The 513,047-nt window shown below is 42.7% G+C and overlaps 1 protein-coding gene across 2 annotated transcripts; it reads right to left on the reverse strand.

Moving 5' to 3' along the window:
* Nucleotides 1–7,507: 7,507 nt before the first annotated feature.
* On the reverse strand, nucleotides 7,508–466,166 carry TAFA5 (TAFA chemokine like family member 5). 2 transcript variants are annotated; one of them, XM_074984133.1, is made up of 5 exons: nucleotides 465,125–466,166; nucleotides 301,557–301,706; nucleotides 130,619–130,746; nucleotides 23,573–23,705; nucleotides 7,508–9,746 (listed from the first exon to the last, which is right to left on the reverse strand). In XM_074984133.1, exons 1-5 carry the CDS (start codon nucleotides 465,213–465,215, stop codon nucleotides 9,688–9,690), a joined length of 561 nt encoding a protein of 186 aa, XP_074840234.1. In that variant the 5' UTR covers nucleotides 465,216–466,166; the 3' UTR covers nucleotides 7,508–9,687. The 2 variants fall into 2 exon arrangements, with proteins under 2 accessions (XP_074840234.1, XP_074840235.1); XM_074984134.1 differs by lacking the exon at nucleotides 465,125–466,166 and adding an exon at nucleotides 371,165–371,236.
* Between the last annotated feature and the right edge of the window lie 46,881 nt (nucleotides 466,167–513,047).

Below are 513,047 nucleotides of genomic sequence, written 5' to 3' on the forward strand. Positions count from 1 at the left end.
TGCCTTGGAGATGGTATTTATGGTGAAGACAGTCACGTACTAATATCGAGCTAACTGCCTTAAATTCAAATGTATAACCTAGGGTAGCCGCAGCCTTAGTCTAAAGGCCTTTAGTTTAAAACAGATGTGGGAAACCCTTTTTGAGTCGAGGGCTCATGACCTACAGAAAAAACAGTTGGGGACCATAAGTGAGGAGAAAAAAAACACATAAATGCAGCTCTCCAACTGAAAAGCAAGGAAAGTAACCCAACTCCACCATTTATTTCACTACACTAAAGCTGCACCCCAGAGCTTAAGGTGACTGGCAGTATTCCCTCTAAGATCTTCCAGCCACGAGTGGAGTGACTTTTGTCGTGCACCAATATTGAGGTCATGTGCACTTGTGCAGATATAATTTTAAATGCTATAGAAGACAAAATAGTGAAGCAAGGCCCCTTTTTCTGACACAGCAAACAAAATATTTTAGCATTAGTATTGATGCCCAAAATGAAATAATTGTTACACTTTATGCTTGAAATTAAAGGTTGTCTCCTGGCTTGACACGCATGAAAAAACAAACTATCCAGCATCTTTATAGATGCACAAATTTGCATACATAGTCCCTTTTGTTGTGACTTCTGAAACACAAAATTGAGCACTTTGTTTTGCCACTAGAAATTTCCTGGGAACACATGGAAAGGGAGTGGGGGAAGAGGTGACAGGTGCTAATTTTATTCAAAAGCAGCCCAGGTCATGTGGCTGCTGGGGGTGGCGGATGGGAGGGACTGTAGGGACAGGGAGGTGCTGACACTTTTATTTGGGGCGGGGTAGGGTGAGCTGCGGGGCAGAGGAGTCAGGGATGTGCAGAGCTAGTACAGTGCAGTGGTGCTGCCTGGTGGGAAGTGGGGTGCAGGGGCAGCCAACCAAGCAGGGAATGCTGCTGGAGCTGCCCAGGAAAGAGTGCACTCTCAGGGTCACCTCTCCCTGTGCCTCCTCACCCCCCTCATTCTCCCCCTCACCTTACATTTTTCACTTACTGTTGCCTGTAGGGAAAGGACCCAGGAGGAGGGAGCTAATTAGTGGACCCACTAATGAGGTGGGCAGGTCTCAGTTACTTCCTGTGTGGCCAGGCAGCCACACATTTTACAGGGCACTATGGAGACCAGGGCTAATAGATTTTGTGGGGAACCCCCTACGCTCTGTAGAGAGGGTCAAAAATGAGGAGTTTGGTACATGGGAGGGGGCTTTGGGGCAGTGGGCTGGGGTGGTATGGAGGTGGGAGCCTGGGGTGCAGGGTCTGAGTGGGAGATAAGAAGCAGGAATCGGCTGGGGATGAGGGGAATGGGCAGGAAGTAGGTGCAAGAGTGGTTGGGAAATGAGGGTTGGGGTCTGGGCTGGATGCAGTGTACTGGAGGGGGTGGGGTGGGAATGTGGGGCTTGGGTGGAAGGGGGGGGCTCAGGAAAGGGCTGGATGATTTGAGCGGGATGGAGGATGCCGGAGCGAGATGGGGGTGGAGTCTGCGTGGGAGGGGGATGCAGGAGAGGGCAACGGTGGGAGTGTGGGATCTTGGCGAGGGGGAGCGTGCAGGAGAGGGCTGTGAGTGAGAGGTCTTGTCGAGAGGATGCAGAGGCAGGCTGAGGGGGTGGCTGGAAGGGCATATGTGAGCAGGCCAGAGGTGGAACTGGGGGGAGAGGGTAGGGGATTGGGGCACCTACTTTGTGCAGCTCCAGAGCGGGGAGGTGCGCACCGCTCCTGTGCACTGCAGGGAAACACTCCCCACCTGCACTGCCACTGGAGCCAATGGGAGCAGCGGTGGTGGTGGTGCCCGTGGGAGTAGAATGCCAAGGGACTGGGGAAATAAAAGCCATCCCTCAAACAGGGTCAAGACATAAGAACTGCTGAATAGTCCTCTGTAATCTCCCCTTATAAAAGCTCCTGACAAACTCTATTAGCCCTTGTCACCATCGTTCCCTGTAAAATGTGTGGCTGCTTGGCCACACAGGCAGTAATTGAGACCTGCCCACCTCATTAGCGGCTCCACTAATTAGCTCCCTCCTCCTGGTTCCTTTCTTTACAGGCAACAGAAAATGAAAAATGTAATGTGGTGGGATGTGGAGGTGAGGAGGCACAGGGAGGGGTGACTCTGAGAGTCCATTCTCTCCCAGGCAGCTCCAGCGGCATTTCTTGCTGCTCTGGCCTCCCCAGATGTTGGACTCCCTTCACAATGCTACCTAGGATGGTCATTGAGATGTCTAGAGTTGACCATACATTATCATAAGGCTTTGATAAATATAATGTTCTAATACCTAAAATATTAATCATTATTCTCTTCTTAAAACAGCTTAACATCTTATTTACCCTGTTCACTAGTACCATAAATTGGGCAAACACGTCCGTTTAGCACTTCATGATGATGCTTTGAGTCTACACAACTAAGAATTCAGTGAAATAACAGGAAGTTTTAACTGGACTACACTTTGCACTTGTTAATAGTCGATTTCACTTGACACTGTTTGCCAGTTTCCCCTCTGTAGCAGTTCCTCACACTCACCCCTAGTTTTAATTAACCTAATTAATTTAGTAGTGCCAGCAAACCACACAACCTCCATGGTCACCTTCACTTCCATGTTGTTAATAAATATATTGAATAGGAATGACCCTTATGGTGATCTGCAACTGAAGCAGGCCCTCATTAATCTCTGCTGATAGTGAGTACTGGCCATTAATTTCTACCTATTTCCTATTAGCTTCTATTTCTATTTATTATCTTCTAATTTCTATTTTTGTTAATCAGGTTTTAGTCCATGATGGGACTTTATTACTCACTTCAGGGCTGTCAAATTTCACAGGAATCAAGTGACAAATACACCTTATTAGCAGCTTTACAGAAGGATGAAATAGCATTCTTTCCATTTTTTAATTTTCGTTTTGTGTTTTCATTCTTTTTGGCTTCCCTAGAACTTAGATGTCAAACATCAGCCAGCTGACATGGAAAGTCCCTACTATAATTTTCGTGACAATTTTTTTCTTCTTTTAATCATTTCCATGGGAAATCTAATTGGCCTAAGGGCTTATCTTTACTGCTCAGTGAAGCTTGATTTAGTACACCTGAGTTACTGCTCTCAGGGCTAGCCTAGCTCTAGCAAGGGTGACAACATGGGAAAACAATAGTGAAGCAATTGAATTGAGCAATTGTTGTAACTCAGGCTGCTGCATCCTTATCGCCTTACTAACTTGGGCATGTGTAGTATTAGGGTTTCAGCGTGCCCCTTCTGGCAGGCCAGCTTGTTCTAGCTTAGAGCTAGCACCACTTAATTCAATCCAGAGACGTGTGTGACTGGGAATAGAAGTCGAATTAGGGCTACCACTTGAATTATGGCTCAAGTTAAAAATGCAGTGAAGACAATCCCTAAAGTCTCTGCAGTTTAGATTTACACTTACATTCTTATCTCCAATCCTGTAATGCTTCCTCCTGAACAGTCAGAATTGTCCCCCTTTTTGTGTCTATGACTTAGTCTGAACTGTGTCATGAACCTTTAGTGGGCATGGCTCTTCTTTTTACACAAAGCAAATTTAACCTGTGGAATTCATTGCTATAATACATCTTTAAGGCTCAGATCTTAGCAGGATTAAACACAAAACAAAAACATAACAACACCAACAGTTACTTCAGGCAGAATAAAACATACAGGCTACGTCTACATTAGCCAAAAGCTTTGAAATGGCCATTGGAATGGCCATTTCGAAGTTTACTAATGAAGTGCTGAAATACATATGCAGTGCCTCATTAGCATGCGGGCGGCCGCGGCACATCGAAATTGACGTGGCTCGCCGCCGTGCGGCTCGTCCAGACGGGGCTCCTTTTCGAAAGGACCCCGCCTATTTTGAAGTCCCCTTATTCCCATCTGCTCATAGGAATAAGGGGACTTCGAAGTAGGCGGAGTCCTTTCGAAAAGGAGCCCTGTCTGGATGAGCTGCACAGCGGCGAGGCGCATCAATTTTGAAGTGCCGCGGTCGCCCACATGCTAAGGAGGCGCTGAATATGTATTTCAGCACTTCATTAGTAAACTTCGAAATGGCCATTTGAATGGCCATTTCGAAGTTTTTGGCTAGTGTAGACATGGCCATAAGGAATAATCTCCCTTCAGCTTCAGAATGTTAGTCAAACTCAAACTGATTGAAGTTCAGAAGACATTTGGACAGGTTCTTCCATCTCTATCTGCAGAAAAGTGGACTAGATCAGGGACTGGCAACCTTCAGCATGTAGCCATCAGGGTAATAGCTGGTGGGCTGCAAGATATTTTGTTACATCAACCATCTGCAGGCACAGCCCCCTGGAGCTCCAAGTGGGTGCAGTTCACTGCTCCTGGCTAATAGGAGCTGCAGGAAGTGGTGCAGGCTTTATAAATACGTTGACTGCTTCCCAATGGCTGAGAACACTGAACTGTAGCTATTAGGAGTTGTGGGATGGGTGAATGCCTTGGGATGGTCCACATAAACAAAATGTCTCGCAGCCTACCAGCAGAGTGCCCTGATGGGCTACATGCCAAAGGGTGCTGACCCCTGGACTAAATGGACCATTCATCTGATCTACCATGTTGATGTTTGTGTTTCACTTAAGTCAGTCCTTTAAAAATGAGGGTGTGTGTAAAGAAGCATTCATATAACAAGCCAAAAAAAATTGTGCCTGAGTCATATCCATCATCATATGCACATACTTCTAACTCATCCTTTTCATTGACCATTATCATTTTTTTCTGTCATCTTCATCAGTAGCTATTCTTCCTTAAAAGTAATCTTTTGCAAATTCTTATTATCAGTTTACTGCTGTTACGTACTATCATTTCTTGGTATAGTTAAGCACGTTTTAGCATCATTTTGGAGGGGATGGTGAAAAGGTGGCTCTAAATCACCTTTGCGCTGATTCAATCCTGAGGCCATCTGGGTGCCAAACTGGCCCACTGCATAAATTAGAGCAGCTTGAAGACTGCCCTAAGTTTCACTGGTTGCCAAAGGCCCAAGTGCTAGCAGGTATAAATCACTTCCCTTGGTCTCTATACCAGTCCTTCGGAGCACAGGTGATGCTATAGGAACTCTGCCTCCAAAGATGATCCCCTCCACTATTGGAATCCTCCCTGACTGCACCTGTTGTGTTTTGGACGCCATTGCAAAGCATGAACTGGGACCAATTCTTGCAACATCCAGGCTATTTTTACGTAATTTTCTGAAGGTGCATTCCAAACCTTTCTAATGGAGAAAACTATTGTATTATCTTACTGATTCAACCATTCCATTGAAATAGTGCTTAATCATAACTGTGACTTCATTTCAACCCACAATAGTGTGCGAGGATATCTATATTCATAATTCCAAGTCTATCTCTCCCACTTTTTTAATGGAACTGCCTGTGACATAGAGACATTTAAGAATTCCCTCTAAGGTAACCTGAAATATCCTCCTTTGGATATATTTCTGATATGTGAAGGGAGGAATTACGTTTTTTCCTTAAGCATTACCACGCTAGACTTTCACCATGAAATATAGTACTATTTTTCTCCTGGAATTTTAGTTGCAAATGTTGCAACTGCAAATGTTTAGTTGCAAATGTTGCAAATATTCCCTTCCGAAGTATTGGTACCCAATTTTGCCTTGAATGTCTTGTGTCCACCTGTTCATTAGTTTAGACTATCAGAGCTGTGTTTATACTTTAAGCCAACTCATCTATTCCCCTTTGGTTCAGGCATAGCTAATGCTGTGTGTACAATTCTTCAGCTATGGTACTGCTTTCTTCATTTCCTCAAATTAATAATACTCTAAGAGGTGATGACTAGGCCATATTACACAGAAAACGTGAGGGGTAAAAATGGACCAAAAATCGTGTTCATTCAATTTCAGTGAACAAGCAGTTGACCAGAGAACATTGGGTACATAAAAACTGTATGGCAATAGAAAGCAAATGTCTTGTTTCCAACAAAAGAGTAAGTTAAAACCATAATTATTACATCAGAGAAATTGCTTTATGGAATTCTACAGTGAATTAATATTTACGTCAATAATAGTCATGTGAAATCTCAGTTTGAAGCATTAGCTAGCTCTGTCTCCGCACAGGCTGACAGAAAACTACACCAGCAGCACTGGGTTTTTTTTGTTTTTTTTTTTATTTCAAAATGTAATGAAAGATTTTCTTTATTTCTCTAGGTTATTTTTGTTAGCGTGTGGAGTGACCTGTTCCTGTAACTCTACCCTTTTTATATTTTATCATCCTTTCCATTTGTTCCAGAAAGTTACCCATTTGCAAACTGTGAAAAGGAGGTTATTTAACAGCATTCAAATCAGACATGCTTCCCTCACATTGTGAATTTCTTTGTGGAAGAGGCACCTAAAATAAACACATAAACAAATCAAAATTCTGTGTGAAATTGAGGCCGTGTCTACACTAGCCCCAAACTTTGAAATGGCCATGCAAATGGCCATTGCGAAGTTTACTAATGAAGGGCTGAAATGCATATTCAGCACTTCATTAGCATGCGGCCGGCCGAGGCACTTTGAAATTGACGTGGCTCGCCGCCGTGCGGCTTGTCCCGACGGGACTCCTTTTCGAAAGGAGCCTGCCTACTTGGAAGTCCCCTTATTCCCATGAGCTGATGGGAATAAGGGGACTTTGAAGTAGGCGGGGTCCTTTTGAAAAGGAGCCCCATTGGGATGAGCCGCGTGGCGGCGAGGCGCGTCAATTTTGAAGTGCCTCGGCTGCCCGCATGCTAATGAAGTGCTGAATATGCATTTCAGCACTTCATTAGTAAACTTCGAAATGGCTATTTGCATGGCCATTTCGAAGTTTGGGGCTAGTGTAGACGTAGCCTGAGTTTCATAAGGTTTGAAGCCCATGGTACTGCAAAAGTATGTTACTGGAAGATAAAGGTTTCAGCATAGCGCTGAGGGCACTAATTACGTTTATATTGTTTTCATTTGAGAATGTGCATTCTGGAAAGTTCTCTTCTGAAGTTGCTTGTGTCTGCTGTCACACAAACGAGGCTCATCGCCATTTCCACCTGGAACGTACACTTGTCTCTGACCAATACTCTAAACTTCTCTTGCTTTGTTGCTTATTCTTCTGAATAGATTTCAAAGCAAGGACATCTTGCTCCTTTGCTGAGCATTCAAAGTAATGAAAAAAACAAAGATATTAGCTCAAATATTTAAAAGTGACTACAAGTGATTTTGGGTGCTCAATCAGAGATACACTAAAGGGGCATAATAAGGACAGAATGAGTACTCAGTCAGCATGTTGCAGATTGGGTGCCCAAATCTTCCAGTACTGAAAACTGTTGGCATTTTTGCAAATGTGGCATATTATTTTAATTTCCAATACTTTACATTTTTACAATCACTTATTTCTTTGTGGGAATCTACTTCCCCATCACCGTACCCACAAGCACCTTCTACTGAAATACTACATGTGATGTCACGATCAGGGAACAAAAGTCTCACTTATAAAAGGATTTTCTTTATTTCCATAATTTAGCTGAACCAACACAAAACTGAATACTGTAAAGCAACAAAAATGTAACATCTGTAGTTTTTCTGTGTTTACTAAATAAGGCTACTACACTCCCTTTAAAAATAAACTGAAACAAACATAAAGTTGGTGGAGTGAGGGATCTGACTCTTGCGTTCTAGTAGTACAGTAAATGTATTTAGCATCATTTATTGCATGACATTTTAAAACAGACATTGGTCATTTATAGTGCAGTCAGTCCATAACACTTTTCAAGTGGCTGGCCTTGAATTGCTACTTTGACACTGGTCAAAAACCTTAAGATTAAATAAGAAATTCTTATATAGTTATTTTACTCAAAACCACAGTCACCTAAAATTCTTGGTTTCTGCAACCTGTTTATTAAATAAGCCTGAATAGTAGAACAGGTCTAGCCAAAGAATAAAACAAACAAAACAAAAAACCAACTTTTTGTTTTTATATTTTCCATCTATGGTTGCTTGAACAGTCTCTGTATTTTCTTTAGTAGCATAGAACTAGCATAGTATTAAAAGTTAATTGGTGTATTAGGTAGTATACTACAGTGGAAACTTGGAGAAATAGTTAAAACTGGAATACATTTGCCAGGAAGAAGTTAATCTCATTTGTTGATTTCATCATCTTAATGTGTACCAGACCTACCAGAAAGGTACAGTACTAGGGAGCAAGGGATTATCTTTTTATCTTCATTTCCCCTCCTTTCTATGCTCTCTTTGCATTAAACCTTTCACTACCTGATAATGCAGAAAAAGTGGGCTTTCTAACAATGAGGTAAAACATTGAATCTGGGTAGAGGAAAAGTCTGCAAATTGACCTTTTAACTGTATTACGTAGAAGTGGGTGGGGAGAGAGAGAAAGAAAAATAACTCTGTATGGGAAGCCATGATTAAAATATTTTACACTCTATTTTTACCAGTACATAAAGACAAAAAAATGCCTTCCAACAGTGCAATGGTTGAATGCATTTATGTAATATAAACAACATTATTCTTTGCTTTTTCTACAGAGTCCTCTCTGGTCATGCTTTACATCCAGAATGTCCCAATGGAAGAAAGCAAACGACACCTGTCACTTCAGAGACAACTGAAGTAATAAAACACAACTTAACTCTGAACCATTTGTCATGACTGTCAGAGTTACCACGTTAATTGTTAAATAGGATTTTCTACAAATATACAACATATAAAAACTGTTAAATATATAACTTTAGGCTTTTCAAAATACATTTAATGATCTCTTTCAAACAAGTGTTACTTTTTTTTCTCTTTAATTTGCTTTCTGGTGCTAAATGGTGTATCAGATGAGACATAGGCCACAGATGACCAAACATGCTCTTTGCAAATACTGTATTATCCAATTTTAACTATCAAAAATGGAACTGTAGAAGAGCCATGTTTAACTGGTTAAAACTGAAAATGATTTTAGTACGAGAGAGTCAATCTAAGTACAGAGGATAAAGATGCCATGTAGACAGTTTGCAGTTGTTTCATCAAAGTTTTTCAAACACACGCCGTTTTCTCTCCATGCTCCATTTCATTGTTTATAATGTGTTTTTTTTTTCAAGAGTAATTTTCTGCTTTAGTTTTTACTGCAGCGTTCCAGAGAGACTTCTGCTGGACAGGAACACCTCAATTTTGTGAGAGCTGAATTCATGTCTTTGTGGAGACCACCCTACGATTTACCTCAGATAGCACTGTTAACAGTAAGATTGTGTCCACTTTAAAATAGATTTTGCTCTTTGGTCTATTATATATACTGAAAGTATAAGAAAATAAAAGCAATTCATACAGTCCAGGGCACAAGAAGAGATTCTCTTTTGCACCTCAGTGTCCTCCCATAGACAAAACAGTCTTCTCTAAGGCTGATTGGGATGAATACTCTTCAGTGTAGTAGACTCTTCAGATTAAAACATGTAGGTTACAACAAGTCCAGCAGTGGTGTATAACGCAGATGAAATGTTAACCATGAACTTCTTGTATTGCTAATGCCCAAGCATATCTCTTATATCTATATTCCTTAGTCCGGTGCTCCTTATTGTGGTAGAACAGACTTTTAGTTCAGAATGTGGAGGAATTATGCTGTCTTTTATGAGATATAGAGAAACAGACAGTTGAATTGATGACACATCATGGATGATGATCGACAGCAGTGAAACTTGACTAAGGTAAGTAGCTCACACAGAACCTAGACCACTCACACGAGGATTCTTTGCTGCTGCTTTTGTCAGGAGACCTGTAAATCAATAAGAACAAATAAGTCAACATCTCGCTCTATGCTCTTGGTTATATTTGCTGGCCCTTATTTTAAAGAATACTGCACTGACATTCCAAGGAACAAATTAATAAACTGGAAAATATTTATTTGTTATGGAACATATTTTCTCTGGGGAAAAAAACACTTAGATAACCTACACAATTTATTTGTTGTAAGAAATGTTAACCATGGTGATTATTTAAAGATTAAAGTTCTACGACAATTTTGTGAATTAATAGTTTACAACTCTTATCTTCTCTAAATTCACTGCCCACCAATTTTTCTAATATTATAGACTGTTCTTCCTTCTGTACTGAGTTACACATAAAATGATCCAAAAATGCTTTATTATGAATTTTACGATTCATTCTATCTTGTATTAATGGAATATGATAAAAACTGAAATCCCAAAATTTTTATGTTTAAGAAAAATACAAGTATGTTTCTAGTGGGGGCATTTTTGCTTCTAATTTCTCATAGGATTGTTCAGCACACTAATTTATTCAATACTGCCCTCTAGTGAAGCCATTACAAGTACAAATTAATACAAAAGTGTACTTATGATCAATGTATTTAGAAACTTGTTTTAATTATAGAGATTTAAAAACAACAAAAAATAATGAAATTATAAAAATCATTGCCTGGTGACCCTCAAAAGAAGAAATGGAATAGAAACTATTATAAAATGAAAGGAAAGAAGAAACAATGGCTTGTAAGAGAAACACCAGAATAAACAAGTGCATAATAAGAACATAAGAGAAAATAAGAACAATGAAAGACAGCATAAATGCGAACAGTAAAGAAATGAAAAAATTTTATAACAAGAAGCTTGCTGGAAAAACTCACCAAAATATCAATTTATAAATTGTTTCTAAATTACACAGGCATTGTTCAGAGAAAAATGTTTTGAAGTATATTAAGAAAACATGCTTACTACAAAATGCAGTTTGAATGTTCAAACACTGCTTTCTTTTTCCTGACATTTTCAATAGTTAACATTCTCATTCTTGATAAAAATCCAAGCATAACTCAAAAAATACTAACAGTGTATGAGAAAGAACAAAATAAATAAGAAAATCCAATTCCCTTGGTTCATGTTGTGTATGAAATTTAGATTTATTTTAACCTACGCCTTGGAGAGGTAAATAAAAGAAATACCTGCTTCCAAATCAGTTTAGCGACAGCTTGAAACATTTCTCTCTCTCTCTATGTATGTATTTGCCCTATAAGCCACAAAGTGTATTTCACAGATTTCTGCTTTTATCCTCTCACCTTTTCCAGGAAAAAACACCCCAGAAATCTTGAAAACAGCCTTTTCTTTTCGGACTAGTGATCAGATCTCCAAACCACATGGCCTCAGACAGGCTGAAGGCAAAAAACCTGGATGATTATTGAGGTATAGTCTCTTGTTTTATATACACATTCAGCAAGAAGAAATTATATAAGTTCTGCTTCAATTAACTGTTTTGTTCCCCATTTACCTTATTCCCTACTGGCCTCCCAGTAGTCCTCCTCCCACTGCAGATGTTTAGCATCAGTACAAAATTCTGCACTCTAGGAATAATTTTAATGCAGGTTGGCACATTGAAACTAGAGTTCTCTGACTTATTAGGGTTAAAACAAACTACTATTCAGTGAAGAATTAGACTGATCTAGCTCAAGGTTTTCTGAATTATGCTAGAATGATCCAAAGTTAAAAGCAACAGCGTGAACTGATGATAGATTGGCATGCTCACTTTTTCATAGTAAGCTTTCATACTGTGGGTTGCAGTATGGAGAGGGATTCAGCACCAAACACACTCATTTTCAGACACCTATTGCTTTGTCATTTCATGGATTTCGGTCTCCCACCCTGCTATTCCTGCCACCACGTTGAACATTCAGATTTGCAGAATCAACACTTTCAAAAATAAAATGAGAGGAATGGGAAGGATTCCATATTGTTAAATGCTAGGGAATGGTGGAGACAGTAAATTCAAAAGATGGAGAAAGCATGTGGAGAAGAGAGATTGCAAAATTGCCTCCTCATCTCCGTACACTTGTGCCTCACTTCACTGTTCATGGTCTAAAAATAATCACAGTATGCTATATAAATTAATAAAGAAAAAATAGACCCCAAATGACAAGAACAAATGGAACTCTTATACTATATACACTGCTAGCTCAAACCTGCAACCAAGCACCTGGTGTTGAAAGATGAATTTAAAGGTAAAAAGAGAAACTCTAAAGCTGTTCAGCAAGTCCACTGTGACCAATCTTCAATTCTTCATGCAGTTATGGATTAGTTTGACATAGATTGCCTTGAAAGTTGTGAACTATGTAACTGAGGAATGTCAATGCTTTGAGCACTGGAGGATGCTTTTGGTTTTCTGATCAGAAACTCTGTTGCTGAAGTAATGAAATCCTGGGCCCCAGTTCCCCATCACCAGTTTCACCCTTGGGTCTGCTTATATGTTCACAGGTTACGAATGCAAGATGAAATCCTGAAATTGGTGAAGTCAGCAGGAAATAGTTCCAATGACTTCAGTGGAAGAAGAATTCACCCCAAGTTTTCACAAAGATTTTAAGAGCTTCCAAAAAAGCCTGTTCTGCTTTGCCTGCTAGACGTCAGCCAATGTGTTCTTGCAGCGGTAACCTTACATTTCTGTGGTTTCCTTTCTCTAGTACAGTTTTTCTGTGCTGCCTCAGAGATCACATGTTCTGAATGGCATACTGGGAATATTGGCAATCAATTATTAGGCTATTGATAAGATGATTATAATATGTATTATATTCCCAACCAACTCTTGAAACATTATCCCCCAGCAGACAGAATGATTCTATGCTCCTCCAGTATGTAGAGCAGTGGACCCCAAACTTTTCATCCTGTGCCCCCTCAGACACCTGTGCATGACCTCCCTTTGAGCTTGGGCCAGGAGTGGGACCATGGCTTTGGGATGGGGAGACACTGACATCAGTAAGGGGGCTGAAGAGGGGACACAGCTGGGGCCAGGAGTGAGGTTGGGAGTGGAGGAGCTGCTACTGCCACAGGCACAGATCCCTGGGCAGAAGGCTGGCGCCAGCTGTTAGGGTCAGGAGTGAGCTGGATAGAACTCTCTCCCTGCACCCCATGAGGTCTTGCCAAAGCTCTGTCTGCAGCCCCCTGCATATTCCTCGGTGCCTGCCCAGGGTGTGCAACCCACCAGCAGCAGACCTCTGATGTAGAGAATGAAGTGAAGGAAAAAGGGAATGTTGGCTTTTTCCCTTTCTCCTCCTCTGCAAGGCTTGGTCTACACAGGGCAAGTAAGTCATGGCATGGCAATTGCATAGCTAGAATCAACTTATCTGCAATCAATTTACCTGATCATCCACTCAGAGGAAGGCTGATGGGAGAGTTTGTCCCACTGACCTCCGTTGCTCCTCAAGATAGCAAGGAGTACAGGGGTTGACTGCCGACCATAGAGAGGTTGATTTCACGTGTCCCTACTAGGCACTCAAAATCAAACCCTGGAAGACTGACCCTCAGTGAGTTGTTGTAAACATGGCCCACTTCTTCCTTTCGTCTGCAGTAAAGAGGTGCCCCTTCCAACTCAGTCTTCTGCAAAGCTTCCAAGTTCCCTACCCAGCTGAGGCAGAGATACCACAATACTTCTACTCCTCACAAGGGCTGAGCATATGTATTCATGGTTTGTAAATACTTTTTCCCCAGAGCACTCATCATCCTTGATTTAAATTGCAAAATGCAAGTAGTTGAATGGACCTGCCAAGAGTTGTTTCAATTCTGCCCTACTGCCAGGAAATCCCTATATTTTACACCCTTTCTTACCCCCGACATACAAGCAGACCGTATCCCACTGTCAGTGCTGTGATTTAAAAAGCAAATGCCAAATCAAAGAACTCCTAGGGCAATGTAAGCTGCAGCAGTTACATCTGCATCACCATCCACTTCCTGGACTATTACAGCTCATGGCTACGTCTACACGTGAAGCTTACATCGAAGTAGCTTATTTCGATGTAGCGACATCGAAATAGGCTATTTCAATGAATAACGTCTACACGTCCTCCAGGGCTGGCAACGTCGACGTTCAACGTTGATGTTGCGCAGCACCACATCGAAATAGGCGCTGTGAGGGAACGTCTACACGCCAAAGTAGCACACATCGAAATAAGGGTGCCAGGCACAGCTGCAGACAGGGTCACAGGGCGGACTCAACAGCAAGCCGCTCCCTTAAAGGGCCCCTCCCAGACACAGTTGCACTAAACAACACAAGATCCACAGAGCCGACAACTGGTTGCAGACCCTGTGAATGCAGCATGGATCCCCAGCTGCAGCAGCAGCAGCCAGAAGCCCTGGGCTAAGGGCTGCTGCACACGGTGACCATAGAGCCCCGCAGGGGCTGGAGAGAGAGCGTCTCTCAACCCCTCAGCTGACGGCCGCCATGGCGGACCCTGCTATTTCGATGTTGCGGGACGCGGATTGGCTACACGTGCCCTACTTCGATGTTCAACTTCGAAGAAGGGCGCTATTCCCATCCCCTCATGGGGTTAGCGGCTTCGACGTCTCGCTGACTAACGTCGATGTTAACATTGAAATAGCGCCCGTCATGGCTACACGTGTTGGGCGCTATTTCGAAGTTAGTGCCGCTACTTCGAAGTAGCGTGCACGTGTAGACACAGCTCATGTGTCTTTCATCACAAGTCTTCATTCTACCTTGCCTTACATTTGGGAGTTGTTTGGGTAACTGATACTAGCAGGTTCTTCCAAAAGATATCCCTCCACAGGTTACAGAAGCAACCCAACAACATTTCATAGCATTATATAACTATGTAGTTATGTGTATGCACACATGTATGTAAACTCCGTAACAGATAAAAGGACCACATTTTCCAAAGGACCTCTTTCCAGTCCATAAGTTTGTTTCTTCAGTTAAGTGAGGGGCAATTATCTCACAGTATTTCAATATTAACAGCCTGATCCAAAAACACTGAAGTTAAAGGGAGTTTTAGATAGATTTACTGGGCTTTGCATAATTGGAAATGACTTAAAATAAAAGGCCCAGCAAATCTTTCGGTATATACTTGACAGTAAGTGGCTCTCAATTTGAGGAACCGTTGGGGACTGAGCCTTTTTTCTAATGGAATTCCTAGAGATGTCAAAATTCCATCCAAATCCTGGCAAAAGTTTGACAATTTCACGTTTTCAGAAAGAAAGTGAAAGTTGGGAGTATGAACCAAAGCTGCAGATTTCTAGTATAACAGCCATTTGCTTAAGTGGATGGCTAGCGGAAGTAAGGATTGGTCGACCTCCCCCATTGTCCTGCATTCCACAATGCCAGGCTTAAATTGTCTACTTTTGTCCCAACCCTGCTTTTTGGGTCTTCTGCAGAGTTCCAAACAGGTCATTGAGAGGGTGATGTTGGATAGCAGCTGCAATACTTTTCCTGTTCACATGTTTTACACTTCTCAATGCCTTTTTAACACTTTTCTTCCATTTACCTATCTTAGGATTTCATACAGCATTCATCACTATAGTATCTAAATGCTTTTTTTTTCTTTTTGGTTTGACTACAGTCTGAAAAAAAACCCAAAACAATATAATATATGGAGTGGAATACAAGTATTTGGCCAGTCCTTGCCTTAGAAAACATATTCATAATGAAAACAGTTCCAATGCTTTGAAGCAATTGACTGCAAGACAAATAGCATGTCTTTGCCCTCTGCTGCTGCAGCTGTCTGCTCTAGGATTCTGAATATCCATGCATGAATAATACCACAACAGAGATAGAAACCATTAAAACTTCCAAGGAAAACCTGTCACTGCCCTGTAAGGCACCTCACCCTTCACAGGAATAAAAATGTAAATTTCTTGTGATGATCCCAGCAGCAAAACCAGCCTGTTGCATTTATGTGAACTGCCACAGTTCCTGGTGACAATTTATTCAGTATTGCTCCTTCTCTCCACTTGCTACCATGCTATTCATTTATGCAAATTGATTTTTCAATGTTCACAAAAGGACAAGTTAATCTAACTTTAAAGTGACTATAGCTATTAGACAGACAAAAAAAAACTCAACATAAAGTGGTTTATTTGGAAAAGATGTACATTTTCTTATATATCACTGAACTAGCCACAAAACAGGCCATTTTTGAGTTCAACAGCTTCTAGCTCCTACTTTATTTGAAATGTAATAGGGTGGGTCATACCTATTGAATATGTTTGTGTATGAATGTTTATAAAGATCAGCCTAACATATTATGAAGTCCATACCCAGACTTGCTTTCCACATATATATATAGATAGATAGATAGATAGATAGATTTTTTATGAGTTAGAAATCTGGGGGTATCTAGTATTCTTTGAAGAAAACATGACTTTTCTTTTGAATGAATTGTTTGCTTATTTTACATCCCCTGTTCCAATCTGTGACAGAAAAGAAAAAATATTTGCCTGTAGGAAGAGGAAACTAATGTGCTAAAAATTGGCTGTGGCTCCTATTGCTATTAGTACATATATTTTCTCCCACAACTATTCTTCTCATATCAATAATTTTACCAGATTTCAAAAAATGGATGTGCCCAATATTTTTCTCAAACGTCACTCCCGCTTCTCCCCTCATGGCTGCTTTCTTCCTTTTGTATAAAGTGACGGTTATATTTCTCTTCACTTTTTTAAGGCTTCTTCTTAAGAAAACAAGAAAGACTGATAGCTTTACTCATCTGCATGGGATCTGATTCTTTGAAATCAATGGGACTACTCACAGAATAAGGTGAGCAAGGGTGTTAGATCCAATTCCTCAGCACGAATAGTTTATTAGAATCTATGCCACAGCTGCTTGACAGTGCAGCTAAAATGCAACCAAGTGCCAGTGGGGGAAGACTAAATTTAGAGGAATCTTGATATCCCTGACTCAGGTATGCCAGGTGATCCTATCTCATATTTCTACAGGAAAAGAGGCAGGTGATGGTGCACTCTGCAGGACTCCTTGAAATAGCAGGTAAGTAGATGGTTTTATTAAGACTACTCACTGAATATCCTGACTGGACATGAGTGTGAAAAGCTGTAATAATATTTCAAGAGAAGAACTGAGATCTAATTGGGAAAAATATGGGAAGGATTTGTAAGGATGTACATGAAGTACAGGACTGGCTCATTAGAGCCATGAGAGTTCTGATAAAAAAGATCTTCAACCAGCTTTCTTCCAACATACTCTTTTGCCTCCCTATCAATGACAGTAATACTGTCTCAGAAAAAATAACTTCAACAGACACTATTAACATGAGAAGTTCTTTTAAAGGGACTAATTTAAAATGAAGACTTTTGCTTCTGAGACCACACACTTTAAACAGTACATCCTGACTACTTCAAGAATCCTTAAAAGGCATTTTAGTAAAAGATTCCCTGCTCCTCTGTTTATGTTTAAAATGTCTTCAACTAATATATGGGGTATGTTCATGATGCACCCTTAAAAACTGCATTTGTTTGCTAGATTAGAATCCCCCATGTTAGGGATAGGGAGCTGGTACACTCATCGGCTACGTCTACACGTGAAGCCAACATCGAAATAGGCTATTTCGATGAATAACGTCTACACGTCCTCCAGGGCTGGCAACGTCGATGTTCAACTTCGACGTTGCGCGGCACCACATCGAAATAGGCGCTGCGAGGGTACGTCTACACGCCAAAGTAGCACACATCGAAATAAGGGTGCCAGGCACAGCTGCAGACAGGGTCACAGGGCGGACTCAACAGCAAGCCGCTCCCTTAAAGGGCCCCTCCCAGACACAGTTGCACTAAACAACACACGATACACAGAGCTGACAACTGGTTGCAGACCCTGTGCCTGCAGCATGGATCCCCAGGGGCCGCAGCAGCAGCCAGAAGCCCTGGGCTAAGGGCTGCTGCCCACGGTGACCATAGAGCCCCGCAGGGGCTGGAGAGAGAGCATCTCTCAACCCCCCAGCTGATGGCCGCCATGGAGGACCCGGCAATTTCGACGTTGCGGGACGCGGATCGTCTACATGGTCCCTACGAACGTCGAAGTAGGGCGCTATTCCGATCCCCTCATGAGGTTAGCGACTTCGACGTCTTGCCGCCTAACGTCGAAGTTAACTTCGAAATAGCGCCCGACGCGTGTAGCCGCGACGGGCGCTATTTCGAAGTTAGTGCCGCTACTTCGAAGTAGCGTGCACGTGTAGACACAGCTATCCATTCCAGTGGAACATTCAAAGTAGGGCTATCAAATACACTAAGGTACACTGGAAAAATATAAAGAGGAATATTGCCCTACTATCTTCCTAAAGTTACAGTTATCTTATGTTTCACTTGTAACTATACTAGGTAGAGACATTTTCAGCACAATGTGATTTATAAATTCACTGTGTCCCTTTAAATGAAAAATTATCTACTATAACAGAATAATATTTTACTGATTTTGTACATAAAGAGCCTCTTGTTTAATCACATAATGATACTCAGAGGCAGAGAGAGACCAAACTGGAAACTTGAATCTGAACCCTTTTCAACATATCAAAGGAGGCAGTGTTGGAATTAAAACTCACCATCCAGCTCTCTGTGTGGTCTGCTTAGATTGGATGTTTTTTTAGGTCAAGAACCTGTCCTATCCTGTAAAGCACTAATCCACTGTGGAGTGCTGAATAGCTAACAACTTTAATGTTGTTTCAAATGTGACTGAAATCTCATGAGAATGTCTCACAATAGATAACTGAACTTGAAGCGTAGCACTGATTAAACATCAACTCCCACTCCTAAACAATGGCTTGAACATAATCTGGATCGCAACACTCATACTGCTTCCTTGGTGGTTCTGTCTGAACAGTCATAAACTTAATTCCCTATAATATTTGCTCCAAAGAGTGGCTTAATACAGTGGAAGTTGTTTTGAGTGTGAAAATGACCTTGTGACTAAGAGACAGAAATAGAAGTGGGGAGACCTTTGCTCTGGGTGCCAGGCTCTGCCACAGACTTCCTGCAAGACCTTGGTCAAGTTACTTAATCTACCTATTCTTCTGATCCTCCCTCCTACTAAGCTATGGTTAAACTATTAAGTTTTGCCAGCAAAACCCCTGTTTTGTCAACAAAACTCATAGCGTGTGCACGCACAAAATGTCCAGCATCTGGACAAATCACAGCACTTTTGCTGGCAGTGTTCTGCTTCAAAACTTTGAGGCATAACGCTGATGTTGACAGGTTCTGTTGACAAAAAAGCTGTGTGGATGCTCTTGGGGGGGGGGCTTCTCCTGAGAGACAGAGAATCTGGAACAATGGGCAGTCCTGTCTGCTGTGCTTCCGGGTACTTGTTTTGTTAAGAAAACGGCTGGGCAGCCTGGCTGCTTTACTGACAGAGCGGAGCACTTTCCCAATTAGCTTTTGTGTGTGGCTGCATTCTGTCAACAGGTTTGTTGGGCAATCTCTCTCAACAGTGACTTCTTTTGACACATTGCTGTAGTGTAACTGTAGCCCTAGAGATACTACTACTTCCCTGCCTCAAAGGTATGTTGCATCATAAGGCATGATGAGATTATTGTCAGGAAACTTGGCACAAGTTCTTGAATCATACTAATCTGTGTTTCTCACCTAAAGCTCTACTTTGCAAAGACCTTATCAAATGATCTTAAAAAAGCCCAGAGATTATTATTAGGTATCTGATAAACCAGATTCTTCATTTTATTGGTTTGCTAAAAAGCAGATTTGCAATAAGTGTCTTTCATTAGTGAATTGGGCTAAAAAGACATGGACATCTCAGAAAGGACCTAAAGCTTTAAAGACTAAATCAGCCTCTTGGGGGCAAAATTACTCTATTTTAGAAAAGGTCTGATGACCTGTGGGATACATTTTCTTTTGTCTTATTTGAAGCATAGATGAAAGGGTGAAATTTAGGAACCAGAGGAGGAAAATCGGCACTTTTCAGTGCACCACACTGAGACAACAGTATCAAACAGCAGGGATAAATAAAAGTCACTTGTAATCTAAAATGAAGCAGCAATGGGATATAGTATAGCTACGTTTCTCCTAGAGACCACTTTAATGATCCAGGTCAGAATCAAATATATTAAAAACAACCTCTCTCTAAAAGCCTAGAGTAAATATTGGATAGTATCTAATTTTCTCTTGTTGTTTACAACTGTCATAGCCATAAAGCATTAAAGTGAAAATAAGGACGATTTGTCACTGGTATGTGACTTGAAGTATGAAAAATTACCACTTCTCAGCTTTTTTTTTTAACTGCTCAGATGCAAGCTATTCTGATATTAATGCGATTGAAAGTACACAGGAGTTGCCAGAGGCTTTCCTTTGGATACTAAAAAGATAATTAGGGATTACAATTACTGTGATTTTTGGGGGGAGCAGGGGGAGACAAGAATAAGTTAACAATGTGTCTAAGAGTCCCAAAGAGTCCCAAAGGGGTAGCCGTGGTAGTCTGTAACCTCAAAAATAACAAGCAGTCCTGTATCATCTTAAAGATTACTAAATTTATTAGGTAACGAGCTTTTGTGAGTAAAACTCACTTCCTTAGGTTACTGGAGTAGACAATTAGAATCCAGAGTTTATATAGCAGGGAGGGGAGAGGGGAAGGAAGGAGACAAAAAGTGGGGTTACTTGTCACTAGTAGGACCAGTAGATGAAGCAAATTAAGTTAAGTAGTAATGTGTCTGAGTTACTTTTAATATAGTGCCTTTATTATCTATATATACACAGACATCTAAACCTCCATATTTACATATTGGAAGGATAGTTGCTTATCTCTCACAATATCTACTGCAGATATAATCTGCATTTGCATGATATCCTTTTAAAATATTGTTGGGGAATTTTGTGTTACTTGTTCAGTATTTATTAAAAATAACGGTTTTTCATAATGATAAGCTTCCATTGCTGCAATGCTGCACCCTTATCAAAGGAAGCATTGCATGGAGGGTGAATGAGATTAAATTGTAAGGTTTAGAAATAATTTCACATATTATAAAGCACACTGCAACTGCTCAAGAAAACACACACACATCTGGCATCAACTGAACCCCATAAACAATCATAAACATCCACTTTTCCTTCTCTAATTAGAGGAGAGAATTACGCAAGTGTGTTCATGAAGTGACATCTGATTGACAAGCAGCTGTTCTCAAGCAAGGCTGAAGTAAAAAAAAAAATTGGGAACAGTGACCCTGAGACTGACTGTGAAAATAGTTAAACTTTAATGAATAATGCATCAGAAAAATGGTAATGTTATATTAGGCAGAATATTTGAGGTATTTCACCCATTAAAAGAGAGAATTCAGACTCATAATACGTGAGTTTTCGATAGAATGCTTTCCTGCCAGGGAAGGAATTGAATAATCAAAGTTTGCCAGTGAGATATTATGTCTGGTTTGTGTGTTCCGCATGGCTATTTCTGTAGGAAGAAAAAAAGCCTTGTTTGGCCTCGTTCCAAAAAATGCAGCATAGTACAGGAGGTGACTTGAAATCAGCAATCTTAGCTAGTATACCAGATATAGGAAAGAATCACTGTCACTCTTAATTCAGCATTCAGAGTTTTTGTGCATGCTTTGAGGATGGGCTCTGAGAGGTTACGGGGGGTAGGAAATGAAAGATGCATACACAATAAAGAGGAATGCAAGACATTTCCTCTTTTAATGAATTTTTATAGCTCTGACTGTAGGCAGTAGAAAGACCATGCTCTGCATTAAGTGGGAATATACAGCCATCCAAAACACATACAGACAAGATAGATAGCGGCCTTGAATTAAGTTCATGACAATGTGACCAGAAACAAATGCACACATGAGAGGAATTACTCTGCTACCGTCCTAGAAGCCTGCCTGCTGATGATCATAATCCTAACACTTAATATGGAGGCTGACAGAAAGTTTGCTAAAACAGCATTGTCCTTTGCTTGATGGGCCAATCTCCAGCACAGATTTCCAGTAGCTCAGTGTCAGCAAAAGTTAGTTTAGCAGTTAACCCTTGGTTCCACTTAGGGGAATTGTCTTCTGAATAGCACTCCAATCACTAAACTTTCCAGTCTAATAAATGTGATCTCCCAGGAGCATTTTAATAATATCTAGATCCTGGTTCCAAAGGCATTGCAACATTGGGCCAATCCACCAGTCATATGCACACTGGGCACATATCTACTCAATTATTTGACTATAGTGACATCTTAATCCCAGGATTTTTCAAAAGAATTCACTTCCCCTAATTTCACAGAATCATAAGGGTGAAAGGGACTTCAGGAGGTCATCAAGTCCAGCCCCTTGCCCAAAGCAGGATCAACCCTAACTAAATTGTCCCAGCCAGGAATTTGTCAAACCGGGACTTAAAAACCTTTAGGCATGGTAACGCATTCCAGTGCTTCACCACCCACCTAGTGAAACAGATTTTCCTGATATCTAACCTAGACGTCCCCCCATTATAACTTGGGAAGATTGAAGACTTATAATAGATAATGTAGACTTATAGTTTTGTAGATTTTTGTCATGCTATTATAGACTCTGTTAAGTCTTTCTGCTAGGTAACATATACATTCTTTATTACTCTGCTCACTGTGTAATATGTTAAATTGTAACACACATTCTTTGTTCTTGCCATGCTGCAATTATGTAAATGTGTGCCTGTGTGTGTGAATGACTGAAAGAATCTTCAAAACCTGGAGTATCAGATGTGGAGGCCAGGACTTGGGGCTAACTAAAACAAGGCAGATTGACAACCTCAAAGTTGGATGAAGAATGGATAAGGACTCTCCTGAGAGACCAAAACCGTCACACCATCAGCATACAAGGCAACACCCAGATGAGGTTGCACCCAGAAGGACTGACTGCTGGCAATGCCGGGGAACCGTTTGTTTGAAATGCTGAGTGATCGTGTAAGGCCTGATAAAGTGAAACACATGGACTTGCATGAGGGAAAAACCCTATAAAGAACAGGGTGTCTTGTCTTGTCTTGTCTTAGTTTTCGGGTTCCGTCCTGCTGCGACATGGAGTACCAGTCCTGACAGAAAGAACTTGGTGCAACCCCCAATTCCTGATCTATCTGGCCAATAGGTCAGGGTGGACAACAGACCAGTAACTATAACATCAGCAGGATGGGTGTGTGTGTATGTGTGTACGTCTGAAAACATATGCTGCTTTGCCTGTATTGCTTAATAAATATGGCATAGTGCCTTTTCCCCCTGAAAAAGTTCCTGTTTGCTTCTTTTAAACATAACACCATTGATCCTGCATTTCCACTGGAATAATAACTGTCATCTACAAAGTATCTGAACCTCCTTCATATTATATGGCATACTGGAGGATGTGAAAAAGGAAGCAACATCTGTCTGCCGAAATATTAGATTTCTCTAAACTAAAGAATGCATAAAACAAAGGGCCAAATTCTGCCCTCTGACATGTATTTTCAGCGCACGTTCCATACAATGGCCTGCACGTATATGCAGCTACTGGGAGTATTTGGCCCTTATGTTCTTTTTTTTTCAATCAAGAAATATCTTTGCCTTCCCTTGTGTTTTCTTCCTATAATCACAGATATGAATCCAATTGTGTAATATCTACAAATAGTCATCTCATAGAGTTAGGACTTATGCCTGAGAGAAAGGAATGGAAGAGGATGGGGACAACGCATTCGGGGCTTAGGGTAGGAGGCACACACATTCATCCTGGAAAATTAGCCTGTGAAAACATTTTTAATCTGCCAAGAGCAAAATAGACACATGGAAGGCTTTACAGTCCATGAAAACTTCTGTTTAATATTTTAATTACATTTAAACCTGAACACAAATTTGGGACGCATACAGTACAGTAGTTCAAAAACCAACCAGTGTGTCGCTGTGTATCAGAGGCAGAGCCCTGTGTATTGTGCAGCATTTTGGATCTAAATTCTTTGGCAAGATCCCCAATACCCCTGGTTTCTGTGGAATTTTGGCAAGGAGTTCTGTGGTGCTCAGATTTCTGCAGCAGAATGGAAACAAATAGAAAAACAGTAAAATTAAATAAATAATACAAAGTGGTAAATGACAATGAAACAACGCTATCATTTATAACAAATTTTACATGTACACAATCCATGGGAGGGAAAAGACTGTAAGAAAGCAAACAATACGGATTTGGGGCTGGGCAGCAAAATAGATGTGACCTCCATCCCCCTCCACACAGAACCATTTGGTGTTCCAAGTGCTACATCTCCTTTGCCTAGTTCTATCTATATCATGGTTGAAATGGGAGAGAGTCTCACATTCCCCAACTCCATGGCAATTCTCTCTTCTGCAAAGTGTGGTAATCCATACTCCCTCCTCTATGAATCAAACATGATCCACAAGCTGAAACTTGAGACTGATATTAATGTCAACAAGGAGATAACTATACTTTGGTATCTTGCAAGGGACTCCTTCAACTCGCCACAGAAGAGTTTCTCTAGTAACCTTTCTGTATCTGGAGGAGAAGTCCAAACAGATACACCTGATCTTGTGGGATACAGCAGTTCCCATGCTACTATCAGTTGCACACTAATTCCCAGCGTCACACCATCTGCATCATTGTCAAAAGCATGATCATCCGGATGGCAACTATGTCATGGATAAACCACACTGAGAGTGGGAGAAAGGGGTGAGAAACAGGTTTTGTAAGTGGCACCCTCCTGTTCCTCTGACCCAAACAGCACACTACCATGGTTCTGCCAGAAGAGGCTACCTAACAGAAGAGGTAGCAGTTTCTGTAGGTCCCTCATCAAGCAAGAAATTCCAATGGGATCACCAAATGAAATTAATAGATAGCAGATTTAAAACAAACAAAACGAAGTATTTCTTCACGCAGTGCAAAGTCAGCCTGGGGAACTCCTTGATACAGGATGTTGTGCAGACCGGAATATTAACAGGGATCAAAAAAGAACTAGATAAATACATGAAGGATAGGTCTATCAATACTAATTAGCCAGGATGCGTAGCAATGGTGTCCTCAACCTCTGTTTGCCAGCAGCTGGAAATGGGTGACAGGGAATTGATCACTTGATGATTACCTGTTCTGTTCACCACCTTTGGGACATCTGGCATTGGCCACTGTCAGAAGACAGGATACTGGGCTAGATCAACCTTTGGTCTGACTCATTATGGACCTTCCTATGTCTTAATGCTATGACAACACAAACCCAGGAGTCACAGATATACCTCACACTATAGGCTGAATTTCATTACATTTGTTTTATAAACAGGAGGTGCTGCCAATGTGATTTCTGGAAACAACAACTAAGTCCTTGTTCTCATTTAAGAAATGGAAAGAAAAAACAGCAAAAACTGGATAATAAAGTAAAAATTCCTGAGGTATTCAAAAATGCACTGGTGTTAAATTAAAGCACTATACACTGCACTTTGCCAGTCCTTATGGCAGCTATGTAACTGACCTTCCTGCATCATAGAACAGCGACACAGTTGAAATGTAATGAACCTGGGAAGCATATGAGTTTCAGGTGAAGACAGAAACCAAGATATTGTAGTGACAATCTCATTAGTCAAACCTGGTATAGTATTCCCTCTGCTGTTTATCACTGTATTTCTGAGTTTCTAATCAAATGCAAACACTCAGCCTCAAGAACCCATTTAGCATGAAACTTGTTCACTAATTTAGAACTTAAGTTTTCTTTTTAATGGGAGTTTTGTTGCTTAGTACTGCATGATCTTCCCCATCACTGTTCTTGTCAAATTAAAGAAACAATACACAGGATTCGGAAGACCTCCATGGTAATTTTAAACATATAGACTTCTTGAACTTGTTGGGACTATAAGTGAAATTGTAGGAGGATCTCAGCAATTTCAAGAGTGTCTTAGCAATTACAAGAGAGTACAGCCAAAATAAAAATATAGGGTCTCAATAAAGGCCACATAACACAACTGGCGACAACACACCATCCCACCATTCCAATCACCCTGCAATGCTACGTTTTTGCACTGTGAAAAAAAAAACCACACCCTAAAATGCCTGTGACCTCAGATCTGTATTTGATTCTCATTTCCAGAATCATAATCCAAAAAACTAGCACAGGCTGGGATTACTGCAAGTGATACCAGGGTTGGTGTAGAGGGAGTGTTTGCATTGCTTACCGATGACCCATCTGGCTGATCAGTGAGGAAAGTAGAGAAAAGGGACTCATTCAGGGCAGAGGAGAGATGTAAAAAAGAGAAATGATACAAGAATCTTAAGAGTGGAAGACAATGTGGGTGATCGCAGGATTCTGACAAGCACCGCACTGTGTATAGTAAATTATTTGAGGGGTGCTAGATTGTAGTTTAATGCACAACTCTGCTGTGAAGGTAAGAGGAAAATACTGAGAATTAGGAGCTCCTCAAGGCACTGTGCTTGAAGCACATGTTCCACCTACTTCTGGGATCCAGCATGAATTCTCCCCTCCATGTGTGTGGTATGCTCTGCTGGCCTTACAGGAATGACACGGCTGTTGATGGTGTTGCCCTCAAGCAGTGCTTACACATACTGGTGAATTCTGGTTTCCCCACAGGGCGTTTGGAGGGTTCCTTGTATCTTCTTTTCTCACCTTGTGCAACTCTCAAGGCTGCACACAATCTGACCCAAAGTATTTTGCATATTACAGTATGTCAACTTATGTGATTTCCACCTACTATGCAAATATAGTAATATTTTATATATATAGGTTTTATACAGCACTTTTCATCAGTATAGCTCAAGATGCTTTACAAAGGGAGGTAAGACTCATTGGCTCCGCTTTATGGCTGGTGAAATCGAGCCATTGGGAAACAACATATAATACCACACAAAGTGATTGCATTCATTATTGTTCATACACAAATGACAAAAAGCAGACCAGTCACATCAATGGTTAAGTAAATGGTTTCCAAAATGACATTTCTATTTTTAAGAGGAGCTTTTGCTGAATTAATACTGATCTGGCACACTATTCTAAACAGCAGCACAAGCATGTTTTCCACCAATAAAACCACTCTGCTCCTCAGAACCTTTGCTCAAAAACTGGCACTTTGATGAGCCAGAACCCTGACATCTGGAACTTTCTGGGCTGACTCCAGATGAGAAACAATAATCCCAATATTTTGCCAGGGGTCATATTTCTCTAGGATAGGACAGGTGCCTTCGGCAAAAAAGACTGCAGCCAAGCAGTTTACTATCCAAAATCAGAAAGCTAGAATGCTTAAAATGACTATATCTTTTCTTTCAAGGGCAATGTCAAAGTCATGTATGGGATATATTGTTGCCTATCAAGCCAAAACCAGAACAAATAGCATCTAAATATGAAAAAATTAAGATGGCTCCTCTACAGGTCATAAACATAATCCAGAATCTGAAGCTTGGGATTGATATTAATGTCAACAAGGAGCTAAATATATTATGATTAAAAGCCTGGTATGTGGTTAGATCTGAAATCAGTGCCAAGATGCATCATAAGCTGTCAATTGCCATTTGCTGTGATAATTTGAGACATTTGTGTATTTAAATATAAGTATATTCCTATGCCACTTTGTAATTCTGAAAATTCTCCTGAAACCACTAAAGCTGGCTTTTTTCCCAGACATCCCCTTGTTGCAAATCCACATCCTGAATTTTTATACTCCCTTTCTCTCTCTCACACACACAGTCATAATTTGCAAAGGTACAAAAAGGGCCAGGGCCTGGCAGGTTTATGAATGTGGGGGAAATATATTCATATCTCAAATTATATTCCCATCTAAATTTGTAAGGACAATATTGCAGAGCTAACTAAGACTGCATGTATTCTGAATCTTCTGTCATTTTGAAATAAAGTTGCCCATTTGTTGATTGAAGTTTCCACTACTTAATGTATTTTTCTGTGTCAGAACCCATGTGTGGTCAACTGGGTGAAGTACGTCTCTAGCTCTCACAATTAGCTATGTACTGGAATTTGACTAAGTGGTCTAGTGAAGGATGTACAATGTATAGGCAAAGTAAAATCAGGCCCACTGAGCCTTAAATAAGGTTTATGAAATCCTCGGTGGTGAGAAATAAATGAACAAAGACTCATGCTTAATTTTAATCTAAATTGTGCACATAGTTCCTGTTATTGCATTAAACAAAGTAGAATAAAGCAGTAACAATGGGTATACATGGAGCCCTCTACAAGAGTCCAGCAAACATGACTTTTGTGTCCAAGGTCTCAAGCCCATCTCTTTCCCTGGTGCTCCTCCCAAGAGTCTGTTCTAATTTGTTCTGTCATATGCTAACCCCACACCAAACATATTAATAAATTTTTTGAAAGAATGTGTTTAATCTGCAGAATTTACTGACCACAGAACCAACCAGGTGCCAAACTGTCTGAAGTTCCCTGGCATCTACAAAAAGTAGCCTAAGCCTCACTGATTTTCAATGAGATTTGAGTTCCTAGAAGCAACATCCATGAAGGCATCTTAGGTTCAGCACTGAACACCTAACTTTAGATACTGTGGAATCCCCTAGCTCCATATACAGTACCTAGGCTCCCTATAGACTGTGGCTACGTGTACACTACAGCGACCTGTGGAAAGAAGTTGCTGTTGGAAGAGACCTTCTGGCAAAACTTCTGTCAACAGATCATGTCCTCACAGAAAAACAGAGTGAAAGAGCAATCTGTTCTGTCAACAGAAAGCAGCCAGACTGCTCAGATGCTCTCTCGACAGAACGGCTGAACGGAAGCTCAACAAACATGGCTGCCCGGTGATCTGGAAGGCCTGTTTGCAGATAGGAGGCCCCACAGAGAGTCTGCACAGCTACTTCGTCGACAAGCGCGTTATTCCTCATCACAGAGAGGCAGAATGCTGTTGGCAGAAGAACCAAGTTTTGTGTGTCAACAAAACGCATTTTGTGTGTAGACGCTCTGCGAGCTCTCTAGTGTGGCTGTAGCCTGTGTGTGGAGAGTCAGCCCACGCTCCTATATAATCATGGGGAAAATTAGACTTGTGAGAATGGGATTCACAGAAGTAAGCTGAGTGGGGAGCCACCTAAATTAGCAACTCCGAGATGGAAGTTGGAAAATTATCCTTTTACCTGGGAGCTGATTTATCTGATATGGAATTTGTTGGACACAATAAACACAAAACATTAGAATGCCATTTTTATAGATGCTTTTGTTTGGAAAACCACACGAAGTGGCTGAGTGTACTTCTTGATTGCAGCCTGATCTTTTGCGGCTTGGGACAAGGCCTTCCCGCTCTGGTGTGGCACTGGAAACCTCCCTCACATCACAGCTCCACTATCAAATCAAGGGAACAAAGCAGATGGGTGATGTCAGAGAAACAGGATGGAACCTATCAAAGACATCTCAGATAATTAATGTAAACGTTCCTAAGAGGTTATTCTCCGATTAACAGCCAGTAAACATCTATGTTTCTGGTGAGCTAGACTTATACCATTTGGTACATTCAGGAAATTGAAATATAAGTTTCCCATTAGAGGTCACCAAAAAGCACCAGTCATTCTCATTAGGTTACAGCAACCAAAATGCGTTTGCATGCACATTTGAGGTAACATGTAAAAGTTACATTGTTTCCTTTTAAGCCTTTTGTTCAGAGAAAAGATTACCTGAAGTCATTGGAAAAGTGAAAAATGACTGCTGATTTTAGGTAGCTCACCTTGAGACTCTGAAAGCGGAGTCAAGGAACTAGCCCATTATGGATCAGAGATATCATCATCATCAACCACGGGCTCAGCGCCCATCAGTGTCTGATGCCTCTCTTATTATTTCCTTCCATCTTTCTCTGTCCAGTGCGGAGTAGCTTAGTTTCTGTAGACTAGCTCCGCACCAACCTGCTACAGTATCTACCCATTCTCTGGGGGGTCTGCATCTCCTATTCATTAGGCTGAATACCAGGGTCTTGCTTTTTTGTTTGTTGTTCATTCCGCAAATATGCCCAGATAGTGGTAACTTGTGTTGAATAACCTGCAGTAGTCAGAGGGAAAGCCGACTTAGTCTGTATCTTCAAAAACAACAAGTCTTGTGGCACCTTATAGACCAACAAATAGTTTGGAACATAAGCTTTTGAGGGCTAAGACCAGCTTTGTCAGATGCATCTGACGAAGCAGGTCTTTGCCCACAAAACCTTCTGCTCTAAAATATCTGTTAGCGTATACGGTGCCACAGGACTTCTTGATGCTTCTGCAGTAGGTTCTCTTTTGGCTCTATCTTCCTATATAATTCCTCTTTGGTGATCTTCTGCATCCATCCTATTCTCAGGATCTTTATGTAACGACTCCTTTTGAACATCAATATTCTTCTCTTCGAATCTTTCATTATCACCCATGTCACATCCGTACAACATGCCGCTGAATACACGTTTTCAAGACATTCAGCTTCATTCCAAAGCTAATCGCTTTGCTTTTCCAGATCTTATCCATTGCCTTCAAACTTGCTCTTGCTTTCGCTCTTCTAGCTGCTATATTCTAGTCAGAGATAGCACAATAGCTTTTCTACCAGTTTTACAGTTCTGTGAAATTACTTCATTCCATTTTTACCATATACATAACAACAAACAGTGCCTGTAAAAGGGCACACTTATGTACAAAAGGTCAATGTTAAAAACAGGATTTTAGTGATCACAAATATCTATCATCATTTAAAATACTGAGATTAAATTACATCACATTTTAATAATGGCGCTCTCGAAAGACAAGCAAGTTCACTGCAAGTGTCAATGGTTGATAGCCAGCTCTGCTGAAACTGTTATAATTTTATGTGCTGTTTGTTAGAAAACACAGCACAGATTAGCCTTCAGGAAAATCTAGTACAGGGTGAATCTCTCTAGTCTGGCACCCTCAGGATCTAACCAGTGCCGAACAAGAGAATTTCCTGAACCAAAGGTGGTCAATATCGTCTAGCACATTACCAAAAATTCCACTGCTTACGTGGGTCTTAAAAGACATTTAGGGGTAACTTAGAGCTAAATAACAGTACAGAATACTGAGAGCCAGGACTAGTGGCTATAACAAACTCTATGGGACCACAGGAAACTTGGTCACTCCCATGCTAAGTGGATATTTGATTAACTAAAAGCATGCCAGAATACAGATGTTACTGGATGAGAGAATGCCAGACTAGAGAGATTCAACCTGTATCTCTATTCATTATGGGCTAAAATGCTTCAGATAACCTCTTCAGATTTCAAATATTTTTGATATTTTATTTTGCTTTTGAAATGTCTGGTCTAAGTAGTGGTCTCAAATACAGATTAATAGCTATCAAAACAAAAAAGCAGTAAAGTAGCACTTTAACAAAATAGGTTATTAGGTGAGCTTTCGTGGGACAGACCCACTTTGTCAGACCATAACCATGGTATTTTGTTAGTCTTTTGTTAGTCTTTACTGCTTTTTTGTTTTGATAGCATATAGACTAGCACAGTTTTCTCTCTGTTACTAGTTTAATAGCTGTGTTGAGAGCTCCTAAAAAGTAAGATTTACAGAAAAGACTAGATCAGCTTTAGCCAATTGCTACCAGAAATTTCCTGCAGTTAAAGGAAATTCTTGTCTTATTGCAGTAGCCCAGATTCAGTTTCATAGAAACAAAGAAATATCTTTAAAAAAAAAGACATGTACATATCATGTATATGAGTTACACAATGAAAGAATTAATGAATTCTGACAATGCAATGCATTTTCCAGGTTAATAACCTAGGTTTTATTTTTTGAAGAAAATGCCATCTAATATTTTCAGGGGTTTTGCCCTCTTTCTTTGTGTTTTTAATTTTTTTTTTACTTTACCACCTTGATGTGTTTATTGCACATATTTAACGCAAAAGGGCTGACACCAAAAGTGATATTTCACAACTACAATAATTAATTCCACAGTATAGTCCAACTGAATAATCAGATATGACACGTTTTAAATTTCAGTGTAATAAGCAGAGCAGCAGAAAGTAAAATTCACAGTAGGTTACCTCCATACCCTGAGGAGTACACCTGTGATCCACTTATGAATATCCCTGAGCTGTTTTGTTGCTGGCATATTATGGATTTTTTTATGATTTAAGAACACTGTATTTTTGTGGACTTTACTCAATATTCCCTGCAGTTATGAAAAAATAATTAAGTTATAAATACATGAGAAAGAACTGGTAAGAAAGGAGCTACTAACCCTTTTCCTGCAATTTGGTTCTGACTTTAAGCTGATTTCATTTTTCAATCCTCCCATTAATTTTCCCTTTTCTGGGAAGGGGTGCAACATTTTGTTGGCATGTGTGGCTTTCAACAGTGTCAAATGGCAATTCTGAGTCCATCCTAGAATAAGGTTCCCTCACATGTATGTGGTCCTAGAAGTGTTTCTCATATTGTCACTCCAGGTATGGGGAGCAGCTATGCCTGTAAAATCACCCCCCACAAAAATGAATAGAGAGAGATGGAGCCATGGCTCTGCCCGTTTCTTCCTCCCTGCATTAGCCAACAGGTCAGTTCACTTTACACAAGAAGGCAAGTGGGTTTTGTCTTCCATCTGGGAGTGCTGTTTGTGGCACAATGCCTGTGAGGGTTCCTGCTGACGTTGTGAAATGAACACTGAGGACTGTGTCCTATCCAGGGCACAGGCTAGCCACAGATTACCACATTTTATTGAAAGTTAACATGGGAATCTAGACAGCTAGGCAGGCTAGTGTCAGAGAACACAAGGCGTTTGTGCACTGGTTAGCATCAGACAAGAGGGCTGTACCGAGATGTCCAACACAGCCTCTCAGTTTTCATCCAGGAAAGCATGCCTCTTCAATCCAGCATTGCAGCATGTATTTAGCTACAAACATGTTTTAATCCTGATGAAGTTAATGGGAATTAAGTGGTTAAAGTTGCACATGTTGAGGTACTCTCATGAATAAGGATGGTCTTAAGCATCTGTTCAGGTGATCTCTTTAATCAGGGCCTTAAAGGAAAAGAGTCAATTGATAATACTCTGCAACCCACCTCTGACTTCACAGAGAGCTTCCCAACTCAAGGGGGAGCAATGCTGATTGCAGCCAATGTTCTATATATTCTTCCTGGGGCTGAGGTCCTTTAAAGCAACAGGAAGAGAGAGATCGGCTGTCCAACCACTCTTTCCCTCTTCCCTAATGCAGGAGATGTCAGATCTAGCAGTTTTGTTTCCTTGCGGAAAAAGTGTATTTTAAAACAGTTTGTGTGTGGGAAAGGAACTGTCAGGTGTAGCAGCAGCACGGGTTTCACTATGGCTCTCAACAGCCCTTCATCCACGGCAGGGCTGCTCTTTAACTTTCTTGATGTATTACAAAAATCCCAAGTCCACTGGCTTTTCTTTTCCTCATATATCTTATTTAATTAAAGAAGAAAGTTAAGTGTCCCAGATGCTGCTCATAGTGGAGATGATGAGGAAGTCCTGGGAATTATTAATTACTGTCATTTTTATTACTTTTAAAACCAAATAAACCCAGCAGCTTGGTGGTAAGTGTTCTATGTTGCCATGTGGGAGACAGGTTCATCTTCTGCTCTAAACCTCTCATTCACAAGTCAGGCAAGACTTGACAGGATTTCCCAGGAGCAAGGAGATGTTTGGCATTGGCCAAAAGAAACACTGCTAGCCAATTAAGGAGCATGTTGATTGGTTCTCATGGGAACCCCTTATCCTCCTCAGACAGATACATGCTGATTGCCACATGCTGTTGCAAAGGGAAGTGTAATAAATTGGGAGAGGCAGGGTGGTGGGGGATTGGGGGAGGAAGAATGGCAGATTCTTCTCTGTTTCGTAAAAGATATAAAGGCCTTTCAGTGAGAGGATAAATAAAAACACTACAAACTTTAGGTTACATCCTGGAGCCTGTTGAATATTAGTTGTGTTTAAAAACTGGATCACTAAAGACTATTATAAGTAATTAATATTATTTAATGATGATTATTGGATAACAATTCAAGTTAATGCATGGAAATGGCCTAAATCCCCTCTCTCAATCACCATAGGCATCTATATATGCAGATTGCTCTCTTTAGACAATGCTCTGACTGCAGTGGCCAGATTTTCAGATATTTGGGCTAACTGAAAAAAAGCATCCCAGATGATCACAATGACTGTGACAGCACATGGGGAGAGAGCAGCACTGCTGAGAGCTGGGACTCAAACTGCATACAGCTGACACATTTTAGGCAGAAGCAAATGTCCTGGGAATTTTGCTTCACAAAATAGTGACAACTGCTATTCTATACATGCTGTAATTTCTAAAGGCCCTGATCTTGCAATGTGTAGTGTGTGGGCACATTGCTGTGCATATGTATGGGCCACTGATTTCAGCGGGAATCTGTGCCATACAAACAACCCGCCAACCTACATGATATACATTTAGAACTGGGGCCTAAACTATCCTCAGTGAGTTCCACCTCTGTGTAATTTGGAGCTCACAAAATAATAGACTGAGTGGAATGGGCTGATGTCTGCATCGGGGAAACCAACTGTAGCTGTCAGCCAAGCACACAAGACAAAAGTGTTCCTGGCTTGAAGCTAACTGAGAATTCAGGAAAAGGCAGGGACTGAGAAGTGCCACTCCCCTCAGACTGTGAAACTCATTGATAAAGACAAGCAGAGACCAAGGCCTTGTCTACACTCAGAGTTGTGTTAACAAAATGTGGCTTTTGTCAAGAGAAAAATGAATGCAGACATCATGCAATGTGACTTTTGATGGTAAAAATGCCCTGTTTTAGTGACAAAATAAAACAACCCTGATGAGGGACATAAGGCTTTTTGTGCAAAATTCCAGGGTACATATCATGCTTGATTTTTATCACTTTATCTGGCTTTCAGGAAGCGTGTCACCCTAACCACTTTGGTCAGTAGTCTGAACTCCACCACCCAGCAGTCAGATACCCAACCATCCCTCCCTCCCCATGAGGCGGCTTGGGAATGTTTGAAATTGAGAGGTCTTATTGCATATCCCAAAGTAAACATGGCAGCTTGTTTCAGCAAACACTCTCCCACTTGGACTACCACAAACTGCTGGGTCTACTCAGTATACGGGGAGTCCCAGCTGTGCTTGGGCTATAGGAATTTTGATCCCTACGGGCATATTTCTCAGGCTATGATGGGGACACGGTGCAGTGCAGAATGAAAATTAAGGAGATGAGACAATCATACCCTAAGGTATGGTTCTGCTGCTGCTTCTCTAAGAGTGCTAGCTCTTTAAAGAACTCTGTGGTGACTCCACCTCCACTGCCAAGAGTTGATATTTTGGCAAACTTGGAGGAGGCAGAAAGAGGATGTTATCCAGATGATGAAGTAATTGATGAAGGTGAAGCGAGATGACAATGAAGAGCTCTTGATGGGGTAGATCAGTGGAGCAGGTAGCCACGAACTATTTGCCTCTCCTGAGGTGCCTAGCCAGTCTCAGAAGTTGTACTCTGACAAGCAAGCAGGAGAGGAGACACCTAGTAAGTGGCTGAAGTTTCCGTAATGTGGAAGTAGGTTGAAGGTATAGAAATATGTAAGTTTGGCGGTGTGTCTGTATGCTGGACTTTTCTCAGTGAGGTAGTCAGGAGAGTGGAACAGGGTGTTGTTGATTTATATTGATATCTTATAGGAACCTGCTGGAGAGATGTCAAAGGAAACCTTCCTGAGGGTATTTGGAAATCCGCTGCCGAAGGTTCCTTGGCAACCCTGCTTTGTTCTTTCCCCCTTTGTGGGAAAGCTTCCTGTGTCATTGGTCAATCACCTGTGCAGAGTCCAAAGCGGCACACAGGTGAGCACCACAGGGTGGAAGCCAAAGGCATGTAGTAGAGGCAATATTGCTTCCCTGCTTATCCTCAGCAGTGAGTGTCTGCTATAGTTTTAGATTTTTTCCCTAGTTGGCTGAATCACAACTTTTGCAGGCTGCTCTTTTCTTCACACACACTGGCTGAGCATCTCTACCACTTAATAATGCTGCAGACTGAACAGATTCATGCATGCCCTCCCCCGTGGCACATTGAGAACACTTTTCTGCAGTGCCCCACTCCCAAACCTGCATACACAGTCCTCTCTGCTTTCCAAGACTTCTCAGTTTCCACTTCACTCCACACCTTCAGACAACGTTCAAAATGACAGCTTGACCTACATACAACTCTGAAAGTCTGTCCTTCTCACGTACCTCCTATCCCACCAAGCATTTGTGTGTGTGTGTTTGGTACAATAAAACCATGAATGGTAACTCCTCTTTCTTTTGGAACATAGTCAGCGGGATGTGTCCCATTATCTGTAGCTACCATGGAGGTGTGAACATCAAGAGTGGAGAAGCTGCCTTTGTAATGGGCCAACCACTCCCAGTCTCTGTTCAATCCCTGGTTGCTGGAGTCATATTTGCAAATGAATTGCAGCTCTGAAATTTCTCTTTGCAATTTATTTTTGTTTTTTTTTTTTGTTGTAGGACTGCTACTTTTAAATCTAACAGATATTTTGGAGCATAAGCTTTCGTGGGCAAAGACCCACTTCATCAGATGCCCACGAAAGCTTATGCTCCAAAATATCTGTTAGTCTATAAGGTGCCACAGGACTTCTTGTTGTTCTTGAAGATACAGACTAACACAGCTCTCTGTCTGATACTTTTAAATCTGTTACTGAGTGTCCAGGGAGATTGAAGTGTTCTCCTACAGGTTTTTGTATGCTACTGTTCCTGATGTCTGATTTATGTCCATTTATAATGGTAACTTACAAAAGTAGCAACTCCACATTAACTGCTGATAATGGGCCACATCCACCCTGACTGAATAGACCTTGTCAGCTCTGGTCCTGCCCTTGACTAAGACTCTGTCTTTAAATCCTCCACTGAACTCCCCTCCACCACCCAAGTATCTGACAAAGCGGGTCTTTGCCCACAAAAGCTTATGCTCCAAAATATCTGTTAGTCTATAAGGTATCACAGGACTTCTTGTTGTTTTTGAAGATACAGACTAACTTGGCTACCTCTCTGATACTTGTCCTTGTATCCTACAAACTGACTCAGCGGGCACTACCAATACATACACAATCATTTTGCTTACTGGAATGTAAGGTCCCAAATTTCACCATTGTTTCCTAGAAAAACTACATGGGATTTAGCATTGCACCACCAGTCTCAGAGATATACTTTATGGTTTACCATTTTCAAAGTGTTGCCTTAAAGCCTTCTCATATCGAGCTGCTCAAAATGAGACGTGGTCTGCCTCAACACTTCACCATGCTTGCTGCTTTCTAAGAAGGATGGTGTTCCTGAAGATGCATGCATCGTGCCCCTTCCCAGACCACCCCACAGTGAAATGCTGATGGAGATTCACTAGTTCCTGCAACACCCTGTTGAAGCTGCCTTTCCTATTGATGTACTCTGTTGGACAATGATCCCCCACTTTCACAGGCCTTGGGAGGCAGACCAGTCCTTGCCCACAGACAACCTGCCAACCTGAAGCAAATCCTAACCAGCAACTATACACCGCACCACAGTCACCCTAACTTAGGGACCCATCCATGCAACAAACCTCGTTGCCAGCTCTGCCCACATATCTACACCAGCAACACCATTACAGGGCCTAACCAGATCAGCCACACCATCGTGGGTTCATTCAGCTGCACATCTACCAATGTAATTTATGCCATCATGTGCGAGCAATGCCGCTCTGCTATATACATCGGACAAACTGGACAGTCTCTACATAAAAGAATAAACGCACACAAATCAGATATCAGAAATGGCAATATACAAAAACCCGTAGGAGAGCACTTCAATCTCCCAGGCCACACAGTAGCAGACTTAAAAGTAGCTATCCTACAGCAAAGAAATTTCAAGACCAGACTCCAAAGAGAAATTTCTGAGCTACAATTCATCTGCAAATTTGATGCCCTCAGCTCAGGCTTAAACAAAGACTGTGAATGGCTGGCTAAATACAGAAGCAGCTTCCCCTCCCTTGGTGTTCACACCTCCAGATCAACTGCTGGTAGTAAGTCTCACCCTTGTTGACTGAGCTAACCTTGTTATCCCCACCCTTGCTCTGACTTATTTATACCTGGCCCTGCAGATTTCCAAGACCAGCATCTGATGAAGTGAGTCTGTGCTCATGAAAGCTCATGCTCAAAACTTTTCTGTTAGTCTATAAGGTGCCACAGGACCCTTTGTTTCTGTTGCAATGTGATCTGGTGCCAAAATTGAAATATGGGTGCCATCCATCAACCCTCCACAGTTAAAGAAAACGATTTCTGCAAAGCCACCCACTATTCATTCACATTCCACAGAGTCACAATCCTCTGTAGCAATGTGTGATTAATTGCTCTGCACAGTTGCATTAATGCAGCCTCAAAGATCAACTTCCTGACTCCAAATTAATTCACAACTGATTTGTAGCAGTCTGGAGTCACCAGCTTCCAGCTAACAATTGCCATGCATTTCTCTACCAATAGGGCAGCTCTCATTCTGGTGTCCCTGTCCCATACAGCCGAGGCAAGCTCCATGCACAGATCTAGGAAAGTGGTTTTCCTCATCCAAAAGTGCTGTCATCTCAGACTTGCATAACGATATGATCCCACAATTCAGTGCTTATTTCCCAAATGCAAAAGCAATGGTCCACCATCTGCAGCTGTTCCACTAATGCCAAAAGCAATCTGAAGTTGTTCCTGTACATACCACACAGCATGTCAGACAACTGGGAGTCTTCTTTAGTTAGAAATGTTGTGATTAACTGTACTGCCAGTCACAACATCTTAATGAGAGATATATCAGTTCATAGTAGTACAGTGTGGGATGAATCACTTCTCACCAAGATGTCAGCGTGAACAGCACCCAAGGGCCATTGTAAAATGTCATGAAAAAAATAAAACAGACATTCATGGAATAATGGTACAGAAAACAATGCACCATGGGACATTGAGCCTGTTCCTAGTAGGTGCTGTGATCTTCTCTGCCTTCCCACACAACTTAGCTGCAGCATGTGTTGACCTGGTCTGTGGGATAGGTATCCATAATGCATTGTCTCCACTCTCAGTGACAGTGCCCAAACTGTGGATGTACTCTACCAACAATGTCTTTATGCAATACCAATTTTTGTTATAATACTTTGTGAGTATCAACATTTTGTCAACAAAATGCTGTGGTGTAAACAAGACCTAAAACTACCACATTTTCTTGTCAGGCAGTATTGTTGTACCAGTTTTGGTCACAAGGATATTAGCAAGACAATTTGGGTGAGTTGGTAGCTTTTATTGAACCAACTTCTCTTGGTTAGAGAGACAACCCTTTGAACTACAGAGAGCACATTTTCAGGCATGGAAAGGATACTCAGAATGTCACAGCTAAACACAAGATCAAGCAGATAGTTAAGCATAAGTAGTAAGAACATATTGTAAGTGGTCACTTCATCATGAATCATCCCTTACAATATGCACTAACTACTGACATGCAACTATCTTTTCGACCTTGTATGTAGCTGTGATAGCATAGCATTTAGATGGTACTGCTTCCCACTGCAGTAATCCCTGTGCTTCTATCCACAATTAGCACCATCTTTCAAGGGTTACGCTCTGCCTAACTGGCTGCAGGAGTGGATCCCAGACTGCTGACCAATATACTGCTCACTCTCACTAACACATCACAAGTGGCAGTAGGAGCTTTTCCTTAAACTAGCAAGGCAAGGCGTGTCTGACACTGATCTAGCCACCCACGGTATCTACAGCACGAGATTGCTTGCGGCAGTCAGGGAGGATCTGACCAAAGTAAAAGGACATTTTTTGGGTCTCAGAAATAAGCACTGAGTGGTGGGATCAGCACATCATGCATGTGTGGGATGACGAGCAGCAGCTGCAGAACACTTGGATGAGGAAAGACACTTTCGTGGAACTGTGCGATGAGCACATGCCAGCCCTGCAGCACAAGGACATGAGGATGAGAGCTTCCCTGTTGTTGGATAAGTGTGTGGCAATTACACTGTGGGACCTGGCTACTCCAAACTGCTATCAATCAGTCAACAACCAGTTTGCAGTGGGAAAGTCAACCACTGGACTTGTGTTGATGGAACAGTTCAGGGCCATTAATTGAATCCTGATGTGAACAACCATGACTCTGGGCAACGTACACAACATTGTACACGGCTCTGCAGAAATCGGCTTCCCTAACTGCAGAGGGAGGATAGATGACACACATATTCCAATTCCAGCATCAGACCATCTAACACAACTTTTTGAAACTCTTCTCCACACAGCAGCTTTATTGATTCTCAAAATCAAAGCCACTTACTAGGGGACTCCCCTCCACTTTCTGCTTTGCCAAACTCTGACTGGTGTCACAAGATAGCCACCTCCAGAGCTCCTGGCTGTTTACTGCTCTGAACATTGAGTGGTCTTCTGCCCCTAATTCTGCTCCCCTTCTGTGTCCTCATCCACAGTTCCTACCTCATGACTTGGCTTATGGGCAGAGCACTGGAGCAGCGGTTTGCCCCTCATGCCTTGTAGAAGGCATTTCTGAGCTCCTTTAGTTTGACTCTGCATCACAGTGTGTTCCAATCTGGCCCCTTCTCATCATGAAGCGTGATATCACTCTGTAGGTATCATAATCTGTTTTGCGAGAGTGCAGCTGATATTGGACAGCCTCCTCTCCTCAAATGCTGATGAGCAGCAAAACCCTGGCATTGCTCCAAGAGTGTTAGCAGACACGGCCACCTGGAAAGATGACCTGAGACCACTGCATGTGTCATCAAGCAAGTGAGAAGGGGACTTTAATGGGTGAGGGTCATGGCTGGTCACCTGAAGGCAGGTCAGTAGAGTTCAAACTGATGACCAGAGAGGTGAGAACAGGCAGTACAGAATGTTGTATGCCTCTCATGAAGGTGTATTTTATCTATATTGCTGCAACCTAGCAGTTTCTGCATACAAAGTGATTTGGCAGAGCGCGCACTTCTGCACTTGAAGTGCTAAAAGCTGCTTTACTGTACATAATCTTGCCAGTGTATTCATACCCTTAGTCTTTCTAACATCTCTTAAATGCTCCCCTTCTACAACACCAGAAATGCCTTGTGCCTAGATTGAGCGTCAGTCTCATGTTTTCCCTGACTCAGACAAGCAGCATTACTACTTGCACTAACTCTCATTCTTGCGGGGAGCCTCAGCAGCCAGGGTAAAGACAGAAGAGTAGGTGCAGAGCCTTGATGACTCTCTTGTTCCTAGCAACAGTGTCACCAGAACTGTCTGAAGCACTTTGCAGGGGCAGTACTGGAGAAATCTGCAATGCAGCTGGCTATGATGTACTCACTCTGTAGCTAGACAGAGCACTTCAGTTTCCAACACAGTCTGACACCTTTCATAAGTACTTAATTCACGTAAAACAGCCCTATAATATGATCAGATTGTATACCACTTACGTACATTTAAATTTGGAAAGAATGCTGTTAATTGGGCTCTCTGTAGCTCATGTTCATAAAATGTGGGAAATGATCAAAAATCTAAAATGAGTATCTTTGTAGATCTAACTGTCATTAGCACACAATCAATTAATCACTTTACATCGTTGACTCCATCTATCTCTCTCCCTTCGGTTGTATGCTTTGTTGCAGAAGTGGAACAGTGAGATAAATCAACCACTCATTTATTTGCTTTATTGCATAAATCACCCAGCAACAAAATGAAATAAATCAAATAAGGAAGTTCAAGATGGGTTCCAGTGAATTCCTGAGATGCTGGGAATTAATCATGCAAATTAATATTATATTAATATCAAGGGAATAGATTTTTCAACATTTGCTACTCCTAACCTTTTCCCTCCTTTAACTATTCTGAAACGTTGCCACCATTTTTAGAAGGTGATTAAATCAGTCATCTGCCTCAGTGTCGTCTGTTGCAAAAACAAATATACAAATAAAAGAGAAGCCTCTTGGTAAAATGTTAGGCTTGTGACAAAATTGCAAAGACATTCAAAATTAAGGCTTAACTCTTCAGCTACAATTCATTCCTTAAAAGACCAAACTTTCAATTAGGGAAAAGAGATATAACAGCACCAGGATTCATAAAATTGGACAACCAGCACCTAGTGTGAAATATAATGTGGCCCTTGGGTGAGTCTGCTAAGATACAAAAATTGGGGTAGCCAACTAGTCTTCTTCTTCTTCTAAGTGAACACTATGTACAATAGGGCATTTTAAACCCATTTCAAGTCTTCTTAATACTTTTGAAAGTTGCATGATAATGTAACCCACGCCTACTTGGTGTGACTCTGTCCCTGTCTAGTAACATCTAGCACAGCTATGTATTGATGAATCAGCTACAGCCTTGGCTATGAACCATGTAGATTTTAACCATGCAATAAAGGCTCATGCATTAAGCTCCAGAAGTCCCAGGTTTGATCCTGATGATGATCAGGGTCTGTTGGTTTTACAGCAACACTGGAGATTATAGTTAAATTTCACCTATCAAATAACTCAGTGTAGTACAATGACATTATCAGTGCTGATGCCTGGTGTAATTTAGGGTGGGATTTGGCCCGTACTCATAGTACACTTAAACCTTCTTAATCGGGGTGTCCGTAATCTTGGAATATTCATGGTTCAGACTGGAACCCCATAATTAAAATAAAAACAAAGTAAATTTAAATACAGTGCAACAAAACAAAAAAAAAGTATAGACAATTATATATGCTGTACTGTTCAGCACAAATTTAACATGTAAACTTGAGAAATGGCAGAGCATTGTACTGTATGGCTAGTGCTTTTCTGCTTAATTACCTATACATGATGATAAAACCAAAATAACAGTTTAAATGCAGCGCACTAAGGATTTATCTTGTGACGTGTTATATATGTACAGTACTCTATAATAGCATGTTCACACAAAAGCTTTGGTAATAGACTTTGTTTACTCTTTATTATGGTGAACAAGCAAGGTCTGGAAAATTCCAGAACCTGGCATTGCCTTTGTCCCAGGACTGCAGGATTAAAGAGGTTGAGGTGTATTGTCAAATGAGCAGTGGGAGCGCAAGCTTCCTACACTGCCATTCTAATGTGATTCTTCTGGAGGTGCCAGTGCTACATCTGCTCACTCCTGGGCTTCTCTGCGGAGACTGCTAAAATAATCTGTTAATTTGTGGAAAGTAACATCCAATCTTTAGTGAGCTAACAAACATATAAGGTATCATGCATGAATACTCAGGAAACTTTGACTACACAGATTATTACAGTGTCAGTTTCCTGATGCAGTGATGTATCATGATACAGGTTGAACCTTTCTAACATGGAACTCTGTTGTCCAGCAACATATGTAATCTGGCATGATTTTATTTATCCGGATGACCACTTCTCAAGGGTGTGGCCAAGTTTCTTGTGGTCCCATAAAGCTCGTTTCCAGCCACCATTCCTGGCTTTCAGTGTTCTTTGCTGTTATTTAGCTGTAATTTACCCCTAAATGTCTTCTCAGAGCCCAGCGTGCAGCAGAAGTTTTGTTAAAGTCACTAAATAATATTGACCTTGCATAGTCTAGCAAATTTTCTTGTCCGGCACTGGTCAGGTCTTGAGGGTGCCATCTTAGAGAGGTTCAACCTGAAGCAGATTACCAATGCAACAACTGTCCAACTTTATGACAGGGGATGCCATGTTAGTTTATACCCACAAAAAAGATGAAGTTCTGTGATACCTTATAGACTAACATATTATACTGTTCCTAACAGCTTGAAGTCCATCTTCATATGTGGAATATTAGTATAAAGGGACTCTACGTCCAAGATGGCCAGGATGGTATTTTCGGGAAGGTCAACAATTTTTGTAATTTCCTCAGGAAGTCAGTGATGTCTTGAAGATAGCTGGGAGTGCTGGTAGTGTAGGGTCTGAGTAGAGGGTCCACGAATCCAGACAATCCTGTAGTGAGAGTGCCAATGCCTGAGATGATGGGGTGTCCAGGATTTCCAGGTTTATGGATCTTGGGTAATATACAGAAAAAACCTAGCTGGGGCTCTAGGTGTGTGTGTGTAGATTTGTTCCTTTCCTTTTCATAGTGATTGCTTTGAGTAGTTTGCGTAGTTTGTTTGTGTGCTCCTCAGTCAAAATTCAGTGGCTTCTAACCACACAACCTTTTAAAGGATGTGGGAGAAAACAGCATATTTTTTGTGTCCTTGTGAACAGCTGGCTGGGGTTGGTTTCCAGGTTGGAACCCATCCTCTTCAGATCATCAAAACCATCATGAGCCTTATTCACCATAAAGGGGTTTATGTGAATGTAAATGAGATGTCTTTTTCTTGCCTGGCAAAAAGCCAACAAATTTTATGTCTGATTTAGAGTCTAAACTCAGGGCCATTTCTGTAAAGTGAAATGGACAGAATGAGATCTACAGTACATTTATGAGGTAAACAGGAAGCAGCATGGGAAAAACACTGCTCTTTGTTCCACAGGCCGAATGTTAACCGTGGTACACAAATAATATGATTTGTGTCTGAACCTCTGACATAATAAAATGGTGTCCAATAGGACTTCAAAGATACCACACTTCTGGTAGTTTTCTTCCCCTATTTGTCACATTCACCTCCCCTTCCTCTAAATAAATACCCTGTCCCTCCCCCAGAGCCAGGCACCCCCTAGCCCAGGGCTCAGCACCTTCCTGAGGTGGGGTGCCTGCCTAGGCCTCCTCACCCTCTGCCCTTCATCCCCCATTATGGGTGGGGGATCCATTGAAGAAGGCTCCAGTCCTGGCCCCACTCTCTGGAGGGGGCCCTGCGCAGGGACTTGGGCTCCAGCTCTGGCGCCATGCTCTGGCAAGGGTGCCATAGCAGGGGCTTTTCCCTGGTGCCACGATCTAGTGGGGGTCCCACGGCAGGGACGTGGGCTCCAGCCCTGGTGCTTCGCTCCAATGGGGCCCTGTGGCAGGGGCTTGGGCTCCGGTTGCAGCCCTGTGCTTTGGCGGAGGGCCTATGGAAGGGGCTCAGGTTCTGGCCCCGGTGCAACACTCTGACGTAGGCCCCACTGCAGGGGCTCAGACTTGGGCTCCATGGCAGGGGCTCTGGCCCCAACCCCATGCTCCAAGAGCCCCATTCACCACAATGTGGTCGGTCTCCCATTCGCCGCAAGTAGCAACAGTAGTGGACACTATGGACACAATACACAAAAACATTATAGGTGCTATTACTCACACAGTGAAGTTTACCAGTTTCAAATACTGGTTGCATTGTGTAGATGCTTGGACAGTTAATTCAAAATAACTTTGCTATATAGACCTACCCAAAGAGACCAGAATGTTTGGGTTAATAGTACAGCTGTCATGAGCCTGAATCTATTCCCTCAAATACACCAGATATGAAATGGAAAAATAAAAGGCAAAGATCAGTTGACAAGGTGTTAGCAAAAATTACTGCTCATAATTCCCCCTTACATTGGCCTAATAATTGTAGGTTTAGTTCCATAGTTTTGCAAAAGCAAGCTTTCCATTGCTTTTAAGAGAAATTAAACACATACAGGCTGCAGGACTGGGAACTGAAGTACATCTATATAACCATAAGCAACAACATTTTGGAATTGTTTTTTTCTTTAAATCACAAGCTTCATCAGAAGGTTATACAATTTAAAAGTCAACAGTCATCCACTCTGGTAAGAATTAAAAGAGATATCATCTGCCTTAAGTCTTCCAAGTTTTTGGAGGTAGTGAAGCAGTGCTAGACAAAACATGCCCTCCCTGAAAAGTGCTGTACCTAATATGAGATATAACTGAAATTTTTTATCTATACTCATACCAGAAGCAGTTCATTATTGTCTCATTATTTGTTTGGGCTCCCTCTGGCTCTTGTCATATCCACCTGGTCCTACTTGTCAGACATTTTGATTCTAAGGATTTCAGAGCAGAGGACATCTTATTATGCATATGGTTAGCACAACAATACCCTTATCTTGGGCTACATGGTCCATACTTTAGGCTAATCTCCATAAGGCCTTTGTTGTAGATGAATGACTTGAGAAAATACAGATTGCCTTCTGGATGCACTAACCTGAAATGAGACCAGGTACTAGGTTTCATTAGCCTGACAGATGAAAACATACTGCTTTGCAGCTGCTGGGATAATTGAGGTAACATTCGTGAAATACGTTCAAACTTTGGTGGAAGATGCAAGCTTACTGCACTGTGGGGGAAACCAGCCACAAAAACAGGTGGCCTCTATCCTTCATCCACCTTTTCATAAATCACTCACAATGTGGCACCCTGTTTCTAATCAACCGCTATATGCCAGGTTGATTTGCTGTCACGGGCAGCTGTCCATCATTCTAGCCTATGCTCCCAAGAAAGGAGCTACAGATGCTAATATAGATGAATTCTAACAGCAGTGACACAATCTGTTCCACCACATGACAGATTTTATTATAGTTGAAGATATGACTGTTGCACCAAGGTGTCCAAGAAATGGCTTTGAGAGTATATAAAGATATTGCAATGCACATATGCCGCTGAACTTAATGGAACAGCACTCAAATTTCTCATATGCTCTATAAAGCCTGTAAGCTTAGCATTACACAAATTCTCCCTGAGCTTGGACACTGGAAAGATAACAGTAGAATACAGGTAAGTGATCAATACCCTGATTTCTAAGGGGGAAATGCACATGGACTGAGTGTAGCAGTTACAAACCAATAACTCTGTTTTCTGTTCCCAGAAAAGTTTTTACACATATCATACTCACCAGGCCCCAGCCTCTCCTTACAAAATGCTGTCGTCCAGAGAAATTGGACTTCACTACTGCCCAATCTACATGAATGAGGGGGGACCCATAGGTCTCACAGGTTTTACATTAAATCTGGATGAATCAGCGAGGTGTCTTGGCCCATGCCTTGTTTCCTGTTACAATGGACTGGGTCCATTAACATTTCTGCAAATACTAGAATAACTATCAGTTTAATTCCTTTTACCAACCTGGATTATGGGGATACTGATCCTCTTAAGACAAGATGCAAGTGACCTAGACACTAACACACACAAGAGAGCTTTCCACATGTGGAATGATGCCCTTTGACTAAAGGTTTCTTGGGCAAACAAAAGACATCTGTGCTGCTATACAAAATGTGGAAGTGGTGGATGATTTCAGTTCTGTAGTCAGCAAAACCGTCATCAACTGTTGCAGCCAGCCAGCCATTTTAAGGAGAAACAATTCAGCAGCCTTAGCCATGAGGAATATACAAAGAATCTGGAGCCTAAGAAGGTGAAATTATACACGCAAGTATGGATTTATCAGATTTGTGCACTTCTGATCCTCTTATAAAAACCTGAAAAATGGACATGGCTGAAACAAAACATCAGCAAGGTGGAGGCATATCGTATGCATTGCCAGCAGCGACGATTTGACATAAGATGGTTTGATTTTATCAGCTATAGGGAAGTATTATGGAAAACTGGCCTTAAAAGGATTGAAGTCCACATTGGTCACTGCTGGATTGCACTTTTGTATCATATATCCTGCCTCTGAGATAAAATTCCTGTATATTGGATTTGAGGTCAGAAAGAGACATTGCCTGGCCAAGGATTGGCAATTAATCTGTTAATTGTGATAATCTGCAATCAACTAGGCTGCACTAGATCAATAATAACTCTACAGAGCTCTCAGATTCCTGGAATAAAGCCATGCAGTGTGGCCAGGGACATTTTGTGCTACAGACTCTTGCTGTCTCAGCATACTGTTCCTATTGTTGCTCTTGGCCTAGAGTCCTGAGATGCCATCACAACACAAATAAACACATATCCTAACTCGCCCCATGAAGAGTGCTGTGGGGGAAATCCAAGCATCTGCTGCTTTGGATCCTCTTGGCATTTCAAGTGTATGGAATCTGACAAAAATCCCAGCCACTGCCCCAGTCTCAGCATTCCTAGACACACATTCAGGGCACGACCTTCTATCTACCACCCCCTTGGAATCTTGGGACCCCCTGCCCAGGTACCTAGCCCCTCTAGGGGCAGCACTGATGTGTCAGATTCCCTGGACATTTGTAGTGAGGCGGAGCGGCTGCTCACTGACTTAGAGGAAGAGAAACTCCCACCTGAGCACTTGTAGGTGGAGCCCTGCCCCATTTCACCATCTTGCCAGAAGTCAAGGGGCAAGATAGGAAGTACAGAAGGCAGGCCTGGGAGCTCAGTTGGCTCCAGCTGCCAGAGGAAAAAGATAGCTTCCCTGAGCTCCCAAGGTGGGAGGCAAGATGACTGCCGAGACTACTGATAGACACAGACTCAGAAGAGCTGTAAGCCCTGATGGAGGTTCTTTTCCCAAGCAACCTGGAGGACCTGGTACTAAGTCAGCTGCGCCCAAAGGAGGAGTTAGGAAGTAGCCCAAAGATAGCTCAGGCCCTGATCTGGCAGAAACAGTGCCAATGAATGAGCCAGTTGTGGTCAGGATCTCCACTGACCCTGGGGCAGCCCAGTCTGCCACTGTCAGGGCTCTTGTCCGGGATGCAGGGGAGTTCATGGGCCTGTGTCCCCCTGCCACCCCAAACAGTTACATTACTAAGAACTGGTAGGAATGGAATAAGAGGGTGGCACTGTGTGCCTGTGATGATGCAGGTGCTCAAATTCAATCAGATGACAAGCAATTTAATGAGAGGTGAACACCACATGTGGGCACAGTATTCTGCTGAGGAACAGTGCAAATGCAGAGCTAATGTGTGATGTGTCTGTGTGCCTGTGTCTCAAATTTAACCAGCTAACGGGCTTACTATTTATTCCTGGTTCTGACTTTGGCAGCGTTCTCTTTTAAATAGTCGTGATAAGTCAAAGAGACATCCAGCATGAGGCAATAGCTTTGCACTTGCGATGTGGAGTTAGAAGATGCTCAGACATGTCTTGGACACACATGAAGCACCAACTGCTATAGTAGTCTGCTATCTTGGCCAGGTCAGCATGCAAAATGTGCTCCATTTAGGTGAAAAACAAACAAACGATTTCATCTTCTAGACTGACCTCATGTATAACACAAGCCACAGAATTTCCCCAAAATAATTCCTAGAGCTACAGGTCTCAAACTACAATACCCACCTAAGGAAGTGAGGAAACAGACTGATAGAGCCAGAAACCACTTGCTATAAGACAGGCCTCACAAGGAAAACAAGGGAACACCACTGACCGTCACATACAGCCCCCACTTAAGGTCTCTCAAGCGCATCATCAGTGATCTGCAACCCTTTTGGTTTTTTTCTTTCTAAAGCCTCATTGAAGCAATTTGTCATTGTCCTCTTCCCAAAACAATCTCCTTCCAAATCACTCTTTCAACAAATGGGCTGCCCAAAAGACTGAAAGACGCATTCAACATGATCATAGGAGACACAGCAATAAGCGTTCATGGGTGTTAGTGTTTACAATGGACACATATGGCACGTCAATTCAATATTTGTAACACAGTACATGGGTGCTTGCAGCTTGTGCAATACATAATAAATACTGTTAATGTGCCTTATATTACTTTTTGTTAAGGCATTCTAAACCCCATGCACAGAAGAAAATGTAATATTGTCTTATTAGCTGGGATTCTAGAAGCCTTTTTACACGCTAATTTCTTGCATTACTTCATGTATTACATTAATATTTTCCTGAATTACATGCAGACATTCTCAACTCACAATGATATAGTGGCCACAAAGTATCACATTGTTGCATTTCTCCTCTACATCACAGGTTCCACCTTTAACCCCTATTTGGGGATCTCAGGTTATAATATGGCAACCTTAAGAGGATACAGTTAAAGGGTTTGTGATACAGTTGTGTTTAATGTGTTTAATTTCAAGCTTATTTGTATCTAAATTTTTACACTTTTTTTGTGCCACTACTGGCAGCCTCAATGACTAAGGCCACATGCATGTGTATCTAATAAATTGTGTAATTAGATATCTTCTTTAAGATAGTTAAAGATGCCATGTCCTAAAGTCTTCCCTATAGGACAACGAACAACTTTCCCTAAGTGGTTAGAGGGTCTCGAATGAAGAACTTAACAGAACAAATAACAAGCAGTCCTGTTTATGAAGAAAATGACTAACACGGCTGTCCTTCTGAGACTTAATAGAACAAAGTCATCTTCTGTGTCTGTTGCCTGTTGGTTTTTGGCACGCTTTGAGTGGAGAGTCATGAGATGCTCATTGATGCCGACATGGAGATAGGATCCCTATCAGTTCATTTTTGATGGCAAATCCTACTCCATGAATTTGCTTTTCTTCCTTTGGGGTTTGTCTCCAGAAAAATGTGTACCCTCTTCCTTCTTCTCTTAGCTGTCCTTCTGGTTTATGTGCTTCTGCCAGGGCAGCGATAATGATGTTGAATTGTCACAGCTCACGGGTGATACCTGCCATGCATCTTATGGGTCTCTCACTGTCCGGGTTGCCCATTAGAGTCCGAGTATTCCATGTTCAGAGGGGTATTTAAAGAGTGGGGTCCCAGTAAGAGGGAGGGCCAGAGATGACAAGGTCTATTCAGCAAGGTGGAAATGGTCCAGTATCAACAGTGCTTATCAAAAGACCCGCTTCATCAGATGCATGAGTGGGGGGGTTGGTTTCAGTCCTGGGTAGTAGCTGTAAGCCAAAATGATGGCTGTAACTAGCCAGCAAGACTTATGAAAAGGGCAGTCAATCCAAGGGAGTCTGATAAAGATACCAGGAATTGAAGTTCTTCAAAAAAAGAAAGGGAATGTCTGTGTATGTGGCAGTTAGGAAAAGAGCATAGACAAGAGGTCAGCAACCTATCCAAGACAGAGTGAAGAAATTTGACCTTTTGACCTTTATGTATAGCATGCCAGTGATACTTCTTAAAGTCACTAATAGTCCTACTTACAACAGCTTCATTAACAAATAAATTCGGATGCAGAGCTTTACCAATTTAGGTGGTGGCTGGTAGCATTAGCTGGCTTTTTGTTCATCCAATGGCAGCATTGCTTCGAGCAAGCTCCTGTCTGCATGGGGGAAAAGGGGTGGGTCTGAGTTCCTACCTCATATGCCAGCAAAAATTGGCTCATGCACCACTCTTGGCACCTGTGCTGGGGGTTGCTGATGCCTAGTGTAGACATTTCTGACATTTCTTGTCTTGCCTTGGCTATTATAGTGGCACAGAGCAGTGAGCAATATTGAGACTGTCTATGATGCAGGGTATGTGATTATAAGACTTCCACAAGTCATTTATGATTCCTTGTCAACTGTTGCCTTGCCAATACGCCAATGCCAACTGTTGAGGGCAATAGTGTGTGTACACTGCTCTGAGATTTTGATCATGTCACTGTCTCTTTCTTCTTATACTGTTCAGTGGCAATTTGCTTGAGCTTGTGATCACACACTGTACTCTAATGCTTCTTTCTTTGGCTAATCATCTCCATGCCCTTGCAGCTAAGGTCATTGGCCTGGGCGTTGTCACCTATTGCCAGATGGTCAACTTTAGCAGTGGCCAGGGTTGTACATGCAGGAACTGAAGTTCTGTTTCACCACATTAGCCTTCACTGTTTTTTGCTGTTTTTTTTTCCTCCATGGACTGGATGTGCTGCCTTTCTGACAACTATTGCGATGCTACTTATTCCAACCAGCCTTTGCCACACCTCCTCCCTATCCCCTTTGGGGTGTCAAGTGCCACACTGGAATAAGAAGGGAGACATCCCTCAGCTCCAAGAATATTGGAACTGCAATTGGCTGTTGGTGGCGTAACAAATGTTGAGGAAAGCTTCTCAGGCTCCCTTCTACAGCTGTGAACCCATTTAGGGTTCTGAGACACACCTAAAGGTATTATTTCAAATACCTCTAAGAGCAGTGGTTTGACTATTATTTACAATGTGCAGAGCAAGATAGCTATCTGGTAGTCAACCATTTCTTTGCACTGTTTTTTTTACATGCAGCACCTTCAGGGCTCTAATGCAAATGACTCGTCTTCACATATTCTTTGTCAGGCTGTACTGTAAGCATCTTGACACAGGATTATGTTCCTGTTCAGGCTTTGCACTCCAGGGCAGACAGTTTGCTTCTTGTACCAACTGCATCTCATGCAATTTCCATACACAGCACATACACAGAACATTTTTTTCCACTTGTCTCCGTTGGTTGAATGCCCTTCCAACTGATAGCTACTCAAGTGATACTCTCAGCATGTTAAGGGTAAGCTTAAAACATTTGTTATTCAGTTATTTCTCAAAGGCTGTACACCTGGCTACATTTGCTATATGTATTCAGTACTGCACTTTGACACTTGAAGGACAGATGATAAATCAAGAGGTAGATTATGGCTATCCTTGCATGGGATTGCAAGATGGTGGGTATAAGGGATTTGAGTGCTCTTCTGCCCACTCTCTGAGCACCTGAACAAGAAGCAGATGCACTCTTGTCTCCTTTAAACTCTGAGTATGCACAGATTTAAATGCTTAGCATTTACAAGAGCACTCAGCATCAAAAAGAGAGCTACAGCATGACCTTCTGTAATGGTCAATGGAACAAACTGGCTCTGGGGACTGCAAACTGCACCCTTTCAAAGCAGGTGGCAACTCCTGCTCTGGCCTGAGTTGTCTCAGTGCTCCCAGATATATTTTAGCTAAGTCATAATGTCTGCAGGCACTGTTGTCCACAAGCCCTGAAATACAGACTCTGACTGTGAAAACCAGAAAAGAGCCCTGACTGAAATCATGAGATAGGGACAAGTTGATGACTGTTCCCTACTGGTTTCCCATGTGATGATTAACTTTCCAAATGCTTTCCGAAATGCACACAAGCTAGTTTCTCCCATTATGATAGACTGACTCCTTGCACCAACGTGCTCTGTTGAAATCCCAATGCACAGTTACTTTACTTTCCCCTTTTCCCTCAGTAAGAATGGAACTAATAGGTCACTTATTCATAAAATGTGTTTAAAAGCCTATACTGTTATCTGCACTGATTGTGAGATAAATACAATATGAGGAAACAACACAGGCAGGGGGAAAGGAAGCAGTGGTGGGACTCCTGTTGAGAGCCTACGAAAGATGCTATCTACTTTTTCTTATCTCTATCCCCTTCTATCTCTCTCCCAGTAGTTCTTCTATTTTTTCATGCCAATATTAATGTTCTAAGGCAATCTTGTAGAAGGAGAAGGTGGCAAAATAAAGGGACAAATTCTAATACCTTTCTCCAGCCCCCAAACCAGGTTTACATTAATAAGTACTGTGAAACCTTAGTCTGACCAGCCCTGAAGTAGCACACAGTCTCAGGATACTCTAGACCTTTTTGTTTCAATGTTTGATTAGAATTTTAAACATATATTTCCAGAACAGAGTATGGGCAATTATAAAGAATAAACTTGGATTTAATTAACACAGACTTAGTGAGGTTTGACACATAATTACAGAATTTTCTTTAACAGAATGTATTGTTTCATTATAATCAAAATACAATTAAATTGAAGTATTCTCTCTCCATTAAGCCATGTCTGTTAAAGTCAGTTATTTTAATTCCTTTACATACTTAGTATATTAGTACCACTGAAAACGAGTATTAGACATGGATTAATGAGGGGTAGGAAGGATAGCTGGAATACATTTGCATCAACTGTTTTCTTATATTATTTATTATAAATAAATGTACTAGCTCAAGAAACAAATTCCAAATTTCTCCATATTTTTCTCTATTACCCTGTGATCTGAATAGAAGATTACCTAACTTATGAAGCACCTGTAGAAAGTTTCAAGTAACACTGTGGTACTTCTTTCAAAATCATGGTAATTATGCACTCAAACCCAGGAAAGATCATGTAACTATACTGTGGTGGGGTTCTGTGGGTCCCTATATTAGCAGAGAATTACATATTTAGCACATGCTTATTAATATTAATGCCTGCAAGTGCATGCCTGTCAAGATGTTAACAATTACTGAGTGTTAAATTTCTGGGAGGGCACTTATAAAGATTCTGGGGAACACTGACAGAATCGTATGAATGACAAGAGGTTCCCATATAGAATAAAGTCACATAATCAAAGCATACATCTTGCAAAGAGTGTTGCGCACCTTCATGGTCATGGATGCCGCTACAGGCTATGTCCCTGAGTCAGGAAAGAGAAGAATGGCATGATGAATCAGACCAAAGATCCATCTAGTCCAGTATCCATCCTGTTCTTCTGACATTGGCCAACAACAGATGCTTCAAAGAGAATGAACCAACATGTGATCCCTCCCCTGCTGTCTGGTCCCAGTAGCCAACAGTTAGGCTTAGGGACACCCAGAAGATGGGATTGTATCTCTGCCCATCTTGGCTAATACTTATTGATGGACCTATTCTCCACGAACTTACCTAACTCTCTTTTGAACCCTGTTAGAGCTATGGTCTTCACAACATCTCCTAGCGATGAGTTCTACAAGTTGATTGTTTGTTGTGTGAAGCACTACTTTTTGTTTTAAACCAGCCACCTATGCTTCAGTTCCATTGACTTCAATGGGAGTTAAGCATGTGCTTAAGTTCTAACCCAAATATACTTGTTTCTCTGGAAACAGTAGATTTGCTCAAAGTTTGCTGGGAATCATAGACTCATAGAGACATCTCTGTGTTGGTGTAAATATTTCATGTGAGCACATTTCTTACTCCCCTACTTTTGGGGTTCATGGAAGCGATATAAAAGGATTCTGAGTTGGTCTAGTTTGTTTCCTAAGCATATCATTGAAAACATGGCTCTGCCACTGTCAAGTGAAAACAGAAACAACTGAATTAATACTAAGAAGTAAAGAAGTCGGAAACGGAGTGGCAGTGGTAGACATAACATTAGGGTGTGCACATTAACAATTAAGAATGTCTTACTACATATTTTAGAAATGTGCGTTTGTCTTTCCGTCCGTCCGTCCATGAGTCTGTTCAAGAACTTCTCAATGGTCAGAGCTAGGACTATCACATTTGGTACGCAGTTTCCTCTTATCATAACTTAAAGTAAAGTCAGGGCTTGGTTGTGCCAGAATAATGGGATGTGTATGCCATGCGACTATTCCATATCAAACAGAAAGGGAAGGATGTGAGAGCAGAGCGAGTTATACTCACTCATGATCACAGAGTGGCAGCAATCACAGCTGACAGTTATACTCACGAATGACCATGGGAGGGCAGCAAGCACTCTAAGTGATCTGTTGCTGGCTCACAGCATGGCCCTCTCCACTCCCGGAACAACTGCCAGCTGGCCAGTGTGGCTCCCACTGCCACAGCCACTCCTAGGGAGCACTGACTAGTGGCCTGTGTATCCTCCTTCCTGCCCCAAGGAGCACTGACAGGCAGCCTGCAGGGCCTCCACCCACCCCCGAGCCAGCCCCAGGGAATGCTGGTGAGAGGCCTCAATGGACCCCACCACCCAAGGACAGTGCTGTGAGTGGAGCACCCCTATGGCCTAGGCTGGCCCTGGGAGCAGCCAGTGGGTGGGATGCAAGGTCCTGTCCCCCTGCCAGCCCAGGACCTGGGTAACACAGTGTAAGTCTTCCACTACTGAAGAAATCAAGGGGTTCATGACAGTTTAAAAGGTTGGTAACTCAGATGTGCATACAATGTTGATTCACAGCCAAGGGCAATGAACTTGCAGTTTAAACAGGTTGTACTATAGCTTGTGTATGGGTAGACACAGTAGTGATGTTAGGTAAAGTTCACTGAAAAACTATATGGGGGGCCAGTAAGGGATACTCTAACCAAAGCTAGCTGAAGGTCCCCAGCTCTTAGTACTAAGCAAACATGATTCTGGGATTCATTAACAGGAATGCTGTAAGGCAGACAGAAGAAGTAATTCTTCTGCTCTATTCTATGCTGATTAGGCTTCAGCTGGAATAGTGTGTCCAGTTCTGGGTGCAACATTTCAAGAAAGATGAGGAGAAATTGCCAAGGATCAAGAGAAGAGTAACAAAAATGGATGAAGGTCTGGAAAACATGATCCATGAGGGAAGACTAAAAGAGCTGAGCTTATTTACTCTGGAAAAGAGAAGACTGAGAGGGGATATAACAGCTTTCAAGTACTTAAAAGCGTGTTACAAAGACGAGGGAGAAATATTACTCTCCTTAAGCTCTGATGATAGGATAAGAAGCAATGGATTTAAATTGCAGCAAGGGAAGTTTAGGTTTGACATTAGGAAACATTTCAGGCTAGTAAGAGAGTTAAGCTGTTGAAGGAGGGATAACTCTCTGGTTTGAGCATTGTCATTATAAATTCAGGGTCATGAGCTCAATTCTCAAGAAGGCCATTTAAGAGAGTGGGGTAAACAGACTTTTAAGGGAGGAGAAGGACAGCTCAGTGGTTAAAGCATGGGCCTTATAAACCCAGGGTTGAGATTCAATCCTTGATCATGGCCTTGCAAGAGCCCAGGGGAGATTAGCTTTACAGCAGGGATAGCTCAGTGGTTTAAGCACTGGCCTGCTAAACCCAGATTGTGAGCTCAATACCCAAATCAAGAGCAAAATAGATTTTAAAAATGTCAGGGATGGCAATAGGCCCTACAGAGAGGGCAGGGGACCAGACTGGATGACCTCTGAAGGTCCCTTACTGTTCCAGGAGCTAGGTATATCTCCTTATGTTATCTTATTCTTCATCACTGGAGATATTTAAGAGCAGGTTAGATAAACATCTGTCAGAGATGACACAGACAGTGCTTATTCCTGCTGTGAGTGCAGGGGACTGGTCTCGATGACCTCTGGAGGTCCCTTTCAGTTCTAGTATTCTATCATTCTATGATCCCTGATCCCCACACTTGGCGTAACAGTAGACCTTAGCTTCCTTGAATTACATGTGGTCCATCATGGTGGCTGTAATTTAGTCAGAATCTGTCAACTCAACTTTTCTAGAATTATTACTGTACATGGTTAAAAAAACACTTGTATGAAGCTTTGATTTGTTTTTCCTTTTAAAAAAAGAGTATTCTTGCAGACCTTTATAATGGAGCCTTGCTGTGAAACACAGTATGTCTAGTTGTCTTTGAATGTTAACTTTCCAGTCAGTGCTCTTGCCCACATGCCGCTTGACAAGTGCTGTACTACTCAGGAAAGACTGCATTAATTACCACTTGACTGCTAGTTATCTCTCCATTTCTTGCAACACTATTCAAGTACTAATACTTCACTGTACTGAGTGTATATTAAATGAATAGTCACAGAGAGGTAGCCATGTTAGTCTGTATCTTCACAAAACAAAACAGCCATCCTGTAGCACTTTAAAGACTAACAAAATAATTTATTAAGTGCTAGTCTTTAAAGTGCTACAGGACGCCCTTTTTGTTTTGTGAAGATACAGACTAACACTGCTACTTCTTTCTGACTACAGTAGGGTGTCAAGATTTGCTAACTTAATGTTTGTGAACTCAGTTATTCGTGAGCGGCTGAGCAGCCACTTGGCCAAGGGCTCTGGGCGGGAGTGCAAGCAGCCGCCGCTCCTCTGGGGCCCCAGGCAAGAGCACCAGCAGCTGGGCTCCAGGTGCGAGCCATATTCGCAAAATTCAACATTTGCGAGGGTTCTCAACATGGAACCTTTGTGAATGTTGAGACCCTACTGTATTCACCATGCAAGGCACTACATTCAGCCGTTTGGAATAGAAATCCATCAATTCATCGCCTAATTAATAAATAAATTATTTTATTCATCTTTAAAGTGCTACAGGACTGCTTTTATGTTATATTAAATGAATATCATAACACAGCTAATTGTCATTGATATCTCTGATTTAATTAACATTTCTGTTTAGCTTAGCACTTTTTCATACTCACAATATACCCATCACCGTGCTACATACCTATTAATTATATAAGAACTGCAGAACCAATTACATAATCATAGGTGTTCACAGCTATATAATAGTTAGGATATCTGGGGAAATTTGTTTCTTATGCCTGTGTAGTACCCAGAGTCATTGAGACCTCATACTAGGGTGAGTGAAGTCTCTGGTCTACAGCCTTGTCTGAGAGCCAGCTGACCTTTAGCTCATGCAGTAGAGTGCAGGGCTTTAACCTCTCCGATCACACGTTCAATCCCTGGTGCTGGCAACCAGCATCTGTTTCTGTTACACATCTACAGATGGATTCAAGTAGTCTCTATAATGCTTTTCATATATTTATAGCAGACTATATACTGCATGTTTTAATTACCAGTCAAGTCCTTAATAATTCAGGACCTGCTAGAACCCTCAGCAGAACTCATGTAAGCATTTTCTTTCTACTGGGATTTTGTGGCAGAAAAATGGAATTATGCATTTACTCTTTTCATTTCATCACAGCTTTATAAATACAATCGGGAAAACACTGAAATCAAACTGAATAGAAAATGCTTACATCTGAGCCAATATAATTCTTACCAAAACACTTGTTTCTCCCGCAAATTCAAGGTAAAAATTAAAATTAAATTTTAAACACTTAAAATCTATCTGAATCAGTCTCATTTGCACCAATGTATTTTGTGAAACAGCATCTACTTGGGACCTTGTAGGAACCCTAAGAACTCTATTTAATTGGCTTTAGTTGTACACTCGGACAGTAAAATGCCAAGGAAGGTTTTCTTCATTTTAAAAAACTGAATTGGGGAAAGAACACAGTAAGAGTGGCATACAAAATATCATATCCTTTACCCTGTATTGATTTTGTTACAAATATAAATTCAAGCCAAAATGGATTAAAATACAGCCAAAATGATAGATGATTATTTTTATTGAAGCTGTATAACTTTCACTCTGATTTGCACAATCAAGGTACATTTAAAAATTACATTGGAATATTCCTAATTTAATATGTAGGCAGTTTTGTACGAGCAGCTGTGACAAGTGAACACACCAAGGAGAAAAGGGTACAAGTTGAACCTCTCTAGTTTGGCACTCTCTGGTCTAGCAACATCTATGGTCCAGCATAATTTTGGTTAGCTGGATGTCCACTTACCGTGGGTGTGGCCAAATGTCCCCTAGTCCCATAAAGTTTATTTATAGATGCCAGTCCTGGCTATCAGTGTTCTGTGCTGTTATTTAGCTTTGATGTACCCCTACATGTCTTCTAAGAGCCCACTAAGCAGTGGAAGTATTGGTAATGCTGTTAGACAATACTGACCTCCCATAGTTCGACAAATTTTCTAGTTCAGCACCAGTCACATTGTGAGGATGCCAGATTAGTGAGGTTCAACTTTCAGTGGATTGGTGGAAATGGTTTGAAGATTTGTTAGGTGCCTGATGATGTTTTTCTCAGGTTATATTTAGCAGAGTTCATGAGGCAAGATGAATAGCTGCCCCTTTTTTCAACTCTGAAGAAAGCTGACCCTAAAGATTGTGGTCAGACCACACTGAAATATCTGCCTGGCTGCAGAGTGCTTACTGATTTGTTTGTTGCAAATGCTAGCTTTTGGAGCTGTTATTTACAAGCACTCTCTATGGTAACCCTGAAATTTCCAGGACATTGCTGGCTGTAGTAGTATGTACACTAGGTTCTTTCACTGATGGCAATCAAGGAGATATTCAAACTGACAGCTCACAACCTCACTATATTTTATACTGAACAACATTCTTTCCATTTAATGGACCCTTTTAAGAAGTCTGAAACTGTTTAATTTTGCAAAGAAATACCTTCTGTTTCACTTACCTATAAACAAACAGTTTCACTCAACTTTCCTTTAGCATTGCCACCTTTTTTCTTCCTATTTATCTAAGGCTGGGTAAATGTACAAAGACATAAATAATAAAAAACTACTCATGGGATACAGGAATAAATGTGACACAATTTAGTCTAACTGCACATTTTCCTCTTGATATAAAAGTAACAAAAACAGTATAAAACTCCTAAATAAATAAAACCCAGTATAGGCTCAGCGTAACAGTGTTGCAGTTTCTAGAAAGTTTAACAGCTGAGGAGGAGGTGTTAAAAAAAACCATGATAAATTCAAAGTCAGATCATTTATGGAAACATGTCAAATTATTTGAGATACACAAGTAAGAACAAAAGGAAGTATTGCAGGTGTCCTGAAGAAGATGGATGTGCATGGACCCAGTTAGCTAATCCCTTGCTGATGGGAAGTAACACCAAATGATACCCACTGACAGAAGTTTTCCTGGAGGTCACATACGATGTTGGTGACATTTAGAAAAAGAAATTAATTCTGTAAGAAGAGAAGTGAAGCAGAATGGACAAAGAGTGAGTGAAATCGAAAAGGGGTATGCTTCCAGCAAGAGTAAATTACTTCAGAACCCTCCATCTCTCAGCACCATAAAGTAACAGTCCTGAAAAACCTAAATGTGTTAGAACCTGATTCAGGGAAGTGCTCCTTTTCCAGGCAGCACTTAGGAATGCAGTTAAGGTCCATTAAGTGACACTGAAGGATATGTATTACAGAAATTTAAGCACTTAAAACTTTATGCTCCAGTGTTGTGTTAACTAGAGATGAATTTAAACAAATACTTTGCTGAATCAGGGGTTTGATGCAGTTCAAGCTGGGCACACAGAATATCTGCAACATGAAGATGCTCAAGCATGGGCAATAAAGTGAAAATTCATGGCACAAGTCTTTCAAAAGTGCTAAGCTCAATGCTAATCCTGGGACTTAAAAGGACCTTTGAAGTCAATAACCAGTATCTCACTTTTTTTTTAACCTGTCTGTAACACATTTTGATTCCATCCACACAGAGATGATCAGAGATGACTGAGTTGTAACAGCCTTGTTTCACCAGAGTAGAGATGGGCACTGTTTTGATAAGATGACATTGTTAGATGAAATCTCAGCAAAATATATATTTATACAATTACTTGGAACATGTATTTCCAGCTGTAAAATGTAACTTTGAGATCTATGGGTGAAAACCACTGTATTAGAGCCAGATGTTACTAGAAGTTGAAGTAATAATGATATCAAATATAGCTTTGGACTTGTGCTTCATTTGGAGAACAGTGGTGAGGGGCCCAGACCCAACAGGATCTGGGAACAACAGAGGTGGGTTGGATGTGTTGAACCTCCCTTGGAAAGGGTATAGGATATGTTCCTTCTAGAATGAAAAGAGAGCTCTTCTGGCTGATGCAAAAGACTAAGCGGATTTGTTGCTAGGTGCCTGCCTCCTCCCTGCCTCTCTGGGAGGAGACAGGATTGAGAACAGCACTGTGAATGCAAGGACTACTCCTCTACTCTTCCACTGCAGGTGCCCTCCTTCTCCTTCGCACATCTATGAAGGGTCTTGCCACAGGCTTGTCCCTACTGATGCTATTCTAAAATGCAAAATTATCCTCCTGCCAACATAATGACCTTTTAAAGAAAGTAGTCTGGAGTCTGCTAGACACCACATCATGGAGCAGGGAGCTAATGGCCCCAGTCATTACAGCATTGATGACACTGTGCTTGGAACACTGCATTCCGCTGTGGGCACAACATTGCCAGAAAAATATTGACAAACTGGACAAACAGAAGAGAGCAAAACTGATGTGGTGTCTGGAATGCCTGACATGGGTGCCATGACTGAAAGAGCTTCGGTAAAGTGTGGCTAAGCTATGAGCAAAGGGAGAAAGCGACAACAATCTACGAATACTTGAACACCACCAAGAAAGAAAACTTATTTAGTGCATTGGGGTATAATTAGTGACAACTGACTGAAAATAATACAAAATTAATTACGAGAAGCAGTCAGATGTATCAGGCCTGAAACAGCCTCCTGAGTAGTGGTGGAAACCTTGCTGCATGCAATTCTAAAATCCAAATGGGGCAAAGTACTGAACATGTATTTTAGAGAACAGTCCTGCATAGACAAGCAGCAGGATAGGATTACTGAAAAGGACTCATCTGTCTCAAACTGCTGTGACACTATATGAACATTAGGCCCGACATTTTGGCAGAGGTCTGAGAAATGCCTTCCCAGTAAAGTAACAAACCTGGAAAACAGATCATTCAACTCTGCAATCCTCACTCTGAAGTCCATTCTGCTGGGCCTTTTCAAACCACCTCTACCTTTCACTGTTTCTGTTTTGCTAGTACTTCATTTTGCACTGGATTTAAAGTAATAGATTAAAGGCAGTGAGTATTGATGACTGAATTAAAAAGGCTGGCTGCCAATAGCTATAACGGTAAGTAATAAATAAAGAGCATTGGCTGCCTCTGTGTCCTCTTGACCATGCAGAACAATCATTAAGAATTAAATGCCGTGATTCAGTCCCCCCTCTTCCCCAAGGGGCAGTGCCTGACACATCACCCAGTATGCAAAGCTCTGGGAACAGCGCCAAAAGTACAAACTTGTTTTTTGAATAAGAACAGTTCAAAGATAGTTCTTGCCTAAGGGGGGGGAGGGGAAGTAGCACTTTCTTTTTTTTCCCTGCTGCTCAGGCTCATAATGAACAAATGTTTTTAAATGGTAATGGGAATTCCTGTAGACAGATCTGTTTACTGTGTTGCACACATGACACCCAGGATTCCAGCCGATATAGGGTACACTTAAGGGATGTGATTAAGATGCATACAGAAAATGTATTATTTTTTTATCTATCTTTGGTGCATAAGCTTTCGTGGTTAAAGACCTACTTCATCAGATGCATTGGAGTGGAGATTCCAGAGGCAGGTCTAATTATGCAGGCTCATGAAAAGAAGGGAGTATCAATCAACAGGAAGGCCAGAGCTGACAAGGACAATTCTGTCAGGGAGGACGTGGCCCTGTTCCAGCAGGTGACACCTCCACATCACCTGCTGGAAGAGGGCCACATCCTCCCTTCACTGAATTGACCTCATCACCTCTGGCCTTCCTCTTGATTAGCACTACCTTCTTTTCATGAGCCTGTATAATTAGACTTACCTCTCGAATTTCCATTCCAATGCATCTCATGAAATGTGCCTTTGCCCCCAAGAATTTATGCTCCAAAAATCTGTTAGTCTATAAGGTGCCACAGGACTTCTTATTGTTTTGTGGACACTGACTAACACAGCTACCCCTCTGATACTCGCTATCACTATAAACATACAGAAAACATTGGGAAGGCATGCATGAGAATGGCAAGCTTAAACTCTTGTCAACCTTTCATGGGGAGGGTGAATTCAAAGAAACTGGACTTTAGAGAAAAATAGAATACAAATCAAAACATGTCATATGAGAATAACGCCCCAATTATGGATCTCATTCTGCTGTCTTTCACCTGTGTTTTACACCATTCTAACTTTACTGACTTCAGTGACTTGAAATTTACATTAGGGTGACTGAAAGCAGGAGTAGACTGTATTAGTCTGAGCGATTCACCAAAAAAAAAAAAAGTCACAATAATGTAACACTTATGTGCTTCTTTAGTTCAATTGCTCAGTTTGGTATTTGTAGATTGCAACACTCTACATTTAAATTACATTGTGAATTGCATTTTAATAGTTTTACTTTTTTTCTATTCTTTGCACCCTGCAATAGCCTCTTAGATGTTTTAAAATACATTTTATTTTCCATTTGGCAAACATGAATTTTTGTAGCTTTCACTTCTAATGATCCTTGACATTAATGTCGCTTTTCTATTTACTCCTTTGCATACTACTCTTTATGTCAGTGCAGCAGTGGAACTGGGTTTGGATACAATTAAGTTCCTCTGCTTGGTGTACACCAGTTGAAGACAAAGCAGAGATTATGTCTAAACCCTCAGAAATGGTTCCAAATTTAATTCTTTTTAAATGTTATTCCCTTATAGAGGTTTACAAGAGAGAGTGGGTCAAACTCATGCCTCTGCTGAAGTCCACAGTATTACATCAGGATTTAATTTGTTTCAGTACATACAGTGTAAACAGAATTTCAAACACGGGACCAAATTATGGCTGGCTATACAGGAATATGCAAAATGGCTGAAAAGGCTTACATCACATCTCCTCCCAAGATCCTAAAGGAGGGACAGCCACTGTCACAATGAGGAAGACAGGTGAAGCTTCTGGTTAGTAATGTCAGTAAAACTGGCCTAGTACAGGGATAAGTTCACACGAAGCCTTTTCAAGGCACGGCCAATCTCCTTCTCCAGCATGTGTTCTCCCCAAGCTTGGACACCCTTTTAAAACAGCTCATCATGCAGTGGCTGTACCCACCCCCCACTCCTGCTGAATTCCACTGCTGCGCAGCCCCTCTTTGTGTCTTTCCTGTAGGAAGACCCCTGGACTTGACATGATCCACAGCCTTGTATATGAACTTAGCATAACCCACAGCCATCTCATACGCCCAGCTCTAGAGTCAGGAAATTTTGGTTTTGAGGCAGATAGACAGAAGTAGCAGCTGAATCTGCAGCACTACTAATAGGGCCAGATATATATTCATAAAGTCATTACAGTGGGAAAGGAGAGACAAGCTGACTTTGAATTTCTACAGCTTATTCCTAATAATAAAAATATGATGTTTTGCTGTTGCAAGTGTATCTCACTAACAACTCATAAAGATAAGCAGACCTTGAGAACTTTTTAGTAATTTTGGAAAACACAAAAGCTAATGAGAAGGCAGTCTTAGGCAAGTGAAAATAACTGGTTAGTGTTTTTCTGAATAGCCAAGTTTTAAGTCAAATAATTGGCTAAGGCACAGGTAAGAGTGAGCCGCAGTTTTGCTGCAGCACAGACAGGGAGAGGCGGAAAAGGAGAAAAGAGCGGCAAAAACTGCCTTACAACTCTCCAACAGCCACTAGCACCTGCTCCTTCTGTGATAAGAATCAGGCTGGTCAGCCATCAATGGACTCACAGATAGGACGGTGACATAAAGACGTCCTAATCTTTATCAAGTAACCGCCAAGAAAAGCCAAGAAGGATATAATGAAAGTCAGAAAACAAGCTTGTTGGAATTCCATTCTGGGACACAGCTCAGGAGAAAACCCTGTATGATTAGACTCCTGTATGATTAGACTGTGCAGAAGCTGGAGCCCAGACAACTTGCCCCTGACTGACCATCAGGAGACATCTGTCCTACAGGGAGTGGTGAGCAGAAGATGCTTGGCGTGTGCATTCTGTTGCTTAGTTGCTAACTATTAAATACTTGCCCATGTTTGTAAGTGATGTGCTGGGAGTGTAAAGGGGGTTATAGCACCCCTGCACTCACCATCACTGGTGTGCTGCTTCCAATGATTGTGGGGGCAGTCCCACCCCTCCCTCAGAGCATCACAGCCTGAGAGCAGCACAAGTTTCCTAGCTCATCTTACTCTTAGACTACACTGCTCCAGTGGGGCGGGGGATTACCTTGCACTCAGTGGAAGTGGTGCGATATGAGAGGAGCATGGTTGGAGGAGGGGTATGAGTGGGGTGGGGCAGGTGTCCATGCCCCACCCCTTCCCTGCCCATGCCCCTCCTCCATCCACCTCTTCCTGAGAAAGCGCTCCGCCACTTCCAGTGCATGTGGGGTAGTCTCTCCCTCCCCTGGAGGATAGCTTTCTTGGCTGCAAGGACACAATGTTGGCTCATATCTAGCCTCTCATCCACTGTAATCCCAGTCCTTTTCTGCAGAACTGCTGCGCAGTCAGTCCCCAGCCTGTAGCAGTCTTTGAGATTCTTCCATCCCAAGCGCAAGATTCTACATTTGTCCTTGCTGAACCTCATCAGATTTCTTTTGGTCCAACCATCCAATTTTGTCTATGTCACTCTGCACCCTATCCCTACCTTCCAGTGTATCTACCTCCCTCCCCACCTCCGTGTTATCTGTAAACTTGCTGAGGATGCAATCGATTCCTTTATCCAGGTCATTAAAAAGATGTTAAAGAAAACTAGACGGAGAACCTGCCCTGGGGACATTTTACTTGATACCAACCACCAATGAGACACTGAACCACTGATCACTACATGTTGAGCCCAACGATCTAGCTTTCTATCCACCTTACAGCCCATTTACCCTATCCATATATCTTTAACTTTCTAGCAAGGATATTGTCTGAGTCCACACCAAAAGCACGTGTGTCCTTGCAAATCCTGTGCATGCGCACAAATGTGTACGTGTATAGGTGCACCAGAGGCATCTTCATTTTGGATGATCTGTTTTCTGCTTACAACAAAAGTTTTAATGTCTGATTCATCCAAGAGAATATACCGTACTGTGACTTTATGCAAACTTCACAGGGTAATTCTGGGTCAACAAGCTGACAATGTTCCTTTTTAACTTCTTCATTTCTGGTGCCTGACTATAGCTGTTGCTCTTTTGCAGTCCATTTTTTTATGCAGCTTTACTAGCATATGTATGTTGTAACCACACAGAGTAACATTAGATATACAGTATCTGATGTGTTCGGCAGCAGGCTCATAGATCCATAGATTCCCAGACCAGAAAGGACCAGTGTGTAATTTAGTCTGACCTTAAGTATAACACAGACCACAAAACTTCCCCAAAATATTTCCTAGAATATATATTTCAGAAAAATAAACATTCCACCTTGATTTAGAAGTTGTCAGTGATGGAGGAGTCACCAAGACTGTTGTAAGTTATTTCAGCCAATAGATTGAAAAGTTTAGAGAGAAAGAATATTTTTCTTTGTTAATACCAGAAATATGACTAAATTTTTCCAACAGGTAGTTATTTGGGTTGTGTACAAGAAAAGGTTTTTTCAAAATCTAATATTAATGAAAATATTTTTACTACTTTCAAATGTCAACAAATGAACTTTTTAAAAAGAATTATTTATAGCCTGACATATCTTTTTTGGGAAAATATTATTTCTCTTATAAAATAACTACAATAAAAAGGTCACAAATGACTACTCAGAGGGTGGACAAAATCAAACCAGGAACTAAGAAGATTTTCAAAGGCACAAATGGGAATTATGCCCCAATTCCAATATCTCCCCTCCCAGTATGGACTTTAACAAAGGCAGACCTAAACTGAAATGTGTATACTTGAACATACTTTGGAACAAACTCAGCTACGCCTGCTACACTGTCTCCACCACAGCTGAGATAAGCAGGGCTTTGAGCTGCGAGAAGGACACAGAAGCTGCGTCTACATGTGCACGCTACTTCGAAGTAGCGGCACCAACTTCGAAATAGCACCCGTCACGTCTACACGCGTCGGGCGCTATTTCGAAGTTAACTTCGACGTTAGGCGGCGAGACGTCGAAGTCGCTAACCTCATGAGGAGATAGGAATAGCGCCCTACTTCGACGTTCAACGTCGAAGTAGGGACCGTGTAGACGATCCGCGTCCTGCAACGTCGAAATTGCTGGGTCTTCCATGGCGGCCATCAGCTGGGGGGTTGAGAGATGCTCTCTCTCCAGCCCCTGCGGGGCTCTATGGTCACCGTGTGCAGCAGCCCTTAGCCCACGGCTTCTGGCTGCTTCTGCGGCAGCTGGGGATCTATGCTGCAGGCACAGGGTCTGCAACCAGTTGTCAGCTCTGTGTATCTTGTGTTGTTTAGTGCAACTGTGTCTGGGAGGGGCCCTTTAAGGGAGCGGCTGGCTGTTGAGTCCGCCCTGTGACCCTGTCTGCAGCTGTGCCTGGCATCCCTATTTCGATGTGTGCTACTTTGACGCGTAGACGTTCCCTCGCTGCGCCTATTTCGATGTTGGCTGAGCAACGTCGAAGTTGAACATCGACGTTGCCAACCCTGGAGGACGTGTAGACGTTATTCATCGAAATAGACTATTTCGATGTCGCTACATCGAAATAAGCTATTTCGATGTAGTGTGCACGTGTAGACGTAGCCAGAGAGAGCACTGGAAACACTAGGCAGGACTATACCACAGCCTAAATCAATATAACAGGTCACTCAGAGGTGTGAAAAAATCCCTCCCCACAAATGTCAGAGTGATGCAGGTTTTGCACTGTCTACACTCTGCTTCTTGTTCTAGTGAAGTAACTGTGCCAATGGAAGAGTGCTCTCCTGTAGGAACAGCATGGCTTCACCAGACACTTTACAAAAGCACAGCTGCATTGGTTCAGCTGCCTTCACATAGCAATGTAGTGTAGACTTCCCCAGTGACATTTCTAGTTTTCGGGAGCACATGATATCCCTACATAAGAATGCTGAGGGACTCCTTCTGTTTTCCTCTCATCTCTCAGACAGTTCCATTAAAATCAATGAACACTTGATTGATGAGTATACATGTAAAAATGTGAGAGAACCTCACTATTTGGCACAACAAAACTACCTGAGTTATGACCTCTCACAGAAGTAAAAGTTCTATAATCTGACCAAAACTTACAGGACTTGGTCCTAAAAATACCCACTTATTTAAACAAGTATCACTTCACCTGAGTGATCTAGGACTTCTCAAATGGGTAATGAGTACCTGAATGAGACCAGGCTACAGTTCCAAACTCTAATTTTTCTACAGAAGTTCTCTTCAACTTTTCTCGGGTGCCCCTTCAAGTAGCAGGGAAATACCAGTTGTACTGCAAAATGACAAAATAGACAAAATAACAAATGCAACTTTGAATCACTAAACTTGCATGAGGTCGTTAATGTGCTACTTTGGAAGCAAGTTTAGAAAATACATGATTATAAATTCACAATTTATACTCCTCCATCTATAACTGGAAAATTAACTAGAAGAATTATTTGACAAATTATAATATTTGGATCTATGGTATGTGAAGAAAGTACTAAAAACACAACAATATTCCTCCTGTGCGCATATGCCCATGTTCCCACATTAACAACAGATCTTTGGATAAAAGTCACAGAAGCACCTGACGAAGCGGGTCTTTGCCCACGAAAGCTTATGCTCCAAAATATCTGTTATTTTATACGGTGCCTCAGGACTTCTTGTTGTTCTTGAAGATACAGACTAACACGGCTACCTCTCTCATACAGAAGCACCTAAGTGACAAAAGAAGAAAGTCCCATTTTCAAAGAGACTTAGGCATTTGTCTAGGTATTTAGGCACCTAAAGATGCACTCATTGCTCCCATTGATTTCAAGTCACTGAAGCACATTTTGCAAGTGTTGCTGACAATCTTGACAGTAAACAACCTTTTCTTAGAAACAGCTTCTCACATTCTTTGCAGGATCAGAATCCTAATAACACTTTTCTTACAAGACTTACAACAAGCAATACACTGGTACAAATGTATAACAGATTTACTTTTATTTGGCACCAAAAACGTGTGCATTTTTAAGTTGTCTATTCACTTTCTTTATTCTTGCTAATAGTAAAAAACATTTTTCCCACACCAGAGAAAGACTCCTGACATTTACTACTAAAACAATCCTTTGATGAGGGAGTATAGTGCAGTACACACTTCTACTGAGATCAAAATTGAGTGTTATGACCCCCTTTAGAGAAAACATCAGATTTATGTTCACAGTTTTACTGTTGATCAATATCCCGGGGAATGACTGCCATGTTGCATGCGGAGGCAGGCTGTCCAGCACCCATGCAAACCAGCAGACACAGACAAGATGACATTCACAGTAAATGCTAGCACTGTAAATCCCTGCTTGAAAATAGCGACTCTCTCACTACATCACACTTTCTTTGCTTGCAAAATATATATCAGAGATTCATCAACAAGACGCTTTTCGGATGCCTCCCCTTGTAGCTGCAATCCCACAGATTATTTTTAAGGTTGTTCTTTCTCTGCCGAACACAGTTTTTCCACAGCAACCTCTCAAAACCATTTATTGGCAGTGTGATTACCCTCACTAAATCAAAGCTGCCACTAAAAAATGCACAAGCTGTAAAAAGATTCTACATGAAAGAAGTTATATTAGCGTTCATTTCTAGCCTTCTGCTAGCGATCACCATAATGTATCAGAGAGGTAGTGTGTTAGTCTGTATCTTCGAGAACAACAAGAAGTCCTGTGGCATCTTCTGCTAGTCTATAAGGTGCCACAGGACTTCTTATTGTTCACCTTAATGTAGTCTTCTATCAGCTGGACTATTAACAAATAATCATTTGCAAGGACAATTCTTCCAAAAAAAAGAAAAAGAAAGAAAGAAAAATCACACTTCTGCCTGCACTGTTTTTGCCTATTGTTACAAGGAACACTCAAGATTTTGAAACTGAGAGAGATTTGATGACAGATAATTTATTCTAGATTTTCAGTGTTTATTTTCGATATTTGACAGCGCTTTTTGTGCAATCAGTGTCATTGTTTCCCTGTACAGTCAGTCACTCCCCAATTCTGCTTGTGTTGCTCTCTTATATAGTGCAAGAATGGAATGGGAACCATCATAAAATAGGGGAAACTGTTTGTAAAACTGAACAAAACTGGCAGGAGACTTCAAGGAGAAGGTGTCATACAGCACAATACTTTTAACCACATTTTTGGACTTTACTGGATGTCTTTTCACATCTTGGGTTATATTCTCATTCAGAAAAATCTACCCAGGTTTCAGGGGTAGGCTATTCTGAATGACAATTGGAATAAAAGATCTACAGGCTGATAACCTAGTTCTCCTTCTCAAGGATGGAGTTTGTACATGTTCTCTGCTGGAGCATCGGAAATATTCCCCCAACAATCAGGTTTTACAAGGACCAAGTCCATATTAGACACTATTTTGACCCTGTGCTTGTTGCTGGATATACATGACAAGTTCAGGATGCCCCTGCACATGGTGAATGTTGATCTAAAGGGTGCATTTGATTCAGCTGACTGAGTCACGCTGTGGAAGACCTTAAAGAACACAGGTGTCCCAATTGGACTGGACTTCATAATGGATTGCAAACTGGAACCATGGCCTGTACGCCTTGGGAATTGAATGTCAGCATCTTTTACATCACTATCTGGTGTCCAGCAGGGCTGTATCTTGTCCTGCGCATTCATTTGTCAGGCAATGCATTTCATAATGCAGCATTCCATCAGGTCCATAAGTATTAAGATTGGTGATCTCTTGCTCTCAGACCTTGACTATGCAGATGACATTTTTTCTTCTAGTACAGAGCACTAACAGGTTTCACAAGATACTCCAGCAAATGAAGGAAGTAGTCCACTCAGTTGCCTCCATGTTTTGTGGTTAAAGACAAAGCTGTAAAATCTAGGATCAGGTGCACTCATGACCCCAATCCCTTTCAAATAATGAAACTGTCAAAGCAGTCTCCAGATTTTGCTATGCGAGTTCTATACTCTACTTCCACCAAATCTCACATGAAGGTTCTCCACCTGAATGGCATCACAGCATCTGCCACGGATCATTTACAACAAACAAAGAATCATCTCAGCATCACAATCAACTATCCAGTCTGTATCCTCTCTATACTGTTGAATGTTTGTGAAATACAGACACACGTGGAAATATGTAGACTTTCTACAGAAAATCCAACATTGTATTTTAGGCATAAAATGGAACAACCTCATTTGTAATCATAGAATCATAGGACTGGAAGGGACCTCAGAAGGTCATCTAGTCCAGCCCCCTGCTTCAAGCTAAGCAGTCAACTAAGTCATCACAGCCAGGACCTTCTCCAGCCGTGACTTAAAAACCTCAAGGGATGGAGAATCCACCACCTCTCCAGGCAACGCATTCCAATGCTTCACCACCCTCCTGGTGAAGTAGTTTTTCCTACTAACTTCAGACCATTACTACTTGTTCTGCCATCTGACACCACTGAGAACAGTTTCTCACCCTTCTCTTTAGAGCTCCCCTTCAGGAAGTTGAAGGCTGCTATTAAATCACCCTTAAGTCTTCTCTTCTGTAAACTAAACAAGCCCAAATCCCTTAGCCTATCCTCATAGGTCTTGTGCTCCATTCCCTTAATCATTTTTGTTGCCCTCCACTGAACCTGCTCCAGCAAATCCACATCCTTTTTATACTGGGGGGCACAAAACTGGACACAATATTCAAGATGTGGCCTCACCAGTGCTGAATAAAGGGGAATAACTACTTCTCTAGATCTGCTCAAAATGTTCCTCCTAATGCACCCTAGTATGTCGTTAGCCTTCTTGGCTACAAGGGCACATTGTCTACTCATATCCAGCCTTTCATCCACCATAACCCCTAGGTCCCTTTCCATCTTATTGCTGCTGAGCAAGTCAGTCCCTAGCCTGTAACAATGCTTGGGATTCTTCCTCCCCAGGTGCAGGACTCTACACTGCTCCATGTTGAACTGCATCAGATTTCTTTTGGCCCAGTCCTCCAATTTATCCAGGTCACTCTGGATTCTCTCTCTACTGTTCAATGTATCTACCTCTCCTGCTAGTTTTGTGTCATCCGCAAACTTGCCGAGGGTGCAGTCCAGTCCCTCATCCAGGTAATTAATAAAGATGTTGAACAACACTGGCCCCAGAAAGGAGCTTTGAAGCACTCCGCTTAAAACCGGCCGCCATCCAGATATTGAGCCATTGACCACACTACCCGTTGGGCCCGACCATCAAGCCAGCTTTCTATCCATCTTCTAGTCCAAAGATCCAATCTGCATTTCCTTATGGACAACAATGTTGTGGGAGACCACATCAGAAGCCTTGCTGAAGTCAACGTATATCACATCTACTGACTTCCCCATGTCCACAGAGCTTGTTACCTCATTATAGAAGCTAATCAGATTGGTCAGGCAGGACTTGCCCCTGGTGAATCCATGTTGGCTACTTTTGATCACTTTCCCCTCTTCCAAGCGCTCCAAAATGGATTCCTTGAGGATTCCCTTCATTATTTTCCCAGGGATTGAGGTAAAGCTGACTGGTCTATAGTTCCCTGGATTGTCCCTCTTTCCTTTTTTAAAGATGGGCACTATGTTTGCCTTTTTCCAGTCACCTGGGATCTCTCCTGACCACCAAGAGTCTTCCAGGATAACGGCCAAAGGTTCAGCAATGACCTCTGCCAATTCCCTTAGTACCCTCGGGTGCATTAAATCCAGGCCTATGGACTTGTGAACATCTAGTTTTTCTAGATAGCTCAGAACTTGTTCCTTCCCTACAGATGGCTGCCCTCCACCTTCCCATACTTCATTGTCTAGGACCATCATGTGGAAGTTGACTTTGTCCGTGAAGACTGAGGCAAAAAAAGCATTGAGTATTTCAGCTTTTCCTGCATCATCTGTCACTAGGTTATCTCCCTCATCCAGTAACAGTCCCACACCTTCAATAATAACCTGTTTATTGTTAACATGCCTATAGAAACCCTTCTTGTTACTCTTCACATCCCTGGCCAGCTGCAGTTCCAATTGTGCTTTCACTTTCCTGATTACTGCCTGGCATTCTCCAGCCGTATGTTTATACTCCTCAGGCAACTGACCACGTTTCCATTTCTTGTATGCATCCTTTTTTAATTTAAGGTGACTAAGGATTTCCCCATTAAGACAAGCTGGTTGCCTACCATGTTTGCTTTTCTTACTATGCAGCGGGATGGTTTGTTCCTGTGCCTTCAGTAAGACTTCTTATGCAGATGCTTATGGTCATTCCAATCTATGGACTACTTGAGCCATTGTCCACAGATGGAGACTTATGCTTTTTGGAGTTCTCATGAGAATGCCACAAAACATTCCAGACAATGACATTCTCTGGGTAGAATGTAACATCTGGGAAAAAATTCTATCTGGGAAAAAATTCTATCAGCTGAGATGTGGAAGTAGCCCCGAGGCAGACCGCTGTTATACGGAAGCATCAGTTCTGTTCCAAAATTGGACTTTTGGCCCATCAAGCCCTTGTGATTGCTCAGGAATGGGTCAAGTCACTACATCTGACTGTTCATCTTATCATGGAAGGAGAAAAAGAATAGGGCCCTACTTCTTTTAAACTACACAGTATAGCAAACATTTGTGAGTTCTTTGAAAGTTATACATCATGTCATCCCAGGAATTATAAGTTTTTAAACTATCTGGTTACATAACATCAATTTTCTATATGGTAGGTTCTGTAGCACCATTCTTGAGACCATTAAGGTTAGAGTCACGTAAGTTATGTGTGACACACAGGCCCACTGATGGTTCTCTTTTAGGGTCCAAAATATCTGTCTATAAGGTGACACAAGACTCCTGGCTGTTCTCAGAGTTACAGACTGACACGGCTACCTCTCTGATACCGTGTGTCAGTAACTTGTTAGGCCAGACACTCACAACACTTAACATATTGTTAACATGCTAGATACCCAAAAGTTGGCATGGAATTTATCACGGAAAAACTAACAACTCACTAATCATTAGTATTCTTGTGTGATGTAGGTAGGTAGGGGTTGTGTAAGAAGACCTATAAATATGAGGTAGAATCATGTTTTTAAAATATGCCTGGCAATGCATGAGTACATTCTACCTCACACAAGGGATTTTATATTTGATTGTCTGGCCAGCCCGATGACCGGAAAGAAACAATGAAGTAAACAAAGCTATCAAGCTAAAAAAAAAGCAGGAAAGAAGGTCCTAGTGGGAGAAAAAAACTTATCCAGGAATACACTTCAGAAGAATACATTTCAAAGGATTATTAAGCTATTAAGACTGGGCTCTGAACCTCAAATGATAAGCAACTGAACCAACTCATTGTATACAATATTACTATATTATAACCATGCCCTGAATAAGATTTTTAAGAATATCTGTGACACACAAAAATTAGTATCTTTGGAAAATACACATATTAATACCATATGAAGCATTATGAATACTGACTCATATTATGCTTTAAATTATATGACAAAACACAGTGAAAAACAAGCTCTTCTAAGCAGAAGGGAAGGTAACTATCTACCTGTTTCCAATGCAAATTAAGCAATATGGAATCAAAACAATAGAGGCTCCATTTACATGCAAATCAGTAGGGCGATAGGAACTCCATAGGAACAGAAGAACAGGAGAAGCTTTCCTGCTTTTGAAACAGAGACAATGAACTCTGGGGTGATCTAAGGAGAATAAAACCACTTTTGAGTTGGAGGATACAAGAACCACAGTTTTGGAAATCACAGACTGTTGGATCTTTCCCCTAGGAGGTTGAAGCCTCTGGAGATGAATGCATATGAGAAACTTGCTTCAGGAAAGGTTGTAACCTGATAAAGTTAAGTTTTAGTCTTCGATGTGTATTTTTACTTTGAATAGTAACAGAGAGGAAGCCGTGCTAGTCTATACACTATCAAAACAAAAAGCAGTCAAGTAGCACTTTAAAGAGTAGCAAAATAGTTTATTAGGTGAGCTTTCGTGGGACAGACCCACTTCTTCAGACCATAGCCAGACCAGAACAGACTCAATATTTAAGACACAGAGAACCAAAAACAGTAAGCAAGGAGGACAAATCAGAAAAAGATAATCAAGGTGAGCAAATCAGAGAGTGGAGGGGTGGGGGGGAAGGTCAAGAATTAGATTGAGCCAAGTATGCAGACGAGCCCCTATAGTGACTCAGAAAGTTTCCATCACGATTTAAACCATGTGTTAATGTGCCGAATTTGAATGTAAAAACCAGCTCAGCTGCTTCTCTTTCCAGAACAGTGCGATAATTCTTCTTCAGTAACACACATACCTTTAGGTCATTGACAGAATGCCCCATTCCATTAAAATGTTGACTAACTGGTTTGTGGATCTGGAGTGTTTTGATGTCTGTTTTGTGCCCATTGACCCTTTGTCTAAGGGAGTTAGAAGTCTGTCCAATATACAAAGCATCTGGGCATTGTTGGCACATGATGGCATATATGATGTTAGCAGAGGAGCATGAGAAAGTGCCCGTGCTTCTGTGAGTTACCTGGTTAGGTCCAGTAATGGTATTTCTAGAGAAGATATGTGGACAAAGCTGGCAGCGGGCTTTGTTGCAGGGAAAGGTTCCAGGACTGGTGTTCCTGGGGTATAGACTGTGGCTGTTAGGGAGGATCCTCATGAGGTTGGGAGGTTGTCTGTAGGAGAGAACAGGCATGTCACCCAGGGCCTTCTGGAGTGTAGCATCCTGATTAAGAATAGGTTGTAGGTCTTTAATAATTCGTTGCAGTGGTCTGAGTTGGGGGCTGTAGGTGATGACTAGTGGTGTTCTGTTCTTGGCTTTTTTGGGCCGATCTTGGAGTAGCTGGTCTCTGGGTATTCGTCTGGCCCTGTCGATTTGTTTTTTTTACTTGTCCTGGTGGGTAATTCAGGTTTATGAATATTTGGTAAAGTTCTTGTAGTTTTTGGTCTCTGTCAGTTGGATTAGAGCAAATGCGATTGTATCTAAGAGGTACAAGAACAGAACACCACTGGTCATCACCTACAGCCCCCAACTCAGACCACTGCAACGAATTATTAAAGACCTACAACCTATTCTTAATCAAGATGCTACACTCCAGAAGGCCCTGGGTGACATGCCTGTTCTCTCTTACAGACAACCTCCCAACCTCATGAAGATCCTCACTAACAGCCACAGTCCATACCCCAGGAACACCAGTCCTGGAACCTTTCCCTGCAACAAAGCCCGCTGCCAGCTTTGTCCACATATCTTCTCTGGAAATACCATCACTGGACCTAACCAGGTTACTCACAGAATCACGGGCACTTTCTCATGCTCCTCTACTAACATCATATATGCCATCATGTGCCAACAATGCCCAGATGCTTTGTATATTGGACAGACTTCTAACTCCCTTAGACAAAGGGTCAATGGGCACAAAACAGACATCAAAACACTCCAGATCCACAAACCAGTTAGTCAACATTTTAATGGAATGGGGCATTCTGTCAATGATCTAAAGGTATGTGTGTTACTGAAGAGGAATTATCACACCGTTCTGGAAAGAGAAGCAGCCGAGCTGGTTTTTACATTCAAATTCGGCACATTAACACATGGTTTAAATCGTGATGGGAACTTTCTGAGTCACTATAGGGGCTCGTCTGCATACTTGGCTTAATCTAATTCTTGACCTTCCCCCCCACCCCTCCACTCTCTGATTTGCTCACCTTGATTGTCTTTTTCTGATTTGTCCTCCTTGCTTACTGTTTTTGGTTCTCTGTGTCTTAAATATTGAGTCTGTTCTGGTCTGGCTATGGTCTGAAGAAGTGGGTCTGTCCCACAAAAGCTCACCTAATAAACTATTTTGCTAGTCTTTAAAGTATTTTTACTTTGTAACCCTATTTTTATTCCTTATACTTGGTATCACTTATGGCACTGCTTAATTTAAATTTTTTTAATAAACTGGTTTTACTTTTACTATTAAGCAGTTCAGTGCTAGGGTTGATACGAGCAAATCCCAATTAAATTAACGAGCTTCAGTATATTGTCTCCTTAACAGAGCAACAAACTTAGAAATTTCTGTGAGTGTTCTGGTAAAGGCTGGACACTGCAGGAGTTGTATATGGGGAACTCCGGAATTATGGTTCACGATTTATTATCTGCGAGGCAAGTTTTGGACTGGCAGAGTCCTGAAGTGTTCGCTGGCAAGGCAGACAAGCAGGTATGTCAGTGAGATTTCACACAGTTTAGACAATTTAGAAGTAGCAAAACTCTCACAAGCTGATGCTAAAAGTGGTAAGAAAGTAACTCACAATTCTGGGAACCTCAGCAGATTACTACACTGGCAGATAATTTGGGGGGTAATTCAGATTAGGAGGGACTCTGGATCACTCTGCAAAAAGTAACCAGATCAGGGGGTGCTCCAATGTGCCCTGCATACTTTTATGCTTATTGGTGTCAGGGCCATGAGCCACAGCAACACAGCCTGAGGCACACAAAGTTGCAGGGCAGCGGTGACCCAATGCCCTTACTGTTCAAGGTTGATCCCCAAAGTGTCACAGTATGTCTACATATTTTAGAACAAGCCCCCAACCTGGGATGACAGACTGAGGCTAACAAGGCTCACACTCAGTGGCGCATGTGGACTGGTACATCATACTGGCAAGTTGTTCTTAGCAGTATAGGACAGACTGCTTACCAGCCATCTCAAGCCTCTTCATTGGAGGCTGCATCTCTGTGTATGGGGCTGGGGCCCAGGGGGTGGAGCTGGGAATGCTACGACAGATGCTGCAGGCATTCTGCTCCTTTCCCTTCTGCCCCACCCAGCAGGAAAAGGAGTGGAATTCACAGCCCTGCACACACACGTGGCAGCTCCAAGGAGGTGCAGAATTGCTCTCAGCTCCTTCAGCGGCCGTGCCACCACCAATCCTCCAATAAGTGAGAAATTTTGTTTAGTTGCACCACTGCTCTCGGTAGAGCTCTGAGAACAGCTCTATACACCGCACTTTGAAACTTCAGCCTAAGGATGTAGGGGAATTGGCTTGTGAACCCAAGCTTCATTCTGAGCTTCAGCTTCAAATTGCTGTCTATGCAGATTTTCACAACTCTAAAAGATCCCCACTCACTATCCATCAATCCATCAACCCAAGTTGGGAGGTTTTCTCCAACATGCTATGTAGATGTATCCATAAAGGCTTAGAGTCATTAATATCCATGAACTCCAGAACAAGTAGTTAAACTTTCTTACCCCTATGTTTTGAGCCAATCACAAATATACAAAACACCTGCTTTGCAGGCGTATCCTGGGAACTATTTTTAGGAGTTGTTTCCACAGAAATGTCAAAATAGCAGCAAACACATTACAGACATACTAATTGCCAGTCAAATTATGAAACTCTGATATTTTGGACCTGGATTCATGATTTAGATCCAACTCTAAGGATTTTTTAGAAGTGTCTGTAGCAAGACACTAATTAGTATAATTTGGGGAACTAAGAAATATCATACACTATTTTTTTCACTCTCAACACACACGAGAAACTCTAGCTGATGTAAGTGAATTCCCCAGGTAGAGTGTAGCTTTATTGCACATGTGGAAATTTCTCTCTGTGAAGTTCCTATCCAAGTAGGGCAACTAGCCTGGAATTCTCTGCCCAACATACACATTAGCACTGCCAGATGAATGCCATCCCAATCAAAGCAGCTGAACAATGACAGCATTTTCATGGCTTTTGAGTCCTTCTAGGAAGGGGAGAAAAACATTCAAGTACAAAAATTCTCAAGAAACCAAAAGAAAGCCTGTGAAGAAAATTATTGTGTCAATACCAGCCAGGAGAAAATAATCTTGCAGGATGACTAATGAAACACCACTTGGTATATCCACACGTAATTCCTTCTAAGAAATGCCTCTGGTTTCCTCACAGCTGACCTGCTCCTTTCATGAGCCAGTTTATCAAGTTAAAAGTGGGTATTAATGATATGCAGTCAGCCTGAGTATTTCAATATGTTTAATTACCAAACTGTGGACAGTTTGATTTTATTCATCTTGCATATGAAGCTCATAATTTGGACCTTTCAAACATGATCTATGTATACTCAGCAGGCAAATAATTTCCTTTTTGTTTAGGAGCTGCCTGACTGACTTACTCTGAATAAGTGCAAAAAATTGCTGTAGGCAAAAAACAATACTTAGCTTGCAGTTCACAGAAGTGAACTAAAATACAGATATCAGCCCTCAGCTCCTCCTGTATAATGTGTACACTGTAGCAAAAGTAAAGAGTTTCCTTAAGCATATTTTCTAGCTTATTATTCACCACACTCTCATTTCATGTGACACTTCAAAATGGTCTTTTATACCTGGATTGTAGGAACAGACTATCAGCAGCTTTTTCTTTGCAAATAATTGAAAAGCTGCTACTTAGAACAGTCACCATTGAAGAGTCTGAATTAGCCAATAGTTATGACCCACTTCTGTACCCTCCGTGTGAATTAACTATGGTGTACTACCACGTTTCTAAATGTTGTCTTTTTTGATGGCTATTACTGTGGACAGTAAGAAATACATTTAAGGCAGGGGTGGGCAATATAAATCTCTTGGTCTAGATTCAGCCCAAAAAGCCTTTGAATTTGGCATGCAACTGGCCCTACAGCTGCAGAGCAGAGGAATGATTTGGATGCTGCCCCTGCCCCCAGCAAAATCTCTCAGCTCCCATTGGTCAGTTTCACATGCTGCCCCCATCCACAGCAATGTCTCTGAGCTCTGATTGTTTGGCTACTGAACAACAGGTATAAAGAGATTTTGCTGGGGGCTGGGGAACCCTCCAGCCCAGAGAGCCTCTTTGAACAGTCAGTGGGCTGGGGCTGCTGGCAGGCAGGGAAGCCTATCTGAGAGTGCTGCTGGCCAGGAGCTGCTTAGGTAAGTGCCTCCCAGCTCAAGGTTGCTTCTAGCACCATTCCCCAATTCCCTCCCAGACCCTGCACACGTTCTTACATGCTTCCCCCAGGTCAGAATCTTCTCCTGCACCCATCCCCCTCCTGTCCTCTGCATCCCAGTACCCTGTCCCAGGTTACAACCCCCTTCTCCAATTAAACCTTAGACCTCACACCCTATTCTGGACCCCAGACCCCTACACCAAGCTCCCTTTTGCACCCAACCTCCATCCCATACCCCTCACCTCCTCCACAGAAAAGTGAAGCCCTTGACCATTTATGACACTCTTGGATTGCCAACCCCCCCGCCCATAAAATTATTGCTCAGTGCAATCCAAAATAGTACTAACTGCTGCTATTGTCAAATATCTAATGCTGGAAGTGTTTCAACAGTTAGATGCTTAGGACACGATTCTACTTTCACATGTGGCAGGCTAAAACCAGAGTAGCATCATTGAAATTAATAAAGCTACACCACTTTAAATATGTGAAGGAATGTTTTCAGGATCAGACCATTTGATGCTTAATGTTTAACTCCTGACAAAATATTTCTCACCTATTTTAATACGGTTAGCAGTACTGTGCATATATATATATATATATATATATATATATATATATATATATATACTTAGTATTATTTTTCACATTTAAAACAAATAAAACCACTAATGGGCCTTATGGAACAGGGCACTAAAGGGATACAATGTATGTGGTTTTTAAACTAGAATTTTACACCCACAGTGAAATCCTGTAGCCCTGAGTGAACTTAGAATTGTAGTAGGCATCCTTCAATCCCGAGGGATCATGGGTTTGCGCCCCAGATGGACTGATTCGAGCAGCGTCTTCTGTGGCTGTGCAATCCAATGCGGGAGTGGCAGTCCTTTCCGCACTGTGAGCAGCAGTAGGCAGATGTCGCTCTGGTATCACAGGCACGGATCTTCCTGAGGGCTCTCCTGTCTTCCGCTTCCTTCACCAAGGTAGTTTCATACATAACAAGAGCTTCCTTCACTCCCTGTTTCCAGGCATGCCTGTCTGAGGCGAGCGAATGCCAGGTGTTCACACTGATAGAGAGAGCGCTGAGGTCACGCTTGCACGTGTCCTTGTAGTGCAATTTAGGTCGCCCTTTTGGCCTCTTTCCAGACGCCAGTTCGCCGAAGTGGAGGTCCTTCGGTATTCGGCCATCCGTCATGCGTGAGACATGGCCCAGCCAGCGCATAGGCCGCAGAACTTAGAATATGCTGTCATTATATAGTACACAATATATAATGTGTATTCTCCAGGAACAGATGTGTTTTAGTGGCACTTCATATTTCGAAGCATGTTAAGTATACTTACAGTCTCTCAGACAGTGTATTTTGTTAAAACAGGAATATATCTATCATTTCTGGTCAGAGGTAAGAGGCAGATAAAATTATTAAATCCAGTGCCTTTCCACCACTGAAAACAGTCTTGCATCAAGTGCATTGATTTCTATACTGTTGTACATAAGATGGATTTGCACTAATAGTATAATTCTGATTTTTCATGCAAGCAAGATTTACTTTCCTGTAGAAGATCATCCTTCTTTATTTACTGAGTTAAGCACTTTGTGAGCATTTTGTCCAGCACAGAATACAATGGCTTGTATTTAACAAGTCTGTTGGTGAATGAACAGTTATGTAAGTCTTCATTTATTTCAATTATATGCCATTTATGTATTTAAAATGATTCTATGAAATACTGCTTTAAGGAAAATTGAGACTAATATTGCACAAGTACTGTAAATAACCCTTGGGAGCATGATGACAATGTTTCCTACAACTGCATCATCCCAGATTGCTTGCAAAAAGAATGTGAATTCGCTTAAGACAATTTTTATTTTTATTTCAACCTAAAAGGTAAATGCATCTTTGTAAAGTCTCCAATGCTCTAATAATATAAATATAGAATAATTTATTTTCACTTAAAAGCAATTGACCCATTCAAGCTAAATATACAGTAAAGAATGACAACTTAGAAAGAATACACCGTATCAGCCTCAGGAAGAAAGGTTAAAATAATTAAACTGTGCTTCAAACTGCCAAATGTGAGAACAATTATATGGTGACACCTTCTTCTATATGGTCATTACATGTCGATTGTATTAGGGATGTTAAAGTTTAACTCGTCAACTGGTGGAATTCACCCTAAATGCATGAGGCTTAATGGTTACAGTTAACTGGTATGGGTGGAGCAGCTCCCTGCCCCCAAGGGCAGGGGGCTGCTCCAGCCCTGCAGGGCCAGCTGTGGGCGGGGGGCATTTCAGATGGGCCAGAGTTGCTCTGTCTGCAGTAGCCCTGCAGGGGAAGGACTCCAGCCCCCTGGCCACAGACTGGAGCTGCTTCAGCCTAGCTGGAGCACCCCACCCATGGCACACCTGGGGCCACCACAGACGGGCTGCTCAGGTTGGGCTGCAGTGCCCTTGCCCATGATGTGCTGGGAGTGGGCCTGCTTTGGCCTGGCTGATACACTGCCACCCCCTGGTGCAGCTGGGGCCACCATATACAGGGGCTGCTTTGGCAATGCTGGAGCCCCCCACCACCACCCCCAACAGCAGCAATGCTCCAGCTGCGCTGGACCAGCCCCAGCACGCAGTGAGCAGTGGTGCTCCAGTCCAACCAGAGAAACCCCTGTCCATGGAAGCTGGATTGGAGTGGCCTCTTCACCCATCCATTTAATCTGTTTTACCCAGTTAACCAATTAATGAGGCTACTATAAGGTGGGTGCATAACTGGCTGGATAACCGTACTCAGAGAGTAGTTCTTAATGGTTCTCAATCCTGCTGGAAAAGTATAACAAGTGGGGTTCCACAGGGGTCTGTTTTAGGACCGGTTCTGTCCCATATCTTCATCATCAATTTAGATATTGGCATAGAAAGTACACTTACTATGTTTGCAGATGATACCAAGCTGGGAGGGGTTGCAACTGCTTTGGAGGATGGGTCATAATTCAAAATGATCTAGATAAATGGGAGCAATGGTCTGAGATAAACAGGATGAAGTTTAATAAGGACAAATACAAAGTACTCCACTTGGGAAGGAACAATCAGTTTCACACATACAGAATGGGGAGAGACTGTCTAGGAATGACTACAGCAGAAAGGGATCTAGGGCTTGTGGTGGACCACATGTTAAATATAAGTCAACAGTGTGATGCTGTTGCAAAAAAAACAAACATGATTCTGGGATGTATTAACAGGTGTGTTCTCAACAAAACACAAGAAGTCATTCTTCCACTCTACTCTGCGCTGGTTAGGCCTCAGTTGGAGTATTGTGTCCAGTTCTGGGTGCTGCATTTCAAGAAAGATGTGGAGAAACTGGATAGGGTCCAGAAAAGAGCAACAAGAATGATCAAAGGTCTAGAGAACACGACCTGTGAAGAAAGTCTAAAATAATTGGGCTTGTTTAGTTTGGAAAAAAGAAGATTAAGTGGGGACATGATAGCGGTTTTCAGGTATCTAAAAGGGTGTCATAAGGAGGAGGGAGACAAATTGCTCTTTTTGGCCTCTGAGGATAGAACAAGAAGCAATGGGCTTAAACTGCAGCAAGGGAGATTTAGGTTGGACATTAGGAAGAAATTCCTAACTGTCAGGGTAGTCAAACAGTGGAATAAATTGCCAAGGGAGATTGTGGAATCTCCATTGCTAGAGATATTTAAGAATAGGCTAAATAGATGTCTATCAGGAATGGTTTAGACAGTACTTGGTCCTGCCATGAGGGCAGGGGGCTGGACTCGATGGCCTGTCGAGGTCCCTTCCATTCCTAGTATTCTATTCTATGAAATGGGATTTTACATCCCTAAATTGTATGGCCAGCCCAATTTTTTTTTTTAAACAAGGACTTCTGGGCATTTTTGGCAGCATTTTTTGTTTGTTTTTGTTGTTTTAAATGCTCATTTATAATATGATATCATCGGCATAATATATTGGTTTTATCCAATAGTTATCATGTTTACTTTCTCAATACAGTTAAGGTCAATTAAAGAGGCTTCTCTAAGCAAAGATAAAAGTTTTCATAACACTTAGGCTGTGTCTAGACTAGCCCCCACCTTTGAAGGGGGCATGGTAGTTTGGGTGTTGGGAGATTACCAATGAAGTGCTGCAGTGCATATGCAGCACTTCATTAGGCTAAATCTCCCCCGTGGCAACTCTGAAGTGTGAAACTTCGAAGTGCTGGCTCGTGTATAGCTGCAGGTACTTCGAAGTGCTTGCACTCCTCAGAAGTCCCTTTACTCCAGCTACATGCAAGCTGGCGCTTCAAAGTTTCACACTTTGAAGTTTGCCGCAGGGGAGATTTAGCCTAATGAAGTGCTGCACATGCACCGCAGCACTTCATTAGTAGTCTCCCAACACTCTAATTACCATGCCCCCTTCAAAGATGGGAGCTAGTGTAGACACAGCCTTAGGAAATTTGGTTGTTAAACGGTACCTTAGACTCAACCTGAACTCTGGTGTGCTATAACCCCACCATTATGTTTCCATATTATCTTACATTTGTTCACTGGAGGCAGGTACACTGGAAAATCAGGAAGTTGTGTGGGGAGGAGAAAAAGAGAGAAGTAGCATTGGGACCAAGAACCATGCATAAGTATCTGGACAAAATGACCTCAAGCTATAATAAAGAAGGTATAAGTCTATGAATTTAATTCACTCTATTTAGCAAGGGGCAAATCCCAAGGAATTTATTGTTTTTACTTGAACCTTATGCAAGCCAGTTGTCATGGATTTCAACAGAATGAGTTAAGAGAAACTCATCGGCCGTTTCTACACAGGCCACTTCCTTTGGAAGTGGCATGCTAACACATGGAGTAAAAGATGCTAATGAGCCGCCAATGCAAATTCCCCATGCCTCATTAGCATAACATCATGTCATTTGGAGTCCGGAAGACTGTTCTTCCGGACTCCAAAATGCCATGTAGAAGCGTGGCCCTGAGGGGGCTTCCGGAAGGACGTGCTTCTTCTGGAGGCCCCTTCTTCCTGAAAATTTTTGGGAAGAAGGGGCCTCTGGAAGAAGCACGTCCTTCCGGAAGCTCCCCCCGGGCCACGCTTCTACACGGCGTTTTGGAGTCTGGAAGAACAGTCTTCCGGACTTCAAATCACGTGACATTATGCTAATGAAGCATGGGGAATTTGCATCCATGCCTCATTAGCATCTTCCGTTCTGTGTACAAACAGCCATCCAGATTTGACTTGGAATAATGTGGAATAGAAATCAGCTTTTGTCAGGGAGCTCCATTTATTGGAGGCATATCTTTCTCTATATCTGAACATCTAAGTCTCTTTGTATTAGGATACTAAACAATGACTAAATAAAATACTAATTCTGTTGCACACTATACTTGTTTCATTGGACAACTGAAGAAGAAGAAGAAGAAGAAGAAGAAGAAGAAGAAAAATGCCAAATACTTTGCACAGTTTTTAAATTAGTATTTTTTCATTTATGTTCAGAAGCTATAGATTAAAATTTTTCACCCCTGATTTTAATCTTATTTACCTGGAAAAGCAAAGATTGTTTCTCCCTCCCTACACATTAAACTGAATTTAAGCCCAACCACCCTCGTTCACTTACTTCTGGAAGTGTTCCCATAAACTGAGTGCTTGGGTGGCCGCCCAGGAGAGATTCAGGTGCTGCTCAGCCAATCAGCTGAGTGTCCACAGCTGCTCACAGCAGGTAGCATGTATTTATCTGGTGGTGCACAATGTCTTGACAAACATAAATTTTATTCTGCCCATGGATAGAAAACATTAGAGGAACACTGCTTCCTGGCTTGCATATCAGTATCAAGATCAATAATGTCAGCACAGCAGTGGGAACAGAGTTGGAATCCTTTAGCAGTAAGCAGAGCAAACTCAACCAATGTCAGCAATGGCTAGTGATGGGGATGGATTTTTGTGTTAAAGTTCAGGTGCTGAGCGGTGAAGGAAACAAGAATTAAATACTGTAGCTTTATCTAAATATGAGCCAGATGAATATGACAGGTAGCCTGTAATGGTGCTTGAGAGGAACTTAGATGCTCTGCTGATCAGCAACAATATAAGAATTTAGATAGGGAACACATAATGCAAATGTCTGACTTCGAGTTATGAATAGCAGGATCAGGAAAGAACCCCCCATGTTTCTACAACATTACACAAGGGAGGCTTGTGTGGCTGAACACCCTCATTCTCCTATTAATTTAACTGCACATTGAGTACCTCATAATATCTGATCTGTGATTAAATGGATTTGGTTTCATTGTTATTGTCTTCCCCTAAGTATCAGGTGGTGGCCAAAGTGTTTTCACAGGTTATTAAAATCATAACAAATTATTAATTTTCTCAAAACATTTTTCTATTGAGCTAAACTAGCTCTTCCCGCAGCAGTTCCACTATTGCTTCACTGCCCTGGGAAAGGATCCTTCCCTTCTTCCTCACGGAGATACTTCACACACAGGTTTATTCCTGGGTCTGATCGATGCTACACTGGAGCCCAATCCTGAAAAGGCTTATGCAGGTATCTGACCTGACACATCAATATCCAGGTCAGAAGGGATCGTCATGATCACCTACAATGACCCCATATACAACAGCCGCAGGAAAAGTCTGTTTATGTACTGTTCTATTCTCACCCATGTAAACAGGCTGCTAAACTGGAATATTTTCCCGCAACCATGACATACTTTAATACTAAAAAAAAGTCTTAACTTATTCACCACAGTTTGCCACAGGGTCCACAAACCAATTTCTAAATTTTAAATAAATAAATGCATAGCCCTAATAATTTAGGAAAGTGAGGAGATGCTTTTCCTCAAAATAACCTATTGTTAGTACAGTGTATCACTCCACAATTATGAGAAATAAGCTGAATACACACACACATACACAGACAGCAGAAGAAAGACACAAACAAGTGCTCCTGCATGCACGGTATAACTTCAGTGTCTATAGTGTCTTTATCCAAAAATCCTAGTTATTTGAATCCACAGTATATTCCCACATAGTTCTTTGCTATTTAATAGCACTTCCAGTTACCCCAAACTTTTAGATCGGGGCAAGCAACCCCTGACACGGGTGTCAAGAGTGGCACACGAGCCGATTTTCATCAGCACATGAGGTGGGAGTCAGCACCGTTCCCATGCAGCCAGGAGCTTGCTGTGGATTAACAAAAGACCAGTTTATGCTATCACTTAAACCAGCGGTGTCCAATACACTCAGCGAATGGGGCAGCACAGGGTGGCTAAGTGCAGCTCAGGAGAGATGCCCCCGTGGGGTACCCCTCCGCACACAGGACAAGCACATGGCAGCAGCCGCGGAGGTGGCCCCTCCAGCCCCAGTAGGCTACAGCTGCATTCTGGGGTGGCTCATGCAGCTGCAGACATGTTCTAGGGCAGCTTCTGTGAGTAATCCAGGGGGGTAAGGGGTGTCTCTCTGGTGTGGGGGGCTGTGGCGATGCCTTACATCTCTTTCGGACATCACTGACCTAAAGAGTAAAGCTCTGCATCTTTATTTATTTACTTAGTAATGAAGCTATTGAAAGTAGGACTGTTAGTGGCTTTTGAAAGTGTCACCAGCACTTGCACTGTACACAGAGGTCAAAAGGTCAAATGTTGGCATTCTGCCTCAGAAAGGTTGCTGGCCTTTTCTTGGGATGTTCCTCAGGCCATTTGGATAAATAGGACTGTACTGTATATATTTCAGATGATAAAGCAAGACAGAAAAGGAAAACTATCTAAGGAGCAGCTGCTGGTATCCAAATCTCATCCTGTCCAATTTCTTAGACAACTGAAATTATATTGCATTTAAAAGAAACCCCAAACCCTTCCTTCCCTGGTCTTTGAAAAATCAGAAGGCACAAGATTTGTAACCTTCCATAAAGAGTTAGGTTTTATTGCATTTTGCCTTTATAAGGGCATATTTTAAACCAAAGAATCACAACTGAAAAATTCATAGTATATGCTAACACTTGCTTCAGAGTATTTTGATTTTCTCTATGAAAATAAAAGACAATGTCTTTGACATATGAGAAAGTCATTCTAAACTACAGGAACAAGATAGGTGAGAAGGTGTCTAATGCTGTTGGACTGACATACCTATAACAGCAGTGCATATTCTAAAATGAACACAGATTAGTATTAGCTTCAATGCTGTGTTCACTTGAGAAATAGCATCAATTAAATAGCATCTCTGCGGCTATAGAAGAATGAATAATTTTAAGAATGATCTAAGGAAAACAAAATAAAAGACAGTACCCTTGGTAACCTGATGTTCATAAATATCCTGTGCCAGAAACCTCTGAAGCTCAATACCTTTGGCTAATATCCAGATCCAAGATTTAAAACCACTGTTTTAAAACAGAAAAACCTCAACAGAAAAAAAAACCTCAACACCAATAACAAAACAACAATCTTGATTGAAGATTCATTTCCTGTTTGGCAGAAAGCATATTCTTCACACACATGAATGCATAATTTGTTAAAGAAAGGGTACAAACTTTATTTTTATCCTCTCAGAAAGAACTTTGTTTAGCTTTAATTTAAGAGGTTTTGTAAAAGTTTAAGTTACACTGTTGTCTTTTCAGGATTTATTTTGAATACTGTGCAATGTAATGCAGGCTTACAGACAGTCTAATATAGACACCAACAAAGGATCTCCAGGCAAGTACTCAGTTCACTTTCCAGTACTGTGCGTTTGTTATATTATTGTAATAGGGTTACTTCACCGGCTGCATGTGGCACATCTACAGGGTCAAGCAGCCTCTGGGAGGACAGACCCCTGTAACCCTGGGAGGAAGATGAAGTAAAAGGATTGCTATTTCCCTGGGAAGGCAGAGCCAGATGCCCCACCAGAGCAGGAGGTGGGCTGACTCAGAACCCTCTTCTAAAAATATACATTCTTATTATTGAGCAAGTGCCCTTTTCTTCATGGTTGCGACTTCGCATGCTGTGCTAGCCCATAAGAAAGAGAAGAACGGGACCATGAGATCACACAACAGTATAAAGCTGCATAAATTAAAACTCTGAATGCTGGGTATATTCCATAGCTTTTATTGCTTTTGCTGGTTAAAGATCAAGATCAACAGAAAGAGTCTTTAAAAATACTATAGGATGAAGTGTTTAAATGGAAAAAAAGCACTTCAGATTGAAGCAAGCCCCACTGGGGGTTTAACAAGCACCTGCCACTTCCATGTGCTAAGAGATCAATCAGTCTCTGAATGAACCAAGGTGACCCGTCAACAGCTAACTCACAAAGGGAAGAGAGATGAAAAATGATCAATTGCTCCAATATTGCGCTCTGCAGTAATACAATTACAATACTCTAAACACCAATATCGTCCTTCCCATTGTGGTCAGCTCTGAGTTAGTAGTACAACTCTAGCTTGATACACTGAAAGAAAGGTGAACCCAAAAGCTAAATACTTCAGGAAATAATTTTTTTTTAATTTAATGTACAGATTCTGCAGCATTGCAATAAAAATAAGTTTGTGATGGTTTGCTGAAAGTTAGGTTTGCTAAATAGAAATGCTCAGATACCTGTTCTCAACTACAGAGCGTTATTTATGGGTGCTTCAGTTCATTGCTTATTTGATTTCTCTTTGCAACAGGAGAAATGCGTTAGCAACATGAGTAGTAATCTACTATATATTTAAAGTGGGTCTGCCTGCCTTCTGCCTGGTGCTATGTATGTTCAAGAACAACTCTTAAACCGCACGAGCTACGACCACAACATTTGGCATGCAGCTTCCTTTCATCCAAACTTAAACCCAGGTCAGGGTCCATTGTGCCTGGAAGGTGGGAAATGCCTGAAATCCCAGGATTTTCTAGAACATGGAAAGAGAGAGGCACTGACAGGAGGGACGATATATTCCAGACTCGCCACCGGGGACAGTGAGTGCAGGAAAAAGTGATTTTGTAGAGTGACCATGAGGGGCAGCCACAGCAAGAAAACAGCAGCTGCATGGGGATGGAGCTCCTTACCTTGTCTGCCTATGGATGGCCAAGAGCCCCTCAGCACAGATGAAGCCCTGCTGCTCTCCCGCAGTTTCTGGTGCCAGGAAACCCTGAACTGTCCCCTGTCCATTTAAGCTCAATCTGGGGTTTGGCTGGGCCTGGGCCAAGCAGACCAGCCCCAGCCTCAGCCCCACCCCTGCAGCTCTCCCTGGGATGGGCACAACAGCCCGCACCTCCTCACACCCCTCTCTCTCCGCCCACTATACTGGCTGGGACTGGGAGAAAGGGCTGCAGCCACAGTCTCCCGAGTCTCAGAGCTCAGGCTGCAGTCAGGCCCCAGTCCCTGCCTGCCTCCCAAGAGTTCAGGCCACATTTGTGGCTAGGTCCACAGAAAACAAACTCTGGACATGGCTTCTCTGGCCCCGCCCAGAAAATGTGGCCTAGGGGGTGCTGGGGCTGGAGAGTCCCCCCCACCCCCCAGGCATGGGCCCAGCATCATGTTCCAGCCCCAACCCCCAAAGCTCTCCGCCTAAGTCTCCCAGGGCCAGGCCCCTCAATGCAGCCTGCTCCCAGCCTTCACACTCCCTCCCCAGGAGATGCAACTCCATAGTTGCCTCAGAGCTGGAGCTAGGCCAGTCTTGCCTCTTCCATGCCCCACAGCCAGGCCTCAGCCAGGCCTGTCTTCCATGCCCCACAGCCTTTCCTGAGTCACGCTATTGAAATAAAGCATGAGGCCACTATTTAAATGAAGATATACATTTTCTTTTTAATTATTTTTAAAAAACTTCAGTTAAGGACCTGATCAACACCGGCTACACCTCCTAGTGTGTGTATATATATATCCTGCTCTACTGGCCAGTTTATTTCTCCTGCTCTAAATCTGTACCATGAGGCAGTTCTTGTTGTAGGGCAGGAAAGAAGGTAAACTGTCAAAGTACCCAAGTAATAGTAGGGGAGAAGACTCTTCTGTTCTTGCCTAGAAATGGTAACTCTTAAATATACAGTACAATATATACATATACTGAGGCAGAGCCTAAGGAATGCAAAAGTTGGTTTCATAAACTGGGATCCAAGCAGAAGAACTTCATTTTCTGCTTCTTTGTTGCATTTTCCCCATTTTTTGTCTTGTATGTGTGTGTCTTTAAACTGTAAAATGCATAGGACAGAGAATGTTTTTATTTGGGTGCATGCATGTTGTTTTATTTGGCTGGTTATTGTTCCTATAGGCCTCAAAGATGCAAACAAATAAATAATTACAGAAGTGTATAGAACTGTACATGAGATAAAATTGTGGATCTGTCTAAAACCAGGTTTGGACACAGTGGCAAAAAGCTGCTCCCTGCTGAGTGAGATGCCAAGGTGAGGAAAATCAATCATTCTACAAAGGTCAAAAATAACAAGGCAGATCTCTACACACTTCCTAACTAAAAGGGTACCTAAGCTGTGTAATAGGCTTCTAGGGATTGTCATGGAGTCCCTATCAATCGAAGCATACAGAAATAAATTTGATGGCCATCTGTCAGGAATAGTCTAAGTTTACTTGGTTCTGCCACAGTGCAGGGGCCAGGACTTGATGATTTCTTGAGGTCTCTTTCAGTCCTACGTTTATTTCACTGTACAATACTCCTATTCCCTCCGTTAAGTTCTAAAATACTGACAGAGGAAACCTAGAAACACAATGGTTGCATCTACACTCGCCCCCTCCTTTCAGAAGGGGCATGGTAATGAGCGAGTTGGGAAGATGCTAATAAGGTGATGTCATCAATATGCAATGTCTCATTAGCATAATGGCAGACGTGCATGATTCGAAAGCACCACTTTTGAATCATGTGCGGTCCACGTAGACAGGGGCCTTTTGAAAGGACCCTCCCCAGACTTCAAAAGCCCCTTCTTCTTAAAACCAAATCGGAAGAAGGGGCTTTTGAAGTCCTGGGAGTCCTGTTGCAAGGCCCCTATCTACACAAGAGGTGCGTGATTCGAAAGCAGCGCTATCAAATCATGTGTGGCTGCCATTATGCTAATGAGGTGCTGCATATTCATGGCAGCACCTCATTAGCATCTTCCCAACTCGCTCATTATCAGGCGCCTTCTGAAAGGAAGGGGCTACTGTAGACATAGCCGATATGATTACTACTATTACTACTTAACTCTTTTACTTTGCATGGAACATAGGTCATCTACAAGTCTCCTCCACTCTGCCTCGGGAGAAAACTTCTACCTAGCTCCAGGAGTACCCCAGTTGTTGTCCTTCAGTCTCAGTAGACGTTTTCCATGTTGTTCAAGGTATTCCTCTTTTGCGTTTTCCTTGCAGGTACCATGTGAGAGCTGGATGGACTATGTTGGATGATGGTTTTCTGAGAGTGTGGCCTAGCCATCCCCACTTTCTTCTCTTGATTTCAATAGCAATTGGTTCTTGTCCTGCTCTGTTCTGAAGCTCCTCACTTGTGATGAAGTCTTGCCATTTGATATGAAGGATGTACCTCAGGCATCGGCTTACGAACGCGTCTGTAGCTTGTGATTTGAAGACTTTTTAGTACTCCAGGTCTCGCATCCATCCAAAAGTGACCAAACTGGGACTGAGATTCAACACAGAGCAGCTGAAGGATTTAGATTTAACAGCTGGTTTCCAACAGCTGCCCAACAGATATGTCCTTCTGGCAGACCTCATCCTGAAAGATTCTACCATGGAATAAATTTGGGAAAACACCAGAACAGCCTGGAAAGAAACCTGTGATAAAACATTGGGAAAGAGGACCAAGCGCCACAAAGAATGGATCAGAGCAGAAACTCTGAGAAAAGTGAAAGAGTAAAATGACAGAAAAGTAGCAGTCCACAACAGCAAAACAAGAGCAGCCAAGGTGTAAGCTCAGAGACTGTATTCAGAAGCCAACAAAGAAGTTTAAAAGGCTGTAAAATGGGACAAGAAGAACTTTGTGGACAATCTTGCACAACAGGCCAAATGAGCAAGATATGATTACAGAACACTATTTTGTAATATAACAATGGAACTGGAAAGTTAAGTAGCTTTTACCCCACTGGCCTAATAGTTTTTATATTTACATGTCCACTCAGAATTGCATCATTTAATGAAATCCCCACATATTATAGTATTATGCTCTATACTGCAGTGCAAGAAGAAAGTCTTTAGTTTTCCTGTTGTTGATTGAAAGCAAGACTTGGGGAACAATATTCATAAGGAATGGATGACAGAGAGAACTAAAGGAAGTTGAGTGTGGGATGTTTCTTCAGTTGAACACAAGAACTCTTTTATTACAGACAAAAGAGTAGAAATCAGAAGACTTACATGCCTGATGGTGGCAGAAAACTTGTTTGTGCCTAATTCATTGAAGAAATTATTCAAGAACAGCTCATCCTTGTACAAATATTATCCCTGAAATGCTGTCAAGGTCACTGTCTGTATGGGTTGTCTGTGGAGCAAGTGCCTGTAGCATCTGTACAGTAAACAGCCAAAAGCAGCTTTCACTTTGGCATCAAACTTTATAAAGAAGAGTTACAAACTTTGCCTTCACCAGTCAACATACAGAAACAAATTTGTTTATTCTCCTGTGTCTCTCTTGGTCTTATTTTCTCTGAAACCTCCAGAGAAGAATGTGCAGAGCTTATGACTGTATTCTTCAAATGACCCAGGTGAAATACACTTATTTTTGTGACAAGCCTCACTTTCCACATAACCTACATGGAGTGGGGAAAGTAGTTTCAGAATAAAACTATTAATGTAAGAATGGGAATAACTGAAAAAGCAAAAGGAAGAAAGAAAATCCGTACACAATATACAGATAAATATGTGGATATCACCCGAAGGCGGGGGATGTTTTAGGGACTATGATGTGGTTCCACCCCACAGAGAGCCTGAATGGATTAAAGTGTCCAGGTGGGCAAATTAATTGCCTAGACAGTACACAGAGGAAGAGCCAGAGTGCAAGGACTAATTTGAGAGGGTGCTCAGCTAGACAAGAACTGGGCGGGGCTGAATAAAGTCTAGTAGCTGCTAGTAGCTAGAGGCTGCAGAGAGAGAGACTGCTGATGCTGTCACAGGAAGAGAGAAGACAAGGTAGGGAAAAGTGCAGGGCACATCAGTAGGATTCAGGACTGTGAAGACTTTGAGTGCCTGCTGTATGATCCCTGGGCCAGAACCCCACTGGTTCCCCTTAGAGCCATTGTTAAGAAGCAGTGTATGGGGGAGTGAGTACTCAGACTTTGAGACCTCGAAAAGGGGGATTATAGTGACCTGACCAGAGGACCACATCACGAAGCAAGGAAAGTGTGACACAGAATGAGTGATGTATTACAACCGCAGGAAGGGGCCTTGGCCTGGCAGAATTAATTCCAAGATGTGGCCAGAAGCAAGGGCTCCTCTGGTGAGAGGGGCTCACAGTAGACAATGTGTTAATTAATGATGGTAAGAATTTCACACTAGCCAGCTCTATATATTTTCTATGACAGTATTGAATGATAAAAGTGTAGCCTGGTTTGAGTTGTCTATGGCTGGGTCTACACTTGCCCGCAACTTCGAAGGAAGCATGCTAATCAGGGCGATGGGAGATTACTAATGAACTGCTGTGCTGAATATTCAGCACTTCATTAGGCTAATTCTCCCCCGCAGCAACTTCGAAACTTCAAATTTCGAAGTGCCGGCATGCGTGTAGCCACAGGCCCTTCTAAGTGCCCGCACTACTTCGAAGTGCCTTTATGCCTCAAAATTTTGCAGGCTACACACATGCCGGCACTTCAAAGTTTGACGCTTTGAAGTTGCCACAAGTGAGAATTGGACTAATGAAGTGCTGCTTATTCACCCCAGAACGTCATTAGTACTCTCCCATTGCACTGATTACCATGCCCCTTTCGAAGCTGGGGGCAAGTGTAGACAAGCCCTTTATTGTCTCGAACAGGCATATAAGGGATAAATATCTTGAGCATACATTATTCCATACATAAAGCAGAATAAGCATGCAACCACAAGCCTGTTCAGTTGACTGAATACAAATAGGGAGCATTTTTGCTTGGTAAAGAGATATAGCTTCAGGATCACTTTTCATATCAGTACCACACTTTTCAGGAAAATAATAGATACAAATGCCAAATCTAGCACTCTTTCATATCACATGAATTGTGATGCTTTCTAAAATGAGGTGAAAGCACAGCTCCAGTGAAGTCAATGGCAAAATTCACGTAGACTTCAGTGGGACCAGGGTTTCACACTTTCTCGGAATACTTGGAAAGATCTGTGCTTTCACTGATGCAGATAGTCTCACCACCAATGCAGATCGCAACTATTTCATTCTGTCCTGTTTTGAGCGACCCTCATCTGTGTCCTTCCATGAATCCTCCATAAAGGATCCATTCAATGTGCTGGAGGGCTTCCTCTTGTTTCCACCCCCCCATTTCGTGGATAGCAATAGATTACATGCACAGTCCATCTGTTGTCTCTCACTGTCATAACATGACTAGCCCATCTCCTTATCCAGTCATACATAACATAGATGATATCTCTGACATCACTTCTTGCATGTAAATTCCTAAAACCATATATGAAGAAGGGCTTTTGAAGTTGGGAGTCGGGGGAACTTTCGAAAGGCCCCTGTCTACATGGGTGGTGGCGTTCTGAAAGCGGCCCTTTTGAATCATGTGCACCCACCATTATGCTAATGGGGTGCTGCATATTCATGTCAGCACCTCATTAGCATCTTCCGAATTGCCTCATTAACATGCTCCCTCCGAAAGGAGGGGGCTAGTGTAGGCACAGCCCATGTGTCTTTCCATTGCTCTTTGGGTGGTCTGCAGCTTTGATTTTTCTGTAAGCATCATATTCCACATTTCACAGCCATGCAGAATTACCAGAAGTGTTAAACAGATGAGCTTTTGCAGAGGTAGAAAGTTTGGGCTCCACAAGGACACTGCGCAGAGTCCCAAAGGTGATCCAACCTAAACTCCTCCTCCTATTGAACTCTGGGCCCAACTCATTGTCCATCTGCAATATTTGTCCAAGATATACATACTGGTCCACCAGCTCGACGGACTGTCCATATGGCTGCATGATATACTCTGAACAATATGAATTTTTCAGCCACTTACTTTTTGCAGTGTGGATGGTCAGATCAATTTCCTTCACATTCTAACTGATGCCATTGAAGAGGATTTGCAATGTTTCAGGTTTTGACACAATTAGAATAATGTCATATGTACGAAGGAGCATCTAAGAACTTCGCCCTCAGTCAGAAATGCATCTTGCACTTTGATCCTATGCAGGATGTCTTCCAGGATGCTGGCAAACAACTTCAGTGAACAAACATCCCCCTGCTCTATGCCTCACTTAACTTCAATGCTCAAGGGACCATCAAAAAGTGTGAATTTCCATATTTCCATTCATCACGGAGTCTTCTATGATTCTAACATATGCTGGGGAGATGCCCTGTGAAAGTGGACCTTTTAGAGCTGCATTTTGTTCCACAGAGTCAAAGGCTTTTTTAAACTCAATGGCCGTGTCTACATGAGCCCCAAACTTCGAAATGGCCACACACATGGCCATTTCGAAGTTTACTAATGAAGCGCTGAAATGCATATTCAGTGCTTCATTAGCATGCGGGCGACCGCAGCACTTTGAAATTGACGCACCTCGCCGCTGCGCGTCTTGTCCCGACGGGGCTCCTTTTCAAAAGGACCCTGCCTACTTCGAAGTCCCCTTATTCCCATGAGCTGATGGGAATAAGGGGACTTCGAAGTAGGCGGAGTCCTTTCGAAAAGGAGCCCCATCGGGATGAGACACGTGGCGGCGAGGCGCATCAATTTCGAAGTGCCGCGGCCGCCCGCATGCTAATAAAGCGCTGAATATGCATTTCAGCGCTTCATTAGTAAACTTCGAAATGGCCATTTGCGTGGCCATTTCGAAGTTTGGGGCTCGTGTAGACGTAGCCAATGAAGAACAAGCACCGTGGGATCTTGTACTCTCAACACCTTTCGGTCATCTGTGTGACCACAAAAATTTGATCCTCTGTGGAGAATCTCTTGCAAAACTTGCCTGTTTTCTTCTCATGTTTTCACTGACGATACCCTCACAGATAACGACCTTGTTAAGATGAGAAGGCAGGAAGATGGGTTGACAGCTGTGAATGCCTTCTTGATCACTTTTTGTCAGCAGAACAATTTGCAATCTCTTCTGATCTTTCAGAGTTCTCTCCTCTTTAATGTATCTTGAGAATCTCTATCACTGCTTTCACAAGCGTAACACCTCCCGTGTGAAGTTCTTTCACATGAACTTGGTGTAAACCAACTGCTCTTCCTGATTTCATCTTCTTCATGTTTGGGAGTGATGGAAGTCAGGTATAATAGCTTCACTGCTGTTACTGATGAAAATAGTTCACTATAAAAGTGCTGGCAAATCTGTTCACTTCACATCTGTTTGTCATTTTTCTACCATCTTCATCAACAAATGTGCTTGGAAGAGTTTGGCTTAGCTGGGTTTCAAACCAAGCTCTTTGCAAACTAGTATTCTCTTCAACTGCCTGCTGCTGTTCTTCCAGGCAATATGCCTCAAAATCTTCTTTCATCTTTCTCCTCAATGTTTTACAGACAAGCTTATGCTCCAGGCCAGTGTAGCCCTTGGCTGCTGCCATGTCTCTCTGCTTGGCAGGAAGGTTAAGGATATGCTGGGTAAGACAGTTTCTGGACTCCTTCGGCTTTTTCACAGCAGCAGCAGTTTTGCACTTGTCAAACTTCAATAAAAATGGTAATAATCAGAATCAGTATCTTCCGTTTCATCTCTTTCCAATGACTTATAGTCGATAGATCTGGGCAGAACTTTTGTACCTGCAGGCAGTGCCTAACACTTCTATTTCCTTTCTTCTTGTATGATGTTTATTTCAATTCTCACTCTCACCAGCCAATGATCTGACTGTATGCAGATGGCTGAGTCCAGAATCTTCGCAACATTTGTAACCAGTTGCCTCTTGTCCACCAGGCCCTAATTAATTTCATTTCTTATTACGTCATTTGGCACTCACCAAGCCCATCACCTTCCAGCCCGCTCCTTGAAAAAGATATTTATAATGTGTACATGCAACTCTTCTGCATAATCACCCAGTCTTTGGTCTCTTTCATTTCTCATACCTGAGCCATATTATCTGATGTAATTTTCTTGATCTTCCCCTGTCCCCACTTTGGAACTAAAGTCACCAGTCACCACTCTATGTTGTTTTCATCTGGAGGACACTAACAAGTTCTTCACAGAACCTTTCTACTTCATTTTCCTCCGCAATGGACATTGGTGCATAGGCTATGATTATTTTCATGGTGGCCCATTTGACTATGCTCATTGTGAACACCCCAAAACAACATAAGATTATTCATTAAAAAGTATGTTTCCTGCCACCTTTGAAGGCACACTAATTCCATCTCCACTGACTTTTGCTCTCAGGAACACTTGTGATCCAGCCTTCCATTTTGCCATGACTTCCTTTTTTTCCTCTGGGTTTCAGTAATGGCAAGACTGTCAACGTGAATGGGATGCCATTCTCCTAGCAGTGTATCGACCTGCTCATCACTTGAGAGGGATCACACATTAAGTGTGCCAACATATAAAATAATATAGATGGATCATCTCAATATTGCGAGATGCTAAGCACCCTCTGCCTCCATGTCCACCACTGCACCACCGTTACTACAGAAGCAAGAAGGGACTGCACAGGACTGAGGGTCATGCTGTACTATTGTAGTGTTCATAGTTGCTATGGTCAAATCCGTACTTTGCTAGGCTGGTCCTTGGACAATGGACATACAGTCCACCCACAGTAGCATGCTTGAATTCTAACCAGCTTGGTAGAACCTAGTGGCACATATGCTCCGCTAGCATAGCCTTGAAAAGCCAAGACTCACCTCCACATCATGATGACGCAAGGTAGCTGGACTTTGTAATCTCAAGGGCTTACATTCAAGTCTCATTATCATTCATTCATGAATGAATAAATTAAATCAAGTGGCTGACATGAGTTAAAAAAACTGAATATTTTAACTGTCAGAGAATGGCATGTGTAAGAAGGTAGCTTGAAAAGGAAATTGTTCAGAGAAAGCATGGTTGAGTTTGTAGCATTTAGTGGTGTGTACTCTGCTTGCTATGAAGTGAAAGGCATGGCACTCAATGTCTGACTGTAGAGTGTCATTGCTGTGTATACTGTGCTTTATGCTATGTGCCATAAATGCAGTAATCCCTGCCTTCTTTTAAACTAACTTCATTACTCCAGTAAACATCACCAGTCAACAAATACAACACATGAAATTCTACATATTTGGATACATTGTGTTATGATGAGGTTTGTGGAAAATAACCAAAAGGAATATCATCATCTAAAACACAGAATATCATGATCTTTCTTGAAAATTGTTGCAGTTCATGTTACCTCTAATTACTGATTCGAGGGGCCTTATCAACGCTGAGGGAAAGTGAGGGAGCAGCTCAAACTCTTTACATATATTAATAAAATTAGGCATAAATCCCACAGTCCTAAGGATGCACTCACTTGTTTTGAGATGTTTCTCTTAGACGCTGTCTATATGAGAACATTTTACCGAACAGTTGTATCAGAAAACAAATATCCAGGACCCCTTAGAGTAGCTGTAATAGATATTTATCAAGTGTTTTAATTAAAATGTGTCTCCATAGTTTGACAACGTTATTTAAATCTGTCTGGTTTACTATGATTTTGCAGTTTCCTGTATCTTTCTTTCATACATCTTGAAACACACACACATAAATAAAATGTGACAAAATAAACACTTATTATGACATCTTGGAATATCATTAATATACACAATTTACATAGCATAAATCTGCTAACATCTGCAGTGATTAAAAAGCATTTGTCACACTCTTAAAAGGAAATATACCCTGCTTGTTTTTCCCCTTGGTAAAATAAACAAAACCATGGGTTTCCTTTTATTTTCCCTTCAGTAGCAATTCCCCAAATGTCATTACAGTTTGCTAATACAACACATTCAAAGGAGAAAGACAGGCAATATTGAATTGAAAAGTTAGTCATCTCTTAACCCAGTGCCTATAAGAACAAATTACCTCCTTCAGATAGTAATTCTGTGGTCTGGGAGGCTGCAAGATAAATAACTGGAGATACAGAATCATCTCCCTTGTGGTTTTTCATGTCTCCTGATTTTCATCACCCAAACCCATACTGTGCAAATCCAAATAAAGATATAGTAAAGCTGAAAGAAAAAAAGTTATGAAGAATGGAATACAGAAAGTTACAAGAAAGCTGGCTATCACTGCTGTGCATCAATTTCCAAATCTACTATGACACACTAGGGTTTTGAGTTTGATTGATTGATTGACCAATTGATTGATGCAAGAAAATGTTCTTGGAAGCATATGAGAGAGAATCATGAACTTCCAGAAGAATAAAGAAACTAAACTCCATCGACAGCAGTTGTGAACAATGTTCCCTCTAAGCTTTTCCACCCACGTGTGAATATTTTTCCATCCATTTGCAGAAAAAATTGTATGTGCACAGAAGCATGTTTGAACTTGCATCACCATTACAAACAAACAAACAAACAAACAAACACTGTATATGGGCTGCTAATCAGCTGAACAGAATTTCAGTCTCTCCTGAATGGCCGGACAAGTGCACAGTTTATAAGAAACACTGGTTTCAAATTTTAAAGATGCCAGCTACCAAGGTAAAATATAACTTGATTATATTTACAACTTTGCTTGCACCATGGACACATAACTAATAAAATGTATGACCCATCAAATTTTGATCATTAAGAGTGAAATCCTGATTCTACTAAAGACACTGAGGCTAAGGCTACAGTATGGTTTCTATTTCGGGATACATTTGTATCCCAAAATAGAATGCATGCGGCCAACCACTGTGCTCAAAATAGCAGGATTATTTTAAGTGCAGTATTTCGTTCCTGCTTGCCCTAATTGAACAAAGGTTAGCAGAATATTCGAAATATGCACTTGTTTTGAACCTTGGGGCAGCTGGCCCCGGGTTCGAAATAAGACGCCTTGAAATAACTTACACAATTTGCGTATTGCAAAGGTTATTTTGAGCTAAGGCTACAGTGTAGCTCTAGCCTGGAAGTTTTGCTATTGACTTCAGTGGAGCATGCATTTCACTTTATATGGGTGACGTGTTGAGAGGTCTCAACTCCTCTTAAAGTGAACATGCCAAAAACCGAGTATAGGGTACACAGCCTTTAACAGTACAGGTTGAAACTCTCTAATCCAAATTCTCTCATCTCAGCAATATCTATAATCCAGCATGATTTTAGTTAGCCAGATGACTACTTATCAGAGGTGCGGCCAAGTTTTCCATGATCCCATAAAGTTTGTTTACAGCCACTAGTCCTGGCTCTCTGTGTTCTATGCTGTTATTTATCTATACTATAACTTGCCCGTAAATATATTCTGAAAGCCCTGTAAGCCATGGAAGTGTTGGTAATGTGCTAGACAATGTTGACTTCCTGTAGTCCGGCAAATTCTCTCATACGGCATTGGTCAGGTCCTGAAGGTGCCTTATGAGAGAGGTTCAACCTATAGCCGATTTGAGTTCTTAAATATTATTTGAATTAAAGAACAAGAATATCTATTTGAAAATGTTTACAGCAGACAACTAAGAAACATTTCAGGTTTGTAGACATTGAAGCCAAAATGGCAAACTACATAAATCCAATTACTCTGAGCAGTTTTAGAGGCACAAAATTCTTGACAGCCTCTCTAGGTCAAGTCAAAGTTGCTTTTCCCTCCTTGCTGCTGCAGGAAGCTATATGATGAGACTCCAAACTTCCTGGTGTCTTATATTTGCCTCAGAGGTTCACTCTGTCCTTCAGTGTTGTCTCTTTTTCTCGTTTGGTGCAAGCATCTCAGCCTACTGAACCACTTCCATCATAGGCTCGCAAGGAGGCTGCTGGGAGAACTCCCCCAGTCTCTGTTGCCCCTTCGGGCTTAACAAGAACAATACAGTCTCCTGTCCTAACAGGAGCCTGTCTTCGCACTCAGGATTTGTCACTGCAGTGCATCACGGAGGTTTGGGAGGAACCTGACCTGCCCTCTACTGCCATCCCAGCCCAGGTACCCTGGAGGCAGCAGCTGTTGGCAGCTTTCATTTTGCTACTGGAGCTGGTACCCTTTCCTCATCCACTTGCCCTTGGCATTGCTCTTTCTCCCCTCAATGCCTCCTACACCCTCCCCTAAGGGCTCCCGTCCCTGTGGCTAGTTGGTCCAGTCCTTCAGCAGCACTTCTGCTCCTTTCTCTGAGGCTGACTAGAGGGAGAGCTTTTAAACACTATGGGTGGGGCCTTAATTGGAATCAGGTGTCCACATTAGCTTAACAGCCCCAAGTGACTCTTTGCAGGATAATTGGAGTCAGGTGACCTCATTAGCCTGGAGCAGCCTTTGTTCTGGATTATTCTGGAAACAGGAAAGTATATAGTATAACTGCCTTCTACAACTCTGCTGTACCTACCGGCCTGGGTGGGTCACAACTACCATCAATTAAGGATTGTCCTGCTCTTTCACAAAGTCTCCTCTCTTAATGATGTCCTTTGCCCCAGGTGTTTTTCTTCTTCTCAGTAAAGATAGTTATAGCTATTCCTAATGACATTTAGGACAAAAGGAGATACACCCCTCACACATAAACCCCTACACCGAGCTAAATAGAAAATAAGGGCAACGATGGTGGGACCCATATGTTTCAAGTGCACCAAAAGATCAAGGAGGTCATCATCAGCAAAGTAGCTAAGAACTTCAGCTACTCTAGTAAGACATTCTTGACAAAACAAGATAACCATTCTAGATGACACCCACCCAAGACACTGGTAGTAACTAGTCTGTCACAAAGTCTTTCAGTGGCCCAGAGTTCTGTTCGGACTTTTGTCTCCGTGGTTCTGCCTGAACTGCCTGTAGCTTTGCACAAGGCTTTTATGTGAGTGTTCTTCTTCAGGCCATAGCTAATGGCATGAAGCACTCTCATTGCAGATGCTCTAACACTGCTCACTTGAGTCTACAGTTTTCAGTCTGACAGAATCTCCAAGTGTAGCATTTGTACCTTACAATTCTGTTTGTCATAAAATTAATCATCTGCCTTTTAAAGGGGGTATTTCAGTAACATATTGCCATCTAGGGCTGTGTCTACACTATAAAAATAACTTCGAAGTTGCTTACTTCAAAGTACAACCCAACACACACCCAACTACGAAGTAGGGCACTACTCCATTCCCGGGAATGGAGTAAGGACTTTGAAATTGGGCTCCCTACTTCAAAGTTAACTTCAAAGTAAGGGAAAACATGTGTAGACTCTCTGCTGGCTACTTCGGAATAGTGTCTTACTTTGAAGTTAAGTATCGGAGGGGTAGCTGTGTTAGTCTGGATCTGTAACAGCAACGAAGGGTCCTGTGGCACCTTATAGACTAACAGAAAAGTTTTGAGCATGAGCTTTCATGAGCACAGACTCACTTCATCACTTCATCAGATGAAGTGATGAAGTGAGTCTGTGCTCATGAAAGCTCATGCTCAAAACTTTTCTGTTAGTCTACAAGGTGACACAGGACCCTTCATTGCTGTTACTTTGAAGTTAGTTCCTAGTGCAGACACACCCTAGGGGTAGCAAAGATTTCTCTGGGCCTGAAAAGTGTGAGGACTTTCAATCCCTTACTGTTTTAGGCCCCTGGAAAAAGAAATGGAGGAGGGCTATAAATCACAGTGACCCACAGGCTAACAGTCTGCACCTCAGTTCTCTCTGAAAACATAGCTCATTACTCAATGCTTCTTATTCTTGGACAGTCTGAATAACTGTCTTAAAGAAAGAGCCAAAAAAAAGTTTGCCATGACTGCTAATCCTTGATATCCAAGAACTTCATTTTCGATAAGACAAAGCTTCAAATAATGTTTCCAAGTGTCACATCCATTTTTTTTTTCAGAGACATAAAGCAAATATGTATATGGCATTTCAAAGTGGATTTGTCATTCTTCACATGGATAAAGCCCTGTGAGTTCCTGACACTGAAGCATGTCCAAAGACAACTTTTTAATTATTCTCATCACTGAATGTAACCAACATCATCTGTGGGTTCCTACCTCACCACAGATTTTTATCAAGATGATGGTGGTGAAAGATCCCTCATATGTATGATTGATTAATTTGGGCATCTCATGTCCAGCAGCATTAGCAGCTGTAGAAGCTGTCCGAAGCATGTTTCAACAAATCAGATGTGATCAACAACTTAGGCAGTTCTTTTACCACAAGGCAAGATACTGATGGCTTCAATATATTTCAGTGCAGCCCAGAGGAAAGTATGAACATTCACAGACAGCGCATATATATCTGAGTCTCTTTAGTCCTTCAGTTTCTTGCCCGGAACTTTCTTGCACCTCCTGCCTTCCTCAAGCTCTTTCTTCTGGACGAGCCATGAGGGAGTGAAAAGCAGCAATTTTGAAGGGCGATGGCCAGCGGCATGGATTTCAGTGCCTCATTAGTAACCTTTGAAATGGCCATTTGCATGTCTATTTTGAAGATTTCTCTTAGTGTAGATGTAGCCTGTAAGTTTGGTACACATGCGTCAAGAAAAAAATGTGGAAGTCACATCAGAAGCATGAAAGAAGAGAACATGAGACGGTATCAGACATCTTCACTGATGACTCATAATTAGTGCAGTAATAACACTGGCTGATGAAATTCCTAGATTTTTCTCCTCTAACTGGATACAGTGTGAAGTCATAGAGTCAGTTACAAGTCTTTGCTCCTTGTAAAATTATGTGATGTCCTAACATCTTGACTAGATAAGCACTAAATAAAGGTTAGAAGGGAAACCATTTCTTATGAGCAAAGTTAGGAATAATCTTGTTCTGGACCCAGATTTGAGGCTATTCTTGGACTGATGTATACAGAACTCACTACAATTCTGTTTATGTAGGATGCCAGCAATTTAGAAATTTCCCCTGAGAATGCATAAATGATATTGCGCTCAATACAGTACAAGTCCTGTTGATGTTGACAAATAAGCAAGCAAGCAAGCAAGCAAACAAACAAAACCTCACAACCTATGGAGGAGATATGCAAAAATGTGTGTTATTTGTATCTGTTTATCAGACTAATTAATTACAGCTACTGAAAATGTTTATGATGACACAAGTAAACTAATTACATTATCAGGTTTTTAAATCAATACTACATGACAAAATTATTTTACAGGTGGTAACTAGAAAGAAATGCAGTTTTTCTGATGGATTCTGAAAAGGTCTCATTTTGCAGGTTAAAATTACACAGCACCATAATGCAGATTTCCTTAATATTTTGGATACTTCTATAAACCCTAATTTGCAGGTATTTCACTTTTCATAACCCACAGGTGTAATTCTCTCAAAAGATTGTGCCATGTTGTATGCAGTACTTGATATCATGGCAGAATTCTTCTATGTTATGAATACCGTGCAGGCATGGATCTGTCTGTTTTTTCCCTAGTAAATCATGTTTTTCAATATGATACTTTATAGTTCACTATTGTTATCTGCTAAGAACTAACTGTGTGCTCAGTGCTGTATCTTTAGATAGTGATTATACTCAAAAGCATATTGGCATTTCAGTGGTTTCCACGATTTTACAGAAAACTCTGAATTAAAAGGGTGGATGTCTTGATTTTAAAGCTGATTTATTTGAGCAACATCCATCCAAAAACTTCAATATATTCCTAGTTTTCATAGACTTCTGTGCCTTTACAAGCACAAAAATAAAATGATGTGATTTTACTCTTCATTGCTCCTCTTTTCACTTATTGCTGCAATTAAAAAGCTATATAACAACTGTTCATTTCTTAAAGTTATATATTAATTGTATTTTTATTTTTCTAATGACCCAGTCAGAACCTGTAAGGGACAAGGAATAAAATGGGGAAAAAATTGGTCCAAGTTTCTTCTGATCGCCCTAAAATATAATTCAAATATTACCTGGATGCAGGAAATCAAGTAATGAATAACAGCCATTGTACCAATCTCATTGCACCTACATAGTAACATATCAGAATACCATGACTGTCTGAACATAGGAGGTAAGAATATTTTTTCACACTGCTCAGAATGCAACAGCTGGCCAGTGTGCCACCAGCATTTCTCCTGTTGACCTCCCTTCCTCCTCGTGTCTCACAAGGAGCACAGGCGTCGACTGCAAACCCAGAGAGGTTGATCTTCCAGGGTTGTGTAGATGTCCCCGAAGAGATTTATTTAGATATAAGCTTCATCAGATGCTTCAGAGAAGGTGGGTCTTTGGCCATGAAAGCTTATCCCAAAAAAATATGTTAGTCTTTAAGGTGGCACAAACTGTATATAGTGAGCAACGTATAATCATTAAAAAAATCCAACATCTCTACCTGGTTCCTTGGCGTAGAGGGAGCCACAGGGGCACCACACATTCCCTCTGCCCTCAGGACCTGCTACAAATCCCATTGGCCAGGAACTGTGACCAGTGGGAGCTCTCAGGGTGGTGCGTGGCTGTGCCTCCACCTTGGAGCCAGAGGAAAATGCTGGTGGCTTTGTGGAAGTTGGCTGAGGTAAGTGCTTCATGGAGCTTGCATCCCCAGCAGGCTCTTGCACCTCAATCCCCTGCTCAGCCCGAAGGGCATTTAGTTGTCTGCAGATAGAAAGTTTGCAACCGTATTAACAGAGCTAAAAATCATATTTCTGGAAGATAGCTAAAGAGCTGGATGCCAGTGAGTATGGTGAGTGCACTGTCAGCAAAACTGAATTAATGCAGAACAAAAAGACAGCAAGAGAAGAAAAATCAGATGCAGGGGGAGTATAAAACATGCTTTAAGTCATGTCTGAAGGTAAGTGGGAGAAGGAAGAGGGAGTGTAGCTTGAGAAATAGGTGACTTTGAAGGGCAATTTCTTTAGCATATGAAAAGAAGAACATGCCTGAAGGCTGCAGAGAAGCAGGCAGAGGAGAGAGAGAGAGAGAGGAAGATAGTGTGAGATCATGCAGTTGAGGAAAAGGCAGGACATGAGACAGGAAACAAGGAAGTATATGGAGATGGGAAGAGAAAGGGTCAAGTGCACAGGCCATGGGGTTTTGGAATCTCTGGGGAAGGAGAACAGAGCTGAAGACAGGAGAGGAAGAGAACAGTGAAAGGAAAGGTGGATAGCACTGATCTTGCCTTTCAGGTATTTGTCATCACCCTGAATGGAGAGGTAGGATCAGCAGGAGGAGTGGGATGCAGTTTTAAAGACACACAAATGTGGGATGTGATATGCGTAGGAAGTGTGGGAGTTAACTTGGGAAGAGAAGCAGAGCTCTTCAGGAAGGAACAGTAAAGAGCTGGAGGCAATTATGCATAGTGTAATACAAACTAATGAACAATAAAACTCCCACACTTTAAAAGTGTAGGTACACAGATGCTACGAGCATTAATCTATCAATCAAATTAATTAAGGCAGAACTGAGGCTGCGCTCCCCAAGGCCAAAACTCTCTGGGAGATGAGTACCTGGAGATGACTGCGACTTTAAAAAAAAAAAGAAATGGAAAACAAGGGGTCAGTAGGAGCCTCCAGGAGGATGTATTTGAGAGAGTACAGTGTGGGAAATGAGTGTCACTCCTACTAATGGATTTCAGCTCTTTTATGCAACCTACAAATGATACCTTACAGTGGGACAGGAGACAATTTCTGAAGATAGTCAAAAAGCCTAAACAAAGAGTCTTCAGTGCTGACCAGGCAATATGATGTTAACCACATTAATAGCTGAGTGCATAACTTGGCCTTTGTAAACAGAGTTAGTTCCCCTCAGCCCACCCCGTCAATACCATTCACAATAGAAATTCAGCAACCAATCAACATAATAAACAACACATTTCAATATTATCCAACTTGAGCTGGAGTTTGCTTTCTAATGGGGTGATTTCTCTCTCTCCTTGGGTGAAGTATGAGGCGAGTGAGGCATGTGCCTTGGGCGTAGGGCTGAGGGAGTGCAGGATGCCATTCGGGGTGTGTGAGGAGTTCCTGCCACCTGAGACAAGTGTCTTACTTGCCTCACCCTTATTACACTGCCTCATGCTGGTCATGGGGACATGTGGCAGATCCCATAGGTGAGAAGGGAGCAGGGCTAAGCCGGGGGCAGGCAGTGGACGCGGCACAACCTGAGTCGTGCATTCACTCCGCTCAGAGCCTGTGCCGGGCAGCCATGTGCTGCCCAGTTGTGCACCAGCCCCTGCCCCTGGGCTCCATGTGCAGGAGACCCACACACATGGGGCACCCCTCCTGCCACTGCATGCACACGCCCCGCCTCATTGTGGGCCAAGCATGTGGCAGCAGTGGCCCCTGTCACTGCTCTTTCCCTGGCACAGCTCCTGCATCCTAATGCTGCCTGGGCACCTTCGTCCCCGGCTCCATCAGCACCGGCTCCGGTGATTCACTAGAATATACAGCTGGGGGGGAGGGGCTGGGGGTGCCTGGCTCTGGGGAAGGGGAAGGGGCTGAGGCTAGAGTAGAGGCCTGGGCTCTGGAGGAGGGGTTTAGTATGGGGACTGGGGGTGCACAGCACCATTCACACTCCCCGTCCTTTCCCCTGTGCACAGCGCCACCCCCCACACCCTGCCCTCAAACATAGTGCCACCACTTACACCGTGCCCCTGCAAACAGGGCCAAACACCCTTCCTGCCCCTGCACACAGCACCGCACGCAACACCACACGCACCACCCCCTGCACACAGCACCACTTACACTTCCTGATCACATACACACAGACCTCTAAACACCCTTCTCCTGTGCATAGAGTCATACACACCCTGCCCCTGCGCACAGCACCACAGTCACCCCTTCCCCTGCACACAGTTCCACTGTCACCAGCACACCCTGTACACAGCATTAGTAGTGCTTAGACAAACCCTTACACTGCCCCTACACACAGCACCACAACATACCTGTCCTGACACACAGTGCCACCAGCACACCCTGCCCCTGCACACACAGGACCACTAGCATTTACATTCACCTGCCTCCTGGTACAGCACCACCACCATTTACACCCTGTCTGTACACACTTCGCTATCTCCACACACCCTCTCCTGACACACAAGACCACCTGCATCTACACACACACACAACCTACCCATATGCACAGCACCATCACACATACATACACTGCTCGCACACAGCACTACCGCCACCTCCCCACTGCAACACATCCCACATGTTGGTTCTGCACCCAGTGCTGCCAGCACACCCACCCAGCCACCCCCACATCCTGCTTGGCCCCGCCACAGCCTGCCACAAGCAGCCACTAGGGGCATGGACCTTGCTGAAGCAGGAGAGATGGGGTCACGGCCGGTCCACCACACACAACCCCCCAGCTCCTTGCCAGCAAGTCCCGGGGAAACAGACACAGCCCCTCCGACCAGCATAAGCAGTGTGGTTTATTATTCTTATTCTTATTCTTATTCTTATTCTTATTCTTATTCATATTCATATTCTTATTCTTCTTCTTATTATTAATAATAATAATAATAATAATGTTTATGTACTTGCCCTTTTTCTACAAAATAACTACTATGAATATATGAGGGGGCACAATTTTATATTCTAGCCTCAGGTGCAAAATTAGCTAGTTACAGCACCGTTTGAGAACATAGGTCAAGGCTGGAGCAATCTTAGTGGGAGCATCTGGTATAGTAGGGGCACCAAAGCCAAAGCCTGCTAATGACAGCCTGCTTGCTATGCAGTCCTGCACCAGCATGGGGAGACTAATTCCAAAGAGTCCATTAACCCTGTTTTGCCAGAACTAGTGTATAACCTGAGAAACAGGCACTCCTGGATCTTTTAAAACTCCAAATTCTTTCCTTGCCTGAGCAGTTGTAAGAGTTATTTTGACTTACAGAGGTGACCGGTAATGAAAGTATCTTTCCATGAATTCTGATGACAGCAGGCAGAGGAATAAGAGAGAAGAACAAATGGCAAAGGAACAGCAAAAAAAGCAAAAGAAAACCGCCCCCCAACCCCACAAAAAAGAAAAGTTACTTTCACAAAAATCTCAGTGATGCTGACTATATGGAGAGCTTTAGCAGTTCTCACCCTATTATCAAAATGATCAGTCAGAGGCATTGTTACCTTCAATGACTGCTGGGGAAATCACTCCCTCTGAATTCTGTTACCTAGGATTTGTTGGAGACAGACTCAAATTTTCTTTTCAGTGGTCATTAACAAAGGTTCAACACCAACCATTTTTACTATTACTTGTTATGACCTGAGAATTAACCCGCTGATGCCTAGTTCCGGTCAAAAAATGGATAAGATTGACACAGCTCCCAGGCTTTCTGAAGTCCTCCATCATTAAAAGAGTAAAATAAAATACAGATTGCACCTCTCTCATCTGGCCCACTCTACTCCAGCAACATCTGTTGTCTGGCATGATTTTAGTTAGCAGAGTTCCCACTCATCATGGGCGTGGACAAGTTTTCCATTGTCCCATATGCTGTGTCTACCCAACCCCTCCCTTTAGGAAGGCGTATTTAAATGGCATGGATTCAAACTGGTTAATGAGGGGCTGATATGAATGTTCAGCACCTCATCAGCATAATGGCAGGCAGTCGCACTTTGAAAGTGTTGCCTTCGAAATGCAAACTGGCCGTGAAGACGTGGGTGCATTGAAATAAACCCCAGATTTCAAAATTCCCTTATTCCCAATTCATTTTGGAAAAAAGGGAATTTTAACGTCTGAGGTTTATTTCGGCGCACCTGCATCTACATGGCCAGTTTGCATTTCGAAAGCAGCACTTTCGAAGCACGACTGGCTGCTGTTATGCTAATGAGGTGCTGAATATTCATATCAGAACCTCATTAACCAGTTCAAATCCGCGTCATTAAAATACCCCTTCCAAAAGAGGGGTAGTGTAGACACAGCCATAAAGGTTGTTTGCAGCCACCACGCCTGACTCACTGTTCTGTGCTGTTATTTAGCTCTAATTTACCCCTAAATAACTTCTAAGAGCCCAGTAAGCATTGGAAGTGTTGATAATGCTGCTAGACAATGTTGACCTCCCGTGGTTCAGCAAACTGTCTGGTTTGGCACCTGTCAGTTCTCAAGGATGCCAGATTAGATAGGTTCAACCTGTAATTCCCTGAGAACCTGGAGTATTACTGTGGGGCAAGATTCATGCAGTGTCAGCTTCCAAAACCAGAGAGGCATCTGACTTAACAGAACAATTAAATGCTATGGGGATGATCATAAAAAGTGTGTATGAGAACAAAGAGCTCAGCAGAGTGCATCAACGCTTCACTTCATTGGGGATATGCACAGCCCTAGGTGGTATTTTTAACAATACTTCAAAAATAAAGATACTAGAGTTGGTAAAGCCCTTTTCGTTCATTTAGTTTGTATTTCTATGACAATCGAGGAGTGATCCTCATACTATACCCAGTTTTCCTTTGAATAAATCAATCAATGGAGCTTTTAACACATCCTGTGGGAAACTATCCCACAGTCCAATGGATCAAAATGTTAGCAACTATTTTTTCCTGAAGTTCAGCCTATTTTTCCACTGCTCAGTGCCATCTCATTATTCCTAGCTACCCTCCCTGTGGACAACTTAAACCATTCCTCTTTCTCCACACAGTTTATGGCTTTGAAATTCTCACAGATTGCTATAACTGGATTTCTTCCCTGCCCATCACCACTTAGTTAAGTTAAAACAAAAAAGCCATCAAGTCTTTAAAGTGCTACTTGACTGCTTTTTTGTTTTGATAGTATACAGACTAACACGGCTTTCTCTCTGTTACTAGTTAAGTTAAATATATTTTGGCTTTCTAACTTACATCTATTATGCTTCAATTTTTTGACTTTCCTCCAAGTTCTCGAATTCCGGGGTCAGAAGTACACACCTTATCCAGGTACTCACACCAGCTATATTCACTAAGGCTGGGTGTACACTAGACAGTTGTGTCGACAGAAGGGGGCCTTCTGTTGACATAACTCAGGGAGTGTCCACTCGCTTAAAGCATTCTGTTGACAGATCTTGACAGAACTCTGCATTTGCCTCAACAGTATTATCCCTCAAAAATTTGAGGCATAACAGTCTCTCGACAAAGTACTGTCAACATGAGTGCAGTGTAGACACTTCTGTCGACAGAGAGGACTTCCAGTTGTGGGCCAACCCTCTTTGCAAAGCTGCCATTCTGCTCTCTGGCACCAGAGGGCAGTGCAATCTGCATTTCTCTGTCGACAGAGCAAGTTGTGTGCAGAAGCAATCTGTTGCCAGATGTTCTGTCGAGACTGACCTGTCGACAGTAACTTCTGTCGACAGATGCTTCTAGCGTAGACATAGCCTAAGGGTATAATCTATTCAGGGATTATTTTTTTGTTTTCATTGATGTAGGCTGAACCTCTCTAAAATGGCACATTTGGGACTGACTGGTGCTGAATGAGAGAATTTGCCAGACAAGGGGAGATCAGTATTGTCTAGCACCATTATCAAAACTTCCACTGCTGACTGGGCTCTTAGAAGACATTTAGGGGTAAATTACAGCTAAAGAACAGCACAGAATACCGAGACCCAGGACTGATGGCTGTAAACAAACTTATGGGACCACAGGAAACTTTGTGACATCCATTATAAGTGGTCATCTATCTAATTAAAAATCATGCTGGATTACAGATTTTGCCAGACAAGGGAGTTCCAGATTAGAGAGGTTCAACCTGTATTTGGAATGTTACATTTAGTGTGACTAGCAGTTTTTTTTTCCAGTATAGCATCTACCTTCTTTCAACATTAAGACTCCTCAGATGTGTCAGCTTGCTCGATATCCAGGCTTACCACAGTGAGCTTCTTCACAGTTCTTTATGTGGAGGGGGAGATAATTTAGAATAACTTCTGACAGGGTTTTTTGAAACTGTTTCATCATTCCTGCTTTCACTTTCCTTTTAGGCTAATTTTTATGTATGACTCATTGCTCAGAAGCTGTCTCTTTTCATTTTAGGCATCCTTAGCCAAATTATGTCTCAGCTGTTCAACTGAAAGCTACAGTCCCAGCCAGGTATCACGGATGTTTTTCCAAGGAAGTCTCTCACCATAGCAGCATGCCATCTGTCTTTCAGCATAACAACTCCTCTCTCTTTGGGAGATTTTTGTAACATATCCTTCTTTCCAAAGGAGTTACTTTATGATTTATGGGATACCCTATTTCCCTGTTCTCTTTAATGATGTCTGATATCCATGAACAGAAATGTGAGCCTTTACAAATTAGGTAGGCCACCTTTTGGATCACTTGTTTGGCAATATTAAGAATACAAGTTATTCAAACAGAAATTACACATAGTTTCAGAAGTGATAATGAAAGATTTGAGGAGAAGGATATTGGCATTTGACAGGAGTTGCTATAGAAAGATCCTGAGAAAAGGATAGATGCAGAAGGTCACCGATGAGGAATTACATAGGAAGATACAGCTGAAAGAGAATCTGCTGCAGAAGGTTATACGATGTGAGTTGCAGCTATTTGGGCATATCTACAGAATGAATGATGAATGAAAAACAAAGACGCTGGTATTTCACATAATGGACAGTTTGAATAGGAGAGGCAGACCCCACAGAGAATGGGTAGATGATCTAGTAGATTATAGCTAGTGCATAGCTAGTTTACAGAAATTAAGCCACTCCGCCCTGGACAGGGAAAGATGGAAGTAAATAGGGAGGGAGGCATTGGACACCAATGGGTACTGAGTCCATGGTTGTTCTTGATGATGATGATGATGATGATGATGAAATTATAAATTGTACACAAAGGTGAAATGGTCCCTCAGTGGAAGGGATAGACTCTATTCCTGTTATTCTCTCCAGGGGGTTTGGAGAGAGAAGGATAAATGATTTGAATAGTATCCACCTCAGTAGAACGGGGATCGATTTTCTTGGAAACAGACTGGCTAGAATAGTCGGGAGGGCATTAAACAAATAACAAAAGGGATGGATTAAAGGAGAGAAGATGTGAGCACTTAGCATGAGAACAGACTGAATCAAGGAACCAAAGACATGTAGCAAATAAATAATTTCAGTACCTATACTCCAGTGCTAGTAACCTCAGTAACAAACAAAAGGAATTGTAATTGTTCATTTTTAGCACAAATTTGATATAGTAGATATTAATGAAACCTGGTGGGATGACTCCTGTGACTGGAAAGTTAAAATCAATAGTTATCTGTTCAGGAAAGATGTCAGAGGTAAAATGGCAACATTTCTGACTTGCTGACAACTAGTGAGAAAATGATCTTGAATGTTTATGGATCAATGTCCTAATAGATAAAGCATTTGATTGGGCCCTGATTGTTACATGCTACAGATAATCAAATCACACTAGGAAACAGAATAAGCGTTCTCTTCTCTCTCTCTCTCTCTTTATTAGAGTGTGCGTGTCTATCTGTAAGTCTGTCACTGTGCAACTTTGAGTCTGTTTGTTCAAGAACTACTCTTAAAAATGAGTTAGGACCACCAAATTTGGTGTGGAGCTTCCTCTTACCCTAAGTTAAAGCAAGGTCTGGCTTTAGTTTTGCCAGGAAAATGGGAAACGCCAGGAATCTATTTTCCATAACATGGAAAGTGACTATGTGAACCCCCCCCCCGATAATCATAGTGAAAGTCTGGATTTCTACGTACAATGCTTCTGCAACCATGCTCAGACTGACATTATACTCAAACAATGCCAAATGAGACACAATTTCAACTATGCTGAACGCTATGCCATCCAGAGGCTCAAAAATAACCCAGACATTATAATCAAAAGAGGTGACAAAGGGGGGTGCTGTTGTCATCATGAACAAGTCAGACTAGGAACAGAAGGCAGCCAGACAACTCTCCAACACCACATTTTATAGACTTCTCCCTGCTGATCCCACCTTGGAATTCCAAAGGAAATTACAACTACTACTTAAGGAACTCCCTGCTGCTACTCGGGACCTTATTCACTCTGACACACCATCTGAGACCCAGCCTGGATTATTCTATTTACTTCCCAAAATCCATAAACCTGGAAATCCCAGATGACCTATCATTTTGGGTATTGGCACCCTTACCACCAGACTATCCAGTTACTTGGACCCCCTCCTCAACCCTATGACACCAACACTCCCAGCCATCTCCAAGATACCATTGACTTCCTGAGGAAATTACAAAACGTTGGAAAAGTTCCCGACAACACCATCCTTGCCACAATGGATGTAGCAGCTCTGTACACTAATATTCCACATAAAGATGGATTACAAGCAATCAGGAATACCAGCCCTGATGTCACCACAGCCAATCTGGTGTCTGACCTCTGTAACTTTGATCTCACCCACAATTATTTCCGATTCGGGGACAATTTATACCTCCAGAGTAGTGGAACTGCTATGGGCACCCACCCGCATGTCCCCACAATATGCTAATATATTTATGGCTGACTTGGAACAACGATTCCTCAGCTCTCATCCCCTATTATTCCTTCTCTACTTCAGCTATATTGATGACATCTTTATGATTTGGACCCGTGGCATAGAAACTCTAGAAGAACTCCACAGAGACTTAACCAATCTGCTCCCCACCATCAACTTATGCCTCGATTACTCCACACGAGAGATAAACTTCCTGGACGCTACAGTACAAATCAAGGATGGCCTGATAGGTACCACACCGTACTGGAAACCCACTGATCACTATACTTACCTACACACTTCTAGCTTCAATCCTGCACACATTACTAGATCCATTGTTTACAGTCAAGCCCTTAGTTACAATCACATTTGCTCTGATTCTAGTGACAGAGATCAAAAACTACAAGATCTTTATCAAATATTCATAATCCTGAATTACCCACCAGGAGAAATAAAAACACAAATCAACAGGGCCAGACGAATACCCAGAGACCAGCTACTCCAAGATAGACCCAAAAATGCCAAGAACAGAACACCACTGGTCATCATCTACAGCCCCCAACTCAAACCACTACAATGAATTATTAAAGACCTACAACCTATCCTTTATCAGCATGCCACACTCTAGAAGGCCCTAGCTGACAGGCCTGTTCTCTCCTACAGACAACCTCCCAACCTTATGAGGATTCTCAGCAACAGCCATAGTCTATACTGCGGGAACACCAGTCCTGGAACTTTTCCTTGCAACAAAGCCCGCTGCCAGCTTTGTCCACATACCTTTTCTGGAGATACCATCACTGGACCTAACCAGGTTATTCACAGAATCACGGGCACATCCTCATGTTCCTCAACTAACATCATATATGCCATCATGTGCCAACAATGCCCAGATGTTTTGTATATTGGACAGACTTCAAACTCTCTTAGACAAAGAGTTAATGGGCACAAAACAGACATAAAAACACTCCTGATCCACAAACCTGTTAGCTGGCATTTTAATAGAGTGGGCCATTCTGTTAATGACTTAAGAGTTTTTGTGTTACTGAAGAGGAAATTTTCACAACATTCTTGAAAGAGAGGCTGCTGAGCTCTCTTTTATATTCAAATTCAGCACATTAACACATGGTTTGAACTGGGATGGGAATTTTCTGGATCACTATAGGGGCTCATTTGCATACTTGGCTTAATCTAATTCTTGACCCCCCCGCCCCTGCTCCCCTCTCCGGCTTCTGCCCCTCTACTCTCTGATTTGCTCACCTTGATAATTTTTTTCTCTGATTTGTCCACATTGATTACTGTTTTTGGTTCTCTGTGTTTAAATATTGAGTCTATTCTGGTCTGGCTATGGTATGAAGAAGTGGGTCTGTCCCATGAAAGCTCACCTAATAAATTATTTTGTTAGTCTTTAAAGTGCTACTTGACTGCTTTTTTGTTTTGATGGAAAGTGAGGGGGCAGAGAGGAGGGACATAATACTGAGAGTGCTCACTGGAGACAGCTGCATCACCAAGGCAGTGGCTAAGGCTCTGCCATCTTGCCTGCCACCAGACTAGGTAAGTACCCCTGTGCCCCAAACTCTTCCCCACCGATCACCGGTGGCTGTGATAGGAGAGTGGGGGTAGAGAAAAGGTCCCTGCTGGCAGGAAGGGGTAGGACGGGAGAGAGAGGGCACCAGCAGGCTAAGGTAAATTGGGCAAAGGGAGAAGGTCCAGGCAGATGAGACCAGCCAACATGAGTCCCTCCTCACCCCTCAAGTTTCAAACTGCCCTGTCCCAGTCTCCTCCCCTGACCCCACCCCCATTCCCGAGACCCTGCCCTGACCCTCCCCTCCCTACACTATCAGTCTCCCTTAAGGGCCTGGGCACCACAGGGTACGTCTCCTAGAACAGTGTTTCTCAAACTATGTTCTGCGGAACACTGGTGTTCCATAAACAACTCGCAGGTGTGCTGTGAGAATCTGACAATTTTTTGATGTCATACACTGATGGCATATATTTCTGTTATTAAAACCAGCTACGATGTTACTCCTTCATTGCTGTAATGCCTGATCAAATTACTTCATTTTGGTTTTGCTGTATATGTGGCTGTTTGGGTTATGTTTGTTTGTTTTGGTCTGACAACAAATTTTTTTTCAAGAAAATTTTCATAGGTGTTCCACATTTAAAAAATATTGTTTGGTGTTCTGTGGTCTCAAAAAGTTTAAGAAACACTATTGTAGCATATAGTATTTAAAGTTATGTGATTATGGGGGACTTCAATTTAAGTAACATATGCTGAAAGTCTCAAGCTTTCAGTACTAAAACATCTTTGGAATTTGTAAATGTCAGCAATAACAATTTCCTAACTCAAAAATTGCTGCATCCAACACAGTGAGAATTCTACATAGACCTTATCTTGTCATATAGAGAGGAACTGATTATAGAACTAAAAATAATGGTACTTTAAGTACAAGTAATCATGATTTGATCACATTTACAATGTGCAAACAGAATAAAGTCTTGATTGGTGAGATATATACTTGGTGCTAAGATAAGGGCTAATTTCACAGAGGTAAAAACAATTATGAACTGGATCAGCTGGAATGAAAAAAATTAATCAGAAAAATACGAATGATAATTGGGAGTTATTTAAGAACACTTCACTAGATGCCACAGTTGAGCAAGGAGACCACAATGGTTAAAAATAAGTTAGTTTGGAGAGAAGTGAAGGTAGCTAACATAAAAAGTGGAAGAAAAGTGAAGCTGATAGTAATGAATATAAATCAGAAGCTAGAAATATTACAAAATTGATCAGGGAAGAAAAGTAAGACAAGGAGAAATTGACGGCCAGCTGAAACAGTGGACAATTAGAAGTTTATTAATAATGTGAAAACAATAATAAAAATAAAGGCACTGTCCATTATTAGGTAGAAATAGTAGAAAGATCAATAATCATGAACAAATAGCAGAAGTATTCTATAAATATTCTGTCCTGGATTTGGGGTAAAAATAGATGATGTCTTATCATGTGATAACATTTAGATGATATCACAGTTTTTTTCCTTTCCACTAGTATCTCAAGAGAATAATTTGGTAAAGACTGTGGAGAGTTGTTCATGTGGTCTCCATGCCTGATTCCACTATTAGCAGAAGGAACATCAGATAAGACAGGAAACAGCAATGAAGAGAGGAATAATAGAGGGAAAAAGAATGAACAACAACAGGTAAGAAAGTGCCAATAGCAATAACACTAACAGACAGGTAGGTGATATTGCAAGGAGAATAAGTGTGTCTAGTCTGGCAAGGAATTTGGGTGAAACAACACATCTAAGCACAAACAATTAAGACACCTCTATACAAATGTAAAGAACCTGGATAACAAAATTGAGGAAATAAAAGGAAGTACAGGAGGCAAACTCAGATATTATAGGAGCAATAAAAACATGGCAGAACAGTAGCCATGACCAGAGTACAGATGCTGAAGGGTATGTGCTGTTCAGAAAAGCCATAAATAAAGATAAAGGTGTGGGAGTGGTATTGTATGTTAATGATGAGGTAGGATGCAAAGAAATTTGAAGTGATGGAATGGATAAAACAGACTCTCTTTCAGTCAAAAATCACTTGGGAAAGAAGGTAACAGTTACCTCTACCTTTGAGATACTGCTTGGGACATATTACAGAGACCCATTATTCTGTTAGTACATCGATATAGACCTCTAATAATTTAATAAAACCTTTGATTATGAGATAATTTAATTTCCTGTATAGATTGGAGGACAACTGTTAATAATCATGTTAGGGCCTGCAGGTAATAGCTGACAGAGTTCTTCACCAAATAATCACCAAAGCAATGAAGATTTAGATTTACTATTTGTGAGGAGGGAGAACCTCACAAGGAGTTGAAGAGATCATGAACTAATTAAGTGTAAATTAAATGTAAAAATAAACAAAAGTAGGTCTGTAACTAGGATCTTTGATGAAAACTTTAAACAATTAGGAAAATTAGTTAGGAACTGAGATCTAAATGTGGAGGAGACTTGGAAAAACGTTAAGTCAAACTTATAGAATTTCTCTGAACCATGAATCCTAAGCAAGAGGGAAAAATAATAGGAAAAGGGCTGCAGACCAAACAAGATGAGCAAGCATCCCAAATAAGTTATTATGAGAAAGAAAGAAACCTAGAAATAGAAGATGGGATGAATCAGCAAGGAGACCTGCTTTTCTGAGGTTAGAAAGTACAGAGAAAAAGTGAGACTTGCCAAAGGCCAAGCAGAATTGGATCCTGCACTGGAAATCACAATCAATAGTAATGAGGTCTTTAAGAATGTAGTCGATTGCCTGTACAAAGAAAATGGATCAGAATTCATCTATGTAGTTTTCAGTAACACATATTATACTGTTGACCAGGGAAAATTATTCATTAAACATACTTAAAATTAAAAATGCTAATAATGGGAGATTTCAAATACCCCCACATTGAATGGGTATATGTCACCTCAGGACAAGGTATACAGATAGTTTCTTGACTTCTTAAATTATTGCTTCTTAGAGCAGCTAGTCCTGGAACTCACAAAATGAGAGGCAATTCTTGATTTAGTCTTAAGTGCAGCACAAGATTTTGTCCAAGATTTGACTATAGCTGGGCCACTTAGTAATAGTAACCATAATATAACTAGATTTAACATCCGTGTTATGGGGAAAACATGACAGCAACCCAACACTGTGGCATTTAAAAAAGACTACATAAAAATAATGAAGTTAGATACTTAGAAATTAAAGGGTACAATGCCAAAAACGAAATCCTTGCAAGCTGAATGAAAATTTTTAAACACACCATAAAAGAATTTCAACACACACACACACACGCACGCACAGCTATAGAAAAAATGAAAAAGCACCACTATGGCTAAACATCAAAGTAAAAGAGAGGCAGCAAGAGACAAAAAGGCACCCTTTAAAAAGTGGAAGTTAAATTCAGGTGAAGAAAATAGAATGAGCATAAATTCTAGCAAATTAAATGCAGAAATATACCTAAGAAGACGAAAAAAACCCTTTGAAATACTCAAAAAATTACGACAAATATTTGAAGTACAACAGAAGCAGGAAGCCTGATAAACAGCCAGTGGGGTCACTGGACAAAGGACATGTAAATTTCGGAGGGATACACGTTAGTCTGTTTAACCAAAAACAACAAAGAGTCCTGTGGTACCTTAAAGACTAACAAATGCATTTGGGAATAAGCTTTCCTGTGCTGGAGCCCACTTTGTCTGATACATCTGATTAAGGTAGCCAGGCTGATATCAGGAGGACAGAATCTGAACTATCCCAAAGGGCAGACATAGAAACAGATATCAGGAGGCAGGCAGGAGCAGGTGTATGGGAGATCATAGTCTGGCAACAGATGCAGGTAGAAGAAGGGAAGCTGCCCTCAGTAGGGGAAATCCAGTTGATAGACAACTTCCTGTGTTCAATCTGAGAACAAGCAGGGAACCAATCAGACCTGCCAGCACTCTGCAAATTCTGTTGGAGTTCAGCTTCTACTTCTGACATCTGTCAGCATGTATATTTCCTAACAGCGGGATGGCTCAGGGTTTGAAACAGATAATGCTTCTAGGTGCTAGAGTAACATAGATAACTTGTCTCATATTGATTAATCCCTACTTATTTGTGTATCTGTCCTTTGATTGTGAATTCTGTGGAGTAAGAACTACTTAGAGTGTTTGTAGTGATCTTACTATATATATACACACATAGCATAAATACAAAATTAATAATAAGGATAATATTTAATCCCACTTTCTGGCTGGACATGTATTTTCCTAAACAACCAAAAGACTGAAGCACCCATTACTTATCTGAACTATCCATATCCTGGACGCTCAATTTGTAAAAAGTGTTTTGATGTAAGTTTTGCCTTATTCTTACAGGAGCTTGACACTTGGAAAGAACTTCAAACTGAAATAATTTACATCAAAGTGAATTTAACAATTTAGGCACTCCCACAAGATTACCTATTAAGGTTGTTCATGCACTTGAACAAGTTCAGGCATCACAACTTATGCTATGTCACATTATATTAGTGTCAATGGCTACCCCAAGTTAAAGATGTGTTTTTACGTACACTTCAGAATCTGTTTTCAAAGTACAAAAACAAAACAACAAGTCAGGTCATTTTCTTTTAGCAGAAGCTAAATCTATTCTGCACAAACATGAGATGCCAGAAATGTAACTGGCAATCCAGCAACTACAGGTTGAACTTCTCGAGTCTGGCACTCTCTTGTATGGAAAGAGCTGTCATCCAGCATGATTTTAGTTAGCTGGATGTCCACTTATAAAGGAATCACCAAGCTTCCCATTATCCCATAAAGTTTGTTTACAGCCACCAGTCCTAGCTCCCAGTGTTCTCTGCTGTTATTTAGTTGTAATCATGACCCTTCACTTCATTGATGGCAAGCTTCCAGATGGTGTAAAGAATATCTATAGAAATAAAGAAGCTTTTCAATCTCAGGAGACTGAAGGCTAAAAGCAAGACATCCACAACCTCATTCATAGAGCTCCAGTACATGAATGACAACATGGTTGTTGCTCTGTCTCCCACAGCCCTTCAGACCATTTTAAGTGCCTTCACTGAAGCATATGAGAATCCTGGCCTCACACTGAACATCAAAAAGACTAAGGTGTTTCACCACCAACCTTCACCAACAGGACAATCTCATGCACTTTCTACTGAAGTCAGTACAGAACTGCTGGAAAATGTGGAGCACTTCCCATATCTTGGAAGTCATCTTTCCGCTAAAGTAGACATTGATGTGGAAATCCAGCATTGTCTGAGCAATGCAAGCTCTGCTTTCGCCTGCCTGAGACAATGTGTTTTTGAGAACCAGGACATTTATCCCAAGACAAAGCTCCTTGTATACCATGCAGTAGCTGTTCCAATGCTACTATATGCATGTGAAACCTGGACAACATACAAGTGTCATTTGAAGGCACTTTGACAATATCATCAACACTGCCTAAGGAGAATCTTAAATATCTCTTGGGAGGATAAGCGCACAAATACTAGTGTCCTGGAAAAGTCAAACATGACCGGCATTGAAGCCATTATCATACAACAAGAACTTTGTTGGACTGCTCACAGGATCTGGATGTCAGATCAGCACCTCCCAAAACAGGTTCTGTTTTCTGAACTGGAGGAAGGACAGAGGAGTGTTGGGGGCCAGCAGAAATTATACAAGGACATGCTGAAGGCACACATGCAAACGTGTAGCATTGGTGTTGACACTTGGCAGAATATTGCCCAAGACCATCCCCAATGGAGAACGGTAATCCATGAAGGGGTGGCGCAATTTGAGAGGTCCTGCCGCAGTGCAGATGAGGAGAGGTAGAGAAGAAAAGAGTGTCAACAACTGCCCCATGCCCCTCCAACAGCTACTAACACCTGCCTCTTCTGTGACAAGATCTGCCTCTCCAGAATTGGACTGGTCAGCCATCAGCAGACTCACAAATAGGAGGGTGACATGAAGATGTCCTGATCCTTATCAAGTGACCACCAAGAAACAAGACCCCTAAATGTCTTCTAAGAGACCAGAAAGCAGTGAAAGTGTTGGTAATGCTACTAGACAATATCAACCACATGTGGTCCAGCAAATTCTCTCACTTAGCACCAATCAGGTCCTGAGGGTGCTGAACGAGAGAGGTTCAACCTGTAGTGCCTAGGGTAAGATCCTTTTATTATTTACTTTATTTAAAAGGACAGTTCAGACCTGAAATGCATCTGATATGGGTCAGAGCTAGCTGGTTTTGTGAGTAAATCAACACATAACAATAGCAAATCATTAATTCCTTAGAACCAACAGGTTAGAAAATTACCAAACAAACAAACAAACAAGAAGCCAATTGTTATGTAGGTTTTAGTCCAAGACTAATTCTTTTCTCACTTACACCAGTGCAGTGAGATTATATTCAGGACCATATTATTTAAGGATGTCAACTCTATCTTAAATGACAGTTATACTTAAGAGTTCAGGGAGAAATGACATCTTTTAAGATATTATATCCTGAAAACAGATTTTATTTTACAAGAAAATGTAATGATCATTACAATAGTACATGCAGAAATATGCATTTTCTTTGAGGTTGGTTATGAGACATGAATGTATGGCTAAGTTGCTTCTCCATTAATATCCAAAAATACCTCCTCTGAAAGGCACCAGGACACTAGGTTCTGGAAGCAAGCATTTGAAATGCTAATCTCCTTAATTTACTCCCTAAGCAATTTTAATATTCTCAATAGAAAACACCCCACGGTCACCTCCCTTTAACTAGGAGCCCTGAAGATCTGGGGAGAACTCCCAAACTTTGCTAGAATTCTGGATTTGGGGATTTGAGATTTTCATTTTCTGAAAATACTTCTCATATAACAAGCAGTCCTGTGGCATAGTAGAAAGAGTTTTCACGTGCGAAACCCACTTCCTCAAATGAAATTTGTTAGTCTCTAAGGTGACACTGGACTCCTTGTTATTTGAATTTCAATCGTATTTTACAGGGTAATTATTGGCTACGTCTACACTAGCACCCCCCCTTTTGAAAGGGGGATGCTAACGAGGAACTTTGGGATATGCTAATGAGGTGCTGCAATGAATATGCAGCACCTCATTAGCATAATGGTGGCCACTGCTTTCAATAGCGCAGCTCGTCTACACGAGGTCCTTTTTGAAAGACCCCACACATTTCAAAATCCTATTTGGTTGTAGCAATAGAGGGATTTCAAAGTGTGAGGGGTCTTTTCGAAAAGGACCCCATGTAGACTAGCCACACACGATTGAAAGTGGCACTTTCGAAGTGCCATGGCTGCCATTATGCTAGTGAGGCACTGCATATTCCTTGCAGCACCTCATTAGCATATCCCGAAGCATCTCATTAGCATCCCTCCTTTCAAAAGGAGGGTGCTAGTGTAGACACAGCCATTGAATTAAATTTAGCTGAAATGTTATGTTTTGAAAAATCAGCTTTTAAATATATATACGTTAGTGGCGATGGAAGCATGGAGTAAATACTTCAGCCTTACGAAATCTAGGATTTGGCCAAGTTATCAAAAAGAAGCATTCTGCAGAGTATGACCCCTCAAGCGCAACTATTAATTCATTAAAGTCTATAAGTTATAAGGACTTAGCCCAACACAAACTGATGCAAAAAAAGAAACATCTTGCTAAATGGTGAAGAGTAGATTCTAATCTCCATGTTTAATAGTCATAGACATTATCTGTAACACAGATAAAGAAATCTCATTGGGGGAAGGATTAGCGCTCAGGTCCAGGTCCTCTCTCACATGAGGGGTGCCTAGTCTGGGTGTCTGGTTTGCACTGCACTAGTGGTATAAAGCAGCCCTGAAGTTATGCATCCAGCTATGAGATGGATCACCTCATTACAGCAGGGCCGTGTCTATACTAGCAAGTTCTTTCAGAAAATGAGGCCCTTTTTCGAAATAACACATAAAGCGTCCACATACAAACTGCGCTCTTTTCATCCAAAATCGAAATAGCGCGGCTCTTCATCTGGAAGCCCTCTCTGCTCCCAGATCATGAAGAGTGCCTTCTTTCAAAAGCTTATTTTGAAATAAAGCATGTGTAGAAGCTCCAGTGGCCCTTTTTTTGAAAAAGCAGTCCTCATGGCACCAGATTTTTTGATCCCTGACCCATTCCTTCGGAAGAGCAGGGGGCTGGGGGGCACTCTCTATCAAAAGAGCAGATCAATTTTTCAGTCTGATTTGTTGTGTGTGGACGCATGCTTTCAAAAGACGATTTTACAGAAACGATCTTCTGGAAGATCGTCTTTCGAAAGATCGATGTAGTGTAGACATAGCCTAGGTCTTCTCATGGCACAGAGCCTGTGTCAGTGTAGGAGAGCATTCACAAGAAAATAGGCTAGTCTGCAGATTCTGTCTGCCCTCAGCTATCTCAAAACTGGTATGGATCCTCTCGGCATCTAGTATAAATTACTGTGACCTTAGAGCTGCTTTAAGTTATACCTGGACCAAACCAATGCACACCTGATTCAGGATATGGAGAGAACAAAGCCAGTCTCTTCAGTTGCCTTCTGAACTCTGTGATTTGACCACAATGTTTGACTCAACTACACAGTAGTGGCAGCCACTGATAAATACAGAAAATTGTTGAAAAATTAACAGAAAGGAAACTGGTTCCAGAGCAGGGATATCAAGATACAAGTTCATGCTGTAAAAGACACCAGTACACTCCTGGCTATTAGAATAAGTGTGGCGGCCCCTCTGGTACACCTCTGCCTCTCCACAGTTTGGGGCAGGGTGTCCTGCCTTCATCACAAATCTAAGGAGGAGAAAAAATTGCTGCAACACCTGTGGGAAAATGAGAACATCATACTAGTGCCCAGTCTCTTGAGGAGGTCCCATTAATATCATCACTTCCAGAAGCGAGAGGTGATTGGGGCCATTGTGTTCAGAAAGCATCACAGAGAACCCCCAAACTGTGCGTGCCTACAGCCTGTAATTGCCTTCACCTGGCCTTGTATTACATCCTAGAATCACGTGTGAAACAGCATGCATAGGTGGAGCTGGGAAGGTGACTAAAAATACATTTTAACTGTCCTGTGGGAATGCGAATGGTATATTTAGCAATACTTAGAACTGGAAACTGGTCTAGCCTGGCTATAGGAATGCCAGAGAAATTAGTATAATTCCAGAACATTGTACAACATCTTGAATTTCCTAATCAGCTACAGGGAATAGCTAATTAACCCTCCCCACTCCACCTTTGATGTAGGTAGGTAAGTATTATTACTCCTGCTGTATAGCTAGGGAATTGAGGCAGAGAGGTTCAGTGACTTACCCAAGGCCACAGAGGCAGTGACTGTCAGAGCTGGGATTAGAGCTCAGGAGTTTCTGGCTCCCAGTCCCATGCTCAGACCACTAGACCATGGCCTCAGGACATTTCCAGCTGGTCTTCAGTCTAAAAAAAAGTAAATTCTCAAATCCAATATGCCATATGTATTTTACTTTGCAAGCAGAATGTAATGGGATGAGTAACACCACATAGCTGGTAAATCAATGATGAAAACAAGCCAGTACACTTTGTCCAATTTACCTTAATCATACATTTGTGTATGATTAGCAGAAAAAAATTCATTTAAATCCTAGCCAATACAAACAATGTTGGTATTTCTCAGGTGAAGGAACAAATTACCTTTCCAAGCCAGCCAGCATGTCATTTATATTAATGGTGAGTAATGCTAAGTTGCTCTGTGCGTAAGAAAACTCTATTAAGAAAGTCACGTCCCTTGGCGAGGCTAGATCCTTAGTAAATTTTACTAGCTAAGCAGTGAGCTCCATGTCAGAGTAATTACACCTTTTATCCACTGTGTGCTCTCTTTTAGCTTCTCATACTCCTTAATTTCCCACTTCAGCTAATTTAGCAGTAAAATCACAGAGGTTTTAAAAGGTTAGCTACTGGGGCATGAATGTTCTGTTAGGCACCATGCATTGAAATCACATCATGTAAAAGAAGAAATCAATTAGTTAAGTAACAATTAAGTAGTGATGGATCATTGACAGCAGATATACATTTTGGAGCTGAAATTAATCTTCCCTGTAAAGCCCATAGATTGTGCACCTTCTCATTTATACTCTGCCAAGGTTCATGGTTGAAATAGAAAAGGACCAGGTATCTCAGCAATATCTGGTGACATACTGACATATATTCTGACACTGATATGATTATATATATGACTTTTCATGAGAGTCAGGTAAATTTATTTTAAAAATGAGATTTGGGAGATTAATGAAAATAACAAAAGTAGAATGTGTTACCATGGCAGCTGATCTGAACATAATCATTTTTAAAATAAAAGTGCTTAACCTGAATCATTGTGTTGTGAGTATTAACAACTGCAAAGTATTCTCTTGCTGCAGTATCTCCTCTAGCAAGCTGCCATATTTCTTCCTTGCATTGATAATCAGATACTTAGTATGTAGATTGGCAGCTGGCCTAGCCAATCTTCAGTTCTAAAATCCTTCACTGGATGAACAATCCTTGGTTCATTCACATGTTGTAGAAAGGATGGAAGTGCATGAGAGACATCCAGATCCCACTATACACTGGGTATGATTCTCCATTCCCTTGAATGCTGTGTTGCCATTGTCAGCTGTGCAGACTGAGGGCAAACTGGGCATAAAAAGCTGCCATCAGTCTGAGTAGAGATTTCTGATGTATTTGAATTATTTTACACAGGCATAAATGCTTACACAAAGTGCAGGCAGGCAATGAAAAATCCAGCCTTGAATATCTAGGTTAATCTATTTTGGCACAAAGTGTAAACAAGCAGCATAAATTTCTGGAAACAAGATTCACTGAAACACGTGGATGCAAAGCTTATTTATTAGGTAAAGCTTGCTGTTTCCTGCATATTTTACGTATAAAATATTAAACGTTATTATATAATGTGATATTTCTCACATTAGTAAAACTCATCCAGGCAAGAGTTCTATTCCTGCCTCATTTTCATGGAAAAGATGTGTGTTTTAGGGTCCACATTCTCACATGAGAGGAAACTTACTTAGCTTCACATTTCACACACTTCTTTTATACCCAAGCGCTGACATAGTATTTTACACAAGTGCCTGAAATGCTTTACATATACAAACACTAACAATGGGCATCAGTGCAAGATTCTTTACTTATGCAAGCACTAGTCTAAGTCCTCACTTGTTCAATACTATTCCCACTCACCAATTTCAGTATATGTAGCCTAGCATATAATTACTAACTTGTGCATTCTGCCCCAAAATCTGATATCATGTATCACAGAAACTTTTTCCTGCTATGATAATGAAAGGTACAGTACTAGTACCTCTTTTACTTTCAAATAAGACCTAATATTACTTGCAAACACCTGCACAATTTATTGCAGGTTAACTAATTTAGGATCCAATCCTGCTGTCAGTAAAGTACATAGCAAAACACCCACTTATTTCCACGGGGAATTAGAATCTTAATGGACTGTATATTTACTACATATTGGAAAGTTAGTGCTACAATGTTCCCAATTACTCAGCTCAGGCTACACTTTGTAGTGCCCCTTTTTCAACAATGAACAGTATGGGCTTAGCAGGGAAGGTAGTCTAGTGGAGAGAAGAAATAACAGTCACATACTTCCGTAAAGCAGAAGAAGACAATACTGTTAGAGGAAAGAGTGTTGATGCACCCATTATAAATCCTCCTTACTTCAGGGTTTATATTAGTCGTTATGAACCAAGTTCCCAACTCTTTTGCTATTTTCTTATCCCTCCCTTGCACACACCAAACCAAGTGCCCTACAAGCAACCTGTCTTCTTTTATTCCTTCTTTTTTTTTTGTTAGTTCTAGTGGGTTTTTTTTCAATTTATGCAGCCTGAATTAATAGACTATTAATGTATGTGTGCACAGTCATCCACACGTCCATTTCACTTCAGCAAAGAGGTCATGAAGGCAATAGGAGGAGATGTAGTGGGAGGGATGCAGAAAGGCAGGAATGACAATTCTCCATTATATACACACACACACAAAATCTTAGGGATCTGAGCTAGCTATTGTCCAGTGTTCTAAATTATCTAATCGTCCAGCTTTGGACAGAAGTCCTTTTCTCTCTTCCATTGAGTCCATCTTGTTGCTGAAGAAAAGATTCTTAGTAAGAGTTTTTCAGCATTGCCATAATTTCCCAAGGATGTGGTTTAACTCTGATTTCATTTAATGTGGTTAAACACAAACATAATTCTGTTTAGGTTGGTATCATCAGTGCTCTTTTGTGCCAGTATACTGAGTATTGGCACTTCAGCAGCACCGACCACAGGACTGGGGAAGAGCTGGCTGAGTACCAGCTCCTCTGTTTTTTTTTTTTCTTTTAAAGAAAAAAGCACGGAGTAGCATTAAACTGTTGTAAAGCAGGTGTGAGCTCAGAATCAGGTCCTGGTGCCAAAGTTAAAAGATCCACTAAGCCAATGTGATAGATATCTAACATAAATTCCTCAGGGTAGCTAGTGTGCTTACTTTTCATTCTGCAAAGCACCAAGCGTAGCACTGGCACATGCCGATAAAACAAACAATAATAATGATAGATGCAAATGCCTCATGGTACACAGCTAATTTGCTTTACCCAAGGTACAGAAAATACACTGAAATAATGAGATTTTGAATAATATTGAGTTTCAAAGATACTGTGTCAGATGTGCCTGCCCCGGGAGTTGATGATATTGTCTACTCTATTATATTTTGTTATCACCATTACATAAATTACATCAAAGTGACCTAAAGGAAATGAGAATTAAAGCTCTGATTGGAGATTGAGAGGTAAGCTTGCAACAGTGTCTATAATGTACTTTGCTATGTCTAGCAAATACAGGGATGTCAGAATGGCATGAAATCTCAACGTTAGGACAATAAAAAATCACAGGTTGGGCTTGTAAATGTCAGTTGACAATAAATGTTATTTTCAAAGACTGGTAAAAAAAATTAAAAGTGAAGGTCATGTTGATTTTGTGTCAAAATACTAACATGATAAAAACACTAACAAATGTGCAACAGTTTGCCCTCAAGGATCTGTGAAGTTGAGCCAGTCCGATATGCCTGAACCCTAACATGCTACATCTCACTTATTCGAAGCACACTTTTGTTAACTTGTAAGACAGGTTTTGAAGTAAATCTTTATGATGAAACATCCCTGATGGCCTAGCAATCTCTCAGGGTTAGTCTTCATAGAATGTCTCATAGTCAGATGCTTGATGCTATGAATCCCAGCACTCACCACTACTGAAGGAATATCCTCCATGTATCTTCTCTAAACAAATCTGAAACACTACAGGAGACACCACCAAGGATTTGCAAGTATGGTACAGACAATTTAGAACCAAAGTTCCAATGACACTAAGGCCGTTTCTACACTAGCCAAAAACTTCGAAATGGCCATTTAGGTTTACTAATGAAGCACTGAAATACATATGCAGCATTTCATTAGCATGCGGGAGGCCGTGGCACTTTGAAATTGACGTGGCTCGCCGCCACGCGGCTCTTCCAGACGGGACTCCTTTTCAAAAGGACTCCAGCTACTTCGAAGTCCCCTTATTCCTATGAGCAGATGGGAATAAGGGGATTTCAAAGTTGCCGGGGACCTTTCGAAAAGCAGCCCCATCTGGATGAGCTGTGCAGCGGCAAGCCGCGTCAATTTCGAAGTGCTGCAGCCGCCACATGCTTATGAGGTGCTGAATATGTATTTCAGCGCTTCATTAGTAAACTTCGAAATGGCCATTTGCATGGTAATTTCGAAGTTTTTGTCTAGTGTAGAGGTAGCCTAAAAGTGGGGTTTTATTCTTTTGTTTCCTTTCAGCCTCTCAAAAAAATTCTTTTGGGAAGATGGAAATTTGTCTTTGAAAGCTGCCTTTTATTATAATGAAGAACCCCAAAATACTTTTATTTAAAGCAAAACATTATTTTTACCCTATTACCTCAGTAGTGTGACATTTATACCCTAACTCTACCAACAATGACGCATAAACACTAGAGTGAAATAAAGATGAAGAGACAATCTTTACTGACTGATTTTTCATCCCTTTTAAGTCAAATTTTGACATTTTATATCCTTTCAGTATTCTGCTTCTCTTTCCCCGTCTGTCAGCAGAGGTATAAAAGTAAATTTGTGTGTCTAAGTATGCGTTTTTGTGAGCATGGGTTACTAACTGGCATCTAACATTAGAAACCTATGCTGCATCTAAATTTGAAGGCTCAGCTTTTGCTCTGCGTAACAAAAGGAATATCAGGAAGAGAAATAGCTTACCGTGGTTGTCTTTATGCGCCCACCCGGTTGTGTACAGGTCCAGCCTGATTTATTGATTAGCAAATCACAGCCTTCTCCTTCTAAACATGGAAGCATTTCACACCACTGTTTTGTTTTGATTATTCGTGCTATGGAAGAGAAAAAACAAACAGAATTGGCAGGTGGGTGTGAGTGTCACTTTCCTCTGAACTCTCATTAGAGGTGCCAATTTTCATCACCAGATAATGCAACCAACAGGCTATGCCACAGACAAACCCAGGCAATTTATAAAATTATTTACATCACCTGCTGTGCCAACCAATTATATAGTAAAAACAAAATGTAAATGATAATAAACAAAACAGAGCTCTGGTTTAATAAAATAAGAAAAAAATAGATAGAGGTAAGTTCTGAATGACATGAATCCTGAAGTATATTAAATAAAATGGGAATAATAATAATAATAATAATAATAATAATAATAATAATGTTGTTTGCAGTGTTATTGTAATTATGTTAGTCCCAAAATATCACAGAGACAAGGTAAGAGAGGTAATATCTTTTACTGGTAACTTCTGTTGGTGAAAGGAGCAAGTTTTTGAACTTATGCAGAACTCTGTGCACCTCTTCTTTGGAGCTTGGCATAAGTTCAAAAGCTTGTCTCATGCTGGCAGTTCCTGCCCCAAAGAGCTTACAACACAGACAGAGAAAACCCAAGGTAGAGACAGGGATAAAATACGCAAGCAAAGTGAAGGTGATGATGGCAAATGTCATGTTACTTGCACAATTTTAAGGTGAGTTTAACTCAGAAGGATTTTGCTAGACGGAAGGAAAAGGGAAGGAAGAGGTACACAGAAGTGAATAGGGCACGGGAGAAGAAGGTGTGAGGGTCTGGTAGTTAGTGAAGCTGAGGTGAAGAGATTGTCAGCTAGGAGGAGGGAGAGGGCTAGAGTAAAAGAGCCAATCAACACAGGCCAGTGAAAGTCCAGTCAAAAGCCTGCTGAATGTTCCCTGGTCCCTGCTTTTGCTGCTTCTGCAGGGACTCCTAGAGGCTGGAACATCTGGCTGGTTCCTCTCTGCAAAGCCACAGGGCTTTAAAAGGAGAGGGACTGTTTTTACTGCACTAGAGAAAGGAGTGGGAGCTATAGGAAAATGCTTTTATCCATACCAGGGAAAAAAGAGAAATCAGTCTCTGCACACTCTGTTTTATCCAATACAGGTTCTTATGCTGCACTCATCACTGTAGTACTGTATCTGAGTACCTTCCAGTAATACATTCAGAGATGTTACTAATGTTTGTTGCGTTTTTCTTCTCTCACTCAAGGGTGCATGCAGTAAAGTGTTTTGTTTTGCAATTTTTAGAACAATAATAATATATACACAGCCATTGCTTTATATTTATGTCAAAGAAGGCAAGGCCAAATAAATTCATCTTGTACTTATAGCAGAAAGTGGTGAGGTCTGTGATTGTCTTTTCTTCCTATGAGAGTTCATTCCACAGCTTGGGTCCACGGAGAGAGCTCCTTCTTGACCATCCTTAAAGGCTGCAGAGCAACAGATTAGGTACCCTCCTATCTATTGATACCACACTCTCCTCACTGAATAAACGGGGGTACTCAAGAGGGGTACTGAAAATGAATTTAAACAGATATGGGAAAGTGTGACCATAGTGGAATTAAAAGCTAAATGTAACAATCTTTAAATGAAATTCTCACTCTTATTTTGAAGTGAATGAACTGAGTCCTTAATTTCAGTAAAACTGTTAGTAAGCTCGAATAATATAATGCAAACTGAGTTGTTTCTAGATTTGAATTAAGGTCAAGAGGTCTCCCTGCCAGGCCCTATATTAGAATTCAGGGTACTCAAAAGGCAGTATACTACATTAGTGACTTGTACAAGTGGCTGCTAAATATTACGCACAACTGTTTAGACAGGAAGCTCTTTGGGGCAAAGACCGTCTAGTCATTTGGTGTTTTCACAGGATCTAGCACAACTGGGGGATGGACCTTAGTTGAGGTTCCCAGATACTATTTTTTTTTTTTGTAAATAACAACATACTATTTTTTAAGATAAAAATGTTACAGGAATTATTTTGGGAAAATTCTGTGGCCTATGTTATGCAGGAAGTCAGACTATAAGATCATAAGGCTCTTTGAATGTATGAGTCAATCATGGATATCAACCAACATTTTCATTCTCCCATTTATTTGTGCATGCTCTAACCTGTAAGAGGGCTTGGACTGTTTCCAACTCAAGCTATGAATTCCAAAGCCCGATATCATGGACACAAAAGTGTATGTTAAGGACCACTGACAATGAAGAGAGCATATAAATGGGTATCAGGTGGACTGCAGACTGTGGACTGTGCCTTATATAAGACCTCAGCATAAAAAGTTTATCTCTGTAATGTTTGTGAACATCTTCACTGAGCTACCAAAAACCCTCAGCTGCTTTGGTTTCAATGGAAATTGCTGACACACAACACCATTAGAGGTGCTCATTGCTTTGGTGGATTGAGCCATAACATAGAAAAGTGAAACCGAAAGTACTAGTCACAGATACTAGAATAAGTAACTTTGGAACGTAAACAGCAGCTGACAAACTGATTGAGACAAAACTGAATACAAGCAAAAGGAGAGTATCAAGCTGTATGTCTATGTTGCAACAACTCAGTAAATCGTAGCCCCTAAGTTTCACTAATGTGTAGCCACATGTATTTTATAATTCACACAGAGAAATAGCTCTCAATACTCACTTCTCAGCACAGGTAATCTACACAACCATTATATCCAGAAATATATGCTAAATTGTCCCCATTCACTGAGATGTCACAGGCTGTTATACAATTTTTTAGTTTATTTTTGTAATTGGTTTGCCCCATCTGCTAACTGCTCGGTGTGTTCTTTGCTGGAATCTCAGACTGTATGAATCTGACATCACAAATATTATGGCTTGTTGACCTGGGTATTAGTGATGTCAGATTCTCTCACTTTTGACAGCAAATTGGAATATACCAAAAATATTTAACATAATGGAAAGAAAAACAGAAGATTTGTTAAAACAGATTTTTCTGCTGAACACATCTGATTAGGAGGATCATTTAGGCTCTACTAAAGTGTTTACAAACGTGTTCCCTTTAGATACCCAAATAGTCCCATAGAGCATCTGCTAACATCTGCAGGATCAGGACCTTAGCACATATCTAAGGTATAAACCTATTTTCTACTTTTGCTTTGCAATTCCCCATTTACAGTAGTGTTCTGTATTTAAGACGTCACTATTTTTATAGTATGCTTACCCACATAATGCCAATTATTATCTATAACTGAAATACAATTACAGTTGTCAGACTAAAGTATATTTCCTGATGCAATATATTTGCATGACGCTGTATTTATTCACTTGGGCTATGTCGACACTTGCATTCCTTTTTCGAAAGAGGAATGCAAATAAGGGAAATTGAAAATGCAAGTGAGGCACTGATTTACATATCTCATGCTTCATTTGCATAATCTCTTTTCAGAAGACATTCTTTTGAAAGCAAAGAAGCAGTGTACACAGAGCTCTTTCAAAAATAAACCCCATCTTCGAAAGAACCCTTCTTCCTATATTGTTTCAGAGGTGCACCCTGTTAGTCTTTTTCAGAAAAAACAATATGGAGTCCTATCGCACTTTAAAGCTTAACAAATAATAAATATCTCAATAAGTTTTTAGTCTTTAAAGTGCCACCAGATTCCTTGTTGCTCTTTATTGAGCTTTGGTTAAGCTAGTTGATTAATAGTGAGTAAAAAGTCATTAAATGCACTTGGCTATAATATTTAGAAGGAAATCACTCATAAAACCTTTAACTTTTGTTAAACTTTTGTTCAAGCTCCCTTAACCTGACTGTACAGCTGCACAACATTAACTGTACTCTTTAATATCTGGAAGACCTATTGAAAACTGCTGAATGTTGAAAATCAATTCAGAATATATTTCTACAGAACTTGGAATCCTGTTGTATGTAAGTACTGTCATCACAGAACTGTTCTGAATTACCTTTGAAAGCTCTTGGTGGGACATACTAATTTTCTTGAATTCATATGATATTCTCTGAAAACACAATACTACTATGTGCTGGGTGTGCACAGTTCCCATTGTCTTTTGTACAGGTGAAAGGGCTCAGTGCTTATTTGAAGGTACAAAGCAGTTCCCAGGATCTGGCACATAGGATAAAATTCACCTATTTGCTATTCCAAGCATTATGCATCTTATAAGTGTAATTTAAATCCTCAAAGCTAAGAGAGATTTAAGAGGGTCATCGCTTTCTGCCTGCTCTCTGCATGGAAGTGAATTCCACCTTCAGGTTTCTCTGAAACCTGCCAGGATATCAATTGTTCTCAGTGAAAGAAGTAGTGTTGTTTTCTATATTTCCTTTTCATATGTGTTCGTTATTCATTTGGACATTTACCCACTGCTGCATCTCTGGTAAATCTCCCAATCGAAAAGCATCATATTTCAGTGACAGCAGAAAAAGTGAGATAAACCTTGTCTAGCAGCAATGAATGCAAAAAGTGGTATCCATCTTAGAAGATGTAGGATTGAAAACACACGTCTGCAGAAATTTTATTTACAATGTCTGAGGAAGGAACTTAGAAATAAATAGAAAAAAGCACTTTTACTTTTTCTTCAAATAGGAATGTCAGTAATAAATAATTAAAATAACACTGGGTACAGAGACTGTCATTCCATATCATAGTTGTGGCCCTAGACAAAAACCGATATGTGAAATAAGTATGCAGATATCACAATCATAGTCATAGTGTTAAGTCCCAACATAGTAAGTAGAAAATAAGGCTGTCCATTATCCTATCTCACAGTCACCAATACTACATGTTTTAGTAGAAGATGCAAGAATCCTGACAATGGACAATCTCCACTCAAAGGAAAATCTTCTTGAAAACTCCAAGTTGTTAGTGGTTGGCTTATGGCTTATTAGTATTTACGTCATTCATACTTCTTATCCAACGTATAGGCACTGTGCACATTGCCATTGATCTCCAAACATGTCTGATCCTTGTGGCTTTAGTGAAAATTTGTAAATAAACACACACACACACACACACACACACACACACACACACTGTATTTCCATAAGGAAAAATGGGAGGGGAGATGTCTTATGGGTGAGGTACAAGACTGGGAATCAGGAGACTTGGATGTTTTATTCTCAACTCTGCAATCTGTCCCAAAGTTTATAATTTGTTTTGTTTTTTTTTATTTACTCTCTAAAATGGGTTATTAGTATTATCCAAGAAGGTTGAGGTGGAATTGATGGAAACAGGCTATGCGAATAAAAAAGGTGCATGGATATATATATATATATATATATATATATATATATATATATATAAAAATAGGCTTATGCTGTCACTTTAAAAATGAGAAATTAAACTAAAAGATTATATGCAAAGTAACAGATTTTTAAAATACTGTGTATAGACTTGGTTAAACAGCAGTGGCAGTAAAGAGACAGATTAAAGAATACAAAATGGTTCACAGTAGTTTAATAAGCCACTGCAGTCAGGAGTAGTAATTTGATTGTGCTAGCTCATGAGCCCCGAGCATTAATGCACTTCATTATGCAACAAGGAAACAGCTGAACCCTTGGATATTTTTCCAACACCGTCATTCTGGTCTAGGCAGAAAACTAGAAACTGCTAATTCACGTAAAGTTAGACAAAGACCCTTTAAATAAATCCAAATATCGCTGCTATGCTTACTATAGCCATGTCTAGCATTTCGGTTTTATCATTTTGCTCTTGCACTAATCACACGGTGGAACCCGAGCTGGGAGCTGAGGAGGGCAGATATATAGAACGGTTGGGGGAAGCAATCCTCTCCAGCTGGCTGGGGAGTGGCTGCATATTGGCTGAGATGCTTCTTGGGCACCCCTGACACAGAGTGGAGGAATGCATGATCCGTGAAGACCTTAATCCCAACTCCTCCTTTGTCCCCCCCTCCCACCCTCATCACATATACTTTGAGTGGGAACCCAGATCCTATTCTTCACATGCAGATAGCAGAATCATGCCAGTCCCCATGCCAGGGCAACTTCCACAGCCACTGAAGATCAGACAGGTTTACCCCTCAGCAGCTAAAAACCTGCTCCTGCAAACACTTGAGCTTGTGAGTAACTTGATTCATGAGTAGTTCCTTAGAAGTGAACTCATGTGCTTAAGCTTCATGGGGCCATCCCTATGGATATGCAACCCTATTCAGCAAAACCTATATACACGTATTTTACATACATTCATTCAAATCTATTCAGTAAAGCACGTAAGCCCCTGCTGAAGTGCTTTGCTCAATCTTCATGGAGTCCTTTGAATAAAGAAGTAGTGACAGTCTAGAAAGGAGTGAAACCTGAAACATCCTGCAAGGCACAATGACAGATAACAGCAACACAAAATACCTAGCAATGGGAAAAGGAGGCAAAATAATGGTCAAGCGAAAGCCTTAACTGGATGAAATAGCTGCACAGCATGGCTGGAACTCAGCCTTTGATGAGAAGTCACAAAGCAAGTTAGGACAACAAAAACTTTCAACACCATCCCAGAAAGCTGCTGGCAACACACAGTCCAGAAATCTCCCACAGAAGCATTTCCACTATGCAAAGAGAAGAAAATCACAACCAGTAGTACACTTAGACCTCTTTAATCCGGCAATCCTGGATAACGACATATGTCAGATTAAAGAATTTGCTGGGCCAGGGAAGGTCCCATAGGATCCAGATGTGAGGCAGCTAGGGCAGGGGCACTGCTCTTTACCCCACTCCCAGGGGCACACATGGCTCCATGCCCCCCTCCCGCACTGCCAGGCACTTCCCCTTGCTGCAATGGGAGTGGCAGGGAGAAGTCTCAGGAGACACACATGGTTGCACTGTTGCTCCTTCGGCTCAGAGCCACACATCATTGGCCTGCAGCATGCCCAGCTCTTACCAGTCCTCCTTCCTTCCACAGTGCCCCAGTCACTTACTGCCAGATGCTCTGTCTATGGGGTGCAGTTCATCCCATAGCTGCCACTAGTGTCACTGAAGTGAGCTGGATTCCCTGGGCCCTGCATCCCCATCTGCAGTCAGATATGACATCGAGCCAGCAGGTAGAACGGAAGGTTTATTAGTTGGCAGGACCACAGCATAGAACAGACTTGTCAGCACAGTAACCAGAAGCAGTCAGTACAATCCATCCTTGGGAGAGAGGGGCCTAGAGTCAAGGCCCTGCCCTGTCACCCTGCTTCTCTAGTCAGCCAAGGCTGACTCACTCCCAGCTTCTGGGCCAACCCCCCGCCCCCCAGGCCAGGCTCCTCCTCCGGGTTTTGTCCTGCTTTCTGATAAAAAGGGGTTCCTTTGGCAACTACCACAATTGCTCAGCTGTAAAAGTAACACTATTAATATAGCTCTTGTACTTTCAGCTTCCTATAAAGCAGTTAGGAAGAGGTAAAAAAATCAATCCCATTGTCCTGTTCTCAGATTCACAAGGAACAATCTGAGAACATTTGGGTTAGGTCAGACAGGTACAATTTACATTTTAGGGAATTCTACTGTTACATAAGTGCAAGGAATGTGGATGCAGGAATTTGAGGACCGTGTTCTTAACTGATCACTCATATGGAAAGGGAAGAGTTTCAGTGTGTGTCTATGTTAAATAAATGATTGCTTTGTTTGCAAGACCTGCGGGGTAGCAGGTGTTTTGCATATTCTAAATAACTTGTTATAAAGTCACAACTTACTTTATCACCCAGTGTAGGAACTGGGGAATATCACCATTGCTTGAAATTATTGTGCGAATACAGGACAGTCATCATTAAAGTGTAAGATGTGGATCACAAAGGCTCCCCTCAGCAGAGCACTGTGGAGCAGAAGGGCGTACTGGTTGAACCAGCTAGGAGCCTTCTGGTCCTGCAGCCATGAGTCTGGTTTGAGTAGGCCCTCCCCCCAGTGTTCAAAGACAGAACTAGACAGAACCCAGACCAATGCTGGGGTCTGTAATAATTCTATGAGGCTGTTTCTACACATAATAAATGGCCCAAAATATGCTAATGAGGAGCGGATGCAAATTCCCCACACCTCATAAGCATAAGGTCACGTGATCTGGAGTCTGGAAGACATTCTTCCAGACTCCAAAACACCGTTTAGAAGTGCGGCCCCCCGGGGGGTCTTCCAGAAGGAGGTCCTTCTTTTGGAGGTCCCTTCTTCCTGAAAATTTTTGGGAAGAAAGGGCCTCCAGAAGAAAGACTTCCTTCTGGAAGACCTCTCGGGGGCCACGCTTCTAAATGGTGTTTTGGAGTCCGGAAGAATGTCTTCCGGACTCCAAAACACATGACCTTATGCTAATGAGGCATGGGGAACTTGCACCTGTGCCTCATTAGCATATTTTGGGCCGTTTATTAGCATGAAAGTGGCATGTGTAGAAATGGCCTGAGAGTCCACACTGGTGGACACCGACATTCTTGTGGCTAGGCCCAGAGCTCAAATCACTGGCAGCTGAAGCCATGAAGAGCTGAAATCACAGGGTTTTACCTAGAGCCAAACCCACAAAGCAGCACCGAGTGGCCAGCAGGGGTTGCCAGCGAAGAGCAGCAGGCAAGGGGTGGACAGTGGGAGCAGCAGGCAGCCAGCACGTGATCCTGCCCTGGTGTGGCAAGAGTCTTCATGCTGCTGTACCTTTGAACTCTGGGGTGGTATGAACCAGACTACAGTGAGTGGAGAGCGGAGGCACACGTATACTCTATAAGTGGGGGTGTACAGATAAAGAGCTTTAAGCAAGGGACTTGGCTCAGCAGACTCTGGGGACAGTGCCTTGCTACTGGGGTTTTCCTTTCCTTTGTTTAGGAATACTGTAGTGTCGCTGTGTACATTTATGTTGGGCTACTATTATTAAACAAGCTGTTCCTATCTCAGACTGTGTGCTTGCAAGAGGTGGAGAACTGCCCTTCCAGGAGTACAGGTCACATAAGCACAGCTGATCTTTTCCACTTCGGTAGTTCCCATCTGTACGCCAAAAGAGCCAAATGCTTAATATGAGCAACCTGACCAACAATAGTTTATTCAGAAGAGGAGTTTGACCCTAAACTGAGTACCCAAATTTGTGGATAGCTAATAGTTTTCAGTGTATGAATGATCCAGAGTCTTATTGTCCGAGGATAGTTGCTTTTTGCTGTCTAATGAGATGTTAACAGAACACTTGCCTCTAGAGAAAGTCTTTGTCAAGACTCACTATCTTCTGTTTCTGTTGCTTGCTGCTTTCTGTTCTATTGTATTCAATTAGGATGTTGGAAGTAAAATACAATTTATTAAAAAAACAAACAAACCCCCCCGATCTCTGACGTGCCAGCACAAAACACTTCAGGGATCAGGTTTTGAGCAAATTTCACTTTGCTGCCAATAAGCTGAGCACAGCAGATTTAAATGGAGATGGGGAGCAATATTAGAAACAAAGGAAAGAGAACGTGGAGACAATACAGAGAGAGCAGAGATGCAGAAAGGAAGGAGGAATGGATGAAAGAAGGAAATAAGAAAAAAATGGTAGTGAAGAGTAATAAAAAAGTGTTAGGGAAAGAGAAGAGAAAGAAAGTTACCATGACTATAGGTGGAGGCTAGTTACTGAAGTAATTAGTGAGAACCCAGTTCTGGAGTACTTGCTCACCTGAATCAAATGGATTCAGTAATAGCTAACTGGAAACACTCATTTTGACTACGTCTACACGTGTATGCAACATCGAAATAGCTTATTTCGATGTAGCGACATCAAAATAAGCTATTTTGATGAATAACGTCTACACATCCTCCAGGGCTGGTGCTGTTGACATTCAACGTCGATGTTGGGCAGCACCAAATCGAAGTAGGTGCTGTGGGGGAGCGTCTACACGCCAAAGCAGCACACATCGAAATAAGGGTGCCAGGAACAGCTGCAGACAGGGTCACAGGGCGGACTAGCACTTCCGGGGCAAAGAGAAGTTACTCACCTGTGTAGTAATGATGGTTCTTCAAGATGTGTCCCCGTGGGTGCTCCACAGTAGGTGTCGGGCTCGCCCCGGCGCCGCAGCTTGGAAAATCTTCAGCAGTCTCCGTCGGGTCGCGCATGCGCCGATGCGCATCGGCTCTTCACACGCTTACGGTCACGTGCGCGATCCGGTCCCCGCCAGTTCCTGATCAACCGCTCCGGATGCCCCTGAAAACACACAAACAGAGCTCCGAAGTGGGGAGGAACGGGTGGGTAGTGGAGCACCCACGGGGACACATCTCGAAGAACCATCGTTACTACACAGATGAGTAACTTCTCTTTCTTCTTCGAGTGGTCCCCGTAGGTGCTCCACAGTAGGTGACTACCCAGCAGTAACCCCCCCCCAAAAAAGGAGGTGGGTACCCGATTTATGCGCAGCTTGCCCGTGAAAGGACTGCTGTCGACAGGCGTGTATCCTCATCAAGCATCCTGTTTTTGGTGTAGTGCTTGCGAAGGTGTCATAGGAAGACCATGTCGCCGCTCTGCAGATATCTCTCAGCGCGATGCCTTTGAAGAAGGCTGTTGACGCCGCCATCGCCTTAGTAGAGTGGGCTCTTGGCGGAACTGGCAGAGGAGTCTTGCGAATCTTGTAACACAGTCTTATGCAAGACACAATGTGATTTGAAATCCTCTGTGAAGATAGCGCTTCTCCTTTTGACCTGGATGCAATGGACACCAGGAGTCTGTCTGTTTTCCGGAAAGGTTTAGTTCTATCAATGTAGAAGGCCAGTGCCCTTCTTACGTCAAGTAAGTGCAACCGTGCCTCTTCATTTGAGCTGTGAGGCTTAGGATAGAACGAGGGCAGCACTATTGGTTCGTTGATGGGAAAGTCTGAAGAGACCTTCGGAACGAAGGCTGGGTGTAATCGTAAGACCACCGCTTCTTTTGAGAAAATCGTGCAGGGTGGTGTGGACATTATGGCCGCGAGCTCGCTCACTCTGCAAGCTGACGTGATTGCCAGGAGGAAAGTCGTCTTAATAGTAAGTAGTCGAAGGGGGACCGTAGCCAATGGTTCAAAGGGTGGTCCCGAGAGGGTGTGTAGAACTAGGTCTAAACTCCATGATGGTGGTATTGGTTTCTGAGAGGGGTACAGGTTCACCAACCCCTTTAGGAAACGCGAGACAACAGGATGGGCAAATGTGGTTGAGCCATCCTTTTCATGCCGAAACGCTGATATAGCCGCCAGATGCACCTTTATAGAGGATAGCGAAAGTCCATTTTGTTTGAGTTGTAGCAAATAATCCAGAATCGTAGGTATGGTGGCGTCCTGGGGTATTAGTTGCCTGGAGGAACACCATTCGGAAAAACGCAACCATTTGTGCTGATAAGTCTTTCTGGTGGAGGTTCTCCGACTACATTCAAGGACTTGTTGTACTCCCTCTGAGCATGTAGTCTCTAGGGCGCTTAGCCATGGATTAGCCAGGCTTGTAGCCGAAGTCTCTTTGGGTGCGGGTGCAGTATTGACCCCCGAGCCTGAGAGAGGATGTCCGGTACTGTTGGTAGGAGAAATGGCTGATGTTGAGCCATGCGCAAGAGCAACGGGAACCACTGTTGTCGGTCCCATGTTGGGACTATGAGTATCATGCGTGCTTTCTCCCTTCTGGTCTTCTCCAAGACCATGTGTATAACTGTCATGGGAGGGAACACATAAAGTAGAGGGCCCTTCCATGGGATCATGAAGGCATCCCCCAAAGACCCCTGTCCCATGCCCACTCTGGAGCAGTATTGGGGACATCTCTTGTTTTCTCGGGTGGCGAACAAGTCGATTTTGGGAAAACCCCATCTGCGGAACACTTGGTGGAGTAGATCTGGACGGATCTGCCACTCGTGAGTGGGTGCAAAGTGTCTGCTGAGTTGGTCTGCCTTGACGTTGTGGATCCCCGGTAGGTATGAGGCCTTTAGAGTTATATTGTTGGTGATGCACCAGTTCCAGAGCCGGACCGCCTCCGTGCAAAGCGTAGGAGACCTGGCTCCCCCTTGTCGGTTTATATAAAATATGGTGGTGGTGTTGTCGGGATTCATGCCGGCTACTTTTCCGCGCAGATAATTGAGAAAGTGCCTGCATGCATTGAACACTGCCCTGAGCTCTAATATGTTTATGTGCAGTGTCTTCTCCGTGGGGTACCATAATCCTTGAGTAGTTTTGTTGTCCATGTGAGCCCCCCATCCCATGTGAGAGGCATCTGTTGTAATGAACGCCGTGATTTGCGGTTGGCGGAAAGGCACCCCTGTCAGGAGATTCCTGAGGTTTCCCCACCATGTTAGCGAGCTTTGTGCCTCTGTCGTAAGTGACACTCTCTTGTGGACGTTGTGGATTGAGGGTTTGTATACTGTTGCCAACCAATGCTGCAATCCTCGCATATGCAGCCTGGCGTTTTGCACCACAAACGTGGTGGTTGCCATATGCCCCAACAGTTGTAAGCACATGAGAACTGGAACAGTGGGGCTGTACGTTAGTAGTTGTACAAGAGATTCGATGGCACGGAAACGTGCCTCGGGTAAATACACCCTTGACGTGACTGAGTCTATCCGAGCCCCTGTAAACTCTATATTTTGTGTGGGGTCGGTCTTTGATTTTGAGAAATTGATGATGAGCCCCAGTGAGGTAAATGTGTTTGTGGTGATGTGTATCATCCGTAGTACTTCCTCCCGGGAGGTCCCCTTTAACAGGCAATCGTCCAGGTACGGGAAAATGAAAACTCCCTGTCTGTGTAGGTATGCCGACACCACCGCTAAGGTCTTGGTGAAAACTCTGGGTGCTGAAGAGAGTCCAAATGGGAGGACTCTGTACTGGAAATGATCTGTACCCACAAGGAACCGGAGGAAGCGCCTGTGGGCTGGATGAATCGCAATATGAAAATACGCATCCTGCAAGTCAAGGGCCACAAACCAATCGCCCTGCTCTAGTGCCGTGATTATTGAAGCCATCGTAGTCATTTTGAAGCGTTGTTTGCATAGGTACTGGTTCAGTGCGCGTAGATCCAAAATGGGTCTCCACTCCCCTGTCTTCTTCTCTGTCAGGAAATACCTGGAGTAGAAGCCTTTGCCTTGAAACTGTTCCGGTACCCTCTTCAACGCCCCTATGAATAGGAGGTGGTCCACCTCCTGCCTTAATTTCGGTAGGTGAGAGGGGTCTCTGAGGACGGGTGCGGTGGGAGGATTTGGTGGAGGTAAAGACTGGAAGGGGATCGTGCACCCCGTGTTTACAATCTCCAGTACCCACTTGTCTGACGTGATGCTTTCCCATTGTGGGTACAATGGCTTGAGTCGGTGATGGAACATGTACTGAGACAGGCACTGAGGTACGGTCTTGGCTTCGCTGCCCTCGACATACCCTTCAAACTTGCAGTCTTGCACTTTGCCCTGCGGGGGTGCTGCCCTGCTGAGGCCGGCGCTTAGGGCCTTTATAATGTGTTTGTTGATGACGCCCTTGATCATACCCCCGTTAAAATTGGGCACGTTGTTGTTGGTAACCATAACGGCATTGTTCAGGATAAAATTTCTTCCTTCTGAACGGTGGGGTATATATCCCCAAGGTCCGAAGTGTCGCTCTGGAATCTTTGCTCGAGTGTAGAACTGAGTCAGTCGATTCAGCAAATAATTTTATGTTGTCGAAGGGGAGGTCTGCAATTTTGACTTGCAACTCCTTTGGAATGCCGGATGTATGAAGCCATGACACTCTCCGCATTACCACTGCAGTGGCCACGGCACGGGCCGCTGTATCCACCACATCGAGTGCAATCTGCACACCTGCTCGAGAAGCCGCGTAACCCTCTTGCATGATTGCCTTAAGAATTGACCTTTTTTCCTCTGGAAGGAAGTCCATGAGGGCAGTAAGCTTGGAATAATAGTCAAAATTGTGGTTCGACAAATGAGCGGCATAGTTGGCCATACGTAGCAATAGGGTAGAGGAGGAGTAGGCTTTTCTACCCAGAAGATCCAACTTTTTTATGTCCTTGTCCAATCCTCCAGATTTGTACTGGGCCGATTTGGACCTGTGTTGGGATGATTCAACCACCAGCGAGTTTGGCTGTGGATGACTAAATAGAAACTCCATCCCTTTCGCAGGGACGAAGTACTTTTTGTCCGCCCTTTTGTTGGTAGGCGGAGCGGATGCTGGGGTCTGCCATATATTAGTGGCTGCCTCCATGATTGCATCGTCCAAGGGAATAGCAATTTTAGAAGAAGATGGAGGCCTGAGGTTTTTAAGGAGTCTGTGGTGTTTCTCCTGCACCTCCGCCACTTGAATATCTTGGGATTGAGCTACCCGTTTGAACAGCTCCTGGAACTGTTTCAGGTCGTCTGGGGGAGAAATGTCTCCAGGGACCACGGCCTCGTCTGGCGAGGATGAGGAGGCGCCACTATGGTATCTCTCCTCCAACTCCTCTGGATCCTGGCTGTATTGCTGTGATTGTCTTTGTGGAATTTCGAGGTGGGGTTCAGTGTCCTTAGACCCAGCCTCTGATTGGGGCAGCCGTGGTGTTCCCCCAGGTGGAAGCAGAACACCTTGGCGTTGAGGAGTAGTCGACAGGGATCCATACTGAGACGTCGAACTCCTATGATGACGCCCCGCATAATGATGGCGGTCGTAGCAACAGGGACAGGAGCCTGGCGATGGAGACCTGGACCATGACCCAAGGATGTAAGGGTGGTGCCTGGAATGACGAGACCTCCGAGATGATACCGACGTGCGAGGAGAGCCTCTGTGAGAAGACTTGTAGGGATCTCTGCTAGATGCTGGAGAAAAGCGTGCAGATCCCTGTGATGGGCTCCGAAGGAAAGGAGAAGGATGTCTGTGGCAGGCTGAAGGTGTTGCTGCCCGTCGAATCTCTGGTGGTGATCGCGGTGATAGAGGCAGTGCAATTCCCTCAGGAGAGGGGCTGTGGTGCCTGGTCTTCATTTTAGCCTTTACCCTCTTGGGTGGCCCTATTGGTGAACTTGGTACGGGAGCAGGTGTCATGCTGATTTCCACTGCTCCTGGTGCCACTGCTCCCGGTGCCGCTACTGTTGATGCCGTCGTCGCCGGTGCCGCCGATCCCGGTGCCGTCGTCCTCGGTGCCGCCGATCCGGGTGCCAATGTGTTCGGTGCCGCCATCTGCGGTGCCTCTGGGGAAGTCCCGATCGGTGCTGCAGTAGCCGGTGCCGAGCTGATTAGTGCCCGCACGGCTCTCGGTGCCGACTCCCCAGTCGCTGCAGGGCCTTGAGTTGTTGCATGCGCCATGGCTTTACCAGTAGAGGAAGCCAGCGTGTGCGGACCCTTTGTTACACTCGTCCCACTCCCAACAGTCCAGGGGCAGGGATCGAGGAGGTGAGGCTCTTCTTTTCTTCTGCGCAGAGGAGGTCAAAGAGGCAGCCTTCCTCTTGTGCGCTCCTGAAGAGTCTTCCGCATGTACTGTCTCCGATGCGGCAGGCTGAAGTGCTTTGTCAACTAACAGCATCTTCAGCCTCATTTCTCTGTCTTTTCTAGCTCTATTAGTCAACTTAGAACAATGGGAGCACTTCTGAGGAACCTGTGTCTCCCCGAGGCACCGTATGCATTTGATTGGCCATCCGAAGCAGGCATGGCCTCCCGGCAAGATTCACACTTTTTAAAGCCGGGGGATGGCATTGTTAAAACTTAACTCTGAGTCCTTTATGTGCTAATAGCGCACTTAACAGTCTATTAGTTGATGTTAAACAACCGTTGGCCTTTGAAGGCTGACAACAAACGCGGCGGACCCGCCCAGAGGCGGCCGCTGCTGTTCTAAGATAGTCTTTAGGTTTTAAACAACTTTAACAGAGAGATTAACTATAATAACTATAGAACTGCTAACTGCAACTGTTGAAACTATTAACACTAGAAAAAATAAGGATTTATCTGTCTCGGGCGTTGGAGCCAGAGAGGATTCCGTCTGCAGCTGTTGGCGGTTGAGAAGGAACTGGCAGGGACCGGATCGCGCACGTGACCGTACGCGTGTGAAGAGCCGACGCGCATCGGCGCATGCGCGACCCGACGGAGACTGCTGAAGATTTTCCAAGCTGCGGCGCCGGGGCGAGCCCGACACCTACTGTGGAGCACCCACGGGGACCACTCGAAGAAGAACAGCTAGCCGCTCCCTTAAAGGGCCCCTCCCAGACCTACTCCGCCTGCACAGCATGCGGTCTGTAGAGCCATAGGCACGCACACCTTGGCAAAGCAGTTATGGACGCCCAGCAGCAGCAGCCAGAGGTCCACCCAGCCGCCCCTGCAGGAGCAGTGCTCGCCCTGCTCAATGCCATGCAGGAGGCAGCTGATCACCTATTCTTCGTGGAAGAGGAGCTGCCCCCAGGGGAGGAGGAAGCAATCCCAGACCCTGCTGCCCCCCGTCCCCCGCCCCGCCCGCCGCACACGCTGCCGGCTGTGGAGCTAGCCCACGAGCACCGACTGGTGGGAGTGGCTGGTGCTCGGCGAGTGGGACGATGACCGCTGGCTCCAGAACTTTCGTATGAGCGGGCAGACATTTCTGGGGCTCTGCCAGTGACTCACCCCCGCACTGAGGCACCAGGACACCACCATGCAGTGTGCCCTCAGCGTGGAGAAATGTGTCGGCATTGCTGTCTGGAAGCTGGCCACTCCAGACAGCTACCGATCCGTGGGGCAGCAGTTTGGCATTGGCAAGGCCACCGTTGGGGCTGTCCTCATGGAGGTAAGAGGACCCACGGGGAGGGGGAGGCAGCCCTGGGGGTGGAGGGGAGCCCTGGGAGGGGAGGGCCAGACACACCCTGCACACCCCTCATTGGTGGTCTCCCATGTCCTTCCCCTGCAGGACGTCCACGCCATCAACGCCATGCTCCTCCACAGGCTCGTGCGGCTTGGGGACCCGGATGCCGCCATCACAGGGTTTGCCACCCTGGGCTTCCCAAATTGCTTTGGGGCTCTGGATGGGACCCATATCCCCATCCGTGCCCCGGAGCACAGTGGAGGAAGCTTCTTGAACAGGAAGGGCTACCATTCAGTGGTCCTCCAGGCCTTGGTGGACAGCCGGGGCCACTTCCTGGACGTTTATGTTGGCTGGCCTGGCAGCACCCACGATGCCCGGCTATTCCGGAATTTGGGCCTGTGCCGCCGGCTGGAGGCGGGGACCTACATCCCCCAGCGGGAGATCCCTGTGGGGGACACCACCATGCCCCTCTGCGTTGTCGCAGACGTGGCGTACCCCCTCCAGCCCTGGTTCATGCACCCTTACACGGGCCATCTGTCAGCCAGCCAGGAGCGCTTCAACATGAGCCTGAACCACGCACGCCAGATGGCTGAGCGCACATTTGGCAGCCTCAAAGTGCGCTGGAGGTGTCTCCTCACCCGCCTTGATGCGGGCCCCACCAACATCCCCCAGATTGTGGGCGCGTGCAGCGCCCTCCACAACCTGGTGGAGAGCAAGGGGGAGGCATTCTTTCAGGGCTGGGCTGTGGAGACTGGCAGGGCTGACGTACAGCCACCCGCTGCCCCCAGTCTCCAGGTGGACCCCGAGGGGATCCGGGTCCGGGAGGCCCTGCGGGCCCATTTCGAACAGGCCGCGGTGTGAACGCTGGCAGGCCCCCCACTGCACCCCCCTTCATCCTCCACAACACTCCCTGCCCCTATGCCCACACCACAGAGCACCCGAGAGCACACCCCCCGCCACTTTTCTTGCAAATAAAAATAGACCTGTTGTTCGTGAAACCACAAAACGTTGAATTCTTATTATTATATTATTACAACAAATATAAATGTTATATATTATATGGATAACCAAAAAACAGTGGAACACAAGGAAGGGGAGAACTATTTACATGGGGGGGCAGGTATCATAACATAACAGGGGTCTAATACAAACTATATACAACAAAAGTAAAAGGGGATATGTACAAAGGGGGAGGGCCCCGCACCCCCTAATGTCCAGCGCTGGGGGTGGGCGGCCGCGACCCTCGCCTCAGCCTCAGCCCTGGCCAGGGCTGGCTGGGGGTCGGGCGGACCAGCAGATATGGCCGGCGGGTGTCAGCAGGCCCCACGTCCCCCTTGGCGGATGGCCCCTCGGTGGCAGACGGTGGTGGGATGGCAGGTGGAGCAGTGGGTGGAGCAGGCAGGGTGGGCAGAGCGGCGGCCGGCGTGGCATGGGGGGCCAGGTAGTCCACGATGCGCTCAAAAGTGCGCATAAAGGCCCCCCATGCCTCCTGGCGCCAGGCCAGCGCCCGCTCCTGCAGTTCGAGAGGCTGCTCCTCCACCCGCAGGCGCTGCTCGCCAGCAGCTGGGGGTCTGTCACCGTCCGGGGGTGGTGCTGGGTCCGCCGTCGTCCCCGCCCTGGGGCTGGTCGGTGCTCCGCTGAGGGGCTGGCCTGCAGTGATGGCCCCGGTGGGCCCTCCGGGACCACTGACACCTCGCCAGTGCTCTCCGGTCCCTCCGATGGTGCAGCTGCAGAACACGGGGGGGGAAGAAGAGTGGAGACAGCTGTTAGTGTGGGGCTCAAGCCGTGGCCCTTGTCGCCCCACCCCTCTGCTGCTGGTTCCCCATCCCCGTCCCCGGGAGATGCTGCTGCTGCTGATGGGTGTCCCACCCCCTCCCCCCGGGGGACCCTAGGTTCCGCTCCCCCCATCCCCAGGGATGGGGCATGGCACTGTCGTGCTGCGGGGGCAGGGGCTGATGCACTCTTCTGAGGGACATGCCACTGCTGTCCTTGGGGCCATGGTCATCTGGGCATGTGGAGGGCCCTGGTCATGTCTGTTGCCCCCGCCCCTCAACCCTGGGGGTGTGCACTGGGGGGGTACATACCTGATGGTCCGCTCCCACGGTCGGGGGACGCCCTGCTGGAGCTCTGGGACAGGATGGCGATCCGGAGCCCCCCGTCACTGGAGGAGGATTCCCCCTCCTCCTCTTCCTCTGGCATCCCGGGTTGGGCTCCTGGGGGCGGGGCTCTGGGGTGCGGGGCTTGCCTCCGGGGCGGACTCCACCTCCGGGGCCTGCTGGGGCTCGTCAGCCGAGGTGTCAAGAGCGGCTGGCGGGGAGGAGGTGTGCCGGGGGCCCAGGATTTCCCTGAGTTCCCTGTAAAAGGGGCAAGTGACAGGGGCGGCCCCAGATCAGCTGGCCGCATCCCGGGCCCGGGCATAACCCTGCCGCAGCTCCTTGACCTTCCTCCTGACATGGTCAGGAGTGCGGGCAGGGTGACCCCGGGCGGCCAGGCCCTCGGCCAGCTGAGCGAACGCATCCGTGTTCCGCCTCTTGCTCCCCATTACCTGGAGCACCTCCTCCTCGCTCCAGAGCCCCAGTAGGTCCCAGAGCTCAGCCTCTGTCCAGGAGGGGCCCCGCTGCCTCTTCCCCCACTGGCTGGTTGTCTGGGAGCCCTGGCTCCCCTTGCGGGGGGAGCCCTGGGGACGCTTAGGGGGCTGGCAGGTGGCCATCACAGCGGGGGGGGGTTTCTCTGGGTTGCAGGGAGGCGTGCAGGCAGGCCGCGTGGCTGTGCTGCCGCCTGCACGCTCTCTCAGCTTCCTGCACAGGAAGACGGCGGGGGGGGAACTTTAAGGGGCCACTGCACGTGGTGACCATCGAGCTCAGGGGCTGGAGAGAGCGTCTCGCAACCCCTCAGCTGATGGCCGCCATGGCAGACCCCGCTATTTCGATGTTGCAGGACGTGGATCGGCTCCATGTGCCCTACTTCGACGTTCAACATTGAAGTAGGGCGCTATTCCCATCTCCTCAGGAGGATAGCAACTTCGATGTCTCGGCACCTTATGTCGATGTCAACTTCAAAATAGTGCTCGCCATGTGTAGATGTGGCGGGCGCTATTTCGAAGTTGGCGCGGCTACTTCGAAGTAGCCAGCACGTGTAGATGCGGCTTTTGTGGAAAAAAGCCTGAGGTTTTGAAATTTGTTTTCATGCCAATGTGTAAGAAAATAAATCCATAATTATCATGGGGGAAAAAAAAAGAATAATGAGATGAGAGATGCACCACAGAATAACCACTAGGCTGGTGGTTGGCACAATCACTTGGAATGTGGGAAACCCAGCTACAAGTCTCTGCTCCAACTGAATCACAGCAGCAAGACCCCATGGACTGGCTCAACTGTCTCACCCCCTTACTTACTCCCAAAGCCATAGAGGCTCACAGACACATGGACAGAGTAGATATTGGGGATGATGAACTGTTTTTAGAAAGCTCTGCTGCTTAAATTTGATTGACCAAATATTATTATTTCATTAACTACAATAGGTTAACAACATAGCAAAAGCATCCTGACTGGTTAATAGCATAGAGTGGTTAATAATTAAATCAGTGTTTTAATATCATATGCTGCAAAGATCTGCAAGAGACAGGTCTGCTATTGGAAGAGACAAGGTTGTGTGACTTTCTATTAGTATCCGAAAAAGCACTGTTTCCTACTCAAAATTGCTTGTCTATAGTGCTTTATTTTTTTCTTTAGCTCCCTCTTTGAGAAAGATTTCAAACACTTCTGTATTTTAAAAAATGGCCTCTTAGGACCCAAAAATCCTGAAACCTCTCCTCCCAACTTAATCAATTTTGAACAAACTGTAACTTTGATTCAGTTCTTTATTTTGTTTCTAAAAATGCTGACTGGCTGTAATGTGGAGATTTAAAAAAAATAACTACAACACTTCAGCTGCCCAAAATATATAATTTCCTTTTAATAATTAATACTGTGAGAATGCCCCAAAAAGACCCTCTTTAACAGGCTCCTCTTTTACACAAGCATAGGAGAAGCCTTACTAAGGATTTTTATAGTCCAGAAACAAAAACAACACCCAAACTTGTTATGCTGACTCACATAAAATTTCCAGTGGCTTCAGTGGGTCTTCTACTTGACTGGGGATTAATCTCACAGACTAGAAGTGGTAGATTGATCATATCTCCTCGTCCGAGATATGGGGCTAGGGGCGGCTCCTCATGGCCTCACCAAGCCCTGGGAGCTGGTGCTTTCCTCACCCCCAGCCCCGGGGAAGTCCCAGCAGCTGCAGGCGGTCCCCGCCTGGAGCCCCAGGAAAGGGGCAGTCACGGGTGCTTCAGGCTCTGGTGCCCTGGGGAAGTGGCAGCCACAGGTGCTTGACACTCGGGGCCCTGAGGAAGCGGCAGCCGCAGGCGCTCCTGGCTTCAGAGCCCCAGGGAAGTGGCAGCTGCAGATATTCCCCATGTGGAGCCCCAGGGAAGTGGCAGCTGAAAACGTTCCCCACCCAAAGCCCCAGGTAAGTGGCAGCTTCAACTACCACCCCTGAGGGCACAGTGGGAAAATTCAGCCCTTTTAAAAAATCAGGCGGGATGCCTTTTTGGCACCCCAAATATGGGTCCAGCCTGCCCAATATAGGACAGATGGTCACCCTAAAGAAGTGGCCTTGTGCAGATGAAGAATCCTAAAAGTGCAAGTTCTCTACCTCTCTTTGCCAACATGCTGAAATATCTGTTTATGCATAACATATTGAAACATTACACAGCAATATGAAGTTAGTTTGACCAATTCTTCTCAGCCAAGCATAAACGTATTCTGTACAAATTAAAGTAATTCTGGTATGTCAATTTGTAGATTGCCTCGTGAAAATGTAACAGCGAGGTAGCCATGTTCATTTGTATTCTAATGAAACAAACCAGCAGTAATGTAGCACTTTAAAGACTAACAAAATTATTTATTAAATGATGAGCTTTTGTGGGACGTCTGATGTCCCATGAAAGCTCATCACCTAATAAATTATATTGTTAGTCTTTAAAGTGCTACATGACTGCTGTTTTATTTCATGTGAAAATGGTTAGTGTCTGCTCAGTATGGATTTTTCTACATGCACAAATCACCCAGGTTTAAATTAAAGTTGCAGATATATAATACAGTCTATTTGTGGGTGGGCTATACATTGTAAAATGACTTAAAGCAGTTCGGCTTGCACCAGTACATTTACAGGTGCCAACTAAACTCATATAAGCGAACAGTAAATGAAGGAAGAGTACATGTGCAAATTTGCACCCATTTAACTCAATCAGTATAAGATCAGACCAGTGATTAAACTGGTACTACTCTTTGTGTAGACTGGGCCTAATATACTTAGCTGTTGCTATCAGCTACAGCAAATGTTGCCTACCTATAAAGCTAGAACAATACCCCCTTCACTCCAACTGTCCCACCTGTTGGCCAGCCCAGCATTTCCAAGGAGATAAGTGGCTGGAGGAATTTGTACTACTACTAGAGCTCAAAGATGAATGATACCCTATGACCCCAGAGTATGGAAAATGTCCTTATTCTCTCATATCTGCTTAAGTACTTCCAGAAGCAGGAGAAAGCCTCAAAAGGGAGACCTGGGAGTGTAACAAAGGGTTTGAACTATGTTTTATCCTTCAAGAGCAGCATCAGCTGTTGCAGCTTACCAGCAAAGAGAACCCTGGGTTCACAGAAAACAAGGCAAGTAATCAAGCAGATGATGAAGGCAGTGATGATAGCCACATTTTTTCTTCGGGGGAGGCAGGAAGAGGAGGAAGGAGGAGAACACGAAGGGAGGCAAGATCATTCCTCAGCCAGCCAGAGATGGCTAGGAGAGGGAAGAAGAGGGAAGCATTATTCTCTCACCACTGTGTGTGTGTGTGCGTGTGTAAACTGCCACTCTATAAAATGGATGAAGTTATTTCATTTGAAAATTTGAAAAGCCAGTCTCCTCTGGGAAAAGACAAATGGGAAATTATTTCAGCCCCCGTTATGAATGTATTGAAAGTTATAAACATGTAAAAACAGTATAGTAACTATATTTAACTATAGCAACAGGCTTGACCACTGTATTATCCGTAGTTACCTAGAGGTACCCACATTAGTCTGTGAACTAACAAAACAAAACAGCAGTCATGTAGCACTTCAAACACTAACAAAATCTTCAGATCTGGAGACGGTGTGGGTCTGTCCCATGAAAGCTCATCACCTAGTAAATTATTCTGTTAGTCTTTAAAGTGCTACATGACTGCTGCTTTGTTGTATTTTCTGTGAGTTTTTAGTAACTATCAGATGCTCTCAACTGGAGAGTTGTAGGCAGAAAGTAGGTACTGTATGCTACTAAACAATATCTAACAAAGATTTTTAAGTTCATTGAACATGATACAAACAAGTTTCACTAAAGAATTCTGATAAAGGAAACACAGATATACTCTGATATAGCATTACCCTCTTGGAGATTTCATGAATACTTATTTTCTAGCAGACAGGCTAGCAGGGAGCCTTTACCCCACGTCATGGAAAGCATGATTCAAAGTGTGTCAGCCTGCTGAGAAAACATTTCTCCTTTTTCACTTAAAAAAGAGAGTCATGAATAAGAACACAGAATAAACTTTCTGCCAGAAAATCCTCCAGCAATTCTTATATGGTATAAACAAAATTATGCCAACTCTCCAATGGACGCAAGAGCTTAAGCATTATGTTTATTATATGCAATATTTTGATGATTGAGTCGGCACAGAACATCCTAGCATGAATTACTGCATATCAAATGCCTTTTTTGCTCCCATCCAGGCTCAAGTTTTCTTAATGTTCTGCTCAGCTGAACCATTGCCTACTTCCTGCTTACAAACAATTCATATTCAAAGCACCATTAGCACAATGGCAATTAACAAAAGAGTCTTTTAAGTGAATGTGTTACAACTTCATTTCACACAGTCTCTTTGCAGGAAAAGATCTTTCCTCTCACTCCCAATATCAGGGCAGCACTCATGCTATGGGAAAAGAATGCCCTCTTTCTGCGCAGATGCTACATGATTGTGCTATGCATGAATGACAGAGAATCAATTGTATGTACAACTGAGGGTTAGACTAGGTGACCCAAGCAGTCTTTTACAAGTCTGACATCTATAGAAGTTCACAACATGAGGAACTGCATATTAGGGGCCAGCTACTGACCTTTAGCTTTCAATGAAAGACTGCCTGCATTGGAAACTCTAGTTAATTTCTCTGTTTAATCAATAGATAGGCTTTTTTTTTTGTCTTGTCACAGTCTTAATTCTAGGGTGACCACATTGCCCTGTGGCAAATACGGGACACTGGCCTCCAGTGTTGGAGGGCTGCTGTTCCATATCAGGGCTCCTCAGCAACAGAAGCAGCTGCCCCATAGTGAGGCACCAGGAATGGTGGCTCTGCAGACTTCTGATGAGGGGGAGTAGAGGATGGGGGCTTCACAATCTCCCAGCAGGGGGGCCACAGGGAATGAATAGGCTACCCCTTGGCTGAGCTCACCAGCAGTGGCGGGTGCCTCTGTGGGGTGCCAGGGAATGGGGTAGCCACCTTGAGAGACTGGGAACAGGAGCCCTGCAAAATACAGGACAATTTGCCCATTTTCTGAAGGTCTTCTTAAAGCCTGTGAGACAACTTAAATAAGGGACTCTCCCAGGAAAAATGGGACAGACGGTCACTGTACCTGATTCGCAAAATAAATCTTCTAGTAATGCTCTTGTAAGGAAAACAGAGGGGTTACAAATTCCACAGCTAAGTAACATAACCTCAGCATCTGTTAAGTACAGAGAGGTCTGAGGAAAGCAACAAGAAGTCCTCTGGCACCTGATAGACTAACAGATTTACTGGAGCATAAGCTTTCATGGCCAAAGACCTGCTTCATCAGATGCATCCAAACGCGCAATTCAACAGTTCATATTTAGCTCTGATTCTTCAGTGACATCCAAGGTCTGTCTTTGTCAATCTGCTCCACTTGAAACCACCTTGTCTGGCTGGTGCTCAGCCCTCTGGTCCAGTTTCCTTCTGTTAGTATCCCCAAGTTCCTGAGTTCTCTCAATCACCATCACCACTCCTCGCTGCACTTTTCTGCTCTCTTTCTTGTTAAAATTGCCTGATCGCCTCAGTTTTGGCTCATCTAGCGATAAGAACTCCTAGGGCAAGCAACCCTTTCACAGTGTCAGAGTGGATACAAAAGATACACTTAGATTTCCCTTTAGGCATGCAAACTCTAAAAAAAGGGCACTGTCCTAATTTCTAAAAAGTAAAGCCATCATTTGAAAGAGAAGTGTGGTTCTGAATGAGTATGCCACACTTCATAAATCTGTATGCTTAAGATACATTTGAATTACATTTTCCCATGAAATACAAAATCAGCAATGCTATTTTATCCTTCATTCCTAACATTCTTGTCTCTTATGTTCAGGACCTTCTGCCAGGGCCATCATTTTAGTATCGCAGCACCTTTCTGTGTGGCATTACGCAACATCACTAATGACCCTCACATGTCTGTTCTTTCATTACTTCTCTGGGGAAGAGATGCAATATTTGATTTGGGGTATTAATATATGAGATAAAACACACTCACAGAGCTTATAGTTATGTTAGAGAAGGCTAGAGAAATGAACTCTGCCTTGCACTTAGAGCAGAAGGTGATGAGGTTTGTGGTGGCCTTCAGTTCTGGGGGAGTCCATTTGACAGTCTTGGACAAGCCTGTGAGAAAGCACTGTCTCCTACAGAGACAAGCTTACCCTTGCAGTTGAAAGTTCTAGAAGACAGAGGAAAAGAGCTGTTGACCACAATCTTCATCCTAGACTGTCTACACTAGCCCCAAACTTCGAAATGGCCACGCAAATGGCCATTTCGAAGTTTACTAATGAAGCGCTGAAATGCATATTCAGCACTTCATTAGCATGCGTCCGGCCGCGGCACATTGAAATTGATGCACCTCGCCACCGCGCGGCTCGTCCTGACGGGGCTTCTTTTCGAAAGGACCCCGCCTACTTCGAAGTCCCCTAATTCCCGGGACTCATGGGAATAAGGGGACTTAGAAGTACTCGGGGTCCTTTTGAAAAGGAGCCCTGTTGGGACGAGCCGCGTGGTGGCGAGGCGCGTCAATTTCGAAGTGCAGCGGCCGCCCGCATGCTAATGAAGCGCTGAATATGCATTTCAGCGCTTCATTAGTAAACTTCGAAATGGCCATTTGTGTGGCCATTTCGAAGTTTGGGGCTAGTGTAGACACGGCCCTAGAGCTTTAAGTGATCTTTTAGTGATATTTTGATCTATGCTATCAAGTGCCTTTACGATAAGGACTGAGCTCCTGAACATGATTTGACATTCTAGGGGTGCCAGCATAGAGAGAAGACTTGTGTGATATGATCATAATAGCCCACATTGTAGAAGAGACATGCTGCAGCACTCTGTACAGGTTGGAGCTTCCAAAATTCTGAAGAATTCATGCTATGGTCCAGCTGAGAGTCAATAAAGGTGTGCATAACTGCAGCTAGGTCATTGTTTTTCAGAATAAGATGAAATGTGCTAACCAAATGGAGATGGATGCTGTCATGTGAGATCCTGTGAATTATTCAGTGACTAATTCAGGAGTGCTCCTAAATTATGGAATAATTTGATAAGTGTTGGGTGTGGAGCTTCAATCAAAGGAGATAACAGGGTAGCTGCATGATTAAACTGTTGCTTAAACCAAATAGAATTAGCACTACCAGATTACTTAAGTCACTATTAAAAATGGTGTTTCAGAAATAGATTGGAGGTAGGATCTTAAAAGAAGGACTACAGAACAATTTACAGTGACGTACCTGAATGTGTAATGCAAATATAAATTTATGGCTAGTCTATGGTAGTGATCATGAAAGTATAATTCCAGACTTTCCAAAACAATTTTAAAGGTCTCAGCTTTGGTATTCTCCCTATAATTTTATCTAACAAGATATCAGAAAAACAAGATGCATCTTTAACATTAGAAGGAAATAAGGATTAAGGGTCATGTCGTAAGCTGCTGTAAAGAGGTATAAAACCACAGAAATCAATGTGAAGACACCATTTGACATCTGTTATGGATCTGGTGCTGATCCAGAGCTTATGTTTAATATCGATGTGAAGTTTTCAATTAGTATGATTTTACACATTTATCAACACACAAATACACAAATCTCTTAAAAATTAACAAAAATTTCAAATAATTCTTAAAACAAAACATATTCAAAAGACGTGTTTGTGACTTGAAGGAAAATCCAACACATGAAGATTACATCTTAACTGCCACTGCAAATACAAATCCCATAAATATAAACAGAAGTAAACTGTGCTCCCAACTATGTAAATAAAAGAAAAAAACCTCAGTTATTAAATGTATGAACTCATTTGGTCTCTGAATATCTGGAAAGAAAAGAAATTAAGATAATGGAAAATGAAAGCAGAGTATAGGCACAACATACTACAGCACAAAGAGCAAAGTTACTGTTCGGATTTTGAGTCCAGAAGGAACCTGATGAAGTGATCATTTAATTCAGTGGCTGGTAACTTGTGTCCTGCAGGCCACACATAGCTCATCAGGATAAGATGCTGGCAGAACACCAGGCAGGTTGTTTATAGGCATGGCCGCCTTCAGCTTCCATTGGCCATGGTTTGCTGTTCCCAGCCAGTGGGAACTAGAGGAAGCGTCTTAATCTGCTGGGACTTGCTGGCCACCACTTCCCACAACTCCCATTGACTGGGACCTGTATCACAGCCATTGGGAACCATGGGCAGCCATACCTCCAGATGCTAGTTCAACAGCCGGTCTGACAGCCTGCCAGCTGCTTACCCTGATACACTGCATAAGGCATGCATGCTGCAGGTTGCCCAGTGGCTTGCAAGAAAGCAGATCAATGTGTGCAAATATTCTATCTCAGTCTCTGTGCATAAACCTTTGTAAAACTCTGAGATTATCAGAAGGATTTTACTTGATTGTTGTTCGATATCATTTTACTTTCAATTAATTATGTACTCCTTCAAAGTAGTGAAGTAATAATTTGTCTCTTTACTTGACAACAACAAAAAATGCTCAGGGGAGAGCAGGTTGCTTAAAAATAGATAACCTTTAGTATAGCAATTCATAGAAGATTGGGGAAAAGAGGATTATATTAAAAAGGGAACAAAGATCAAGTATGCAAAAGAATGCAATAAAGAATCATAGAATAATAGAGATGAAAGAGACCTCAGGTGGTCATCAAGTCCAATCCCTTTATCCCAACTAAATCATCCCAGTCAGAGCTCTGTCAAGCCTGGACTTAAACACCTCTAGGGATGGAAATTCTACCACCTCTCTAAGTAAGATGTAAGGTGCATATTGATACAAAGAAGGGGGATGGATTGCATCCTACATACAAATCAGTGAATGGAGAGAAATTCTCCACATTCTCTTTACCAATAAAATGATTTCATTACAGTTGAACTTATTTTTTGTGTTGTTTTTTTTTACCCTCACAGCGGTTGAAAAACAGTGAAAAGAAAGATGATATTTGCAGCATGGAACGTTTGCACCCTCTTGGACAGGGAGAATGCTATGAGGCCCGAGAGAAGAACGGCCCTCGTAGCAAGAGAACTGGCATGTTATAACATTGACATAGCTGCCCTGAGTGAGACCAGGTGGGCAGAGGAAGGATCCATCTGTGAACCAAAAGGAGGTTACACCTTCTTCTGGAAAGGCAGGCCAGAAAATGAAGACAAAATCCACAGAGTGGGACTTGCCATCAAGACATCTCTTCTGCACCAGTTTCCTGACCTACCAACTTGCATCAGTGAGCATCTGATCAAGCTCCACTTCCCCCTCAACACCTCTCGCCATGCTACAGTCATCAGCGCTTATGCCCCCACACTGACTAGCAGCGATGAAGCAAAAGAAAGATTCTCTGAGGCCCTTGACCATTTTGTGAAAGCAGCTCCTCCTAGTGACAAGCTTCTCCTGTTGGGTGACTTCAACACCAGGGTTGGCAAGGACTGCAGGACCTGGAAAGGGGTGCTGGGGCATCATGGTGTTGGTAACATGAATGCCAGTGTCTGCCTTCTGCTGAGCTTGTGTACAGAAAATGACCTAATGATTACCAACACTCTCTTCAGGCAAGCTGATATATACAAGACCACATTGATGCACCCAAGATCAAAACAGGGGCACCTGAATGACTATGTCATCAGTCACAGGCAGGGCATTTGAGATGTTAAGATCACTAGGGCCATGCGGGGACCTGAGTGTTGGACTGATCATAAACTCGTCATATCAGGCCTTATGCTGCACATCGCACCACTGCACTGCAAGAAGCTCAAGGTTGTCAGACCCTCCTTCAACATTGGGAAGCTGCAATATACTGGTCATCATGAGAAATTCACAGCCTGCCTTGATGAAGTGCTGACGTCTCATGGTCTTCTGACTGGACACCCAACACAAAAGAGGGACCAGTTCAAAACCCTGGTGACGGAGTCAGCCAAGTCAACACTAGGACTGAAAAAGAGAATTCACCAAGACTGGTTTGATGAAAATGACAAAGCCATCATGAAGATCTTAGAGAAAAAACAGAACACGTTTCTGCTATGGCAAAACGATCAGTCCTCAATCTCCAAAAGCGATCATTTCAAACACCTTCAGAGTCAGGCGCAAACTGCACTTCGCAAAATGCAAGATGAGTGGTGGGAGAGTAAAGCTGATGAAGTCCAATACTACACTGACACCAAGAACTGAAAGATGTTCTTCACTGCTATCAAAGCTATATATGGACCTTCAAAGCCAAGTACTACACCTGTCCTGTCTGCAGATGGCATGACCCTTCTGAGGGAGAAGAACAGCATCAACAGTAGGTGGAGAGAGCACTTCAGCAACCTTCTCAACAGACCCTCTGTTGTCGATCCTGTGGCCCTAGACCAGATCCCTCAGAAACCCACAACAGACAGTCTTGACCTGCACCCTACAATGGATGAGGTCAAAAAGGCAATCAGCCAGACCAGCTCTGCAAAGCCCCTGGAATGGACGGTATCTCTGCTGAAATTTTCAAAGCAGCAGGACCAGTGTCACTTGATGCCTTTCACAACATCTTTATCAGCATCTGGGAAGAAGAAGACATGCCCAGAGACTTTATGGATGCCACAATCATCTTGCTCTTCAAGAACAAGGACAACAAAGCTAACTGTGGAAATTACCAGGGCATCTCCTTCTCTGTTCTGCTGGGAAGATCTTGGCTAGAGTCATCCTCAACTGTCTGATCACCAGCATCTCAGAAGAGAACCTACCAGAGGCACAGTGTGGTTTTTGCCCAGGATGCAGCACCACTGACATGATCTTTGCTGTTCATCAGGTCCAGGAAAAGTGCATAGAGCAGAACTTGAATCTGTACGCTGTCTTTATAGACCTGACCAAGGCGTTTGACAACATCAACAGAGAAGCCCTGTGGATTACCCTGTCAAAACTTGGCTGCCCGAGAAGATTCGTTAACTTCATAAGCCTGTTCCACAATGACATGACTGGCTTTGTTCTTTCAAATAGCTAGTCCTCAGATCCATTTGAGGTATCCAATGGTGTGACGCAAGACTGCATGCTGGCCCCAGTGTTATTCAACCTCTTTTTCACGTGCATCCTCAGCCACACAGTTAGGGACCTGGACCATGGAGTCTACATAAAATACAGACTTGATGGGTCACTTTTCAACCTTCATCGTCTGAATGCTAAAACCAAGATGCTTGAGAGGCTCATCCTTAAAGCCCTTTTTTGCTGACGGCTGTACACGTATGGCACAAAAGGAATCTGATCTCCAGCTCATTGTCAACAAGTTTGCTGATGCCACTTGCCTCTTTGGTTTCACCATCAGCCTAGGAATGACCGAGGTACTGTTTCAACCTGCTCCAGGATCTGCTGCTCTCCCCACTTCAATCTTTATTGAAGGAACACAGTTAAAAACAGCAGAGTAGTTCAAGGACCTGGGCAGTGTGATAGCCAATGATGGCTCCCTTGACAAAGAAATCAATGCCAGAATCTGCCAGGCCAGCCAGGCACTAGGACGTCTGAGAGCACGAGTGTTGAATCAGCACAATATCCAACAGTCTACTAAACTGAAAGTGTACAAGGCTGTAGTCCTGACCAGTCTCCTGTATGGCTGTGAAACCTGGACCTTGTACAGAAATCATATAAAACTGCTGGAGCACTTCCACACACGCAGCCTGAGGTCAATACTGAACATTCGATGGCAGGACAGAGTTACGAACCTGGAAGTCCTGGACAGAGCAGTAACAACAAACATCGAAGCCATGATTCTGAAAGCCCGGCTTCACTGGACAGGGCACGTCTTACAAATGGAGGAGTCAAGAATCCCTCAGCAACTCCTCTACGGTGAACTCTCCCAGGGCAAAAGGAATCAAGGTAGGCCTCGCAAGAGGTATAAAGACTGCATCAAGGCCAACATTGCTTATGCTGATTTAAAACCAGATCAGCTAGAGCAGCATGCAAAAGACTGAACAGGCTGGCGTGCTCTCGTAGGACATGTGTATGACAACTTTGAAGAGCAATGATGTGTACACCTCATTAATGCTCATGAGGGGAAGAAAGCAACAGCAGCTCTTGCACCAACAGAGCCAGGACAATTCCCTTGTCCCCACTGTGAACACCAATGCCATTCAAAGCTTGGACTCCTGAGCCACATGCGAGTCCACAGCTGATGAGCCTGTGAAAGCTCAAGACGTCATCGTCAGATATGACAGACTACATACTACTGCTCGGGGACACATCTGACTATGCGTGCCTCACTGGGAGACTGAATATATTTATTGCAGATGTAGACCATGGTTCCATGACCTATGACTTAGGCGACATCTTCACATCAAAAAGGAAATGACAATCTCAATATAAAAGCCTAGTGGAAACTATGTAGCTAGTGGAGGCAAACCTCTGGTGCAGACCATAGTGTTAGACTTGGCTAGCTACCCTGAAGTTAAAAACTACCTATGCTTTAGCAATGAAGGGTCCTGTGGCACCTTATGGACTAACAGAAAAGTTTTGAGCATGAGCTTTCGTGAGCACAGACTCACTTCATCAGTCTGTGCTCACGAAAGCTCATGCTCAAAACTTTAGTCTATAAAGTGCCACAGGACCCTTTGTTGCTGTTACAGATCCAGACTAACACGGCTACCCCTCCGGTACCTATGCTTTGACTCCAACAGGATTTTACATTAAATTTAAGTTAGCTACCTGGATGTAAAAGCACACTTCTTAGCAGGGAAAATTTAGCCTTTGTCATGTCTCAATGAAATTATTTTAGTGCACTCAACCTTAATCTGATAATTAAACCAGAGTGTGACACAGCACCTTGCTTATTAAGGGATACTATGTGATGACAACTTAATGAGCCTTATGTTCTAGGATATGCAGTGGCTTCTGGTGTTAATGCAAGGGCCATTTTTTATCTATAAAGCTTCCACCTCTCTCCTGATAACTCACTGTTACAGTTCTGATCAAGAGAGGTGTTGAGGAGATCCCTCTCTATTCAAAGGACATGGTCTTGCAGTATAGCATTTTTGGTGGAAGCCTTCAGATCTAGAACAATTTCCCTCTTTCTGGGTTTGAAATAGCTGAAGTCTGTTGTCCTTTCTATTATGATGGAAGGTGTACTTATTTGTGCAGACTGCTCTAGAAGGTGGGGTTTGATCGACCAGAGGGAGAACATCATTGTGTTTTGTAGGGTGTTGAGTTTTGCTGCCTGTAAGGGTTAAGCTGTAATTTCAGCTTTATTGCTCTTGTCTGGCGCCTTTGACAGGTGCTTCTTTCTATTACTACTGAAGAAATCCAAATAATGAATAGATATTTTGGTGCCTGGCTTTCTGAAAATGAGTCCATTCATGTTTTTCTTTTGTAGTTTTCCTAATCAAAATTGCAACACAGATACCATGGGGAATGGAGTAGGCACCATTGTCTGTACACTGTAGCGGGAATTTGCTCTTTTGTTTACTTAGAATGTTGCCATTGTTATGATTAAAATAAATCTATAAAACACTGTTAATTTACTTAATGGTTTGCAAATGCAAATAGTCAGTTTCTCAGCCCTTCTGAAAATACTTGCTCTCTAGGGGATACATTCTACAGTGTACCCTGACCTCTAGTGAAAAAATCTGCCTGCCCTCACTCTCGCTCTCTCCCACACACACACACACACACACACACACAAGCTGACAACATAATATAATTTCACTGCTACTCAATGAGAAGAGCTATCCAAGTAATATGACTGATGATAAAACTTTAAAATGGAGTGCCCATTTTCTATGCCTCTCAAGTATTAAAAAAAGGAAAGCTCTCCTGTTGAATGGATTTACAGCTTTTAATCTGAACTAATTCATCCTAAAGGTATATGTCATATGCATTCCTTTCGTTGAAAGCCCATATATGTACTGGACTTCAGAGTTGGTAGAATTTAAAATGTTTCTCTTGACATCTTTATTGTAAGCCTAACAGGTTAAACATTATATTCTCAATGAGAAAAACATGTATGGCGTTTCAGTGCTTTGATCAGTTGAAGTAGTCCCTGGGTTTCTGAATTGGGGGCATAGATGACTACTGCTCCTTAGTGAAAAGACATCTTTTCTGACTAATTCAATTTAACAGAAAACTCTCCCTTGAAATACACTTGGTTCAACAGGGAATGCTACAACTCAATACCTAATTCAGTACTGATGTAAGCAATACAATTTCAGTAGATTGAAGATCTCTTGAATATTTGTTCTCTCATTTTAATTATAATAATAGTTTGCAAATACCAACATGGAGTGTTTCTCTGTTTCAACATATTCTGCAACACCATGTTGGCTTACAGCCAAAATTTAGAATATAATTATAAGTAGTCTATTCTGGTTTTAATTTCAGTGAGAACTCCTCTTTCTGAACATAAACATGTTCAAAATTGTTTGTGGTTCAAATATGAAAAGGAGAATGATGATAATCGATGAAAACATTGTTCTGACACTGGTTAGTTAAAAACAACAAGAAATCCTGTGGCACGACTTCTTGTTGTTTTTGAAGATACAGACTAACTCGGCTCCCTCTCTGATGTTTAGTTAAAATGCCTAGCACCCCTGTGAGAACAAAACACATTTTACCCCATTTTACTAGTAACAGAATGAGAGATGTTAAGTGACGCGCTGAACAGCCAGCAGTTAAACCAGGATCAGATTTTAGCAGTCCTCTCTCACTCTCTTTGATGATGCAGTGCTCCTATCCAACTTCTTTTATTTACCCAGTCAGCATATTTAGACAGATCCACCAGTCTTTTTGTGGAGTGGGGGTAAATTTTTTAAAGGTATGGCCAAGTGAGCAGACAGCCTCACCAGAACCCTGGGCGAGGTGCATGTGGGGAAGCTCTGAGCTCCTGGAAGGGCTTCACTCAGAAGTGGCTGGGGCTAGGGCACTTGGTCCTCTGAGCACCCTGAACCATGCTGCCCCTCTACATGCTGTCTGGGGCTCACCATGCAGGGCTCTGCTGCATGCCACTGGGACTCCAGCAGTGATTTAAATGGCCCAGGGAACCAGTCATCAGCGTAGTGGAGGCCAGTAGCCCTGGGCACCTTTAAATCAGTGCAAACTGGATTAATTGTCCTTTTAACCCTTCCTTCTGACCCGTCCCCCCACTGCCACCCCCGAGTGGGCCTGGATATGGTTAGCAATAGTTTGTGTCTTACGAGGGACCATAACTGAACCACAGAAGCAGCCTTGGAGCTGTTAAGTTTTAGATTAATTTTAAGGGAATTGCATAATTATTGAGGACCCAAAAACAAAAATTGTCAGGCTGTTCTTGAAGATCTTGCCTTCCTCAAGAAAAAAAGTCCACTAAAATTTACATTTTTGTCTCATAATTTGCACCATGATCTATTATCACCGTACTGTGAGTTTTCAATCAGAGGGACAAAGCAGAAATAATCTACTGTGCCGACTTGGGTCTTGAGATGTGTAAGGACAGAATCCAAAATCACCTATACCCTCCTGGCATGACTGCAACCAATGAAGAGCTGGTTTTCAGGTGTGAAGTCTACAACCAGGAAAGGAAGCTGAATGTCATCTGAGTGGGACCAAGAACTGAAGACCATCAGGACCAATCAGAGGGTGGGCTATTAGGGCCATTTGGCCTCAAGCATAAAGGAGGTATTAACTTTAGACACTTTTTTTCTCTTTTATTCAGCATTTGATGAGTTTCACCACTTTAGTGTGTTGAAGAATATAAGGAACTATCACCGTCCATCTACGGGACTAAAGCATTTGAATGGGTTCACCATGCTTAATGTCAGCTGTAATACTCCACAAAAGCAACATCTGTCCTCAATAATTAGTGCATTTGCACAGAAAAAGGCTAGAAAAATATTTGTTAAATAGAAAACATTCAAATTATGTCTCTTTTTTTGATGCCATATTTTGTTTTTGTGTGTCGTCATTTTTTTATTTTTATTATGGCTAGGGCTTCAAAAGCTGGAAGTGGCCTGGGTCTCTCCGAACCTCTGGGAGAACTTGGAAGACCAGTCTCTTACAAGCAACCCTGTGTGTCACATATTTGTTCCAGAGAGAAGAAGGATAGCCTAAGAATGCCATACTGCAGTTTGTCATCACAGCTGCCTTCTTTCCCATTCCACTAGGTAGTGTGCCATTGCTCCATTGTACAGAGGAAGCTCCTCTCCCACAGATTGCTAGATCACCCACCACTTTGTGGTGCCTTTGTGCCTTTGCTATGCCTGCTTCACCCTCTGCCTAGACTCTACTTCCCCAACACAAACACCTCTCAACACATTTGACATCCTTTTATAACTCAACCACTACTCCAATTTTTAAAACTCCAGTGCTGAAAGGTTTATACTCTTACCAATCTTTTTATGTACAGATAACACAGCTAACAAAATATATGCCTTAAAAGCATCAGTATGTGAGACATTTTGAATAAAAGAAAGCAGCTGTCTGAAGTCATAGGATTATATCAGAGTATGGAAAGATGGGAAGAAAAAAAAATCCTGAATTTTGAGGACTTATGCCATACTCCACTGCTGTTTACAAACTGGAGATTGCTGTTTCTTAATTTCCAAGAACACACAGATTGTTTTACTTTAATAACAGCTGAAAAAAATGATTCATCTAAAATAAGATCTGGGGGATTCCAAAAAGTCTGTCTTGTATTATCACACCATCATAACTGCATTCAAATCCACAAACTTCAGGAGACCACACAACTCAAGAATCATTTCTCTTCTAAAAAGCAGGCAGCATATGAACAAAGAAGCATCTCTCGAAAAGCTGGTTCTCCCTGTTCTACACTATTTTGTATTGTTTGTACTTCACATATGTGCAGACTTTTTATGTGTTTCTTAGAAAGGGATAATGACTAAGGGTGGAAAATTCATTATCCACACTTCAACCATGCACAATCCACAGAATAAGGGTATACAGAACAACCTTGATTTTTCTCCCCAGCATGTTAGACAAACAGCAGATAAAACTGAGACTATATAATAAGATCTGTGGTTTCTGGGATTGGTGTTCTACTGTTGCCAGACACTTTACATAGCCTGGTTGCAACTAGTACAGTAAATCCTTGATTTAATGGACTAATGGGTAGAGGAGTTCTGTTAATGCCAGAAGCCTGTTAAATCGGAGGGTTTACTGAATTCTTCATAGCCACCCCTGCCCCCTCCCAAATGCTGGCAACTCACCAGAGCCACCAGAGCCATGGGGGGGCCACAACTCACCAGAGCCACCTGAGCCGTGGGGGGCTAAACCACTGGAGCCACCACGTGCTCCTCTCACTGGGGGTGGGGTGCATACACAACTGTTGCCTGCCCATGTATGTGCCCCACCCCGATGGGAGGAGCATGTGGTGGCTCCAGCCATGGTGTCAGGCTCCCCCAGAGCCGCAGCGGAGGGGGCCCAGGGCCTCCTCCAGCCATGGTGGGGGCCCCAGAAATGCTGCAGCTCCTCCAGCTGGGGCAGCTCCTCCACCCACTGCAGCGGCCCCAGAGTCACGCTGGTTCCTCAGGCCACTCCAGCAGCTCCTCCATTTGCAGCAGTGGTATCTCCAGCAGCATCTCTGGCAGCTCTGGTGAGTCGCAGGCACTTACTTTGCTTGTGGAGGGGCGGGATGTGTGCTGATATACAGTCCAGTATTCCCAATGTCCACTAAATCGGGGCCCAGTGAGCTGAGGGTTTACAATAGTGAAAAATGGTGTTCTACTATATGTTTATTTCAATCCTTTACTCTTCTCAGTTTCGAAAGGGATCTCTGTAGCGTCTTGAAACAGATCGACGCTCACACACCAGTAATGCAGTGAACGAGATGTTAGGTTGGGGTGGGGAACCTTTTTTGGATTGGGGGCCACTGACCCACAGAAAAATCAGTCGGGGATCACTTAAAAGTGAGAAGCTCCAGCACTGTGGGCAGTAGGGTGGAGAAGGGTGGGACTGAAGAGGGTGTGGGCTGGAAGGTGTTTACCTCTGCACACCGCTGCCCCCTCCCACGGCTGGGGAAACAATAGCCACAGAGAAAAGCCTCTCAAAGGAGCTTTTTTTGCTACCACTGCCAGGCAACCTCCAGTGCTTTGATTGGCTGGAATTATAGCTAATCAGAGAGGCATGGGAGGCCTCTCTACAGGCAGTACTATGCTGGTGTTCCCCCTGCCAGAGGAGAGGAAAGATCTGCTGCAATGGTGCTGATTCCTGCTGCCCCACATGACCTATCAGAGCCCATGGGCCGTATCCAGCCCTGGCTTGCCAGATCTGGCCCATGAGGATAGGGGCTCCCCAACCTCAGCCGCACTGTGGGCAGGACACTGAGGAGGGGAGCTCCGAGCCTCGGGATCCAGATCCAGGCCAAAAAATCAGGAGAGAGACTGCTGAAACCCTAAGAATTCACCTGCTTCAGAGCATCACATTATAGCTGGGTCTATTATCAAAAGCTGGTTTTGATAGGAGAGAGGCAATAGGCCTGGCCCAAACTTTGGAGTTACGGTTCACAAGAAATTTCAGGATTTTGCAAATTTGTTTTCCTTCTGATTCTTTCCAGCTGGGGTGCCAGCAGCTCCCTGGGAGAATTGTCAACCCTAGAACACCGGCAGGTTTCCAAAGAAACCCTGCTTGTGTTTGATAGAAGTTTCATTGTATCCGAAATAAAGGGTACGCTGTAGTGAAATCAGCATTTTCCAGCTACACATTGGTTTGTTGTAAAATTTCCAACTAATGCTCTTGAAGAAGCTTTATATGCTACCCCATAGGAGAAGCCATACATAGTCTGTTTACAGTCCCAGAACATACTGAACAGAGAGGGTGGTAGCCAGCATTACCTCTTAGCTGCCAATGTCCATATCTGGCAAGGTGCTGCCTCATTGCCAGCTGCACGCATCGGCTAGTGCAGCGCAGTATGCAAGCTACTCCTGTTAAAAGAGTAACAGCTGGTACAAGTAAGAATGCTTCCATTGTTTCATAGAAGCATTCTGTGTTGAAGCTGTGTGGAGAAAGGAAATTCTGATTTCCAGAGGATTTTGCTATTTTTAAAATCGTTTTTGGTTTCCTGCTTGGAAACAATTCTCCAAAAGGGCATAGAAACTAGGAAAGCCTGCCTGGGGGGCCACCCCAGAGCCACAGACCCTTGAAGCCCTGCATAAAAAGCAAATGGCTGTCTGATCCAGGATTATGGATCCTGGAAGCTCAGGGTCCCCAGATGTTCACGAGGAGGTTGGCTAAAGAGTTGGATGTGTGAGCTGGCAGGTTTCTGCTTGCTTAAGCCAAATCAGACATCTCCTCAAAACATTTCAATTTCACTGAATTTGCCCAACCAGGTCTATCTGGGATGCTCCTGATCACTCAGGTTAGGTTTCACAGTAGTCTCTCTGGCTGCTTCTGCACTCTGACTCTTCCGTCGGAGGTGGCTTGGTAATGAGGCAATTGGAAGCAGGCTAATGAAGTGCTAACATGCATATTCAGTGCCTCATTAGCATAATGGCAGACACACAAATTTCGAAGGGCAGACTTCAAATTGCAGATTGACAGTGTAGATGGGGGTAGCTTCAAAATAAGTGCCCCACGTCGACGTTCCCTTACTCCCACAGAACTAGATCAGAGTAAGTAAGTAATTGTAATTGCTTTTTATGAGTTCTACAGAGCAGGGGTGCACAAAGTGGTGGGGGTGATATTTTGTAAGGGGGTGTAGCACAATCGGCTCTCCCATCCTTTTGCAGCTTCCGATGCCCTGCCAGCCCTCTGCTTTCTTCTGCATGGCATCCACTGCTGCTGTCGCCAAGGGAACGCCCTCCCGCCACTGGGCCAATCAGAATGCATAGAGGCCCTGTTTAAAGTGGCGGGTGCACCTGGAGAGTTCCCAGATTGGTAAGGTACCCTCCTGGTGTCCTCTCCCCAAGCACCTTTCCCCCTTTGGGACCCCCCAGAGCCCTCCAGCACCCCCTTCCTGAGCATCCCACCTCCTTCCCGAGTGTCCCAACCCCTTCCTGTGGTCCTCCAACAGTTTGGTGCAGCCCTGGCTAATTGAAGGGCCGAAAAGTGGGGCCAGAGGTAAAACTTTTGCTCACCCCTGCTATAAAATAAAGAAACACAAAAACCCACAAAATGGCAAATTAAATTTAATGTGGGTAAGTGTAAGGTAATGCACATTGGGAAGAATAACCCAAATTACACGTACAACATGATGGGGTCAAATTTAGCTACAACAGATCAGGAAAGGGATCTTGGAGTTATAGTGGATAGTTCTCTGAAGACATCCACACAGTGTGCAGCAGCAGTCAGTAAAGCAAATAGGATGTCAGGAATTATTAAAAAAGGGATAGAAAATAAGACAAAAGATATCATACTTCCCCTATATAAAACTATGGTATGCCCACATCTTGAGTACTGTGTGCAGATGTGGTCTCCTCACCTCAAAAAAGATATATTGGCATTAGAAAAGGTTCTGAAAAGGGCGACTAAGATGATTAGGGGTTTGGAATGGGTCCCATATGGGGAGAGGCTAGAGAGACTGGGACTTTTCAGTCTGGAAAAGAGGCAATTGAGGGATGATATGATAGAGGTATATAAAATCATGAATGGTGTGGAGAAAGTGAATATAGAAAAATTATTTACCTTTTCCCATAATACAAGAACTAGGGGACACCAAATGAAATTGATGGGTAGTAGGTTCAAAACTAATAAAAGGAAATTTTTCTTCACACAGCGCACAGTCAACCTGTGGAACTCCTTGCCTGAGGAGGCTGTGAAGGCCAGGACTCTATTAGGGTTTAAAAAAGAGCTTGATAAATTTTTGCAGGTTAGGTCCATAAATGGCTATTAGCCAGGGGTAAAGTATGGTGCCCTTCAGTACAAGGGCAGGAGATGGATGGCAGGAGATAAATCACTTGATCATTGTCTTCTGTTCTCCTTCTCTGGGGCACCTGGTATTGGCCGCTGTCGGCAGACGGGATACTGGGCTGGATGGACCTTTGGTCTGACCCAGTATGGCCATTCTTATGTTCTTATGTTAACCCAAAATATTTTTAGCAAATACAGATACATATCCACAGATAATGTGAGCAAGCTGCATTATATAATGCATCATGAGGCATATACTTCTTCTCAAAGAAGGGGAGGATATGTCCTGGGATACTGCCTATAGATCTCATGTGGCTGCAGTAGATTCAAGCACAAACATAAGGACTAGGGCAAAAGAACATGTCTTGGCTTACAACCACCTTGCGAAAGAACAGTACTTCCTAAAATGTGTCTCAGATGCCTTTAAATGGCTTTTTGTCCCTGAAATCTATCAGCATACTATAAAATACCAAAATTGAGGTCCAGCCTCTTAAATTACCATTTAAAAGACCACAGATGTTTTGCTTTGACTGCTCATAAAGACTTTTTATTTAAATAAAACCACACTAACAAAGAAAAAAGACCAAAACAAAAGACAAAAAACAGAACCCAGACCTCAGGTAAGGTGTTTTGTTTTGTTTTGTTCTGTCTTTTGTTTCTTTTTCTTACCTGACTTTACTACATGGAGAAGCCACAGTTCTGACGAGGGGTGGTATTCTCCCCTTCCTTCCAACAGAAAGCCAATAGTCCATTCTCACATGCCAATAAATATTACATAAGGATTTTGTGGACTGAAAACTGGCAGCTGTTCCCAGTGAGTCCCAATAGCCATGTTCTTATCTTGTTCTGACTAGATTTTTACTACAGCAGGGGATTTTTAAATGGCAACAAAATGTTTGACTCACAGGGCAGAACCACCAGGCATACGAAAACAAATTTCATACAGTCACAACATAAATCATTTCTCCTTTTGCCAAATTTCTTGAGCCTCAGACTGATCTACCACTAAGGCTATGTCTACATTACAGCAATCTGTTGACAGATGTTACTGTCAGAAGAGACCTTCTGGCAAAACTTCTGTCGAGATCACATCCACACACAAAAGCAGATCGAAAAAGTGATCTACTCCATTGACAGAGAGAGGCCAGACTGCCTGGCTGCTCTTTTGACATAATGGCCAACCAGAAGCTCAGCAGACAGAGATTCTCAGTGTGTGTAGATGCTCCACTGGTTTTGTTGACAAAACTCTTTAGTGTAGATGTCGCCCCAGAGTGTAACCTGCAATCATTTTATCTAATAACATTGGAAGCAGAGACTATCATGCTCCTTTTCCACATTTGCCTCATTGCTAATAAACACTTTTAGGAAAAACATAAAGAAGATAATAAAAGTAGACACATACTCGGACTTGATTGGTATTTACACAGATCTGACACACACAAAGAGTTCTCTCTCTGTGTATGCATGCTTACATAATTATCACTGCTCCTTCTTATGACTGTAAAGGATATGTAAAATGTATAAGCATATATGTAAAATGTGTATGAATCAGAAATAAAGGGTTATTAGTTATGAAATAGTTAACATATTCCCTACAAGATTCCCAATTACATGCTCACATGTAGAAGACTACTGCACATTTAGTTTATGATAGATCTGGACTACTTTTCCTAGAATTGACAAATACATTCCTCACCAATATGTGGGCAAACTGGTCTATTTGGCATGAGGCTGTGATAAGTCTACATAAGTAACCCAAGCTGCATAACATTTCAGTCTTGTTCTTCTACACCCTAAGCAAGATTCAGAAAATTAAGGTAGTTAATCGAGCTGGTCAAAAAATGGCATTCTCATCCTGCAGGAAATTCTGAAATTTTGTTTCATCCTGAATGAGGATGAAAAGTAGAAATCTTTAAATCTGTAGAAAACTAAATATTCTGAATTTTTTTGTTTTGACCTAATGGGAAAGTTTAGTTTCAACTTAATCATTTCAATTTTTATATTATATTTGATGTTGAACATAAAATATCACTAAAGTCAGAAGAAACCAGTTTAATCTCAAAATAAAACACTTTCATCATTTCCTATTAAATTTTAACAAAGTCACTTTGATCCCATATCAGAGAGGTAGCTGTGTTAGTCTGTATCTCCAAAAACATCATGAGGTCCTGTGGCACCTTACAGACTAAGAGATATTTTAGAGCATAAGCTCTTGTGGGAAAAGGCCTGCTTCATCAGATGCATGAGAGGGCAAAGCGGGTCTTTGCCCACAAAAGCTTATGCTCCAAAATATCTGTTAGTCTATTAGGTGCCACAGGACTTCTTGTTGTTTTTGTTCCCATAAACAGCTTCAAATTTTGTTCAATCAGCATTTTCTACTGGAAATCTGCTCTTTCAAAAAATTTCAAACTAGCCCTAATGATTGGTTTCTTAAAAATTATAGGGACCAATATAAGTTTTACAATAAATATCAATTAAGGGGCAAAAAACACCCAGCAGTAATGCCATGGTTGGTGTCTACTTAGGCATCACCTAATAAAGAAGAAGAGGTGGATGAAACTTTTTAAAGACACAGGACTTAGTGGTGATGGGGGACTTCAGTTAACTAATCATCAGTTGGGAAAATAATAGAACAGGACACAGATTATCCAAGTCCTTAGAATGTACTGAAGACAAATTCAGAAGATGGAGAATGTTACTAGAAGAGAGGATGTTCTAGACTTGAACATGAAAAATAGGGAAGAATTGTCTAAGAATTTGAAAGAGGCAAGCAGCTTATGTTAAAGTGATCATGAAAAGGTAGAGATTATGATTCTCAAGAATGGTAGGAGGGAAAAGTGCACAATAAAGATCATGGATTTCAAGAAGGCAGACATCAGCAAACTCAGGGAGTCGGTTGGTAAGGTCCCACAGGAAGCAAAACTAAAGAGAAAAAAAGTTCAAGAGAGTTGACAGTTTTTCAAAGAGTCGTTATTAAGAGCACAGAAGGGAACTATCCCATTTTGTAGAAATGATAGGAAGTATGTCAAGAGACAACACTGGAACTCAAAAAAGAGTATGTATAAAAAGTGAAAAATATGTCTGATTATGAAGAATGAATATGAACAAATAACATAAGTATACAGGGATATACTTAGAAAGGCCCCAACATAAAATAAGAGCAAACTAGCTAGAAACATAAATTGTAACAAGCCAGCTCACTGACTGGAGTTGGGGGTGGGGACAAAGGAGGCAAGTACACTGGGACCTGGCAATACAACAGTGTCTGGAGCGCCTACGTGCTACTATTGTTAATGCAGCTGTGGTGGTGGTTAGAGCCTTGGGCCCTTTACATCACCCCAGGCAACAATGAGGTTTTGAGGGGGGAGGGCATGCTGTGGTCCGAGTGGCACTGCAGGTGGGCTTCCCTGGCCCTCCCCCTTCTGGGGACACTAAGCAGGGACCCCCACCCCATCTTATGTAGGGGTCTGGCAAGGCTGTCGAGCCCCCTTGTAGCAAGAAAATATACCACAAATGCATCAGAAATGAGAAGATGAACAAGGACAGAGTAGGACCATTACTCAACGAGATAGGAAAAACAAAAAAACCAGAAAATGTGAAAATGGTAGAAGTGTTAAATGAGATTTTTGTTTCAGTGTTCACCAAGAAGGTTTCCATTGATCGGACATCTAATAGAGTGAAAGTTAGATAAAATAAGATAGGATCAGAGGCTAAAATAGGAGGGGAAAAACAAGTTAAAATTAGACAACTTAGATATCTTCAAGTCACCAAGTCCTAATCAAAATGCATCCAAGAATACAGAAGAAGCTGATGGAAGGGATATATGAATATTAGAGATTATCTGAAAAGTCACAGAAGATTGGAGAGAATCCAGACTGGAAAAGGCCAAGTACAGTGTACACCTATAAAAAGTACAATAAAGGACAACTCAGGGAATTACAGACCAATCACCTTAACTTCAGTATCCAGAAACATAATGGAGCAAATAATTAAGCAATCAATTAGAAGATACTGAGGTGATAAATAACAGCACGGATTTATCAAGGACACATCATGTCAAACCAACCTAACAGCCAACCTAATAGCTTTCTGTGAAATGGTAAAAAGGCTTTTGGATGGGGGAACTGGTAGATGTGGTTAACTTCAATAAAGTTTTATATTGTATCATACACTCTCATAAACAAGCTAGGACATACATCTAGATGAAGCTACTTACAAGGTGGGTCCCTAACTGGTTGGGAATACTGTTCCTAGAAAGTAGTTATCAATGGTTCACAGTCAAACTGTAAGGTAGTATTAAGTGGGCTCCCACCAACATCAATTGTTTAGATAATGAATTAAGGGGTACACTCCTGAAGATTGTAGATGATACCAAGCTGGGAGAGGTTGCGGTTGCTCTGGAGGACAACATTCACGGTCAAAATGACCTAGACAAACTAGAGCAATGCTCTGAAGCAAACAGGATGGAATTCAACAGGGACAATACAAATTACCCCACTTATGAAGCAACAATCAGTTGCACACATACAAATTGAGAAATGAATGTCTATGAAGGAGTACTGCAGATAGGATCTGATGTTTTAGCACATCAGAAGCAAAATATGAGTCAACAATGTAACACTGTTGCAAAAAAACCCAAAAATAATTCTTGGATGCATTAGTGGGAATGTAGTAAGAAAGACAGGAGAAGTAATTCTTTTGCTTTACTCTATGCTTATTTGGATCACAACAATAGTATTGTGTAGTTATGGATGCCACATTTCAGGAAAGATGTGGACAAATTGGAGAAGGTTCAGAGAAGAGCAACAAAATGATTAGAGGTCTAGAAAACATGGCCTATCAGGGCAGATTGAAAAAAAATAGATTCTTTAGTCACGGTAAGAGACTATTTAATGGGAAAAAACTGTTATGAGTACATGAAATATTTTTATGAGTAGGAAGCAGAAGAATTGTTCTCCTTCATCTCTGAATATCAAGCAAGAAGCGACCTGCTTAAATTGCAGCAGGAGTGATTTAGGTTGGAGATTAGAAAAAAATCATATTAGGGTTTTTAAGAATTTAAATAAATTGCATAGGGAGATTGTGGAATCTCCATTATTGGACATTTTTAAGAGCAGGTTAGACAAACATATTTGGACTGAGTAGTAACTTTCTGAGTCACTATAGGGGCTCGTCTGCATACTTGGCTCAATCTAATTCTTGACCCCACCCCACCCCTCCACTCTCTGATTTGCTCACCTTGATTATCTTTTTCTGATTTGTCCTCCTTGCTTACTGTTTTTGGTTCTCTGTGCCTTAAATGTTGAGTCTGTCCTGGTCTGGCTATGGTCTGAAGAAGTGGGTCTGTCCCACAAAAGCTCACCTAATAAACTATTTTGCTAGTCTTTAAAGTACTACTTCATTGCTTTTTGTTTTGATATTTGGACTGGTCTACATGACCTTACAAAGTCCCTTCCAGTATGAGGATTCTATGATTCTCCTGCAGAGACTTTCCAAGCCACTCCTCAAGAGTAAAGAAAGCCCTCCTTTTAATCTTAAGATTATAGATATGCTTAGTTAGAGTCAGCTGGGGGGCTTTCATTCGTTTGCAATGGCCACGTATTTTATGCAAACAAAGAAGGATGGTATTAGAAAATGTGTTATGCTAATTAATGGAATGTCCATCAGGGAATGCATCTTTACTTTCTGAAATTTAATAATTTTTGGACTAAGTTACAGTAATGTAATTTTGGAGAGGCAGACTAGGTCCATTAACGCACTGCTGAGACTTGTGGCTTTGCCCCCATCCCAAAAACTATAGAGGAGTCCTCCAAAACCATACCGAAGGTCTCCAAGGAGGCTAGAGCTGCAGATGGAAGAAGGGGCCAATCAGAGACAAGAGGGCCTGTAAAAAGGAGCTGCAGTACCAGAGCCAGCTGAGGGTGGCTGGAAACTTCACCAAGAGAAAGCCTACCTTGGAGAGCTCCATGTGGAGAGCTGGATGGCCCTACGGACTGATGTTGATGCTGATGGACTGCATGTAGAGAAGTGAGAAGGGCAAGGACTCTATTGAGAGCCATTATAAAAAGTGTGCTGAGACAGGGCCCATTAACAGTTTACCCTGCAAGGAGTTTGTATCTCCACAGAGTGTGGCTCAGCTGGAGAGATGAGGATAGAAAGACAACCATGACAGATATGGACTATGACTCAGCTGTGATGGCTGACTAGCTGAAAGATTTGTTGTTACGCAGAGTGTCACATAGACAAAGGCGAAATAGTCAAAAGACGTCATTGTACTTTGGGGAGTGCAGGCACCTACATCTTGCAGACAGGGGTGGCTCATGAGAAACAAGGCAAAACCCATTATAATCATCCTCTATTCTGCAATATCATCATCACCATCAACATCATCATCAGTCCCTTGACTGAGGTCATTGCGGTCGTTCTGCAGTATATGTTCTATTAATTGGGATAATTTTAACTTTTGTAAGAGCTTTTAGATATCAGTTGGACTCCTTTGCACTTCAAGAGCATGGAGCTATTATACAAATTTATGAGTCTTTTAATAATAATATGGTGATTAATAGTTTAGTTTAGTTTAACATCCTTAAATCACACAGTAAGAGCTAGTGCTTGGCTTCATGGGACACGGCCAAAGCTTTCCTAGATTTGTTGCTGAAGTTAAGGACTTTATTTCTTGCAAATATTTATTATCTTTCTCAGGTAACAGATGGTCTATGTATCTCTTGCATTTAGGGTCAAGATTTTACCTATTATTTGTTGAAAAACACAATATTTATTGTTGTCCTATTTCATCTCAAAGCTTTTTTTAATATCTGAAGTCAACATTTTGAAAATGCTGGGATCAGTAATTTTGTTCACCACATATTAGCTCTCATGTTTCATGACAAAGATCCCTGCAAAAGGCAGTCTTTTCTGAAGGCAGGGCAAGCAAGTGAGTATTTAGTACATACATAATTTGGTACTTATTATTTGGTACATACTTAATTTACCACAGGTTTGTCAGTTTTGAAAAGCTGGCTCATTCGCTAGAGATCAATCTTATTCTTCATCTAAAATTTCCTTACTTCCTCATGCACTTCAGAAGAAACTCCCATCACCTGTTATATATCTGTGCTTTGGAACAGGAATCTGAAATTGGCTGGGGCAAAATGTCCACACATGGCCAAGTTGCAAGTTTAGACAAACTGGACACTGTCCATGCTCAGGAGATATATGAAGGCAAACCTGTGCAAGAAACCCCTGATCACTACACCAGCTTCACGGATCCAGCAACAAACCAAAACACCCTAAGAAATCTGTTACCTATAGTCAGTCGTTCAAATACCACAGAATATGCTCTGAAGAGAAAGTCTGAGAAACACAGCTTAACACACCTCAAGCTGCCTTCACCAAAGGAGGATACTGCATCCAAGAAGCAGACTGCATAATGAAACTCACTGCAGCATTATCCCCAAGGGAAGCTGTACAAAATCCAATACAAAATAACCTCTCCGACCACCTGCTCCTAGTTTTCACCAGCACCTCACACAGGAACCCATTTGGGATGTCATCAAACTACAAGCCATATTTGAGGAGGCCCTCATACTTAAATAAGTCTTTCCTAAAAGCCCTCTTCAGGACTTCTAACAATTCCTCAACCTCTCCAGGGTCATCAGAAGCAAACTCCCCACAGACTAGAATACACCAACTCCAAGAAGCACCAGACCTTGCTACACTCAGACCTGGACACAAGAGTTCACCTGAGGCCAAATCAGTACAAAGAAGAGTGAAACAATTGCTTCTTGTGTCTTGCTTAAAACATTCCTGCTAATACATCACATTGTAAGGTTAACACCTCAGATCCTCCCCATAGCATAACTGTATTTGCAACACCTGCAACCCTATTTGTAAATCCAGGATCAAGCTTGCTTTGTGCGTGAGACACCATATAAACAAACAAGCCAAAAACTCATGTTATCACAACACTAGTTGAACATTCATCCATCGAAGCAGCAGGGGAGTCCAGATTCCAGATTTACAAATATAAAAATGAAGACAATGAAATTTCACAGTTGTAATGGTAAACTCTGTTAGCTTCCTGATCCTTCTGTCCATACATACATGTATACTTGAACTGAATTATTTCCTTTAGTCACTGGAAAGATGGAGTTTTCTGTCTCTTTCTTCTCTTCAGATGCAGAGCCATCAAAAAACTGCAAAGTAGCGAGGTCTCCATAAGTCTATAAATTATGTGCATGAGAAAATTTCAGCCACCCTGCTTTTTTCCCAGTGTCACTAAATTGAGATAATTCTTGATTATTCTCTGAACAGCAGCTGTGAGACCACTCAGCTTTCTTAATTTCACTCTGCTACTGCTCAGCAATGCTATAGCCAGGACCATAAGCACAGGCATTGAAATCAGCTAAAGCCTGAGGAAGGTAACAGACACCACAATAATGAGCAGAGCCCAAACACAACAGGAAAGAACACGGCACCTGGTAACATTTCATTCACATTTTTGTAGACTGTTTTTGCAATTGAGTTTCTTTAATCAAACCACAAATTCTGCATAAATTTTCTCAACCCCTGGGAAACTCACGGTAATTATCACTGGCAACTGGGTGAGCTGATATTCCAAACCATGTATTTACTTTTATTATGCACACACACATATATATTAGAGATGATGGAGTACTGTATCTGAAAATTTGAAGCTCTGCCTGGTTGTGTGAATTATAGTGAACACAGAATAACTCAGAACTGCCACATACTTATGTATATAAGGGTATTACATTCTTCTCTACACCTCCTAATACATCCAAAATTTGAACCAAAACACAGTGTAGTCAATGGAATAACACCTATTGGCTTTATTAGGTGGTGGATCAGACACTTAGTCAACTGTCTTTGTCTATTGTATTGTTTGTTGTGGCCTTCCCCGGAAGCAGTGAAACTTTAAAAGGGATCAAAGAAGAAGACAACAAACATTGTGAAACACGGGTACCACTGAACAGGCTTTATAGGGAGGGAAAAACTTGTATAGTAGTCACTCGAGTTACGTGAGGGTTCCGTTCCATGCACCCTTGTGTAACCCAGATTTCACATAAGTGGGCGTCCGGCTTTTTCCCTGGTGGAACACATGTTCTGCATCTGGGGAAGAAGCAGAAACGTAAGTCCTGGGGTGGGGGTGAGGGTGGGGGTATCTGGGGAGGGTTAAGCTTGGCAGTGGGTTGGGGCCATGGGAGGTGGGCGGGGGGGTCTAAGCTTGAGGGGGGTTAGGCCTGCAGGGGGGCGAGGGGTGGAGTTGAGACGGAGCTGTGTGTGCGGGTGGTGAGCTGGTGCCCTGCTCAGGTGGTGAACCAGGACATGAGGGGTTTGAACTGGGTTTAAACCAGGGTGATGGTGGTAGGGTTGAACTGGCGACAGAGCCAGAACTGGCATGAGGGTGGGGGGAGGGGTTGCTGAGCTGCACATGGATGGTGAGCCAGCAGGAGGATTGAGCCAGAGTCGTGCCCGAGTGGTGATGAGCTGGAGCCAGAGGCGGTGGTTGGGGGTGAGCAGGAGCTATGCGCAGGTGGTGATCAGAGCTGGGGGTGGAGGAGCGCTGAGCCAGGGCCATGCACAGCCAGGGGGGGCTGAGCCAGGGCCAGAGGGGAGCGAGTTGAGTGCAACTGGAAATTGTGCATTTCCAGGGTTTACTGTGGGAATCGGGGGGCAGCCGCAGAAGAGCGAGGTCTTGTACTCTGGGTTCGCCTACTCTGAGATCTTACTGTAAGTGACAGCATCAAGCATCTCAGAACAACACTGCTGTGTCACTGTTTCAGAATGAAACAACACAAGAAGGCATGGCCTTTGAGGCTGGAAGGGAGGGAGAGAGAGAAAGATTGGTGTGTTTTCATTTGTTCACACAGGATGAAGGAGGTATATGTCCTGATTTGGAGTCTTCTTCCAAAAAGTATTTCATTTTTTAACAAACTAAATAAGAACATAAGAACATGAGAACTGCCATACTGGGTCAGACCAAAGGTCCATCCAGCCCAGTATCCTGTCTGCTGACAGTGGCCAGTGCCAGGTGCCCCAGAGGAGGTGAACCGAAGACAATGATCAAGCGATTTGTCTCCTGCCATCTTTCTCCAGCCTTTGACTAAAGGCTAGGGGCACCATACTTTACCCTTGGCTAATAGCCATTTATGGACCTAACCTGCAAAAATTTATCAAGCTCTTTTTTAAACTCTGTTAGAGTGCTGGCCTTCAGAGCCTCATCTAGCAAGGAGTTCCACAGGTTGACTGTGCGCTGTGCGAAGAAAAATGTTCTTGTATTAGTTTTGAACCTACTACCCATTAATTTCATTTGGTGTCCTCTAGTTGTTATATTATGGGAACAAGTAAATAACTTTTCAATATACACTTTCTCCACACCATTCATGATTTTATATACCTCTATCATATCGCCCCTCAATCGCCTCTTTTCCAAACTGAAAAGTCCCAGTCTCTCTAGCCTCTCCCCATATGGGACCCGTTCCAAGCCCCTAATCATCTTAGTCGCCCTTTTCTGAACCTTTTCTAATGCCAATATATCTTTTTTTGAGGTGAGGAGACCACATCTGCACGCAGTACTCAAGATGTGGGCGTACCATAGTTTTATATAGGGGAAGTATGATATCTTTTGTCTTATTATCGATCCCTTTTTTAATAATTCCTAACATCCTATTTGCCTTACTAACTGCCGCTGCACACTGCATGGATGTCTTCAGAGAACTATCCACTATAACTCCAAGATCCCTTTCCTGATCTGTCGTAGCTAAATTTGACCCCATCATGTAGTACGTGTAATTTGGGTTATTTTTTCCAACATGCATTACCTTACACTTACCCACATTAAATTTCATTTGCCATTTTGCTGCCCAATCACTCAGTTTGCTGAGATCTTTTTGTAGTTCTTCACAATCCCTTTTGCTTTTGACTGTCCTGAACAACTTGGTGTCATCTGCAAACTTTGCCACCTCACTACTTACCTCATTTTCTAGATCATTGATGAACAAGTTGAACAGGATCGGTCCCAGGACTGACCCCTGGGGAACACCACTAGTTACCCTCCTCTATTGTGAAAATGTACCATTTATTCCCACCCTTTGTTTTCTGTCTTTTAACCAATTCCCGATCCATGAAAGGATCTTTCCTCCTATCCCATGACCGCCTAATTTACATAAAAGCCTTTGGTGTGGGACCGTGTCAAAGGCTTTCTGGAAATCTAGGTATATTATGTCCACTGGGTGCCCCTTGTCCGCATGTTTATTAACCCCTTCAAAGAATTCTAATAGATTAGTTAGACACGACTTCCCCACATTACCCACATTAAATTTCATTTGCTATTTTACACATTCTATCAGCATCTCTTCAGATGATTCAAGACCTTGACCAATCTGCATATAAATCTGCTATCATTATTGGGAATCTCTCCCAGATTTTTAATGCTTATCAACGAGGTGCATACAATTCATACTTCTGTGACCTCAAGAGAAAAGAAAACCTGGATAATTTGTTATAAGAAATAAACTAACAGCTTGAATCCCAAAAACCAAGAGGTATTACAACTATTTCTGATTATTCAGTCATTAAATGTACATGCAGTCTACCACCTCCTCCAAACCTCCCCCCCGCCCATATCTTGATAGAAAAAGAAAATATTTTTAGATAATGCCAATTTGGTCATGAAGTTTTAAATTGATGGTGCCATCTAGTGATATTTTTATATAGACAGTATCACTTTACTCAACCCAAATTTTAAGATTGTCTATTTAATCAGGATATCCTACCAGGAAACTACTTAATACAATGTATTTAGCAGAATGCATTTTCATAGGCTCACTATTGAGTTATTCACCAGATAAAAATCACTGCCTAAAGTAACATTGCATCACTAACCATGGTCTCAAAACAAGGGTGTTTTCAAGCTCAGAAAAACAAACCACACTATATATTTTGAAGGTGCAAGTGAAATCTGACTTTTTCACATCAGTGTTATGTAAAATGGTATAATTTTTTAAAATAACAATTGAAATGTCTAAAACATTGATCTTTTAATCTAAATGATTCAGAGTTTCATGTTTGCAAACTTCCTAAAAGAGATTAGTATTCTCGTTTCTATAATATGATACACAGAAACTTAAGTGTCTCTTAAAAGGATTGATCAGGGTCATTGCAACAATTTGTTGTCTACTGAGGTATTCCTCAGAGCCAAATCCCACTGTATTTGAAAATATAAAGGCATATTACAATTTGTAGACACTTGTATGTATTTTTCACTTTTATTGATATATAAAAAGATGTGAGATGGAATGGTTTCTAGATTAACACTAACTCAGGGTGGAAATATCTGGTATTAATTGGTACAAACTTTTTAACTCTGTTAGTTTTACCAAACTGTTGCTTTTTCTTTTTGCACATTCTGTGCTACACATTGTTTTGTTTTACATATTAGGACTTGATTTAGAAAGAATGTAGGCATATAGCTACATGCAATTGAGCGCTTTACTTATCATCTACGCTACAGCTGCACATACAAATAACTATGCCGCTGAGCAGCCTATTATAGACTCAAGTTCATGGTATTTGTCAGGTAAATGTAGTAAATCCTCATGCAAATAATTCAAAGTGTATAAGCATTTCCACACTGCATTTATGTCAGTTAAATAGAATATGGTGCATCTGAATAACCTGGCATCCCTAGAGGCTAATTCCTTCCATTTAGACATATGCCAACACTCCCTGAGGGACAGTTTTTTTATCCATAGAAAAGGTGAGGTACAATCAGTAGCAATATAAACTTCACCGATTGTCAGGCCAGCGTATCCCCACCTTGATCTCAGAGTGACAATTTATATGAATGAAAAGGAAATTTGATCTCCAATTGCATATTTAGGACTTTGCAGTATGTGTCCCAATGGCTGTGTCTACACTAGCTCTGTACTTTAAAGGGAGCATGGTAAGTAGGGTGTCAGGACATTATTAATGAAGTGCTGCGCTGCATACACAGCACTTCATTAAGCTAATTCTCCCCTGTGGCAACTTTGAAGTGTTAAACTTCAAAGTGCTGGGTCGTGTGTAGCTGTGGCTCCCCCACCGGTACTTCGAAGTGCCTGGGCAACTTCAAAGAACCTGCTGGTCAGCTGCAGCTACACACGAGCCAGCACTTCGAAGTTTAACATTTCAAAGCCGCCGTGGGGGAGAATTAGCTTAAAGAAGGGCTGTGTATGCAGTGCAGCATTTCATTAATAATCTCCTGACACACTACTTACCATGCTCTCTCCGAAGTAGGGAGCTAGTATAGACAAGCCCAATGTGCTTCAGCAGGAATGGTGGATGTTTTGTGATATTCACTGGTATATATTAAGAGCTGGATTGAATCTACCCCTCCCACCATCATGACAGGTAAGATACTGAACAGCTTTTGAGTGATACTCCTAATGGACTGTATTTCAACTGAACCTGGTGACTTATTCAAGGCTCTATTAATGTTAATTATCTTTTAAAGACTGAGTTTCTAAGTCATCTAGTGCTTGATGGCATTTTTTCTTTTATAAGTACCCAAAGCACCTGTTCAGGGAGTGGAAAATTATACAGAATTGCATGTAATTATCAAACAGAAAAGGGTAAAAAAGCCCAAACAAATAAGGTTATAACTCCTTACAATGTCTAAAGGAACACAGTTCAATTTCTTGAGAAGTAGTTGATCCTGGCATTTGCTGAAGACAAGAATTTTATTAAAAAGAGGCATTAGTATTTATTTCAGTAGGATAGCAGTTAAAAGCTATTTCACTGGAATATTTATTTAATTGGGCTGGGGGGAAGGGGCTGCAAAAAGAAATGTTGGTCCTGACATATGGGAAAAGAAACAAGAGTCAGATGGCTTTATTTGCTCATTATGATTCTAATCTGGAATTTGGCATACTACAATGCATCAGTATTTTCTTCTCCCTCCTTAAATCTGGAGCAGTCCAAGATGAAAGTGACCTACATCAGTCCCTGTACAGTACATCAAATAATCCATTATTTAACAAATCAGTGAAGCACCTCTACAGAGTGAAAGCAACCTATAGCTTTAATCCAGCTTCGATTAACTTCCCACTTCACAGAAAGCAGACCTTAATTTATATCAATTTGCAGTAATCTTTTCAAGAGAATGCTACTTCACTTGCACATGCTGTTTGACAGGAAAATGAATTTCTCATCCATGTGGGCACCCTATGATGGTTCCAATAAAAAAACTATTCGTGATAACTGTGAGGAAGCTGAGCACTTTCTGTATGCTCAGGCGATCTCTGTGGTTAGATAGATGATGAGGGTTAATGATGTATGTTGTGAATTCTCTCCACTAACACAAGCAAGCAGTACTTTGGCTACTGAAAAAATACCTCAAGGACACTTGCTACAGTCACTAAATTTCCTGTTATACCTTTTTACACAGATATTTGTTATTCTCTGTGTAAGATACTACTACCATCTGGCCCTTTTCTACAGCATTTATACGCCCATTTTAGCACTCCAAATGTCCAGTTAAGTAAATCCCACACCCTCGAAGGATTGGGAAAAATCAAACTCCATTCACATAAGGGGCAAAGAAGATTGTGTTTCACACCAGCATGCATGTGATGGGATTGCAAAAATTTTGATTGCAAAAATATGCTTATATAAATGAACCGAATATGCTCTATGCTAGATGTCTAATATAACATATCTTTGGAAGGGCTGTAATCTACTGAACGTGATTATTCCATTTTATGCCTTTTTTTTTTTTTTTTTGCTGTTCAAGTTAGGAATACTGAACAGTGTCTCTCTAATTGCATATTCTCTTCCTTGCATGGCTCCCACTGAATACACATCATGGCTGTGATGGCCCATTAGCAAGAGACAAGGGAGCTTAACCTTCCTGTGAATGTGCAGGTCAGAAGCCCTGTGGAAGTATGAGGCAGAGGTGAGACAGTATCACCTGAGCCTGGGATCAACCTTGGATGCTGTATTTTTCCATAAGAACACAGGGAAAGATTTGACTGAACACAAAGGATCACTACTTTTTTGGAAAACCTATTTAGGGATGTGGAGTGAGGTAATTCAGGTTGTCAATTCTCCCCGGCTACCTCCCCAAAGATGACTACTGGAAACAATTAAGAGTGAACTGAAAAAAGGAACTGGGCCTAGGCTGGCAAAGAAGATAATTAGAATGCTTAAGATATTTCTTTAGTTTATTAAGCATAGGGGGTGGAGGGTGTGAGCAAAATGGGCAACTACCCTGAGGCCTGGTGATTCAAACAGGCCCAAGCCTCCTGGCCAAGACAGCTACTGCAGCAGTGGTGGTGTCCAGAGCCCTGGGCCCATTAAGTCACTGCTGGCACCCCACAGGGCACACTCCAAGCCCTGCGCTGCACTGAAGGGCTGGAGAGGAGAGGTGTAAGTGAAACTAGCCCGAGCTCTGAGCCTATCACTTGAGGCCCTGCCCCTTTTGAGAGTGCAGTGCTGCTCCACCACCTGACGGAATAAGGAGTTGGGGCATATCTCTCTTTACATTGAGAAAGAGGGCAAATTTCAGAACTTATACCATATCGCTCTTGAAAGAGCATGTTATGAATGGGAACTGCAAAGGACAGCCTAAACTTACCTGGAGAGGTAGGAAAGGGTTACACTAACCTGATGCTGAGGAAGGGAGTTTGGGAGGAAAGAGTCAGGAGAAGCCAGTGGAAAAATTCAAACCTAAAACTGACTCACAGCAGCATCACCTTTGTTAGAAAACAGAGACAGAGAAAAGAGGGGGATTTCTCGAGGGACAGAGAGCAAGAAATGAGCTCTTTTAGAACAGATTCCCTGGGCTCATTGGAATGGGTGAGTAGGGAAAAGTATAGGTAGTCACATTAGATTTATTGTTTTCATTGCTTGGGAGTTTGGAAGTTTGAGATGGTTATTTGTTTCTTTTGTTCTCTCCTGTACCAAGAATCAGATGAAGAGAAAAAATTATGTTTTCCTTCAACTCGTGTTTTTGTTTTTGTTTGTTTTTTTTAAATACCAAACCATCTACAATGCTTGCAGACATAGTCTTGTCTAAATATAAGTGCTTTATTTATTTATTTATTTATTTTTGTTTAAAAGTACTGGTTGATTTTTTTTATGCCTTATAGGCTACGTCTACACTAGCCAAAAACTTCGAAATGGCCTTGCAAATGGCCATTTCAAAGTTTACTAATGAAGCACTGAAATACATATTCAGCGCCTCATTAGCATGCAGGTGGCCGCAGCACTTCAAAATTGATGCGGCTCGCTGCCGCTCAGCTCATCCAGACGAGGCTGCTTTTCGAAAGGTCCCCACCTACTTCGAAGTTCCCTTATTCCTATGAGCAGATGGGAATAAGGGGACTTCGAAGTAGCTGGGGGCCTTTCGAAAAGGAGCCTCATCTGGATGAGCTGTGCAGCGGCGAGCCGCATCAATTTCGAAGTGCCACGGCCGCCTGCAAGCTAATGAGGTGCTGAATATGTATTTCAGCGCTTCATTAGTAAACTCCGAAATGGCCATTTGCATGGCCATTTCAAAGTTTTTGGCTAGTGTAGACACGGTCTTGGTGTGGCAGCTACTGGTTGATTTCAAGGAAAACTAAAATCAGGAAAAAAAATCTGTTTCTGGGAAGAGAAGAGACAGGGTCTAGCAGTGTTTTATATGGCTAGCTGGTCCCCCATTACCTTCATTCAAAGTGCCAGGGTACGGCATCAGCTGTGACACAGAAGACAGCTTTTTCTTAGGCGTGGTCTACACTAGGAGACTTAGCTTTCTAAACAGACCAGCACTCCTAAAGATGTGTTCATCATGCACCTTTCCTGACCATCCCACCTTGATGTTGGTGAAACAACCCTTGTGATCCACCAGCTCCTTCAACACCATGGGTGCATCTGCACTAGGAACTAACGTCAAAGTTAACTTCAAAGTTAGGCCCTACTTTGAAGTAGCCTACAGAGAGCCTACACAAGTTTTCCCTTACTTCGAAGTGAACTTCAAAATAAGGGATCCCTACATCAAAGTCCTTACTCCATTCCCAGGAATGGAGTAGTGCCCCATTTCAAAGTTTAACTTCGAAGTAGGGTAGGTGTAGATGCTCAATTTTGAAGTTATTTTTGTAGTGTAGACATGGCCCAGAAGTAACTCTTGAGATTTATGTACTCTGAGGCAAGGTGGTCCCATGCCAAGATAGGGATGTGTGTTTCATATATCGCCCCACCAGAGTTAGGGAACCCAAATGCAACAAAACCATCCCATATGTCCTGCACATTTCCCAAAATCACCCCTCGTACCAAAAGGCTATTGATTACCTTAGCTACCTGCTCACAGCAACCACTGTTGTAGACTGCCCACTCCAAACTGACTGCGCACTGACCAATATCTTCCTGGTGTTGCAAGCTTCCATATAACTATTGTCACATGCTTCTGAACTGTCAGAGCAGACCTCATTTTGGCATTGCAGTGCTACAGAGCAGCAGAAAACAATTTGTCAAGTCCCATGGAAGTGACTTTATGTATGCAGAAGTTTTGTAGCCACCGCTGAGGGTCTCATCCTTACAGAATAACGCAGTCCCACCAGTTTGAGCTTGTTTCACAGCACCGGAACTGGTAATCTACAGTGTACAAAACATCGAATGGAGCCAGCACCTTCCCACTCCTCCTCTCCTGTGTCTCACTTTCATATATGTCCATGTCCCCCTGAGAGTCTTCATCGCTCTGATGACTGCCTAGGCTCTGCACATGCCACAGCACAGTGTATGAGCTACTCATAATACCTGCCACAACAGTTTTAAGCTGCATGGGTTCCACAGATATGATAAGAGGCACAAAAACACTTTCTGATGCTGTTTTCCAAATGGGGGGCAGGAGAGAAGTGCACTATGGGAGGCTGATGACGCACACCCACAGCACATTTTTGTTCTATCAGACACAGGGGCAGAAACCCACCATGCAACAGAGCAGCAGGAACCTTGGGATAGGTAACCACAGTGCATAACTGACAAAATCAAACCTGGCACTGCTAATGGGGACACACTCCAGAGACACAAGTAGAGGGTTATAGCCTTTTCCTGTGTCTATGCTGAAGCAGTGTAGAAAGCTGGACTTAGCAAGACAGAGTTACAGCATGTCTAGGCTGCCGGGGAAATCAGATTCAGTGGGGTGTGGCCTATCAGATTACACTCCCAGGTCCTGACCAGTCACAATGGGCTCCTGAAGACAGTCAGCTATTTTCACAATTGGGCACTTAAGTAATTAGTCTGATTTTCCAAAGGTACCAACTACCCATCATTGTCACTGAATTCATTAAAGCCAGACACATAAATCAGTATTTAGACAGTTCAATAAGTGACCTAACTTTCAGAGGGTCTAGTATTAAGGGAGACTGTATCTTATTCAGATGCCTAATCATGAATTCATATGCTTGTCCTAAGTCTTTTCCCAAGATCACACACATTAACTCTATTCCCAGTCCTATTATTCTGCCATATATTTTTTAAACTCTCGGATGAATCTCACACTAAGCCCCAGGCTCATGAGCGGCATTTCACATGGACTATTAAAGAGTATTCTCAAAGGAGTAGAGATTAGGATGTGGGCGTTTCTTGCCAAAGAATTACATGCTCAATCCAGAGACTAATATTTTTCTGTATCATCTTAAATAATTTGTCATTGTGTTATGATAGGATCCTTTACGTAATTAAGATTGCATCAACAAATCCAAACATATGGAACTTTACGTTTCATGTTTATCTTTGTTAAATGGATGATATTCTGTACAAACACGAACAGACCCTGGTGGCCAGCACACTGTCCTCCCCCGGGTTTAGCACTGCCCTACAGTAAAGGCAAGCAGTTTATGAAGATGAGTGTTGATTAAATATACAGACATCTAAACAAATGTCACAATTTTGCAGTAAAACACACTGTCTAAACACAATTTACTGATGCCACATGGTATATTAATTGAAATCTGGACCTCTGACATAAGCTTGGAAAGATACCCCACTGGAGATGACAGCAGGAATAGCAGGATCCAAAAACATCTCTGCACATTTCTGCACATGGCTAGAAAAGATGCACTGAATTTGGGTAGTATAACAAGAAATAATGCCACTACTTTAAATTTGTATTAGCATTTTCTAGCTACTGATTAGCTAAGCTTTATGACAGTTATTATATCAAGCACAGAAAGTTGATATTTATTCAAGATGGCAGAGAAAGACAGCCTTGGAGCTCGGAGTAACACAGAGTTCATCTGATACCCAAGGCCTGGGTATCAAGCAGAAGTCCATCTTTACTCTCAGAAGAAAGAGGCAGCACAGTTTTTGGCAGCAGGGTTTTTCAATGTACAAAGTCCACTCCAGGGCTGAAGTCTGTTGGCAGTTAAATTAGATATGCACCCAAGCAAATGAAATCTTTTCTGAAGTGAAAAAAGCAGCATGTGTGTAAAATTAGAAACTCTTTTCAAAGCTGATGATAACAGTTAAATATAAATGAGGGAATCTAGCCCATGACTGTCAAACACAAACAGCTCAATAGATCTTAGAGCCTTTCTCAAAGCCATCTGAGCTTCCAATACACTATACATTAAGAAAGGTGAACTGCCACCTATCCCACAATCACATGGTGGGAGTGTGGGGGCAGGGGAGATGTATTCAGTCTGTTAAGATATCTCTAGCCCAAAAGACTTGACCTAATATTCTTTATATCACATAAGATTATCTTGCTTCATTTCATCAGGAAGCACTGAGGAGCAATTCCATAGTCACTTCTAGTGCATTTTGTTAGCTGCCCATTTTTTTTTCCTTAAATGAACTTTGTTTTGAGATGCCAGTTCATTTCAGATCTGAAAAAGTCAATCTGCATTCTGATGGCAAACAAACAAATAAAAATACTGATATTCTGTAGCTAGATCTCCTAATTTATCCACACTCTTTGGTGTATTTTCTCCCTCCCACTCAAAGCAGTACTTTCACCCAGCTTCGGCTCACACTCACCATAAGCATACATATTTAAAGAGGAGAAATCACCTCATAGATGCTTTTCTGTGGAACAAGTTAATGAAGAAGTAACCAGACAAGATACCGTTATATTAGAAACACAAAAGAGGACTAAGTCTGCTTCCTTATCTAACAGAGCTGAAAGGTTGTTACCTAGGGATCCTGCAAGCAGCATTTCTATATTCCCTAGGGATTCATTTGATCTAGATAAAACACATCCCACCTAATCTGAAGCAAAAAAAGGTATCAAATTTTAAGTGATCAGAACAAACAACAGAAGAGGAAATTGGGAAAATATAGACCTGATTCTCTACTCATTGAAATCTGTTGCACCCTATCAACTTCAAATTAGGTACTCCTGGATTATATCAGTGTACATAAGTAGAAAAGCTGACCATCTTATTTATTTCTCTAAAAGTCTAGATGCAACCATTTCAACTACGGCTCTGTCACATTTGCACAAATGTGAGTTTGAAGGAGACATTAAATTCTTACTCAATTCATTATAGCTATCTAACCTTCGAAGACGACAAATGCTTACAGTTATTTTTATCCTTCCTCACATAAGTGGGTAGGCTCTCCAATAGAACATATTTCATTTATTTTCTATTTCTATTTACCATTTTGTTTCCAAGACTACTTAAAAATGCATGAGAGTTGTCTTGTTTTTTGATTGACTCCCAGATTTACAGGGGCAAGCAGGATCAAAGTGACAAACAAGGGCAAGTGGGGCTCAGGAGGGCAAGAGGGGGCAAGAGGTGAGTGAGTTCATGGGCGAATGAACAGTCCCATACTGCATATTGGGTAGATCTAGCCAAGTAGACTGTTGGGTGTTCTTTTAGGGATTGGCTTGTTTTGAAATAGGACTGGATTGATTTTTGCCTAAGGTGAAATTTGGGGGCTTATTTATCATGCGAAAGTTGGCATCAACTACAGCTATGTGTGTTACTCCTTTGCCTTTACACTGTAAACCTCCAGAGCCATTGGATAAAGTGAAATAACATAGGCATAATATTTCCCCTTTATAGTTTTTTTTAAACTTACAGTAGATGTTGGTGATATTAAAGGCCATAGTTAAAACTTGAAAACTAGTGAATTTTAAAAACCTGAATTAACAGGAATTGCAGACATATTATCTGTTCCTGGATCCCATCGCATTTTGTGGTTTTACAAGCACCCCTGTGTATATGTTTTTACTCTCCCTTGTTGCTATATGAAGGTGGGTTCTACAAAAACAAACAAGGAAAAAAAAGGGGCATTACATAAAATGTTGGCAAATACCCAAAGTACACAAACTAAAAGAAAGAGATATTTTGCTCTGATCTCATGTAGTTGGAGCAGTCTTAGGCTTTACTTAAAAGAACAGATAAAATACTTTTTTCATAGGCCACAAAACTCCAGTTAACAAATTTCTTATAGTCAGCTGTTCTGCTTGTGAGAATAAATCTTCTGCATTATTTCTAGTTTTAAGTGTGATTTTAACTCACTGGTGATTTTGAAAATTGTTTATGGATTTCCATTTGTTTTCGGATGTTCATGACTGAAGAATTCATTTTGCATTGAAACTGATCCTGCTCATTCTTAGTCAGTTGGCACTTGGGAAAAATGTTTTGTTTTCCATGACACTTTGTAATTCAACATGGTTGATAAAATATCCCTTTCCCGTTTAAAAAATGCCCCCCCCACCTTCTCAGACAAGATTTCAGCAAAAACAAGAGTTTTCTGAAACTTGACACTCTGCAGTTACCCTTAAGGAGGAGGGCTGCTTTCATCCTTTCATAATGTCAGAAATGGATAAAATCAAGAATAAAAGAAAATAAGAAAAGTAGCATGCAACTGAAATATCACTTCTAGGTATGTTCTGTTGGCATCTACTAAGATTTTAGCGGGCATAATGAAGGACCATCGTCTTTGTAACCTCCTTGCACATTTTCTTGCCCCAGCTTGGCAGGCACATCTGCTCCTGGAACAATCTGCATGAGGGAGATTTTAATTGACTCATTGAAAACACATAGCAGTAGCTTCCAAAAAACAAAAACAAAAACAACCAAATAAATCCGCCTTAGCATGAGACACAACAATGTTGAAAAAAATCAATTAGATCTAATGATATTATGTGTTCCCTAATTGTTATTGTGTTCTGCAGTGTTTTTTTTTTCAAATTTTAAGTTTCCCTTCCCCTTTTAGAATTTTGCTCCTCTTCCCTTTTGTTGCATAGATACAGCTATCCAATGATGAAGAATAATCTGATCTCCTGTCAGCCTAACCTAGGCAATTAGGTCACTTTGATTAAATTCTAGCAAAATTGCTGTACTAGCAGCTAAGTGGGGAAAAAAAATCCTTCCTTCCTAACCTAAACAACTTCCTTAATTAAAAACATTGGATGTATCCTGGATTTTTAAAATAATGTGTAAAAGTGAGTAAAATATCTAAATCAAGAAATATGTTAAACTATTATGTTAATTAAAAAAGCCAGCATATAAAATACTATATTTGTGAAATTGGGCAATTTAATATTGTTTTAGTAATTGCAATTTTTGCACTCACATTTTTAATTGTACATTTTCAACACTGTATTGACAAAGTGCTTTACAAATAATGCTTACAATTTGACTGCTGTACTTTCCTGAGGTCAGCTATAAATTTCTCCATAAAATAAGATTACACACAGAAAATTAGCTACACATTTTCAGCTTGTTTTTGTTAAGTATCATGACAGCTCACTGAAAATATTGCAGTATGTACTGTGGCTCTCATGGAGCAGTGACTCTAGACTCATTATCAGTAGAAAACGGAGTCAAGAAAGCATGCAGGTATACACAATGTTTTCTAAATACAGAGATCAGGCCAAAAGCCAGCACACTGTAAAATGGGAAAGCCTCCAAAAGCGAGCTTTCTCCTCTTGTCGGGTATACATATTTATCAAGCAGAGCAAGGGATGTCATTGCTCTGCAAGCAAAGGACTTACTCAGAAAGCATTGCAGAAAGGGGGGCAGAGAGGAAAGAACAAAAATAAGCCCCAAACGGTTGCCTTTATGAAATCAACCTTAGTTGCAGCACAGAGCCCCAACTAAGAAGCTGATTTAATCAGTCTTCCTGAATATGAGCCACCTCCCTGATCTAGCAGCCAGTGGGTAAGGCACAATCAAAATGACAAAAGACAATCATACCACATGAAACCTAAAGATATTTTGCAAACTGATGCATATGCCAAATGAAAACAAGCAGGCTATGAGCATGCACCCGCATTCATCTTGTTAAAACGTTACACACCTTTTCTACCTTTCACTTATTTTTCTCCCAGAGAAACAAAATTAGCTTGCTTAGTTTGCTAATGAGTGTAATAGACAATCATGTAAAGTAGACTGTTGCCTGGTAAAAAATGCAGTGGAAAACTGCAGGCAGCCTATTAGAGGTAAACTCACTTAATTCTTTAATTATATCTCTTTGATCAAAAGCAGCTCACTTGGAAAGAAATTGAAGTGGGGGGAAGCTAAGTACACACACTTCATTGAATGTTGTCTCTGGTGTCATGACTGGGGGAAGAAATGTGGTATTGAGATATTAAAAATCATATAACTGCTTGAGCAGGTGTGCTCATGAACCAGTAAAATTCAAGATAACAAATATTACTTATAGATTTGTAGGAGAGTGGAAGCCTGAGCAACTGTTCTGTACTTTTAACCTCCCTTTCCATCCCTGGCTCATATCTCACTGAATTTTTAAGATAGACATTTGAGGCCATCCTTAAAAATGGTTGATTTCCTACTTTCTCTGCTCCCTACTCACATCCCCTCATCCTCTCCTCATTCCGCCTAGTTTCTGTGCTGGAGATCTCTTTCTCCCTACTTAAAGAAACCCGGAATTGTTCCCTTGAACAATGAGGGAACAGTAGAAAAATGGAATTTTAATCTGATCAAGGGAGCAAGAAACTACAAGGAAAAGGATGCTGTTGAGGAAAAGAGGGTTAGATGGATGTGGTGTAAGCACAAACAGGCAGCAAAAAGGCAGGTGCAAACAACCAATCAGGAGACAGTAAAAAGGATGTCCAGAGTTTAACCGGGGGAAAATGAGCTGACATGACTTGCATGAATGTTCTGCATAAGGGCTATTATTTTGTTCTGGAATGAGAGGGTTTTTGCATTTCATTAGCTATGAGACATTGATATAATTAATACACAAGATTAATGGATAAAAAGTATATATTTCATTTGCACAACCTCTAGTTGAGAATGCCCAGTGCTCTTCCTTATAAAATACTCTCTTCAGTCTCCTATGACTCTGTCAAACAGGGCAGAAATTTACCATGCCAGATACCAACCTTTCTCCTGGCAACTTTCAGCTAGAATAGTTCAGCTATTTGAGAGAATGAAGTAAGGGGCAAATATGTTTTTGAAAAGGTGGGGCTGATATTTTCCCATGTTAAAGACTCCTACAAGGGTTTAGCTAAGAAGTTCTAGCATCCCCATGCTCTGACGGAGGGTCTTGAAATTTGGCAATGGAGTGCGCCTTCTGCTATGTCTGTGGGGAAGACAAATGCCCAGTTCTAGCCAAGTTATGTGTCCAAAAATAGCAATTTTCCTATATGAAGTGAAGTTTTATTAGAATTTGGCAACAAAATTCTCCAAAGATTACATCTGCATTGAGTATGCCCCAACCCAGGCATGACAGGACTCAGCGGAACTCCGTCTGCAATTGTTCTTCCCAGCTGCTGGGAGCAACTTTAAACACAGACATAAGCTATGCCTACACTATGAAATAAATTCAAATTTATTATTTTCAATTTTGTAATACTTGCTTTTACACGTTCAAATTGGAGTATCCTCACCTCCCCATGTGCTCCTCATAAAGTCAACTTATTGCTGCCACACTCAATCAGCAAACACCAACTGTGGCAGCAATGCATTGTGGGAACCTATCTCACAGTTCCCTCATCCCCATAGCATTCTGGATATTTTGCTGGTATTTTACATCATCTTTCCACATTTCACTGCCCTCATTCCCCTCCTGTGGTAAGCAAATGTCCATTTTTCCAGGTCAAAGGAAGGAAAACTGGTGCATCAACAAAGATTGCCAAATGCATAGACATCTCTTTCTTCTATAACTACATTGCTTTTTAAACTGTAGCTGTAACTGAATTATGAAAGATTTTATAATAATCAGCAGGTGTGTGTTTTCTCAACAGGCCCTCCACTGACTGTCCCCCGTTTTATTACATCTGATCCCTGAAAATAATATAGGGACAATGAAAAGCATGAAGAAAGAACATGTAGTAAAGGTTTTGAGGAAAGAGTTTTGGCAAGGGAGGGTTTCAGGCTTCCCAGTCCATTATACAGCTTCTGTGCAGAGTCTGTATTCTCAACTGGCCCTTCATCCATTCTTCCCTGTGCGAAGGGGTCCAAAGTTAGAAGAGGACAGAAAAGGTTAGGAAAAAAGATTTTTGGCTTCCCTCTTCACTACACAGACATTGCGAACACAGGGGGTGAGGGATGGGGCTCGCCAAATTTCATTGCCATTGGGGGGCAATTTGGTATTTGGGAGATTGAATGGCCAGTTGACGTGGTCTCCAAAAATCTTTTTTGGATATGGGATGCGGGATCTGTGGCTTGAGGGCCACTTCTACCATTCCCCCCGGGGAGCTGCAAGCCCCCACAATTCATGGCCATGGAGGGAGACTTCCCCCCACCCCAATGACAACGAGCCCCCTGGTTCCTTGATGGAGCATGGGGAGGACCTTCAGTGACGGGCCAGCTGAGGTACTCGTCTCTCCCCACTCGCCCCCCGGAGACAGCTGCAAGGCCCTGAAAATCTTAGCTGCTGGGGAAGACTTCTCCCCAGCAGCAACTAACCCCTGGGTCCTCATTGGGGCAGGGTGCCTGGCGGAGTTTCACGGGGGGGGGCAGTTGAGGTACTCCCTCTGAGCAGCTGCAAGTCCCTGAAAATCTTAGCCGCCGGGCGAGACATCCCCCCGGGTGACAGAAAGTCCCCAAAAATATTTTTGCTGGGGGACCAGTTGAAGCAGTCTCCCTGAACAGCTGTAACCCTCCAAAAATCTTTCCTGTCTTTGCAGCTCTAACTGCAAGCAAACCAGAACACGGTGCTGCCTGGCAGCATGGTCAGCACCAAATGGCAGGCATGTCGTTTTATTGGGTTGGGGGCTACCCATGTGATATGGCTGAGTGTGGGAAAGACCCTGACTGCATGGCACCTGTGGTGGAAAGGAGACGGGGGCATGCACAATGTAAACTACTGAGAAGTTCCTTGGCCTCTTATACAAGCACCACCCCCACAGCAGCCTTGCTGCCATGTGGTGCAGTGGGGATGTAGCCATAGTGACTGAGATGAAAAAGATACTCTTTTGCTTCCTCTGCTCATGGCCAGGCCCCATGCGCCATAGAAAAAAATGGAAGCCACCTGACGCAAATGCAGAGGGGTGAGGAGTGAGGAGTGAGGGAGGGTCTTCAGGAGGAAGGAGGTAGCAGTAACAAAGGGTGCAGTTAGGCCAGCAACAGAAGGAGAATAGAGATGTTGAAAGGGTTGCATGGGGGCCAGGTAAAGGACTGCTGTGCTGGGGTCAACAACAGCAGCTTGAAGGAAGAAGCTGGTGATGTGTAGCTAGGTTAAAAATGGAACAGAAATAGAATCAAGAATGTGGTTAAGGGGTTATAGGTGCACAAATAGGTTTGGAGGGGGTAGGGTCAGAAGAATCTACAGCTAAGGCTAAGATACAGTCATGGATAATTTTAGTAAAAGTGATGGACAGGTCATGTACAATATCCAAAAATTCACAGCCCGTGACCTGTTCATGACGTGTGCTATCTAACGCTAACGCTGACTAAATCTTGAGGGTTCTGGGGGACCCTGGTGCTCACTTGGGACTGGTGCCTCTGCTACTGCCAGGAAGCAACTTTAAAATGAGCAAACATAATAAAAGCCAGATCAGTAATGTAGATACCTGATGCTGTAATCGGATCAATTTCACAAAATTTAAAAAAGTATGAGACAAATCAGCTGGGGAGAAGAATTTGATGAAAAAAATGTTAATGAGAACCAGGAGTCGTGTGAGAACAATTTCCTATAGGCCCCAAACATCACCCTGTCTATATTTACAGCAGTCTTTACTTCCCCTTTAAACCAGGGCAGGTTTTTTTCCAAACAATAATAAGTATTTTTCCAAAATATTACCTTGTATGTGGATTTTTAGGTGTCTAGTGAAGTGTTATTTGACAGTTTCCAATTATTATTGCCAGTTTTCTGATTAAAGTTTTTCTCCCAGTTAATGTGACTCATATTTCTGTGCATAGATACACATAACAAGAGAAAAAACAAAGAAGTTCATGACTTCTAGTTCACATTCATTACTATGAATTAATTCTTGACACTAGTATCATTCCTTTAATATACAGGAATGGTACAACAAATAAAAATAATGCAGAAAAAAGGCAGAAGTGTTCAATAACTATTTCTGTTTTGCATTTGGGGGAAAACACCCAGATGATATAGTTTCAGCATAAGGTGAAAGTAAAACTTTCCAATCCACTATTATTTCTGGAAAATGTTGACCAGAGGCAACTGCTTTTAAATATTATAAAACCAGCAGATCCAGGACACCTGCAAACAGGAGTTATAAAAGGGTTGGCCAAAGAGCTTGCTGGACCATTAATGTTGATTTTAATAAATCTGAGTACAGGGAAAGTTCCAAAAGACTGTAAAACAGCTAATGCTATGCCAGTATTTTAAAAGGCTGAATGGGATGATCTGTGTAGTAATAGGCCTGGGATAGCTTAACATTAATTTCAGGCACTATAACGGAGTGGCTAATATGGGACTTGATTATTAAAGAATTATGGTGGGGTAATATAATTAATGCAAATCAAAACAGGTTATTGCAAATGGATCTTGTATAACTATTTTAAGAGACTGTAAGTTTGGTTGAGAAAGATTATAGAGTTGACATACTACAATTAGACATCCGAAAGGTGATTGACTCAATAGCACACTGCAATTTGATTAAAAAATTAGAATGATATAAAATTAACGTGACACATTAAATGGACTAAAGGTTATTTTATCAGAGGTTGTTGTACCTTAATATTTGGTACTGGAGTCACTGCTTCTGGGACACTATCTACTGATTGCCACAATTCAAAAAAGATATTGATAAACTGACGAGGATTCAGATGAGAAGTGCAAGAATGACATTCTTTATTGTGATCAACGTAAAGAGCTCAGTCTATTCCACTTAACAAAGAGAAGGTGAAGGGGTGGCTTGATTCCAATACATAAGGTCTGTTAGGAGGTTAGAGCAGCTGATGATTTTTCTTCCCTGAAGGGATATTCAGATTCCACAGTATCTTCATAAATACGTTCAGGACGCTTGCCTTTGAGGCTGCAGTTCAGAATGGTAGAAAGACCATTTCCACTATCATCAGCTATGTTATAATGATCATAATTTCCATTAAAAGAAACAAAGGATTTTTTAAATGCAGACACTATCTCAGATATACTTCTAATTCCAATTCTAGTTAGCTCTCAAAATCATAAATCACATAATTAGAGAATTAAAAAGCTGCAATTATATGTATTTATAGAGCAATTGTGTTTCTACATGATTAAAAAAATTAAATTTCTTATCACAGAAAAGTAATAATAGTTCAAAAGAAAACAATGTTAGTTTCATAGACTATCTAACCACTTTAACTGGAAACTCTAGGCAACAGCTCTCTTTTTATTTATTTTAAAGTGCTCTGACCATATAAAAATAGCAGCTTTTTGCCCTGTATGTGTTCAATCATATACATCTACTTTGGTAACTAAAATCAGTTTGCAATGACCTTTACTCCTTCTAGTACTGGAAAGCTCATGCTGCTAAGACTGAGTGAGCTAGATTCTTTTCCATCTGCTGTACCACTGACAGGAATGTTTACTAAGTACCAATCATTGACACCTGTGTAAATCCATTGATGGCGGCAGGGGTTGCACAGGTGACACTGGCATAATAAATTGAAGGCAATAGAGTTGCACAGCTGTCATTGAGGGCTACAGAACATTTATTGCTAGTGATGATGAGTGAGATGGAAAGAACCCAGCTTGACTCTCAGTGCCCAGGCTGAGTTTGCATTGTCAGAAGCTTTAAAAAAAAATCTGTTTTTACTTGTAAAGTATGTTTGGTTACAAAAATACAGAGAGGTAAGCAATTGTAATTGAGTTTAAAGGTTATATTGATGTGATATATATATATATATATATATATATATATATATATATATATATAGAAAAAAACCTGAAATTACTGAGTATTTCTGTTCTGTAAAGTTTGACTGTAAACTCATAATGTGGGGTTACAGTTACTTTTCTGGACAAACACATTTCAGTATTACAGTATTTTTGTTTTATCACTAATATAACCTATAAATCTAAATGTTGTAACTTAGCATGTTTAAAGAAACTGGATGGTTTCCCAGACTTGCTGGCTTACATATTTGCTTTGTCCCAGTTCACTTGTCTGCTCCACCTTGCTTGCAAGTTGGGAAGTGAAAAGTAGGTGCCCTAGCTAATTCAGTTAATAGTCTGCTCATGAAAAAGTAACAGGCAGGTGAAGATGGAAAAATGGGGGCAAGTATGTGGGGTCACATTTGTGCATTCAAAGCAATGTGTAGTGCAGATCTACAGAGTCCATTTTTTTTTTTAATACTTCCTGGGTCTTCTGTTTATGAAAAGAATTCCCTAACAGGAGATACCTACTCTCCTGACTAGACCTACCACTGCGCTTCTTCTCTGATCCAGAGAGGAAGTTTAGTCTGCACGCTCATTCAGCACTTAGCACTAACTGGTAACATCACTGGTAGATTAACAAGGTGTTGGTTTTTGTGAACTGGGCACCTGTCCACTGGGTACTGCAAGAATGTCACAAAACTTAAAACAACTCACTCACTACACTTGAAAGTCTACCAACACACTACTACCAATCCCTGTGGTCACTTACTGCCCCCTAACTCCCCAAGAAAATGCTGAAAAATAAAGCAACACAAATTCATTAGAGAATGGCAACCAATAATACTGATGATAATTCTTATTCATACAATCATTCTTCTTGACACTTCCCTACCCCTTCCTAAATTGCATGTATTGTCTAAGGATCACTGTTGCTGTCTCCAGTGTTCCTCCTCCACCATCCAGCTAAGCGGATTTCAGAGGAAGGTGTGAACTGCTCTTTTCCTGACCTTGCTCCCCCTGGCTTTTAGCACCAACAAACGTCTTGGTATTCATTGTTTAGGATTTTTCTCATCTGACCCACTGGTTACAGCAGACTAATCTACAAAAGGGATGTTCTCACTGGCCAAGCCACTGCGGAGCAGGAACTGTGGGTGGCTCTCTGAATGTTACTCCCCACTCCATAGCCGCGTCTACACTAGCCGGCTATTTTGAAGTAGCTGCGCCAACTTCGAAATAGCGTCCACCGCGTCTACACGTGCCGAGCGCTATTTCGAAGTTGAAATCGACGTAAGGTGGCGAGACGTCGAAGTCGCTATCCTCATCAGGAGATGGGAATAATGCCCTACTTCGACGCTGAACGTCGAAGTAGGGCACGTGTAGACGATCCACGTCCCGCATCTTCAAAATAGCGGGGTCCTCCATGGCAGCCATCAGCTGAGGGGTTGAGAGACGCTCTCTCCAGCCCCTGAGCTCTATGGTTGCCGCGTGCAGCAGCCCCTTAAAGCTCCCGCCCCCTTATTTCCTGTGCAGGAAGCTGAGAGCTCGTGCAGGCAGCAGCACAGCCACATGCCCAGGCTGCACGTCCCTTAGCAGCCCCAACCCACCACCCTGCACCCCATGGCATCCAGCCAGCCCCCCAAGCGCCCACAGGGCACCCCCGCAAGGGGATCCAAGGCTCCCAGCCTGCCAGCCAGTGGGGGAAGAGGCAGCAGGGCCCCTCCTGGACAGAGGCCGAGATCAGGGACCTGCTGGGGCTCTGGGGCGAGGAGGAGGTGCTCCAGGCAATGGGGAGCAAGAGGCAAAACGCGGATGCGTTTGCTCGGCTGGCTGAGAGCCTGGCTGCCTGGGGTCACCCTGCCCGCCCTCCTGACCATGTCAGGAGTAAGGTAAAGGAGCTGCAGCAGGGTTACGCCTGGGCCCGGGACACGGCCAGCCGATCTGGGGCCGCCCCCGCCGCTTGCCCCTTTTACAGGGAGCTCAGGACCATCCTGGGCCCCCAGTACACCTCCTCCCCCCAGGCCACCCATGACACATCAGCCGACGAGCCCCAGCAGGCCCTGGAAATGGAGTCTGCCCCGGAGGCCAGCCCTGCACCCCAGGGCCCCCCCCAGGAGCCCACCCCTGGGACACCGGAGGAGGAGGAGGAGGAGGAGGGGGCCTCCAGCGATGGGGGGCTCCAGATCGACCTCCTCTCCCGCAGCTCCAGCAGGGCATCCACCTGATGGGTGTCCCCCGACTGTGGGAGCGGAGCATCAGGTATGTACCCCCCTGGTGCACACCCCCGGGGTTAAGGGAAGGGGACAAGAGACATGACCAGGGCCCTCCACACACCCAGATGACCATGGCCCCGAGGACAGCAGTGGCATGCCCCATCCCTGGGGATGGGGAGAGCGGAACCTAGGGTCTCCCGGGGGGGAGGGGGGGCGTTGGACACCCATCATCATCAGCAGCAGCAGCAGCAGCAGCATCTCCGGGGGACGGGGATGGGGAACCAGCAGCAGAGAGGTGGGGGGACAAGGGCCACGGGTCAGGGCCCAGACTAACAGCTCTCTCCACTCTTCTTCACCCCTCTGTTCTGCAGCTGCACCATCGGAGGGCTCGGAGAGCACTGGCATGCCATCTGTGGTCCCGGAGAGCCCACCAGGGCCATCCCACCAGGCCAGCCCCTCGGCGGAGCACGGACCAGCCCCAGGACAGGCCCGACAGCGGCAGAGCCATCTGCGGGTGTCCATGGACCCCCAGCTGCTCGCCACCCTCCGGCGTCAGCTGGAGGTGTCTGAGCGGCGTCTGCAGGTGGAGGAGCGGCGGCTCCATCTCCAGGAGCGAGCACTGGCCTGGCGCCAGGAGGCTTGGGGGGCCTCCATGTGCACCTTCGATGCCATCGCGCAGCACTTGGCCCGCCCCGCCCCGCTGCCGCTCCGCCTGCCATTCCTCCACCATCAGCCGTCCTGGGGCCTGCCACTGAGAGGGACCATGGGCCTCTGGACTCTGCCTGGCCCTATGTGCCAGTTCTCCTGGCCCCCACGCAGCCTCGACAGGGCCTCCAGCCAAGACACGGGTCGTGCCTCCCAACACCAGGCGCAGGATGATAGGGGTGAGTGGCCGAGGACGTTGCCCCCCAAGGCCCCCTTCTTTGGACTCATTCCCCCCATCTTTGTAAACAGTTTTTGTTCTACCCCTGTTTTGTACCTGCCCCCCATGTACATAGTTCCCCCTTCTTCTTCTGTTTTAATAATTAATACAAGGTTACAGGGTTTTGTTTTAAAAAAAATTCCATTTATTGCACAGAAGTGGGGGGGGGGTGCTCTTGGGTTCTCTTTGGTGTGGGCGTGGGGGCAGGGAGTGCTGTGGAGGATGTGGGGGGTGCAGTGGGTGGCTCACCCACAGCTGGCCCTGCCAGCGTTCACCCCGCAGCCTGGACAAAATGGGCCCGCAGGGCCTCCCGGACCTGGATCCCCTCAGGGTCGACCTGGTGACTGGGGGCAGCGGGTGGCTGGGCGTCGGCCCTGCCAGCCTCCACAGTCCAGCCCTGGAAGAAGGCCTCTCCCTTGCTCTACACCAGGTTGTGGAGTGTGCTGCACACGCCCACAACCTGGAGGATGTTGGTGAGCCCTGCATCCAGGGGGGTGAGGAGACACCTCCAGCGCCCTTTGAGGCGGCCAAAAGTGCGCTCGACCACCTGGTGTGGATGGTTCAAGTATGTGTTGAACCGCTCCTGGCTGGCTGTGACAGACATGGCCCGTGTAAGGATGCATGAGCCAGGGCTGCAGGGGGTACGCCGCGTCTGCAACGACGCAGAGGGGCATGGTGGTGTCCCCCACAGGGATCTCCCGCTGGGGGATGTAGGTCCCCGCCTCCAGCCGGTGGCACAGGCCCGAATTTCTGAACACCCCGGCGTCGTGGGTGCTGCCAGGCCAGCCAACATAAATGTCCAAGAGGCAGCCCTGGCTGTCCACCAAGGCCTGGAGGACCACGGAATGGTTTCCCTTCCTATTGAGGATGTGTCCTCCGCTGTGCTCTGGGGCATGGATGGGGATATGGGTCCCATCCAGAGCCCCAAAGCAATTTGGGAAGCCCAGGCTGGCAAACCCTGCGATGGCAGCATCTGGGTCCCCAAGCCGCACAAGCCTGTGTAGGAGCAGGGCATTGATTGTACGGACAACCTGCAGGGGACGGACATGAGAGAGCACCGGTGAGGGGTGTGCAGGGTGTGTTTGGCCCTCCCCCCGGGGCTGCCTCCCTCCCCCCCACAGTCTCCCCCCCAGGCTCCCCCCGCACCGGGTCCTCTTACCTCCATGAGGACAGCCCCGACGGTGGCCTTGCCCATGCCGAACTGCTGCCCTACGGCTCGATAGCTGTCTGGAGTGGCCAGCTTCCAGACAGCGATGCTGACCCATTTCTCCACAGTGAGGGCACGTCGCATGGGGGTGTCCTGGTGCCGTAAGGCAGGGCTGAGCCACTGGCAGAGCTCCAGGAATGTCTGCCGGCTCATTTGGAAGTTCCGGAGCCAGCAGTCGCTGTCCCACTCGCCGAGCACCAGCCGCTCCCACCAGTCTGTGCTTGTGGGGTATCTCCACAGCCGGCGGCGTGTGCGGCGGGGGGGGGCGGGGGAGGGGGCCTGAGAGGGCAGCAAGGTCTAGGGCTGCTTCCTCATCCCCCGAGGACAGCTCATCTTCCTCAAATAAAAGATGGTCAACTGCCTCCTGCATGGCACTGAGCAGGGCAACCACTGCTCCTCTGGGGCGGGTGTGTGGGCCTCTGGCTGCTGCTGCTGCTGGGGGTCCATGGTGCTTACACGGGGTGTACGTGCTTGTGGTTCTGCAGACCACGTGCTGTGCAGGCTGAATGTGTCTGGGAGGGGCCCTTTAAGGGAGTGTCTTGCTGTTGCCCCAGAAGTGCTAGTCCGCCCTGTGACCCTGTCTGCAGCTGTTCCTGGCACCCTTATTTCAATTTGGGCCGCTGTGGTGTGTAGACACTCCCCTGCAGCGCCTACTTCGATGTAGTGCTGTCCAACGTTGACGTTGAACGTCGACGGCACCAGCCCTGGAAGATGTGTAGATGCTATTCGTCGAAATAGCTTATTTCAATTTCGCTACATCGAAATAAGCTATTTCGATGTAGCATCCCAGTGTAGATGTAGCTCATATGTGCTGGAATTAGGGATACTGCTATGCTGCCTGCTGTTTGGTTCAATGGCTCTCAGCACCCCCTACTGTACAAACTGTCCCAGTACCACTAACTGTCCCTCACTTTAACTGCTGAGTGTGATCCAGCAGTTGTTTAGCAGGACTTACTTTAACGTTGCTCTCCAATGGCCAAGGAGTACAGGTCTTACAGATAAGGCACAGAACCTTGGAATAAGGAACAATGGAGTCCGTTCCCTTTCCTGCTATCTTGTTTGACCTTGCAAGTCATTTAATTTTTCTGTGCCTCTTTTTCCTTGTCTCTGAACTAAGGATATGGCTCTTCCTCACACGGTTATTAGCAAGCTTAATTCATTAATGTGTATAAAATACAGAGAACTGTTGGATGGAATGTTGTTATAGAATGCAAAGGATTATTTAACTGCCGGTTATTTTCCTACGAAATTAAACCCTTTTGTCTAAGTAAAAATAATTGGCATGACAAGATGATTGAAAACCTGCTAGTACAACATAAAGACTACCGATTATTCTGAGGCTGTCATCTGACACTGCAGCTCAGCAGCATTCTGGCACTGCACTAAAGAGCTGTTTTGGTGAGTTTGGCTCATGTTAATGCCTAGTCCAGTGTGACCATCACAAAATAAATGTCTAAGTCCATGAAACAAGCAAGGACCTAGATGTGTCGCTAAGAAATCATTACCAAATTGACAGTTAGGAGTACATAGCTGTGGTGCTGGGGTTTTCATGTGGGTTATAGTTTGAAATTTTTGAGCAGGCCTGAAAAACTTCTAAAGTTTAGGTTTTAAATAGCTGCCCAAGAGAAATGAACAGATCTGAATTGTAGGTTATGAAAAATATGTGAAAGAGGCTCAGAAATTAGCTCATGGAAATTCTGCTACAATAAGAAAATAAATATCAGAAAGGCAGCATACTGGTAATAATAGAAGAAAAAAATTAGATGAAGATGGACAGCTCTTGAAAAAAGTACTTTAAAATTTATACCAGGCCTATGATGTGGCTGGGCCTTGGGAGCAGAGAGTACGGTTGAGAGGGACTATTACAGTGCCAAATAGTGGCATCAGTGAAATGACCACGATAAGCGGAGGAGATGATCGTTTCACCCATTGTTATAGCCACCTCACCAAGAAACGAAGTCACTGTAGAAATGCAATCTGTCTCCAAGCCTAACTCCCACCCCACAAATCCATAGGCACACTGCTTTGTATGATTATCCTTGGACACAGAGGCATCAGATAGTGTAGGGAGGAAAAGGTTAAGTTCCTCCACATCATTTCTCATGCCTTCAGTGATTCCAGACAGGTGTGACAGGACCATTCTTTAGTTCTCCAATTCTTGGCACAGTTGCCATTGAAGCCTGATGACAATGGGAGAAGTGGTGGTGGCAAAATGGACAGCTGCCCCTCGCAGGGCCCCCCAAGAGTAGGGGAAGGCCCTAGGTAATCTTTCCCCCAGCATCCCAGGCATGGGGCCAAAGACAACATCCCCCTCCTGCCAAAGTCCCCACCTCACCCCAACTCTGCCCCGACTCTCCTCCTGACCAGCCTGTCTGGAGAATACTTTCGACAGGACACAGTGAGAAGCGTCAGCAGCAGGAGGTCACCTCCCCCGGCCTTCCCCACGCTTCACTCACCACACAGCACAAGCAGCAGCCTGCTCTGCCACCCCACCATCCCGGCCTGCTGAGCCCTGCTTCTCCATGGGTGGAAGAAAGTGGAGGCCACTTTGCACAGCCACAAAGAAGTGGGAATCAGCAAGTTGTGTGGCGGGGAGGAGGAGCTGAGCATGTGGCAGGCTGTCCCTCACACTGTCTGGTGGGTGCAGAGAAGGGGAAGTCCAAGGGAAGCGACACACTGCTGCTGCTACATCACCTGCGCGCACCCTGCTGCAGGTAATCCTGCCCTGGCCCATCCATGGGACGGCTGGGGCAGCCAACACCGGGCCCCCGAAAGCATGGAGCCTCATGTGGCTGCACCACCTCCTGCTATGCATAGGATGGCTCCTGCCCCAGGGCCTGAGCTCCAGCTTCTGCTGCTCTGATGGCCGCTGGAGCCCCAGGCCCTTTAGAATCACCACTGGATCACCAGGTGACACACTCCAGAGCCCTGCATCACATGCCCTTCCTGGCTCTGAGGGCCAGAAGGAGGAGATGGAAAGGGTTTCCTGGGTAGCACTGAGAGCTGGGTGCCCCAATCCCACTCCTTCTGTCCAAGGCCCCGTCCTCCCATTGCCCAGGGCCCACCAATCACATCAGCTGCCCTATCATCAAATTCTAATTATCTGAGTAGAGGACACAAAATAGTAACTTGAAAGACTGAACATGAAAGTGATGGAACAAATTTTACACTAACCCTGACATGGTAGTGCAATCTTATTCCTAGGTGTTCCTAAAAACCCAGTATTCAATGCTGCGGTTATAATGGAGAGATGTGGAAACAAGTTCTGCAGTACACAGCACAAGTACTACCAATTTGGAGATGGAAAATCTCTGACAAACCCAGAGCTTTGGCCGATAAAGGTTCATAAACACCCAATCGCTTTCCCTGTGTTCTCGAGGCATTGTTGCAGTCTCTGTGTTGGCACAACAGCAGCAAATGGGAATTAAACAGCTATTAGCATAATTTCATAGTAATATGACAGATGACACACCATCAGCACCTCTGAATGCTAGTTTGGGACCCATTGTTCTAGCTGCTGTACAAATATATTAGAAAAGTTATGAAATTTGCAGCCTAAGAGAGTAAGTGACATGAAAATGGGGGAGGAAGAGGGACAAGCAAAGATAAATTTTTGAACAGAAATATATATTTTTACATATTTTTTCCTGATTGTATGTTTGTAATGACCTCTAACTGCCTGTCAAACCATTAACTAATTTCCTATGAGCACTGGGGTGGATGTTGATCCTCAGGTGGCTAGTGGCCTTACAGTAGAGCTCTGCATGGGACTATGCTTTAATCCTAGTCCCCGCCCCCTACCCCCTGCCCAGTCACATTATATGGCAGTGGGTCCTGCAGGGCCTGTGAGATCCCAGACCTGCGACTCGGCACTACACTAGACTCACACGTTGAACAGTACCAGAGAGGTAGCAGTGTTAGTCTGTATTCTATCAAAACAAAAAAGCAGCCATGTAACACTTTAAAGATGAACAAAATAATTTATTAGGTGATGAGCTTCCATGGGACAGATCCACTTCTTCAAATCCACAGCCCAACGAAAATAGACTCAATACATAAAGCACAAAGGTCCAAAAATTGTTATCAGGGTTGACAAATCACAAAAATTATCATTGTTGGCAAATTTGAGAGAAGATCAAGGGGGGTGGGTGAGGGGTGAGGAAGTAAGTGTTAGATCAAACATCAAAGGATGTAAAAGAGTCCTTGTACTGGGTCAGGTAATTAGTGTCCTTGTTCAAACCATGTATTAATGTGTCGAACGTGAATATGAATGTTAGTTCTGAACATTCCCTCTGTAGACGGTTGTTAAAATCTCTTTTCTGTAGAACACAAACTCTCAGGTCTTTAACAGAATGGCCCACTCCATTAAAGTGTTGGCTGACAGGCTCATGTATCTGGACATTTTTGATGTCTGCTCTATGTTCATTCATTCTTTGGTGAAGAGTGTTTTCAGTCTGTCCTATATACAAAGTATGTGGACATTGTTGGCACATGATGGCATATATGATGTTAGCTGAGGAACAGGAGAATGTGTCCATGATTCTGTAATTAACATGGTTAGATCCAGTGATGGTATCTCCAGAATAGACATGTGGAGAAAGCTGGCAATGGGGCTAGTTGCAAGGAAAAGTTCCAGGATTAGTATTATTGTGGTATAGACTGTGGTTGCTAGTGAGAAGCCTCGTAAGGTTAGGAGGTTTTCTATTGGAAAGAACAGGCCTGTCACCTATGGCCTTCTGTAGTGTGGCATCATGATTTAGGATATGTTATAGACATTTAATGATGTGTTGCAGTGGTTTGAGTTGGGGGTGCTAGGTAATAACGAGTGGTGTTCTGTTATTGATTTTTTTGGGCCTATCTTGGAGTAGTTGGCTTCTGGCTGTTTGTCTGGCAGCATCAATTGGAGTTTTTTACTTCTCCCGGTGAGTAATTAAGGTTTGTTTATGGCTGACTTGGAACAACAATTCCTCAGCTCTCATCCCCTATTACCCCTGCTTTACTTATGATACACTGATGACATCTTTATCATTTGGACCCATGGTAAAAAGACTCTAGTAGAATTCCACAGAGACTTTAACAATCTGAACCCCACAATCAATGTATGCCTTGACCACTCCACACGAGAGACACATTTCCTGGAAATTACAGTACAGATCACTGACGGCCTGATAAATACCACTCTCTACCGGAAACCCACTGACCGTTACACTTACCTACATGCTTCCAGCTTCCATCCTGCACACACAACACAATCCATAGTTTACAGTCAAGTCCTAAGATACAATCGCATCTGCTCTGATCCTACTGACAGAAACTACAAGATCCCTACCAAACACTCATAAACCTTAATTTCCCACAGGGAAAAGTTTTAAAAAATAGAAATGGACAGACGAACAGCCAGAAACCAATTACTCCAAGATAGGCCCAAAAAAATCAATAACAGAGCACCACTTATTATTACCTAGAGCCTCCAACTTAAACCACTGCAACACATCATTAAAGATCTACAACATATCCTAAATCATGATGCCACAGTCCAGAACAGACAAGCCTGTTCGCTCCCATAGACAACCTCCTAATCTTATAACCTTATGAGGATTCTCACAAGCAACCACAGTCTATACCACAATACTACTAATCCTGCAACTTTTCCTTGCAACAAGCCCCGTTGTCAACTTTGTCCACGTATCTATTCTGGAGATACCATCACTGGACATAATCACATTAATTACAGAATCATGGGCACATTCTCCTGTTCCTCTACTAACGTCATATATGTCATCAACAATGTCCATACTTTGTATACAGGACAGACTGCAAACACTCTTTGCCAAGGAATGAATGGACATAGAGCAGACATCAAAAATTTCCAAATACACAAACCTGTCAGCCAGCACTTTAATGGAGTGGACCTGAGAGTTTGTCTTCTACAGAAAAGAGACTTTACCAACAGTCCACCAAGGGAATGTTTGGAACTAATATTCATATTCAAATTTGACACATTAACACATGGTTTGAACAGGGACAGCAATTACCTGACCCATTACAAGGACACTTTACATACTTTGATGTTTGATCTAACACATAACTTCCTCACCTCTCACCCCCCTTTCTTGCTCTTCTATCTGATTTGCCAACAATGATAACAATTTTTGTGATTTGTCAATCTTGGTAACAATTTTTCGACCTCGGTGCTTTATATATTGAGTCTGTTCTGGTATGGCTATGATCTGAAGAAGTTAGGTTTGTCACACGAAAGCTCATGACCTAATAAATGATTTTGTTAGTCTTTAAGGTGCTACATGACTGCTTTTTTTGTTTTGATAAGTCTCACACAGTGTGGGTGTTCCATGCACACTACAGGACAGAGACAGACACAGGTGTGTGCATGCACTGACAGACGTGCAGACGAGAATCGAATCGTTGGCCGAGTGGAGGGTGAGGAGGGTGACTCAATAAGATACATTTATTTGACTGTAGAGTCCTAGCTGTGGGATAGTGACAACAGAAATAACTAGGAAGATAGGGATAACTCCTAACGTCTACTCTGTTTTAACTCAGACTTATTGTATTGTCCCTAATCATTACCATTGTGAGTTCTGACATGGAGATTGGAGATCAGAACACTTGGCCTGACAGCTTTCTTTCTTATACCCCTTTGAACGATGAGACGGGAAAGGTGAGATTTGGATATGCCTCTCTACTAATCAGCCAGATAGTGTCATGGCTCAAGAAGGGGAGAAAGAATTTACTCTTTTTCCTAATTCAGATGCCCAGTTCCTTCCTATAGCTCCCCTCTGATGGGTACCATGCCTCACTTCAGTCTGAGAGTAAGGGGTTCAGTTTAAACCCCACCTCTCACTTTCCATTCAGGGAAGCAAGGAAGGAGTAGGGAGGGAAGCAGGTCAGCACCAATGAACTTTAAGTGCTGATCTTGTCTACTAATGATTCTGTGGTGTTGAGCTGAGTCATGTAGACTGTCGCTAATCATTTGTGCCATGTACAGCACGGAGCACGCTGCCCCTGCTTAACAGATAATTGCCGGCGGTAGATGACAAGTCTACTTTCATCATGCATGTATTTAGAAAGAGGACTTTGGTAAAGCTTTAGCATGGGAAACTCACAGCTGGGGTTGAAAACCCAGAAAGGTCATTTGTTGAAACGGAATGTCTTTGTCATTGTTCAGGAAACATACATGGTATCCTTTAAGGATCCACGTGATTCAAGAAGGGTGCCTGGAATTGATAGCAGCTTGAGTGCTCCCACCTACAGCACCTGTGAAAAATATCCACGCCTACGCTGGGTTTTCTGCTCAATGGAAGAATGTGCTGTTGCCTACTATTAACGTTCAGTCTAAACAGGTTTAATCAACCTCCTTTTCTTTTCTAAGTCATGCAGCGATGTACTCAAATCTTCATCTTTATTATAGCTTCATTAACCTTTTAAATCTCCTATATTTTTGCATCGCAACCCTTCATCGGTTTAATTATCAATTTCAAATTCAGTCAGTAACTTCTGCCATTTTAGCGTTTTGACTTTTTTTTCATCTGTAGATTGTAAACTAGAGAATTAAGAATCTTGTTCTGCTGTTTTATGTTGCATTCTGATTCTAGCTGGAGTAGTGAATCTGGAATTCAGTTATTCATTGTCATTCAGGCATTGTTTGAGTTGTGCTTTTATGCTTTATGAGATCATCAGACCTCAGCTGAATTACAGTCTGGAATTTCGTTTTGCAACCATGCATTATCCTCCAGGTGCTGTCACTGTGTCTGCTCTTTAGTATGATCATAAAATATATCTTGAGCATCTTATACAGGAATTCCATTCCTTCTTCCCTGACATTTTTGTTTTGGCTTGCAGATAGGCTCACCACTCCTTCAGAGTCAGGCAGTTCTGTTTTCTATCAGCTGTTCTGTAGTTTTTATGGCATACTCATCACCATGCTAACTAAATCTGATACCTGAGAGCAAATACTGTTCTCCAAATTACAGGGGCACTATCACAGAGGATTTTAAAGACCTTACACATGTGGAGTGATGATTATATTCATAAAACACAACTGTATACAGTTCAGCAACATTGCCTGGAACAAACGTAAGGACCCAGAATCCAAACAGCAGTTTGGTATGTGTGCAAATGCAAAAAAGAGAATGTAAGTCACCTGTGAACATCCCACCATTCTGGCAATGTCCAGTCTCCAGGTTGATCCCCAATACATATCAGAACAGTCTACAGGTGACTTTCACCTAAGCCTCTCCCCAGTGGTCTTGGGAGGGAAGAGGTATTCCAAATACTAGGGATTGCCAAGGATTAGGGATGCATGAACAGTGAGTCCTTCTGATAGTCATGCCCCTGCATCACAAGATGAGATAGCTACTGGCGTTGGAACTGTTACAGTGACTCTGCACCACGGGAGCGTATATTATAGATGCATCCAAAGGTCCCAAGGTCAATTGTGAAACAGCTGTACAAAGATATTAGAGAACATTTGCCTCCAGGTAAATGCACAATTTTCTAGCGTACACTGGAGATGTCTCAGGACTGGTATGCACTGCAGGAGGGAAAAATATCCTGAATATAACCCCATGTCTAAGAATTTTGTCACTTACTTCATAATTACTGACAGCGTCTCTTTGGTAGGGACTGGCCTGAGTTACTAGGGAGCTTGAGATAAGGGTAGATGGAAAGCAGAATGAAATAACTCAATGTGCAGTGACAAATTTTCCCAAGGTTTCCATATTTCCCGGTCACAGTGGCCCTTCAAGGGGTGAGGCTGTCACAGCTGGATGCCCAAGTAACCACCTCCAGAGCACACTTGCTAAAACCATATTTTTATCTCTGTTTTAGATGCCTCCGAGATCTCTGTACCTTGCTTCCATGTCTACCGCTATGCTACAGCCTTTCCATGGATATTTATAGTGCACTGAACTAAGAAATGAATTTAAACACGTCACACAAACGTGGATACTATAAAGCAATTCTGGAAGCTGTTTGGTAATTTTCACAGTGTCAATGTTAGCTGATAGTCTCATTTAAAATAAAGCTCTTATTTAAACCCCAAAATTCAATGGATTTTACAGGAAACAGAACAGAATTAAGTAAGTCACCTTAAAACTTCTAATGGGGTGGTGGGGTCGGTTAATGCTACGTATAAGTTTATTTCAAACGTTGGGTATTTTTTCCCATTTTGCACAGGCTTATAGATGAATGCTTATCTGAGCTTGGAACAGCATTTGTGGGGGCAGCAGTAACCATATCTGTCAATCATTATATCACTGCTGGACTGTTACAGTACTCAACACTAATCCAAATGTTCTAGGTTTTATGTAGCACTAAACAATTAAGCACAGCAAGCCATAAAGAAAGAGACTGCAGTTTTCCTGCCAGGCACATTGGGCCAGAGTCTCAGCTGGTACAAATTGGTGTAGCTCCACTCACTCCAATAGAGATATAATGATTTACACCTGTTGAGGTCTGCCCTTCATTTCTTTAGGAACAGATATTATCCAGGATTTCCATCAGCATACCCGGAAATGTGCTATGCACTTAAAAAATGAAATCAGCAACATCTTATCATCAGATCAGAAAGTGTCTAAAACAAAGAAAGGATACCCCTTTCTTCTAGTAGCTTAATGACAATAGTGATGCTATACAGTTTCCAATTCCTACTCAGTGTATAAAATTGTTTTCGTTTGTAAACAAACATTAATCCCATGTCCTATTAAAGTCCCAATTGTTATTAAACACATATCAGAAAGCTGTGATGCATTCAAAAATGTTAATTGGAAGTCAATGGAAATACAGTAAGTAAAAAATAAAAATCACAGAAAAATCTCTTCAATCCAACAGGTATACAGGGAAGAAAAATATCGCTGCACATAGTCAGGTTTCACCTTAATAAGACAAGACAGCTTCATTTAAAGAGAACAATCCTCATAATTACTTTTCTGTGAAGCAATACAGTGAAAACGTATTAATTTTCAAGATTCAGTTGTATCATTAGATTGATTTGTATTTTTGCATCCCACCAAAACTATACATGCTTAACAGTGTGAGCACGTATAGATTTATTATTACTACACAATAATATAGCCACATAAATCACTAAAGATTTGTGTAACCACATGAGAACGAAAAAATGCAATTTGCTGTCTGCTATAAATGGAGGGAACCTCCTCCCAAAAAACCTTTGATCACTTTCCTTTGGTGCATTTGTAGAGATTGAATGTGGCAGTTTAAAAATGAAGACAGGTGAGGAGTTTATTATTCTTTTTAATTATGGAAATGTGATCTTCACCACATCTAGTTTCAGAATAATGGCTAGAGTTTATTTGATTAAGTAGTGGTGAGCACTAGGAGGGCTAGATAATCAGATTTAGTGCAGGTATTGTATATATTTATAAAACTATACTAAAATGCCTTTTGCTTCCCATAAATACACAGCATTTACTCCCTTTTCATGAAAATAAAAGTTGCAATGATATGGAAGAAATTAGGTGCCTGACAACATTAAATTACCATATGTATTTACAAGCAGAGATAATATTTTGTTATCAACACAATAGCTACATGTCGACAAGAAAGAACAATGCTAGATTTGCATTAGTATTCAGTGTTCTAAGGTTTATAAGATGTGCTTACAGATTGGAATAAACAATTTTAAATCACTGAAATAAAATAAATAAGTTTAACTCTAGATAAAACCAGAACTAACAACAATCCCACTAATATGAATCCTGCTCTGTCTTTGGACTTTCAACAAACCCACCATGACAACTCTCCTGTTTGCAGACAGAGAAAATAAACCCAAGATTATATGAGCCTAAGGCCAAAGTAGAAATTCATTAGTAAACTCCCAACACCCTAATTACCATCCTTCCTTCGAAGGAAGGTGGTAGTGTAGACAAGCCCTCACTTCCCCCATCCTGTTACACTATCACCAAATGCATCAACTCTCTAGATTGATCCCATGGTACAGATCCAGCGATTCTCATTTTCCACTCCTGCTCCACTGTCCTGGTCCAGTGCTCATTGCTCAACAGATGCAGCTTCATCCTTTGTTGATGTTCTAAATCTACTGAGGGCATTAGCAGTTCTGGCTTTTCTAGCTATTTAATATTTTGCAGGAAATACCTAAGAGAGATTCTTAACCTCTTAATGAAAATGTACTATATTAATCTATAGCAAACTAATCAAATATAGACCATGTTCACAAGGAGGTATAACTCATTATCCTTGGAGCGGATGGCATATCAAGGTTCAGTCAGTATTCCTATTATTTATTTTATCTGTATTAGGTATTCCTATATAGTACCCAATACTGTAGTATCTGTGTACCTCACCATTGTTAATGTATTTATGCTCACAACACCCCAAGGTAGCAAAGTGCTATTATCCCCATCTGTCACACAGGGAGCTGAAGTACCAAGCACTCAGTTTCACACAGGAAATCTAGGTGGAGCAGAGACAGAAGAGCTGCATTTTATCTAACAAATGAGAAAGATTCAGTAAATACATCAACGTTCACATTCAATGCAAGTTTCAAGCTTTGGGATGTTATAATTCAGAGGAATAAAATGACCCTGCCTTCAGAATCACATCTGATTATTTAGTTTATATATATGTAATATTTAATAAATGTTTAGCATATTTATTAGATTATTGAGATATTGATTATTAGTTTATTATTTAGTTTATTAAGATTATTAGTTTGTTTTAAAGGAATAGTTTGTTATGGCTTCAAGCTTTTAAAATAATCATATATTTTCCTAACAAAATGTAAACTTAGTTTTGTAGACCCTTAGATCTCTCTCTTAAAGCCTTTTGTTATCTTAAATGTACACAATATGAAATGGCCAAATTATGACTATCTGAATGTTCCTGTTACCTACTGATGTAAAAGGCTGAATCCAAAGGACCATAATGGACCATCAAAGGCTTTGGATCAATCTCTGTATTATAGTAGCTCTATTGGAATTTTCACTACTATCCCAAATAGTATATAACCTAATGGCTTTTGTAATGATGTATTATGTAACTCCCCTTACACCAAAAAAGCCCTGCATGCTAATAGTTCCATACCAAGTGCTAGTATGATACACTAATGGATTTAAGAGCTTATTATTAACATTTTTAGGGAGTCTTGATTTAAATCTCTGCTCTGATCCTTGAAAATGAGTTGAACTGTGCACATGAAAGTACCAAACAATGTATGAAAAGAGAAGGGTAGAAGTGAACAAAGAGCACGGTTGATATTCCTTGTTTATTCCATTATGTTGACATGTTGAATCGATAACAGGCACAGGTAGAACCTCTCTAGTCTGGTACCTTGGGAACTAACCGGTGCCAAATGAGACACTTTGCTGAACCACCGGCGGTCAATATTGTCTTGCAGAATTACCAACATTTCTACTGCTTACTAGGTATTTAGGGGTAAATTACAGCTAAATACTGGTGATCAATATAAGAACTATAAAGACATGTTAAAGGCCAACGTGAACTCATGTGGTACACCTCCCAGTGATCTGGAAACTCTAGTTCGGGACAGATTGTCCTGGCCTCAAATTACTGTACAGACTCTTAATTGCTTTGAGAGTCAGCATATCCAGGCACTACAGGAAAAGCGTAGGATCTGAAAAGAATGTACAACACCCGCAGTTAGCAGTTTTTGATATGACATCTATAATTGGCTCTGCCAAGCAAGGATTGGTTTAGTCGCTCACCAGCGGGGTCGCAGAAGATGAGATCCTTCAATCAACAGTTCAGTCCAAGGAGAAGGAAGAAGCAAGACAGCTAAGTAATAGATAAGAACACTGAGAGCCAGGACTAGTGGCTGTAAACAAATGTATGAGACCACAGAAAACTTTGCCACACCCATAAGTGGCCATCCGTTGAACTGAAATCATGCCATCTTATGCATGTTGCCATGAGAGAGTGTTCCAGATTAAAGAGGTTCAACCTGCATTACAGAATATATCATTTCTGATTTAGAAACTGAATTCTTACTAGTGCCAAATTCATCATACGGTCGGACTAGAATTTCAGCCCCAAGAACATAATTACATTAGTCATGAAAGGGTTGAATTCCCAGGCACCCCTGCGTAACTCAAATATTGCGTAAATCATGGAGGGCTTTTTTCCCCAACGGAACACATGTTCTGCAGCCGGGAAAGCTGCAGAAGCACCTGGAGCTCCTTTAGAAAGGCAAATCCTGGGGCTGGGGGGAGCAGTTGGGGAGGGTTAGGCCTGGTGGTGGGTTGGGGCCATGGGAGGGAGGCAGGGGGGTTAAGCCTGGGGTGGATTAGTGCTGCAGGTGGGGCAGGGGTGATGAGGTGGGGGTGGTAAGCTGGGGCCATGCGGGGAGGGAGGGGTTGATCCAGAGCTGGGCAGTGTGGGGGTGAACCAGGGAGGTGCAGAGGGGTGAGCCAAAGCCGTGAGGGGCGGGTGAGCTGAAGCCATCCAGGATGGGGGTCAACCAGGGCCAGGAGGGTTTGAACTGGGGATGCACAGAGGGGTTTGAACTGTGCCCATGCGTGGTCAGGGGGAGCAGGATTTTGAGATGCGCTCAACTCGCGCTAATGCAAATTAAGCGCAACTCAAAATCATGCATTTTGAGGGATTATTCTATCTTTTCTGTACTAAGTATTCACACAAGAAAATAATAACAGAAAGATGTCAAACTGTAACATATTTTTTCCCTAGGAGAACAATTGATATTCAAATGAAAACAGTAAAGACTGGAGAGCTAGATAAAGTTCTGTGTTCATATTTTATATTAACTGTGCAGATTTAAGCATTTGGCTAAATACTTCATGCTACTTTGATCCACAGCACTTGCTTATCCCATTAGGAGGCGTACACACTGTAGGAGCCCAGCCACTAGAGGAGGCAGATGTTGGACCTGGGATCCCACACTGGCCGACCAGTACAGCTCTGCAGGAGGCCAAGGACTGGCCTGGACTGCTGGACCTCACTAAAGACAAGCCACATGCTGGGACAGAGACCGCACTCTGCCCAGGCATGGAGGAACTTAACCTGTGACCCCATGAGGTATGAGCTAGAGGGGGAGTTTGGAAATGGCTCAGGGACAGCTGGGTCAGCGTGTCGCAATGTGGATCCCCGCTGACCCTGGTGACAGACTGCTCTGCCACTAGTAGGGCCGGGGCCAGAATACAGTGGAGTGGGTGGGCCTAAGCCCCCCAGCCACCCCTAAGCAATGGGTGGCAGTCTCCCCTCATGCTGCTCTAGGTACATACCTGGGTTTGTCAGCCCTCTGCCTTGTGAGGCAGCCTGACCTTTGTGAAATGCTGTTTGTTTGTTGCACCGCCCTGAACCAGCGTATGGACCTAGTGAGGCCTGGGCACAGTCCCAAGCTCCAGAGCTAAGCGGTGGCTGACAGACATCATCATCATCAATAACCGTGGGCTCAGCGCCCATAGGTGTCTGATGCCTCTCTCGCTATTTCCTTCCATCTTTCCCTGTCCAGTGCAGAGTGGCTTAGCTTCTGTAGACTAGCTCTGCACTAATCTACTCTATCATCTGTCCATCCTCTGTGGGGTCTGCCTCTCCTATTCGAACCATCCATTATGCCAAATACCAGGGTCTTGATTTTTCATTCATCGTTCATTCTGCACATATGCCCAAATAGTTACGAAGGGTCCTGTGGCACCTTATAGACTAACAGAAGAGTTTTGAGCATGAGCTTTCGTGAGCACAGACTCACTTCATCAGATGCCCAACTAGTTGTAGCTTATGCTTTACAACCTTCTGCAGCAGGTTCTCTTTCAGCTGTATCTTTCTACATAATTCCTCATTGGTGACCTTCTGCATCCAACATATTCTCAGAATCTTTCTATAACAACTCCTCTCAAACGCCAATATTCTTCTCTTTGAATCTTTCATTATCACCCATGTCTCGCATCCTTATAACATGCTGCTGAATACACACGTTTTCAAGACGCTCAGCTTCGCTCTTAAGCTAATTGCTTTGCTTTTCCAGATCTTGCCCATTGCCTTCAAACTCGCTCTTGCTTTCACTATTTTAGTTGCTATTTCCTTCTTACAGTCTAGATCATATGTTATGTTGTTCCCAGATATGTGAACTTGTTTACATTTTCTAGTTCAATACCATTCACACTAATCTTCCTTCCTATTTCCTTGTCTCCAAATACCACTCTTTTTGTTTTATTCATGTTCATAATCAGTCCATACTGCTTCCCTTCTTCGTTTAACACCTGCACCTTTTTTGCTAGCTTCTTCCCATCTTCCTCAATGATAACTATATCATCTGTGAACCATAAGCTGTTAATTCTTTTCCCGTGCAAAGACATCCCTTCTACCTCTTCAGACCCACAATGGTAATTAGGCTGAGAACCACACACTCAGCAAGTTCCATAAACAATACCTCCTGCCTGAAATGGAAAAGCTTAACCTTAATTTTCTGGATGCTTTGACAAGAGAAAAATGGGGATCTGTGTTATTTTTAATATTTGAGGAATATGGATAATAAACTTGGGCTTTAAACTATTTGTATAATTACTTATCTTAGACAGAAATGAAACCTTTTTCTCCCACTGCCCCTTTATACTGCCACCTCTTGACTCCTTCTCCACCCACCCCTCAGGAAAAAAAAAATCCAAAAATGAGCATTCAGCTATAATAACTGTAACTCTGGCAGGAACATTCTGGTTTTCATCCTCTATTATTATCTCCTTTGTTCAATCAAAGTAATCCCTTGATTTATATAATATATGCTTAAGAATAAGCAGGTTTGAGCCTAGGTTTTTCATGAACAGAGTTGTGTCTGCCATGACTCTTCCATGCATGAGACTGACTTAGAACATTTCTTGGTATGGTGATGGACTACCATACTGTATCGCAGCATCCTGTGTGATGAAATCTGAGATAAGAAGACTCTCCACATTTGGACAGCATATTAAGGTTTACAAGTTGTAAGTCTAGCTCTGGTGTGATGAATCATAGATGTAAGATAAGAATCACAGCCTACCAGCTCTAAAAACAAAGCTTTCTGCTGCGTGAGCTAATAAAGTGATCATTCAGCTAGTAGCAGGGTCCTTGTTGGTTTTTTTTAAACAAATAATTAGCAAACAACATCATACACTTATCCCTACATAGAAAGCTACTATGTTGAACTGTTGACTGTTTAGGGCTTACTATGCTTGTAGATTTTCCTCTGCATTGTTTTGTAAATCAAGGCACCCAGCGGCTTCACCCATGGAACACATACAGATTCAAAAGTATTATTGTATTACTTTATTATTCATGAATTTGCCCCTTAATTTAATTATGTTTGGTAGTCATTAAATAGGACCTGAATACATTAACATGAGTGAAAGGAGCTATTCGTCACCAGCACGCTTGGTAATAGACTCACGCCTATAGTCCTACAGAACTCCATGGTGCTGACATGCATAGAAGTTGACAGAGCTTGTTAAGTGAGTATGTTAAGCATTCCCAGGAGAAGAGGTGTATGTTTGCCTTACTCCATGACATGCTTCGTGAGAGTGGGTCATGCTTGCAAAGTTAAATTAAAAACATTCTTACCTTCTTTCTTTCTCTTGAGAGCGTAGACAAATAAAATACTAGCTTATACACCTCTGAGGAAAAGGACTGTAAACTAGGTATCCTGTCCTGCTGTCCCTGTGGGAATGCGGGTATTTGGACTTTTTGCTTTTTAAGTGTCTCATCATTGCTATCACCACTTCACTTCCACTCATGGTAGCAATGCCGAGAGAACTTTTGTACACAAAACTCCAAATATCAACCATCAGGATTTTAAAGAATCATATAATCAAATCTTTCTCAAAGAAACTCTGCACAGCAGGGTGCCTAAAATACAAGCAGCGGAAAGGCATCTTGACTACCTCACTACACCCACTGCTGCTTTCACAAGTGAAGCTGAACTAGTGGTAACAATGGCGGAAAATCTATGGCAAGGAGGGAACCTAATCTAGACAAGTTTTATGGGAAGAGTCATGCTGGAATATACTACCATAAGGGCTGCAGGGCTGATCACTATGCAGGCTTTTCAAAAATACTTAAATGATTTTAGAACACAAGTACTATTTAGTTTCAATGGGATTTATGCACCTAAATCACTTAGACATTTTTAAAAAAATTCACCACGTGTCCAAATAAAGCAATTGAGTAGACATGAACCTAACCTGGAGGTCAGAAGCATTAACCTGTCCAAAATGCCCTTTTCATTCTCTTCTTATAGAGGAATAAGACTGCTCAATTTAATTATCACTAATATATTTGAAATTCTTTTTGCTCTAAATTTTTAAAATAAACCTATGTGGTCAAATTTTGCAACTGTGTATAAAGTGGCATCACCACACTGTGCTATAGGAGACTTAATTTGGGTTCAATATGGTTTAATGAATCATATTGGAACCAAGTTCTGTCCTTAAATCCGGTCCTTTGCCAGGCCCCAGCTTGCCTGTGATCTGACTCATGCAATTAATACTAAGCACACAGAAAGAAAGGTAAAGTCAGAGTGTCAGTTAATAATAGCACCCAGAACGGTTAAGTACCTGGCATTACTGCAACTACTTATGGCCTCTGAACCCCACATTTCCCCCATTAGTATTTCTCAATATAAAAAGCAATGCAATTATTCTGCTATTTTTGAAGTACTATAATGTGCATTAATTAATGTGGTTTCTTTCATTCTGAATTACTGGCTTTTCAGTAATGACATATGAAAAAGAGGACTACACCCTTATAATACATACAGATTTGGCTACAACTCTGCCTCAAAATTCAGCAGTGAACTACATACATACTGTGGATTTTCAACTAATACCCTTTTTTCCAGGTGTCAGGAAAACCCCAGTAATGAATTACAACTGCTTCCAAGTTATGGCTCTAAAGAAAGTGTCGATCACTACTAATTCAATGGTAGATACATTAATAGATGCTGCCAATACTCTCTGAGCACCTGCAAGTACATTAAGATGACTTTGCAATGCATCATTCCTGCCTAGCATGTAATTAAGTTACACTTTGTAGTATATAATTTCATTAAAATGGATTAGCACAAATATCAATGCTCAAGCGAATGCAGACTTGCAAAATGGGTAAGTAAGTCGATAAAATAAATATGCTGTCCTGGTAAGAGGACAGATCAACTACTTAAAGTTGCCTTCACGTGTTAATATAAACAGGGCTAAGCACTTTCTATACTTCAATACTGTCATTCAATGGCCAAGCAATGGGGGGGTAACAGGTTAATTTTGTAACAAAGCATATCTACATGTGGTGCTGCCCCCCTTATAGGAGGCGCGCAACAAACTAACATATAGGGAACAATATTTTGTTACTTTTCTGCACTTGCATTATACCATGTGTAGGCACTGACTGCTGAGGAGGACACACTGCATTAAGGCAAATGTGCAAAAAAGCACTAAGCAATATGAATTAACCAAGGTGAGGAAACTCACAGATGGACTAGCAGTCCATTGTAACAGACCACAGAGTCAGCACAGAAGCGTCACATCTATGGTCAGGAAGAAAATGAGATCTGAGGGGAAGATAAAAGGAACCTGAGTGTCTACTTAGTGAGAAATCATATATCTGAAATGTATGCATGTGGCCATGTACCTTTCAATATCAGAATATTAATTTAGTTCCAAATCCTGAGGTCTTTACTCTTTCTATCCTTCCACCCCGGGCTACATCTACACTAGAATTCCTCTTTCTAAAAAGGCATGTAAATGAGTGAAATCAAAAATGCAAATGAAGCACAGATCTACATATCTGGCACCTCATCTGCATATTCTTCTTTTGAAAGAGCTTCTTTCAAAAGAAGAAAAGCAGTGGAGACACGGGTCTTTCGAAAGTAATCCCCATCTTCAAAAGTACCCTTCTTACTGTTTTTTTAAAGAAGGGTTCTTTCAAAGATGGGGTTAACTTTCAAAAGAGCTATGTCTACAGCGCTTTTCTTCTTTTGAAAGAAAAAATATGCAAATGAGGTGCCAGATGTGTAAACAGGGGCCTCATTTGCATTTTTGATTTCCCTCATTTTCATGCCTCTTTCGAAAGAGGAATGCTAGTGTAGACACAGCCCCTGTGGGTTACTCATTGGAGTTTGGCTGAGTAACAAGTCGGTTACATGAGGACCCCAGCATTTACTGTAGTCTACGACATGGGACAATTTCTCTCTTTAAAACAGCAATCAATGACGCCGCAGTTTTCTTCTTTGGAAAGTGACTGAAAAGTTCCCCATACATGCACAGTTCTCTCTGTGTAAGGCTGACAGAATACAATCCAGGAAATAATTATTGAATACAAATTGATTTCATTTTTTTCTCCATATTTTTACAGCCATGGCAATGAAGTATTGCCATAAACTAATAAAAAAAACCTATTTATTTACTGACCTTTCACTTATTATTACAGTTTATTTATTTATTTATTTATTTATTTATTATTACAGTTAATGTTGTATACAACAAGCAAAATCACAAAGGCTGCATAAAGTAATATGCTTTTAGTTCCTTCAGAAAACAAGATATGTGCTCATCTTTAAGCATTTTATGTTCAAACATTAATATCTATAATTTTCAGCCTGCATTTATAGAAAGGAATAAGAACTAACCTTCCCTAGCTCAGTCATGATTGCAGATAAATGTGATTTCATTAGGGTGATGACAGCAAGTATGGAAAATAAGGATTTTGTTTGTTTGTTTGTTTGTTTTTTGTGAGGGAGGAGGAGTAGTTCCCTGATTCAGACAAAGACCATAATTTTGGGTTAGTGTCAATAATATTGCAACACCTGGAGTCTAAGAATGAAGCTTTTTCACATCATACAAAAAAGTTGAAGGTGACAGAATTGTATTGGTAAACAGAATAAACTCTCATAATGCAGGTGACTATCATAAACAAAGCCATTCATTTCAAACATAAAGCATTAAGATTTCATAGATTAAAACCAAAATGGCTCAAATCTAATTAAAAGGCATAAAAATTTATAGCCTCTCTCCACAGAACAAAATGGCTTACAATGATAGAGAAGTTTGACAAACAAAAAGTAAACAAAACACAGCAAACTGATATATTTCAAAAGGGTTGGAGAGAATTACGTTTTTAATTCTGAGGATCTATAGGACTTGATTTTCAAAGAGCCCATAACTGCATAGTAATTTTGAAAATCAGGCTAATAATGTACAGCCTTCACATATTAAAAAGTCACAGACAAAGGATAAAATCTGAGGTAAAAGGCAGTATACACAGGTTTTTGGGTTTTTTTAGAAAGTGCTTCATCCCTGTTTATATTAACGTGTGAAGGCAATGGAAGCTATGCTTCTAAGTGATTTAGATACTTTTGAAATTTTTAACTTATGTTCTCAACCTCTTATAACTATTGTGATCCTATAACAGAAATACTTGTAAATGAGGTGAGGTGTGAAAATTATGTTCTGGAAAAAAAAAAGACTTCATCAATTTATCTTAACTAACATATGGTCAGATTCCACTGCCCTTAATGATGCTGTGTAGTACCTTTGCCGTTAAACACGAGCACCTGTGAAATATGCTGCTATTTCTAGAGCTATGTTTATAGAAGACTACAATTTAGAGACTGTCTCTTTTAAAGAACAGTATTATGAATACAGCAATTTAGAGATGTGCCCTGGAGGCAGGGATTAGATACACTGATTGATTGTGTGTGTGCTGTTGGGGAAGCCTCTGTAGCTCTTGACACTGTCAGCCCCAAGCAGGGGAAATGGATCAGACCTGGGTAAATAGCCTGGATTTGCTGAATCACTGGCTGCCATTGCCAGACTCACTACGCGGGAGCTGTAAAGCTGGGAGGAAGGGAGCGAAAGAGGCTCAGAGACTAGGAGGGAAGGAGGCTCTGATAGAAGTAGGAGTCTGTTACTCTGTGGCTAGCCAGACCTGCGACAGACTGAACCCTTGTAAATAGCCTGTATATAGTAGGGAATTGATGGTGGGACACAGACACAAATAAAGAGCATGGGTGTGGCACCAAACTGGAGCATCCCTGAGACTGCAGAATGGAGTTAAGAGGCTGAATACGCAGGGGCATCCCATTACAACACCATAGAGCAATATGCCACAGATTTAAGAGAATGCAGGAAAACCTATGATTCGTCACTGTGTTGAGCTGACAGACTCTCAGGTCACAGAATCATTTGTGGCATAAAGAACCATATGTTAAGAGAGTCTGCTTTGTAAAGGAGGCGCTTTAGAAAAAGCTCACCAGATATGCAGGGCAGCAGAACTGTGAAAGCATAAGCCAAAGAGCCAAATTAACCAAAAGGTGTTATCCACACTAACAACATGTTGTCTTGGAGAAATTGTCATAAATGTGGGGAAAGTAATCATTTTGCAAAATACCGCAGATCCCCCATGCAGGAAAATCAAGTACATCTTGTTACAGACAATCTAGTTTAGAAGATTTTTCATGGATATATTGGGATCTAGCAAGCTTGACAATAGGGGTTGCATATCACAGTGAATAGAACAGTTATGCCACTGAAACTGGATACAGGAACTCAGGTTAATGTTCTGTCTGAATGAGATCATGACAGACTGACAAGCAGACCAAAACTAGGATCAACAAAAATAAAAGTACTATAACTAGGTATTCTGGAATATACCAGTGAAGGGAAAGTGCATTGCTAGCACCAAAAACAAAACAAAATCAAAAAAGAACCCCAAACCAACATGTGTAGGTTTCCATTCATGGAAGAGCCAAAGAAAGTGACAACAATTTCAGGGCTGGTGGCATGTGAGAAACTCAGTCAGCTACGTCAGGTGCCCACAATACATAACTGTGCTCAACAGGGCCATGAGGCTGAGAGGAACAAGGGGATTTCAAAATGTGCAGGGTCCTTTCGAAAAGGACCCCCATATAGCTGCGCCGAGCCGCGGGCATTCGAAAATGGTGCTTGCTACGCGCCGCGGCCAGAAGCGTCCTAATGCTAATGAGGCACTGAACATTAGTAATCGTTAGTAATCTTCAAAATGACCATTTGCACGGCCATTTCAAAGTTTTGGCCAAGTGTGGCCACAGCCGACATGCAGGATAAACAAGCAAGGTCCTTCCAGTTATCTATCCATGTGGACGGTGCCATTTGCTTTGTATGATAAACTCAAGGCTGAATGCAATGCAAATAAAAAAAAAACAAAACAACAACACATATCACAATGGGTGAACTCTCTCATCAAAGTATTGGCCAGTTATGCTAGGCTTAGATCACTGAGACCTCAAAAAGACACTGAAAAGAGAACATTTCAGACTAACAAAATATTCTACTTTTCCCTCTTTTAATAGTAAAAAATAACTGTTGGTTCAGCTTTGTGCTCTAGTAATTGATATGACCACTCCTAAATCTCTGGATCATTGTATAGTAAGGTTTAATTAGGTTTAGATCCCTAAATTTGTCAACGTGCAAGGGATGTTAGTAAATTAAAAGACTGATTTTTTTCATATACTAATCACATACAAATCACGACCGAACATTGGTCAAGTTATTGGCTACTGAGACTATAATAGCAAAACAGAAAAATCACTTAGATGGACACAAAAATCAGGATTAAGTCAGGAAAATAGATACACATTTACCCTACAACCATCATATCCATTTGCAAAGCTCCCACTGTGCTACCAGTGACTTGTTAACAATTAACAATTTAATGCTATACTCTCATGTTTGCCACCCGTTGTTATACAATTTAGCTCTTCATAAAGACAAACCTGTGGCACTCTGTAAAAGCTGCCAGTTAGAACTATACACAGTTTAAAAGACCCATGGTCTATATCAGTGATGGGCAACCTGCGGCCCATCTGGGTAAGCCACTGGTGGGCTGTAAGACAGTGTGTTTACACTACGTGTACAGGCATGGCCACCTATAACTCTTGGTGTCCATGGTTAGCTGTTCCCAGCCAATGGGAGCTGCAGGAAGCAGTGAGCCATGCAGATGTTCTGGCTGCCACTTCCTTCAGCTCCCATTAGCCACAAATTGTAAACTGTGGCTACTGACAGCTGCAGAGGGGTGGGCCTATGGACACTCGGTGTAAACAACTGGCCTCGTGGCCCACCAATGCCTTACCTGATGGTCCACATGCAACTCATGGGCTACAGGTTGCCCACCATTGGTCTGTATGTTTCCCATAGACGGGCTGCTAATCAAGAGATGCCACATCCATTGCCTGGCCTTGCCACTACAGTCCCCCCTTTCCCCACACTTGATACAGAGGAAACACAATCCCATTTCCCTATACCACTTACCATGCACTTTGACAAATGTACATTAAGGAAAGATCTTTCTTTCTGATCCTCAAGGGTCATCCATTTATGCTCTAAAGCCTGGGATTGATAGTAGGATGGATAAAATAAATTATCTAAAAAAATTAAAAAACAGATTTTTATGTAAATTGGATTTCTTTTAACAAAATCATCAATAAAATATTAAATTTCTCATTTAAAATTACAGTTACAATTAGCTTTCATCACAAACATTCTACACCTACACACAAATTCTCATAAAAGTAATGAATGGCTCTAGTCTAATCAGGCTAACTACTAGCTCTTGCTTCTTGAAAGTTCTGGGCTTTCAGCATCTGTTTCTCAGCAGACTCAAGTAACATATGCAAGGCACAGGCTGGATAAGATTGTTTTAGTTCTGTGCTTATACAGTGGTGGAACAGGGCTGAACACAGCAGAGGAGCTAATTACGCTAGTGTCTTAAAGACAGAGAGACAATATATAGAAAAGGATGGAGACTGCACAGAAAGGAACAGTGGGGTACACTGGGAAGAAAAAGAAAGGACATTCAGCACACACACAGCTTCCTACATTCCTCTGCACTTTTACCCCAGAAAACATGTCATGGCTTCTAGGCATAAGAGAGATCCTGCCTGGGAAGATTTTGAAGAAATTCCTTCCTGGGGTCAGAAAAGGATAATATGTCAAATGTACACCACACAAGAAGATGATGCAGAGCTTAGTTTAAGGTTGGATAATACAAAAATAGCAGCATGCCAGGATTAGTCCCTGGTGAGCCACTGCTGCTATATTTACCTGGATTAGTGTAGGTTGTCATTCGCTGTGGATTGCTGTTCACAATCAATGGGAATGGCAGGAAGCAATATCCCAGTCTGTGCCACTTTCCTCCACTCCCATTGGCTGTGAATAGTGATCCATGGCCAATGAGAGCTGAGGGCAGCAAGGGTGCTGATGGCTTCTGGACTAGTTCAGATAAAGCCCTTTTTGGTGGTGCTGGCAGCAAGGGTGCCAGAGAAGCCACGGTTGCCTGTTTTACTGGCACAGCTCATGGAGACGGTGCCAGAGGCCAGGAGTGTGCCAGAGACAAATCTGCAAAGGAAGGAGGGGTGCCACTGGAGGCAGAGGGATCTTTGGTGTCTGTACCTTTAGCCGCCTGTGAGGGGACTTTTGCAGGCATTTGCTCTGAAGCTGCAGGCTGAATGGATTTTTCGTACAAGTATGTCTTGAGCTGGCTGGCTTGGTCCTTCCTAGCCTGTGCAGTAAGGCTGGAGCACTGGGTACAGGACTGGGTCTGATGTCCTGCCCTCAAACATTTGACGGAGGAAATGTGGCCACCAGAAGATGGCCTCGATCCCTGAACATGGTGCACCACGGGAATCTGGAAGAGCCTGGCATCGTGGTGATGAAGGGGAAAAAAAAAAGTAGGAGTCCTAAACTAACTAACATTTTTTTAAAATAAACTATAACTGGAACCGTGAATGAGAACAGGTTAACGAACCACATATTAACTGTCTAAAACTTATTTTTTCACAGGGAGGAAGAAGCTCCATTTACAGCCAAGAGCAGTAGAGAAGGAACTGAGAAGCCTGTGCCGTGCACACACCAGACAACATGAGGAGGTGCTTCTGTGCATGTGCGGGAAACCATGGCTATTGAAAAATCTCCGAGCACCAGCCCTAGGACACACCGACGCCCAGAGTGAAGCACCCACGGGGGCTCTACTCAAAGAAGAAAATGTGAGTACTGGCAATCCCATGTCACATAAAATGGAATGATGGATAATTGAAGATTGGATAATTGGGGTTCTCCTGTATTTAAAAGAAGTGGCAGTGAAAGCTGTCATAAACTGGGAACAAATTTCCAGCTCTCACATGCACAGTTTTATCACAGACAATTCTACAAACAGTAAAAATGAGAAGATATTTATAAGAAACTGAAGTAAGCTCCTTAAAAAAAATATGGCAATGGTGCCCATTAAATGTATCTTGTACCCAAAGACCTAAGAACAACTTCTTCAGAAAAATAAAATGTTGCTGAAATCACAAAATACTTTCATAACAAAAATTTTCTTTCAGCTTCACTGAAGAGAGCACTAGGATCAAACTAATTCCCTGTTAAAATATTTGACAGAATTCTGTGGTTGATTATTTTGAACTTATTAAGAATTGGAATATTCTCATAAGAAGTGTGAAGAAAACTGTGGTTAAACAGATGGAAATATCTCATCCAAAGTATTTAACATTGGAAGAAGAATGAAGAAGATATGTTCAATATACTGAAACCCATTATCTATAGCCTTAAACAAACTTCAGAGAAATTGCTGCTACATTGCTAACAATCTCGAAATTTGGAAGGCACTTCAAGAGACAATCATGAAGGAAATACCTACCCAGAAATTTAAACTATAGGTAACGAAGAGGTTACAGACAGAAGTGGAGGACCTTCACTGCTGCCCTACACACCAGTGGGTATAACAGGCTTTAACTAATGATGCATTAACAGGTGTGTTGTGTGCAAGACACAAGAAGTCATGCTTCTGCTCTACTGTGCACTGGTTAGGCCTCAGTTGGAGTATTGTGTCCAGTTCTGGGCACCGCATTTCAAGAAAGAGGTGGAGAAATTGGAAAGGGTCCAAAAAAAGAGAAACAAGAAGGATCAAAGGTCTAGAGAACATGACCTAAGAAGGAAGGCTGAAAGAATTGGGCTTGTTTAGTTTGGAAAAGAGAAGATTGATGGGGGACATGATAGCGGTTTTCAGGTATCTAAAACGGTGTCACAAGGAGGAGGGAGAAAACTTCTTCTTCGCCTCTGAAGATAGAACAAGAAGCAATGGGCTTAAACTGCATCAAGGGAGGTTTAGGCTGGACATTAGGAAGAAGTTCCTAACTGTCAGGGTGGTCAAACACTCAATAAAATGCCTAGGTAAGTTGTGGAATCACCATCGCTGGAGATATTTTAGAACAGATTAGATAAGTGTCTATCAGAGATGGTCTAGACAGAACTTGGTCCTGCCATAAGGGCGCGGGCTGGTCTCAATGACCTCTCAAGGTCCCTTCCAGTCCTAGTATTCTATGATTCTGTGATTCTATGAAGAGGTGAACAGATCACCTCATTTTCATGCAAACATTCTTAAAACCAGATATAAAGGTAGAAATATGCCTAACTGCTGAAGATACTCCTGCTGCTGTGGCATGGGCTTCTCAAAATCACTCCTCAGTTATGCCAGATGTAATAAATTTCAGGGCTGGAGTGAAACCATACAATCAGTACATGGTTACTGATGTTTTGAACAAAGTCACTACCCTGAATTGGAGGGAATCATTAGCCAGGCACCTTGAAACGAAGTTCTTTCAGTTGCTAAGCAACTTTTCACAGCAGTAGCTTCCTCTGCAGGCAGAGAGAGAATATTTTCATCATTTGGCATTATTCACACAAATCTAAGAAAACGACTGGGAATTGAAAAAGCAGGAAAATTCATATTTCTGTTTCAGTCTATAAATCAAAACGACTGTGGGAGTGGAAAAGATGAGACCTAGTGGTTGAAGTTTTAAGGACACCCTACATGTAGGCTATGTTTAGTTGAGAAGCCTTTGTCAAGAGAAGTCACTGTTGGAAGGGATTTCCCAGCAAAACTTCTGTCAACAGATTGCTCTTTCAATCTGCTTTTATGTGAAGACTCAATCTGCTCTGTTGACAGACAGCAGCCAGACTGCCCGGCCCACTCTCGACAGAACAGCTGACTGGGAGTTCAGCAAACAGGGCTGCCTGGTGAACTGGAAGCCCTGTCTGTCAACAGAAGGGCCCCGGAGCATCTACACGGCTGTTCTGGCTACTGAATACTGTTGAGAGAGGCATTATACTTGAACATGAAGACATATCACACTGCTGGTGGATGTACCAGGTTTTCACAAAAACTGTTGACAAAACACATTTTGTGTGTAGACACTCCATAGTTTTTCCTGACAAAAGCCCAGTTTGGCTCTCGTTTACATGTAGCTTAAGAAGAGATGTCAGCTGTCAACTCAGGAGGCTGGTGCAACTGCAAATGTCAAACATTAATATAACTTTTAAAATTTAGTTTAATAAAATATGTGTCCTATTTTGTTTAGGGTGTATTTTGTTTGTTTATTTTGTTTATGGTGTAGTTCTTGCCAACTCTTAACATACTGCTGCTGCATCTACAACTTGACACAGGTAAGGTGTATTCTGTACTATTTCCTAAATTAATACAAATCAAGTTATCATAAAAATTAGACAAAGCATACCCTCTGGCTACGGTTACCCTGGAGAGTTTTGTTGACAAAACCGGAGTTTTGTCAACAAAGTGTGCCACATGTTTACACAAAAAGTACCTTTTGTTAACAGCATATGGACAAAACCCAGCCTTTTCTCCAACAGGCTTCTGCCTCTGCACTGCGAAATATAACTCAATAGATTTCTGTCGACAAAACAGCTGTGTAAATGCACCTGGGGGACCTCTCCAGACAGACAGGGCACCCACAACAATGGGCGGCCCTGTCTGCTGTGTTTCCGGGTGCCTGTTTTGTTGAGAGAGCAGCGAGGTAGTCCAGCTGCTCTGTCAACAGAGTGGAGCACTCTGCCTATTTGCTTTTGTGTGTGGCTGCGCCCTGTCAACTGAAGTTTTGAAGGGAAATCTCCTCCGACAGTGACTTCTGTTGACAGCACTGTAGTGTAACTGTAGCCGCTCAAATGCTGTAAAATGATGTAAACTAAATTGTAAATTAACACGTTTTAGAGATCAGTTTTGCACCATTGTTTAAGAAACATCTGAAGAAGAATCAGGGGAAAACCTGATTTAAATCAATGATTTTTTCTTGGTAATTTAAATTGTGATGTAAATCGTTTTCTTGGTGATTTAAAATGTGATTTAAATTAGTGGTTTAAACAAGGTTGATCTAAAACAACCCCTCCCTCCCCCTTACTGGTGGACAGTGAAGGATAACCATCTAGCCACATAAATGGGGCGTGTTTAAAAATCACAGGCATCAGAGAAAAGAACATCTTTCCAGAATATTAAGAAAAATACAGTTTTTTCTTAAAAAAAAGAAGTTTATGGTGGGGCTAACAAACTTTTAAACCCTACAACAATTTCTCTTCTGCTACACATGGGTCTTTCATTTATTTAACAAAACCAACCATGACAAATGACTTTGAGCAAGGGAAACTGACACTTGTTTGATACAGAATCGGTATGTTAATAATGTGATAAACCTACTTTATGCTTAGCACTAATCCTAGAAACTATTGAGACAAACTGGGTAAAAGCTGCTTTTAACAAAAACACTTTTCCCTTGTTTGAGGAGCACATCTAATCTGGTTTGAAAATGGCTTCTGAACCACTAATCTATAAATGTGTTTTTAGAAGGAATCGGTTGCAGGTTTTATACACTGATAAGTCCACATCTTCTGGAGTTTTGGTAGCATTCTCATTTTTAAATGCTTTGAAGATGAATCAATGTACATTTGGACAGACCAGTCTCTCTCTCTCATCTTGATAAATCCATTAAAGTTAATGCTTCAGACCTCATTTGCAGCAGAAAGGTAAGTTAATCATGGAAACAAGGTGACACCGCATCACAGTGTATAAAATCTCCATTCTCATCACTTGATCAGTGCATTTAATGTGTTAGGGAATTATTTTTAAAACTAAAGATCTTAATTTACAATTTAAACTTTGCATTACCAGTTGCCAGAAATAGATTACTTTTGTCAGTGAGGTTAGAATATAAAGTAAATTGAATTAAACGAGTGGCAAATTTTAATGCAGTGCAGAGACTGCTGAAGATCATCTATATTCAAGTAAACCCTGTACGATAAATATATATCAATACGATTCAGCAAGAACGCAGATGGAGAGGAGTATTAAAGTTGAAAACTTTTACTAAAATGCAATACCCACATCAAAATAAATAAGACTGCAGATACATCAGGACCATAGTTTTGGTTACTCCTGGAAATGTTTCTTTCACTGTGTTACCCACATAAACAGCTATTTAGTACAGCACTATGGTTTCTCCTATTGAATGAAAGATAAAATGGCAGATAATTAAGTAATTAGGCCTTTCTCATTAACTATAGAAGGTGTAATCATTAGCTAAAATTTAGTCAATTTATTTGTTATCTTGTTATCTTATCTCACAAGACAGAAGCTATCTGTACACAGGTGAAAAGGGCTGGTGCCTCCCCTTTTTTGTACAAATAGCTTTTTTAAAAATTTAGTGCACCAAAAAGCACATTGCATTTAGCCTCCACAGATCCCCTCAACTGAAAAAAAAAGTCCCACACTTTCATAAGCAGCTATTTGAAGCAAATGTTTCAAATTTCTGGGAAACATTGCCTATGCTTATAAAACCAATGATGCACACAGTTGAAAGACGAGGTGGATGAGGTAATATCTTTATTGGACCAGCTTCTGTTGGTGAGAGGGCTTACACAGTTACACAGACCTTCTTTTCAGGTCTCTCTTTTCCCTAGCAGGTAAGTTTTATTTTCTCATCCAGCCTTTCCAGGAGAAAACGGTGATTTGAATAAATATGTACAGAGATGTAACTTGCTAACATAAGGTAATCTCAAAGGTAGTGCATGGAAAAGTTGGATTCTTCAATTTACCACAAAGGGAGTACTTTATGAAGTATATACAATGTTTTCTTTAACCATTGTTGACACAGGTGTAAGATGCATAACACTTGAAGAAAGCTCTAGAAGCCCTCATTAAAGAGACAGTCCCATGTTCACAGTGTTTTTTATTAGAACTACACATCTTTACCTCTGAACAAAGGTGACATTATGTGTTTACTTGGTATCCATATGCTAATATGAGCTGATAGACTGAAGTACTAAGAAAGGGAACAAGTTACTGCATCTAGGCAACATGAGCTGCGTCTACACGTGCACGCTACTTCGAAGTAGCGGCAGTAACTTCAAAATAGCGCCCGTCACGTCTACACGTGTTGGGCGCTATTTCGAAGTTGAAATCGACGTTAGGCGGCGAGACGTCGAAGTCGCTAACCCCATGAGGGGATGGGAATAGCGCCCTACTTCGACGTTCAACATCGAAGTAGGGACGTGTAGACGATCCGCGTCCCGCAACATCGAAATAGCGGGGTCCTCCATGGCGGCCATCAGCTGGGGGGTTGAGAGATACTCTCTCTCCAGCCCTTGCGGGGCTCTGTGGTCACCGTGGGCAGCGGCCCTTAGCCCAGGGCTTCTGGCTGCTGCTGCTGCAGCTGGGGGTCCGTGCTGCATATACAGGGTCTGCAACTAGTTGTTGGCTCTGTGTATCTTGCACTGTTTAATGAAAGTGTGTCTGGGAGGGGCCCTTTAAGGGAGCGACTTGCTGTTGAGTCCGCCCCGTGACCCTGTCTGCAGCTGTGCCTGGCTCCCTTATTTCGATGTGTGCTACTTTGGCGTGTAGACGTTCCCTCGCTGTGCCTATTTCGATGTTGGGCTGAGCAACGTCGAAGTTGAACATCGACGTTGCCAGCCCTGGAGGACGTGTAGACGTTATTCATCGAAATAGCCTATTTCGATGTTGCTACATGGAAATAAGCTATTTCGAAGTTGGGTGCACGTGTAGACGTAGCCATGAAGAACATGAAGAAATTTACCAATTTTTCCATGAAAAATATTTAGGATAAAATTCTAGTCTCACTGAAGTCAATACAAAGACTCCCATTAATTTCACTGATAACCTCAGGAGTTAGACTAAGTTTGCACTACAGGCTTCTGTTGACAGAAGTTTTGTCTACAGAGCATGTATCCAGACTGCAGATCTGTCAGGAGAGATCTGCTGGTCAAAAGCATTTTGTTGACATCCCTGTACACTTTGTTCTACGAGGATGAAGGGATGTCTCAACAGAGGTGCCTATATGGATAGACAAATGTCAGAAAAGCCCTTCCCAACAGAACTGTCAGCAAAAGATAACGCATTGAGCAACTTGCTTTTTTTGCCAACAGGTCTTGGCAATCTAGACATAGCCTTAGGGATTAGTCCTGTCCCCACTTGAGTCAAAGAAACCACTCCCATTTTCTTCACTGGAGCATGAATACTTCCTGTAATGGTATGGACATCAGCTAAATTAGTGGTCTCTTTTTGTGTCCCTCTCTTCCTGAGCCGAAAGGAAAGGAAAGGAAGCAATCAACAACAAGTCATACTGGATTGAAAATGGATATTGATAGCTCAGTTCTGCGGCTGTGTTTAATTGTGTTACAAAATTTGGATTAAACTAGATGTAGAATTTAAAAATGTAATACTATAAAATAATAATTAAAAACAGTTGGGAATCAGTTTCAAAAACTTTTCAACTTTTCTGACACTTTATAAAAAAATAAATGAACGTGGGAGAGGAAAAAAGCCAGCTCATCAGAATCTCCTAGCTGAGACCAGGACCAAAATTAAGTTGATTAGAGACTGATTGCAATATTAATGGCACCTAATTTGGGCACGTCTCCAGGCAATGTTAACTCCTTTGTCCTTAGTGCAGCAGGTCACAAGACTGATGGAGACTGTGATGTTGATAAACCAACAGCAAGTTCTTGCCTAGGCTATAAGTATTAGCTAAGAACTGAAACTCATAGCTGGAGACCAAACCCATTCACTTATGTGTTAGCATTATTCAAAATAGATATTACGCTTGTAAGAATGTATTTAGTGTTAGACACTAAAGAATGTCTGACAAGTATTAGAGAGGTAGCTGTGTTAGTCCGCATCTTAAAAAAACAACAAGAAGTCCTGTGATACCTTATAGACTAACAGATATTTTGGAGAATAAGTTTTTGTGAGCAAAGACCCATTTCATCAGATGCATCTTGTGCCACAGGACTCCTTGTTGTTTTTATAGAATGTCTGTAAGTTGTGGTACGCAGTAATCTTATTTGTAATGTCTAGATTCCATGCTATAAGGAAATACGTAAGTTTTGCTTTACAAATATATTGTTTGCTCTAAGCATGTGAACTCAGATGAGAAGAGCGTGTCCCCCTCCCAGTCAGGTCATCAAGGAACATCATTATACACGTTTGTCTGCACTATACACTTTTAGTGACATGGCTGTGTTGCTTGAAGTCAGGCAGTGTAAATGCTGTTTGCCAGTGTCTTTGGAAAAAGTTCCACTCCCTACAAGCAGGTTTCACATTGTTGAAAGTAGAGTACTCTTGCCAACAATGGCCCATTTCAACTGCCACCTGCCATGGCAAAACGTTTGCCTTTGGTAGTGGGCAGGGAATGTTAAACACCTGTGAACATCAAAGACTCACAGGGCCAAGCACACTAGACTGAAGCCAGAAATACCCATGGGTTGTCTTTAGGTCTGCCCTAAAAGACATTTTGAACTGACAGATCTATACAACTCTGTCACTTGTAGGACTTAGATTACAGCTCATCATATACAGGCTTGCTTCAATCTGTAATCTCTTATTTCTCCTTCTCTAGTGAGTAAAATTTTGATAGGTTAGTACCAAAATGGCCACAGCTGTTGTCTTTGGTGTCAGATCTCGGGTACCAACTAATCTGGGATAAGTGAGTGGTCTCTTGAGATTGAAAGCAACATGAATGGTTTGTGATTTTTAGTGTGATCATTTATCACTAAATTCAATTACCCCAGATGGCAAGATAAACTGGACAGTCTAAGGGGACTGTCGGTGACTGCAGTTTAAGGTTCTTATAGTGATCCAGGAGTGCACATTTGTCACTGGCTTGGTGAAATCTTATTACAGAACATACCACTTGTTTGAGATATCTGCCCTGTTTTTGACAGTCTTCCCTGAGGCAGGCACTCTTGATCATGAGCTTCTCCAGACAGTGCTACAGAGAACTAAGCTTTTTTGTGGTGGAAAAAAGTATAAAAAATAAGTCTCTTGACGGTTTCCCAGGAGAGCTAGAGCTCAAGAAATATCTCAACAGGGAATTATCAGTGAGAACAAGAGATCTTTGCCATCAAAAGGCTAATGAAAAGTTTTCCCTGCTCTGCAGGCCTCATTTCCTACACTGTAAGCTCTTTGCTGTCACCCAGGGCACGTCTTCACTGAAGAGTTAATTTAAGTCAGCAACTGTAGGATCTGAACTCCAGGTCAGCTTACCTACACTGCCAGTGGCCAGACTGCAAATTCCTCCCTCAAAGTCTCAGAGGGGTAGCCATGTTAATCTGTAGCTTCATATATAGCATGTAGTCTTATGGCAACTTAGAGACTAACAAATTTATCAGGTCATGAGCTTTCATGGGTACAACCTACTTCTTCAGATGGAAAGGGAGTGAAAAAAAACAGAATCCAGGGATTATACAGCAGGGGGTAGGAGGTAGGGAGAGGAAGTTACCTGTCACTGGTAGGACTAATTAACAAAGCAAATTGAGTTGGATGTGTCTCATTCCTGTGAATATCAAACGTGGGGAAATTGCAATGCATAAGGCCGTTAAGATCCCTATTCAGGCCGAGGTTAAAGGTGGTAAACTTATGAATGAATTCTAATTCAGCATCCACACTGGTGCTGCACACGGTCATGCGAGGAGCTAGTATTTCTCGGGTCATACTGCAGGGTGCGTTGTGCTATACTTCTTCCCCAGTGAGTTGTGGGAGAACCTGTCTGCCCTTCTTGACAAGTAACCATGGGAAGGACTTAGAGGATTATCAAAACTTTCGAGGTTTAGCCTCAGCAATGTCACAGGTTATTAGCCAAGCATGAGCTATACTCAGATGTTAGCCCATTCCGCACGCCCCCTTTTCCCCCAAACCCAAGACTGACTAGCTTTGATGTAAAGCTACTGACACCGCTAAACCTCCATTAGAGTTCAGTACTTTTGGAGTTACAACATTTTCTATGACCCCGATAAGCTTACTGGGAACAACAACATTTTCTATGACCCCTGATAAGCTTACTGCGAACAACAACCTGCACGTATGGGCCGTGTCTACACGTGCCCCAAACTTTGAAATGTCCACGCAAATGGCCATTTCAAAGTTTACTAATAAAGCGCTGAAAAGCATATTCAGCGCTTCATTAGCATGTGGGCGGCCGCGGCACTTCGAAATTGACGCGCCTCGCCGCTGCGCGTCTCGTCCAGACGGGGCTCCTTTTCGAAAGGACCCCGCCGACTTCCAAGTCCCCTTATTCCCATGAGCTGATGGGAATAAGGGGACTTCGAAGTTGGCGGGGTCCTTTCGAAAAGGAGCCCCGTCTGGATGAGACGTGCGGCGGCGAGGCGCATCAATTTCGAAGTGCCACGGCCGCCCGCATGCTAATGAAGTGCTGAATATGCATTTCAGCGCTTCATTAGTAAACTTCGAAATGGCCATTTGCGTGGACATTTCGAAGTTTGGGGCACGTGTCGACGTAGCCATGAAGAGGATGCAATAAGAAGTCATCTACACAAAAGACTGACTCAAGCAACTTGACTAATATCACACAGGAACTTTGTGTCAGAGGCCGAAAGAGAATCTAAGTACTCAAATCAGCATTCAATTGCTTTTACAATGAGGTCATCCTTACTCTTTCTGTAATCTCCTGATTCCTTCACGACCTGCCTTCCAATCTTTCCAACAAATGAAGCAGAAAGAACTACAAAGATAATCTAATTCAAACAGTCTCCTTTACTGCACAACCCTGATTCAGCCCGTACACTCAATGAGTTAAGGATCCGGTGAAAAAAAATAGTGACTGTGAAATTAAAAGTCTCTGACAAATTTACATTAATATCAGCACTTTCTGATTCTCAGTGTTTGTAACGTTAATTATATTCTTCTACCTCAGCTTTCATGTGTCTAACTTCCTAAGTTTTTTAAAAAAGCAAACTGAACAAAACCCAGAAATTCTATCATGTGGCTTCTTCTCGACTGATACCCATAAGAAAGCATTTAGAATCTTTATTTGTACCATATTGACCTCTGCCACACAAGCTATTGGAATAAGCGATAGAACTAACAGACTGCCACTTTGCCAACAGGTTTCACGACTATGTGCTCATCGCTGAAAGTGTAGAAAGGGTGGAAGGAATCATGAGTTTCATTCCAAGTGGTGGATGTGAATATGCTTTATTAAGTACCAACTCTTTTGATCAACCCCCCACCCACAAATATAACACCTTTCTTCTCCATTCCCTCTAGATAGTCTTTATTCTAGTCCTATCTTTTCCTCATTTTCGGCTCCTTGTCCCAGTCCTCATTCTCCTCACTCAGTCCCAATCTCTACACCTCCATATTCTCTTCCTAGTCCCAGTTTCTTTTCCAATAAATCCTAATCTCAGTCCTCTGGACTTCCCCTCTTCGTCTGCTTACCCAGTCAGACCAAATTTTTCCTCCCTTGACTCCTTATTTGATCCCTCTCCACATCCTGGCCTCCAGTTCCCCATCCACTCACATTCCTTGCTCTCCCTCCAGTCCTAATCTCTTAGGCTCCACGTCCAACCTCAGTATTTGCATTAACACCAGTTCTTTCTTCCAAGCACTCTGCCAAGATATAACTATGTGGGTTTGTCAACACTTGCCCCCAACTTCAAAGGGGGCATGGTAATCAGGGTGTTGGGAGATTAATAATGAAGTGCTGTGATGAATATGCAGCACTTCATTAGGCTAATTCTCCTCCGTGGCAACTTTGAAGTGTCAAACTTTGAACTGCCTACAGCTACACACATACCAGCACTTCAAAGTTTGACACTTTGAAGTTGCCGCCGGGAAAATTAACCTAATGAAGTGCTGCATATTCACTGCAGCACTTCAGTAGTAATCTCCCAGCATCCTGATTACCATGCCCCCTTCAAAGCTGGGGGCAAGTGTAGACAAGCCCTCTGTGTACTGGGGTGTACTTAGCACCTTTATGCCCTGTCTAAAATACCATCCCAGCAACCACATTACTAAAAGCAAATGCAAAAGTGGCTAGTGGGATAGCAGGATTTACATATAAACCAAGACAAATTAGCACAGAAAGGAGAACAGATAGAGGAGACTTGATTGAAGTGCTTAAGATTAAAACTAATCAATCCTCACATTTTTAGTTCATTTATTTTATAGTATCCACTAATAAGGTACAAGAACATGGAAAATTAATGACATATACATTAGAACAAGTAAAAAGGCTTTCTTCATTACACAGTATGAAGGCAAATTGTGAAATTCAATATCATTTGGTATCTTCTGAGTGCTAAGTATTCTGGCAGGATGGTCTGATCAGATAGGATAAACACAATGTTCCCATGGTCCAAAAAAAAACAAAAACCAAAAACCAAAAAAAAAATCTTATGGAAAATGGAGAACTGAATGTTAAGATTAGGGCTTTTTTTTCCCCAGCAGAACACAGTATTGCCTGTGGCCACCATTTTTAAAAGGCAGCTGGGCATCTCTGAGGCACATGTGGCTCTTTAAGTAGCCATTTGTGGCTCCAGCCCCTGCTGCCATGCCACCTCTGGCTGCTATCATCACCATTCCTGATGATGAAAGGGCAGGACTCAATTTATTTGGTTTAACAACAGGTGCTGTCCGTTAAAACAATTAAACTGAGCCCTGCTCTTTCAGCATGGCAGGTCAGAGAGTAGCACCTGGCACATCGTATGGGGAGCCGGAGGACTGGTGAGAGCCATGCAGCTGTGTGGAAGGGAACATGACAGGTGGCAAAGGAGCAGCAGCATGTGGTGCACCTTTTGAAATGTAAGTCAATCCTGTGTTTGGGTTGGGATAGTTAGGGGGTTAAAGGCTGCGGTGAGTTGGAACCAAGGCGGGTGGATGGTTAAAGCCTGGCCACAGATTGGAGTTCCAGAGGGTGGGAGGTTAAGGCTGGCAGGAGGCTGGGGCCACAGAGGGTGCATGGGATTAAAGCCTGGCCACAAGTTGGGGCCCCAGGGGGGCACGAGGTTAACGCTGCAGGGGGTTGGGGCCATGCAGGGGGGAAGAGGGTGAGGGGTGATTAAGGCTGTGGCGTGTTGTGGCTGAAGGTGGGAGTTACGCATAGGGGAACAGAATTCTGGCACCCTTTTCCTAGAAAAAAAGCACTGGTCAAGATTAAATATTTTACAAAAAGAAAAATCCATCAAATTAATGGAACAATACAATTCACTTGGACAACCATGAAGTTAAAGTCCTTCAACAAATGCAATGAATCTACAATGGTCATTCAGAACATTAGATTCAACATCTGCATCCCTGAACTAGCTAAATGAATTTTGTTGTTGCGCAGGTGAGCACAACTGCAACAGTAAGGAAAAGTGGTTAAGTCTGTTATCCACTGAACTCATAAAGATAATGGAGTCCATAAACAATGCTGAAATTATAAATCCATTAAATATTTCAAAACACATTTCTTATTTTTCACTGGATGGCAGTGAGACATATCTTGTAACATGTACTATGTGTTTGTTTTTATTGTTTGCATTAAAATGCGCAGTTCCATGAAGAAACTCAAATTGCCTCATATAACAGACAGTATTATATAGTCACATTCTTTTGACAAACATAGAATTGAAGGTAGAATACTAATAGATTTACGCTGTGTCTACACTACAAAATAACTTTGAAGTTGCTTACTTCAAAGCAGAACTTCGAAGTAAGCAACTTTGAAGTTGAGCATCTACACACAACCTACTCCGAAGTTAAACCTCGAAGTAGGGCACTACTCCACTCCTGGGAATGGAGTAAGGATTTCAAAGTTGGGCTCCCTACTTCGAAGTTAACTTCCAAGTAAGGGAAAATGTGTGTAGACTCTCTGCTGGCTACTTGAAGCAGTGCCTAACTTCAAAGATAGTTCCTAGTATAGATGCACCCTAGGAGGCAAGTAATTACACTAAATATGTTTGACAAATGCAGGTATATATGACTAATGTCAACATCAGAGCATTCCCAATGCTTTTATTTTGATATCTTTCTGTGGAGTTCTTGTAGTTCAATCAACAACTACACAAGGCTCAAATTGAGAAGTGAGAGGTGGCAGAAAGGGAATTTGTGTTGAGATGGAGCGTACCTCATCTACTCCAAGGCGCCTTCCTGGGCACCAGGATTTTAGCTTTCATTAAAAAATAAAAATGAAATATCTAATCCTTATGGTTTGGATCAAATATAACTGATGAAATGTCTGCCTGTGGGTTTGAAAACACTGAGACATCCAGGAAAAGTAATTCAAATGAACTAAATGTATAAATTTAAAGTGGATTAGTTAAACTTGGTTAAACCACTGTGTGAATACTGTCCTCCACAGTGAAAGTGGTGTTAGGTGACATCTATACCTGTCTGAGTTGAACTATGTGGATTAGGGCACCCCAAGTGACAGTTATAACAGTTGAGCTCCCTCCACTGCCTGCTGGAGAGGTGGATTTATTATGACAACAGGAGATCTTCTGTCACCATAACACTGTCTACATGGCAGGAAGATTCTCTCTCATCAGTGCAGAAGCATCTTCATTTAAGCACCACAGTGATGTGGATGCACTGATACTTCATTTTAAATGTAGACCCACCCAGAGTTCAGTTTAATTTAATTCATTTCCAAACTGAATAAACTAAACTGCAATAAAGCCACTACAATTCTGAATAGCCATGATCACAGGGATTTACTTTAACTAATTCACTTCAAATTCAGATATTTTATTAATTCAGTTTATTTTTTCTACATGTCCCCAAGAAGAAAAGCCAGGAGCCTTGAGAGAAAATGTAACAATAGCTCTGACATTTGCAAATAATGTCCCCATTCATAACGTCCCTGTCCCATTCATCTCACTTACATCAGGACAGGTCTCACTCTCAAAAGTTAAAGATAACTCACCTGTGAGTAGCAACACAGGAAAACCAACCTAATCCCTGGCGTAGGAAGTGTGAGATCAATGAACAATTATTCTGTTATATCAGTACTGCCTCTCAGGGACATGGTTTAACTTCACCCATGGGAGAATGCCTCCCATTGTTATGCTGATTATCTACACTAACACACTCCATTGGTGCAACTGCAGCATTACAATAACTGAAAAACTTCACAAGTACTTATTCATATTCCTTCTTCTTCAGAAGGACTTGTTCATATATCTGAAGTGACACAACAAAGTAGTATTAAAGTCATCTGTGTGCCTCACTGGTATTTCATACAGTAAACTCTCGAGATACACACAATTAAGTTGCGTGTGTATTGGGTTAATGCAACTGCCGCCATGACAGGAGCGGGGAAGCCACTCCTGTCAGGGTCAGCAGCCTGACTCTTGCTGCCCCTGACAGAAAGGCAACCTCCATGTAACTCAAGCGTTTACTGTATTTGTGTGTTTAAAAGCAGCTGCATTTATATTTTTTTTATGAAGAACATTAAAAAAATACAAATTCTACCTTTCAAATAGCTTACATTTTAAAGGGACATTACTATAGTATTCACAATGATTCTGTAAATACATTTTCTCTGTTTGAAACACACTCTTCAAATTTTAAAAACTACATCATTTCTTCCCCTACTGCCAACCATTCTACAAACAGATTTGTTACTTTCAAGTTGCCTTTTATCTTTTTAAGGAGAGAGAACAAGAACACAGGTTTTTCTGTAATACAAAGAGAATTAAGAAAACAAAATAAGATGGATCAAATTTGGTACATGTCAGTCCCTCTTTAAATAGAAACTAGGTTTTTTTTCGCATGTATGTGGATGTCTCTCTTTTGAAATCTTATTTATCTCAAAGATCAGAAAGAAAATAACGGATTTTCTAGAGACCCTAAAAGGCAAAAAACATTTTACTGGTATAAGCTGAAACAAATTGTGTTTTTGCTATTAAATATTCAATTGGTGCTCTGGAATCTAAAGCCCTTTATAAACATTTCCTGTGAAAATGTTATCTGCTATACAGATTTCTATGCTGGGATGTGCCACATACATATGGATAGTTATCAGCCAGCAGTACACATTTGTTTAATGGATCCAACATCAGCTTTTGTGACCCACAAACAAGCTGTCTGTCATCCTCCCCTTCCCATCCTCTTTGTGTTATCTCCTCCTGATGTTCTTGTCTCATTTTAGGTCCCAGTCATGCTAGCATAAATAAAGTTGCACATTTGTGCACAGCTTTGGGAACTAAGGCCCTGATCCCGCTTGAAGCACAGTCCTGCAGCCACATGAAATTGTTTACGTATTAACAGCCTTCAGGCTATGATGCAAAAGCATGCATAGACTGCCACACAGGTTGGTAACCCTTTATGTTTTTCCCCCTTGCTCTCTGAGACAAAAAAACAAACCCTATCTCTGAGAGATCCATCACCTTGTGAAAGGAACAGGTTCCAACTGAGAAGGAGACTGACATGCACCAAATTTGATTCATCAGTTTTATTTTCTTAACACTTTTTGTATTATTATTTCAAAACAAGTGGGCTATTGTTCTCTATTCTTAAGGGTGCATCTACACTTACATTCTTCTTTTGAAAGAGGTATGCAAATGAGGTAAATCAACATGTAAATAAGGTATAAATTTTAATGTTTGGAACCTCATTTGCATATTCTAATTTTGAAAGAGCTTCTTTCGAAAGAAGAAAGCCAGTGTAGATGCTGATCTTTCGAAAGTAAACCCATCTTTGAGAGAATCCTTCTTCCCTTTATTTAAGGGGAAGAAGGAATCTTTCGAAGATGAGGTTTATTTTCGAAAGACCAGTGTCTACACTGGCTTTCTTCTTTCGAAAGAGGCTCTATTGAAATCAGAATATCCAAATGAGTTGTCAAATATGCAAATGTATACCTAACTTGCATTTTCAATTTGCATCATTTGCATACCTCTTTCGAAAGAGGAATGCAAGTGTAGACGCACCCTTAGGCTGTGGCCACACTTGGCCAAAACTTCGAAATGGCCATGCAAATGGCCATTTCAAAGATTACTAATGAGGCACTGAATTAAATATTCAGCACCTCATTAGCATTAGCATGCTTCTGTCCACAGCAATTCAAAAGTGCCGCTTTCAAACTCTCGCAGCTCGGCATGGCTACATGGGGGTCCTTTTCAAAAGGACCCTGCACCTTTCGAAATCCCCTTATTCCCGTCCTCTGAGAGGAGTAAGGGGATTTTGAAAAGTGCGGGGTTCTTTTGAAAAGGACCCCTGTGTAGCCGTACCAAGCCATGAGCGTTCAAAAGAGCCACAGCCCGAAGCGTCCTAATGCTAATGAGGCGCTGAATATTTAATTCAGTGTCTCATTAGTAACCTTCAAAATGGCCATTTGCATGGCCATTTTGAAGTTTTGCCCAAGTGTAGCCACAGCCTTAGTGTGCACAATTCTTTGGCTGTGCCTACAGTACAGAGTTTTGTCGACAGAAAGCCCCTTCTGTTGCCATAACTCAGGGAGCGGCTACACGCTTAAAGCATTCTATCAACAGAGTCTCGACAGAACTCTGCATTTGCCTCAACAGTACTATCCCTCAAAAATGTGAGGCATACTAATCTGCAAAAAAGTACTTGGTCAACAGAAGTGCAGTGTAGACACTTCTGTCGCCAGAGAGGACTTCTGGTTGCCAAGCAGCCCTCTTTGCAGAGCTGCCATTCCACTTTCTGGCACCAGAGGGCAGTGCAGTCTGGCAGTTCTCTGTCGACAGAGCAAGTTGTGTGTAGATGCAATCTGTCCACGGACATTCTGTCGAGATTTCCCTGTCCACAGCAACTTTTTTCAACAGATGCGTCTAGTGCAGACACAGCCTTTCTCTCTTTAGTAATTCCCTGTTTGTGATTACAGCAATTTTAAGGAATAACAGTGAAGGCACAGCAAATTTCTAGGGGACATTGGAACAAAACTGAATGATGTCTCCCAGCAGAAGGGATGTTCTAGAGCTATTATGCACCGTAGCCTTGAAAATCAGGTCCAGTATCTGCTGCGTAACAACTACACACATCTATCGTGGCATATATAAACAATAAATAACTGAAGTGGAAAATAGTGACGTGGGAAAAAAAGAATCTGCAAGGCAGCACAGCTCATTTAGAAGTGAAATACTGTACCTCATGCAAAACATTTTCTGCTTCCTCTTATTAGATCTATTGTACGCAAGCAGAATTCAGCCTTTGTTCTCTGAGCAGAGAAATTTATATAACAGGACTCACTCAATGAATGTTTTCTGGTGTGCACCCATCTTATAAAGAAAAAAAAAAGTCCATAATGAATTAAAACTATTTAGAATGACCATTGTTTTGTTCTGTGACTGCACACACTCTTGATGCGCTCATGCCCTCATACATTAGTTGGACTTCTATGGGCTACTGCAACACAAATAATAAATAAAACAAAAAAATACATAGGACTTGAATCTGGCTATAAAATCCACAGTGGCTGACATTTTAAATTTATGGTGCTGGGAACGCAATATGAGTCACAGTAACAGCTCCCAACTTCCAGAGTCTTCAGCAAGTTCTGAAAATTAAGTTAGAGTGTCCAGTGTTTCTGATTGGGCACCTGAGGTCAGGAGCAACTTTCCAAAATGCTGGGGAATCTTTTTATAGACCATATTGTGTATATTAAATTCCTGTGCTGGGGGTGGGGAGGTGGGGGTTAATGAAGAGAGATGAAGTTTCCAGAGAGGGTCCTGAAACTATGACTCCTAAAGAGCTGAGTGAGCTTGACACTTCCTGGATGTATGAGAAACACTACTCATCAGGCTATCTGCAGATGGGATGCTATATCCTAGCCCCTTCCCGCCCTCTTTGCAGAGTCTGTGCCATAGGTCATAGTCAGGGATAGTGCCCACATCGTAAAGGAGCAGAAAAGGAGGCAATGACTAGTCCCATTCTTCCTCATCCCTGCTGTTCCACACAGGAAAAATCTGCTGTGGCTTATAACAGCAAAAAAGTATACAACTAAGTGTATGCAGTGCATCTATAGCTCAGCATTTTATGAATATTTTACTTCACACTCAGTACTTTCTCTGGGCACACAAGCATGGTGTTGATAGGTCTCAGGTTATTTAGCAGGTTTTGCAAGTCATCTGCAGTATGGGCAACCTCTCTTGAGTCATTGTTCATAACAACTAGCCATCTGGTTTTTGGACTCTTCTGTCTCCCCATTCATAGAAGGCTACCTCTAAAGGGAATGGTGGCGGCATTGGTTTGTCATCCAGTGCACGTTTCACACCACCTCCTTTTGTTTCCATTTCTGTTGACAAAAGTGGATTCTTTTAACTGTAAGTCACCTTACAGCTCTTAACATATCTGACCTGTTGGGATGACATTAAGTAAATCAGTTTTAAAATTACAGATATTCGTTTGGCAAATAAAAAAAATGTCCAGATATTCCTAGGTGATAGAACATTAATAGTTTTCTAGTCATTTCACCTGCACTGTGATCCTGACAGATCTCACATGGCTCAGCAGCATGAAACCTGACCGGTAATAGCAGTTGGGTTATAACTATATATCGAACTTCCCTGAGTGTGGTGGATATCTCAGGCAGTCCCTGCCCCCATAAATTTATATTCTTTCACAGCAAAAAGGGACAACAAATGGGAAAAAAAATCAACAGTGTGTGTTCAAATGTCAAAGAGCATTTTAATAAGATTCTGACCTACCTTGGGAAGTTAAACATTAGTTTATAAACATATTTTTCCTGAAAGGGCTTAGAATGCACAAGGTTGATGTACATGAAGGTTTTAACAAAGTCTCTAGAGAGTATTACCTTCTTTGATGACAAGGAATCATTAAGCTCACTTATGTTATACCTCTAGCATGTACCATACAGCTGCTTAGTAGTGTCCTTGAGCTCAAGTGATGTACTTATTTTCCATAAATGCAGCACATTTCCTTCAAAAGCTCTGTGATGAAAGTGAGCTGGCAAATGCTGGCACTGTGTGCAGCACTGTATTGCAAAAGTCCCTTTCATTTTGGTTCTTTCTATCTATATAAAGTGCTTGAATGAAGACTTAAGTTTCCACTCAGCAGAACCTTATTTGGGATTTTCTTTTTGTTTATCTAGGAAGATAAGAGTAAAGAGGTAACTTAAATGGGCTTTTACATAAGCTGAAGGATAGGTAGCAGTGAAGTGTAGAGGTCTTGGTTTTAGTACAGTAAAACCTCAAAATGCACGAGTTCGAGTTGCGCTTAACTTGCATTAATGCAAGTTAAGCACAACTCAAAGCCACTCTGAGGCTGTCTGCCTGCCAGGTTCCCCCAGCTGGGGGAAGCCAGGCAGGCAGGCAGCTGCGCCAGTTGCGGAAGCCAGGGAGAAGTGGCACCTGTCTCCCAGACTGGCAGGGAGCTGGTCAGTTTCCAATGTGCTGGTCAGTTTCCTGAGTCCCACAAGTAGTGGACTGGGGCAGAGGCTCATTTCATCCTCACTCGTTTTGAGTGAAATGATGCCCATGGTGAGAATCATGGTAGAAGTAGATGCAGGGGTTATACCTAGAGGCAACACTTATGCTGGCTGTTCAGGAGGAGAAATGGCTCCCTACATCCCTCTCTGATGGCACACTAGTGTAATAGGCCGTCACAAAACATATTATGGGTTAGCTTCTGCAGTCCTTACTCATAGTGAATAATATCTCAATCAGTGAGGTTATTCCAAAAGCAATATTCAGCTCTTTGCAAACATGGATGTAAGAATTTGACTGCATTTTTAAACTTCTACATGGTAAATACTGTCCTTGTGTCAATGTCTGGGCAACTGATTTTCTTATTAACAATGCTTAAAGACAACAAAGCTCCACCTTAGAGAGGCTACCTAAGGCCACATAGAGAGCCTGATCCAACTTCTGTTGAAGTCAGTTGTGTCTTGTTATTGACGTCAACAACCCATACACTAGCAGTAAAACTAGGATGAAAACTCATGACCATTCATCTATTTGTTCCAGGAGCAAACCAACTACTAAAAAACTCTCACGTATGCTAAACTAGCATTAAATGTGTTATTAATATGCAAATAAGTAACTATAAAAGAGAAAACATTTAGATATATTGATACCAACAGCTATTCCAGCAAAAAAAATTGAAAGATTTTCTCTTCTACATATCTATCACTGGATATAGTCCATTGTTATGACGTACAATTTTAGAGGATTTATGCTTCCATGTATAGCAGGATGAAGTTTTTTCTCAGCAGACACATTCCAGTGAATAATTACTTTAATTAAATTAACTAAGAGGTCCCTGAATATTCTGGGGCTACATTAGGCCTTTCTAGTACAGCCCTGATGTAGGGCTGGTGGTCAGATATTTTGCCCCTGCTCCTGGCAGAGTCCCAAAAGTACTATGTACCTCAAAGGCTACGTCTACACGTGCCCCAAACTTCGAAATGGCCATGCAAATGGCCATTTTGAAGTTTACTAATGAAGCGCTGAAATGCATATTCAGCGCTTCATTAGCATGCGGGCGGCAGCGGCACTTCGAAATTGATGCGCCCTGCCGCCGCGCGGCGCGTCCATATGGGTCTCCTTTTTGAAAGGACGCCACCTTCTTCGAAGTCCCCTTATTCCCATGAGCTCATGTAACAATGCTTGGGACTCTTCCAGCCCAAATGCAGTACTCTGCACTTGTCCTTATTGAACCTCATCAGATATCTTGCAGCCCAGTCTTCCAATTTGTCTAAGTCACTCTGGACCCTACCCCTACTCTCCAGCATACCTACCTCTCCCCCAGCTTAGTGTCATCCACAAACTTGCTGAGGGTGCAATCCAACCCCTCATCCAGGTCATTGATAAATATGCTGAGCAGAACAGGACCCAGAACTGAAGCTTGGGGCACTCCACTAGAAACTGACTGCCATCCCAACATCGAGCCCTTGATCACTACCCGCTGGGCCCGACCTTCTAGCCAGCTTTCTATCCATCTTACCGTCCATTTATCCAATCCACATTCCTTTAACTTGCTGACCAGAATATTGTGGGAGACCGTATCAAAAGCTTTGCTAAAGTCAAGATAAATCACACCCATGTATCACATCCTTTTGATACAGTCTCCCACAACATTCTTGCCCATAAGTTGAGGTATGGATTGGATACACGGACTGTAAGATGGATAGAAAACTGGCTTGATGGACAGGCCCAATGGGTAGTGGTCAATGGCTCAGTGTCTGGTTGTTGGTCACTTATAAGCTGAGTGCCCCAAGGATTAGTTCTAGGGCCAGTACTGTTCAGCATCTTTATTACTGACCTGGATGAGGGGATGGATTGCATCCTCAGCAAATTTGCAGATGACACTAATGTAGAACAAGGACCAATGGTCTGAAGTCACAAAGGGAAAAGCGTAGGTTGGATACTGGGAAAAAATATTTCACTAGGAGGGTGGTGAAAGACTGGAATGCGTTACCAAGAGAGGTGTTGGAATCTCCACCCCTGGACGTTTTTAAGTCCCGGATTGACATACTCATGGCTGGGATAATTTAGGTGGGGTTGACCCTGCTTTAGGCATGGGGCTGGACTAGACGACATCCTGAGGTCCCTTCCAGCTCTAGAATTCTATGATTCTATGCCCACCCAGTCTAATGCATGCAGGGCCTGAGACATTAATCTCTCTGTCCATTTCCTCCTTGCTGTTGGGGGAAGCATTTTGGCTTCAGCCTTGAGACATCATTCCAGATGCCCTAAAGTAGGTCAGAGATAGGGAGGAAGTACATAGTCCCAAGTCCTTATTTTCAATTATGCCCTTCCACAATCTGCCCATAGGCTTTTTTCCTACAGTCAGAAACAATCTCAGATCTACATATTACTAATACAGAAATGTACAGTATAGTGAATCATTGTGTTACCCCCTTTGCCTCAACAAGAGTCGCATTTGCTGGTTCTACACTGGCTGCCTGTTCCCTGTCTCCCAAATGCATTAGCCATCCAAACAAAATCTTTTCATGACTCTGCCAGCCCCTACTTCACCTTGCAGGTTAACTTTAGATCCACCCCTACTTCCCAAGCTCCTCAAAAGCATTCCCTGTAATGTACAGCCCCTGTCATTGGACACTCATAGCAATTACTTTGTTTGCTACTGCCAAGAGAACAGCATACACAGAGTGCAGGTTCTTTTTAAGACCACAGCACGGTGATGGATAGATAGTGAAACAGTCATACCTTTATTATTAAACACAAAGATTTAAGAGGTAGTGAGAGAGAATAATGGTAACAGAAATGGTTCCATGGTGGAAAAATGTATATACCATGATCCTTAGAGTTTTCATCAATACAACTGCTGACTTCCCCTTTTCCGCCCCTTTATTCTCCGAAGTTTATTGTCTTTGCATCCCACAGACAGCACAGGTTTAGTCTCCAGGTGTCTTCTCAGGCTGATTTGGAATCACGTGTAGCTTCTATTATGTTTGACTGACAATGAGTAATTTACATCAGATAGCACAGCAGAAATCCTATCTGTCAGCTGCCTGGTTTCACAGTTTAAAACATTATAAATAGGTAAACATAACTCATTAAATTTCACCGATTCATACATTTCACACCTGGAAGAGAGGAAGGTGACAGTCGGTAAGTCATACCAGATAACTGGCTCTGTAGTTGTGGGGAAAGTAGCGGATGTGACGTACCTTGACTTTAGCCAGGCTTTTGATATGATCTCCCATAGTATTCCTGCCAGAAAGTTAAAGAATTATGGATTGGATGGATACACTATAAGGTGGATAGAAAGCTGGCTAGATCATTGGACTCACTTAGTAGCGATCAATGGCTTGATGACTAGCTGGCAATCAGTGTCAAACGGACTGCCCAAGGGTCAGTTGTGGGGACAGTTTTGTCAGAGACCTTCATTAATGATGGGTTGGTTTGCACACTCCGCAAGTTCACACAGGACACTAAGCTCAGGGGAGAGGTAGATAGGCCAGAGGGTAGAGATAGGGCCCAGAGTGAAAAAAGACATATTGGAGGTTTGGGCCAAAAGAAATCTGATGAGGTTCAACAAGGACCAGTGCAGAATCCTGCACTTAGGATGGAAGAATCCCATCATTGCTACAGGATGTTAGCCAACTGTCTAAGAAGAAAATCTGCAGAAAAAAATCTGGGGATTATAGTGGATGAGAAGCTGGATATTAATCAGTAATGTTTCCTTGTTGCCAACAAAGCTAATGGAATAGTGGGCTGCATTAGTGGGAACACTACAAGCAGATCAAGGAAAGTAATTATCCCCCTCTATTTGGCAGTGGTGAGGCCAAATCTGGAATAACATATCCAGTATTGGGCCTCCCCGCCACATGACAGAAATGATATGGACAAATTGGAGACAGTCCAGGGGAGGACAATGAAAATGATTAAGGGGATGGGGCACGTGAGTTATGAGGAGAGGCTGAGGGAACTAGCTTGAGAAAAACAGAGAGAGAGAGAGAGAGAGAGAGAGAGAGAGAGAGAGAGAGAGAGAGAGTGTGTGTGTGTGTGTGTGTGTGTGTGAGAGAGAGAGAGAGAGAGAGAGATAGCAACTACCTTCAACTACCTGCTACTCCAGGCTGGAATGAGGTACCTAGGAAGGTGATGGAATCTCCATCCTTGGAGGCTTTTAGGTTCAGGCTGCCGTTTCATTTGATCCTTCACCTGATACTGTTTCTGGATAAATAACATGAAAGATGTATGTTAGCTGTAGTGAATTTATCAGGCCCGTTAGGAGGTACTGGCACAGGGTAATGAATCCTTTGCCAACTGCCACCAATAGGCCTCTGTGTTACATGTACTAATTCCAATTTTACACTTCATTGCTGGTTTGTTTGTTTGTTTGGGAATGGAGAGGTGTGTTTTTGGGTTCACTCACTCAGGGGTGGGGAAAGGCCACAATACCTCCACAGCTAGTACATAAGTGAGCCCCAGATCAGGGCGCGTGACCATCAGGATAAGGCTCAGATTCTTTACAACAGGGAAACAAACAGGAAGTAAGAACCCTGCCCTAGCTTAAAGCACAGCAGCAGTCAGCGTTGGGGCTCAGCTCTTTTAACAGGGACGAGCAGACAAATAGCCCAGTGTAGGTCTGGAGGGGGGAAGACTGCCAGCTAGTGAGGGGAAAACGTAGGGGGTGCGGACCCCCCCACTCTACTGTGCTCCAGCCTGAGGACCTAGTAGTAGCTGTCTCCAGCTTCCAGTCACTGGGGATCCAGGCTGCAACAGTGACATCAGCTCAGCCAGGGCTGGCTCTGGGCTATTTCCCACCTCCTCCTCCATTTGTTCCTGAGTCCATTCAGGGTCATCAGGGAGGCTGGGCAGGTCTATGTCCTCTGCGTAGTAAGTGGCAGGTCCACAGGCTCAGGCATTTCTATGTCCTCCAGGTATTGAGCCAGCAGCAAGCCAGGAGGCTCAAGCAGTTTGGAACTCTCCTAGTAGCAGGCAAGTGGCTGGTCTGGAGGCCTGGACACTTCTAGGTGCTCCAGCTAGCAGGCCAGCAGGAAGTCAGGCTGCTCTTCCGGGGCTGGATCAGAGCAGCAGGGCGACAGGTGTGGTCCATCTGCAGGTCCAGTTCAGTCAGGTTAGTTCCTGCTCTCAGGAATCAAGCCTGGGGATTCTGATCTGCTTTGAGGCTTCCCTTTTAATGAGATCCATGCTTCGCCTCTGGCACTTCTTGCCTCGTGCATCAGTCTCGAGGGGGTAGGGCAAGGGTGCTTTGGCTCTGCCCACCATGGCTTTTGGGAGGAATCCTCTCCTTCCGAGGCATGGGAAGCCCACAACACCTCACTACAGAAAAGTATTTTTTTTTGTTTGGTAAAACAGAACAAAACAAAACAAAACAAAACAAAAGAAAAAAAAGTCCTGATCCCATAACCAGATCAGTGTGACTGGATTCCTGTTTAAGTCTTAATGGTTTTTGGTGCAAATGTATTCCTATGCTGATGGGATTGCAAGACTGGGAAGGGAAAGCAGGAGGAAGAGAGAAAGAAAAGAAAACCTCTTAATGATGAGGAAAAAACAAAACAAAACCAGAAATCAGATATGATTCTTTAAAAACAGCTCTGAGCATATTCTGTCCACTAGACCATGCTGCTGTTGCTGGAAACGTCAAATCTTCAGTATCAATTAGTATTAGGAGTAAAACTGAGATCCTCCAGGCTGTCATACATTAGTGCATCTGTGCATGACTGCATGCTGCTGGATGGAATACCAAACCTGCTCCAGTGTGTGCCAACAGGTTGCTTTCTTGTGTTTGGCTATGTCTGAAGTGCAGGCTACTGTCGGGAACCCAGAGGTCTTCCAACAGATGTCCGTCACTTCGTGAGCATTCTGCCAACATCCTGGTTACCCTCGTTCCATGAGGTAGAAGGGATACCTCAGCAGAGGGGTAGAGAAGGGGTTTCCCAACATTTAGCCCCATGTGGATGGGCCAAATATCAGGAAAGCCTCTCTCAACAAAACTGTCAGCAGGAGATACACAAATGCGTTGTGCAATTTGCGTATCTTTTGCCGACAGTTGTCGGTAATCTATACATAGCATTTGAGACACAAACGGGGTTGCAGTACTACAACGACTGGAAATTCTCCATTTGCTCAAGTAGAAGCTGTTACAGAAAAATTCTGTTGATGGAAGTAAGGATGAAACAGACAGAGTGCAATAGAAACTTAACACGGTTCTACTGAAATAATTAAAAAGCCCTATGACATTTAGCAGAGATGATCTTTCCTATAGGTTTAAAAAAAGAAAAAAAAACATCCTACAGAATTCTATAAGGGAATACTCTGGTTCTTCTGCTGACTCTGCTTAGCTACAACAAAGTAACAGTCCATCTCTCTAGCACAGTTAAAATAATTACGTGCGTGGGAACGGCCAACATATGAGAACATTAAGTGAGAATGGAAAACACGTGAGGCTATTTTAATTGAGTTAGTAGTGCTGGCTGGCACATACATCATGCAAGGGAATGTCACGATTTAATCTATTTTATTCTATCTCTGCTGCATTTCTCCCATTCCAGAAGTTGGTTTAAAGCATTAGGAATATTTAACAAACTCAATCTGACGGAAACAGTGGAGATGATTCTACCAGAGACTTAAAATCACCTCTGGTAGATCTCCAGCATGGTTAATGGAAACCTAATCCTCCAAAAATCCTCACTGATACAAGTAGCAATGAATCTCGAAGTCTGAACTTATGAGTAAAAATGTGATTATCACTTTTCAGGTTTCCATTTCACAATGCTAATGAAATTTTAGGTTAGGCCAATGGGAAGCTGGCTAATAATAAATATTCCTCCTAGACTATGAAAAATAAGTGATTGCTTAAAAATACTGAAATTGTTCTGAGCCTGCTGATTTCTTGCGAAAAAGTTATTCCATTTAAAATTATTTATCTGGAAGTTTTACAATTAGGGATCTAGCAAATTCATGGTCCTAGGATTTTAAAAATAATAAATTTCATGATTTCAGCTATTTAAATCTGAAATGTCACAGTATTTTAATTGTAGGAGTCCTGAGCCACAAAGGAATTGGGTGTGGGGACAAGGTTATTGCAGTGAGGTTTGTTACAACTGTACTGGTGGTGGAGGTACTGCCTTCAGACCTGGGCGGCAGGAGAGGGGTGGTGCTGTCTGAGAGCCAAGCTTTGACAGCAGAGCAGGTACCAGCAGCAGTACTGAAGTTAGGATGGTATTTTCATCCCTTCTTCTGGACTGCTGCCATAAGAGCTGGACCCTCAATAAGCAACTGCCACCGTCTCGATGTTCAGATCTGAAGGCAGTAGCAGAGAAGTGAGGTTACGCATGTTGTGTTATTGCCACCCTTAGTGCTGCGTTGCTGCAGGCAGGGTGCTGCCTTTAGAGCTGGGTGCCCAGCCAACAGCTGCTGCTCTCTGGAACTCACTTCTGAAGTCAGCACAGAAATAAGAGTGACAATACTGCAACCCTCCCAAAATACCTTGTGACCCTGCTGCAACTTCCTCTTGGGTCAAGACCTCCAATTTGAGAAATGTCAGTCTCCCCTTAAAACTGATATACCTTAGGATACAAGCACACAAAAGGGCAGATTTCATGGTCCATGATGTGTTTCATGGATGTGAATTTGGGAGGGGCTTACTTATGATTCTCTGTATTTTCTTTACTTTGCATTTCTTCTGGACTTCATGGAGACGAGTTGATAAAGACCTGTTATATCCTATAATCTATTCTCATTAGTTCACAATATAAGAGCAAAGGATAAAGAAGAAGGAAGATAAGAAAAAAAAAGTAAGATAGCAGAAGGTACAAAAATCAATTTTTAAGAGCTCTAGGAAGATTCCTAATTTTTTAAACTCTTCTTCTGTTTTTTAATTGTGTCTCTTTTCCCAGCTACTGGATCAACTCCACCTCTGACCCTGAATGAGTGTTTCAAAATAGACTTCACCCCTATAGAAATTGTGTATCCTTTTAGTATGGGTACTATACATGAGAAGTGATAAGTTATCATGCAGAGGAGAAAACACCCAAAGAACTATTTAGTTTAAAGAACTCAAAATACCAGAAACTGCAACTCCTTCTTTTCTGCATTCTATTTCCATATATGGGGAAGGGTGAGCTCTCTCAGTACACTTAATGTCGTTTCCTTGCAGGTGTCTGGAACACACCTATGAAGCAAATCAGCCAGTCTGCTGGCTGGGATCTAGGCTCTTCTTCCAAAAGTCTGCCAGTTTTGCTGAATAATTCATGAAGGTTTATGATGTGGGTTATTGTCCACAAGAAACAAGCAGGCTCATTTTTCTCACATCCAGAAATTACACTCCATATGTGAGCCAACCAAAGAAAACTAAATGATTTTATTCCACAATCCAAACGAGCATCTCACCCACCTGGTAACAAAAGATACTGGTATTCATGTGGAGTTGAGTCTGAACATAAGACAGCTCAGATAGACCTGGTGAGAGTCAATGAATGTGAAATTGATAGGAGTCTCCCCACACACACACCTTTCAATCTTTTTAGGAAGCAAAGCTGCAGGGGAGAGGAGGAAGATCAGGGAATTTTGTAACCAACTGGAAATGAACGAATCCTAGTTATTTCATTTATATTATGTGTCTAGAGTGGTTGCATCAAACTTTATTAAATGTGTCTGCATGAGACCATTTAATAAAATGGAAATGAATATGAAGATTAGTTACAAGCCAAAAGACTGTGGCAATGACCTACCTTGGTTAAAAAATTCTTCGTGAATTATTGCTATCTATACTTTTTTTATTTTTTTAAAATTGCAGTATTTGTTTCCACAGAAAACTGGAGTCCTTTGGGCCTGGGTACATTTGACAAGGAGCATATATGGGAAGGTGGAGTAATGTAATGTCCCCAGGAACATCTAGCAAGAATAGATAATTCACAGGTTACGATGCTCATCTAGGACTTTGGAAATACATTTTATGGTCTGCCACAAACTTCTTGAATGATCTTGAGCAAAGCACTTTGGTACAGTTCCGCAAAAAATATTTAAGCTCCTTACTTCCGCTAAAATCAGTGGACATTTGTCACTTTAGCATATTTGTGGATCTACACTGCTTTTCTGTGTCTGTAAAATGGGAAGATACCATTTCCCTACCTCATTTTCCTACCAGAAAAAAAATAACTATATTAACTATCATAAGGTGCCCATGTCAGTAATGGTGCTATATAATTGCTGAAAAGATGCCTAACACACAGAATTTTTAAATCCAAAAGATGATTCCTTCAATCAAAGCACTGAATGAAATATTTCAATAAGCTAGATTCACAAAAGGAACCCTGGGTAAATAGTTCTCCCTTGAAGATTTTGAACAAATAAGTAGTATTTCTACTGGTAAATCTGCTATATTCATTTTTAGAAAGTAACAGCAGTTACTACTATCTTAATTATATCAAACTACCCCTAGGGTGTGTCTACACTAGCCCCCTACTTTGAAGGGGGCATGTGAAGCAGGCAGGTGGGAGTAGGCTAATGAGGTGTTTCAAGGCATATGCAGCACCTCATTAGCATAATGGCCACTGTGGGAACTTCGAACCTGCTAACTTTGAAGCACTGACAGGCTGTGTAGCCATGGGTGTTTCGAAGAATGCGCCAAACTTTGAAGTTCCCTTACTCCCAAAAAGTTCCCAAAAGTAAGGGAACTTGGAAATTTCGCAGGTACTTCCAAAATGTTCATGGCTACACTGCCAGTCAGAGCTTCAAAGTTAGCAGCTTCAACATTCCTGCAGCTGCCATTATGCTAATGAGTTGTTGCATACGCATTACAGTACCTCATTAGCCTCCTCTGAGCTACCTGCTTAGCACACCCCCTTTGAAGAAGGGAGCTAGTGTAGATGCACCTTAGAGTGTGTGTGTTCATGATCTAGTATCAGTGGGTTGTATTGCCCAATGAAGTCAAACGACATCTTTTCTATCAATTTGAATGACCACTGGATCAGGCCTAAATGAAGGATTTTGTTAGTGAAACACAATCATGCAGAGTTCTTGCAGGACAATCACTGTGTCCAGTTTTGAAACAGTCCTTACATTTCTCTCCTATTTTTTTATGGAAAATTATAATAAAAATAGAAATACCGTGAATTACTGAAAGGGATTCCCAGTTAAAATATTCATTTTATATATTACTTTTGTGTTTTCAACTCCCAAGTTTCAAAGTATTAAAGAGCAAGACATAATTAGTTAATCAGATATACAGCAATCAAGACTTTAACATCTGCCTCCACATTTCCTTCTGAAGAATATTTTTGCTACATAAAAAGGTATTAAGAAGAGCATACTTTAGATCACCGTAGTGAGCCTTCAGTCTATTTTTATTTTCTTTGCCTTTGTAATAAATTGGTGTTTGACAGCACACTTTTTATCACTGTTTGACTCTACACCTGTCAGAGTTTATGTCATCTACCAGAATGTGGTACAGTATTAGAGAAAAAATAATACCACACACTCTAATCAGGGTTGATATATTACACTATCTGTTATTAACCACATATCTTCTGGGAAAGTTAGCGATTTTCATAACCATGGATGATATTCCAGATGGGTAAGTACCTGGCAGAATGCATAGAGCTACAAAACAATTTCTCAAAACAGGCTACAAACTGGATGATGAAATGTAATGTTGATAAATTCAAAGTAATGCAAATTGGAAACCAAAATCTCATCTACACACACAAAATGGTAGGATCTAAATTAGCTATTAACATTCAAGAAAGATATTTTGGAGTCATTCTAGATAGTTCTCTGAATATACCCACTTAATGACTCAATGGCTACGTCTACACGTGAAGCCAACATCGAAATAGCTTATTTCGATGTAGCAACTATTTCGATGAGTAACGTCTACACGTCCTCCAGGGCTGGCAACGTCGATGTTCAACTTTGACGTTGCGCGGCACCACATCGAAATAGGCGCTGCGAGGGTATGTCTACACGCCAAAGTAGCACACATCGAAATAAAGGTGCCAGGCACAGCTGCAGACAGGGTCACAGGGCGGACTCAACAGCAAGCCGCTCCCTTAAAGGGCCCCTCCCAGACACAGTTGCACTAAACAACACAAGATACACAGAGCTGACAACTGGTTGCAGACCCTGTGCCTGCAGCATGGATCCCCAGCTGCCGCAGAAGCAGCCAGAAGCCCTGGGCTAAGGGCTGCTGCCCACGGTGACCATAGAGCCCCGCAGGGGCTAGAGAGAGAGCATCTCTCAACCCCCCAGCTGATGGCCGCCATGGAGGACCCAGCAATTTCGACGTTGCGGGACGCGGATCGTCTACACGGTCCCTACTTCGACGTTGAACGTTGAAGTTAACTTCGAAATAGCGCCCGACGCGTGTAGCCGTGACGGGCGCTATTTCGAAGTTAGTGCCGCTACTTCGAAGTAGCGTGCACGTGTAGACACAGCTACTATGAGGCAGTAGTCAAAAAAGTGAACTGAATTTTGGGTACCACATTAAGTAAGGGAGAGATGATAGGACAGAAAATATCCTATTTTCTCTGTACAAATCCATGCTTCACCCTGAACTTTATTACTGTGTTCAGATGTGGTTGCCTCATCTCAAAAAAGATATACTGGAATTGGAAAAAGTTCAGAAAAGGGCAACAAAAATGATTAGGGGTATGGAATGACTTTGGCTTGAGAAGACATTAACAAGCTTGCAAAAGAGACAACTAAAGGAGATAACATGTCTATAAAATCATGAGTAGTGTGGAGAAAGTAGATAAGGAAATGCTATTTATTTCCTCCCAGAACACAAGAACTAAGGGCCACCAATGAAATTAATCGGCAATAGGTTTAAAAACAAACAAAAGGAAGTATTTCTTCACACAACACACAGTCAACCTATGGAACTCTCTGCCAGAGGATTTTTTTTTCTAGGAGCAAAATACATTTGATTAATTTCAGATTTTCTAGGGCAAACAAACATTATTGTCACTACTCTCTGTTCTCCTTTTCTCATCTTGCCCTCTTCACTTCAAAGCACTACCCTCTCTTTCATTGCTCACTCAATAACGAGTAGGACATCTTCATGTCACCTTTCTATTTGTGAGTCTGTTGATGGCTGATCAGCCCAATTCTAGAGCCACAGATCTTATCACGGGCTATGTCTACACTCTGGCTGTGTCTACACAGGCACAAATCTTCGAAATAGCCATGCCAATGGGCATTTCGAAGATTACTAATGAGGTGCTGAATATTCAGTTCGGCGCCTCATTAGCATTAGGACGCTTCTGGCCACAGCGCTTCGAAAGCGCTGTTTTCGAAAGTGCACAGCTTGGCGCGACTACAGGGGGGTCCTTTTCTAAAGGACCCTGCACCTTTCAAAATCCCCTTATCCTGATCACTGATCAGGGTAAGGGGATTTTGAAAGGTGTGGGTCCTTTTGAAAAGGACCCCCGTGTCGCCTTGCCAAGCCACGCGCTTTTGAAAGCGGTGATTTCAAAGTACCACAGTTGGAAGCGTCCTAATGCTAATGAGGCGCTGAATATCCAATTCAGCGCCTCATTAATAATCTTTGAAATATGGCTATTTTGAAGATTTGTGCCCATGTAGACACAGCCTCTCAGATAAATTCAATTTTATCAAATTTGATTTTATAACACTGGGTTTTATAAATTTGATTTTGAGTATCCTCACTGCCCACAAAGTCCACACAAAGTCGAGTTAGTGCTGCCACACTTGAGTGGCCAAATATCCACTACTGCGTAAGTGCATTGTGTGAAGCTATTCCACAGTTCCCTCTGCGCTGCACTCTGGTCCCTCCCGCCAGGACCTGCTGCAACCCCCACTGCTGGCAGCCCTCACCCTGCTGCCTGGTTCCTGGGTCCCCACAGCTTGGGGGAACTGAGAAACTTAACAGTGCTGCTCTGCTTGGCTTGCGGGAGCTAGGAGCCAGGCACAGCAGGGAACCAGCTGTTGCTTTGGTCAGTTTCCTGGCTCCTGCGAGTGGTGGGCAGCCAGGTACTAGCTGCACCAGCAGCAGTCAGCCTCTGGAGGCTCAAGAATTTGATCTGAAGACATTGCACTTTCACATTTGCCTTCATTCGAACTGCTGACTTTGAACTCGACACTACACTCACCTGGTCCCGACGATATTATGTTATTGATATTAGTGCTCCCTAAATCAAGCTAATGGTATTTGCAGTGAAGACAGTCACTTGGTACAATCGAGCTAACTGCCTCAAATTCGAATTTATCTTTTCGTGTAGATGTAGCCACAGAAGGGAAAGGGTTTGGTAGCTGTTGAAGGGTGCAACACAGTTTTTGATGCTCTTTTTTTCTTCCCCACCTCTCCTCATCTGCACTGTGACAGGACAGCTCAAATTGCACCATTCCCTCACAGATTAATATTCTCCACTGGGGACAGTCTTGGGCAAGGTTCTCCTAAGTGTCAAAACCATTGCTGCCCTTTATCATGTGTGCCTTCAACATGTCATTATATCACATCCACTGGTCCCCTATTCTCCTCTGTCCTTTCTTCAATTCAAAAAATAGAATCTGTTTTGGAGGCACTGATCAGACATCTGAACCATGTGACCAGTCCACCAAAGTTGTTGATGAATGATAATGGCTTCTATGCTGGTCATGTTTGACCAGCCTATCCTCCCAAGAGATATTTAGGATTTTCCTGAGGTAACATTGATGATATTGTTCAAGTGCTGAAGGAACAAAAGTTTGACATCATGTAGATTCAAGCACAAGGCCGGCCTTTATTGTTCACAGCTGGCAGAGTGTCACTGCACTTGTTAAGCTCAGTGAGACTGACAAACAGCTGATTAGATATTATATAGAGTGCCAATGGGCAGAGGGAAGCAAAGGGCTGGGAATTCCCCAAAACTCCTGGACAGATATTAGCAGCAAGACATAATGAGTGCAAATAAGCTAATTATCTAAAAGATTACATAAGTGCTCCACTCATGGCTCAGATTTACATGTGAATACAAAAGTATTATCCCTTAAGTTTTCTCTTGTAGAAGATAAGTTAAATTCCAATACCTAGTCTTTAAAAACATCAGGTGGCTCTTTCTAGGAGGTGTTTTCCACAGATACGTTCCTATATGGTCTTAAGACATAAAGGAACACATAAATAACACACATAGGCTGTGTCTACACGTGCCCCAAACTTCGAAATGGCCATGCAAATGGCCATTTCGAAGTTTACTAATGAAGCGCTGAAATGCATATTCAGTGCTTCATTAGCATGCGGGCGGCAGCCGCGCTTCCAAATTGACGCGCCTTGCCGCCGCGCGGCGCGTCCAGACAGGGCTCCTTTTCGAAAGGACGCCGCCTACTTCGAAGTCCCCTTATTCCAATGAGCTCATGGGAATAAGGGGACTTCGAAGTAGGCGGCATCCTTTCGAAAAGGAGCCCCGTCTGGACGCGCCACGCGGCGGCAAGGAGCGTCAATTTCGAAGCGTGGCTGCCGCCCGCATGCTAATGAAGCGCTGAATATGCATTTCAGCGCTTCATTAGTAAACTTCGAAATGGCCATTTGCATGGCCATTTCGAAGTTTGGGGCACGTGTAGACATAGCCATATTGGTACAATTCTAAATGCTACCTTCCTTTCACGGCTCATGTTGGCAACTGTGGAGGGTCTACACCATCATTCATGCTAACATGTTAAACCTTTCCTTGAACGAGGCTCAGGAAAATTCATTATCTTTCTTTCTTCCACCCAAGACCAGACTTGCAGGCCCCTTCCAATGAATTATGATGCTATAATTCAAGATAAACCCCAATTACTGCTTTCACACTGAAGATTTGCACTGAATTAGTTTTTGTTTAATACAGACTAGCTACAACAAGACTTTGTCTGTGAATCTACTATACCTTGTTCACTTAGAATTAAAGTTTTGGGGCCTCCTTTGTGTAATTTTATGTTAAAGATTTTGGAATAAAGACTGTGGCCAGAATCCAGCATAACAGTAGTGCCTTCAAATGAGGCCTGTATGTTGCCCAGGTTTCATATGTGTCCATTAGCGTTGGAACAACCACGGCACAGTATACAAGGAGCTTTGTCTTGGGTTAGATGTCACAGTTCTCAAAGATAAGCAATTCAGAAACAGCCAAAGGATGCTCATAGAATAGCCTGCTGGAAGGTGCTCATATAGCTGGCTCCCCAGCCAGAAGGCCAGCAGGTTCCTCAGCCAGGGTCCCTGCCTGCCCTGCCCTGCCCTTACATGTGCTCAGAGCAGCTGCAGGGGCCATGCGTGCTGCTCTGAATGGAACATTTAGATCCCAGGGGAGGGACTGGGCAGTTACTTCACATTCTGCCTTTCCTGCAAACAAGTATCTTCTATTGACCAGAAACCGACAAATGTAAACAGTATGATTTTGCTGGAGTGGAGGCAGTATAAGAATCTTTTCTCCCCCTTCTCCATGTTCTTAACATTCACAGCCACACAGCTGTTTTTTTTTGTTTTTTTTTTTCAGTGCAGAGAGGGGGCAGGGCAAGCAGGGAGCTGGCTGAGGCTTCTGGGCCAGATTCAGCAACTAGGTGGCCCATACTTCACCCAGCCTTGAACTACGGAATGCTTGCTCAAACCATGACATTCTACTCAGCTGAGAAACAACTTTGCTAAGAGGTGATTTTCAATGTTACTGAGGTAAAAGATTCAAGATAAATCACTTAAAACAAAAGCTGAGCACTATAACACTTTTCTATAATTATCTGGTTAAGAAAGCATTATATGATGATAATGGCTGCAGATTCAATTGAGAATATATAAAGAGAGCATTAGTTTACAATGTATGACTTTGTGTGTGTGTGTGTGTGTGTGTGTTCAAGAACTCCTAAACAGAAAGAGCTAGACCAACCATTTGCAGCTTCCTCTTATGATAACTTAAAGGAAAATGGCATGTGCCACGAATGGGATATGGAGCGGAAAGTAGGGAGAGTTTTACTGTATAATGACCACAGGGGGGCAGCACGCAGCCAGAGATGGGGATCTGGATAGCTATAAATCCACTGGGGCAGCAGAGGGCTGAGATGGAGAAAGGGACAGCTATTGGCGACGTATTTGAGAGAGTTTGTCTGTCTGTCCACCAAGGGGGGGACATGCCCCTCTCCCCCAGTTGTGCCCACTTGACCTGCAATGACCATGGAGAAGTGCTTCTCACCTGGCCCCAAGCTGTTGTGGTGAGAAAGGGCCAGGTTAGTCCTTTCTCCTCTCAGGGAAGCCTGCATAGTGAACCCCTCATTCCCAGCCCCACACCAATGCAATGATTTAAATGAAGAAAAACAAAACAAACCAAAAAAGAGTTTAGGACCTCTGCAACACCAGGTAAATGTTCTAGTAAAAAATATTTCATTGTAGTCAACTACACAAATATGGAGAGGATGAAAATTGCAATAATCTGATGTTTTCCACACCAATATATTGAATGAAAATTACCTATTCGGCTTCCACTTCATGGGACTTTATAGCACACAGTCAACACTGTAATACAGAAATTCTAACTTCAGCTGTATACTGTATCTGATTAAAAGAGTCTGAGTAGCCATATTATGGAATATTTTCTTACACAAGCAAGCAGTTCAAGTGGTTTTGTTTTCAATCAGACGGTTCAGATTTTAGGCTTCTGCATTAAATTAAATAGACTTAGTGTTAGAATGAGTAAAGATGGTGCTGCATCAGGGCCAGTGAAATTGCTGTTTTCTGACACAAGGCATAGTAATCTCGTCCTCAATGAGAAGCTCAGAAATGTTAACATTCATGCCTTGTATCCAATGTCCTCAGTGTTGTGGTAAAAATAATAGCATTTCTGAAGACTTCAAGAAGGAATTGGTTAAACAGGATTTTGTACTCTCTTCTTTTTCCTTCACAATTCAACTCCATTTATGTGGCACCTCTGGCAAAGGTTAGGTGAGACACTGGTTTGATTAAATGGCTCCAGCTGCCTTACTGACTTTGTTTGTGTTACAGCCCTTGACGACAAAAGAAGCAGGGTGCATTCCCTAGCACATTCAAGCACCACAAGAGGTTACATGTGTGTTAATCTGGACAAGGCAATAGGGGCAAAAACATGTTGTGCAGAGGGTCTTCCCTTTGTTGGATTTATAGTGAATTCCTCCCTCCTGCTCTGAACTCCCTAGAGTCCTTTCTTAAACAACCTGAGTGACATTTCTGTAAATCTCTGGAGTTCCAGAGTGACACTTCAATCTGACTGATGATTCAACTAAGAAAATTATCTGCAAATCATTAATAAAATCCTTCCCTCTTAACAAATGCATTAAACCTTAAGAAGCCATGTTTATTCATTCCTCACTAACTGCCTGTGACCATGTATAGTTCATTGTGCTTGCAGCCACCTGTTCGCACCAGCACACTAAATGTAGGGGTGCATCTACACTAGCCGGCTACTTCGAAGTAGCTGGCACAACGTTGAAATACTACGTGTCGCGTCTACATGCACAGTAAGCTATTTCAGTGTTGAAATTGATGTTTGGCGGCGAGATGTCGAAATTGCTATTCCTATCCAAAGATGGGAATAGCTCCCTATCAATGTCAAAGTGGGGCGTGTGTAGATGATCTGCGTCCTGCTACTTCGTAATAGCGGGGTCCTCCATGGTGGCCATCAGCTAAGGGGTTGAAAGACACTCTGTCCAGCCCCTGCGGGGCTCGATGGTCACTGAGTGCAGCAGCCCTTAGCCCAGGGCTTCTGGCTGCTGCTGCTGCTGCACCTGGGGGTCCATGTTGTGTGCACGGGGTCTACAACCGGTTGTCGGCTCTGTGGATCTCATGCTGTGCAGGCCAAGTGTGTCTGGGAGGGGCCCTTTAAGGGAGCAGCTTGGGGCTTTGCTGGCCCCTTATTTTGACAGGGAGAGTTTCTGTGTGTGGACGCTCCGCATTTCCTTCTGGGGCAGCTCCTTTCAACATTCTCCGTTGCTACTTCCACGTTGAGCATCGATGGCACCAGCCCTGGAGGACGTGTAAACAATATGTGTCAAAGTAGCCTATTTTGATGTTCTTACATCAAAATAGGCTACTTTGACCATAGTGTCCTAGTGTAGACATAGCCTAGGTGTTTTAAATAGACTTTGTAACACTAAAGACATGAAACAGAGACATTTTCCATGGAATATAAAAATGAGGAATGCTGGCAGAGAGTGTGCTAGAGCTCTGCTGGGCACAGGTTCTGTATCTATTGCTACTGCATCTTCAAAATTAGTCTGGTCTGCATGTCTTTCTTTTACAATGGTACTGACAACTGAAATACATCTATTCACAATTTTTATTTCCTCGCTCTTCTCAGTTTAACACCGTAGAGGATTTAAAATGAAATGTATGACATTTACCAAGTGTTTTATTTTACTCTTCCTTCCTCCTTGTACATCAGAAACAAAATTTGCTTTTGTTGAATTATTCGCTGTGCACCAGTATCATGTTATGAATACCAGTAATGCTAACAAAAATATGCCTGGGACAGGAAACGCAGCTCCCTCACAATTGAATCCTAATAAAAATACAGTTGTATTCAAATAAAGCTGGACAGGACCTATAATGACCTTCATCTACAGTAGCATTGCAGTAGATGGTGATCAGTTCTGTTGGTTATATGTTATGGATAACATACATTACATTAAATACATTATAATGTCATCAAATCACAAAAACATAGGGCTGGACAGGACCTCAAGAAATCATCAAATCCAACTCCCTATGCTGTGGCAGGTCAAAGTAAATCTAGAACATCATTGACAGGTGTTTGCCCAATTTCTTTCCAAACTTTTTGAATTATGGAGACTCCACAATCTCCCTCGGAAGGCTACTGCAGAGCTCAACTACCTTTATAGTTAGAAGCTTTTTTTAAGATCTAACCTAAAGTTCTCATGCTGCAGATTAACACCCCTTCTTTTTGTCCTGTTGTTAGGGGACATGGAGAACAAGTGAGCACAATTGTCTTGATAAGAGCCCTTCACATATTGAAAGTGTGTTATCCTACCTTCTTCTACCAAGACTAAACATGCCCAGTTTTTTCCAACATTTCCTCACAGGTCAAGTTTTCTGAATAATAATGTTTTATGATGTTTGCTTCTCTCCTTTAGACACTTTCCAATTTGTCCACACCCTTCCTACACTATGGTCTCTAGAATTGGACACACTATTCCCTTTGAGGCCAACCCTGTCAAGTATAGCAGGTCAATTATCTTGTGTGTCTTACGTACAATACTCCTGTTAATACATCAATATGTGCCTGAACAGTTTTATTCCCATGTTTTGGTAGAAGTGCAATTTCCTGTTTCACACAGCTGTATCACAATGAAATATTTATTCAATTATTTCTCAGGTTCTACAATATACAGCCAAGCCCTAAAAAAAGCTGTAATAAAACATTTTAAGAATATGATGCAACTGATGCATATCTGTCTTATTCTAATTAGCATGAATAGCTGCAGAGCACGTACATCAAGGAGGAAAATAAAATCATATACATCATACAGAGAAATGAAATGCTCTGATCTGTATTAAATGCATAATTAATTCATTGCACAAGTAATCACGAAATTAAAAAAGGCTTCAAAAACAATGGAACACAAAATAAGACAACAATGGTGGGTGGTGGCTTATTCCCTTTTAAATAAAACAACACTGGTACCCATATAACTCCATCAGTCAAAACTTCCTGTTTATTTTGACTGTGAATACTGGCATCTCATTGATAAATGGCTATAATCTCCACAGTAGTGAATTGCAGGAATAAGACTGCAGTAATAATTAGTATTATCAGAAAATCACAACTGCAAATGTTCATTCTAAGTCAAGATTTCTGACACTATGATGATATTCTAGCAATGGATACCTATGCAGATTGTTCAGTTTTTTTTAAAGAACACACCATTGACCCATAGCTGACTATATTACAGTGACCTCTTCAATTTGGAAGCTCTACAAACTGGGGTGGGGGTGAGGGGTGGGGACAGACACAACATACTGAGGGACTTCAAATCTTTACTTTAGGGGTGACCTTTTTTTAAATTTCACCTTGTTATTTTTCTTACATTCATAAAAGGGATTCTAGCAGCCCTGCCAACATAATTAACCACCAGCAAAATCTAACAGCACAGCTATGGGGCAAATCACCCCATCCTGCAGCAAAAATCATGAAAAAGTATTAGGTAGCCAGAGCATCCTTCTTCCCACACATGAATGTAGTATCCTACAGAGGATCTTAGGACCTTGAAGAAGAACATCAAAGAGGAGGCTTTCTTTTCCCACCATTCTGAATGAAAAGGGACAGTGTATGCACAAAGAGTCTGCTCAGTGTGTAGATCTAATCACATAAACAAGGTGTGGAGAACCTCTGGCATGCTGGGCACATGCAGCTCGTCAGGGTTAGCTGCTGGTGGGATGCCAGATAGTTTGTTAACCTGAGCACCTGCAGGTACAACAGCTCCCAGGGGTTATAATTCACTGTTCCCAGCCAATGGGATCTGTGGGAAGCAGCATGAACTGGGTCACCACTGCGTCCTGCTCCCATTGGATGAGAATGGTGAACCACAGCCAGCGAGAACTGCAAAATCGCCATGCCTGCATATGCTCAGGTAAGCAAAGTATCTGGAGGCCCACTAGTGGTTAACTCTAAGGAACTCAGAGTTAACTAGAATATTTGATTAATGGACATCCGCCTTTTACCCAGCATGAGAAATAACAGAACTCATACTGCATGTAAATGTAGTTCCTCCTGTTCACTAGCTTACTCAGCTTAGGGGGAAAACTCGTGACTTTTTACACAGTTTTGTGAGACTAGGCCTGAGGGGCCTATGTGTGCTTTGTGCTGTGTCAGTGTGTATTCACCTCTGATCAGACCCACTCAGACAAACTACCAGGAACAGGCTTTATTCTGTAAACAACATAGAAATGGATTACAATTCAGCAGCCTCAGCTGAGACCCTGCGGGGGAGGGGGAGCAGATGGCACTTCCTGGCAGGAGCCAGAAAGTTCTCCCAACATGCCACAGTTTGTAGTCCACATCTTGTAGTTCCCAGGGCTGTCCTTGAAGCATACTGGACCTTGGGCTACATGTAGAAAAACTAAATTTATCTAGCATCAAATTAACTCCCGCATACACATTTTACATAACCACCTCTCTAAACTCATCCTAAGAGCAACTTGAAGCAAAGTAACTGCACAGGATGACTGACATACCAATGATTCTTCTGAAGAAGTTTATACTTGGGCATACAAACATGAAATAAATCAAATTAGCGTGCAAATGATACTAAAACTAATATAGACTGCTGAATAGCCCCACAGAGCTAATCCCCAGCAAGACTAACTTTAATTCTGTTTTTATTTATGAAAATGAATTCTATCAGCACTCCATTTGCTAAAAATGCCCCAAGCCCTAGGCCATGCCTAAAGACAGAGATATTATGTGTTTTGCAAATGCCAGCTATTTCAAATATTGTTGCAAATAGTTACTGCGAACATGGCAAGACTACAGTAGCGTATAGTGGGAATAATTTGGAATTCAAATTGATTACTTTACATAATTTTAAATCCATTTCCCCCACATATTTCATTTGCCTATCATCCTGTCATTTGCTAGTCTGCAACTGCTTTGGGTGTTCATGGTCCAATAACAGTTTTTGTACCAACTTTCAAAGTTTCACTGAATTTGTACCCAATCACCTTATTGTACCACTAAATCAGTAAATCAAGCCACTAGGCATAAAAATAACATGGAAAATATGAGTATCATGACAATTTGAGTAGTGATGGGATAAGGCAACAACTACAAAAAATGCTGGGCCTTTAAAATACATTTTGAGAAACAAGATCATTTCTGGCAAAGAAATTCAAAATGTTTTCGAATTAAGGGGTGGGGGCAAAATCAGCCCCGGGGGCTGGATCTAGCCCACAAATAATTTTTCTCTGGACTGCCCAGCTGATTAGCACAGTGTGCATGCTTACAGCCAGCAGCCTGCCCACCATCTTGTTCCCTCTCCAGCCAAGAAGTTCCTAGGATCTTCCTCCTGGCAGTGCAGAGGAGGGGGCTAGTGCTGAAGTTAGGGTGTTCCCCTGTCCCAGTACCCCATCTTTGCAGAGCAGGGATCAGAGAGAGGGAGAAAGAGACACACAGTGGAGTTGCTCTAGTCTGATGCATGGATGGTAAGTGACTCACTAAAGGGCATGAGACAACAGAGAAGGGAAGATTTCTCTTAACGTGACAGACGGTGACTTCTCTGAGAGATTTACCCAGCAACAGCCAGCACACACACTCTGTGTCACTGTCACACATGCACATAGTCTCTGTCACATATACACTGCAGCACACACTCATTCTGTACCACCAAGTCTGTCTCTCAGACACAAAGCGTTTCTGTTTCCTACTCACATGCTCTCGGTCTTTCCCTGTAGTCCCCAGCCCCAACCCTTCTGCCCAAGTCCCCATCCCTTCCAGGGTACCCAGAGCCTGCCCGTGACCAGTATGAAACTTCATGGAGCGTACCCCTGCGAAATTATTGCTCACCCCAATCTAAGGGATTTCTAAGGAACTCCAACAACTTGCCATCTTTTGTTGCAGAATATGTTTCAATCTTCCATTAACACAAAACACTCATTTTTAGGTTGCACACGATCTCTGGAGTTTTAAACTCCCCGTGCCCCCAACACACACACACACACACACACATACGCGCGTGCGTGAGTGAGCACACACACACCTTTTAATTCCCTTTGGACTGCCTGAGACATGACAGTGTGCCACATGAGAAAGCTTAAGTCTGAAATCAATCAGGCTGGAAACACAAATGCAGAGTCTATAATTTACACAGACTTCCAAGAATGAGAACAGCTATATACCTCTGCTGCTGGCTGGAAACTCTACACTGTCAGTGTACTCTAGTATGATTTAAAACCTAATAAATATTCCAAGCATGCAAATACCAGAGCTATGATGATTCCATTTTTTTGAGGAATGATCTGGTATCAAATTCTTGGATAATGGGTCTGGAATCTAGTATCCAGGCAGGTCACAATTTTACATTAACAACAACCATCCTGATATATTTTCCGAGACCGCCTGCAAGACTATTAAAGCTGACAATCATTTAAAACTTAGTGAAGAGACTCTGTTGTGAAAAGCAAAGAGGTAAAACAACAATCAACATGCTCAACTGTTAATTCTGTAGCTTAGTATTGTCTTATTATTATTATCAGCTTTGCTTCTATTCCATCAAAAGGGAGCAGGATGCCAGAACTCAGAAAAGAGAGATACAGAGCACATGAACCCATTGCGAGAGTTGAGGATAAGGGCCTGAAAAAATGGAAGCAAATCCATCCCTATTCAACCAAAGGGAGCTGGCGTTACCTTTGGCTATAGCATAACTTCAATACACTGTCCAGCTTGGGGAGCCAAACAAAGCTGAAAAAATAGAAAGGTTTGAGAAACGAATTATAAAAATGAGTTGAGGTGTGGAAGGGCTGAGAGGCTTATGGAGTTTGTTTTACCTTATCACGGAGAAGGTTAAGGAGTACAATGAAAGACTAACTGGAATTCTGCATGTGTCAAATTCCAGTATTTCAACATATCTTTTCATCCCAGCTCAGGCTAAAAATGGAAATGTATGTTTCTGCCATAATATGGAATGTTCCAGATAACAATGATAATAATAATGAACATGTAGAAATGGTGACACATTCTTTTGGCATTTTTGATTGAAATGAGACATATCATGATCCCAAATCAAAATAATTCATTATGAACTGCTGAACTGACCCATAATCCTTCATTTCAAGTCAGTACAACGTTAAACTGCATTGACTTATGGTGTTGTTGTGCTATGAAAGTTGTAGCGTGTCCATCTCTTGACCTCATTTTCCACGATGGACTGCAGTCCTGAGACAGGCTACAGATCACCTGATTCATATGCAGTGATACGACCCTCGTGTTAATCCACATTTTTCATGGACAAAGATAATCTGGACAGGAAGACAAATCCGTAGGAAAGAAAGGTGCCATCAGGAATCCAAACTACAATTCCCACGAAGCAACGCGCCACCCGAAGAAAATACAGCTCAATACTGAAAGGTCTAAGAGAGTAAAAGACCTGTTCTTGGTTATCAGCCAAATGCAGGCTGCTAGTTGCACTAAAAATACTTCAAAGGGCATCAAAGAGAGAAGAAAGAAATACAGCATGCCAAGTCTCACTCTGATTTACACACAGTAAAACTAGAGGCACCCACCACCATCAATCTGAAAGAAACTCTGATTAAGAGAGCAGCGTGTTTACGTGTAAACTTGCCTGTGCTCTAAAAACTGCATTCTTTCAGAGTGTTCACAAGGTCAGAGTGGTTGAAAATGTTTGCTACAAGGCCGATTACTCAGCTGCTTTTACTTTCCTGTCACTTTATACTATCAATATTGCCATTACTTCCATTCCTTTCTATTCCATTTACTTTCACTTTATTAAGCAGCCACTAATTCTATTCAACTAGGACAGTGCTCATCGTTTTTGTTCCTAATTTCTATCTTCTCCCCAGTCTCCATCACACCCCTTTGTCTCTTATTCTCCCACCTCCTCAACTGCCAGAAACCTCCCAAAAAAGTTAGCAGGAAGAACAGAAGAAGAAGGGGAGGAAGGAAAGGAAGCACAGTGGGAGCATCTACACATATAATCACAATTCAAAACTAAATACTATCTTAAACTTGTATCCTTTGTCTTCAATTTCCTTATGTTGTCCTCTGTTTCTTGCTCATCTCACTGATTTTATTCATCTAAACTAAGACTCTAAGCCGGAGTGGGCAATAATTTTTGGTGGGGGACCCACTCCAAGATTTTGATAAGTGGTTCAGGACTGCATTTTCCTATGGGGAGGTGTGGGGTCTGGGATGGAGGAGGGGTGCAGAAGGGTGATCAGGTTAGGGGACTGGAGTGCAGGGTAGAGTGTGGGGTCTGAGAGGGAGTTTGGGTGAAAGAGGGGATTGTGATCTGAGTCAGGGCATTGGGACACAATGTCCAGGAGAGGGTATGAGTGTAAGAGAGGATTCTGTCCTGAAAGAGGGGTGTAGCAGAGTGTGCAGGGTGGTGGACAGTGGTTGTGACCTGGGGTAGTGGGGGGGGAAGATTCAGAAGCTTTGGGTGATAACCTGGGTCAGATGATTGGGGTGCAGGATCTGGAAGGGGGTATGGGTGCAGGGAAGGATCTGGCCTGGAGGAAAGGTGTAGAAGGGGGTGCACAGTCTGGGACATGGGGTGAAGAAGGAGGTGAGGTACAGCCAACAGGAGCTCAGAGATTTTTCTGGGGGCAGGGGCGTCATGTGAAGCTATCCCCCCAGTTGCAAAATGGATGAAAAGGCTTTTTTTGGCCTGGATCCAGCCCACGGGCTGCATCTTGCCCACCCCTGCCCTAAACCCTTCAAGACAGAGTCCAAGTCTCACTTGTTTGTAAAGCACCTAGAACATGCTGGATGCCGTGAAATTCAACAAAAAATAAAACAAACTATTAATACAATATTCAATCCTTAGAACACGTGTAACCAATGCTTTTAATGGGACTGGAAGCCTGTAGGTGACCAATACTTTTAGTGCAATGTTAAAAGCAACCAGTGATCTAGTCCAAGCTCTGTTTTGTTTTTTTCTGACTAAAGGAACAGGCGTATACATTGAGGTCTGAAACTATTATTAGTTTGTTGCATTAAAAGGGTGCAAAAGCTCCAATTTCCAATCTGTCCTCTATTCACAATTAGACTTGCACCAATGAAGATCATCACAGGTATTCTGCAACTGAAAAATAAATCAATGTTGCACTGCAAGACTGAAGCCAATGATAAAAGGCTCTGGTACATATAAATAACCCTTATCAAACATAAAACATAAAGAATCGGATTCAATAGCTACTGAATATCTCACAGGAAATAGGAATGGCTTTGAAGATAGTTATACCTTATTTTTCTTCACATGTGTATAGTTACTATTAATGGAACTCTTACAAGCTACTAGTTACCTGCACTTATTCAGTCAGTCTGTTCTGCCATATAATGAAATCCTGGCCTGACTGCTGAAGGTCCTATTAATGGAGGTATTGTGGTCACAGGCAGTTATCAAAATAGAGGTTGCTGATGATTAGGGCCCTTTTTACAGCTGTTATCATATGGTATTTAGACTCAACAAATCTGGGTCATACAAAAAAAAGGACATATTTAGAAAGTCTGATCTACCATTCTACATCTCTGCACAGAACAAACAGTGTATGGAGGGGGAAAAGCATCTCAGTTTCTGTTGCAAGTTAGATACTACTTTTGCTTCACAGCCACTTAAGAAAATGTTTTATGAAATAACTGTAATTTCAAAAAGTAATTCAAGGGTTTTTCTTATCATTTTATGGCAATTTCCTATAAGGAGATAATAAACAAATGGCTGTACTGCCCTGCTGAAAATATATGGAACAGCAATATGGGTTTTATGTACATTCACATGTATGTACATGAACATTAGCATTCTTGTACTTTGTGTATTCATAAGCATTATGGTCATCCCATAGTCATGAGACTTAAAAGCATTACAATACACTGCTGTCTAAACAGATACACTCGTGTAGGTATCTACTAACATTGGTATAATTAAGTTTGCTTATAACTTTTTGGCACATTTATCTTTTTGCTGAAATATAATATTCTCTTTGTAACAAAAGCTGATTTTTTAAAATAAATAAGTTCTACAATATGAACAAACAAAATATATTTTCCATTGTAAAACTAAATTATAAACACACTTATCTGAATAATGAAAATGTGAAAACTTGGAACATTACAGAGACTCAGTTCTCAACAAGTGCTCATGCAGTTCCTAGACATGGGGAAATAAATAGCGGTTGCAATGATTTTAAAAAAAAATGAGCAGCAAAGACGAACATTCACTTTATTCCCACAGCATTTATCTTAATACAATGCAAACATCAAAGGCCGGTTAGCTCATAAGAACACAAGGCAGCATATTCTTCAGTCTTGGTTTTTAATTTTATTATTTAAAAATATAAAACAAACATTAATGTAATATTAAGGTTTCACAGGAAAAATCATATGTAGAAAAAGTTATGTTTGCTACAGCAATTAAACCTCAGGTGGCTGCATTTAATATTTATAGCTACTGGAAAAACTTGCATGTGTGTACAAGAGTCAAGCTAAGTCTCAGGCTCTTGCACTTTCAATTGCATCAGTTGCATGCTATGGCCCTGATCCTATAAAATGAACCTTAATTCAAGCACCACAAACAACCTTTATTAACCTGAGGGAAATGTCTCAGAAATTTGTAGTTAAGCATGTCTTTGCAGAACTGCATCTCATGTAGCATTTTAATGGTTAAATGCTTAGTCCAATGTTGAATTTGATATGAATGTGAACACACTAGATGTGGAACAAAGCGGAGTTAGTATTGTTCTGGAAACATTAACTTTTCCATTTCTTGTCTTTCAGGAAGGATTTTAACTGCATAATTTTAGAGAAACAGGTAACCTGGAAAAAAAAAAAAGACCCACTTCTCTTGGGCACTGGTTTTCAACCAGTGTGCCACAAGACCTGCCTAAGTGTGCTGTGGAAATTTCAATTTCCTCTCCCCCACGCTGTTTGCAGAGCCAAGGAGGAGGGAACTGATGAAATTTCAATGCAAACTTAGTTTGCCTCTGCACCAGCTGAGGGCTCAAGCAGCAAAGCTCCCTGAGTCCCAGCCACAGTGGGGTCATGAATTTCCCGCCTCCATCTGCCTTGTAAAGCTTCTAAGAGGGGAAACTGACCAACCCCGTGCTAGCTGGGAATCGGGCAGCCTTGCTGCTTAAGCCCCAGCTTGCGCTGGGTGGTCAATTTCCCCGCCACACACACTGCAAAGGGGAGGCAGGAAAATTGCAAACTTCTCTAGTAAGACTGTAACCATAGCAAACATAAGTCAATGTGACATTTATGAGCCATCAATTCAGCTCAAAAAAGTGGGTGTGCTGTGGAATTGTTTATCTCATCGAAGTGTGCCATGTTACTGAAAAGGCTGGGAATCACTGCTCTAGGGTTTTGTTTTGTTTTGTTTTGTTTTAATTTAGTAAAATGTGGACAGATTCCAGTTTCTCAAGGGGTCTTACTGGGTATATATACATAGCAAAAAAAAATCCAAATTCTGAGATGCTTTCATCATGTGGGGTCCTGGAGCCCAGGATCCAGCCCAATCCCAGAAGTCTACACAGCAATGAAAGAGACCTGCAGCCCCAACCCCACAAGCCCAAGCTGGTTGGGATAGGCCAAATGTGGGTTGCTGTGTACAGATATCTACTGACTCTAGTGAGAGCCCACTTATGAGAACAGTTGGCATGACTGGGACCATAGTCAGTTCAGCCTATTATTTTTCTTCTCTTACAGAGCAAGGAGGAAGCATTCTGGCTTTATATGAAAGGAAAATGTGACTGCAAAAACCAATCACACTGGCTGGGGAAGTTGGACAAGAATAGTTCCTGAAACTATTCTGAACTCATTTTTAGTTGATTAGATTTCAAATTAACAACATCCCTTTAACACAGTGCTAATGCATGTTTTTTGGATGGCTGCATTTAATATTTATAGCTACTGGAAAAACTTGTATGTGTGTGCAAGAAGGAGTCAAGCTAACTCTCAGGCTCTTGCACTTTCAGTTGAATTATTTTTTAAACTAGCTATTAAATACTAAAATTAGTTCAAGACTGGGGTAAATGATCTGGATATTATGGACAAATAACATTTTTAAAACTGGTGCGACTGTTTTACAGGTATGACAATATCTAACATTTAAAGAAGCTTCCTAATTCCATTTTCAAATAAATAGCTTCACTTGATTATTTCTATTAAGTGGAAAACAGCAACTATCATGAAAAGATATTGATTGCAAAACTTGAACTGAACTTGAAAAATAACTGCACTGTGCCATATTTAAAGCTATATATATTTGGAATGTGTTCAAATTCCTCCTCTAAAGCACTTATTTTATAAAGCCAATCAATGCTACTTCAATGTGTATTGAAGTACCAAAAATTCATACAATGTCTATAGTGCTCTTTCTGTCCAAAATAAGACCTGATCCTGCAAACACAAAGCATCAGTCCCTGGCCTCTACACAGGAAATGCGCACCAACATGGTAAAAATATTATGCTATGTAATGGTGCAACTGAAAGGGTGTTTGATAGTGATTTGAATAAAAATGTAAAATTTCAGGTAAGTGTCTGAGGACTACAGCAAACAATACAAGTGCACAGTTGCATATGCAGTTTTGCAAAGAGAATTTAAGGGGAGAAATTAGAAATATTTGGCATTCGAAGCATTTTTAATATAATAATAATGTCAGACTCATTACTTTGATGCAAATATCTTCCTTTTCTATACACTTGAAAGAATTAGAAAACCTTACTTATGAGGAAAGGCTAAAAACAAAGTGGGTATGTTTAATTTTGAGGAAAAAAGACAGGAGAGGGGCCCTGCTAACATCTTCAAATATGATAAGAACTATTATAAAGAGGGTGGTGATCACTTCACCCTATGCCCACTGAAGGGAGGAATAGAAGTAATCTTAAACAGCTGCAAGGAAGATTAAGGTGAAATATTAGAAAAAAAGCAATACAAAAAATCCTTTCTTACTGTAAGGGTACTTAAACACTGGACTAGGATTCCTTGTATACAGTGTAGTGGGACAGCTGCCCCACATTCACACAGGAGGGTTTAAAGCAGACCAGGGAGGCTGCACAGAACCCCGGCAACTCAAGAAAGGACTTATTGGGTGCCAATCAAGAGAAGGTTTGCTGGAGGAGCCCAGGTATAAGGGGCTGCTCAACAGAGCAGAAATCAGTTTATTTTTTTGTTTGTTTTTCCCTGCAGAGAGGACTGGCTGCCTTAGGGAGCACCAAAGAGAGAACAGTGCTGGGTAAAACCAGGGGAGCCAGAGGGAGTTCCAGCCTGTTAGCAACCAGACTGGACCCCTCATACAAAGGGCTCAGAGGTTAGAAGGGCTACAGGGAAGTGCCCAGGAAAGGCAGGCCTTAGAGGGGAGTGGAGGAGGGCCATAGAAGGCTGCTGCTCAAGGGTCCCTGGACAGGGAACTAGAGTAGTGGGTGGTCCTGGGCCAGTCCACATCCCTGGCCAGTAAATGAAGTGGCCAGCAAAGGGCTGCATTTCGCCCCTGAGGGAGGGGTTAGACTGTGCAGTGCAGTCTTCCAGTGTGGTGTGGGTCTAGACTGAGGTCTGCCAGTTTCCCCAGAAGGGAGGAGATCAGAGATGTGACACAACCAGAGGGCTGTGCCCAGGAGAGGACACTTTGGTCCAGGGAGTGACATTGGTTGAGACAGCTGATGTGAGCAAGACAACCCTTGAAACAGGTGCACTGTTGAACAATTGAGATAATTCCCAGAGCAGAAGGTTCCACTGTGGTGAGTCTGTGCCTTGTTACATGGAGGTTGTGAAACCTCAGTAACTGGAGGCTCTTATGAACATGTTAGATAAAAGCCTCCTAAAGATGGTCTAGGTATACTTGGACCTGCTGTATCACAGGAAGGCTACATTAGGTGACCTCTCAAGACCCCTTTCAGCCATCTAATTGTGGGATTCTGTGAAAAGCACATATAAAATATTATTACTATTACAACAAATAAAATGAGCATTGGACTCAGATTTCCTGGGATTTAGGTATTATATTACTTTTGCATTATCTTTCAGCAAAATAAATGAAGGAAATGTTATGATTACTGTTTCAGCTTGACTCCATTTAGAGCTACAAAAGCCTGAGGCTGAGACCTACTGGCCTCTAGTTACTGAAGTAACTTATCAGATTTTGCATTGTGTCACAACAGTGCTGTGGAAAATCATAATCCATATACAGATTTACGTAGAGTTGTACAAAATATTTCACATGCAAATGACTCCAGTGAAATAATTCTTTTTCCCCCTTATTGTGACTAGGTTAAATAAAATCTACTTTATAGCAGTGATGTGTCACTGACACTGCAATGACGGACTCCAAAAAAACCAAAATCATCTCCCCCGGGTGGAATAATCCCTGCATAAATTACGAAAGATGCATATGTTGATAGCACAAGAATATTTATTTTCATTCTCATTCAAATATTTTCTCATTAGGTAAGGCAGGCGCTACAGATTGAATTTAAAGTGCACCTGATGGAAAGTGTTATAATATGTTCCTGACAAACAGGCTAGGATTAAAGCGTACAACTGACATTTTAAAATAGGGAACAGGAATGAAGATACCATATGGAAATCTAGACATTGTCCCGCTTTCCCCAGGACATATTTATGGATACTCAGCTCTTGAACAGTTCTTTGGAGGAAATCCTTCAGTGTGACAGAAACCTATAGGGTCCCACTTTTCTGAAAGGTAGGCAACGTAGATCAGAATGAGAGCAAGCCTCTGGGCTCCAGCACTCCTGTTTCACACTGGCTGAGTCTACACGTGCCCCTTCCTTTCAAAAGGGGCATGTTAATGAGCGGGTTCAAAAGATGGTAATGAGGCGCTGCAATGAATATGCAGCACCTCATTAGCATAATGGCAGCCGCAGCAATTCGAAAGTGCGGCTTTTCGAATCGCACGCCGCCCATGGAGACGGTACCTTCTGAAAGGACCCCCCCAGTTTTTGAAAGCCCTTCTTCCGATCACAGATAGGAAGAAGGGCTTTTAAAAACTGGGGGGGTCCTTTCAGAAGGTCCCGTCTCCACAGGTGGTGCGCGATTTGAAAAGCCGCACTTTCGAATTACTGCAGCTGCCATTATGCTAATGAGGTGCTGCATATTCATTGCAGCTCCTCATTAGCATCTTTCAAACCCGCTCATTAACATGCCCCTTTCGAAAGGAAGGGGCACGTGTAGACCCAGCCACTGTGAGGTACACTCAGTTTTTCTGGTTGGAAAAACTTCCTTTTCACCTCTTCAGTCATCTATGTACCTCCACAACTATTTGTGGTAACACCAGACAGCATTTCCATAACAGACTAGGATTTATTAGTCAACTGGAACATTGCATTAGGAAGCATACATTAGCACAGAGAAGCAAAGGTTAAGACATCATCCATACTGATCAACCTATGGAGACCTGGGGCATCTTGGCTTCCTTGATGTCTCTGTGCCTTTGTTTCCCAGGCCCAGATGAGTCTCCTTCTCTTTCCAAAGGCAACTCTTAACCTAGACTCCTATTACATCTTGATCTACTGTTGTTGTTCTGCTGACCCATACTGTATTCATGCATTCTACCTGCAGGAGCTTTCCCTGGACAGGTATCAGCTGTTCAGTCACTAAGGATGCCACCATTTTTCCAGATCTTTCACTGATATGGGTTGGATTCAGCCAGACCTTAGGTGCCCTATTCATATGGTCCTGGGCATTTACATGACACAAAAGCCTTAGGTCTCCTGCTTTGCACCAGCAGGAATTTTTAACCCCTTTATATTAACTAGGCATCACTTCCTAGTAAACTAAGACATTCCAGTGCACAACCTTCATAAAAGCATTACAGAAAATACCCACTTAATCACAACCTGTTACTCAGACTCAACGGCGGTGCAATCCAAAGGCAAAATACATGCTCATAAAAGGCATATGTGAGAATCCCAGGTGTAAGTCTTCTCTAAAAGGGGCAATTTAGTAGTACACAGGAGAGAAGTATGCACCAGCATTAGGAAAATATCACAATCTTCTCTTCAGTATAGGGTAGAATTGTTAAGAACCTCATGCAGGACAGCACCATAACAAGCCACTGATCTCTCTTAAAGAAAATGCCATTTAACTCAGATAACTTTGTGACTGTATCTCAGTAGTTGCAATATTGTAAATATTCCCCACAAGTACAGGTATTAAATATAAATAGCTTGGTAACCATATCCATTTATGTAAATTAAGATTGGTGGGAACAGAAGGTCGGAGCATGGTATCAGCCAGCAATCACTGCTTTACAATTTGCTAAATTAAAATTTCTTCAAAGGATAAAGTTTAAACAGTGCTCACTGCAGAATGTGGTTTTACATTTCAAGAACACTACATGGTTTTCAGTACAGCCCATCTGTTTTTAAAATCTTGTACTTTGCATATTCCTCAGTAATGAATCAAAACTCATCTGTTTAAAAAGTATTATTTTTTCATGGTTAGTAAGAGTGCCTGGAGAATATGTGGGACTGTTTGTTAAGGAAAGTATAAACAACAGGAAAATTCAACAGGATGGAAAAGGATCTGCAAGAAAAGTAAGAGTTGGGGAAATGATTTTCTCTCTGTCTTCATTAGCATTTGTTTTTTAATCACAACAGGTGTCCCAGCTACAGCTGGGTGGTAGTTAAAAGAAAATCAAAGCACAGTTCAGCTCAGGCTGAAACACGTCTGAACTGGTTTTGAATCTTCAGGGAATAAAAGGTCAATTGTTGGTCTGATCCAGGACAGGCATTTGACCATCCCATGGAAGTGTCCTAACCATTGGACTGAAAGATGTCAGCACCTCCACTCTCACCTGCTCCTCATCCTCTGGCTGTTTTGTGAATTGCCAAAACTATTTGGATCAAATTTGCATAGAATTTTGGATGGACCGAAAATGATTTTTTTCAAATTATTTACCTGGGAGGACAAACAAACAAACCCATTGCCTGGCTCAAATCCTATTCCTTTCAAAATAATCCACTTCCAGGACTTAGGCTTCTCTTCTTTGCTATCTATTGAAAATTTAACAAAAAAATTGGTACACTAAACTCTTTCATATGTGGCATTCTATCATCATCTTAAATAACCAGCATTTTAACCATAAGTAAATTTTAGTTACGTTTTCCATACGTACAGTACAGTGAAAATAAATAAAATAAATACAGAAAATACAGTATAAGTTTACAGTGTACAATACTACTGTTGTTGGTAAATAAAGAACTCTGCATTTTTTTTGTTTCTTAATATCTAATCTTGTTTCTCTTTAATGTTACACATTGCTTGGTATAGTTCTCTATCATCCAGAATATTTCATCATATGGCAACCTCCTTGTCCTGGGGATGATGGATATGAAAAAGAGTTTCCTGTACTTTGTTCCACTACAACATTTCTAAAATCCATTCTTTCTTTATTCCTACAAAGAAAGCCTTTCTTCACACCTTGGTAGGCAGTTAAGACTCCCCTCTGAGTGAAGTTTATATGGGAGTTGGAAGTTTCTATGAAAAGAGTTTAGACTGATGGGCAAAGGAAAATAAGGTAATAAAATTACACCCTTTTGCATATTGTGGTAAATGGAAACAATAACAATTAAAAGCCCTGCTACTTTCCTAGACTACCTGACTCCTGCCTTGCACCCTAAATTTTCTATACAAAATGTTGCAGTTAATCTCATCTCTCTCTCCCACACCATGTCTCCACTATTCCATGCCCATTCTATGACACCTCATCTCCTTCTCTATTAAATTCAAACTTCTCAGTTCTCCTTCAAGGCCCTGTAACAATCTGCTCTCTCTACACATTAGCTCTAGTTTCTCATTATTGCCAGTGCCAATTACACTTCCTTTTCTATTTTTCTCCCTCCGGCTATCCTTGGAGTCCAATCTAACCTGTGAGCTGACACATCTCATTAAGGGCTCAAATCTGGCCTTGCCACCAGACTAAAACAAGGGGCTTATTTGGCGCAGACAGGAAAGAAGAATATGACATTATCTGGTCTCTACCTGGCATAGAGTACTTCCACCTGCTGTTAAACATTGCATCGGGTGTGTGGAGGGGCTTCAGAGTCTATCAACTCCCTGCAACACTCTTCCCTCTTTCACCAGAAAAGGAGTATGGACTTGTTCCATCAGAGCTACTCTCCTCCCTGTGCTGCCGCAAAGACCAAGGCAAGGAATTATCTTGGATATCCTTACTACCTTGCACCGCTCCACAAACCAAGCATTGTGGCTTACTGGCATGCACAGCTGTGAGCAAATTCAACCATGTATTCACAGTCTAAATGCTATTGTGGTAATTTGTGTGTAAAATATGCCTTGTGAGGTATCATTTAGAAACAAGTAATTCTCGGGTCAGTAAAATCACAGTGACATGTAGGTAGCAACATGCAAATTTCTAAATTTCCCCTCTGTGGTCAACTCTAAATAGCCCTGAATAGACTGAAGTTGTTAAATGGGTCTATCCTAAAACAAGAAATGTATCTCTCCACATACTACATATAAGTAACACACAGGGCCCCTGGAAAGGCAACAGAGGTTTCTGGTTTCTCAAGGACAAAAGATAAGCCAGGTGTCAAAGTTAATGCTGGTCAAATTCAACAAGAAGTCCTGTAGCACCTTATAGATTAACTGAAATTTTGGAGCGTAGGCTTTCGTGGGCAAAGACCCACTTCATCAGATGCATGGGGAGGGGGCGGGGACGATGAATCGAGTCTTTGCACATGAAAGCTTACGCTCCAAACTATCTGTTAGTCTGTAAGGTGCCACAGGACTTCTTGTTGTTTTTGAAGATACAGACTAACTTGGCTACCTCTCTGATGCTGGTCAAATCAATGTTCTTTGGTAACCAAGGGGCAGGATGAGCTCAACTGGCATTTTAGCAGATAAACCATGGAACTTCTTTCACCATGTCTACACTATTGCAGCAGGAAGGAACTTCATTTAGGGGTAACCCTCAGGAAAATCCATTTCAAAGGGTGATTGGACTAGAGTGAGGAACAACAGAAGCCACGGTTATCCTCCACTCTTTCACCTAAGTTAACAAAGAAACCAGACCTCAAGATCTGGTCAGCAATATTGCTGGGAACGTGTGGTTGGGATTTTACCTCAAACCAAATTCAGTTCATTAATTTAAAATTCCAGAAAGTCCTTTTTTTTATTTTATTCCTCTTGTAATTGTTTCAATACTTTATGCTCCAGGTTCTTCTCAGTAGTTAAATGAACTCCTCTTATTTTTAAGGAGATAATCCATTTAAACTGAACTGTTTGGATAACTCCAATTAAATTAGCAAACTGTTATATATTCATCTCTTATAAGGGCAAAGGGCCTCTAATACCTAAAATGCCCAGGAGAGGGCTGGACCATACAGAACACACATTTTGCAGAAAATTCAGTCCTGGAAGTCTGTTGGGATTACCTGCAGATAATAACTAAGGCTGCCGGAAGCCAGAGTGCAGCTGATGTTTAGCTGAAAGGCTGCTAGGTCCAAGTTGAAGGACCAGGGCTGTAACTGTACACTGACACTCTGGGTGGGATCTTTATGCTGTTTGGCTGCTTAGGAGCAGCCCAGGTCAGGAGCTACAACAGCAAAGCATTATACAACATTCAAACTCGCAGGGCGAGTAGTGATATAATCTTCCACTGGTCTGGATGGCATCCCAGGATGTCATAACAGCAGAGACAACTAAGTCCTCTGCTAAACATGCAACTCAAACTGAACAAGCCAGAAAATTAATAAGAGCTCTTACCAGGATCTTTAATTATGGATAGAACATAACTTTGTTAATGCAACAGCATCTTCCTTCCACTTTGATGCCATCCCAAACTCTAGTGACAGAAGATATCTTATCTCTTTTGAGTCAGCCCTAAGAATGTAGCTTTGTGAGTGTTCCCCTTCCAAGAAGACATTTTTTGTGAGTCAGCCATGTGCAGACAACCATGAGAGAGGAAAGCAAAGAAGTACAGCAATAACTGTGCTGCCACTGAATGTAGTGACACCACTAATGCTGTCAGTAATTTGTTTAGCACTCAATTTTAGAGTTTATATAGGTTTATTCTGACACATCATCCATCATCACATCCTAGACATAAAACAAGATAAAAATAAAGCTCCAGTAATGCTATTTCTAACCAGTTCTCCCCACCCACTTCCCTAGAGTGAATTTCTTTTCATACTTAGTCTACTTATTAAGGATGAAAAAATATTCAATATAACTAAGTCTAACCACTTTCCTCATCCCCTTAGAGTCACCAGTCAACTTTGTGGTGATTGTCAATTTTGTAACTCAACTAGCGTTAACAAGCCATGGAAGGCAAAGGTAGAAAAAAACCTGTGAGTTTATGTAGCACATCTCTCTGCTAATGCAGAATTTTGCTCACCAGTATCAATTGTCTGAAGTTTAACCTTTGTCCATTTCAGTTTTAAATGTCCGAGAGTTAAGTGCCTTCAATAGCCTCTAACTAATTCCTTGGAAAATTAGTCATAACCGTGTTCTCTGTAAGCTGTAAGCTTGTGCAGCTAGCTACTCATTAGCACAGCACCCTCCCTAGGTTTTTTCTTCCTACTGGTGTTGCACATTCATACATGATTTGATGCACAAAAAATTATTCCAAACATGGCGAGAAAACATTAGCGGGAACATTGGTCCACAGTCCAATATCATGTAGCCTCTGCTTATAGTGTAATCTACATACCTCCTGGGTTTAGTGATCTGTTCCATGCAGTGGCACTGAGACCACTTGGAGAGAAATTAATAAATCTGCTTCACTGCCTTATCGAAGAGCCATGTGGTGTGCATTTAGCTTCAGGGGTCCCAGTGATGACTGTGGTCTGTCAGCATTTCAAACAGGACTTATGCATGAGCCTCTACCATATGAGCTAAAAGCTACAAGGCCCTTAGAGCAGATGTGCTAATTTCTCCGGGTGGTCTTGGTGCCAGAAGATGGAACAGAACACCACAGCCCAGAAGGTGTGTGAATTACAAAAGCATCTTGTACTGAAATTCATTACAAGCACTGAGACTCACCATAGAAGATTCTGCAGGTGACTATTCAGGACTGTCCAAGAAAATAACTGAATCATGTGACACTATGTAAACAGTAAACTTACATCCTCATTGATGCGCAGAGCTTCTCAAGGTGTCAGCTTTCAAATAAAATGTAAAATCAATGCATTTTTGGTAAGAAAAGAGGAGCCAGTATGCAGCTGGCTTCTCACCTACCCTCCCTCCTACCTGCTGGGATTCCCACCGTGAGGCTGCCGAGAACCCCCATTCCTTTGGTTGATTGCCTGGAGCTGGAGCTGCCAGTGGGGCTCTGCATCCAATGACTCCCAGCTCCGAGGCTGCCAGGATTCCTCCGGCCCCAGCTGGGTCTCTGGAGCTAGAGCTGCCAGTGGGGATTTGCACCCCAGCAGCTCCCAGCCCCTGTGCTGCCAGGGTTTCCCTTTGCCTCTCCCAGCTGTGGGGATTTTGCAGCTGGGGCTGTGAAGGCATAAGTACTCCGTACCAGTGCATACTGGCACAAAAAAACTCTTGAACTTACCTGCCTTGTGTGGCTAATATCTTGGGATTTACAGAGCTACACCAAACCAGTGAAAACAGTGAGAGATGAAGTAACTCCTAGTAGTAGTTTAATACATCTGGACCGCGTATTAGGATCCTTTGGGATGAAAGGTATTTTGTAAAAGAAAGCTTTGTAGCATTAAATAAGTATCACTATCCCTATTTTTTCTGACAGCTTGCCAAAAGTGATTAGTAATTTTGGGTGCCTTTTTGGGGAGGGAGGGGTGCTGAAACCGATAAAAAGTTCAAAAAGATCTGATTTACAGAAAGTTCTTAGGACAAACACTCTGAAATTCTGGCCCTACTTAAGGTATCAAGTTGAGTACCTGAAAATCCCAGCATTTAATTCATGTCACTTTGGAAAATTCTGGCCTGCTTCTCTATGTACAGTTTCAATATGCGAATTTAGGTTTCTCCATCATAATTAATTCCTCTCTGTTCTTTGTGTGTCTACAGTCCCATACTTTCAGATAAATTATAACCCTTGTGGCTTGCCACCGAGAAAGACTTGACCTGGGGTAGTTATATCTCTGTTTCCAGAACTATCTATTCTCCACTTTGCACACTTTCACTTTCTCTCATTTCTGCATTTATTCCTGTTGCGCGTCTAAAGTCAGGAGTGGTATTCTTGCATCATTAAATTGCCCATGAATTGATCTTGCTGTGGGTACTTTCACTACCGAGCTTGTGCTCTTTATTAGATTGTGGCCACTAGATTTTGGCCAGTGCTGCTTACTTCTTGCATGTTTACATTCCAACTCCAGCCCAACCTTTTTTTCATAAATAGAGCACTACTAAATTCACAGCCATGCAAAACATGTAACAGACTATGACATTTGGGCTACGTCTACACGTGCACCCAACTTCGAAATAGCTTATTTCGATGTTGCGACATCGAAATAGGCTATTTCGATGAATAACGTCTACACGTCCTCCAGGGCTGGCAACGTCGATGTTCAACTTCGACGTTGCTCAGCCCAACATCGAAATAGGCACAGCGAGGGAACGTCTACACGCCAAAGTAGCACACATCGAAATAAGGGAGCCAGGCACAGCTGCAGACAGGGTCACGGGGCGGACTCAACAGCAAGTCGCTCCCTTAAAGGGCCCCTCCCAGACACACTTTCATTAAACAGTGCAAGATACACAGAGCCAACAACTAGTTGCAGACCCTGTATATGCAGCACGGACCCCCAGCTGCAGCAGCAGCAGCCAGAAGCCCTGGGCTAAGGGCTGCTGCCCACGGTGACCACAGAGCCCCGCAAGGGCTGGAGAGAGAGTATCTCTCAACCCCCCAGCTGATGGCCGCCATGGAGGACCCCGCTATTTCGATGTTGCGGGACGCGGATCGTCTACACGTCCCTACTTCGATGTTGAACGTCGAAGTAGGGCGCTATTCCCATCCGCTCATGGGGTTAGCGACTTCGACGTCTCGCCGCCTAACGTCGATTTCAACTTCGAAATAGCGCCCAACACGTGTAGACGTGACGGGCGCTATTTCGAAGTTACTGCCGCTACTTCGAAGTAGCGTGCACGTGTAGACGCAGCCTTGGTGTCCGCCTGTGAAATCTGGCCTTTTCTGTGCTTTTACCCTATACTATACACGTTTCATGGGAGAAACCAGTGTTTCTCAGCTGAGGATCCTGACCCAAAAGGGAATTGCAGGGTGGATCATAAGGTTATTTTAGGCCGATCATCATATTGCCACCCTTACTTCTGTGCTGCCTTTAGAGTTTGGCAACTGGAGAATGGTGGTTGTAAAGTTGGCTAAGTGCCCAGATCAGAAGGCAGCACCACGCCAACAACAGTGCAGGAGTAAGGGTAGCAACACCATACTGTGTCATCCTTACTTCTGCACTGCAGCTAGAAGTATCTCTGTCTTCAGAGCTCAATTCCTGGTCAGCAGCTGTCTCTCTCTAGCTGCCCAACTCTGAAGACATTGCTGCTGCCGGCAGCTGTGCAGAAGTAAGCAGTATACAAGAATGTTGCATGCCCTATGCAGTACCTTTGTGGGTCAGGATCCCTACAATTATGACACCATGAAATTGCAGATTAAATAGCTGACATTATGAAATTTACTATCTTTAAAATCCTGTGAAACTGACCAAACTGTGACATTGACCAATATAAACCATTAATATGGTAGGGCTATATTCATAACAAAACAGAATAAGTATATTATTATTTCCATGAGTCTACCTGAATCTAGTTTTCACAAAATTTTACTAGCCTTTAGTTTGGTCCTGAGATTTGGCTAAAATATTGTTGCTAAAATATAGTTACAATTGCAAATAATTTCTCTAATAGTCCAATTTAGGCAGCAAAACAGAAGCATAGTAAAATTTAAAAAAAATCTGCTTTTCTTGTTCTTCTATATGAACTGTGATTCACAAGGTAGAAATTGTCATATGGTGCCAGGATCAGACATCTGTGAACAGTAATGGCGATGTAGTGTGCCACAGTAACCCACCCACCTCAGATTTCAGTTATCAGAGATACCTACAGCTCAGATTATACTGGTCAGAGCAGGGTTGACAAGAGACTTTGTCAGGCCCTGCAGAAAGCTGATTCTGAGCCCTCTGGAAGGGGTGGGCCAGGGACTAGCTTGCTGGACAGCCCTAGTCAGTGCTGGCAAGTCTCAGAGCCACTGCCCTCTTTGCACAGTCACTGCTGGCAGCCCTGGGCTAGAAGCATGTGAAAGAAAATTAAATGTAAAGTTGACCCTGATGATGAAAGATCTTCCACAGAAACTGTGGCTTAGGTGGACACAGAGTGAGGGTTGGGGTAAGAGGAGCTCAGCCTTAGCTAGTCTTTTTCACATGGGGGGAAAGCAGGTTTCTTGAGTACGACAACTTTCTTTTAAAAGTCAAAAATTGTTTGCATGTAGAACTGAACAGAAGCAGCTACTGTTCTACGTTGCCATATGGGGTAGGGAAGGGCATCATAACACAATGAGCATGAAGCACAGAGGGACACAGGGTGGGCACTGAGTGGGCTGGCCCCCAAGGAGAAGGGCATTGATTGCATGCACAGTTCTGCTATCTGGGAGAGTAAGAAGGGGAAGTGGCATCATGGCTTGGGGTTTGAGAGTTATGCCAGTTGATCGAATACTGGATCAAACAGAATTTACAGTCATTGTTCTCAGAACTCCTCGCCTAACTAACAGGATAAAAAAGGCAAACTAGCTTCCAGAATAAGCAGCCATGCTTCTTTCACTGTCACTACTACAATATAATTAGTTCCAACTATCCAAGACCAATGACCTCTGATTGTCTTCTAGACCTAGACCTCCTGCATGACCACACAGAGCACTGTGATCCAGCAGCCCAAAACTGGTGCTAGCCTTCCCACCGTCCAGCCAGGCCTGAGAACCAGTCAGAGCACATCACACAGGGCTCCAGGAATGATTTAAAGGGCCCAGGACTCCAGCTGCCATCATTACTCCCTGCCACCATTACTCCAATAACAGCAGCAGCAGCATCCATGAGGCCCAGGCCACTTTTTGAATCCACTGCCACTTTGCCCCTTTCTCTTTGCTGGTAGTCCTGCTGCCACCAGTTTATTTACTTCTATTTGATCTCCTATTAATGTCAAATTTAACCAATGCTGCCTTTATGTTTTGCGTGCATCATATTTATTTACCATAAATGCCATTAACATTACTCCATATGCTGCATTTAAAATTATAGGAATCCTCATATCTTAAATGGCACTCCAACCAGAACAGTGCAGACAACTTAAACAGGAAAGACTCTCATATTACATTCTAAGAAACTGTAATATTTGAAGTCTTTTGTTGTGCAAACTGGGATATCTTAAGATGCCTGAAGCCCCTTAGGTACTGAGCAGAGTTCTGTTTCAGGTCGGTAAGTTAGGAGTCAATTAGTAATCAATTTTGACCCCACCATCTCCTTATTGGCTCTCAAAGCTAATGAGGAGAGAAAAGCAGGAAATTATTAACTGAATCTAATACAGTCTCCTCAGAGTCTCTGAGTTTCTGTGTTAAACAAAATCAATCACTGCCAGCTGGAAAGCATGTCAACATCATATATGAACTTTGTGTCACATAAAGGTGCAGTAGAGAATAATGCAATTAGGAATAATTATTGCAGAAAGGTACTAGAATTTAATTATCATAATGTCTCTATGTGGACATTAAGTTCAGGAGCTCTTTAAATATTAGGAGGGAAAAAATCTAACAGGAATGAAGGAATAAAAAGACTGGAAAGCAAACTGATCAAAATAATAAACATTAGTGTTTTATTTTCAGTGGTTTTAAAGTATACAAAGTAATAACATACAGTATCATTTTGAAGATCATTTCTTTAGATTTGATTTCTAGATCAGAATGATACTTCAGTACTGCACTGTACACATTGGAATAGGTCATACTGTAGAACGTAAACACTTCTGAACTTCTATTACTGACCTAGCAGTGCCAACAGATATCCATCTTCTAAATGGAAATTAAAACCCGGGATATTTTGATTTGTTCTTAGATGTGTCCAACAGCAAGAGAGCAGCTCAGCTCTTACTGCCACTGCCCTCTTTGAACTGGGATTAGATCAAAGTGCATTAACAAATTCTTAATGTCCCACAACAGGGAGCCTACGGACAGTAAGCCTGTGCCAGGGTAGAGTGGGGCAGATTCACAGCTCAGCTTGTGCAACCCCTTAATGTTTGAGTACACAAGCCCACAGAGTCACAGGGTTAGAATGCTGGTACGGGGGGGCGGGTTCAGCCCCGCTGTATTAGTGGGGCTGAGCACAGAATTTCAGTGCTAGGAGTTGCTGTCTGTGAAGTACTGAACCAAGCAGAGAGATAACTCAGTGGTTTGTGCATTGGCCTGCTAAAACCAGAGTTGTGAGCTCAATCCTTGAGGGGCCATCTAGGGGACCTGAGGCAAATCAGTTTCATCCTGCCAATAGGGCAGGGGACTGGATTCAATGACCTCCTGAGGTCCCTTCCAGCTGTATGAGATGTGTATCTCCATAAGCAGAATGCCTCCTGACAATCAATCCCCTAAGTCCTCCAACGTAAAATGGTCGTGAAGTGTGCGTTGTACACAAATTACTCTGACAATAGAGATTATTACATTGCCATACATTGTTCAAGCAATGCCAACGAACACTTTGTTACATGCCCTGATCTAACAGGGAGGTGGTAATAGATCTCAAGAATGATAAAAATACAAAATGATGGGACAGAGGCAAGGACTATGTTTACACTTGCAGAGCTCATTCACTGAGAGTTCTGTCGGGGGTAGAAAAGTGCTGGTTGGTGTTCACATTGTGTTGCAGTGTGTTCACACGTGCAGCACTTGCATTGCGGATGAAGAGGAGTGCACTGTGGTGGCTGTCCCACTGTGCACTGCTCTGGGACACAAAACAAATCAGAGGTGGATAAAGTGCATGTGTGACAGCCACTGGAAGCAACCAGTCCTGAAGCAGGAGGCTTCGCTGCTCCAGGAGAATGGGGAGACTGTCCCACATGTACCAGAACTGGTGCAGCACTTCCACTAGAAGGGACGGGTGGGGATGGAGCAGGAGTATGGGCAGAGTGGGAGGGAAAGGGTGAGAAATGGGTGGAGCAGGGGAGGGGCATGGGTGGGGAAAAGGTGCAGCATGGGTGAAACAGAGGGGGTGGGTCAGGGCATATGGCCAGCGGCTCCCCCTGAATCCCCACACTGGTTGCCTCTGACTTCCAGTTACATCACTGTCTGTTTCAGCAGGAAGTAATACCCATCAACTCAAGCTAGAGAACAGAGACAGAACAGCTGTTCTCGAGCTACATCAGTAGTCTGCCATATTTACAGAAGGCTGACTGGAAATGAGTATGTCGGCTCCTCATGCTAGCCAAATATCTAAAAGTAAAGCTTTGCCTTTTATACTTTTCTGAGAAAAAGTCCCCAGGCACTGCTGTTTATATTTAAGACTGCTTCCAGTTTTCTAGAATCTGAAGCGCACACTTGCATTGTTTAGGGCATTGCTTCGGAAATGATACCAGGTAATATATCAGTAGAAATCAGAACTGACGTTTGTAATCAACTCAGGACTTGTGGAGGTTGCTCACGGTACAAGTGCTTTTGAAGTATAAGGGCCCTCTAATTTCCTACTCTCCTTGCCAAATAACTGACAGAGTACAGTCCTTCAAAAACACATAGCATAACAGAATACACTCTAGAATAACATTCAGCACAAAACAATGAGTAAACAAGAGTCTGATACCATTACCAGAATGTAATCTGAATGTATTTTGCTAAATTTGATACAGAAGTCTGTCAGGAAAGATGGATGCTGCCTTATGCAAAGTCCTAATTTAAGCAATCTGGGCTGAACCTAGGCCCAAGCAGTGGTTCTTTAAATCAAATCAATAAATATCAGAGTTCAGAAACACAAGTCAAAAAGCCCTGGGCCCTCAGGGCTTCCATCTACAGCTCTCTCTCTCTCTCTCTCTCTCTCTCTCTCTCTCTCTCGTACTTCAGGAAGTTCTAAATCTTTTAGAGCCCTTCTGGCAGGGAATTGCTGGGATTGAAGTTCCAAATTCTTTTAATCCTTTTCTTCTTGTCTCTCTTTACACTTGGGCCTGCCTTCATTCCTTGCAGCAGCTGAGGAGGCTGGTGTCTATCAGTAAGTGACACTTCTCCCAGCTGAGCAGGGACAGGGTTGCTGTTTGCAGACATAAAGGGTACTTAACCTCTTTCAACAGTGTTTTAGACCCCACCAAAAGCCAGAGGGTGCTTAGAATCATAGAATTCTAGGGCTGGAAGGAAACTCAGGAAGTCATCTACTCTAGCCCCCCGCCCAAAGAAGGATCAACCCCAACTAAATCATCCCAGCCAGGACCACGTCAAGCCGGGACTTAAAAACCTCTAGGGATGGAGATTCCACCGTCTTTCTCAGTAACACATTCCAGTACTTCACCACCCTTCTGGTGAAATAGTTTTTCCTAATATCTAACCTACACCTCTTCCTCTGTAACTTCAGACCATTGCTCCTTGTTCTGCCATCTGTCACCATTGTAAAGAGTCTTTCTCCATCCTCTTTAGAGCACTCCTTCAGGAAGTAGAAGGCTGCTGTTATATCACTCCTCACTCTTCTCTTCTGGAAACTAAATCAGCTGAAAACCCTATGCCTCTCCTCTTAAGTCATGTGCTCCAGCCACCTAATCATTTTTACTGCCCTCTGCTGAACCCACTCCAATGCATCCACATCTTTTCTATACTGGAAGGCCCAGAATTGGACCCAATACTCTAGGGCCGTGCCTACACGAGCCCCAAAATTCGAAATGGCCACGCAAATGGCCATTTCGAAGTTTACTAATGAAGCACTGAAATAAATATTCAGCGCTTCATTAGCATGCGGGCGGCTGCGGCACTTCGAAATTGACGTGCCTCACCTCCGCGCGGCTAGTCCTGACGAGGCTCCTTTTCCAAAGGACCCCGCCTACTTCGAAGTCCCCTTATTCCCATCAGCTCATGGGAATAAGGGGACTTCGAAGTAGGCGGGGTCCTTTCGAAAAGGAGCCCCGTCGGGACAAGACGCGCGGCGGGGAGGCTTGTCAATTTCGAAGTGCCGCGGCCGCCCGCATGCTAATGAAGCGCTGAATATGCATTTCAGCGCTTCATTAGTAAACTTCGAAATGGCCATTTGCGTGGCCATTTCGAAGTCTGGGGCTCGTGTAGACGTAGCCTAGATGTGGCCTCACCAGTGCCGAGCAGAGGTTCTGCTAAAAATCTAGTGTTTTCTGAACCACTGTTTTGCTTGGTCTTTACCTTCGGCGCATTTTTGTGAATTATCAAAGATCTCAGGTACTATTCTCCCACTCATGCATAGCGGGAACACTGACCCAAAACACAGCCCCCATAAAACCAATGGAACTAGTCACAGAGTACAAAATGGGAGAATTAGGACATGGGTTCACTGAAGACCACGTGAATTATATTCTCATTCAAAAATCATACCACTGGAGTACTGTCATTTTGGAGTAGGACACTGTGATAGGATTTGCTCCCATTGCCTGTTGGACAAGGGGTTAAGAGTCAATTAATGTAGCTGTGATTGATGGACTGCTGTCTAGTCAAAGGAGGTAGAGATAGTTAAGGATCATTAGACATTTGGGCCTTATAGGGAATCTGAGATGACTCAGGAGGAGATAGACTACAGACAAGGTGAGATTCAGAGAACGGGCCTTGGGGGAGGAGGCCGTGAAATTGGGTTATAGTAGGGTCACAACATTCACGAGGGTTTGGTGTTCAGAACCCTTGTGAATGTTGATTTTTGTGAATGGGGGTGGGCTCGGAGCCTTGCGGAAACAGCAGCTGCTGGCGCTCTGGGGAAGCAGCAGCAGCAGCCACCTGTGTTCCCAGCCCTGGAGCCCCAGGAAAGCCATGGCAGCCACTGACACTCCCAGCACTGGAGCCCGGGGAAGCAGCAGCCACCAGTGCTCCTGCCTGGGGCCCTGGGAAAGTGACACGGATGCTCCCCGCTCTGGAGCTACTTGTGAATAATTGAATTCACAAACATTAAGTTTGCAAATGTGAGGACCTTACTGTTGTGAAAGTTCTTCCTTTTCTTGGGCTCCACAGAAGAGTGTCTAGTTCGGGAAATAGGTGTCAAAACCACGTGCTCTCTGAGCTGGAGCACATGAGGAAAAAAAAGTTGGGGCACCCATGAGGAAAAATAAAAGAGCCTATAGTTCAGCAGAGGAAACAAAAGGAGGCCTTAAGGAGAACCTAGAGGTCTGAGAACCAACGGGAGGTTGTACAAAGCATGGCTGCAGAGTAGCACCATAAGAGGACTTAGAGGTAGGAAGAGGCCCAGGGAAACAGCACCATGTCTGAAGAGACAGACTGAGCTGCTTAGTGGAGGGCCTCTGTGTTGAAGTCCAGAGTTAAGGATGGGTATGTGTTCCACCACCAGCCCTTCAGGAAGAGGTATACAAGCCCAACAGAGGGAAAAGTGAGCCTAAGATGGGACTGCAAACTGATCTGAAAGGAAAGACTGAAAAATAGCCCAAAGGCTGAGGCTGGGGGGGGCACTTTTTTGGGTGTGTGGTGTGTGTGTGTGATGAGAAGTTTAAGAATGATCTCCTTGTTACCCCCAGAAAGTAACTGAACTTTATGTGACTGGCCACAGAGCCAAACCACAAAGACCTGGTGAGAGGAAGCTGGCCTGCAGGAGGTACTGAAGACAAGGACACCTTATAGCATCACACTCTGGTATAAGTCCAGCAGATGAATCAACATCAGCAACAAAGGCAAAACCTTCCAATTAGAAGTGGCAAAAGAGGCATTTTGCATGTCCTTAATCGGAAAGATTATTTATTTATTTAGGCATTGAGGACTATGTAACAGACAGCGAACAGAAGTCTCTAATGGATGAAATCTATAATTGCACATGTTCTCCCTCAGTGTAAGAAAAAAAATCCTGCCCTATGTTTGTCACTTTCCTACAACAATGGTGTTTTGATAACAACCAGAAGGATGAACAGCTTCCTTTGAAGACTACTACTCTGAACTGGCCAGCAGAAGGTGCCATTCAACAGCAACATCCCCAACAGAAATCCTAGAAACCAAATATACCTGCACTATTAGATGACCCTATCATTGCCTGAATCGCTACAAACTATTCTTAAGAGCGAGCCACCTCACCAACTCATGGAGCCATTTTTTTGTGCATAATACATTTAGTTATCAGCATTAAATATAGTAATAAGCAGAAGACAGTACATAGGAGAGAGGCCTTGGATTATTTTTCATCTCTCTCTACTTTAAAGGAAAATTATACTTCAGTTGAAATCAGATGGACACCCTCTGTCATTGTGCCAAGGAAGTCTTGTCTCTCTTTGCATGAGAGTAAGGCTGAATGAGTACCATAAAAGCTATATTCTCTTTCATTTATGATCAATTATTTAAGATGGTTCTATCAGTTTATGGGTCTACTTGAGCCTTATTCCACAGTATCCGTGGAAGTGCAATATCCCTATGCTGGAAACAAAACAAATGTATCTTAAAGGTGTTTGCAGGTGCAGCACTTAATAAAAGGGCATAAAGTTTCCAGTTTATACCTTTTCGGATCATCTATGCTAACAGAACCCATTACATTTATATGGGAACCACCTTGCAAGAGGAGCCATGGAGGGAAAAACCTAACTGACGTCAAAGATGAGCTTGATAAGTTTAAGAAGGGGGTGGTATGGGGGGGCTGCTTAAAATGGCATGTAGGTGACATGCAACTACTAGCAGTGCATATCACGAACACCCAGTAGGGGGACACCAGATTGGGAAGACTAAGTTACTACAGTGAATTGTTTCTTAGATGTCTGGCTGCTTTATCTAAATGATGGCCATATTTGGGTTTGGGAAGGAATTTCCCAGCCCCTTCAGATTGGCAAAGTCCTGGGGGTTTTCACTTACTGCTGCAGCATGGAACCTGGGGCTCTTGCAAGTTAACACCTTGTACTAGATTCTCTAGAACTTGAAGTCTTTTAATCACGTTTGGCTTTGGTAACTCAACCAGCCATTCTGGGTTTATTACAGGAGTATGTGGGGGAGGCTTTGTGGCCTGTAACGTGCAGGAGGTCAGACTAGATGGTCAAGATGGTCCCTTCTGGCCTTAAATTTTATGAACTCACAGGATTGCAAAACTAAGTATGATCAGCAGAGTAATCCATAATCATTGCTTGTAGCTTTAGCTTTTAGCTTATGATTCCACAGCTTATTTGAGATGTGAGGAATTACAGAATGTATATACAGTTTTTGGCTGTCTGAAAATTTCCAACCTCCTATAATAACCAGGTGCAGAGATTATTTTGAACACTCTGTATCTCTTACCCAAGCCACTCATAATATAGGATGACACAAAAGAGATTATGGAGTCAGAGCTATCAATCGTCTAAAAGGAAGTAACATGTTCTTTTATGAAACTGAAGACTACCAAATCACCAGGGTAGATAACATTCCTGCAGAACTGTTAAAAGAGATTGGCAGTCACAATACTGAAATGAGGTGGAAAATCTGTAGTGATATATGAATGGCTAAAAACTGGACCAAGGACTGGAAAAAGGAATTTTTTTCTTTTTTCATCAAAGAAGGCAGAAATGACAGTTGTAATGAATATCCTACCATCACCCAGATATTGCATGAGAGTAAAGTTGTTCTCCGCATAATTCAGGATGGCATTAAACAAAGGATAGAAGCAGAACTACCACCACAACAATCTGTTTCCAAAGCACATGTGACCAAAAGGTGATTAGTCACGTCAGTGAAAATATGCAGTAATCCCGCTGATCGCATGCTTCACTAACAACTCAAAAGCATTTGATACGGTCTGACATAACCATCTTTGAAGGATAGCGGCAAATATGGGGAGTTCAGGGTATCTCATTTAATTTATTGCAAGACTTCCATCAACAGCCACCATGAAGTGAACAGTGGCAGCTAACAGTCAGTGGTTTTCCACTGGGCAGTCTGTGAGACAAGAGGACATTTTGTTGCAAGCCTGAAATATAGAAAAATGCACTATTATGTAACAAGTTGGAAAGTTTTAAAAAAGTAGAAAGAGCATGCATTTCCATTGGTGGACACATGACTGACCTCACAACTCCTGATGACATGACATTCCTGTATGTTATCAAAACAAAATGCACATACGTTGACTAAGATAACAAAAGCAGGATACAAGCAGAAATCACAATTAAAAGACAAGCTAGAGAGGCAGTGGATTAATTTAATTATCTGGGATCACATATAGCCAACTAATTAAGCTCTTTCGAAGAATCAGAAAAGACAAGGGATGGCTTGTTCAAGTATTGCCTCTCTTAAGAACATGTGGAAAAGCCATTCTATCTCAAAAGAGAGAACTGGCAAAAAGCCTATTTTTATTTCCATACAGATTTATCGATGTGAATAAAGTTAATGCTACTGACAAGAAGAAAACTGAAGATTTTGTAATGGGCTGCTGGCAAAGACTCTTGCATGTCTCATGGACAGAAAAATGTGAATGCCAATGTCAGAAAAGTTATTGGAGAGAAGCAAACCCTGATGTCAAAAATCAATAGAAGCAGATGTATATACTTTGGTCACGTTAGGCATAGAAAATAACCTTGTGAAAGTTATTATTGCAAGAATAGTGGAGGGTCATCCCAGTACGGGAAGATTAGTGAGGCGATGAATGGATGGTGTGTGTGGCAAATCACTGGAAGGTCAGATGCTGAGTGCCTGAAGACAGTGATGGATCATGCAGGTTTCTGAAAATTCTGCTGATATAATCAATATGCACACATGAAAAATAGATATATTTACAATAATCTACTCACTTTTGTAGTATAAAGATGATTACCAAGAGTGCCTGCAGCAAAACTAGGAGTCATACTAACCATAGCCACTCATTCTGTGGATATGTGGAGAGAGGTTTTTTTTTGTTTGTTTGTTGGTTTGTTTTTTGTCTGATGAGATGGAAACCTACCAGTCTGAAAGTTGAGCCCAGTTAACATATGGCTTCCTTAATTGCTTCAGCAAAATTTGTGAGTGTGTCTGGCTTCTACATGCAAAAGCCATAGTTACCCTCACAAAATCTACCTCTTTACCTCACATTGGCTACGTCTACACGTGCACCCAACTTCGAAATAGCTTATTTCGATGTTGCGACATCGAAATAGGCTATTTCGATGAATAACGTCTACACGTCCTCCAGGGCTGGCAACGTCGATGTTCAACTTCGACGTTGCTCAGCCCAACATCGAAATAGGCACAGCGAGGGAACGTCTACACGGCAAAGTAGCACACATCGAAATAAGGGAGCCAGGCACAGCTGCAGACAGGGTCACGGGGCGGACTCAACAGCAAGCCGCTCCCTTAAAGGGCCCCTCCCAGACACACTTTCATTAAACAGTGCAAGATACACAGAGCCAACAACTAGTTGCAGACCCTGTATATGCAGCACGGACCCCCAGCTGCAGCAGCAGCAGCCAGAAGCCCTGGGCTAAGGGCTGCTGCCCACGGTGACCACAGAGCCCCGCAAGGGCTGGAGAGAGAGTATCTCTCAACCCCCCAGCTGATGGCCGCCATGGAGGACCCCGCTATTTCGATGTTGCGGGACGCGGATCGTCTACACGTCCCTACTTCGATGTTGAACGTCGAAGTAGGGCGCTATTCCCATCCGCTCATGGGGTTAGCGACTTCGACGTCTCGCCGCCTAACGTCGATTTCAACTTCGAAATAGCGCCCAACACGTGTAGACGTGACGGGCGCTATTTCGAAGTTACTGCCGCTACTTCAAAGTAGCGTGCACGTGTAGACGCAGCCATTGGGTAATAGCATACAATGTTGAATTACCCAATTTGTAAAAAATGGGCACGTGAGATGTTCAGGAATAAATAAGGTGGTCACTAAAAATTCATTTCTTAATTTCACAATGAAACTATATGTTACTGCAAATTGGGAGGAAGTAAATTATTGGAAATGGCATCCCACAATCCATAAAAGAGATGGCTGAGAAGATTAATTTACTGACAATAGTGAAAGCAAGCTACAGAAATAAAAAAATGTGATATTCTGTGCTTAGCTTTGTGGCTAGGCACCAAAATCCCCGTTAAGCTATCTTCTTTGGCAGCCAGTGGGAGAGATCTAATTCTGATCTAATAGTATGCAATATTTTCATTTGAGAACTCTAGCTAATAGATGAGTTATTTTTCAAAGGTGATCCTTATTGTCTCCTTACAGATGCATCTTTCTTTGTTGCTCTTAACACAGTCTAGTACAAAAATGCCATGTACAACTATTTTCACATATACTTAGCATCATTATTTCTTCTAACTGGTTTTTAAGACGTTTACCTCAGCAAGCTTACAATGAAGACTGCACCACTGCTAATGTTTTACTTAGCCTGTAAGACAGCAGTTCATTTGCTTCACAAAATTATTTCAAAGTGAAATATTTCCATACCTCCCTCTACATCAGCATTTTTGCAGGCTGCAGGCTCTGCACAGCCACTGCATCTGCAGTGAATCATACATAATGAACATTTTAATGAAAGAAGAAATACTATGCGTGTAAGGTACATACATATATTTCCAACAGTATTATTACCACTTTTTTTTAAGAACACTAACTTTCATGCAGGAGTGGTCATATTAGCTTCAAATGTATTAAATCCTTGAGTCTAGATTACAATTACATTTTCAGTTTCACAAAAATAAAACAAAAAGTCATTCTAGACTGATCATGGGTTTCAGTATAATTCTAACTGAAACACAGAATATATTAGTGCAAAGTTATTAACATTACCAAACTAAATCAGAAATCAAGATGGTAAAGAACAAAAATGCTGCTGATTCACTGTCCTCCTGAAAAAAATTATGTTATTAATGAGTAATTCTTGGTATTGAAGATTCCTATCGTAACATCACAAAACTAACTAACTGTGGCAGTTTAGCTGACACATATAATAATGGTGGCTAGACAAAATCTTTATTATTTAAATAAACAATTACATGTGATAACTTTTGTGCTGATAGGTACTGATTGAATGGATCTTTGCCTCTTACCATCCACGCAGGCTGGCCTTGCTCTTGTTGTACCGGCAATCTGTCCTTTTTTACAGGCACAGCGAGCTGTCTGTCGGGCTATAGTCCTTCGGGGCTGACTGCTATCTCTGTCCAAAGTAACAATCTCACATGTACCTGCAGCCAGTTGACCTGGAAAAAGAACCAGGAACAGGTACCAGAGTCACTGAGTGCACTACAGGCAATCTATTACAACTGAATAGAGCCATGGCCCCATGTCACAGCAGACACTCCACAACAAATTGGAAGCCAGCTGATGGATATAAAAAAAACTGAGATTCCATACAATTTTTCTTTCTAGTAGACATCTGAGAACCTTGCAAACTGGTTCTGTCAGAAAATGTTTATTGTTCTATAAAAACAGCAGAGCTAGGGTCAAACAGATTACATTTATGTTAAGGTGGCGTAAAGGAACTTTGCAGCAATAAAAACGTGGCATTGTGTATACATGTATGGAAAACAAATGTTTGAAAATACTTCAGGCAAAGATCAGGAAATATCTGTATGGAGTGCCCTTCTATGAATGCAAATCTTAATTACAGGATTTTTCTTTGAAAATCCAGCTTTATAAGAGAGCATTTGAAAGTTTAAGCAGATTTTTCAATCCCTTAATTTAGCTTCCATCCCTTCACAATAAAACAGAAAAGCAACTGCACACCTAATTCCTACTTGATATTACCCTGTGATCCTTTCCTATACAAGTCATGCTATCAACTTCCAAACCACATTAAGATTGAATGACCAAGCAGCAGGTATGTATCAAAATATAGAACTGTGTGATATCCTACCCTAGCTATAAACGTTTCCTTGATCTATATTGTTTTCTCTAGAAATACAAAGAAAATATCCAGTTTGATTCTGGAATTTCATACATGTACTAGAATAGATAAAGGAAGTAACAGAAAATAGTTTTTTTGGTGCAAGCTTTGCCAAAACTGAATCTTGAATGTTTAAAATGTCACATTCCTTTTGAAGGTGTTGATAATATGACACTAGTAAAGGCAAATGTTAAATTTTGCAAGCAAGTGAGACACATTATAGTTATTACAGTGGTTAATAAGGTTGAAAAACAGACATTTTTCACCAGGCAGGTAGTATTATTTCTCTCTTCTATATTTTATGTTACAGTGCAAGATAGCACATTTAGTTGGTCTTCTACTTGCATGCAATCAATTACAACCATTTGCGTGAACATGTGCAAAAATTCATCTGAAATTTATAAGCTAACTACACCTAGTTCTCAGAATACTTGAGCTGAAATAAATGCCAACCCTACTGTGCTGTGCAATTTCAACAATGTTTCTAGTAAATGGTTTTAGGACTACTGGACACTTAATTGTTTCTTGTCAGGTGAATCTTACAATGTAAGGTGCACAATTAAGCAAGCAGTTAAAAACGGTCGTATCTGACCTTTTACTATCACTTTTCCATAAAAATGAAACCCCTTATTTCACAAAAAGCTATCTAAAAATGATAAATTCAAATGACATCTAAATGATTAAAATAATATTGCCATTTTTTCTACATATAATACAATTTTTATCAGTAGATTCTTGCCCTTAGTGTTCCTGGCTTATGCTTCATCACCATGCCACCTGGGAAACATGCATGAGATTTTCGAAACTGTAATAGGAGCCCATCCACATACTTGGACTGATTCACCAATGAGTTGCTCAAATTTTATCTAGGTGAAGCTCCTTTATTTCAGTTATTTATACTAGGGAAAAACTACAATAACACTGATGAATCTGGAGCATAACTTTCGACAGACTACTCCATCTATATTTATGCAGTGATCTTTCTGTGCCAGTATGTACTGGTATGGCATACCGTCACCTTTTTTCAGAGCTGAGCAGGAGCAGCAGCTGGAGCCCTGGAGCTCTGTGGCAGTGCAGGGCTGGAAGCCAAAGCCCCCAAAGCGTCGCAGCAGCGCGGGGGCTGGGAGGCTGCAATGGGGCTGGGAGGCAAAGCCCTCATGGCCCACGGCAGAGCGGGGCTGGGAGTTTGAACCCACACCGCCCCTTCAGCAGCCCCAGTCACAGGAATCGGTGGGAGAGGGAGGGAAGGTGAGGAGCCAGACGAGTTCCTCTTTTTTCACCAAAAAGCACTGCATTTAAGTATCTATAGTAATCTATTTAAAGACATGTAAAAATATGTAGGAGCATTCAGCACCATATTATCCAGTTAAATTAAATTTGCATAGGGAGATTTTTAGAGGATTTCATGAACCTTCTTTTCTTCCTTCCTTGGTTGAGATGCATTTTTCTCACGTATTTCATATTCATTTTTAAATATTTTATTTGTTTGCTGCTTCTACCTTTATTTTTCTCTCCCATTAATTTGGTTAAGGTGAGTCAGCTTTTTCAAAACAGGAAGCCTCTGGAGATTAAATTGGGTGAAAAGTCACACTCTTAAAAAAATGGAAAAACTCCTATTTCTTATACATCTTGTCCTTCTTTGTGAGAACTGCATTGTCCCAAAGGAATGAAAATACATTAATGAGCTATGTGTGGAGATAGAGTCATTGATGTGGCTACAGCTTGATCCTTGATCAGTTTAAAGATTATCACTGAGGCCCTGGAGTGAAAATAGAAAAAGAATGAAAGCCAGTGGGGAGCTGGCAGGGGTGAGGGTTGGGGGGAGGGGAAAAGCATAGAGGTGAGGAGCTTACAATGACCCAATCCACTCAGGTGATATGGGTTAACCTATTTTGGACAAGTGAAGATTCTCCACTGTTGCAACCCTCAATCCAACATGCAGTAAGTACAGTAATCCAGTCTTGGGAACGTCTCTACAAAACACTGTGGCAAAAGCCTCATATGTGGGAGGAAAGGAATAAACTTCCTAGCAAGGTGAAGAGGGAAACCTACTTTCTAGACTAAGCACATTATGATGAATGGGGAGAGTGCCAATAAGCCAGCTCATTCATTGACTCAGTTCTCCCTTTGGAGCCATTTCAGAGCTAGAAATGCAGAGATAGCAAAATCTAAAATGGGTAAAACTCTTTAAAAAAAGGCTGTTCTTCTGTAATGCTTATTTTTAATTTTGACCCACAGAAATCATAAATATTCACAACTTTAGTCATGGAAATTGTGAGAATGCAGCACCTTTTTAAAAAAATGGTTACTGTTCAATTCTGCAACTGTTCCCTGTATAAGAGTCCTATCCAGGTCAATGACAATTGTGTGAATGCATGCATACAAGCTGTGTAACATGGAGGAAAAAGGAAATCTTAATATTTATTTCAAAATAGCACCTACATTCTTTAAAAAATATAAAATAAAATGGCAGTTTGTAAATGTAACAAAGATTTTTATCCCCAGGTTATTTTTGGCATGCTAGTTTGCAATCTCATCAAGACAAGCATGTACTTCAAAAAGCCCAGAAATTTAATGTGCACGTCATACAAGCAAGAGACCACCTTTTGTAGATGGTTGATAGTCTTCATCATATAGTGATTGCATCCAAGAAATGCATATTTCTGTTCTCTGCCACAGAATAAAGCAATCCATTTAAAAGAAAGTCTGCTGTGATTATAACAAATGTGACATAGTTTTAAATTTTTCTCTTACATACTTTGAAAAGCAGTAAAGTTCATTTTTTCCCTAACACAGAAATGCAGATGGAAACAACACCGGAACCTTCTAATATGAAACAAGCAGAACCTGATCTACAGGGCTTGCTTTTGCTAAGGATTTTAGCTTCTGTATTCATCCAAGAACTTTAATTCTGAATTGCACATGCAGGCTTATATTATAGTTTCGCTGAATAATTTTTCCATGCACCACCAATTTGATGCCTAGCAACACAAGCTCTTTTTAGTTCAAAATGCATAAAGGTAGATGTTATTAAAAATCTTGGCTAGATTCAGCTTCTGTCTGATTTGAAACAACTGCTGGCATTGTATTGAATCAGATTGTAATACATTCTGCACTTTGTGACTGAAATATTGAAGTCTTCAAAACAGGTCAAATCCTGATGCTGAGCACCGGCTGAAATAAACGGGAGTTCTTAGTGGCTTAGCATTTCTCAATCCTGGTATCATTTGTCTCAGAGATATTTGATCTATTATTCAGCATAATCTAGAATCCAAATCTTTTAGTGAAACATAGAAATGATGAACTTGTTTAGGAAAAGCAGTGCATGCTGGGATTATTCAGGCATGCCACATTAGTAAATTATTTTGTTAGTCTCTAAAGTGATACTGGACTGCTTTTTTGTTTTCATAGTATATAGACTAGCATGGCTCTCTCTCTGTTACTGTTTCCTGCTGCTTACGACTGTGCTGATGATCAAAGTTCGCAAGGATTAATCTGTCACTGTTACTGTAAAAAAAATAAATAAAAGGAATTACTTTAAATAGTTCCTTCATTACAAATTTATCCTATAGTGGTGCCATGAGCTAAAAAGCATTGGATGCCTGTGACTCAGGTTTTGGGGCTCTGTGGTCTCTTACAGGATCTTGTTGAGTTACATACGCAGGGTCAAATTCTGCTCTTATTTACATCAGTTTGAAACTGGAGTTTAACTTCAATTTCAACAAAACTACTCTGAAGTTACAGTAGTATACAAAACTATAATTTGGCCCTTATTAAGAAGTTTTTCATCTAAAAGCTTTGTATGGGCCACAAGTAAATATAATTAATTAACAAATGAGAAATCTGATGAAGGTCTCTTATTCTAAGAATCTGGTTGAACTGTTTTCACAGTAATGCAGCCATGAAACAGGACAGTATGTCCTTAAAGTAACCACTAATGTTGTTGTCATTTTCAGACTACTACTTTTTAACTAGGGTGTATGGGTGTACAGGGAGGGGTAGTACCTCTGTTGGAGGGACTTGTCGTACCCTTTCGGGGGTAGTCCGTCCACTTTGATCCCCGTCTGTCACTCAGCTCTCACTTGTGGCTCCAAGTAGCTGCAGCATGGGCAGCAGCCACACCCTGGGCAATGGCTTCGACAGGCCGGCCAAACCAGGTGAGTGTAACCGATAGGGCTCAAACCCTTGGTGAATTTTCGGATGTGCCTACCCAACATGTGAAGTCAGTTCCAGCGGACTGGGTGGAAAAGATCATTTACATCCAACGGCCAAGAAGGCGGTTCTGCAACACTTTGTGGAAAGTGAAGGGCTTGACAAGGCACAAAAGACGTCAAGGCCATCCACTGCAACCAAAGAAGTTACCAGTAGTGACAATTCTACGTACCACTGGTGCCTGGCTTCCAAGGTCGAGAGAGTGGGATTGCTCCCGTGCAACAGCTCTACCACTTAAAAAGCTTACACGCACAGGTCCTTTGTCATCATCGGATCGATGGTCTACCATTATTATTATTACTTTTTAACTACTTCACATGTATAAGGAGTATAAGAGTAGAACTGTCATCCTACTCATTCTGAAATAAGCAGTCAATTTTAATTAAAGGAAGGATCCTCACAGCTGGATAATTGTATAGTCCAAAAAAAGTTTATAGTGTAACAGGTCTTCAAGATTAATTCAATGCATTATTTTATCTTCTTGTGGAATTATTTTTAAAGTAAGTGCAGTATTATGCTAACCCTGAATATGGTACTCCCATTTTGCATTATTTGCTTAGTGATGCTGGTTTGAAACTTAACTCTATCTATTTTTGTATAAAACTTAACTCTATTTATTTTTGTATATTGTACTGTCTTTTGTTCCCTGCCTTCAACAATGTAATTAAAAGGAAAATAAATGCAGATAATATCTCGACAAATAACTTCAGCTCAAAAGACCTCTTTCCATAGCCATTCCAATGCCTAAACTTTTGCTGATGCCAAAAATGAACTCACAGCCAGACAGGCCTCAGAAATCAAGGCATTGATGGATTAAAGGCTGCAGAAACAATACCTTCAGATGTTTATCATGTTCAATCTGTTTCCTGTTCAGCACATTATTTTCAAAAGTAATTGACAATGGTGAAGTATTTGGACACAGCAGTGTTAAATCTCAGACTCCCGCACAGTCACATGTCCAAATTAATATATTTGGCAGTAGATTATATTCTCAGCAAAGAGGAAAGTAACAGTTTGGAGCATTCTGTTGAGGAACAAAATTATGCAGTGCTGTGGCAGAGGGCATACACATAATAACTGTCCATGTCATAGAGCCACCATAGTAGACAGGATAAGCTTTCCTGGTTGGTGGTATTTTGCCATGAGTCAGATTCATCCTACTGTTGCATACACAAAAGTAGATATCTGTGTTTGTAAGGAACATGTAGTCAGGTCTCCCACACTGGCATTTCCTGATGAGTGGACTAGGACAGGCGAGCAATGGCAACACTACAAATAACCCTTCTACTCCCCGTTATTATCAGGAATATTATAGCCACTCCTTTTGTGAGTCTAATCATGGGGGCAAACTGTTTGTCCCCGAAAAGCACCCACACACAGATGGTCAGATACGATTTGCTCCTCCAGCCCTCACGTAAGTCTTATGAGGAATAAAGACAGCCAAGGGAAAACTCCTCTTAGTCTTCAGAATAATTCCCCTCAGTGATGATTCCTCAAGTCATTGTTCTTTGTAAGTTCCCTTGATCTTATTTAGAAAGTGAGCCTAAAACAACCCTCTAAATGTGGAAATCATGCACCCAGTACTACTAGCAACAAAAGCAAATGAAAAGGAATACCTGGGTTCTGCCCTTTACAGAAATAATATATCCATGCACAACACTGTGGATTCCAAATCTCATCAATACAAGCTGCTATGAGAAAGAATCTGAGAGGGAAGTACACAATACTGATGCTGTACACAATACAGATTTCAGTTAATCTGTGCCCAACACCTCCAGCAGTACCAAAAAAGAAAACAAATGCAAGAATGCAGGCTTTAATGGAGCCATGAAGATACACCAATTGAGGAACTGGTTGACAGAAGGCTCTCCTTTTAAAAACTATGAGAAACCACACAAACTATCCCATAACCTCTCATTAGCAGTCTGACACTATTAAAATAAACCCGTCTTGCTGCCAAAATCAACAGCCACAAGAGAAAAACCATGGGGGCTCTTATATAAGTGAGGCTATTTCTCTGAGGAAAGCTGAAGAGCAAGAAGTGGTAGTTCTTCCTAAATATCCAGTAACACTTGTTTAAATCATCAGCAGCTTGTTGAGAAGAAGCAAGTCTGCTGTCTTCAGGAAATGTCACTGCAGGGAATATGAAAGTGGTTTGAAGGAACATGGATATAAAGTCAATCGTCCAAAACACATAGCCAATGTACATTTTGACCTGTCAGATGCCGTTCTGCTTTTCAATCTGGAAAGCAACTGCCATTCCAATATCACAAACAAACCCTACAGACCCACAACACAGACTCTAAAAGCCCATGTGAATGCTCTTCTTGATTAGGTAAATATTTCAGTCTTCTTGGATTTACCACAGTGATGGGATTATTAATCTGTCCTGATCTCGTAGTGGTCATACAGGAGAAAAACAAACAAACAAACCTCAACAGGGCAGAATTTTTTTTTTATTTCATTACATTTTGTCAGTCTTTTTTTGCATGAAAAAGGGCTGAAAAATAGTAACATTAGGTTTCTGATTTAGAAAGTTATATCCTACACTACATAGACTGTGGCATCACTATTGCGTTGCTCTGGAACACAAGGAAATCAGAAGGCCAAACTGGGCAGTTGAGAACAATTGCTGGCTAATGAGGTTCTGTCTTAGTAAGTTATCATGGTGTAAAGAATAACTAGGAATGCAACAACAACAAAAAATCAAATGACCTGATTTTTGGAGCTGTTGCAGTAGCAAGAATGGTTGTCACACAAAATCACCTACACTGCTATCGCTAACAGATTTTAGTGTAATCTTCAAAATAAACACAATTTTTATGAGGTGAAACAACAGCACTGCTCCTTATCCCATTTCTTCACAAACACTGAAGATTCACTGGGTATCAAAGTAGCAGATTCTAGGAGCCAAAGCAAGAGATATCATTTCCTGCCTGCCCCACTCACTGCATGGAGAGTTTCTGTCTAAATTAAAAGTAGCTGCTTCAAGACTTTATGCTCTGAACCACTCTGCTTTAGGGACAGGTTCTGGACGTAGCAGCTGATGAAGAAACTCCTGAAAACACAGACGACTTCTGGCTTGGGTAGATATACTCATAGAAGCTCTGCTCAACTCAGGGCACTAAAGGCATGTCCTTGTTCAATTTAAAACTTCAAAGGAAAAAAATGAATTAAAATGTAATAAATCACAACGCATCTCCTTTTCATTGAGCCATGAAACTGCAGGTATTTTTGCACTAATTTAGGAGGCTGATTTTAACTTACCTGTTCAAGGAGTGTTTGATAGCTAGACTTCTTCTATTTCAAATGTATGTGTACCCACAGGGAGACACTTTACACTCAAGATATGCAAGCATTCTGGCTACAAAACTCAGCCATTTCTCTGGCATTCAGCATCTGTTGTCATGCCTGCACAAGCTATGCTTAAGCTTTGGTCATTTTTATCCTTCCTGTTCAAAGGTGTGAAATAGATGCATAGTGATAATCAAAACAGACCTGGATCTTTGCTGCTGCATTTCTATTCTGCTATTCAGAGGGCAAGAACCCCTGCTATACCAGAGATGTGCTCAGCATCACTCAGAAAGTGATGGACAGAGATGTCTTTGAGCTATCTTTGTTCTCCTCCTATGCTCAATCTCACCAAGGCACAGTTTAGTCATTAAAGATATTTAATGAAGTTTCTAGATTGGTCTAAATTGCATAGACTTGCAAGATCTTCAATAGAGCTCAACAGAGCGCCTTACACGTTAGAGACGCTTCCTTCTGCAATGGCACAGCACCTAAGCCTGGGGTGCTAAAAGCCATGCCTGTTAGCCAACATATCTGCCTCCATGCCAGCCAATGAGGACAGCCATTGGCTCAGTGGGTTAGCCCGCTGCACCAAAAAGGGACGGAGCGGAGGGCCAGTGTTTAGTCCCAGAAATCCAAATCCTTTCTTCAATACTCAGGAGGTAGGACAATACAGTTTGGTACATAAAGTTTGGTAAACATCTGTGTTCAGTGCCAGTCTGTCTCATGTTTCAGTTGGGACACAAAACCATTTCTCTTCTGTTCAAAGAGCCCGATCTTTGCCCACTCACAACTCCCACTGACTCCATGTAACTTTTACTGAATAAGGATGTGTTTCTACGTTAAGAAAAAAAAAAGAAATGGTATACACCGGTTCTAAAATTAGTCTCAAGTTACTGAAAAGCTAAAGTCTTACCCTCAGACACAAAAGAATCAAGACATCAAGTTTTCATTTATATTAATGAAAATGATAAGAAATCTTTAAATTCATGACATTGTGCTTCAAAGTTTAAATTAACATTTTTATTTTTCAACCGTTCCCTATCTAATGAGGGCCATCTTGAAACTACTGCTTAGTTTTGCTACTCAACTGAAACTTAAACTGTTCTATAAATTTCCTCACAAATATCCCATAAATAATATTCCTCATCCCAAGCTCCTTAGTAACAAAAGAACTAAAATGAAAACGTTCATTGTTTTGCTTAACTCTTTGAAAAAAAATGTTTGCCAGCTTGCATGAACTGATATTGAGAAAAATGCTAGCCAAGGCATAAAGTACTGCAAGTCTTGTAAAGAGAGAGTATGTATTTAAAAAAAAAAAAAAAAAATTCTGGGCTGCACTGTATGACCCTAAAATTGAAGATACATCATAACAATCTTCTTCTATGGAACATTTAGATATCAGCAGTTTGTGAAGTCTCTGTCTAATTACCTTTATATTAGTAACAAAGAACGAACAAGTCACCATACTTTTTTTTTTTTTTACAAATCTACATAAATGGATGATGAAGCCAGTTTAACTCTGATGCTATGAATCCCTTCATCTAACCCTATGAAAGATAGCACAATATAACCCTAAGCTGCCTGCTCTGGAAAACTTCCATTTACTACATTGAGAACCTTACAAAAGAAGATCCCCAGGATTGGGTCCTGACTGGGTTCTGATTTTGTCTCTTCTATTTTCACCTACCCTTGAGATTTAATGTCAGAATATTGAGTGTGGTCAGAATTTCAGCATGCTAGGTATTTTTTTCTGATTAGTGGCACTTTGCTAAGAAGTCTTCCCTTTTGTGCTATGAATCATGTTAAACACATGTATATAGACCAGCTCTATCAACGCAGACCCTTGTGGCACCAAGAAAGAATGTCTGCCCCGGTTGGAAGTTGTGGCAATGGACGCTTTGGACAGGAATAATTGGGAGCAAGCACAGACCTGAAAGTAAATGGTGGAAGGAGGCACTACACACAGAGAAACTAGGAAGTGCCGGTTCATCATTTCTTACTAGCAGCCTGGTTATGAAGTTTTAAAGTGAAAGTCGTTATGCCCACTGAAAACCTTAAGAGGAGGGTGGCTCTATTACTACCTGTTGTTTAGAATCTCTCTCTGTTGGAATGCAGAGGAACAGATCAATCAGCCTTCAATGGTTTTCAACCGGGCTTTCAAGAGTCTGAATACAAGACAATTACAAGAGAGCAGAAAAGACAGCAAGAACGAGATGTCTCAGCAGATGCATCAAACTCCAAGGTCAGATACACATGGTTACCACATATTGTGCATGTGTATATCAAACATACACAGACACATTTACGAACAATCATCCTGCCCTATTATATTATTATAACAACTAAATTCTCCCTACAGCATTAAAATAGGTTGAATAAAACTTGAGGACAAGCTGATATCAGATCTGAAAAGCTGAAATTAATGCAACAGTAAAAAAGGCTTTTCTGCACATACAATCTTTCATGTAACTGCCCTGAAGCTAAAGCGTATAAAACTTAACGAAAAAGATTTTAATAAGGTACATTTAATTTCTACTTGCATTATACAGCAACCTTTAAATTATCACTTATTATGACGCTGAGATAAATCCAATCATTCTGGGGTTAGGTAAAATATCTTTGGACAAAATAGTCACAAGCATATATTACCTAAGAGATAGCTAAGAGAAGTGAACTGAATGATTAATCACCACTCAAAATGGCTCTCATGCATCATGAGATTTTTGTCTTTTATTTGGGAGGGTGGAGAAGAAGGGGAAGAGACAAACAGTTTGAAATAAACAACTGAATCTCATTTAATCTTAAAATGGTAAACAAATCATTCAAGGAAGCCAGTTTATTTTATGGAAAGATGATCATTAAAGAGGCAGAAATTTCTTACATGGAAATCATGATCTATTGTCAATACAGTGGGTCAACAACAGGTTTGGATATTTAACAGGACTACTTTGCTGAATGAAAGGAGAATGATTAGAAAAAACATAGCCCAGAAGCAACCAACACTGATAAGTAAAGTTTGCAAGACTCAGCCCTAATCCAACTCACAATATCAATAACAGATGGCCTAGTAGATAACCTTCAGAGTTTGATTTCTCACTGATTTTGACAGAATTACACCAACACAAAACTGGAATCACACAGAGGCAAATAAGATTCTGAGACTTTAAAAATGCTTAACAAATGTAATCTGGTCTTCCATTCTGCTCAAACAACTGGATTAAACAAATAAAAATCTTCACTAGTCTTCAGTAAAGATGACTCCAGCTCTTTGAAAGAACAGTTGTACTATCTGTTGTACAATATGTGTTTCCAATGATGCTCAAATTAAAATTAAAATAAATTTTGGCTCGAAACTTCCCAGGGAGTCTTCTGAAAGTGGAAATGCTAGACCAAAAGCCATCCGTTTTATCGGAAGAGACTGGGCCATCTCTACAAAGTTTGGCGATTTTTTAAAATGTTTAAATTTCTCTATATGAGTTTCTAATGCTTTCTTTGTACACTGTGACGATGAACAGAAAGCTCATACTAGTAAATAAAAGGCCAAAGAGAGCCCCTACATACCTTGATTCTGTGGAAAACCTGTAGGAAATGTTTGATGGTTTCTCTATACTTATATTGTTTATTTAGATTGTAAACCGGGGTGAGGAATCCCCAGCCAATATTTGGAATCGGGATGTCAGCTTTCCTGAATCCGGACCCAAGGCTCAGGGCTCCCCTCCCCAGTATCTGTCCAGCAATGAGGTGGGGGTGGCGAGCCTCAAGCCCCACAGGCTGGACAAGGCAAGCCACGGTCAGATCCAGCCCCTGGGCTCTGCTGTAGGGCGAGGCGAGTGGCAGGAAGTGGCTCTGCGTGGTGCCACTGCCATTTCCCCAGCTGAAGAAAGAGGAGGGGGAGCAGAAGTGGCAGGAATGTCCGGAGGCTTTCTCCCACCACTTTGATTGGCCAGAATTCCAGTCCATCAGAGCAGGGGAGAGCAGTGCCTAGAAGTGGGCAGGAGGGTACAGACCTATGTGCGTCCAGCAGTGCTGCCCAGGTAAGCTGCACTCCTGTCACCCATACCCTGCACACCCAGACAGCGCCTGTGCCTCCTCCCACACAGATCCCATCCCATTCCACCCTCTTCCTGCACCCTCCCTCCCAGACCCCTCACCCCCACCCTAACCCCTCCCTCCCTCATCCCACATCACAGCCTCTCCTGCACCCTTCCTCCCACTCAGACCCTGCACCTCCAGCCTGCTCCTGCCCCCCACTTCCTGACCAGATTCCCCACCCAAAGACCACTCCTGCACACCACTCCTGCCCAGATTGCTCATCTCCAACCTGCTGCCGCACCCCGCCTTCCCTCCCAGACCACACACACCAGGTTCACTTCATGGCAGCCCCCTCACACACTGAACCCTCCATTTCTGGCCCCACCCCAGAGCCTAGAAGGGCCCACAAAATGTAGTAGCTCCAACCCCGCTAGGTTCTTGGGCAGGTGTGTGAGGGAAATGAAGGGAGTATCTACTTTTTGGTTGGTAGATTGGTTTTTCAGTTGGTGAGGTTTTTCTGTTTGTGTTTGCTTCTCACTGGTGTAGCCCCTGACTGATCTGTCCATGGGCCAGTGGCCCCAATCAAAAAAAAAGGCTCCCCTCCCCTCTTGTAAGCTATTCAGTGCAGGGACTATCTCTCTTTTAGGTTCGTACAGCGCCCTGTACATTGAGTTGGTTGAAGCATGTGGAAGCTATCGTGTTTAATAATATCTGCATTTGTTCCATAACATGGAGAAATGTGTAAAAACGGCACTGTTTTAAGGCCTGGGATTAGAAGTGGGGCAACTCCAGTTCCATTCCCAGTACTATCATGGGTTTCCGAGTCACCTTTCACAAGTTACTTCCTGATTTATCTGTTAAATGAGGACAGTACTTGTCTGTGAAGCTTTACTCATCATCATCAGCAAAATACTCTGAACTCCTCAGGTGGAGGACATTATGTACAGTGTCAGTTACCAAATGGGAAGACTTACCCAGCTCTTTAGCAGCAATGCAGTCACTTTACGCTGTACTACCTGAGCAAAAGGGCGCTGGAGACATCTTAACCAGACATGAAAGATTCATCCTAACACAAAATACTATCATTGCAGCTCTTACATCAAAACTCACTTAATTTCTGCTGGTGCATGGCGTACGGCTAGAAAATATTGTGGAACTAGAGCATTTCTTTGCCTAAGCAATTCTGCTTTCTCAGTGCTATGTCAAAATGCATTTCTGTGTGTAGTGGCCTTATTTTGAAATAAACTATTCCAGAATAAGGCTGCTGTGTAGACATGCCCCAAAACAAAAGGTCATGAATAGGCTGGCTTGTCAGCCAGCTGGGTAAACCTTTGCTGTATTAAATTAGAGCTAAATATTTAGAATTAGCATCCTCATTCTCCTCTTGTTTTTACTTGGGATTTTGGAAATATCAGTCTACGTCTTGATTGTTTGTTTAGATTTTACATACATGGGCACCCTAATCAGCAGAACTACAGCTTCTTTGCTGCCTTCCCACTCAGAGAGTGAATTAGTGATAGTAGCTACTATGAAGTTATTAAACATAGGACAAATTAGCTCTGATTAAGAAGTGAACGAGGCTCTCCAAGCAACCAGTCATTTTTACCCTGTTGTCACTGTACTGAGAGTAGTCCAAGGTATGTGGGGACAAAAACAACCTTCTAAAGTCAAGCAGTCCTGTGGCACCTAAGAGACTAACACATTTATTAGGTCATGAACTTTCATGGGTAAGACCCAGTTCAGGTGATTGGTGGGAGGGGGGCAGTTAGGGAAAAAGGGTTACCTGTACTCACAAAATCTCATGACCTAATAAATGCATTAGTCTCCAAGACTCCACAGTACTGCCTGTTATTTGTGAAGCTACAGACTAACAAGGCTACTCCTCTCAGACTACTCCTAGCAATCAGCTTGCTGAAGAAACCCCCCCACTATGGTTTTAGCCTTCAAAGCAAATAACACCCCCTCCTTTCCCACCTTCACCCCCACCAAAAATCACATTATTGACTAGATCTTTTTTTCCAGTGATGGAGCTGTGTTCAGTGACAGTGTAAACATTTTACTTCACACAATACAAGAATCACAATAAATGAGTGCAATTAGCACTGAAAAAACAATTTCAAGGAAGTACTTTGATTTCAAAAGACTGTTGGACTGATTGTCACCCCTGCTGTGCTCAGATTCTATCTTGAAGTGCATAAAGTGTGAATGCAAAATGCATTATTATGGAACCCATTCTTACTTCTTTTTGAGCGCTCATTGCTTTTGCCATCTTGTGGTGACCAAAAATAGAAACCTGCATAGCAGCTTATAATTTACAATAGAATTATGCTGCTGCATTTTTTAATGAATTCTTGTCTGCATATACTGAAGACCTACAACCTGAACTAAAATTGTGTTTTGTCATTTATTTTAAAATGTGAGTTTGTTTATTTTTAAGAATGAGCCCACTAAAAAGCACAAACCTATCTAAGTATTTAAAAGGTACATGGATATGAATTGACTCAATACTCCATAAATATTTTTCAAGAATTTTACATAAATCAAAATACACCATAAGCAACTTTTTTTAGGAGGCAGGGTGCTTCTTGTACTTGCTCAGTACAAAATAAGGCAACCTCTGGTCCCCTAGTCAGATGGACAGTTTACCATACGAGAAAAAACATGAGGCTTGGACTTGACAAACAAAATAATTATTTATGAAACGGCACTGTTTATGCAGTTTAGTTTGTTGTTCATTATTTTAAATATCAAGGAAAGCAAGGAGTATAAATTATATCTCCTTCCTCCAGTTAATGTCCATAAGAAGCAACTCATTTTTGAGTTAGCAGTCCCAGGAGAGATATGACTAGTCCTTCTGTTGCTAAGCAAGACTTTGCCATTTATTTCAAGCTTTAGTCGAGTACAAGCAATAATCACTACTGCCTGAAATATATTGGAATGAGAGTACATGGGGCCATTCATGACACTTCATCAGCATGCAGGAGGCAAACAGAGTGACTGCAGTGATTGAATACAGGCTCAGACTACTGGCTTTAATCTCCATCTCATTCATTCCGTCTTTACTTTTGGCACAGCTGTATGATAAACACTCTGACATTCTTTCTTGCCCACCCTCCCTTGGAATCCTATTATTGTGTTCATGTTTGTTACGTATTTAAGAGTGGCAGTGGTGACTGGAAGGTATGCGTGAGGGGAGAGGAGATCTATAAAAAAACAGTGCAAAATGATTTAAGCAATTATAACCGCACAGTTATATTAAAAATTATTCAAAGGCATCTTTATATGAATAAAGAAAGAATGAAGCAACTTTCATTTTGCCTCTACAGATATCGTAAACAGAGAAGATAAATTTACAGCTAATGCTGTGCTTTGTTTTATATTCCCATCTGTGCAATACTCCAAATATATGAGGCAGTCATAGTCAGCAAATGTGTATGTTTATCATACATAAACTCTGACTATTCTGCAACTGTATAGTAAGGATGGATTATTCTTTAAAAAATTAGCAGACCCTAACACTTCTAAGTCATTAATTCAGTGCTTCAACACTGAGTATTAAAAATTTTATTTATCTTAGAAAGAAAATCACATTAGCCTGTTGGCCTAGCAGAGAGACTGTGCAGTTTGATTTGGCAGCCCCAGATTCACTCCCCTGGGTGGTCTTACTTTTCAGGCTGGCAGGAACTACGAATACAGAAAAGTAATGAGTCTGACTCATTGCTTACACACACTAATGTAAAACAAGAGTAACTCCGTACAAGTCAACAGAGTTACAAAATTGATAAGAAGCAGCCCTCGCAAGTGGTAGTGTAATGCAACAGTAGTAGTTCTTGCATCCCTCTCTCTCTTTCTTTCTCTCTTTTTGTCAGTCCTGCCTGGCTGCCCCCAAGGGGGAGCACTCTAAATTCCCATCTCCAGAGGCCCTGGAGACAATGCCAGCTATCTAATCTCAGAGGCCATCAGGCCACTGCAATGAGCTATCCCTCAGCTTCCCACCCACACAGTGCAGTGAAGGCAATGCTGTTTGCCAAAGCATCCCTGAAATGCAATATAGCTTATTGTTAGAACACATTACAGAGGGCAGTGGTGGATTCTCCATCTCTGGAAATGTTTAAATCAGGATTGGACTTTTTTTTTTTCCTAAAAGAAATGTTCTAGTTCATACAGGTACTAATTCAGGGCAGTTCTATACATTATATAAACTGGGAAATTCAGATTAGATTATCACAGTGACCTTCGTGGTATTGTCATCTAAGCCGCTATGATGGGAACAATCTAAAGCTGACTGGTACATTGCACTCAGAATGTCCCCGCTAGGTGCTCATATTTACAGGAAAACTGGCTGACTTAGCACATGAGCTTGCCCCCTGAAGTTCACCAATAAATCACAGCCCCCTCTGTAGCTGGGCTGGGTTTTAAAAGAGCCAGACTTCCTAGCAGAGTCAAGATGCCACCACTCTTCCATGAATTTTTACTAAGTGGTAATGATTAATTCGGAAATTGTTTCACGGAGGTTGTGGATGTTACAAATTTAGTGACTTTCTGTGACTTCCACGGAGGCTGGTGCTCCTGAATTCATGGCTGCCCAAGCAACTGGCCCTAGGGCTAGGTGCTCAGGTGATCCACAGCCAGCTAGACCAGCTGCTACTGGAACAACCCAGAGCCTACCACACCAGACACTGCCGTAGAGGAACCAGGCAGCTGGATCTAAGGACCACCCAATAGTCTTGGGAGTGGCCTGGAGAATTTATGAATAGCAGTCCTGGGGGCTACTTTGGCGCTAGTCCCACTGCCTGCTGCTCACGCAATCCCAGGGAACTGAACAGAACTTACAGTGGCTGCCCCAGGGCAAGGCTTACTTGTCCTTGCTAGGGTGGTCCTGGGTTGCTGGGTCTAGAACTGCCAACACAGCATCTGGAGAGACTGTATCCAGGGACAGCCTAAGCATCGGTTTTTTTGTGTGGGGGGGGCAAGGGAGGGAGACACCTGGGAACAGCCAAAGCAGCAGGAGCCCCTGGGGCAGTTGGAGCAGTAGCCCCAGGGGTGCACAGAGGCCATTTGCAGAGTAGCCTCCTGGAGCAGAGTTTGGGGGGGGCAGTCAACCCTCCAAGCGGTAGGCCCACCCCAGAAGGAACCCTCCCTCCGAGCAGCAGGGTCCCAGAAGTAGAAATTTAGTCACTGGTGTTTTTGCTAAATGATGGACAAGTCACAGGCTGTGAATTATTATTCATTATCCGTGACTTGACCATAACTTTAAAAATAAAAATGACTAAATCTTGGCCTTATTTGTGACTCATCTGTAATTTTACTGGAAGCCAGAACATCAAAAACACTGCCCTACTCAAACTTCATTCAACATTGTCTCCTTCAAACAAGTAAGGAGCAGCCTGACAGACTGAAGACAGGTCTGGTGGTTACAGCACGGAACACAGAGTTTGGGAGATATAAAGAAATGGGGGAAAAAAACAGTGAGACCTTCTTGAGTCCCAAATGGTCAGAGGATGGAAGAAAATGGTTAGGAAAAACTATTCATCTGAACCAACTATAATTCTCTTAAGCTGGTATCAAAGAAAGATCTTTGGAGAACAAAATGAACTCTGTGTTACCTATTCTCTTGATTTGACTCACAGGTAACCTACAGCAACCTCCACTGAACTACCTCAGCACCCAAAAAATTCTCTGATCTGTCTGTTACAAAATCCAAAAACTGAAAAGTGGAGACAAAGAATTCCTTTTTCGGTTTTGTGGGCTAGGATAATAGCTCCTAAATACTCCACTTGCAATCACTGTGACATAACATGAACTTTCAGAAGGGTGATCTGTTGAAAAAAAAAAAAAGTTCTATGAGGTCAGCATCTGAGGGAGGAGATCAAAATCTCCTAGGCAGTGGCAGATGAAAAAAAGGCATGGCAGGCCGTGATCACTGTCTTCTTCTTCTATACCATAACGCGAATGTACTGGACTGTCAGCTAAGGAGGCAGCATGGTTCTTCTACATGAATTCTGCAACCTATAATCAGCTCTGTCTTCTTCATAACCAAGTCAGACAGTGTACTTGTGGTAGCTGGTCGCCAACACTGAATATTTTTGGGTACAATTTCCCTACTGTATTTTATTTTTATTTTATTGTTCATTGTAAATATAACAAAACACTGAAGATTCCACAAACCACTCATACTTCTAGAGGCCTAAATCCCAGAAACTTCCAAGTGGCTTAATTCAAAGGAAGCCTAAAATGGGAGATTTTCATTTAGTTTCTATGGGCAGGTCTGCACTACTCAGAAAATTGACTCGCTAAGTGTCAATCTTCTGGGGATCAGTTATGCATGTCTAGTAGAGACACGTGAAATCAACCTCTGAGGGGTCACAGTTGACCTCTGTGCTCCTCACAAGAAGCAAGGGAAAAGGGAGTTCAACAGGAGAAAGTCTCCTATTCAGCTTCCCCTGTGTAGACAGCCAAGTTAGCCAAGAAGAGAGATGTTGAATTTAGCTATGCAATTGGTGTAGCTAGAATTGTGTATCTGCGGTTGACTTTCATAGTCTAGTGCAGACATAGCCTAAGTGAACCAACAAAATAGCTGGACCACTACAATATACCACAAGACCAGATATTCTAAACTGTGGGAGTTGCGATGGTCTGTCTATAAGACATCCATGTCCAACAATACTCTGCTCATTTACACATGTATATGATTTAATTTATGTATTTGTTGTTGGAAATAATTCAGGATTTATTTCAACTGGTGAGCATCTAAAACAAACAAATCATAAGGAAAGGGGGCTGACATGTGACTACATAACAGAACTAGCTGACTGAAAGTATAACAGTATTACAGGGCATAGGACCAGTGCACTGAGACTGGTCCTAAACCAAACAAAAATAGTCCTCTCTTTGATCCCAACACTTCCTGCAGTATTTTTTGTTTGTTTTTTAAATCCTCATTAAATGTACTGGGATCCTTTAATCTCAGCATGAATAGCTTTGGTTCTAATGCCAGGATTTCTGTATTTCCACTCACAGAGTTCTCAAATTTGCAAGACAAATATACTGACCTTGCTTAAAAAGAAATCAGCCTTGGAGAGAATTTAATGAAGATTTGAAGAAATGGCCCTAAAAGGGTATATTGAATGAAAATATAATTGTCTCTAACTTTTGTATTGTGCTTTATAAGGACACATGAAACAAATTATGTGCAGCATTTTGTATCTGCCTCTTCCAATCTGATACATCAGAAGAGTTAATGAAAATAATTGCTTGAATGGCTTGTTATTCCTTTCATCTGCAGTATTTCATTCCACTAGACATCAAAATAACAAAATATGTCAAAATACCTTAAGTTTTCACTTATTAACTTTCAGTGGCACTCATTGTTCACACTTGTCTGAAACATTTATTCTGGTTTTTGGCTGGAAAAGATACCTAAAGCTCCATTGAGAAAGTCAAATAAATCTGATTTTTTAAATGTATTTGGTGGACTGTGCTGTTTCATTTACCAGTAGCTTCTCACTGTATTCCAATGTTACTACAAAGGCCTTTACAAATAAAAATGCTGGAGTGTTTTCCTGTACCTTTTAAAAAAAAAATCAGGCAAAGGATCCTATTCTCAAGTGCCATGCGCCTCATGTTGTGGACACCTGTGCAATAGGAGTTCAAAGTGCTACCAGCCTGCATTTCACGCAGGTGTAAATGAGCACAGAAGATACAAGATACAGTGGAGAACCAGGTTCTTGAGGCTAATGTGTTCTACACACAATATGGAGCTCATTCATTTTACAAGTTATTGAGGAATATGTATTTTAGAGGATAGAACTGGGCTTTTAATTGTGTATGTCAAAATTAATGATGGAAGATCATATGCATTAATCAGAATTTGTGAACAATTCCCCTGAGCATCAGAATCATAACAGAATTTTTAATATAAGCAATGCTATTCAGATATTCATTGTGGGTTTGATCCAGCATCTGTTGAAGCCTATGGGAGTTTTTCCACTGACTTCAGTGACTATGAGTGGGTCACTGAATTTTAATTTTATCGTTATTGTATGTAACTTCAAATTCTGTGACTTCTACTCAAGCCAGCTGAGATATGTCTGCTTACACCAGATGTTAACTTTGATCCTCTACTATATTATCACATTGTGTGAGCCTGGATCCACAAAAACAATCAGAAGTACTGTGACACCTTATAGACTAACAGATTTTTTCGGTGCATAAACTTTTGTGGGCAGACATGCATCTGACAAAGTGGATCTTTGCCCATGAAAGCTTATGCGCCAAAAAAATCTGTTAGTCTATAAGGTGCACCAGGACTTTTTGGTTTTGTGTTCACTATAAATATTTAAGGACATGACAGATTTCTGCTCAACTGATGAGATTAAAAAAATGCAGAACCCAGTTATACTATTGTTTAAATAATAAAAAATAGATTCATAATTTTGCCAGCAAATAAGGAACAAAAATTACTACACTAATCTATTATGCAAGTACACATTTAAAAAGCCATTCCAAGGGAGAAACTCTTGAATGTAAGTTCATATCAAACTTCACTAGACTAATTTGTCATCTTTAGAACTCACAGCTGGTCACTTGAGAATTTTCTGACATCATTATACTTTTCAACATCAGTCAGCGAAATCAGAGATCCATTTGTACAGAGTAGATTTCTGACACCCCTTTTGACCTCAGGTACAAAACTCAATGACAAAGTTTCATGGAATCATAAACATAGTATAGTATATAATTGTTTAATAGACTTATCAACTGAAGATAAGGTAGGTTACTTAGCATCACTGCACACCACCCTTTTTATCTGAGAAACCCTTTTTTTCACCCAAAAGTATTACATGTCTTTGAGGATCTTCAGATGATAATCCTGGGAGAAAATCTGCATCGCTGTGTCTCAGCAGAGAAATACTCTCTGAAGAATTTCTTTGCTTCCTGGAAAAAATGTTTTTGGTGGGGAAGCAAATAGAAGCTCTACTAGTACTCACTCGCCCTCCCCAGCTGTGAGGCATCTCAGACATCTGTTCAGGCAGCCACCGGGAGAAGGAAAGGACTGTGGGGTATGCTTGCCTAGTGTCCAGTTTTTGGCTGGAACACCAGTCAAAAAGGGTGTCTGACTGATGACTCCAGTTAGCCTTGCTGACCAGGACGTTAAGAAGTCTGGTTGGCCATGCAGACAGGCTAAGGAAGGTCCCTGACTTCCTTAGCTCCATGTGGCTCCTGGAGTCGAGGGGCAGCCAATCTGAGTGCCAGCTCTACAGTTCCCACTGACCAGGAACCATGGGAGCTGCAGGGCTAAGACCTGCAGGCATGGGCAACACCCACAGAGCCACATGGCCAAACCTCCATGTATGTGCTACAGGTGCCTGCCAGCTACTTTTGCCTAAGGAAGTGCTGAACAGCTGGAAATGCACCATGAATCTCCTCCAGAACCCCAAATCCCTGTCTCAGCCCTGAGACCCTTCCTGCACCCAAAATCCCTCCCAAAGCCTGAATAAACACCCACTCAGAGCCACCCCAGAGCCCCTTTCTGCACTTCAAACCCCTCAGCCCCAGCTCAGAGCCCTCTCTGCCACCTCAAACCCCCCTTATCTCCAGCTCCATACCAGAGACCACACTGCCAGCTAAAACCCTCACCTCCTTGCACAGCCCAACTCCTCGCCACAGCCCAGTGAAAATCTGCAAGAGACCAAGGCGGCAGAGACTGAGGGAGGGAGGGGGATGGTGTGAGCAGAGGAAGGGCCTTAGAGAAACTATTGGGCAAGAGTAGGGCCTCAATGAAGGACCAAGGCACAAGGGGAGGCAAGAGAGTGTTCTGTTTCCTATAGTCACAGAATACGCTCAGAAGGAGAATGACTGGGCTCTTACTACATTTGTATCTCAAGTATCTGTCTACCTTGCCAAATTCTAGTTTATATCATGCAGTCAGATTATATCCACTGGCCTCAGATCAGCACTTTGAAATGTCCAAAGGAAAGAATGACTGCTCAGCATTAATAAACTGACGTATGCGGCAAGGTGGGACTTCTCTTCAGAACTTCCTATCTCCAAATACATACGGTAGCCTTTATTATTTTACAGCATCATCTAGACATGAACACCATACTATGGAAACGGTTTACTTGAAATATGAGAGAGTTCCAGTACTCTGTGGCACATGGCATGCTTGATAATGAAATGGCAAATCGGGTATATGCCTACAGATGGTTTTAGCACCTGCATGTCGTAACAGTTTTATGGAGTAACTTACATGATTTAACACAATCGTAGGGACACAATGGAACATGCCTCTTATTCCAATGTTATTCATGCTGCAGGCCACACAACGTAATGAGACCCTCAGTGTACACTGCTTCAGCACATTAGCAATCAAGCATATTGTACTGCTAAGTTGTTATTTTTGGTGTTCATAGGAATACAAATTATCTGATGCTGAAAACACTAAGACAATGGATTAGTGATACAAAAACATTTGCAAAAGTTTCTCACAGCTGTAAGCATGATGTGACAAACAGGGAAAAATCCCAGAGGTAGCCGTGTTAGTCTGCAGCTTCACAAATCTGAAGAAGTGGGTCTTACCCAGGAATGCTCATTACAGAACAGATACATTTGTTAGTCTGGAAGGTGCTACTGAACTGCTTGTTTTTAGGGAAAAATCTGTTAATGTTTAGAAATATGATGCAGACAAACGTCTCTGCAGCAATAAAACAAAACAAACAACTAGTCTCAGAACTTAGACTAAGCCTGAGACCAAAGGCCATCTAATTCCTCAAAGATCCTAGCAAAGGGAAGTGGGAGGGGAAGCAGATTAGGTGAAGTAAGAAAGGCTGCACAGTGTATGTCAATGATAAACTGACAGGCTGGTAAGGGGTTAATCTGAAGGCCAGAAAGGCACTGACACTGTGAGAGCAGGTGCAATCTTCCTCTCCCAACTCAGAGACAGAGTTAGGTTGGCAGAGTAGAATTTGCAAAGGGTGAGGTAATGTCCATGGGTTGCTCTTTTGCTCTACATCCCATGCCTACTTTGCTCTATGTTCTTTGTACATTTGAAGAATGAATAAATAATATTCCGTGAGGAAGAAACTGGTTTTTAAGCCACTGGCAGTAAAAGGGCTTACAGGTACCAAATCCAGCTGTGCCTGTCTTGTTAACACAGTTGGGAAACAGATCCTTCAGCCTAGAGATCTAATCTGATATTAGTAGGACTACCTGGTTCCACCCAAAGTAGGTGAAGGAAACTAGACTTGTCACCTAAGGAGCATGTTAGAGAGAGACAAAAAATAGGGTCTAAATTACAGTTCCCCTGGTAACCATGACATACACAAAACATGTAATGCCTCTAATAACATGTTACCACCGCCAGCCTTCCTATTATACACTGTTGACTTCTATTTGTCATAGGTTTTGTTCCTACTAAATACTGTCAAGAATCATTGAACTACTGCTCAGACTATACAGTGAGATTCTGTTTGTAGCACAAACTCAAATGTGCTGCAGAATGATTGTCTTTCTAACACTAAATACCAACTGTATTCAGGACTGCTAACTAAGAAAATTGCTAAACACCATAGGTAGGTTGGCCTTTTAAAGGTTATGCCAGATTAGCTACCTGCCTCCCCCCAAAACTGACCCTAATCAGCTGGGTGGTTTTTTATAAAATAGCAGAAGAAACTGTTTAGGAGGAAACTCAGAGGGCAGTCTGGTTTCTCTGAAAGGTCCTGCGTGAGGGTGTGCCAGAGGCTGAGGGTATAGCTACTGCAGAGAAAAAACGTTGGCACTGAGTTGCAGAGCCTGCATCAACAGGCTCAGGTTGCACGGCTAAAAATAGATGTTCCCACACAGGCTGGATTTCGAGTTCTGACACCTGGTGAGCAGGAAGGGTCTCAAGGCTTGGGCCCCAGCTTGGGCGGGAAAGGTTACAATGCTATCTTTAGCCTTGTAGCCTGACCTCAGCTCATAGGTTTTTCTTTGTAGTACAGATATACCCCATGAGAAGGGAAGGAACCTGGGACTAAGCATATCTTAAAGCCAGAGACTGATAGATAACTGTCGGAAGGGAGACAGCAGTTGGAGTGATTCAGCCAGAGGCTGGTGCCCCACGAACTCCAAAGAGACAGAAAACTTCAGGCTGGGGCTTGCTGAGATAGGGAACGCCTGATGCACCACACTCAGTCAGCAAAAGATGCTATGGCAGAGGCACACCTCATGCAGAGTCCCAACATGGTCCTGAGACCAGGAAAAAACACCTTGAATTTCAAACAAACAAAAATCTCATAAACAAGGCCATAGGTAAAAGATCAGTTCTTTGATTAATCCTGGCCATGTACTTAATACTGAACTGCAGCACAGTATAGCTGTCGCAAGGCCAAATCCAAAGGGTAAGAAAGTGAAAAATCTAGTAGAAAATTTGCTGCTCCTATAATATACTGAGAATTGTGACCTTTTTGGCCAGCCACTTTTTCTTCCCAACAGAATCTTAGTAACATTCTGCAATGACCCTTAGGGTTCAAGTCTCTGTTTGTTGCCACGGGATAGCTCAAATACAAGAAAAAGTAATATTATGTCAAACGTAACTGGGTTTTACTCTTTTGTGTCTTAGCCAAGGAAAACAGATGTTGCCATTCAGGTCACTGTGATGGGGTGTACAAATCCACACTAGGCCTGAAGGCATTTCATGACAATCCTGGCCCCACGCAGCTCTGTCCCTCTAGACCTGAAGAGCATGTGTCAACTGGAGAGGAAAGTTAAAAAGGAGCCACTCAGTTCAGACCTACCCTGAGGGCTCTTTGAGAGGGAAACGGAAGAAGCCTCTCTGTGGGCAGTAGGACTGCATGCTGAGCCTTTTGGGGCCTGAAGGTTTAGTTCTCTTTTCTTTTTCCTTTGTTACCTTAGATTGGCCTTGGAAACATGGGAAGCAACAGATGGCAAGGACAGAAAGGAACACAGGGAGAGTGACTTGGGGTTGGGGAAGGCACACCAGGGTACCAAACACTGTAGAATCGCATACGGCCTTGAATGAGAGCCCAGTGGAGAATATGAGCCAACTGCCCCTCTGCAAATAAGGCATAACCCACACTCCTCCTTACTTCCCAGGACACGGCTACTCAAGGGAAGCGAAGCCTGCACTCCAGTGGGTAACGTCTTTCATGCTGAGAGATGAGATTGGGTGAACTACCCAGGAGCTCACCTGGTCCTGTCAGGGATCTATTCCAGTTACATGTGAATTATAATCTAAACTAAACTAATTTAATACAGGTCTAACCTCTCTTGTCCAGCACCCCCTCGGGACTGGACCGGTGCTGGATGAGAAAATTTGCTGGATGACAAGAGGTCAATAATTCCGAGCACACTACCACCACTTCCACTGTTTACTGGGCTCTTAGAAGATATTTCAGAATAAATTACAGCACTGGACACTGACAGCCAGGACTGGTGGCTGTAAACAAACTTTATGCAACCACAGGAAACTTGGCCACACCCATGATAACATATGCTGCTGGACGAGAAAGTGACAGATTAGAGAGGTTCAACCTGCACTAACTCTGGTCTCTGTATTGCACCCTGGCACTACACTTTAACTGCCAGGTCTCAGAAGGGATCTAGATTGCTCTCTTACTACTTTATGAAAAGTAAGCATTTGGATAAAACAATAAAGATATGCTCCATTACTCTAATCACTATGTATAAAGGCAATTGTGCCAGTTATTTGGATACAGAAACTTACTGTATCATGAGTATCAAAACAAAACAGCAGTCATGTAGCACTTTAAAGACTAACAAAACAAATTTATTAGGCGATGAGCTTTTGTGGGACAGACCCACTTCTTCAGATCATAGCCATACCAGAACAGACCCAATATATAAAGCACAGAGGTCCAACATTTTTTATTAAACTTTGTCAAACTTGATAACAAATTTTGGACCTCTGTGGTTTATATATTGAGTCTGTTCTGGTAAGGCTATGATCTGAAGAAGTGGCTCTGTCCCACGAAAGCTGAACGCCTAATACATTTATTTTGTTAGTCTTTAAAGTGCTACATGACTGCTTTTTTGTTTTGATACTCACTAAAAATACAGATTAACACGGCTATCTCTCCATCATTATTGTATCATGTACTTTACTCTGATCCTTCTTTCCTGAAGCTGCAACTCTCACAAAGATAATCACCCTCCCCAACCAAAAAAACACCACCACCACAACTATATGCCTTTCTTTCTTTTCCCACAACTTTGTTATTGTGAGAAGGCTTATGTGAATAAGTAGGTTTCACAACGGGGTCTAAAGATAGTTCTACCAAAAGCAAAGGAGCTACAGGCTATGTCTACACAGTGGGCATTATTTCAAGAAACGTCAGTATCCCAAAATAGCTGCCCACGTCTAAAAAACGTTCCCATTGTCTCAAAACAGTTTTTGAGATAACGGGTGCACTGTTCTGGCATCCCTGTACACCTCATCACAGGATGAGTACAGGAATGCCTCAAAATAAGGCATTATTTTGGCATGTGGTGCTGTTTAGACGGAGCCACATGCTGAAATAGCCTATTTCAGAATCTGCTCAGAATAAGCTACTCCATTTGCATACCACAATTCCATAGCTTATTTTGAGGTTAAGAAACCGTGTAGACATAGCCACAGTGATTTACAACACCACGAAGATGGCCTTTTGATTGCAGTAATTTGGAATCCTCTGACAAAATACCCTTGTATATTCTAAAGCATCATTTCTAAAGGTTTGCTGTATACACTGGTGCACCTTCTTCCCCAAGATGTTAAAAAGCAAAATTCAACGCTTTTACCGTGTCAATCAGTTTTTGATTAGCAATAACCAAATTTTAATAGATCAATTATTTCACTGTAAATATGAATTGATTTCCAACTCTAGTCTATGGATAATGGCTATTGTGTTACACTGTCAAAATGTTCTCGTAATAAATAAAGTGTTCTAAAAGGAAACTACAATAAACTCTTTCATATCGAGCAACTCTGGAACTGGGAGATTGCCGGATATGCAAATATGCCAGTTAACAGAAAGCAACTGTGGATTCACAGGCTGGGCTAAGAAGCGGCAAAGCCGCAGGATCCCTGAATGGGGCCAAGGTAATGTCATAAGTGCCGGGGCTGGAAAGCCAGCTGGAGCCAGGGCCAGGAAGCCATTAAGCTGCCAGGGCAAGGAAACGTCAGCAGCTCCAGGGCTGGGAAGATGGCTGGGGCAGGGGAACACCAGCAGTGTCATGGCCAGAAAGCTGGCTGGGGCCGGGGCCAGGAAGCTGTTAGGCTGCTGTAGCTGGGGAACACTAGCAAGCCACTAGGGTTGGGAAGCCAGCAGCACTGGGCCCGGGGGAACACCAGCAAGCCACCAGTACCGGACAAACGCTAGCAGCACCAGGGCCAGGAAGCCAGCTGGGATCAGGCCCAGCAAGCTGTTACGCTCCTGGGGACAGGGAGTGCGGCAAGCCGCCAGGGCTGGGAAGTCAGCAACACCGAGGCCAGGGGAACACCAGCAAGCCACTGGATACGGGGGAAAGTTGGCAAGCTGCCGGGCCGGGGGAATGACAGCAAGCTGACAGAGCCAGGGGGATGCTGGCAAGCTGCTGGGGTCCAGCGGAATACTGGCAGCACTGGGGCTGGGAAGCCAGCTGGGGCTGGGGGAATGCTGGCAGCTTCAGGAAGCTGGCTGGGACTGGGGGAACTCCAGCAGTGGTGGAGCCCGGGGAAAGCGGCATGTTTGCGCCTGTTATCTGAGCAGTAACAGAGAGGAAGCTGTGCTAGTCTATACACTATCAAAACAAAAAGCAGTCAACTAGCACTTTAAAGACTAGCAAAATAGTTTATTAGGTGAGCTTTCGTGGGACAGACCCACTTCTTCAGATCATTGAGTCTGTTCTGGTCTGGCTATGGTCTGAAGAAGTGGGTCTGTCCCATGAAAGCTCACCTAATAAACTATTTTGCTAGTCTTTAAAGTGCTACTTGACTGCTTTTTGTTTTGTTATCTGAGTGTTTTGGTTGAATGAATACCAGATAAAAGAGAATTTACTGTAACATCCTATATTATTTTCTTCTTCTATCCCTTCTCTTATCTTTCTCTGCTATGCTCAGTATCCTCTTTTCAGCTGATGTTTTCTTTAGAGACTCTACTGAGTGTTCATTATGAGATTTGGTTCTCTAATTTGCCTTAACCATGTTTGTTTGTTTGTTTGTTTCTTAGTTCACATCACTTCAATGTATCCCTCAGGATGCTGCTTAGATTTTTTTTTAACATGTTACTCCCTCTCATTCACTTATTTGAACATTTGCAAATGAAGAAACAGAGGCTCATATCTCCTTAAACAGTGTGATTTGTATCACTTCATTAAATTTTAAATATTCCACTGGGCTTTTCACTGTTCTTCTGTGTTGCCTAGACCAAAAAAAAAAAAAAAAAAGTGGAAAGGAAACATTTGACTACCAACTTACTACTGATGTGTTAATCATGATGAATAAATGTTTCCTTCTAGCTGTGCTGTTCTACATTCAGTCCAGCTTTGAAAATTAAGACAATTTGCAATTTTTTTTCTGTCTGACTGAATAAATCCCAAGGAGTCTGTGTTAAGTGAAAGAATTCATGGACACTATTCAAATAGTGATTCATGCAGGTATCATGGTTACTGGGTTATCTGTGCCTTCCACCCCCTTTTGTTTCTCTCAAGTGCACGTCCTTTTGGGGACAGGGTTCACTATCTTCCCCAACCCTGTGTTGAACCACACAGTCCTTCTGGTCAGAGACTGGACCTCTGAGGTGCAGCTCCCCTATTTACCAACAACTAAAGGTCCTGGGGCACCTTATAGACTAACAGATATTTTGGAGCATAAGCTTTCATGGGCAAAGACCCACTTCAACAGATGCTACCTGATAATAAATCAGAGGTTGCAGCTGATGAAGCATGTCTTTGCCCACGAAAGCTTATGCTCCAAAATATCTGTTAATCTACAAGGTGCCCCAGGATCTTTTGCTGTTCTCGAAGCTACAGACTAACACGGCTCCCTCTCTGATACCTATTTACCAAGTATGTCAAGCCAACCAGCCCGCCTGGGTTTGTCACCTCTCATTGCTTTATCTTAGGGGAACAGAGACAGTAGCTGAATAAGTGACTCAAAAGCATTTTCTTCAGAACAACACTGTATTTACTTCCCAAATGGAGCGTCACATAGGGAAGTGGGTTAACACACTTCCTTACCTAAGCACACCCTTTTTATTTGCAGCACAGGTAGGTCCAGCTTATTTTCACTTCTCGATAGCGAGAACTGTTTGCTTCAGTCTCGCTCTCAGCTTACTAGCAATCCACTCCCACCCCTCCTGCCTATGCTAGCATTTTGACGGCTTTAATCCTAAACTTTGATCTGGAAGACTATCCCTCAGCAGAAAAGGGGAAGTCATGTAGGATGCAGTCTGTCTACTACATGGTTTCCCAAACCTCTGGAGGGGCATGAAGAAAGTGCAGGGGGGTGCGAGGCAACCCAGCCTCCCCCGTCATTCCCCCCACCCAAAGAAAAAGCCAGCTTTTGCTTCTGACTCAGCCCCTGCAGCTGCTATAAAAACCCAGAAAAGACCTACGTGGAGCTACCTGCCTCCTGCAAAGGTGAGTGTGGGTTGGGGAGGAGGACTAGGATGGGGTTAGATGGAGGGCTGGGGAGTGCCTGGCTTTGGAGGAAGGGAAGGGCTCAGGCAGGTGGCTCACGAGGCTCAGTTGGACAGCTCGTGTGGCTCAGGCGGCCAGCTTGCGGGGCTTGTGGGGCTTGGGCAGCTGGTCCCGGCATCACAGGTCTTGGGTGGCTAAGGCTGGCAGGCAGGCGGCTGGCCCCAGCAGCGTGGGGTGCAGGCAAGTGGCTGGGGTGGCTGGAGGGTGGGCAGCTGGCCTTGCAGCATGGGTCTTGGGCATCTGGTGGGCGGGTGGCTGGCTCTGGCAGTTTGGGGATCAGGTGGACAGCTAGGGGGGCGGCTGGCCCCAGCAGTGTGGGGCTTGGGAGGCTGAGAGGCAGCTGGTCCGGGTGGGCAGGCAGGCAGGCTGCTTTCCCTGGTGGCTGGCAGGCAGGTGGCTGGCTGGCCCCAGTGGCACGGGGCTCGGGTGGGGAGCTCTGGCAGTAGAGGGCTTGGGTGGGCGGGAGGCTCGCTTGGACAGTTCTGGTGGCTGGTCAGCTGGGGCTGTACCGGGCACCCAATAGGGGCCAAGAAAAACTGTGTGTGCTTATTTTTAATTTTAATTAATATTTTATATCAAGTTGTGTTTATTTTAAGTTAGGAACTGACTTTTTTGTTAAAGGGGGATTGGATGATGGTAAAGAAGAGATGGGGAGGTGTGAGGGTTTCTCAAAAATCAAAAGGGGGCATGATGCTGAAATGTTTGGGAACCACTGGTCTAACTGGTTTCCCTTTAGTTCCTTAAGGATTCTTGATACACCCTTTCATAGAATGATAGAATTCTAGGACTGGAAGGGACCTCAGGAGGTCATCTAGTCCAGCCCCCTGCCTAAAGTAGGATCAAACTCCACTAAATCATCCCAGTTATAACTATGCCAAGCTGGGACATAAAAACTTCTAGAGATGGAGAATCCACCACCTCTCTTGGTAACGCATCCCAGTCCTTCACCACCCTTCCTGGTGAAATAGTTTTTCCTAATATCCAAGTTACACTTTTCCCTGGCCATGGCTACAGTAGCCCCTGCCTTTCGAAAGGGGGATGCTAATGAGCCAGTTTGGCAGACAAAACCATATGGGAAGAAGGGGCTTGCAAAATCTGGGGGGGTCCTTTTGAAAGGCCCCCGTCTACAAGAGCAGCGTGAGTTTCGAAAGCGGCATGTTTGAAATGTCATGATTATGCTAATAAGGTGCTGCATATTCATTAGCATATTCTGAAGTGGCTCATTAGCATTCCTCTTTTGAAAGGCGGGGGCTAGTGTAGCCACAGCCCCTCTGTAACTTCAGACCTGTGGTCCTTGTTCTGCCATCTGTCACCATTGAGAACAATCTCTCTCCTTCCTCTTTAGTTCCCCCTTTCAGGAAGTTGAAGGCTGCTTTCAAATTGCCTCTCAGTTTTCTCTTCTGCAAACTAAATAAGCCCAACTCTCTCAACATCTCCTCATAAGTCATTTGCTCCACCCCCTTAAACATTTTTGTTGCCCCCCGCTGAACCCTCTCAAATGTGTCCACATCCTTTCTATAATGGGTGGCCCAGAATTGGACACTATACTCCAGCTGTGGCCTCACGAGTGCCAAGTAGAGGGAAATGATAACTTCTCTAGATCTGCTGGAAAAGCTTCTCCTATTACACCCCAGTATGCCTTTAGCCCTCTTGGCTACAAGGGCACACAGTTGACTCATATCCAGCCCATTCTCCACTGTAATCCCCAGCTCCTTTTCTGCTGCACTGCTACCCTTTATATTTACTATTCACCGCATTTCAGCTTCATCCAGAACAGCCTCCTTTGAAGTAACTCTATGCATTCAGGCAGGATAACACCATGCAGATGAACTTAAGATGATATTTGTAACAAAAAAAATGCATAACGCCTTAATTCTCCACAACTAGGGATAATTTTTTGCAATCAAAGAGTTTTCAACACCCGTTTGTTGCTGACCAGATCCAAATCAGCAGGAAACATGAGTCTATTTATGCCTGTAAGTGCTCTCTGAACTCACCTGGGACCTCTATTACTAACTCATTCAAGATAAAAAGGCAACACTAAGAAGTGAATCAGTCTTCCCCCTATGAAGTGTCAACTCCATACTCCAGATAGAACAATCTCATCAGTTGAATATAAAACTGAAAGAATGACTGTTCCACAATTATTATAGTTTATCTAGCATCAATGTTGAGAATGTCAGAATTCCCTTTATAAATGTTTAATGATCAATAGAATATGGAGAAAGTTTGTGTGACAGATTGCCACTTAAAAAGTAAACTTTCTTTTTGTTCAAGTTCCCATGTTAGATTTTAATTTTGTCATTTATATGGATAAATTAAAAGTTGGAAGGTTTTTAATTCTGTTTGAACATTATTGTAACAACAGTGAACTGGAGGTGAAACATGTTCTATTTTATATTTCGTACACAACTCCATGCATTTTACCTTCCCTACCAATGCTTTTCTAAATGTGAGTGGCAGAGATAGAGAGTAATGAGAAAGGAAAGAATCCTCTCCCTTCCCTCCCCTTTGAGTAATCTATTCAGAAAGGAATCCATTGCTTTAGACACACTAATGGTAATAATAATCTATGATGATATAATGTGTTTGCAGGACCCTGCATTTGCATTGATTCAAACAAATATAATGGCCCAGAAATTGTCTCAATGACAGGCTGATTCAGGGTCTTTTAACAAAAGCACCCTTCAGCAAAGAGAGAGGCCTCATTTGTGCATTGCACCATTCCTGGATCACAAGCAAAAGCAGAGCAGCAAAAACTAATTTAAAAACCAGTTCTGGGTTATGTCGGGGCTTACCCAAACTACAGAGTAACTTATAGCAGCTCCAGGGATGCTTTATATCGTTGGTTCTCAGACTTCAGTAAATCAAGGATCCCAACTTTGATTTAAAAAAAAAATAGGGACCATTCTGCCTGTTCCCCAAGGCTCTGGCCCTTCCCTGAGGCTCCACCCCCACTCAGTCCACGCCGCTGCCCTCTGTTGTTCACTCTCCTCTACCTTCAATGAAGTTGGGGCAGAAACTTGGGGTGTGGGCTGTGGGCCGGGTCTGGGTCTGAGGGATTTAGATGCAGGAACGGGCTCCAGGCTAGGGCAGAGGGTTGGGATGTTTGAGGATGCAGGCTCCAGAAGGGAGTTTGGCTGTGGGAGAGGACTCTGGCTTAGAGGTTCAGATGTGGAGGTGAGGGATCTTCTGGAGGGTGCAGGCTGTGAGGTGGGATAAAGGTTTGGGGTAATGGAGGTGGTTCTGGGCCATGGCAGGGGATTGGGGTACAGGAGGTATGGGATCTGGGAGGGAGTTTGGGTGCAGGAGGGGACTCTGGGCTGGCACAGGGAGGCGGGATGCATGAATGGGTACAGGAACAAGAGGTTCCAGTTACTGGCCTCTGTGACTACGGGCCACTGCAGGACCCCTGTTGGCTGCTTCAAGGAGCCATGCGGAAAAAGGTCAGGTAGGAAGCCGGACTGAGACAGCGGCTGGGGCCCCAGGAGGCACTGGGAAGAAAAGGGAGGAGTTGAGTGGGGGAGGAGTTGATGAGTGGAGCCTGTGAACCCCTGGGAGGTGGGATCTGCAGACCCCAGTTTGAGAAATGCTGTTTTAAACTGTACTGCTTTGTAAAAGTTCCCTCAGGTGCATTATGAGAGCCACAAAGAGTTGGAACGCTGTGCACACTGGCCCAATCCCCTCCTCTGTCCTCTATTCTCACCTGAGCTCCAGCACACCCTTTATACTGATGACAACATAGAGTCTACAAGGGCCACAGGATTCCTTCTACAATGGGCTATTGGATGACTAACCAGCTAGCTTCTCTTTTTCTGTTACTGGACCAGAGGAAAGCAGAACTGGAGTGAAAAGGCGAGAATCAGCCCAGACAGTACCCCTGCACCTCCCTATGTCCATCCAGCAGCCAATCAAGCACATACATCCTCCGACACAAATACAAAAGTAACCCTGGTATCTGGATCCAGCCACATCACAGAAGGAGCCAGGAAAGAATAACAAAATAGGTGGCAAGATTCTTCATTGACTGATTATTCTAATGCACGGGTCTACAACCAAAATAGCAAGAACCACCGTATTTTTTCCAATTTGGTAAAAAAACTCAATAATTCAAAAATCACAATGCATGTAACTAGGAGATGGTTCTTAGTAAATTAACATCAAACCATACTTTTTGTAACCCCTATTTTAAGAACAGCGCACACACAATGATTTGTAATGCGATACATGGTTAGTGCAGGACGTTCACAAACTTTTTACATATTCCATTTCCTCACACTTTACATGTATGTTTGTACCACTGTCTTCCTGATTTTCACTCACAAACCTCCTCTCTCTCTCTCTGGAGGATGCTAGGGCGAATTATCCAACATTTTAAGGTCACATATTGTTTGCTATTTATATATGAGTTGTCCATTTTGGGGCTTTTAGATGGTCACTCCGGAGCCACAGGTTGCAAACCCCTATTCTAATGGTTATTGAATTTTGCTAGTCTGTTGATCTCCCATTGGATATCAGTTCTAATGTCCTCCAGCCAGTCTTCAGCCTCCGTAATCTCACTGTTCTCACTGTTGTGCCAAGCATCCTGGCTTTTCTCCTCTCTCTCCTTCTGATTCTCTTCTGTTCTCTATATGCTACTTCAGTCTAGTATGAACAACATGGGGAACAGTGTACTGAAATAAACATCAGCTTCAAGTCTATTCTCGTATTTACAGTCATATTAGCTTACACACACAAATGGGTAATCAATCAATGTGAATTACATCACTACTAAAATCTCATCTAGACAGACCCCTTCAACTATAAATTTGATAAAATCTCTCTTTCTTTAAATTGTCTGTAATGCAGCTATCACATTCTTGATACTAAATAAATAGCAGCCATCCTAACTAATAAAATGTATTGGTAATCCATGTTTAAGGACACTTGGAATTCATTGACGCAATAATCATCTTTTCAGAATCACTGTGCTTAATCTCAGTTCAAAACCTGTGAATCTAATGCTCCACTTTGTAAACTGCTCTAAGCATCTTCTCTGTAGATATGTCAGTATAAAATACTCCATATTAAATACCTTTAAGATTGTGCCACTTTCTCATTGCCCTGGAATAATCCTAAAATATCACTGAAACTGGTGTTCTAATATACATTTTGGATAATATTTTCCATTTAAAATATTTTATGAGAGGCATTTTAACACTTATTTTGTACTGTGTTTCAGCAATCATGACTGACTGAGAATGCAGGACGTTTGCTGGTAGTTAATGACCATCTGAAAGAGCTGAGAGACCCTTTATATCAAAACCAATCATTAACCTATAGGTCAACTTTTGCTATTAATAATGATGGAAAATAAGTGTTCTAAAGGAAACATAAGGTAATTGCTGGTTTTCCTCTGACAGCTGGGGTTCACACAAAGACTGATACTTTCTGTTTTGTTTATAACTGACTTGAAAAACAATATTTGTCATAACTGTTGGTCTTTTGCCAAGGTTTTGGAGGGCAGGGATAATTTCTAATTTATATATATATTTGCATGTACATTGCCCAATACAAAAGGCAAAGGGTCTCACAGTAAAACAAATAAATAATAAGTGGATAAAGGTTTGTGGGAAATGGAATGAATACGCAACCCATTTGCAAACTTTAGTGAACGTCTCACAAAGATTGTATTACAGTTTGATGGGAAAATTACTAAAAGCACCAACTCTGGGGAGATTAAAACCTAGAAAATCTGTTGTAGGAAGACCACTTTTACATGTCTAATTTCCAGTGCTTTTTTCGTATTTAAAAACAAAAACAAAAACAGCCGGTACTCAGCCAGCTCGCTACTGCAAACCCCTCTCCCGCAGCCAGTCCCATGGCTGGGGCTGACGAGGTGCTGGTACTCAATACCAGCAAGTACCAGCATAAAAAAAGCACTGCTAATTTCTATAGGAAAAAATCTGTTCTCAGTTACTTCAATAAAAGGACTCAGGATTGCACATTCAAATCTTCAGTTTGAGCATATGAACACTAGTTAATGTAATACAGACCATTTTTGAAACTTAGTATCTGAATTAAATACTTCCTCAGGTATTTTTTTACTGACAATTACCTCTTTGTAGAGAGCAGATAACTACAAGATGAGAGGAAGTTTGTTTGGTTTTTTTCATATGTAAAACAGTATACCAGAACAGAATATGGGTCCATTATAATCTTTCATAGTTTTATGGCAATACAAATACAATTTACTCATTATTTTAGTTATAATGTTAAAAACAAATCTACCTATAATCTCCCTTCTCTCTTTCTCTCTCTTAGAATCATAGAATTCTAGGGCTGGAAGGGACCTCAGGAGGTCATCTAGTCTAACCCCCGCCCAAAGCAGGATCAACCCCAACTAAATCATCCCAGTCATGACTATGTCAAGCTGGAACTTAAAAACCTCGAGGGATGGAGATTCCACCACCTCTTTCAGTAATGCATTCCAGGACTTCACCACCCTCCTGGTGAAACAGTTTTTCCCAATATCCAGCCTACACCTCTTCCTGTATAACTTCGGACCATTGCTCCTTGTTCTGCCATCTGTCACCACTAAGAGCGGTCTCTCTCCATCCTCTTTTGAGCCTCCTTTCAGGAAGGTGAAGGCTGCTATCAAATCACCCCTCAGTCTTCTCTTCTGCAAACTAAATAAGCCCAAATCTTTCAGCCTCTCCTCATAGGTCATGTGCTCCACCCCTTAATTATTTTTGTTGCCCTCCGTTGAACCCAATCCAATGTGTCCACATCCCTTCTATACTGGGGAGCCCAGAACTGGATGCAGTAATCCAGATGTGTCCTCACCAGTGTGGAGCACAGGGGAATATTTACTTCTCTAGATATGCTTGAAATGCTTCTTCTAATGCACCCCATTGGTGAGTTAGCTATGAATAGGTTCTCTCTTGCATTACTAATACTTTTGGGCTCTGTGCAGATCACTTGCTAACAAAGGAATAAAACTGCACAAATTTAAACTTCCAGAGCTTTCCAGGAAATCTTCTGGATGGTAGTAGGAGATTGAGAGAAAACTCTGCCTTCTGTAGTAGAGCCAGGAAGGGGTTCTGATAACTAAAGATACAGATTAGAGGACATCTGCCCTAAATGTAGAGGAAAAATCTACCTACGCACCAATAAAAATGCATCAAGTGGTGAATATTTCAGTCATTTCCATAAATGAACTGTACTGCATTAACCAGCTCTTCCAAAAAGGTAATGGAAGTTTTTAACTTGAAATTCTGTTTCCTTTTCCCTCTGTTTCTGTATAACATTTTTTTTAAACAAATAGATCTGAGTAGTCAGTTCTCATGACTAAAGCAGGCATTATCATCATCACTGGGAGGTGCCACCTCATAAAGCTTAAAACACAGTAATGCTTGAAACATCTTTGCATGCAGGAGCAAAAGATTCTAGAAGCTGCTCTGAGGTGGAGCACTGTCCCTCTGACAGTGAAAGTGCCCTTAACAGGCCCTGTCAATGAGGGATTATATTCTTAAACTAACCTAGATCATTCTTACTCTCCAAGTACATTATTAAGGAAAATTTAGTGATTCCACATCTCTGCACTGAGATGAAAAGTATCACCAAAAGGGAAAGGTAAAAAATCACTAAAACTAACAGAGAGGATACCTTCTTCACACTTGCTTCAGCCTTTGGCCAACCACTAAGTACCCTCATTTCAGTACTTCTTTCAAGAGGCTGTGTGTGTCTGTGCATGTAATTATGGTTTAAAACTTGTAGCACAAGGACCAGATAGAATTAATAACCTTTACTAATTTTACAGTAAAAATAGCAATGTAAATCCAATTCAGCTTCAAAATTTATGTTTCGTGGTGTCCTACAAATGCACACATTAATTCAAGGAGTGAATTTATTAATATTTTTGAACAGCTTGGAAAGTACAGGCATGTAACCGCAAAGGCCCAAAAACCACCAGACTCGAATCCATGTCACTTGGCGTGACTTTCATGTTTCTTCTCAACACGATGCAGTAATACCTCATCCCTGAACATGTCAAAATTGTATTTGAAACACTGGATGAGTTTTAAGGTGGCTGAACTCCTGAAATAAACCCTAATGTGAATTGAAGCCATTGTTATTAAAACTCTTTGCTACGAAGCTTCAAATCAATTCAGCATTTTCCAGTTTTACACTGGCAACCAAGCATCGATAAGTACCTGATGCTGCAAATGCTCCACAGATGGCACTCCCATGAAAGTTAGCATGAGTTGCAAGCATAAGGCAGTTACTAAGACTTGCGGGATGGCTACACAGCAAAGTTATTCTGAAAGAACACCCGTTATTTTGAAATAACTTAGCTAGTGTATACACAACACAACTGCTATTTTGAAATAATTTCAAAATAGCAGTATGTTTATTGCAAAATAGGCAAACCTCATTCCATAAGGAACAGTGTCTATTTTTAAGTAGCTATTTTGAAATAAGAATTGTGGAGACAGGGAATAGAGCCTTTTTAAAATAAACCATATTGGCTACGTGTACACCACAGAGATCTTTCAAAAGAAGCTCTGCCGGAAGAACTCTTTTGAAAGAGCTTCTTTTGAAAGAGTGCATCCACGTGCAAGAAAGTGGATCAAAAGAGTGATCTCCTCTCTCGATAGAGAGAATCCATGCCGCCCCTGCTCTTTCGAAAGAATGGGCCAGGGATCAAAAATGAAGACTTTTCTTTTGAAAGAAACAGGAAAGGAAGAGTGAGTTTGAAAGGAGCGCCACATTCTTTCGATATACTTTCAAAAGAATGCTTTTTGTATGTAGACGCTCCATGGGCTCTTTCGAAAGAACCCCCTTCTTTCGAAAGAACTTGCTAGTGTAGATGCATCCAGTGTGTCCAATGGCTCTATTTTCAAGTAGGCTCTATGGTGTGTAGATGCTTATTTAGAAACAGGTAAATCTCATTCCAAGAGGAATAGTGCCTATTTTGAAATTGGGGCTGTGTAGACAAAGGCTGTGTCTACACATGGCCCTCCCTTTTGGAAGGGGCATGTTAATGAGGCACTTCAGAACAGGTTAACGAGGTGCTGACATGCATATTCAGTGCCTCATTAGCATAATGACAGCCAGTCACGCTTCGAAAGTGCTCCTTTCGAAATGCAGACTGGCTGTATAGACGTCGGCGCTTTGAAATAAACCCCGCACTTCGAAATTCCCTTATTCCAAAAATGAACAATAAAGCCTATTTCAAAATAGGCCATAGTGCATTCAATGCCTCTATTTCTAAATAGGCTCTATTGTGCGTAGATGAGCTATTTCAAAATAGCTGAGGACTATTTCAAAATGCATTTTGTATGTTGCAGCATTACTTACAATAAGTTATTCCAGAAAAGCTCTTCAGTATTAGCTTATTTTGAAATAATGCTGCTGTGTAGACATAGCCTTGGTCAATTTATGAACTTATATTGACATAACTACATTGCTTGGGGATACTGAAAATTTGCAGCCCAGAGTAATGCTGTTATACCAACCTAACTTCCAGTGTAGACAGCACTAAATCTATGAAATGGCTTCTCCTGTCAACATAGCTACCATCTCTCAGAGAAGCAGAGAACCTATGGCAACAGGGGACACTCTCCTGTCACAGAGGCCATGTCTACTCTAGCCCAAAATGGCCATTTCGAAGTTTACTAATGAAGCACTGAAATATATATTCAGCGCCTCATTAGAATGCTGGCAGCCACGGCACTTTGAAATTGACGCAGCTCACCGCTGCACAGTTTGTCCAGACAGGGCTCCTTTTCGAAAGGACCCCACCAACTTCAAAATCCCCTTATTCCTATCTGCATGGCCATTTCCAAGTTTTGGGCTAGTGTAGACGTAGCCAGAAGGCAGTGTCCTCACTAGCGCTACAGTGAGCAGTACATGTAGCCAACTCCCAATCAAGCTCTTATTACCAGAAACAAGCCTACTCGGTTTTGAAACTCTCCATGTCAGTGTCAATACTAATATGGCAAAATGTAACACCACCCCTGGGTATCCATGAGCTGATTGCTCCCCACACACAAGCATGAAGTCTGTGCATCATAAGAGAGGAAAGGGAACTCAGAATTAATTTGGGAAAATGCCACAACCACATTCCAAAGCAAGTGACCACAAGGAAAAGAAACCTCACATTGCTTTGGGTAGTATCTGTTGCCTCTGTTTCCTGTCAGGTGGTGGGAAAGTGCAATAAATGAAAGGCCCTTGGGCATGTCACTCCCCTGTCCCTCTTCCACTCATCACTCACAGTTGGCAGTCCTTGACTAGGGAAGACCCAAAGGTCAGAGGTCTGTCCTGGGGCTCACATCACACCTTTGAAGGAGGTACACAGAGCAAAGCCTCCGCTGATACTAGGTCTGCAACTGGCTCACCAGCCGCCACTGTTCTCCTGTATGTCATATTTGGAGGTTCCACCACCTAACCCAGACCTCAGTGGTTTCAACAGTGAAGAACCTCACTGCCCGTGTGAATTCAGTGTTGCCTTTAGTCCCCACACAAAGTCTAAGGCTGAGCCCCTACATCCCCCCTGCAGCGATCTCAGCACCCAGCACCACCAGCCAGGCCAGGTTCCAGCCAGTGGGAGCAGTTAGGAAGGTGCTGAGGCCAGGGGCAGTGCATGGACACTGCTGCCCATCTCCCTGTAAGAGGCACATATAGACATGCTTGCCAACAGCCTCTGCTCATGGCACTTTCAGGAGCAGTGTGGCTGGGGCCCTGGACAGTATGCAGACTGCCTGAGCTGCCTGCTGGGCTGCAGGACATCTTCCTCTGACCCCAGCTCCTGCAAGCCTTATTTTGCCCACCCCTGCTTTAAGATAACCAGTCCTTAACCATTCCCCTCTTCCCCTCACAGCTATTTTTAAACAAATTTATAGGCCCTGAGAAACATTACAGATTCACTCTAGGCAACTCATAATTGAACCACACACCCATGTAAAGGTGTGAAACTGAATAAGGACCATTCCAGTACACCGCTCACACATGCCACAGGTCCTGGTACTGATAAATGAATCTACATCTTTTTCCCAGGGAGATGGCAACTTGTAAAAAGGCGGAGCAGAAGTGGAGAAAAATTGCTGCTTCACAAGCAACTCCAGGCCGTTTGCCTTAAGTAGCATGACATTATTGTAGGACTAGAATTAAACTGAAAGGAATAAATTTATATCTGACAAATAGGAATGTATATATAATTTTTATACATTGCATAGCTGACACACGGAGTGCATTGCCACAAGATAACACTGAGGACCAAAACTTCACCAGACTCAGGAAAAGGATTCACCAACACTGTCAGATAGGATACCGGATTCGTGAGTCAGTATGGTATCTTGCATACTCTATAAATCATCGGAGTCTCTGAAAAGCTGCATTATCACAAATGTATGTCTGAAAGCAGCGCCAATGCTAGCCCACTGGGGGCCCCAGGCAGTAATATTCTGAGTGTCCCCCCAAAACACACATACTAATAATTAATGGGGGGAGGGCTGAGCTGCTTGGGAAGCTAAACAACCGCTTAGTCTGCTGATGCTTACTACTGGTTCTGTCCGAAGGTAAAGCAGTACCTGTGAGCGCTGTCTGAATGAGTGGTTTGCAGAGTTATTAAACAGACACACTACCTCAGGCTATGAATGGCACGTGTACATACTGGACCCCAATAAATTTGAAACCAAAATTTGTATTTTAAACTCTCTCTCAGATTGACTAGCTGAGACTCAAGGATCTGAGGAGCACCTCTGAGTCCTAACCAAACTAGGGCAGAGCATGAAGTAAAATAAGCAAGTAAATTCTCTGAAACATGAGCAACCAGCTCTCTGGTCTAGTGGAGGAAGGTGTAACGTGATCCAATGGCTTGTAATTTAAGCTAGACAAATTCAGACTGGAAATAAGGTGTACATTTTTAATGGTGAGAGTAATTACCCATTGGAACAATTTACTAAGGGTCATGGTGGATTCTCCATAACTGACAACTTTTAAATCAAGACTGGCTGTTACTCTAAAAGCTAAGCTCTGGGAATTATGTTGGGGAAGTCCTATGGCCTGTGTTATGCCATAGACTGGACTAGATCAGGAGTTCTCAACCTTTTTTCCTTCTGAGGCCTCCACTACATGCTAGAAAAACTCCAGGGGTCAGTGGAGGGAGAGGGAGCTTCAGGGTTCTGGGTTTTGGCCACCACATCAGTGGAGCAGGTGCTCAGGCTATTAGCCCTGCAGGATGCCAGGCGAAAGCGGCCTCCACAGATGGAGTTTGATTTCTATTTGAGGAAGCCAGCTCTGTGTGGCAGGGACTGAGGAAGAAGGGATACCTCCACCCCAACACACCTCAGAAGGAAAGGTTGGAGTGGGGGTTTCACAAGAAAACACTGTAACTCAAAAGAGGGGAGGCTCAGTTCAAAAACCACTCAGGATGCAGGCAGTGGGAGGTATCGCTGGGGGTCATGGGCTGGAGGGGAGGTACTGTGTAACCACCAACAGATGGACTTGGACTTCTGGAGCTTAGTGCAGAAGCCTCTACAGTTTGAGCTATAAGATAGCTGGCCCTCAGCTAACACAGTGGAGGAGACTCCTGCCACTACACGAAGAGTAAACCGCACCCAGCAGGTGTGTGGGTTACAGCTGCTCCTCGGGGGCTCTTAGGCTGCATCTACATTAGAAAGTTCTTTGGAAAAACACAGGTTCTGAAAGAACTCATGGAGGGTCTACACATAAAACGTGTTCTTTCAATCTGACATCAAAAGAACACAGCACTTTTCCCTGTGGCCCTCTACCTCTCCCAGATGAGGAAGAGTGCCTTTTTTAAAAGATTCTTTTGGGGAAAAAAGTGTGTAGATACCCTGGGGGCCCTTCTTTTGAAAGAGCACTTCTCCTGGTACCAGATTTTTCGATCCCCAGCCCATTCTTTTGAAAGAGAAGGGGCTGTACAGATGCTCTATCGAAAGAGCAAATCAATCTTTCGATTGCTTGTTTGTGAGTAGACACAGTCTTTTGAAAGATTTTTCGTAAGAGATCTTACAGAAGAACTTCTTTCCGAGGATCGCTGTAGTGTAGATGTACCCTTACTGGCTGCATCAGCAGTCAAAGGGGGCTGGAAGCTCAGGAGCAGCTGCAGATCTGGGACCACAAGCACCAGTAGAACTCAGGAGAGTGCTGCGACAAACTACTTCATGGCACCAGCCAGAGAGACAACCGCTCCACACTGCCCAGCTCTGGCTTTTAGATCTGACCTGGCAAAGCTGGGGAATGGAGCTGCCGTGCAGAAAGAACACGTGTGAACAGCAAGTATTAGGCTTTTTTTCTTTCATCTAGCTAAACATTAAGCCAAATATTTGGTATCAGCAGGTGCAATACCAATAACTTCAATAGAACAGCAGCTGCTTATGCCAGATCTGTACATGATGATTTTTATTTAAATGTAAAGCTTCATGCCAGTGAAATCATTATGGCTATTTCAATCTTTGCATGCACCCTGCAGTGTTCTATATTGAAACCTTGCTTATACTGAAAAAGTGGAATTTTTGTGCCTATGCTGTAAAAGTACATACTAGCTAAAAGTGTTTCTATTGAGTTAAAATCTGATGTTAAAACGAATAAGCATAAATAGCCAAAGGGGAAAAACAAAGACAGTGATTTGTGTATACTTTCTGACCTCATATTTTTCTGGGATTGTCTGCAATTTCTTTTCTATGTAACCCCATGGTTTGGGAAAACAGAGTTAAAAATATAAACAAATATTCTCACACAAAGACAGCATCTGGATAAACTAAACACGTCTGTTTGCAAACTGAAGGAGTTCCACATAATCCCTGGTTATTTTTATAATCACAATTTGAGGATAATAGTATTTTGGAAGACTTAATTATTCTATAAAATGCATTTACTGACCTACAGTAAAATATACGTTTTTAAGCAAAGAAAAGAAATAAAAGGAAATAGAATGTTAAATGTATTTTAGTGTTCATGATTATAATGCCAGCTACACATTAATCTGATTGCTTCCTCTAGATCTGTTATACTGTGCAGAGCAGTTGCACTCATTTCATAGTAGAAAGAGAAGAAGAAATATTATACAATATTAATTCACAGATCACAGATTCAAAGCACAAAAGAGACCATTATGATCACATCATCTCATCTTGAATATAGTACAGGCCATGGAACATCCCCAAAATATTTCCTAGAGCATAACCTTTAGAAAAATATCTGTGCTTTATTTTACAATTCTCATCACAGTCCAGTAAATTAAAGCTAGTGAAATGGCTAATTACTCTCACTGGTAAAAATGTACACCTTCTTTCCAGTCTGAGTTTTCCTAGCTCCATCCTTCATGCTATATCACATTGTAGTTTTCTCCTCTATGGATGAGCCAATGATTAAGTATCTCTCACACACACATATAGGTGCTTATAAGACAGTAGCAGAGTCACTTGGCCTTCCTTTTGTTCACTTAAATAGACTGATCTCTGAGTTTATTACTAAAAGGTAGAGGTGGGCAATAAGTGGCCAGAAGGCTGGATGTTGTTCACCAGTGTTAGCACCAGTGGGCTGCCAGATGTTGGTTTACCTGATAAACACGCCTTAGAGAAAAGATAAGCAATAAAAGTGGCCCATGGGACAGATGCAGTTCGGCAGAGTTAGCCTCTGGTGGGTTGACAGATGCATGAGCAGGTATCGTTGCTCACAGATCCTGTTGACTGATGTTCCCTGTTCCCGGCAATAGGAGCCATGGAAAACAGTGGCAGGGTTCATTCGCTGGGAACACCATATGAAGAGAAATTAAAGAGACTAGGATTTGTCAGCTGAGAAATGAGTACCCCCTATCCTGTGAGCATAGTATACATCTAGAGACAAAGAATGTAGGCATTACAAATAGCCGTATTAAAATGCATAGAGTTTGCTTTTGCCCAGATCACTCAGAATCAGTGACTGGTTCTCTCCACTATTTACCACTCTTCTAATTAAAGCTGGATTCAATAATAATTACTTTGATCATTCACTGAGGCCTTTAACACAAACTATCTCTGACAAGAACAGAAGGATGCTTCCTCTACGAACTCTGCTTTGCAGAACCACAGGGTACAGAGAACAGGCATAAGAATTCAGGTGAAATTAATTTTCCCTCAAGACAAAAATGTTTTCTTCCTTGGACACGAGCATCTCAAAAACTCCAGGCAGGCAGGATTATTATTAATATTTATGTAAGTGGGCATATGTAGCTGGAGGGTGGTTAAAAGAGCGCCACTGCATGGGTACACTCAGTGATGGGTGTTGTACTATGTAAATTCATTGGTAATGATTGACAATAGCACATATGCGTGCAGAGAAAGACACACTCTTATACACAGTTTCTGTAGATAACTGTATAATGTTTGGTCATGATATGTTGTTTATTCTCTTCCTTCTGTGGGTATATCCTATAAGCAGCAGCTCTCTAACTGATAAACAATTCATATCCACAGAACTCTCAAGCAATGAATCAACTTGATTGAGGAGTTTCACAGCTTCTCAAAAAACTGCACCACAACTAACAATTCCAATTTCTGTCTATATACTCATTTAAACAAGACGAGTAAGGCCATTTGTGGCTGGTGAATCCTAGCAGCACGAAACACTCATATCCTATAAATCAGGTCTTACTGATTTACTATTAAAAGTAACATCAAAATTACAATTAAAAGATACAATTTGCTTTATAACCTACAATTCAGAAAATTGATATTTAACTTCAAACTACATGTAACTTCAAAATACATAATACATCCCACATTAAATTATATATATATTACATACTTTATATAATTTATTTAATTTATGTATATTATAAAATATATAATTTATATATATTATAATTTTAATTTATACATATTATATATATATTACACAATTTAATGTGGGATGTATTATGTATTTTGAAGTTACATGTAGTTTTTATATATATATGGCACAAAAAGTAATAATTCAAAAAGCAAACATTTTTTATAAGTAATTAAAAGGGGCGAATAATAGGAAAAACCCTACAAACGGCTTATTGATCAGTTTTAATGAAAAGCACTAGACTACATAAATAAATACAGGTTGTACCTTTAAAAAACAGGATTGTCTGGTCCAGCAACATCTGTGGTCCCTGGACCAGAGAACCTGGCTGAAGCCTGTAGAATTGAGGCCACAGCAGGGACTTGATCCCTCCACAGTGGCATGGGTGGCCAGGAACAGGGCTGAACCCTCTGCAGGGGTGGGATTATGGCTATGAGCCCTCAGCAGTGGCAGCAGAGGCTGCAGCCAGGGCCAGGCCCTTCCACAGGGGCAGAAGGGGCCGGATCCTTCTGTGGGAGCATAGGGACTGTGGCCAGGCCAGAGCCCTCAACAGCGGCTGAAGCCCTCGGCAGTGGCAGCAGTCATGGCTGGGGCCAGAGCCTGTGACCAGCAGCAGCAAGACCTGAGCGAGCGCCATTAGAAGGGGGCTGCAGCAGCCAGCACTGAGGCCAGAGGTAGTGGGAGCGGAATTGGGCCAGAGGCAGACTGGGGGCCAAAGGCCAGTCAGGTCCCCAGGGTTTTGGACATGCGAGGACTGACAATGTGTACATAGTTATCTATTTATTTATATATTTATTTTACTTAATGCCAGCATAGCAGACTTTATACCTAGTAGCTTTAATTTATTTAGACTTACTGAAGGATTTTATTCAAAGCCCTTTGAAGTTGCTCAAGAGACTTGCTTACTATGGAATGAGAGGTCATGGACCAATTCTCAGCATATCAAAGAGTAGCTCCTGGCCATCGAGCCCTGTGGAGGGGCGAGGCCCCCTCCACCCTGGCTCTCCGTTCATCCTCCCCCCATACATGTATATAGTTCTCTCCGGTCACCTTCCCCCTCACACATGTATATAGTTCCCCCTAGAAAATGAGTGGCACAGTTTTTTCAAAGTAAATAGTTTATTTTTATGGTTTACCCTGTGTCTCCCCATGCATGTCTGCTGGTGGGTGTGCATGTGTGTGCAGGCTGTGGGTGGGTGGGAGTGTTCAGGATGGTAGTGATTACCATGGCCCTCCGCTCAAAGGCCTGGCACAGGGCCTCCTGTACACACACCCTGTCCTGCTAGACCTGGTGGCATGGGGAGGCAGGGGGCTGGTCGTACCTGCACCCTGCCTCAGTGGCCCTCCCCTCCATATAGGGCTCGTGTTTCGCCTCCAGCAGGTTATGGAGGGTGCAGCAGACCCTGACCACTGCTGGGATGCTGGGGAGGCCAACCTCCAGCCTGGTGTAGAGGCATCTAAAATACCCCTTGAGGTGGCCACGGTGTTCTGGGAGCAGTTCAGCTGCTCACTAAAAAGGTCCTGGCCTAGCTGGGTATGCCCAGTTTATGGCTGCATCAGCCAGGTCTGCAGCAGGTAGGCCGTGTCTGCCACAATGCAGGGAAGCAGCATTATATCCCCGATGGGGAGCTTCCACTGGGGGATGAAGTTCCCCTCAGCCATACGACATCCCAGCCCTGAGTTCCTGAAGACCCTTGCATTGTGGGTGCAGCTGGACCAGCCCACATAGATGTCCTCGAACCGGTCATTGGCATCGACCAGGTCCTGCAGGACCACCGAGTGGTAGCCCTTGCGATTCATGTAGGCCCTCCAGCTGTGCTCCAAGGCCTGGATGGCGATATGGATTCCATCCAGGGCCCCAAAGCAGTTGGAGAAGCCCAACTCCTAGAATCCCCAGATGACATCGTACAGGTCCCCGACGCAAACCAGCTGCCTCAGGAGCACCTTGCTCATCGCCCAGACAACGTGCAGGGCATGGGAGGGCATGCTTGTGAGCATGGGATGGGGTGTGGCTTGCCTACCCGTGCCTGTCCCCTTTCCCGCCCCTGTCCCCAGGGTGCCCACGCATGCTTATCCCCATCCCCGCCCCATCCCTGGGGTGCCCGCCCTTCTCCCGACGGTGCTTGTCGTCAGGCTACTTCCTCACCTCCCGCATGCAGTCTAGGTGTAAGCTGGGCACAGCTTACCTTGATGAAGACAGCTCTGACAGTGGCTTTGCCCACCCCAAACTGGTGGCTGACAGATCTGTAACTGTCCTGGGTTGCCAGCATCCATAGGGTGATGGCCACCATTTTGTGCAGGGGGAGTACCGGCCTCAGGTGTGTGTCTCAGTGCTGGAGGACTGGGGCGAGCCAGCAGCACAGCTCCAGGAATGTCCACTTGGTCATCCTGAAGTTCTGTAGCCACTGGTCATTGCTTCAGTCCTCCAGCACCAGCTGGTCCCACCAGTCGCTGCTTGTGGGGAAGCTCCACAAGCGGCGGATGACCTGGGAGACCAGCTGGGGACGTTGCGCCATGAGGATGGCATCCAGGAAGGTGGCTGTTGTGCTGGCTACCTGGAGCCGCTGCAGCACGGCGGCCAGGGCACTGGCCACGGCTGCGATAAAGTGGGGGTGTTGCTTGGTGTCCATGGGGTTCCGGGATGCCACCTCCACTGTCTTTCTCACTCTCTCTCTATCTGGGGACAGGGTTGCTGGCCCTCGGCATGTGCAGGCTGAGGCACGGGGGAGGCCCTTTAAGGGAACATCGGGCAGCAGCCCCAGAAGGGCTCGTCCGCCATGTGACCCTGCCCGTGGCACTTCCTGCCTCTGCTCTTTCAAAAGAGCATGCTGGTATGTGTGGATGCTCTCTTTCAGAATTGTGCTGGAAGCCTTTCAAAAGAACAGACCGAACCTTTAGTCCCTGCTGGTGTATGTGGATGCTCTGTTTCAAAAGACCATCTTTCGATGTTCTCTTTTGAAAGACGTTCTTTCGAAACAGAACTGTAGCGTAGACGCAGCCTAACTGTCTTGCTTGTAAGGAGCAAAACCATAGACAACGAGTGCTAGAGAGGCCACAGAAATGCTAGAGAAACAGGAAGTGAGTTGGCAGCAGACCAATGGAAACAGAATTTGGGAGTCTGAATTGAAATCATTGGCCTTCCTGTTACAGCTAGACCAGAGCTGGATAGGATGAATTATACCAGAACGCCAGGCATGGAGCATCCAAAGACATCCTAGCGAAGGAGTAAATCTTGAAATGACAGCTACGTGGGTAGAACAGGAAATGTTTAGTCAGACGCAATCAGGTTTTGTTCCTTGTTTTGGGCTCTGTTGGAGTTCTCTGTGCCTAGCACATGTAACTACCTCCTTATGCTGTAATTTTCCAAACTGAAAGGGAATTGGGAAGCAATTCTCTGTGTTTTAACCTTTTTTTTTTTTTAGTTGCTCTGTAACACCTAGCAACCAAGTAATGTTTCACCAAGTACACTTTCTTTGATTTGTTAATAATTTGTTGATAAAAATCACCCTTTTAACACCATGATCTGATTCCTATGTCCTAGATCACAGGGGTTCTGTGTGCACATGCCTAAGACTGCAAATCATACTACTAGAATAAATTTCAGTTTTCCAAGCTGTCTCCAAAGGTACGGTGAAAGAGCTTGAGGGTAACCCACAGGGAGGAATTCCCAAACGTGTCTTCCTAGGTTTTTGCACTTGAGTTGTGGCAGCAATGCAAATCAAAGCCAGAGCATCTGTGACCTTGGGAAATTTTTTAAACAGACGCCTTCAGTGGTAAGGTGTTTCAAAGTTTCTTGCGGGCATCCTCTTCTCCACTCAGAGGCATGTCTACACAACACTTTAAACTTGAAATAAACTACGTAATTTATGCTGTATGAATTGCTTAGCTTATTTTGAGTCAATGTTGAAATAAGACTTTCAGCATGTGGCACTTTCTAAATGGCACCATGTATTGAAATAAAGCAGTATTTCAAGGCATCCCTTATTCCTCCTGTGATGAGCTGTGTAGGGATGCTGAAATCGCATGCCTGTTATTTCAAAAAGGACTTTGTAATGACAGGCATGTTGCATAGATGTGGGGCAGCTATGTCAATATGTCACAGTATCCTGAAAGAGCTCGCACCAGGTAGACATAGCCAGAGTGCCAGAGCAGAGAACAGCCTTAACAGACCTGTTCAAAAGTATGATTCCTGAACAAAAAAGTAGATTCATGAGAAATATTCCAGAGCTGCACAAACTCCCCTAGTACAGGGGTTTGTAACCTGCAGCTCTGGAGTCACATAAGGCTCTTAACTTCTTTGTGGCTCCCAATATCTGCAAAGTTAAAAAAAAACAAACAAACAAAAAAACCCACCCTTTTCCTGATTATTTTCAATAAATGGTGAACATCTAAATGTCCAACAATGAACAACTCATATCTAAATCTGAATCACAATCACAATCTGGCTACGTCTACACGTGCACGCTACATTGAAATAGCTTATTTCGATGTAGCGACATCGAAATAAGCTATTTCGATGAATAACGTCTACACGTCCTCCAGGGCTGGCAACGTCGACGTTCAGCTTCGACATTGGGCAGCACCACGTCGAAATAGGCGCTGTGAGGGAACGTCTACACACCAAAGTAGCACACATCGAAATAAGGGTGCCAGGAACAGCTGCAGACAGGGTTACAGGGCGGACTCAAGAGCAAGCCGCTCCCTTAAAGGGCCCCTCCCAGACACAGTTGCACTAAACAACACAAGATCCACAGAGCCGACAACTGGCTGCAGACCCTGTGCATGCAGCATGGATCCCCAGCTGCCGCAGAAGCAGCCAGAAGCCCTGGGCTAAGGGCTGCTGCACACAGTGACCATAGAGCCCCGCAGGGGCTGGAGAGAGAGCATCTCTCAACCCCTCAGCTGATGGCCGCCATGGCGGACCCCGCTATTTCGATGTTGCGGGACACGGATCAGCTACACGTGCCCTACTTCGACGTTCAACTTCGAAGTAGGGCGCTATTCCCATCCCCTCATGGGGTTAGCGACTTCGACGTCTCGCCGCCTAACGTCAATTTCAACTTCGAAATAGCGCCCAACACGTGTAGCCGTGACGGGTGCTATTTCGAAGTAGCGTGCACGTGTAGACACGGCCGCTGTGAGCTCAAAACATTGGATAACTCCCCCTTTAATATGTGCAGTGCATTGTGGGATATGGTACCGTGTCTGTGTTTTGATCACATTGTTAATAAAGTCTTGATTTTGAAAAGGAAAAGCAAGCTTGTGGTATGCCTGCTGTGAAGGGCACCACGTACTTGAATGAAGAAAACTGAAATTAAAAATGAAGTAGAATCATAGAACACTAGGACCGGAAAGGGCCTCGAGAGGCCATCGAGTCCAGTCCCCTGCCCCAACGGCAGGACCGACCACTATCTACACCATCCCTGACAGACATCTATCTAATCTGTTCTTAAATATCTCCAGAGAGGGAGATTCCACAACCTCCCTTGGCAACTTATTCCAGTACTTGACCACCCTGACAGTTAGGAACTTTTTCCTAATGTCCAACCTAAACTTCCCTTGCTGCAGCTTAAGTCCATTGCCTCTTGTTCTCTCCTCAGAGGCCAAGAAGAACAAGTTTTCTCTCTCCTCCTTATTACATCCTTTAAGATATCTGAAAACCGCTATCATGTGCCCCCTCAATCTTCTCTTTTCCAAGCTAAACAAGCCCAATTCTTTCAGGCTTTCTTCATAAGTCATGTTCTCCAGACCTTTTATCATTCTAGTTGGTCTTCTCTGGACCTTCTCTAATTTCTCCACATCTTTCTTGAATTGGGGTGCCCAGAACTGGACACAATATTCCAGCTGAGGCCTAACCAGCGCAGAGTAGAGCGGAAGAATGATTTCTCTTGTCTTGTTCACAACACACCTGCTAATGCATCCCAGAATCATGTTTGCTTTTTTTGCAACAGCATCACACTGTTGACTCATGTTTAACTTGTGATCTACTAGAACCCCTAGATCCCTTTCTGCTGTACTCCTTCCTAGACAGTCTTTTCCCATTCTTTATGTGTGAAACAGATTATTCCTTCCTAAGTGCAACACCTTACATTTATCTTTATTAAACTTCATCCTGTTTACTTCAGACCATTTCTCCAATTTATCTAGATCATTCTGAATTATGACCCTATCCTCCAATGTAGCTGCAACCCCTCCCAGCTTGGTATCATCTGCAAACTTAATAAGCGTACTTTCTATGCCAATATCCAAATTATTAATGAAGATATTGAACAGAACTGGTCCCAAAACAGACCCCTGAGGAACCCCACTTGTTATGCCTTTCCAGCAGGATTGAGCACCATTAACAATTACTCTCTGCGTATGATTAGCCAGCCAGTTATGCACCCACCTTATTGAAGCCCCATTTAAGTTGGACTTGCCTAGTTTGTCGATAAGAATATTATGCGAGACCGTATCAAATGCTTTACTAAAATCTAGGTATACCACATCTACTGCTTCTCCCTTATCTACGAGTCTCGTTATCGTGTCAAAAGAAGCTATCAGGTTGGTTTGACATGATTTGTTTTTTACAAAACCATGCTGGCTGTTCCCTATCACTTTACTACCTTCCAAGTGCTTGCAGATGACTTCCTTAACTACCTGCTCCATTACCTTTCCTGGCACAGAAGTTAAGCTGACTGGCCTGTAATTTCCTGGGTTGTTTTTGTTCCCCTTTTTGTAGATGAGCACTATATTTGCCCTCTTCCAGTCTTCTGGAATCTCTCCTGTCTCCCATGACTTTCCAAAATGAGAGCTAACAGCTCAGCTACCTCTTCTATCAGCTACCTCTTCTATCAGCTCCTTGAGGATTCTAGGATGCATTTCATCAGGCCCTGGTGACTTGCAGACATCTAATTTTTCCAAATGGTTTTTAGCTTGTTCTTTTTTTATTTCTTTTCCACCAGCATTCACTATGTCAGGCATTCCTTCAGACTTCTCTGTGAAGACTGAAACATTTCCAAGTTCCCCATTACTTTTTCTCCCTCCTCACTGAGCAATGACCCTACCCTGTCCTTGGTCTTCCTCTTGTTTCTAATATATTTGTAAAAGGCCTTCTTGTTACCCTTTATGCCTGTAGCTAGTTGGAGCTCATTTTGTGCTTTAGCCTTTCTAATTTTACTCCTGCATTCCTGTGTTATTTGCCTATGTTCATTCTTTGTAATTTGTCCTAGTTTCCATTTTTTATAGGATTCCTTTTTTAGTTTGAGATCATGCAGGATCTCCTTGTTAAGCCAAGGCGGTCTTTGCCCATATTTACTATCTTTCCTCCACAGGGGAATAGCTTGTTTTTGGGCCCTTAATAATGTCTCTTTGAAAAACTGCCAACTCTCCTCAGTTGTTTTTCCCCTCAGTTTTTCCTCCCGTGGGATCTTACCTACCAGCTCTCTGAGTTTACCAAAATCTGCCTTCCTGAAATCCATCATCTCTATTTTTCCGTTTTCCCTCCTACCAGTCTTTTGAATTGTGAATTCTATGATTTCATGATCACTTTCACCCAAGCAGCCTCCCACAGTCAAATTCTCAACCAAGTCCTCCTTATTTGTTAAAATCAAATCCAGAACAGTTTCTCCCCTGGTGGCTTTTTCAACTTTTTGGAATAAAAAATTGTCTCCAATGCAGTCTAAGAACTTATTGGATAGTCTGTGCCCCGCTGTATTAGTGTCCCAGCATATATCTGGATAGTTAAAGTCCCCCATCACCACCAAATCCTGGGCTCTGGATGATTTTGTTAGTTGTTTAAAAAAAGCATCATCCACCTCTTCCACCTGGTTAGGTGGCCTGTAGTAGACTCCTAACAGGACATCACCCTTGTTTTTTACCCCTCTTAAACTAACCCACAGACTCTCAACACGTCCATCTCCTATGTTCATCTCCACCTCAGTCCAAGTGTGTACATTTTTTATATATAAGGCAACACCTCCCCCCTTCTTTCCCTGTCTGTCTTTCCTAACCAGGCTGTAGCCTTCAATACCAACATTCCAATCATGTGTATTATCCCACCAAGTTTCTGTGATGCCAATAATATCATAGTTGTATTTATTTATTAGCACTTCCAGTTCTTCCTGCTTATTACCCATACTTCTTGCATTGGTATATAGGCATCTTAGATATTGATTTGAACTTTCCCCCCAGTTTTTTTCCTGGCCGTCTTTTTACTCTGACGTTGTTGCCCATGCTCCCTCCTACTTCCGACCCATCTCCCAGGTTTCCATGTTCTCCACTTACCTGCGGACTTTGCTCCCCTGTCCCCGGCAAACCTAGTTTAAAGCCCTCCTCACCAGGTTAGCAAGTCTGTGTCCAAATATGGTCCCTCCCCTCCTCGAAAGGTGAGTTCCATCTCTGCCTAGCAGTCCTTCCTGAAATAGCATCCTGTGGTCGAAGAAACCGAAGCCTTCCCGTTGACACCATCCACGCAGCCAGGCATTCACCTCTAGGATGCACCCGTCTCTGCCTGGGCCCCTACCCGCAACAGGAAGGATTGAAGAGAATACCACCTGCGCCCCAAACCCCTTCACCCATGCCCCCAGAGCCCTGTAGTCACTCTTGACCTGATCAGCATTACACCTCACAGTATCATTAGTGCCCACATGGATGAGAAGCATGGGATAGTAATCTGAGGACCGGACAATCCTTGACAATGCCTCTGTAACATCTCGGATATGGGCCCCAGGCAGGCAGCATACCTCCAGAGACGAAATGTCAGGGCGACAGATGGGTGCCTCCGTCCCCCTGAAAAGAGAGTCTCCGACCACCACTACTCTGCGTGTCCTTCTTGCAGTGGTGGCAGGAGACTTCTCAGCCTCGGGGGTACGAGGCTTCTCCTCTTCTGTACTGGGAGACTCATCTCCTGTAGCAAGTATAGCTTAACGGTTTTCCAGTACCACAGCGGGAGGGTTCTGTGCAGGGGTGGAACACTGCCTGCTGCCAGAAGTAACCAGCTGCCCGTGCCCACCCTGGTCTACCTCTTTCTCCAACAGTGGTTTATCAGCCTTCCTGTACACTGGGACAGTCACCTCAGCAGACCCCAGATGAACACTATCTAGGAACTGCTCATGGATTCGGATACTCCTCAACCTGGACACCTCCTCCTGTAACTCTCCCACCTGCTGTCTGAGAGATTCCACCAGCAGGCACCTATCACACTGAAGGGTCCCCCCAGCCTGGATATCTGTAACTGGGACTTGCAAGGCACAGTCCTTGCAAGGCCACACCAGGGTCTGGGTAGAGGCATCCATGGTAAGGCAGTCTGTCTGGCTACAGGCACAGGTGGAGGAGACAGCAGTAGTGGTGGCACAGGTGTTGCGGGTCTTCCTGACCATCGTAGGCCTCCCTTCTGCCAAACTCCCTCTGTCAAACTCCCTGTTAAACTCCCCTGTCTGCAGCTCCCTGTTGTAATTAAAGTGGGGTTGGAACGGCTTCGAAAAGAGGAAAATCAAAGAGGAAAACAGAATTTCAAACTGAATGGACCCAATCCTTGCTATTTATATTGAGTTCAGCTGGGGTCCCTTTCATGTCTCATTTGCACTAAGAAATTCGCCAACAACAAAAAATGCAACCTCAAGAGGCATTTTCTCAAAAGACACATTACTTTTGCCAAACAGTGTCCAACTGGAGATGACAAAAAGATAGCCATGGAGGAGCTGCTACGCAAAGCAGAGCAAAGTAAGAACACGTCCGCTAAATGGGTGAAATCACTAAGTAGCATAACTGTGGTTAGTTCTGGGGCAATTCTAGAGATTGTGAAATGAGAAACGCCTTTCATGGATGGCAAATAAATAAAAGACTGCTTTATCCAACTATTAGAGCAGCTGTACAGAGATTTCACGATCAAGACCAAAATTGTTTAGAATTTAGTGTCCTCCAGAGAGACAGAAGGTTTGGGAGTGAAAGTCAGGATGACAATGATACAAACTCACCCATGTTAAGTGTGAGGAAACAGAATATATAAAACACTCTGCAGTAAACATGTATCACATTGCAAATCAATGTGTGTGCCCTGTTCTTAAAGCAGAGATTATGAAAAGCATGTTTTGATATTATTTATTAAGGACCGTCTTATATTCACATGCACTGCGGCTCTTGAATGATTGAGTCTTTTTCTGAATTTAAAAAAATGGCCCTTCTTGCTATTTTGGTTGCCAACCCCTGCCCTAGTACAAGCACTGAAGCAAAGGAAACCCTACTAGCAGAGAGATCTAGGTTTGAATCAACAGTAGCAAGCTTGAGAATTGTAATTCTCCACTGATAACGATACACTGAAAATATCAACAGTGGACCCCTTACAGGCTAGGCAGCTTGGTGATAATAAAATGGCTCCCTCCTGCCTACACTACACCGTCAGGCTTCCACAGTTCCTACCAGTGATGTTGTGCCAATGCTCAATCACACATTTAAACTTTTAATTAGCAAGGCCTCAGGTTCTTTGTGTTTCTGTATCACTGTGTTGCGTACACGAAGTTCCTTCACACAACTTTAAATTCTTGCATAACTTGATGTCAAAGGGAAGCCCCTCTGCAAAGCCATAAGAAGGGCCAGTTGAAAAAGCCATCCACACCCTAAAACCAAACATCCCTTACTAAAAGGATTGCTAAGAAACCATCAATTTTAAGTAGGACATGTGTTGTATTTATATAATAAATAATATATAGTATCGTACATTTATGTCCATTTTTTCCCTCCCTTTCCCTCTCTACCCATCACAGTATGTTGTCAATACCCCTTACGTTATCCCATCCCTTAAGAGAGCATAAATGTTAGGACAAAGACCTTGTTACCCTCTGTAAAGTGTTATTTATGCTAATGGTAATATAAACAACGATGCAGCCATCCTACCCCATAAAGCAATAATGGAAAAAATATATAAGGTAAAATATGAAGCTATTCCTTAAATATGTTAATACCAGAGAAAGTCAGCAGTTTATGCAGTCTAAATATCAGCACAAAAGAACTAAGAGGACTATGGGTTTAGTGCCACAATCTGACCTGGGGCAAATCACCTGACTTTTTCAACAAACAAACCAAGCCAGGAAATGGGTAAAAGAGCAGAATCCCACAGAAAACCAGATGCTGCATCCGAGCAAAAGCTAGCTGGGTAAATGAACCAAGCAGTTTTACATAGAATTTTTCATTTATATATTGTTACCACTATTTTTTTCCCCGACATTGACTATTTACATCAAACTGCATATGCCCTCAGGAAAGTCTTTTTCAGGGGATGATTCCCAGTACAAACTCAAAGAAATCTAAATATAAAGGAAGCAGCACTTATTTTCTGAAGCCTTACAACTTAGCTCAAAGAAGAAAACAAATTACCATTGACAATTCACTATATCTCCAGGAATAAACTTGATGACCAAGTTTTAGAACACAGACCACATCAAGAGTGCACAGTACTGAAGTGTTTGATTCTCAAACACTTCGGTCAAGTTCATTTGTTCTGTATTTAACACAGGCATGTTACAGACCTGTGTGAGACAAAGGCCTCAATAGTTCTATATTATGAGAACTTAAGAGGCAATAACATCAAATAATTTAAAAGAATACGACTGCTCTGATACTTCACTATATTCTGTAGATAACACTACATAATAGAAGTACATAAGGGACATTATGCTAGAAACTGGCCATAATAAACACAGTGCTATTATGCTGTTTCCCATTTGTTGCAGCAGACTTTTTATGTGCAATTACAAATTAAGATTTTGAGAGAAAGCTGAGCTCTTCAATGCTTTGTTGCAGAGAGGTTTAATTCTTAAATAATCCAAATGCCAATATGTATAAGTATGTTACCTCTCCTAATTTAATATATTCCACAGCTATGACCAATGAAATATGATGTAGTGAACAGCTGATGTAAAGTCAGATAAAAATAGTATTCTAGATTTATTGGGGGGGATGGAAAATTAAAGACAAGACAGCATGCAATCAGAGAGTGGCTAAAATGTTATTATGCCATCCACTGTGAAGGTAACATGCAACTAAAACTGAAGAAAAATAATATAAGATCTATTATCCCTGATTCTGTAGCATGGTTTTCCAATTATGTTGACCTGACTAATGTTGTCATTCATGAGCAGTCATAGCTTTAAAATGTATGTCACTACTCAGTTAACTGGAAATAGTTGATTGAGCTCAAATTTCTAAAGGAGGGAAGTGGGTTTTTTTTTTTTGTTTTTTTAAATAATAATTGGGTTGCAAGAAAAGAAGTGGGTAGAATCCAGAGAGAACAACCTTGACAGTTTGCTCTCTTTCCTCAGAAGCTCTTAACGGTCTTAGAATTTATGACCTCAATGATTTGGAGAAGTGGAATCTGTAAAGACTTCACATGATGGTATCATTTTGCTTGCTAATATGCCAGTATTTTATTGAAGGATATAAAACGAAATATGGACACTTTTATTGGTCTCCTCCAGGCAGCAAATGCTGCACTGAAGAGGTTCATTATTAAGTATTTTACCACTGTCCAGCTGGCTTACAGTCAATTATGTTCAGTTAATGTGCATATTAATGAAGATCCTGACATACAGTAGTAAGCACAAACTGCCTGCTTCAGTGTCAATCTTTAGTTTATGATTGGTACTTTGTTGGCATAATATAATCAACACTTTGTAATTATGTTAGTGTTCATCACTGTTCAAAGAGAGTTCAATAAAAGCACCTTGTGACATCTCATTTTACCCAAGATGAAAGACAAACCTATGCTCGAGTTGAGCCTTCACGAGGGTGATACATTTTTGAGGTAAAAATGTTCAAACTAAAAACATTAAGAATGGTAATGACCAGTGATAAGAAAAGCATTCAGTTTATCATCAGTGATATTCAAATAGTTGTCACAAACATTCTGCCCCCAATGCACACACTCTTCCACGCTGCTGCATTACACACACACACAATACCAGAGGGGAAATGGTGTAGAAAGACAGACCCCACACAAAAAGGAGCTGGAAAATGATGTCCCAGCAATAGTCTAATGCAGAGCTCAAAGGGCAAGTAGGTATGGAAGACATGCAGTCAAATCTCTGTGACTCTGCAGAGCAAATAGAGTGATGAGAGGGGCAGAACCAGAGAACAGATGTCTAACACCATATACTCCACTCTGTTCCGTTCAGCAAGAAGTCTCCATTCAAGAATTATACATCCTGGTTTCAGGTGAGGGAAAAAAACTAACCAACAGCAACACAGGTACTTAAACAGCTGCCATGTCAGGGATAAGGTGGAGATCAGGCAGTTGAGAACAGCTGCTTATTCCGCCCCCAAGAAGAATGCTGCTATGACCTAAATGCTTGAATTGCCTTTCACTTAAATTGGTTTTCAACCAGTCTAATTCCATTGCAAGGAACAGAGTTCTGATTCTTTTCACTTGCATTAGTGTGAATCAGTCCTATGGAGTTCAAAACTTGCGGAGCTCTGAGAAACACCTATCAGTTCGGAGCAAAAGCTAGATCGAAATTCTGTAGGTAGCAGGCATTCTTCAGTCTGCATAGACTATGGATCGCACCCTTTAAAGTTTCAATTGAGGACTTCATTTACAGCGTCTGTTATGACTATAAAGACCCACATGAGAGTGACAGTCCTTGCTGCATCTCTTGCAGATATAGTGGGTGTCTGGCAAGTCCTTATTGTGCTTTCTGTGCGCTCGCTTTTCCTCTGCTAGCTGTCTGATCTTCAACTCGCCCTTCTGAAGGCCCTTGTGTAACCCCTGCCTCCATCTGCTGCGGTCGTCTGCTAGATCTTCCCAGTTGTCCAGCTCGATGTCTACCTCTCTGAGGTCTCTCTTGCAGACATCTTTGTAACGCAACTGGGGGTGTCCGGGAGGTCTTTTGCCAGAGGCTAGCTCACCATACAGGATGTCTTTTGGAATCCTTCCATCATTCATCCTGTGGACGTGGCCAAGCCAGCGGAGTCGACGCTGCCTGAGGAGGGTGTGCATGGTTGGGATTCCAGCTTGCTCGAGGACGGCAGTGTTGGTCACTCTGCCCTTCCATGATATTCCAAGGATGCGCCTGAGGCAGCGCAAGTGGAAGACGTTCAGCCTCTTTTCCTGGCGGGCATACAGGGTCCAAGTCTCGCTGCCATAAAGGAGGGTGCTGAGGATGCAGGCTCTGTAGACTTGCATTTTGGTGTGAGTGTACAGCTTGTTGTTATTCCACACTCTCTTGCTGAGTCTGGACAGAGTTGTGGCCGCTTTTCCGATCCTCCTATTTAGCTCAGTGTCCAATGACAGGGTGTCAGTGATGGTGGACCCTAGGTAAACGAACTCGTGGACAACCTCTAACGTATAGTTGTCAATGCTGATTGATGGGGATTCAGCAACATCCTGACCGAGTACATTCGTCTCCTTTAGGCTCATGGTAAGCCCAAAGTCCTTGCACGCTTTGGAGAACCGATCCAGCAGTTTTTGAAGCTGGTCTTCTGTGTGAGACACTACAGCAGCATCGTCTGCGAACAGCATGTCTCTGATGAGGACTTCTTGCACCTTAGACTTAGCTTTCAGCGTTGCAAGGTTAAACAGTTTCCCATCGGATCTTGTGTGCAGCAAGATGCCCTCTGTTGAAGATCCAAAGGCATGCTTCAGGAGGAGTGCGAAGAAGATCCCGAACAATGTCGGAGCAAGCACGCATCCTTGTTTGACGCCGCTCCTGATTCTGAAAGCATCCGATAATGCGCCGTCATATTGGATGGTTCCTCTCATGTTTTCGTGGAACGACTGGATCATCTTGAGTAACCGTGGAGGACAGACTATCTTGTGGAGCAGTTTGAACAGACCATCCCTGCTGACCAAGTCAAAAGCCTTGGTCAAGTCGATGAAGGCTATGTAGAGTGGCTTCCTCTGCTCCCTGCACTTCTCCTGCAGCTGCCTTAGAGAGAAGACCATGTCAACGGTAGACCTCTCTGCGCGGAATCCGCACTGCGATTCGGGGTACACCCTCTCAGCAATCTTCTGGAGTCTGCCAAGGATGACGCGAGCGAACAGTTTACCAGTGACGCTTAGGAGGGAGATTCCACGGTAGTTGTTGCAGTCGCTTCTGTCTCCTTTGCTCTTATACAATGTTACAATGTTAGCGTCACGCATATCCTGTGGAACCTCACCCTCTTTCCAGCACAGGCACAGTAGCTCATGCAAGGGTTCCAGGAGTGTGCCTCCAGCACATTAGATTACCTCTGGTGGTATACCATCCTGGCCAGGGGCCTTTCCAGCTGCAATGCTGTCAATGGCTGTCTTCAGTTCATCCACAGTCGGCTCTTGGTCCAGTTCGTCCATTACTGGTTGGAGCTCGACGGCATCGAGGGCTGCGTCAACCACAACATTCTCGCGTGAGTACAGCTCGGAGTAGTGCTCAGCCCAGTGCTCCATCTGTTTGGCTTTGTCAGCGATGACTTCACCAGATTTGCATTTCAGAGGTGCCATCTTGTTCTGGGTGGATCCTAATACCTTCTTCATACCCTCATACATTCCTCTGAGATTACCAAAGTCGGCACAGGTCTGAATGCTGCTGCATAGCTGGAGCCAGTGGTTGGTGGCACAGCGCCTGGCTGTCTGCTGTACTGTTCTTCTGGCCTCTCTAAGTGCTTGCTGGGTACTCTGGCTTGGTGAGCGTTTGTACTCCAGGGCCGCGTCTACACGTGCACGCTACTTCGAAGTAGCGGCGCCAACTTCGAAATAGCGCCCGTCACGGCTACACGTGTTGGGCGCTATTTCGAAGTTGAAATCAATGTTAGGCGGCGAGACGTCAAAGTCGCTAACCCCATGAGGGGATGGGAATAGCGCCCTACTTCAAAGTTGAACGTCGAAGTAGGGCACGTGTAGACGATCCGTGTCCCGCAACGACGAAATAGTGGGGTCCGCCATGGCGGCCATCAGCTGAGGGGTTGAGAGATGCTCTCTCTCCAGCCCCTGTGGGGCTCTATGGTCACCGTGTGCAGCAGCCCTTAGCCCAGGGCTTCTGGCTGCTGCTGCGGCAGCTGGGGATCCATGCTGCATGCACAGGGTCTGCAACCAGTTGTCGGCTCTGTGGATCTTGTGTTGTTTAGTGCAACTGTGTCTGGGAGGGGCCCTTTAAGGGAGCGGCTTGCTCTTGAGTCCGCCCTGTAACCCTGTCTGCAGCTGTTCCTGGCACCCTTATTTCAATGTGTGCTACTTTGGCGTGTAGACGTTCCCTCACAGCGCCTATTTCGACGTGGTGCTGCCCAACGTCGAAGTTGAACGTTGACGTTGCCAGCCCTGGAGAACGTGTAGACGTTATTCAACGAAATAGCTTATTTCGATGTTGCTACATAGAAATAAGCTATTTCGATGTAGTGTGCACGTGTAGACGTAGCCCAGGAGTGCAGCGCGCTTCTTTTCAATTACTGGAATCATCTCATCAGAGTTAGCTTCGAACCAGTCGTTCATGTTTCTAGCTCTTCTTCCAAACACTGACAAGGCTGTGTTGTAAACTGTATCCCTCAGATGTTGCCATTTGGATGTCGCATCGACGCCCCCAGGGCTGCTGCGCAGATTTTCCTGGAGGGTCTCTCTGAACTTTTCAGCTTTCTCCGAGTTTGCGGTCTTTCTGGCGTCAATGCAGGGCCTTCCAGCAGGTTTAGAGCGGTACAGCTTCTTGGGTCTCAGCTTGAGCTTGGAGCAAACTAGCGAGTGATCTGTATCACAGTCAGCACTATGATAGCTGCGTGTCAGAAGGACGTTTTTGAGGTTATTATGCCTAGTGATGACCACATCTAGTTGATGCCAGTGCTTCGAGCGTGGGTGTCTCCACGGCACTCTGTGCTGTGGCTTCATTTGGAAGAATGTGTTTGTGATGTACAGATTGTGGTACGTGCACAGTTCAAGGAGACGCTGTCCATTGTCATTCATTTTTCCCACACTGAAGTGTCCTAAGCAGGAAGGCCATGAGGCCCAATCAGCTCCAACTCTTGCATTGAAGTCACCCAAGATGTACAGTTGTTCACGAGCAAGTATTCGCGCTACAGCTGCACTAAGCACGTCGCAGAACTTGTCTTTTACTTCTGGTGTGGCATACAGGGTTGGGGCACAAGCGCTGATCAGGTGGACGGGACCGGCGCAAGTTTGAAGCGTGATCCGAAGAAGTCTTTCTGATCCGCCCATCACTAAATCCACCATTTGTAGAAGGGTGTTTCTGACAGCAAAGCCAACACCATGCTCTCTGGGTTCTTCTTGGGCTTTACCGTGCCAGAAAAAGGTGTAGTCCTCTTCCTTTAGAGATCCCGAATCTGCAAGTCACGTCTCTTGCAGTGCAGCGATATCAACTCTGAGCCTCTTCAGTTCCTCGTTGATGACAGCGGTCTTTCGGGTGTCACTGATGGCCTGAAGATCTTCAGTCAAGCTGGTCAGCATGGTCCGCACATTCCAACAAGCAAGCTTGAATTGTTGATGTTTCTCATTTCTTGTTGATTTTCTTATTGGTTTGCCTGGTGCCCAAATTTCAGTCACTTGTCAGGTTCAGGAACCTTAAGCCTCACGCACCCAGCGAGGCAGGTGAACTGTGGCAGGACAGTACCCCGCTTGGCTGGGGGCTGCCCAGGGGGCAGCAGCTTACAGGGAAGGGAGTTTGCCTCTGGGCAAAGCGTCCTAGAGGAGCTTGGGTGAGTGTGGGATTTGGGGGGCTGTGTGGTGAGCTGGTGGGTGAATGTCTGTCTGTCTGTGCAGCTATGTTACTTTGCAGAGCCTGAGCTTGTGCTGTGCAGAGAAAAGCAGTTTGCAAGGTGTGAAATGGGGGAGTTCCCTGCCAGGTGAGCCTTCAAGGGCTGAATAGACTGGAGGCAAGGCTTTGAGCCAGGCCTGACCAGCCAGCAGCTCTCCCTATAAGAAGGGAGCTCCCAGCGAACAAGGGGTGAGCAGCGAACAGGGGGCATCAGCTAACAGGGAAGGGAGTTTGCCTCTGGGCAAAGCGTCCTAGAGGAAATTCTGTACTAGCAACAGAAATCCACTTTTTTTTGTTTTGTTTAGCACAGATTATGCAATTATAAAATTGTGCATAGTGCCGTGGAAATTATGCACTGTTTTCCCAGTTTCTTCATAACCATCTTTTTTGTTACCCACAACAGACTTCCTTTTATACAGTAAATGATCACCTTCACAAAAACAATTATTCTAATTCTAGTATACTAAAGAGATTCTGTCTAGGTTGCCAGGCTACCCATTTTTTAATTATCTGCTAAAACCAGACCCCCCAAAATGTTTATATATTTTTTTCTTCCAAAATTAAAGTTGCACCACAGACAAAATTCAAATTTTTTTGCTGAATGACAAGGTGGGGGCAGGGAGAGAAAGGCTTGGTCTAAGTTCTTTATGATCCTGGATGTACATATTCGAATTGTTCTTCTCTGTTATCTTGGTCTTAGTAGACAAGATATAAAAAATACACAAGATTCCTGAGATATGGAGCACATGGAAAACTGGAATTGTGTATATTCTGCATCTTGCCTTCTAAGAAGAACAGAACAGAGCGGCAGCAAAACTTGCACACATGCCTACAAACCTAATCCCAGTTTTAAGGTCACTGATCTCAAAAAAAGCCATCATTTACTTACCAAAACAGCTAAAACATATACCCTACTAATTAAATGAGGAAAATTAACATAAATAAGTCATTAAAATTGTATTGTTAACTTCATGAGAAGCAGAAAATATAAAACTATCCAACAATGTTAATTTGATCATGCTGCTTATCATTATACATTCTACATTTTAGGCTTCGCTGGAATCTTAAGGCTGTGTCTACACTAGAGAGTTTTGTTGACAGAAGGGACCTTCTGTCGAAATAACTCAGGAAGCTTCTACACAAGTAAAATGTTCTGTCGACAGAGTCTCAACAGAACTCTGCATTTGTCTCGACAGTGTTATCCCTCAAAAATTTGAGGAGTAAAGCTTCTGTCAGCACAATTCTGTTGACTGAAGTGCAGTGTAGACACTTCTGCCGACAGAGAGGGCTTCCGGTTCACTTGGCAGCCCTGTTGGCAGAGGTTCCAGTCAGCCATTCTGTCAACAGAGGACAGAGCAGTCTGGCTGCTTTATCAACAGAGTGGATTGCTCTGTCAATCAGCCTTTGTGTGTAGATGCACTCTGTCAAAAGAGCTTCTGTTGACACAACTCTGTGGACAGACATTACTGTTGACAGATGCTTCTAGTGTAGGTGTAGCCAAAGGCTACAGCTCCACTGCAGAGATATTTTAAAAGTAGCTCTTCTGGAAGATCTCCTCCGAAAGAACTTCTTTTGAAAGAGTGTGTCCACACACAAAAGAGTGATCTGCTCTTTTGAATGGGAGCATCCACACAGCCCCCCTGCTCTTTTGAAAGAACAGGTCAGGGATCAAAAATGAAGACTGTTCTTTCGAAAGAAGGGCCTTGAGGAGCGTCTACATATTTTCATTTGAAAGAACCTTTCTAAAGGGGGTGCTCTTCCTGCAACAGGAAAGTAAGAGCCATTCCAAAAGGAGCACCACATTTTTTCGATTTACTTTTTGTGTGTAGACGCTCCATGGGCTCCTTTGAAAGAGCCCCCTCCTTTTGAAAAATCTTTCAAAATAACATGCTAGCATTCTAACAGCCAAAGTGTTGCTGAATATATTAACTAAAGCGTAGCTGTAAACCAAAGTGGGTATTGTCACAATAGTAACATTAGGTATCAGTTAACCAAGTACCACTTTCCTGGTACTGGAACACACAGAGTTCTCAATCACCCACATAAACAGACTCCTGAGAGGACAGTACAGCAACACAGGTCCTTTGTATAGATAAGGGTGGGATGACAAGATAATGGAGCAGGATGTTTTGTTTGTGCAACAAGATACAAGGGTGGTAACAGGCATACGAATTGTAATACACAACTTGTTTGTATCAGCCTAGAAAAGAAGAGTGGAAAGAGGGTCCTCTTTGTACTGCCCTAGGGAGCCATACTCAGTCAAATGGGATTCTGATATGAAAAACAAATTGAACTGCTATATTCTGTTTTTTAAGCATAGCACTAAAAACACTGCTTTCCCTCCATTAAATGAAAAGAGAGGAAGAACTTCAAATGCAATTAGCAAATTGCTAAGAAATAACATGGCAACTGGAGACCTTAATATTAAGACATGTAAGTATACTGAAGAAATCAATCTGAGAGGTATTCGTGTTAGTCTGTAGCTTCACAAAATACAAACAATCCCCTAGCATCTAAAAGGGTAGCAAATTTATTTATTAAGTAATGAGCTTTAGTGGGTGAGACCCACTCCATCAGATTTTCAGATTGGCATAGACAATTAGAACCCAGAGTTAATATAGTGGGAGGGGTGAGAGGAAAGAGGGGGAAAAGAGGGGGGTTACCTGTCACTAATAGGATCAGCACAAGAAGTAAATTAAGGGGATGTGTGTCATTCCTACAAACATCAAAGGTGCAGTGTTTATAGTTTAAAGTTTGGGAATTAAAACGTGTACAGCATGATGGCATAAGAACAGTGATTTGGCACTTCTAAGTGGTTTGGCCCATGGTTATTATATTAGTAGGTAGACTTGCATGATTTCACTCCACAAGTCACTCCAAATGTGAAGGAGGGGGTCAGTCAGGCATGCTCAGTCCAAAACTAGGCAAGGGCCCCCAGCATAGGCGTTGACTTGTCCTCTAACTGTGTGTGTGGGTGTGTGCGTGCATGCATGCACGCATACTCAACCCTCCCTCTGCCCCAGGCCTCCCTCCCATTCTGCCCTTCCCCCAAATCCCCACCTCACTTCTTCCTGACCCTGTTCTGCCCCACCCAATTCCCCCTTCTGCCAAGCCACTGCCCCTGCTCCTTTGAGTGCATCCTGTCCCTGAATGCCAAAACACATCTATCTGTGGAGTGCGGAGACGGTGGAGGTGGAGCAGTTGCTCACTGCGGCCACTGGCAGGTGAAAGGTGGTGTGAAAAGGAGGCAAGAAGAGGGAGATTGGCTGCCAGCAGATGCTGAGTATGTGCTGTTTCTTTCTCATGGGTGCGCCAGCCACAGTGCACTCAAGGAGTCAGTGCCCATGATCCCCAGACACCCACATGCTAAAATTTATATAACAGCTTTCACTGACAGTCAGAATTAGCAGCTGTAATTGGTCCAGAAACATAGACCAGTCAGAGAGGAGGTAAAGATTATTGGAGAAAATAAGAACAGCCACAACGGGTCAGACCAAAGGTCCCTCTAGCCCAGTATCCGGTCTTCCAACAGTGGCCAATGCCAGATGCTCCAGGGGTGTGAAAAAAACAGGTAATCATCAAAATGGTCTCTCCTGTCATCCATTTCCAGGCTCTGACACCATTCTTACGTATCCTGGCTAATAGCGATTGATAGACCTAATCTCCATGAGTTTAGGTCTAGTTATCTGGATGTTAGGTAAGTTAATGCTAGGATTGGGAAGCAAGCCAACCAGAGCCAAAAATTGTATGAAAGACAGATAGCAAGTAGGTAAAAGTCAGTCAAATGAGAAGCAGGAGAAGAAGCTGGAAGCAGGGGCAAAAGCAAATAAAATATAGCAGCAGCTGTGGACTGCTGAGAAAGAACGAAAAGAAAGACGACTACAGAGAGTAAGCACACCGGCTATAGCGTAGGACACAGAATAGAAGCAGGGCCAATGACTGTGCATGTTTGGGATAATAAAGTGGACTGTTTTTAGGGGGTGTCTATACTACTATGTATAAAGCTGAAAGTTCATTAAGATTATTGTCAGCATTCTGGACATGATTGATCACCATGTCATTACTTAAGCCATTCTAACAGTATGACTTGCAGTTGGGTACTTCAGGTTGTAGGCCTGTTGTGAAGGATTTATGTTTGTTTTCAATTTACATTTAGATTAATTGTAAACAACTAAAAGTACTTGTTTTGGGAAAGTACTGCCTGGGTGTCAACGCTTCGAGCAGAACGCTGCGTCCATGTCCTTCCAAAGTGAACAGATCTAATCTATTCTGGGGCTATTTCCTAAAAGGCAGATGGAAATTCTGGGTAAACTGTGGCATTTCCGGAAGGGTAGGTCCTCACCTGTCAGTCTACAGGAACAGATTAACAGTTTAATACAAATTTCTCAAACTAATTTGGCCAGGAACAGTTCTGGGCTTGGAATATATTGATGGAACACATACATACCGGGTGGAGTTTCATACTGAAAAATTGTCATATGTAATATTTAAAAGTTGATTTAAAAGAGCAAGGGGTTTTTTTTGACTTTTTTTATTTTACAAAGAACAAAAACTAACAAGAGAAAATCATCTGAATGAACTAATGTCCTTCTGATAGGAGGATGGTTAGCAGCCCTATATTTAAGCATAAAAATTAACAATTAACAAACCCAAAACAAAACATCAATATAAATATAACAGCTGAAGAAGAATACTTAGTGTCATTCTTTTGTACAAAAACAGAGAAGATAACAGTTCACAAAAAGAAGCTTCTGTAAAGTTTAAAAATCATTTTAATGAAAATAAAATGCAAAACAAATTAGGTATGGAAAATATTTTTACATTTTATGCTTTTATATATGTGATGTTTTTACAGAAAACCACTGGAAAATAAAAAATAAGTAACATTTCAGTTTTACTTTTTTTAAATGGGAACAGAGTCTTTGCATCTTTTGATCACAAATCCACTTCACATTATGAATGATGCTGGAGAGTTGGAGCCTCATGTCAGGTGCAGCATCATATGATTTCTTTGAACACGACTTGTGCCAACACAAACTACATTGACTCTGATAGTTGTGGCATTAGTCCCATAATAACAACTATATTACCATGAGTGTGTTATAAATGTTAATATACCTACAATCTAATTACTATTCAAATACCTTAGTGTTTTTGATATATACATCATGTCATATTTACTGTTTTAGAAGGAAAAAATATAGCTAGCATCAAAAATTTTTCACAGAACACCAATTCGCATCACACAGAAGACAGTTGGGGAACCACTGAGTTAATGTTTTCATAACCTGGAAGTAAGCAACCTGGAAGGTTATTTGGGGACCCCAAATCTGTTCTTGGGGTAATACCACTGGCTTGTCGTGGGCATACTCATGTTAGCGTAGCTATAACTGGACAACTAGGACACTGATACCATGCATTGCTGGCAATAAATCTGGCCAAACTTTTGCCACTGAACCAATACTGTGGTCTTTCTTTATACGAAACATCAGGCTCTGCAGAAACAACAAGCTGTACCCTCTTCTGGGTGCAGAACACACAGGAAATCCAGAAACAGTAGCAACAGCAGCAGTAACAACACACAGTAGACATTTATCTAAATGGTGGGAATCAATCATTGTAAAGGCGAACTGTGGAGTGATGCAAATACTAATAGACTGTATGCAAAGCCTTTGCATTATGGCAATTATGATAATGCTCCATGATTTACTTCTTTTATGACTTTCTTTTTTTAATTGTGAAGAAATGAAATGTGATTCTGTGAAGATCTGATACTGATATCTCTAATTACTAAATGTGCTAAGTAGGCACCAGGCAATCGCCTGCCCATCTTCTATCTGCATTTTATGCTGCTGTTCCTAAGAGCTAAAATATTTCTCAACACCCAGCAAAGCACAAGATGTTAGGGTTTTAATACAAGGAGTTATGATGTCAGGAATAATGGCACTTGGGTGCAAGGAAAACATCCTGATTCAGAGCACTTGCTAGGCCTTCAAAAAGATACAGCCAAGCACTCGCTCTCACAGACACTCACCGCATGTGCATGGGAAGGTCCCATGACTCACAGAGCACTTCATGCTGAGCTGGTCTTTCTTCTGTCCACAGTACTTCTCCAAACTTTGGCTGCACCTGACCAATGAACATGAAGTGCAGAGAGAAGGGCTCTACTACATATAAGCACACCAGTGCAGGGACACCCACAAATTAAATGCACGTGTTTGAAAGTTGACTTCAACTAACTGTACTGAGGTAAAAACTATTTGTGCCTTTTCTCCATTAGGATTTCACATTAAGAAAGCTATCTTTATTTAACTTTCCTGAGAGTAAAGATATCACCTCAAACCCTTGTAAAAATATTGGCAGAGGCCTACTGAGAATCTTCAGAGGTGATTTATGAATTGACTAAAACAGTTGTGGAAGTCCAGCAAAGCAAACACTCTTCAGTGGTGAGTGTTCCGTTAAGTTTCAAACGTTTGGCCCTTTTGTTATAGTTCTTTGCGGAACTAGAAGACTTAAAGCAGCTGAAAGAATTTGCTCCACCTAAATTCACCTTGGAATAGAGAATTTCAGTGCTAAAGGTGAAAGGCTTGCAAAGTTATAAGCTTGTGAAAAGAACACTGGTTACTGCTTTGAAATCTAGATGTAATACCTAAAAATGTTTAGATATGGAAAAATCAGTTTATGAGACACAATTACTTTGCCACTGAAAATTGCCTTTGCCTCAGTGCTGCTGAGTTTTGGGACTCTTCTGAAAAGCAATGCCCTTTGCTGTTACAAAATCACCTTCTCGCAGCACTAAATGGTCAGAGCTAAGATAATATACTGAGTGTCGTATGATCTGAATCACCTCAGTTCTCTCTTCTAAAGCACAAGTCATGAAAGGACAGTAGAGAATTTTGCCCTCTATGCTGCTAGCAAAAGCTATTCTGTTATTTTATACTCACATATTCACTTCCTAATTTGGGATTTCCAAAATTTTAAGTCTGAAGCTCTATTTTCTGGCTTTTATTGTTTATGTTAGGCAGTGTAGAGGGGACTGTTTTAATGGATTTTGGTACTAAAGAAACAACTACCCCAATGTTAATCTTCCACAGAGGGGTGGAAATAAAAAAATCATACATAAGTAAATGAGATGCATTACTTACTTCCTCCTACTGGGGAACATAGACTTTTTCCCCCTTTTGAAACGATACATTATGGTTATGGAAAAAGGTGCCCTTGATATGAATGTGACAAAACAAACCTTGGAAAAAATATGAAAATGAAACATTATAAAATATTAAATAAGCCATACTCTATAAATACCCTATTAAACTGTTTTCCATATAAATACAGCGTCTACTGTGATTAGAGCCTTGCAGTTACCTAAATAGATGTTATTACAAAACTCAGGCTACATAGTGTCATGCATCAGCCACGATTATTTATTTTCTTATAAGGCTCTTCCATCCTTAAGAAGTTCATTTTTTACATGTGATCTCGTTATATAAAAAAACTGTCTGCTAGAGCAGTGAAAAATGTACCCTTATGAAAAAATGCCATGTGTCATAATGGCAAGTAAGAGAGTCAGGAGACAAAATATATTTTTGCAAAATGTACAAGAATTTGATAAGGAAGTTAAACACTCTTTTCTTTTGTGCCTATGATGTATGCAAAATGCTATTTGATAAGTGAAACATCCATTATTATATTGACTATTCTCCCCCTCTTAGCAGAGTTTTACAAGCCTTTTTTAAAATAAATTATTTTACAGCAGTTTATTTCCATTATATCCATTTCAAAAACTGCATCTTCTTCTCAAAGAAACAACTGCATGGATCACTTAGGTCATTGGCTTTATCTGAACAGAAGCCGTTTGATTTAGTAATAATGATATTCACAGCTGTAAGCTTGATCTTGTTGAAATAAAATTTGTAGCATCACCTACTGTCTTTAAAAAATGCTTTTTCAAATCCCAAACATACATGCACACAAGTTTACTTTGATTAATGTTTGCATATTATTAGACTATAACTACTAGCCTCTGCATGGCTCTTCCTCAAAGTAATCTTCTTTCTTCCTTCAGAGAAAAAAAAAACCACAAACCTATAACTCCGTAGCAGCCCCATTTATTTTCTTTCCTTCTTGTTTCCCATCTCTTTCAAACTTCTAGATCTTCATTTCACTCACTCACTCACTATTTTACTGGCACAATAGTTAGTCCGGCCTATCAAGGATTTAGGACATCAGTGATTCATGTTCTTGATATTCCATATGTTTTGTGACATTTTGTGCTGCCATGTACTACATTTAATCAGTGCAATATGCTTCAGTGTTTCTCTTGCTCACAAAAAGTCAAGAAACAACAAAATGTGTGGCTTAACCATTTCTGCCAACATACATTTTTCCCCTCAGTGACTACTCTGTCTTATGTTTTTCAAATCTGTAACCATACTATTTTCAAAATTCATTCTATTAATGGAACATATAGCAGTCTGTAGGGAGTGTTACTATGTGACTACTCAGACCAAGAATTCAAATATGTGAATGGATTTCACATAGAACGTTGAAAAACTCTGTAAATACACACATTAGGGCTATCAGTCACAGTTAATGCATGTGATTAACGTAAAACAAAGTAACTAGATGACAAATTATGTAAGCAAGTTCTGACGGCTAGCTGGGGGGAGGGGTGGAAGACATGTAAATACATTTATTCCTGCTTTGCTTAGACTTGCTACATGTTCAGCTGATGGACTGATTACTAGCTAACTTGGCTGGTATTGGATCACAAATTATCTTAGTACTGAATGCAGGGATAGTGAAATATGGTTACCAGTGGTTATAATCATTGTGGGAATATAAAAAAGAGGGTCAGTACTTAAACATGGCCCAAAAACAGGAGTGATTCATTTTAAAGAACCTACATAAGATAAGGTCTTGAATGTCAGACCCCTATGAAAGTGAGAGAAGGAGACAGGGCTCATAGCCAGCAGTTGCATGCCTTCAAGCACCTTGTGTAAGGCTGGCTGAACCTGTTTCTCCCCCACTGTTAGAGGATTCAACTACATCGGCTTCATTGGAAGTCTTGTTTGTTATTCTGAAATGACTCAAACAGAAGTGATACCACCTGGGACTGGCCTGGGTTTCTTCTCAAGAACTGAAATCACTGAGAGCTGAAGTTACTTGAGATGGAGCAGTGTTTCTGTCCAGCCTACAAAAGAGCTGAAAATTACTAAACAACTGATGTGCAGTAGTCACAGTCAAGAGGTGGATCGCAGTGGATACTGACTGACAGCCAGCTGAGAGGTGTGAGGAGTGGTCAGCGGAGCAAACAGAATGCCTCTTTACACCCCACCTCTGAGGAAGGTAAACTCTGCAGATGCACTTCTGAGCTCCAGGTCTGCACTGACCGAGGGCAACATCTGTCATTGGGTTGCAGAGAAAGGTTGGGCATGTGAAGAGGATTTGTGTGTTGCTTAAGAAAACAGAGGGAAAAAGAACACTGCCCAACCTTCTTGGGGTGGGTCTTTTACTCATGGATATGCTAAGGAACCCTGTTTGCAGTGGTTTCCCAACTTAATGCAAGGTTACCTCCTTCCTTTTAATAAAAGGTGGTTTTTATTTGGGTTGTTTTGTTTGGTCCCCCCGCCTCCCAACACTCAAGACTCTGTGCTTGCAGGTGGGGAAGTATTTGTCTCTCAGATGTGCAATGTGGGAGTGTGTAAATTTCCCAAGTTACTGGGTAGAGATATACCTATCTCATAGAACTTCAAGGGACCTTCAGAGGTTATTGACTCCAGTCCCCTGTCCTCACAGCAGGAGCTATCACCATCCCTAACCATTTTTAATTTATTTGCTCCAGATCCCTAAATGGCCCTCTCAAGGATTGAGCTCACAACCCTAGGCTTAGCAGGCCAATGTTAGTGTCAGTTCGGTGTTGGATGGATGAAGAGGAACCCATTGATTCTGAACCCAGCCCTGTCTGCTGTTGCTTCCACCTGGCAAAAGGGTTCCATTACAGTTATAATTAATCTCTGTTTTTATCCCACTGTTACTAGTAGAATACCAATTTAACTTCGTTATAAATATTTGATTTTTTTCAAATACATTTCAACTATAAAACACAATACAAAGTGTACAGTGCTCATTTTACATTATTATATTACAAATATTTGCACTTAAAAGACAAACAAAATAAACAGTATTTTTTAATTCACTTCATCCAAGTCCACTCAGTACTGCTTCACTTCTTGTTCAGCCAATTGCTAAGACAAACAAGTTGGTTTACAGTACTGGGAGATAATACTGACCTATTCTCATTTACGATGTCACTTGAAAGTAAGAACAGATATTAACAAGACAATGCTGTAGTCAAAACTACAAGGTATTTGCAGGTCAGATATGTTAAACATTTGTATGCCCCTTCATACTTTCAGTTGTAAGCTTGAAAGTTTTATTTTGCTTTGGTTTTTGAGTGTTGTTATGTAAATAAAAAACTCTACATTTGTAAATTGCACTTTCACAATAAAAATATTATACTTCAGCACTTGTAGTCAAAAATAACATATATTGAGAACTGTACACCTTGTATTTTATGCTGAAAATGTACAAACATCCAAAATATTTATAATACATTTATATTGGTATTTTGTTACTGTTTAACAGTGAGATTTAAACTGATCAATCAAAATTTTTCTAAAAAAAAAAAAAAAAAAAAAAGCCTCCCAATTAAACATGATTTTTAATCAGCTAGCAGCCCTAACGCACACACATAATTCCAGGGTGGTATATTTTGGGTACCCAATAAATTCAATTTTATCAGCTGATCAGGAAATGCATTTGAAGTTAACATATTCCTTTTTCCTTATTCCATTCATATACACTTTCTACTGCACTGATACTTTCTCCTGTATTTACAATATATGCATTTGCTTCCACATCACTGACTGCAGATCTTTCATTACAAATGAACGATACAGGTTCTCCTAAGATATCTAAATCACCAGATCATTTTGGAGAAAAGGAATGCACTGCTTCTTCTCTGGCATTGTGCAGAGCAGGCAGGTGGCTGGAAGTTTTCTGACATAAGTTTTCCTTTGGAAAATGCTGAATCAATAGAATTGAAGTGTTCAGTGGGAATATGCTGATTCCATCAAAACTTCTGATAGGTGATAGGAAAAAGGCTGGTTTCTTGGCAGCTTGCCTGACATCCAGACAACCAGGCTCTGCAGTTCCTCAGGTTTTCAAGCTCCTCCAGCAGCTCTCCAGGTAGGCTGCCAGAGAGCCAGGGTTCCTACAGCAAGCCAGCTGCCCTGACTGGCTAACTGCATTAGCAGTAACATGGGAGAGCTTGCCATCTGCTAAGGGGATCCCCATGTTACTCAGGGAACTGGCTCCCCAGCTGGTCAACTTCCCAAAAGCCTGCTTAGACAGCTTTCCTGGACAGTCAGCTTCTGAGCTTCACAGCTCCCAGGCACACTGCCTCGCCAAGCTCCAAGGTAACCCAGGAAGTCAGGCAGACAGCCAGCAAGCAGAAAAAAATCCACATCAGTTCTTTCAAAATGGATTTTTTTTTCCCCCAGGAAATCACTTCCTGACAAAAATATTTTCCCCCACTATTCAGGGCAATGAAAAAAAAAAAAAAAAAAACAGATTTCCACAGGAAGTGATTTACATTTTTCTGCCACCTTTAATTCTGACATCTTGCATAATACAGACCAGAAATTTTCACCGAGCAATTCCTGCAGCAGAGTAAATTATTCTTCCCTAATATGTAAGTGTACACTATTCAGCCCAAGTAATTTTATTAACATTTGCACTTACAGTAAGAACCTGTAAGTACAGTAGAACCTCAAAATTAAGAAGACCAGGAGGCAACCAGGCAGCAGCAGCAGAAAGAAAAGAAAAATGAAAGAAAAATGCAGAGTACTATATTAACCATAAACTACTAAAAATTAAAGAAATAAAATGAGATTTTTGAAAAGGAATTGATAAAATAAGGAAACAGTTTCTGTCTTTGTTTAATTTAAACAAAGATAGTTGAAAGTTGATTTTTTTCTTCAGCATAGTAAAGTTGCAAAGCTGTGAACGTTAAGTCAATGCAAAGCCATCCCTTGGGTAGTGAAAATTGGGATGACCACTTCAAAGGGGAGCCTCATGCTTTCATAAAATTCAGAATATTAAATATCCCAATGCTTAGCCCTTTGTCTTGTGTCCTCACCAACGTATGAACAGGACACTATTTGTCCCTATATTCAGGTAAGGAGGCGAGTGAGAGACAGGCGGGTGACTGGGGAAAGGAGGTGAACTTCGGGGCATGAGGCATGTGAATAGATGGCAAGGAAGAGAGCAGTGGTCAAGCAGATGGTGGTGGTGCTGGACAGAAAGCGAGGATATTATCTGGGAAGCAAGCAGCAGGCAGTGGAGGAGGGTAGGCGGATGGGGAGGAACAGAAGGGCAGGTGGAGGAGAGGGGTGAGGGAGCGAGTCACAGCTGGGTGGGCAGACCCACTGGGCAGACAGCAAGGAGACTAGAGAGGAGGCTGATTAGTCCCAGGCCCTGCACCTTCCTAGGGACAGCCCTGAGTCAATGTTCACTTGTAAACTTCTGAGAGAACAAACATTCCCTTTTGTTCACAGAGACGAACATTTCAGCGTTACCAACAACTTTCACTCCAGAGGTATTCATAACCGTGAGGAAAAAAAAAATATATAAATATTAAGCCCACCACTGATCAGATCACTCTTGCGCAGGGAGTCATGTTATGAGACTGACAACTAGAAACATTCAAGTTCATACATCTAAAGATAAAACAATGTGTAATGCAGACTTGCAAGTGGTTCCCTTCCACTTAACAGCAGTACTGGGGAAAAAGATCTGAGGAAACAGCAGACCATGTATTCAGTATGAAGATTCTATGCAACACGATGACAAAGCCAAGCTGATTATTGGTATCCTTACTAAAGGGAGCACCTCAGACATCTCAGAAGTGATTGTCCATCTGAGGTCTAAGTAGAAGTGTGATCCTATCAAGAACACTGCAATCAGTCAGGACACCTGACTTCAGAAAGACAGTGAGAAATTAGAGGCAATTTGGAGAACAGCAACTAAAATAATGGAGGAATTAAAGGGACTGATTTTTGTTAAAAGCTCAAAAGTGAAAAGATGTGGTGCATCATAGCAGAGAGAACACTGGAACCGGGTTCTCTTCATGGTTCTGCAGTTAACCTGATGTATCACCTCTCATCCCACCTCACTTGGTTTCCTCTCCCATTTTTTTTTATCTGTATTTTCCATTTAGACAGCTGTGTAGCGTGCCTGGGAAAATGGACAATCTAGACAGACACATGTTGGTTAAATGATTAGCTGATGTGGATAGGATCACCACCAATAGAATATATAATTGAAGGGAGTAGGGAGGAATTGTTTATGGTAACCAGGGCAGCGTTATATGGGATCTCTCTACCAATTTCCCTTTACCTCACTGGTATACTTCCCTGGCACACCACTAACCACCTCCATTTAAAAATATGGCTCTCCCAGGTCTATACCTGAAGATTATTAATTGCTACCACACCAATTACTCTGGTCATCAACTGCCACAGCATGCATCCGAGGCGGCAGAGTGCAGGATAATTTCAAAATCCACTTTCTTATTAGAAATGCCTATTCCAGTGGTGCCGAAGAGAAACTTAACCAAATCACCAGAGCTCCCCTCCCCCGAGCTAGCCACACACCCCAAAGACAGGCACCCCCACCTTATGAGATTACTCACTTGGAGCTGTGTGAGCTGCCCAGGGCTGAAGCTGGGCCATGATAGCTGCCCCATGACTGCAGCCTGCCAGGGCCAGAGGAGCTGCCTCCACCACTGCTGCCATGAGCTTGTCCCACCATGTGGTGGGTTGTGTGCACGGAGCAGCGGGAGGGGCGCCCCATGTGTGCAGCATTCCGCCACACTACACGGCACATATTGTACACCGCAGACCTATTCTATCTTGTCACCAGTGTATTATGTATTTTTATGATCAGCAACTACTGCCTCCTCATGATCCCTAAATACACACAACCCAAGCAGAGACTCTCTCCTTTTAATAGCTAGAGCTTTCATTTGTATCATATAACTATAAAAGAAATCAAACAGAATATAAATACTGCCCTTGCATTTCAGTGTGTAATACATAGAGCAATATAAACAAGTCATTTTACAAAATTTTAATGTGTACTGGTTGTGCTAGTGTTTCTTATGCCTGTTGTAAACCAAGGCAAATATCTACATGAGTTGATGTACCCTCCTGAAAGCCTCCGAATATCCCAAGGATATGTTGAGAACTGTTTTAGAAAGCCCAATGGTTTACTTCTGCAAGTACTTTCTTTTGGAATACATTACTTATCTAATAAACTATATGGGAACAGCTATTTTGCTAATTATCACAAATCAGATGGCTTGGCAAATACTAATAGACTGTATGCAAAGCCTTTGCATTATGGCAATTATGATAATGCTCCATGATTTACTTCTTTTACGACTTTCTTTTTTTAATTATGAAGAAATGAAATGTGATTCTGTGAAGATCTGATACTGGTATTTCTAATTACTAAATGTGCTAAGTAGGCAATCGCCTGCCCATCTTCTATCTGCATTTTATGCTCCTGTTCCTAAGAGCTAAAATATTTCTCAACACCCAGCAAAGCACAGGATGTGAAGGTTTTAAAGCAATATACAAGGAGTTATTATGTCGGGAATAATGGCACTTGGGTGCAAGGAAAACATCCTGATTCAGAGCACTTGCTAGGCCTTCAAAAAGATACAGCCAAGCACTCGCTCTCACAGACACTCACCGCATGTGCATGGGAAGGTCCCATGACTCACAGAGCACTTCATGCTGAGCTGGTCTTTCTTCTGTCCACAGTACTTCTCCAAACTTTGGCTGCACCTGACCAATAAACATGAAGAGCAGAGAGAAGGGCTCTACTACATATAAGCACACCAGTGCAGGGACACCCACAAATTAAATGTACATGTTTGAAATTCATACTAAAGCACATGATTGGTGTACAGCCTAAGCAACATACATCTGCAAAAATAAGATATGAAACACCTTGTCAACCCACAGAAACATGAGCCACATAACTGCAGAAGAAATTTGCTCTATGAATTGTTAATAACAATTCACTGCATTGTAACCATCCCCCCTCCATCAGAATGGTCTCAGATATCACGTGTTTGCACCTATAAACTCTTTCTGGTCCCTCTGAGTACATCCCCACAAGTGTCATGTCTATGCCCGGACCTCTCTCAGGATATAATTTCCAATTTTCCCATTCTTAAGTCTTGTCTTCACCAAAGAGTTAACTTGAGCTCTTACTTAGCTGTTGCGACTGACCTGGCTACCTTCCACACACAAGACCCTTTGCCCGAGTATGGTGGTGCTTTATACCCACACTAACCAGCTTGCCCTGGCATATGGGTGTAAGCCTGAATACAACTTACCCTTGGTTTTGTAACTCACCCATTTTCTAGCAAGGATATTGGCTAAACCATCTAATAGTCCTCCGATGCTTTCCCATAATTCCAAGCTCTGTACCCACCACAGGAAGGTACCACACAATGCATTGGGAAAGAATCATGGGAGAGCACACCTTAACCATAGTGCTAAGGACCCTGAGATATGACTGTGGAAGTCCTATACTTCACAGAGCTATGTGCGGCACTATATGGGTGCTGTTGAGCGGCTGCAGTTAATGCTCTTCAGTGCAGCCACTCACTTCTCAGGGAGGCTCACCTGGTTGTTCAAAACCAGTGCCAGTCACCAGGCTAACAGTGGAGATATACCCTTAAGACTGAGTTTGTACACCACCTTGTCTATCTTGACTTCTATTACTGCCTCAGCACAACTGGAATTCCACGGGTCCTTTTCCCCCCCCGAGAGCTCAAGGCTAGTGCTCTACAGTGACGATCTCCTTAAAACAAGTAGGTTTGGGGGTTTTTAAACAAACGGACCAAAGCAACAGCAAAAGTAATATTGAAAATGGCTGAGTTTCAAGAACAAACCCCAGGACACAGAGTAGCAAATGTCTACGCCACCTGCTTAGCTGCCCTGGAACCTGCACAGACTGTATGAAAAGCTTTTCCGATGAGAGTGAGAGGTGTTTCCCCACAGCAGCATGGGGTCTAAGAGCAGTTGCCAGTTATGGATGGATGTATTCCTGCAGATTTCGTTACATGACATAATCTTTAATTAAAGACTAATCCTTAACTCCTGAAGACTTCGGGCCAATTCTAGAGTCTGCAGAGGAAAACGCAGCTGTGGCTGATCCAGGACTCCTCTGGGCAGGCGAGGTTTGCGCAAGGTACTTTCAGGCAGGTGTGGCGGGGGGAGGCTCAGTCTCCAGCCAAGGGAGGAGGGGGTTCAGGGATCCAGCAGGATGTTTTGAGTTTCTAGCTACAGGCAGGGATGTAGGCAGAAGGGGCAGAGCCATGGGATAGTCTTCCTTAAGGGGGGGGGGCTCTACCCCCCCAATTATGCCTGAGTCCCTTTACTATATTGCTCAATGCCTTTTGCTATAGGGCATAGGTGTGAAATCTCCATGTTGTCTAAAACTAATTATCCCCAGCCAAACAGCTGAATTAGCTAATACACTTGTTATAGTTCCTCTGTTGTTTGGCAATTAGACCAATTCACCCTTAATGGCTTGTAAGCATATGCCTCTTGCCTATGCCAGAAGAGGGTGAAACTGTTTCCCCCTCCCTGACATTCCAGCCCAGCACTTCAGAAATCCTATAAATGAAAAACAAAACACATTTTGGGGAACAGATCAACATTCGTTTTTGGGCACCCACACATTCATCACAAGAACAAAGCATCCCTGTGCGATACAAGTCACTTAGCAGAACATCTCATATGAGATGAAGTGCTTTTAAGGGGTTTGAAACCAATATGTTACTCCCGCCTAGTGAGAGCCTCCCTTCCATTGTACAAATGGGAAGGCCAGGAAAGTGACGACCCCAGGCACCTGTATGCCATCCCCAGAGTGAACTGCACTCTGAAAGCAAGAGTTATCACAACAGGTTGTTGTAATTTGTTCAAACTCATAATGTAGGATCAGTTTTATATTTGCCATTTTTGGAGCCGGAAGGGTACAATAAATAGAAGTTCAAGCACACAAACTGTTAAAAACTGGCATATTATTTTTAGGAGATTAAAAGAATTAAACGGATTTGTTTACTTAAATCATTGCGGCAACTACTGCAGGTCATGTCTTCTAAAAACCACTGCTATTGATTCAAAGATTTCCTGCCTACAGCTGAGGAAGTGAACAGTCCAAAAGGAAAGGTGGAAGTTAATGGGTCTTAGTCACTTTTTAAAAACTCATCTTTACTGCAAATGGTAAGCAATGCAATGAGTGACAACAGAAGAACCAAACATTTAATTCTTTGTTCGTGGTATCTGCTTAAACGAGTATGTATGACTAGAATATGTAACTATCAAAACTGTTGAATTTAACCAGTACTCAGTCGGCCCCTCTCCCTGAACAGCCTACTCACCCCCACCCGTCTGCCCAGAGTTCCCATCCTTGGGGCTGCTGGCAGGCCTCCAGGCCCCAAATGGCTGCTAGCTTTGGGGTTTGCGAGGTCCCTCCACCACCCAGCCAGGGATCCTACAGCTGGGGCTGCTGAGGTGCCCATACTCAGTACCAGCATGGAGTGATACTAAAAAATCCCCTGAATTTAAGCCTGATAATGTGGAATTCATACATTTAATTTTGCGTATAGCTACACAGACTAACATGCTGGATGCGTAGCACATAAATTAAAAATTTTTACACAGCACTGTAAAAATACACAGCAGCAAAATGCTCTGCAAATAAAGACATCTCTGCATCACAGACAAGGAAAACAAACAGAAAGCAAAACAGACATCAGTACTTCAGGTGGTGCATGGTAAGTGAAGAATATCAATGACAAAAGAGTGATAGGTGCCGCTTTCTCAACATGAACCCCATTCCCATCAAAATAACCAATAATTTATGAAATAATACACACAACACATTTTGCTCACTTTGTGAACATATTTAGCTCTTCAAACATTAAAAAGGCACACAGTATCCAAAAGGAGCAGCATTGTTTTATAAGCAAGCCACAATAATCAAATTCCAAAACTAGCCACCCCTACTATTTTTCTATTGCCATTTTTAGGTACAGTTACTTCAACAGCAATATTTTTTTACAGTAGCTAATCTATGGCAAAATTTTGCTCAAACCAATCTCAATATGTTAAAAACTGAGCTGGCTGACACAAGTGCAAAGTATTTTTTTAAAACAGAAAAAGATACCTTACACCTCAATTCTGCTTCTTGTCATCCATGATTTTATGTCCTCTTTTCCATCATTCTGACATAGATTCCTGCACAAATTTTGACAGAGTTTTATGCACAAATATAGATATGGAGTAGAAAGCTGCATCTTTTAAATGCTGGAATATAGGAATCTGCAGATTCACATTCCATCACCCATAGTCAATCTCTTCTTACAGGCCCAGGCTCAATAGTTCAGGTTTTATATATATTATATATATATGAAATCAGCCATGCTTGGTTAAGTAGTGGAAAGGTACCACAACATCTCTAAATTATTTTTCTTTCAATATCGGCCTGTGCAAATCCAGCTCTTTGTTAAAGCAAGACAGACTGTCCCATCAAACTATGACAGTAGTCAAATGAGCCTCTTATCTGTCAAATTCTCTGAAACCTCCTTCAGTTCCTTCTGCAAGGTCGATGCCTCCCTTTAGAGACTCATTTGGAACATGTCTCAGTCAAAAGTCTCTTCGTACTCAGTGTGAATTTCAAGATGCTTATGGTAGTCAGACGCAAGTGTGAAGGGGCCATTTCTGATTCAGTTACTGGAGGAGATGATCTCCAGCTGTAAGTTCTCAACCACCAAGCTCATGCTTATTAGAGAAGAATTTTTAAAATTGGTTTTATAATTGAATTCAGTGTTTCATTTTATATTAATATGAGCAAAAAAGATGATGGCCAGTGCTCTGGTGAAAGAATTATGAGTGTAGGGTATCCATTGCACTCATGCAGTTAACCCCTTCATTCACTCATTCCCGCTCCCTCCATCCTCTAGACTGATTCCTCACTAATTTTATACCCCATTTTCCTTATCATTGCCTCACCATCACTCAGTTTCCTGAAACTCATTTGCCTCATTCTCTCCCCATCCACAACCTAAACAATGATATGCATGGGATTCAAGCATTCATGCGATAGAAGGGAAGGTTTCCTCATGGATCAGCAATTGGTTAAAGATAGGAACAAAGGGTAGGTCTACATGGTCAGTTTCCAAAATGGTAAAGAGTGATATTCCCCTGGAATCTGAACTGGGACCAGTGCAGATCAGAATAATTATAAATGATCTTTTCTTAAAAAAAAAATAAAGAGTGAAGTGGGAAAATATACAGACCATACAAAACTACTCAAGAAAAGTCAAATCCAAAGCAGACTGAAGTGTTACAAAGGGATCTCAAAAAACTTGGTGACTAGGCAACAAAATGGCAGATGAAATTCAATGTTGACAAATGCAGAATAATGCACAATGGAGAAAACAATCCCAACTATCCATACAAAGTTATGTATTTAACGGTTGTTCTCTGAAAAATCTGCCCAATGTGCAGCAGTGATCCAAAAGCTAACCATGCTGGGAGCTAACAGGAAAGGGGCAGATAAGTCAGAAAGTATCAAACTAACACTGTATGAATTCATGGTACACCTACACAGTGATAGAAGACATAAGAGACTCTCTAAAATAATGAGCTATGTGGAGGATGTGTTATTAACTCCTGCACGCAATTTCACGCCCAATGAAATTAATAACTAGCAAGTTTAAAACAAATGTAAGGAAGTTCTACTTCCCACAACACAGTCAACCCATGGAAGGAAGTTACCACCAGGGGCTGTCGTGAAGGCTGAAAGTACATTAGATAAGTTCATGGAAGTCAGGTCTCTCAATGGCTATTGAGCAAGATGCTTACAGATGAAACCCCTTGCTGTGGGCATCCCTAACCTATGACTGCCAAAAGCTGGGAGCAGACAATAGTTGATTGATCACTCAACGACTGCCTGTTTTCTTCATTCCTTCTAAAGCATCCGGTGTTGACCACTATCCAAACACAGGATACTGGACTAGATGGACCACTGATCTATCCCCCGTATGGCCATTCTTATGTTCTTATTCACTTTCAGTGAGAGAATGCAGCAGGGACAAGCATCTTGACTCAGACAAAAATAACTGATAATGAAATATTAGTCACCATCCACAGCATTGATCACCAGCTTTCACTCTTACTACTCTTGGAATGAGAAACAATCATCTACTGAATGAAAAAAAAAAAACACAGTAAGAGACCTAACAAAGAACCACCATGGCTTAACAACCATGTTAAAAAGGCAGTGAGAGAGAAAAGGGCAGCTTTTAAAAAGTGGAAGTCAAATCCTAGTGAGGAAAATAGAAAGGAGCACAAACACTCCCAAATTAAGTGTCATAATGTAGTAAGAAAAGCCAAAAAAGATTTTGAGGAACAGCTAGCCAAAAATTCAAAAAATGATAGTAAAATGTTTTTAAAATACATTAGAAGCAGGAAGCCCGCTAAAAAAGCAGTGGGGCCCTTGGACGATAAAGATATAAAAGGAGCGATCAAGGAAGACAGTGCCACTGTGGAGCGATTAAATGATTTCTTTGCTTCAGTCTTCACGGCTGAGGATGTTACAGAGGTTCCTAAATCTGAGCCAGCCTTTTTAGGTGACAAATCTGAGGAACTCTCCCAGACTGAAGTGACATTAGAGGAGGTTTTGGAGTTAATTGATAACCTGAATAGTAACAAGTCTCCAGGACCAGACGGTATTCACCCAAGGGTTCTGAAAGAACTCAAATGTGAAATTGTGGAGTTAACAGTGGTTTGTAACCTATCCTTTAAATCCGCTTCGGTACCCAATGACTGGAAGACGGCCAATATAACGCCAATATTTAAAAAAGGCTCCAGAGGAGACCCTGGCAATTATAGACCGATAAGTCTAACATCAGTACCAGGCAAATTAGCAGAAACAATAGTAAAGAATAAAATTGCAACATAGAAGAGCACAAATTGTTGGGCAAAAGTCAGCATGGTTTCTGCAGAGGGAAGTCGTGTCTAACTAATCTATTAGAATTCTTTGAAGGGGTTAATAAACATGCGGACAAGGGGCACCCAGTGGACATAATATACCTAGATTTCCAGAAAGCTTTGACACGGTCCCACACCAAAGGCTTTTATGTAAATTAGGCGGTCATGGGATAGGAGGAAAGATCCTTTCATGGATCGGGAATTGGTTAAAAGACAGAAAACAAAGGGTTGGAATAAATGGTAAATTTTCACAGTGGAGGGGGGTAACTAGTGGTGTTCCCCAGGGGTCAGTCCTGGGACCGATCCTGTTCAACTTGTTCATCAATGATCTAGAAAATGAGGTAAGCAGTGAGGTGGCAAAGTTTGCAGATGACACCAAGTTGTTCAGGACAGTCAAAACCAAAAGGGATTGTGAAGAACTACAAAAAGATCTCAGCAAACTGAGTGATTAGGCAGCAAAATGGCAAATGAAATTTAATGTGGGTAAGTGTAAGGTAATGCACATCGGAAAAAATAACCCAAATTACACGTACAACATGATGGGGTCAAATTTAGCTACGACAGATCAGGAAAGGGATCTTGGAGTTATAGTGGATAGTTCTCTGAAGACATCCACGCAGTGTGCAGCGGCAGTTAGTAAAGCAAATAGGATGTTAGGAATTATTAAAAAAGGGATCGATAATAAGACAAAAGATATCACACTTCCGCTATATAAAACTATGGTATGCCCACATCTTGAGTGCTGCGTGCAGGTGTGGTCTCCTCACCTCAAAAAAGATATATTGGCATTAGAAAAGGTTCAGAAAAGGGCGACTAAGATGATTAGGGGTTTGGAATGGGTCCCATATGGGGAGAGGCTAGAGAGACTGGGACTTTTCAGTCTGGAAAAGAGGCAATTGAGGGGCGATATGATAGAGGTATATAAAATCATGAATGGTGTGGAGAAAGTGAATATAGAAAACTTATTTAACTTTTCCCATAATACAAGAACTAGGGGACACCAAATGAAATTGATGGGTAGTAGGTTCAAAACTAATAAAAGGAAATTTTTCTTCACACAGCGCACAGTCAACCTGTGGAACTCCTTGCCCGAGGAGGCTGTGAAGGCCAGGACTCTATTAGGGTTTAAAAAAGAGCTCGATAATTTTTTGCAGGTTAGGTCCATAAATGGCTATTAGCCGGGGTAAAGTATGGTGCCCCTAGCCTTCAATACAAGGGCAGGAGATGGATGGCAGGAGATAAATCACTTGATCATTGTCTTCTGTTCTCCTTCTCTGGGGCACCTGGCATTGGCCACTGTCGGCAGACGGGATACTGGGCTGGATGGACCTTTGGTCTGACTCAGTATGGCCATTCTTATGTTCTTAAAAATAAACTTCCTAGTGAGCACAATAAGGATTATTATGCCCAAAATCACTTTTTAAAAACAGGAACATTTTTATCCAGAGAGAGTCATAGAATCAAAAACCCATAGGGTTAGAAGGGATTGCAATGGTCATGTAGTATAACCCCCTGCCAATTGGAAAGAAGCTTCTAGATTCTAAACACTTTCAGACTTGTCCTATGTTCAGATGAATACACAAAAGTGAAAAGTATTCAGAGGGGAGCCAAGTTAGTCTGTATCCACAAAAACAACCACAAGTCCTGTAGTACCTTATGGACTAACAGATTTTCTGGAGCATAAGCTTTCATTGGCAAAGACACACACTTTGTCAGATGCATGTGACAAAGTGGTCCTTTGCCCACGAAAGCTTATGCTCCAAAAAATCTGTTTGTCTATAAGGTGCCAAAGGCCTTCTCTTTGATTTTACAAAAGTGAACTATATTTAAAACAACATCACAAACCCATCCTGGAAAATAACTAACTATGTAAGTCGAGAAAAAAAAAAAAGCCGCTGAGCCAGATAGAATTTTCCCCCTCCTGGAAAGTCAAACAAAAAACAACAACTTTCCTAACCCTGACGGAGGATCAGTATGAGAGTTGGAGCTGAAGCAGGAGTGGGGAAGAGTACAGAACAGATGAGAAAAGGGACACGCCCCACACATGTGGGCAGGATACCAACAAAACCAAGTGGGAAATGAGAGGAGGCAGGAGGGACATCAGATGTATAGATGAGGCTATAAAAGAAGACACCAGATACATTCACAAATGTTTTGTTCCCAGGGAGGGTGTGATATTTACAGTGTACTCTAACTAAATCCTCCAGAAAATCCAAGCTTAAAATAAAGCATAGCCACGTTCTATCCAAATCTCTCCAAATACTTTATAAACATGAGGCTTCGCTAAACCTCTGTAAGGTAGGCATTATTTTCACCATTTTATTAACAGAGGCACAGAAGGAGTGTGGCTTGTTCACAATCCCACCAGATGTGTATGAGGGAGCAAGGAATGAATTAGAAAGATTCAGAGTCCTGTGCCTCACCTGCAAAATCATCCTCTTCCTCTCTTCTTCCATATCAAAAGTTCACTAATGCGCAGCCTTACTAACAGCACTGCACATACTGAAGGAAAAATATTTCCTCCAATTTCTCAGAACATATATCACAATGAGAAGAAGTTTAACTGGGTGACTGGAAATGCAAACAGACTTATGCAAACCGTCTCTTTTGGGATAAAAGCCATGCTGAGAAAAGCATTCCGAGCCGCAAAACTAGAGCATGCATTCAATGCAAACCACCATTTCACTCACTCACTAGCAGAGCAGATCATTTTTGCCAGTATTTCTCAACCATTTTTTATAGTAGGAACTACCTCTGGACTAAATTACGACCCCACCCCGCTGACCTGAAATAGCTACAACAGCCCCTCACCCACACCTTTGGCTTCAGGGCTCAGGTTTGCGCTTGAGATCCTGGCAGTGAGATTTGAGCTTCAGCCCAGGTTGGTGGGGCTCAAGCCCAGGGCTCAGACCAGCCACTTAGGGTTAAAACATGTAAATTAGCTTTGTGGGGGCATCTGCTTCTCATCCCCCATGCCAGCCCTGCTTGTGACCCCCTTAACCTCCCCCCCCACAACTCCTAACAGCTTGAGAAACACTGCCCTACCCTAATCCAACCCAGTCATCTTCTAACATAGCAGCCAGCAACCCCGCACACGTGCCAAGAGAGGCATGTGAACCAATTTTCATCGGCATGTGGGGCAGGAGCTTGGCCCCATCCCTCCTCCCCCATACAGCCACGAGCTTGCTCAAAGTCATGCTGCCTGTGGATTAACAAAAGGCCAGCTAATGCTATTAACCACCACCTCAATGGTAAAGTTCTGTATCTTAATGTATTAATGAAGCTGTTGTAAGCAGGGCTATTAGTGCCTTTAAAAAAATAAATGGCACTCAGACCAAACAGAAGTCAAAGTCAAATTTCAGCACTCTGCCTCGGAAAGCTTGCTGACCCTTGTTCTAACACTTTCTCCAACTAGCTCCAACTTGATTGCCTTGCTAACTTGAAGTACACAAATTCCTAGATTCACAAACTCAGCACTTTAAAGGTTTATTGTAAATCATGCTTTCTGTAACCGTCAGAAGAGCAGTTTTAAAAGAAGTATTCAAATGCAATCCATCTGTATATTAACAACTACAGAACAGAAGCTGGTTCTTGTTTTTGTATTGATTTTCAAAATAAAGAAAGCCCTGAACTTCACCGCACATTAGGTGACTGTAAAACAGCGGAATATTGTAAAGCCTTAATACCAGTTAAATAGCCTAAGAAAGAGTTTTCTGTGAAACTGAGATTTTATTGAATGGATTACCTATTCTTAATGCCTGTTCACAGCATATCACTCATTGGTAAAGCCTAACGGATTAGCCTTTGGACTTGGAATTAGACATACTGGTTCTGCTCCTGACTTCTGCTACTGAAAAGGGGTTTGATTCTCCACTGCTTCCCACCATGTGTATTTATGATTCAACTCCACACTGGGAAACACAAGGGTAATGAGCTAACATGGGCTCAGGTGTTACAACCCCAACCCACCTGGGAGACATGACCTGGAGGGAGATGCTCACAATGGGGAAACTCACTACAGTTGTAGCAGATGAGACATTTAGTTCCTCAGCTAGTGGCAAGAGGGATGACTGAAGGTACTTGCTCCTTGGATGGTGGATACCCTGTGGACATCCATGAAGGGACAATGGAGAACAAAAAGATGGACCTGACCAGTACCAGATCCTCATCCACCTTTTGAGGGGATTATTTTGCCACATGAGCTGGTGAGCCTAATTGGAGGCCACTTCTTTACAGAAACCTCTTCAAAGGCATAGGGCCTTAGAATTGTGGGACAACTTGTCTCTCATCGGATCAACCCGGAAGGTAAGGAATGTGAGGGGCTCAGCCAGAGTGCTGGGCCACTTACTACCAAACCAACGCTGTGGAACATCTGGAGAGTGCAGAGCAGAAAGCAATAGCTTAAGGGCCTGGTGAAGGAATCCCATGACAGTAGTCATTTATTCCTGTCCTAGAGCCACCACTGGCTTTGTACAGTGACCAGGGTTAGCAGCACTGAAGTCCAGCAGCTACTACTGTCAGAGCTTCCTGCAGGGAAGAGACTGCCCCTTCCAGATCTCATGGGCTCTGGGGACAGGAAAGAATGAAAATAAAATATCCCCACAGCTAGGCTCCAGCTCCCAGACTCACACAATGGGAACAGTCTCAGCTTTCATTTTAAAAAAGTGTATTCTAGTCTTCATGGTTGCAAAAGAAAACATTAACTCAGTATAATGGATGCAGCACTGTCAGCCTGAAACTGCAAACAGCCTGAAGCAGCTATTCCATGAGAAAATGATTATTTCTCTTAACCTTAAAAGCAGTTTGAAGGGAGTGGGAACAGCAGTATCATCCCCGACGCAGAATACTTGTGGAGGAAGCAGCAGTAAGAAGCTGACCATTGTTTCTGAATACAGTATTCCTAAGTTGGCACCAACAGGGCATCCTCAGTTCTGAAAAACTCCTCTCTCCTTCATGCCTCACCCAGTCTGGTCTGAGGACAGAGAATGGTGATCCAGGTGGCCTGGCTTGTTTGAGTGGCTTCTCTCTCCCATACAAGATCTAGGACCACGTGGAAGCTCAGCTAGGGTTACCACTTGGCTAGTATTTGACCAGCCTGGCAGCTACTTCTATGGATTTGATAGCTGCCAGAAAAATATTTTAATATGCCTGTTTTATGTGGGTCTAAAGAATTGCATTATCAACACAATCCATGTCTAAGTCCATGGCCAGGCAAAGATTTTGCAGAGTTCCCAAATGCACAATTTAAGGGATAACAGATAAGCCTGCCCACCACATGCAAGCACATCACCACAGGTGAGAGAGAGGTTTGAGTCACACAACCCAGAGTGAGGAGGGGGCTGAAGAGTTTCCTAGTGGCTGGAGGTTTGGGCTGCAACAGGCGTGCTTTAGGGGGGCAGGGAAGGAAGAATTTGCTAAGTTTGTTTTTTTGTTTTCTTTTTTGTTTTGTTTTGTTTGCATTTCAAAAGGAGATAAACTCTAACTAGTGTTCCCTCTATTTTTTCTGTGCATGTGCATAATGAACTTTGTTGTGTGCACATGTGCACACCCCCACGAGAAATAAATTAAATAAATAAATAAATTGTATTTTTAAAAGTTACCGTGGTGATTACTACTCCAACCAAGTAGTTAGGCGTTTTAGAACTCGCTGCTCAAGGGATCAGATTTAAACACAGGAGAGAAAGAAAGTTATGAAATGCATTGACAGATCAAAAAATGAAATAAAATAACAGCACTTTCAAAAAAATATCATTACAGAAAACAGATGTGCATTGCAGGAAGTGTCAAGTAGCAATGACAACTATATGTTGGGAGGTGAATCCGACAGACAGTGTGTGCAGGCACGTGTGTGAAAGAGATTGCATGCGTATGTAGATGTGTCTATACAGGTGTGTGAAAGACAAACTGTGTGCTCTGGGGAAGTGTACAAGAGACTATGCAGTGTGCTCAGACATGGGAACAGCCACCAGAAGCTCTCTCACACTCCCAGGCCCTCTCTCCTCCTCCCACTGCTCTGTGGAGATGGGGGTACATGGGTGAGAGTGTGGAGAAAACCATGACATCAGCACCTCACCTTTTGCACAGCAAGCAGGAGGCTCCTGGGAGCTGTTGGCCAAGGGCACCATGGCAGACCAGCTGCGGGAGAGGCATCTGAACACAAGTTGCTGTCGCTGAAGATGTGTATGGCTTTACTAATCAAGTATCCAGCACGTGATAGATTGTTGTGCAGCTACAGTTACCCAAACCCCAGCTGGTGTGCAACCAAATCCCTGGAGTACCTTGATCTGGCTCTGCTGGACGGCAGGGGAGAACCACCCCAGCAGAAAGTGTTCAGAAGCCCCACTCACCACTATGGCTACATCCAGACTGCAGGCTTCTGTTGACAAAACTTCTTGGCTACGTCTCCTCATGCTGCTTCTTCCAAAAGCAGCACATTAATGAGCTAACTGGAAGATGCTGATAAGGCGTGGATGCAAATTTTCCTCACCTCATTAGCACGTGGTTCGGAGTCCGGAAGAAGCTCTTCCAGACTCTGAAGTACACATGGAGATAAGCAGCCTGCGGGGATCTTCGGGAAGGAAACCCTCCTTCTGGAACCTCCTTCTTCCCCAAAATTTTGGAGGTTTCCTTCGTGAAGATCCCTGTGGGCCGAATGTTCTCTATTCCATGTGTACTTCAGAGTCTGGAAGAGCTTCTTCCGGACTCCCAACCACGTGCTAATGAGGCATGGAAAATTTGCATCCACACCTTATCACTATCTTCAGGTTAGCTCGTTAGCATGCCGCTTTTGGAAGAAGCGGCATGTGGAGACACAGCCAAGAAGTTTTGTCGACACAGCACACGTCCAAGTCCAGACTGCAGATCTCTCTAAACAGATGTGCCAGTTGAGATCGTTCTTTCAACATCCCTGTACACCTCCTTCCACCAGTAAGGGATGTCTTGACAGAGGGTTGTTTTTCCCCCAACATTTGGCCCCACGTGGACTGGCCAAATGTCAGAAAAGCCTCTCCCAAACACAACTCTTGGCAAAAGATATGCAAATGCACTGCACAATATGCATACCTTTTGCCGACAGTTCTCGGCATTCTAGACGCAACCTATGTGGTAACCTCAGCAGACATCTCTGTGCAGAGATGGCATTACAAAACCAAACAAAGGATTCTTGTGGACAGTCCATCTGCCACCACTATCCCACCAGAGCCCTCTGCTGGCCTCTGTTGACAGTACTGTCCCTGTGCTCCCCCACCTCTAATCTCACTTCAGCACAGCTCTCTGCTGGGATGGCAGAAAGAGCCACCCCACAGAGCTCACTGTTTGTGAGCTGATGTTATGAGTGGCCCCTGCCACACTGCTGGGGTGACAGCAGACAAGGCTCCTGAAAACTCTGGTCTTCAAGATGGTGCAGCCTTCCCACTCTTCAGTCCTGTGCACTTCTCTTAGCTAAACCAGCATCTAGTCCAAGAGGAGGAAAAACTCAGAGTTCTGTTTGTGGGGCCATCAGACACCAATTTGTATTTTGGGGGGCAGAAGCTACGCAGAGCTGTGAAGGGTTGGCAATAGACTTCACCTGGTGCTGGGCAATATGCGGGAAGCTTGCTCCAAACTGCCCCAGAAGTGGATAAGACCATGGGTAGCTAGCCCTCAGCACCACCCAGATTATAGTGACTCCAGAGCCGTCTGGGACACAAAGGGCCCAGGGTTCCAGTCGCAGCATCCTGGCCCCCGGGCCCTTTAAAATCACCAGACCCCAGGGCAAGTGCTCCCTTGACTCTCCCATGCTTCCTGCTGGTCCTGCAGCTGTGTTTCAGCATGGTAAATAGGTAACTTTCAAACCCCGATCACTATTTTGCTAAATGTGCTCCAGTCAAAAATTGTAAAGATGACATCACCCACCCTATGTAATCCATTAACGATAAAAAAAAATCATCTTATCCACATTGAGTGCATCCAAATAATGAAATTCCTTTTATAATTCAAAGTATTTCACCATTCTTGAGATCTGGGCTATAAAACATATCACAAAGATCTATAAAACCTAAGAAAGAGTTCTAGATAACTGGAAAGGTTAAAATGCACAGAATAAAGAGTTTCTGTCCTTACACAAAACTGCATATTAACTTTTGATGAAAAACTCAGTGAAGTTTGGATTTTTAAAAAATCTGCTTCAAAAGGACAGAGACATTCAAACTCATTAGACTTGCTGACTCTCTCAGTAAAACTAAGAGCTATGAGTAACATAATACCAAGGTGAAATCAAAAACCCAATGCCGAATATTATAGCTAAAGCTGTCCCTTCATTAACATAGTCAGGTAACCTTCAAACTCCTTGTAAGTAAAGGTTCCAATAATACCACTATGAAGTGGTCTGATGTCCTGGATTAAACTTTTAATTAAAGATAGTTTGGGGGTGTATTTGGGGGTCTCTGCCTGCCAAATCATTAAGGCTGTCTACACTTGCATTCCACTTTGAAAAAAAGAGGAATGCAAACGAGGGAAATCAAAAATGCAAATGAGGTACAGATTTGCATAGCTGGCACCTCATTTGCCTATTATTATTTCAAAAGAGCTTCTTTCAAAAGAAAACCAGTGTAGACACTATTCTTTCAAAAGTAAACCCCATCTTAGAAAGAATCCTTCTTCCCTTTTTTTATGGGAAGGATCTTTCAAAGATGGGATTAAAACAAAAAAGCAGTCCAGTAGCACTTTAAAGACTAACAAAATAATTTATTAGGCGATGAGCTTCCGTGGGCCAGACCCACTTCTTCAGATCATAGCCAGACCAGAACAGACTCAATATTTAGGGCACAGAGAACCAAAAGTAGTAATCAAGGCTGACAAATCAGAAAAAAATATTGTCAAGGAAGATGGGATTTACCTTCGAAAGAGTAGTGTCTACACTAGTTTTCTTCTTTCAAAAGAAGGTCTTTTGAAATAATATGTAAATAAGGGTCCAGATATGCAAATCTGCAACTCATCTGCATTTTCAATTTCCCTCATTTGCATACCTCTTTTGAAAGAGGAATGCAAGTATAGACACAGCCAATAAGAATAAAAGATAAACTTAAGGAGCTGGAAGAAAGGTACTGACTGGTTCAATAGATTCCCATCTCAGCTACTTGACCAGATTCCTATTTCATCTACTTCACTATGGCAAGGAAGATTTGTTATCACATACATCTACTGCCTGAGTTTCCAGAGTCTTTCACTTGGTGCACAAACCATTTTTGAGACTTGTGCATGCTGGGTGTAAAATGTTATCAAATCACAGTGGTGTTTTACAAGCTCAGTACAAAGATACCAATGACTTCACAAGGTGAAAAGCAGTGGTGAAATCACGTCCACCATAACTTCCAGTTTTCAATGCCACTCCAGTTTAAAGAGGAATCTACTTGTATGTCCACACAATGTCAGCATGGTTACCCTTTTCTTCTCTACAAACACATGGACATGGTTTGAAAGTCGATGCTCAAAAAGTTACTGCCTTTGTCAGTTAGAGTGTTTTGGAGAACCCCGCAAAAAGTAAACCTCTGATAGACTTAAACCTATTCATTAGGTGGAGAAGGTTCTGTGTAGGTGTGAGGATATAAACCCCTTCCTGAGCAAATTACAGGAACTGAGTCAGATCTTCCATTCATATACTGCCAAATTGCAAATGTTCCATAAAATTAGAGGAAAAAGGTCTTTATAGCCAAACAAAACAAGGATTGATGCTAACTCCTGTGGCGTGAATGATTGCTAACTTCATTTTACTTCTTTCTTACTTGTAGATGTGAGAATAATTATCTGGTTTTGACGTTCCCTGTTTACAGAGACTTTCCCCATTAGAGAAAAGTGAGCCAAATAAGGGAAGGATTAACCTGAGAAATTAAGTCTTTAATACAGACAACTTTAGTAAGGACGAGTCTTCATTAGGTTGAAAACAATCTTACATTCAGAGCTGCTTACATATGTGATCTTGGTGTGAGCTCAGATCTGATCTTAAAATGAAAGCTAGCCAGTGAAAAATGGGGATGGGATTATCCAGTCAATCCTAACCTGACTGAAGACTGGAGTTCCTGTCAAGGGTAGAAGCTCAACTGTGCAAATTTTACGATTCTTTTTATCGCTCACCATTTTGCTTGTTTGCAAAATTGTCAGGATGCCTTCCTATGTCTTTTATAATAAACTGAAATCAAAATGTTGAGACAATTTCTTCAGGAATTGCTCATAGTGGACATGGCCTGATGACTGATGCATTCTAATCACTGCACTCAGGAATCCAGAGCACATTTCTGGTCCGGAGTTTTTTCTGTCATTTCTTTATGACAGAAGCTAAGTAACAGAAACATGGGTGGGGGTGAAGATTCAAACAGGCTGTTTTCATTCCCAGAGCTGAACCAAAAAAGGAGCAGAAATCATCACCTGAGAAGCATAAAGGGAGAGAAGCTAGAAATCTTTTCTGCCCTTACAACTGAATTTACTTGACACTGTTATGGCTTCTGGTAAACAGCAGACAGCCACATTGAGTGGAAAATCAGCCCCATTAACTCAACCCCAGTAAAGCTCATGAAACACCTATCCTGCTGAACAGTTTTAATCCATCTGAGGATATTAAAAAAAACAAGAACAAATGAGGCAGACCATGACCCCAAGGAAAAACAAAAGAACAAGAGTGTGCAGGAAATGTACCTCTTTTTGCTTCCAGGCTAAACTGCAGTAAAATGTAAAGAGGGAGAGAAAAAATTATTTCTGGTATGTGCTAGGTGCTATACAAACAACACTGAAGAAACAGTACATACCGAATGCATATATCACATGGTTTCCAATTTATTACAATTGATAACATGGTGTGTGTATATTATATGCTTTTAAAATACTTTCACCTTTCTATTTTGACCATTTCTCCAATATTCTATTCACTAATCAACTTTTCTACTTCTATTTCAGACTGCCAAGCAACTTGAAAAACCATGCTTTTTTTTTTTATATAAAGAAAACATTCTCCACCTTTACTCCCTTCCTCTCCTACTAGACCGAGGTGCAAGAACAATATTGTCAGATGGCTAGAGTTTAGTTAAACCAAAACAATCCCCACCCTTAAAAGGGGTTATGCCAAAAATGAGAGTTTCACTTATTTCACCTTTATCCTTAAAAATAAAGTCTTCTGTTTCTGTTATAAAAGGAAATCAGGTTGCACAGTATAACTGGTCTGAGATTCGTTTGAAGAAATGAACTACAAGACATATATTTTTTTAAATTATTAATTGTAAATGTACTCCTGAATGGCCTTTCCTACTGCCTTCCCTAGCAATGTTTCCATGGTTACTTAATTTTAGAAATTGTTATGCTTTAGTAGTACGTTTTAAAAAGAAGTCTGTTCATTATTCAGTGTGGGGTTTTTTCTCCCCCTGATAGTAAGATCAACACAAGGTCAGATTTGTGAGCAGTACAAAGTACTTTTCCACTCCGTTACAACATACCACTATGTTTCTTAGAATTTAAATACAATATAAAATATTGTGACCATTGCACAGAACTAGAATTGGAATGTCATAGAAACAGTGCTATAAATTAGAACTGCACTTCTTCAGCACATTTTCTAAACTCAGATTTAAGTGGTAAGTTGCAGGTTCTCTCTTTTGAATTGAAATCTCATTTTTGACCCAATACGGGTTTGGGGTTTGTTTCACTTATATTTTCCTAAACATATCCATTTTGGCATTTTTTAGTTCTCTTGTCATGGCACAGGCAGGTAAGCTTCAGAATCTTTTGCTTGCGGGTTGCTCAAAAGGTGCTAACCTTATGAATGAAATTTAAGTGAAACAAAGAAATACAACACCCATCTTTGTTTGGGCTGTTGAGAAGAGAGAAGACTTAGGAGGCTTCCTTCTATGGGCAGTCTCTTTTGATTATTGTATTTGAATTCAATTAGTCCAGGGGTCAGCAGCCTTTGAGGTGGAGTGCCAAAATTTGACCTTTTAACCTCTATATACAGGTTGAGTGCTGGTGATACTTTTTAAAGTCACTAATAGTCCTAGTTACAACAGCTTCATTAATAAATATATTAAGATGCAGAGCTTTACCATTTACGTCTGCTGTGTCCAATATGCTTCCCGTTGGCCACATACATGGAGCGTCCTCCGCCCACTCTGCACACCACCACTCCTACGGACAAGCGCCTAGTGGCTCTGATGATGGTGCCAGCCTCAGTGGTTCTGGTGAGTTGTTAGCGGTTTACAGGTGGTGGTGGGGTTGTGGCGATCTCTAAATTTCTATGAGACACCACTGATTTAGGTTGTCATTGGCAGCATTAGCTGATCTTTTGTTAATCCACAGGCAGCATGACTGAGCAAGCTTGGGGCTGCATGGGGGAGGAGGGTAGTAGGGCTGAGCTTCTGCCTCACATGCCAATGAAAATCAGCTCATATGCCACCCTCAGCACCCATGCTGGGGTTGCTGGCCCCTGGACTAGGCTTCCACAGGATAAAACAGGTCTTTATAGATTATTTACATTTATTTAAAAAACATATTATTTTAAAACTTGAAGCTTAGCATGATGAGCTCTGAGGCAAGTGGTTTGGACATAAAAGCCACCTGCATTTTAAAACCAAGTATTACCCATGCACTGTTTATTACTTGCCTTGCTACTTCAGCAACGAGCAAAATAGGATTCCATAAGTTCTACATTATTTTAGGCAAAAAAGAGTATAACCTTGCTCTTTCGGAAGAGCAGTGTTCAAGTACCTCTTATTCAAGCAATAGCCTTTTTTCCATTTTCATGAAATGTGAATTTCTTTTGAAGGGGTCTAGTTTAACGAGGATTCCCTCAATTCTGCCTGATGGCAAAAGGCTTCTGCTATAACCAGGAGTATCCAGATACTTGAAAAATACTGGTGGAATTAATTCAAATGATGAGCAATGAAAAGTCTGTATATTCAAATGAGAATCATAAAGTTGCCTCCTTGCTAGTGAGGAGATATTTTGTTTTGTTCTTTTTAAATTGTTTGTCTTTGATAAAGGTAAATCCAGATTATTGCTTACAAGTAGTGATTACAGCAGCCACCCTGTCTTCAGTTGCTGTTGGAGATGTTGGGGTCACAAATCTGCATGCTAGATGCATCCGACGAAGTGGATCTTCACTCACTAAAGCTTATGCCCCAAAAAAATCTGCTAGTCTATAAGGTGCCACAGGACATCTTGTTGTTTTTGCAGATGCACACTAACACAGATACCCCTCTGATACTTCATCCTAGAAGACGACTGAGCTCATCTCTCTACCTGAATGTTGAAAATTACAGATTGTTCTGTACATCTAGGATGCTCCAGCACATGTACAATAAGGGACTTCTTTCTCTGGACCCTCATTTTCAGTCCACCAGTCGCTTGGCAGATGCTTTCCTTGGAGAGAGTAGTAATGGGAGAAGGAGGGAGAGACTGAAGAAAGCAAAGATACGCAGTATTACTTACTCTTGTGAACTGAAGTCCTAGGCTAACTGGCTCCCCTTTCTGTCCCACATTTCCACTTCTCCTTTGCAGATCTGTTTTTTGGTTATGTTCTCATGTAATGACACACATAGTATCTTGAGTTCCTGTATATGCTTTCAAATGTAGGTCATATATACTTTTCTATTAGAGATCTTTTTAGAATTCCACTGAATACAGACATATTTCATCACTATGGTTACAAAAATATACTATATATAGAAATGCGCGTGACAGGGATAATATAAATAGAGAATCTGAATGATTGTGTTATTTGAATAGTTTGAGAATGTTTCTAATGGGTAGAACTTAGATGCGATATAATTTCATCTTATATCAAATATAACTTGCACTGCCTCAGCTCTACTCTGTTGCCTCATCTTTTATATTGGTCATGCTAACTTTCATACACAAGTATGACTTGTGCTGTCAACTACTCTGTTTACCTTTAATAAAATGTCAAACAAAAAAGTTGAAGTTGAACGTTGCACGAGACCCAACTCATGGTATAGCATATTAAAAGCAGAAGTGTAGCCTTGTTGGTGGAATGAGCTAGCCTCCCCAAAACTTCAGTGCACTAGCTCAGAGAAGAGGTAGTGTGAATATGGCTATGCAGCTGGGAATTACACTTCATAGTGCTGAAGCAGATTTACAACACTTCCTCAGGTTTTTACTTTGCCCTCTAAAATATATCCAAATATACTGAAAAGGTCAATGCCACAGACTGGTCATTTTTAAATGTGATGGTATTTTTAACCTTGCCAATTGGAATCTCTTGTTCTCAAGGGCCAGCCTGATGTGCCCCATGAATACGGCATCAATTAATTCCTTGTGAGAGCGGTACTGGAGCAGAAACAAATTAACATATTCTTTAAGATTCTTATCTGCCAAAGTATGTTTTAATTTAAATAACCTCATAATTTTAAAAAGGTATAACATTTATTAGAGAATTTTCAGAGCTCGTTATCTTCAAGGGCCAGAGAACTTTATGGAAACAACATGCTCGGTCCCCAAAGGATGGAACGGAGAGAAGACTGCTTTGTGCCACAACCAAGCAAGACCGACCAGCTCTCAGTAGAGCTGACAAGTTCCCAAGAGAGTTATTCCTGACCCTTTAAAAAAAAAGCGTTCAGTCATTACAGAGTGGCAAATTGGGTTGTCACGTCCCAAGAGTTTTGAACGCAAAGGAGAGAAACTGGGGAGCCCAAAGAATACCTTATTCTATATAGGTCCTTATCACCCCTCATCAAAAGTTGTATCTTAGCACCTTCCAGTTGTGTAGTAAGTGATGGGACTACCATCTATCAAACGAGATTCATGATCTCTCTCATCATCTCTCTCTTCCATAGAGAAAAGTACTTCCTTTTCACAATGCTTTGCTTTTCCCCTGGTGAAACAATGGACTGAGTGACACACACACAGAGCCAGCATCTAAGATGTGACATCTTCCATGCATCACACAGGCCCCCGTTCAAAAAGAATCCTTCTTCAGGACAGTTATGCACATGCTTAATTTTAAGCATGGAGAGCGCTGAACAGGATTGACTTAAGCATGTGTTTAAGTGCTTCCCTGGAGCAGGGCCTTAAGCACCACCAAGAGCAACACAGAACTTTTGGGTCCTTTGTATTAAACTTTCTTTCTTTCTTTTCTTCCATATGACTACAGAGTCTCCTATGGCACATATAAATCACAGAATAAGTGATCTCTACATAGGAAATACTAAATGCATTCAATCCAGACATAAAGCACCATAAAATAGTTCCTCACCCTCGTACTGGAAAAGAGTAGCCCACATGAGAGAACAGCATAGGAGGCTACTGAGTAGCCTTGGAAAAGAACTGCATTCCATATGCAGTTTCACCAAAGAAGCAGGCAGTAAGGAATTAGCAGCTTTTGCGCAAAGCTCTGGCCGGCCTCTCATGGGGTAGGAAAAGGAGGAAAGTAAAGCTAGTGGTAAAGTGCAACTTCCTGAAATAGGGGAAAAAATATTGGCACAACTTATAATAAAAGCAAAAAGGGGAATATATATTAAAACAGTTAATAAAAGATGAAAAGATCTCAGTCTCAGCTCCCAAAGGGGCAAAAATTGAGGAAATTCAAGAATCGGTGGATTAGTGAATATTTCATTTGGTTTGGGCAGAGTGAGGTGGCACAATGTAGGATAACCAGGCATTACACAAACAACTGTTCTTTGCCTCTGGAGGGTAGGGAGATGGGGGAGAAGAGTTCTGCAATTTTTCACACTTGCTACCTGGTCTGCCTACATTGAGGTGAGAAATCAAGCCACCTATTTCACATAAGCTAAAAATAAGAGCATTCAGTTTTGTCCCATATATAATCTTGTAGGAAGAGACATAAAATGTTTGGAGCCAAAGGGCTTTTTCCAATGTGTTCCATCTTATAAACAGCCTAAAGTCAAAAACAGCGCTAGTTCCTTTACAAGTCATTTAATTTTTTTTTCATTTGAGTTTCATTTATTAAATATCCTTTTACACTCACATGAAGTAACTGGCATCATTTTTCCCTATTTTGGAGCAGAGCTTTGGGTGGTTCTGGTGTATCCATGGAGTTGCTGACACTATAACTCAGCTTGGAGCAAGAATACTTTTCTGCTACCCTCCAACTAAGATGTACCATTAAGAGAAGAAACATAAGGACTACAATAGCACCAAATACTTAGTATTATGCAACTACTCCCCTTGCTTCAGAGAAGCTATAATAAATGGGCTGAGGAAAAACCCCTTTGTACGCAGTGCTCGCCTCTCTTAAGTCAATGTTTATAGCACAACGCAATGATCAATATTATCAACTCACCCTTTCCCAATATTTACTACAAAATATTACCTGACATTCAAAGAATTACTGTATCTAATTATAGAGTTTTGGTATGGAAGCTTCTGTGTATAATAACCACAGTATGAAGATGTTTTTTTCCCAAGCTGTGCTTGACAAACCAAAACCAAAACCAAAACCTTCCTTCTCCAGAGTAGGTAAAAAGATTGATAGGTAGGTTCTTGACGGGTAGAGCTTTGAATTCCATAGTTTGTGTCACCAGAGGGAAAGGAGGAATGCGAGCAGAGCAGCCAGAATGCCACTGCCAGTTTCTCAGGAGGAAAAGTGGAAAATGGTGAGCAAGTTCCTCCCCTGGACAGTTCAGATTTACAGGAGATGCTGACAGCCCTGCAATGTGTTAGTGGGAAGAAGTGATTAATGGACAAAGATTGGGGAAGTGAAGAAGGATTAGTGACAATTTAATACAACTTTAGGCACGTGCGTGGTGGTCTAAGTATTCTTCACCTAGACTAGTAATCTTTGCTGCTGGGCTAATAGATGTTTTGAACTGTAAATTAAAGATCATGCATTTTCAAATATTTTTGTTATTAAAATGTCAGATTATTAAAACGGTTCAAAAAGATACAAGGATTAAGGGCGAAAATTAAATTGTGATTAACTTTTTTTCATTGTGTTCTGTTTAAATAATGAACTGAGGCTAGTAAAGTTCATGTTTGTTTCTACAGGTTGAACCTCTCTAGTCCAGTACCCTCAGGACCTGACCAGGGCTGAACAAGAGAATTTGCCAGACTTTGGGAGGTCAATGTTTTCTAGCACATTACCAACACTTCCACTGCTTACCGGGCTCTTAGAAGACATTAGGGGTAAATTACAGCTAAAAAACAGCACAGAACACTGAGTCAGGACTGGCAGTGGTAAACAGACCCCATGGGACCATGGGAAACCCATGGTAAGTGGTTATCTGGCTAACTAAAATCACGATGCATTACAGATGCTGCCGGATGATAGAGCTGGACTAGAGACGATCAACCTGAAATCAGTGTTACATTAAACACTGATACTAGCCTAACATTCTACTGCAGGGAACAACACTATTCACATCTGAAAGAAAGAATTATGGCAATATTTTATATAACTACTAAGATTTCAGAAAATATTTTATTTAGAGCCTGAAACAAGGTGACCTGTCCCTTTAAAGTATGACTGACTCAAGATTCCATTATTTGCAGTGTTGTTGGTATGTTGATCGCAGGATAATAGAGAGTGAGACAGACAAGATGTATAAAGCAAAATCTTTCATTGGACCAACTTCTGCTATTGAAAGAGACAGGCTTGTGAGCCTACACTGAGCACTTCAGGTTTGAGAAAGATACTCAAGGTCTCACAAATAAATACAGGCATTTTTGTCATTTATATTTCTGTGAGATCATTTGAGAGCTCAGTAATGGTCTCTCTTTATTTAGCCTTTCAGAGTTGTAACTGGAACTAAGAGAGGGTGAATTACAGAAGTCCCTTTACGGTGTGTGCACCCTGGCATTCTGATCATGCCACTGATGCCCACCTTCCCACTCTGTGGGGTTCCCAACCACCCTGTCCTGCTGGGCCATAAGCTCTGGTCTCCCCCAGACCAGGCACAGAGTTGGGGTTCAGCCCCTACCCCACCCCCCCCACACAGCGCAACACACACATTAAAACCAGCTCAGATCCTGGAGGGCTCAGCACCCAGGAAATCACCCCCCAAATGGGACCAAAACCCCAAATAAATCCATCTTACTCTGTGTAAAAGTTTTACAAACAGAAAGTTCATAAAGTCAGACCAGCTATTTTTGTCAGTGAAAAAGAGATATGCACAGTGGTTGCCCCCACCCACCTCCCAATTATTTACACCAGGCTTAATAACAAAGGTGTTCTTAATTAACTCCTACCTTTAACACTTAAGGGATGGCAAGTGGAAATAGCCAAACCAAAGTACATTACAGAATTAAAATGAACAAAAATGCTTAACTAGTCCTCATCCACTAAGAAATTACATGAAAATTCTTACCCTAAACAGCTGTTCTTATCTAAGGTAAATGCTCCAAAGTTGTTGCTTACTCTGGCTGGGGTCTACAGATTTTCAGAGTTCTTTGCATCCTCTTAGGGTGGGCCTAACAGTGTCAAAGGCCAGCTGAAAACAAAGGTCAATTGCTTCCCATTGCTTGAATATATTTTTCCCCCAGGGTGGGAACCCTTTGTTAGGTACCACCCATCCCCATAGGAAAAAAAAAAACAAAACAGGTTCAAGATGGTCCCATGTGTTTCTAAGGACAAACCAGTCGGGGCTTACATGACAAACACAACCATACACAGGTTGCTGGTTTGGGTACTGGGTACCCGAAGTATCACTAATGGTCCTCGTTAGCACATTTAGAACTATAAACAGATCCCACACTTGATATTTCTAATGGCACATACAAGAATGATACATTCACAAACATAGGATATATGAGTTCACCAGATTATAACTGTAAAACTGCTATATTCCATGACCTATTATGCACAAAGCATCTTTGAATTACGTACATTCATACCCATAAGTCAATCTGCATAAATTCTGAGGGGAGGGGAGTCATGATAGGGATATTTTGTGCATTAGATGAGCTACACCACAGATTGTGATAGGCACAAGATGGAACCATGGATTTTGAAAAGTGTGTTTTGGGGTGAGTATTGATCACTGTAGCAGTAGAGATACATCTAGACTGGGGCAAGCAAATTTTTTATGTTGGGCCCATTTTTTCATCACTATAATTAGCACAGCTCCACACCCTGTCAAATGTAATCCAAAGCAACGGAAATTTCTGTGATGTTCATATGACGAAGGAAAAAAAACAAAAAAAATGCACCTTTTGGCACATGTAAGAAAATACGTATGTAGAATGTAAAAACTATTCATCGGTATGTAAATGGGAATATACATACATAAAACCAGTAACATTTCAACATTTTTAATGAGATGGATGAGCCGGAGACCCAGCAGCTGATCATGCTGTGCCCCCACTTATGAAATTTCTCTCTGCCTTCGAGCCCCCAAGGGGGGTCACCCCCACTTTGCACACCCTTGATCTGGACATGCTGTATCAATCATGCTGCCAAGATCTGGTGCTGCTTTAAATTGATTCATTCTGGTCTGTGCTGATCTTGGAGGGGTTGGGTGGATGTGTGAAGGCCAAAAGAAGAGGTTCAGGAGAGTTTTCTTCCAGGATGTAGTCAGCATGGAGCCAGGGCTGTCATTGTTTAATTATACTCCATAACAGTTCTAGCATGGGCAAGCAGGTGACAACTAGGGGCATGCAGTCAGATTATCTTTCCCCCATGGCCATTCCACAGCTAAGGCTTTCATCCAAGAAGCAAACCCACCCAGCACCTTCAAAAGACAAGTTTGGGAGCTCACATTCATACTTTTCTCAACTCAAAAATCATAGATTTAAGGCTTATTACAAGAATCCGTAACTTATTAACCCTCACCCGCCCACACACACACACTCCTCTTTTTTCCTATGATTGCAAAAGGTGTTAACCAGTTGCTTCAACTTGAATAGTCTCTTACAACATGTGCTACTTATGTGGAACAATCTTTTCTATTTGGTCCCGTAAGAGATATTACCTCACCCACCAAAGGTGTTAACTACAGTATCAAAAGGAACATGACAAATTACCCATCATACATATACTGCTAGGTCTTAAATTAATAGAAATCATTAGTTTACAGTGGAGCAAAGAAAGACTTTGTTTTTGGTAATCTTTGATAATAAGGCTTATTTATATTTTACCCAACCAGGGACCATTTTATCCAAATGGATGTCTTCTGGCCATAGGTGACTCAACACTCAGGAGGTGTGCCACCTCCCCTGTGTCTTCACCAAAATTGTAATTGCTAACTGAGTTTTCCCCTCCCCGCCCCTCTCTGGTCCTACGGGTTGCCTTCCCTGCACCTTCTTGCCCTGCAAGACAGAGACAGAGACAGCCAATAAGACATCTATCTAATAGGAAACACATTAACTTCATGTTTTTGAACAGAGAATATATTTTAAACATCAAAAAGTGCATACTCTTTACAAGCTATAGCATATACATCAAAATAAAAATCTTACTGAGAACATGACAATCATTATTCAAGGAGACAAGCAAATCCATCCATAGGACTTACAGAAAGGAAACACATTTGAGGACTAAATTCTGAAATATTGCATTATCTTAATACCTGCATGTGAAATACAAAGCCAAATGATTTTTTTTTCTGTTTCATATTCCCCTAATCTTGAGGGCACAAAATTTGCCAGTTTTTAAACAATTCTTTAACAGTAGCAGGTTCTATTTTTGTTGGCTATCATTTTCTAGTCACTTATTTTGAGGCAGAACAGAAAGTTGAGTACAGAATTACTTCTTAATTATTCAAATTATTCCAAGTTACAAAAATTAAACAACTCAGCAGCATGTGCAAAACTAAACTGAAGTTTAATAGAACCATGGTTTTTAAACGCCATACAAGATATTTTGGCTATGCAAGATATACGTATAATTTCTCACTGAGAAAAGTCTATAACTGTTGTAAATTATTGATAATTCCCCAGACAGGGTTTTCTGTTCATTTCATCAACTTTAAGTTTACTATTCAATAAGGGTTCAGATGTCCCGCGAATAACTAACAGGATACAAGATACATTGGAAAACTAAATTATGTTAAAAAGAAATCTCATGAAAACAGCTGTTTATAGCAGATAAGGAACAAAATGTTGGGCAAAAGTATGAGAGACAGGCTTTAATTTTCTTTTCAATATTACAGAAAAGGAAAAGCCAGAATTAACTCAACTGAATTGAATAATTTAATTTATCAATGTTTTAAATCATTTTATGCAGAACAAGTAGTATCACCTATCTTCCCACAAAGTATGACAAAACTGTCTCCCCAAGGCCACTGAAACCCGTATCTTCACTGTCGGAGAGAGGACACAATATTCCTTGCAATTCCTAAACCAAATATTCTGTTAGTTAACAGGACAATGCTATCCTGCTAGTTGCAAAACTAGATCTTGACCGTCAACTGGAGGACACAGTAATGTTCTGCCAGTTAGGAAACAAAATCTCTACTCTTTGCTATCAGCTACAGGGCACAGTAACGCTACACCAGCTAAGAAACCAAATCTCCACAAGGGCATAGCGCTTCTCTGAAAGTTTGGAAATTGGATCTACATTCTGAGCTACATGCCAGAGCCTGTGTCCCCTCAGAGCCCATACCTTCACTATCAACTGGAGGACAAAGCATTGCTCTGTCATCAGCAGAGCAATTGTTGCTCCCAGCGAAATAAATGTCACATTCCCGACAGCAGCAAAGATGTAGCTGTCATTCTGCAATGAAGAATTCTTGTACTTCTGAGGAACTCACAGAAAAAGTCCCTAGCTGTGTTTGAGGTCATCAAGGCTACAACTACCCAGCATGCTTCTTTGCAGTGTGAGTACAGTATGTACTTGGATAGTACTTCCCTTCCACTTGACCCTGCAGCACGGATTTAAGCAATAGCGTAGACACATGGCACAACATCTGAAAGAAGGAATAGAGACAACTCAGAAAGGTGGGAATGTGTACAAAGTAGCAGAGGAGTAGCCGAGTTAGTCTGTATCTTCAAAAACAAGATGTCCTGGGGCACCTTATAGGCTACCAGGAAGCAGGGTCTTTACCCACGAAAGCTTATTCTCCAAACTATCTGTTAATGCGTACAGAGGCACACCCTCAACACTGCCTTCCACTTACCCAAGCCACATCTTTCCATCTACTGTAAGTGATTTTTAGCCATGTACTATACACTGCCTCCCTGCTGCTGCTACAGCCTTTGCCACTGCAAAAGAATTCTCTGCTGCCCACTTCCTGTCAGAGCAAGGCTCTGGTAGTAGGCAAAGGCTTCAGTGCCACAGCCATTGATAGCTATCAGTCTTTCTTCCTTGGGGCTCTAATCAGACAGCTGCTCTGCCTCTGTCGTGAGGAAGGCCTCCAGCAATAGGGAGCTAGCAGAGCCTTGCACTGCTGGCAGAACCTCTTCCCTGTCAGGATCTTTCACTGATACACGTAGCTGCACACCACCACATGCACACACTCTGGTTTTCACTGCCGTATCTAAGTACCCATGACCTACATGCTGCCAAATGTAATGTCTGACGCAGATGTACCTTAAGTGGACTAACCCCTGGTGACAGAACAATCTTTAATATGAAAAACCCAGATGTAGGACAGTATCCCAATGGGACTTGAGCACATGCTTCAAGTCCTGACCTGAAGCTCATCACTTCTCTGACACAGTTTGTAATTTGGGCAATGCAATACATTTGTTAGCTAGTGTTCTTCCGTATACACAGTAACAATTTGTTTTTCCAACAAGATACAGGCCAGTACACATTGAGCAAAAACAATAGTGTCTCAAATGGTAATTTTGCAGGAAGGGTTGCATACAGTGCAAGACTCAAATACAAGAAGAATTTCTGGAGGTGACTAAGATAGCACATATGAAATGGTGCTTTATATTATCCAAGAGTTTTTTGAAGAAATACAGGCCCATTCCAAGACCAGGTCTCCGTTTCTTAGACCTCATCATTCTTTTCCTTTGTAATGTCATGAAGAGTGAAAGTTCAAAAACAAGCTACACTTCCCCAGTGTTTCCTCTAATTTTTCTAGCCTTGGGCAGACTAAACGGTGTGATGTGTAACCCATACACCTCCTGCGTGTGGTTCACTGTCCCATGTAGCAACACTTAAAGCACTTACAGTGAGAAAGAATGTCTCCTCTACAGGCTTAGCTGAGACCCAATGGGTCTTTAGATCAGATTGTAGGGGCTCATGCACTCAGCTCCAGAAGTCCCAGGTTTGAGTCCGCCTGTTAGCGCATACATGTACATCAAGACATGTGCAGATATGCTGAAACACATGTTCCTGGCTGTAGATGCTCCAGGTTGTATCTGAATCTCTCCTAGACGGCTGCCCAAGCACTCAGCTTATGGGGAACACTACTTGTCACTCAAGTTCACTCTAAGCTGCATGGTGCTCCTACCTTAGAGCTGCTCATGGGAGCCTCCTTCTTGCTTGGGAGAAAAGGGGTGCTGATGTCAGGGTGTTCTCCTCCCATATCCCATTCTGCAGGGGATGTGGGGAAAGGATATATAAAACAGGGCTTAGGAGTGGGACTGAGGGAGCTAGCTCTGAGGGCTGATCTACTTAAAAGGATGATATACAGCAACAGATCACAGGGCAGCAAAGAAACAGCAGCCATCAGGATTTGAGTGGGTCTTTATTTTGTAGTCATCTGAAATGCTGTGTTTTAAGCAATCCTAGCCTCCACAAAGCTACCGCTCTAGCGAGAGAGGGCTAGGTCTTCTGTGGAGTAAGAATAAAACGGGCCCCTTTCAATCGTGAATTCAGTCTGCGAGATATGTTCCTCTACCCTGGACCTATGCTGCCCAGGACTAGGGCAATGACCTGACTCCTCCATTAGTGTGAAGTTCCATGTCAGAGCTTTCACTCAGCGCTCCATGCTTTGGGCATACAGAGACTAAGTTTTAATCCCCTGACTCTAATTCAGAGTTGAAGGAAGTTGTGGGTCAAAGTCCCCTGTGTAGTGGGTTGGCTCAGGTTCCTCTAACAACTGGCCTTGTTGCTGGAGAGCCATAACCCTCATTTCCCTCTCCCTGTTCCCCTACAGTAAGGGATGAGGCAAGGATAAGCCACTCTTAAGGGCTAGGAACTAGACTGAAGGCCATTCCATTGGAAGGTGAAATACTGCAACTGGCCTCTCAAGAACTCTACTATATTCATGTTTCTCCTTGTGCCAGGCAACTAATTAGAGAACCATACAGATATTAAAAGCATAAAAGTCAATATACAAATTGCTGTACATAGTTCTTAATGACTAATTAATTTAGATCTCACAAAAACTGAATACATAAGAAAGCAAGAGGCTCAAAAAGGTATATTTCACTTACCTGCGTACATAAGATCCTTGATACATCTAGCAGATGAATTTTATAAATATGGGCCACAATCCTGTATCCAGATCTACAGTAAAAAAATCTGAGTTACAAACCCCTCATGAATAGAGACTTTTTGTAACTCTGAAATGTTCAGAACTCCAAAATGTTTGTAACAACAAAACAAAACTCTGAGGTTGTTCTTTCTAAAGCTTGCAACTGAACAATGCCTTCATATAGCTTTGAAACTTTATTTTGCAAAAGAAAAATATGGCTTCCCTTTATTTTTAGGAATTTACTTTTAACCCAACCCTGTACTGTATTTACTTCCTCCCCCACTTCCACTGCCCCATCTCTGCTGCTGGCTGCTTGTGTAGTTCCAATTCCAAAGGAAGTGTCTAGTTGACTGGTCAGTTTATAACTCCGGTGCTCATAACTTTGAGGTTCTAAAGTACTAGTGTTGACTTTTCCATGCAGTGTCTCACAGATTTTAGTTGAGTATGTCTGAGATACTCTAGTATCTACAGAGCAAAAGCAGTGTAGCTTTCCCATAAAAATTGGTAAGAGGCACCCTCCATTGACTTCAATGAAGATATTAAGCAGAGTGCTTTCAAGATGCTTTGGGAACTTTCCATTTCTCTTCATCTCTAACAACAGAAACCATTAGAGCAAGTGACTGGTGAGTAAATGGTTTGCTTCAGTCTACAGCTTCTTTCACACCTACCAGATTTTAGCACTTCAGAGTTCATATGAAATATATCAACCTGCACACAGAAGGCCGGGTTCTCTGCTGAGCCCAACATCTGCTGGATGCAGCACAGTTGGGGGTGAAGATGAAGTCATGGAGTTTTCTCTTACCTAGCCTTGGGGCACAGTACAGCAGCAAGTGCTCTATCTTGAATTACCGGACTGTAAGTCCCACTCTGCTGTCACATGCCCGCTGAGATAGCCAGAGTGCATTACTCTCCAACTACTCTTCTCCTGCAACATGCCTTCTGGAGAGAAAGATACAGGCACTGAATCTGTCAGCTGTACATCTACTGCAGACATCCCCAGACTACCAGAATATCCTGTTGGAATTTGTGGATGGTTTTCTGTTCTCACTACCAAAAGCAGGGCAAATAGGACATAAGAGTGGAGAATCTCCCCTTACAACTTTGATGTTGCTGAAAACTTCCCTGAGTGTCTTGGGAACATGCTCAGATCTCCTTTTACCAACACAAGAATTGACTGCAAGGGAAGGAAATTCGGGAAAATGTCTTTTTATGTCAAATTCCACAGACTATTTCCTTCTGCCAGAGAGTACCAAGAACGATGGTGCCATGCACCTGGCATTAAGCATATGATGTTTTAGACAAAGTGTGCCACAAAGGAGGAACTGAAGCAGCAAAAAAAATCTGTCTAGTTTCAAAATCATCTGAAGTTGCAGATCACTTGTTCAGTTACTGGACCATATCCAAAAGCAAAGTAAATAGCATAGATGGCTGTTTACAGCAACATCAAAAGCCTTTCAGTACTTGTTAAGAGAGCGTCTTGTTTCTTTTTATCCACCACTCCCATTACGCTACGCTCCCCTCCCGGTGGGTACCTCTGCTTTTAGAAAGGCTGCTAACAATTATAAGATGTTCTATATATCTGCTGTAGCACCAAAAGATTCGCTTATTAATCAAAGTCCTGTCTCCTTAGTGGTCTATTTATCAGATCTTCCAATTATTGAACCAGAGAGAAAAATAAAAAAGGTTCCCAGGAAAACTTCAGAAGCTGAGAAATAAGGGCCCACAAAAGTTTTAAGAGGTTACAGTAATAATCTCAAACCTTCTTGTTTGCTATGTATCTTCAGCCTGAATCCCCTCTGATATCTAAAAAAAAAAAATGAGTCAGAGGATATTACTGTTTCTCACTCAGAAAATGTCAAGAGGAGGAGGAAAGGACAGTGAAACTGACTAATCTTGAGTTAAGAGTCAACAAACTGGATAATCGCCTGAAAGCAGCCTGTACTCCAGGAATGTAAACGGAAGATTCTGCCCTGAAAATCTTTACAGGAAAACAAAACAAAACACAGATCTGAAAGAGGGGGTTGGATCCAGGATTTTTAAAACCACTGGGCTCCTAAGGAAACCCACAACCACAGCTATAACTTTGATGTGTCTGGAGATGAAGGGGGAAATATATCAGTCCAGTGCGGTCCAGTTTGTGAATGATTGCAAAGAAAAGAAGGGAGGTTGTTGAAAATTGTGGTGTATGGTCCATCAGGGAAGGAAAGTTTAACCGGGAAAGGAAAAAAAGTCTTCCTTTCTTCCTACCAGTAATTTAGCACTGTGAAGAAGCATCAGTGCCTGGCAATATCCACAAATGATTCCAGTGTGAACTGGCAGCAGTGGGACTCGCAGGTTATCATTGTGCTATGAAGAAAAGGAGACGTCATCTCAAAATTAGTCAAAAGAGCTGAAGATGATGAAGACCCCCTAACTAAAAACAGACTGGCTGCAGCTGGCACACAGGCAGGAAACCTGTGCTTGGCTCAGAAGCTCCCCAGTCATCTAAAGGAGACAGAGTCATGTTAGGAAAGAGGCTGGGCTAAGAAAACCACAAGTTCCTTTGACACAAAATATTTCCCAGGCACCCTCTGCTTTTGTGGTACCTCTCAACCTCTGCCCAGAGTTCAAAGCTACTTCCCCCTGGTGCAGGCAGAGAAGTTGACAGCCTTGGAAGGCCTGTGGGAAGGTGGTGGTGTGGGGGGAGTGTTCCAGGCCCTCAGAAGGGGCAGGGCCTCTGGCAGAAAGGACAGGGCTGGGAGAGGACAGCCATAAGCACCCTCTGGACCACAGCATCCCCCCAGCCCATGGTGCACTGAGAGTGATTTCAAGTGCAGGGGGCTCTGCTCACTGCCACCACAGCAGCTGCTCAAAGCTTCGAGCACTTTTGTGCCACCAGGATCCAGGGCAACTGTCCTGTCTGTTGGTGGGCCTGAGTGGATGGATTACTTTCATTGAATCTACCCTGAGTGACTCCCCCGCAGGAACAGCTGCCCATAAGCTCAAGAGTAAATCAAACATACTACATACATATAGTAATGAACTGACAGCTACCACTAAACTTACCATTACTTTCTTTACCATCAATCAAAAACAACATGCAGAAAGGATCAAAAGGAATGTGGTGGAACTATCTGAGTCAATATATAATTAGCATGTTATAAAGAGTTCTAACACAAAAGGAGTTCACCCCAATGAATATAATGTGAGCCTGACAGACTCAAATCTGTAAACTCATTTGTATTTTGTTTCATAAACTAATCATAAAATTGTTTTTGATCTTATTATTTTTGTACACTTCACAGTAAAACTATTGCTTAGGACTACACCCTTTGCTTGTCACCACTTTCAAAAATAAGTAACTTTAATCAGTTCTGTTGACACTAAATTTATAGCCTGGAGATTCTTGCTAATTAAAAACTCAAATCCCTGTTTCAATCTTTTCCATCATGCCACTGTCACCTGTGGTGATTCATACCTGCTGACTCCTTTCAGGTTTTTATACCAGGAAATGTCAGCCTGATCCATGGTTATAAAGAAAACTTTTTAACTGTCGATGAGCACAAAGAGAACTTCTGCAACATCTCTCTATCCTTACAAGCTTGAGAGAAGCTTCACAATTAGACACTTGAACTGTATCTACATTACAAGCTAAAATTGACCTCAAAATATCAATTTTAATAATGCTGGGTTTTATAAATCCAAAATTTGAGCATCCTCCCCTTCCCATAGGCTTCCCCCAAATTCAACTTATTGCAGCTACACACAAGTCATCAAACACCGACCATTGCAGCAATGTATTGTGGAGCCTGTCCCACAGTTTCCTGAGCCCCATAGCATTCTGGGTTCTTTCACTGGTGCAGCATGGGGAAAAGTGTCCTGCAAGTGGCTGTAGACATCTGATGTCATCTTCCTAAATTTCGTTTCCCTCATTCCTCTGCCGTATTAAGCAAACATCCCTTTTTCCTGAGAGAATCCTCCTTGTATAAGTAATCTGCTTTTTATAAGTTGGGGAAGGGAGGAGTAGCAAAGCAGTTAGAGTGCTTGCCTGTTAAACCTAGGGCTGTGAGTTCAATCCCTGATGGGGCCATTTAGGGATATGGGGCAAAGAGATTTAAAGAAAAACCTCCCTGTGGTGGTGCTAGGTCCTGCTGTGAGTGCAGGGGCTAAGCTCAGTAGCTGGAAAAAGCAGATAGGAAGTGGGGGGGGGGGGGAAGATTTCAGGCTTCCCAACCAACTGGTTTATAAAACAGGCTGCAAAAGCACTGGAGCACATGCAGAAGTGGAGGGGCTGATGACTGACATTCATGTGGCTATACACCAGATTTGCAATCTACCCTGAACAGTAGGAAGCTCATAGCTCTTCCACTCTACAAGCAACCTGGAGACTGAACTGTCTCTTAGAGCAGATCTGAACAACTGCTATAAGATTAAGGCTTGGATCTGGAATTAGACCTCCTGGCAAAGAAGATCCTCAGAAGAGTAACTTTCTCTCAAAGGCCAGTACACAGAAAATGCAAATGGCTCATTAAAAAGTTATGGTTCTTTTGGTCACTGAAAGCCTTACTTGGCTAACTAGTAATTGTAGAGCTAATACATTGACTTCAATGGCCTTTGCTTCAAGCCCATAATGAGGTATTGCTCTGTCATGTTTACTTCTTAATGTTTGATAATCTAGAAATGTATGTTTAAGTACTCACAGGCAACACACTTAATGCCTGCCCGCTCAACTTTCGATGGCACTTCCTATCCAATGAGGGAGGCTTTTCCCCAATAGCTGCCAGCCCCCCTCCACAGAATCTTAGCCATCAAGGGAGACTTCCCCCAGCTGACTCCAGGACACTCAACACACACAAGCTCCCTGGCAGCATGTTCAGCACATTCTTTTATTGGTTCAGGATCAAGCCACCTGATGCAGCGGGGCACGGGAAGTTCCAGACTCTGTGGTGCCTCTGGCAGAGGGAAGAGAGGGGATGTAGGCAGCAGAACAAAATGTAAAATGGCTGAAAAGAAGTTTCTCAGTTTCTCACACACACCTGACCTCTGCCCACAAGCTGGGGCATAGTGGCTGGCACCCAGCTGCACAGAAGAAAAAAAATCTAACAGAGGTAGACAGAGAACCACTGACCCCACAGCCACACTAACAGGAAAGAAAGAAAGAAAGGTTTTTCAGCCTCTTATACAAGCAGGACCCTGCAGCCATGGGCTTCCAGGTGCCAAATTGAAACACTCTTCCTGTTGCCTAATTCCTGCACACCTGAGCACAGTGGAGATGGAAAAGGCCAGAGCGAAGAGCTGTGGGGTATTGTGAGGCACATACAGCACATCTCTGGAAGCTAATGAATTCAATTTAAAGACATGACATTTCCTCACTAGCCTTCATACGGAATTTTAGATTTGACAGGAACACTACACCCATCACGTTCCGATTATATTAGGATATCAATATTATATTGATTTTAGTGCTCCATAAATCGAGCTAATGGCATTTACATTGAAGACAGGCACTTGGTACAATTGAGCTAAATGCCTTAAATTTGATTTTATCTCATAGCCTTGGTTTTAAAACAAAACAGAAGCTTTGGAGAATGCTTGCAATTCTCTTACAAAGGTTTCAATACTTCCTTCAACACAAAAGAGCTTTTTTCAGCATATTTGTGTTTTCCTACTGAAAGCTCATGAATAAAAGGTGTCAGATTTAGCTTTCATTTTTCAAAACAGTCAACTGGTGAACACCTGGCATAATCTGTCCCATGAAGGCACTTTGCTCCAACTGCCTTGAGTAGGAGTTTCTTTGGCAAAGGAACAAATGATGACTAATACAGTCTCTCTTTGGTGGGAATAAAGATAATATGATTTCTTGTTACGAATCAAGAACTGCCGCCCATAAATTAGTGCGGTGAAGGTAGAAAAGTGAAATAGAAATTGTGTGTGTTTCTTTAGCTATAAAGTCTAGACACGTGTGAGTAGAAATAAGACTGGGCATCCGTAGTCACAATGGGCAGAACTCTTCCTGGTTCTACTCTCCGGAGTTAGAAGTTCCCAGTTAGGGGAAAAAAAACCTACAGTGTAGTATCTTAATGGGCAGTGTTATTATGGATCTACACCTATTATCTGCAAATATGTAATTTAATCACTTTTTTCATAAAAGTCAAGAGCAACTTTAATTTAAAATCAACATTGTCAAAGTTAATAGAACTGGACTGATTTTCTCCATTTATCAATTCAACATAATTCTATACGTGTGTGGGTGGGTGGAGTAGGAGTTCAAAATAAATGAGTCAATATTTTTCTTAAGAAAAGAAAAAAAAAAAAAGACAACCCCGTACTCATGAGCAATCCTGTAATCACAAGTGAATGTGTTGGAGTGCAACAAAAACTTATTTTAAAAAAATTTAAAAACTGGTAGGGACATAGGATATTAATCTAAATAACAAAATGAAACCTGAAACTGTCCAGGTTATTCTTTTTTAATTCCTTTGGCAATATTGTTATAACAAGTTGCATTTAATTCTCCATCTGTAATACTATCAGTCTATCACCATTGGTCTCTCTCATCTGCTTACATTTTGAGCTATTAGTGAGATGACTTCCTCTTGTTCTGGGTTTGCACAGAATCTAGCACAATGGGGCCCCCTTATTGGTCAGGGCCTCTGACTGTCACACAAATAACAAAGATAGCAGAGGAACAGTAACCACAAACACATTCTAGCCTATTTTATCATCAGTTCTGGTACTCCATCCTTATTAATTAAAAGCTATGTAAGTCTTTTAATCAGTCACAATCAATTACTTACTCTTGATTATCTCTTACTCATAAAACTTTTCCTGATTAATAACCCAGGTTATGTTTCTGCAGAACACAGACAGAAAGGAGGAAAGCAACGGAGAAAGTTGAACTACTTTACATTATGGGGGAAAATAAAAAAGGATATATGAAAGTGTGACCGAACATTATATACAACTGCTACACTTTTCAGTTCAGGCTCTGCAGCATATAGGTAGTTTCAGAAACAGCCATAGCAAAAAACAATAAAAAGTCAAAAATGATGTCCAATAAATTGTCTTATTGTTTGACCCAGCATGTGCACTGAATACAGGTCCCCTCTTACATCTTGAGGCCCCACCACAAGAGTGTGACCTAAGGTGCTCCCCCATCTGACCCTCCCACACACACAGCTTCTGCCAGGTCTAGGGGCTTCCTTTGCCCCTCCCCCCGAAACCCTGCACACAGCTTCCGCTTGGGTTGCCAGCTTATCCCCTTACCACACACAACGTCCATTAGAGCTCAGCTTTCTCCCTTCTGTCCCCACAGTGCATTGGCTTCTGCTGGAACTCATGGCTTCCCTCACACCCCTTCCCACATACACACCTTGCATGGCTTCGATTGCTGCCACCCCACCCCACCCCCATGCATGGCTTCTGGCAAGGCTCCCTCTCCAATCCTCTCCAATCCTTCTATGCTGCTTCTGCCAAAGTCTAGGGCTCTGGAAATGCCATCACTGGACCTAACCAGGTTACTCACAGAATCACAGGCACTTTCTCATGCCCCTCTACTAACATCATATATGCCATCATGTGCCAACAATGCCCAGATGCTTTGTATATTGGACAGACTTCTAACTCCCTTAGACAAAGGGTCAACGGGCACGAAACAGACATCAAAACACTCCAGATCCACAAACCAGTTAGTCAACATTTTAATGGAATGGGGCATTCTGTCAATGACCTAAAGGTATGTGTGTTACTGAAGAAGAATTATCGTACCGTTCTGGGAAGGGAAGCAGCCGATCTGGCTTTTATATTCAAATTTGGCACATTAACACATGGTTTAAATCGTGATGGGAACTTTCTGAGTCACTAGAGGAGCTCGTCTGCATACTTGGCTCAATCTAATTCTTGACCTCCCGCCCACCCCTCCACTCTCTGATTTGCTCACCTTGATTATCTTTTTCTGATTTGTCCTCCTTGCTTACGTTTTTTGGTTCTCTGTGCCTTAAATATTGAGTCTGTTCTGGTCTGGCTATGGTCTGAAGAAGTGGGTCTGTCCCACGAAAGCTCACCTAATAAACTATTTTGCTAGTCTTTAAAGTGCTACTTGACTGCTTCTTGTTTTGACAGGCCTTTCTTATGTTTGATATGAGGTTGCAGCTCATGACTTAAGTGGGCTACTTCCCTAACAGGCAGAGATGGAAACCCCTTAGGTTACCAATCTCAAAACTTTCTTTAGAAGTTCTGCCCACAGAGGTTTCAGAATACAGATCCCATTTACCCTGCTCAGACTTCTTTGTTCTCAAAACAGTTTTCCCTGAACCATATCTTCTGTCCTTACTCTTCACACTACTCTTCTGGTTACAAGACTCCGATCATAAAGCTCAGTGCCAAGGCAAGATAGCACAACAAAACTATATGGGGAACATGTATTGGAAAGAGGAGGAAAAAAACCGAAGTCAGGTGAGACCTACAACCAAGAGACAAGGTCTCAAATTAACTACTGGTAAGAAGGCACAGTACTTGTTTCTTGTAAAAAAAAAAAAAAAAAAAAAGTGTTATGCTTAGGTGTCCAAAGGTAATGGCATTGTTTACAGAATGTCTGAACATCACCTAATTAAGTCCCTGAAGTCAATAAGGAGTTGCATGTTTTCAGTACCTGTAATAAATCTAAGGCCATTTGCTTTTAGACCATTTATGGATTTAGTAGTCTCTTTAAGACCCCACTTGTGAGAACTTCAGCATAATTTGTGATATTTAGGTATCTCTAAAACCATTAGATTAATCATCTCAATCTGTAGAAAGGAGAGGGCACTTTCTGAATCTTCTAAAAAGGAGTCTGCAGTTATCAGCCCCTGACCAAGACCTTTGGTTTTGGTTTTCATTTTTGGGGGGAGGGGCAGTTGTTGGGGTATGTGTGTTACTTCAGTTGAGATGGGTGGATTAGGTCTGTTAATCCACTTTTTCCACAGACCCCTTATCTGGATTAAGGTGTCTCTTCTCACTACTGGGTGCATAAACTTTGATCATCATTTTGTGCAAATAGTAACAATTCATAATGAAATAATTCTTGAATTATTTTTTAAAATTTTAAAAGTAACTTTCACTAGCCCAAGCCATTCTTTACAAGGAGAATTCAAAAATTTGTCCAGATTATCAAGGTTTCTAGGCATTATTTTTTATAAATACCTTAACATGAAATTAGACCAAATTTACTAGCACACACGGTGACAATATATTTCAAAGGTGTAAAAAGTAAGGTAGTTTTAATTGTCTAAGTTTTCAAAAGAGTACTCTATAGCAGCAAGTCATAGCTGACTAATTTGCTAACAAAGTTTGCTCCTTTTTCACCTAGATAACTAGAAATAATGCTATCTATGTATTTGACAGAAAGGGAAGGAGCAGTTTCAGATTTCAATGGTAAGAGTTGGTGCTAAACAAACTCCTTCCCCAAAGTTGCTATTATTGAAGTCGGGAGGAAATAGTTTATATCACATCTGCATTTCAGCACCTTATTATAGTTGGATTTGCAGTGTCACACTGAGACAGCTTTTGGCTTGTACAACCGATTCCCAATTAGATGCTATAAATGAAAGTGATGGGTAAATCCATGTTTATGATTTAATGACTTGTGTGCTAACGATTTAACTAGAAACAAAATGATGGAGTCACTCAACTGATTTTGTTCATAAACACTTGGTATCTGAAGCTTATTCATTTTTTTCAATTCCTGTAATTGAGACGGTGAAAACTGCACATACAGAACATGAATAATGTTCTATATAATTAATAATTTATCAGCAGTCCAAAGATGGGTAATAAGGTCAAGTTCATACTTGAAGGGACTTTTCTTCGGGCTACATGATGAGCAGTTCTGCCCCAGACCCCTCACGCCCCACCCTCGGCTGCGTTCTACCTTAAACTAGAATTAACATGAGCCTGTGGTCTACAGCTCACTGCTAAAACTAGAAATAAAACTGCACTGAAGTCATTTGGGGCTAACCAAATTCCACTTCCCTCCATGACAATACTCCACTATTGCCCCTGAGTAGCATTAGTGCCAAGAGACTTGCAGAGAATTCTTAACAGGACTTAACCAGAGGAAGCAGCATGGGGGTGGCTGTTTGCTGATGTGCTTTTCCACAACTGCTCTCGTAAGAGTACGCATGAATGATAGTCTCAAAATTTACACCAGTTACCTGCTAGGCGGTGGGTGTATACCGGAGACAAGAGTTATACCCCCATCTGAGAGGGCCTAGGGAACACCATAGGAAGAGCCCCCATGCTACGCAGCTGCCAAAAAAGGGAAGATACTACATTTTCTAACCAGGTACTGGTTGCTAGATCCTGATCTAACAACCATTTAAATTATCAGCCTGTTACTGCAAGGCATGTTTTTCGGATTGAATGCCCAGTCTCTCTTTAGGGCTGAGGCCACACTACTCCCTTCTTTCGGAGGGGCTATGGTAATGTGGCATTTCGAGATATGCTAATGAGGCACTGCTCTGAATATGCAGTGCCTCATTAGCATGATGGAAGCCACACGCGCTTTGACACTGCCGGTTTCAAAATGCAGATGCCCGTGTAGCCGGGGCCGGGGGGGGGAGCCTTTCAAAATCAGGGGTCCATTTTCAAAGCCCCTTATTCTCAAAACCAGAGAGGAATAATGGGCTTTTGAAATCAGGGGATCATTTTGAAAGGGTCCCCAGCTACAAGGGCAGCTCAGTTTCCAAACCAGCAGTTTCAAAGAATGTGTGGCTGCCATTATGCTAATGAGGCACTGCATATTCACAGTACTGCCTCATTAGTATATCTATAAGTGCCACATTACCATAACCCCTCCAAAAGGAGGGGCTAATGTGCCACAGTCTAGGGGACAGAGGTTGCTTTCCAAGTCTCTGCCCCCAACTCCTAGCCTTTTGTGGGTTCTTTTGTTTAGCCTCCATTGAGGTTTTCTGTCACTTCATCTCTCCCACAGATACTTCTGGATGCTGTGCGTGGAGAAGAAATAAAAGACCCCAAATGCTCTCTCTCTCTCTCTCTCTCTCATCATAAACACTGCCTTTTGGAGTCTCTTCCCTAATTCCTGCAGCTGCTCAGTTTTCAGTAGCATCAACACCACAAATTCACTTGACTCCTTGAAGTTTCAACTTTCCCAGGGCATGGAGGCTTGAATCACAACAGAGAAACTGATCGAAGATGTTAATTTCACTCTGGGAAATTTCACCTGTCTCCAAAACCAAAATGACAAAAGAGCAAATGATAAGTCAGTTTAGACTGAGCACTTGGAACCATAAGAGCTAGAAGTTTTATTAAAAACACAAAAAACAAACAAATCTACAATGGGTCACTTTCAGGTTTAAGTTAGTGTAAATGGTGAATTCTCTAACTTGAAATCTTTAAACCATGATTTGAGGACTTCAGAAACTCATTAAGAAGTTAAGAGTCTATTTCAGTGTTGCTGGGTAAAGTTTTGTGACCTGAAATGTGCAGGATGTCAGACTACAAGATTAGATGTGTGTGGATTATACAATGCATCTAAACCATTTACAGCTCAAATGAAAGACCTTCAGAGGGACTTCTGCAGAAGTATTCACAAGTCTCCCTAAGCAAGTGTTCCCAGCCTGGGTTCTGTGGCTGTGTTGTAGGGTGTGGTGCATGGAAAAAAAAAGATAAATAAAAAATGATCATAGTAAATAAGTTTTAAATAAATTGCAAAGTTACTATCAGTTATTTTTAAATTAAATACCTTCCAAAAATATTAACTGTTGTCCAAAAAAAACCTATGCTGTTGTTTCCTTCTTTTGATGACATACATAGTAGCTAGAATTAGCTTTGGGGGTCCACAATGGTTTGTGAGAGGAGAACTGGTGGTCCACACTAGTGAAAAGTTTGGGAAGCACTGTCCTAAAAATTCCAGTGCATTGATCCATGTAAGTCTACCCACTTCCTACTGGTCAGATATTCAGTTACTTATAGACAAGACCTCCAAAATGGATTCTGACTTCATAAATACATATTAGAGTAATGTCATGTCTTGGCAACTATGAAAAAATGAGACTCAAGTGCTCATAAATAAAGCCCTGTCCAATTCACAGTCCATTTTCATCAAATTTCAGAGTGAGAGGATTTAAAAAATTTCATTATTTCAGCTATTTAAATCTAAAATTTCAGGGTGTTGCAACTGCAGGGGGCCCTGACCCAAAAAGGAGCCATGGGAGGAATCACTATTTGCAAGATTACTGGGGGAGGCTGTGGTCCTCCTACCCTGCAGTGGTGCTGCTGGTGGTGATGGGGCCTCCAGAGATGAACAGCTAGAGAATGATGGCTTGTGGCAGGGAGTCCAGCGCTGAAGGCAGAGCCGCTGCCAGCAGCAGCATAGCAGGTGCCTTGGTTTAGTATTGCCAGCCTTACCTCTGCACTGCTGCCTGTCCAGCTGGGCTGTCAGTAGCTGCCACACTCTGGACACCCAGCTCTGAAAGCAGCAGTGGAGCATTAAGGACAGCATTGCCACCCTTGCTTCTGTGCTGATGTTAGTGGAACCTGCCTGAAGAGCTGGGTGCCCTGACAACAGCCACCTCTCTGCAGCTGCCCAGTTCTGAACGCAGTACAGAAGTAAGGGTAGCAATCACATAACACCCCCCACCCCCGCAAAAAATGTAACCTCCTTGCAACTTCCTTTTCAGGCTGGCCCCCAACTTGAGAAATGCTGGCCTCTGTGAAATCTGTACAGTACAGGGTATAAACACAGGCAAAAAATCATATTTCCTTAGAGGAGAACAGATTTTACAGTCCAGGATGGAATTTTCACATCCGTGAATTTGGTAGTGCTCGACTCCTAACATGGCACATTAAACTTTAATCTGATGCTTTTGGGTCATTATGCCTAGCAAAAAGAAAAAAGGCAACAAAAACACAACAAGAACTGCCCTCTTAGGCACAGGCATTGGGCTGAGAATGAAAGACAGTAAGTTAAAATGAGGACTATCCAGTAGTATTAAACAAAGATTTTTTTTCATTATGATTATGCCAGTAAGAGACAAGGAAAGGGGTGCTAAGCTGCATAGCATTTTGTTCAGCAGTTTAAAAAACAGTTCTGAAATATTATTGTATAAAGAGTCACAGGATAAAATGTGGGGTTTCTCCACAGATGTCATCCTTTTTACTCATCTCAATGGGGAGAAGCTATACCTTTCTTCAGATCCTGCAAGGGCTTCCACAGTCCAGGGACTCATGCGCTGTTTGTTCACTGTTACTGAGTATTATTACATCTCAGCTGCTTCAATTATGTATCATTCCAAAATCTTAATAGTGGTGTTAAAAAATATGAAAATAACCAGCATTTTTTCATACAATTGTGCATTCTTTCCAATATTAAAAAACAAACAAACAAACAAAAAAAAAAAACAAACACTCCTGAAAGTTCTGAGATTACTAAAAATGTTGTTACTGTTAAAAACAGCATTAATTAATTCTCACAATACTTCGAGCATTTACTAAGTGATAAATAAAATTATCAATGACAGTTCTCAGTAACAATGTATCTTTTGCTGAACTCTAACCTAATCTTCTGATTACTATTGGCAAAGACCAAAAAAAAATCAAAATAAATATATTAAAGAATAAATCTAATATACAATAAAGCTTTAATTAGTTATTTAGGCAGAACAAGATTCTGCAATATCATTTTAAATGGCTTAACCCCAATATTGAAAACCACAATCTTAAGCCACTTAATTGTGCTTGCCTGAAGGAAATTGTGGAAACATCTGCTGGAAAACTAACTGCAGTTAGACCTTCGTTTTTAAATGTACTCATACAGTTGTCTTAACTTCATAATCCTTCTAACCATTGCTTCTAACCAATACAGCAGAAACCAGCATGCAGTGCAAGCCTGCCAAGACTGTATCTAAAAAACAGCATCCAGACAGACCAAAAACTCTTTACAGATTAATGAGATTTGTGGAAGACATTAGCAATGTATTAATTACATTTAAAAATTAAATGCAAACAAATATAATTTGCTTTCTCCAATAACCTCATTTTGTTACAAAAATTATATAATTGCCTGTTCACACAGAGAGTTTTATTCTTCTGACAAAAAGTACTAAGTCATATAAAGAAACTAGCCTGGTGACCCACAAGGATTTATTATGATTCCTTACTGTGCATTTCACATAAAAAGTGACTGTGAAAATTGGTTCAATCTCCTGAAGTCAAAATGATACCTGCATCACTTATTAATCATCAAATCCAAAAACAATAGCAAGCACCCTCCAAAATTAGCATGAATTTAAATAGGGCAATAGAGAAACTTACATGAATAATAACCAAGCAATAAGAGGAGCAGAACAAGTCATTCACCAGAGTTCATTTTAATCTATTTCCCAAAAAGTTAAATGCTTCTTTCCAATTTTGTATTTGAAAATGGAAGAGCCAAAATAGAGCACAGGTCAAAAATCTGGAATCCAAAACTCTCTCCTCCAGCAACATCCATAATCCAGAGGAATTTTAGTTACACGGACAACCACTCATCATGGGTATGACCAAGTTTTCCAGGGTCCCATAAGGTTTGCTTCCAACCATGAATCCTGGTTCTCAGTGTTCTGTGCTGTTATTTAGCGGTAGTTTACCCTTAAATGTCTTCTAAGACCCCAGTAAGCAGTGAAAGTATTTGTTGTGTGCTAGACAATACTGACCTCCTGTGGTCTGCAAGATGCTCTTGTCCAGCACTGGTCAGATCCCAAGGGTGCCGGAAGAGAGAGATTTAACCTATATATCATTTTCATGTTCTTCAGAGAACATTCAATGTCTTTTCCTGTTTAGACTTCAATTGGTACAGAGAAAAATCATAGATCCGGAATGGATGGAGGCACACTACGCACTAAACATCACTTCATCAAAACTACAGACCCAAGACATCCCTAGCACAGAGCCTGCATGTAACCCATGTTTCTGAGTCATTGTTAGACACATTTTGTACTCCACATCCAGAACTTTTTGGAATTAGGTGTGGTTTTGCATAAGCTACGCTAGGTTCCACTTCCTGCGGTCAAACTCCATGAGGGAGAAGCTATCAGGAGAGCTGCTCTACAAAAGACTATGTGGTTTGTGTCAGTTGGGAAAAGCTGAGCTAAGGAGGAGAACGGTTTCCCTAACTCTGAAGCCTTTTGCAGCAGGTCAATAATATTGTTAACCTTGCAACAGGGAAACCCTGGCAGTGTTAATAACAGAAATGGGAAGATAATTTATTTTATCTTCATTTACACACTTGGAATGATAGGAGATTTTATCCAACCTGTTTTAGTTAAAATGTCTCAATTACAATACACACTCATCCCTCATTAAACGAGTACTTTACTTATGAGTACTCGCTAAAACGAGGGACACGTATACCTACCTTTGTTCACTAGATGAGTGAACATCCCCCCCACCCACCGCACGGACCCAACCTGCAGGAGCCTGAACCCCCACCCCATGAAGCCAACACCCCACCCTCCCTGGGGGCCCAACATGCCACAGCCTTAACACCTCCCCATCCACCCCACAGACTCAACTCACCACCAGGTTTTAACCCTCCCTCTAACTCATGGCCCCAAACTACCTCCAGCCTTTAACCCTCTCTCCAACCACACCCCCCCAACCCAAGGTTCACTTGCCTTTCAAAAGCAGTAGCACATGCTGTCACTCCTCCACTGAGCTAGAAGCACTTGAAACAAATCAGAGAGTTTTGCATATATTTAAATGGGAATTTAGTGTCCCCCTTACGAGTTTTCACCAACCAGCAGAAACTTGGGAACCCACTGTGCTCGTATAGCGTGGGATGAGTATACTCTTACCTGGATCATTACTAACCGCAATTCTCTGTCAACTGGAAAATTTCATGAAGAGCAGTATACATTTTTTTCCCTTTACTAACTGGAAAATATATGAAAATTATCCAGAACACCTTTCCTGTTGTAATGTTTGGGGTATAAAGTTTAGCTTATATAAGGGTGATATACAGTACATTTAAACTAGCCACAAGAGAAAATATTTATAGTTAATATAGAGGTCAGAGTAGGGAGATCAAAGGAATCTTTGTATATCTGGGACTGCTCATTGATGATGCAGGTGTGAAAGCAGAATAAAGGTACATACATGCATTTAACGTTAAGCATCCCATGTGTTTGGTTTTAAGTTACAAATGCTCAGAAATAGTTGTTGTTACATTTGCAATAACCATTTAATTTGTGTGATTTTTGAGGTGATTTATCTTGTCCATCCTGCAATTATGGCATCCACTAGCACACAAAAACATAAGGACTAAAGTGAAAGCGAACTGTGTTGAGCATCAGAGCACATGGTGACTTCAGAAGCCAAGGGGCAGCAGCAGCAAAGTACAATAGAAGTTTGTGTACCTGTTTTTGTATGTAAGTATAGCTAATTCCTTAAAGTGCTAACTCCTACTGTAACACATGTACAGTGGCTGTCTTTATATAGTAAGTGAAAATTTAGTGTTCTGTGGTTTGTTCAAATTGCTAACTATGTGTAATGTGTGAAAATTTCTGACCCACAGAAAATTTGATTATCTGGAATCCCCCATTACAACTTAGATGGGGCTACTATAAGGTGGGTGAACAACTGGCTGGATTACCATACCCAGAGAGTAGTTATTAATGGTTTTCAATCCTGCTGGAAAAAGTATAACTAGTGGGGTTCCGCAGGGGTCTGTTTACGGACTGGTTCTGTTCAATATCTTCATTAACGATTTAGATATTGACATAGAAAGTACACTTATTAAGTTTGCAGATGATACCAAGCTGGGAGGGCTTGCAACTTCTTTGGAGGATAGGGTAATAATTCAAAAGGATCTGGATAAACTGGAGAAACGGGCTGAGGTAAACAGGATGAAGTTTAATAAGGACAAATGCAAAGTTCTCCACTTAGGAAGGAACAATCAGTGTCACACATACAGAATGGGAAAGGACTGCCTAGGAATGAGTACAGCAGAAAGGGACCTAAGGGTTATAGTGGACCACAAGCTAAATATGAGTCAACAGTGTGATGCTGTTGCAAAAAAAGCAAACATGATTCTAGGATGCATTAACAGGTGTATTGTGAACAAGACACGAGAAGTCATTCTTCCGCTCTACTCTGCCCTGGTTAGGCCTCAGCTGGAGTATTGTATCCAGTTCTGGGCACTGCAGTTCAGGAAGGACGTGGAGAAATTGGAGAGGGTCCAGAGGAGAGCAACGAGAATGATCAAAGTCTAGAGAACATGACCTATGAAGAAAGGCTGAAAGAACTGGGCTTGTTTAGTTTGGAAAAGAGAAGACTGAGGGGGGACATGATAGCAGTTTTCAGGTATCTAAAGGGTGTCATAAGGCAGAGGGAGGGAACTTGTTCTTCCTTGCCTCTGAGGATAGAGCAAGAGGCAATGGACTTAAATTGCAGCAGGGGAGGTTCAGGTTGGACATTAGGAAAAAGTTCCTAACTGTCAGGGTGATCAAACACTAGAACGAATCGCCAAGGGAGGTGGTAGAATCTCCATCACTGGAGATATTTAAGAAGATGTTAGATAGATGGCTTTCAGGGATGGTCTACAAAGTGCTTGGTCCTGCCATGAGGGCAGGGGGCTGGACTCAATGGCCTCTCGATGTCCCTTCCAGTCCTACTCTTCTATGATTCTATGATTCCCTGACATTTCTGCATAACAAAAAGAGTGCATGGTAGCATGATTCACCAACTTTTCTTTTATTTAAATAGAATGGTAGAGAAGTGTCATTTGTAGCAGTCTCACAGATTAAAAAAAAAATAAACAAACATATGTAACGCAGTGGTTGGTCAATCAGTTAGCTTACTGGTTTGCTGTGATTACATTGCAGGAAGGCTTTGCATGGATTCTGACTGAAGATTCCTACAAGCAAATCCACCAAAGATGTTGCTTTTGGCTCAAACACACTGGATGTTTTTAGTGACCAAAGACTCCGAGACTCAGGTATACTTAACCTAAGCTTTGGAGAACTCTTGAGTCGCTTTTGACTGTCTCTGGGAGACGGACCCGCTTAATTTGTTTTTTTTTTAAATTTATGTATAATTCCGAAGGTAAACTATGTGGATTATGAATTAGCCATGTTACGTTACAAAAATATAAGTGATGAGATTTTATAAGTGATGAATTTGTTCATTTTGTTCTTTTTGGGACTCGACTGTGGGAAGGTTGACCTCATGCAGTTCTTGCTGAAAATCCTTAGGGACTGAACCCTGAATCTCCAAGTGCTTTTCTGTGGGAGCTGGATTATTTTTGGCACTGGAATAGACAATGAAGTTAGTTTGTGCAGGCTAGTGTTCACCAGTATAAGGCATCAGATATGTGCAGATGGACATTTACTAATTTATTAAATCAGTTTATATGTCCATCTCTAATCACTTGAAAAGATTACCAATAATACTATTATGAAAAAATGAAAGTGTTATAAAACAGTGCTTATATTAATTATGGTGGTTTTTTTTTTTTTTAAACTCAAGCTCCACGGAAATAACAATTAGCAAAGCCTTGAAAACAAAAACCACAAACATCTCCCTAATTCTGTCCCTTTCCTCACTCCCCTCCCCACCCACTAAACATCTCCGGTTCTGATCCCTCTTGTTCATTGCTCCTTTTTTGACTCCATGCAATGGTCTTCTTTTAACAGGCTCTGTGCATTCGGAGTCCATCTGCTACTGCTGCTTTATCTCAACAGAGGTCTTTCACAGCAAGGAAGTAGTTATAACACAGGGTTGGGCATTAGGAGGCCTTACTAATGTTCACAGATCTGACCATTGTGGGGGAAAAAGGAAAAACTGCTGTAGGGGTTAAAATTTTTACCTTTTCCACAATAACCAGACCCCACTCTGTGAGAGGAAATTAGGGGGGTCATCTGCACCTCTTTGAAGTTGTTACCTTGTCACTTAGAGACAATTTACCCTGAAGACTCCTTTGTTTTTGTCATCATGTACCTTTGTAGGGTAAACTGAAGTCAGCAGAGCTGGTGTTTGCAGACAGATCTCAGGATAACCTGGCTGAGACTTTGGTATGTTAAAGAAGACAATTAATTACCAAACTATCTAAACAAACTGTATAAAAAGGCCTGAAAACTGATTCTCAGGGCTCCCACTTCTCTGGAAGTTGGCAGCCTGCATATATGCAAACAAACTTTCCTTTTAGATCTCACTCTTGCCTCACTGCTTTGACCTCCAGCCTCGGACCTTTGGGGAGTACTGTTCCCCAGGGGAAAGTGGCTTCCCCAACACCATAAGCCTCTCAGGGGAAACTTATTTACATACGCTGTGCTTTGGCCTCGCAGCTTGTAAAATGAAGATGATAATATACACTTATCTCAGAGGGATGTTTGGAGCATTGATTAATCAATGTATGGAAAGAGTCTTGAGCTCTTCAAAATGTGATGTGCTATGGAAATGTGCCATATTGCTCTGAAATCATAATAAGACAAATATTGACAAGGCAAACAAAGGATTGTGACCTCCTACTAAAGAAGTTTTTTCATATATTGATATTTCTATGGCTGTTACACTTACAGAGGCTGAACAACTCATAGTCATTAATGAACTGAGCTACATAACACCCGTTATTGCTCTTCCCACTTACACAAGGGAATCCCTAAGTCTAACCTGCTCTAGGCCACCCACCTCTTATCTCTCCTCCAGCATAGTGACATGCACATACATTCAGGCAGGCGGTAGTAGGACCTGAATGTGCTGTGCCCTGCTGATTCACAGATCTCATGCATTATAAACTGGAGCAAGTCAGGGCAGCCATCCAGCCATGAACATGCAAGAAGGCAGCATGGACCTGGCGCTGGAAGGTGTGCCGAATAGGTGGTAAGAGTACCAGCATATTTGCAGATTTATCCCAGTAATTTTTAAATGTAATTATCATACCGGTTGAACATCTATAGTCCAGCACCCTCAGGGCCTGACTGGTGCCAGACACAAAATTTGCCAGACCACGGGAAGTCAATACTTCCTAGCAGCATTACCAACACCCCCGCTATTTACTAGGCTGTTGGACATGTATGGATAAATTACAGCTCAGAACACTGAGCATCAGGACTGGTGGCTGTGAACAAACTTTATGCGATGATGAGAAATTTGGCCACACCTATGATAAGTGGTCTGGATACCTAAAAATCATGCCAGATCAAGAGATGTTTCCAGACCACAGAGTGACATAGTGGGGAGGTTCAGCCTGTAGTCACTTTCGTCCTTGTGTAGAATGGCAGGCTTATTGCTAAGAGGCATCCACTCCAACTCAAGTAAAATGGGAGGCACAGGATGCCTGAACAAAACCACTTAAACTGCACGCATAGAATGAAGGGCAGAATTTTACCCAACACAATTTTAAACTAAGCATTCTTCCTAACTAAAAGTGTTATTTTCCCTACTTTTCCTCTTAGGCATGAGGCAACATTACTAGTAATTAAGCATACTTCTTTGCCAAAACCACTGTCTTTCCACTCCCCTCTCCATTATGTTGTCCTTGCATGGGATCAAGGGTGAAATTAGTTTGTATGTGACTCCTTGTACAACAGTACTTCAAGTACTTCAAGAATCCTGCAGGGTTTATTGCATACTTGTTGGGTTATGAAGTAACAGGCCCAAAAACAACATATATATACACAAGTCTCAATTATAGATAGCTGATTGCTAGGACTGAAGTCTTTCTTAAGACATTTGAATGAAACAGCAGTGATTGCAAGTTACTATGATTATAAATGTACCCAGAGGAAATTGTTAATATACATGTCCTGCTGATCTGGTAATAGAAATAGTGTTATGACATTACCAATCTGTTCAATGTCTTCTCTTGAATGAACTGAAACAGCACAGTAAATCACTGGACAACTGAGAACTTAAACCATGAGGAAATGTACATACCTGAGAATTATTATGATTCATTTCAGTAGGACCTTGTGTCCCTGTCCCAAGCCTGCTGTACTAGGCATTGTAAAAATGTATAGCAAAAAGATTCTCTCTATCCCAAAAGAACCTACCACCTTATACTTTCTCTTACTCAGTGGACATCATGGACATATATTATTTAGGACCAAGTGTATGGGGAATTTACTCAGCCCATAAAGGCATCATTTAAAAAAAAAAAAAAAAACCACACACTTCTGTGCAAAAAGTCATTTGACTACTGTAAGTGTATCTTCTTTCTATGTTTAATTTCTTTACTTTGCATTTGACAGCATTTTGCATATCATTAGTTTCACTATCATCTTGCCTTGTTTTTGTAACTCATGGAGCAACCCTGCAAATATTTATGCAGATAACTTTTCCACCCTGGCCGTGTCTACACGGGCACAAATCTTCAAAATTGCCATTTCGAAGATTACTAATGAGGCATTGAATCAGCGCCTCATTAGCATTAGGATGCTTCCGGCCACAACACTTCCAAAGCACCACTTTCAAATGCCCATGGCTCAGCGCAGCTACACGGGGGTCCTTTTCAAAAGGACCCCACACATTTTGAAATCCCCTTATTCCATTCAGCTGAGTGGAATAAGGGGATTTCAAAATGTGTGGTGTCCTTTCGAAAAAGACCCCCATGTAGCCATACCAAGCCAGGGGCATTTGAAAGCAGTGCTTTGGAAGCACCGCGGCGGGAAGCGTCCTAATGCTAATGAGGCGATGAATATTCAATTCAGCGCTTCATTAGTAATCTTCAAAATGGCCATTAGCATGGCTATTTCGAAGATTTGTGCCCATGTAGACACAGCCTACGAGTAGTCCTATTGCTTTCAAAATAATGCAATACATAAAGTTGATTGCATGTTTAAGTATTTGCATCCCTTAAATACTCAACTTCCCCAGTCCTGAAGGCAACAGAGAACAGAAAAAAAAATAGAGAAATGTGACTAGCAACTTTTTTTTGGTTAGTGAAGTCATTCAGATCAACTGCTTTTAACTGCAAGAAAAATTCTTCCTTCCAAGTTGACCGTGTCCCTTTAATATTTTTCATACTAAGCAACTTCAGAGAGATGTACATACTGAATTCAATAATTATCACATTAACAGTGCAATATATTTAGAAACCCAGTCAGTGAGCACTTATTTCAATTTCAACATAGAACATCAAAATTTCAAAGTTGTAGTGTCCCTTGATTGATAATTAAAGATACAACTCAGACCAAAAGAGCTGTAGAAAATAAACAGATTTTGCAGGTGGGGCAAGAAAAAGGAAAAGCCACTCCATGAAACCAAAGGTCCCTATGCCACCTGCCATTAAACTGAATTTTTCCCTGAATAAAAATCCACACTTCCAGGGAAAAACTACCATCCTCCCTAAAGCAAATCTAAAAAGATCATTGTACTGCACCACACTTCTAAGACTCTTCAGGACGGAGTGTGGATGCATGCAAACCAGAAAGCAGATGGATCTTTTCATACTGCACTCCAAGCAGCAATTCCCCAGTGGAAGGGTGTTCCCTGGGCGGTTTAAAGGCAGACTATGAAACTGGCACCTCCAGTCCCCAACATAACATTCAGTGGGACTGAATCCAGGCACAGGAGACATTAGCCGATCACTCCACATTTCAGCTATTCGGAACTGCTTTAAATTTGGAGGGTGAAAAAGGACTGATACACCAACAGCTCAGCTGTGTTGTCTCTTGAGACATACCACTCATAAGCAATAGAGAAGATACTGACCCTGAATGTAAACTATTACTTCAGCCTCAAGAATGCTTTTCAGTATTAGCAACAACGAGCCACATATATTTTTAATACTTGGTGAAGCCCATCTTACTTCTTCCAGCTCAATGAATTTTCCATTAGATAACTGGTTTTCCCCAAAAGGCCACAAATACAATTTGTCCTTTAGGCACCAATCCTTTAAAGACCTGGAAGTATGTTTATATTTAGCCACATGCATGTGAAGTAATGCACGTGAAGAAAATCTTTAGACATTTGGTGTCTGAAACTTTTAACTCCATAAAAGTAAGGTTGGTTGGTTGCTTGGTTTTTAAATTAAATCCTAACAACTAAGAGACCAAAATAAATGCACACTTGCCTTGCTCCAATTTCATCAAAAGATAGAACCCCACCATATCATCAGGACATGAAGAGACGTTGATTCTTGCACCTAATTTGGACAAAAAGGAGGCTGATTTCTGCTTCTGTTTTTCTCCATTAACTCACAGCGTTTCAATGAGAACAGAATTTTACCTATTAGCATTGAGAAACAACATTAAGCAATTATCTGTCAACAAGATTATATTAATATCTTCTGACACTGAATATCTCTGCTTACAACAACTAACAAGGGAAGGGAAACTAAAATAAAGTTGCTGTCTATCTTCCCAACAATACTGAGATACACTTGGACTGGCCATCACACTTTGTGCACGTGGCACTCTAGCGTAACACCACAGTGCTCATTACAGTTCAGTGCAAGCGCCATGGGTTAAAGGTCCGTTCATGTGTTGCTGTAGCCTGAAAAGACCAGTTAGTTTTAATGTCATTCTACTATTGGGATTACAGATACTGAAGCTGACTGGCTATCACAGTAACAACCCATAGGCCTCACCAAAAGTTCTTCTGATCTGGGCTGCTCTGAATTCCCTTCCCTAAAGAAAAGAAAAGAAAAGAAAATGTAGCTGAAATGCTTATGTCATCCTCCTTCAGCCCATCCCCACCCCCATGTGGGAGCCGCTCCACATATCTCCCTCCCTCCTGCAGTGACTGTGACACCACCCACTTCCTCCCCGACTTCTTCATGGAGGCACTCTTCACTTCCTTACCACGCCCCTGAAAGCTACTACAGCTAGCATGTCAGGCACAGAGCAGGAGACCTGCTAACACAGGTAGAATAGCCATTGGCTACTGGTGAAGACACAGCTGTGAAATAAGAACAGATGCATGTACAAATTTTAAGTGGCATGGCGCAACAAAAACTTACAGGAGGGGCACTACCTACCCACCACCCATACTCTCCTGTATCACGCATTTAATTAGTTCTACTGTTGGGTTTTCAGGGCTCCTACTATACAAAATGAATCTTGATGCACAGTCTCTCCAACCTATCCCCCAGGACTCATCTAAGACCTATCACCCTCCCCAGTCTTCTGCAGAAGAACGGAGACCTCAGGCCACCTTAACCCACGAATCCAAGGTCCGTCATGGTCATCCCAGACCTTTTAACTCTGGCAACCACTCATGTTATCCTCTCAATCACGCTGGAGGCCAGCCACAAGTGGTGATGCATTAACAGCTCAACCAAGTACTCTACGTAGTACTTAGCACATTCCTGTATAACCAACTGTAGCTTGAAGGTGCTGTGAGGAAGTCAAAAGCTTCCACAGGATCTCCTGCCACTTGGTCCATCAAAGGACAAAAAAATCCTTCGTACCCTCTAATTGGTTAGAAATGTAGTATTTGTCAGGCTGGGATTCCCATTCCCACCCAGGGTGGGTAGGATGAGATAACTATAAACAGAGCTGAAACATGTTCCAGGGGGCCTCCATCTCAGGTTAAACCCTGGGATCTGGGGAACATGGGACAATCAGCAAATCTCCCCTGTCCAATGAGCCAGTGAGTGCCAAAGAGGCTCCAAAGGAGGAGGTGCTACCCAGCATCCTTCAGCGAGTTTCTCTCTCTCACATGGCTGAGGCTGTCCCCTTTCACTACTGGACCAATCAAGTTCCCCAATGCACTGAAGCACATGGGTGATGTGAATAAGGTGGGCCACTGAGATTGGAGTGGGGCAGAACCACAGAGGAATTACTGGGCCTTTGGATGGAAAGACCAGACCTCTTGCAGATTCCAAGACACCTACCAGGTTTGCAAGTAGCTTACCTTTGGTGATTGGGAAGTGGGGACAATTTGGGTTAATCTTGAGAGATTCTTTGCAGATAGTTTCCCAGTAAGAGGCCTCCTCATATGAGAGGCATTGCTTTGGTCGCAGGTTTGGAACCCCATGTCTGTTGCTTTAATGACAAAGAGGCAAAATTAAGTGATTATTTTAAAACATAAAAACTATGGGCTGTATCTCAGCCTGGCTTGCACAGCATCATGGCCATGTTAAGAGGCATCTTGTGCCCCTTATAAATCTGTTCTGATGACCAGCATCACCAATAGCAGTGCAGGAATGGAAGAAACCAATGCAAACCTTCTGCTCCAACATAAATAAGTAGGAGGGACAAGAAAAAGGTGGGGAGGAAAGAGACCCTTAATCTCCAGCCTTTCAGTGAGTCAAACGGTGAGCAGACCTGAGGTACGTCAGGCAGCATGAACTGCATCGGTAATAGTTTACTCGCTCCCCAGAAGAGCGTTGTGATTCCAGCACATCTGTTACAGGGGAAGCAAAATGTTTTCTTGTTGTCTTGCCCCACAGACAGTGGTAGCTAATCAGTAGCAAAAGAACAGTGTAGACAATGTTTTCGTCACATACCACTATTGCTAATATTGTCCTAGCCAAGGCTAAAATTATTTTCAGGCAGGATCTCATGTGGGTAAAAAAATACTTCTTCTAAAACTATGACTACAGTGAATTCTGAAGATTAATTACACTGAAATTTCTGGATTTTATCCTGGTTAAACTTGCTAAATTCAAAAAATGCTTTCAAGATGTGTTACACAAGATGTGTAACGTACTTTTCTTAACAAAGAATAGGTATGAGATTTTATCAGTAACACCACTAATTCCAAGTGGAACTGGGACTTAAAGAAAATACAAGAAAAATGAACAGTAACAAATTATACAGACGTCACTAAACTATTTTGCATAATCATGCCACTTAAGGCTCTGAGAAAAATACCATGTACCACAAGTTTTAATATATGTAGCATGTAATTCAACTGCAGTTGGAGAGAGTCTTACTTCTCAAAGGATTAGAGGATACTATTATTTTAATGTTGTACCACAAAGACAATTAATTAAACAGCATAGAGTTAAGTTCAAAGCTGGTTGGATTTCAAGCTATAAAAGCTTTCTAGCAGTCCTTCTAAATGTAATTTATACATAGATTTATCAATTTTTCCAGGTTTGGTTGCTGAAACTGGCAAATCATATTTATTATTCAAGAATATTTAACCCAGCCTGTACTAAAACTCACATATGCAGCATTCCAATTGGCTTGTACACATCTCCAATCCTCAAACAGTTCTATTTGCCAACCAAGTCACACAAATTGTACCTTTAGGCTGTAGAGATCTCAATACTGCATCCAGTGTTAACCTACACTACTATGTAATCTGTCCATTTTCCAGGAGTTGCTTTTGTATCAGAAACACAAGCAAAATGTTAGCTGGCAACATATACAACTATCTACATGTTGCGATTGTAATGAAGGAACAAAATAATTTTGGTTTCAAGGATAAGAATCAAATCAAGATAGCAACAAAAAAAATGTGCAACCATGTTCTATGAGATTTATACTTCCAGTTTGTTAGTGCCATGATTTACTTTTCTGGAAAGGGCTAGAACAAATAGGAAAAAATCTTGCAATTGGGAAACATAAAAGCCAACTGGTAACATGTGTACGTTTTGCTTCTCTGTTTTCAAAACATGGTCAAAAATCATCATCCAAAATAAAATACTTGACTATCATAATTGTGAAGCAATGCAAATACTGATGTATTTCATCTGAAAAGAGGTCATACAGCTCAAACAAAAGCCTTCATTTTCAGAATCTCCAAATTCTAGGTTTTGTTTGTACTATTAAAAACTACTGTGTATTTACAGATTACAAGCAGCTGGGATGCACAGCCGCTGCAGGAAAATATGTACTTCCATATAAATCAAGTTTATGGTTTGCAATGCACTGTAAATGTGTTAAGACTGTTCATTTTAAGAGCATATTAACAATTTTTGAAAGAAAATAAAAGTCATTTAGACAGGTGTGCTCCATGAGAGTTCCCCTGAGGGCAAATACTACCAATAAAGGGCGAGCAAGAGAAAAACATATTTAATCACTCTCTCTGACACAAGAGACCAGGACAGAATTTTGAGAGCAGCCCATGGCATGAAGGACATATCACACAGGAGATTAAAAATAAAACTGGAAAATAGCTTACAACACAGGAAAGAGAAGTTACTCACCTGTGTAGTAACGATGGTTCTTCGAGATGTGTCCCCGTGGGTGCTCCACAGTAGGTGTCGGGCTCACCCCAGCGCCGCAGCTCAGAAATCTTCAGCAGTCTCCGTCAGGTTGCGCATGCGCCAATGCGCGTCGGCTCTTCGCGCGCTTACGGTCACGTGCACGATCCAGTCCCCGCCAGTTCCTGATCAACCGCTCCGGACGCCCCTGAAAAACATACAAACAGAGCTCCGAAGTGGGGAGGAACGCGTGGGTAGTGCAGCACCCATGGGGACACATCTCGAAGAACCATCGTTACTACACAGGTGAGTAACTTCTTTCTTCTTCGAGTGGTCCCCGTGGATGCTCCACAGTAGGTGACTACCCAGCAGTAACCACCCCCCCGAAAAAGGAGGTGGGTACCCGATTTATGCGCAGCTTGCCCGTGAAAGGACTGCTGTCGACAGGCGTGTATCCTCATCAAGCATCCTGTGCATGGCGTAGTGCTTGGCGAAGGTGTCATAGGAAGACCACGTCGCCGCTCTGCAGATATCTCTCAGTGCGATGCCTTTGAAGAAGGCCGTTGACGCCGCCATCGCCCTAGTAGAGTGGGCTCTTGGCAGAACTGGCAGAGGAGTCTTGCAAATCTCGTAACACAATGTGATTTGAAATCCTCTGTGAAGATAGCGCTTCTCCTTTTGACCTGGATGCAATGGACACCAGTAGCTTGTCCGTTTTCCAGAAAGGTTTAGTTCTATCAATGTAGAAGGCCAGTGCCCTTCTTACATCAAGTAAGTGCAACCGTGCCTCTTCATTTGAGTTGTGAGGCTTAGGATACAACAAGGGCAGCACAATTGGTTCGTTGATATGGAAGTCTGAAGAGACCTTCGGAACGAAGGCTGGGTGTAATCGTAAGACCACCGCTTCTTTTGAGAAGATCGTGCAAGGTGGTGTGGACATTATGGCCGCGAGTTCGCTCACTCTGCGAGCTGATGTGATTGCCAGGAGGAAAGTCGTTTTAATAGTAAGTAGTCGAAGGGGGACCGTAGCCAATGGTTCAAAGGGAGGTCCTGAGAGGGTGTGCAGAACTAGGTCTAAACTCCATGACGGCGCTATTGGTTTCTGAGGGGGGTACAGATTCACCAACCCCTTTAGGAAACGCGAGACAACAGGATGGGCAAATGTGGTTGACCCATCCTCTTCATGCCGAAAACGCTGACATAGCCGCCAGATGCACCTTTAGAGAGGATAGCAAAAGTCCGTTTTGTTTGAGATGTAGCAAATAATCCAGAATCGTAGGTATGGTGGCATCCTGGGGTATTAGTTGCCTGGACGAACACCATTCGGAAAAAAAGCAACCATTCGTGCTGATAAGTCTTTCTGGTGGAAGTTCTCTGACTACATTCAAGGACTTGTACTCCCTCTGAGATTGTAGTCTAAGGCGCTTAGCCATGGATTAGCCATGCTTGTAGCCGAAGTCTCTTCGGGTGCGGGTGCAGTATTGACCCCCGAGCCTGAGTGAGAATGTCCGGTACTGTTGGTAGGGGAAATGGCCGATGTTGAGCCATGCGCAAGAGCAATGGGAACCACTGTTGCCAGTCCCAGGTTGGAACTATGAGTATCATGCGTGCTCTCTCCTTTCTGGCCTTCTCCAAGACCTTGTGTATAAGTGTTGTGGGAGGGAACGCATAAAGAAGAGGGCCCTTCCATGGGATCATGAAGGCGTCTCCCAAAGACTCCTGTTGCATGCCCGCTCTGGAGCAGTATTGGGGACATCTCATTTTCTCGGGTGGTGAACAAGTTGATTTAGGGAAAAACCCCATCTGCGGAACACCTAGTGAAGTAGGTCTGAACAGATCTGCCACTCGTGAGTGGGCGCAAAGTGTCTGCTGAGATGGTCCGCCTTGACGTTGTGGACCCCCGGTAGGTATGATGCCTTTATGATTATATTGTTGGCGATGCACTAGTTCCAGAGTCGGACTGCCTCCGCACAAAGCATACGAGACGTGGCTCCCCCGTCGGTTTATATAAAACATGGTGGTGGTGGTGGTGTCGGTATTCATGCTGACTATTTTTCCACGCAGATAATTGTGAACATGCCTGCACGCATTGAACACTGCCCTGAGCTCTAATATGTTTATGTGCAGTGTCTTGTCTGCGGGGGACCATAATCCTTGAATGGTTTTGTCGTCCATGTGAGCCCCCCATCCCATATGGGAGGCATCTGTTGTAATGAACACAGTAGTTTGCAGTTGGCGAAAGGGCACCCCTGTTAGGAGATTCTTGGGGTTTCCCCACCTCGTTAGTGAGCTTCGTGCCTCTGTTGTAAGTGACACCCTCTTGTGGATGGTGCGGATTGAGGGTTTGTATACGGTTGCCAACCAATGCTGCAATCCTCGCATATGCAGCCTGGCGTTTTGCACCACAAACGTGGTGGTTGCCATATTCCAACAGTTGTAAGCACATGAGAACTGGAACAGTGGGGCTGTACGTTAGTAGTTGTATGAGAGATTTGATGGCACGAAAACGAGCCTCGGGTAAATACACCCTTGACGTGACTGAGTCTATCCGAGCCCATATAAACTCTATAATTTTGCGCGGGGTCGGTCTGACTTTGAGAAATTGATGATGAGGCCCAGTAAGGTAAGTGTTTTTGTGGTGATATGTATCATCCGTAATATCTCTGCCCGGGAAGTTCCCTTTAGCAGGCAATCGTCCAGGTACGGGAAAATGAAAACTCCCTGTCTGTGTAGGTATGCGGACACCACCGCTAAGGTCTTGGTGAAGACTCTGGGTGCTGAAGAGAGTCCGAATGGGAGGACTCTATACTGGAAATTATCTGTGCCCACAAGGAACCGGAGGAAACGCCTGTGGGCTGGATGAATTGCGATATGAAAATACGCATCCTGTAAGTCGAGGGCTGCAAACCAATCGCCATGGTCTAGTGCCGTGATTATTGAAGCCATCGTAGTCATTTTGAAGCGCTGTTTGCGTAGGTAATGGTTCAGTGCGCGTAGATCCAAAATGGGTCTCCACCCTCCTGTCTTCTTTTCCGTCAGGAAATACCTGGAGTAGAACCCTTTGCCTTGAAATTGTTCCGGTGCTCTCTCCACCGCCCCTATGAATAGGAAGTGGTCCACCTCCCGCCTTAATTCCGGTAGGTGAGAGGGGTCTCTGAGAAGGGGTGCAGTGGGAGGATTTGGTGGAGGTAAAGACTGGAAGGGGATCGTGTATCCCGTGTTTACAATCTCCAATACCCACTTGTCTGACGTGATGCTTTTCCATTGTGGGTAAAATGGCTTGAGTCGGTGATGGAACACGTACTGAGATTGGCACTGAGGTACGGTCTTGGCTTCACGGCCCGCGACATACCCATCAAACTTGCTGTCTTGCACTTTGCCCTGCGGAGGTGTTGACCTGCTGAGACCGGCGCCTAGGGCCCTTATAATGTGTTTGTTGATGACGTCCCTGATCATACCCCCATTGAAATTGGGTACGTTGTTGGTAACCATTTCTTCCTTCTGAACGGTGGGGTATATATCCCCAAAGTCTGAAGTGTCGCTCTGGAATCTTTGCTCGAGTGTAGGACTGAGTCGGTCAATTCAGCAAACAATTCTATGTTGTCGAAGGGGAGGTCTGCAATTTTGACCTGTAACTCCTTTGGAATGCCCGATGTGTGAAGCCATGACTCTTTCCGCATTACCACTGCAGTGGCCACAGCGCGGGCCGCTGTGTCCGCCACATCCAGTGCAATCTGCACACCTGCTCGAGAAGCCGTGTAGCCCTCTTGCACAATTGCCTTAAGAATTGGCCTTTTATCCTCTGGGAGGAAGTCCACGAGGGCTGTAAGCTTGGAATAGTTGTCGAAATTGTGATTCGACAAATGAGCGGCATAGTTGGCCATGCAGAGCAACAGAGTAGAGGAGGAGTAGGCTTTTCTACCCAGAAGATCCAGCTTCTTTATGTCCTTGTCCAATCCCCCAGATTTGTACTGGGACGATTTGGACCTGTGTTGGGACGATTCAACCACTAGCAAGTTTGGCTGTGGATGACTAAATAGAAATTCCATACCTTTCGCAGGGACAAAGTACTTTTTGTCCGCTCTTTTGTTGGTAGGAGGAGCGGATGCTGGAGTCTGCCATATATTAGTGGCTGCCTCCATGATTGCATCATCCAGAGGAATAGCAATTTTAGAAGAAGATGGAGGCCTGAGGTTTTTAAGGAGTCTGTGGTGTTTCTCCTGCACCTCCGCCACTTGAATATCTTGGGATAGAGCTACTCGTTTGAACAGCTCCTGGAACTGTTTCAGGTCATCTGGGGGAGAAATGTCTCCAGGGACCACGACCTCATCTGGAGAGGATGAGGAGGCATCACTATGGTATCTCTCCTCCAATTCCTCTGGATCCCAGCTGTATTGATGTGATTGCCTTTGTGGAATTTCGAGGTGGGGTTCAATGCCTTTAGACCCAGCCTCTGATTGGGGAACTCGTGGTGTTCCCCCAGGGGGAAGCAGAACACTGTGGCTTTGAGGGGTGGTCGACGGGGATCCATAGTGAGACGTCAACCTCCTATGCTGACGCCCCGCATAATGATGGCGGTCGTAGCAACAGGGACAGGGGCCCGGCGATGGAGACCTGGACCATGACCTAAGAATGTAGGGGTGGTGCCTGGAATGTCAAGACCTCTGAGATGATACCGACGTACGAGGAGAGCCTCTGTGAGAAGACTCGTAGGGATCTCTGCTAGATGATGGAGAAAAGCGTGCTGACCCCTGGGATGGACTCCGAAGAAAAGGAGAAGGACGTCTGTGGCAGGCTGAAGGTGTTGCTGCCCGTCGAATCTCCGTTGGCGATTGTGGTGACAGAGGCAGCACAATTACCTCAGGAGAGGGGCTGCGGTGCCTGGTCTTCGTTTTAGCCTTTACCCTCTCGGGTGGTCTTATCGGTAAACTTGGTACCGGAGCAGGTGTCATGCTGATTTCCACTGCTCCCGGTGCCATCGTCACCAGTGCCGTCGTCGCCAGTGCCGATGTCCTTGGTGCCGTCGTCTCCAGTGCCTCCGGGGAAGTCTCGATCGGTGCCGCAGTAGCTGTTGCTGGACTGACTAGTGCCCGCACGGCTCTCGGTGCCGTCTCCCCGCTAGCTGCAGGGCCTTGAGTGGTTGCATGCGCCATGGCTTTACCAGTGGAGGAAGCCAGCGTGCACGGGCCCTTTGTTACACTTGTCCTGCTCCCAACAGTAAGGGGCAGGGATCAAGTAGGCGAGGCTCTTCTTTTCTTCTGCGCAGGAGGTCAAAGAGGCAGCCTTCCTCTTGTGCGATCCTGAAGAGCCCTCCGCATGCGTTGCCTCCGATGAGGCAGGCTGAAGTGCTTTGTCAACTAGCAGCATCTTCAGCCTCATTTCTCTATCTTTTCTAGCTCTATTAGTCAACTTGGAACAATGGGAGCACTTCTGGGGAACGTGCATCTCCCCGAGGCACCGTATGCATCTGCTATGGCCATCCGAAGCAGGCATGGCCTCCCGGCAAGATTCACACTTCTTAAAGCCAGGGGATGGCATTGTTAAAACTTAACTCTGAGTCCTTAGGTGCTAATAACACACTTAACAGTCTGTTAGGTGATGTTAATAACCGTTGGCCTTTAAAGGCTGACAAACAAAAACAGTGGGCCCGCCCGGAGGCGGCTGCTGCGGTTTTAAGATAGTTACTCTGTTAAAAGTTGTTTAAAGCTAAAGACTAACTATAATAACTATAGAACTGCTAACTATGAACTGTTAAAAACTATTAACACGAGAAAAAAAAATAAGATTTATCTGTCTCAGGCGTTGGAGCCGGAGAGGATTCCGTCTGCAGCCATTAGTGGTTGAGAAGGAACTGGCGGGGACCGGATCGTGCACATGACCGTAAGCGCGCGAAGAGCCGACGCGCATCGGCGCATGCGTGACCCGACGGAGACTGCTGAAGATTTCCGAGCTGCGACGCCGGGGCGAGCCCAACACCTACTGTGGAGCACCCACGGGGACCACTCAAAGAAGAACACCATTTTTCTTTCTTTCTTCGTTTCATCTCATAAGAATTCACAGACCTAAATTGCACATTGAGCTTTAGGATTAGTTATTGCAAGATCTCAAACTAGTGCATTTATCCTGGTTTTCAGTTAGGTCAGATTGAATTTCTCCCACATCCCACTCCCTCAAATGTATGACCCGGTTCAAAGCTGACCCCTGGTTTGTTTAAAGCGTTAACAAACTTAACATAGAAAACTTTTCAGTAAATCTGGGTCAGATGCGTGGCTCATAACAAAAGTAGAAACAAGGCAAGTTTCACATGATGCAATTGTATAAAGCCTGCTTTTTTTAAACTTGTAAATTATTTTCCTAGCCACTCAAACCTTAGTGACAACAACTACGGCCCTACCAAATTCACAGTCCATTTTGGTAAATTTCACAGTCACAAGGTTTTCAGATATTTAAATCCCAATTTCACATTGGTGTAACTATGGGGGTCCCAACCCACAAACCGATCATGGTCGGGGGTCACTTACAAGGCTATTATAGTTTGTGGAGTTCAAGGTGTTGCCAACCTTAATTCTGTGCTGCTGCTGACAGCAGCACTGCCTTTAGAGAAGGGCAGCTAGAAATGGACAGCTGCTGGCTGAGTACAGAAGGGTCAGATGCATGGTATGCTATTGCCAACCTTCCTTGTACACCCTCTTAGTGAAGATGAGTCAACCCAGTCCTAGGAGCAGCCAGTACAGGAGGTCAGGCCAGCCAGAGCCCAGGACACAGCAGCACTAGTGCTCATGGGCATAAGGGGACTTGGGCTGGTGGGAGAAGTGAGAGGGGGCACAGAACACGCATTCCAATTGTGTCACCCTGCACAGTCACCAATGTGTAAGGCCAGCCCTACCATGCCCAAAAGTGACGACCTCCCCACATACCCATACTCTGCCACCCTCACTTCCATGCTGATGATAGGGCTGCCTTCTGAGCCAGGTGCTGCTGCTCTGTGACCGCCCAGCTCTGAAGGCAGCGCAGAAAGAAGGGTGGCAATACCACAATCCTTCTACAATGGCCAGATTTTACAGGGGAGAGCAGATTTCATCCTCTAGTGTGTTTTTCCATGACCTTTAATTTGATAAAACCCTAGACATAGCCAAGCTAGGAACGCATCTTCATAGACCAAAAAAAGCACCACAGTTTTATGGCATGTATACTAAACTACCCAGGAAAAAAATTAGATGAGAATATTGTAGAAGAAAGTACTTTTCAGCAAGGTATGTTTTCTTTCATTGGCATACTCAAAAGGTGAAAGACAACTTTCAAGAAAAGTGAATTTCAAAACATTTCTACCATTTTTAATCAAATGCTTTATAGGTATTGGAACAAATTGCTAAACTTATATCCAAAATCTTTCCCCCAGGCTAAACTAGGGCTGACCACTACTGCAGTGGCCCGAAGTTTACTTTTTAATATGCAAAATATGATATTGCTGCAAGGTTTTGTTTTGTTTTGTTTTTTTAAAAAGAAAAATACCTGTATCCTTATAACAGCCATGTTAAAATTTGTAGTGGCTGCCTCTCTCTTATTGTGCACATACATAAACAGATTCAAAGAGAGCTACTTAAGCACCCTTTGTGCAATAAGGCCCTGCCTACATTTTATAGAAATGTAATATGAAGGAGTATCCTTTTAAAATATAAATGTATGACTTTACAGTTGTTGAAGTAATATTTATGAAAAAAGGGGAAAAAATGACAGGAGACAACAAAATGGTTGCAGGACTTACTGAGAATTAGATAGTACAGATGCTGCCAGAAGAATGTCTAACTCCTTATGTTTGTATATACACACTCAGTGCTGAACTGCCAAGAGGTGTCTGCCTCTACAAGTACACAGTTTACTGTTGAGACTGACAGGCAACAGTTGTCTTTGCTGACTGATACTTGACACTTAAAAAAAAAAAAAAAAAGATTACTTTTCATCCTCATGCCACGTGTTTTAAGCCTTCTTCAGAAAATAAAAGAATGACGTGCAGCCCAGATAAGCTATCAGTCTGAAAGTAAAAGTTGAATATGGAACCCTAACTTTGTTGCCTTGCATGAAGTTACAAGACAGTTTTTACTTCCATAGCTACAGTAGATGCACATATATTTAAGATTCTAGAACATATTCTTATTATAGTATGTTTCATTCTATTGATTTAAATAACTGAATAGTGATGACTTACAGCAATGGTCATTTTGGACGTGTACTGCAATATCTATAGATAGGAGATGAGCTGTAGGGTTACAAATTTAATCTTACCATTGCCCAACCATGCACTTTCAATTTATCAACTCATATTTCAATCAAATTCTTGAAGTTGAACATTGTCTTTCCCATGCAATAAGACAACCAAGTTAAGAGTATTTTCCAACTATGAACCACAAAAAAAAAAAAAAAAAGTGATAAAACTGCTTAGCTAAACTGTAAATGCCTTCCACCATTTGTTCAGCAAACCTAAGTTCAAAAAAAAGTAGCAACAGTAGAGCCTAACACAGCTGTGCCAGTTAGAAGAGATTCCTAGGTTATGATGTGCATGAGGAGCACACCAACCACGCTATACAATGTAAAACGCAACACAAACTATGCAAAAGGTCCCTTTGGAAAGGTCATGCAAGTTTCATAGCTTGTCTTTTCTGCATGGATTTCCTTTGTTTGTATGTTGCAGTGCAAGGGTCTATGTTTGTATGAATCTTGTATCTGAGTTGATGGCTGACTACATGCAAACACAACACATTAAAATATGCTACCTTGTCACCTTTACTTGTTTTCTAACATGAATGAACATATGTTATGTTTGAATAACACCTGGAAGACAGCTTTGTACACAGGATAAACAGGAACAGAGAGTAAGCCATGCTAGTCTATACACTAGTGGGTCTGTCCCACGAAAGCTCACCTAATAAACTATTTTGCTAGTCTTTAAAGTGCTACTTGACTGCTTTTTGTTTTGATAGGATAAACAAGGAGAGGGGGAAGCGTTTAGACAAAAAACGCCCACAAATTAGCACACCAACTTCTGCTAACCTTTAGCTGCTTACGGGAAGCAGGTATTTGAACAAGAGGCCTCACTCAACATTCCGATTCTCCTTCTGTTGTGTGTGACAGTGAAATCTTAATTCCCTGTCTTTGGTATCACACTTTACTTTCCTTGCTCCCTGTAATCTCTTCCACATATGCAAAGAATGAATTTTGTTACATGCACCAATATGGAGGTGATCTGTCACACATCACCTCCATATTGGAGCACATAAAATTCATGTCATGGAAGTGGGGGGCAAGGGATTTGGAGAGATCAGGTGCAAATGAGGGTGCCAGCTAGGGATGCAGATGAGGAGGAAGGGTTTGGGGTTCAGGCTGCCCCAGGGCTACAGCAGTGAGAGAAACTCCCCAGCTCTCTCACAGAATCATAGGGCTGGAAGGGACCTCAAGAGGTCAGCTACTCCAGCCCCCTGCTTCCAGCAGTATCAACCCCCACTAAGTCATGACAGCCAGGACCTTGTCAAGCTGGGACTTTAAAACCTCGAGGGATGAAGAATCCACCACCCCTCTAGGCAACGCATTCCAATGTTTCACCACCCTCCTGGTGAAGTAGTATTTTCTAATATCCAACCTATACCTCTTCCTCTATCTTCAGACCATTAATCCTCGTTCTGCCATCTGACACAACTGAGAACAGTTTCCCCATCCTCCTCTTTAGATCTCCCCTTCAGGAAGTTGAAGGTTGCTATTAGATCACCCCTTAGTCTTTTCTTCTGTAAGCTAAACAAGCCCAAATCCCTCAGCCTGTCCTCATAGGTCTTGCGCTCCAGCCCCTTAATCATTTGTTGCCCTCCACTGAACCTGCTCCAGCACATCCGCATTGTTTTTATACTGGGCGGCCCAAAACTGGACACAATATTCCAGATGTGGCCTCATCAGTGCTGAATAGAGGGGAGCAACCACTTCTCTGGATCTGCTCAAAATGCTCCTCCTAATGCACCCTAGTATGCCGTTAGCCTTCTTGGCTACAAGGGCACACTGTTTACTCATACTCTCTTCCTGTAGAAGCACTATGGCTGGGACAGAGAGGCACTTCTCCCTAGCCATAGCAGGTCCAGAAATCTCTCTCCCCTCCACTGCCCCAGGCACCTACTTGAGCAGCATTTAATAGATGGCAGTAAACTGTCCAACAATCACCTACCGAATTATGGCTTCACTCCCACTTACTGCTCTAAGTAGCCAGCTTCTGGGGACACCGTGTGCATCTCTGCATGATATACATCTTTGGGGAAGTTTCCACATGCTGCATGTGCCTGAAAGTATGGCCCAGACAGCTCCCATTGGCTGCTTTCTGGACAACGCGAGCTGCAAAGATTGCGCTGGCGATAAGGGTAGTGCCCAGACATGCATATACACACACGCATGCACAGGCATTGGGGGGGCATGTTATGCAGAGACACACACTGGCCCCAGCAACTTGCAGACACTTTGAGCTGCATGTGGTGGTGCAGGAGGCAGGGAGCTCAGCTGAGGGTCCTCCTGGGCCACAGGACACTGGTGGCCCAGTGTATCAGCGTGGGCTGGATCTAGCCCTATCCACCCCTGCTCTAGGGGACAGAAGGTTTGGGTAATTGTCTGGGGGCACAGATGTTTCATTAACTCTGTACCCCCAATGGAAAATAGGTAGGTGTACCTGTGTATGCGTGTCTATATTGTTACAGGAATACTTGCTGACAACCATTTTTGAGTATATCAAAATAACTGAAACTGGCATGATCACGCAGTGTTACTGTGAAGAATTTTTAAAATATCATGCAGATTTTTTTTGTACAGATTCCTGCAGGGATACAACTGAAAACAGCAGAGATGATTTCGACAGAGTGATTAAATTATCTATGTTGTACTTTTGGTTGCACCCCTTCTCATACTAGCTACTATCCTTTTTTTCAGCTTGGCTGAAAGATGGCATCTCCTAACTCATGATATCATGTAGCACCAACACTACTTTCTGACGCATCTATATGCTCTGTACAAATCTTGCTTCTAAGCACAGATGATGCTCAAGCACACTTAGTTTGTACAATAGGCCAAGTAAAGTCAACGAACTTGAGTCACATTTTTAAATGATCCATAACCTGGTGTGCAAACTATCCATGTGTGCTTTTCTGCACCAGCAGCTGAAAAAAATTTACATATGCAAAATGTTGTGCAAAAAAGGAGAATCTATTTCTTGAAAATAGCTCACTTATGTACTGTATTTTAAAATGTATTTTTCCTAGCACCAGGCAGCCCTATGTTTATAGAAGCTGGCTTTCAATGTCAAAATGCCCATCATAACATTTATTTTACATCTCAATTAACAGTTTAACCACTCATACTTGTCACACAGAAAAGTGCAGTTAAAGGTGTCCTGGATACAAGGCCACCAAGCTTCCAGCTCAGAGAGCTTCTTGTGATATAATCTAGGAAAGAAATTTAAGGGAGCTGCAGAAGACACTGGCCCAGACTTTAAAAGATGAATGTGTGAAGTATCAGGTGCTCCCATTTACCCACAATAGCTCATCACCTCATTAACAAAACTGTTAGCCTTCAACGTGCTACAGGACTGGCGCTGGGAGGCGGGGGTATAGACTAACATAGCTACCTCTCAGAATATTTTTCATCTCTGTTGGAGATATGCGAGTGTGAGATCAGTAGTAATAAAATCAGAGTGGATGTGGCGTATCTGTCTTTTCTGGTTTTCACTTCCGCATCCGAGGAAGTGAACTGCAGCTTACAAAAGCTTATGCCCCAACACACTAAAGTGCCACTGGACTCCTTGTTTTTGCTGAAACAGACTAACTCTCTGAAACCCGCATAAGGTTTTCTCCAAAGCCAGTATTTAGACACCTGTCTGAGTTTCACAAGTTCTGAGCGTTGATCAAAATTAAATCTATTGCATCCTTGACGCTGAAAAAGGCAGGCGCCTGGAAACGGAATCGGAACCTATTTTGGCACATGCTTTGGAAAATTTTGGCCACTGGAGTCTTCTGTGGCTATGGAACTGTTCCAACTATAGTCCACTCTGAATCTAACATGTTTCTTTCACCATACCTTCTCTAGCACTTTTATTGTTTTAATTAAAACCTTACCAAATGAAACCACACTTCTGTTGCATTTGCTCTCCCTCTTCTTCTGAGAGGGAGTGTTAAACATGACAGATGTTAGTCTTAATGCATTACTAGAGAATCAGATACTGCAGTGATTAGCACCATATATAAAATAAACTGTACAGAAGAGAAATACTACTGTCATATTTATCTAATAATGAAACACACACAGGTGGGAGAGGAAACCCTCAGTATAACTGCAACTATAGGAGGGAGGGACTTAATAGCCTAAAATTTTTTCTCTGTCAATTAGGTGGTAAGTTCCTGTGCTATTTCTTTTATTACTGTTATAATACCTAGGAATGAGCACAGTCCCAGCATTCTTAAAAACCACATACCCTGTATCTACATGTGCCCCTTCCTTTCAAAAGGGGCATGTTAATGAGCGGCTTCTAAAGATGCTAATGAAGTGCTCCAATGAATATGCAGCACCTCATTAGCATAATGGCAGCCACAGCGATCTGACAGTGTGGCTTTTCGAATCTCACGCCACCCGTGGAGATGGGACCTTCCGAATGGACCCTCCCCCAGTTTTTGAAAGCCCTTCTTCCATAGGGGGGAGGGTCCTTTCAGTAGGTCCCATCTCTACGGGTGGCATGCGATTCGAAAAGCCGCACTTTCAAATCGCCACGGCCGCCATTATGCTAATGAGGTCCTGCATATTCATTGCAGCACCTCATTAGCATTTTTCAAACCCACTCATTAACATGCCCCTTTCGAACAGGAGGGGCACATGTAGACCCAGCCATATGGAAGAGTTGTACTACATATACAGTACAGACCTATAGCTGCAGAGCACAGTTCTGCAGTATAATCAAACCACCCTCAAAGAGCAATAATACTTATGTCAGCAAGAGGCCAGCTCCCACTTGTATAACCCTGCCTATACTGGTGCTTTTGTCAGGGAAACATATCAGCCAGTGGTACTTCCCCCCCCACATACCTCCGACCAAAAAGAGTTTTGTCGACAAGAATGCTAGTCTGGAGAAAGTTTTACTCGAGCCTAAAATACTGTAATCTACTAAAGAGTTGGGAAATGTTTTCTGCTGAAACATCTACGGCAGCCTCATGCTGACCTTAATAGCTTAAGCACCTCATGGCTCAGAAGACTCTGGATATTACAACCAAAACTAGAGAGACTGTAATATAACAAGATTTATAAAATCTGGGCTACTGCCCTTTTATAGTAGGCATGTAAATAAAGCATGCTGTTCCAAGCCACTTAAACAAGAATCCCCTGTGATGATGGCCAGGCTGCTTACGGTCATCACACCGTCACATGCAGTAGGTTGACCGTTTCATTGTCACCTGAGGCTTTGAGCCTGCAATCTATTTGTTAGAAGGCAGCTTACAGACTTCAGTCCTGCTGGGCACAGTGGTTTGTCTACACAAAGCCATGTGCAGAGCTGGGACTGGGGCTTAGGAGTCATTGTAGTAACTTGTATTCATTAATACTACTCTTTCAATGTGGTACTAAGGGCATGTCTACGCTACATAATTAAATGAACTTAAGTTGACATATAGCCACTGCAGTAATTAATTCAGTTTTTAATGCATACACTATCCTCCTCCTGTTAGCAGTGCTTGTCTTCATAAGGCATACTTGCACCAATTTAACACTCTCTCTCTCTCACACATACACAGAGTTCTTCTAAGCTGCCAGTTGTCTGGTAACCTGCAAAATCAAAATGTCAGCATTCTAAAGGGACAAGGTGCATCAGGTGATCTCTTATTAGAACAACCTCTGTTGGTATAAGAGACAAGCTTTTGAGCTTATGCACAGCTGCTCCTTAGGTGTATCCTAGGACCAACACGACAAAGTATTGTACACAGTATTCTGAAGGAGTAATTCCCTGTTAGGAGAACGTAACTGCACAAAAAAAAAAAGGAGCAAATTCAAAACCAATCTTTCATCAGACAACATGGAGTCTCTGTTCATATGCTGGATTCATACTAGAAACTTGTGGACTTGAGATAGTGCCCTGCCTCTACTAAAATCAGAAGTAAAAATAGAATTGTTGGCTTATGAACTCAGGTGTTGGACAAAAATCAATTTTGTAACAGATAAAAGTAGCATTAATACTCGAAGGCTATGTCTACACTTGCCCCAAACTTTGAAGGGGGCATGATAATCAGGCTGATGGGACATTACTAATAAAGTGCTGTAATAAATATGCAGCACTTAATCAGGCTAATTCTCCCCCATGGCAGCTCTGAAGTGTCAAACCTCAAACTGACAGCATGCACTGTAGTGCAGGCACTTCAAAGTGTCTTGTCTTCCCAAAATTTTGATGAGTAAAGGCACTTTGAAGTTTGACACTTCAAAGTTGCTGCAGGGAAGAATTAGCCAAATTAAGTGCTGCATATTCATTGCAGCACTTCATTAGTAATCTCCTGATTACCATGCCCCCTTCGAAGTTTGGGGCAAGTGTAGACATAGCCTAAGTCTACTTCAGTATTGAAGCCTCGAGGCCTGCTGATAATTATCACAATCCTCATTTTTCAGATGTGAAAGAAAGAGTGAGCCACAGAAAGGGAAAGTGACCTGTCCAAGACACATACCAAGTCAACAGAACAGTTGGATGGAACCAAGCTGACTAAGATACACACAGAGGAAAGACCTCAACATAGCATGGACTAGAATTGCCAGAGAAAAAGGCAATAAGGAAGATGAAGGAGAACATGGAAACACACAAAACAAGCAAAACTGAAAGTTATGAAAAAAATCACATCAGAAACTAAGAACTAAGAGGGAGACTGTCAAAGATGGAAGCCAGTGGTGAAGATCCAACATTCCCAAGGACTTGATGACCTCTCGAGGTCCCTTCCAGTTCAAGTGGCTCCCCACCTGGGAAGGAGAGGGAAGAAGAACAGGAGGATGGGGAGGTTAGCAAGTGAGGCAGGACAGGACATTACTGGTTGGGGCACGTGGCAGAAGCAGGTGACCAGAAGCAGGCTGAAGTGGGAAAGAAGCTGGCAGGTATGTATGAGAGTGTGTCGGGGGGAAGGGGAGGGCTAAATCTGAAAAGAGCTTGGAACAAGACCCAAAGGATGGTGGATGGGGAGGAAATGAGGCCACAAAGGTGAGAACTGTTTGTAGGCTCCGGGGAGGGGTGGTTTGAGAAAGGATCATGCAAATCCAGGACTCAGCAAAAAGCAGATGCTGCAGGACCTAGTTCAGTACAAAACAGCCAGGTCACCCAGTAAATACCTGGAGCCCATGACCTGACCAGATAAGAGTCTGAGTTAGGGTCTTGACTACACTGCCTTCTAATTTGGCTGCAGAGTGAGCACGATATCCCATCACTCCCTGATTGGAGGGACAGTACATAACCGAGAGAGATCACGCACCCCGCTCCCAAATGTTGCTCCTTGCCAGAGGCACCAACTCTTTCCAATCCTGGAGCAGAAATTGGGTGCGGGGGGAAGAGGAGACCCTCAAGAGCATTCACTGGCAGTAACATCTGCCTATCCCCCACCCAAAACCTGTTGCCTGCCAGCAGCCCCACTAAACAACTTACCGCCACCCCCGGCAATCAGTGCCTCTGACCCTCTGCAAATCAGTTGTTCTACAGTAGGCAGTGGGTGGAGGGGAGAGACAGGAGCAACAGGAACAGGGTATGCTCAGAAGGTGGGGTTAGCATTGGAATAGGTGGGATAGGGTGAGGCCTTGAAGGAAGGGTGAAGTGGGGATGGGGCCTGGGGAGCAGCAGAGATAAGAAAAGGCTGAGCAGTGGCAGGGGAAGTAGCTGAGTAGGGGGGAAGCTATAGCTAAGCAAGGCTTGAGTGCCCCTTAGCAAGGCAATAAAAGCCATCACCTGTGTTGCTTCCCACCCATCTCCAACATTCTTCTCTCCCCCAGGGGTGGGGGTGGGGTGTGCACCCTACTTTTTATTTTGGCAAGACTGGTTATTTGTTCTTACCAGCTGTTGGCTAAAGCACATGGGAAACACGCTCAGAAGAAAGAAAGAAAGTCAAAGAAGTCCAAATGTCAGGAAAAGGGCTTAAAAAGGGGACTATCCTAGTAAAACAAGATGTATCATCATACTTGGTGCGGGGCTGTTTCCTGCCTTATCTCCATGGCTCAATGGGGGTCTCTCCACATGAGATTGGGGTGAGGAGGGCAGGGAAGTAAAAGTAGTCAGCATAACTTCAGGGACTTGGGGGAGGTTTTCTTCTGAGTCTCCCCTCTTCCCTGTTGAAGGAGATTGCATGTTCTATGCAAGTGACCTAGGGAAGAAGGAGAGCATTTAAAGTGAGCAAGGGCTCTGAAGGAGGTGCTGTGTGGCGCTACACAGAGGGAAGGGGATGTGAGTGCTAGTTATGTGGAAAGGAACAGGGCAGAAATCTTAACACACAACAATTTCTATTGTTCCAGTTTTTGTTGTTCATGTATTTGTTTGTCTCCCTTGTCTTTAGGCTGTAAACTGTTTGGAGCAATGACCTATTCCAGATTTGTTCCTTGCTTTGTATTCCTGTCAGTAAAGATACTTAAGTTATTAACAATAACAGTCAAATACCCTAAAATATCTGTTATGGTAAAAAGCATATAAATTTATACCCTGCTAGTAAATTACAAAAAAGCCAAACAAGATACAGGAAAAAAAACAAACCAACCCACAGGCATTCTATGAAAATCAATACACAGTAAAGTAACTTACTTGCCTTAATATTCGTAAGTATCCATCATCATTTCATAAAATAAGTTAAAAAGCTTAAAAACACAACCGTACAGGATCTTTACACTACAAATAAGGCCAAAAAGCTTTCACTTCAACTACCAAACTCTACTTAAAACACACATTTTTTTCCTCGTAGAGGTAGACATTACTAATGAAGTGCTGCAGTGAACAGACATCACTTCATTAGGCTAATTCTCCCCGCACCCCCACGGCAACTTTGAAGTGTCAAACTTGTAAGTGACGGCATGTGTGTAGCCACAGGCACTTCGAAGTGCCAGACTTTTAAGTGCCAGCATACCATGTAGCCTTGGGCACTTCCAAGTGCCCATGCTACTTCGAAGTGTCTTTACTCCTCAAAATTTTGAAGAGTAAAGGCACTTCGAAGTAGCCAAGGCACTTCAAAGTTGCCGCAGGAAGAGAGTTAGCCGAATTAAGTGCTGTGTATTCACCGCAGCACTTAATTAGTAATCTCCCATCGCCCTGATTAACATGCCCCCTTTGGAGTTGGGAGCAACTGTAGACAAGCCTATTTTGGTAAAAAACAGCTGAGGGGAATAAGGGGATTTCGAAATGTGAGGTCCGTCCAAAAAGGACCCCCTTGTAGCCACACCAAGCCACGTGTGTTCAAAAGTGGTGCTTTCAAAGTGCCGCAGCTGGAAGCATGTGCATGCTAATGAGGTGCTGAATATTCAATTCAGAACCTCATTAGTATTTTTCAATGCCATGTGTGGCCACAGCCAATGTGTACGAAGCTAAACAAGAGAAGGGCTACCAATAGGTTCTTCCTTTAGGGCTATAATACACCATAGTAATCATGGTGCAGGGAGCATTAGATTGTGACAATTTACTAATGAAGCATGAAAAAAAAAAAAAAAAGAAAAGGACTACCTCATACCACATCAGTTTCACTACCCAGAGTAGAGCCACAAGACTTTGAAAGGTGAGTATAATCTTTGCAAAAGTAGAAGACAGCTACAAAGAATTACTCATGCACTTTAAAAACGCTACAACTTCTTGCATTGAAAAGGGAAAATAAGTGCTATCCCAGGGAAGCAGGAACTAGCCCCCAGCTACCTCTATGCCTTGAAGTACAAAGGATATCAAATCAGTGCCTTTGGCAGATTTAAATATACCAAACAGAAGTGTGTATGGCCTTCACTGAAGAAAGGGTTCCGGATTATTAGTTTTCTTTTTGTGGCCAGTACTTAACAATGGACTTTGTTGTGTTCCTGGGGGATAACCATTGTTTTCTAGTAAACTATCTGAACATGCACGTTTCTAATCCTTTTAGTATTTTTTAAAACCTTTACACACTTCATGTAAAAAAACAGATGGCACTATTATTATTTACCTAGCTTCAGAGACTATAGCACATACTTTGCATACTTCTATAAAAAGGTCAATCATTAGCTTAGGCACATCTTAGACAGAGGCTCCACATCAGCAGTTTGCATCCCTTCTCCTGTCCTGGATCTTGACCCATCCTTGCCCCAGTATACTTATGGCTTACGGCTACTTTAAAGTAGGCTGAATATGGCCTCAGGGAACTAGAATGCCAGGTAAAGGATTGCCAAAAAGGTAGCCTTGCTTCCTTGCAAAAGCCATCACCACCCACCCACGGTTACCGATTACACTATTTCTCTGATTTCAATATGCCAGCATACAAAGGAAAGAGGATCGAGCAAGGTTGAGGACCTGTGACAAAAGCTCCGTCACAAAGAGTTTTATAAACTAAAATGGTTCTTAAGACAAGATCCTTTATCTTGTATTGTGATAGATGAAGCAAAAAAAAAAAGAGGAAGAACCAGAAGACAAAAGCATGAATCATTGTACTTGCACATTCCCTGCTTTTGTTATCCCAGTGACCAAAACAGTATGGATAGGCAAGGAAGACATTTGTAACAGCGTATGAAGATGTTTTGCATGTTTGTATATGCTGTGCTCTCTCTCCTCAGCAACTTTGGAATTTGCACAAAAACTAAGAACTGACTTGGAAGAGAATAATATACAGAAAGGACCAATCCCTTCTCAGTACGGTGTTTTCATCTGACAAATGCTATTTTGATTGTACAACTTTTACTTTGACTAAAATTCACATTGCTCACAAACACACATTGGTATGACAACTGCTTTTACAGAACATTACTTTTTTCTATTACACATATGTGGGAACAGCAGTTTGATGTTGCCACTTCAAACAGGCATTGTTCATTCCTCTTCAGAATGTTAACATGAATTGCTTTGAAGATCTACGTTATGTCCAGTAGAGAAACTGGCATTTTATAAACAACTAAACATGAAGGCTACATCTACACTACAGTCAACTTTCAAAAGATGTTCTTCCAGAAGATCTTCTTTCGAAAAAGCATGTCCACACACAAAAAAGCAATCTGCTCTTTCGAAATAGAGCGTCCACACAGTCCCTGTTCTTTCAAAGCAACGGGCAGGGATCAAAAAAATCGGGCACCATGAGGACTGCTCTTTTGAACAGAGGGCCCCTGGAGTGTCTACGTGCTTTGTTCTGAAAGAATCTTTCAGACCAAGACACTCTTCCTCATTTGGGAGGAGAAGAGGGCCTCTGGAAGAAGTACACATTCTTTCAAAACGAATTTTGTATGTGAAAACTCTGGTTGTTCTGTCGGAAGAGGGCCTGATTTTCCCAAAGGACTTGCTAGTGTAGATGCAGCCAAAATGAGCAGACAAGCCATTCTGTGTTGATTTTTGAGGACCATGCACAGGGGAGATGCAAACATGCTAAAACAGAAACCCATATCTTTTGCATTGTAAGTAGTATCTTAGAATTGCCAAAACCTCAGGAGCATAAAGGTTGCTTTTGGAGCAAGACAGATTTTTTGCCTTCCTGCTGGCAGGCAACATGCCAGGACTAAAGAGATCACCAGTCTGATCACGTACAGAAAAATCACATGTAGATGTATAGTTAAAAAAAAACAAAAAAAAAAAACCAAAAAAAAAAAAAACCACCATACATTGTGCTTCATTAACAAACGTGAATTTGTCTGCATCGTCCCGCAACAAGGTGCACCAGCTCAGTTCTATAGTAACTAAAGGGTGCTGCCCCTAAGAAGTTTCAATCATATAAGCATGCTCCACTTCATTGGTCTATATTTTTTTATTCCCCCTTCAGATTAAAAAAGGCCAGGTGGCACAAGGACAGTAGCCCATTTTGGTCAGCCACAGTGGATTACACAGGCTGCAGAGCCCTGGACAATAGCATGGAAGGAGAGAAGGGATATTAAGGTATACATATATGTTTAAATATCACCAACAATACTTACATTTACCTGGCTTTTCTTGTGTTTTAACTCCTTAATTTAATTAAGTTCTTCAAGGAAGAGAAGCGCTTGTATTCTGTATATGTACAGTGCCTAGGACAATGGCATCCTAGGTGTAATTAGGGTGTCCAGCTACTACATTATAAGCAATCACCACCACCACACTATGCCACCTTTTTGTTGATACCAGTATGAAATATTAAGCACACAAGTCATCAAAAAAGCAGAATGCAACCTAAAAGTTTAATTTTTGGCTTGACAGACTTTAGACCTAAAGCTAAAAACCTAAGGCTGACATTTCTGTGGTGGTCCCTTTTGCATTATGTGAAAGGTCTCAAATATAAACTGTAATTGGCTTCCAATGTCATCCTTTCAATAAATCAAAGTAATGGTCAAACGTGCAAACACCAAGATTCAACAGTGTTGTTCCTCCTAGCTTTGTGCAAGACATTATTAATAAGTCAGACAATACATGCAAGAGAAGGAAGAAATTTGTTCCCAACCCTTTCCTGATGGGGCTAGGTTAAGAGAAGCAGCCTTTTGCTTCACATAAAGTGTACTTTGTACACAGACAGACATAGCATTCAATGTAAAATTTTATTACCAAGATTACAAGACCATCTTTTCTCTACCCCAGGAAAAAATACTTTTGGAACAGTAATGAAACATTGACTCCCCCTATTGGTGTATTTTGGCACACCTACATAAAAAAAGGAAGACAAAAGATACAGTGCCATGTATGAATAGTAACAATGAGGAAGCCGTGCCAGTCTATACACTATCAAAACAAAAAGCAGTCAAGTAGCACTTTAAAGACCAGCAAAATGATTTATCAGGTGAGCTTTCGTGGGACAGACCCACTTCTGGTCTGGCTATGGTCTGAAGAACAGACTAAATATTTAAGGCACAGAGAACCAAAAACAGTAAGCAAGGAGGCTCAATCTAATTCTTCACCTTCCCCCCCACTCCTCCACTCTCTGATTTGCTCACCTTGATTATCTTTTTCTGATTTGTCCTCCTTGCTTACTGTTTTTGGTTCTCTGTGCCTTAAATATTGAGTCTGTTCTGGTCTGGCTATGGTCTGAAGAAGTGGGTCTGTCCCACGAAAGCTCACCTAATAAACCATTTTGCTAGTCTTTAAAGTGCTACTTGAGTGCCATGTATGGTTTGCCATGAGACCACAAACAGTGAAAGTGGAACATGTTAAATTTGGCAAAACACAGAAAAACAAGAGAATGTGTAGCTAAGACATGCCCTTAACCCTTTATTTATAGCATGTATTGATACAACATAGCCAGCACATCTGATATATAAGATATCACACTGTTTGGAGACCCAGGTGTCTCTGAAGCACAAAAATGGGAAGATGAATAGAGTTTCCACTCCAAGTAAAACTTCTTTCATATCCCTTCCCCCCCCCGCATTTGTTTATGAACACTTATGTTAAATCTACAAAGACTAAAGAAAAAAAATCTCAGAACGGCAAAATAGTTGATGCAATGGAGCATAATAGCTTGTGTACAGTATATATATATATACACATACATATACATACATACACACACACACACACACACACACACAGATATAGGTGTCTACTGGGAATTTATAAATTTATAGAAATGTGTCATTGTAGCAGGCATCTGACGTACACAGATAATCTTAAAGTGTGCCATTGTAATTTCAGGTGCTATTACAGTCTGTCATATAAAACATTACAACTTGTTCCAAAAACTTTTGGGGTTACATACACCCAAAGCAATCTGAAAGTTTTGATACATATCTTTCCCTAAAATGTTTTTACAGTATTAACCAGTCTCACCTTCCATATAAGACTAGGAATTTGTATGAACTATGTTAAAAATATGAAAAAAAATCTAGTGTGTGTGTGTGTAACTGTTCTACATTTCTAAAAATAAGGAATTATCTTCAAGTTTGCAAAACAAAAGTTATTACACAAAATATAAAAAAGAGCATTTCTGAATAGCCCCATAACATCAAATATTAAACACTCTTTGTAAAAAGGGGATCAAATATAAAATCTCTGCCCAAAGCAAATTATTATAAAACACGGACAATTGTAACGTAAGTCCTAACTGTCCCTTCAAAACAATGGTATTGATTACTCATCTTCCATTTGTATTTGACAGAAGAATGCCATCACCAATTTAAATAACGATTAGTTCTTCTAAGGAAAGAGAATAATCACAAGAAATGCTGAAAAAGGTTTTCTACATGTACAACTGGGGTACATTTACAGCAAATAATCAAACAATTGTGTCAGAGCGACATTATAATTTAATATTATAGCCACAAGAACAGGAACTGATCACTAAAGTGTCTTCCTTAACTACTTCTCTTTAGGTGCTGTAGCACATATGTATAGATGGAAGTGATTTTTGCAGATCCCTCATGTATCTAATCATAACTGGTTAAAAATAGAGAGTTTCTTACTCAGATTGCCTTTTACACTAAAAATAAGGTTTATGACACAGTGTTGCTTCTGCTCGATTTAACCACTCAAGAACAGTGTTGTGCGATTCTACCCTGTCAAGCCATTCAAAAAAAAAAAAATCATTAATTTAAGTAACATTTCCCAAAATGCAACAATATTCTATAAATCCAGGTCTTCGACTTGACATTCTTAGGTTAAGCAAAAACATCAAAATAAAGTCACTGTGCAAACACATACTGCTTTGTACATATCACTGTAGTTACCCACCAATTAGGCTACTTTTTTATAAGTTTTACAAAGGCACATTCCGGAAATGTATCCTCTACCTTTTCCTCACAATTAGCATCATAATTGTGAATAGTGAAAATTCATTACTAAGTGAAAGGGTTACTTGTTTTTGGAGGGAAGATTCTCACCAATTCTTTCATACTATATTCCTCAATGTGTGATGTAAAGTAAGTTTGCTTCCCTTTGAAGAAAATCTGAAGTGATTATAAGAAGATTAACCATTTAAAAATCAGAGGCAGGTAGTCAATACCACTCCCTAATTTTAGTACCCTTTATCAACTGTACAATATTTTAAATTTTAACTCCTCTTCAGACTGACTCAGAATGCATTAAACTGATTTGTACAAAGATTAGACAAGCATGGGACTGCAATTATATATCACAATACCCTTTTATTGGTTCACAGCTCTATTCATCTTTTTCAAACACTGAAAGACAGATTGGACACAGGGGAACGGATTAGCCACAGAACGACCTGTATTACCACACAAAAACCTAAGTGTGGAAAAATGGCACCCTGTGTCACCCATTCTTCACTTCCTGAGGGGAGGAAAAAGAAATTCATGAAAATGGCCATTTAAAGAGCTCTTTCCCACTCATCTCTGAACAAAATCTTCATTGTTGTACACTCAACATGATGTATGAAAAACAATGTAACAGTACTATTAAGTTGCCTTAATGATGCAAACTCTGTAAAATAATTTAAGGATTACAAAATATTCTAAACTGAAATGGGATAGTGTTGTGCTTTGCTGTACTCATGTCATTTAAACAGAAATTTTATACTTTATGAACTCTACAATACAGCAACCTATCAGTATGATGGAGGTTTATTTGGTTTTAAAAAGAATCTTAGCTGGATACCTTCCCTTTATTATAATCAAAGTTCTGCATTCTAGAGACTACATTTTCAAATTAAAATTATAAAAACATTTTAATATGCATTTACAACAAATTACTGATTTGAAGTGAGTAGCAGGAAGACAAATACAGGAAAAATAAGTTTGTGAGAACTGGGCATAATCTTGAGAAGAAAACACTGAGGAAGAACCTGAGAACACAGTTTCCAATTATGTTACGGGCTCTTATAAAGAGAATGGTGATGAATTGTTCTTTGTACCAGCTGACACAAGGACAGTAAGAAATGGGCTTCATTTGAACTAGCGGAGGAGGAGGAAAAAGCTTTCTAACTACACTGATATTTCAGGTCTGGAATAGGCTTCCAAGGAATATTGTGGAATTGCCATTACTGGAGATTTTTTAAGAACAGTTTAGACAAACATCCATCAGAAACAAGCAGTCTAGGTTTACTTGTTTCTGACTCAGTGGAAGAGGCTTCAGAGACTCTCGAGGTCCTTTCCTGCTCTCTTTATATCCTATGCAGCATTTTCAAGGGAGTACTATACAGAAGTGTTGTGATCAGTTCTGTCACTAACAGCCTTCAGAATGGACAGGAAAAACTAAGCATCATATGTACACTTGTACCATATGAGAAAATAAAAGTTAGACCTTTACGTAATCTTACAGAACATTATTTTCAATTCAGGCATTTTCCTACACGCCATTGTACAGCAAACACTTTCATATCCAGCATTCCATTATCTGGAGCTCTCAAATAACTATAATTTAACTATGGTTAAAATGATGGTTATGCTTTCTGTAAGAACAGCATAGTGAGTAAACACAAATACACTATAAGTTTACAGTGTACAATATTACTGTTGTTGGTAAATAAAGTACTCTTCATACTTTTGTTTGTTTCTTAATATATCTAAATCACCTTTTTCTTTAGTGCTTGCATTGCTAGATATACCTCTCTATTATCCAGAATATTGGAATACCTAGCAACCTCCTGGTCTCTACCAGCTAGATACAAAAGAGATCACTGTATAGAGAAGTGGAGTAGGTGTCATTTGAACTCTGAGTGTTTCAGGGATATATTATCAAGTAATTTGATCAGGCTAAACAAACTTGTCAACCTTTTGGGCTGCTGTTCTGGGGAGAGATTAATTCAACAGTCCATAAAAAGTGACCAAATGAACGCACCTTAGCATTTAACTTAAGATTTTGGCTACACACTTGGGCCACAGACACTGAAGCCAAGCCACCCATGCAGTTCCATTTGCAATAACCCTAAGTTCACCTGTTGCCAATAAATCAAAGTTTGAGTACTGTCCGAATCCAAATGACATTCCATTCTGTAACATCTCAGACTTAAATAAAGTAAAATTCAAAAACAACATCACTATCAGAAGCAAGTCTCAGATGTTCTAAATTAGAGCAGCAGCAGCAGCCTGTCACACATATTCAGCTTATGCTTATTCAATAAACAAATATACTAGTATGGTAAATAGAAGATGAATGTTCCATGGGAGCGTAAGGTTTCTAATTATTTTTAGAAACATTAATACATTTTTCCTCCTGCCCAACTTAAAAAAAAGTTTTCTGACAAAAAAAAGGGAATAGTAATGCCTTTAGACAAAATGAACATGGAGGTCCCCCTCCTCCCCACAACACAGGGAACACTACCTAATGCTTCTCCTTCCTCTAAATAAAGAGATCTCAACACACCTACACATAAAAAAAATAGATCAGTCAATTAGTGTCTAGGGAGAGAGAGGAAAGCTGGTGTCAGACACAGAGAAAGTTACCCTATAACAAATTTTATTCAATTCTGTTAAACTGTACAAGGTTATCACTCAAAACTACAGTGTAGAACAGTGTTGAATGTGAATGTTATTAAAAAACTAAAAAAGTGCTAATATAAACATTAACCAAAATAAATGCATTTAGGGTGAGAGCTAAGTGATACAAACAATACTGACTTATGCTCTTTATACAGCTCTGTGCATCGGTCTATTAAAAAATTGGATGAAAATACTTTTGGTCACAGAAATACACAGACAGTTAATAAATTACCCTACAGGTTTGGAAGCACTTCAGTTTCATGTAGTCAATTCACAAAAGAATGACCATAAATATTGGTGGAAAAAAATAGTAATGTGCTAAAATACTTGGTTGGGTGGTCACTGATCCCTTCAATAAGGAAAAAAAGAAGAAAAAAAATACAGTTAATCGTTTTTGGCCAGTGATGCTGAAAAATACTTTCTTTTAAGCTGTTACAAAGCCTTCCTTCTTACCCAATTATTTATAGTAACGAAGGTGTCAAAATCTAGTAGTCAAAGACAGAGTAAAATTGCAAAACATCACGGCAAACACTAAAAAAATTAGCTTGAAATTAATGGCAATATATTCCTTCTCCATAACATCTTTAGAAGAGTCACCTAATTAATTAGGCAGGAAATATAGGAACGTTGCTATTATGCTAATTTTTATGAATCTTAAATTAATGAGTATCTGAGAGGCATTATACACATAACACAATTAAAGCTTCTGTAGACCTCTTAAAGAGGGAGAGAGACAGAGAAATCTCTCCTCTCACAAGTAGCCAAAAAACCTGATGCTTTTTTGGCTTACAAATTCTTTGAAAATGTACAGTACTTCCTGGGCTGACTCATGTAAATTACACACCAGTAAAGATCACCCAATATACAATAGTGCCACTTCGGCCAATCTTAACTGAAACTTTGTCCCAGTCTCACAAGGTTTGTTTTACATTTGGTACAGAGCACACCCTAACACATGCTGATGTGTACTAGTCAGTCAAGTGCTAAAATGTATAGTAACATGCACCCCCCGCAAAACAAAAAACCAAAACCCACCAGTTCAGAGCCCAGCCAAGTAAGTCACAACCGTTTAGACAATACTGCATGGTTTACAAACCAGCAGCAGTTCTCACTCTCCTTTTGCTCCCCCTAAAATTGTATTCCAAGCTTCCATCTTCATGCTGGGATTTGTGTCATGAATAACCAACTGAATCATTATTTTCATAGAGAAAAAAGGAGTTAGTTTTCTTGAAGGCGAAGAAGAAAAAAAAAACCTGAGTACTGTGGAGGGTTGGTTTCCCTCCCCGAGAAAAATCCTGCACCCACTTAAAGAGAATGCATCTTACTTTCTGCCCCCTTAAAGAAATGGAACATTTTCTCCGGTAATCTGGGGTGGTGATTTTCTGGAGAAGATGATGGAAAACACAGGAATCCTGAAAGCATGCAATAGGCCTCTTCCAGTTTTAGGGCAGAAGAGAAGGAAGGAGCGAACTGCCCACGGTTTGCTCTGCCCTGCCCTTTCCACAGAACTTTAGTGCCATCTATTGAAAATGTATTGAATGTAAAAAGGGGAAAAAAAAGAAAAAGAAAATATGCCACCTATTCATTTGATATAAAAATAAGACGTTTACTGGGGGTTGGTTTATTAACTACTCTAACGATGACTAGTGATCCTCGGTCTTCCTAAGAGCAGCAAATCTTGTCCATGCACTAAAGCAATGAGATATGCACTAAAGCACAGAAAATGCAAACACTGAATACATACATCTACCAAATCAGAAACGCAAGCCTAATTTAGATACCTTCTAAATTAAAGTGAGCGGTTTTAAATGGAGGGGGGAGATATACAGTAGAGCCAGTGCTGTAGATAGAACATACTGGAAACAATAAAAAAAATTAAGGCAGCTAGTAAGAGACCTTTGCATTGAAAGCACAGAGTGTAGACATGCAGACATAATTACCTTCTTTAAGGAACTGTGAGTGGATGACAAATATAAGAAAACAGCAGATCGCTGCTCCTGCTAATGCCCATAAAGCTTTCAAGAGCTGCATCGCGCTTTGAAAGTCAGTAAATACCCAAAAAGTCGCACAATGAATTTCCACAGCGATGCATCAAGGTTTCCCCTTTTGCGCCAGGCTCGGCTGCTCCCCAAGCAGTAACCACACTTCCGAGCCAGATAGAGAGCTCGGGGTTTGGGGAAGTGGGGCGGCTGGGGGGCGTTAAAACAAAGTCTCATGCAGCCTCAGCCCCATGATCTTCTTCTGGCCAGCAGCGCCGAGGAAGCTGGGTCTGGGATCCATGAATCAGCTCTCTGGTTCCTCGGGAGTTGAGCAGCATTAAGGTTGGGGAGGAGGGAGCAAGGGAAGGAAGCAAATCTGGGCACAATTGCGCAATAGCTCCCACACTGCTCCGGTGGGAGTTGTTTTTGCTGCTGCTGCTGCTGCTGCCGCTGGTGGTTCAGTCCCTGCTCGGGCTCAGCGGTGCCGGGAATGCGGGAGCCAGGTTCATCTTTCTGGGGCTCCAGGGAAGCCAGTGCAGCACGGCCCCGCTTGCTGGGTTACCTGTCCAGAGTCTGCCACCGCGATCGTGGTGGGGGGCGGGCAGAGAGTGCGGAGTGGGAGGGGGGGAAAAATCTCTTTACTGCAACTTCGCTCGGCGGAGAGTCACCAGCCGAGCCGAGCCGCCCGCCAGGCTGGGAGAGCGTCGCCCCTTCCGAGCAACTCCGCCGAGCCCGATAGCCCGGGGAAGCGCAGCTGGCCGCGGCGGAGCTCCCGGCGCGCGCCGCCTGGCGAAGCCGCTCTTCGTGCCCAGGGCTCGCGGCTCCCGCTCCAGCCAGCCGCCGGGCTGGGCAGCGCGCTCCCTGGGAAGGCGGCGCCGAGCCGGGCCCGGCGACCCCGTTCGGTTCGGCGGCCCGCCTGCAGACCGAGGAGGGGTTGCGTGAGCCGCGCTGCGCGCCCCCTGCTGCCCCCGCACAGCGCTCTCCAGACAGGTAGCCGCTGCGCGACCGGCCTCAGCCCACCGGTTGATGCCTCTCGGAGCACCCCCCTCCCGCGCGCGCACACACCCCAGCCACTGCGACTCCCGAGCTTGGGGCGCTGCCGCCGCCCGGGGGGACGCGGCGCTGGCTGACGGCAGCTGGGCGCTGGCGGGGCCCGCCGCCTGCGAGCAGGGCTGGGCAGCTGCAGAGGCGCCGACGTGCGCAGAGAGCCGGGGGCTGCCGGCTGGGTGGCCGCTCGCTCGGGCGCAGCCGGGCTGCTGCAGCCGCTCGCTCGGGGTGGCTGAACTGCCGCACGCACTTCCCCTGGCTGGGCGGGCGCCCCCTGAGCCGCGCGGGGCTGGAGAAGTGGGCGGCTACCGGCCGGCTCCCCGGCTCTGCTTCAACCCGCCCTGCCCCGCTCCCTCGCATTTAAACCCTGCCGGCTCCCCTCGCAACTTTCCCCGCGGGCGCTCCCCGGGTGGCAGTGAGCATGCCCGGGCCGGGCCGAGCCTGCGCAGCGCTCCGCCGCCCGCCATCCAGAGGAGCGAGGAGCAGCAGTGGGGTCAGGGCGCGGAGGCGGGGGGAGAAGGCGAGAGGCAAGGGCCGGGGGGAGCGAAGGGGGCGGGAGGAGAGTGAAAAAGGCGGTGAAGGGTTGCAGGTGGGATGCTAACACCTTCCCTGCGCCTGGAGAGAGCCAGCATCCCCCCCAACCCCCCGCCCAGTCCGCAACTCTTTGTTTGGGGGCCTGAGGGGGGACAGGACCCATTCAATCCTGAGCCGCCATGGGGCAGGGTTGTGTAATTTGGGGGGTGCCCAGAATGTGCCCCCCCCACGCACACGCCTTCCGAAGGGAACCTGAGCACAGCAAGGGGGGCTGCGGTACCAGGTGTGGGCAAGGTAGCAGTGGGGCGCATGAGGTGTGGGTGCTGGCAGGTGTTTGGGTGCCAGAGGCGCTTTGGGGTGCTGGTTCTGGGCTTGAGGAAAAGGGTGGGGGCCAGGGTGGGGATGTAACATTTGGGGTGCAGCAGGCAGGCTGTGCTAGGGTTAGGCTGGGGAACCAGAGAGGACTCCCCATCTCCAGCCCTTTCCCCACTGACAGCAGCAAGCTCTGAGAGAGGGGTTTCCTTTTCTCCCTTTCTCAGCAGGAGCTTCAGCCACCCCTCTCCCCTCCCAGCTGCTGCTCATGAAGTCCAGCCAGGCTGACCACATGCAGTCTGAGTTGCCTGCTGGGGGCGGGGGGTGGGAAGGGGAACTTTTCATGCACTTCATCCCCTCCTCTCACTGCAGGCATAGCAGGCACCCCCCTCAGCCCACTGCCACTCCCTTGTAGTCTGTGTGGCAGTGGCCAGTGACCAGACAGCCTCAGGCCAAATATGGGACAGGGGGATGAGCTAGTGCCCCAGCCAAAACGGGGCAGATGGTCACCCCCCGTCAGGTGATGGCTACGCTGTGGGGGCCACCATATTGCTGGGGAGAGGTGCTCTTCCTGGCTGTGGGGGGCAGCAGCAGCACCTACCGGCTTCCCCAAGCTGTAGGGAGCTGGGAGCCAGGCAGCGGCCACACCACTTGGGCTCCACCTCCCCGCAAGCAGCGGGTAATCAGGAACCAGGCGGTAGCTGTGCTGGTCCAGCTGCAGATTCCCTGAGCCAAGGGGAGCCAGATCCAGGCCAGCAGCACCAGTGCACTCCCAGCTCCCTGGAGCTTGGGAGCCATGAGCCAGGTGGCAGCTGCGCCAGGTGGGCTCTGATCCTCCAGAGCAGCAGAGAGCCGTGCAGCTCAGGCTACGGCTACCCTGAGCAGCTGGGAGCCAGGCAGCAGACATGCTGGTCCGGCTCTGGCTTCCCCAAGCCACGGGGAGCAGGACCTAGACCAGCTGTGCAAGTGATCCTCCCGGCTTCCCCCTCAGGTGCAGGGACCAGTGAACCTGGCAGAAGCCATGCTGGTCGGGCTCCGGCTCCCCACGGCTCGGAGAGCCAGGAGCCATTAAATACGGGACAATTATTCCCTTTTAGAAATGAATCAGGATGCCTTCCTGGCAGCCGAAATACGTGGCTGTCCCAGCCAATACAGGACGGATGGTCACCTCCCCAGTGATGAACTACAGTTCAGAGCTTCAGGGGGCAGCCACTCACTGCCCAGAGCAAGCAGAGATACTCATCAGGGAGATGTACAGGGGCAGCAGACGGTGTCAGGGAAGAGACCTGGCCCCCAGGTCCAGAATATTCCTGGAGCCAGGCACCCCAGGTCCATACAACTCCCCACCTCTACCTAGGGGTGCCAGGCAGGCAGGGGTGCATTGCCTTTCTTTCGTCACCCTTTGCCGCTTACAAAACCTGCAATTCAATCTCCTAATGTGACACTTGTGAACATACCATGCAAGTGCTAAAGGCAGCACTAAAAGGAAACCCCATTCTATAAAACAACAGACACTCTGCAAGCATGTGAATAATGTGGGTCAAAATTCATCTCTCACATAACTCCATGGATGAAACTGACCCTTTAATAACCACAAGAATGCCATGCCGGGGCCTGTACAATAAGCAAAAGTTAGTCTAACTAGCATAATATTTGTCTCTACTTTTGTATAAAAACTCTGTTTTTAGAGTAATCTGGCAGTGATTAATATTTTCACAGGGATTTAGACAGGATTGAAATAAAGCTCATCCCATGATTCTTAAAGTAGACTTAAACAAAGAAAATAATCCTAAAAATTAGTCAGTGGTATTTTGATATCTTTTGTTAAATGCTTAATATGTAGCTTGTGGCAGGTGCTTCCATATATTTACAAGCCCATGAAAAGACAGATTTGCTATATCTTAAATAGGAAATAGATAAAATGTTGGTAGGCAGCTGTCCCTTGTTGTTGATCCTGCTTAGGATATGTTATGTTCTCTAAGCTTTTTGGTTCTTTAGTGACAGAATGGAGAAACATTAAAAAGTCTATCTTTTGGGGGATTTTTTTTGTTTGTTTTCTTGTGTTTTGGTTTGGTTTGGTTTTTTACTTCATACAAATGCTATATCCCTATACAACCCTTTACTTCAGATTATAGTTTCATACTAGCAATGTTCTAGTTGAGTTTGCTCTATTGTAAAACCTTTCATTCAGAACTGTACCTACAAATACGTAATGTACCACACCTGCTTTCAGCTCAAAGAGAGGGGGGTATTCATTTACAAAGAAAATCCATGCATTTGAGTTGAAACAACACAGGGAAAAAATGAAATAACTTGTGATTTTTAGTCATCAGATAAAAAGGACTCAGAAGTGGTTTTAAAATGCATGAAATATGGAATGTATGAGGTTGGAATGAGCAATATTGTCCACCACCTATTAGAAAATAATGGGTTAGGAGGGAAAAGGCATGACAAATCATGTGCAATATGTTTCTTTCTTTATTGGCAAGTTTGTGCACAGACAAAATTGAAGAAGGATGAAATCCCTTCATTACACTGATGTAAACCCACTGAAATCAGTGGGCCTAATTCATCTTCTTTTTACATGGGGTTAAAGCGATGTTACTATTTTGGGCCACTCATTTAGGAAAAGGGTGGGAAACCTTGGGCCTATGGGTTGCACTTGATTAGTCAGGGTTAGCCAGCAGTGGCTGCCAGATGCTTTGTTTACCTAAGCATCCACAGGCACAGGCACAGTTCACTGTTCCTGGCCAATGGAAGCTGTAGGAAGTAATATGGGCCAGGTGACTGCTTACCACAGCTCCCATTAGCCTGGACTGGCAAACCACAGCCACTGAGAGCTGCAGGGCTTCATAACTTCAGACCCTCAGTCAATCAAAGTATCTGGCAACCTGCCAGCAGCTAAGCTAATATTTGTCATCACATCTTTTCATGAGTAATATTACATGATGGAAGCATGATAAATGCTTATTGAAGGCAACAGAAAGATGGCTTTTCCTTTGCTTAGTTCTTTTAATACAATGATACACAACCTGAGGCATTGAGGCTTCAGTGGCTCTACCTATCTGCATGGAGCTCTGTAGTGGGGCACTATTTGAGTTGCGGTGGAGGGCAGGCCAGGCCTGTGTACGAAGGCCTCTCCCCCAGCCTAGCTGGAGGGGCTACTGGACCCAAACTCAGCTAAATACATGGCACAAATTAGAAAAAAACTAGGGACAGGAAGTGAGAGTCATAGGTTTAAAGTGAGGGAACCGGAAGAGGATACTGAGCAGAGAACTCCAGACAGTGCCCTTTGAAGCTGGCTAAGGAGCCAGCGGACACCATTCAGAGGAACTCTGCCCAGATGCATGTGACAAGGGAGGAATGAAAATAGGGCCAGCAGCTAAGCTGGCTGAGCCACATGCAACCAGCACATTGGAGGTTACCCTCTGATTTAGGACCCAGTCCAACAGTTGTACAGAGACTTCCATGTGCTTCAGTAACCTTTGGAGTATACCCTTACATCATTGAGAGATCACAATTCAAACTGGATGTACAACACCGCAAGAGGAAAATTTGGTCCAAGGCATATGTTCTACAAAGCTATTCAGTTTCATAGCAACAAGGTTTTCCATAGGAAAGTCCATATGGAGTTAAAGTGTTCCTTGGTGTTCTCTACTAAATATGGTTCAGCAAATTTATATATTTTGAGGATATCTCAGACCTTTCAAGCAGAGTGAGCCCTAACCAAAAATAGCCCTGACTTTTCACGTTATCAGCTGTATAGAGGTTTATAAAATTTTAGAGATAATGCTATACCTAACACTCATAAAATTGCCAATGCTCAATGTGATGTATATGAATAAACCTTCCCTACAGAAATTTTGCTACGGCAGTCCATCAAGGGCAGAGACAAGGTGGGGGGCAAGATTTGGTGTATCCCGTCACCCCAGTGGAATAGACCATGAGAACTACTTCCATGTCCCATGGATCCTGAGGGATCTGCCTGAAGCCTCTGTTATCTCTGCCCTAGTTGTCCCACCATAACACAGATGCAATGGAGCAATGTGTTCTGGCAATATACCCAAGCTGTGGCTGTTACCAGGCACCCTAACTTCAGCATGTATATATTTTCCAAGTAATCGCTACAGAATTGATAGAGAAATGGTAAACTGCAATCCCCTCCCCTACAAAAATAAGGGAAGAGGATAGTGTTGCTGAACCATCTCAACTGTGCTTTTGTGGAAGAAGTAAGGTATGCACAAGGCACCCCCAGTTGCAAATCTGGTGAGGGTGTAAGTGTTTTCCCCTGTTATGGTCAGGAGCAATCTCAGTAAGTACTTGAGTTGTGTGTTTATCCAGCTACATAGAAGATGCTTAATAAGAGAACCATATAAAACTTCCAGTTTTTCTCTTCCCTTTTTTAAGAAACACAAAGGCCTTGTAAGAATTGTACCCAGACCATCTCTTTTTTTTTTCTGTAAGCTGTGTCTACACTGCAGAACCCTTTCAGAAGCGGAATGTAAATGAGGGAGATCAAAAATGCAAATGAAGCATTGATTTACAAATCTCGCACTTCATTTGCATAAGCTTACATGATCACGTTTTCAGCCCCGCAGATAGGGTTCTTTTGGGGAAAAAAAATTCAAAAGAAGCCTTCCTCTTTTGTTTCAGAAAGAAGAGTTATTTCAAAAACTTGTTTTTTTCTTCCCGAAGGAACCCCATCTATATGGCTGGTTTTGTTTTCAGAAAAGTCTCTTCTGGAAACACAATTGGATGAGATTATGCAAATGAAGCACTTCATTTGCATTTTTTACCTCTCTCATTTGCACTCCTCCTCCAAAAAGGGAATGCAGTGTAGACGTAGCCTTACTGAAACATTCCATACAATTTAGTAGTGATCATCTCACTATACAGTTACTAAACTACTATAGTGAACTCAGTAGCAAATATATATTTTTTCTGTTTAATGCTGTATGTTAATAGAGTATGAGGCTAGAAGGTACCACTGTAATTTTTTGTCTGACTGCCTCTAAAAACACAGGCCGTAGGATTTCTCTGAAGTAATTTCTGTTTGAACTACAGCATGTCTTTTAGAAAAATACCCAGTCTTAATTTTGAAATTGACAGTAGTGGAGAATCTACCAATGTTCTTGATAAGTGGCTAATTACTGTTTAAAATACACACTTTATTTACAGTCTTTATTTATCTAACTTCAGTTTTCAGCCATTGGTTCTTGTTATAGTTTTGTCTGCTAGACCAAAGAGCAGATCTTTATTCCCCCTGTAAGTACCTATGGACTGTGATCAAGTCAGCCCTTAACCTTCTCTGTGTCAATCAGATACACTCAAGGAGGCCAAACAGTATTGCATGTTTTAAAACCTTTACTCAGTCTCATGGCTTTTCTCCAAAACTCTCCCTTATATCAACTAGACCAGGGTATCTAGTACAGTACATGTATGATATCAGCTTCCTTTGAAGTTGAGCAGAACATAAAGGTTTGCAAGTGGTTTTATTGTATCATACAGAAGCTACATGTTCTGATCATGTTTTACATAACAGACAAGTAGGGGGTGTGATAGTCATCACCTGCCTCTCACAAGTGCCCCTTTCTCTAGCTAATATGGCCTGCACACACAGTTCTTTTTCAAAGGGCAGCACCAACCTCTCCCAGGCGGTCCCCAATTAGACCTAAACCTGCTTTTGTTTTTTGGAGATAGACGGGGGTGGGTACTCACCTCTTAGATGCTCCCACCCACCAATGCTCTTTTGGTGCATCTTCAGCTGATCCCTATGGCAAGCCACACACTCTGATCCCCCTTCCAGAAGTTCTTTCCTTGGCTCTGCTATGGGGGTGTAGGTCTGTGGCTTCTTCTCTTCAGCCACTTAGCTGGGGCCCTTCTCTGTACCCACACCTGGTAGCACTTCAGCAGGCCTCCAAGGAATCAGTCTTCAACTGTTTTGATACCTTCACAACCACCACAGAAATGTTGGGCTGCCATGCCAGTGAAGTATGTTGCTACTGGGGACAGCACCTTTGAAAATGTCTGGGGCTGTTCAGAGACTGAAAGAGAAAACTTGATACTAGTAAAGTTCTGGGTCCACTATGAAGTTTAGGAATTTCCTGTCCACTGACAGACTGTCCGTATGAAAGTAGGAATCCTTCAAATCAAGAGCTGCACGACTGAGTTTGGAACACACTACTATCATGAAACCACATCACCTGGAGCTGGAAGAGATCTTTTCTTAGTCAAAGGTCAGCTATGCCTAACCTTCCTGATTTCTTTCTTAATGAACTTTTTTTAGTTTGCTTCCACATTACTCTGTTGATTGGTTAGGACAGAATAATCTAAATAACTGGGGACAGGCCTAGCATTTGGGACAGAGGTGGCATGTAGATAGGAAACTCATTCTCAGATTTCTACCAAGACCTATGTGCCTTACCCCAAAACCTGCCTGCATCATACCACCTGAACCTTTAAATTGTGCTTCTCTTCAATCACTGATTACATGTTGTCTCAGTTGGGATGTCTCATTTAGTTTAACATTTTACTTTGCTCAGATTCATCCTATTTAGCAGTTGATAATGGTTACACTCTTCTCACACTTCTAGATGAGTATTAGATCACCCTTTCCCACCTTTTGTTATAATCTGATCAATTGGGATACCATAGTACATAAAGGAATAATATTGTGTGTAAAAATTGTCTGACCATCCTTCATAAAAAAATTGCTCCATCCCTTCAATTTGTGTTCTCAGAATCCCCTGTAATTGTTAAACCTCCCTCTGACATAGTTCTGAGTATCTCAGTGTAAGCTGATCTAAATGTTGGGCCAGATTTCCAGCTAATTAGCAGCAGGATAGGGATAGGGATCTGGGGTCACATCCCATTTCCCTTCGGTACATGGTCTAAGCTGGGGACACTGACCAACTGCAGTGATGAATTCTGGTCATGCCCACCTCAGAGACATTGCACGTACACGAAAAAAGATGAAGAATATCAGAATGACTCTAATGAAAGAAAAATGTCTTTAAAAGATCTGTCAGATCTCCCTGATGTGTGACATGATATACTTATGGCCACCATGTCAAGATTACAAGTTCACGTTTGTTTTCACCATTGTAGATCTTTTGGACAATTTTCTTCCTCTATAGTTTCCTACATATTTCTCCCTTTGCTTGCCTTACTTAAGTGCATGCTGCGCTAATAAAGTCTATGTTGTTTCCTGATAGTCCAGACCACCTGTATATTTGTTCTTGCAAATTACATATTGTTAAAAGGGAGACTGTCTTTCATTCTAGAATAATCAATGTAATCCCCTACTTCTTTATTAACAGGCCAACATTCTATTAGTATTAATTCTTCCTGACACATCTGTAAAATCTCTTCTCATTCTGCTTATATCCTTTGGGAGAGCACCAACTCACGGTACCACTTAGCTGTTCTTCTCCTGTCCCTAAAATCTTTTAACTGATTTTCTATTCTGTGTGGAGCTCTTTTATAGGGAAACTGTGTCAGTAGGTTTGTATTTTCCTGTCAGTTGCCTATTAGAAACTCATTCAACTTTCTCACCCACAACAGCCAGCAGTTAGTAATAACTTTTGTCCACTATTGATGTAGGCTGGATTTGAGCTGGCTAGGAAGAGACAAAAGGATCTATAGCCTATAATGAACCCTGGAGCCATGCCTTACATTACAAAGAAATGAAAATTGAACCATGATGAAGATGCTAGTTAAACCTACTACAATGTTGTTGTAGAACTACCTTAACCATATGCCCTCCTCTTGTATGCTGTACCCATGGAACAACTACCACCAGCCACCAACCTCACCAATAATACAAATCCATAATTGCTCACTTCCATCATGATACATAATTATTATGTTGTAATTATCTGTATGCTTCTATTAAAAACACCTTCCCTTTCCACTAGGCACTCTGCAATCCATTTTAAAACAGTTATAAAAACATATTACTTATGCCTAATAGACACACGTAATAACCTAGCAGCTGAAGACACTTAGATATTTACAGACTCCCACAGGAGTCCTCCAACATGCCTCACAGCTAGGGAAAACAAATGGTCCACAAAGATTGCAGTGAAGGATGGTAAACAAAGAACACTTGAGACTGGGAGAGGCTCAGGAATGAACCACACAGTTCAGATGCCCTCATAGTCCATGCCCCAGAACTCTCCCATCTCTTACACAACTGGGGCTCCAACTTACGCTACCCTCTGATTTTAAGGTGGCACTCTGCCATGGGTGCAATTTCTAAGGTAATTTCCATATGCAATTTCTAAGGTAAGCCACAGAGCCCCTTATAAGGATTTGTACATTAACAACACACTTAGCCAATACATGAACGACAGGAAGTAGAGATCCAAAAGCACTGGCATTTTAATACCAGAAAGAGAACCTGTAATCAGCAAGTCTATGGGTGGCAATATGCTCCTTGATTTTGGAACTGATTCCCTGTGTCTTGTCCACCAGACGATAGAGTTGTTTGGAAGCATGATGTGGAACCCATCTTCTGCTCAGGCTTTTGAGGAATGTTTGGTCTGAGGACTGAGGAAAAAGTGAGGGCTTGATGAATATTTATGGACAGTTCTTTATATGATGTGTTTTAATTTATGGATTACATACCCAAACCAAAGTATAGTTCCCTGGTGTACCTTTGAATAAAATATTAATTTAACAGAACTATCCTGATGTGTGCATCCCTTATGGAGTAGCTTGTGATATTACAGTGACCTTTGTCCTTCCTCTCCCTTATCCCTTTTTTTTTTTTTTTGGTAGGGGGGTTGTTTATGACCCTCACTTGTATCATGTGATAGTTGACCTCTTACATCCTGGTGGAGCCTACTGGAACCAAACAGGCTGTACCAGAGATCCAGAGAGCCCCAGGCCAGTTCCAGCTTCTTTAGGGCCTCTGGCCATAATACAAATAAAAAATGACAACACATGAAAACAAAATAAGGCACCGAAGTGAAGTGAGACAATTTGAATTTTTTTTTATTTAACAAATGATCTTCTAGCATTTTCTGTGCAAATGAACTAATTATTAAAGAAAAAAATCTAGATTTGAAGCCCCCTCTGATCTTGAGGCTAAGGCCAAATTGCCCACGTGGCCCCTCCTCTGATTTGCCCTTAAGTCAAAGGGGGATCTATGGGGATGCAAAAGGATGTCGGATGGCTCCAGGTGCAAGATCCAGACCTAGTGTGAGACTGCAGTCAGAGTGGACAATCATTACCAATCATCTCTTTAGGGAAGAAGCGAAGGGTTGAGATTTTCAGGGCTGACAAGGGAAGTTAGTCACGCAGCTCCCATTTTATAGAACACTAGAACTGGAAGGGACCTCAAGAGGTCAGACAGTCCAGTTTCCTGCCCTCTTGGCAGGACCAGGCACCATGATTATCCCTGATAGATGTTTATCTAATATGCTCTTAAAGGAAACTGAGTGGGAATATCTGTACCAATGGGTTGGTACAGAGTCCTCCTTTGGGGTGTTCAAAATAACTGATTCAATAACTGAGCAGAAGGGTAGAAAATAAACCCAATGTTAAGTCTCATTAGTCAAAAAAAGTTAGTTTCCACCAATTCAACTGACTTGTCTTCATCTATACTCTAAGTTCAAATAAACCTTGTTAAGGCTTCTCCAGAATTAAAATAATGGTTTAATTTATATTAGTTCAACATGGGATGAGGAATCGTCACACTAAATTTAGTACTGATTAAAATGGCATTTGAACTGAATTATAACCTGTGTTGCTGAACTGAAGAAATTAAGGAATCTAAAACTGGAACATCCTTATTTATCAACATCACTTCTTGTTGATCCATATGCACCTGGCCTGAATGCTGGCATCTCCTTATACTGTAAACTCTTTCATGTCCAGCAACACCAGAACTGGGAGCTTACCAGATATTCAAATATTCTGGATAATAGAGAGGTATCCTAGCAATGTGTAACACTAAAGTAAAACAAGATTAGATATTAAGAAATAAAAAGTACATAGAGTATTTTGTTTACAAACTGCAGTAGTATTGTGCCCTGTAAACTTATACTGTATTTGCTATATTTATATGTATTTACTTTCACTATACTGTATATATGGAAAATGTAAATAAAATTTACTTATGGTTAAAATGCCTCTTATTTGAGAGTTCTGGATAACAGAAAGCCAGATAGAAAAGAGTTTACTGTAGCACAGTTCAGTAATATGAGCAAGTGGGCATAATTTGCTGTCATTTATCCTGGAAAAACAAGTCTTTTGTGTCTACTGACAGGTCCCTGGGGAAAGCCATGGGCTATGTCTACACAAGGAACATCTGTTGACAGAAGTCACTTTCGGAAGGGATTTCCCAGCAAAACTTCTGTCAACAGATTGCGTCTACACACAAAAGCAGATTGAAAGAGCAATCCACTCTGTCAACGGAGAGCAGACAGACTACTTGGCCCTCTCTCGAAAAAATGGCTGACTGGAAGCTCTGCACGCAGGGCTGCCCAGTGAACCAGAAGCCCTGTCTATCAACAAAAAGACCCTGGAGCGTCTACATGGCTGTTTTCTCAACAGAACACTGTTGAGAGAGGCTTTATGCCTGAACGGAGAGAGAGAGAATGTTGCCAGTGGAGGTGCATAGTTTTGTCAACAAGACTGTTGACGACGCACATTCTGTGTGTAGATGCTCGGGGGGTTTTTCCAATAAAAGCCCAGTTTTGCCAGAAAAACCCTCTCATGTAGATATAGCCAAGCAGAATAAACAATGAGAAAAAGTAAAAGATGACAAAGTTTTATCTAAGGTGCCAACAGTGCCAACTGACAAGCACAAAATAAAGCAGTGAAAGCTGAATTATACGAAAAATGTGGGTCTAAGTAGGGAAAGGAAAATGGAAAGAACAGGAAAAGCAGGGTTCCTCATGAGGATGCTTCTTGTATAACCCCACATGCCACAGGATGGTAAAACAGTGATGAATAAACTGCAGGGTTTGTCACTAAAACCTTGGTCCCAAGACTGTTTCTATGTATAAAACGCGGACCCTCCCCTGCACACGACAAAGATTGCTCATGAGAGAGAGCTTTCAGCCCCTCTAGATTCTTTTAACTTCTTCTCCCAGTTCTTCATATGCTGCTGTGTGGGAATGAACTGCTGCACAAATTTGGCACACCCAGGCCGAATCCCAGATGCACTGGCATTGACCTACCGCAATATGGTGGTGGTGCGGGGGGCGCTATGCACAGTTGCAGAGGGGCAAATGGATTTCCAGTAAAATGTGGATCATTCTGACTTGTCTACACTAGCTCCCTACTTCGTAGGGAGGATGGTAAATAGGATGTTAGGAGTTTATTAATGAAGTGCTGCGGTGCATATGCAGCACTTCATTAAGCAAATTCCCCCTTGCAGCAACTTCGAAGAGTTAAACTTCAAAGTGCCAGCTCACATCTAGCCACGGCTCACCCGCTGAAACTTAGAAGTTGCTGCAGGGGGGAATTTGCTTTATGAAGTGCTGCATATGCACCGCAGCACTTCATTAATAAACTCCCAACACTCTACTTACCATGCTCCCTTCGAAGTAGGGAGCTAGTGTAGACAAGCCCTCTGTGTGGTATTAATGCTGTGTTAGGAAGTTTGTTATATAAATCCCTTAGGCACAATCAAAAATAAATCTGTAACAATGCTCACCTTCCATGCCAAAACATTTTCTGAAAGGACAAATACAAATGTTTTTCAGAAACACTTTGATTAAAATGTTAAGTATAAAACTTTAAAAGAATTGATTAAAATACCAAATAAATATCTTTAAATAGTTGTAGACTCAAAAATTAATAATTAAAATTAAAAAAAAAGAAGAAGATCCAATTTATCACTGTGCTTCTCCTGTTTTATGCCTGTGCAATGTAACTGGTTTCAGAAGCACTATGCCTCCATAACAATTGGAGTAATGCAGCAGTAAATGAGGCCCAGATATATTAAAATATTAATTTACTCTTGCGTTTGGGTCCAGGACTTCATTCTATTCCACAATTCTGAATAAGGAAAGAAAGGAGTGGTTTTCAAATATCTCATTTTAAAATGCAAATGTATTTATAAGTCTGTAATATAAAGCATTTAAATTTTACAAGCCATTCACGTACCTCTATCTTTGGGATATTAAAAATATACAGCATTAATCCAATCTCTGGATAAATGTTACCAAGAAATATGAGGGGTCTTTTTTTGTCAGGCTGGGTGAAAGATTATGATAAAATAATATGGGGGTTATTTTGGGACCCTGGGCTATGAGGAATTAACCAAATGAAGGCCCAATGTATTTGTGGTGTGGGTAATATTAAAATTTGAAGGTTAGCATCTCTCTCTCTCTCTCTCACACTCACTCACACACACACTTCCCAACCACCTCATTCCCCATAAAATTTGTTTTTGTATGTATCACAGAACCATCACACTGTGAGAGAAATCACTAACATTAATGAAGATCCATTGTTCTCTTACATTTAGTTTTGGAATTTACAGTTCTAACAAGAGCTATTTTGATGCACACATACCCTATTTTATAGTAGAAAACTTGAATTAAATAAAAAATGAACCATACTGGCATTTAACAACAACAGTTACTGAAATGGCAGTACCCATCACAGCTAGCTCAATATTATGTTTATCAAATCACCGCCTGCATTGATGAGCAGAGCGTGGTGGGAGTCAAGACTAGTGAAAATACCACAAGGTATTCTGGTTTACTCAGATTACTGGTGAGAAACCAAATCCCAAAATAAAGATTAAGATGCCCCTTAAAGTGATGCAATATGGTAGGACTGCTCAGATCTACATAGGGCAGAAAGTAGGGGAAGAATGAAGACTACTTTTATTCTGCACTTTTTGGAAGCCTATTATCGTGCTATCTAGACTCTGGGTCACCAGCAGAGATTGTAGCTGGTTTCTGAGCAAGGGAGACGAAGCTTTTGCTGGGTCCTCTTCACCTCAGTTGCACATCCATGCAGGGACACATGCCATTAGCCATTGTAAAACAATTGTCATATTTCCCAATAGTAGCAATATTATACTTTGAATGGCTTTTACACAAAAGACAATTTAAGTAAATATTAAAATATGTAAATAATATATCAATTTTATTGCATGTGTGGCAGATTAGATTATTCATTTTGTTTGCAATTATGTCATATTTTTATGTGGGTTTCAGCCTAAATAATTTGTAGATTATGGTTCCTTTAGAGCACCAAGTGAATACTTACAGCTTATTGTCTGAATGATCCACAGATACTGGGGTCATTGAGAGGTTTTTCGACTGTATATTTTAAATCCACACCATAGTGCTTTAAGGATGTGTTAAGGCTCAATGCACTCTTTACCCAGATCAAAAGAAACTTGGAAACACCTCAGGCAATGTCTCTCCTGCAAACCATTGAGATCTATCCATTCAAAAATAGCACCTATTATCTGAATGAAATATCTATACATGATTCACTGGAAATAATTTATGGAGGTGCAAAAGGAAATGAAACGCTATAAATTATGGTCACATAATATTAACAGTCTACAAACCTAAACATTTAGAAATAACATTTGCAGATTTTTTCCAAACATAATCCTTCTCTATGTTACCAAAGATGTTTCAAGAGGCTGGGAATAGAACATATAAACTCCTTCTGATTTAAAGGCATATCTAATGATTGCTTTTACACAGTACATATGTTCATATACAGTACAACTGAAACTAGAAGAAGGCTTACTACACTATTCATATCTGCCTCAAAAGGACAACAGATAGTACAAAGTAATTGTCTAGTTATTCATCATCATCACCATCATCAATAACCGTGGGCTCAGTGCCTGTTGGTGTCTGATGCCTCTCTCACTATTTTCTTCCATCTTTCCCTTTCCAGTGCAGAGTGGCTTAGTTTCTGTAGACTAGCTCCACACCAATCTACCACATCACCTATCCATTTGCTGAGGGGTCTGCTTCTCCTACTCAAACTGTCCATTATGCCGAATATCAGGGTCTTGATTTTTCGTTCGTCGTTCATTCTGAAAATATGCCCAGATAGTTGTAGCTTCCATTTTATAACCTTCTGCAGCAGGTTCTCTTTCATCTGTATCTTCCTATATAATTCCTCATTTGGGACCTTCGGCATCCATCCTATACTCAGAATCTTTCTATAACAACTCCTTTCGAATGCCAATATTCTTCTTTTCGAATCTTTCGTTATCACCCATGTCTCACATCCATACAACATGCTGCTGAATACACACGTTTTCAAGATGCTCAGCTTCATTCTTAAGCTAATTGCTTTGCTTTCCCAGGTCTTATCCATCACCTTCAAACTCGCTCTTGCTTTCACTATTCTAATCGTTATTTCCTTCTTACAGTCTAGATCATACATTATGTAGCTCCCCAGATATGTGAACTTCTCTATATTTTCTAGTTCAATACCATCAACACTGATTTTCTTCCCTATTTCCTTATCTCCAAATACCATTGTATTTGTTTTATCGATGTTCATAATCAGTCCATACTGCTTCCCTTTTTCGTTTAACACCTGCACTGTTTTCGCTAGCTTCTCCTCATCTTCCTCAATGATAACTATATCATCCATGAACCTCAAGTTGTTAATTCTTCTCCCATACACAAATACCCCTTCTACCTCTTCCTTGATCTTGTCCATCGCTCTCTCCAGATGTGCGATGAAAATACTTGGCGATATTGGATCTCCTTGTCTCGTACTTCTACTTGTTTTAAACCAAATTCCTAACTCCCTGCATGTTCTCACCACTGCCTCCGCATTGTCATTGATATCCTTCAACAACCATATCAGTCGCTATCCACTCCATATGACTCCAACACCATGCAAGTCACTTTCTGATCTATACTGTTGAATGCCTTTTGAAAATCAACGAAACTAGTGTATACGGTCTTGTTTTTTCATCAAGCTTTTTCCGCTATCAGTCTTTGTGCCAATATCTGCTGTACGGTACTTCTGTCTTTTCTGAACCCTGCCTGGATGTCTGCTATATGTTCTTCTATCTGTGATCTTAGCCTCTCCATCAGTATCATCATCAGCACCTTGCTTAGATGACTTGTTAGGGCAATCATTCTGTAGTTCTTGCACTCCAATGTATGTCCTTTCTTGGGTACTGTCACCAGCACAGATCTTGTCCATTCCTTAGGTGCCTTCCCTTCCTTCCATGCTAAATTACGTAATTAGTGTATTTCCTGAATCATGCTTTCTCTGCCATATTTGATCATCTCTTCTGTGATCTTATCCTTTCCAGTGCTCCTGTTGTTCTTTAGTCATTTCACTGCTTTCTTCTACTTCCTCCTTTGAAATATCAGTCTCGCTCTTGATGCTTGGTGGAGATATCTCTTTTAGTTCTTCAACCAGTCTCTCTGAGATACTCAGGTCCCACTGTGTCTTGTACAGATCAGTGCAATATCTCATCCATCACTGCACAATCTTCTACCTGTTCATGAGCATGTCTTCGTTCTCATCTTTGATCGCCATCTGCTTTGGTTGCCATTTCCTATTAATATTCCTAATAGTCTTGTACACCTCCCTGGTGTTACATTTGCCATAATACCTCTCCATATCTTCATATTGCTCCTCTAACCACTTCTCCTTGTCCTTTCTGGCTGCTTTCCTTACCTCATTGCATGTCACCCTATATTGCTGTTCTGCCATCTTGGAAACATCTCTTCTGATCTTCAGTGCTCTCTCTCTTGAACCAACTTCAGCATCTCCTGAATAATCCTCTTCTTATTGATCTTCTCTTCTTCTGGAACAGTCTGCTCAATTGCCTCTTCTGTTTCCGTGGCTATCCCTGCGACTCACTTATCTAGGTCTTTATCTGTGGCGATATTCTTAATCTTCTTTTCTAGTGCTGCTCTGCATGCATTCCCTGTTTCTTCCTCACCTAGCCTCGCCATGTCTCTTCTTTTTTTAAACCGTGTCTTACACTTTGAGTTTTATCTTGATGTTTACGATCACTAGACTGTGGTCCGAGTCTATATCAGCTCCTTGGAAAGTTCAGCACTGCTGTAATGATGTTACCCATCTAATTCTTATCAAAATCATATGTATCATGTTCTTGGACTTCCCGTCATTCGATCGCCATGTTCACTTCCTACAGTTCTTTTGTTGGAATCTTGCGTTGCAGATCACCATCTCATGCTCTGTAGCAAACTCTAGTAGTTTCTCACTTCATTCATTTCTTTCTCCAAATCCAACCCTTCCCATGACTCTCTCCCAACCTTAGTTATCTGTTCCAACCTTCGCATTCCAACCTCCTCTGATGATCAACACATCTTTCTTCGGTATCTCCTCCACCGTCTTTGTCAAGTCTTTACAGAATAGCCCAATCTCTTCCTCCGTACTGTCCAACATGGGTGCATACACCTGAATGACTGAGATGTTGAGCAGTTTTGCTTCAAATCTCGCTACCATCATTCTTGCACTCACCAGTTTGTATCCTAATAATGCTCTTCTAGCTGTTTTGCTAAAAAGGAATCCAACTCCTGCTTCATGCTTCATTTCATTTCCTGACCAAATGACTTCATAACCACATATCTCTCCTGATGCCGTCCAACTCATCTCTGCCACTCCAAGTATATTGCATCTGTATTTCTCCATCTCCTTCCAAAGCAGCTCTAATTTTCTAGTTGCCCACAGTGTTCAGATGTTCCATGTTCCAATGGATAGCATATGTGTTAGTTGTAATTGTCTTTTGGCAGCCAACTTATTGACCCAACCCTGATCACTCAATTGGTACTGCGGACCTTGTTAATCCAGGTGACGTCCGAGCTGGCATCTTTTATCATTTAGTTGTACTGGCATCAGATTTCATTCGTATTGTTGTTTGACGGTCAGCGCATAGACACACATCTGACCAACCCTCCTCCTTCATCTACGCCTGGGACTGCCATGGAGCTCATAGAGGCTTCATGGCGGAGTTGTCTAGTTATTGTCTTTCTAGTAATACCCAACCTGCGCTAACTAAAAACTAAATCTGTAGCACCAACCAAAGCGAGAGCCATGAATAAAGTTTCATTTGTTACCAGAAGGAAACAATGAGAGCAAAATATAATTCCACAAAATATTAACTGAACACCAAAGAATTGTTTAAAAAGAGAGAAACAATTAAACTGCTACCAGTAATGGCAATTTATTCAAAGAATTTACTGAAGAGATGATGCCAAAAATCATATGTCTGGGATCAATCTTCTGTTCCAGACAAAAGAGGGTATTTTAAATATTAATATTAATTACGAAGATTTTCTATTTTTTCTCTTAGACGTCATGGAAAAAATAGTTTCCCTTTCTCTAACCTCCTTCTCCTCACCCTCTTCTCTCCCCACCCACTTCCCTTATTAGATTTTGAAATCTGACACTTATCTGGGACTTTACTTTTCCTTTGCTTTGATTATATCTTTCTAGAATATAGATAGTATTGGCATGCCATGATTAATTGGACATTGAAGACTATTTCCTGAGAGTTAAGCTTAGTCAGGAGACTGACAAGGGAGAAGCTTTTTTGTTGATGAAAACAAATAAGACTGGCATCAAACCTAAAGAAATGCCATACGAACTATGGTGCTTATCAATAATGTTGTCGTGCCAAAGTAAGTGGATGAGATCAGCATCTGAGCCCTTGTCCCTCCGTCTATGAAAAATTACTGTAATGTACTTTGCCATAAGGAAACTGTACTCACCCTTTTGGTAAATCTGCTGCATCTCATGAAAAAGATAGCACCAAGAAGTCCTCTGAATTTTATACAGCAGCCCTCAAAATAATAATGTATGTGAAACTGTGAATGAAATTAAGTCTTTCTTCCTTTGCTGATGAAATTAATGTCAAAACTTTAAAACAGAAGTTTACATTGGATTGCTTTGGGGCAGTTCTCTTTCCTGATTGGCTGATTATTTCAACTGAATTTTCTAGACAAGTGTTCGCTTGTAAATTGTTTGCTGAAACTGTGTTACTCTTCTGTTCATACCACTATGTATTTGTATGAACTTGTATGATGTTATCAAAGAATAACCTGACACAAAATAGCCGTGTCTACACGTGCACGCTACTTCGAAGTAGCGGCACTAACTTCGAAATAGCGCCCGTCACGGCTACACGCGTCGGGCGCTATTTCGAAGTTAACTTCGACGTTAGGCGGCGAGACATCGAAGTCGCTAACCCCATGAGGGGATAGCAATAACGCCCTACTTCGACGTTCAACGTCGAAGTAGGGACCGTGTAGTCGTTGCGCGCCCCGCAACGTCGAAATTGCCGGCTCTTCCATGGCGGCCATCAGCTGAGGGGTTGAGAGACGCTCTCTCCAGCCCCTCAGCTCAATGGTGGCCACATGGAGCGGCCCCTTAAAGGTCCCCTCCCCCTCCCTTCCTGTGCAGGAAGCTGAGGGAACGTGCAGGCGGCAGCCCAGACACGCGGCCAGCCTGCACGTCCCTCAGCCAGCACAGCCACCCACCCAGCTGCAATGGCTGCCCGGCAGCCCCCCCAGCGCCCCCAGGGGACACCCCCCAAGGGGAGCCAGGGCAGCCAGCCCAGCCAGAAGGGCAGCCAGGCTGGCAAGCGGCAGCGGGGCCCCTCCTGGACGGAGGCCGAGCTGCGGGACCTGCTGGGGCTCTGGAGCGAGGAGGAGGTGCTCCAGGTAATGGGGAGCAAGAGGCGGAACGCGGATGCATTCGCTCGGCTGGCCGACGGCCTGGCTGCCCGGGGTCACCCTGCCTGCACTCCTGATCGCATCAGGAGTAAGGTGAAGGAGCTGCGGCATGGTTACTCCCGGGCCCGGGATGCGGCCAGCCGATCTGGGGCCGCCCCTGTCACTTGCCCCTTTTACAGGGAGCTCAGGGACATCCTGGGCCCCCGGCACACCTCCTCCCCTCCGGCCACCCTTGATACCTCAGCCGACGAGCCCCAGCAGGCCCTGCAGCCGGAGTCCGCCCCGGAGGTAAGCCCCGCACCCCGGGGTCCCCCCCCGGAGCCCACCCCCGGGACATCGTGGCAGGAGGAGGAGGAGGAGGAGGGGGGCTCCTCCTCTGCAGAATCTGGGCTGCAGATCCTCCTCCTGCCATCCCGGAGCAGCAGCCAGGCCTCCGCCCCCCGGGGATCTCCAGACCGTGGGAGTGGACCGACAGGTATGTACCCCCCTCTGGTGTACACCCCTGGGCTTGAGGGGCGGGGGGTAATAGATATGTGTCCAGGGCCCCCCATATGCTCACATGGCCATGGCCCCAAGGACAGCAGGGCCATGGCCCTCACAGCAGTGCATCAGCCCCTGCCCCCCCCCACCCCGCACGACAGTGCCATGCCCCATCCCCAGGCCAGGGGGGAGTGGAACCTCGAGGGGCCCCCGGGAGGAGGGGGTGGGACACCCCGCAGCAGAAGCAGCAGCAACAGCAGCAGCAGCAGCAGCATCTGATGGAGTGGGGGGAGTGCAAAAGGGAGACTCAGGCTACATATGAGCAACAAGAGCAGAATAGCTCCCAGGGGCAAAGGATGATCCTGGGGCTACAGCTGGCAGGTGACACCTCTGCCCTGAACAAAGAGGAGGGAGGAGCTGAGCTGGCTTGGAATTGTGGGGGGAGGGTGGGGGCCACAGGTAGAGGCTAGGGGAAGGGAGAGCTGGAAGGCAGCCAGCCTGAGGAGGCGGAAAGCTGCATCCCAGAGGGGCCCCCCTTGGGGTCTTCTCCCCACGATGGGTTGGAAGGACTGTCTCTTCCGACAGCTGATGCTGTCACTCCTGGGAGAAACTGGGCATCTGTGGCCTAAGAAACCTCTCCTGCTGTCAGACCCTGCGGGGTGAAGTGAGAGTCGCTCCCACCAGGGGACGGGGTGCAGGGCAGGGGGACCCCTGAACCCCATCCATCACAGCAGCATCTCCCGGGGACGGGGATGGGGAACCTGCAGCACAGGGCTGGGGGGACAAAGGCCACGGCTCAGGGCCCACACTAACGCCTGTCTCCATTCTTCTTCCCCGCCTCCTCTCCTGTGTCCCGCACCTGCACCATCAGAAGGACCGGAAGAGAGCGCCGGCGAGGCCTCAGTGGTCCCGGAGAGCCCTCCAGGACCATCGCTCCAGGCCAGCCCCTCGGCTGAGGACCGACCAGCCCCACGGCGGGCTAGACGGCGGACCCCGCACCACCACCAGCCGACGGCGACGGACCCCCAGCTGCTGGCCATCCACCGACGGCAGCTGGATGTCGCAGAGCAGCACCTGCAGCTGCAGGGGCGGGCGCTGGCCTGGCGCCAAGAGGCATGGGGGGCCTACATGGAGACTTTTAACCTCCTGGTGGACTACCTGGCCCCCCCATGCCACGCCGACCGCCACAGCGCCCGCCGTGCCTGCTCCACCAGCCGCACCACCAGCTGCTCCGCCCGTCGCCGTCCCATCCGCCGTCGCCCCGCCACCCACCGCCGAGGGCCGGAGCGCCGAGGGACCCCTGGAGCCACCTGAGACTCGCCGGGCATATCTTCCGGTCCGGCCCGCCCCCAGCCAGCCCAGGACAGGGCTGCGACCGCGGCGGGGCTCCCGGCCGGCCACGCCCAGTGCCGGACTATAGGGCTGAGGGGCCCGGGACGTGGCCCCCCCCTTGTATATAGTTTAAACTTATTGTTTGGTGCCCCCCGTTTGCCCCATCCCCCCCCATGTAAATAGTTCTCCCCGTTATCCTGCCTGGTTTTCTTTTTATTAATGAGGACACTTGTTTCTTAGTATTGTTTTATTTGTACATATTAGTTTGTTTCCACATGTTTGTATATAGTTTGTTCTTGTTTCATATATTTACAGTTAAAAAAAAAAGTTCTGAAAGAAAAAGAAGTTTAAGTTCAGCCACAAGTGTGTGCTGTCATTTGTCCAGGAAAAGTGGGAGGGGGGTGTGGTGGGGTGCTCCATGGTGTGGGCGTTGGGGCAGAAGTGTGGTGGAGGAAGGGGCGGGCAGTGGGGGGGCCTGGGCAGAGTTCACCCCGCGGCCTCATCATTGAAGTGGGCCCGCAGGGCCTCCCGGACCCGGGTCCCTTCGGGTTCCACCTGCCGACTGGGGGCAGCAGGTGGCTGGACGTCTGCCCTGCCGGCCTCCGCAGCCCAGCCCTGGAAAAAGGTCTCCCCCTTGCTCTCCACCAAATTGTGCAGGGCGCAGCAGGCACCCACAATCTGGGGGATGTTGTTGGGGCCTGCATCCAGGCGAGTCAGGAGACATCTCCAGCGTCCCTTCAGGCGGCCAAATGAGCGCTCCACCACCTGGCGTGCGTGGTTCAAGTGCTCGTTGAAGCGCTCCTGGCTAGCGGAGAGATGGCCCGTGTACGGGTGCACGAGCCACGGGCGGAGGGGGTATGCCGCATCTGCGATGACGCAGAAGGGCGTGGTGGTGTCCCCCAGAGGGATCTCCCGCTGGGGGATGTAGGTCCCCGCCTCCAGCCGGCGGCACAGGCCCAAGTTCCAGAAAACCCGGGCGTCGTGGGTGCTGCCAGGCCAGCCCACATAAATGTCCTGGAAACGTCCCCGGCTGTCCACCAAGGCCTGGAGGACGACAGAATGGTAGCCCTTGCGATTCAGGTATCGTCCTCCACTGTGATGTGGGGCACGGATGGGGTGTGAGTCCCATCCAGAGCCCCAAAGCAGTTGGGGAAGCCCAGGGTGGCAAAGGCCGCGATGATGGCATCTGGGTCCCCCAGCCTCACGAGCCTGTACAGGAGCATGGCGTTGATGGCACGCACAACCTGCAGAGAAAGCACATGGGACAGCACCAATGAGGGGTGAGCAGGGTGTGCGTGGCCCTGCCCTGCCCTGCCCTCCTCTGCCCTCCCCCGCCCTGGCCTCTCCTCCCCTCCCCTGCCCTCCTCTGCCCGGGCCCCCCTCCCCTGCCCTGCCCTCCCCCCATGGGTTCTCTTACCTCCATGAGGACAGCCCCGACGGTGGCCTTGCCGACACCAAACTGCTGTCCCACGGATCGGTAGCTGTCGGGAGTGGTCAGCTTCCATACAGCGATGCCGACCCGTTTCTGCACTGTGAGGGCACGCCGCATGGCCATGTCCTGGTGCCTGAGTGCGGGGATGAGCCACTGGCACAGCTTCATAAATATCTGCCGGCTCATCCTGAAGTTCCTGAGCCAGCGGTCGTCGTCCCACTCCCCAAGCACCAGCCGCTCCCACCAGTCGGTGCTGGTGGGGTAGCTCCACAGCCGCCGGCGTGTGAGGCGGGGTGGAGGCGGGGTGCTGCAGGGTTAGGGGTTGAGCCCTGCTGCCCTGGGGGCAGCTCCTCCTCCGGTGTAGCAAGGAGGTGCTCAGCTGCCTCCCGCATGGCATGGAGCAGGGCAAGCCCTGCTCCTGCCGGGAGGGCTGGGTGGACCTCTGGCTGCTGCTGCTGCTGCTGCTGCTGCTGCTGGGGGTCCATGACTGCAGCGCCCAGGGTCTGTGTGCCTATGGCTCCTCAGACCACGTGCTGTGCAGGCTGAGTGTGTCTGGGAGGGGCCCTTTAAGGGAGCGGCTAGCTGTTGCCCCGGAAGCGCTAGTCCGCCCTGTGACCCTGTCTGCACCTGTGCCTGGCATCCCTATTTCGATGTGTGCTACTTTGGCGTGTAGACGTTCCCTCGCTGCTCCTATTTCGATGTTGGGCTGCGCAACATCGAAGTTGAACATCGACGTTGCCGGCCCTGGAGGACGTGTAGATGTTATTCATCGAAATAGCCTATTTCGATGTCGCTACATAAGCTATTTCGATGTAGCGTGCACGTGTAGACGTAGCCAATGTGAAATATCTACCATCCTTGAAGCTAAACATAAGCAGAGAAGATACATTACTGTTGCTTTGAGTGTTTCTGTATTGTTTTACTATGAAATTTGTTTCTCAGGATTTTTTTAACAGGAGGATTAAATTATTACAGATTGAGCCTTTCTTGTCTGGAACTTTCTTGTCAAGCAGCGTCTGTAAACTGGCATGATTTTAGTTAGCAGAACAGCCACTTATCGTGAATGTGGCCAAGTTTCTCCCAGTCCCATAAAGTTTCTTTACAGCCACAAATCATGGCTCTCAGTGTTCTGTGCTGTTATTTAGCTGTAATTTACCCATAAATGTCTTCCAAGAGCCCAGTAAGCAGTGGAAGTGTCGGTAATGCTGCTAGATAATAATGACCTCCCATGATTCAGCAAATTCTGTTGTTCAGCACTAGTCAGGTCCTGAGGGTGCCAGACGAGAAAGATTCAACCTATACATAGTAAAAAAAGAAATTATTACCTATTAAGCTGAAAGGAAAGGGATGGCTGCTGTGCTTTTTTGTTTTTTTAATTACTATATTAGAGTAAAGGTTTAGTATTTTATGTTAATAAACTGTGTTATTAAACTGTGTTTGTCTGAGAAAACACGGTGTTTAGTAAATTACATTTCCGACACAACTGATTTAAGATCCAAATTATTTTAGACTTTGGTAGGGCTTTCTATATAGTCCTGCATCAAAACTACTACAGAAATTGCATCTTTAGTAATGGAGATACCAAACTGATTGACAGAATGTAAAAAAGATGGTTTGTTTGAGCCTTTAGGCTCAACCATGGCTATAGGGGAACACGTACATTTTCTCTCAACAGCATACCAAGGAAGGGATTGTGAAATGGAGAATAAGCATTTCTTCCCTGCTCTTTTATTACTTCTGGGCAGAGGGGCTGTCATACCTTTCACTCCCTGCTCCTCTCCTCCCACTTGCTGAAAAGAGTTGTGAAAGCAGGAATTATGTTCCACACTAGACCTGGACCCAAAGATACCAGTTGGTCAAACTTTTACCTCTGTATTTCCCTGCTTGGCCAAAGAAACCAAAAATCCAGTCCACAGAGAGAACTAATAAGAGATAAGCAGAATGCAAAGATCTATCCAGTGAATTCTGTTGCGGTCAGTTTTAGGATGAGTACTATTAAGCATATCATTAATGATCTCTAGGATTCACTTAAATGCATATTTGCACAACATACCAAACTATAAGGGATTTCCAAGGAAGTCCACTGAAGACAGCAATTTTAGAACAGTCTAGAGGGTGCAGAGAGATGAGTGCACTTAAAGAGAATAAGATTTAATTTAGATAAAAGAGTAACCGTGCATACGTGTGAGGTGGGGTAAGATGGGGGGAAATGCCCAGTAAAAGAAAGTAAAAGGGGATGCTGCATTAAAGCATCAGCAGGAATAAATCTGAACATGAATTACAAACCAGACAAAAGCTCACAATAAGGCAGGCTCATAACTAGTCTGAAAAACATTCCCAGAAAGTAGTTAACAGTCAAGCTGCAAGAGGATGTCACATGGGGTTCCATGGGATCAATTCTGAGTCTGGTTCTTTTCAATATCCTTATTAATTATGTAGATAATGGCATAGGGAGTACACTTGTGGAGGGTATCAAGCTGAGAGGGGTTGCAAGTCCTTCTGAGGATACAGTTATAATTCAAAATGATCTGGACAAACTGAAGAAATGATATGAAGTAAATAGGATGAAAGTCAATAAGGACAAATACAAAGTACTCCACTTAGGAACAATCTGTTGCACACATACAAAAAGGGAAATGACTTTCTTTGGGAGAAGTGCAGAAATGGATCTAGGGGTCATCATGCATCACAAGCTAAAGATGAGTCAACAGAGTAACACTGATGGAAAAAAGAAAAAGCAAACATCACTCTAGGATATATGAGGAAGAGTGTTTAAAGAAAAACATGGAGATATACATTTTGCATAAAACTGGAAGGGACCTTGAGAGGTTGTCAAGTCCAGTCCCTGTACTCACTGCAGGATCTATCACCAGCCCTAACTGATTTTTTTAATCTAACCTGCTGCAGAATCTTGCAAAACCTCCTCAGGATTGAACACACAACCCTGGGTTTATAAGGCCACTGCACTAATCACTGAACTATCCCTCCCCTTAGACCCAAGAAGTAATTCCTCTGCTCTGTTCCACATTGAGGCCTCAGCTGGAGTACTGTGTCCAGTTCTAGGTGCCACAGTTCTGGAAAGATGTGAAAAAATTGGAGCAAATCCAGAGAATAGCAACAAAAATGACTGCAAGTATAGGAAACATGAGCTAGCAGTGCCCCATCAATCCATAGCCAAGCAAAATACATTGAGGAACATAAAATCTGGTGTCTTCTGTGGCCTTTTGTGTGCTTTTACCCTATACTATACAGATTTCAAGGAGGACACCAGTGTTTCTCAAATTGCGGTCCTGACCCTAAAAGGAATTTCAGCAGGATCACAAGGATTTTTAAGAGGGTCTCAGTATTGTCACTCTTATTTCTGCACTGCCTTCAGAGCTGGGCAACTGGAGAGCAGTGGTTGTAACGCTGGATGAGTGCTTTGCTCTGCAGGCAGCGCCCTACCAGTAGCAGAGCGGAAGCAAGGGTGGCAATACCGTGCCCATGTCACCCTTACTTCTACACTGCTGCATTCAGTGTTGGATACCTGGAGACTGCTGATTAAGGTCCCATCCCTGCAGGCAGCAGTGAAAAAAATAAGGGTGGCAATAACATACCATTATCAGCCTTACTTCTGTGCTGCTGATGGAGGTAGCTCTGCCTTCAGAGCTGGACTCCCAGTCAGCAGCCACTGCTCCGCAGCTGCCCAGCTCTGAAGGCAGCACTACTCCCAACAGCAGTGCTGAATTAAGGTAGCAATGCCAATGCCCTGCCTCCCCACCATAACCTTGTGACCATCTGTGAGGGTTCTGTTCCCACTCTGACACTCTGAGTGCAGAAAGTGGAGGCCTGCAAAAAATAAAATAAAATAACACCTTGCCTATTCACAGGCTTTACTTTAAAACTTCCCAAGGTCACTGATCCCCTGGATGGTATGCTGCCACTACCCAGGTAAAACAAAACCCCCTTAACCCAGGAAGACATACCTGGGGATATCTTCCCATGGAGACACCCCAAAGCTCTTAACCCTCCCTCTGGAGAGAGATTAGAATAAACAGTAATTCAGTAGCTGGCCTTCTAGCCCAAGGCACACACATACACAGACCCCTTGTCAGGGCACAGGTATCAGATAAATTGCTTAAAGACACAAAACAAGAAAAATAAATCATGGGCTAGCATGCAGAGAAAAATATTTCCCTGGGATTCAGCTTAAAAGTTACTGGGGGAAAATATCAAGTCAAGCAACAAAAGAAAAACAGTGCAGCAAAACAACAACAGGCAAAATGAAAAAGAGAGGTAGCCAGTCCAGCCAAATTAAAAATAAACATAACTTGATTGCATCTAACTATACATTTCCCTTCTACTTATGTCACTACAGATGGTCAGGATATTGATGGAATTTATTTCAATTGCCTGGGAGACATCCTTCTCCCTCTGTCTTCTCTCTCCTTCCCTAGCAGACAAAAGACCCCTTAAACTGCAATTGTTCTCAGTTCAAAGAAGTCACTCCACTCCCATTGGCTCACCTGGGCTCAAGTTACCTCAGGAGGACATTAACCCCTACCCTGCTCTCTTCCATGACACCATCACACAACTCCTTTTTGGATCATTACTCCTACAATTACAAAAATGTGAAATTTCAGGTTGAAGTATCTAAAATCATTATATTTCCATTTTTAAAATCCTATGACCTTGAAATTGATCAAAATAGGCCATGAATTTGGTAAAGCCATACCTATGAGGACATATTGAAACAAATGGGCTTGTTTAGTCTGGAAAAGAGAAGACATTGTAAATGATAATGTATAAGTGCATAAAAAGACTTTAAAGGGGAGAGGTGCAGAATTGTTCTTAACCTCTAATGATAGGAAAAGAAACAATGAGCTTAAATTGCAACAAGGGTGGGTTAGATTGGACATTAGGAAACTTCTTAATGGTTGGAGTGGTTAAGCACTGGAATAAATTGCCTTGTGGGTGCAAAATCTTTATTGTTGGAGATCTTTAAGAGCAGATTAAACAAACACCTGTGAGGATGTTAGTGCTTAGTACTCAGTTCTGCCATGGCTGCAGGGAACTGGACTAGATGACTCTCAAAGTCCCTTCCTGTCCTACAATTTTCTGTGACCCTAACATGTGCATCTGCCGACAAAGAAAACACAAACACAATTTTGGGCTGCAAATGGTAAAGGCCAAATTTATCCTGATGTTAGTCCACCGAATTCAGTGACATCACTGCCCAGTTAGCACAACTGCCCACTGAAACTGCCTGAGCCAACATACCTACTCTGTTCACAACACCTATTCCATCTTCTCTCTTCTCCAGGGGCTGGCAGCAGCACAAAGATTTTGGGCAAAGTAAGGTCAGTTTGTTTGGCTGGGAGGATAGAATTTACCTGCTTCCACTCTACATGCCATCTCAGCCTCTTATTGTCCTTGCTTTCCAATGAATCAAAGCCCTTCTCACACAGCAGTGTTTTTGCCTGGGGTTCCTGGCATCCTCCAGACGCTTCCAAATCCTTAATTTCATAGGTTTAGCTGCTGCCATTTGTATCTAGGCCAGGACCCTTCCGAGGGGTTCTGCAGCACTTAGTCCTGATGGACTGTAACCAGGAACCTTCAGCGTCCCCATTGTCTTTAAGATGCCATTGTGGAAAATGTACCTTCCTCTTTTGCTCATGCACAGCTCAACAGTGAACGGAAACAGCTCTTGCGGGTGCATTCAGCTGTGTATACATGCAGACAGGATGGATATGACAACTGCTCTTTCTTTTATAGTTCTTTGCTTCCAACTGAGTGTTCCCTCTCCACTCCCCAAACACTGCCACCACCTTGTAACCCAACCCCAGCACAAGCACCACCCCTCTCCCATTCCCTATGACTCTTTGATGCTTTCTCATGGCATCCAAAACTGTAGGCCAAGGTACAGCCTTCCAGACAGAGACAGACAGACAAGCAGGAAACAAGCAGTGTAGACGTGGTAGTGCTGGCAAAATCCCACTGGTGGGCAGCCTCTTATACCCTGAAAAAAATCAGGGATGGAGGCAGCTGACAAAAAGGGGTGTTGCCAGCAGAACCACGGCTACACTGCTTGTTTCCTGCTGGAAGCAGCCTCTCCCAGCTGGGCCATCTCATTAAAATATGCAAATTAGCCACCCAAAGCTGCAAATGAGTGGTCATTTGCAGTTTTGTGAGTTCTCATTTCTATCAAGCTGCCAGCAGCAGCAGCAGTAGCCTAAGTGCAGCCTCAGAGAAAATATCGTGTTTTCCTTCACCAAAGGGACAATGTACACATCAACTTGTTTGAGTCAACTAAAAATTCACATTTTGCAGATATTATAGCACTGAGGTCTACTTATTATAAAACAAAGATGCTTGTTAACAAAGAAAGATTGAAACAATACTGAGTAAGGACAAGAGAAGCAGATATTGTATGGTCTGAAACCTTTTTTCTGCTGTAAGCAGCAGCAGCAGCAGCCGCCATTACCTAGCAGAGAGTCACATCTTCACATTATACCTAAATTGCATCAAAACAACATAATGGGCTGCTAAGGAGGCACTCCTGTCCCCATGTACCCACCATAAAGAAACAGGTCTTATGATGCTTAAGGAAAAATGTGATTGCATTCTGTCTGGCAAGCATTACAAACCAATTCTTTAACAAATCTTACCCCAACACCTTCGCTGACTTAAATCTGTAAAATCAGTTATGCAACAGATGAAGACGATCAAAGACGAAACATGCAGATAAACAATAAAGAAGTAGGGATCAGGGACAGACTTGGGGAAAATACTGTTTTGCAGTACTTCAGTTTAAAATTATTGGTTATGGTGTAGCTAGGCAGGGTCCACGTTTGAATACATAAATGGTGTCCAAAAGGAAGTCCTTTGGAACCTAACTTCAGGACACACCCCAAGATCAGAGCTGCCAGACCTCAACACTCTGCCAATGATATCATGCAGAAGCTGGCACGCCAACAAAACTGATCCTGACTGGCCATCAGGAAGGGTTTGTCTGCATTACCAGGAGTGGTAAGTATTGTACACTTACTGCGTATAATCTGTTTCATCATCATAGTCATCAATTATGGGCCCAGCGCCCATTGGTGTCCAATGCCTCCCTCACTGTTTCTTTAAACAATGGTTACAACTATTACTATGCAGGGCTCTTTCCTTAGTAAAAGGTCCCACAAATCCATAGAAAATTACATCCAGAACACTAGGAACTGGTAAAAGGTGTGTGTATTGAATTTAACCAGGCTATACATTTAGCCCACAGAAAGGTAAACATGAGGTGCCTAGAGAATGCTGGTAGCTATATGGTTACATATAAAACAAAAATATAATACTTCAAAGAGACTATAACTTTAGCAAGTTACAATCCATTTGACGAAAACGGTTTCTGAAAGTCTTTTTCCAGAGTTTGCTCATTTTCAGTCAAATAAGGATCCAGATTTTTCATCTTCGTCCATCAAGTGTTGCTCAGTGATGGACAACAAAATACATTTTTCATTTTCCCCATATTTCCCCAAAATTCAATATTTTGTCCCCAGAGACAAGAGAACCTCCTGTGGCTTTAGTGTCTGCTGTCTTCCCATGCTGATTTTATATTGTGATGGCTTTTTCATGTTGACTTACATGAAAATGCAGCTTCCTTTCTGTTGTTTCCTGATGCTCAATTTATATTAAATCCAGGGAGATAACTAGTTTTCTTCCTGTCTGGAAGAAAACCTGCTTCTGCCTATGTTTGATTACAGCCTTCAAAGTATAATATCAGAGTTCTGGCTCAGTCCAGGAGGGGCCCATTTTTTTGCAGCCTGACCAGGCCCCTGAGAACCCTGAGAGGCATCGGGGGGGGGTGCTCCTCAGGAGGCTGGCTGCTGGCCATGATGTTAGGCCTTTAATTGGGGGTAGCTGTGGGGGTATGCAGAATGCAGGTCATGGTTGTGCAGCTCACTTCCTTTCAGCTTCCTGCCACAGGGCTTCTAGGTCTGTGCGGCTTTAAAGGCAGCCGGATGCAAGAAGCGTAGAGCCCCGCTGCTGCTGGCAAGGGCGTCTCCACACCCCAGCTGGCTGGTGCCATGGAGGACTTCTCTGTCGAAACAGCAGCCCATGGAGCATCTACACATGTTTTCTTTAGAAAGAATCTGTCAAAACGGGCCACTCTTCCTGATCCGGGATCAGAGGAGCACTTTCTAAAGCAGTGCTGTGTTCTTTCGATTTCCTCTTGAAAGAGTTCAATTTTGTGTGTAGACACTCCATGCACTCTTTCAAAAGTGTCCCCAGTTTTTGATGTATCTTTCAGAAGACCATGCTAGTGCAGATGCAGCTCATGAAAATGGTGTGTTAGATGTAGTGAGTTTGAGAGGCCTGAAAGGAGTTGTTGATACAGATTAGTGAACTACCAGTGGCTTCCTCATCACAATCCCTAGCCCAGCATGTTTGCTACCCCTTCTTAGCTGAATATAGAAAGGTTACTCACCGTAGTAACGGTGGTTCTTCGAGATGTGTCCCCGTGGGTGCTCCACATTAGGTGTCGGGCTCGCCCGGCGCCACAGATCGGATCTTCCAAGCAGTTTCTGCCGGACCGCGCATGCGCCAGTGCGCGCCACTCCCCCGCGCGCTCCCGGCCACGTGCGCGATCCGGTCCCCGCCAGTTCCTTGACCAACTGCCTCGGATGCTCCTGCAAAACACTAAACAGAGATCCGGAGCGGGGAGGATGGGCGGGTAGTGGAGCACCCACGGGGACACATCTCGAAGAACCACCGTTACTACGGTGAGTAACCTTTCTTTCTTCTTCGAGTGTCCCCGTGGGTGCTCCACATTAGGTGACTACCCAGCAGTAACCCAAGATAGGAGGTGGGTAATCGGATTATGTGCAGCTTGTCCCCGAGAGGACCGCTGTCGAGAGACGGGTATCCTCTTGGAATACCCTGTGAAGGGCGTAATGTTTGGCGAAGGTGTCACAGGATGACCAGGCCGCCACTCTGCAAATGTCTTTTAGCGCAACGCCCTTGAAAAAGGGCTGTTGATGCTGCCACCGCCCTAGTGGAATGAGCCCTGGGCATGGCCAGGAAAGGAGTCTTTTTGAGTTTGTAGCACATTTTTATGCAAGATACGATGTGCTTCGAGATTCTCTGCGAAGAGAGACATTCTCCTGTTGATTTGGGAGCGATACAGACTAGGAGTCTATCCGTTCTCTGGAAGGACTTGGTCCTGTCTATATAGAAAGCTAGCGCCTCCTCACGTCCAGGAGGTGTAGGCGCGCCTCTTTGTTAGAGTTATGAGGCTTTGGATAAAACGAGGGTAAACAATAGGTTCGTTAGTATGAAACTCAGAAAGAAACTTTAGGAACAAAGGCTGGATGCAGCCGTATGGTTACCGCCTCCTTGGAAAAAACAGCACAGGGTGGCGTTGCCATAACTGCCGCAAGCTCGCTCACCCTGCGAGCTGACGTGATTGCGAGAAGAAAGATCGTCTTTATCATAAGGAGGCAGAGGGAAACCGTGGCCAAAGGCTCGAACGGTGGTCCCCTTTTCGCATTAAGCACCAGGTCCAAGTTCCACGAAAGTGGAAGCGGTTTCCGAGGGGGGTATAGGTTTACCAGCCCTTTAAGGAACCTGGTAACCATGGGATGGGCGAACACCACGTGCCCTGTCTCTCCGTGTCTGAATGCCAAAAAGGCGGCAAGGTGGACCTTAAACGAGGATAGCGAGAGTCCTCCTCTCTTGAGGTCCAGTAAATACTCTAATATCACAGCCATAGGCACCGAAAAGGGGGGCTAGCTGTTTGGTAGAACACCATGCCGTAAAGCGAGTCCATTTCTGCTTGTAGGTCTTCCTGGTGGAAGTCCTCCTGCTACTTTCTAGGACTTGCTGCACTTCCTCCGTACATGTGCTCTCTAGGGAGCTGAGCCATGGATTAACCACGTTTGTAGTCGCAGGCCTTGGGGGTGTGGATGCACTATGGACCCCTGGGCTTGCGTGAGCAGATCCGGCGCCACCGGAAGGGGCATCGGTGGCCGGTCCGACATGCGCAGGAGTAGGGGGAACCATTGCTGTCGATCCCACGTTGGGACTATCGGGATCCTTCAGGCTCCTTCCCTCCTGGCTTTCTGCAACACTTTGTGGATGAGCACTGTGGGAGGGAAAGCGTAAAGCAGGGGGCCCCTCCATGAGATCGCGAAGGCGTCCCTCAGGGACCCCCGTCCCAGTCCTGCCCTGGAGCAGAATCGCGGGCACTTCTTGTTGTGCTGAGTAGCAAACAGGTCTATCTGGGGAAAAACCCCATGCATGAAAAATCGGTTGCAGCAGATCGGGACGGATCTGCCACTCGTGCGTGAGTGCGAAACGCGTGCTCAGCTGGTCTGCCTTCACATTGTGAGCGTCTGGGAAGTACGAGGCTTTCAAGGTTATATTGTTGGCGATGCAGCAGTTTCACGACCGGACTGCTTCTGCACATAAGGTACGGGACCGAGCTCCTCCTTGCCGATTTATATAAAACATGGTGGAGGTATTGTCTATACTGATCCCGACTACTTTGCCTTTTATATGGTCTCGAAAGTGTCTGCAGGCGTTGAACACTGCTCTGAGCTCCAGTATATTTGTGTGCAGTGACTGCTCCGTGGAGGACCACAGCCCTTGCGTCACCTCTTCGCCCATGTGTGCTCCCCACCCTATGAGGGAGGCATCTGTAGTAAGAAAACCCAATGTGTGTGGTTGGTGGAAGGGTACCCCTGTTAGCAGGTTCTCGGGGTTTACCCACCATTGCAGGGATATGCGCACCTCTGTTGCGGGCGACGCCACCCTGTGAACAGTGTGTGCTGCCGGGTTGTATACGCTCGCCAGCCAGTGCTGCATGCTGCGCATGTGTAACCTGGCGTTCTGTTCTACGAACGTCGCTGCTGCCATGTGGCCCCGCAGCTGTAAGCACGTCAGAACCAGCACCGTAGGGCTGAAGGTGAAGACTTGCACGAGGGAGCCGACGGCCCAAAAGCGAGTCTCTGGTAGATACGCCCTTGCTGTAATAGAATTTATGCGTGCCCCTACGAACTCTATGTCCTGCATGGGGTCTATCTTTGATTTTGTCAGATTGATAACCAGGCCGAGCGAAGAGAACATGCCTGCTGTGACGCATATCATGCGTAGTACCTCCTCCTTCGAGGCCCCTTTGAGTAGGCAGTCATCCGGATAATGGAATATAAATACCCCCTGTCTGTGCAGGTAGGCTGACACCACTGCCAAGGGCTTGGTGAAGACTCTGGGGGCCGAGGAGAGGCCAAACGGTAGGACCTTGTATTGAAAATGTTCTTTGCCTACCATGAAAAACCAGAGGAATCGTAGGTGAGCCGGATGAATAGTTATGTGAAAATACGCGTCTTATAAGTCGAGGGCTGCGAACCAATCTCCATCGTCTAGTGCCGTAAGGATGGAGGCGATTGTGATCATCCGAAAGCGTTGCTTGCGCAGGTACCGGTTGAGGCCTCGAAAATCTAAGATGGACCTCCCGCCTCCTGTCTTTTTCCCCGTGAGGAAGTACCTCGAGTAGAACCCTCTCCCTTGCAGTTGCTCCGGCACTCTTTCCACTGCCCCTATGAGCATGAGATGGTCTACCTCCTGCTTGAGCCTCGCTACATGGGAGGCCTCCTGGAGGTGGGGCCTGGGTGGAGGTCATGGCGGTGGGAGCGACTGGAAGGGGATGGCGTACCCCGTGGCTATGATCTCCAGCACCCATTTGTCTGTGGTGATCCTTTGCCACTGGTTATAGAATGGTCAGAGGCGATGGTGGAATAACCGCTTCGGATGACCTTGTGATGGTAGTGATGGCGCAGCCCTGGATCTGTGTGTCAAACTTGTGGCCTTTGGCCCTGCCCCGAGGACGCACGGCTGTGTTGGGAACGACGCCTGGGAGTTCTGTACTGCTGGTGCTGTTGATGTCGCCCTTGCTCGTAACCCCTGTGGTACTGGGGACGCTGTTGCTGAGTCCGCAATATCCAGGGCGATCTGAACTCCCGTCCTCGAGGCCGCGTAGCCTTCTTGCATGATGGCCTTGAGCACTGGTTTCTTGCCCTCTAGAAGCGAGTCCATGAGGGAGGTTAACCTAATGTGGTTATCGAAATTATGGTTCGCTAGATGCGCTGCGTAATTTGCCATTCGCAACAGTAGAGTGGAGGAGGAGTAGACCTTTCTGCCCAACAGCTCTAGCTTTTTGGCATGTTTGTCTGTTCCCCCACATTGCGATGACTCCACCACCAAGGAATTTGGTTGTGGGTGGCTGAACAGCAACTCCGCGCCCTTTGTCGGCATGAAGTTTTTTTTTTTTCCCGCTCTCTTGTGGACAGGCGGAATAGTCGCAGGAGTCTGCCATATCATAGTGGCAGACTCCAAGATTGCGTCATCAAGCGGTATTGCTATTTTGGAGGAGGCCGGAGGTCTCAGATTTTTGAGGAGCTTATGGTGTTTCTCTTGCACCTTAGCTGTCTGGATGCCTTGCGTGAAGGCCACCCTCGTAAAACAGCTCTTGGAACTGTTTGAGATCGTCCGGAGGATGGACGTCCCCCGGGGCCGTAGCCTCATCCAGGGAGGAGAGCGAGGAACCGCTGGGGTACGTCTCTCTGGACCCTTCCGGTTCCTGCTGGTGATGGTACACCCTCTCACTAGAGGTTTGCGAGAGAAAATCTCGGGGTTCCATAACCAGTCCCCCCTGAGATGCTTGAGTCTCTGTCCCCGGTCGCAATTGCCCTCGGGGGTACGAGATCGTTTGTGGGGATCTTTCCCTAGTAGATAGCCGATGGTGTCTATGCCCCGCGTGGTAGGGGCGACCATGGCAGTATAGGCACTGTTCTTGGGAAGGTGCATACCCTCTGCGTCTGGGGGAGGGCTGGAGAGAGCGATTTTGCATAATAGTCCAGCGGTTCAAACCCCAGGAAGGGTGAAGGTGGTCCCAGCCAGGGTGAGGCTGGTTGCAAAAAATGGAGAAGGGGGCTCCGGGTAGGCTAGGGGGGACCCCTGCCTTCTGGTTGGAGTCTGCAACATAAGCGGAGGGCTGTGAGAAAGCAACTCCACAGCCCTGTGCGGAGAGGGGCTGCAATGCCTCCTCTTGTGTGCAGCCTTCCCCCTCCCTTGAGGAGGTAACTCCGCCCCCTGACGTACAGGGGATCCCGGCCCCGTCCGCACCGAGCTCGGCACGCTCGAGGGCGGTGCCGCAGGTGCGGTGTCCTCCGGTGCCTGCAGGCTGCGTGCCTGCGCGCTCTGCACCGCCGGTTCCCCGGGGGTCGGTGCCGCTGCCTGCGGTGCCGCCGGTACCGGCGCTTGTTTAGCCGCCGCCCTGCCTGCGGTGCGGGGCGGCTGGCTGATTATCAGAGGCTGAGCCGCTTCCACGTGGCTCTCCGTGCCGCCACCAATCAGCTGTTGCTGCGGCTGGGGGCTGCTCGCTCCTCCCGTCCCGCTCGCTATTGTTGCCGGCAGGGATCGGGCTGGGGAGACTTTCCTCCGTTTTTGCGCTGATGGGGTGAGGGAGGCAGCTTTCCTTTTATGGGCCCCGGAGGGTCCCTCCTGCTGCGGCCGCTCCGGCACGTCTGGCTGGAGGGCCTTATCAAAAGCAGCATTTTAAGCCGCATCTCCCTGTCTCTCCTTAATCGCCTCTGGGCAGGACTCACGTTTTTTTAAATCCTGAAGAGGACATTGTTGGTGAGTCTTTCAGTTGTTAAGCGGGTACTTAGCACCTTCCCTGTGCTGTTTTCCCCGTCTGATGGCCTGCCTCAGCAGGAGGGCTGACGGCCCGATGCTCCTGGCCTCCGGCGCTTGTTACTGGGACTGGATTGAAGCTGTCCCGCTTGTAGTTTGTTTTGGTTTTTTTTTTTTTTTTGAAAAATAACAACCGGCTAACTTGCAGTAGCCTAAGTACTTGAAAAACTTTAAGAAAAACAGTTAAAGTCATTGAATACGCTACTTGGCCTTAGCCTAGTTTGGATTCCGTCTGCAGCCGACGGCGGTTAAGAGGAACTGGCGGGGACCGGATCGCGCACGTGGCCGGGAGCGCACGGGGGAGTGGCGCACACCGGCGCATGCGCGGTCCGGCAGAAACTGCTTGGAAGATCCGATCTGCGGCGCCGGGCGAGCCCGACACCTAATGTGGAGCACCCACGGGGACACTCGAAGAAGAAGTGCTGTAACACAAACTATGTTTATGGTTACTCTATAGGATATTTGCCCCAGAATTACTAGAATGCAAAAGAGCATGATTACATGCTCACATATAGTAAAGGAGTATTTGAGTTTGTCATTTTGTAAGAACTTTACTTATCATTTTTCAGGTATTCCTGATATTGTGTCCCTATGACATTGATAAAGGTTTACAAATAATTCAGAGTTAAGAGACAGATTAACAGAGTGTCTTATTACCACAGAGCAAGAATTATAACATAAAACTAAAAATGTAAAAAAAATGTAGGAGAAACATTTGAACAAACTGTGTAGTTGTGAAAGCATTTAAGCGGTGGAATGATTTGCCTAAGGAGGCAGAGTAGGCAATGTAATGAGAAGTATTTAAAAGTTTGGTAAATATAACATTGAGAAATACCAATGTAAATCCTCCTCTATGTTTTGAATCAAATAACCCATAAGGTCTTTTCCATTCAAATCCATAAATGTGGAACTGCTTTTCCTTTGCTTTGGAACTTGATCTTGAACTCGTGTCTGGTCACACATATTCCAAATACCAAAGCCAAACTGCACTCCAAACAGCAGTTTAACATCACTCTGTCATTATAAAAATATTTACTCATGCAAGCAGATATGAAAAAGTTGCAGAAATAAAGCTTTACTTACAGAGAGGGCACATGGTTACAAAAATTGATTGTATTACTTTGTAAGTGCTCATATGGTCCCTGTCAGCAAAAAGCATTTCATAAACATTAATAAATATAGTCTCACAAAACTCTTGCAAGGCACTGATCTATTTTTAGCTAACATACAGAGATATTAAGTGTCTTGTCCAAAGCTAAGACCCAAACCCATGAGTGTCAATCCACTGCCTTAACTGAACTTCTATTCTTCTTTTCTGCAAAAGGGGGATTTTAAAATAGGCCCCAGATAAAGAATACCCACTCTCATCTCTTTGTGTCGTGTGAATGCTTGCAGTGATGAAGATGAGACTGCTGACTTAATGACTGAAAAAAAGCTTTGTTAACCTATTCAGTTCTGAGCCTCTCTGTGACAGCACAATGTGGCAACACATAGGGCCATAGCATTGATATGACACTTAAATGGGACCAGCTGGTACTGAATATGAGGGCAGCAATTTTTCTCCTGCTGGCACATTTTTAAATTCCAAAGAAAAAAAGAGTCCTATTGGCATTTACTGAGATGTACCTCCTGATCTTCTGTCTTTACAGCGGGAACCTGGCTGTTTTCCCTTCACGACTTGTTAACAGTAATGGTGTAATTTAATGAGACAAACTAAGCTCTCAGTTAAACTTCAGGTCAAGCCAGAGAACTCAGTTGTAATCAGTAGATTTGCCTCTATATTTCACACAGTAGAATTTGGCTCATAAACTGAACTTTATCATCATGCAGACATATATTAACCAGAAAATGTTAAATGATTCAGAATATTGCTTATAGATAATGGACATGGTTTTCAATCCTTAACACAGCCACAGGGGGAATCATGTATTTCACTATTGCTCAAGGGTCTGGAGTCTACCACAAGTTTGTAGTTACATGGAATCATTTAGAGTTCAAACAAACAAAAATATAATTAGTAGATAAGTGCAAAGTAAGCTCAGCCAGGTATGTTCTTCTTACGTCACAAAATCCAGAGTTTGAATTAGAGTACAAATACATAAATCTACTAAATGACCACATTTTATATTTATATGACCACTTTTATTGTTTTCTAAGTAACTCAATAGTGGGGGAGGGGTTGGGGAGGGGTTAAGACATGAGCTTGCAGTACAGTTTAAATTTAGAAAGGGAGAGCAATTAAGCTCTCCAGCTTAGAAGGTTACAATCAGTGCCTTTTTTGGTTAAAAAAAAGGATGTGCCAGTACTCAGCCACTTCCCCCATCCCTCAGCCAATCCCATGGCAAGGGCTGCCAAGGTGCCAGTACACAGTACCAGCACGTACCAGCACAAAAAAAGCACTGGTTATATATATGGTACATGAGAAAAAACAAGCTATCACAGACATGTTGATAATTAAACCTTAATAAGCAGTGATACTAACAGTTTTGCAACTTTCATTCAGAGACTTCAAGGGACATTATAAACCTTCAGGATCAAACTCCCACTCACAGATATGCGCTTGTGTCATCTCCCAATGGAATTGTCTCCACGTTTATAAGGTCTTAATTTGATCACAAAAGGTAGGATACATACATAATGTTTTAAAACAGTATGGAAGATGGAGGGCAGCCCTCAGTGGGGAAGCAATGAGTTAAGTGCTACTTAGAAAAACTAGCTGTACAGAAATCCATGGGTCTGGATTTAATGCACCCAAGAGTACTGAGGGAATTGCCAGGCGTCATTGCCAAGCCTTTGGCCATTATCTTTGAAGACTCTTGGAGATTGGGAGAGATCCCAGCTGATTGGAAAAAGGCAAATGTTGTGCCCATCTTTAAAAAGGCAAAGAACTATCCAGGGAACTACAGACCGGTCAGCCTTACCTGGGAAAATAATGGAGGAGATTCTCAATGAATCCATTTTGAAGCACCTGAAAGAGGGCAAAGTGATCAAAAGTAGTCAACATGGATTCACCAAGGGCAAGTCATGCCTGTCCAATCTGATTAGCTTCTATGATGAGGTAACTGGCTCTGTGGACATGGGGAAGTAGATGTCATATACAGTGACTTCTGCAAAGCTTCTGATACAGTCCCCCACAACATTCTTCCCCATAAGTTCAGGAAGTACGGATTGGCTAAGTGGACTATAAGATGGACAGAAAGCTGGCTTGATAGTCGGGCCCAGTCGATAATGGTCAATGGCTCAATATCTGGATGGCAGTTGGTTTCAAATGGAGTGCTGCAAGACTCAGTTCTATGGCCTGTGTTGTTCAACATCTTTATTAATGACCTGGATGAGGGACTGAATTGCTCCCTCAGCAAGTTTGTGGATGACACGAAGCTAGGTGGAGAGGTAGATACATTGGAGGGTAGAGGTAGGATCCAGAGTGACCTAAATAAATTGGAAGATTGGCCCAAAAGAAATCTGATGTAGTTCAACAAGCAGAAGTGCAGAGTCCTGCACTCAGGCTGGAAGAATCCCAAGCATTTTTTATAGGCTGGGGACCAACAGGCTAAGCAGCAGTACAGCAGAAAGGGACCTACGGATTATGGTGGATGAAAGGCTGGATACGAGTAAACAGTGCACCCTTGTAGCCAAGAAAGCTAAAAGCATACTGGGGTGCATTACGAGGAGCATTTTGAGCAGATCTAGAGAAGCTGTTATTCAGTTGTTATTCAGCACTGGTGAGGCCACATGTGGAGTATTGTGTCCAGTTTGGGGCACCCCCATTATAGAGACGATGTGGATGTGCTGGAGCAGGTTCAGCAGAGGGCAATGAAAACAATTCAGGGGCTGGAGCACATGACCTATGAGGAACGGCTGAGGGATTTAGGGTTGTTTATTTTGCAGATGAGAAGACCGAGGGCTGATTTAATAGCAGCCTTCAGCTTCCTGAAAGGGAGCTCTACATAGGATGGAGAGAAACTGTTCTCAATGGTGACAGATGGGAGAACAAGGAGCAATGGTCTGAAATCACAGAAGGAAAGGAGTGGGTTGGATATTAGGAAAAACTTCTTCACCAGGAGGGTGGTGAAGCACTGGAATGCATTGCCTAGAAAGGTGGTGGAATCTCCATCCCTAGGTGTTTTTAAGTCTCAGCTTGACAAAGTCTTGGCTAGGATGACGTAGTTGGGGTTGATTCTACCTGAAGCAGGGGGCCGGAGTAGATGACCTCCTGAGGTCTCTTCCAGCCCTAGGATTCTATGATTCTATAAAAATATTAATCTGTATGATAAAGTGAAGCACCAAAATATTCAGCTAGTTAGTTAAAGTCATACAGTAAATCAGTGGGAGAACTAGCTGTAGAACTCAGGAAATATAGAACTCAGGAATCCTAATTCTCAGTCTCAGCTCCCTTGCTCCACGTACTTACCTTACCATGAGTTACATTACCATCTAAGTCTATAATAAAAGATTTCCATACTTCTTTTTATCTGAAACATTAGAGTGCTGATATAGCAAAGCACTGAATCATTGTTCAACTTTAAGCAAGTAATCCCATTGAATAAAACTGTTTACTCAATAAGACCTCACCTGCTTACAGTTAAAAACTCATGATCAAGGCTATGTCTACACTTGAGAGCTTTGTTTACACTCTGGTGGGGAGGGTCCCATTTGTTGACAAAGCAGATCAAAAGATCAATTCGCTTTTATATGTAGACACAATCTGTTGACAGAAGATATGTCAGAACATTTCTTCCGACAGACAATTCTGTAGAAAAATGCTTCTAGCATAGATATAGCCCACATGTTTTTGGTGGACTGGGAGGCCAATATTTTGGAACAAAAGGGATATAAGAGAAGAAAAATAATTACACAAGCAATCTTTCTGAACCATATTTAAAATGCCAGAGCAACAAGCTGAAATTCTAGCTGACTAGGTCAAGATTTTGAGAAAAGAATGGCAAAATATTAATTGTCTCACTGTAATTCAGTTCATTTTGTCCAATTCAACATTTGTTAGTTTGGACTTATCAATGAGTGACATGACAAGGACAAGATTATTTTACATGATGACCCTAGACAAGTGATTTGAAGGGAAGCTGAGTGACAGTGATTTGCCAAGTCATTAGATGTTATTATAGCTGGAAAAGGGGGAATTTTTCCAGTGTTTTAATTTGCTGACTGGAGTAAAATATCAAAGCAGAAGCAGAAATCCCTTAGAGGAAAAATTCACTGTGCCTATAAAGTCCACTGTTGTAAGATCTCCGATGCTGTAATAAGTTTCACAATATTTAATCAGAAAATCTGCAACTAATCCATTAAAATTTCCTATTAATACTAGAATAAAAGGATAAATATGTAAATTATGATGAATTCAGTATCTCAAGTACTTATGATGTTACGTTTTACAGTAAAATAATAGATTCTTAGGAGACGCCCGTTTGATAGTAGTTCTGCTGTGAGCTGTCCTTTCAGCACCACCATGCTGCAAGTCTAGCTATAACCATGGAATAGCTACTTCTAAATCTTTAACCAATAGTTAAGTAGTTGATTAAACAACTCAAAGGTGAAGGTGATGCACTCACTTTCAGCATCTAAAATTCATAATAGATTTAAGGTTGCAAAAGCAAAATTATTTTAAATTCAGGTTATGCACATGCAATAAAGTAGTACTTTCCAGTGGATTAAAACCTCTGAAGGTATTATCAAGCAGTCTGTATATGGAAAGAAAAACATATTCTCTTTTACAAAAATACAGTAGTTTAATTTGTATTCAGGTGTTTGAAGTTGCTGTCTCAAAGACTGCCAGTTCTGTTGCAAAAACTAAATGTTCTTGCAATTTTTTGCATAAATAACAAGCTTGTTTGCACAAGTCAGCTAATTAAGCTAACATTATAAAGAGAGGGCACTGTTTAAATAGGCAGTACATGTTGTTCACCATTTTGACTCCGAAAACTTCAAATGTTTTGTGTTTGAATGCTTCCTTTCTACAAGCACTATATAGGAAGGTCTGCAGCAGAATGTCTGATGCACTGCAGTGCCTCCACTTAAATGTGCTAGGGAACAGGAGCAGATGCAGGAATGATACCTAGAGAGCAAAACTAAATCAAAATCTACTCTTCTTTTTTAGCTTGGCCGGGCCCACACTTGACAGAAAGAGATGAAAATTCCAGGCTTACTGCCAAGGCTAAATATGTGCAAGACTCTAGTCTGACCTTTAAAAATGGTCCAGAAGTTACTGTCCACTTGTCTTATTTAATGTTTATGTAGACCAGTACCCTTGTGAAATTTAAAAGATATAACTAAAAAATAATAGCTAAGCAGAACTTATATTTGCCCCCTGTTGATATTATGAAGGAAATATATATACTCGAAAGATCAGAAATCTCTCCTGTTGTGATAATTTTAGCCATCTGTAGAGGGGAAGGTGGGAAAGGGGTTGATCCCACCCAAATGTGGTCAGGAAAGCTGAAGACATCTGAAATCTGACATATGATGAGAAAAGTCCATCAAAGCTACCTTGGCAAAGGTTGCAAATCGGCTATAGATTTTTTTATGGCAACCTAGACTGAAGTTTTTTTTATTATTATTATTTTGGAACAAATCCTCAGGGGCCTCAGAGCAGCATACTGTGCACCTGTCAGGAGCAGCAGGGGCAGTGGTGTGAAGTTTTCCATCACGTCCCCTCCAGTTCTGGTGGCTGGAAGTCACTTCAGCCTGAGCAAACATGAGAGCTGCTTCAGAGCTATTCAAATTTCAGCAGCAGTAAAAGCTGCCAAGGGCCATTCTGCTTGCTGTGGATTGATGGAGCACAGTATGCTCTGGCTATGCCCCACCCACACCCCACTGGCTGGGAGACCAGGAGATGATGGCATGATGCCAGACACTCCGGCTCTATCACCTAGGTTTCCTCTTTGCCAAATCAATCCTCAGCTATCTCTTTAACAACTAACAAGTACTTAAAGACTAACAAGTTTAAGTATTAGGTAACAAGCTTTTGTGGGTAACATAAATTTAAGGGAAGCCGTGCTAGTCTATACACTATCAAAACAAAAAGCAGTCAAGTAGCACTTTAAAGACTAGCAAAATGGTTTATTAGGTGAGCTTTCGTGGGACAGACCCACTTCTTCAGACCATAGCCAGACCAGAACAGACTCAATATTTAAGGCACAGAGAACAAAAAAAAAGTAAGCAAGGAGGACAAATCAGAAAAAAGATAATCAAGGTGAGCAAATCAGAGAGTGGAGGGGTGGGGGGGAGGTCAAGAATTAGATTGAGCCAAGTATGCAGACGAGCCCCTATAGTGACTCAAAGTTCCCATCATGATTTAAACCATGTGTTAATGTGCCGAATTTGAATGTAAAAGCCAGCTTGGCTGCTTCTCTTTCCAGAATGGTGCGATAATTCCTCTTCAGTAACACACATACCTTTAGGTCATTGACAGAATGCCCCATTCCATTAAAATGTTGACTAACTGGTTTGTGGATCTGGAGTGTTTTGATGTCTGTTTGTGCCCGTTGACCCTTTGTCTAAGGGAGTTAGAAGTCTGTCCAATATACAAAGCACCTGGGCATTGTTGGCACATGATGGCATATATGATGTTAGTAGAGGAGCATGAGAAAGTGCCTGTGATTCTGTGAGTAACCAGGTGGAAAGCTCGTTTTTTTCTTCCAGATTATGAATAAAAACTAGATGCAAGAGAATAAAATGTATTAGTTCTAAAATCTTGAAGGACACGGTGACCAAACACCATCTGTTCAGCTCATTAATCACAGGTAATATTTCATTTGCTTAATGAACCATTTGGTTTTAAATGTAAAGAATGTTTTGATTGAAACAAATCCATCAAATGTTTACTTATTCAGCACTTAAGGGTGATTTGATTTAAATCAATCCATAATTGAAATAAGTACTCCTGTGTGTGCATGACAGCTTTTAAATCATTTTCTTTACTACCAGAATCTTATTTGTATAAATTAACCAGCCTAAAGAGACCAAAAAAAGACTAGTTAATAAAAATTCTAATCTTTGTACTATTTCAAACCACCAGTACACTTCTTTTGATCATTACACATACAGGTATCTAATTTAACAGAAAGCTTTCTATAACATGAATTCCATGAATCTTCATTTGTGATGTCTGTAATTAATATTCATAAACCCTGAGATGACACCAGGTTTGTGTAGTCTGAATAACAGTACAGTGATTCTGCACTTCCCTTGATTATAATAACTGTACGTACCACAGTTGGCAGTATGCTTTCCCAGGGCAATTTTCAGTGAATCACCTAAAAAGTTAACTATACTCTGTGTAATTAACAGAATATCTGTCTGAAAAGCTATTCAATGACTTCTCTGCATTTTGTAAAAATTAAGTGGGACAAATTTATATAAATTTTCCAAAATTCCTCCACCCCCCACCCACCACCAACATTCTATCATCCTACTTCTAAAACTAGCTCTGCAGTAAAATAATGAGGCATAGCAATATATCTCCTCAAAGGTGGTTACCTCCAGGGTTTCTAAAGTTATTAACTCAGCAAGATAATTGTTGCTAAGTTGGTGCACAGTTTAAGAGAGACAACATTCCAGCAGCAAGAATAAAAAAATAAACAGTCTTCCCCACATCGAATCTGGTTCTTGTTCTGGGATGTCATTTTCTTGCTGCAAGTTTCATTTTGAGTTAGCAACTACTGAGTGATGGTCTGATCTGATGTCTGGTCCACACCTAGCACGCACTTTCACCATCTCCCTCGAACTGCAAAGTGGTTGATTTGGTTTTGTGTATGATTGTCAGGCGATACCTAAGTTGCATTATGGCAATTTTGTGTAGAAAAAGTGTGCCTCCAATTACAAGTTCATTAAAGGCACACATGTCCGCAAAAAGTTTTCCACTTTCATTCATCTGGCCTAGACTATGTGATCCCATTTCTTTTTCCCTGCCAGCGTTGTCACTGCCTACCTTGGCATTCCTGTCTCCAATCAGGATCAGCATATCGCATCTGGGTGTCTTGTCAAACACTGACTGCCGTCGTACGTAAAACTGTTGTTTGTCTTCTTCTTCCTCTGTAGTAGTTGGGACATAACACATTATGATGGTGACCTTCTGGAACTGGGATTCAAACCTGGCTCTGATCGGACACGCTGATACTGGCTCTCACTCTACCAGACTTCTGTCAGCTTCTTTAGACAAAAGAAAAGCTACCCCTGCTTCATGGATGTCATGTTCCTTCTCTTTTTCTGAATATAATAAGGTCTCTCCTGACTGCAGCCTAGCCTCCCCATAGTTGCTCCATCTGCCCTCACAAATGCCTAGAGTGGAGAGTTTGTATGCTTGCATGTCTTTTGCCACTTGTCTTTGGAGTCTGGAGCTTAATGAAGAAAGCTATAATGGAAACATGAAATGTGGTAGTAGGACGACTTCCCATTAACCAAAAGGAGTGAATCACAGATCAGATATGGAGAATGTGTGTCTTCTGTTGTCTGATCAAACAAAGAGTCAAACAAGCAAAACCAAGATGACAGAAACAAGCTGCATCATCCAGATACCATGAAATCACAGGGGAAGTAAAGAAAAGTCTTTGCAGGGATAAGAGAAATTTCATAAACAAGCCTGCAGAAAAAGCAGAGGTAGCATCTAAACAAGGGGACTTGAAAACCCTGTACAATACAACTCAAGTCTTGAGTGGAAGAAAAAGAAACCCAAACACCCCAGTCAAAAAATAATAAAGATGGTCAGCTACTTTCCTCCATGGATGAGCAGCTATTCAGAGGGAAGGTGTATTTTGAAGAAGTGTTAAACAGACCACCACCAAAAAACCCACCATAGCTGAAAAGCAGAAGAACCCCTAAATATCAATACTGGGGCAATTACAAAAGAGGAAATCCGCAAAGCAGTAAGGAACCTAAAGAATGGCAAGGCAGCAGGACCTGATAATATTCCACCTCACATACTAAAAGAAGGAGGAGCTGCTATAGTGGACCAGCTACACAGTTTGCTAAATCTGATATGGACAGCAGAAGAGATTCCAAAGGATTGAAGAAAAAGGCTGCTAGTGAAACTCCCTAGATCCAGAGATCTGTCACTGTGTGAAAAGTGGAGGGGAATCACCCTCCCGTCCATTCCAAGCAAAGTACTAACCAGAGTCATCCTGGAATGAATGAAAGATGCCATAGAGCACAAACTATAAGAAGAACAGGCAGGTTTTAGGAGAGGACGATATTACACAGATGAGACAGTAACACTTTGGGTCATTGTAGAACAATGCATCTAATGGGAAGCACCACTCTACATCAACTTCATAGACTTCATGAAAGCCTTTGACAGTGTGGACAAGCAGTCAGTCTGGACCATCATGCAACATTACAGAGT

Source organism: Carettochelys insculpta, chromosome 1, assembly GCF_033958435.1.
Source record: "Carettochelys insculpta isolate YL-2023 chromosome 1, ASM3395843v1, whole genome shotgun sequence".
Classification (NCBI taxonomy): domain Eukaryota; kingdom Metazoa; phylum Chordata; order Testudines; family Carettochelyidae; genus Carettochelys; species Carettochelys insculpta.

Coding starts and splice junctions, on each gene's coding strand:
- TAFA5 (XM_074984133.1), bottom strand. CDS start 465,215: ATGCAGCTCTTGAAAGCTTTATGGGCATTAGCAGGAGCAGCGATCTGC. Junction 130,747..301,556: donor AAGGCCAGCCTGCGTGGATG/GTAAGAGGCAAA, acceptor TCTCTTCCATAG/CACGAATAATCAAAACAAAA. Junction 9,747..23,572: donor TGATACACAGCGACACACTG/GTTGGTTTTTGA, acceptor ATTGATTTACAG/GTCTCCTGACAAAAGCAGCA.